General features: G+C 43.2%; 4 protein-coding genes, 1 long non-coding RNA gene and 1 pseudogene across 17 annotated transcripts; 2 read left to right on the top strand and 4 right to left on the bottom strand.

Annotated features, from left to right (window-relative positions):
* The first annotated feature begins 45,970 nt into the window (after positions 1-45,970).
* Rarb (retinoic acid receptor beta) lies at positions 45,971-393,550 on the top strand. Of its 7 annotated transcripts, none has more exons than XM_076544465.1 (9): positions 45,971-46,069; positions 52,182-52,631; positions 275,313-275,461; positions 312,464-312,605; positions 377,267-377,427; positions 386,757-386,933; positions 389,286-389,490; positions 390,190-390,348; positions 392,141-393,550. In XM_076544465.1, exons 2-9 carry the CDS (start codon positions 52,454-52,456, stop codon positions 392,335-392,337), a joined length of 1,368 nt encoding a protein of 455 aa, XP_076400580.1. In that variant the 5' UTR covers positions 45,971-46,069; positions 52,182-52,453; the 3' UTR covers positions 392,338-393,550. The 7 variants fall into 7 exon arrangements, with proteins under 7 accessions (XP_076400580.1, XP_076400579.1, XP_042140297.1 ...); XM_076544464.1 differs by lacking the exon at positions 45,971-46,069 and adding an exon at positions 46,138-46,241; XM_042284363.2 differs by lacking the exon at positions 45,971-46,069 and adding an exon at positions 46,138-46,198.
* Positions 57,792-58,182, bottom strand: LOC102916479 (small ubiquitin-related modifier 2 pseudogene; annotated as a pseudogene).
* On the bottom strand, positions 77,958-101,623 carry LOC121832191 (uncharacterized). Its single transcript, XR_013042227.1, has 3 exons — positions 101,524-101,623; positions 98,739-98,823; positions 77,958-78,004 (listed from the first exon to the last, which is right to left on the bottom strand). It is a non-coding gene; the product is annotated as an uncharacterized LOC121832191 (long non-coding RNA).
* A 49-nt stretch (positions 393,551-393,599) lies between the features above and the next one.
* Positions 393,600-457,134, bottom strand: Top2b (DNA topoisomerase II beta). Its single transcript, XM_076544463.1, has 36 exons — positions 456,979-457,134; positions 440,359-440,514; positions 438,906-438,996; positions 437,549-437,612; positions 434,024-434,169; positions 432,932-433,029; positions 432,104-432,316; positions 428,602-428,775; positions 426,192-426,293; positions 425,973-426,110; positions 423,985-424,123; positions 423,188-423,345; positions 422,926-423,051; positions 421,827-421,937; positions 421,627-421,732; positions 419,701-419,810; positions 419,109-419,201; positions 418,907-419,021; positions 417,358-417,479; positions 417,008-417,156; positions 416,261-416,492; positions 414,498-414,632; positions 413,447-413,647; positions 412,801-412,996; positions 412,572-412,663; positions 409,807-409,962; positions 409,548-409,631; positions 406,485-406,679; positions 404,565-404,709; positions 404,182-404,343; positions 401,961-402,162; positions 401,038-401,117; positions 399,373-399,483; positions 396,019-396,144; positions 394,946-395,040; positions 393,600-394,088 (listed from the first exon to the last, which is right to left on the bottom strand). Exons 1-36 carry the CDS (start codon positions 457,024-457,026, stop codon positions 393,921-393,923), a joined length of 4,839 nt encoding a protein of 1,612 aa, XP_076400578.1. The 5' UTR covers positions 457,027-457,134; the 3' UTR covers positions 393,600-393,920.
* Positions 457,135-495,325: 38,191 nt separating this feature from the next.
* On the bottom strand, positions 495,326-553,779 carry Ngly1 (N-glycanase 1). Of its 2 annotated transcripts, XM_006975105.4 has the most exons (12): positions 553,459-553,675; positions 547,524-547,638; positions 539,662-539,898; positions 527,647-527,812; positions 520,058-520,280; positions 516,295-516,416; positions 514,833-514,978; positions 513,407-513,517; positions 510,815-510,979; positions 506,620-506,805; positions 496,301-496,478; positions 495,326-495,998 (listed from the first exon to the last, which is right to left on the bottom strand). In XM_006975105.4, exons 1-12 carry the CDS (start codon positions 553,587-553,589, stop codon positions 495,823-495,825), a joined length of 1,956 nt encoding a protein of 651 aa, XP_006975167.1. In that variant the 5' UTR covers positions 553,590-553,675; the 3' UTR covers positions 495,326-495,822. The 2 variants fall into 2 exon arrangements, with proteins under 2 accessions (XP_006975167.1, XP_076400583.1); XM_076544468.1 differs by lacking the exon at positions 547,524-547,638 and having other exon boundaries at positions 553,459-553,779.
* Positions 553,724-564,024, top strand: Oxsm (3-oxoacyl-ACP synthase, mitochondrial). 6 transcript variants are annotated; one of them, XM_076544472.1, is made up of 5 exons: positions 553,724-553,820; positions 554,120-554,154; positions 560,975-561,254; positions 561,844-562,851; positions 563,584-564,024. In XM_076544472.1, exons 4-5 carry the CDS (start codon positions 561,875-561,877, stop codon positions 563,984-563,986), a joined length of 1,380 nt encoding a protein of 459 aa, XP_076400587.1. In that variant the 5' UTR covers positions 553,724-553,820; positions 554,120-554,154; positions 560,975-561,254; positions 561,844-561,874; the 3' UTR covers positions 563,987-564,024. The 6 variants fall into 6 exon arrangements, with proteins under 6 accessions (XP_076400587.1, XP_006975165.1, XP_006975166.1 ...); XM_006975103.3 differs by having other exon boundaries at positions 553,768-554,154; positions 560,975-561,576; XM_006975104.4 differs by having other exon boundaries at positions 553,768-554,154; positions 560,975-561,280.
* Positions 564,025-576,716: the final 12,692 nt, after the last annotated feature.

Consider the following 576,716-nt stretch of genomic DNA (forward strand, 5'->3'; position numbering starts at 1 on the left):
AATAAGGAAAGGTCATGTGCCAGTTGGGGCAGTAGGCATGGCTGACACTTTGGACTCATGATAATACTGCTGAGCTGTTCCCCTTGCAAGGTACTGGGAGTTTCAACTGGTTGGATAATGCTTTAGAAACACCCATAAGTTGGAATGTACTTTTAGCAGAAGAAATAACCCTTTCTAGTTAATTAATTAATTAGCTAATTAATTAATTAATTGGTGTATGTATGTGTGTGTTTGTGTGGGTGTGTGCCTGTGTGCATGGAAGCCAGATGCTGATGTTGTTTTCTACCTGATTTTTGTTTTGGATAGGTTAACTCCCTTAAACTGGAGTTTCCTCATTTGGTTAGGATCCCTTGGCCAAGGAGCTCAGGGGATCCTCCTGCCTCCACTCCTGACTCACCCTAACACCCCACTCCCACTCAGTGCTGAGGTCCCAGACTCATGCTAGCAAGCCCAACTTTTATGTGGACCCTGGGTAACTGAACTCAGGTCCCCATGCATGTACAGCAAGTACTTCCTGAGCAAAACCGTCTCCCCAGCTCCCAAAGTGATCTTTTCTTACAGGAATTTTACTTTCTGCTCTGCAAGTGTCCATTGTGTCTTACTGATTCTAAGGTAAATACAACTCCACCAAACACATCCAGCTTGCTCCATCTAAAATCACGGCCGAGCTTACAACTTAGAGCATCTTGCAAGTGCTGTGGAAATCAGTCACAACAAAGCTGTCATTATGTCTGTGCAGCACTTGATTCCAGTTGAATGGATACTCACTAGGCCAGTACCACCAGAGAAAGAAAGATCAAACCTCTGAACACCTTCTAGTGAGGTCTTCATATAAAATCCAGAAAGCTGTAGCATGTGTGTTAGCTAATGAGTGTTAGCTACTTAGAAACAGTGGTAGAGACTCTTAAGAATAGCTGCCTGGTCACTGCTCTTTATGTCATAGAGGATGATCCTTGTGAAAGAAAAATGTACTTACTAAAGACTTAGTGGGACAGTGAGGGAAACTGTCAAGCTCCGAGAATAAACAAGTTTTAGGAGTGCCTTAAACAATGCAATTTGCTTATGTTTCCCTTTTGATGGGTAAAGAGAAGTGCTAAAAAAAAAATCCATGTCTACATCTGAAAGAGCTGTTTTAAGAAGTATAAAATTAAAAGCGAGACTCAAAAAAGCATTGCATCACCATGTAGTTGACAGTGCTTTCTGGTTTTTAGTAGAACATAAAAAATAGTGTGCTTTACTGTTAATGACTTTTTAAAGTCTATAAAATGCAGTCGTTAGAGAGAAGTAGATAACTAGTTGAGTGTGTGTGTGTGTAAATGGTGGCTACTTAATTGAGCTGAACTTGTGTGTGTGTGGAAGTCAGCATTTCTCTTGTGCCTTGAAGTCTCTCATCTTACAGTTTTGAAGATAATATCCTACTCTTTTTCTCTTTAAAAAGAATGCTGGGGATTCTCCCCATGGTGGTAATTTGAAGATGTCATTCTCTACCCTTAGCAGCCCAAATCTATCTGTGCACTTGATACTCCATTCACTAAAATCTTGATCTGTCAGCTCATACCTCACTTGACTGCAAGAAGCAGAATTTTGTAGAGACGAGCAGAGTGTTTTACAGAAGCTAAGGAGGCTTCAGTGAAGTCTGAGAAGCTGAGTACTCTGGTGAGTAGAATTGCTTCACCATTTGCAATGTGATGGATAATTTCTAATGAATCATCCGCTCTGAAAGCACCCTTCCTTAGATCAAAAACATTGTGTGTGCACGTGCACGTGTGTGCATGTGTATGTTTAATAGAAATAGTAATCACACTCATTTGCTCTATGTTTTCTTAAAGTCAAAAGCTAAGTGAGCCTCAACTATGTCAAATAGGAATATCTGATTAGAATTTATGCAGAAATGAACGTTGAGAATCAGGAAATAATGGAAATGAAATCACCACCCAGCTGTTTCAACCTCTGTCTACCCTGCACTCATACCCTGCAGAGGGAGGTCTGTGATAGTGTCTTCCTTGCAATATGCACAGACAAGGTAACATTTTTGTTCTTTTGTTTGTTTGTTTCTGAGACGTGGTCTTACTGTGTAGCCCTGGTTGGCCTGGAACTCCCTACAGAGACCATACTGTGTGTTTCATACTCACAGAGATCCAGTTGCTTTTGCCCCAAGAATGCTAGGATTAAAGAAAAGCACCACAACATCCAGTGGGTAACTTCTGATTTAAAGAAAAGGTTGAAATGCTGGGTGTTGTCCCTGTGCCATAGTCTAGCATTGACTAAAGGGATGAGGGGATGGCTGCCATTGACTTTGCCACTTGAACTCCATCTTGGATACTTTGCTAGATAGACAACCAGTGAACCCCTTTAAATGAATCAGCATCCCTTGGCAAGATCCGTCTTTTAACTTTGTCTTATATTAACAAATTATCCCAAGTGATGCAGGGCAGCCTAAGAGAGAACCAGACTGGAAATGAATGACATGAGGCTTTTTTTCTTTCCCTATATTAAAATTAAAATAGTAAAAGATGGAATGGGATTAAAGTAATGTAATCACCTTTACATGAAAACAAGTAAAAGCAACTTCACAGGTTGTTTCAACAATTCTGAGTCCACTGAAGCCATGTACATCAGAAACCTTCAGTTGCCTTTCTTTGCTGTGGTTTGAATGCAGACCTACTTCATTCGTCAATCATTGGGCCAATATTTATTAAGATCCTATAATATACCATGCATCATGCTTAACTCAAGGCTTAAAGCTAAAGACATAACATATACAGTTCCTTTCCTATCCTGTGGCAAGAGGTATAATAACTATGAACAAATGCAATAGTCTGTGCTTCCCATGTAATAAATATTACTGATGACATGCTAGAAGAAACTATACCAAATAATCCAAGGCCAGAAAATTCTGCCCCACTGGAAACATTTAACCTGAGGATTGAGTTAGTAATGTTAGTTGGAAATGTAAAGTAAGTATGCCCTGTGCCAGGAGAACAGAATAAACAAATGTCTTAAGAAGGGTTTCTCTTTGACATTGTACTGGCTAGGTCATGGAGTACTCGTTCTCAATTTTCTAGGGTTCTGTACTGTCTGCTGTGGAATTTGAGCAATAAGGATGAAGGGAAGCCATCGTAGGATATTATGCATAACTTAGAGTCTAAGAAGAGATGGGATGATTAGACAGATACCGAGTAAGCTACTGGAGTGGCCCAGGAAAGAAAATTCAGTCACTAGAGCTGAGACAGTGGCAGTCAAAATTCAGATGTTTGATTTTGAAACATAGTCAACTGTAGTCATAAGAAAGAGAAGAAAGTCAAGGATGACTTTAGGGATCCTGGGGCAGTAAAGGGATTATTAGAATAACCCTCGGGGGGAAACATCAAAGATATTAGTTATTGATTTAGATCTTTATCTGTTCAGAAAATCTTACTTGAAATATGCTAGTAAAAATCTATTCATTGTAACAAAGGAAAATAAAAATCAATAGATGAAGGAAATCAAAAGCTGTGCCTGAAGGATGAGATGGGGTCAGGGGTGGGATGAATCCAGCCTCCTTTACAGGGAAGGCAACCCATCTGACACCGTGCTTTTCAGAAGCCCATGGTAGGAGGCAAACTTGATTCATGGTGTTCATAAGTGAGATGAAACCAATTGCTTGGAGAGGCTCCATCCTGCCTGATATTGAGACCAAAGAGAAATCTCTCCAATAAGCTTTTCTAGAAGGGATGCTGTCCAGTGTCAAGAACAACATCCTCATCATAAAGGCAGTGATAACCTTCCTCTGTGGATTCCAGTCCCATCCCTCAGAGAGGACAAGAGCACCGAGTCAGACAGCATTGACTGAAAACCGATTTTGTGAGAAAAAAGGGAGTGTTTCCATCAAATTTGACCTGAAGTGGTCCAGATTTGTCACTTTGCTGTCCTCTGCCTTTAATTCCGGGATGAAGCCCAGAGGACTTTTCTCATGTTTTGTGTATGTGGGTGGGTGTGCACACATTCCTGGCATGTTTTAGAGTGCAAAAGAAGAAAGAGCAGCTGGTAGGAGGAATATGCACAGCTTTAGGAGCAGACTCCTCCATAGGTATGCGCCTCTCAGGCAAGCTTTTGAAAGATTTTTCTGGATCAGTAAAGAGTTGGAGGATTTCTACATGGAAGCCAGCTGTTCCATGTTGTCAGGACGGACTAAGCCTTGTGCCTTTCCGGCCAAGCTGGGGTGGAATTAAACTTGTCTCATGGAAGCTGTAGTGTTTAACAGTGAGCTATGTCTCAGTAGAAGGATGCCTGACTTTGCTTAGCAATGAGCCATAGGAGTAGTCCCAGGCAACCTGGAGTACCCCCTGGAAAGTAATTTGGGGTCCATTATAATACAGACAGATGGGAAATGGAGGTCCCAGAGTTCCCTGTTTTAAGGCACAACTTTAATCTTTATTTCAGAAGAATTTTAAAGCAGCCATAACCAAATACCCACTTTGGTCATAAAAAATAAAAATCTCAATAAATAGAGTATCCGGAGAACACAGCTCTGTACAGTATCATCCCAGTGTAGGCTGAAAAAATAGAATGCAGTTTTTTAAAGTTTCCATCAAATTTTCACCAACACCCCAGGTTTTTGGAGCCTAGGAATAGTAAATCTTTATTATCTTTTTAGCAAGATAAGAATATGGGTAGCTACGGAAAGCAGTTTTTCTGTAGTGTGATAGCTCAGTTACTACACTGTCGGCAGTACCTTTGGTTTAACCTTCCTGGGACAAGAGGCAGGATGCTGCTCTGTGGTCTTACACTGGGAGCCACTGAGTAAGGTCAGAGGCAGTGGAAGGAGCTTTAAAATTAGATTTGCTAGTAATGCTAAGCTTTAAATGTAGGATCTGATAGTACAGGCAGTGTGATGGATGCTGCTGCCAACTGTAAATTTCACTGTGTGTCTAATTTTTTTTCCTGTTAAATGGGTGAAAAAAAAAGCAAAAACAAAAAATTCTTTAGAAAACGAATTTGCTATCATGTTTTGTGGAATGAGGAGCCGTGGAGGAGCTCACTGCCACCTGGAGTTTGAGTTAGCATGAAAGTGGTGCTCATGCCGGACGCCCTCGCATACTGAATCTGCACGCGCCCACTGTAGAGGATCCTTACTGTCTTAGAGAGCAGATACCTCCTAAAACTATTTACTCCAAAAGACCCTCTCCGTTACCATTTAAGCTGTATTATTTAGACTTGTATTTAGAACATGTCACTTCCTTGAGCTGTTACTGCCTGTACGGAGTCGTGGACAACATCGGATACCTGTCCTCTAGGAGAATACAAGCCTTAATAAACACCTGTTGAGTAAAAAAAAAAAAATTAGATTTGCTAGGTTTGGATCACTGCTTCTTTGTTTGGGCTCAGTGTATTCCTCTTCTGCCATGGATTACTCGACTATTTAGAAAGAGTCTGACCACAGGCACATGCCCTCCAAGAGTGTGTTCCAAGGGTTAAGCACAAGAGTGTTGAGATCTTAGGAGTGTCTTGACTAGAGACAGTGACTGCTGTTGCTCGTCCTAGTAGAACTTTGCACCCCCCCTATCTCACAAATGTTGGGTAGGAGACAGGCCAGGAGGTGGCCCAATGAGAGGCTATAACTCACCCCTGTGTAGTAACTTCAGACCCATGTTAAGTAGGTTTAAACAATAGTTCCTTTGACGCAGATTTGACAGCTAAAAAGTGAAGGATAACAGCTGAAGCAAGAACTGCCCAGTAAGACAAGATGTATGGACAGTGAGTGTGGCCCCTAAGAAGAAAGGCAGGCACACCAGTCCTTTGCTCTCTGACAAGAGAGGTGTTGAAAATAGTGCACAGTTGGTTTGGGAACCATGGATTTGTTCTTCCTAATACAAATTTGCAAAGAATAAGTATTATATGTATAGCAGCACTGGATATTTTACTTTCATTTTAATGTTCTGTAGCTTAGCCATATTAGATGTTCATACTGATCTAATAAATATGATACTCAAATAATTTATGTTTATTGAATTTCTACATATTTCTTTAAAGATACATCTATTGACTATTTCAGAATTATCATTTAGTTAGGGGATGATGCTGTGACAGTAGGGGGATTCAAAGGCCACTGGCAGCATCAACAAGCTCCTGGGAAGATGGTATTCCAGAGGATACTTTCTTCTCTCCTCCGCATCCATCCCTGCCTATTTGAATACTCCCCTGAAAATAAGAGTAGTGTGCTAAGTGGATGAGAGACCCTCTCAAGCCCGCTGTGTTACTGAAATCACTAGATGCTTCTTTAGCAGAAGGTGTCATGATATCAACTCAAGTGTGCCATGGAATGAGACAGGTCAGGCACTGGTGCTCTGGAGTATGTCCGTGTGCAGTGAACATGGTAGGCACTGCCTAGTGTGTGCTCATGCTCTGACTTAAACACAGGAAAAGCTCACCATCTCTTGAAAGCAGTGACTGGCACTCTCCCTCCACACAAGCCCTTTCTTGAGCATTCCCTACCACTCCCTTGGGACCCTTCATTCACAGTTCCACCCACATTCTCACACATGTACGCAGCACACTTTAGCTCTATTGGCTTTTGGAGATCTTAGTGTTTGGAGCTTTATCTACTCAGTCTTGGCATCTTGATTTTTTTCTTTATTCCAACTCTCTCATATACCATCTCTAGTGCTGGTTTGGGTTTTGCTGCTGTTGTTGGTGGTGATGGTTAATTGGTTGGTTGGTTGGTTGGTTGGTTGGTTGGTTGGTTGGTTGGTTGGTTGGATGGTTGGTTGGTTGGTTGGTTGTCTGGTGGGAGCAGAGTCTCACCATGGAGCCCAGCCTGGCTGCCAATTCCCAGTCCTTCTTCCTCAGTCTCCCAAATACTGGGATCACAAATATGCACTTCTAAATCTGGCTTGTTGATTTTATTTTGAGGGTGAATATTGGCTTAAATCTATGACAGAGACTCCACTTCCTGTAGCTTTCTCTAGAACTTACTAAAAAGTCAATATCAAGCAATTTCTTATATTTTATTTGCCAAAATAATCTCAATCATGAAACTCGAGTACAATGAAATACCAAATACACCATTTTAGTGGAAGTAAGCTCTTCAGATAACTGTGTAATCAGTTATCAGCCAGGGAGGGCGGATTAGATGGTAAGGATGTGCATCTTGGTAGGACCTAAACATGAGTTGAATGAAGATAGTGGGAATAGACATGCTAATATGGACAAGGGAAAATCTATGAGGCCTCATCCTTAGAAGAACTGCAAGCAACTAAGGAATGCAAAGTGAGAGGAATAGTCTTTATCAGGAAAGAGCACACCAATTGGTTATCCAATACCAAATGGTCAGGCCTGAAAACGTACATACAAGTAATATTATATGGACTAAATAGGTTGTATTTGTGTTTAAGAGACAGACAGAGAGAGAGAGAGAGACAGAGAGACAGAGAGACAGAGACAGGCAGAGAGAGAGAGAGAGAGAGAGAGAGAGAGAGAGAGAGAGAGAGAAACAACAATGAATGAAAATGGAGTCCAGAAATTTTAAAGAGAGCAAGGTAGGATATATGGAAGGATTGGGATAGAAAAAGGATAATTTGCAGTAGCACTCAGGAGACAAGAGCATGGATCACACAGAGCACAGCAGGTACCACCCTGCGCCCTCCTGTGTTCTCCTGTTGCTTTTCCCTTACCAGGCACTCAGCCTTGCTGGACCTCTGTCTGGTACAGCACCTGTGAGGTAGAAAATATGTGAGGAAGCAGAAATGCAGGAAAGGTGACGGGACTATTGATGAAGTGAGTGGGCAGGCAGCATAGAGAGAAGACAGGGCTGTTGATGTCTACAGGGCCTTTCCCTATAGCCCCAGGTCAGAAAAGCACCTGGATCGTAAGCCTTTCCCACGGGGCAGAACACCAGTGCAAAGCTCAGAGCTAGAGTCTGGCCTGATGCGTTCAATGAGCAGACACAGGACAAGTGGGCAGGGCCGAGCCAAAAGAGATGGAGGGCAGGTAAAGGACCACATTAAAGTTCAGCCAGTGTCTCTGCTGATATCCCGTTTGTGGCTGGAGCCTTCATTTCCCTATTTGCCAGACTTTGATGAGCTGTGTTACTTCTATAATGAAGAGGTCTACTTAAGAAAAAAGGTATTCTATTCTGTATTAGGACTTTCATGAGAAGTACAAATAGTCCCTCTTCATACTCCTTAGCAGTCTAATAGACAATGGACAATTAGAGAAGTCTCTCTCTTGGAAACACAATCGTTCTAGAAGTTTTTTCATTCCCCCTCGGTTACCTCTGCCATGCTCTCTGTGAGCCTGTTCCTGACTTCCTCCCCTCAGCTACGCAGCAGGCGCCCACAGAAGTGGTAGCTGACCTCTGCTGTCCTTGCCCATGCTACCCATACCCTTTCCTTGCTGGCTCACTGAACTTAATGGTAGTATAGCATCAACCATGGCACAGCTGACCCATGATCAACCTGGGAGGAGAGTTCACAGAAACAAATCTAGTTTTAAAACGCTACACTGAATCTCCTTACTGTGTCTGCCAGTTTAAAAATATTAATGAGGGGGCTGGAGGCACACGCCTCTATTCCCAGCTCTCAGAAAGCAAAGACAGGAGAATCTCTGTGAGTTCGAGGCCAGCCTTATTTAAAGAGTGAGTTTCAGGACAGCCAGGGCTACACAGAGAAACCCTGTCTCAAATAACAAACAAAAAATATGTTAATTAAAATGTCAATGGGAATTTTGGCCTTAATTGCCTACACATTGTATTTTTGTGTAGCATTTGGTCATTGATAAACAATTTTTGAGACAGGGTCTCTCTATGTAGTCATGTAATCCTGGCTGTCCTGGAACTCACTATGTAGACCAGGCTGGCCTTGAACTGACAGAGTTCTGACTTCTGAGTGTTAGGATTAAAGGTGTGTGCCACTATGTTTGGGCTAGATAAAAGTTCTTGATTGAAATCATCTAGTTCACTGAGGGAAAAAAAAAAAAACATAAATTAAATAAATCAGGAACATTTTCTGTTATTCCATAACTATTGATCAGGCCACTTAGATATAAAGAAATAGGCCTTAAAAATAGTGGTTTCCAGCCAGGAAGTAGTGGTGCATGCTTTTAATCTCAGCACTTGAAAGGCAGAGGCAGGCAGATCTCTGAGTTAAGGCCAGCCTGGGCTACAGAGTGAGTTCCAGTACAAGCCTGAAAGCTACACAGAGAAACCCTGTCTCAAAAAAACAAAAACAAAAACAAAACAAAAAAAGTGGTTTCCTAAGAAAAAATATACTGCTACGTGCACTTTTGTTAAATCTATGAGCGTAACATGTGAAGAAGACATATTAATCTAAAACTCCACAGGTAAATGCTCCATAGTTGTGACTTTCACTTATCTCAGAAGTGATCAATGTGGAAATTTCTCCATCAGCAACTTTCAGTAGCTCAGTAGACACATACTTCAGAGGAATATCTAAGTAGTGTAGGTGTTCTATAAATACTTACTGACTTAGTTAAGCTTTGGTTCCTTGCATCTCTGATGAATAGCTCTTCAGTGGATGCCAGTGCGGTGATTCTGGGGCTGCTCTGAGATCATCTTGGTTTGCTTCCTGCCCCAGTGGTTTTGTGTTCAGGTTTTAAGCCCATCTCCAGGAAGGACACCCAGATTTGGGGGAAATGCACTTCTCTGTGAGGTTCCCTTATATTTAAATAATCCCTTATATTCGAGCTTTACAAAATTCCTCCACTCACAATAAACTCTTCGCCTGTGGGAAAGAGTGTCAACTACTTTTTATATATATTTTTATTATAATTTTTGCTCCTCTGATCAGGGTGATTAACTGAAATGCTGGCTCTTTTGCCTACTTTTTTATTAAAATATCATAAAATGTTCAGACATCAGCATAAAAACTGCTGTGACCTCTATTTATAATGGGAGAAAGTAACAATTCCTTTAGAATATTCTTAGAGAGCAGTGTTTCTCACCAGCCCCTGAAGCCTGCCGCTCACCAGGTCCCTGCGCACTCCTACTCCTGTGTGCAGGGCTGGAAAAGGCAGGGAAGGGAAAGTCTGGAAAGACAATGGTTTGAAGCCAGCCTGAGATTCTGTCTGAGGCTGTTTTCGTTGCTCTTCCTGTAAGTGACTTCTGTTTTCTACGGCCCTTTATACTAAGTGAGCACAGTAATCTTGCATGCTTCTTAAAACAATATTATGATCTGGAATCAGGAGACAGTCTCTTGACCCCTCTGCCGTTCAGAACACAGTATGCACATGAGCAAAGTGGAGATTGCCTCTCCAAGCAGCTGTTTCTGCTGTGCGTCTGTGGAGCTGGCCTTAGTTAGTGAAGCTGTAACGGAGCCTGCATTGCTGGCCCCTTTGTGTGCATGGCCTGTCTTTCCTCCCTGTCTGTCGGAGAACTCACCAGGGCCTTCCTATGTCCTTAGTGCAAGCTTCCTTTGAATAAGGGTCACTCGTAAAAGCGACTGAAGGGGAAAGCAGACTCTTCGGGCAGGGCGCTGGGATCGTATTACTCACCTTGTTATGACAAAACAGCTAGGAGAAGTTATGTCCAGGAGGAGGAGTTTCTTTTGACTCACAGTTCAAGGCAATGCAGTCCATTCTGGAGGATGGCTGAAGGGCCTGGGTCCCTGGTGGCAGGAGATGGGGAGGTAGGAAACGACGTCAAAGAGTTAGACCAGAAGTCGGGCCTGTCTGTAATCAGCAAATCCTGTCTATGGCTGCCTGTCCAGCTAGACCCCATGATATTTCTTGTCATTTGCTGACTTAACCAATTCCTTGGCAAGTTCTGTGAGCCAGATCTTTGAATCCATCCTAGTCTCTGTGGCTAGAGCCACGATCTTCTCCCTGGGTTCAAAGACTCTTTAACTCTCTTCATGCCTCAGTTCTTGCCCTACAGCCGCCATAGGTGATCTTTGAGGATGATAAAGAAAACTGTAGTGACTGCTAAAAGTCTTCCAGTATCTTCTGGTTCTCAGACTAAAACCCAACTTTAATGTGGTCCTTTACCTTCCCTCCATCTCTTTTGGCTCGGCCCTGCCCACTTGTCCTGTGTCTGCTCATTGAACGCACCAGGCCAGACTCTAGCTCTGAGCTTTGCACTGGTGTTCTGCCCCGTGGGAAAGGCTTACGATCCAGGTGCTTTTCTGACCTGGGGCTCTAGGGAAAGGCCCTGTAGACATCAACAGCCCTGAATTCTCTCTATGCTGCCTGCCCACTCACTTCATCAATAGTCCCATCACCTTTCCTGCATTTCTGCTTCCTCACATATTTTCTACCTCACAGGTGCTGTACCAGACAGAGGTCCAGTAAGGCTCAGTGCCTGGTAAGGGAAAAGCGACAGAAGAACACAGGAGGATGCAGAGTGGTGCCTGCTGTGCTCTGTGTGACCCATGTTCTTGTCTCCTGAGTACTACTGCAAATTATCCTTTTCTCATGGTCTAGGTAGACAGAGACAGATACTACTGTGTATAATTTAATGGTTTTGGTTTTGTTAACATTTTTTTTCCTTTGTTGAGTTTTACGAACACCATTAATTTTATTTCAAGAAACTTAAATGGTGGTTTTTGGTTTTTTTAGCCCAGTTGGAGGAATTTATAAAGGAAATGCTCCTAAAGAAGGTTTGGTAGGGTCTAATGACCTTGCTCCAATGGGACTCTAGATTCCTGCTGTAGAGACAGTGTTTTGAGAGCCTTCTGTAACCTGAGCTGGGCCTAGGCCTGACCTACAATTTAAGTACTCTGGTTGGCTTGGGTATCCAATCCCTGTATTTGGCCTTCTTGATACAACGTCTTACTGCCTGATACCTGGGACCAAAGAGCAGGAAGGATTACGGTAGTTGGGTCTGTGTTGAGTACAACAAAGAACAATCAATTTGGGATCCCTCAAGTCATCTCCATTCATTATCTGTCAAGTGGAAACAAGAATCTCTTTTGAGATTTAAAAATATCCCATGTCGAGGGACTGCAGGTACAGCTGAATGGTAGAGTGGTTACTTATGCATAAGGTTTTAGGTTTAATCTTCAGTTCAATAAAACAAGTAAATAAAGTGTGTTGTTGGGGCTGGAGCTGTGGACTGCTTGCGTAGCTTGTGCAAAGCCCTGAGTTAAATCACAAACCACAAAAATAAATAATGTATGCCAGACTACTTACCTAGCAATATAATGTGTGTGTGTGTGTGTGTGTGTGTGTGTAATAGATATCTTTATTCTATATTAATGGCAAAATAGTGATCTTACACCATTGGAGAATCAGGCTTTATATTGTAGTCCATGTAGTTGACCAAATCATACACAAGTTATGTGAGTGGTTCCCAGAAGCACAAACTGGGGAAACATAATTTTACATAGAATATGAAAGGCAGCTAGCCGATTAAAATCTGCAAAGGGAATATGTGGGGGACCGTAGGAGACCAGCTCCAGCTTGCTTCCACCTTTCAAAGGGTTCTTGGGTGGAGGAGAGAGGAATGAGGAAATATTAGGTAGAAAGATAGACCTAGATGAGGAGGAGAAAGACAGAGACATACGATAGCTTCAGGAGGGCCCTGGGTCAATACCCAGTCACTCCCAGAGCTTTATTAAAAGGGCTTTTTATAATATGCCAAGGGAAGAGGCAAACACGCTATACAGCCAAGTGTAGACTCATCCAAACACCTGGCAAAAACACCTGTGGCAAAGTCATCTCCTTATGCAGCCCTGCTGGGTAAAGCAAGCTCAGATTCTCTGACCCTGAGTAAGGTCTCACTAGGAAGCCTTTGTGGATATCCACAGGAATATTATTAGTTAAGTGGAGACTAGGTGGGAAGATATTACATAGTTACCTGTAAAAGAGAAACTAGAGAACAGAAAACAGACATTAAGAGAGGTAGAGAGGGCTGGAGGCATGGCTTGGTGGGTACAAACACTCACTGCAAAAGTGCAATTCCTGGGGCCCACAGTCAAAGCAAAGGACAGCTGCCTCAGCTCTGCACACTTTTGCTATTTCACACACATATCCTGCCATGCAAGTAATAATAATGATGATGATGATAATAATAATAATAATAATAAATAATAGGAAAATTAAAAGACATGGTGAGTAGCATGAGAAGGTAAAATATATAATGTTCTAATGAGAAACAAATTTTCAATGCTTGCCATATTCTAAAACCACTAAGTTAGAATGTTTTATTTGTTAATTTTCTCTCTGATCATGGCACAAGGTATGTTTCTTGTTGCTGTGTTCATTGTAAGGGACAAATTGCTAAAGCAGAGGACAAATGCGATGGGGGCAGATTGTCATCCTTCTCTGGTGGCCACACGTTCTATTGGTGAATATTTCTATTCCAAAATTTCCATCTTGAAGTGTTTTTACAATGATGAATATTCTTTTTACCTCTGATACACACACACACACACACACACACACACACACACACACACACACACACACAAAATTATCAGTTGACTTACCAGCTTTTACAGGGCTGAGAATTGAACCCAGGGCCTAAGCAAGTGTTCTATCACTAAATTCTATCCCTAGCCCTTGAGTAACTGCAGGTGAGTTTTGATTTTGGTTTTGTTTCTTTGCAGAAAAAAAAAAGTGGTTTCAGGTTTCCTAAGTATCCATCTATTTTAAACAATACTTGGAGAAAAAATACATAGGAGACATATTTAGAATTGGATTATGTTGGTTCAATTTATGTTAAAGTAACTAACGTCAAGACTGTACTGGGATAGACCCAGTGGCCCCAGTTTTGGCTTTTAAATGTATTCTTCACTAACCTTTCAACTTGTCCAAAATGTAGACTACAAAAGATTTCACTGTCTGTAAGGATGCAGACCAGATGATGGCAGGCCCCTGTCACAGTTGGTATAGCATATATGTTTGCTGGGTGAATGAATTAGTACTATGAATTAATAGCAATTTCTGGAAGATTCATTAAAGAAACAAAGGATAAAAAGCCAGGGCCTGTTTGGCAGCTAGTCGGGTTTGCTCTTTTCCTGAATGATGTCCTCACTGTCTGTTGGTGTTCTGGGCATTAGTTCATGTGTTGGAGACCCTTGGGTGCTGCTCAGTGACAGAATAGGAGAAGGAGGAAAAGGAGAAGGAGAAGGAGGAGGAGGAGGAGGAGGAGGAGGAGGAGGAGGAGGAGGGTCATCAGAGATTGCTCATAAATGCTTTCTGCTGGCTAAAAACAGATCATGGATGTTTCCACCTCCAAGGCTCCCCTCAGCATGGCCTGTCCTTTACTGGGCTCTGACATGCCACCACCGGACCTTTGGACCAAGCAAATCAGCTTGGAGTTCTCAACAGGAAACTCCTGCTGAAGGTCCTGTTAAGATTTGCAACTTTCCTGTGGGAAAGTAAGCAGAAATGTTCTTCCGCCTGGTTGGGACTCTTGCCCAGGACAGGGCATGCCTGGCTGTGGGCAGGTAGGGGACCAGCTTATTACTCCTGCAGCAGCAGCAGCAGCACAGCCCCCCACAGTTTATGCTGTCTTGACACACACACACACACACACACACACACACACACACACACACACACACACACACACACACACCCTCCCCTGAGAACCTGCTCAACCCTGTCACTCTTTCAAAGCTCAGCTGATCCGAACCCCACATGGTACAGTCTTTACAGGATTCCCTCACCTGACCATGGTTGAAATGTGTGCTGCATTCTGTGACTAACTTTGATGAGAGACTCAAGAATTTGCTGCTTCTCCTGAACTTTCTCAAGCAGAATGAGTGTGTTCTGGTGGGTGTTCAGGGTGTGAGGCTGAGTTTCCTCTCATCCTTGTCAGACTCCCTTCACCATCTCTCAGCCTCACTGACCGAGGTTATGCCTCTTATTATGCTCCAGTATAATCAGAACCAAATGTAAACACCAAGATAGGCTCCCTTTCCTGTTCAGAGAGAATGCCGAGCACATCACCTTCTTCAGGCCTTTCTTAGTAAGCCCAGAGAGCCGTAGTCTTGTCTCTTCCAAGCCTCACACTTGCACAGAAACTGTTCCATCTGAACAATGACCTGTCATCGTTCTTCTCTTACTAGCTATCAGCACATTCCAAAGGACTCGACAGTGGTGATCATTAGTTCCTCCAGTCCTCTTTACTGACATTTCTTTTCTTTCTTCCTTTCTTTCTTTTCTTCCTTCCTTTTGTTTTTTCTTTCCTTTCTTTTTTTTGAGAATTTCATATATGAGAAATGTCATTTTTTTTTAATGTGAAATCAAGCTCTTTGTCTTCTCAGAAGCAAGTGAGAAGGGGAAGTCAATGGTGACGAGAAAACATGCCCAGGAATTCAAACCCAAAGTTACGTAAAGGTGCTGTTCACTGGGGCCACATTTGGGCAACGCTCACAGGTTTAAAGCCACCGGCAGCAAGTCTCTGCAGGCCTGCTGCGGCTCCTCTTGAAGCCGCTTAGTCCAGGGGTTCACTCAGAAAGTCAAGTTCATCAGTGACTTGGCTCTCTGCAGATATTGTGCTAAAAATAATGGACTTTGGAAAATAATCTTGGCAAGCCTTGTGTCCTTTTGAACATTTTTGATCAGATGTAACGTTTTATAGTCTCATTGTTTGGGAAAGGCCTTTTCTGTACGTTTCATCATGGCAGTGTTTATGTTGCATGTCTAATTAGCTTCAACATAGCAGATGAGTTGTTTTAGCCTGTCTGGCTTGATGTCATTTTTTCTAAGTTCCTCATCTGCTAAGAAAATATATTTGTCCGGGTTTTAGGTTTCAGAAATCAAAATTCTATAGATGGATCCTATTCACTGTAGGAAAAATATCAAGGAGCATGGAACCATTTTCAAGGCTGGGCAGGGGAAGTGGAGACAAGTACCAAATGCTTAGCAATTCTAATTTGAGAAGCAGTGCCAAGATCAAGAACTCAACCCCTCCTACTCCCAATGTCTTCCCAAAACCAAGGGAAACAAGACGCCAAGCTAAGAAGTTTCTCACCACTTCTAATATGAGATACATTTAAAACAAACAAAGCCAAAGGAGACTGTGGGGGTCTTAAAAAGAACAGGAAATCAAGTGGGGCATCAAAGAGCGAGGCTGGGGAGAGCGTGGATTGGGGCCAAGAAAACTAGAAACAGGGCTCTGAAGAGATACTGTGCCTGCCACACCACTGTGTTTTGATGGCCCTTGCTACATTACACAATATTGATGTGTGATTTTCAACACCTAAGTGGAAGACTTTGATGTGACATAAGGACAGACTCAAGGAAGACTCAATCTCCTTTCAACTTCTGCTTGAGCCCCACCGAGTTGAGGTGTTAGTGCCCATGGTCAAAACACCTCTGTTTACTAATTAATGAGGCTGACGGCTGCTCCAGTTGTACACAATTGTATACTGGTGTGGGATTCTTACTTTGCATTCCAAGAGGACCACAGCGTTTGACCCTCCCAACCATGGAACTGGGAAGAATATTTTAGACTTAGAGTGACAATTAAGTGAAGAGCTTTCAGGTCCTTTTTTGATTTCCCCATCTAATCCATGTATCCATGTAGTAGTGGTGGTGTCAACACCAAGGGACTTTTCTGTGTGATGGCATCATGCTCAGGAATACTGGCTGTATGTTGCATCCAATTGTTACCTAGATGCTATGACACTCATAGTCAGGTCCTCACTTAAAACAATGTAATAAAAATCGAGAGGATCTGCACACATTATTTAGGAATCCAAGGACTTATTCCTGCTTTGGGTGATTGCTGTCTGAGCCTATATTGTGGCACTAAATTAGGTATAGAAGAGTATCACTGAAAGATAAAGTATTCGTTGGTATGCCAATAAGAAATCTGAAATACTGGCAAGAAAATGGTACAATGCTTTCTGATCATCTTGAATGTTTAAGATTACAAGAGTTCTTCCAGACTTCACATATTCTTTATCATAACAATATGCACTCTTAACAATATGCAGAAGGAAAAGGGCAGGGGAAATGCATAAGCTCAGGTGTTCCTAAATGTCTCCACATGAAGAGCATACACCTTCTCAGTTTCTTTTCTTCTGAGAATATTGATTGCTGCCCTAAGACGCCATCTGTTGTGACACTAAGAAGATGAGTGTGCCTTGTGTCTGCAGAGATTATTCTGCTACTTCAGCCAGGCCTTTTCTCAAGCCTCTGATATCCACCATCAAGTGCTGAGCTGCACACTGACTCGATGGCAGGTGCATCCCCACACTCCTGGGATGACAGGAACTATATACCAAAGCATTAAAGGGACAAATATGTGGCTTAGAATCAGTGTTATTGACTCTCTTTTGCTTGAAGCAAAGAGGGCTATGTTTATTCGTGTGTGTGTGTGTATGTGTGTGTGTGTGTGTGTGTGTGTGTGTGTCTGTGTGTGTAACCATCATAATTAAGAAAAAGATACCATGAATTTGAGAAGGCATGGCGAGGCATGAAAGGAGTTGAAAGAAGGAGGGAGGATGATATCATTATATTTTAATTTAAAGTAAAGTAAATTTTTTTAAAGCTTAGATTTTTGAAAATAGTTCCACTAGTCAGGTGCTTACTGGTCAAGCATGAAGAACCCAGAACCCATGTAAAATGGCCAGGTGTGGTCATGTGCGTGTGAACTCTTGCTGCAGCGAAGGTGCAGACAGGCAGACCCTAGGGGCTTGCTACCAAGCACTTACCTGAGTCAGTGAGCGTTAGGCCAGTGAGGGGCTTGTCTCAAAATCAAGGTAGACTATACCTGAGGAAGGACACCAAGGATTGTTCTCTCTCTCTCTCTCTCTCTCTCTCTCTCTCTCTCTCTCTCTCTCTCTCTCTCTCTCTCTCTCTCTCTCTCACACACACACACACACACACACACGTGCACACCCATACTCTGCCCAGTAGAAATATTATTCAGCACTGATGGACTAAAGCACTGTGGCATCAGGCGGAAGATGGGAAAGAAGAAGGATGTCTGCACATGAAGGGAAAAGGGTGATGGAGGAGTATGTGTGCGACTCAAGGAGGCATGAAGGACTACTGGAAATATTATTCATCTTGCACAAAAATATTGTAGGAAAATTATTATAAAATACCTCGAGTATGTTGACACAGCTGTGATGCTAATTAAATATTACAATCCTCACTGAAGGAAAACAAAAACTGAGATTTCCTGGGTATCTGTTTTTGTTTAAAAAGAAAGAGGAGACATTACCCATGATGACTTAAAAGGCATTCCCAGCCTGTGGCACTTGTCAATCTAACTTTTCATATGTTCTGTCTGCCTAAAAAGCCGAGGAGTGAGTAACTAGCCATATGGCATTTTGTTAACCAAATCTCTCTGGAAGCTAGCTCTTGGCAAACTGTTCCATTAAAGAGAAAGAAAGATACCATAACAAGTTAAATTGCTTTGGGAGCCAATGAAGGAAATGGGAAGTGAGGCTTCGGAGGGTTTGGAACAGCTGGCAAGTTCTTATCCAGCCAGGAATTCCAAAGCTCGTAAGTGATGTAGTCAAAAGCAGTGGGGCCCCTCCACCTGGGCCCTGCTGTACAGTGGTCAGAGCAGTGGGGCCCTCCACCTGGGCCCTGCTGTACAGTGGTCAGAGCAGTGGGGCCCTCCACCTGGGCCCTGCTGTACAGTGGTCAGAGCAGTGGGCCCCTCCACCTGGGCCCTGCTCTACAGTGTGGAGTCCCCTCATCAGTTGTAAATATTCAGTGGCCTGTGGGGTAACCTGTGGACTTAGTGGTAGGGTTCTTCTGGAGCTGTTTTGAGAGGCTCTGATTTCAATTCTCAGTACCAGAAAAAGAAAGATTTTGTACTTCACTTTTTAAATACACTTTTTAAAGTGAATTCAAGCGTTTTCGTGATAAACTGGTTTCATCTTTAGCCACCTGGCTATGGCATGGCACAACTCTCCAAGCATGTCCTCGGTTGAGCTTTCCTTTCTGTGAGTGACTTGGGTGACTCTGTCCTCACGACAATGGCTGACTTCTTCTGTTTTCTCCACCTTTGTGTTTGATACACTTCTAAGATGCATGATAATCCAGCACTTGCTTTTAAAATGTGTGTTTTTCTCCCTCTATTTAGCTCCATCTTCCCGCTTGACGGCCACTTGTTTCTGGATTTCTGGCTGACTTATTTTACACACAGTCATTTGGATTAGAGTCTCAGAGTGCTTCAACCTGTCTGTGAGGACACCAACCTGGTACCACTGGAGTGTTGGTGGTGTGTGGTGCTCTATGTCCCATTAGGAGGCTTTTCCTCTGAACTTCCTGTTTTCTATGGAAAGATAAAGATTTGTATTTTCTAAGATGACCCATTAAGTGAGGTGATTTGTATAATTCTCCCAAAAATGGAAGAAGGAGAAGGAAAAGGAGGAGGAGGGGGTAGAGGAGGAGGAGGAGGAGGAGGGGGAGGAGACTATGACCACTTCTTTATAACGTTCAGTAGGATCATTTTGTATTCTAAAAATGAATAAAGTGAAATATGATTTTCCTATTACACAACAGTATTAAATCTCTCAACAGCCAAACATGGCTGGTGGCTACTTTATCAGATGGACTGTTTATTTCATGATCACAGAGCATTTGTGGAACAATTGCACTTCAGTCAATTCGAGGAAACATGCTTCCAGGCCTATCCAACTCAGGAAAGAAAGGAAAGGAAAGGAGGGGAAGGCAGAGGAAATGAGAGGAAATGGAAGGAAGGAAGAGAAAAGACAGACAATGGTCTCCAAAGGATCTTTGTTATGCCTGTTTCAAATTCTTGTTAAAGTCTGAAATAGTGAGACCGTGAAACAGAATCTGGTCTTCAGGGCAGAGCAGCTGGTTCAGATGGTCAGCTGCAGGCTGGAACCCAGGTGGAGGGGCCCCACTGCTCTGACCACTGTACAGCAGGGCCTAGGTGGAGGGGCCCACTGCTCTGACCACTGTACAGCAGGGCCTAGGTGGAGGGCCCCACTGCTCTGACCACTGTACAGCAGGGCCTAGGTGGAGGGGCCCACTGCTCTGACCACTGTACAGCAGGGCCCAGGTGGAGGGGGCCCCACTTCTCTGTCCACTGTACAGCAGGGCCCAGGTGAGGGGCCCACTGCTCTGACCACTGTACAGCAGGGCCCAGGTGGAGGGGCCCACTGCTCTGTCCACTGTACAGCAGGGCCCAGGTGAGGGGCCCCACTTCTCTGTCCACTGTACAGCAGGGCCCAGGTGAGGGGCCCACTGCTCTGACCACTGTACAGCAGGGCCCAGGTGGAGGCCCCACTGCTCTGACCACTGTACAGCAGGGCCCAGGTGGAGGGGGCCCCACTGCTCTGTCCATTGGGACATTTCTCAAGCCAATTATTTGCTCCAAATATTTCTCCTATTTGAAAAGATTTCTAGATTTCTTATCGTGGCTAAGTTGGGCTTTTCAAAAGGATAGCTTTATGCAGCCAAGGAAAGCAATCTCTGGGAACTTAAAATTCAAAGAGGCTTTAAGGCAGTAGCAGCAGCAGCAGTAGTTTGGGATTACAGGATGTGTGTTCTGCTTATTAGTAAGACAAAACTTCACTAAAGGGTGTGATCTGGGTTCCCTTATTCTTAGATTTGAAAACCAGTAATATTAGAATGCAGAAATACTACATTTTGATGTTTTTATAGTGATTTAAAAAATATTCCAAGGAAATTGTCTTGGTGAAATTTGAAGGAAGGGAAGGAGTTTGGGTTTCTATAGAATATCTTTCTTTCCATATGGGGCTAAAGTTTGAAGCATTTTAGATATTTTGAAGTCATCATTATTGGATTTGAATGTGATTTTGTATTTATGGTGGAAATCAGTATCTTAGTGCAAGAGTCTCAGCCCTCTGAGTGCCTCTTAGTTGGAACTTTATTCATTCCACTTAAATAACTGTGTAAAGGAAGCCGTGTCCACAGCCTCACTTCTAACCTTGTTACCCATCCTCAGCCCCTGGTCCCGACTGGGAGGAGAAACTATGCAACTGTTCTTTTGAAAGATAGCCACTGGCTGCCCAGGAGTAAAAGATGCTCAAATCATCCCCTTACCTGAAATCTAACTGGAGATCTCACACAGGAGGCTATGGCCAGGCCACAGGAGAGAAAAGACAAGCAGAACAAGGCATGGAGGCCTTGTTCTGACTTCAGATGATGTACCTCGGGGTTATTGGGAATTCCAGTCATTAGGGAGCTACAGGCTTCCTTTCAAGGAAATTCTCCAACATCTGGTTGGGCCCAAGCGGTATTGGAAACTATTGGTTAATGCTCAAATTACATCTGTGCCAAGATGAGAGCGGTTACATCCAAGAAAAAATTACAGAAAGTGGGGGGTTTATTTCCTGCATTTGGGCTACAGTACATTCTTTAAAACAGACAATAGATTAAGATATAAAATAAATGACAAAAGAAAGCTTTGTTGGCTTCTCGATTGAACACAGTTACAAGGGACTACCCCTTCAATCTGCCTCTGGACTGTTCCACGTTGTGATGGGTAATACAGAGCAGCAGTATTCACCTCATGTGTACTGTTTTTTACAGTCAACATTCTAGCTAGTCCTGTGACTCCTAGTTCTTGACAAAGCTGGGCATGAGTGGTAATTAGAAAGCATTTTAGTTTCTAAGGGAAGAAAATGAGGGAGAGGCTGAAGATTGTTGCTTAGAGTTATTAGTTAGCTGTGGAACTTATTGTATCTACATAGACAATTTTCCTAGTTGAGACCACATATAAACAAAATTAGTTTCAACTTTAGCTTGCCTAAATTAACGAATAGTTAATAGAATTTTGATGATAAAAATATGTTATTTATCTTATGATGCTGCATAAATATAGCTAGTTAATTTTTCTTTTGTTTGTTTGTTTGTATATGGGTGTATGTGGCATGATACGCCTGTGGAGATCAGAGGACAACTTGTGTCCTTTCTTCCACAATGTGTGTTCCAGAAATTGAGCTCAGGTCAAGAGGCTTGGCAACAAATACCTTTACTCACTGAACTATCTCATTAGCCTAAAATATGATGCTTTTAAAGATGGGTCAAGTACTAGGGGTGGTGGTACATACTTATTAGCCAAGTACTTGGGAGGTAGAGGCAAAGGAATCAGAAGTGCAAGGTTATTCTCTGCTAGGTAGCAAACTCAAGGCCAGCCTCAGCTACATAAGACCCTACTTCAGTGAAACAAATAGGATCAAAAACTCAGGGGATAAAACTCATACCTGAAAGAAGAGGAAGCTGCTGAAAAGGTATTGCTTTTCTCCGATATTATTGGCAATGAAAAATATATGTCCTACCACTCTCTGAATTCAGCATGCAGATGTATAAGGATACACCAGTGGGTTCACTGCAGGTCAGCATTCTGGATATGTAAGGTTAAGTAGTTGACCCACTCCAGGTCAGCATGCTGGATGTATCAGGATAACTAGTTGGCCCACTCCAGGTCAGCATGTTGCACGCATGAGGACATACTGACAAGCTCACTCCAGGTCAGCATGCTGCATGCATGAGGACATACTGACAAACTCACTCCAGGTCAGCATGCAGCATGCATGAGGACATACTGACAAGCTCACTCCTGGTTCCTCTGCTTGCTCCTAGTTAGCTTCAGATATCTGTGATGCTTGAAAAAGTCCTTCACCTATTTGTACCAACATAGTTAGTTCACTCGCTTCCTTGAGAAGCAGTGATTGGACAGTTTGGGGTAGAATCTTATTATTAATTGTCTGAAGTGGCTGAGAGTTTAGGATATGATAAGTATAGCTATACAATGTGAAGCAATTAAAAGGCTTTCATTCCTGGGGCATCAACTCCATTTCCTAGGTACTATGCATCTGCCTTTAAAAAGTACGCAAGATAGAGCAAGCTTCGTTCCTCTTTAAATATTTATATGTGTGAGGTGGGAAGGAAAAACACATACACATTTGCCACAACTGGAACCTCTGGAATTCCTGTTAGGGCCTGTCTTGCTTACTTTCTCATCACTGGGACAGAATACCTGACAGAAACAGCTTATGGGAAGGATTCCTTTTGGCTCGTGGTCAGGGATACAGACCTCCATGGCAGAGAAATCATAATGGCTAGAGAGGCTTGGTCTGGATCCAGAAGTGGGTATCACCTTCAAAGGTCTGCACCTAGGGACTTGTGTCCATTGTCCAGCTAAACTCTTTATCCCATGGTCCTAAAGTCTCCTAAAATAGACTACCAACTGGAGACACTGGAGCCTATGGGGACATCCTACATTTCAAACCACACAGAAAGTAGAAGAGTTGAGTCTTTAATGGGGGACACTCACTCTGAGCAGAACTAGAGTACCCAGTGAGAGCAGGTAGACCATCTCTGGCCTGAGTTCTTTGCTTGCTTGGCTGTTCAAGAGTCTGCACTCTCCAACCAGCTCACAGCCCATTCTCTCCAAGGTTGTCACTCAGCAGCTGTTAGCACAGCGAGGCAAATGGGGACGAGTGGCCCCCATGCTTGCCTGGCCATGTACGATGAAGAACAAGAGGAGCTGGTGAGGTGTGTGACAGCTGGATTCACTACACAAATTCTAGCTAGAAACCATTCGTCTGCCATTTCAGATGATTCTGAAACCCATCCAGAAATCAGTTAGGTTGTGATGTCATGGGATCTAGTGTGATTTGAATGAGATGTCTTGCATGATCTAGAACATTTGAATGCTTGGTCCCAGCTATTGGTGTTGTTTAGGGAGCTTAAGGAACATGGTCATGCTGGAGGAAGAATGTAACAGGGACAGGCTTTAAGAGTTTAAAGATCTACATCATTGCAATTTTGTTTTCTCTGCTTCCTGTTTATGGTTTGAGATGGGAATGCTCTCTCAGCTGCTCCAGTTACCATGCCTGCCTTCCTTCCCCACTGTGATGATGGTGGGTGCATCCCTTTGGAACCATAAGTATAGAATAAACCTTTCCTTCAGTTCCATTGGTCATGGTGTTTAATCACAGCAACAGAGCAGTAACTGACACGCCAGGCTTTCCTCTTCTTATCAAGGTCCATCAGACCCGTTAGACTTCATTAGGAGTCTGTCCACAGGTGCCTTACACGTGCTTAAGTGAGAGCTGCCACCCTCACCAGGAATTTCTACTTAATCCATGAATGCCTGTAACTGTTCACTGGCCTCTCTGGGTCTTTACCTTCCTTCTGTGATACCCTTGTTTCTGAGGACCCAGGATCTTGGCAGATATCAGACGCTGTAGAACTCAGCAATGTGTGTGTCTGTGTGCCAGACTAGACCCAGGAATGCTTTGACATTATGCGACGTTAAGCATGTAGCATACCATTAGTTTCCTCACTTCCTAATCTATATGAAGGAGTGCTGTGGTCATTGGTAAAGTAATGCATATAGAGTGCTTGACGCCAAGGAGACATGAGCACAATCAACTCAGCAGGCAGGTCACTCTGCCCATTTTCTTCCCAACAATGCCCATAGTGGGGGAAGAGCTGAGAACCCAGGCAGACTTTCTTTTTTTTTTCTTTTCTTTTCTTTCTTTCTTTTTTTTTTTTGTCAAGTTTGCTCTCCTCTTTACCCAAGCAGGGTCACTTGTCAGTTACATTCGTTCATATATTCATCAAAAATGGTTGAGCAGCGATGTCTGTAAGTTTCTCAGCCTAAAGGCTTGTGTGTTCTTGCAGAGTAACGTGAGTGCTGGGATACTAATTTTAAAAGAAGGCAAAGATAATGAATGAATACCCTGAGGAAATGGGATTGCCATCCATAAAGTGGAGAGATGTCTGAGCCTGTCCTGGAATTCTGAGTGACAGAGCTCTATGAAGGAGATTTGGGGGGAAAATGACTATAACATAGTCCTAAGGTAATGCTGGGATACCTGGCATATGGTACCCAGTACTTGCTGGGTTTATCTGCACTGACACTAACATGGACAGACCTGCCTAAGCTTGCCCGTTGGTGAGTAATGCCATCAGCACCTTAAAATGCTCCTGTACTTGAAATCCCTTGTGTATATTATCCCTTGTGTGATCAAAGCCAGGGTGCAGAGCTTTTAAGGCTCTGCAGGCTAGTGAATAATAAATGAAACCAGTGCAGGAATCTGGCCGGGCAATGGGATGTCTAACCTGCCGGGTGCAGTTGAATTAGAGGCATGGAGCTGTGTGCTTCTTGTCTTCATGTTGTGATAAGGTGGACTTCATTGTCACCAGCAGACACTCCAGAGGCCCTGCTGACCCCTTTGTGGACTTGTTATCTCAGCACAGAATTTATATGTTTCAATTCCTTTATTGGTTCCCTGTAAAGCAAAATATTGACAATAATTGCTATTTTTGTCTTAGCAGCCGCCACATGGTCCCTGCTCCTCTGTTTAATGGATCCATGTCCTTCCCTTCCAACTGCCTCACTGTTCCTTTGACAAAGAGCCATGAATATCAGTAATTCCAGAACAGTGTCTGTAATCTTTACCAATAAACTGTCCATCCTGCTGACCCTAGGAAAACTGGAAACATATTGAATACATCAGGGAACAGATTAAGGGTGTACAGTTTATAACACCCTATGTCTGGGGGCCTTGAATGGATCTCAGGCTCGAGCTTATGTAGTTAGTCACATTGAACATTGCAAATTTCCAAAACGACAAGGAAATTGTAGAGTTCAACTCTCATCGGTTTTTGAAGCTTCCTGAAAGGATGAGATCTTTCTCATGTCCTGCCGCAGGACATGCTAGACACACAGGAGAAGGGCAAGTGGAGGCACCCGTTGTCCCCAGCCTGTGCCCACTTGCCACAGGATGAAGATTGCAATGAGCCTGAATTTTTATACCTTGTCATAGAGGTCAGATGCAAGGTACAGGGGCAGAACCTAGATCAGACAGCCTGCTCTCAGGTCCAGTTTGCAGCTTGCCAGCTTTGTGGCTTGAGATGAACTTCTTCATGCCTCTGGTGACCTGTTCTTAAGGCAGAAAAGAACACACTCATGAAGGTAGAAAGGACATGGGGAAGGAGATGAGTCTTGATGATCATTTTGAAGATGCTCTTGTCTAGCCCGCCTTGTCAATATACTGCTGTTTATATGATATACACAAGCACATGTTCCTGTGACCTCTTTGAAGTAGTGTTACTTACAGGCAAAAGAACTCTTTACTGTTTTTGTGTTACTAAAACCACACCTCCCCCTGGTTGAAACAACAAGGCATCCAGGAGGCCACTATCTCAGCAGGTCTAATTGTGAACTCTACTGTGCACCAGAGGCAGTACAGTGCCCATCAGTAGTGAGCCGCAGTTTTATCTTTCTATCTCTTCCTCTGTCATATGCTACATCCCAGCTGAAGTTCCCCTCCCTCCACTCCTCCCAGTGATCCCCTCTCTGCCCGATCTACTGCTCCGCCATTTCCCTTCAGAAGAGAGCAGGCCTCCCAGTGATATCAACTGAACGTGGCATAACAAGTTACAATAAGACTAGGCACATACTGTCATATCAAGGCTGGACAAGGCAACGCACTAGGGGGAAAGTCCCAAGAACAGGTGAAAGAATCAGAGACACCCCCATTCCCGCTGTCAGGAGTCCCACAAGAACACCAACCTAATGACCATAGCATACTTGCAGAGAACCCAGGGCAACCCCATGCAGGCTTCATTTTTGCCACGTCAGTCTGTGTGGGCCTGTACGAGCCCTGCTCACTTGATTCTGCAGGCTGTGTTCTCCTGATGTCCTCACCCCCTCTGGTTCCCTGCTGAAGGAAGCCTAGGAGCAGCAGTTTAAAAAAATGTATGTGTTCACGAATGCAGCAACTGTTTTACAAAAATACTTCAGTGCTGTTACAAAGTATATCCTTAGAATCTGTATTAGTATTTCCCCATCATGACTAATGTTCCCGAGAGGCTAGCCTAAGGGAGTGGTCCTCAACCTTCCTCATGCTGTGACCCTTCCTCATGCTGTGTGACCCCCAACCATAAAATTATTATCAATGCTATATCATAAATGTAATTTCCCTATTGTTATGGATCCTAATGTAATATCTGATCATTTTGATGGTCTAAGGCAACCCTTGTCAGTCAATCTTGAAGGGGGTCATGACCCACTGGTTGAGAATCATTGGCCTAAGGGGAGAACATACTTAAATTTGGTTCAGGTTTTTAAGGCTCAGTCCATATTTGTCTGGTCCCATGTGCTTGGGCAGAACACTATGGTGGCAGGTGAGGTGAAAAAACCTCTTCACCTCATGCTACAAGAAGCAAGAAACTACCTGAAGTGGTCAGCGACATGACCCCAGTGACCTCCTGACCCCAGTGAATGTTCAACTCCTAAAGTTTCCAAAGCAGTGCTACCATCTGGAGACTAAGTATTTACAGCACGTGAGGACCTTGAGGAGCAGGCATGGGTTATGGTCAGTGTACTTGCTGAGTCCACAGTGGTCCTTTTAAGCAGAATTCCAATATATGAGCAAAATAGTCTTGTGATTTTCAAAGGGGTAGAAAAGTGTGTTGCCATTATGACCAGAGATGATTGAAGGGTCCAACGTTCTGGTCCTTTTAGACCCCTAGAAGGCACGATTGCCATGTTGATCCTCTTTAAAAAGGACATGGAGACAGCTGTGTGCATGAGACAAAATCACTCACAAACAGCAGGCTGCTATCCATAGGGCTGTCTTCTTTTTGCTCATAAGCAAGTTCTATGTGGTAGTAGTAGGTGGAGCCCATCAACACAATATTTTTCCATTTACAGAAGTGGCCCCTTGGCTCTGTGGCTCTGTGTATAAATCCAGAACCCCTTGGACTACATTGGACTAGAAAATCCATTTTGTATTCTCGCTTTTATGGAGATACAGCTGGTCACACCGCCCATTTTGCCCCTTGGCTTCCAATTTGGCAGAGGAGAAATGCAGGTGCTGCATGTCAGGATCCAAGTGCGGCATTTGGATGGAGGCAGGGAGGGTGGAACCTTCTGGAAGTACTCAGGGTCAGAGTATAGGGGAGTACTTTTGTCCTACAGTTATTTGGTTGCAGTGTTTTCTTTTATCACTATTATTATCAGTCATCATCATCACCGTGGTCATTCATCACCATCTTCTTGGGGGCACCAGCAAGAGTGGTTTTCACCTTGCTGGCCTTGTTCAGACTTTTCTACTTTTCCTTTAATCATTCATGAAAGGGTATGTTTATGCCATGGCAGAGAGGAATTAAGGTTCACTTACCAAAAACAACAACATCAACAACAACAAAGGCCCTCAACATCTTACAATACTGTTCCTTTAAGGACATCCTGGCTTCCTCCAGCTGCCTTCATCTTCCTGATACATAAGGGTACACCAAGTTGAATCTATAAACAGAACCCACTAATTAAGAGTAATTGCTTCGGAGATTGGTACAGACGATTCAGCATTGTATGCGTGTTCTTCTCAGATGTCCATTAGCTGCTAATAAGATCCTACAGCTGTGCCAGGCTGTTTCCTGTTTCCGTCTATTGTACCTTTATTGCTGTATATGGACCAATCGGATGGGTGGGACAATAAGTGGATGTCCTTTCGCTCTCTGAAAATGGCTCAAAAGAATGTCTGTTATTAGATTGCTTTTTCTGTGCGGTTTCATAATGCTATGCTAATAAAGGAAACATAACGCTGAAAGTTTGGGGTTTGGTTGCTTCCCTTCACTTGTGCTGTTCACTGGTTTCTTGTTTAATTAAATCCCTCTTATAGATTTTTTTTAGAACTATATAATGGAAGCATGCCTGGGCACCATGAGCAGACAGAAAACAACATTCTTCCTCCCTCTTTCTTAAAAAGAAAAAGTTTCCATCTAGATGTTTTAAGTACTTAAAAATTCAGCAAGAATATCGTGTTGCTATATTTGACTGATTTACACGGCGGCTTAGCGAAAAGCCTATGAATTATTCACTCCCAAGTGATTCTATAAGCTAGACTACCAGAAATCATATCCCTGCTGGAATTTATAAAGTGAAATAGTTTAAATACTCTCTAGATATGTGGGTGTCAGTAGAGAAGGGTTTTTCCCTCTGATTTTGGTTTTCAGTGATTTTCAGTTCTTTGTCATTTTGTTTTAGGAAAAATCAGCTAAAGATTTTTCCCTTTTCCACAGGAAAACTGCCTAACATGTTTTTAAATTGTTTAAAAAGGATACTATACATTAGTAATTGGTGCCTTTGGGGTTTCCTCAGATCAAAAAAGTTGCTGTTTTGTTGAAAGCAAAGGGCAGCTGAAAGGGGAAGAGCCATTGCCTGTCTTCTCTTTATGTAGAACTAAAAATCTAAAGTGAAAAGAAGAAAACGACAATTACATAAGATTCATTAAATCCTCCCCTCAGGTAGGAAGTAAGTTTGCTATTCCATGGAACTCTATATGTGTACATGTGTACATAATAGATTGTATAGATTTACACATATACAGTAGTAAGCATGTTTGGTATATTAAAATTGCTTAACTTTTAAAAGACTCCACACAGTCTATTTGAGAGCCCACAGAAATGTCTTGGCAGCTAACCTTTTATGGGAGTAAATTAACATCACTTAAAATGCTACTTAAAGCAGTAACACTTTGACCTACATGCTCATCCGCATCCGTAAGCTAAACAGGGCCACATGGGCCACCAGTCTGATGATGCTTCCCTGGGAGATCCATTGCTCTCTGAAAATATGTGGACTACAAGGATAGCTGGCATTCTCCACACATGATTTCTAGAGGAACCATGACAAACTGGAAACAGGATGAGTGAAATTGCTCAGGGGAAGGATACTGAATGGCTCCGCATCTATTGAGAAGAGCCATGTTTCGTAGTATGCAGAGTTTGTGAGTGGTACAGCATTCATCATTCAAACCAATCAAAGTACAAGAGAGAGAGAGAGTTGTCAGTAGAGACATATGTTGAACTGTGGACCTTCACCAGAAAGCAAGAATACATATAGTAGTTGTACACATAGAAACACAGGCACAAGTATGATTCCTTGAATAACACTCTTGTACATATAACAAGTAATTCCCAAATCAGCTTAGTCATCAAAGGCTCACTAATGAGCATCCATCTGGCAAAAGTCCACCCATACTAAGTACATGCACAGATAATTTCTTCATTGAGTCCTTTGGCTCACGTCCACTTGTGTAACTGCCACTACTGAAGGCCTGATGAGAAGCTGGGGTTACAGAACAGCAAGGGTTAGGAAGCCATTGTTGAACATCTGTGGACATTAGGCTAACACGAAACAGTGATAAGAACGTACTGTTGTGATTACACAGTATGAGTAACTCCCAGCTTGGTTTGTGTGTAGTTCTTACTATGGTGTTGAGAATCTTCAGTTTGTAGTCTTCATCCCCACTGCAATCCAGGCATAGACTGAGTGCTGGGAAAGGTGCTTGGAGAGACCTGGGAAGATTCCTTGTCCTGCTAGGAAAAGAACCACTTCAAAATGTGTTCGTGGGGATCTGAAAAGGCTAGGTCTGTTGAAAGATGGAGAGAAGGAATATTCCTAACGGAAATGAAAATATTTACTTATGTTGAATCAACATCTTTAAAAGCAAATGTCAACTGAGCTAATTATTAATGTCAGAATTCTATTACCTTCCCCTTGGTGATCCATGGCAGAGGATTTGTTGAAAACAAAAGCCCAAATCGCATGGTCCTTGGCTAAATTACCATGAGGAGGAAGCTGTTCAATAAAAGGAATGTGTGTGGTACAATTCTGAAAATAGAGTAATGTCATGGGGAAATCATGATTTGCCCAATAACCCTGTTTGTTTGTTTCCAAAATCATGGTAAGCAAAACACTCACCCAATAGAAGGTGGCATCAAATATTTTAGTGGGGGAAATTGTTATTTTAATGGGAAAAGTTAAAAATCAAATCAAAACTAGCGCATAAACTTCAGTAATGAAAAAAGAATATCTCAGTAAGAGCCAGCTCTGTATTGTCTCCCATCCCTTGTTCTGATTTGACCTTTTGCCCACTTTGCTCTCAAATCCCACTGCCTTTGGCTCGTTCCTCACCTAAGCAGGTTTCGTGTGTGTTATGATTCTTTCTTGGCCACAACATAATTTCTTACCGATAGGGAACATTGTCTATTGGGTCTGGAGAGTCCCGCAAAGGCTTCTATGCTGCTAATGCTACTACAAGGTGATTGGATCGCAATGATGCTAACCTCACTGGTTGGTAAGTTCACAGCTGAAGGGACCATTAGGAGGTAGAGGCTGACTGGAGGAAGTGGGTGGCTGGGGTTCCTTTGAAGGTTATATCTTTTCCCTGGTCATCTCCCCCACAATCCAGCCACGTCTTATCCTGCTTCCTGGTCACCGTTTGACAACAGGCTTTTCTACACTGTGTGCTCACACCGTACTTCCTAACCCGCCACAGGCCCAGAAAGAAACAAGGCAAGTGAGTCTGAACTGAAACTCGCAAGTCAAAGAGCCTTTCCCCCTTAGAACTGATTTTCTTAGATGTTTCCTCACTCTAATGACCCAAGGAACACAGGACAGAGTGTTCTTTATAACAAATTTCTCACTTTCCCAATACTGTGTACTATACTTAACAGCTACTTAGTAAGTACTTACTAAATAAAAGAACCAAGCAAATTGTCTCAGCTCCTGCGGATATTAACTAAATTCCACTCCTCTAGAGAGGTACATAAGGAGCGCAGGAAAGTCACAGGACATTAAAACCTTCTGCACTTGGACTTCATCTTGCTGTGCTTTTGATGTTTATTATATTTAATTGAAACTATTCTGTTCTGTGATCACAGACTTTTAAGAAGTCATAGATGTTGAACTGCATAAGACTTTGGTATTGTCTATCTCACAACTTCACGGGTGCATGCTGTAAACTGTCTCACACTATGGTCATGCACCCCTATTGCCCCTTCTTCTCCCTCTAGCTTGATGAAGGACGCCACTTTTTTAGTTTCCAAAATCTGCATCCCAGAGTCACCACTGGCTCTTTCCTCTCCTTCCCTCCCAGGTCCAACCCATCTACACCTCCTTAAGTCTTATCCTTTGATGCACCACAGACAGGGACCAATGTCTCAGGTCCTCAAAAGTGGCCCATTGACCCAACTCCACTATGGTTGCTCATCTGGTGTATACCACCAACCCATTCTCTGCATAGCTTCCAAGTGGCCATTTTACTGTGAAGACACAACAATAAAACTTTGATTCCAACTAGCTAGCAGCTCACCAGTGGGTGTGTGTCCTGCACAGTCCAGTCTCCATCAGAATGTGTACATCTCCCTCTCTTTACCTCCTTCTCTTCCATATCTCTCTCTCTCTCTCTCTCTCTCTCTCTCTCTCTCTCTCTCTCTCTCTCTCTCTCTCAGACTAATGATCACATTCTACCTCAGTTCAGTTGTAGCCTTTCCTTGACTTAATGGTCACCCTGTGTGCTCTCCTACCATTGGGCGATTCCTTCCGTTGGAGCATGGAGTAAACCCTGAAGAGCTCTCTTCCCCACCAGGCTCTGAGATACTTGAGAGGGAGAGGATAGCATGAGTGTGTCCTTCATTTTTGTACCCAGGTGTTCAGGGCCCGACCCACAGCAAAGAGATGTGGGGTTTGGGTAGTTCCCAGTGTCATTTATTAAATTGTGATATTCTCACTCGGCTGTTTAGATTTCCACCATCACCTCTGTCTTCTGTCTACACTGAACAGTTACAGGGACCCTACCCACCCTCACAATCCTACAATGTGTTTATATTGCATTGCATGGCTGTAGTTTGGGACAAGTCACCATTGCCTTGTTCTATTGTGGGCAAGGATTGGTTCTCCTGAGCTCTGTTCCCTCACAGGTCTATCTCTGTACTTTGGTCATAGAAGAACTCAGAATTGAATTGGAACTGAGCAGAATTGAATAAACTATCCATTTATGAAATAATTTGCTTTAGAGTTGCCAGAATTAAATGGCTGCTCCAGTGGCAATATAACTCTAACCCACTAATATCATTTGATCCACCAAGGAGCTAGCTAATTAAGTAGGTGGGTTAAACAGATAATCTGCTGGGGGAAGAATGTTTTAGCTGGAATCCACATAATTTTTTAAAAAAATCATCGTAATCTGGGAGCTATAATTCTTTCTATTTTTCCACCCAAAACAACAATAGGATCTTGGCAAGTGGTGGCTGATTGCTGGCATCAGAAGAGCAGGCCACACACCTGTGTGCCAGATGTGCCTTACAGCCACAGCTCCCCCCAGCTCTTCTGCAAAGCATGCCCCATGCTGACTCCTTCCTATAGAAAAGGGGGCATTGGTCTCCAGCCTTTCTGCAGGCTAGGTTCCCTGGTGCTCTCCTGTTTTTCTTAGCTTACAGGCCCCTTCATTGAATTTCAATGTCTTGAGTGACCTTTGCCAGCACAGGAGGCCTTAGTCATTTGCTCATGGATGACTCTGCTTTATCTGCGTGTTTGATTTCTGCCTGGCGCTTTTCTGACTTATATGACTAGTGTGGGGCTGTCACAGCTTTCTCTAGCCAGATCAGCCACATCAGCATCAATCCTAGTTAATGGATGATCAGGTCCTCGGGATTTCCATGGGGTGCCTGAACAGTGTCATCTGATACTGAATGTGGCTTTAATGAGAATGAATGGGGCTCGATAACGGATGGATCTGCATTGATAGACACTGGGACAGGACACCTTTGTGGCCCTGCTTTGTCTCCCTAAGAATGCCTCTGCAACTGAATCTGGGCCATTTCTATGCCACTGTGCTAAGAGCTGTGGAATCTCATTCATCTCCTCAGAGGCCAGCTTGCCCTGGAGGCCCATCTGTTTGAGTGGATGCAGAAAAATGTCACGGACATGTGGCCCGTTCACGCACATTGCCACTGAGAGCTTTCTGGTTATTAATTTCCCTGTTTTGTAATGACTCTGGTCACACACATTCTGGTAACATTTGAAAAAAAAGACATTTATTTTTTATTGTAATTTTTAAAGTGAAATTTTAAAAAATTTAAAGACAACTAAATAAGTGTTATTTTATTGTATTTTTAATATAGAGTCTAATTGGAGACACTCTCGCCCCCACAGGGATTTTAAAATGCGTTGGACAGTATTTTTTCGTCCTTCTTAGCATAAGATGCCCAAGGCTGTGTTTTGGCCCGGAGGAATTTTGAGGCTGAGAATTTTTTTGTGCTTGAAAATGGTTGTTTAAGCAACAGAGAAACAACGTGGTCGGAACTAGAACAGGGCTGAAAGCGGTGCTGTCTCCGGCAGATTGCTAGTGGGACACAATAGTTAGGAATGTGCCAGGCTTTCCCCTTAGACCTCTGCTGACTCTGGGGCCGGCTGCAGAACTGAATAACTAGTGTGTGTGTGTGGGGGGGGGGGTAAGAGCCTCTCTTTAATGTTTGTCACTTTCTAGGAAATTCCCTGAACTTATTTTTCAGTCAAGAAATAAGTCTTAAGTGCAAAATGTGTGTGTGTGTGTGTGTGTGTGTGTGTGTGTGTGTGTGTATGTGTGTGAATAATATCTCATACAAATGGATGCATAACTCACACAACACAGGAAACAGTGGAGTATTTGTTAAAAATAAATGGGGCTGCATTTGTTCTGTTCCAGCTGTGAGAATGAACTGGTTCATTCAATCAAATGTGCCTAATGCTATAAGGTTTTCTCCTGGCCCCAACAGTATTAAGAAAGACTAGAGCTTCCTGGGTACCAGGAAGAGCTCGAACATGTCAACTCATTTTATCTTTCTTGCAAGCCTGGGAACTGACTGCACCTGAAATGGACTCAATGAAACCGAAACCCTGCACCCTGCATCCAAGTATAAGTTTCCTCTCTTCTCAAGCAGATCACAGGTGTGACCCCACAGAGCATTATGACTGCACATTATAATCAACTGTGCCAGGACTTGTGTGGCAGGCTACTGTCATACTTCATCCATGCATCATGAGCCACAACCTTTTCAAACTGTGCTTATCATTACTTTGAAATAATGTAACATTTAATAAATTATTTTACACCATAATATGGATTTGGAGAACCAAAGTCAAATACTCACTGCATGATTTCCTCCCCAAACATGAGGACAGATAAGGAACACCAGGGTTCATTCATCACCACCCAGACCATCCTGATACTGCTCTTGTGTTCCCCTCACACCCTTGTCCCATCTGCCTCTTGAGGACTGGCTGCCATGATTTTATCTGGAAGTTCACAACACTTCCTTACACCAAAAAAACACAACCATAGTTAGAACACCATCAGTATTGAAATCATTTAAATATCCTTTTATAATATTTCCATGATTGGAATTCTATTACAGTTTCTTATAAACTCAATAACAAGCAAGGTCTCACAGTCACACACAAACAGAAGTCAATACTGTGATACCAGGCTTTACAAAAAAGAGTCTATTACATAGTCAGTTGACACAGCCAGGAGCTGTGGTGTGTGTGTGTGTGTGTGTGTGTGTGTGTGTGTGTGTGTGTGTGTGTGTGTGTGGTGTGTGTGTGTGTGTGTGTGTTTTCATGTGTGTATATCCGTGTATACATTTGTGGGTGTACACACGTATAAGTATGTATGCATGTGTGGGAGGATGTGCACATGAGTGTGTGCACATATGTCTGTGTGATCTCCATCTTCATAATTTGATTTGAGGCCTTGTGTGAGACTCATAGGAAGGGAGTGGAAAGGAGCTGCCCATTGATTGAGTGATCAGTTAGGGAACTGTAGAGTTCCTGTATACAAAGACAGGATACCATGCACCTTGACTTTGAATCCTAGCCCTGCAAAGAAAACCATGGGTCACCATGCCTCATGTCACAGTTTCCTTTTTTCTATCTTTCTCCCATGGATGAGGGAGAGTTCTACAGAGGGAGATTTCAAGTTTGTAACTGCAGACGTTGGCAGGTGAACTGGCTTCTCACTATACACGTTCTTGAAAAGTCTGTTCTAAATGTACTATGGTGGATTATAGGGTCTTCCCTGAAAAGTAACTACAAGACAAAATGACTAACGCATGAGTTATTTATGTCAGTCCAGGTGTGTGGCCTTGTCTGAGGGTGTTTATCCGAATTCTCATGTACATTCGAGAGTTCAGAATACAATCTTTAGACCTGGGTCTGTGCGCCACTGACTACACAGCTTGGGAAGTGTTCTTTTTAACTGTCTTTGTGGCCAGCATTTAATTATTTGGAAAACTGTCATTTCTTAATCTTTAGAATAGATTTACCTTAAAACATGGACTAAATATTTGTATAAGAATGTTTCTAGTAGCATAATGTCATATGTAATGAATTTATGCAATGAGAAATTTTAATTGTAATAAATATTACAAAATATTTTGGTGGGTGGGAAGATGGCTCGGTTGGAAAAGTTCCTGCATGTAAGCATGAGGACCTGATGTTATATCATATCTCTAGAAGCCATGTTAAAAATGATAGGCATAATAGCATGTGCCAGTAACCCCAACACTGGAGGAAGCAGAGACAAGTGAAGCCTTGGATCTTGCTGGCAACCTAGCCTGCCTGAATGGCTCCAGCTGGATGAGAGACTGTGCTCCAATAAACAAGCAAACAAACAAATAAATAAATAGGGAAGAAACCCAGTATTGGCCTATGGCTTGGACTTTACATTCACACATATGCATGTGTACACATGGGTACACATACAATGCATATATGTAAATGAATTCTCTATTTTTATCCCTTTAATTTCCTTCTTTCGTCTTATTGGTCCACCTAGTGCTTCAAGCACAACATTAAAAAGGAGTGGGATTAGCTGATAGCCCAGTGTCTTTCCTGATTTCAGCAGGATTCACTTCAAAGTTTTCTCCATTTAGCATGATGTTGGCTATTGGTCTCTGATACATAGCTTTTACGAGGCTGTGGTATTTTCCCTCTAGTCCTACATTCTCTAGGACTTTTATTATGAAGGCATGTTGGATTTTGCCAAAGACTTTTCCTTAAATGATTGAGATGATCATGTGAGTTTTGTCTTTAAGTTTATTTACATGCCATGTTATATTTATTGGCTTGCAAGTGTTGAACCATCCCTACATTTCAGGGATGAAGTCAACTTGGTCATGATGGATTGTCTTTTTAATATGTGTCTCTAATCTGTTTGCAAGTATTTTATTGAGCATTTTTTTTAGTCTATGTTCATCAGGGATATTGGCATGTATTTTCTTTTTTGTTGGTTACCTGGTTTCCAAGTGATCACATTAGAGAGATATTGGCCTTGTAGAAGGAGCTTGGAAGCATGCCTTTCTGTTTTTAACTAGTTTAGGACAGATTGCTGGAGATCTTCTTTGAATATCTGGTAGAATTTTGTTGAGAATCCATCTGGCCCTGGACTTTGTATTTACTTTTTAACTGAAAGGCTTTTTTATTACTGTGTCAATCCTCCTTTGTTCTGAGTCTCCTCAGGTTGCTGACTTCTCGCTTTGATTTTGATGGTCTGGCTAATCTAGAAATTCATCCATTTCTTTTGTTTTCCAACTTAATAAAGAAGAAGTTTTAAAAGTCTTCTTATAGTATTCTGAATTATTTTTGTGTCTGTTGTAATGTTTCCCTGTTCATTTCTGATTCTGTTAATGTGGGGCCTCCCTTGGTTAATTGGACCAAAGATGCCAATCCTATTCATCTTCTCAAAGAACTGTCTCTTAGATTCCTTGCTTCGTTGTTTTCTTTGTTTCTATTTCATTGGTTTCTGCTCTGACTTTTATTATTCCTTACTGTTGATTGGGTTTGGATGCAGTTTGTTCCTGTTTTTCCAAAGTTTTTAGTTGAACTGTTAATCCATTTATTTGTGCTCCTTCTGATTTCTTGTAGGTTTTTTTAATTTTTTTTTTTTTTTGTGTGTGTGTGTGTGTGTGTGGATACTTAGAGCTATAAATTTCGTTCATGGAACTGCTTTCAATTTGTCTCAGAGGTATTGTATTGTGTTTTCATTTTCATTTAATTACAAGAATTTTTTATTTCTTTCTTGATTTCTTTTTTGACCCATTCATCATTCAGTAATGAGTTAATCTCTGTATCTCCATGAATTTTATATTTACTGGAGATTTGTTCGCTGTCAGTTTTAAGTTTTATTGCATTGTAGTTATGTATGATACACAGAGTTATTTCAATCATTTTGAATTTGTAAAGGTTTGTTTTACATCTCAGGATGTGGTCTGTTTTAAAGAGGCTTCCATGTATGGCTGCAAAGAATGTGTATTCTTTGGTGTTTAAATGTGATATTCTGTAGATATGTATTAAAATCATTTGATGTATATTTTTATTTAATTCTATTGTTTTTCTGTTTATTTTTTATTCAAATGACTTGTCTTTTGGGAAAAGTGAGGGATTAAAATTAGCTACTGTTAATAGCTTGATATTAATGTGTGTCTTTAAATCCAGTAGTACATTTTTATGAAATTAGGAACATAAGAATTTAGTTACATATATGCTTAAGATAGTAATGTCTTCTTGGCTAACTGTTGTCCCCTTGATTAGGATAAAGTGTCCCTCTTTATCTCCTCTGGTTAATTTTAGTTTGAAGTGTATTTTGTCAGACATTAGCCAGTGGCACTGCTCACTTCCTAAACCCGTTAGACCGGAGAACTCTGGTCCATCCTTTCACTCTAAGGCAATGACTACATTTAGATATAAGATGTATTTCTTGTGGATAACAGAAAGATGGATTTTGTTTCTTGATCAACTCAGCCAGCCTGTGTCTTTTGATGGAAGAATTGAGGCTATTCATATTTAGTTATCACTGAAATGCATATTAATTTCTGTCGTTGTGTTGATGATTATTTTAGTAGTGTTGTTTGTGTTCTCAGTGATATTTTGAGCTCTAATAATTATGGCTTCATATTTCTTTCTGTAGTCTTTTGGTTGTGCTCATTCCTCTCTTCAGCCCCAAATATTGCTTCCTATATTTTCTGTACATTTGGTTTGTTGGATGTAATTTTTTAGACTGTATCTATCATAGAAAGTTTTTCTTTCTCATTCAACTGTGTCAGATAGTTTTGCTGGGTATATTAATCTAGGTTGGCTGTCATGATCTTTCAAGATTTGGAATGTACTGCTCTAGGTTCTTCCGGCTTTTAAAGTTTGCAATGAAAAATTGGTTGTTATTTTGATGGGTTATCTTTATATGTGACTTGTGATTTTTTTCTTGCAGCTTTTAATACACTTTCCTCATTCTGTATTTTTGGTATTATAACTGTGATAGTCTGTGGGAATTTTCTTTTCTGGTCTTGTGTCTTTTTGGTCATCTGTGTATTTTCTTGTATGAATATGTCTTTCCTTCATTTGGGAAAGTTTTCTTTTATGATCTTGTTGAAGATCTGGTTTATGCCATTGCTTTGGGATTCTTCTTTCTCATATATGCATATAATTTGAAAATTTGGTCTTTTGGTGGTGTCACGCATTTACCATATGTACCTTTCCTGTGTTTTTAAATTGTTTTCATACTCCTTGCCTGTTTCCTCCAGATCCTCTACCTTACCTTCAAGTCCTGATATCCTATCTTCTGCTTGATTCATTCTACTTGCGAGGCTGTCCTTGGAATTTTGGAGTTAAGTTATTGGATTTTTCAGTTCCTTGTTTGTGTCAGCTTAGTTCTTGTCAACATTTCTATATCTTTATTAAATTCCAGTCTTAAATACTGGATAGGTTTGGTCCTGTCCATTATTGTGTTTTTTTGCATCATTCGGGCATTCGTTCTCTTTACATTCTTTCACTTCAATTTCATTGAATTGTTTCTTTGTGTCTTTTTAAAGCACCTTGACTTATCTTTTAAAGTTTATTATTGTTCTTTTAAAAGTCTATGTCCTGGATATCATCTGGATAACTATCTTTGGTATCTCTATATAACTGGTAGGTTTTGGAAGGGAGATGCTGGCTTGATCATGCTGTTTATATTTTTTCGATGAGATCTGGATATGTTGTGGTATTCTTTTGTTCTGTATCTTTTTGGATAGAGCAGGCTGGAGCAAAAGAGAAGATGTGCCAGTCTGGTTGGGCCTAGAGTTTGGAAATGGCTTAAGTTAGATAAAGTCAGCTGGGCACAGTAGGATGTATGTGCCAATCCAAGTCTGGAGTGTAGGGCAGATCTGGAGTTTGGGGAGAGTGTGTGGATGGAAGGATCTAGTAGACTCAGTAGGCTAGACCATGTAGAAGGATGTGCAGAATCTTTCTGGGTAAAGAGGTTGAATGTGATGTTGGAGGAGCCTGTGAGTTGAGGGGCAGGAAGGGAGGATTCCCCAAAGAAGCCTAGAGGTTGGTAGTAAAGCAAACAGGGGTGAACAGACTAGGCTGGGCACTGACTGTGGGACCTGGGCTAGTTCTAGGGAATTGGAGGAAAGTGTTTAGAAGGGCAGACTCACTCACAAGGCTAGGCACTCAGGAAGGATGTGCAGGATCTGGCTGGGTGGAAAGGTTGGATGTGACATGGAGGGGCCCCATGTCTAGCTATTTTCTTAAAGCTTACTCCATTGTCTTCCACTGTGTATAACCCCTAATGAGATCCTGCAAAGAGTAAAAATAGTATTAAAAGACTGAGTCCACACTGTGGCAAGATGAGGATTTACAGTCTGTTTGAATTTTATATATATATATATATATATATATATATATATATATATATAATCTATTACATATATAATCTTTTTTTTTTTGGTTTTTGCCTTCCATATAAAGACTGTGTCTTTAAAACAGTGCTTGCCAACTAAATTCTATGCCTTGACACAGAGTTAGTATAATTTTTAGATCTCTTGCCTTAAACCTTGAGCCTGATAGTAAATGAGTACTAGAGTCAGAGTCTCTGTCTCACCTGGTCCCTCTGAGGTCCTCCCAGGCTATGAGAGGTTGAGGAGATCAACTTTACAGATCCACTTCCTCTCTTCTATTTTTAGAGCACAGTTAGAAAGTTCTATTCTTTGGAACTTAGCTGATTCTCAATTTGTTTAAAATACATCTATACTTATATTTTACTTCCCAGAGTAGATACTTTCCCTAAAATTATAAGCATGTTTCAATCTTTAAATGCTAAATAAATATTCAATACTTCCTATTTAAATTCACTGCTATGGGAAACTGATAATGACTCCTGCTCTATTAATTTTCCTCTAATAAACTGAATATGAAAACATACCAGAAGTTTATTTCAAATAAAAATGGATATAAAAGCATAATCAGTTAATTATAGCTGTACCTGTCTATATTTTCCATATTAAGTTATTAACGGCAAGTGCTTGGGAACCTGAAGCCTGTCCCTTTATGTAGCTCTCTTCCAGCACTGTACCAGTCATGAATGGACATTTCAGAATCTCAGTCAATACTGGAGTGATCATAATTTTCATATGCAATGTGACATGCCGTACATGGTCTGTAATCCCAGCCAGCTGAAGGCTGGGTGTCTTCCACTAGAAGGGCTGAGTTAGCACTCAGTGAGTAAGGCTTGTCTGAGGCCTAAAGCCTAAATAGAATGTGGATGATTGCTTCAAGAAAGGAAAAATGGGGACTGGAGAGAAGCTGAGTTCTCAGTATCCACATCAAACAGATCACAACCTCCTATAACTCCAGCTCCAGAGAATCTGATGCCCTCCTCTGGCCTGTGTTTGAACTTCCACCCACATGCACATATACATAACTTAAAAATTAAAAGTAAACAATTAAAACAAGAAAGGAAAAATGCACAAGAATTTGAGCATTGAAAAATGCACTAAAACCAGCTCTGGAAGCACAGCTGTCTCTCCTGTGACTCATTTCATGTCTGTTGTCAGACACCTTGGTTCTCTGTCTTCATGTCTCCCTATACTCACACATGACTTCTTAGACTCCTAGTTTCTTCCAACTTAATATTCTGTAACTCTTTCCATTTCTATATCATCTATCATCTGCCTGTCATCTACTTATCACCTATCACCTGTCTGTCTGTTTAGCTATCCTTCTACCCATCCTTTGAAAATCAGGGCTGTATTGGTATTTGTTTTACACTCAAAAGCAGCACAGTGTAAATATCTAGCTAGCTAGCTAGATATATTTCTAGCTATCATCTGTCAATCATCTATGATCTATTTCTCATCAATGGATAGCAAGATCCTGACAGGCCAAGGGTTTCCTATCTAGTGTAGAGACTCCATAGGGCAAATCCCTTCAAAGCCACTCAGAAATCACTTCAACAGCCACTGGTCACCTGCTCCATCTTGAGAGCCAGATCTTGTCTCTGAGCAGCCATTCTGCTGGGGTTGCTTAGTAGATTGTACAGTAGCAGCTATGGATACCATCTTGAAAGCAGTTCCCTGTTGCTGCTTGCTCCAAGGAGACGTTTATTCTGACTCATGCCCCATCTGTGGGAAAGCATCTAGGAGAACCCTGAAGCTCGGGACTTGTGAGCATGCATGTGCAATAACAGTGGGCCGAGTGCTGATGCCCTAAAACCCATGTTTACGTTGCTGATCCCATAATTTATGGAACTGGAATCTTCAACTTACATGCATTCTAATGTATGTATAATTCTGTCTTCTTTTCTGAAAGTCCTGTTTTTACTTTGTGGTTAACAGATTGAATCTTGCAAAAATGACCTTAAAAGGAATATAAAGGACATTCTGAATATGCATGGAAAAAATCTTTAATATATCACATGACCTCTCCTGCTGCAGAAGAAGCCATTCAGGTTTCTTTCTCTACTCACTTGGTGGTCTATGGATACCCATGACTGCATCTCATTCCTAAACAGCTCTCTGCTATTTCCTTTGTTCCTAAATTGAATTGCAAAGGGATAAGATATACAACATTTGTGCCAAATTTAATTCTCCCATTGTGGCACTGTTTGGTTTGAGGTAAACATAACTTTATTCACAATATTTGTGATGAATATCCCAAATATAAGGCAGGATGCAAGGTCACCAGGCAGGCAGAATGTGATTCAGTCACTTGCCTTTTCTATCAGGAACAGCAGTAAAAGTAATTGAGAGGATTTGTGCTAAGCTGAGCATTTTTGCTTAAAAACGGGTATTTTCTAGAAGCATTGGTGAAATACTAAGTGGTGTTACCTAGAACCAATGTATTAAATAAATAGAGAGGTTTAAGCTATGGCACATCAGGAAACAACCACTATGCCTATCATGTCTGTTTGTGGTCAGTCTACAAGTTCTAAATCAGCCATAGAAAGGAAAGAAAAATGCCTGATTTACTTTTCAAATTTTATCTTTTTTAGTGCCTGTTTATTTATTGTTGTTACTCACACCAACCATGGAGCCACTAAATTGCAGTTAAGGGGGATGACAAGTGTTTTCTCTAAAAACCAACCTCTTTTGTTGTTTAGATTACATTTGAAAGCAGCACAATGTAAACAGTTCTCTCCAGGTGGAGTGGCAGAATCCTCCTCTCAAAGCAAGCCCTGCTAAGAACCCTGTCTCCAGGCTGTACTCCTCAAGTAAACACACAGTTAGGGATGTATATTCAGTGTCATTGCAAGTATGTGACTAAGACAGGACACATCTATCACTACTATCTATTATCTGTCTGTCTTTTATCTATCATCTGTCAATCATCCCTTTATTATCTACTGTCTATCATCTGTCATCTATAGATCATATATCTATCATCTAACCATATATCAATCATCTATTTTTTATTTATTATCTGTGATTTCTCTATATCTATCTATCTATCATCTATCTATCTATCTATCTATCTATCTATCTATCTGTCTGTCTGTCTGTCTGACTATCTGTTTATCTATCTATCTATCTATCTATCTATCTATCTATCTATCTATCATGTATTTGTAGAGGGTGTTTGACATAGCCCATTTGCAGACCCATGACAGCAGATCAATTCCTCTTTGCTCAGCTCAATATGGAGCCAATACTTTCAATACTTTCTCTCCTTTGCTATATATAACAATTCTGACATCTGTTGACCAAACCTTATTTTAGCTAACATCTTTAGTGAAACTTTTTCTTATCATTATTCTTTAAGTCCCTTCATATCTAGAGAATCTAGAACTAAGGATATGAAATCTAGCCAAGGAATCAGTTTTATATCTAGCAAAACTGATATAGAATGTTTCAGAACATACAGATTTAAAAAATTCACTTAGCATGTACCATTTTTCATAAAAAGATAATGAAATTCTTTTAAAAAACGAAAAAAAAACCTATCCAAATGATGAAGAAACAGAAAAAAAGACAAAGACATGAAACCTGGGAACATCAGTGGAAGAAAAAAACCCTAGCTGGAAGTCCACAGGAGATAAGAAAAACAGCCTGTCAGCTCTGTATAAGTAATGTCTTTACCTGTGGATCTCTTTTATCCTATGATGTCTTCTAAACTGTTTGTCACAAAGTTAGAGAAAAGTCTACTCATAGAAAAAAAAGTGTGTAAACAAAGCCATAGGATCAACTTAATTCATAAAAAAAAAAAAAACAACAAACAAACAAAAAACTGTAAAGCTTTCCCAGAAAGGATCTATGAATGTAGTACATCACGTGACAGAGCTGGAAGACTGTCTTGCCATCAAAATAGAAGCATAATGTAAATGATCAAATGATTTTCACTTTTAAAGCTATGAACTTAACTTGAGAGTAATAATAAGGAGGTCTTATATGTAAGAGAGAGCTGCACCATGCAAACAGTGGGAACCTATAGATAAGAAAAATTTTAAAACTATGAAAAAAGACTTTAAGTTGATTTTCTGTAAATATGGACACAACCAATGACAAAAAGCCCCGTTAGAATGGCTTCAAGGTGTGGTTTCCAAGGGAAACACTAAGGATACAGACAGGTTCAGAGCAGCTCTAGCATGTAAGAGAAGAGTCAGACAACCATCCTGGGGCTGTCAGTGGGCCAGCCTGCCGTTGTGATAAACCATGCTGTATGGAACACAGCGATGCTTATTCAGTGATGGCTTGTGTGCGGCTACCTCATCCACAGCAGAGGTGAGCATTTATAGAATTCCTGCCCTGGCTCATTCCACAAGTTTGTCACCTTCTCCTTGGGTGCAGTGGCATCTCTAATGGCCTTGTGAAAATGGGGCCCCGTGGGCTGACCTAGAGGGTCTGATTTGCTGGGCCTCAATTGGGCCTGAGACGTTGTCAGGTTTTTCATTTTTGTTTCAATTGAAAATATATCTATTTTTTAATAAAATATATTTGGGTTATGGTTTATCCTCTCCAACTCCTCTCAGATCCTCCCTGTTTCCCTATGTACCCAAATCCACACCCTTTCACCCTCTCATTAGGCATATAATAATAATAACAATAAAATAAAATTAGATAAGAACAACAGCAACAAAGGAATAGGAAAAAACAAACAGAAGAAAAAGAGCCAAAGAAAAAGCCCAAGACACACAAGTAGACACAGAGACACATACATTTGCACATGCAGAAATCCCATAGAGATACAAAACCAGAATCCATAATATATACACAAAGAACCTGTAAGGAAAAAAAGAAAATGCCCTGACAAAGCCTTATGAGATAAAGAACATCCACAAATGCCCATGAGTTTGTTTTGTGTTGGCCATCTGCCAAGCATGGGGTCTGTCCTTAAGAAGAGTTTGTTTCCCCAGTGACAATCCAATGGAGAAAAACTGATTTTTCATTTGTGAGAAGTTATCAGTTGCAGCTAGCTACTGGGTTAGGGATGAGGGCTTGTGTCCACTCCCCTCTAAGTTAGAACTCAGTCAGGACCAGACCTGTGCAGACCCTGTGCATGCTGCCACAAGTATCTGTGAGTTCCAGACCTGTGCAGCCCCTGTGCATGCTGCCACAAGTATCTGTGAGTTCCAGACCTGTGCAGCCCCTGTGCATGCTGCCACAAGTATCTGTGAGTTCAGATGTTCATGGGTCCTGCTCTGCTTAGAAGGCCTTGTTTTTTTAGTTTTCTCCATTCCCACTGGCTCTGCTTCCTGCCTCCTCTTCTGCAGGGTTTCTTGAGCCTAAGGGGAGGGACTTGATAGAGTCATCCTATTTAGGACAGAGTGTTCCAAGGTCTCTCACTCTCCAGCTGTGAGTCTCTGTATCAGATCCCATCTACTACAGGAAAACATTCTCTGATGATGGCTGAGTGAGACACCGATCTATGGATATACCAGAAAGTTGTTGGGAGTCATTTCATTGCTGAGTTTCTTTGGCAGAACCAAAGCGTTTTGTTTTGCCCTGGGTTCCTGAGGTTCTCGACCATCTCAGCGGTGTCAGGACTGGATTCCATCTCACCGGGTGAGGTTTGTGCTACTCTTGTACTAGCTCGTTGTACAGAGAGGTCACCGCTGTGGATCAGAGTTAGTAGGTGGGTTGCTGTTTCCCTTTCTCCTCTGGCAGCACGCAGTGTTCCTTCCAGTAACGGGAACACTAGTCAGTACAGGGAGGCTCTAGATGGGCGCGAGCTCAACGTCTCGGAGCTCCATGAGTTGTGAAGGTGTGGTCTCCAGCAGAGGGACCTTGTCATCAGCTTTTGGAGGGCAAGCATAGCCTTAGCAGTAGCCTGGATTGTTTGGGGGTTCCTATGGGGTCCCTTTGTTCATCGGTTTGATTAGATATAACCCATTCCTGGAACTTGAGGCTTCATTTGGTGATGAGATGTCCAGATGGGGCTCTGTCTCCCCTGTTCCTCAGTGATTCTGTTTGGATTACCTTTATATATGTATATGGTTTAGGAAGCTTCTACTGTATTAGGTTTTGATATGACCCTTCAAATGAACCTTGGTTTTAGCTGTCTCTCCCTGTATTCCTTCCTTCATCCCCTTCCTCGCCTCTCCCCCCATCCATTTGATCCTCCTGTTACAGTCCTCCAATCCCTTCATAACTATCTATTCTGTTTCCCCTTCTGAGGATAATTCAATGCTGCCCTCTAGTCCCTTACTCTATACCTAACCTCCGTGGTTATGTGGATTGTAGCTTGTTTGTCCAAGACTTGGCAGCTAACATCCACATATAAGTGAAGACATACCATATTTGTCTTTTGGGGAGTTACCTCACTCAGGATGATTTTTTTTTCTAGCTCCATCTGACTTTGTCGGTTTTAACAAATGTTCAGGGGACTGTTAAGACTACCATCTCAGGGACACACAGAGAGAACCATTTGTTAAAGGACCTATCTGATTTTAAAACATCATGTGTAAATATTGTGTTATAAAATGTGGTTTAAGTGGTGGGAAGTCTAAAGTTGGAATTGTGAATGCAATTTTTAGTGAAAATGAACATAAAATAAACCTGTGGCAAGAGAAAAGAAACAAGAGATAACTACCGTCATTTAAAACAATTTTCAATGTAACAAAAATATTAGTAAGACTGGAGAAAAAATACTGCATTTATTAATGTCTTAACTGAGGCTTCTAAGCTGTCATGAACACCATGACTAAGAGCAACTTAGGGAGAAAAGAGTTTATTTCAGCTTACAGAGCCCCATCACAGTCCATCATCCAGGGAAGTCAGGACAGGAAGTGAAGCAGAGGCCATCCAGGGGCACTGCAGGGGTGCTGCTTATGGGCTTGCTCAGCCTGCTTTTTCATGGACCCCAGGACCACCTTCTCAGGGAGGCTCCACCCACAATGGCCTGGGCCATCCCACATCAGTCATTAATTAAGAGAAGCCCTACAGGATTGCTTTTAAACTAGTCTTACAGAAGCTTTTTCTCAATTGTGATTCTGGCCTGTTAGAAACTTCTAACTTGTGTCTAGCTGACAATAAAGAAGCCAAGAAAATTAATAAGAAGCGGTCACAGGTACAGTGTGAATATTAAGATAGCAATGTCTTCCACTACACACACACACACACACACACACACACACATACACACGTCTCTCTCTCTCTCTCTCTCTCTCTCTCTCTCTCTCACACACACACACACACACACACACACACACACACACACACACGCATAAATGCATACACACACGCACACACGCATGTACGCACGTCACACAGACTGTAGATAGACCCGTGTCTCCCTCCCAGCTGGTTTGCGGAAGACAGACTGGAGAACAGTTTACATTGGGAAAATAAAAACTTGACATTATCTTCTGAGTTTTAAAAAATATTTTTAAAATGTTGTTTGGTTACTATGTTTTAGCAAAGTACTTGTTCCCTGGATATCAGAGTTTGGATTTTCATTTATCATGCCCCCCCTTTCTCCTGGCTCTTTCATAGATGATAAAATTGATACTGCAGAAGCTCTGGGTGGTGGTCCTGAGACCTCTCAGCCCATCTCATTTTCCCTTCCTCATCCTGTTCATCTGTGCTTTGCCTCAGGTGGGAAAGGAACAGCCCAGATGAGCCCAGACTGAACTCAGGCATGACAGGAAAGGGCTTGCTAATACCAGTGACCAGCTTTGTCTCCACAAGCCTGAAACAAAGGACATTTACTTCCAGGAATCCCTTAATCAGTCACACATGTGGACAGGGGGGACATCCCACACAGTCCACCAACGAACAGGACTTTTCCAACCAGAATTGCTTCCTTTCCCCCTTATTAGCATAAATTATTCTGCTGTTGGCCCTGTTTCATCTATTTATTTATTTATTTAATTATTTATTTATTTATTCTTCAAGATTTCGAGCATGCTACACAGGCAGACAAGATGTTGGCAATGTTTAGGATTTGAAAGCAAGGAGAAAGGGGAGATTATTGTGGGTAGCCTCAGTCCCTGGTTGGTATATATATTAAAAAAAAAAAAAAAAAAAAGGACAGCTTTAAAAATCAGAGAATTGTGCCCTGCGGGGGCAGCTTGCTAAACTGTCAGCTCTCACAGTTAATGAGCTAGTTTGTCAGATGGAGAGAGAAAAGACCATTGTAACAATGCTGAGCTTTGTGTGGGATTTCAAAATCAGATTGACTGGGAATGCAGCAAATACTGAACAGCATTGTTTTATTTTCTAATTAGTTTGCCTCAAACTACAAAATAAAAGTACTAAATATGTAGAATGGAGTATGCTTTTGAGAAGAGAAAACACCCAAAGCATTTACCTCCGCTGAAGTAATGTGCATCCCACTCTGTTTCTTCTCATGCGGCTTGAGCTTTCAAGAGACAGTGATGTTTTCGGTGAGGTATCTTCCTAGGGCTCCTGTTCACAAACCGAATGGAAACACCACCTCCTCTTTAGAGAGCAGGGTATACTAGAAAACCTGGACTTTCCCTGTGGACAGCGGTCCTTTTAGTACCCAGGGCCCAAGGATTGAAGGAAGGCTCAGGTGGACGGCATCTGAGCTAGGACAAAGCTAATGTCACACCCACACATGGGTTCTCTCCTCTGTGGGTGGCAATTGATGTGACACACCATCTCCTAGGGGTGCAAGCTCTGCCCAGGGCAGAGGGAGCAGAGGAGATGGCACTGTTCAAACCCTTTTTAAGTTCTGCCTCTGCCACAGATGTGTGATGTGGGGGGAAGGTGTTTAAAGCCATGGAGACTCAGCAGCTTGTCCAAAAGGTGGAGCTGGTCCCCACAGCCCTGTGAGACTTCTCAGAGGCTCAAAGCTATGAGCTTACTTTACCTCAGGGGCCTGTCCTGTGGTAAAGACATAGAGGTTATATTGGGACATCTTAGGGCCCATGAGTGCTCAGGAAGGTGTATGAGTAACAGTTTTCCCTTCATCCACACCCATCTTTCTCTTCTTCAATTATCTGGCCCAAATTTGAATAATAATATTTTTCTCTTCAAGGCTGCTATGATGCATTCTCCTTCATCTCCAGCCCAAAGTCTCTTTTCCAGCAAGCTTGTCCTCAGAAGAACATTATTTATTGAGAAATGTGTGTTTAAAGTGAAACTTCACCAAGTATTTACTGTATACCAGATATTGGTCTTCTGTAGAGGATCCCATTTCATCTTCTCTGTGATCCTCTAAAGTAAATTATATAAGTATACACATTTTACACTATTTAAAAAGCACACTATATTGAGAATCGAGATCATTTCCCCAAAGTTCAGACTCATGATTGAACCTGGGCATCTGGCTCTAGAATCCTTCTCTGTACAACTGAAAAGCTCCCAGAGTCTGAGTTCAGAGCTTGTCAACCAGTGGGCTCCAAAGTTTGGAAGATCCTGCTGAATGTGGTTACCACGGTAATGCTAATCATGTGAAGTATACAGTCAGTACTGGGAACTGAGGTGAGGCTTCTCCCATCCCCACTCTCAAAATCCTAGGTAGATAATTCGTGGAATATGTTTTGTAGAGGCTGAGCAATTGGGGCTCCATTAAGCATATAACTTCTACCAAGATTGTAAATCCCCCATGAGTACAGGGACCATATTACACATCTCCAGTGTCTTCACTCATACCTGACACGTGACAGTTAGTTGAGACTGATGGATGAGTGAGTGGACAGACAGACAGTGGTCCATCATTCACACTGATGGAGGGAGAAAAGGATATAGTAATGGAATGAGTGTTGGAGTGATGGAGGGATGAGGTGATGGGTAGATAAATGTATGGATAGATTGAGTGAGGTAGGAATAGATGGAGAAATGAGTAAATGGCTTGATGATTTATATTAAACAATCCATGTTTAATAGATGAATACATTGTTTAGAACTTAGAAGATAGTATAGGCATACAGTTTAAAATAATTACATGATAAATTTTTCTATATACATACATATGAATTTACAAATGCAACCTGTTGAGTCCATTCAATGTTGGTTGTACACGTTTCTAAGGCTGACTCTTCACTTGGTATTGGTTAACCAATTAGGAGGCACATCCCTGGGGAAGACTAATTCTCAGCCTGGACAATCATTAATTGTCATAGCTCTTCATCAAGGGGTGGAGCCTTGTGAGGTTTCCCTAACCCCTCTTGGCATGTTAACTAGGTTTTCGTTGTGCAGTCTTGTTAAGGCAATCACATTGTTGGGATCTGTAGCTCCCTTGTCCTATTCCGAAGACACAATCCCTCAGCAGACGTCCTGGTCCTCTTGCTCTCCCAGTCTTTGTGTTCCCTTATTCAAAGTTCCCTGAGCCTTAGATGGAAGGGTTGTTTTAAGTGTTAGGGTTAGGTTCAGTATGGTCAATTCTCTGCATTTTTGAACAGTTGTGGATTTCTGTCTTATGCAAAAAGAAGCTTCTCTGCTGAGGAATGAGGGCTACTCTTCTCTGTAGTATAAGGATAAGTATTTAGAATGTACTTGGAAACTCTGCTGGTTTAGGAAAATGGCAGTAGTGGGTCCTCCCCAGGTAGTTGGCTATGTTTACAGTTACATTTATGAATTCCCTCCTATTGAGCGAGCCTTAAGTCCAATTATACAGCTGTTGGTTGCTCCCAAGTTATAAATGCTGCTATTTCACCTTAAAGGATATTTTGTCATGTTGATCATCATTGTGGTCTGTAGATGTCACATCTGGGTGAGAGTATTGATTGCTTTTCTCTCTTGACAGCTTGCACAGCCCTTTCTAGTACTATGTATAAGAGCTGGTCCTCTAACATGAGGCTTGCAATACAATTCCAGCTTAATTCTTCCAAATCTTGTGTCTGAAACGTGTGGTGTCTTCAGCAGTGGGAACTTACCTTAAAAATCTGGGAGGCAACCAAAGGCAGTGGCAATTGCCTGTATTTCTTGAGTCTCTTGAGCTCTCCTAAACAACTCAAAAGAAGGTTTCTCATGTCTGGTGCTGGAGTTTTTGTTGGATAGTCTATGGCTCTCAGGGGAGCATTGTCACCCCCAAGTAACATTACTTCATATGTAATTTATATAAATATGGATTAATATGACTTCCCGGGGCTTCTTCAAACATCCTTAGTGTTATTTACCTTGGTATTGTTCTTATGGGCATAATAACAACAAGAAACTGACCTAAAATGTCCCACCGGGTTCCTTAGCGTTCTTCACATTAAAATCGAGCTTTCTCTTGCAGCTGTATTTTCCTGTTTGTGTGCTATTCCAAATGGCCACAATGAAATCCAAACTTGTTCCTGTACAGGATGTGCAAGCTTGGTGGCACATAGGCTAGGCTGCATCACACAAGCAGTTTCCCTAAAGAGCAAGATTTTATCCATTCAGCAAATGCTTACCGGGTGCCTGTTCATGCTCAGGCGCTCTTCTAAGGGCTTGAATCATAGATGAAAACAGGACAAACACTGTGAGCATGGGAACAGGAAAATAAATGCTTTCACATGGCCATGACGAAACATGAGGCAAGGAGAGGTGGACAATAGGGAACAGAGTTCAGAAAGGAGCTTGTAGTTTAATAAAAGAGGATCAGTCACGATAAAATTATATGTAGATGTTTTAGCTTATACTATAGTGCTTGAATTTGAGAAAAATCAAAACCATAAAATAGTAAACACATGGGACCAAGAAGGAATTTGGAGTTCTGAATCATTAATAATTTTTTGTACAATAATTTGATAAAGTGAGAAATATCTTAGATTTGTGATGCATCGGTTGTTTGTTTGCTTGTTTTCTTACAGGATTAACAGCCCTGGAATCTGAAGGTCCCTGGTGCCACTGAACCCTAAGCTGGGCAGCTGGCCAGCATCAGCCCCTTTCTGTCATCAACAAAGCAAAATGGGAGGCAGAGAGAGCCTGCACGGAGGAAGCCAGATCAGCAGGTGAACCCTCTTGCTTTGGCCAGGACCTTGTTCAGCCTCATTTTGCCCACGTCTGCCTCTTGTGTGTGGTTTGGGACCTATAGTGATGTGTGCCCGCCCTAGAGCACCTGACCTTCAGTGAAGCTTGAAGCATGAGCACCAGCAGCCACGCATGCCCAGTCCCGGCAGTGCGTGGACACATGACTCACTACCCAGCGGCACCCTACCCAATCCTGTTTCCACCTGTCATCGGAGGACTCTCCCTGCCTCCACTCCACGGTCTCCATGGCCACCCACCTCCTAGTGGATGCAGTACTCCCTCACCAGCCAGTAAGTACTGGGGGCCTTTGCCCTGGCGAAGTCAAAACAGTCTGGTAAACAGGCTCCTTTCCGTTATGTTGGTTTCTCTCGGTCTAGAATTCTACCGGAAATTCTGTGGGAAGAAATGGGTGCAGTGATGATGAAATGTGATGTGACCTAAAAGGTGAACTTTAGGATTTGATGTATGCTAAGCAGCTGAGCCACTTGCCATTTTTTATCAAGGCACAGTGATGGTCAGCACATGAGGCTGAGGTCCCTGGAAAAAACTGACTACTAGAACGTGCACTTCGAAGTGAGAGATGGAACTGTAAAGGCCACTGGTTCTCCTGAAGCTAGAGTCTAACTCACGTGATTTTCCCTTGGGTATTGTGTTACCGATGATGCTACCTGCCAACTCTTGTCACATGGTTTGCTGGGTCCCCTGCTACTTTGGGTTCTGTGCTGAGTTGCTTCTAACCCAAGATCATTTCTTGACTGATGTATAAAAAGTGCTATGAGAAAGGAAAAAGATTCTGAGAATTTCAAGCCTATAGAAAGTATTCGTATCATATGGTTTTTAAGAGTTCTGTCTGAAGACCGAGCTGTGACACCAATGAGCTTGTCTAACTTTGGGGAAGTGCGTGTAGTTGTTATCTGGAGATGGAAGGTGTGTGGCTCCTGTGATGTGGCAGACATTAGTGATGTGTTTTTCTATGTTCATTCTTTCTAAGAATCAGCTAGAGCTCAGTGTCGCCCTCTCTCTTGGTGCTTCATGTCCTTCTGCTCCTGTGAAAATCCCTTCAAATAACTGGTTTGTCTCTAAAAAGTTCATTATTTGAAGTACTGCTTTAATTTTGTTTTGTATTTTGTTCATGGTGCTCAACTTTTCCTCCTGCCTCCTTCACACACAGGTACAGGGGAGCTTGTTCCACCTAAAGATTCCTTTAGCATTAGCAACAGGGCCATCAAAGTTAGCAGAGGATGAATGACAGACAGACAGTTGGGATTTGGTGACATGGATATGAATCACCATCACAGAGTGATCATGTCCGCTAAATTCTGTCTTGTTTTCCATCTTGGAATGACCCAATTGTAATTCATCTCCCCTGTGTTTTAGGTTTCTGGCCTTAGCACAGGATCATGAAAGTCCCTGAAATACTTAGCAACCTTCTCTCCACCTGACACACAGCATATCCTGGCAGGTTTCTGTTCTCACAAAGGAAGTATATTTCATTGATATGACTGAAAAATTAAGAAATAGGATTCCTATCCTGGGAATAAAGCAGATTATACTCCCAGGCTGCCTGAAGCCTCCAAATTGACCAACAACAAATCCCAGCAACTTTGGGCTACTTCTGTTTCTGGTTTTACGGAACATTCAGTGTATACATGTCATACGGAGGAGAGCAATTGGTATCGCACACTGATGCACCTTGCTGGACAGGTACGCAAGTTCAGCGTCATGTTCCTCTCCATTTCCCACAGATTCCTTTGGGGTGGAGTGTTCTAGAGAGGTAGGCTTGGCTATGGTCAAACCCTGCTTACCTCCTGTTTTTATAAATCAAAATTTATCGACATGTTTACATATTGCCTAGAGCATGTTTGGGGCTTAGTAAGACTTTGTAGCCCACGAATGCCCAAATATTGTCCCCCTTTATGGAAACGGTATACTGACTCTGTTGGGAAGACATGACATGGAAATATGAGTCAGCCCATCCCAAATCCAACCTCGGCCTTTGCCTATGCCATTCACTTTTCTAAGACCCCTCGGTCTGCTGGTGGCTCCACTTCTGCCCCTGTACAAGCAGAGCCATGTCATATCTGAGGCTCCTTTCCCCTCACATACTAATAACACACGAGATGCTGTTGCTGTTTGCTTGAGCCACATTGGCACTGCATTTTCTAGAACAAGCTGAATGAGATGCTGGCTGCTGCGTAGGATTCAACCTTTGAGGGGATTATTATTAGGTTTGAAGATTTCTTTGTTTTGTTTTGTCTTGAGAAGGCCTGCAGGAAGGTACTGAGTGGCTGAAGCCTGAAAAGTAGCCAGAGTAAGGGCAGAGAGAGGAGATTCAGGCTGGAATCCTCAAATCTGGCTTCCTTCTTGCCCCTATGAATGACTTGTTCCATTTTTTTTTTACTACAGTCAAATCAAGTGAAGTTGCATAGATGAAATTCATTAAGACATGTTTATGTGTTTGAGTGATTGCCCGCATGTATGCATTTATACAACATGTATGCAGGCACCCATGGAGGCCAGTAATGGATGAATCATGAGCAATGGGTTCTCTGTAACTAGAGTCTTAGAAGGTTATGAGCCACCCTGTGGATGCTGGGAACTGAATCCAGGTCCTCTGTAAGAACAGCAGATTTTCTTAACCACTGGGCCATCCCTCCAGCCTCAATGAAACTCATTAAAAGGAGCTGCTGTTAAGACAGTCTATGAACTGGTCATCAAAGAGAGAACTCCAAGCCCTTGGGAGGCAGAGATAGTCAGATCTCTGTGAGTTTGAGACAAGTAGCCTGGTATAAATAAGTGAGTCCCAAACTAGCTAGGGCTACATAGTGAGATCCTGTCTCACAGAGAGGGAGGGGGAGGAGAGGGAGATGGGGAGGGGAGAGGAAGGGAGAGGGAGAAGGAAGTATAAAATTCTGGGCCTTAGGTCCTAAAAGAAGAGTGAGATCTTAGGAGGTACCCACCGACTTTCCTCTGGTTAAAAAACAAGCAAAAGTTTTATTTATGTCTTAAAATTAGTAAAAGTGATATCCAAGGGCCATGAATTCTCAATATGTAGCAACACACATACTTGGGTGACAGACAGAGCAGCAAATACAGAACAGAATGGAGTGAGCGGCAGGTGGCTGCTCCATGGGTGCTGACGGTGGATGATGGGACTTCTGATGCATGTCCCTGATACTTGGTTTACATCTGTGTCTGCTGCTCAGCTAGAAAGAAAACAGTCCCCTGCTCCAGAAATGAGGTTCTTGTCAGCAGTGTGGGATTGTAGAGACTCCAGAACCTTCCATCTTGGAAGTAAATAGGAGCACTTCCCATCGCAGCTCCCGGTGTCCTGCTCCCTCCTCACACTCAGTGATGCCTCAGGCCTCCTACTCCAGAGCATGAGCTGCCCTGCTTCCTCATCACACTGAGTGTGCCTCTGGCCTCCTACTCCAGAGCATGAGCTGCCCTGAACGTCTGCTGTGCTATGCTGTCCCTGTGGCATCTAAGAGTCTTCTTCTTGGGGCTGCTGGCACATGCTCCTAATCACAGTACTTGGGAGGCTGAGGCAGGAGGATTGAGAACTAAAGTCCAGTTTGATGTACATAGTTAAGATCCTGATTTTAACAATGTCCTTGACGCAGTGTGTGTACATGTTCTTGTATTGCATTCTGACATGATTCCTAGAGCATGGAGCCGTTCTAAGTTTAGAACACAGGGAACATGATAAAGGGAGCACACACCACATAAGGAGGAAAAGCATGCATTCAGCACCACATGGGTCGATCTGTGTCAGTCACATTTTAATAGCATCCTGGCATGACTGTCAGACCGTTAGTATAAGTCCTGTTTCACAGATAAACACCATGAAGCTTAGGGAGAGTACAGAGTTTAACAGCTAGTTAGACTGGAGTCTAATTCCAAATGCAGATCTTGGGGCAACAAAGTGCATGCCTTTCCCAGTGTGTCAGGCAGGAGGTGGGGCCAGCATAACCGTGGATGGTCCTCTGCGACACACAGGCATCTCTTTCCATGCTCTGCCGAGGGGTCCTTGGAGATGATAGATGTTAGGGGATTCTGAAACCTCTTTAGTTCCACAGATGTCTAGGGAACTGGCTATCAGTTTTCATCAACAGGGGAGTTGGAGGAAACGCCGATGAGGGTACCACAGCAGAAAGTCTTCCAGTGGAGGAGAGATGTGGGCTGCCAGGCCACACTCACAAGCCGGATTCCAGGCTTGCTGTGAAAGTTGGACAGCTGTCTGTCTCTCTTGCTTTCTGTCCCTTCATGGCTGCTTGTTCCGTTTTATTACACCCATGTGCTCTTTTCTATGTTGTTCAAGCTGGAAAATGTTGCTAAGCATTTTGACTGAGTAGATCTCGCAATGGTCTGTTTAGTTCCAGGGCTTTCTGATGAGAGTTCTTTCACCTCCTTTCTTGATGGGAAAGTGCTGTGCCCCAGCTCTCCAGGAAGACATGGCAGGACACAAAGGGGGGCTTAGACTAGGAGGAGCCATGGTGCCCAGCTTGTCCTGAAACCGTGTACAGCTGAGTTAGACTGCAAGTTTTTCACGGGTGTCCACTGGTACTTGTCCCGGAGGTTCTGACCCTGCCTGAAATACATGATAGAAATACATACATAGATACATAGATACATAGATAGACTAAACCTTTCCTGCTGGTTCCGGCAGTCTGGTGCCCTTTGCCCTAGCCTTGTTTTTTTTTTTCTGCTGAGTCACATTTCCCCTGAATTTACACAGTAGACACACACACACACACACACACACACACACACACACACACACACACCAGGAATCAAGTCAGGGGTCTGGGGATTGACACCACTACACTCTCATGGCTTCCCAGCAGAACAGTGTGGCCTACGTCCATGTGGCTTTCACAGTGTTGAACCTAATAAAAACAGGTAGCAGAAACTCAAGAAGAACTTCTAGGCCAGTGGTAACCATTTTGCCCATTTCAAGAAGTTTATTTAAACAACAAGATGCTTGACTTGAAGGGAAAACTATCTAGGATCATTTTGTTCTAGAGTAATTTACCCCTACTTAAAGACAGATTGCCCTACATGTAACAGCTACGTACAAAAAAGTTATAAAATTGTCCTTGGTTTTACAATGATAAATGAAAAACATTAAAATTCTCCAATCAAACAAGGTATGTACGGATTTTGTTGTTGGGCTCTTTTGTTAAAATGTTGAGAGCAAAATAACTTACTGGACTATAAAGATAAGAGCTGAATGAGCATGCCACTAATGGAGACAGGGGGATATTTTCACAGAACCAGTGCTTTCCCTGGTCCATCTCCATCTGATGTCAATCAAAACAGAACATTGGCCATTTAGTTTTAAGAAGAATAAGAAAAAAGTACAAATGTTTGTGCACACACACCAGTTACTTTATGTACAATAAAGAAATGGGGACAGGGAAATGAAAGAAGAGAGAAAACTATACTGTAGTAGTCAGGATGTGGGGGAACCAAATTGTGGCTTTCTAATTGTGAATGTATTCTTGGTCTATAACAAAATTCTGGAGTAAAGTAGCAGGTTCCCTTTTTAGTAGACACCTCCTGTCTGCTGCTGGAACACATCAATCCTATCTTCATCCTCCATGTCCAACTGTGCGGGTGTATCTGTTTCATTGATTGGTTGCCCATCAAACCGGAATCTGATCTGCCTCATTGACAAACCCTGTCGTTCACAATAGGCTTTCATTAGTTTACTAAGTGGTGTGTGCCTCTTAATCTCTAACTGCACCACAGAACCATCCTGCCCTGCCACCTTCAAGTTAGTATGATCATTATTCTCAGTCTTGACTCCTTCCTTGGGTTTCTCGTCGGCCATGGTGAGCGCCAGAGTCTCCTCAGCAGCCACTTCAGGCCCAAACTGAAGGAGCCTACTTTTATTTATTTAGTTTTGAAATAGTGAGGACTGAGCTCAGGGCCTCATGCCTCCTAGACAAGCATTTTCCATAAGTCATGGTCTAACCCTCGGAAGGTATCATATTTGTTTTTATTTCTCAATTGATGATTATCCACGCTGCTTTCTTTTTCTCTTTCTTCTGAGACAGTTTTACCATGTAGCCCAGTGGCTTCCAACCTGCAGTCTTCCTGCCCCTGCACATATGAAGATCCATGCCACCATGCTTGGCTATGATGTCTCCATGGTCTTCACTGAGGGACCATGACCATCTTATTCTCAATTGTACGTTTACTACTTACTCCTTGTCACAGAGTAGATATCCCGTCTGTTACATATGTGATAATAACTTGGGGAGTTAATTATAATTAAATTCCATTAAATTAATTCCACTGTGTTTGCTGAAATGATTTCCCTACCTAAGTCAGGATTCTGTTTAGCTGAGAGTTTTGGGACTCACAACAGATTCCATTTTCCAGGAACTAACCTTTCCCAAGGACTTTTGAAAACTACTTTTATTCTGAGGAAGGATTTCAAAGGAGACATTTTTGAGAAGAAAGTTATTTTGTCAGCTTCTCTGGAAATTGTCCCAGCCCGGTGCTCATGCTCACCTGTGACTTTGAGTTTTGCTGTTTTAGTGTTATTGGCACTGTCTGAATAGTCTTGGCTCTCACATCTTGGGGAAACTACACACGTGAGCCCACTCACGTTAGCCATGGCAGATAAGTGACAGATTTCTTGAATTTATTTTATCAAATACCATATATTTTGGAAAAAAGAAGATTTTATGAGCACTTACAAATAATTGCATGCACAGCTCTTTGAGTTGTAAGTAAATACATATAAGTAGTAAAAGTCTAAGGGAAAATCATTTGAGGCCCTTGCACTAAACTGTCTGATGATGCAGCTGCCCCTTCACCTAGTCCCGCTAGAGAAGAGAGTCCCCACAAGGCATAGGAAGGTTCATGAGCTGAAGCCAGCAGACCTGCAGCACAGCCCAGTTCCCAGCCTCACTCTGTCTTCAGGACGTGAGAGACACTTCGTGCATGGGAGCTTTAAATAACCTCTCATAGCAGGCCAAGTGTGTCCTTCAATGCTCGGTGAAAACAGTCCTGAGGCACCACACAGTATCTCCAGGTATACAGTTCCCAAATTCTCTGAGATAATCTAAAAAATAAATGTTAATGTGTCAAGACAAATAACTGGTCCTCAGAGACCTCAGATAATTCTCCCTAAAAACCACTTTCTTCAGCCAAAGGTTTTGGAAAGCATGGAGACCATGGACTTGAGACTTTGTTCCTGAGAAGTAAAGGCAAAACACACTCTTGGGAGCAGGGCCCAGGCAGCGCTGGAAAGAGCTGAGGGTGGGTGAAATGGATGTGGAAAATGATAGTGTGTATAATGACATCCCTCCATCATGGAGGGTCAGATTCCATAGATAGAAACACATGAACTCTAGCATTTTTGTGAGCTGGGTACAATCCCTTTGAACTTCCTTCTTGTGGTTCTCTCCTGGCATACAACCCACACAATAGTCAACAGATTATTTCTGGAAAAGCTGGGTGTCTAGATGATGCCTCATCCCTGGGCCCGTGAGGGTGCTGATGTACTGTAGCTGTCCCTGGGACTGCCACAAGCAGCAGAGTAATGATCCATGGAGGCAAGAAGGCAGCCTTGGTCCAACATGATTCAGTCGCTGGTGCTGCTTCAAACTCCAGGAGTCTGACTCTGAGTGGTTTATTTTAGGCAGATTCAAACATAGCACAATTTGGTGAAAACATCCTTGATGGCAATTAACTCAATCCTGTGTCACAATAAAGCTTAAGGCATGACTACATCAAAACTCTTTGTAAAGTACACATGACATCTTTCATAAAAATAGGTTCTATAGATTGACTACATGTGACTTAAAAATAGGTTCTCTATATTGACAAGATCACAATAAGGATCCAGGGGAGGATCCAGTGGAGTCTCCACCTTACAGCACAAAAGGTCACCAGTCCATTAACCACATCCTCTCCCAGCCTTCTGAGTAGATAACAGGTTATGCATCCCTTTCTTCCAACGGACAGCATTGTGTGTTTGACATGCCTGGTTCCCCTAGTGCTCATCTGTGAGCACAAGAACCTCCATGTTCCCCACAAGGTACCCTCCCTTGAAGCAGGCCAACTGCAGCTTCCACCACTCAGTGAGAGCAGAGCCCTGAGGTGCCACCCAGTGTTTCGGTTCCCAGACACTCTGAGCCTGGTTCAGTTCAGGGGTTAGATAAGATCTGAGGGAAGGACAGTATCTAGACTCTTTCCTTAGCTCTGCCTTACAAAGAAGGAGGCTCACAGGCCCTTTCTGTCTGACGCTGAAAATACCAGGTTTTCTCATGGGAAGCTTCAACTACTCACCTCAAGAATGCTTTTCTTTAGCAGGCAAATGGGCCATTTCCTGAGATCACTTCCCGTCTGTGAATGATGGAAGTTACCTGGTTTCAGAGGACAGACAGCAAGACTTTTAAAAAGCATCTCCCCAGTCACATGCTTTCTTCTCTGACCTTGGCCACTTCTGTCCCTGTTGCTCAGAGTGAGCTCGTATCAATAACAGTTCTTCATAGCAGATGATGAGTCCCTGATGAGTCCATGAGACCTGGCATCTGTGATATTGTCCGATGTGCCATCTAAAACAGTCATCCTAGGGAGGGAGAGGTGGCCCAGCACTTGAGAACACACACTGCTCTTACAGGGACCCAAGTTCAGCACCCTCATCAGGAGGCTCAGAAGCACCTGCCACTCAGCTCCAGCCCTGCTCTCCACTCACTCTCACTCACTGTTGTACACACTCATAACTCATACATGCACACTCACACATATGCAGTCTCATGCACACTCATGCACACACACACAACTCACACACACAATTAAAAATAAAATCTTTTATAAAATTATCTGAGGCTAGGGCTGTAGCTTGGCTGTTAGAGTTCTTGCTTAGCATGCTAGAGGCCCTGGGTTTGATCCCCAGCACAGCATAAACAAGCATGGACCTGTAACTCCAGCTCTCGGGAGGTGGGGGAGGAGAGGAATAGAAATTCAAGGTGATCCTTGGCTACCTAGGGAGTTTCAGACCCTGACTCAAAAAACAGCAGCAGCAAACTCTTTCAATTAAAAACTGGGTGAGAGATTGAGTTGGGGTGAATTTCCCAACTAACAGACTGGTATACAGGGACTAGTGTTGGGGACTCCATCCAGTTTCTTCTTTTCATTGTCAAAGAAATCTATAAACAACTTTTACTGGGGGCTTCTGAGGCAGTTACAGACCTGATGGGGTTGGGTGTCTCCTGTGCGGAAAGGGCTTTTTAGGCTAATGATGTGGCAGGATTGGAAGGTGTGAAGAGCCCAAACCCAGGTGGTTTTCATCGTCTCTGCCACCCACTCCCCTCAGAATCCCTTCCCTTCCTTGGCCTCCTCATGTGGCATTTACAGCTCAGAGAACTCTGTGAATGCATTTTGTACTGTAGTCGTCAGCTTCTGTGTTCACTGGGGCTGAGGACATGTTCTCTTCCCTTCTGGAGGATGTTCTCTTTGATTTTGACAAGTGAAAGAAGTAACCCAAGAGAGGATTCATGTGGCTCATCGGTGTGCATGGGAACAAATGGACAAGCTCCTTCTGAACCTCCCTGCAGGATGTGCTAGCCGGCGAGCATGGGCAAGTTCTTAACTCCATTTATCTTGACCATGCCAAGGCCTAGAAGAACTCACCCTAGCCCAAGAGTTTTGAGCTTCTAAGTTACAGCCCCTCCATGTAACGTAGATACCTATGATCTGTATGGCAAGGCTTGTATCGGCTTATGAAAAGGTAAGTCTTGGGAGAAATTTTCCCTAAGCCATCTCTGATTACATAGGAAGGAGCCATGAGACCTCTCACCTGCAGTTCTTTCCTTACGCACAGCCGACAGAAGAGGTAGTCACTGCCTCGGAGCATCTGGAGAGAAGAAGTGAGAGATGCTAAGTGCCCAGACCACTGTAACACTTGAAGGACTTACTTAAACAGCTGGGCAAATGTTTAACAAGGATTGGGTGCTTGTGTGCTCACAGTCCAGAACGTCCATGAGGCTGTGTGTCCAGGGCTTACAGGATATGAAGGTAGTATCCACCTCATGTCTTTGTAAATACCAGAACAGGAAGAAGAAGGAGGCGTTTTGGTGTGTAAGTACCGATAAATAGCCTGTCAGGGTCAAGTATAAGTAATGCATAAGTCACACAGTGGAGTAATGTTACCTCTTGGGGCCTCTCATAAGCTAATTACTCCTCCACCTTCCTGCTGCCCTTCTGGAGTGATCTGATTGGTGAACCTCAGGGTAATTGTATTTAAATCCCTGTGGATTATTTTGGAGGAGTTAACTGTGCTTTGGGGCACTGGGTCCACAGTAAAGAGAGTCAGATGCTGGCCACAGCTGAGAAGGCTTTCTCATGTTTAGTATTGGATAAGTAGTGTACGTTGAATGGAAAAAGCTCACCCATTCCAAGATGAATGCGTCAGAATGGAAAGTTTAGGTGGAAATTCATCCAAAACAAACTGCAGAAACTTCAGATCCATCTTGTCCTCACTTGTATCCCGCTCTCAGTCCATATGAAGATCTCATTTTATAGTTTACACTCACAAGGAAAAGTCATTTGTTTGCATCATCCTTTGCTCCCTTGGATGTAGGTGAGGACGGGGCTTCCTCCATCCCATAGTATTCCCTTTGCACATTACTCCAGGAGACACATCTTTTCTGTTCTGTGGCTGTATCTGTAGTGACCGCATTGTTTCGCTTTTTAATCTTCTGCCCTGAGTCCCTGATATTTTCCCTGCAGTAAAGTCTTCCTGTGAGCCTGTCTTCCCCTGGCCCAGCTCTGTCCTCTTCAGCTCACTTCCTGTTTCCCCCAGCAGCACATTTTATTTGTGTTCTGGGAACCAATGAACTCCTTCCAGGGCCACCTTTTCCCTCCTGCTCCTGTCCTATCCTGCTCCTGTCCTCTCCTGTTCCTGTCCTCTTCTTTTTCTGTCCTCTCCTGTTCCTGTCCTCTCCTTTTTCTGTCCTCTCCTGTTCCTGTCCTCTCCTGCTCCTGTTCTCTCCTTTTTCTGTCCTCTCCTGTTCCTGTCCTATCCCCTCCTGTCCTCTCCTTTTTCTGTCCTCTCCTGTTCCTGTCCTATCCCCTCCTGTCCTCTCCTGTTCCTGTCCTCTCCTGTTCCTGTCCTCTCCTTTTTCTGTCCTCTCCTTTTTCTGTCCTCTCCTGTTCCTGTCCTCTCCTGTTCCTGTCCTCTCCTGTTCCTGTCCTCTCCTGTTCCTGTCTTCTCCTTTTTCTGTCCTCTCCTGTTCCTGTCCTCTCCTTTTTCTGTCCTCTCCTGTTCCTGTCCTCTCCTGTTCCTGTCCTCTCCTGTTCCTGTCCTCTCCTTTTTCTGTCCTCTCCTTTTTCTGTCCTCTCCTGCTCCTGTCCTATCCCCTCCTGTCCTCTCCTGCTCCTGTTCTCTCCTGTTGAAAAGTGCTCTCCATAACCTCTGTGTGAACATCTGCACATCAGAGTGCTCTCCTTAAGCTGTGACTGGATCACACTGATAACCAAGAGCCTGGTTTTGTCTTATTTTTTAAGGTATTTCCAGTGGATGAAAGGGTTAACTGTGGGAGGCTTACTGCTCATGGGTATTGCTTGTATATTGAGTTAGGCCAGGGTGGATCTGACCTTTGAATATCTGAAAACAAGGTGAATATCCCCAAGGAGAAAAAATGAGTGAAAGTAAGACACATGTAAGTAATAAAATAGCTGGGGCACCAGCAGCAACATCACGTACTGTAGCAAGGACCAAACCTTTCTACAGAGTCTCCTGTGCTATGTGGTTACGTCATAGGTGACTGTCCTACAGTGGGGTCCCCACCAGGGGAACTGGCCTCATGGGCATTTGGAATTTGTAGGGTTTGTGTTGCTATGGTAATACAATGACGATGCTGATGATCAATACGCATAGAAGAGGGCATTGGACATCTGCACCGCCTCAGGTGTGTCTGCTCCACATACCTGTACACCCTTGGAGAAACATGGGGGCCTCCCATGGGCTCCTCCCTGTGACTGTGAGCAGGCCACTGCCTGGTGTCCAGAACAGAGCACAAACCCTGCTGAGAACCCATGCTTTCAGACACTCCTCTGGGACCCCAGGTTGCATGACTGTTATGAACAGAGCCAAGCCTCCACGAGCTTTCCACTTGAGAGAAAGCCTGGGAGTCGGTGTGGCCTCCGGCCACTGGAAATGACGTGTGAGCTGTGAACGTACATTTCACCAGTTAACCGAACAAGAAGCCTTGTGTTCTAGCCACAGGCTCTAAGTGGTTGATAAAAGTCCCAGAATTTGACCATGGGCTCCACAGACCGCTCTATCCAACCTAGCTTTCTCAATTCCACACCTTCCGTCCCCACTGACCACAAGCCTCTGTCACTCTTCCTAACTGAACAGAAGCCACCCGCTCTTGAGTACGTGTGCTTTAAATGTCACAATGTGGAAAGCCTTTCAAACTGGCTGTAAAACAAGAAAGCCAGTCTGTTCCTGGGGGTGAAGACATGGAAAGCTAGGTCCCTAAGGAGTTCCGCATCCCTTCTCAGGGCACTGACTCCTCCCACCCTGAACCTCCTTGTGCCTTTCCTTGCTTTTACGTTTCAGTAAGCTTGATTAGGACTTCCTGTCATCTCCTCCTTTGAAGTCACAAATTTGTCATAAAAGAGTGGAAATTACCAAATTTTATCGTTGATCAGTTTATTACTTTATTGTTCCTCTTGTCTGGTCTACTTTGGGACGTACGCTCTGAGAGCAGCCGCTGTAGTTGATGTTACAGGAACAGGTGCACGGTTCCCATTGTAACTTTTTCAGCTGTGTGTGCAGATTACTGCATTCCATAAAGATCAGTTGGGGAGGGGAAGGAACGGGGGAGAGAATTGTTCAAAGACGGACTTACACGAAACACACAACACACATACACATCACACACCTCCACTCAGCTTCAAAGGCGGGAAGGACCAAGAAGCATTGTAAATGACCTGTAATATCACCACCTAGTAAAATATCGACCTGGCTATACAATTTAAATGAAAACACTTTAGCATTAAAATTAGACTATGGGGAGGAACAGGAGGCGAGGAGGAAGGGGAAAGGTTGGTATGTAAAATAAATGAAAAAAATTAATAAAAAAATTTAGACTGACATTAAGTCATAAAGGCTGAACCCTGAAAGCCACCTAAGTGCCCATGAACTAAGAAATGCAGGACGTCTATACTTCATCACGGGGATAGATGATAGAGTATTAGAAGTATTAGATTGTCTTAAAAGCTGAGGTGGTAACATTTGTAGACTCATGGTTGAATCTGTGAGAATTCAGCCCCAGGGATCCTGATATCCCCCTCCCCCACAGAGTTCTGGTGCCCTGTGGGGGTGCTGGATACTGAACTAGGCATGCCCCTCTCCCTGGCCCGTTAGTTTAGTTTAGTTTAGTTTAGTTTTGTTTTGTTTTGTTTTAAGCAAAGCCTCAATGTATATCCAAATCTGTCCTTAAATTTGCACAGCTTTCGCATCTGTCTCCAGGGGCTGGGATTACAGGTCTCCACCAGCATGGTTGCTGGGACTTCATTTGTGCATGGAATCTATAAAATGGTTGAGATCAGAGTACAGGAAGATTGCTAGTGGGGAAGGGAAAAGCAGTGGGAGGAAAGAGAGGGCACTCACTCACAGCAGGATGGGCAGGTAGGATGGACATCCTCTGCAGCAGAAAGCCAGTTACCTGCTGCGGGGGTGGGGGTGGGGTGGCCCTGGAGCTGGAACTGTGTTCACACAGAAGGCACTCAGGGAGACACAGGAAAGCTTCTTGCTGTTCAATCACCTCACAGTGTACATGCAAATGGCACCCAAAATGCACGTGATGGAGAGTCACCAGGAAATGTGCCTGGTGTCTAAAACAGGAGAAGGAAGAGAGCATGACTACATGAGGGTCCCTGCTTCCTGGCTAGGTAAGTTCCAGTTCCACCTGGTTAACAAAAGTTAGAAACCTATGGCTGCCTGGGGGCACAGATGCTGTCACCCATCAGGGATTCACCTCCTGAACTTCAATTGCCACCTGCTGCTCCTCTGACATGGCCACCAGCAGAAACCAATGTTTTCTGGTCCCCTAGGTATGTTGAGAACACCCCTAACTCAGAGAGTAACAAAACACAAATTTTATTAATTTAAATATTTGTTTTTAGATACAGCTGTGGATGCCAGTGTGAAGTTCTGGTGGTCACTGCTGTCTGGGGTCCTTTGAGCTCTAATTGGTATTTCCTTCTTCTCTTGGAATTCCTCAGCAAAGCACACTTGTAGCTGGAGTTTTCTCTGATCCCATCCAGGCCGCAGCCACTCAGACTTAAATAAACACACAGACACTTATATTAATTAAAACTGTTCGGCCTAATGGCTCAGGCTTCTTGCTAGCTAGATCCTACACTTAAATTAACCCATAATTCTTATTTATGTTTAGCCACATGTCTTGGTACCTTTTCCCAGTTCTGCCTTCACATCTTGCTTCCTCTGTGTCTGGCTGGGGACTCCTGACTCAGCCTTCCTGTTCCCAGAATTCTCCTCTCTCTTTGTCCTGCCTATACTTCCTGCCTGGCTACTGGCCAGTTAGCACTTTATTTATTAACCAATCAGAGCAACACATTCATAGCATACAGAGTAATATCCATAGCAATATACTTGCTAAGGTGTGCTATCAAAATAAAATACAATAATTCATACAAAGGATAAATGGCTGTATGGCTTGCTTTCTTCTACCTCCCATGAATATTTTATTTTGACTGAAACAGAAGTTTTAGCAAGAAGTCTTAAATGTATCTCTAAAAGTATGTATGGAACATAGGTCAGTGATCAAGTGTCACAGACTATTTTTTTTTTTTTTTTTTTTTTTTTTTTGGTTTTTCGAGACAGGGTTTCTCTGTGTAGCTTTGCGCCTTTCCTGGGACTCACTTGGTAGTCCAGGCTGGCCTTGAACTCACAGAGATCCACCTGGCTCTGCCTCCCGAGTGCTGGGATTAAAGGCGTGCGCCACCACCGCCCGGCAACACAGACTATTTCTTAATACAACTGTTTTCATAACACCATCGAAACTCATCATAATAATTGATACCTACCCTTTCTTTAGTTTTGAGATGAAAACAGCTTTTCCTGTTGCCCTGTATGTGGTTTTGTATTTGGCACCTGCTAACTCTAAGTCAACTCAGAGCTACACCTGGGGTCTTATATACTTGGTTTCCAACACTAATTTCTAGAGTTGATTATAGAGATTCATGGGTTAAGGAAACAGAGTCCTAAGAAAATTGGCTGGTAGATCCCAGCAGTCACAAGCCAACAGTGCTTTAGTGTGTGTGGTGTTAAGAACTCGGCCTTTGCTCTACATGTCATGACAACTCATCATGTCCACGTCTATAGTTACCTGGTCATAAGCTGGTCTGCTGCAGGTGGCGATTCCTGTTGATCTGTTTGGGTTTTATTTGGTAGATGGTTAGCTCTCAGCTGTCTCTACCTTCTATTAAGCACCCCAACTTCTGCTGACCATTCTCCTACTCTTTATTTCTTCTTTTTTCCCTGTTTATTCAAGACAGAGTTTGTCTGTATAACTCTGGCTGTCCTGGGATGAGCTCTGTAGGCTTGGCTGGCCTCGAACTCAAAGATCCATCTGCTTCTGCCTCCTGAGTGCTGGGATTAAAGTAGTATGCCACCACTGCCCAGATTCTTGGTTCTTTGTTTTGTTTTGTTGTTGTTGTTTTTATTTGATTGAATGTGTGCTTGATTGGTTGGTTTTAGCACCATTGTGGCTTAGAGGGAGATACTCCTGCCTCAGCCTCTCCCCCACCCTGTTGAGATTCCTGGTGTGTAATGTGCATGTGCAGGGTCCGTGAGACTCCTGATGTGCACCACCCCTTCCAGCTTCCATTCTGCTTTCAAAACTATGTTTTGAAGAGTCCATGTGTGAGCTGCATTGTGTGATAGTTTTTTTTTGTTTTTATTTTTGTTTTTTTTTTTGTTTTTTTTTGTGCTGGGCTCATCTCTGTTCACAATATCCTGTAGTTCATCTGTGCTGCCACAAATGGCAGGATCCTGTTTTGTTACAGCTGAAGAACATCCATGGCCTTCTGCATATTCTTCTTTAATCTGTTGGTGGACATCTAGGTGTCCTGCATCTCACCTTTTGGGAATGTGGCAGTGGTGCAGCACAGGCATCTTTAGGATGCACTGACTCCGTTGCTTGGGTAGACATTCAGTAGTGGTATTACCGACTCACAGCATGACTCTACTTTAGTTTCCTGAGGAATTCCCAGTGTTCAGCAGTAGCTGATTTAATTTACATACCCACCAGCTGTGTCTAAGAGTCCCTGCTCCCACAGCATCATCAGCACTTGCTATCTTCAATTGTGGTGACAGCCACTCTGACTGGAGTCGTGTGGCATCTCACTGTAGTTTGGTTAGCATTTCCCTGGTGGTTAATGATACTGAGTTCCTTTTCATAGACCAGCTGATCATCTGTGTGTCTTCTTTTGAGAGTCATGGTTCTCTTTTTTGCTCAGTTTTAATTTGCTTTATTTGGAAAAACTTTTCTATCCAACAGTTCGGATTCCCTATATCCTTTTATAGGACCTGCTGTCATATATCTGTTAGGACATTTGGCTGGTACAATTGTGTAGTAGTAAATAAGTGTCACAAATACATCTTTAAGGATATTATATGGTACCTTTCATTAGCAACAAGTTAATGTCCCAACAGACCTTCACTTGGGAGGCAGACTTCAGCAGTAACATTCTATGAAATTGCCTCCCATAGGCGACTTTACATCTCCACTCTGTTCTCTGTTTCCTTCCCCTTCTAGAAACTCTTAGTTTTGTCTCATTTTGTCTTTGTTGCAGTGTGTGAGGGTGGGGTTGGGGTGGTGGTTGTGTGCTTATGTATATGAAATATCCCCTCATGTTCTTTTCTAAAAGTCTCAGACTCTCATGTCTTACATTAAGACTTTACTAAGCTGGCTTTTGTATGATGGGAGAGGTAAAGGGTTCATCTAATTTTTCTGCGTGTGGACATGTAGCTTTCTTAGCATCACCTATTACAGGGCCTATCCTTCCCAGTGTACCCTTGGCTTCTCTGTTGAAGTCAGCTGCTATCAGTGTGGTCTGCTCTCTGGGCTCCATTCACTCATGTGCATCTACTTTGTTCTTTGTGGGAGAGTCTGCTTATTGTAGTTACTAGAATACATAGCAGTAAACGGGATGGTAGAGTTCAAAATGAAGCCATAGGGCATTAATGAAATAGAGAAGACACAAATAAATAGAAAGATGTTCTTTGTTCATGGATTAAGAGAATTCCTTTAAATGTTACACTACCCACAGTAATGGCCAGTTGAGTCCCTATCAGAATACCAATAACATCCTTCACAGAGACAGAGATACAGCAAAGTTTGCATTGGAACTATAAAAGACCCAGTGTAGCCAAAGCCATCTCAGAGCCGAAGACACTGCACTGTGGGATGCCATGGTAAGGCAATGCAATATTTCTTAATATGATTCAAAACTTAGCAGGAACATATAGATTTGGCCTAGTAACCCTCAATATTATATTCAAATTCTGATTTTATTCCAGAAACCCATTCAAATTTTATTCCTATTAAAACACTCCCATCTTTATTGGATTTTAAAGAATTTTCTTATCATCTTATGAAGCCCAGTGAGTTTAAAATGCTTTTTATTAAATAAGGGTGCATTGAAATTTTAACTCAATTCAGTTCAATGGATCATATCTTACTGCTGACATGTTGGAAAATTATAGCTTCATTCTTAGGGGAAAAAAGTATTAAGTCTAAATTAAGTTATATGCAGAAATTTTATGGATCTAATCACAGATTAGAAGGAAAACCATAGTGTTTTGATAAAATATTGGTAGTAATGGACTATCAAAATGTAAAGATTCTCTGTAGGGTACCCAGAGCTGAATCTGTATCTGAAGTCTGTGGAAGCTGTTGAGAATCAGTGTTCTGACCATTTCAAATCAGTTACTTAGTTACTAAGCAAAGGTAAATGGGGCTTGTGGGGCAGTTTTGTGGGTCTAGTTCCTTTGTTCTTCTGTGGTCTCAAGTTATTTAATAACTCTTCACAGTGCTCAATATTGCTTGTACAATAAGATTATCGGGTGAACAGCTGAGAGAATCATTTTGCATCAGTGACTGGGAGAGCATTTCTTCATATTACCTGCCTTCTAAGTGAGACATTCTTAAGCCTTGCTACTATTCTGTCCCTCAAGGAGCAGGAGGGGATATCCCAGGCAAGGAAGGAAATGCAAGGATCCAGGGCACAACAGATAGTTCCTTAGTAAAGGTTCCCCTGACACACACTGGGAGTCTAGAGTGGAGGTGTGCATGTGAGGATATGGGAGAAGCTACAGATGGAGAGCGGGGAAGTGAGACAGGAAGGAGACAGCATTAAAGGGAGCATTGCACAGCTGCCATGGGGGTGCCTGGTGCCCGATCCCACAGGAGCAGGCAGAGACCCTGCATGGATGAGTACTGAAGAGATGGGCTGGCTGTCACTGAGCCATAGAAGCTCATGGTTGCTGCTCTTTAGACAATCAGAGAAGCAGTGTCATCAGATCAAAGATGGACACAGTGGAAACATCTGTAAAGATGGACAGCAGATACCTACCCTGGAGCTGTTACAGGGACTGTAAGTACTCTCCAGTTATCTCCTCTATCCATCACCCAGGTGTACACAGGGTGTGGAGTGTGGCTCAGCTCCATTTGAGTGAACCCTCCCCATGGGCTCTTTGACCAACATAAAACCTGTCTGGAATTTAAATGGCTAGCCTCCTTTATTTATTAAGTTGGCGTTTATAAGGTGTCTTTGGGTGAACTTTGTATTTCTATAGTTGGTCTGTTGCTCGCTTGTATTTCTTCCAACTCTTTCAGAATATCTTCACCATTCGAGTCAAAGAAGAGATAAATCACTACGCATGTGCAGGAAGCACATCCAGCCAGGACCTGGACTTGTTTCTCCTCCTCCTTTTAGCATTCTCACAGACTCTGGAAAAGGCAGCATGCTAAGCAGAGATGCAGCCGTCCACCTTGAGGAGTGGTGCTTGCAAGCAAAGCCACAGAATGCTTCCCCGTAACTGTCTGCTTGCATTTCCGTGCTGTGAGAACGTTCAGGAGAACTTGCCATTGCCTGCTTCTCTTTTGCTGCTTCATTGAAAACTCTAAAGGGCTGAGAATTTTTGTTTGCTTTATATCTCAATGCAGTGGTATTTGCTCCACCCATGACCTTGGCCTATAGGGCCCAAAGGAGGCGGTGCTTCTTGCCGTTGTATGTGACCTCTTAAAAGGAAAGAAGAGAGGGGTCATGCGGTCCCTTCTTCCTCTTAATTATCTATTTTTTTTTATCCTGGTGTGATTGGACTCCGGACAGCCTGGGAATAGAATTCGGGTCCTCTGGAACACCAGTGAGTGCTCTTAACAGCTGAGCAATCTCTCTCCTCCTCAGCCTCCTCACGTGCTCAGAGCAGCACTGAGGTTCTTGGTAAGCACTGATTGAGTTAATAGAGGAACACAGTCTAGGCTTCCAGGGGTAACATGTTGCTTAGATTATACCCTAAGGACCTTGTTTCCATCAGAGGAGATGAGTTGTGTCTTCACATCCTGAAACTGCGTTATTGGAGTATCAGAAAGCATTCCCTTCTCGGGTGATGACAGCGATATGCTGATGGCTGTCTTCAGGCCCTGATTCGATGAACTGTTGCCACTGACGTCTCAGGATATCTGCTCCAACTCTGCATTTGTTCTCTATATTTAGAAACCATACCATCTGACTTTCCGTGTTGCTTTAGTCTGGGGTCACACATCATGTCTACACAGCCCCCCTGTGCCCAAAGGTTTGCATAGGACAGCAGAGGACCCACAGATAGATTTGTGAATACTGAGGTAGACTCAGAACTGTTCAGAACTGTGGTACTGAGGATGCATCCCAGCCTTTAACAGTGTGGAACTGGACCTGACTTCTGCTAGGCATACCATGCACCTCTGGGTAGAGCAATCCTGGGGTTTTACTTCTCCTCTCCATTCCCAGCTCCCCCACCCCTCCATATACCTTCGACTTCAGTCTTCTAGTGTATCTTACTCAGACTAACTGGAGATGATGTGAGGCACATCACTCTTCTACTGGGCAGTTCAGCAGCCTTTATTCTGCACTCTGGAACTTAGATAAGGACAATTTGGTCCTCTCCCTCACGATATAGAACCATAGTCTACATCTTATCAATTGTTTCTCGTTTACCTCCTAAGCTGGTCCTATGCTATGGAGATAAGATTTTAGAGCAGGGTAGGCAATCTCTCAAATTTTCATGTTCAGCCAAAAATAGCAGAATTTGATATTAGCTGGCAAGGGTGAGGAAGAAGGCTGAGAGCAGCTTCTCCTTTATGCCTAAGCCATGTTTGCTACTTCTAAAGGTAAAAGTCCTGAGACTCTGCCTCTACCTCTCCCAGTGCACCAGCTCTGTGTCAGGCACACAGAATAATAACATCTGATGGCCACGGGACCATCTTGACCCAGGTCATCACACGACAGAATCTGGCCCACCGCCTGCTCAGGAAGTGATATTACCCTGGAGTACAGCCATGCCATGTGCCCCTATCTGGTCTGAGGCTGTTTCCTCTTTGAGGTCAGAAGCTGCAGTCAATTTCATTGGACCCTGGGAGCCCTATGTAACTGGCCTTTTATAGAAACAAATAAACAACAAAACCACTTGCTGGCTTTTCCTGGAGATCCATCAGAGAAAGATCCTGCAGCATGACTTTTAATGATGGAAAAGAATTGTTCTAATACAGGTTGTGAGTAACAGTGTGACTTTGGGTAAAGGACCTTTCTGTGCCTCAGTTTCTCTACCTTGTTACCATAGAGACAAAGCCTATTTCATGTCACTATAAAGATTAACTTGGTAAAGAGCTTCAAGGCATAGGGCATGGGCTCCTTCATCTGTTTATTGATTTTGATTGATCCTGAGACTGTCATCCTGCCACCAAGGCCCACAACATGACACTTGACTGTATTTCAGAGTTGTGGGAACGTGAACACAGGGCAGAAGGAGAGAATAATTCAAAAAGTTGTCCTCTGACTTCCACATGAGCATCATGACATCCATGCCCTTGCCACCTTAAATAACAGTAAATAAATAAATGAAAAACATTTAAAAAGTAAAAGGAAATAGGAGTAGGCACTGGGCTAGATTTGACCCACCATTCATCATTTGTAAGGTCACAGTTTAAATGCCTACCAATAGTGCTTTCTTTTCTTCTCTCTCCACGACTCTTCAGCCGCTCTCCAAAAGCTTCTCCCCCCACTTAAAACACTCTTCCTTGCCGAGACCACAAGGCCTATCTGAAGGAAGCAGAAAGAGTTTGGTATGTTAACCTTCAATTTGTTGCCTCAGACCTCTGTTTTGTTCATTGGGTTGCCAGGGGCAGTGAGTAATGCCATTTTTGTGTTGAAGTGACTGTGTCAACCAATAATAGACAAGCATACCCAGTGACAACTTAGTGTTAAAAAAATCCAAATCTCGCCGGGCGGTGGTGGCGCATGCCTTTAATCCCAGCACTCGGGAGGCAGAGCCAGGCGAATCTCTGTGAGTTCGAGGCCAGCCTGGGCTACCAAGTGAGTCGCAGGAAAAGGCGCAAAACTACACAGAGAAACCCTGTCTCGAAAAATCAAAAAAAAAATCCAAATCTCATTTCTTGTGTTCATAATTCTAGAATGAAACTATAAGGATAGTGGGAAACTTAAAAAAATAAGTGTAGTTCAGAAATCAATCGAACAATGCCAACTATTCATGGCATTTACAGCTCTGTCAATGAGCTACATTACACAGGAGAAGAGAACATGGCCTGTTAGATGGAGACTGAGTGCTGTCCAGGTCACTGTGTCCCTGAGTCTTTAGATCACCTGTCAGATCAGAGCAGATATTGGTGCAACAGCCATGAATGTGCCAATTGTTTTATTTCCCACATTTGATTGTGAACCTGAAAGAAAATACATTAAAATCTCAAGACTTCGAGCTGGCAGTGCATTTCCCCCTGAACTGAAAGACCGGAGCACTTTGACTAGGAAAACTCAGAGTAAAACTGTGCAGGGTGAGAAACGAAAATAGGCTAAGTTACCTCCTTGGAAAACTAAGCTAGACCCCAGAAAGAAGTTAGGGGTGTTGCTAAGTGTCCAGATGTCAGACACTGTCCTTGACTCACACATGAACCTGTCCATGGGCCTCAGAGTTCATAGGGTCTTCATTTAAATACCACCCCGTTGCATAATTTGCTCACTGCAGCTTTTAACTTAATTGAAGCTTCATATATAGAGTATAATAGATAGTGTGTGATATGTATTATATATCACTACAGTGAGAAGAGCCAGCTGAATAGTTAGCTGTCTATCCAGTCCCCAGGTCACTGACAGTGCAGGGATGCACTGCTCCTGCTGTTCCTTCACTGTTCCTGGGAGTCTCAGGCTGATCCTCTGGAGTCTGACTTCCTTAGCCCATTAACCTTTGTGGGGTTCATCCATATTGTCACAGGCTCTCTGCTCTGCCTTTTGTTCTTGTCCTAGGGCATCCTATGTATGAAGACATTTTTCAAATCTTTATCCATTCTACTGTTAAGAGGCATTGGGGAACTAGTTTCCAGTGTAGGGATGTTAACGAAAGACTTTCATGAGCAGCTTAGTATTGGTCTTGGGGCAACCCACATATCCAAACATACATGTGCATGATCATATATGCCCTTGCCCAGTGAAATTGAGAATCACATGGTATATGTCAGCTTTAGAGATTTCCACCCATTTCTTGAGCCAACATCAGTTCTAAACCACCAGGCTGAAGGCATGCCTGCTAAGGGAAGCCTACCTACCAAGAATACAGCCATAGGAGCCAGAATAACATTGTAGCCATGGCCACATTATGGCCCAGCAGCAATGGCAGATGGTAACTATGATAACTTTGATTCACCAAGAATGTTAGTCCTTAGTCATCCTATTTATAGTGGCAGGGAGGAAGAGGAGGACTTCATCATGTGACAATTCAGCAGCAGAAGCTTTTCTCACTGAGAGAAGTCATTTCTGTAGACTCTTCCTTGCCCAGCATGGTTCACTCTCCACTCTGAATTAAGTCAATGGGTTTGTGGCAGGTTTCATGTTTCACGTTCACTAGTCACAGTATAGAGACACCAGTAAAAACTGAGTTGTTAAGAAGACAGGAGAACCAACTTACCAAATGTAGAACATTCTCCAGAAGGGCTGCAAAGCTGAAAATACTGATTGTAATTCCAGTCAGGATGGAGGTCTTGACAGCTGGAGGTTAGGTTGGGTGGGAGGCTTGAGGTCTCCTAGCCAAGCTGAGTTCAGAAGTTCAGTCTGCTCCCAGAGGTCTGTGCCATCCCCCACTTCAGCCAGCCCTCCTTCTCGCTCTCCTGTCATTTGGCTGGAAGTTATTAGTGACAGCCAAGAAGCGCTGTCCTAGAGAGAGTGAGTGGAGATGACCCCAACGTGTATGGCAGATGAGATGTGTGGAAGTTGCTCCCATCAGTGAGTATCTTGCTGATGTTAACAGTGAGTTCTTACAGTAAGTGTCCCTGTGGGTGTACACAGAGAGACCATATCAGCAGTGGCCGGCAATAATAACTTCTTTATTTCATTTACACTAGTATATAAGTAGGTGTGAATTTGAATATAAATTCTTGACATATGAGTTCGTATGCATAAGTCTTCCACGTTCTTTATATTGAATTTGTATGACTACAGAACCAGTTTTCCTGCTGAAAGAATCCATTTGAGAAAAGCCAGAGCTAGTACAGAGATGGCCTGGGCTATGTAGCTCCCCAGGAGATGCAGGATTCGAGAGTTCAGAGTGTCTTTATAGACATTGTGATTCTTCACAGCATCCCTGTGGTGACAGCCATTTCCCATACAAAACAGGCTGCACCGCATATAGATAGCAACACTAGCTCTCTGACCTAGGCCTTCACACATGGCATCTCAGGCTCCTTCACTCATCATTCCCCAGGCAGGGTAGAACCCACAGGCTCTTTTGTAGCATCTGGAACCACACTCAGCAGGAGTGACTGAGTAATGAGAGAATGGTGACAATTGGTAGAAACACACACACCTCTTAAATGGGGCCACAATTTTGCCCAAGTCAATAAAGATCGCAGCTAGGCTAGCCATCTGCGCTTCATCTCAGTGGGGCTCTCCACTCAGAATTACCAGGGTCAGGTTTCGGGATTCCATTTGTTTCCATTAGTTTGGACAGAAGCCTAGATATCAATATGCTTGAAACATCTCCCAGATGGTTCTGCAGGAGAGCTGAGGAGCAAGAGTGAGCTAAATGTCTCTGTGCATGCCTTCTGGCATATGGCCTATGCATAGGGACGAGTGGAAGAGAGCTCCTATGTGTGTGTACAGAAGAGCCCCAGCATACAGTGGTCCATTATTACCCAGGTAGGTATCACCAAGGCAGGAGCGCTGTGGGGTCAGAACACTATGGAAGGTCAGCCATAGGAAAAAGATCTAGGGAGCCTTGTGGGTCCATCAGGCGACTTTTCACTCTGTGGATGAGATTTGGAATGAAGAGAGGTTGTTGTTACACTATCCAAGGTGGGAATAATAAGAGGCCTCTGTGCTTTAGATGGAGCAAGAGGACTGTATTCTGGGATGCTCAACAAGGGAAGGACTTGTGATGTAGAAAATGGTGCCCTTGTCAGGCATGGCGCCACAAGTCTCACATTCCACTACCTGCCATTGCAAAGTAAGAGTGTTAGCTGTAGGCTAGCCTGGCTACACAGTAAAACCCCAATTCAGGGAAAATGAAACAGAGGGGGAAAGCAGGTGTATTTGGGCATCAGCCTATAGCCTTTGCTTAGCCAGAGTCAAACTGCTCCTTTATTATGACAGGACCATAGGATATTCATCTTAAATAAACCAGGTTTTGAAAGAAATTCTCCCATAAAGCGCACTTCACACCAGGAGACAGGCCTAACTCACTCAGGACCCTAAACGTAGAGATGTGCGGTGAGCCCGGGAAGGATCAGCTGCATACATGCTCTCATTAACCTACATGTGAAACGTCATACCCGCCACACGACAGCAGCTGTGCTCTCCAGATGCCTAGGAGCCCTACTGTCCCTGAAACCTGACCTCCCCTACACAAGAAACCACTGTCTTGATGTTTGTGATAATCAGTTCTGTGCTTCTATGCCCTTCAAATCCCAAATGTATTCGAGTCCATGCATGTGTATGTGTTGTTACTACATGGTGTCCCTGTCTTTATTAGCCTCACTCTCCTCTCTTTAATCTGTCATTTACCCATTCTCTTTATCTCCTGCAGTTTGTCTGTGCAAGAAGCCATGTACTGTCTGTAGTATTTCTCAGTTGAACTGCTGCCCGACACGTGCCCACCATGCAGTGCCCACCTCCTCTGCCCTCTGTTTCCCATCCCTTGGTGTTTGGACTGAGACACTTAGTCTCATTCGGGTTCGATGATCTGCGGATGGCAGTGCCTGCTCTCTGCCTGTCTTCCTGTCTGTCCCAGAAGCAGCCCCTGCTGTTGCCGCTCACCTCCTTTATCTGTTTGGGTGGGTGATGCTGTTCCTGTCTTACCATTGCTTCTTTGTTCATGTCTCCACGTGGGAATTCACCTCACCTAGAGGCACGGTTTATAGAAGGAGGGTGAACGGTTGACTGTTTCACCTTATAGAGATTCGGAATAACCCCCCACCCCGGCCTCTGCCTGTCACCAAGAGGTTTCCCCTTCATTTTTGTGTCACGTGTAACTCATCAGATATTTCATTAGCTTCTGTCTGTCATGGCTGCTGAGATCGCTCGTCTCTAAGGGGATGGCGCCATGGATGTAAAACAACTACAACGGCATTTGTTAAGCTTCTCCCCGAGGATGATAGAGAGGACAAAAGGACGCCTAGAGTGTCTACCCTGTCCTTCTGGTCATTGAAGTCTCCTGGCTAAGGGAGTCAGGGGCAGAGTGGAGAGAATTCAAGTTCAGTCACTGACAGAAAAAGTGGACTGAAGTGTTCCCTGTTAGTTACTTGGCTGTGTGACCTTCTGTCTCACCCTCAACCTCACTGCGGAAGTAAGAGTAACAACTTAGCCTTAGCTCCACGCGAGCTGTGAGCTGAGAATGCATGCACAGCAGCCGACACTGGCCAGCTCCTTCCCACCCCGACTCCGTTTGTGAGGCCCTGAGGTGCTGTTGAGTCCTGAAAGCCGCGAGCTCTGTGCCTACCCATGGGGTGATGGTGTCGTTTCCTGGCCACTGTCTCAGTGATGGAAGCCCAGTCAAGGCGCATGGTGAATCCGCTCAGACACCCAAGCCCATCCGTGCACACGGCTCTCTCTGTGTCGTCTCTCTCACCTGTTTCCTTCTGCAGAGGTTTTAGTTACTATCATTCAACAAAGTTCTGCTGTTAGTGTTGCTCTCTTTGCTCTCTGAAGACAGCTGGTGTTTCCTAGGAGCCTTTGTGAAAATACAGCCTGCTACTTCAGCATTTATAGAGGGTCACCTTAGCCACAGACCACGTCTAGGTTTATCTGGTTTGAAGGACTCCAGTACTGAATGTGGCTTTCCTGGTACCCATTCCATGCACCACAACAGAGCAGCAGCCTTGCACTAAATGCAACATAACACCCATCCATTACATGAGTCTTTCCTTGTCTAAGTTGCTCCTTTTCACCCTTAGAAAAATACAGTGGTGCTTGGACATTAGCAATTATTTAAAAGAAAATTGTCCCTCTTTCTGGTAAAGCTGTAGCTGAAAGTATATGTGGCTAGGTGGGTTCCAGCCAGCTTCCCAAGCTGCAAGATTTTCATCTACCCATAAACATGGGAGGATTTGGAACTTACTTCCATAGTGATTCTATTAGTTACCTTAGTGTTACTATAGCAAACTGCTCAAGGAAATTAATTGGTAAAGAGAAAAGGGCTCTTTTCTTCCTTCCTTTCTTCCTTCCTTCCAGTTGTTAGATTTATTTCTTTATTGTGTGGGTGTGGAGGAGCATGGTATGTGCATGCACAGTGAACATGCACACGAAGTCGGAGGACCACTTGCAGGACTGAGGTGTAGTGACCCTGAGGTGTCACTACTGCTAACACACAGTCTCTGGGAGCTGTTCCTCATATTCTGACCACGATAGTGGCCCTCTAGTTAGCTGGCCTTTCCCAGAAGATGGTGATAATCATTATCCAGAGCCCAGTGCTGTAGGGCTGGACCGTCTATGCAAAGCATATGCACGTACAGCTGTGCCATCATCCTGGGAGGTTAAGGAGACACTCCATTCATGATCTATAAAATAAAAAACTGGGGTCCACAGCGGTGACAGCATCTTATGGTGGCCAGATTGATCCGTGACTGACACTCAGCACTTTACACTCCTGCTTCGGGGTCTTTGTACCCGGCCTCCTCTTCTCTCAGAGCAGAGTGCAGTTGGCCCCTTCCCAAGCCTGCCCTTACTGGTGAGCTGGCTGCAGGCCCCTGCCCACCAGACGTGGGCCCTGTGCCTACCACCTGATCATCTCACCTTCTGGCTCTATTATTACGGGTTAAATAGGAAGTATCTCACCTAAGGTTCCATACGTGAACGCTTGCCCCCCCCCAAAAAAAACAATATTCAGATGAGAGTCTCTGGGTCAGTGAGGCTGTGTGGCTAGAGACCCGCTCCATGGCTCACTCCTTTGGTGCAGTCATCATGTGAGGCACTGTAGGGACACAGGAGAAGCTAGAAAATGGGGCCAAGTGGGGAGAAGTAGGCAGTGGGGGCACTGTCCTGTTCACTTCCTCAGTTTCCTTGCTTCCTGGCTGCCTGAGCTGAGCTGCTTTGTAAGGAGCTCCCTGCCATTATGGTCTGTGTCACCACCACGGTAGGGAGCAACAGGGCCGTGTCACCATGGACTGGAGCCTCTAGAGTTGTGAGTTCCTTCCCGTCCACTGCTTTTCTCGTGTGTTTGGTCACAGTGATGAAAACTGAATAGCGTCCCTCTGTGTCAAAATAAAGAACCAAAAAGCACAGAAGAGGGGAGGCAAGGAGAGAGCTGGGAAAAGCTCCTTAACATTTTGTGTTGTTCTGGGCCCTCACTGATGCACTGCTGGAAGTCTGAAGTCCAGAGCCTCAGGCATCTCTTGGTGCCCAAACAAGGACTGGGCTCACTGACAAGGCTGCCTGCCCCTTGGTGCATTTAGTCACATGTGCCCAAGGACTTTGCGCCACCTCCCCTTTATCAGAAGGTTATTTATTCATCTTCAAAGTGCTACTAACTGGACAAGTGTGTTGGACCAAGGCCTCTGGGAGTCTGTTAGAAGCTTCAGAAGCCTGAATTCCTGGTGGCTTCAGAGTGCAGCTCCTGCCTGGCCCACCACTCCTCAGGAGTGCCCTACAGAGTTCTGGGTCAACATGTGATCTGAGGGGAGAGCAGAAGGAACCATGTAGCATGAATGCTCACAGTGAAACAGGCAGAAAGAGGGCAAGCTGGAATCTAGCATTTCCTGAAGACAGCTGTTGGGTAGGGTGCCGATTGTCTTAAAGGCTTATGAGTGTCCTCTGCACAGCATGAGGCACACTGTCAGGGGAGTGGCCTGAAGCATTGGCCCATGATGAGCAGCTACAGGGTCCTCTTCACTGACCCCTGACTGGCTAAAAGACAGCAGCTCACTCACCACTATGAGAGAATCTGTCTTAGCTGCTGTAACTCTAAATGCTATCAAATTACTGGAGGCCATTGATTAGTATTGTAGGTTTGGGGGTGTTTGTTGTTCTGGGGAGAGCACTATGGAAGAGGAAGAATTCTCTGATCTGAGAGTGATAAGTTCCACATTTCAGAGCTAAGAGGGCCACGTACTCCCCTGGGGATGGGCAAACCATCTATTGGGTAGAGATAGCCACTCATTTGACTGGGTCAGGACAGGGGTCAAATGGGAAGAATGGAGAGCGTTTGCAGAGCCAATCACCCACAGAAAGCCATCATTTTTAGCCCCTGTCTCGAAAACACTGAACAGCTCTGCATAGCTACTCTGTTTGAGGTTTAATTGCGACCCACTTCCGGAAATAACAAAATTGCTTTTGATATAGAAAATAGATAGGAAAAAACAACCAGTCAGTGTGTGTGTGTGTGTGTGTGTGTGTGTGTGTGTGTGTGTGTGTGTGTGTGTGTGTGTGTGTGTCAGAAGTCAGGAGGGGCTACCAGCACCGACGTGAAACTTCCTTAACTTCCTAGCGGTAAAGGCAAAGACGCTGGTTTCCTAGTCTGAGAGACACTTCGGCCCTGTGCTGTGTTTGTTTGTGGCTAAGTGCTCTGAGATGTGCTTCATTAATCATGGCCAAACATTTGGTAGCAAAACCAGCGTGTCCGGGCTAGTTCCCTTCCAACCACAAAGTAGGCAACTAATAAGTAATAATGATTATTAGTAGAATTGTAGTCAATTATTCTTGTCCTCTTCCTTGCCATTGCGTTCTTGCTTTCTTACACTGATACCAGATTTTTCAAACTTCTGCACAGGACAGAGCTATTGGTTTATTGCTAGGCCTAGCCCACGTGAATGCAGCGTGTCATAGCCGGTGTGACTTGTGTAACAGAGCCACGGTGGAAGTGACTCGTTACCTTCCCTCTTCTGCCCAGCTCTCTAGAAGCAGACGCAGGGTCTAGAACACCTAGACAGCAGCACCCACACAGTGGTGATGCCTTTGGTTTGCCAGGGTAGAATCCAAGTGGCTCCAGGGTGTCTCACTTTTCATCGGCACACCGTGTCCTGGGGAACATTTGCAAGCAAATGAGCCTGGGCAGTGGTGAGGGGCTGCAGCCCGGGTCCGAGGACCCTCCAGATCTGAATCCCTGCCTTCCTCCTTATTAGGTGATGTTGGGCCATTTTAAAACCATTAAAGCTAATGAGTTCCCTACTCAGACTTTCCCTGATGGTCCCTGACTCATCATTGTCTGAGGATATCCCACTTTTATCCACAAGCAACTAAATCAGTGCTTCATTCCTGAGGAAATGTGCATTTGAAAGGTCAGCTGGAAAGATAGCTAGGTAGTTAAGAGCACTGACTGCCCTTGCAGGGGACTCAGGCCAATTCTGACACTGACGTGGCAGCTCATATCCTTCTGTACCTACAGCTCCACGGGGCCAGATGTGCTCTCCTGGCTCCCTGGGCCTTAGGCATACACACGATGGATACACAAACACAGACAAAACAATCATACACATAAGATAAAAATAATTTAAAATTCAGCTCGTGGATGTCATTGCCAAAATACCCATGGGTTTCTGTATGCCCCCAACTGTTGCTGTGGATAAAGGAAAATTTGTTAAAGATTTTTATACAGTGAAACTTTTCCAGTGAAAAGAAGATGGGGTGAGTGATACTAGAAGTCAAGGCTGATGTAATTGGTGCAACCCAATATTGTGTTTATCTCTGAGCTCCCTAGAAGCAACCCCCCAAAAAGGTGATATATTGAAAAGATACATACTGCTTTGTTTAGAAGTTGTTTTACTAATATTAATTATAAAATATTTCATTCATATTCTTGCCTGAGGAACTTAAAGAGATGAATAGACCTGGCTTGCAGCAGTGACGACAGCAGGTCTCATGACCAGCCACCACCCCTCCAATCCTCTGGTGGCCCACTCTCTTCAGCTTCCGAACCCTTCGGTATCACTCAGTCCGTTCTGCTGGGGGCGGGGGGGGGGGGGGCGGAGTAGAACACTCACAGAGTCTCCTGTGTCACTGTCTTTCCTGACTTCACTCATGCGGTGTCTGTACTTCCGTCTGTGTTTGCATTTTGTGCAGTGCCATTGTGGAGTAGGACTTCCACGATGGACTTGATGATCTTGTGAGGAAAAGGCCAAAAGAAATGAAGTGTAGTGGCTAGAAGGAATCCCCACATGACCTGGATGAGCAGGCTCTCCAGAGGTGGCAGTGTGTACACCTGCTTGGACAGAGAGACGTGCCTCCCATTCCCATGCCTGTGTTTAACGCTTGATGACAGCCGGTGTCAAGCAGAGCTGTGCTCCCCATAGCTGCTGCTACAGCTGTAGCTCTCCACCCCCCCACCCCCCCACCCCCCCACCCCCCGCTGCTGCGTGCTCTGGGTGCCCGAGAGGTGACTGGAAACATTGCCAGATGTCTGTTCCCCTTACAGTGTCCTCACAGGTAGACGAGGCAGGGCCTTCGAATCAGAAGCTGTGACAGGAGGGCAGACTGGAGATGGCACACTGTGTTTACCCCACAAGCCTGATGACCCGAGTTCCATCCCTGCACTCACAGTGAAAAGAAAGAATCAACTCTGAGGAAGCTGCCCTCTACCCTTCACAAAGTGTATGTCATGTACCCATTCCCACACATCATAGAAACACGCGCGCGCGCGCGCGCACACACACACACACACACACAGAGAGAGTACTGTAAGTCATGTACCCAGTTTCACACACATTATAAAAACATGCACCCACACACACAAATAAAACAATTTTAAATATCAAAAAAGAATGAATCACCAAGTTACACCTGTTGTCTCAGTAGAGTGATATCAGAGACCTTGGGAATGGGCTTGGAATTCTGTGCATATTTCAGACTCTTTCACACTTATTTTTATCTCTGTGAGGAGAGTGTCTTTAGAACCTTCAGTCCAGTGTATTTTAGCCCAAAGCTGGAGGTTTGGGATAATCAAGTCTGCACATTTATGATGTACTGTCCTTTCATCTGCCCTAAGAGAGTTTCCAAATATTTAGTAATTTTCTGAATTATGCATGCTCTTCAGCTCTTTTTTAAACACATCAGAGTGCAGCCAAGGAACGCGCACTTGGAAACAGAGCACATAGTGTCAACACTCTATGAAGAGGTTTAGTCTAGTGTCCTCATTTTAATGGAGGATGAAGGAAAGCTGCTGAGAAGGAGAAACCCCAGGTCATGCAGCATGTGCCTGCAAATTTTTATGTCATTGAAGGTAATTGTTAACAATCCACAAATCCCAACAAGCAAGAGAGTTGCAGATGGACTGACTGACAGCAAGTGAGCTCTTTTTGAGCATCAATTCTGATCTAATTTGAGGGGTGGGGATTGAGAAGGGGTTTCCCATCATGTTGAATGACATGTTAGGGCACATCAAGAAAAACAAAGTTGTCACACACACACACACACACACACACACACACACACACACACACACAAAACAAAAAAACAAAAAAACAGCCTTGAAAGTTGAATGAGACTCCAGTCCAGATGAAGATCAGAAAAACAGATACATGAAAAATGCCAAGTTCTGTCCTGGAAGCAAGCTGAGGCTCAGGGCTTCTGGACACATCAGGGTGGAATCTGTCAGTAACCCGTCTACTGGAGCTGACCTTTGGAATGTTTGTTCTCTCCAAACTCAATGAGTCAAAGATTATCTTTGAAGTCGAAAGAAAGTTCCACCTAAAAATCTCAATACATTGATTTTGATGTTGTTAAATACTATATCTAAGCAACTCGACATTCACCAAGGTCTGGATTCTGTAGCTAAGATGTCTTCCAGTGTAGGTCTGTGCTTTATCCACTCTTATAATATGGTCAACAATTAGTCACTGAATTATGTTGATTGCAGTCAATTATCAAGGTGACCAACCAGCCTGTAGTCATCTTTTATTATTGCTTAGAGCTCTGGTTCCCTTAAGCCAGCCATCACCCAGCTGTTAGTTGCTAGCTTCCTCATTAGGACCTGCCAGGTGTGGGTACATGATGTCCCTAGAGTAAGAGGGAAAACAAAATGCTTTGGTCTGGGACAGAGTGAGAAGACTTCCAGAGGAAGGCACTTGTGGACTGGGCATGTGTAGACAGAGAAGACTGAAGGGGTTCTTCAGTTGCCCAGAAACTGTGAGGAGAGTGGTGAGCAGAGGCCTCCTGGCTCCATTCTAGGAGGGGGTAGAAACTATGTGAGGAGAGTAGCATGCAGGGGCCTCCTGAACCCTCTTCTACAAGGATATAAATGTTTTCAAGACCAGATGTGGTGATGTATGCCAATAATCCCTATATTTGTGAGACTGGGACAGCAAGATCATGAGTTCAAAACTAGGCTGCACTATCTAGTGAAACTCTACTAACTAACTAAATGAATAATTAATAAATAACTAAATAATAAATGATTGGCAGTCTGGTTATACATCATTCAATGAAATTACATTGAACATCAAATAGAGGAACCCAGCATTATCAAAAAAACCCCATATTGTCTAGAATCTTGACACACAGTATCAGAATAAAAAAATTAAGTTCTTACAAAATAAGATATTGATATAATAGAATATTATAATCTAAGAAAAAATTAAAAATTAGATGAACAGAATTGTGTGACATGGTGTTGAAAGAAATCAAGAGCTTGGCATGTAAGGTTACTTACATGGTCACCAGCATGCTCAGATGCATGCTCAAATGCCAGCTAACATGCATACTCCATGCTTACATGCATGTTCATGTTCACATGCGTACTTGTGATTGAAGGAGCAATGTCAGTATCCACATGTCTGATCAACAGGTTCTTCTGATTTGTGTCATTTACATGATGCCCTTGATTAGACCCTTCAAAAAGAACAGTCTTTAAATCACTTTAATAACTCATCCAGCACTCAGGGAACATGTTTATACTGTAAAGTTGGTTTGTCATTTCCCATGTATGTATTTATAACTGCTAAAATCGATATATGTTAAAAGTAGTGTATTGCTTAATTTTTTCTTTGATATGACAAAACATTCCAAAAAGCCACTAAAGAAAGAAGGAGGGGTGTGTTTTAACTCACAGCTTAAGCAGGGATGCAGTCCATCATGAGGACCAGAGTACTCTGCCTTCCAGCAGGTCATGGTCTCACTGTATCTGCAGTAGAAATTGGCACTGGTGATCAACTGGCTTCATCCTGTTTCTCCTTTCATTCAGTCTGAGACCCCCAGCTCTATGGGATCGGATCTTCTCTCCTTGCTTAAACCTTGCTGGGCATGCCCTCACAGATATCTCCAAAGGTGTGTCTCCTAGGTGATTCCAAGTTCCTCCAAGTTGACAATGAAGATTAATTATCACGGGTGGTGTCACAACATTCACAGGCTGGTTAGAGCATACAGTACTCTTGTAGAGGACTTGAACTTGGTTCCCAGCACCTGTGTGAGATGCTTTACATCTGCTTTTTTAACCGCAGCTCCTGAAACACTCTTCTGACCTCTATGGACACCTACATGCATACATTCACGTAGACATACACCTAGATAAAACTATTATAAGCATATATATATATATATATATATATATATATATATATATATACACACACAATTTTTTTTTAAAAACCATGTCCAAGTCAGCAGGAGTTTAAATGTTTATAGATAATTAGAATTGATCGAGATCTCCCTCTTTGGGCAAGCCACCTGTGTGAGAATTTGGTTTTCCCAGGTAGACAAAAAAAGGGTGAGTTTCTACATTGTGATTTACCCTCAGACTTTATGATTATTGCATTTTCCCCTGTTAACTTGGATAATCAGTTGAATTACAAATGTCTTCAGTTAGACTTCATGTTTACTCTGTAAGATGAGGCAGTCCTCTAACACGACAGAGTTTATTTTAGTAGGTATTACCAGAGCCCTTATTAAACAAACCGTGGAGCTGGATCATGATTACTTTAAAACAGCAGTGAACTCGCTCTGACTTCGGCATAATTTAGTTTTACCCTTAAATAGCCCTCCTGTGAGACTTCTCTTAGAGCTGAGGCTGTAGGAGCGGGGTCTTTGGAAGAGCTCTTCCCAGCAGCTTTGCGGTGACGGGCTTGAGTGTCTGCAGGGTGCCCCCTCCACGCTTGGTTGTTCTCCCCTAGTGAAGCCTGCAGGTCTGCCAGGCCTGGCATCTTCCTTGGTCTACACCAGAGCCATGGCCAGCAGCACCTGCTGCAGAGTGTGAGCTGATTTTCTGCACAGCTCGTGGCCAGCAGCTGAACTCTTGTCTGAGGATTAGTGGGGTAAAGTCAAAATCCTGTCTCTCTTCCCTCTCCTGGCAGATTCTCCAAAACCCCATGTCCCTCCCTGTCAGGCTTCTCTGAGAATAGAGCACAAGAAGACACGCTAGAAACTGGCCAAGACAGAGCAGGTACAAGAGATCTGCACATGGGGACTGTCACCAGCACAGCCATCCCCACGACAGCTCCACAAGCCTTAGCTCTGAGGTCATGCTCATGACTCAGTGGGACTCTGAGATGTCCTTGGTGAGCCTGCTTACTCATTATTCATTTTCTTCCTTTGTTTTGCTTTTTGTTTGTTTTGAGACAGGAGCTCACTATGCCATCTTGCATGGCCTGGGATTCCCTATGTAGACTAGGATGGCCTTAAACTCAGAGAGATCTACCTGCATCTGCTCCTCAAGTGACGGGATTGTAGGCATGTGCCACTATACCCAGTCTTTTCTTTTTAAGTTTTCTTTGCTTGCATTGTTAAAGTATTGCCAGGGCACTAACTTGCACGCCTCCTGCCTCAGTCACCGATGTACTGAGTCATGGTTTAGACTTATATGCTGATGGGCGGCTATTCTATAGAGATATTATTTAAGAGATGCATGCACTAAGGGAACAAATGCGTGGTTCAGACATTCTTGTGGTGGGCTTATGAGCTCCTGATGAGGCAGCCAAGTCCGTTGACTTGATAGTAACATTTTGAAGAAATTGTAGAGAAATACGTTAAAACTGGTATTTTTGCTTTGAGTTAAATAAAGGTGATGTTTTCAGAAAAGTATGTTTTGGGGTGGATAAATCATCTGCTGGATGATTTGGAGGGGAAGATATTTGGTGTTTATTGTTAAAACAAAGCCTATGTTTTATACTGTTGGTAATTGTGAAGAGGTCTCTTTTTCTACCCTCCCCTTCTGCAGTCCGTACTTAGGATGTTACATAGGTGGACTTGCCCAGTGGCAGATTTTCTCCTAATGCAGATGCTCTCCACTCTGAAACATCATTGACAACGTACTGTGGACAGTGAGGACGGTGGCTGTCTACCTTTCCCAGTACAACCACAGAAACCAGAAACTCTCAGAGGCTTTCTTTCTGTCAGGATTCTCATGTGTGATGGTTAGGCCCCTGCAATGCTCAGGTGCAATGCTCAGGTGCAACTTGCCTCTCAAATCATCCTTGGATCTTGTGGTTTCCCCTCCCTGAGTGGGGACTTCTTAATTTGCCACCTTGTGGCCTGGAATACAGAGTCTCCCAAGAATTCACATTTTTTGGTGTTCTTTTTGTTTTTTTTGTTTTGTTTTTTCAAGACAGGGTTTCTCTGTGTAGTTTTGGAGCCTGTCCTGGATCTCACTCTCTAGACCAGGCTGGCCTCAAACTTAGAGATCCACCTGGCTTTGCCTCCCGAGTGCTGGGATTAAAGGTGTGTGCCACCACCGCTCGGCAAGAATTCACATTTTTATATTGCTTTTTCCTCCCCTGTAAAACTAACAGGACTCCAGGCTGTATGGACACATTTTGTCTGTCCTTTAAACTGTTCCTACACGTGGCAGTCAGCATTGCTCTGGGCAATCCAGGCTGGCCTGATTTTCATGTCTTGAAGGTGATTTGATACTTTTTGTCTCCTTAGATTCTTCCTGCATCCCTGAAGTCAGGAAAATTCACTAGGGTGCGCCATTCTAGAGTATCCTGTAACATTTTTTTTCTTATGAAAAACCACTTTGGCACATGAATCTGAGAATGGAGATCTTCTTTTCGTGTGGATCTTTGTTCCATCAATGCCCTTTAAGCTCTGCCTTGGGTTTGGGTCCAGCTTGCTGGGGGGTAGGTCCCCTGGTCTTTGCTGTTTTTTTCCGCTGGCACTGGTTGTTTCCTCACACCTATCCTCCTCTTCCTTGCCTTTCGCCTGACCGTGTCTCTTCTACTTCTGCTGACAACATCACCAGGACGTTCTCTTGCATCTTTTCTGAGTGTGGCTAGAGTGCCTTGCTCTCTGCAATCATCTCCCTTTCAGCTCCTATGGAGTCTTTGATGCTCTCCACACCCCCAGAGTCCTTCTCTCCATTCTTGAAAGTCTGAAAAATTTGTCTTTTGGGCCCCTGATATGTACAAATTCTTTTTAGGTTTCCTCTTGACACTTTGGGTGCCACTGTAACCATGCTCAGGGACTAGATCAAACTGTGCTCCAAGAGGCGTGAGTGTGCCCTCCACCTGCTCCCTTGTGTGAGCTGCACACTTCAAGCGGGCACATGCCTTCTGCTCTAGAAAACTCTGCAGAAACAAACCCCTGGGCCATGGCTAGTTTGAGGGACAGGTTCCTCCCAAGCTGCAAACTGCATCTCCTCTCTTCCCTTCATTGCTCTTCTGTCCACTCACACTGTCCAAAGGCCCCTCTGGGCCACCAGGAGCCAGAGCCAGAGCTGAAGGCCGCTTCTGTTCCTTGTGTCCCACCCACAGACACCCTCACTCTCTGATGGATGGACAGTTCCCTAAGTCTTTCCAGACCTGCTACAGACCTGTCCAGCCTAGTGGAGTCTGGAAGGATGCGCCAGCCTGTGTTCTGACCTTGGTGTAGAGCAGATGCCAGCATCTTGGGCCAGCCATCTTTATGCCGTTGTTTGAATTACTCATCATGCCCTCGTTCAGTTGTAGATAATGTTTTCCATCCTATTTTTGTTCCTTCCATTTCTCTCAATTTCAGGAGAGAAACATTTGTGTTTTTTTCATCATCTCTTATTGTATGAATTCCACCAGACATCTGGAAAGTCTACAGAAATACCTAAACTGGATTTGACACACGCAAAGACTTTCAAGATTTTCTCAAGTCAGTGGTAACACATTCAGATTTCCCATAAACCAGTCACCATTTTCACCGTGACACCATCCTCTGATGGTCCACATCAACAACCCCCACCTCTCCCCGGGTACGATTGTGAGAAAACATTAAATGCTGCTTATTTCAGTGTAACAAAATCCTGTGGTTTCAACAAATGCCCTCGCTGTTCCTTCTCTTTCTCCTTTCTTTTTTAAAAATAATGGTTTTATTTATTCTTTGTGCACACAATATATTTTTATCATACTCTTTCCCCTTACCCAGCTCCTCCCAGCTCCTCCCCACCTCCCTACTCTTCCTCCTTTTTTTTAAAGATGCAGCGGCCCTCCCAGCTGCAGTTGTTGGAAGGCATTAAATTGAACATCCAAGATTAATTCCCTGGCGGGTCAAGAGGAGAGCAGCATGTAGCCCATCCTACCTTCGTATCCCTTCGTAATGGCCGCAGCACAGTGTGAAAAGGAAAACAGTTGTGGCAGGGCCTGTGATGGATGAGCTGGGTGGACGGGTCCCCCCTGAAGCTCATCCTTCCTGTTGTGTGCTCGCCAGTGATGGGGAAGGTGGCTTCGGAGAGCATCAAAGGCCTGCACAATAAAGCCTCCTTCTGGAGTGTGGAAGGATCCCAAGGAAGTATGCTGTGAATGATGGTGCCAGGGAGGCCAGCGGCGTAAAAATAAATAATGAAGTGTGCTTAGCTGAAGTTTGAGCAGAGGAACCCTGCTGTTAGACCCCTGTCTGTCCACTCCATGCCTCCCATTGTTCCCAGACAGGGGCAAGCCATTCCAATCCAAGCAGCTTTAATTCCTAATAATTACTTGGAGAAGTGTGATATTATAATTATCAAAGATAGAAAACTACCATTTCCCCCCATAGACCACTTTCTCATCTTTTCCTATACTGTGACCTCACAGACTCACACTTGATTTAGCACTCAAGCTGTCTTTCCCATGTTATGGAATTCTAAATTAAAATGGGACACTTTACTGTTCTGCCACAAATCCCCAAATTTCAGAGATATGGACAGACAAGAAAAAAGAATTACAGCATCCTTTTCACCCACATAAGTTGTACTCAACCTTGAAATAAACCGCCCCAGAGAAAACTAGCATGCACAGGTTTTTATCCCTACCTTGATGGTCAGTAATTATCAGTCTGTCTATGTATGTTTAGTATTTATGAAGTAGGGCATACACAGAGTACCATACACATTTCTGACTGAGTGTCCCCACATAGCCTCAGTCCAGCCCTCCCCACACACCCCTGCTTTTCTCTCCCTAGTCTCTAGAGATCCCTTCTGTATTCTGAGTATTTACTTTTCATGACTGAGTAAGAAAATACAGCACTTGTCTTTCTGTGCCTGGATAATGACAAGAGGCCATTCTTTCTGGGCTGAATACTATTCCATTAGGTGGATTTCTTATTTTCTTTACTTACTCGTCTATTAACAGGCACTTAAGTTGACTACATCTCACAGCTACTGTGAATGGAGTTGCACCAAACAGGTGTCTCTTTGATGTAGTGACTGGATTGTCTGTCAGCATATGTCCAGTTGGAGCACTGCTCTGTGATATGGTCGTTCTAGTTTGGGGTGTCCAGAAGCACCTCCCCACTTCCTTCCACAGTGGCTCTGCTTGTTCATGTTTTCAGCAACAGTGTGTTTCCTTCTCCAAATCCTTGCCCGATTTCATCATTTCATCATCTTTATACCAACCAATCTAACTGGGGAGATTACTCCACACTGTCCTTTGATTTTCCTTTCTCTAATTGGTGATGCTGTACATTTTATATATCTTATGGCCATTTAAATCTACCTGTCTATTAATTTACATGAGTTATTGTGTCTACACATATTATATCTATGAACCACATGCACGCCTGGTCCCCAGAGAGTAGACGAAGTTATCAGACCTCATGGGACTGGAGTTGCAGACAGTTGTGAGCCACCAACTGTGATGGGAATTGAACCTGAGTCCTCTGGAAGAACAGCCACTGCTCTAAACTGCTGAGCCATCTCTCTAGCCCTAGCCCTATTTTCTAGGAATATGTATTGATCTCATTCACCCACGTTTCTTTGCCTTGGAGTCCCTTGGATAACCCCTATCTTACTGTGATATTATTATTCAATTTATCTACATTTAGTTTACCGTTCTATTTGAAGGTTTGGAGGATATTCATAAGTGATAGTCAGCTAAAGCTCTCATACATATTCAAGCAGGTTGTTATTAAATTTCTTGAGTTTCTTTTGTTTTCTGGATACTACCGCATTGCCAGATGAATAATCGAAGACCGTTCTCTGTCCCCAGCTCTCTGGTCATCATCTCCTTGGCTCTGCAGAAGAGACACACTGTCATGTCTTCCACCGAGTTCATTTTTGCTTTCGCTGTCTAGGGGGGATTCTAGTCAAAGCAAAATGAAACTTCTCCTAGACCAATGTCTTAAAGTATCTCCTGTATATGTTCGTGTGTTAATTTCATAACTACATTTAGATAGTTGATCCATTATGTGTTTTTCTTTACAAATGATGAGAGGTGTGGGTCAGGTATCGCTCTTCTACATGTGAATATTCAGCTTCCTCAGCACCATTTATTGAAGAGCTTGTTTTCTCTGAGTATGTTTTGAAGACTTTGCTTTAAAAAGTAGACATTTCCCACTATATATTAATTGAGGTTGCAGAAAGTTCTTTATATAAAACTTATTTAAAATTTTCATATTTCATCTTTGAAAATGTCTAATTGAGAAAAATCCATGATATTTTCTGGTATGAAAGTTTGACAGTATTATTTTTTTTTATATTTTCTTAAATCATTAAACCATTTTAATATATGTTAACTACTAAAAAAAAGAAATCAACTAGTTGTACCTGTGTGTGTGTATGTGTGTGTGTGAGAGAGAGTGTGTGTGTGTGTGTATGAGTGTGTGTGTATGTGTGTGTGTATGTATGAGTGTGTGTGTATGTGTGTGTGTATGTATGAGTGTGTGTGTGTATGAGTGTGTGTGTATGTGTGTGTGTGTGTGTGTGTGTGTGTGTGTGTGTGTGTGTGTGTGTTTAGTTTCTGTGCCCTGTTTTCTCTTCTGTAGTTTTTATTCCAGCATCATGCTGTTTGGGTTACTGTAGTTTTGTAGTATACTTTTACAGACAAATATTTGCTTCTAGGCTTCTTCCTCATACTCTTTCTCTTCCTCTTTCTACTCCTTTTCTGCCTCACTGTTCTTTTTCTTTACTAAATCCTTCCCTAGGAACCATTCTTCACTATAATAGAGTGACATGGAAATACTTCAGATAGCTGCGGCCTGTGTATGTGACAGTCCAACAGACACACACACACACACACACACACACACACACACACACACACACACGCCTCTTGGAAAAACAGCTCCTTCTGTTATGACTGGATTATTTGGTTTTAACTTGTGCAGAATCTCTAATGGAGTTGGTCTGCTTTAGTCAGTACCACAAGTTCTCAGCACCATGTCCTCAGCATCATAATATTATCAGAAAAACTTTACTGAGAAAAATAATCTTGAAGTTCAAATTAACGTGGTTATGTCAATCAGGGTTCTCTAAAGTCACAGAATTTATGGAATGAATCTCTCTTTATATATCCAAAAGGAGGATTTATTGGAATGACTTACAGGCTGAAGTCTAACAATGGCTAGCTGTGAATGGAAAGAATCCAGTAGTTACTCAGTCCCACAAGGCTGGATGTCTGAACTGGTCTTCTGCATATGCTGGAATCCTGAAGAAGTTGAAGAAATGGATGTGCTAACAAGGCTAGGGCAAGCAGGCAAAGAGCAAAAGCTTCCTTGTTTTATGGCATTATATAGGCTTCTAGAAGAAGGTGTGGCCTATATTAAAGGTGTGTGTTCCCATCTCAAGATCCAAATTAAAGGCATGAGTCTTCCAGCCTTAAGATACAGATCAAAGGTGTCTGTCTTCCTAGCTCAAAGGGCAGGATTAGAAGTGGATTCACCTACTTCAGATCAAGCAGAAAATCTCTCACAGGTGTGCCTTCCATTTCTGGATTGTAGTTCATTCCAGATATAGTCAAGTTGCCAGCCAAGAACAACCATCACAGTGGTAGTAGATAAAACATAAGGGATCCTCTGAGATGAGGTTGAACACAGAGTTATAACAAAAACTCATGCTTTTCCTCACCAGAGCAGAGTGGAGATCTTTCTAGAGGTCTAGCAAAAAGGGAGGTGTTCATTCTTCATTGCAATTGAATTTCAGTAGCTACCACCTTCTGTCATTGTGACCCTGCTTTTGATGCTCAAATTACAAACTAAATTCCACAGCTATATTGAGCAAGGCTACCACTTATGCGTTTAGTCATGTTTCTATCACTTATCATAGCCTCTGAGTAATGGGGCACATGGGCACATGAATAGAGCATCACAGAAACACACACATGCACACATATATAGGAGAGCAGACTTTGTATGAAAACCCTTCTTTGATGATTGTTTGGTTTTTTTTAATACATTAGAGGTAAATGGAAAGATTTAATAATTCTTCACATAATACCTTTATCTGTAGAGCAGTGCCAAACATTACTCTAGTATTATTAAATATTAGAAACTTTTAACGCCAATTTTTTTTCATTAAAATCAACTCTGGAGTCATAGAAATCAAACATCCCTAGAAACCTTAGAGGATTAGCTCATACTCTACAGAACTAGAGGAAAAATACATGTCACTATTTCAATGGATAATAGGGGGTTTATTGAATTTTATTTATGTATATGTATATTTGTGTATTTGCCAACATGTTTGTGTGTGCACCTCTGATACAGAGGCCAGAGGAGGGCATCAGATATCCTGGGACAGAATTACAGACAGTTGTAAGCTGCTGTATAGGTGCTTCGAATCACATCCAAGTCCTTCATAAGAGCAGCCCGTATTCTTAGTCACTGAACCATCTCTCCAACCCCAAGGATCTTAGATTAGCTCTGTCTTTCTGGATCTTTGTAAGCATTTTGTCCATGTATTTCTGATCTAATACAACATTAGCCCTGCTCTAGGCATAATTACTCGTTGTCGAAAGTTAGAGAAGAAATATAAACAATACAGATGGTGTATAGGTGAGCACCCTACCTAATATTACTCAATGATATTTGAGCTCCAATTTCAAAACTAATGATACCTCGTTTTTACTTCAGAACAATAGATGTCACAATAGAGGGTTGTCATTTTATAACCTGTGTTCAAAAATCAATTCTGTTGATTTTTTAGAGACTAGGCAACCTCATCTAAAATGTCTTGGGTCCTTGAAAAAAAAGTTAACTGTCTTTCTAATCATAAAGAAAGGAAAGCAGGGAGGGGAGAGAGGGAGGGAGAGAAGGAGGGAGGGAGGGTAGAAGGGAGAGAGGGAGGGAGCTAACAGAGAAAAGAAAAACACAGAAGGAAAGACAAGACTGACTCTCCTCGTCAGTAGGAATGTCAGAAGATCCAGATCAGAACTCTTCCTTGTGTGGGACTATTTCATCATTTTAATGACAGCAGAAGAAAAGATGTGGTGGTCTTTTTAGAATTGAGGTGTTTATTATTTATCTGGGAGGTCTTGCATCATTTTATAGAGAAACTATTTTGCTAACATTGCATTATTCACCCGAAGTCCTAGACTAGCTCCGTTCTGATGGCTACCTACCTTCCTTGCTGGATGACTTCTGTTTCTCCACCAACTCTAAATATCGGCTGGGGTCTGCCACTCCTGAGCCAATCAGATTCTGTACTTTCCATATTTGATGTTATTCTGTGTTTTAGTGTGATTAATAAGGATATGTTATGCTATTAACATAATTGCTATTTCCACTAATGAAGGCCTCTTTTATCTGGGAAGATATTTTAAAGAGTTGCAACAGGGAGTCTATGTAGAACAGTGTTGGACATTGAGAACTAGTCACTGAAGAACTAAAACGATGACACAGTAAGTTGTGCCTTCAGACAGCCACTTCCTCTTTAGACTAATTGCCCAAGCAGGACTAAAAACAATCTTAAGGCAGACAGAATATTCTCCTGACAAACATTCTGTTTCTTTTCCCTATTTCTTCATCTTGGTATGTACTGCAATATTTGAAATACCATGAGTCACTTCACTGTGTCCTTCAGAGGGAAAACATGTACACACTACAAGGTCCTTCGTGTTATGGGAGGCGGTAATCTTTGTTTAAAAACCACCTTTCAACTGGAAGGAGTGGTAAGTGGTTAGTGTCACTCACTGCTCCCATAGAGGGCCAAAGCTCAGTTCCCATCACCCACATCTGATGCATCACAAACATCTGTAAAACTGGCTCCAGGATTGCCAAAGCCTCCATGTGTGCAAGCATTTATGTACAAATGTGTGTGCACATGTAGACACACACATAGAGTAAAATAAAGCTTTTATAAATATTTATAAAAATAAATTTTGAATTAGTCACATAAGAAAGTGTCTTCATTATCAATAACAATAAATTATTCATTGACTACTCAATAACGGTCTTGATATTTTTAATTCTATGTTTTACAAAGATTTTACTAAATTATAAGAAGATCATCAAGTAAAATATAAAATCAAGTGCCAGACACAAAGATTAGTAGGAAATATCTGAGTAAATATAAATGTGTCCACCAAAAATTTAGTATAGTCATATAGTAATTTTGTCAAAAGCACCCAAGGAAACTCCTTAATACTGATGGAAATATAAAAATTAGGTAGCTTCTTTTTTCTTAGAGAGAAAGCCAAAGGCGGTAGGCAAAGTAATATGTAATGTTTTTATCTTTATTTGGTTGCAAAATGATTGATATATTAGTAAACACATTTTAAAGGAAAAAACACCCTTCAAACATATAATATGTAAACTTTTTGCCACTGACTCAAATATGGTTACTTTTTAAATAAGTTTATTGAAATTCTGTTGACATATAAAGTTAAATGTGCTGCCTATTCCATATTATTCTTGTTGTTCCATGGGTCAGTATTTTTCTCTCATATCTATAGGTTCATTCATAATTCCTCATCTATGGATTCAGAGAATCACAAGCAAAAATATTAAGGGAAACGATGGTATGTGGTTCTACATATTATACAGAGTTTGGCTGGTGATTATGTACCCTAAACTGAATGCATAGACATTTCTCTGTGTTATTATCCTACAAATAATACAGTATAGCATCTGTTTACCAAGTATATACATTGTGTTGGGTATACAAGTAACCTAGAAGTGATTTAAATACAACTGGAAGAGATGAAGGTTTTGTCCTGTGGTGGATAATAATCAACTTGATAAAATCTAGAATTGCCTAGAAAACAAGCCTCTTGGCATGCCTGTGAGGGATGATTTAGTTTAGGTTAAGTGAGGTAAGAAGACCTACTCTGTGTGGGTGGTACCATTCTGTGGATTAGGGTCCAGGACTGGATAACTAGGAGAACATGAGTTGGGCATAAATATGCCCTCACTCTGCTTCCTGACTGCAGATGCAATGTGAACAGCTACCATGATCCCCTGACATCATGACTTCTGTGCTATGATGGGATTTGCTTTTGAACTAGGAGGCAAAATACATCCATCCTTTCTTAACTTGATTTTTATCACACAACACAAGTAACTAATACCCATGCAAAGACATTGCATTTTATAAAGTGCATTGAGCACCTATAGATTATGGTTTAGAAGGTAAAACTTAGAACCAGGCACACAAAAATATTGAGGAAGACTGTACTTTTTGTTCTATAGCTAAATAATATCCCATTGGTATAAATAGAATGTAAACTTTTGTTCATTCACACCTCAGTAGCTGGTTGTCTTTGTAAATACAAATACTTAATTGTATTTACTTTGCTACTATGAGTAGTTCTACTGTAAGTATTTATGTAACTTTTGTGAACATGCTTTTAAATTCTTTCACAAGTATAGCTAGAAAAATAATTGTTCACTTGTAGCTGGAGAGCTTCTCTCCAGGTCCCACCAAGCCCCCGCAGTCCCACAACCCACGTATAAAATAATCACTCAGACACTTATATTACTTATAAACTGTATGGCTGTGGCAGGCTTCTTGTTATATACTTCTTCTATCTTAAATTAACCCATTTCTATTAATCTATAAGTTGCCATGTGGCTCGTGGCTTACTGGTACCTTGCATCTTGCTTGTCATGGCGGCGGCTGACAGGTCTCTCTCTGCCTTCCTGTTCTCTCAATTCTCCTCACTGTTAGTCCCGCCTATACTTCCTGCCAGACTACTGGCCAATCAGTGTTTTATTTATCAATCAATCATCCACAGCATTCACTCATGTGGTACATCTGTGCTTCACATTTTAAAAATAGTCACACTTTTCCAAGGCAACTACAAATGTTAGCATTCTTGTTGGCAATACACCAGGCCCTGCTATCTCTGTAGCATTTCCCCCACACTCATTACTGTCCATGTCTGTGACTATGACTCTCCTAGTGTCATCTTGGTGTTGTTTTAATTTGCATTTCCAAAATGACTGGTGGTGTATCTGCTTGGGAGAAATATCCTTTCAAATATTTGATACATGTTTTACTGGTTTATTTATCCTCTTGTTGAGTTATGAGAGTTCTTTGTATATTATGAATGAAATTCTCTTACCGGATAGAGTCATTCCTGGGTATGTGGTGAAAGCTGCTTCTGGGATTGACACCCTGCAGATATCACAGTCCACAGATGCCATATTCTGTATGAGAAATGATGGTGTTTGTACATAAGCTGTGCAAACCCTCCTGCATAATTGAATTCATCTCTCAATTATTTACAATGCCTAACACAGTGCAAATGCTGTATAAATAGTATACTTTATTTTTATGCAATAATAACCAACAGAAGTATGCTTGTGTTCAGCACTAATGCAATCATCATAGACCTAACTGCATAGTATATAGTGCAGCTGCACAGGATATAATAAAAGTTCACAGGCCTTTATACAACTGCATAGGAGGTAGTAAAACTGCATGGGATATTGTGCAGCTGCACAGAATATAGTACATCTGCATGGGATGTTATACAGCTGCATAGAATGTAGTCAACCGCATGAGATGTTAGACAACTGCATAGAATATAGTACAACTGCATAGGCTATAACACAATCTCAAAGTATATAATAAAACTACATAGGATATGACACAACCTCATAGGCTATAATACAACTTCACAGGATATTATATAACTGCATAAGATTTTTTACACAACTATGTAGCACATAATACAACTGTATAGGACACAGTACAGTTCTATATATAACCGTATAGAATATCAAACATGTTCGTAGGCTATAATAAAATAGCATGAGATGCAGTACAATTAAACAGGATGTAGTACAACTGCATAGGGTACAGTATGCATAGGATATCATACAACTTCATAGGTTATAGCTCATCTATAAAGGATAGTGTATACCTGCATAGGATATAGAACAACAGGACTGAGTGTCATATAACAACATAGGGTGAGGTACAACTGTATGGTATATAATATGAAGCTGACTGAATCCAAGATATGAAACCCTGGATATGAAGGTAAAATGTATGTGATTTGAAAATTTGAGATCTGGAAGAAGCATTTTTAACTTTCTTTATCTTCTTTCCTCCCAGATCTATCCCCACTTCCCATATCCACCAATTTTGTGTCTTATTTTTTGTTTTAATTCTATTAAGTCCAATTTATTCTGTCCACAGACCCTTGGATATGTGGCCTTCACTGGAATGTGGTCAACCCACCAGGAGTCATACCCTTAAAGAAAATTGGCTCGCCCCCTTCTAGCAGCAATCAATTGCCAATAGCTCCTTAGCTGGGGTGGGGAGACTTTGTACCCACCTCCCCTCTTCATACTGGAATTTTGTCTTCATTGAACTTGCAGAAGTCTTGTGCATTCAGTCTCAACTACTGTGAATTCCTGTGTGCAAATGCCCTGCTGTGTCCAGAAAACATCATTTCCTTATAACCACCCATGGCCTCTAACTCTTAGAATCTTTCTGTTCCCTCTTTTGCAACAATCCCTGAGGCTTGGGAAGGGTATGCGCATCATACAGATGTTCCATATAGGGCTAAACATTTCTCCATCTCTTATTCTCTGCACTTCAACCCGTTTTGAGTTTCTGTGTTAGTTGCCATCTACTACAAAAAGTTGTTTCTTTAATGAGGACTGACTGATGTAGTAACTGAGCAGAGTAATAATAGCAGGCTGTCCTCTAGGGCATATAACATGTCTAGCCCCAGAAAGGGAGCCAGGTATGGGTTTTCCATCATACAGTGGGCCTTAAATCTAAGTGGTTGGATACTCCAATGATATCCATGCCACTATTCACCAATAGATATGTCATTATTGTAGCTCACAGAGTTCACAACTTGGCAAGATTGGTGATTTTGCTTTTCTTCTAGTAGCATGTATAGTCTGTGGTGGTTTGAACAGGTATGACCTCTATAGACTCATGTGTGTGAATGCTTGGCCCATAGGAAATGGCACTATTAGGAGGTGTGGCCTTGTTGGAGGAAATGTGTCACTGTGGAGGTGGGCTTTGAGATCTTATATGCTCAAGCTATACCCAGTGTGGGACACAGTCCCCTTCTGCTAACTGCAGATCAAGATGTAGAACTCTCAGCTCCTTCTCCAGCACCATGTCTGTCTGTACACTGCCATGTCCCACCATTGTAAATGGATATTTCTCTCCTGTCAACTCCCAAATAACCACTCAGAGGCTTATATTAATTACAAAATGTTCAGTCAATAGCTCAAGCTTATTACTAACTAGCTCTTACATTTTTATTAATCTATGTATTGCCACGTCTCATGGCATTACCTGTCCTCCACCATCTTGCTTCTTGGGCAGCTCACTCATCTCTCTCTCTCTGCTCCACCCTTCTTTCCCTCCTTAGTTTGGTTTTTCCACCTAACCTTATCCTGCCAGGCTATTGGTCAGTCAGTTTCTGTATTAAACCATTCAGAGCATAATTTACACAGTGTACAGGAATATTCCACAACACACCATTATGATAACAGACTAAACCTCTGAAACTATCAGCAACCCCCAATGAAATGTTTTCCTTTATAAGAGTTTCCATGGTCATGATATATTGCTAACTGGAGTGGCAGCCTCCAGGTAGCACCAGGGTATGCAAAAAAAAAATCCACAAATGAAGTGAGAGCTATAATGTTTCTGAGGGGAAATAAGGAAACATACATGCTTTCTGATGGCAACTTTCTCTTTTACTCCATCCTTTCCAGAAATTTATACAACACTAAATATCCGTTTCTACTGTTTTAAACTCTGTTTGACTCATCTGGTGGAAGGACAAACATAAATCTACTTGACTCATTCTGAGAGAAAGACAAACACAAAGGAAAGAACATAAGGAAAACTAAAAAACTATGATCACTCACCCTTATTTCTCTGACAATCACTAGTCAACTGGACTGCAGTTCCAGATGAGTGAGATTCATTTCATGATGACCATTAGAGGATTGTCTCTTCTTATATGCAATCCCCAGGAAAATTGCCACACTCTAGACAATCTGAGAAACCTGCCTCTCTCTCCCTGGACAACTCTCTTAGTTATTTTCTTAATTATTTTCTACAAAACCCTGTCATCAGGTGCCAGATATTGCAAACCAGATAGGCAGCCTCCAAGCAGTACCAGGGTATGCAAAAACAAAACAACAACAAAAAAACCACAAGAATTCAGTGAGGGCTTAGGAAAATTTCACATCTATTTGAAGGGAAAATCTAGGAAACACACATGCTGGTAACTTTCTCTTTTACTTCATCTTAAAAATCTTCTCTGAGAATCCATCTCTACATAGTTGTCTCTCTCATGCATTGCCATACATCTCTAGACATAGTTACATCTGTTTTCTATACTGCTTCATCTTCTTTGTCTCCACACAGTTACATTCTTTATACATTCTCCACATAGTTACATACCTTCACATTTCTTCTTACATCTCTCACACTTCTCTCACTCTTTTCTCTCTATCACACTCAGTTATATCTCCCTTTCAGCACACACATCCACACTTATACCCACACTCACTCTAACACTCCTCCAGCCAAACTCTAGACTATTATATGTTATATTTTCAGGGTCCAACCTACATTCATAACACATGATAAGTCATACAGTTTTTCTCAGGCTAGGGAGGTCACACTGACTGGCATGTGCATGTAGCTCTTTCCCAGACAGAAAGTGACTTTAAAATTCAGGACTTAACAATAGCGGTTAGTTACTGAAACTTGAGTCCTGATACATAAACTGAGGCTGTGAGTACATGTAGAAAATTAATTATTGCATGGGTTTATGTCTAAGAAAGTTGCTCAAGTCTGACCTTGATTCAGCAATAAACACCTTGGAATTTGACTTTGTGTATACCTCTCCTGGGGCAGCCAGTCTGTTATACATTTGTTCAGAAGTGTAAAATTAGCTGTCTTTGTGACTGAGAAAACTGTTACTTTCCTGTGTAAGTTATGAAAAATCTCCTAGTATTATTTCTATTCATCAGAATTATACAGCAGAAATCATCTTCCCGATCATCCACAGCTATAAGTATGGTCAATGATGAAATATTTTCCCATGACAAATACACAAGCAGTGGGGAGAACACCCATAGCTGTTATTAGGGAAGAAATGTAATGGCACATGAGAAAAATGACAGATAAAAGCAACCAGTCATTCACAGTCAATGACCCCACAGCCTTGCCAGGTGGGGCACCCCATCAGAGAGTTATTCATCTGGTGGGGTGACCTGTTGAACCTAGTTGTCACCTGCTGTATACTCCCATGGCCTCTGGCAATAATATTTCTTCACAGCCATAGAAACCCTAACTAAGAGAGAAGTTGGCACTAGGGAATAAGGCATTGCTGTGATAGGCCTTCCTGACCATGCTTTTGTGAGGAGGAATTTGAACTTTGGGAGTTTGGATAAGGAAAGCAGTGGAATGTTTAAGTGCTTCATGATGGGCCATACTAGTAGGAGCATGGAAGACAGTGGTGCTGAGGATTATTTGAACTGTGGGGGCTGGACCAAGAGGTTTCATGCCCCGCCTGCAGGGCTTCAATGGATTCTCGACCACCCTAAGGAGGGAATGTAGGGACAGGAGATACAAAGGAAAAGACACCAAGTCTGGATTCTGATCAAGGTGCCACTTTATTTCTCTTCCACAAAGGTTTATATAGTTCCGCAAGGTGGGGGGAGCAAGAAGCTGTCATCTGTATAAGGTGGGGCAAGCTAACAGGATGTTTGTATAAGATGTTTACAGGGTGAGAGGGTCAAGGGCTCTGACTCAATGTCCTGTTGCTTGGCAACCTGACTGTAAGAAAATCTAGTTCCCTGTCTTATGGGGGTCTGTATTTTTCTACTAACTAGAGATTCTGTCCTTGTCCCTGACAGTTTCAGAGGAGAAGAATTTTAGTGTGTTGCCTAAAGTTTGTTCTTGTGATATTTTGTTGAAAAATGTGGCTGCTTTTTGACCTTATCAGAAAAGTTTTTCTGGGGCTAATTTAAAGAGTTTTGGATTAATTGCATTGGCAAAGGAAATCTCAAAACAGCCTAGTATAGACTCTGTCATGTGGTTATTAGTGGTCATACATATAAAGATCTGTAATGAAAGGGAGCAAGCTGACCAAGGAAAGTTACACTGAGGAAAAAAAGGGGCATCAGGAAGTGGATGTTATGAAAAATATCCTAGTATTATTTCTATTCATCAGAATTATACTATGGGGACTTTTGAAGTTATACTAAATGCATTTTGCATTATGTTATGGCTGCAGGCCTAGGGGGAACAGGAAGTGGAATGTGGTAGTTTAAATAGATATGCCCCCAGAGACTCATGTGTTTGAATGCTTGGTCCATGGAGAGTAGCACTACTAGGAGGTATGGCCTTGTTGAAGGAAGTGTGTCACTGTGGAGGTGGGTTTTGAGGTCTTATATGCTCAAGATGTGCCCAGTGTGGGACACAGTCTCTTTTTGCTGAGAATATTTTCATTCTTGTTCATCAAAGATATTGACCTAACATTTTCCCCTCTTTTTGTTAGATATTTTTCTGTTTTTTTTAATATATAAAGGTGATAATGACTTCTTAAAAAGAATTTGGAAATGTTCTTCAATTTTCTATGAGGATTATTGGTGTTCATTCTTTGATAGTCTAATAAAGTTCTGCACAAAATCCACCTGTCCCTGGGATTTTTTTTTTGGTTGGGAGATTTTAATTGCTGCTTCTATCTCATTGAATATTATATGTAATAGCTTATCTCATCTTGATTTAGCTTTGGGAGGCCATATTGATCTAGAAACTGATCCATTTCTTTAAGTTTTTCCAGTTTGGAGGAGTGTAGATTTTTTTTAACATGACTTTATGATTCTCTGAATTGCCTGAGTGTCTGTTGTAATGTCTCCCTTAGGGTTCTCTAATTTTTAAAATTTGGATCTTCTCTGTGTGTCTTTTTGATAATTTGGCTAGAGACTTGTCATAATTGTAAACTTTTTCAAAGAACCATCTCTTCATTTCATTGATTCTTTGTATTTATTTTTATGTCAATTTCATTGATTTTGCCCTTATTTGATTATGTCTTCCTATTTACTATTTTTAGTGGGATTTAATCTGGTTTTTCCTTAGCTTGAAATTTCTAAAATTTTTTAATGTAAGCACTTAGTGCTATAGCTTTTCCTCTTAACACTGCCTTCATTGTGTCCATAGATCTGGGTATATTGTTTTATTTTCATCCTTGAGCCAATTATCATTCAGTAGTGTGTTTTTAGTTTTCCTGAGTTTATGTACTTTCTGGAGGGTCTATTGCTGTTGATATCCAGAGTTGTTCTATTATGGACATAGTATACAGGAAGTGATTTCAATTTTCCTATATTTCTTGAGGCTTGCTTTGTGTTCAAATATACGATCAATCATGGAGAAAGTTCTCTGGGCTGATGAGGAAAGTGCTTAATTATTTAATGTTTAGGGAGAATGTTTGATAGATCCCTGTTAGGTCCATTTGATTTATGATGTCATTTAATCTGGGGTTTTTCTATTTATTTCCAGGAGACTTGTCAATTGGTGAGAATGGGGTATTTAGTAAATCAATTACTATCATTGGGTTGGAATCAATCTTGTGATTCTGTATCTAATAGTATTTATGTAATGAAATTGTGTACCCTGCATTTTGTACATATCTACTTAGTTTGTAACATTCTGTTGTTGGATTTTTTTTCCTTTAATTTAAGCAGATACTCCCCACCTTATCTGTCTAGTTTTCGCTTGAAGCCTATTTTCTCAGGGATTAGGATAGTTACACCTGATTGCTTTTAGTTCCATTTATTTGGAATACCCTTTCCCATCCTTTTACCCTAAAATGTTGTCTATATTTAATGGTGAAGTGTGTTGCTCAGAGGCAGAGAAAAGATGGGTCCTGTTTTCTAATCCAATCTGTTAGTCTGTGTCTTTGTATTGAGAAATTTAGACCATTAATTTTAGAAGTTATTATTGAAACTGTATTCATTTCTATCATTTTATACTACATAACCTGCCATTTTTTATTTGTTACCTGTAACCTCTTGGATGTTTTTATTACTCTCTTCAGACTGAATTATTTCTTCTAGTATTTTATGTAGAGCTGGCTTGGCAATTTTAAATTCCTTTAGCCTTTTTTCTCATGGGGAATTTTTATTTCCCCTTCTATTTTAATAGATAGTTTTGATGGACATTGTAGTTTGGGTTGACAGTTGCAGTCTTTTCCCAACTTAAAGCTTATCTTTCCAGGACTTTCTGGCTGTGAAGATTTTCTTTGAGTAAGCAGATATTAATCTAATAGCTCTACCTTTACAGGTGATTTGATATTTTCTCCATTGTAGGTCTCAAACGTCTTTCTATGTTCTGTGCTCTTAATACTTTAACTAAAATATAACACGGAAAATGTCTTTTCTGGTCTTTTGATTACTGGACAGGCATTGCTTTCTTTAGGTTTGGGATTTTTTTTTAATTTTACTGACTATGTTTTCTTTTTCTTCTCTTCCTTCTATGTCCATAATTTAAAGTGAGGACTTTTAATGGTGTCCTAAACTCTCCCATGTTCCATTCAATTATTTTTTTAAAAAATTCTTCTTGACCTTTACTAAATGATCCAATTCCACTATGTGATCTTCCATCCTTGACTCTGTTTTAGACACGAGCTATTTATAATAGTTGGCAAGGCTTTTCCTGAGATTTTTAGTTAGTTCGTTGAGTTTTTCACTCCCAGAATTGTTTCAGTTAGGGTTTTCTTTAAAAAATCAAAATGTATTTCACTGACTTCTTTATTGAGTTAATTTACTATGGTGCTAATCATTATTTTGAAGGTTCTGCCATGTCATTTTCATTAAGGGTCATTACTGTGGGGTCTGTATTTGGGGGAAGTGATGTGCTATTTTGGCTTGTTGTGTTGTTTTTATTTTTATGTTGAAGTTTGTTCATCTGGGGTTAGTTTGTTGGTGGTGTTATTACTTTTTTGCTCAAGCCACTTTTCTTAAGCAGATATGTTTACCGTGTTTATGACGGAGCTGATTCACAATAGGATTGGGATCTCAATTTTCTGTTTGTCTGCTATTTGGGGACACAGTCTCTATCCGTGTCTTGGTCTCTCCTGCAGTTTTGGTTCCATCAGCAGTTTGACCAAAGAGCCTGGACAAGTTTCCCCAGACAGTGTGGACTGGGTCTTGAATCTCAGATAGGGCAACTTAAGGGTCCCAGTAAGGCAGCTGGTAGGACTCTGTGCCACTTTTGATGGCTGGAGGATTCCTTGTGGGGATCAGACCAGAATCTGGCAAGTCTTAGAGGGAGACCGACAGGCCTAAGGGCTTAGGTGTCCTTGACAAGCAGCTGTGGGACCTGGCTGACACATATGGATGGAAGAAGGCAGAAAAGGAGAGTGCTGGTAGCCTACCTGTCTCTGGTGCTTTGTGTGATAGCTAGAGTGCCCGTTAGCCATCTGGGTTAATATCTGGACAGTTCCGGGGGGAAGGAAACAGGACCATTTTTACTTTCTTGATGATATTATTTTAAACACAAAAACATTACAGTTTTAGTAAAAGTCCAGTTTGCTTTTATTATTTTTTAGCACCATAGCTTAAAAAGGATCCATTGCCAAAATCTATAGCCACAAAAAAATTTACCACTGTTTTCTCCTAATATTTTTTTCTAGTTTTTTTTTTCTCTTTTATTTCAGACTCTGAATATCTGGAATTAATTTTTGCATATGATGTGAAATAGGGTCATAATTTTGTTCTTTTGTATGTGAATATCCACTTGCCTCTGTGTGTTGATATTTCTTTTATCCATACCTCTCTCTTATCCCAGGACCACATTGTATAGATTACTATATCTTTATAATTAGTTTTAAGTTAAAGAGAATATATTCTCCATTTTTTTTTCTTACCCAAGACTGTTTCTTTGGTCTTTATGGGCCTTTACAGATATATGCTGTGGGAGGTCTTTCTGTAGTTGTGAATATATGTTGCTCTCACTGGCTAATAAATAAGCTACTTTAGCCTATGGCAAGACAGCTTAGAGGCAGGCAGGAAATCCAAGGATAGATATGGAGAGAAGGGTGGAGTTGGGGGAGACGCTAGGAGCTGCTGCCACCAGAAGCAAGATGTGAGAGAACAGGTAATGCCAAGAAACCACGTGGCAAAACACAGATTAGTGGGAATGGGTTGAGTTAAGTTGGAAGACCCAGCTAGCAAGAAGCCTGAGCCACAGGCCACACAGTTTGTAATTAATATGAGCCTCTGTGCATTTACTTGGGACAGAGCAGCTGTGGAACTGGGCGGGACACAGGAAAACTTCTGGCTACAGTACTATATGAGTTTAGGATTATCTTGCTAATTCCTGCAAAAAAAAAAACTAGGATTTTAAAAAGAGTTTTAATGGATGTATCATTTGAGAGCTATTATCATCTTATATTAATATTCCAGTCTTGAACTGTGAAGTTATCTTTCAGTTCATGTTGAGATGTTCTTAAATGTCATTTTATAGTACTGTTTGGGGTTATCATGTGGAAGTTTTATATTTATTTTGTTAAGTTTATTCCAAAGTCAACAGTGTGCTCTTTTGCAATCTGAGTTGTTTTAGTTTTTTTTTTATTCATTTAAAAATTATCTTTGTCAAGTTGTAGGTATACAGCTGATTTGCATTTACTGATCTTCTATTTGGCAGCCCTGCTGAACTCACTAGTTACACCTGGTAATTCTCTTGGGTGGGAGAGAGAGATGAGGAAGAATGGAGAGAAGAGGGGAGAGGAAAGGAGAGGAGAGAGTAGAGATCCCATCTCTCTTTTCCAAGAGAAGAGTCATAGAAGGCTGCTGATAGAAGGCCAGCATATACCATTCAGATCTGGTTTACATGTTTCTTCTGGATCTTCCCTCTAGCCTAGGCAGCTTTTGTTTTGCCTTTTCTCAGTTCCTACACTCCATGTGGTAAGCCCAGCTAAGCAATCTCCATGAATGGGTGAGCAATACACACTCTCTCCCTCTTTGTCTTAATGTAGCTTCCTGCTACAATGTGCCTGAACCAAGCAGAGCTCCCTCCACGCTTATTAGTATTCCAGAGCCTAGAGAGCAAGCAGCAGCAAAGGTGGGAGGCTCTGTGATCCCTTCTGCCTCGTCCCTAGTGTTCCTCTGTGCGTTCTAACATCAGAGCAACCGGGCTCCTGGGTCTGGAGGCACTTGTGTACTTGATCTCATCCCCTGATCTGCTTTTAGGTTTTCTATTCCCTGCCAGGACCCAGAAGTGCTGTGTCCTCCCTTTGCTTGTCTTAGTAGTTTCCACAGCCATCACTGCTGAGGAAGCCACGAGCATGGTAGCTCCAAACTATCTGTTCCTCCAGTCCCAGGATATCTGAATCCCCCTTGTGGCCTTCAGGAACACCAGGATCAAGGGTTCTAAACTAGTCTTTGATTACTTATATGTTGCTGTCATGTGATATTCTCATCTTTGAATGAAGCATGCTGTGACCATCGTGTCTGAAACCAATTGATGTAGACTTTTAAGAGCCGTTCATCAGTGCCTGTCACACAGTGTGCTCTCAGTAAACACTAGTCTCCTGGTGGTACCCTGTCAATCCAGAGGGATTGACCAAAAGGCCAAATCTACTGACTGTGGTGGTAATCTAATTGTACTGAAATATTATTTTGATTGTATGTTAATAAATAAAGTTGTCTGGGGGTCAGAGCTATTAGAGCCATAGCAAGAATGTGGCGGTGGTGGCACACGCCTTTAATCCCATAGATATCTGTGTGTTCAGGGTCAGAGCTATTAGAGCCATAGCAAGAGTGTGGCGGTGGTGGCACACGCCTTTAATCCCATAAGATCTCTGTGTGTTCAGGGATACAGTCAGCATTGGAGACATATGCCTTTAAGACCTAGGGGGCTGTACATTCAGACAGTGACGAGGCAGTCATGTGTTTGGGTTTACAACCAATGAGAAGGCAGAACAACATACTATAAAAAAACGAACCGACAGGAAGTAAGTCTCTTTTTGCGAAGCTGGGACAGCAGGAGGAAGGGTGAGATTTTAGCTCTGAGCTCTGACCTCTCGGCTTTCTCTTTTACATTGTTTCTGTGTTTCTTATTTAATAAGGCAGTTGGATACATCTATAACTGACTGTATTCTAGTTTAATTCACCATTTGACAAATCCTCACTTATTTCTGTCCCCAGGAAGGAGGACAAGACTAGTTAGTCTTCTTAGGCAAAAATTCCCACCACCCTCATGCACAAAGTAGTAAAGACAACACAAATTTTCTCTACAATTTAGGCCATGGGTGCTTAGTTGGCCTTGAGAGTACAGAATGGGGACTTAGACCCACGACATCTGAGCAATAAACAGTAACTGGAGATCAGCGATCTCCCTGTAGCCTGGGAACTTAGTCTGGGGAACATGAAGGTTACTGAATATATGACATCTGAGCAGTGAGCAGAAGTAGGAATCAGAGGGCACTCTGCGAGGAAGACAACACATCTCATACAGTGAGCATCATTATGAATTAATTCCTCACAGGCTCAGGTTTTGTCTTCTTAATGTCAGTTTTGCACATCTCCTCCTCTGCCTTCCCTCAGAAAGGGTACAATTACAAATTCACAAAACAATTGAACTTGGAGTTTGAAGCAGTGTTTCATCCTTGGCAACCAGAATCTTTAATTATTATACAGCTTGTGAGGAGAAAATAAAAGCCAGCACCTTATCCGATGAGCAAGATTCAGTGCTTTCCATGTAGGGCTCTCAAAAGGAGCTTGTAATGTGGATGAAAAGGTTCTGGAAGCTTTGATTCTAGTTTCAGGTGTTACTTCAATTAAAATAGTTTATGCAATTCAGTAATATTTATTTATGCTTGAGATGCTAAAATATAAGACCAGAACCTGTTCTTCCTGGATATAAAACTTTTGAAGAGCCAGGCGGTGGTAGCATGCGCCATTAAACCCAGCACTGAGGAAACATAGCCAGGCAGATCTCTTGAGTTCAAGGCCAGCCTGGTCTATAGAGCAAGACCCATGACAGGCTCCAAAACTACCCAGAGAAACCTGTCTCAAAAGACCCAAAAACAAAAAAAAATTTTGAAAAGAAAACAGAATGAGAAGTGCTTACTTTAATAGCTTTGGTATCACCAAGTAAAATGCTTGTGAATACATTTATTATTTTACCTTTGTCATGAAAATAAATCTGTAATGTTTATTTCACATGTGTTTAACTAAATCTTCAGTTAGGTTTCTTAATGATGAATGAACTTTTTTTATAAAACTGATTTATTTGCAACAAATTCTGGCTAGACAATGTAAATGTCTTCATGTTTCTCTGGAATTTTGGGTGGAAATGGTGTCACATGCTGAAAAACTCTCTAAAGCCTTAATTTCTTCCAGAATATGTTGGTTTGAACATCAGGTTGTGTTGTTACTGTTCAGAAATGTTCATGAGTTGTATACCTGCCATTTCATGGTGATGGAAGCAAAATTACCATTGCTGGAAATGATGCTTCCTTTCAGTCACCAAGAAACACCCAGGGACTGGAGAGATGGCTCAATGGTTAAGAACATTTGCTGCTCTTACAGACGATCTGAGTTTGGTTCCCAGCAGCCAGGCCAGGTGGCTCACAGCCACCTATTACTCCAGTTCCAAGGATCTGACATACCCTTCTGGCTTCTGCAGGCACTCACTCATGTGGTATACTGTATACACAGAGATATATCAATAAAAATAAATAATAAATTAAAAAAGAACAATTCGATCTGAACGGGGAGATGAGTCAAGCATGGACGCACAGTCTAGCGCAGACGCACAGTCCAGCGCAGACGCACAGTCCAGCGCAGACGCACAGTCCAGCGCAGACGCACAGTCCAGCGCAGACGCACAGTCTGTAGACCTCTCACCTCTGTCTCCTGTTGTTCACTCCATCCAGAAAGCCCATTTCAAGTTTGCTCTTCCACTTTGTGACAATAATGCCTTGGAATATTGGAAAGGCTACAAAGGCAATTTGTATAGTCATGGAGTAGAATTTTATGAACCAAGAAGTTGATCAAAGAGGGAGATCCCTTCCAGGAGGCCCTTGTTATTTTCAAGTTCATGTGGAATAAATAGTACGCTGTGCTGGAAAGGGCCCATAGTCAACATAGAACTATGTTTCTGAGTCTTAAGAATTTGAATCAATGCAGGTAGAAATGATGGCCAAAAAAATCACAGACACTCAGAGAATAAGAGGACCATAAATAACGCTTTTGCTACACACACAGTGAATTCTACAGGGAACAAGGAGGATACTTATGCCTGTTGAGCTTCGAACTACATATTCTGGTGAATCTATACACAAAAATGGAAGATGTCAAATATGGAAAAGTAAGAGTATCAGAAAGAGAAGATGAAAGCTGCCCCAAACGGCCTAGTTTTGAGGGTTTTCCAGTGGTAGTCTATAGGGTTGTCTCAGCCTTTTCTCATAAAACACCATCATGAAGAGCTTGGAAGAGGGCTTTGGCTCAGGCTCGACATGCTTGCCCAGCACATCATAAAACTAGCAGGACGATTTTAAAAGTTCTTGAGAGCCTGGAAAAAATGGACCAAATTTTACCAAGGGAAATGTAAACTGATTAATGTAAAACTATGTGCTCATATTAAAAAACCATCTGCCCCTAAATGGAATAGGGAATGAGGTTAGCAGCAGTATGCATGGAGGTTAACTGCGAGTTCAGTATGACTCAGGGCTGGGGCATGTCTGCTTGGTAACTGAATTTGATGCTTGAATGCAGATCAAAGATCATGCTAGGGAGTGACACTTGGAGTCATGTGTTGTGTTCTGGGTACCACATTTAGGGAAAATGATGACCACCTGGAGTGTATCCAGCCAGAGGAGTGAATAAGCATGGAAAAGGAGTTACAAACTCTCTCATAGAGAAACTCTCAGGAAGAAATCACTGAGCTCAAACAGGATTCTGAAGCTTCTGAAGGGGCTGATCTCAGAAAAACACTGGTGACCTCTCTCTGTCTAAGAAGGAGAATCATCCTAAGAGGGTCTGAGCTGATGGAAAGTTTAATCAGAGGATCTACCTTCTTCTCTCACATGCTGTAGTTGGCCGAAGTCCACTCCTTCCCAGGCTCTACATACATCTGTTTTACAGGCCTCCCAGATGCCCCCTTCTTCTCCATTAATCTCTTCAGACCACTTACACCTTCCCAACACTACAAACCTCTTTCTGCACCCTCATCCTTGACAATACTGCTTCTCCCACTCTAGCTTCTGAGTGTCTCCATGGCAGCATTGATCAAATGTCTGCTCCTGAAGCTGATGGAGTTGCTCAGTGTCTGCATCCCCATAGCACTCTCATCCAGCTTAGCAACCGTATCCACCTGCTTGCCCTGTGATGATCCATCTGTGGACCAGGCTCTCTTTTCAGTTAGAAAGCCAAGGGTTCCTCATTACTGCCTCACTTGGCTATTAGAGCCTCCATACTCAGAACAAGTGGCTGCAGGCTGACGAACAGCTGGCAGGCCTGTGCAAAGGATGCAAGCAGAAGATCCAACACTTGGCTGGAGAACCCCCAAGGGCCCCAAGCTCACCAATCCCATGCTTTCTCCTGTTTCTAAAGAGGGATCCCCATGGAGAGTTTCTGAAACACTTAAATAAATGGTGGCCTCATCATAATGATGAGCTGGTCAGGTTGGAGCGACCCTGTTGGATGTTCTTTCTCCTGTGATGTGTACACACTGCTTCATAGTCACAGTTGTATGGTGAAGTAGGCAGAACACTTGAGAGCCTAGAACAGTGTTCATCCCAGGGGAGCCACTGGAGGGCTCAGGTTATGAGATGATTCTGGTGACCTGATCCAACAGAATTTAAGAATAATCAGTACTTACAAGACCTACACAAGATGGAGGAGGGGCCCACAGAGTCCCATCCCTAGCTGAGGAGCTATCAATTGATGGTAACTGGGGATTGAGGGACGAGGTAGGGGGACAGGTGATTTTTCCTGGGTGAACCTACACCCAGGCATATAATGCTAAAACTAGATAGATACAGTGGGTATGATGGAGAGAGAGAGAGAGAGAGAGAGAGAGAGAGAGAGAGAGAGAGAGAGAGAGAGAGAGAGAGAGAGAGAGAGAGAACAAGGACATAAAGTCAAGAAAAATGGTAGAAACTGTAGAAAAATGATAAGGAAGGATGTGAAAGGAATTGGAGCGGAGGGAATGGGGGTTGGGCTTGATCAAAACATATATGCATGTATAAAAATTAAATAAAATTGTTTTTAAAGTAACCAGTACACAAAATAACTATCACACTGAGACCACATCTGCAGTTCTCAGCAGCAGAGAACCAGTCTTGAGGAGACATTTGTGTGACATGTGTTGTGTATCCTGGGGTGTTGTGTATTCTGGGGTATTGTGTATCCTGGGGTGTTGTATATCCTAGGGTGTTGTGTATCCTGGGGTGTTGTGTATCCTGGGGTGTTGTGTATCCTGGGGTGTTGTGTATCCTAGGGTGTTGTGTATCCTGGGGTGTTGTGTATCCTGGGGTGTTGTGCATCCTGGGGTGTTGTGCATCCTGGGGTGTTGTGTACCTTGGGGTGTTGTGTATCCTGGGGTGTTGTGTATCCTGGGGTGTTGTGTATCCTGGGGTGTTGTGTATCCTAGGGTGTTGTGTATCCTGGGGTGTTGTGTATCCTGGGGTGTTGTGCATCCTGGGGTGTTGTGCATCCTGGGGTGTTGTGTATCCTGGGGTGTTGTGTACCTTGGGGTGTTGTGTATCCTGGGGTGGTGTGTATTCTGGGGTGGTGTGTATCCTGGGTTGTGGGAGCACCCCAGGCATCCACGGGCAAGGGAAGTAGCAAATCGCCAGTAAGTGTGTCATCTCACATGACAAGAGAGAGTGCTGCTCCTGGGCAACAGCAAAGCATTGCAGTCAAAAGCATGCACAGCTCCCTGGTGGAGGGAGGGCTAACCTCCCCCATGATGAGCACTCACTCCCGTTCTATGCATGGAGTTTCTGCCTGACCACAGCTCTTACGATAGATAGTCTCTATCACCCATCAGGCCTTGTGTTTGGGGAGCCACAGAAGGGAGCCCCTCTTCCACAGTGAGATGTGGTGGAAATCCATCACTGATGCTGTGGAAGTCTCCTCCACTCCTCTACGCTTGCTGTGTCCACAGCAAGCTTATAAGCTCTGCCTTGCAGGCCAGCACTCCCTTCAGTTCCCAGGGACCACTCCAAGCACTGCGTCTACTCATCGCACACGACATTTGCCCAAACCTAGGCTCCCATTGTGAAAGCCAGGAAAGTCTGAGGCTTGCTGGCCACCATAGCTAGCTAGCATGCTCTGAACCCCTTCACATGTGTCCAAATAAATGCTGGTAAGGCGACTTCTGCGCAGAACCAACCCCCTTCACTGTGTGCATGAACCAGAGCCGTCACCCCAGTTTATGGCAGCAGGGCTTCCTCTGTCACTGCTCTCTGACCAAGTCCAGACAGCGGAACCCCATTTCTGGACCACACCAGAGCTTTTGTGTCTCATGCTCATGGGTGGTGTCACCCACGTGGAGCCAGACGTTCCCCTCCTCCCGTCCTCTGTTTGGTTTTGGAGCACTTCCCCCTTCCTCCTTCCCCTGTAGTGCGAGTTCATGTGTGGCTGGTTTTCTTGGGCACAAGGCCCAGGCCAGCTTCAGCTTTGTTTGTTGTTTGTACTGACTGCTCTGAATCAGCCCCGCACTCTGTGGTCAGCCTTCCCTGGAACAGGAGCCCCTACTGAGCTCTGCTCCCACATGGAAGACAGTGCCCACTTCGCTCACAGAAGAGAGAGCAGAACACCCAGCTGCATGCTCCAGGAACCACTAGGTTCTGCCTCAAGCCAATAAAGAAAGTCTAATTAAGAAAACTGTCTGGATCGCGTTGGCCAACTATAGAAACAGAAGTGAAGCAGGCCAGCTGACCACGATTCCTTCACATGTCATGTTAGTGAACTAAAAGGTTAAACCTCAAAGGGCCAAATGGAATCTCTCCCAACCCAGGAGTAATGGATTCCTGCTAGACTTCCATTTCAGGAGCCCAGGGGCTGTGTCTGTCCAGGGTAGGAAACAGCTAGAACTAAAAAGATTTGTTTGTTTGTTTTCAAAAGCTTTAAATAATGTACTATACTATTTTATAATTTTGTCTTATTGCTATTGTTATTAATCTTTTGTTATACCAGGTTTTGCAAAGAGCAACCCACTCCCAGCCCAGTTGTAGACTTAAGTTACCTGCAGAGGGAAGAGGACCCAGAGGTCATCTGCATCCTCTGGGAGGTCAGTCACGCTCCTGTTGACAGGTTGTGACGTGCACAGCAGCTAAGTTCCTCTAGCCTGCGTGTAGGCCTGCACTGGGGCTGGCTGGCCAGGGACAAGCTGCTTGCTTGCTAGCCGTCACCAGGTTTATCTGCCCGAGGGGAGCGATGGTGGAACCCCTTCACTGGCTCAGGTATGGTGAAGAAGAACTGAAGGAGAATAGAGACAGAGAATGTAGAGATCAAAAACAGGCCAGGAAGGTTCGGCCCCGTCAGTCTTGCTGAAGAATTTGGCAAGTCTTTCCAGTTCTCTGTATCTCCTCTAACATCTATAAAATGGGGTTGATAGCCATCCTCTGTGTTAGATACCATTATGAGAACCGAAATAATAAAACCACAGTGTGTATGCTGGGAAGGAGGACATTAGTCATACATGTTTAACAAATCAGTGTACTTTCTGTATAATGAGTATTCAGAAACACTTGCTGTGGTCACTGTTCACATTTTAGTTACATAGTAATTATCTTGGCCCCACTAACACCATCTCACTGTGGTATCTCTGGACTTTGCACAGTTGATCCTGTATACCCCTCCCTTCTTGTTGAAACACGGTCTCCTTGGCATCTGAGGTTCCACACATTCTGGTTCTCTAGAAAATTCTCCACTCATTTTCTGTTTATCTTTATCATATACATACTTCATTTGCTACTATCCCCCAGGTCCTGACTTCATCAACATGTTCTGCACACTGCACTGGGAGGCCATCGTATCCAGTTAGTCTGCCTCAGAAAGTGTCTTCTCACTCCACTTAGCTCATCTTCTCAGCCTGGGTCCCCAGAGCATCTGAGCATAGCTGAAGATCTCCCAGGGCAAAGAACATGGTCCTCACCTGAGCCAATTGCTCTCCCCTTCCACTGTGTGTTTTGTTAGAGGGAATCCTCACCCCACCGATGACCTAGACTAGATAGCAAGAAGTAGGTTTCCCCTCACGCCTACTGGCTTGTGTTCCTCAAATTCGTTGCTGACCCCCACTGCGCTAAAGCCACCTTTACATCTCCTGTCAGGCTGCTTGCTTGGTCTCACTTTTCTTCACCAGCCTTGGCATTCTTTTCCAGTAAAGTTTTCTAAGTACCAAGCAGTCTGTTTCCCTCAGGATGCAAGCCTCCCTGGAGACTTCTTGTTTTCTAGACTAAAGAAGACTTTATATCATAGCAGGATTTGGTCAGTTCACTTCTTCTTCCACCTCTCCATACCTGTCTCCAGTCACTAGACCAGTGAACAGGACACTTCTTCATCCAAACTGGATTTTGCCTGGAGCCTGCCTTAGTGATCATAATCTCAGATACATGACTGTCAGTCATCTTCGGCATCCTCTGGCTCTCCCCATCATACACCTTCCTTTCCATGTACAAGTTGAACTCTACTCTGCTTTGGTTTTCTGTAAATTAAATATCTAAAAAGTGACTTATTTCACTTCTCTATCTCCAAATGCTAACATGACTGTCCCTTTCTGTCACCTTCAGTTCAAGTGCTGGCCATTGACTCAATCACTGTGACTTAATCTTTTGTTCTCTAACTTCGTATTTAAGGACACATCCAGAGTCCAGGATGACCTCCCTGTTTTGAGGCCAGCTGGTCAGAACTTGAATTTCTCTCTGATATGCAGTAGAAATTTTTCTTAATTTTTTGGGCCTAAGATGTGTACATCTTTGGACAAGCTGTTAGTCTATCTACTACAAACGTCCCTTTCATGTTCATGTAAAATCGTGTGCTGTCATTCCATGTAGCAAAGATGGCCCCAAGCATCTGTGTGTTGGTCAGTTGCCCTGCTTTTTCTTTGACTTCCTGAGGATCTCATCATCCTTGACTCCCTGTTTTAAGAGCAAATTGTTCCTAAGTAAGTGTTTAAAATAATCCAGGTTATCCAAATAGCTAGTGGTACCCTAGCATCTCTACAAGAATAAGCCCAGAGGAGGGATTAGCTAGCAATCCGTAATTCATTTTAATGACTGCTGTTTGTGAGTATTTCCAGCCAATGTGTACAGACAACTTCATTACTTCCTTCATTGTAGCCAGCATTTTCTGTCTCATGTCAGGCATGGTTCCAAGTCCTTTTCATGTAGGAGTTGATTTAGTTTTACAACCAATTTCTGAGACAAGCATAATTATTGTTGGACACTTCATGAATATAGAAACTGAGGCATCTGAGATTGAAAAGCTTGCCCAATGTCAGACAGCTTTGTCTACAGGAACTCTGAGTTAACCATGGACATGGACGTGCTGCCAACACAAACAGTCTCTCTGCCAGCTACACAAATGGGAGGGTCATTGTAGTTAATTTCAAATTTTATTTGTTTCTCATGAAACCCAATAGCCTTTAGCTACATGGATTTAAGAAGAGAACTCAGTGAATTAGCTGGCTCCATCTGAGATTTTTCAAAGAACCAACTTCTAAGACACATAGGCTGTGGGCTTCAAGCATAGAAATGAGCCTGCGTATTATCTTTCAAAGCCACCTTGGTCTTTGGGAAAATCCTTGGGTCTAATGGTGAATCATCCCATGATCGCCCTGTCAGCTTGATGAGAGTCAGTCCCAGGGGAAGGCCATTGTGCCAGGGAGGAGGGATGGCAGGAAGAAGAGCATTAAATCTGGGTTTGCTTGCAGTTTCTGCCTTTGATGCTGTCTCTAGGGGCACGGAGATCGCCTCCTCTCAGTCAACAATTCTATGTCTCCTCCACAGTTCTGAAGGGGGAGAGCCCTTTAAGGCATTTTGTACTGACAAGCCCATTTCTCTCAGGGCCCTAGAATGTAATAGAAGCCATCAAGGGCAAAGGATATTAGGCTGTTCTCTGTGATGGCAACAGAATTCATAAGTTTCTCCGCAGCTCCCTCCTCCTATCAGCAGCTCAGTAAGTGGCATGGCAAAGGACGAATGTGTGTCTTGGCTAGTCTGAGTGACTGAGTGTTTAGAGGGTGGTACTGTTTATCCCCAAACAACTTCGTTTACAAAGGTGGTGGTGTTTGTCCAGAGCCCATGCTAAACTAACCTAGGGAAGTGAGGGAAAGGCCTGACGGATAGGAAGCTTTTATGAACACCCTCATTTACCCTCAGCCTGGAGGTAGGAAGGAAAGAGTTTTCACTCAATAGACATTGAGGGGAAGACCTACTTCATTTCCTCAAGTGGGGAGCTCTGTGGCCAGATGCATTGCAAAGAGTAATAGTGCTGAGAGGGCGTGCTCTCCCCGTTTTCTGTTGTTGGCAATTTTACACATCCTGAAGGAGTTAACTGAATTACTTTTCCATAATTAACTTAAAATTGCTTTGAAGCCAAATTTAACCTGATTTTACTTTATTTTCTTTCAGTGTGATCCAATGCAAATGTCTTTAGCTTTTTAAAAATCAAAACCAAATATACTTATTTGAAAGTCTGTAGAAACATAGTTTCAATAGAAACTAACTACTGTTAGCCCATGCTCCATCCACAAGAACACTATTAACACAGGCTCTGCCATTCCAGACTTTTCTTCAGGCAGGTGTCTATGTACATTCTTCCCCAGACTGCAATCACCGAGAACATTCTTCTCTGTGATGGCTTAGGCATTGCTCTTTTTCCCCCAACCCAGGCTTCACTGCCGGTGTCCTCAATGTAGAGGCAGAGTTAGTGTCTTTGCACAGAAGGCCTGAGAGCCCTTGTTCCTCCCATCCTATGAGGACACGATGACAAGATGCCCTGTGTTCCAGCAAGCAGGTGCGCACTTTGACTTTGAACAGTGCAGCCTATGAAAGCTTTACAGATTGACTTCTGCTGTTTCTAAGCCACTGTGTTTGGCATTTGAGACCAGCAGCCCAAGTGGGCTGAGAGACTTTTCAGTAGTTCTGTAAGGTTGCTTAGTGACAATGGGGTCCCCTCAGGTTGTATTTGGTTTTCCTCTCCTTGGAGGGAGGGCAAAAGAAGTCATTTTCCTGGAATGGATACATAAAAGTATGAATGTTCTTTGTAGATATGAGGATATCCACACTTAATGAAGTGATGAATGTTTGCTTACTTACCCTCCAAAAGATTCACCAAATCCCAGAATTTCCACACTTTCTGTTTCCCTTGTTCCTATAACTAATGTTCACAAGCTTGCTGACTTAAAACAGACTTTTTTCTTATATTTGCAAACATATGTCTGTGTGTGTATGTTTGTTTGTGTGTAGGAATGTGGGCACCCATTTCCCATGGCACATGTGTAGAGAGCAGAGGACAACCTCAGCTGTCTATCCTCCCCTTCTTCCTGGTTTGAGACAAGCTCTCTTGTTCTCCACTCTATACACCAAGCTGGATGGTCATGATTCTCTGGGGATGGATTACACGTGTGTGCTGCTATGTCTGGCTTTGTGTGGATTCTGGGGAACTGAACACAGGTCTTCATGCTTGCCTGGCAAGCACTTCCCCAATGCACCTGTCTCCTCAGCTCACGTTCACACCTTTCATCTTGCAGTTGGAGAGGTCGGTAGTCTTCAAATGAATACTACTAGGTTAAATGAAACTCTCATCAGGACAACATCCCTCCCTAAACTCCAGGAGAAAACTGCCTCTTTGTTTTATATAGCTTGGGGAGGTTGTCCAAGTTTCTTGGCTTATGTCCCCATGCCTTTTATGAAATCCAGCAGTTTTCCTGGTGTGGTGGCATGTGCCTGCAATCCCAGCACTGGGGAGGATGAGGCAGGAGGACTGTGGGTTCTGAGTCCCTCTGAGTTCATCATGAATTCCAGGCCAAGGCGAGCCTGGAGTACACAGAGAGCCCTTGCCTAGAGGAAACGGAAGTGTCAGCAACACTGGGCTGCCTTACTACCACCTCTGCAGTAAGTTCCCATTCTGACTCCACCTTTAAGGGCCCCTGTGGTAACAATGGAGCAAGTTGCAAAATGCATGGTAGTTAGCAACCTTCATTACACCTGCAACTCCGTAACTAAGTACTCCTGGATTTGGGTAATAGGACAGTGACAGCTTTGGAGGACCCTGGCCTCCCTACTAGACATGACTGGAGGTTCTAGACCTTCTAAATTTAAATTTAAAATATTTATTGCATTATATTTTGAAATTTTGATTAGAATGAATGTAGGCATCTTTTTATTGTCTTTTTTCCGTGATGACAGTTAACAGCTTTTCCCTTATTCCATTTCATAATTATTTGTTGGAGTTGTGTGTGTCTGATAAATGCTAGTGTAGGTTGTAAGCCTTATATTTTATTTTACTTTTTGATGTCATGGTTTTTGAGTTTATTTATCATCTGTCCAGAAAGTTAGGAACATGTATGCATACATTCCTCAGTCTTTTCCTCTGGCTTTGCTGTTGTATCTTTGAGTTAAGCAGCTGGGACTATGGCTTAAACTGTGCGCCCCACTAACATTGAGAACTTAACTTCCCTATGTGGGGGAAGGAGGGGAAGTTCCTGCCTCTGAGTCAGGTGCTGGGAGTGGTGTGCCCTTGAGGACTTGGGCGTGCTAAACCACAAAGGTGTTTTCCTCCTTTTGGAAGGCTCTGAAAACCTCACTTCTTCCCCAAAGATTCTTAAGAATACACAGGTGAGAGAACTTCCTGCTTCTGACCTTATGGACTCCTCAGTTGCTCACAGCAGGTCACAGTGAGTAGCTATTGAGAAAGTCCTGAATGTGAATGGCTAATTGGACTTTATCACATGGAGCACCTGTGTTTACCCAGACTTCCTGTGCAAAGGGCTGTTGGGGCCATTAGGACACCAAGGAGATGCATCCTAACTCAGGAAGGTCAACAGTTCTACTCATTGGTGACCCTCCCAGAGAGCGACTACCAGTGAATTGGCTTCAGTGCCAGGTCCACCATCCACCATTATCATCATTCTCTAGCCTGATGTGCTACCTACTCTGTCCCTTGGTCTTTCTACGTGCAAACTAGCTCCTTCACCCTTCCACCTGTCTCTCAGATCTGCCTCCAAATTCGTCAACTCTGGTTCAGTCTCTTCTTGCTTTTGTACGATGTCGAGCTTTACAGTGGTATTGGAGGGTGGGAATCCCAGTCTAGGCCCTTCCTGCTTCAACTTGTTGGAGGTTATTCTGTAGGAGATGCAACGGCTTCCTTTTGTAAAGAAATTTGTTACTATTGAGGTTTTTTTCTCCAATGGAGTTGTTTAGTTTGTCCAAACTCAGGAGCTTCCTGGGTAGGAGTAAACTCTGTGTGAGCTGCAAGTTAAATAGTTACTCCTGTATTTGGCTAAATATATAATAAAAGCCAAAGCATTAAATATAATAATGGCATAGAATTAATAGCTCATCTTTTCCAGTATTTACGTTATAATATCCAGCAATGACTATAGAAGTATAATATTGAAATTGGTTATATACATATTGCTGAAATAAAGATATTTTCATAATTTTGATTGTTTTAGGTCTATGTCAAATACTTTGAGAACAGTTTTATGTTCACACATATATATGCATGTGTGTCTTCAGTCATTATATCAGATTCCTTGAAACATATATTTAATGATAATTTTCATCGAATTCTAGTTGATCCAAAGATTTAAAACACTTGAGTTTGTATTCCACAAACCACCTTTCGTAATCTTTTAGCAAATCTAAACAGAATTTCCAATCCCTTTCTCTACTGGAGAGACTGTGGCATCTCTCACAGAATTTTTGAAGAGTAGGTAGCTCTGCCATGGAGGCATAGGTTGGTGTATAGACAAGATAAGGTCACTGTACAGTGTGTGCACTGAGGCTAAAGGCACTCTGTCTGCTCCAGGATAAGCAGCTTTACCCATGTGATTGTGTGTATTTGTAGCATGTGTGTTTCACAGTCCACTGAGAAATAGAAAAATAACCACAGAGCACCACCAAAGTCATGCTAGCTTCCTCCAGGGGGCTTCCTCCTCTGAGATATGAGATGGAGTAACCCAAATACTGATCAGGAGGTGAATTGGTAAACACACTGAGCTGGACATAGATGATAGAATGTTATATATTATGCTCACTCTTAAGAAAAAAAATTCTTATGCATGCTGTAGTATGGCGGAATCTTGAAGACATTAAGGGAATTAGGTCAGACACAAGACAAGCTATGATCCAGGTAATGGGAATCACCTGGAGGCTCCTAGAGAGGTGATTGGTGGTCACAGAATCTGTAAGGAGGAGAGAGAAAGTGATGGTAAAGGGATGAAGTTGAACAAGTTTTGGAGATGAAATGCTATGACAGCCGTACGACAGCGTGGATATACTTAATGACACTGCTCGCATATCTAAAAGTGGCTAAGAAGATAAATCTTACGTAATGTATATTTTACACAATCCTAATAAGATACACACTTTTAGAATCTTGTCATGTCTGGGGCAAAAGGAATGTACACAGATTAGTTCAGATCTACTACAGAGCCAACAAAGAAGGCTTATGTGCAGAAGTTACTGGGAAGAACATGGCCACGTCAGCCCATGCTGAGATAAACGCCTGGGAAATGCTTTTGGCTCACACAAAGCACACATCTCTACTCTGCGCTGTTCTCCTGAAGTCATGGTTGCACCCCTCTCATGTAGGTGAGAGGTGAAGCAATGTGGGCTGTCAGTGGTCCATCTGGCATCGGGCCTTTAACCCCAGCCCTTGGGCACCTGCTCTGTGTTGCAGTCTTCCATAATCCACCTTAGCCAGACCTACCTTCAGCCTGTACATCTCCCCACCTCTTCATGAAATACACATGAGGGCAGTAGTACTGGCAAAGAGACTGGGGTTTCCCATCAGCTCAGCTTTTACAAACAAGAATGAGGTGGGTTCAGAGGATGCTTTCACCAAGAAGAATGGAATGTGCCTAAGTTGTTTTCTTGATTTCTATTAGTGTAGATCAAGCACACTATGGAGTTTTTAAGAATGAGAAAATTGCAGCATAGAATTGGCAGCGTCCCTGAGCAGAGGATGATTTTTGTTTCAATGTCGAAAATAAAGTGCTAACCAACAATAACTGACTATTGGAATGGATGTCCCGTAGAGTAAGCTTACCAATGTTCCAAGAATCTCATCTCAAATGCCAGGCCCACCATAGAGGAACTGTTCCTTCCACTGCAGGAAGTGAGCAGAAAGGTTCAGCAGGTTTCTTGGCCAAGATCCTCTGCAATCAGGAAATCTGTGCTGTCTGTGGTTCTGAGAGGAAAAGTTGACATTGGCATTCAATTAGCTTTCTTTTGGAAGAGTTTCATTGGAAAGGTGACTCTGAGAAGCTGTGACCACTCCATGGTTCCTGCAGCGTCTGTGAGGAGAGAAGAGATCCATGCTATCCTGAGCCTCTGTTCTCAGAGTGGACCTCTAGTCCTTCACAGAAAGAGTTTTCTTGTCCACGTCCTTAATCTTGTTTATTATAGGGGATAACAAACACACCAAAGTACTTAGAAAATTAGTGTTAACCTGTGTCTGACTTCATTAATGTCACTCTCTACTGATTGGTTGTTGTTGGTGGTGGTGGTAGTGGTGGTGGTGGTGGTGGTGGTGTGTGTGTGTGTGTGTGTGTGTGTGTGTGTGTGTGTGTTTTCCTATCTGAAAACACTAAAGACACGAATAACAAATGAAAATTTAATTGTTCTTGTTGGTACCTTCAAAATCTATGTAATCTTTCTTGCATTATCCAATATAGTAGTAACTAACTACATGTGACTATAATTAAAATGAAATGAAATGTAAAATTCAGTTTGTTGGTTGATTGGTTGGTTGGTCTTACATACATGATTACTCAGTAGCTACATATAGCTTGTAGAAACCATACTAAAAGGTGCATATGTAAAAATTTCCATCAGCAGCAGGGAATTCTCTACCTGGTATTATTATAGACCTTTCAAAGCTGAACATGCTTACTTTAGAGACATTCATCTTGGGCTCTGTACCATGGTGGTCATGTGGTAGTGATATGAGAGCACCCCATTTATACCAACAAAACTGCCACCTTTTGAGTGGGGCTCAGATAGTCCATAGTCTCCTCCTAGGAGCATCAATAAGGAGACTTGCACCTCACTGATGTCTGCACTTTGGTTTGAGCTCTGTATTATCTACAGCAGCAGCCTATGAGTAGACCGAAACATGGCCATCGCCTCAGGTGGGTGATGCTTCTGGAAGGAGGTCCTTTTCCTAGATCATCTGGTTCTTCTCCCTCAAGCAATAATTCTCAGCTACACCTGTGTACACTGTCAGTTGCTGAGACAAACACCAAACAGAAGCAGCTGAAGAGAGGCAAGATCTATTTGGCTGGCAGTCTCAGGGGATTTCTTCATCACAGGAAAAGACATGGAGAAGGAACTTCGCTCGTGGTGAGAGAGCATGTATTCACATTGCAGCAGGTCAGGAAGCAGTGAGGGCTGGGGAAATGTTTCAAAAGCCTATACCTAGTGGACTCCTTCTGTCAGACCCCTCACTTCCTCAACGTCCACAACGGCCCCACCAACAAAAGAAAATTAGTACAACCAACCAGGACCCCGATGTTCAAAACATGAGCCTGTGGGTACCATTTCAAATTCAAAGCATACTAACATACGTGAATCATCTGGAAGGCTTCTGATTCTCCAGAAGCTTGGGCCCCATCCCCAGAGACCCCGAATCCATGCCTTTGTGTGCAGCCAAGATCTTTAGAAACACTCCCACCTTAACACAGACTTCAGTGAGACTGAGAACCAACACTCGGGGGCCTGTTCTGGGCCCTGTTTTTCCCTCCCCAGCGTCTGAGGCCTTGGGCCATCCACAAGTAGCCAGTGGTGACTGAGCACTGTGGAGGGAGGCAGGCTACGCTGGCTTGATCCCGCCGGCTTATCGACCAGTGCCAGTGCGGTGGCGTCTGTGAATAAGCCACTCCCTCTCTGGAGCCGCTTATCCAATGGGAGTGCTGGGTTTCTGTGGCCCTCTCAGGCGTCCAGTCTGAAATACTAGGTTCTGTGATACCTGAGAAAATAGAACCCTTTCTTTCCTAATTGTGGGAGAAAATCTTTTCTGTCTTCATATCTTAGCTTGTTCCTTTGTACTTGGTATTCCTCAAACAGTCCTGAACCAGCCCTAACCAGACCATGCTTGTTTAGAGACATGTTGGTTGGCAATTTCATGCATCAAATTCAGCCTATTTAAGGGTGTCAATGTGGAGCTACACTGGCTGTGGAATCACCACTCATGTTTGAGATGACTGAGAAGGTTCTACTTGGCCCCATAGTAAACCTCTTTTTTTTTCAAGACCTCTTTTTTTTCTTTATTCAAATTTCCCAGTTTTTTTTCCCTTTGTGTAGTCACTTCAGTAGTTTCTAAAAGTGATCTGTGAAGTCACATAATGGGCACTATGGTGACAGTATTCATCATTCTAATCTGATAATGAATTTTCTCCCTCCTGTCTTTCACACTTAAAGCCCGCCTCCTACTTCCCCTAATGGGCCCATGCTTCACAGCGTTGTTAGAAGTGAAGTCCACCCTCTTGGCCCATCAGAGACAGTGATGGGATAGCGCCCTTCAAGGTGACAGTGTTTGTGACAGCAGGCAGAGGGGCAAGTGTGCTCACTGGCGAAGATAAGAAATGTGCTATCGTTTGGTTTGTGGGTTTCATCACTGAAACTGCTTATGACTTCAAATTGTCCATGAATCACCCTGTAAGTGCCTTAGAATAGGAAAGTGCTTGCCAGCCAGCACTTGACTCCAGTGTTAGAATATTTCACAACCTCTGTGTCTGCTGGGCTCTGCTGTTAACCCATCATCAAGCATCTAAGCCTCTTGCTTCACAGACCCTTTTCCGGCCTCACGGAGGCAGCTTCAGCCTCTGAGCACAGTGCCATGGCTCAGTAGCTCATCTGTGAATCCCATTGGCCTTCCACCATAGCATAGCCAACTGAACTGCATGGAGACCCTGGGATGCTGCCCACCTTGGGACTGACTTGCACAGTCTCTTTGGTCTTGGAAACTCTCCAATCCAGGGATGCCCAATAAACATACACCCAGATACATATATACAGGGACACAGGTGTTCAATAAATATAAGCCCAGAGACAAATCCAGATAGATGAAATGTGAAATTTTATAGCATCACAATAGAGGGAAAATTTTAAACAGATGAAATAATTCCACACATAGATAGTCATCCTTCACTTCCCACACAGGATGGGTTCTAAGGGTCTCCAAAGATACCAGGACCTGTGGATGGTCCAGTCTCTTATATTAAACAGATCAGTGTTCCCATAAACCCAGGCCGGCTCTCATATGCTCCAGCTCACTAGCAGGTTACTTACCTCAGTGCCACCTATGTTCTGTCAAAAAGTTGTCATACTATATAGTTTAGGAGGCAAGGAAAAAGCATGTGGGCTTCTCCAAATATTTTCTACCTGTGGCTGGTTGGTTTTGCAGAGATGTACAGGGCCAGTTCAGCATTTTCCATCATCATCATCATCACCAATGGAAAATCTGCTATAGTTTTTCCTATGAAATCTTGAAAATTCAATGTACATTTTATGTTATGTCTCCATCTGGACAGGAACATGTCAAGATGAGGTGAGACCAATGGCTTCAGGCCCGAGACAGGATGCATTTCTCCCACCTTTTACACAAGGCTGATCCCAGCTCTTACCATAAGACACAGACCATGAGCCCCCTGTATAAAGGAAGCTGTCTCTAACCTTTGCTCCCAGCGCCACCACTCAGTGGCTGTCAGTGTTAGAACTACCTGGAGATTTGTTTTTTAAGCTCAAATGTCAGACATTGCTCCAGACCAGTTCCAGATTCTCGCTGGGACCCAGATTCTAACAATCAGGGCATCTGTGTGTGCTGATCTCCCTGAACCAGGACTTTGGCCCATTGAGAATCATCTGACCCAGCAAATGTGTTTTAGCTGAGGAGTTCTAGGTAGAGCAGATGCAGAATACAGATGTGTGGATGATGCTTATCTGCACTATAAGGGACAAGGAAACAAGCAGGACCCAGTGGGGATGGGGTGGGGGGTGCTGCTCATTGAGGAGATAATCAGAAAGGTCTGTCCTATCCAGGGATTCTGAGAAGGTGGGGTGCTGGAGGGGCACTCTGTGTTCATCAGCTAACACTGATGTGGGCAAGCAGCTCCTATATCCTGTGATATTCAGCAACAGACTTGTTTTCTCTGGGTGCCTGGGCTTTGGGGGCTTTGCAGAACATGGTGGGAACATCTGGACTTAGCCCAGGTTTGTGACTGGCCTTGGATTTTCTCTGCATGTCTCCTCACTCTGGGACCTGCAGATGCCTCTTGTCATGTTCTTATGATAGCAGAAGTATTAGATATAAAAGAGAACACACAGAGAAACTTGGGCCAGGCATCCTTTAATTAACTATTTCTATGGTTAATTTGCCATTAACCAATCAAGTCCCCTGCCTGAGTCCAACAGCAGAGTGGAGAAGTCCCCTGGGAACCACTGAAGGGCAGGAGAGGACGGTAGGAACCAGTCATCCACTTCTTATGAAGGCAGGAATTCTAAGCTGGTCAGCCTTTGTATGGAAGCTGGACACAGTGGGATTTTTGAGAACCATTTCTCAGAGCTCTCTTGGCCCTGTGTCTGTGTTTGTCTCCACTGTGCATCTTCTCAGGCCCAGAAAATACCACTCTGTGCTCACAAGCTCTCCATACTCACCCCTGAGAACTTGGTCCTCACTTATTCAACTCTGATTTTTTTTAACTCCCTGGTTTTTTATATTCATTTTACAAAGTTTTTTTTTTTATTTTTCTGTGTTAATTTGAATATATGCCACAGGGTTACAGGGACTTGCAGAGGAGTCCAGGCTATTGTGAGCTGCTCATCAAGGGTGCTGGGACTCAAATGTCAGTCTAGGTTTGATTTTATTTTATCTTTTGTCATTATTATTCTTATTATCACTATCAACATCATCATTATTAAATACCTGTTTATTTGCTAATGAGAGAGAGAAAAAGAATGTGGATTTAAGTGGTGGAGAAATGGGAAAGATTTGAGAGAAAATGGAGGAGGAAAAACCATAATCAGATTATATTGTATGATGGAAAATCTATTTTCAATTAAAACAAAACAAAAATTATCCAAAATTGTGTCCTCCACAAGAGTAGTACCTGTTCTTAACCACTGAACAATCTTTCCCACTCTGTACTTATTTTGTAATGAAAATATGACAAGTCATTCAAGATTCTTACACAGTATTTCTTCTAAAAACAATGCCCAGCATTCTTTGCTTCTCTGTGTGATGTCTTAGAACACAATAACCACAAATAACGTAACTCACTGTTTTTAATACTTAACTCACTACCCAAACTTTCTAGAAGTTAACCATATGTGCTGTCACCACAGAAGAATTCCTTTGCTTGGCTTCTTTCATCAGAGGCCACACTTAGGTAGACATATTCAATATCCATTCTATTTCCTAGATGCCCTGCATGGGCAGTGGTGTGGCCCATCTTGTTTATGACTGAATCTGCAAGCCCAGTCTGAGCGATCTACATATCACAGCCCCATAATTAATTTTGGCCCAATTGGATGAATTTTCCTTGAAAGGACAGCAAAGTTAAAGGCACATGTTAGATTTTATATGAAGCCAGGCATCCCTAGATCATATATCCTATCAAAGGCTCAGTTTCCCCCTCCGTAAACTACAGTTTACAATATGATGTTTCCCATCCTGGCCTTAGGAGCTGATTAGTATAAAAGCCTTAAGGTCTAGTCACATCATAAAATACTAAAAAGCAATAGACTTGGTCTGTAGGACAGGAATATAAGAGACCAAACTGGAGTAAAATGTAACAGGAGGGATCTCACTGTAAAGGAAATTTCATTTCCACTCACCTTCCATTTTCCTTCTCTTGGTAACTAGGGGGCTAGTTAAGGTTATTATTGGGTTACCAAGCTACTCAAAGAGAGTTGAGAGCAGAAGAAGATTTGAAAGCTGAGGGAAGTACAAAGTTTGCCCGAGCTCTGTTTCCCAGTCACCCAGATGGTAACAGATACCTTGATGGTCAGTGGTGGCTGTGCAATATGACCACATTGCATCTGCTCACTGCTCTATCCTCTGGCTTGTGACATACATGGAATCAAGAACACTCAGCAGTACATAGACTGTATTTTGGTTGCATCCGGCATGGCAAGCATTTCATAAACTAGAAACATAAGCTCCACATCCAACCCTGGGTATCTTTTCCAAATGGGTAAGACTTGGGAAAAGTCATGGAGGCAATGAGAACAGGGACATGAATGCACACATGCAAGAATTAATATTCTGATTACTGAAGGTGGTGGGAAGCAAGTAAAGTGTGTCTCTATTCAAGATGAGTAATGATGATAACCAGAGCCAGATGTGCACCTCAGGGGAGAGCCTGGAGGAGTTGGTGAACTCACTTGCACAGAGTATACAGGGCTTAAAATTTCTAGGCATGAGAGCAGAGGAAAAGCTGCAGGCAGGTGACAAGGGCTCAGCTTTGTACCTCATGGAGGCCAGTGGGGAGAGCAGGCAGTGGCAATCTCCAAGCAGTCACTTAGAAGTAGGGTCTCAGACCCCCTACAAAATCATCTGATTCACTCAGAAACCACCAATGAGCCGTTAATAAGATGCCTTACAGCCGGGCGGTGGTGGCGCACGCCTTTAATCCCAGCACTCGGGAGGCAGAGCCAGGCGGATCTCTGTGAGTTCGAGGCCAGCCTGGGCTACCAAGTGAGTTCCAGGAAAGGTGCAAAGCTATACAGAGAAACCCTGTCTCAAAAAACCAAAAAAAAAAAAAATGCCTTACATCTGAGAAGGGATTAATGTCTAGAATATATAAGTAACTCAAAAGTACTCAGCAAAACAGAACAAAATCAAAACCAAGTAACTCATAGGCAGTAAACCTAGATAGACAGCTCAAACAACCAGTGATCTTACAGGAAAGTTCAAATCACTCAGCATCAGAACAATGAGATCCTCTTTCCTTCAGTGAAAACAGCCATTATCAAAACGCAAGTGGAAACCATCGCTGGGGAGGGTATAGAGAGAAGGGCAGGCTTGCATGCTGTTGGTGGGATTGTAAATTAGAACAACTATGTAAATCAGTGTAGAGTTTCCTCCACAAACACTAAAACATCAAATTATCCTTCAATCTTTCTAGTTAGGGATATCCAAAGGAAATGGGGCCAGCGTGGGAAGAGGCCTCTTCCAGGTTCAGTGCCTCCCTCTCCACAGCAAGCAGGGCAGGGACCTGTCCTAAGTCACCATCCACTGATGAATGCTTGAGGAAACACGGCACATGAACATAATGGAGTATTTTCCACCAAAGCAAAGAATGGAGTCTTGTTGTTTGCAAGACCATGGATGGGTCTGGAGATTATCATTGCGCTGAGTGACATAAGCCAGGCGCAGAAAGACAAGTATCACGTGGTCCCCCTCATATGTGAGACAGAAGAAAGCTAATCTCATAGATGTTGAGAGTGAAATGTAGTTACTGGTTAACTAACAGAGTATGGGGAAGGGAGAGCTGAGGAAAGTTAAATCAATGGGAACAGAGAGACAAGAAAGAAATTCTGTATGTAACTGCACACACAGGTAATTGAGAAAAAAGGTAGCATACAGACTGCTTTCAAAGGCTAGGAGAAAGTCATTGGGGTATTTTCAGTGAAAAGGAATGGAAAATATTTGAAGAGACAAATAAGTTTACTCTAATTTGAGTATTGTACAAGATTCACGTATTAAAACATTGTAATGGCACCCAATAATGTGTTCAATTTTTTTTGTAATGAATCAGCTTAAAAATTAAAATGGAAGCTACTCAATTATAAAAGTTATGTAAAATGCACACAAAATCCACTGTGGATCAGAACGAAGAAGATAATCTCTCCAGCAGGTCATGACTTCCACAAACAGACTGTAAAGAGTGTGGGCCTCAGGAGACCCTTGGGGACCTAGAGTGAGACGAACAAGGCTCATGGCCATGAGTTTATACAACGTCAAAGACTGTCTCCCTGATTACCTTGGTGCCACTCCTTTCCTAGTACCTTCATTTAGAATGTCATTACTAGGTGTCCCCCCACATTCATATCCTGGGAACTCAGATCCCCAAATGCAGCAGGGTAGAAAGGTAGAACCTGTGACAGAAAAGATTATGAGGGCAAAGCCTCACCATGGGTCAACACCATTGTCACCAGGGCACTGGTAAAAGCCAGCTCGGTCCCTTTTGGTCCAGCCTACGTACACATGTTCTCCCCATCTTCGTGCTGTCCTAAAGCATGGCACGGAGAGGAGGCCCTCACCAGGAACAAACCCTCACCTTGACTTCCCAATTCCAAAACTGTTCATTACACATGGCCTTTTCTAGATTAACCTGTTTTCACAGTATAAAAGACAATGGTCATTGGTGATTGGATTATTGTTTTAACTACATAGCAAAATATACATTGGCTGTCCTATGTCTTTTTTCATTTTTATCATCATTATTAATTTTATCACATTTAGTTACTTATTGCAGGAAGTACATGCATGCTCTGGTGAGTATATGGAGGTCAGAGGACAATTTGCAGGAGTCAGCGCTCTTCGTCCACCTTGTGGGGTGGTATGAGTGGGTGGCCATGTGATCAGATGAAGAGGAGGGAAGAGTTCTGACTGTCCAGTCAGAATCTAACCCGGGCAGAGCCAGGAGCTCAGACGCCCGGTAGACGAGGAGAGAGACTGATGGTCTGGACTGCATGGCTCTTTTTCCTGCCGTTGTTCTCGGTCTGGTGCTTGCTCCTGTCAGTTCCTCCAAGCTCCACAACATAGCAGCTGAACTCTTAAAACTTGGGGCTGCCATGGGGAGACGCACTTATACCAGTCGTGGTCTCTTACTCTCACAGAGTTCACAGCATCACTGGGTATGTTCAGGGGTCTGTCACCTCATGATCCTGTCCACGGTGTCATCCTCACGGTCCCCACAAATAGGCTGAGGATGTAGGGCTCACTTGCTGTCTTACTTAAACAGGAAAGATGGACTTTCCCAAGTTGTTAAACCAATACTGAAGTGTGGGGCTGCCGCTTCAACTTCCTTCTGAGGGCCACATGATAACGAGGTACACGTCACCTCCACACCCCCTTTGATACCTTGCCCTGATGCAGTTTTTCTTCTGTACAACCCTGGTTCTCGAGCACAGTGGGAGCTCAGTGTACTTAATGTTTGTACCTAGGAAAGAGTCTCTTGGTTGAGAGAAGTGCTAAGGGAGCCATGGGCTTACACATAAGCCTGTCAAGAGCAGGTGAATTAGGGTCACTTCGGTCTGAATGAGGAGGATAAGGAGGGTAAGGCTTCTGCACCAAATATGTCAATAAGATAAACACATGCAGATCATTTAGAATGAGATTTATGGACACAGCTCTCTTCATGATATGAAGAGAGGAAAGAAGCAGATAACATGTGTGTTTGCTAAGCCTGAGAAAGAAGTGAATAGTTGTGAAATAGGAAGGGGTATCATCCAATGGTGATAGCCCAGGACAGCTGAACGAGGCCTGCTTGTTCAGATTCTCAGAGTCCCTGCATCTTCAGAAAGAAAGATGCTCCTTTCCTCCCTGTAGTCAGGAAACTCTTCAGGAATGGCTGTGAGCTTCTTCCAGGGAGAAAGCCTGGAGAAGGTAGGGCCAAACTTCCTGCTTCTGCCATTTTCTCAAAAGCGAGGCTGTCAGAGTTTGCATTTCCTTCCCATCCTGGACCCTCAATGTGAAGAACAGGGTCATCTTCATTTACTAGATATTGAGAAATAGCAGGTACCCCCAAAACTGGAAGACTCAAAGGCCCCAGAGGCCATATCAGGTAATAAGAGTTATTCAGTTGCTGAGTGGCATGGCGCATGCCTCTAATCCCAGCACTCAGGAGGCAGAGGCAGGTGGATCTCTGTGAGTTCTAAGTCAGCCTGGGCTACAGAGTGAGTTCCAGGAAAGGCACCAAAGCTACACAGAGAAACCCTGTCTCAAAAAAAAAAAAAAAATGTTATTCAAGGTAGGGTCAGGTACTTCAACTTTTGTTTTGTTTTTACATTTTTTAAACCTTCCACTTCCTTTGTGGTAATTATTCCTTGATCTTATTCTCCTGGGAAGTAGTCCATTTTACATTTTCTGAATGCTTGCCTGATCATCAAGGGGCATGATGCTGGTGGTTGGGTGTTCCTGAATTACACCCCACCCTGAGACTGTGTGTGTGTGTGTGTGTGTGTGTGTGTGTGTGTGTGTGTGTGGTAAGTAGTGTGAATGTATGTGAGTGAATAGGTGTATGTGAGTAGTGTGTGTGTGAGTGAGTGTGTGTGTGTGTATGAGTGAGTGTGTGTTGTAAGGGTGTGTGTATGTGTGAGTGTGTATGAGTGAGTGTGTGTGTGTGTTATAAGGGTGAGTACATGGGTATGTGGGTGTGAGTGAGTGTTGTGTGAGGGTGTATATAAATGTGTGTGTAAAGGAGAGAGTAACATGTAGCAAGGTCACATAGGGAAAGAAGATCATTTACCAGCTAGAGACAAACTTGTTTACTCTTAAATATACATTTTCCTCAGAGTCAGCAAAAACCAGCCCATTGTGCCCATGAAACTACGTTTGCATTTATAGTACAAATGAGAAAAATACTTCTAGCTCAAGCATATCCTTAAAGAGACTATAAATCCACCCTCTTGACTATAGAATGCTGGCGGCCACTGTGGTGGTTTGTGGAGATGTCTGTTGCACTGGGAAGTTAAGCTAGTGAGAAATCTGGGGCTGGAGCCAGTGGGGACGTTTAGTCACAGAGAACCAGCTCCTGTGGGGAATCCTGTGGATCCCTGGCTCACCTTGGGGGCACTCTTTCCACAATGAAGTTTGGCTTACGGTGGGTTAATAATTAGATAGTTCTTGGGTATAGTTCAAGTGAAGGCCACTGGCTATGACTTCACTTTGGCTGGGGTTTCCCTGTAATCCATTTAGCAAATTAAAGAGATTACTCTGATTGGTGCCATTATCCCCTATTCTCTTGCGGGTGAACCACTTAACCTGTGCTTAATTGAAAGAGATAGAGAGGGTACAGTAACAAATACAATCAAAAGGAAGGGGCAATAGGATCCACGGGCCAAACAAATGATCGGTGCTGAGCTAACAATAGCAGATTAGAGGTGAGATCAATTAATTAGAAGCTATTGTAGGCGTTGGGTGGTTGCCAAGGTTTCTAATAGCCAAGCCTTAGTGCCAGATCTGTTTAGGGGGATTTTAATGGCTGGGAGTTGATACAGTTATTTCAATAATTACTTACTTTTATAATTACTTCATTAGAATACTAAATGTATTACTTCAACAAGGAGGATCCGTATCCCCCACGCTTTTAACCATATTGGAAGGCTACATCCTCCCTCAGAGCCATCTCCCGTTTGTAGGAGGCAGTGGTCTATAAATGGCTGTACTCAATTCCTGTTGATAATCATGTGTTAATCACCTGTCTGGAAAGACCCTGGATGTTTAGAAGACCGAATGTAAAGAGGAACTCTCTCTGGGGTAGGTATAAACACAAAAGAGAATTTCAGTACAGTTCTATAAGGCTTGAGGGTAACAGTTTTGCATGGAACCCAGTTTAAGAGGGGAAGAGAGGTCACTCTGGTTATTTAAAATAGAAAGAGACTCAATGCAGGGAATTTGGTACCAGTCTGGTCTTCTATGACCTGAGGGACCCTTTTCATTCCCCTGTTTGCTGGGCTCCTCCCTGGCCTTTGCATTCCTCAGCCCCAGGGAACTCTTTCCTGGGACTGCTCCTCTGTCTGCAGAACTGCAGTGTCCTCCCTTCAGCCCTACATGACCAACCACCTCTTCCTTCAGACCTTTCTACCCACTTCCTATTTATAATTGTGACTCTCGTGTCCAGCCTTTTGTGATTGGTTGGCTGTGGTACCAAGGATCAAACCCCGGGCCTTTCAAGTGCTGAGCGAGCTCTGTGCCGCACCCATGCTGAACCGCACCTCTCGCTCCTAGCAGTTCTACTACGCCTGTGATGTTTCTGCTTTTCCCTTTCCGATAGTACTTTAGTTTTAAACTGCAAAATATTTACTCAACATGGGTCTTGCTTATTCCCTCACGCAGTAATGTGAGAGCTCTGCTTTGGGATCTGGCTTTGTTCCCTCATGAATCCCAAACGCCTAAACCAGTGCCTGGAACATAGACAGCTCTTGGCAAGTATTCACTTTGTGAAGTTAATGCTGACAAAGTGTGGGTGACAGTAAGCCAGCACGCCCCTGGACGTGGGCTTCGATGACACTTCCATATTTGGGAAATACTCACTGGCATCCTCACAGAGACACCCTGACAGTGCAGCTACACATGCCTGTGGGAATTTCTTCCTCAGCCTTGGAGACTCCAGGAAGACTTCCCAACCAGGAAGGACAATCTGGCAGAAACAGTATTTATATTTTCCACTTCTCTAAAGTGTGTGAGGCTGAAGTGGACGTTGGGGAAGCCCATCTATCCCAGAAGGCTGGACTTGACAAGAAGGATAGAGTCACTCCCTTCTCCAAGGACCAACCTGCCACTTTAGGCTTCCTGTGTAAGTTCCTAGCCATGCCTCCTGCTTGCTTCACTCTCTGTCATGCCTCAGCCTGTCCATACTGCAGCACTATAAATAAAAAAAAAATACACAGGCAAAATGTCTTCAGGAAGGCTTTGTTTCTGTGAGTATCAAAGCAGTGACCTCAGCTCTCAGAAGTCCCAGACAAGCAAGTATCATTGGACTTGAGAAAAACATCAGAGCTCTGAGCATAGCAACTCAGCATGGGCCACCATCCCCAAGCTATGAAGGTTAAAACATGAACAGGCTCCCTTCAATACTTTGAGTCTGACCCCAGATGGAAATTCTTTGGTTTTTCTGCATGTCAGCCTGACAGGGGACCACACAATTGCTGACATCAGCATGTGTTGTCTGAAACCCCAGAGATGCTCACTGGAGTCTAAGAATGCATATTTAGTAGGAATAGAATCCGTGTGACCTCACTGAGTCAAACCCACTCACTTCCTGACACACAGTATCAAGAAACAGAAATCTTCAGGTATGGTTCAGTCAAGTCAGCTGGTGTGTGGCTGTGGTCTTGGGCTGGGTTATCCCACCATCAGAGTTGGTGCAGACATGTCTAGGGCTGGTTTATGAATGGCACACAGCACTGGAGACCCGGCACATTTGTTCCTGAAGGGCAAGTAGGGTGTAGATGGCTCCTGGTGACTTTCACCTTCTGGTATTCATCAGACTGTGTAGCCTTCTCCCAGCCTGAGGAGTTTCTTTCAGCACAGATAGCAGTGACAGCAAGCAGTTGACAATGCCATATCGAAGATGAGATCCCAACAGACTGTAACCTTGCTCCTCCTCCTCACCCCCCCTTCTCATCACACTTGCCTTGATGAGTAAACTCCATTCTCCATATTGGAGAAGCCCATGTGATAATTGAGAGTGACCTTAAGTCATACCCATTGAGGAACTAAAGACCCCAGTCTAACGTGAGAATCCCAGTGCTCCAAACGCAGAAGCTTCAGGGTAGAGCTTGTCAATAAGCCTTTGGATGAACACAGCCAGCTCAGCACCTTGTTTACAGGGGACCAGCTAAGCCACATCCTAGATTCCTGGCCTTCATGGTGACATAAGAATAGATGGTGTTTTAGGCCACTGCACTTGAGTGATTTTATTTGTAACATTAATGGCTAACATATCTAAGCAGTTCTCTAAAACATGAGTTCCCAGACACTTGTAAATTGCTATAGGACAAAAGGAGAGGAAGTCATTGGGAGGCTTGGTAGACACTCACAGGCACAGTCAGGTCACATTTGGACTCATATTTGACTAGTAGATATATACACTAGTGGTCCATCCCGGAGCATCTGTGTGAGACAGCTGCCCGGGTTCATTCATCTGATTTCACCCACACCAGCCCTCTGCTTCAGCGCTGTATCCAAGGAGCCCTGGAGGATGACAGAGAACCCCATCACCTCAGTGTTCACAGCCAAGAGTGAGCAGTCAACTTGTGGTGGACTTTCTGAAGTAAAGTGATGGTTTGAGATGAGTGTTGGACCTGTGCTATGCATGGGAGGAAGCGGGAGGGCTCACACTAAGTTACTGAGAGAGGGTAGCATTTTAAAAGGGTCTGTCAGGTGACCTGCCAGGCTAGTTAAGGGATGGGAGTCAATATGACTATCCCCTCCTCACGGATGAGGCCTCCAGGTTTGGAGAAGTGTTTACTGGGCCAACCTGAATAACAGAGCCAAAGGAAGAAGCCAGATTACAGCAGCTGAGCTCCGCTTTAGACAGTTGACATGAAACTGGCTCTTGTCTTTCCTCGCTCCATCAGTGTGACCACCAACAAACAAACACCCCTCACAGAAATCTCTGTTGCTCCCTGGGGCCCCACTCCAAAGTGCTGCCACCATATGCTACCATGCAGGGCTTTCTCAATGTCTTTATGATCGTTACCTCCCCTTCTCCCCAAATTGAGGGAGGTTGGTATCTGCAATGTCACAGGAATAGATTAAAGCTCAAAGAGATAACTCCACAGCAGTGAGTATCCTGTACTTCACTACTTTTCTTAAGCCTATATTTTTACTTTAATGCATTTGTTTTTTAAGAATACACCCATTACTCTTCCTGTTCTCACTCTGTTAGGGGAAAACCAGAGAAGAGCTACGGTGTATTGCAGAGAGAGAGCTTCCTCCTAGCTGTAATTAGATGCAACTAGAGAGCAGCTTGCTGCTTGCTGTGTGACTTGGAGCTGTCGTTTGTTTTTCTGACCCTGTACACTAACTCAAGTCCTTCCAGACATGCAAGTCTCCTTTGTAGAGGTGAATGCACCATTAAAAAGTATGCCATCTTAACGAAGGTCAACCCATGGTGCTGCTTATCTGTATCCATGGGCTTCCCTCGCTCCAAAAGAAACACATTTATTCTCCTTTCTCCATCCATAGTTCTGTCCTCACATGGCTTTGTGTCTCCCATATGCCAGGTCACATCTCTTTCTGTGTTCTTACTTATGAGGGGAAAAAAAGCTAAACTTTTGGTATAAGCAATTTGGTCCCTCAATCCAGAGCTGAGGTCATTTTGAGGGCAGCAGGAATAGCACACCTCATAACTGCTCCATCCTTTGAAGCTGGCCCACATGGAAAGGACACCCTTCATCTCTCTTTCTTCTGGTCAGGCAGCCAACCCCAGATTCCAGAGTCATTGGCAAATTCCAACTTATTTTGTATGCATTTCAAAGAATTCAAAGAATCTTCTTTGTCTAATGATGAAACGCATGAAAAGCCTTTGTCAATTGGAAAGTGTCCTACTTAAATACATTGTCTTGCATATTGCATAGTTTCCACTGTTCAATCTTTTAAAAAGATATATCCCGGAAGGAAGAAACTTAAGAAATGATTGCATCTTACTGAAGCAATCGCTTCTGTTTCTTCTATCTTCCACTTGTTAGCCATATTCACCATGGCTTGACAAAGCAGGTCTTAAATGCTCAGATAGGGACCATGGGATCACAAAATTAGTTTAGCATGCGTTAAAAAGTGAGAGTGAGAAGAAGAAATGTTTCACCTTTTCCATAAACCTGCTAGAGTCTTTAAAGTGAAACCTACACTTAGCAGAAGTGAATTATCTAATGTGTCCGTATAGGTAAAAGTAGCAAGTTCATATTAAAAGCACATATGAAATCTAGCACGAAATTGTCTTAGAAACTCAAGCCACAAGTACTACAGAATCAGCAACAGGACACAGGACATTGAGTGGTGAATTTTGCTTGTACTGTAGCCTTCTTTCACAAAGAAAGATACAAGGTAGAAGGTGTGCGTGTGCATGTGCGTGTGTGTGTGTGTGTGTGTGTGTGTGTGTGTGTGTGTGTGTGCGCGCGCGCGAAGCTTTGGGAATGAGTTCATACTCATGTGCAGAACAGAAGACAGAGATTGCTTCTCCACCCTAACCACACTAGGCCAGGCTGGGAACTGCAGAGCACTTAGAGCTAAGGCAGCATTATGATTAAAGCACTGTGTTGTTAGGGTCAAGCTTTGTCACAGAATGTTCCTGTGTTTTGGCTGTCAATCAAAGTCAAGACCCAGCCACACTGGTCCTATACCCTTGAGCCTGGGTTGGGAGTCAGGCCAGTCATGGGAGTCTTATCCATTTGGTCCATGATACCCTGGGCACAGACTGGCTTTCTCCACTGGAGATGCCTCTTGAACCACAGCAGAGCTCCCTATGATAGAAAGGATGAAGGACCAAAGCCTCTTCAAAGGGGATCCATCATCCTGCTACTGTCCTCTGTTCTCCTTTATCTGTTATAGCCCCTAAGACTGACGCTCTGCTCTAAAGCTTCATACAGAAACTTGAGGCATGGTCTTTACCCCACCTTCCCACTGCCTTAGCCCACTCCCCCACCCCCATTTTGTCTGAAGTTTCCCATCCAATGACCATTTCCACAAGGCAGAGGATAAGAACTGTCAGATGACTCTCACCCCTGGTACTTTGCCTGTGTTTGAAGAGGTTAACTTCTGGAAGGATCATTCCGAGAGTCAACGATGGAAGTCCACTGCTCTTCCACCATTGAAGCAGTACCCCAATGTCACAATGCATATGGCTGTGTGGATCAGCAAAAGGGCCCTTTCGACTTGCTATGTCTGGGATAACTTGACTTAAAACCAGTGTTCAACTATTACACCAGCTCCACTCCCCTGACCACAGTGGATGGAGCCTGAGTTAGGTTTCTTAGTGTACCTGACTATATTTTCTCAATGAAGGCTCTCACTCAGAGACAAAATGAGCGTGAATAACAAATTAAAAATCGTCACAGACACTTGTCAACTGCTCGGGGAAACTGGCTGCATTGAGGCTAGCTCCCCAGCAGACAGGTTCCTGCTCTGCTGGCTCTTGTAGTCACAACACAACACAGATGAAAGCGTGCACAGCTAAAGTACGTCCTTTGCCCTCTTTCTACGTTTTATTTGGAGAAGAGTCCAAGTTGCCCAGGCTGGCCTTGAACTCACACTGTAGCCCAGGCTGTTTGTCTGTGGAAAGTTTTATTGTGGACTAGTTTATACTGTTTGACAAACCCTGGCTGTAGGGAGTTTTGGGTCAGCAGCGTGGCTTGCTCTCATCTATTAAACCTCAGCCAAAGAGGGTTCTGCCCTCCTCTGTCACATCTACTCACAGTAATTTCACTGGACTTCATTAAGCTTGAAGAATTGCACTTTTCCTTCACCCCTTTCTTCCTCATACTTATTTAGCTTTACAACTCAAAAGATAATTGCTCTATTAACAGATGTTTATAGCATAATAAAGGGGTGGGAAGAAGCTGGGAACGGTCTTTCTCTCTGGGGCATTCCTTTCTGCTTCTTGGAAGCACAGCAGAGGCATGGCCTGAGCCATAAATATTATTTTGGAAACAAACCAAAAGATTCATTTTTTTAGCTACTAATAAACAGTTCTTTGCAAAAAGACTCCAAGGCTCTGCGAGGAAAAGAATATCAGAAATTCCTGGTGGCCAAAAGAATGTCACAATTCTTAGCTGGGGAAACAGCCTTGGCCTCACCGGAAGCCAGGGAAATCTTCTGCAGGCACGCTGCGGCCTATAGGAAGCCCTGCCTATTCTTGGTTTTGCATATAGGAGAACCTTCTAGAGCATGCTCCCCCATTCTTCAGGCTGACAAAATGTGGGGCTACTCAGTGAAAACCTCAGTTTAAAGGTGAGCTCTAGGCTTCCTTTTCACCTAAGAAAGTGACTGCTTTGGAGATAGGGGACTTAAAGAAGTGATGAGGTTAAAGAGGTCTCTGTGGTAGGTCCCCATCCAATATGGTGGCTGTGTGAGAAATGAGGTGAGTACCAGCCTACATAGGAGAGAGACTATGAAAGACACCCCAAAGCAGATCTCTAATCCCGAGGAGCCTTAGAAGAAGCAGCTTCACCGACACCTTGATGGCACACTTTGAGCCTTGAACTATAGGAGTTCCCAGACATATACAGCCATAGCACTGTAGCACACTGCAACACAGACACCAGTCACATGCCCGCGGCACTGAGAAGAGTCACTCCCTGCTCAGAGATGACCCTGTGCTGCCATGTACCCTCTTGGTAGCCTTTCCTCTTTCTAGGACATGTTTCTCTTTAGCATTGGAGGGTATGCTCAGTTATCTATCTACTGAGTTCTCGGTTCCCTGGTCCTCCCTCCCCGCTCCTACCTATCCCCACCCTGTGACTCTGTGGTCATGCTTTCTTTTCAAATTGTATGTGAAATTATATGCCATCACTGGGGTGCCCACTTGCTCCCCACCTCTGACCTCCAAGCTTCTCACAGCTCACTTCCACAGCACTGGAATGATGATGGCTAGAGGGTCACCGGTAAAAAGATGGTCTTTGCTCTACTGTGAATCGTCTACATTACACTTAGGCAAATGTCACTTCTGGGTCACTATTGTCCCTCCTGAGAAATATGGAATTGAAATAGGAGCAAAATTGTCTCTCTGATTCCTCCAGCATGATCGTGCAATGACTCTTATCTATCTGCCCAATAAAGTAGCCCAAGTGCATACAGATGCATGCACAGCTGTCTCTGCTCAGGCCATGCAGGCCCAGCTCATCCCTGAAGGTGGGTAGAACTTCAGATACAGTTCCGTACGCTCTACAAAGTGCTGTGAGCGGCAGCCTGCTCTTGCACCAGCCCAGCACCAATGGCTGAAAACAGAGCTCTGCATTCATATTTTGAAGTATGTCAAAATGCTTGACCCGCTCTTGAATATCTTCTTAACTTCTGAGAGATGTGTAGAAATGCTGAAACCAGATGTTTATTTGCTTAACACACACAGCTTGTTTGCCCTGTCTTCCAGCCTGTACTGCATGCAGTTTTGGACTGGAGGATAACTACAGAAGTCTCTGAGGTTGTTAGAGGGGAGCTTCACCTGCCAGTCTGGGCTGCAGGATCGCTATAGCAACAGAACATAAATCAAGGAAATGGCCCCTTTTGTAAGTTGGTTAATAGGCACAACATGCTTCTTTAGAAAAGCCCACCATTCTTTCAATAGAGTGTGATTGAAAGTCAGCCTTTTCTTCAGACACATTCTCATTCACATCTAGTAGCAGCTTGTATGGCCATCCGCGGGCTAATTTATTACCCTTTAAAGATCCGGCAGAGAAAAGACGGCTCTCGGAACAATGTTTACATTCAGAGGCGCAAGCACAGAACCACAAAAGAGCATCCTTTTGTCCCAAACTTGGAATATTAATCTTTAAGCAGAGACTTTAACTTCCCCCCTCACAAGTGGTTTTACTCTTCCTCTGCTCTCTAAAATTTTACCAGTTTAATCTGACATTGTTCCTAGTATGTGGGAAGAGGAGAGAGGGTTCCTCCCTTTCTTTCCCCAAACCTTGATAGAGATGAATTGTTTTTCTCAAACCCCCACTCTGTGCTTGGAGGATGCTCTGCTTTGAGTTGGCTGATAGGGGAGTCAGCTCTCTTGTCCCGAGTGGGAGAATCTGGCCAATTAACAAGAATCCCAGGGTGTTCTTCTCTGTAATGCTGGGAGGTCAGGGTCATCTAATGGTGAGCTGGCCCTCACCCCACTAAGACGTGATTTGGAAATGCATTCACAAAACACCCTGCCCTGAGCGACACCCCCACAAGCCTTCAAGCACAAAGGCAAAATGGGGCACACTCAGCACTTCTTTCAAGTGGACAGGGGTATGTCACTAAGTGAATGGCAAGCTTCTCCCAAGGAGGGAACCAGAGCTGTGGCCTGTCTTCTTTTTGGGAGAAAAGAAAAGGAGGGAAAACTGTAGAAACAAAAGCTTTGTAGTTTTTTTTCTTTTTTTAAAGAGATTGAGAGATGAAAAAATACTTCTGAAGCAAGAGTGAGCTGTGCTGCTCTGTGGAGCCTCATTTCTCAGATGGAAACTGAAGGGAGATTGGGGTTAATGCTTTCCCCTTTACCTTCACCACCCCTCAGAAACCCAGGTTTTCAGAAGCCAGCCCCTTCAGAAGCTGCCTTCCCTTTGATGTGGACACTTGTCCCCACTAGCAAAGAAACAGTGGAGAAGCCTGCGTCACTTATAAGATGTCAGTACCCCGAGAGTGCCCTTTCAAGTGCTGCTGTACTAGGAGGAAGGATGGCCTTGGCCTGTTCACGGTTGGTCACTTAGCTCTTACTAGCACCCGCCAGAAAATACCTCTGGGTCTGACTGTAACACAGACAAAGCATAGTGTGTCAGAGGTCCCCATGAGAGCCATGATGATGATGATGGTGATGATGATGGTGGTGGTGGTGGTGGTGGTGGTGGTGGTGGTGGTGGTGGTAATGATCATGATAGAAACTCAGTAGGAAGGACTTCCCCAAGCACCACCCCCACAATTGATAAAGATTTCATGGACACATAAGATTGGCTCCCTCTGTTATTCTCAGTCACAGCTGGTTGGCCCTGAATGGTCATTTCACCGCAGACCTGACTCTGTTGGTGACATCACTGAGTGGTAGTTGCTACAAAGCATTATTAAAATGTGGGTGAGAGCACTGACTAGAGTCAGCTCAGCTGCTGGCCGGGATGGGCAGCGACTCAGCTCTGGTGCTGTGCTCTTGGGTGTGAAGGAGGGTGTAGGGGCAGCTGCTTTGCAAAGTCCTTCGGAGAAGTTAGAGTTGATGTCCTGTGCACAGTTCAGAGCAGTGCTGGGCCCCAGGGAATGGTTTTGACAATTTTGCTGGATAGCTGATGTTGACTGTGGGAAGTGTGCCTTTTATTCAACATATAACTCGGCATTTTTAAAGTTCCAGTAACCTTATGTAGAACCCTAAACAAAAAGAGAAGCACTCTCGAAAGCTGGAGCTACTCAATCGGAAAAGCCATAGGCGGAGAGCAGCTGTGTCTCTAAGAGTTGCTGGCCCATTTGCCTGGAGTCCTTGTGGGCTGGCATCCCAAGCGTCTCCACCCCCTGCAGCCAGGTGGGTAAAGATGTTTCAGGCTGAGAACTCTCGCTGCAGAACTGCTTTCCCATTACCCTTACCAGTCCCACTGGCCAACTTCTCTGGCTCCATCCCATTCTTCAGGACTACTCAGCATTCTCAGACTACAGTTTGTTCTGTAGGATTTGTTTATTCAGCAAGGCTACTCATGTTTTTAGCTCCTATATAAAGCAGGGAAGGTGAGAAGAGAATGGGCACCAAAGAAAATTCATCCTTGCTCCCAGAAAGAATTTCCACGTGAACCCTCTAAACACAGTAGAACTAACCAACACTTTACATGGAAATTAAAAATCAAAGTGGGGGGTAAAATCAAGAATGAAACGATTAGGACTGTGCAGAGGTAACGTCTAATGAAGATGGCTGGTGTTGATCCCAGAAGGCCACTGGGGTGTGTTATGCCTGGAAGGTCAGCACATGCCCAGCACGGACTGTTTAGCTGTGTGTGTGTGTGTGTGTGTGTGTGTGTGTGTGTGTGTGTGTGTGTGTGTGTACAGGCATGCACGCACGTTTTATTGTTTTGTTTTGTTTTATCCCTACGATTAAATACCTGGCAGAAAAAAACTTAAAAGAAGGATTTGTTTGGGCTTCTGGTTGCAAAGGGCTCAGTCTGTGGCCAGTTGGCTCCATGTTTCTGAGCCCATTGTGAAGCTGAGCATCATAGAAGAGGAAATGTGTGTGTGGGGGGGGGCAACAGTGTTCACCTAATGTTGGACAGAAAGCAGAGTGAGAGGGTGGAAGTGGCCATGGTCACTTTCGTGATCAGCCTTTATTATCAACTTGACACAACCCAGAGCAGCCTGGGGAAGAAGAATTGCCTCAGTCAGGTTGACCTGTGGCCATGTCTGTCAGGATTGTCTGGACTGATGTTTGATGAGGGAGGGCCCAACCACAGCCAGCCCCAGGTGTAATTAAACTAGAAACCTGATGTGCTGCCCACTGCATGCCTACTGCATGTGCCCACTGATGTGCCTAGCTGGCTAATGAAACCAACAGAGAGAAAGCGAGGGTGAGCAGTGGGCAGTGTTTTTCCATGGTTTCTGCTTCAGCCCCTGCCTGGGCTCCTGTGAGGACTTCCCTCAATGGTGAGCTGTGACCTAGAAATGTAAGCTGAATAAACCCTTTCCTCCCCAGATTGATTTGCTCAGTGTTTATCACAGCAGAAAGCTCACTAAAACAGTCCCTAAGACCATTGACCTATTTCGCCTAGCTATGCCCCGTCTTAAGTTTCCAGAACCTCCCAAAATAGTGCTGTCAACTAGGAACCAAGTATTTTTAACTCATGAGTTAGTGAAGGCAGTGATGGCATTTCATGTCTATCCTGGTTTCATTTCATTGATAAAATACCCTGACAAAAAAAGGCAACTTACAAGAGAAAGCATTTACTCAGCACCCAGTTCTAGTTCACAGTCCATTACTGCAGGAAGTCGAAGCAGGAAGTGCCACAGCTCGTCACAAAACACCACATCTTCAGTCAGAACAAGAGAAATGATGGCGTGCATGGCCATTCGCTTGTGTCCAGCTCAATTTCTCCACACTTACCATTCAGCACCCCTGCTAGGCAATGTTACCACCCACAGTGGGCTGGTGGGTGCCACCACCACATCTCGCCACGTCAACTAACAAGACAGTTCTCCACGGACATGCCCACAGGCCAACCCCATGTAGACAATTCCAAAGACAGAACTGAGACTCTCTTCTTACGTGATTGTGTGTGGCATCAAGTTCACTAAAGTTAACCGTCACAACATCCAAACCCCAGCATTTTTAATTCAGTGCGTTTGAGTGAAACCTGACCTGTGGACTTATACCCATCATGATTACTAGTGATTTTAGAAGTTTTTATTACTTTTGTTCTTATCTGAATCTATACTACATTTAAGTGAGCCAGACATCTCTTTGGCAAGATGTCTCCAGTAGAGACAAGAGTGTTGCCCTGTAAGATAGGGAGCTGTGACTCCATGACCATGACAGGTCCTTAAAGCCAGTGTCCAAGATGGTTCCTGCATATTAGGTCCCCGGTCAAGCCCATGTTCTCTAGCCGGTGTCCATGGTGTAAAGACAGAGTTAAATGGACTTTAGGACTCCATCAGGTCATTGTGGACTGCTAGGGGTTCTATGTATGCAGAATTTATGAATTTTATGAATTCATGATTTGCAGAATGGAATGATCTGACCCTATCTAATACATATCTTTGTTTTCTTTCTCCCTATTCTCGAGTGGTTAAGGATAAAATGAGTGATTTTCAGCCTGGATTTCTGACTAACAAAACAGCCAGATCCACAGCTGAAAGCAGATATGAGCAGGAGGAAGGAGCTTGGACTCAGTTCAGGCAACCTTACACCATCTCCCAATCCCAGCTGCAGCCCTGCAAACACAAGGCCCAGAAGCCTCAGAAGCCCCAGAAGCCCCTTCGCTTTCCCAGCTTAGAGAGCCTTTTCATTTTACTTTGGATTTAAACTGGTCAAAGGCATTCCTGCCTTCTCCTTAGAGATGTAATACAATATGAACTCATAAGAATTGCGGTTTGTTTGTTTTCTTGTAATCTGAAACAGCTTTTATCAAAAACCCAATTCATAAGGAGAGGTTAATCTGGTACAGGAAGAAGCAGATCTTCGTGGGGATTTTTTTCACTTATCTAACTGTAAAGCCTCCCCCTTCAGCCGTCTATGAAAGAGTCTGTCTACCCCAATGTTGTCTCACACAGGGGACCAATTAGACAAGACAATCACTCAAAGAATGTTTATCTATATCCAAAAGGTTCTTCAGAACTTTTGATGTTGTCTTGGCATTTCTTTTTAGTGGGTTGCTTTTTTTTTTTTTTTTTTTTTTAAATGATGGAGTGGCCGACTTATTTTAATTCCTGGCAGGGCCAGTAAGAGCTGCCTTGGCTGATGTGTGTAGACATATGAGAAACATTAATATTTAATTTTTACTCTGTTTACTTTGAGAAAATGCCAGAGAGTGATTCAGATATTCAGCAGAAAGGGGCTTTTCTTTTATAATATAGTACAAAGGACAGCTGAGTGCAAGTTCTTTCTTCAAAGCAGGGGCTTGGGGGTGGGAAATGGTATTTATTTGTACAGCTTACATGGGGACTACTTGGACTGTGTAAACACTCATATAATTTTATTAAGAGTTGCTACCAAATCTTTTCATCTAGCCTGTGCTCCAAGCCGGTGATGAGGAGTCAGGGTGTTCTAGCCCCACATCCCTTTAATTCGACAGTCCCTGTGTGTCCTTGAATGAGACTCAAACCTGGGGACAGTGACTTTGCATAGAGGTGAATCAAGCTGGTATGTGATACCCACACTGCAGCAACAGTGCAGGGCTCCACCCAGCACCCTCCTTGCTCTTCAGTGTTTCTGCTCCAGGAGGCTGCTGCAGGGGCGTCCGACTCTGTGACTCAGCCAAACTTCTCAGCCTAGGGATAAAGGCAATCCACACTGCTCCCCAGTCACTGCTTGCTGGGCGCAGCCTGGTGTGGAGCTGGGGGCTCCTTTCTTCAGCTCTCTCAGGTTCCCCAGAGCCCCCTGGGGATCTATTCCGATAAAGGTCAGCAGAGGGACAGTTTGGGTTTTGAATACTGGAGAGAACTGGAAAACATACACAATTCACCACTGCAGTGGCTGCAGTGACCCACACCAACGGCATCACTCACAATGTCTTCAGTGTCCCATATTACAGCAGAGCTGTCAACACATGCGGTTATTGAGACAGACCTGGCAGGAGATGGTCAGGCTTTTCTAATACAGCTAGAGGGTTAACCCACGTGGGGAGACTATGAGAGCTGCCTTTGTTGGTAGATCACTGGTTCTTTGTGACTGATAGCTAACATGAATTGGATGTGATTGGGAATGGGTTGTGTCTTTGATCTTCCTCATCAAATTCCTTCACCTATATTCGGAGGATCTTTCAGCGTTTAATGACAGCCCTTGTTCTACAGCCTGGGGTGCCCTGACACTCACTCTATAGTCCAGCCTGGCCTTGAACTGAGGATGCTGCTGCCCCCTGGGATCAGAGGCACACACCACCACACCCAGCCTTGGCGTGGGGACAGTGTACCTCCACTCTCACCTGTTCCTAACTGAAATTCAGGCTTATGAGCTCATGACCACGTGAGTCTAGTGGACCCTGAGCTGTCTTCTGTCATGCTCACTGTGGCATCTCAGAGCACAACTTGTAGCCCTTGTTGCTGTGGAATGAAGGCATGACTCGGATTGTTAAATGTGGCAATACAGGGGAATACCAGTTACTGTACCACAATTTTAAAAGTAATTTGGTTTTTTTAATTTTAAAAAATGGTCTCCTTTATAATCATGAATTTTAGATTAGAAACATTATTTGAGAAAAAGTTCATAGCCCTCTGTAACCTACCAGAAGGTCTAGGACACAAACACAAAGTTAAGAGATTCTGTTGTAAAAAAAATTTCTTCAACTTTCAGAAGATGGACATTCTTTTTTATTTCATTAAGATTTAGTGTGAGTGTGTGTGTGTGTGTGTGTGTATGTGTGAACTTGATGATGTTGCCTACAGAGGCCAGAAGAGGGCATCAGATCCCACAGAGCTGGAGTTACAGGTTGTTACGAGCTGCCTGACATGGATGCTGAGAACAGAACTCAGGTCCTCTGTAAGAGAAGTACTCACTGTTAGTTACCATCTCCCCAGCTCACTACTCATTCTTTCTTTCCATTTTTGACTGTAGAAGAATCAAAATAACTGTATGAGTCTATAATCTACCTGAATAATCTGTGTTTTATGTCTAATTGCCATGAAGTATAATTACAACCATGCATAGCATTTACTGGGTGTCAAATTGATTTTCATTCATTAGATTCTATTTCAACACCAAGCTCTGTTCATTTAAGCGTATCTTTACTCTTCCATAATTTATGCCTTAATACGTTGTGATTGAGGAATAGACAGTAAATGTAAAACAACTCAAGACCCCAGTTCTAAATGTAATCTGTTCCCATTGCTGTTGCTACACTGCCTCTGATAAACATTCATACAGTGAAAGATGATACTGTTTTCTACAGAATGCCCTTGTATTACAGTGTGTTCAGCACAAATACAAATACTCAGTTTGATGTGAAAATCTGAGTGTGAAGCTGTAAAATGTGACATAACTTCTAGATACATTTCTCTGAAGGAAGGAGAATGGAGAATGCATATGGTTGAGCAATATGAACGGACATCATCCAATCTCTGGATCATTAACTCAAATGTTAGAAGAACCAAATGACTGCCTAAGTCTAGTGTTCTTTGAGTCACTTGGTGGGCCAAGGAGACAAAGCCCCACAGTGCTCAGAGCCCTGTGGCACCCTGTGGGAAGAAGGCAGTTGTTGAGAGTGGCAGCAGGCACAGTGTGGCCGGTTTTCTTTGACTGCCAGTCCCTAAATAATGACACAGAAGCTTATTATTAATTATAAATACTCACACTTAGCCTAGGCTTGTTTCTAGCTAGTTTTTTTCTTTAATTTAAATTAACCAATTTCTGTTCATCTATGTGCTGCCCCAAGGCTCATTTACCTAATCTACATATTATTCATCCTTCTTTCCTGTCCTCCATGTCTGTCTGCCTAGCCACTGTCTGGCTCCCTTTTTCTTTCTGCCCACAGCTCCACCTATCCCTCCCCTGCCTATCCCTCTTCTGCCTAGCTATTGGCCATTCAGCTTTTTATTAGACCAATCAAGTGCCTTAGTGAGGCAAGGTAAAACAGCAACACACCTGTACAAGTTAAACAAATGCAGCATCAACAAATGCAACATGTCTTCACACAGTTAAACAGTTGTCCCGCAACACAAAAGAATGCAACACATATTTACATAGTTAAATATTCTCTTCCACAACATTTCCCCCTTTTGTCTAAATAAAATGAAAGGTTTTAACTTTAATATAGTAAAACTATGCACAGTAAGAACAATTATCAATTAAGAGTTACATTTACAATATCCAGTCCATTTGTATTTGGCAAATCCAGAGAAAATACTCCATTATTTATCATAGCTTGGTGAATCCAAAATTTTGTACCTAATTTACTTTTTGTCATAATTAAGGAAAACTATAACTATCTAGTCTTCAACTCCATTAAAGACCTCAGAAGGATATAATATTATCTAAGTAAACAGGAAGTGCAGTGCAAGCCACTTCCAAAACTATAGAAATGACAGAGACATCTGGCTGCCTAGACAGTCACCCAAGACTCCTCTGCAACATTGGGGCATCTACCTTTGATCTACAGGCCTAGAATATCTGGCAGACTTTTCTGTGAAGCAGGGATTTTGGAAGACTGTCCCACTTTGTCTTGGCAAGGTTTGGCAGTGCACTTTTCTTCATGTCCTGCTTGTCCAGTTTGTAGAGTACACTGTCAGCAGTTGTGGCAAAGCAGTTTCTTGCCCAAATGGCTAACTGCCATGATAAAAGCAAACTCCATATGGAGGTTCTTCAATACCCATCATCCTTTTATAAAGTATATAGGTGCTGCCAGGAGCAGACATATCTCAATGTCATGAAAAGCCTTAGGTTATTAAACATCTTAAATGCCATATTCTGTAGGTCTCCAAAGGGTTTGAAGATCACCTATCTATCTAAAATATACCTATTTAACCTTCAAAACATACCTAATATGACTACAAATTTGATTATTATAGATGACTACTAATCTCCATTTTAATTATACATCACATTTTAAAATGAGCTGCATAACCACAATCCCCCAAACAAGAGTAGAAGCATACATATAGTATAACAAAAATAACTTTAAATTCATGCCAATATACCAATGTAAAATATTTGAGGTTAATAGTTGAATTTTTGGCCTATATTCCTATATCCTCCCTAAATAATACAAACATCCATAGCCCACCAAACAACCAAAACCACCCACCCCACCTCTTGGGAAGGTAGGCATTGTGTTCTCAAACTGCTTCCTTTTGTCTGGAGGCAAAAGAATCCCCAGGGGACTCTGAGAAATTTGAGATAATGGTCAATTCCTTGGAAAACTAGTTGTAATATTCACTGTCCAATCTCAGAACTGTTCCCTTGAAGAGGGTTCAGTATATATGTTACCTGTCTTGTAGTTTTTCTTGGTTTATTTCTTTATGTCTATACCCAAGATTCTCAGGAGGTCTCCCCTGATCAAACCAGATCTCTATTAACCTTAAAGGATTCCACAACCTTTCATTTCCTATGGAAACAAAAGCATAACCTCTCCTCCAATGCAATAAATTTTGTGAATTTCATGTTAAAGTTAAGACATCCCCCAAGTATCTAGCTAGGTGGTTTCATTCAGCAGTCCCTTTTACAATCCAAGGTCTTTCGGCAGCTATTTTTTGCTCATCAGCAATCAAAAAATTCAAAGTCAGCACAGCACCAGATAGGATCCAGACTCCCTGTATATTTCCTATCTTTCCATGGCCTTTTCCCTTTATATTACTTTACTCTCTCTTTAAAGACTTCACTTTATAATTTTTAAACTATTTATTTTTTCTTATGACTATACCTATTTTCTTTCTTTCTTAAGCATCTATGCACTTTTTTTTTTAACACACTCTAAACTATTTAAGAGTTTTTTTTTCAGTTTGGACCTGCTTTATTGTGCACCTGTAATGTTCTCTGACCTTGTAAGCCTAACCTTAAACTCACCACATGGCCGACTTTGCCGAGTTTGGGTCCATGAGAGCTGAGCTTTATGCCTCAAGGGCCTGGCAGAGAGCTGCATTTAATTGGGAGCTGCATTTAACCTCCCCAGCTCTAGGAAGTTGGTGCCTGCACTGTGACAGGCATCTTTACTTAGCTTATTATTTCTACTTAATGTGCTGGCTGCTCAAGTGTTCACTGTATGGTAGAGCCATATCTCTGTACATTACAGGGACCTGCTACTGGGAGGCCATGGGTTTTTATTTTCCAGATTTCTCAGGCCCTACATAGAAATATGTGCCCCACATTGGGTGCCAAATGTAGCAGGCTTCTGGGGATATCAGCAGAGAGAGAGAGTTAGCCAGTTGCTATTGTAACTCTCTGAGCTCACAGGTTTTCACCCTAGCCTTTGAATCTCAGGTTTTATTAGAACTATAGAGATTAAGTTAAGGCTACCTTTAGAGACAGCCACAGAGCCACCGTCTGGAGGAACAGAACTCCCCCAGGCTAACTGCAGCCACTGTGACAAAGGCAAAACAGCAGCGCAGTTCCCTGTAACTATCACAACGGCTTGGCTAAGGATGAACCAACTTAGTGGAATGCAGGTTACTAACATATTTTCTTATTCCAAATTTCCTTGGTATCTGTTATAATGGTTTTCTGACTATTTCTGGTTCTGTTAATTCTGGTCCTTTCTTTCTTTCTTTCCTTAATTGGACCAAGGGTCTGATAATCTTGTCTATCTTCCCAAAGAGCCAGCTCTTAGAAATATATAACAACAATTAATGAAAAATAGAAACCATGAAATTGAAAAAAGAGCAAGGATGAGTATATGTGAGGGTTTGGAGGGAGGAAAAGGAAGAGGAAATGATGTAATTATAATCTCAAAGAATAAAAGAAATAATTTTTAAGAATAAAAGAAGTCTTCACTAGAGCTGGAATTGTGAGAAAATGGAGATTATATGGGATTTTGTGAAACTAGCTCTCAAATGCACTTTGTAGTAAGAACATTAGGGGTTCTTCTATATGTGTGAGAATGGGGGGAGGAAGAGGGCAAAAGGAGAAAGGCTGGGGAGAGAAGGAGGGGAGTGAAGAGAGAAGAGAAAGAGAGAAAATAAAAAGAAAGGACAGTAAAGAGAGAAAGAGAACAGAGACAGAGAGAGCATGTGCAGACACACTATTTTGGTATTTTCCTGTAATGTTCTAAGGGGCTAGACCAAAGGTGATCTTGGAATGATGCCGAATGTTCCTCAGCGTGGCTCTGACTCTCTGTAACAGTCAAGGTCTAGACTAACCCTGTTTCTTAGAATTGTTTCCAGAAGGCCACCTGGTCTTCTCTGTAAGCAGGGTCTCTCTGGCAGTGCACAGCAGTCTAGTACTTAGACCTGTCACAACGGGAGGATTTTTTATAAGCTCTCTTTATCTCTGCTTGCAAATGAACTAACCCACACTTGTAGAGATGTTGAGTAAAGAGCAAAGAAAACCTACAAGACTCTCCTTGAAGGTTTCAGGGCCCCTTTCCCTCTTCTTGGAGTGCTTTTTGTTTTGTTTTGCTGGGTTACCTTGCAGTATTTTCTCACACACTTAGTTTGGGCTGTCCTCTCCCCACACCCCACCACCTGCTTCTCTCCCATCGCCTGCCCCTCTACCCTGCACCTTCCTGCAAGTGTTTCCTGGCTAGTCTGTTAAATTGGTGGGAGATATTAGTTGATAACAGCAGCAGACCCGGGCTCTGTGTTGTCTTTGTGAGCTAGCCCAAATAGTAAACAAAACCCACCACAGAAAGACTCCAGTCCTCCCTGTCCTTAATGTCCTCCTGCCTCTCCTGGTCAGGTGGGAGGGGAGCAACAGCCCCTTTCTGCCAGGCTGTATAACCCTTCCTCCATGCACGGCAGTCATCCTCACACCCTCTCCCCTGGAAGAACTGAACAGAACTGCTTTGAAGCTCTGTGGAGCAGGAGCCAGCTCAGAGTGTTACTCTGATCATCAGTCAGCCTGGAACTCAGTCCTAGCCCAGGCTAGCTGAAAACTGATAGCAATCCTCCTACCTCAGCTTCCCAAAATGCTAACATTTTATGAGCATCTTGGTTCATTTGTTTTTAACTAACTAACTAACTAACTAACTAACTAACTAATATAGTTATTCCTTTGAGACAGGGCCTCATCTATAGTTCTTGCCTGGAACTCACTATGGAGCTCAGACTAGCCTCTAACTCACAGAGCAGCCGGCCTCTGCCTCCCAGATGCATGGATTAAAGACATGTGCCACCACACCCAGCCTTTTGATGTATTTCTCAGTTGCAAACTACAGGATACAGGTTTAGTGACCAAGTGTGACTCTGAATAGCCCAGGGATTTGAGAGAAAATACTGCAGAATGGTGAGTCTTGGCATGACCTGCTGTAAGAACACAGAGTTGTCCTAAAGGCCCAGACATGGGAACCCTGGTAGATCCTGCCAGGTCCATCTTCACTTCTGTAATATGAGTACATGCACCCCTTCTCTGCTGGCCTTAAAAGGAAAATGTCCTAAAATAAACAGAGACCCAGAGCAGGAGTTCTGGAAGTTCTCTAACCCTGCTGCACACAGTAGAACCACCCACGAAAACTTACCAAGTCCAACACCTGAGTCTCTACCAAATTCACTGAAGAGGGTCTGCAGGCATCTGTGTTCAGGTTTATGTTCCAATATTGAAGACAAAAACTAAGAGCAAAACCCTTTCCTCTTGAAGATCCCTTAGACTGCACATGAAGTAGAATACGGTGGATCCACATCTTCCCCTGAGCACTTGATTTGAGTGCGACTGTTCCATCTAGGAATGCACAGCATAGAGTAAATGATACACACGCAGAGCATAGTTTTACGATGAGAACTAACAATCCACTCTAAGTCAAACTACCTGGCAGGTATTTTGGACCCCAAATCCTGATTTTGCCTAGCTCCCCTGCCCCATCCTCAGGCTTCCTAGAAAGCCTGCTTCACTTTCCTGAGCTTGCCACTCATGTCTTAAAGGTTCTTACATAATCACATATTTACCTGAGCTTTTTATTCTGCATTTTGAGGTCCTCTCTGTTTGCGCATGCTCCCCGGTACCCCCAGAGCTGCTGTGCCGGGCACTGAACTCTTAGACTGCCTGAGGTGTTCTGGGTTCAGTGTTCACCTTGTCTCTGTTCCATTCTTCCAACTTTCTCATCAGCTAGCCCACCCTTGGAAGAATCTCTGACTCTTCTCTCCTTCCCAATATCTAATCCTCCTGCACATCCCATGGGCTGTGCCTTTGATGTTCTCCAGAATCAAGTCATCACTTTCCGTCTCTGAGGTGTCATGTGATTCCACGTGAGTTCTCATAATGGCTGCTTAATTCATTAATCCACTCTTGTCCTGAGGGACGGATTCTGGACAGCACCTAGAGGGATCTCTTTAAAAGGGACGGTCAATCATGTTGCTCCTTCATCAAAGCTCTTCAGTGGCTCCCTTCACTTTTAGGAAGAAATCAAATTTTGCCAGATTTGACCATAAAAAACATCCTACTTCCCGATGGATTTTACCATTTTTATTAACACTGTTTAGAGATTTTCATATTTTCTCAAGAACTAAACCCTGTAGGTAGTTCACGGTTTGGAAACTGAGGCATGGAGAAGTTATGAAACATTACAGTATGCAGTCAGTCATGGATGAGCTGGTCCCCACTCTTGTGCATTGCCCACGGTGCTGTTGGCAACAGGATGTGCTGGAGTGTGCTGTGACTGGCACCACTGAACTCATTTTAATGGAAAAGACTGCAGTGAGGATCGCAGCACAGTGCTGTCTTATTTTCTAATGTATCTCAGTGTAAAGTTAGGGAAGGGGGTGAGGATTTAAGGAAACAGGAGAGGGGAAAGATGGAGCTTGCATTAATTAAGAGGCCTACATCCCTCCAAAGGGATGCTTCCAGCCAAGCTGGAAGCTCAGAACTTTGTTTTCAAAGTCTGATCTTTTCCCGAGCTGAAGGTTACATCAAACATATGGAGATATACCACCCAGAAGGCAAACCACAGCTTGCTTCTTGAAATGTTTGTTTGGGATTGGCTTGGCTGTTGCTCTGTACTCATCACAGGCACAAGCTCTAGGCGACTTGAGAAGAGGAACTAGGTTCCAACCAGAGACTGGGCACCTCTAAAAAGCCAGCCACAGACCTTAGGCAGGCTAGCCAGGCAAGTAGCTTTTCTGATTCTTACTCCAAGTGGAGAGTCTGCCAACTTCCCACCTAGTGTGAGGGGTGGGGGTGGGGGGAGGGTTCCATAAGTGGTAAGAAAGTTTGGGCTTCTACTCCAAGGCTATCAGAAAGCAGATGTCACCAGTAGGATGAAAAGCATCAGGACCAAGGATTGAGGAGGGCAAGGGGAAACATTTGACTTGTTCTTACCATCTGGTACTCTTCTCCCATTGCCCATGCTCTTCTCTCCATTGAGGCTGGCAGAGTGGTGTGCTGCACCCCTGCAATCCCAGCTGCACCCCTGCAACCCCAGCACTCAGGAAGCAGGAGAGCCAGTGCCAGTCAGTATGTACTGGATAGCCGGGCCTTGTCTCACTCTGAACAACACAGACAAACAAGCAGTCTGCCACAGAGGCAGCCTAATCTGAGCCCTCTGTGTATTGGAGGGGGACCTGGGTAGCCTCAGCCCGGCCTCCTCCCTTCTACATTGTAAACCACTGTTATCTAAAGCAAGCAGAGACGTGGGAGGAAAACGCCCAATTATATGCCAGGAAGCCCAGTGTCCTGGGTTTGGGGCAGGGGAGTGACGCCATTGAGTTTCATTGATGGGGCCCCTGCGGCAAGCCGGCAACCCCCCAGGAAGGCCTGCTATTCCTGTCCTCTTGGTGAACCTGCCTGAAAGGGATCCAGGAGTTATTTGGTAATCAGGACTTGTCAGCACCTCGGTTATGCAGGGTGGTTCAATCCGATAATGTGAATGGAGCCTGTAACAGGGCTGATGAAAGGGACTCCGGCTTCAAAAGGGCCTTGAATGATTTTTTGTTCATTTTCTGTTTACATGTAATGTGTTATTGATGTCATTACCTTATAATACAGCTGCTTGTTTCATAGAAAAACCAGGAATTATTCATTCTTAAAAAAAAAAAAAAAAAAAAAAAAAAGACTTAGCTGGAAAAGAAAAAGAAGGAAGGAAAGAAAAGGACCCCGTTACATGAGGAAAATTGCATCCGAGGGCTGCAACTGAAACATATTGATTTTTCTGGCGCACGACTTTTTAGATTAAAATGCCAATACCAAATCCTTTCATGACCTATAGTTCATAAGAAGTTCGCATGTCATTTGCTATTATTCTAGGGGGAAAAAAAGCTGAATCTTTAATGAAAACATAGTTGGAAAGATGTCTGCCTTTCCACAATTTGCATGTCATTATAATAATGCCTGATGATGAACTAAACATGCTCATAGTGGGTGAAGTGAACATTTTTCTTATTTCAAATCAAAAGGCATTTGTCTCTTTGATCATGGCTTGTCTGAACTTCCCCCTTGAGGATGGAGACAGGCTCGGATGTGTGCTCCACCCTTGTGTAGGCCCCATAAGCCTGGACATAGAGCTACCACACACACACACACACACACACACACACACACACACACACACACACACACTTCTAGGTCCTTTTAAGGCCTGAAACCCAAACACACGGCCTCTATACTTGCAAGCTGTTCCCACAAACATGTGTGCCTTGTTCAAGGTGGCCCTACTGCTTGCTAAGCCAGAGACCACTTGCTTTCCTTATCTTTGCTAAGGCTTGAGCAACCCCTACACCATTCCATCTCTGTTGTACTTTGGTCACTCTAGGAGGATTCTCACACTTCCTGAATAGCAGCTCCATCAGCTTGAATTCACGTCCACGTCCACAGCGGGTGGGGAGGAGGGTGCAAACTGCACTCCACAAACCAATACTACCTAATATCTACTTTTGTAAATAAAGTTTTGTTGGTACATGGTCTGTCCACCAGTTGGCTTATTATTGATGACTGTTTCTGCTTGCTGTCAGCCTGGCTGAGTGTTGCCATAGAGACCATATGGTCAGCAAAGCTGAAAAGACTGTCTTGCCAATTGCAAAAGCAGATTGACTGATCCTTGGCCTGTGGCATTATATTTTTCTAGAATGTTCCCCTGTGTTCTGGTGCCCAGGGGTGGCCACTGCTGCACTTCAAACCAGAAGAACAGGAGTGGCAAATGCTGTAGAAGTCAAAATCATGAAATTTTTAGTGTTGTGGAATGTTAGAAATCCCCTAGCCCAATGCTCAGCTGACTGACCGTATAATGGCCTGACAACATTTTCACTTTTGAGGTGCGCCTTGTACATTTTGATAGTTCTACTGGGGTTCCTCCCAGGACTATCAGACCTTCACGGGCTCTTGCCCTCCATAATGCCCCATGCTCGGCAGGCACACAGCTGTGTGGGGTGCTCTTCAGTGTAATGGCCCCACTCCCCATTGGAAAGTGGTTTTACCTTCCCTCTGAATGTCTTCCTTCTCAACGCCATTGTTGCTGTTGTTTCCTCGGCTCCCCTCTATGAAGAAAGTGGGGTCCCTTAGCACGCAATCTATCTCTGAATAAATCAGCTGACACTCAGGTGCCAAGGCATGTGCCAGCCTACCAAAGTGGGATGCCTGTCACCTCCATCCTTCAACAAATTGTATTTCTGTCAATAGAAACTAAAAATTAACTCACCCTTTGGCCATCCCATATCACTGTCGTTGACTTTGCATGAAGTCAACCAAGTTCTTTCCTGCTATAAGGAAAGCTAGCCTCCTGTGACAGCTCCCGATATTGTCATTTAAAATTTCCTGCTGAACTGGGCCCCTGTTTTTGTGGAGTCTGCTTCTCGAACATGGTATGATTATTCTCATCTGAGAAGGAATGAGGCAACTGCTTGAACATGGCTTCCCTTAGCCGCATGTGTGGAGGGGCTTCCTCCAGACACTTGCACTGTCTACTTTAAACAGCAGTGATGAGACTGAGAGCAGGTTCCCCTGCAGGCTGCAGGCTCCTGGCCACACCTTCTGTTCTTTGGAGCAGGATGACTGCAGTGCCCTTGACTGACCCCTGGGCTAGGGTCAGATTCGGGTGTGCGTCAGCCCTGTTGTGTCCAGAGTCACCCACAACTTCTTGCTCTTATAATCTTCCTGCCTCCTCTTGTGCATAGATCCCTGAGCCTTGAGGGAAAGGATTTAATGAAGTCATCCCATTGGAACTGAGTGCCGCAAAAGCTCTCACTCTCGGCACACTGTCTAATTATGAGCCTCTGTGTACAGTTGAGAACCCTCTGCCTAGGGAATGGTGCCACCTACAGTGAGCATGTCTTCCCACCTCAGTTAATCTAAGCAGATTAACTCTCCACAGACATCTCACAGGTCAACCTAATCTAGACAGTCCTCTACCGAGACTCCCTTCCCACATGATTCTAGAATGTGCCAAGTCATCAATTAAAAGTACACGTTATAGCCGGGCGACGGTGGCGCACGCCTTTAATCCCAGCACTCGGGAGGCAGAGGCAGGCGGATCTCTGTGAGTTCGAGGCCAGCCTGGGCTACCAAGTGAGTTCCAGGAAAGGTGCAAAGCTACACAGAGAAACCCTGTCTCAAAAAAAAAAAAAAAAGTACACGTTACAAGACAGCCATTTGGAGATGCCGAGGAGAAAGAGTAGAATCAGAGCTGGAAGAAAAATTAAAATGCTCATTTCTAGAAAAGGAAAGGGAAGATTTTAGCTGACTGCCTTTCTAAAAATTAAGGTCATCATTAAAAACATCATATTGGCTTTTGATAGTTACTTTTTAAAGCACAGATCGCTAATTTTGAATATATTTTTATTTTTCATTGACACACAGCAGTTGAACAGATGCACTGTTTACTTGTTTCTCACAACACACCCAAGTGGTAGGCAGGGTAGATTATTTTCCTTTGCTTTTGTCTCACAGGTGAGAACCTAAGACTTTGAGAAGTTAAACAGATTACTTGAGATTACACAACTAATTAGCAGCTAGTCAAGACAACAAAACCAAACCTTTCTTTCAAATCGAGCCAAGTACAGAGAAGGAGTGAAGTCAGGAGCCGGGCAGCGGTTCATAAAGGACAATACATTTGAACAAGATGTGGCCACATAAGTCAGTGGCCGAGAACTCACTCTGGGACAGAACTTATTGGAGGTTGGGGGACCCTAGAGGTCACAGTCAGGAGGCAGATATGCTGCAAGCCCTAGCCCAGACAGCACTTAAAAAGATTCCTCATTGTTTTATTACATTTCAATATCAGGACACTAGCCATCAAAACAATATTCCTAGCCTCTTTTTGACAATCAGTATATCTTGCCCAGTGGGCCAATAGTCCCATCCCTGCCTTTTGTCCACAGTCATGGAGACTAATAGGTCTCGGTCAGCACATTCACCCAAGTAACTGAGCTCCCCTCCCCCACCGGTCTCCAGCTGTGTTAGTGCAGGTGCTTTCACACTTTGTGAATTAGAGTACAAAACAGTGGGTTTCTAGCACTTCAATAGATGTGCATCACGCACTTTGCTTTCACACTCCATGCTCCCTTTCTGACTGTAAAGCAGGGTTGGCCCCAGCAGCACCATGTGGATATTTGAGGCTGCTTTCCTTTCAGCCCTGTTGTGTCCTTGGAACTTCCCATCATATGGGCATGAGTTTCACTTGTTTTTCCATCCCGCATCAGCCAGGGTCCCTGCATCATCCCATCAAACGCACACTCTCAGACATAAAGTTAAGCATATGATGTAGTCATATATGTGTGTCCATGTTGTGGGAGCCATGCAGAGCCCAGACAAATGTGTCCTGCTACTGTTCACAACACATCATCACATAGTCTCAGTGGGAGGGCATGAACGTTGAGCTGAGCCCTGTGGAAGATGGCTAGTCTCTCTCTGTCTCTGTCTCTCTGTCTCTCTGTCTCTGTCTCTCTCTCTCCCATGTCTAGTCTACAAGTGTCTCTGGCTGTGCAGTTTCCAAGCCTGCCTCTCTAGCCTTCCCAGAGCATCAGCGAGTTCCTGCCTCTGCTGTAGACCTTGTCTCCAGGCCACTGTCAGATCTATGCCTTCCTCAGCTTCACCATGATAAAATTCATTACTCAAGCTCCTGGTTTAGTAGATTAGTAGGGCATGAAATTTAGGGACCTGTAACAAAAAACAACACAAGGTTATAAATGCGAAGAGGAATAAAAGGGAATTGCAAAGGGAACTTTTATTTTTCGGGAGGAAAAAGAAAACAAAATAATTTATAATTCCTGAAAACTATTTAGAATGGAAAACTAAAAAAGATTTAAAAAATCAAAAGCTAAAAATGGTCCTAAGTGAGTTAGCTATAACTTTATAGCTCTTTGAATTTTGCCTCTGGAAGTTCTTTATAGTGTGTTTCTTCCTCTTTATTTACTTAATAAATTTAACTTTTATTAATTAAAAATTTTCTATAGAAAAAGAAAAAGCATGGTTCAGTCTTTCCTAAATGCATTGATTATAATTTGCTTTTGTTTTACTGGGGTGATTCGGAAACATTTCCAGTTTTGCATAAATTGTCAGGTTGGCTGGCAATGGAAAACAGTCACAGGTTTCAGGGCAATGTCAGGCTGCTGTGTTGCAATGGTTTAGTACCCCAGAGCCAAGACCTCCAAAGTCAATGCCAGGGACAAGAACACAGTGGGCACTTGTGAACCGCTGTGTTCTGTTTTAGGGGAAGCCTGTTTAACATCTGGCTGAACCTGAATGTCTGACAGAACATTTAGGATTTGTTATCCCGAAACCCCAGGTCAACCTTCACTCCTGTGTTTACCAGGACAAATGGCCTATGACCACACACAACTAACTATGGACCATATCTACAACCTGCCAATGAGGAACTACGGGGACCCACCCTGCTCAGCCCCGCTTGCCCCAGATAACCCGGGAGGGCATAAGCTGCAGGGAATGTCAGCATGCGGATGAGAGAGCCAGAGGCACTTGAATTAAAGCTCATCCTTTCTCATTTGCATTCAGGTGACCACTACACAGATTTGCTAGCTCCTCTCCAGGCCTTGGAAAGGGTCCACACAGCAAGAGGTCCTGAAACATGAGTCCTTCTTGTAAATCTACTTCTTGCAGCCTGATTTGATTAAAAAGATGTACAGAAAAGAAGTGGGAGTCATCTAGCATTTTGGCTAAGATCACTTCTTCCCATCCCTCAGCCCCACCATGAGCTTCTGTGTGTGGTTATCTCCACCACCATCCCACCCCATCGCAGACCGCCTGCAACATTAGGGCCAGCTGCTGTGTTTAGCCCATTCAGCTGGATCAACTAAAAGAAAATTGTTTTCCTAACATTGGATCTCATGATTTACTTAGAGGTTCTTACCCTAGACTTGGTCTCAAGTTTTGCTGTGTGCATGCATGTGTGCATGCGTGCATGTGCGCACAAACATACACCTATTGTTGCCAGTAAGCCTTGTGTACCAAGCATGACTGAGCCCAGGGGTTACTCTGGGACCATTGTTTTTCTATCTTTAGTGTGTGTTTATATAAACTTTGCTCTATCTACCTAGAGATAAGGGGTATCATTTTTCTCCATAATTGACAGAGCAAACAAACAGTGGCAGGTAGCATTACAGGGGAGCCTCAATTGCGGATGAACACCATCCAGACCCATAGGGCCAGAGTATAAAAAATGGCACAAAGTGGTGCCTTGAAATGCTTTAAGCTAAGTAATCCAATTGGACCAGAGTGAGGAACAGAAAACGAAGCTTTATTTCATTTGGAGAAGCATGCCTGGGGGAGACAATCTTTAGTTCAGATAACCTGGCACACAAGGGTGCTGATGCTGAAAGGTTACACGGGATGGCTGCAATTGGAGCAACACTGTGTTCAGCTGGGAACAGTTTGCTGAGAACTTAGGCTCAACCACAGAGCAGTGGGAGAGCAGGATACCTGGGCTCATGATCCAGTCTAGGAAGTCAAAGGAAGGTGAGACGATGCAGACCTTAGCAAGTGTGGCAAGGATGGATGCCTTTCTTTCTTTCTTCCTTCCTTCCTTCTTTCTTCTTCTTCTTCTTCTTCTTCTTCTTCTTCTTCTTCTTCTTCTTCTTCTTCTTCTTCTTCTTCTTCTTCTTCTCTCTCTCTCTCTCTCTCTCTCTCTCTCTCTCTCTCTCTCTTCCTTCCTTTCTCTCTTTTTCACTTAAATTTTTTATTTCCTTTTACATACCAATCCCTGTTCTGCCTCCCTCCCCTTCTCCTGCTCCCCCCCCCCCCGACTTCCTCCCATCCCACTCCCATCCCCTCCTCATAGAGGGTAAGGCCTCCCTTGGGTAGTCAACACAAGCTGCCATACCAAGTTGAGGCTGGAAACTAGCCCCTCCTTTCATCAAGGCTGAGAAAGGCATGGACCCATAGGGAACAGATTTTACAAAGCCAGTTCATGTACCTGGCATAAGTCCTGGTCCCATTGCCAGGAGACCCACAAACACATCAAGCCATGCAACTTTCATCCACATTCAGAGGGCCTAGTTCAGTCCCATGCAGGCTCCCCAGCTGTCAGTCCAGAGTCCAGGAGCTCCTACTAGCTTGAGTCAGTTATCTATGTGGGTTTTTTCCCATCAGGATCTTTCTTTTCTTTCTTTTTTTTTTAACTAAAGAGACAATGAACATAATTTCCCCCTCTTAGAATTCAAGATAGAAACCTAGAAACTGCCTATTTGATCCCTCATTGTATCAGAAAAGAACTGAGGTGAGGTAGAGCAAAACTCCCAGGTTACATGGAGCCACGTAAGGTGTTCTCTTCCCCCAGAACCCAGCATGTGAATGCATTAGTGCTGAGGTTTAAAACTCTCTGTAAGTGTTCGCCATTCGACAATTATAAATGTTGCGAAGTGCAATATTTTGCATAGAATCCAATAATGCAGTCATTGAAAATACCTTGTTGCAAAGTAAGCTCCCATCCTGGTCCTTGTGGTACCATAGTGACCACCATGTGTCGTCGGGCACAGGGACGGCATCTAGTAGACATGAGTTCACTGGTCAAAGACTGGACAACTGAATAGTTAGATTAGCATAAGAGAGGGAAGACGGAATGAAACAAGGTGACTGAGTTGATGAGCTGGGTGCATGGATGGACAGATGGATGTCTTAGAAAGAGGAAATTTAACCTGCTCTCTAATTTCCTAAATAAGAACTGACTGTGCCAATTCAGGGCCATGCTGTCTGAAATTGAACACAATGAACATGCTTTTTAATAACTCTGAACAGCAACAGCTTTCTATTAGGAGTATAATAAGGCAAGTCTCATTTCATGATTAAATCTCAAAGACTTAAGATTGCCAGCATAGGTGTCTAGAAGTGTCAGCAGTGTGGAGGTGCCGCAGACCTATAATTACAAGTAAGAAAACTCTCCATGATTAGGGGGAGGTATGCCAAGCCAGGAAAGAGACTGAATATTAGAATATGGCTTTCTCGTTCACAGATAAGCACTTCAAAAAGAGATGTATATAAAGTGGGAAAGGGATTTTATGAAAAAGTCATATTTATAAGATAATAAGAAAAATGGTTTCATTAACTTCTAAGAATTTATAATTGTCATCTCATTTGTTAGTAAAAAGAAAACACCCGATAAACTTAAAGATGAGTTACAAATTCTCTGGTATATGCCATATAAGATCAACACTGGAGAAACTGAGGCAGGAGGACTATGGGTTCCAAACCAAACATGGCTGCAAAGCAACACAACAGAGCTGTGTAGCAATACCCTGTCTTGAAAGCAAGCAAAAGAAAAAAAAATGCTATCTGCTCTAAAAGCCTCTTCTCGGCAGCCCCTTCCAGTCTGTTCACAGGGTCAGAAATTGTGAGTTCTTCTGAACAAGGTGGTGCTAAAGGACGGTGCTGGTGAGCAGAACACCAGGGAGGGGTTCACTGATGATCTTGATCTCAGTATAGTACTGAGGAGACATTTCAGCTGAGCGTGAGTTGGTGCTGAAGGACAGTGCTGGTGAGCAGAACACCAGTGAGGGGTTCACTGATGATCTTGATCTCAGTATAGTACTGAGGAGACATTTCAGCTGAGCGTGAGTTGCTCCTACAAAGTTTGTGTCTAACTGATGAATTGTGTAATTATTAATCTTGTCCATTCCTAAAACTAATGAACAGAAAATTAGAGGCAGGCCTGTCATCTCCCACTCTCTCTCTCTCTTTCTGTGTGGCTGGCTGAGTTCAGTCCCCATCAGCACTAAATTCCATTCAGAGTTCACAGCCATCACAAAAGCTAGTGCAGTTTTAGGTTAAGCATATTTTATCCATAAATTGCTATATTTAGTTCTGGAGTTATTACTGCAGTTCCTTGGGGTACATTTAAATCCACCTTATTGTAATAGATTATGGAATATAGTGGCTAATGTGTCTAATGTAAAATAAATGACTCTAATGATTTATGATGCGACACTTCAATTTTATTGAACATAAGGATCATTGTACTAAAATGGATGGTGTATTGCTGGTTTAGCATAAAATACTGAATAACATATTCAAGAAAATGAATGGCTCGGCCAGTTCATAATATTCTGCCCCTTCAGCTGAGAGGTCTTTAATAAGCAAGAGTGTCATTACACTTGGAAATGGATGTGTAGGTAATCCATCATCTAGAACAATGACAGGGACCTGCCTCCATCCTCACTGTGGATGGGAGTCTGTGGGAGAACAGCAGACTTCTTTGGTCTTCATGAAAGGTTGATTTCCACCCAACCACACACCAACCATGCAGTGTTAGTACAATAGTAAATGGCCCCTCCACTTAGAAATTGTCACCTTGAAACTCTATTGATGCATCTTAAGATGAAGAATTTCCCAAAGGGTTTGTTTTCCCACATGGCCCTTTCTTCATGTCCTTGGTCCACATGTCCATTCTCCAACACTCAACATGGCTTCTGCCCAGGAGTTGTAGGGTTGAGGTTTTCTCTTTTCCCGGACTCTCTCTTTATGTTTGATTGTTGAATGATAAGATAGAGTGAAGACAGACTTGCTTTGCTCTTGGTTCTTAATAACTACCATATTAAAGATGGTTTTCAATTATCTGGTGATATATTGAAGCAATTTATTGGACTTCTCAGATCCAGGAGATGAAAGACAATTCTGATTTGGTAAATGACAGGTATAGATGAATGGTGAAGTTCTGTCCTTCAAAAACTGTGAGGAATTACAGAAGAGAATTCATGGGAATGCTGTTTGACTCTGGCCCGTGGGATCTGGCGATCACAGCCTTATAATTCTCATGGACTATCTGGGGAAAAGCTCAGTGACAGGCAAATAAATCCTTATGGAATTATCTCAATGGAACCCATCTCACCTCCGTGCTGTGGCTGCGCTGGGAAGTGGAAGGGCTGGAGTATCTTGAACCTATCTATTGTAATACAGTAACCCTGCCACCAACCCACCAGCCATACCTCCCCTCACCATGCTCTGGGCCATTTCTTTCTTCCATATCTCAACCCAGACAAGCTCGTGGAGACAACTCAAACAAAGGACCCACCTACTCCCAGTACCCAAGGCACTCTGCCGAGGTGTAGACTTGAACATAGTTCAATATGATGCTAGGCACACGTGGTAGTCTGACATCTTTCTCCAAGGTAGCAAACACTGACACTACCCGGAATGAAATGGGTCATAGTAACCTGGTGGTGATGTGGCTGCTGTCTATGCAGTTAGTGAGCTGAGGTTTATGTTCCAGAATGGAGCAGTCTGTGTTGTGTAAGCTGCAGAGTATGTTTCTTTATCTAGGACATAATTCAGGTTATTTTAATTATTGTATTGATAAGGTTATGATATGTTATGAAACTATTCATTGTAGCAAGAAATGAGCAAATATTGATGACTGGCACTTAACTTTTGTAGTAAGCTAATGGACAGGTCTGTTTCTGAAACACATGGATGCTCTGAAATCAGCTACTGTGGGTGAAAGTGGACAATTCTTCTCTGACCATTGGGTTGCTTCTGAACTCCTCCATCCACTAGTTAACAGAAGAGAGAAGTCAGTGCTGCTGAGACACATCTGACTGTAAAAGGTCCCTGCCACAATCTCAGAGCCTCCAGTTGCTAAATTTTAGGATTTTTCTCTGCAACAACCTCCATGCAATCATGGAGTGCCAGGGTATATTCCTAAAGAACTTGAAGGACATTTCCCTTTTCCCTTTGACCCTTATTATCCCCGGCCTCAAAATCTGTAGTTATTGAAATGGCTGCTGAGATTTCAGCACCTTCCACAAAATACTGTTTTCCCCACACTATCATCCTCCTGTCAACTTCAGCAGGGTCTGTCTGATCATCATTCTAATTGATCTAGATAACTGAAACTATAGAAAAGCATGTCCTCCCCTCCATGTGTCACCAGGCTTCTCCACGTCTTTGTGTTTTAAGTTGTTCCCTAGCACTTCGACTCTAGGCTTCCATCTATAAGAGAATTCACGGGTAGAGTTGGGGACGTTAACATGTGACTTAAAAAAAATAGTGCTAAAGGAGCTTTTTTCTGACACACAAAATTACATCTCTTTTGGCATCTTTCCCAATGTGCTCATCCTTTGGTCTTGAGTCCCAGGCAAAACCTTGGTGCTCATCAAGTAATGCCTTCAAAACACTTTGATTTACTAAGCAGAACTGAACCTGATAACATTTGTGGTCCCCACCCAGCACTGATATTTAAATGTATGTATGGGGGGGTCTTTATATCTGCCTTTAGATTATGAGCTCCTTAAGTCCATCAAAGGAACATGAGGATTCTCTTTGAGAGCAATGATTTTCCAAGTGTTACAGCCTATGTCAGAGTCGGCCTGGTAGCAGGCAGACTTGGCAGGGCAAGGCATTACAAGCCTGGGACAAACTTAGAAACACTCAGGCTGTCAAGGACAATTATACCAAGATGCTCAGGACAAATAACTCATTAGAAGTTACATGTGATGAGTTTAGACATTGGGAATCAGACCAAAGTGACCTTGCAATGTGGGGAACACTGTGTGCATTCACAGGGATGCTGTGTCTGTTTCCACAAGCAAAAAGTGACCGAGTGTTTGTATTCTATAGTCTTTTCCTGATCAACAACATTTAAAAATATCTAGAGGAAAACTTAACAGAGAGTAAACGAGAAAGGCCTGTCATCCAACATAACTCCTGAATAAATGCAAAGATGCTGTGCTCTTGTCCAGAAGAGTTCGGGTCTTTAAGGAGCTAGCGTCTCTTTCGGCATCCCCCATGCTGTGCCCTCCGATGCAAAGAGAGATGTTAGCAGGATGTGGAGGCAGCAGTTGAAGATGGATGGTAACTTGATATAATGTTCTTAAGTTCACCTGGAAAAGTTAACAGGTGATGATAGCTAGAGAGGGAAATAAATTAGTAACAGGGAGATAAGAGAGGCCTCTTGCCATAGAGAAAAGGCCAGCACGGGAGACTGCAGAGTAGCGAGTGCCAGAACAGTGGCGCTAAACAAGAAGGCCAGAGAGCCTGTGGGCAGCAGAGGTGGGGGTGATCCCAAGCCCTCCGCTCAGGAAGACTGGGGACAAAGGGTATATGAAACAGTGCTGCATTTTAAAAATGGGGGTTGGGGAAGAGCGAATGCAAGCTTCGTACCAGCAGAACAAATTCCACATCGACCTTGTAGAGATGAGTGGTTATACTGAGAGTTGAAACTATGAAGTTCCAAAAGAAATACAGGTGTGTTATATACTAAGAAAGGAAGCTCTGGAGGTGATGTGAATAAATGAAGCTATCAAAGAAAATGTTGATATATTTGACCACAAAAGAAAGTAAAATTCACCTCAGAGGTCAAAGGACCAACAACAAATAAGTGTTAGATATTTGCAGCACATATGTGCAAGAACAGTTTTCTTTTCTCCCGTGTGTGTGTGTGTGTGTGTGTGTGTGTGTGTGTGTGTACACATATGCACATGTGTGTGTAATGCATCTTCATGTGTGTAAAGGTGTGTGTGCATGCATATGAAAGTACATTGGGTGTCATTCATTAGGAGCTGTCTATCTTAGTTTCTTGTTAATTATGCCCCCCCCCTTTTTGAGATAGAATCTCTCACAGGTATCTGGGGCTTGCTGATTTGGCTGGGTTGGCTGGCAGATAAACTCCAGGGAACCTCAGGATAACAAGCACGTGCTACCACACCCAGCTTTCACATGGGTTCTGGACTCAAACTCAGGTTCTCATGCCTGCAACACAAGTCCTTTATTAACTGATCCACCTTTCCAGCCCCAGGGTCTGGTTTTCTTACTGAGTTAAGGGTACCACTGATACATGAATAAACATACACACATTCATAGATACACAGATACATGTACATGCATGCACACATGTGTATACAGAGGGATATGTGTACATGAACACACAGAGAGACTAATTTTTCCAGCTACATTCCTAATACCTGCCCTGGGAATGTTAAGCTTTTACCATAAATTTCAAATTTCGGATATCTTCTTCCTTAATGCAATTTTGTAATCAGGTTTTTACAGTATTGCAAGCATGTGAGATTGTTATAAACACAAACTAATCTGTGTTGATACTATGTCTAACTTTAACGTAGAAGTAAATGGTTCTTGATCTTTCTGGAGACGAAGTCTTCTTTAAGAATCAGGGGCTGGAGAGACGGCTCAGTGCTTAACAGCCTGAACTGCTCTTAAAGAAGGTCCACGCTCAGTTGCTAGTATCTGTATGGGGCAGTTAGTTCACAACTGCCTGTAACTTCAGCTCAGGGGGTTCTGAGCCCCTGACTTCTGACCTCCACAGAGGTCATTCACATGCACATAAACACACACACACACACACACACACACACACACACACACACACACACACTCACACACATACTCAAAGCGCAAGCGTGTGGAAATAATAAAAATAAATCTTTAAGACTCAGAAGCCATAGGGCCTGCTCCCTAAAAGGTAAAGTACAGGCACCAGGGTACTATGTGAGTCATGACTGTGACTCTAAATGTGTCTTCTAAACTGAGCTTATGGCAAGTACCTTTTGTTTCGTAACAAACCACCACAGACTTAACTGATTAAGACAAGAACCTCTGTAGCTCGTGATTCTGGAGGTTGATGACTTGGCCTGTTTCTGGGGAGAGGGATTCAGCACAGTGGATCCTGGGTCCACCTATCAGTGGGGGAGGTGTGCAGTATTCCCCCATTGGCCTTCTCCAACAAAATGCCCTGGACCACAAGGCAAGAACAGAAGCCATGTCATCTCAGAAGACCACAGCACATGGGCAGAGTGTCACGTCACAGATTCCTGCAGGAATCAGGCCAGCCCAGATAAAGAAGAGATGTGCTTGTGTAGAAAGCAAGGCATACCAGCCATAAGAAAGGACACTGTGAAGGCTGGAATCATAGTGGCCATCTCCAGAACGTCTGCTGGGCATAGTAACATGAGTTCCTAGATAACTGGGGAACTGAGACAGGAGCATGCATCATTTGAGCCTAGGAGTTCAAGGTGAGCCTGGGCTGCATAGCAAAACCCCATCCCCAAACTAACTAAACAGAATGATCTACCACAGTGTAGATGTCTGAAAATATGCTTTTGACCCATAAGGGATCTAGGCCCTATTGTCCACACTCAGAACATAATGGCCTGAAAGTAATGATAAACTACCAACTGATTCAAGCCAAATGACCAGGACGTTCTTGGTTTGTTTTCTTCACCTGATCTAAAATTTCCCAAAGACAAAAGCTATGTGTGTATGAAATGGGGAAGAAGCATCCATAGACATGACCTGTTTCATCCACTTAAATGTGCAGTGTTTATCCATAACTCTGGAAACTCAGCTTGGCATCCCATCAGAAAACCCCTGCAGTCCTGGGGGATAATGAGTCATAGGGCTCATATGGGGGTCTCTACACCCACAAGGAAAAGCCAGCAAAAAAGCACAAACCACGACCATAAAGTAGAACACTATTGTGACAAGACCTGGAAATTAAACTAAATGTATTGCCTTACACCCAAGAGTGCTTTGGCGAAATGTCACCAGCTTCACTACGCACTCACCTCCCTAAACACGTTTGCATGCCAGCATCTTCCACTGCAGAGATAGTCAAAGGTCACCGAGCCTGTAAAGAAAGCCTTGATAAACTAGCAAATGGAAGGAAGTGAGGAGACAAAGAAAACAGGTAACAGAGGAAATGGATGGCAATTACTAATGTCTAGTTTCAGGTAAGCCAGAAGATGCCACGTGTTCATAAAGAGCAGGGTGCAGGACAGAAGAAAGGAAGAAAAGCTCCATTGCAATGGTGATCCTGAGTGTGTACTAAGTGAGAACGTGGTCCAGAATCCAAACTTCCAGTCACTGGTCCATCTCTGCAGCTGCCACGGCCACCGGACAGAAAGGTGTCCTGAGAGGACCCTGCTGAACCTCACTGCAGGTCGACTGGATGTGTTTCCATGGGCGCAGGTGAAAACTGTGGAAACGGCTGAAATGGACTCATCCTGAAAGTAACCCCTGGAAGGGCGGATGTCCCCGACTGTCTGTGGAGACAATTGTAGAAGAGAGGCTATTTTTAATACTTGGATATGGCTCAAGTTCCTTTCAAGGGCAGGAAGAAAGAATTCAAAATAATATGGTTGAGAGACTATGACATTAAAAATAAAATAGCTTCCTGAGCTTGGGCTCTCAGCCTCACAACTTTAACTTTTTTCCACAGTGGTACCTGTGATGGCGGCAGCCACATCCCCAAGCATTGTCGGGGGTGCCTGTCTGTGGCTCCTCTTGCCAGCCTGGGTGGGGTCTCTCCTGAAATGCTCGGGCAGTTTGAAAGTCCCAGTCAGCATCCTGTTGCAGAAATGAAAATATTTAACATGTAGGCGGAAGATCAATGATGTCAAGAAAATCCCAGCACGTGAAGAATAAAGAGATGAAGGGACTATTTATAAAGGGAGGGGGGAAGGGGCTTAACTATTTGGATGCTAGAGAGAAGGAAGAGAGAAAACGAATAGGAGAAAGTTATCTGAAAGGAAGCATCTAAGCATGCGGTGGAGGGGGTGAAGTTCCAGACTGGAAAGGGTCGCAGTTAGCGCAGCAACTGAAATGAACTAATGGGAAAAAACAATAAACCAACAGGTCAATATCAAAACATGTGATGGTGATGATTCCAAGAGAATGAGAAATGTTTCAAAGAACATCCAGAAAGGACAAAGTCACACTTGAACCAATTAGAATCAGAAAGACATCAGAATTCCTAACAGCTACATTATAAGAAAGAAAACATAAAGGCAACATTTTTATAATTCTGAGAGAAAAAATATTTTCAACCTTGAATTCTAGTGCCTGCCTAAACTTTTTGTTTGGTGTGAGCATGGACTTTGGGTAACCAAGGCTTCACTCTGTTTCTCTCCAGTGTGTGTGTGTGTGTGTGTGTGTGTGTGTGTGTGTGTGTGTGTGTGTGTGTGATGTATGCATGTGTGCACACGTCTGTGGATGTGTTTGCCCATGCATGCACGTGGAGCCAGAGACCTCAATCACTTCTTCACCTGGTTTTTTGACACAGGATCTTTCCCTGTACCTGGAGCTGCACATCCGGGTAGAACTGGCTGTTGACGGTGGACTGTGCGTCCATCAAGCCCTCAGATCTGCAGAGCGCTGTGCTCCAGCACTGGGGCTGTAGAGCTGTGTCTCCACGCCCGGCTCTCACATGGGGCCTGGATCTTGAACTCGGGTCCTCGCCCTTGCACAAGAAGCGCTTGACCCACTGAGCCGCCTCCCAACCTCAGGGTTCTTTTTTTCTACTTTGATCCTTGAGTATGGGCCAAACTCTGAAATAGAAAAAGCCTATGAAATTGAGTATCCAACCCAGGAAATGAGAAATGTGAATACTAATGAGATGATGGAAGACTGCTCACAAGAACAGAAGAAAACCAGTCCATACTGAATAAGGATAAAACTGTCACTGATATGTAGTGTAGTGTATTTGTCGATCAAAACACAGTATGCCTCAGTCAGTTAAGAGCACCTGTTGCCCTTGCAGGGAACCAAGGTTCAGTTCCCAGCACCTAAACAGTGGCTGACAGCCCTCGTAACTCCAGTTACAGGGGATCTGATGCCTTCTTCTGACCTCTGCAGACACTACGTGCATGCAGGATACATACATGCAAGCATAATGCTCATACACACTAAATCAGTAGATAAATCTTGAACAAACAAACATAATACTAAAGACGAGAGCACATAAAATGAAATTATATATATATATATATATATATATATATATATATATATATTAAAACTAAGGCAATTTATAGGAAAAGCACTATGTACTTGCAAAAAAATACAAGGAATGAAGAAAAGGCCAGGTTCAGCTCTGCTGCACAGGTCACACTGAGTTTTATCAGGAATTATAGTATGCTGCCATCCCTGATGGGGAGGCATGATAAGTCCCTGGGTGCAAAGCCTGCAGGCTGTCCATGCGCAACTGGACGGAGATGACTGTCGCACGCAGGTTGCTGGCCTTAAACCGAAAAGCCTTGAATCTTCCGTGATGGGCTTTAGGGTCCCAGCCTGGCAGCTGGTGCTTCCTGCCTCTGCCTCCTGACCTGCGCTTGTCAGCCGGGGCTAGCACCTCCCCACTTTTTCTTGGCCCTTGCTGGTTGTGTCGTCCCCCCCTCCTCCCCCCCACCCCATGTGGCCACCTCCTATGACTTCTGCCTGAGGGAAACTGCTCTGGTATCTGCCCCTCATCCTGGCCATCAACTGAAAGGCCACTGTGAGTTCACTTCCTGAGGGTCTTGCCAGAGCTCAGATAACCAGCCCAGCAGCCAGTGTCCCAGGCTTCACGGTCTGAAAGGCCAGACCCTGGAACATATCACGAGAAACAGCAGGAAAAGCAAAAAGGTTTAACTGCCGAGATTGTTGTGGAGTATAAAGTAATATTGTCACGCATTAGCCTTCCAAGCGTTGCTTAGGGTACAGTTTGGCTTAAAAATGGGTTTAAAAGCATGAATATGTAGTATGCTCTTAAGAGGAAAAAAGAAAATTGTCTACTACATATATGATTTATCTGTGTAAGATTTTAAGAAAGATTACTGGAAAGAAATAGTCTAAAAGATTAAGAGAGTCAGTTGGGGTGCAGAGAATCCCCCAGCTCCCTCTTCTTTCCTCTTTCCTCAGCCCTTCCCTCCAGCATCCCTCCAGCATTTCTTTCTTCTTTTCTTCAGGATACAGAGTGTCTATTATGTTGTCATGAGAAAAGCTATAAAATGTACAAATAAACCGGGCGTGGTGCCTCATGCCCATATTCCTAGCTCTTGGAAGCCTGGGACCGGAGGATTGCCAGCTTGGACATACTGAGACCTTGTCTCAGATAAACAGAAGATAAATTACACAGTTAAGTTTAATTACCACGTCAGGTGCTTTCAGACTTCAGAACACTTGAGCAGGGGAACATGTTTATTCATTCAGTTTTCTGGAACCAAACATGAGATTCCATGACATGGTACCTTATGATTGCTTGCAGATTTTAAACTTCTGTAAATACCCCGACACTGGAGAAGGACAAAACATGGTGTTCTTTTCTTTCATCAAACCAGCTTGAGGAACCTGGAGCAGGTGCCCCCCAAGGACGGGAACTGTGTAGACAAGTGTAGCTGCCTCTCTCCTGCTTTAGGGCTGCGTGAAGTTGTTCTTGAGTTTGGTGTTAATTATATAGTCGTGTATTAAGCCATATTGGCAAGAAAGGGTTGCAATTATTGCACACTGTGATCCAGACAAGATGTGACCAGCTCACTGGGGAGCCCAGGCCCCTGCCGTGTGCCTCGGTTTCCCTCCTATGGCCAGGGCTTGTGGAATCAATACACACAGAATAGCCATCAACCTCCACACTCACAGAAATTCTTTCCCACCAGAGCTGAGCCCATGGTATCCCAGTCTATGGGAACAGGCGGCCACAGAAGCTCTGGGGCTTTGCAGCTCTGCACTGCATAGATAGGAAGAGGCAGGGATTGACAAATGCACTTTAGTCACATCTGGGGGGGGGGGCAGTTGTCTTTACTACTGCCCTTCTCTTTTGTTCTTCAAGAAAGTTAGAACACATTTGCCCATCCAACAGCTTTACAGGGCATATGTGTCATGGTAGAGTGTCTCTTAGCATGCACACAGGCCTGGGTTCAGTCCCCAGTAAGAACTATGACAGATCTGTAGTATGGTGAATCATGCCCTGTAACCACTACAATTAAAGCATTTTCTTTTCTCTTTTCTAAAAACAATTATTGCATGTGTGTGTGCGTGTGTGTGTGTGTGTGTGTGTGTGTGTGTGTGTGTGTGTGTTGCTCATGTGCAGAGGTCAGAGGACAACTTCTAGGAGTTGGTTCTTTTCTTCCACCGTGTGGGTCCCAGGGATGGAACTCAAGTTGGTCAGGGTTAGCGGTAAGCGCTTTTAACCACTTGGCCATCTGATAGCCTGAAAGCATCTTCTTAAAAATGCAATCTCAAATTCAGAATCTTAATCACCACCACTGTAGCCAGATAAGTAAACATTTTGTTCTTTCTTTAAAAAAAAAAAAATATAGAAAGTTCCCTCACTCTAACAGAAGGACCCCCCGCCCCAATCTCCAAAGGCTGTAGCCAGAGTTATACGAGGCTCATCCCACCTCCCAGACCACCCTTGTCTGGTCTAGTGAATCTCCGAATTGTGTGGTACGACCGGACTATTAAATATCTCACTGCCTTGAAGCTTCTGCTCCCACTGTCACCTACTAGAAGATTCTTCCGCCAATCCCTGCACATCTCCCCCTACATCTCACTATTGGCTCCTGACAGAACCTCATTGTGAGGCCTCAGTGAGTGTCACCCTATACCCTGACATTCCACCTGCCTCCAGCCCTCACCCTGCTTCACTCTTATCCAGTCTGCCTATTACCTTCAATTGCAGGACAGGTAGTTACTGTCTATCTTAATTGTCATTCCTGAGCAATGGAGTAGATGTGCACGCGCGCGCGCGCGCGTGCACACACACACACACACACACACACACACACGGGGACGGAGGGGGGGCAGGGGATATTAAATAAGGCAGAGAGACATGAAAGTTTCTAGGATGGTGGTCACTTAGGGGCCAGAGTCCATAATTTCCAAATCCAAACACCCAAAGACCTTCTGAGTTCCACCTTCTTTTGCTGGAGGGCCCCTGGGAGGCCGGAGACAGCATGCGTGACTGTGTCTGCCAAGGGGACAATCTGGTCGGGACATCCCTGGCTGATGTTAGTGTTTGGATCTCATGGCTGGACTATGGAATTATCTAGGACTGGCATCTAAACTAAAGGGGAAGAGAAAGACACACAAACACACACACACACACACACACACACAGAGGGAGAGAGCAAGAGGGAGAGAGAGAGAGAACAGCCTATTCTTTGGAAAGATGACTGGAGGAGTGTGTGTTATTGACTCACTCGCTCTCAGTTGTTAATGGTTCTAGCCAGAACCTTTTACACACCCTAGTTACTTTAGGGTAACTGCCAGCCTACTAGGAACCTCCTTTTAAAGCTCAAAAGACTGAGTAAACCAGACTTTCCCGCAGAATCTTATATGGATTTCTGGGAAGCCTATTTTTTTCAGAGTCTAAACCATTCATTCATTTATTCACCTTCATCAAGGAAAGTAAGGCTGGTCCTTGAGGGTTTGCACCAATTGAGCTGCATATGCCACTAAAGCACTAAGATACTCGGGAGCTACCTGGTGAATGTCCACTACCCACCAGGGTCAGTCACCTGGGGGTTCCCAAGACAACCTTGAACAGGGAGCTAGAGAAATGACTGGGCTGGTGAAGCGTGAGGATGTGAGTTTAGCACCAAATAAAAAAACAGGTATGACTGTGCTGCTTGCAAGCCCAACCATGGTGGCTAAAAATGGGAGAAGCCTTGGCGCTTGCTAGTCAGCCAGTCAGACCAATCACTGAGCTCCTAGTTCAGCAAGAGACCTTGTCTCAAAACCTGAAGTGAAGAGCGATTGAGGAAAACACCAACATCAACTTTTAACCTCCTCATGCATGAGAAAACATGTGTACACATAGACACAAACACACATGCACATACACACACACATGCATATACACACACATATGCACATACACACACATATGCACATATACACACATGCACACACATGCACACACACAGATACACATACATACACACACACATACACACACACATACACACACACACACACACACACACACACACACACACACACTCCATTAGACCTCTTCCAATATCCCATGAAAATTTTGCCAGTGCAGCAGGGAGCCCTTGGGAACAGCATCGGAGAGCTGCTGGGCCATTCTGAACAGCAGGACCACCACCACATTAACAGAGGTATTTGAATCCCTCTGGCCTGAGACTTTACAGCAATGATGCTCCTTTTTAAAAGACTGATATCCACTCTGACTTGACAAATCTGAGAGTAAGTAACAGAGATGGAAGCCACATCACCTAAAGATACAAAAATCTTCTAAAACACCCTAAATAAATGTGTTCCCAGGAACTAATTCTGCTGCCTTGATCACCAAAGCAAGCCTCACATCCAATCTGAGATCCATTCATCTCATCTGAGATCCTTCAGCTCATCTGAGATCCATTCAGATCATCTGAGATCCTTCAGCTCATCTGACAGCCTGTCCAGAGGAAGGACCTTCTGGTTTCCCAGATTTAGCCACAATGCATGGGTATCTTGGTCTCTAGGTTCTGTGCTACAGTTATGGCTGGAATTAGTCCACTGAATCACATTCCCAGTGGACCCAGAGCTGCACTGACTAATCACAGATTCAGCAACACTTGGCACTCTGTGTGTTCTGTGGAAGTTAGTCTTTGGAAGTTCCCATGGAATTACTTGGGCCCCAGTAATGTGACCAATGTTGTTTGATCTAATGCAATTTCTGAGAAATAAATTAAGAAGAGCCCTACTGTAGAAACAGCCACATGCTTGAGGCATGCCAAAAAGCCAGAGTCAGATTCATGGATCCCACCACAGGCTTTTAAAAAGGAACTTCAGCCTGTGAACTACGGGATTGAGCCTAGGGAGCGAGACTGCACCTAGGGCACATGTCACTGACATTAACCCGCAGCCACCTGCTGATGTTCCTCATCTCAAGAAGAGGGGATCACGGGACCTCTGCCAGGGCCTAGGCTGGTGCCAGGACATCCTGAAGGACTTTGGGGGAGGAAGGAAGTGACTTGGGTTTTTCTACTTTTATTCTCGCTGGGGTTCAGTGATTTTCATCCCTTTAGCGGGCACCCCTAGTGAGCTGCCTTCACCCTGATGGAACAGAAGAGATTTCCCAGATGCCTGAGTGAGTGCTGGGATGAGGCACACTCCCACTAAGACCTGTTTCTGGTAAATTTTCAAGTTGGTTCTTCCCTCTGCAGGTGATAAGCCGCCCTGCCAAGCCCACGATGTGTAGTGGAAAAGACAGTAGCCCTCCGTTTTGAGTCCTGCATCTGCTTTCATTTCTCAGGAAGTCTGGACACTCAAATCAATGTATAAGTCGAAGCAAAACAAAGCTTTGCTTAGGGGAGTGAGCAAGATGGCTCAGTGCATAAGGGCCCTTGCCACATAAGCCTGGAGACCTAAGTTCCGTTACTGGAGCCCACATGCTCAAGGGAGGTAGCTTCTACCTGCAGGTTGTCCTGACATGTGTGCTGTGCCTTGCGTGTGCCCACCCACATTAAAAAAAAAAAAAAAAAAAAAAAAAAAAAAAAACCTGGAAGGAGGGGGAGAGAGAAACATTGCTCAGAAAGCAAAAGAGGGGTCTGAGGAGATACCTCAGCTAACAAAAGCATGTGCCGTGCAAGTGTGTGGACTAACGTTCAGATGCCCAGAACCCACTTAAATGTGAAGTCGATTGTTGGCTCTCCTGTAAGTCCAGCAGCCAAGAGTTAGATAGGAGACCCTGGGGCAAACTGGCTAGCCGGAGTATCCATATCAGCACGTTCTGGCTTCCACTCAGAGATCCTGCCTCAGTGAGAGCCAGTAAGGGAAGTACCGGATGTCAGCCCTGGGCCTCCACACACATGCTTCTGCTCACACATACGCAAACACAAACACATATGTCAAAAAACTTTTTTAGAATGAAGAGAAGACTTCTGTGGGTCTTACAAGACACATTTCTACAAGCCAGGAGAGAAACAACCTGCTTTCTGCAGCTCTGCCTTGAAGCATTTCCCTCCTGTTTCCTCTAGAAGTATCCGATTTTACATTTCACCGTAAGGTCTTTGATTCATTTTAAATTGACTTTTATCCAAGGTGAGAAACATGGATCCAGATTCAGTCTTCCTTATGTGGGTGTCCAGTTCCCAGGCACCATTTGTTGAAGGGGCAAAGGAAGATGGGAGAAGACGGAAGTGGCCAGAGTCTAACTGGGGATTCCGGGGAGGCCTTTTCTTTCAGGAAATTACAGACAGAGCTTAGAGCACACAAAAACCCTGCAAATGGTCATGAAGAATCAGGCTTGTGGACTTCATTGCTGGGCATGTGAAAGGGACGGAATCGTTGCCATTTCATGTCAGGATTGTCATCTGTCACCTCTTCTGCTGATGTTTCTCTGTCTTGTCACAAGCGCTGGAGTGTGAGCTAGCAGGTCTCCAATTGCCTTGCAATCTGTTTGCAGCCAACAGAAAAGAATCTGGAAGCTAAGTGTTGCCTGTGTGTGACCCCTTCCATGGGGACAGAGGAAGAGCAGAGAATGCATTCCTCAGGTTGCAGTCTTTCCTTAGTCAAATTTGCACTGGACCATCTAAGGTGTGAAGCATGAGGCAGGCCCTGAGTGCCAGTTTGTGAGACAGTCACAGAAGTACACACAGAGAATGTCTGTGAGGTCTGCAGGCATCACATGCTCCTGATGTCTCCAAGGACATCTTCAACTTGTACGAAACTTAATAGCTTTATGTGTCTCCAGACCTCCAGCCTGAACTTTGCTTGCTGATCCATCAAGATGTGATCAAGTCATACAGCAAGCTTCCACCACAGATGAGAAGCAGATAAGCCTGTATTCCTTCCCCTATCACCCTGGACACCTAATTCTCTATACCTTCTCTTACCACCATAGCCTCCGTGCATTCCCATCATGATGGCCCGTGAGACTCTGAGCCAGAACAAACACTCCCTTTTCCTAGGATGTTTCTGCCAGATAGTCTGTCATAGTGTTGACAGAAGTAACAAATGCACAATCACACACACACTTGCACAAACACAATGTGCATTCGAGTGTGCACATATGAACACAAACACACACACACACACACACACACACACACACACACACACAAAAGAAGCTTCTTCCCCAGAATGCCAAAAGTACTAAAATGTAGAAATTATGGTTCCAGTGAGTTGAGGGGAAGCTTTTTCTGAAACCTCAAGATGATGCTGGTCCTCAATTGGTGTGTGACTCACCACAGAATATGTCATGATTACAAGGAAATGTACCCTGCTCGCCACAGAAACCAAACCCTGAAGAAGAAAGCATGTGTACCTCACTCAGCACCCCATCTCTGCACTGTTGATGCTGGCACACAGTGGACCCTCAATAAACATGCATTGATTGGAGGAATCAAAAACTCTACATACTCCAGAGTTTAGTTGCAGGAGTCTGTGAAGCCTGCTGGGTGGTCTTGGGTTTCTTGGCTATTTCAGTTCAAGAATATGAGGTTATGAAAGGACAGCGGAGCTGATACACAACCTGCTCTCTTTAGACACTCTTTGTTCATAGTCTGACTGTAACATTCTGCGTTTGTGCTCTTAATCAGTGAGGGAACTTGGCCATTGTGCTCCATGTGCGTGCTGTGTGTGCGAGCCCAGAACTATTGTCATTAATCATTTCCTGTTGGAATTATCACTGGCCAGCTCCTCTTCTGCTGTTTCCTCTGTAATGTCACAGGTGCTGAAATATGGCCTGGGAGGCTCCACCAAGCATAGACCAGTTCTAACCATGACACGAATCTCTGATCTAAGATGTAGCTTGTGGTAAAGACTTGATCAGCTGCTGTGACACCAAGTGAGGCTTCCTGTCTGTTGTGGTTTGAAGAGGAAATGTCACCTATAGCCTCACGTGCTTGAGCTCATGATTCCCGGCTGGCCGGTGTTTGGGAAGGCTGTGGATCCCTTAGAAGATGGAGTCTCACTGGAGAAAATGGCCTGAGGCTTTAGAGTCCACTCCTGTTTCTCGTTCATTCTGCTTCCTGAGTGCAGATGTAATGTGACCAGTCGGCATCCTGATCCCATGACCGTGCCTGCCCTGGATGCTGCCGTGGCTCCACGATGGACTCTGTCCTTCAGGAACTGCGAGCCAAAAACCCCTCTCTCCCTGAAGTTAATTTTGCTGCGATATTTTATCACAGCGACAGGAAAGTGACAAAGACAGCACACATTCTCCCCCACAGCTGTTTGACACCAGCCCAGTGCACGGACTAAAAAGATCTGCTGACGAGGTTCAGACACAACATTTGCTTTCTAAGGAAATGGAGAGGCGAAGAGGCAGCAAGCGCCTCCTTTCTCTCGTTTAGAAACAAGCTGGCTAACTGGCTACTCAGGACAAGCTATGAGAAAAGCTACCTCTGCTTAGGCCTGGGCAATCAGGTTTTCTCCACCTGCAGCTGGGGGTAGGCATGTCTGAAGCTGCAAGTCTTATTCTTTAGCAGCTGGCCATTCTCCACAGCCCAGCTGATGGACAAGGACAGAGACAAAGGAGCTAGCCCAGGATGACCTGGCCTTACGGGCCTCAGAAATACAGAGGGAACAAAAGAACCTAAGTTAGTAAAGGCTGTGGCCTTAGTAGTTGGACTGTGGAGTCCAGTGCTGCTCTGTGGGGGGCGGGGCAGGGAGAGAACAACACAGAGAGATGCCAGTACTCGAAATTTAAGAGAAAAAGCAGGCAGCCCTCCACGATACAGTGTGTTCCTGGTTCATTTCCACTCACATTTTGCAGGCGTGTGTTTTTCCTTTGGGTAGTGAACTGTTCAATAGAAAAACGAGTGTTCCAGATGTAGTTTTCAAAGGCCCCACATGCAAGGTCAGCCACAGTGGCTAATGTGCACATCGCTGTGCACATGTCTTGTATGGCCTCGTCTCTCCTCTACGTGGGTCAGAGGGGGGCCATATGACATTGCTCTGAGTTCCTCTGGTCCAGCAGAACACCCTTCCTATTCAACATTCTTGACCAATGTTTCCCCCATAGGAACACACGTCATTTTCTCCCTGTGGCCTTTAAAGTGCATTGCTATAAAAAAAAAAAAAAAAAAAAAAAAAAAAAAAAAAAAAAAAAAAAAAAAAAAAAAAAAAAGGTCAAGGCAACAAGAAGCAGGAGAAGACAGAAAGACAGACAGACTCTTCCTTTCTCTTCCTCTCTCTGTTCTTTACCTCCAACAGTGATGTCTGAACTTCATATAGTAGAGAATGTGGAGGTGGGTAACATCCTTGCAAAATATTTAAATTCAAGAAAAGGGAACTTTGAAGAGAAATTTTTCCAAATTATTTTCCTCAGAATATAGTTACTTTAACTATTTAAGTAAATTCTTCCAGTGCAGCTGTGGCCTCCACAGGCCTGGGCCTGTATCTGAGACTTGTGTGCACTGAATCTCTCCAAGAAGTGTATCACTTGTTTCCTATCAAAGTCACCATTTAACCACAGAGGCAAGGAAAGGCCCTGGAGGAGGAGGAGGAGGAGCAGGAGGAGGAGGAGGAGGAGGAGGAGGAGGAGGAGGAGGAGGACAATAACAACCGTGGACTAATGATTGGAAGTCATTGCTCACCTATGGCAAAGTTTGAGAACTTTCGTTTGGAATATAATAATGTGAGTGAGAATGAAAACAAGTACACAGGGAAACAATGAAGAGTCAGAAAATGGACAGCTGAAGCGTGACCGAGACAGAAGCATGGCAGGAAATCGGGGGCGGCAGTCCTGCCGTGGCCGTCTCCAAACACATGGCTTAGCATGTGCACCAAAGAAAGGTTGATGGCAGACCTTTGCTGCAAGATTTAGGAGCTGAAGAATCTTCTAACCACTTCAGGTCACCTTTCAGAACTAAGGGCTTAAGGGCACAAGCCATTTATTTTTAACTTCTCACAATCCTACTTGAAATGAGTTAAAAATTAAGTTAATGGAGAATTTGTAAACTCTTTCCAGAACAGTCAAAAGCGACGAAAAGATTTGGTACTTTGTAGTAATATAAATATATATGTGTGAGATATATTTTATGTGTGTATATGTATATATACTATATGTTTTACATATAGCATATAATTATATAGTGTATATTATATATTATGTATTATGTAATATAGATTATGGATAAGTATTACAAGAATAACTAATTGCTGAGTGATGTTCACACCTGTGAGTTTTTGAATTGATTAATCAATTAAAATGTAATGACATCAAAATGCTTCTGGCACACCCAGTGAGGTACCTGGAGCCAAGGGCTGACTTTGGGAGCTTAAATCAACACTGCATTTGGGTGCTTTCTCAGTTTGGTATCAACTGATGAATTTTCCACTTCATATAAACAAGCATATGCTGTTCCCTTTTGACGATATGAAAACTGTAAGACTGGATCCTGGGACACGGGTTGGCAATCTCTTACTGTGTGGATACTGTGTGGACACAGCTTCGGTCCAGAAAGTTTTCCTGCTAGGTAATAAAAATTGGGGGGTTTGTTTGTTTGTTTGTTTGGCATTTCTTTTGAAGCTCACATAACTCTAAGTCACTCTAAATGACTAGAAAAGCGTTGGGATATCAAATCCTAATCCCAGCATGTTTTTCTTGTTCATTTAAGCCTTTTATACGCATGTGGGAGCCAGAGAGAGCAGAGAGCTCTTAGGGCTTACGCTACAATTGCCGTGTCACACACGCCTTCTGAGAAGTGGCTGGCATGTTTGTGTGTGAGTTAAAGCATACATTTCTGTTGCAGTATTTTCTTTCTTTTCTCCTTTATGCTTGTGTGTTTGGTTTACAGAGTCTGTCTTATGATGGGAGCTCAATCAGGTTGAAGCTCGGAATGTTTGATTTACTGCCCTGTGGAAAGTACCTGTAGGTACTTGTTTTCTAGGTTAGCTGAAAAGGAGAAAAACTCGTTCTCAGCCCTAATTCAATAGCATCAGCACCAGTTCTTAAGTCAACAGAACTTACCAAGGCTATTTACTTAGGACTCTAGGAGGCAAATTTAACCTCTAGAAAATGGAGGTTGGGGGGTGGTTTGGTGGACTTGGTTTCTTGGTTTTGGTTTTTTATTGTTGTTGTTGTTTTGGTTTTTGTTTGACTGGGGTTTTTTGTTTTGGCTTTTGTTTGTTTTTTGTCAAGAAGCATCATCAGATGAGCCTGCTAAGAAGAATTATAGTACCTTATTTTTCCCCTATGGCTATTACCCAGCAGTCTTTATATCTGCAGATAGGATTATATTGTAAAGCATTCATCAAAAGACTAAATTTAAATGGACTCAAGAGAGCTGGAAAGATTTTTGCATTTTCTGAAAGCAAAGGCTGGGTATTTGTGTGTTTCTTTCTCAGAAGGTGACAGTTTGGAGGGAAATGTGTCTGTCAGCTTTTGCTGAATAAGAAACACCTTAAGCACTTGTTGGTAACACCCTTGTGCAGCCAGATTGCGGGTCTGCAAGTCTGTGGTCGGAGTAACTGGGATGCAGAGTTCTGACTGATTGACTGGACTCAGCAGTCAGCTCAGCTATGGGGAAGCCAGCTAGACCAGGCTTCTCCTGTGGGCTCTGTGCCTTTTCCTCCTTGAGACACAGGCTCGCTCTTTTCTGTCTACTTTTCTTCTCTCCTCACATTCCTTTTGGAGATTTCCTAATCTGGATCACATTGGAACATCCTAAGGTCAACATCTTTAACAGGACTGCCTGGATTTTCTTGAGACCAGTAGTAGAGAAAACCAGTATTTCTCCTGAAATAGGTTTAACAGTCTTGAGGGTTGTTGTAATTGTTTCTTTGTGGCCATTAGTCCCAGATGCCTTCAGGAAGGAGCTACCGTCCAAACAGAACTAATTTATTAATTAATTAGATAGTCAGATGATTAAATATTGATGGCTAAATGCATTAGCATTTTTATTGAATTCGTTGCTTTTTATTTCTATTCCGTTTCCTGTATGTCTCTGATGAGCTAATCCCCAACAATGCTGTCTTTGGAAACTTCCTTCTGTGGCTGATGTGGGACACCACTCGTAACTCTGCTCCTGCAGGGTGCACCCTGCGTGTCTCTCCCCTGTTCATCAGGAAGCATGGAGTGACTGATGGCTGCTTTCATCCACACAGGATGTTTTGACCCAGCTGTTTGGATAAGGCTGCAACATGAAGTGTGCTGCCATTGTGAGGGGACATGGCCCAGGGGCCAAGGTTCAAGAAGATCATTCTTCTCTCATTCAACAATAAATTTTCCAATCCGGGTTTTGCATCCAAAAGGAACCTATGGAGAGCAAATATGAGGCTGACTCCCACCCCTTAAGTCATTTCTACATTTGTCAAAGAACTGTTCAAACAGGCCAGTTTCCAAACTCCAACAGTGCTGAGGGGACAGCAGTGGAACGCAGGGTTAGGGAAGGGCAAGATGAACACTGTCATGGCTGAGGAAAGACCAGGTTGGTGAGGGTTTGGGGAACACACACTGTAACCAGATGGTGAAAGCAGTAGCAGGAGGTACCCTGGAATTTCCTGCAGGAAGGTTAGCTGCTGAGATGTAGATCTTGCTTGAACAATTAGATGTGTCCAGGGATGAGGCATTAGTTGAGTCTGATGAGATTACCAGTTTGGAACAGTCTGAAGCCTGGGCAAGAGGTTCCGAAAGGAGTGAAGAATGTAAGTCCGACAACATCGGTGAAAAACTGATGCATCTTTCTGCCTTCCATAGCACACCAGGCCAGCAACCTTGAACATGAAAAGGAGAGAGAATAGTCCTTGGTTATCACATGTCCTGTCCAAAGGTAGCTCAGTGCCACACACCTGAAAGACACCGGTGACAATGTCTCAAACTTATCAACAATGAATGTGTAACAAAGAAAGCGACCCCGGCACTCCTAGTTCTTCCTGATTTATTGTTGTTCTCTTACGAAGTCTATTTCCAAAGCAAAAGACATCCAAGTGAGCACTGGAAAGGTCCAACAGTGCCCAGAACTTCGGGTTCGGGTTCGGTCCTTTTATAAAGACAGGTAAAGGCAGAAAGCTCAGGTTCTATGATCCATTTGCTTTTTATGAAGAAAAGAATCCGTAACACAGAGAATACAGAATCACTGGATACCTGTGAGACCCAATGAGACAGCCCAGGTGGGGCTATGGAATGAACTCTTCCATCACTGGGAAATCCAGGGAAGATTCAGACAAGTCCCACCCTCCCCAGTCTTAACTACTGTCAACAAGTCCAAACCTCTTTCCAGGTCACAGCAAGCTCTCTGAATGACAAGTGGCCAGTTCCGTTCCAATCATGCAGCCATTCTATACCCCCGTTGGAATCACCCAGGGCTCAGGGCTAAAGACCAAGCAGACACCTGACACCAGCAGGCTGTGATCTGACTAAGCTTCCAAAATCCAAATCTCACCCTAAGGTTTTTAAATGTCACCCTTGTGACATCTCTGAGACTCAGTTTCCTCACAGCAGAAATGATATTAATCAAGTGCAGCTTTGATATAAGTAAAAGCTAAGTAAGGAAGTCACTGACAATAAGTGACGATATTTAAATCTTAAAGCACTGCGCACACTTCTAAGGTATCGATTTCCTCTGATGCCACGATATACTTCTGTCTATATATTTGATACCTATTTGTGAGTGAGTGAGTGTGTGTGTGTGTGTGTGTGTGTGTCACATGTATCTTTAGTCTATTTCTGAAAGTTCAATTGCATATCCCACACATCCCATGGCTTACTGTACAGTCTCTATAACTTGTGCTGATCCAGAAATCTGGTACGAAATGCAGTTTAAGAAAGTTTCTCAGCATTTCCTGTCAATAAAAGGTACATGAGACTGTGTTCCCAAGGGATGGGCAGTATGCACATAAATGTAACCCCATCCTAATGCTTCTTTGTATTATCAATAAAAATAGACATTTAAATTATAAGATAGGTAGAAATGAATAAAATCATAAACACTTTGACCTTCTCTGTACTAAACAAAAATTAGTGTGTTCCCTAAAATCTTATTTTCTGTAAGAACTGTGGGGGGGGGTGTGGTGGGAATGGTGTGTTGGGAAGGAGGCTATGGAAGAGGCAAGTCTGCTCGTTTCATTATTTGTTTCACATGGTGGCTTCTCCCAGGAATCCTCTGAGCCACGTGGGCCTTTGAGCCAGTTGAGCAAAATTCAAGCTCAACAGTAATTGGTAAGCCTGCCTGCAGGAGCAGGAATCAGCCTTGTTGCCGTCAGAAAGCAGAAGAATCAAGGTCCTCTTGAAACGTTTGGCTTGTCCAAACTGCATATAGCTTATGATACAGCTTAGAAACCAAAGGAGAATGGAAAAGTCAAGATTAGTGTTTGTGAATATTAAAAACCAGCAAATTGGACTGTTAGCAAAGGTTAATGTTTTTCCTTATATGTTGACAATACTCAGAATGCTTCGCTTTTTTCCTCTAGAGTTTATACATGTCAGTGGTTCCTCCACTTAAGCATGTATCAAGGCCAATTGGAGGGCTGGTCACAGTGCAGCTCGCTGCTTTCCCTTCCCAGGGTTTCCAGCATGGGCAGTCTGAGATGGGACTCAAAAGCTTGCATTCCCAGCAGGTCTCCAGGGTGACACTCAGGCTGCTGTCCCCCGGGACATGTGGAGGGACACTGCTGAAGAACTCATCCTGCAAACTCTTGGGTTACATCTTCTTCTAGATCTTTGGTTTATGTAACACAGATCTCAAGCTGGGTGTCACCAAGAACTGACATTCTCCTAATATTCCATCAGAGTGTCTCTTCATGTCCTGCACCTCCCCCATCCACTGCCCTTCCCTTCCAGGAGTAGCAGCGGAAAAGGCCAAGAGGACAGAGGAAGGATGGAGCAGGCTCTTGGTGGCTTCAGCTGGTAAATTCATGTCCTCAGCATGTTCCCAGGGTGAATTAATTGTCTTCCTTTTCCTTTCCTTTGCGTGAAGCCGTGCAGAACTGTCCCTCCAGAGTGAGCCAGGCCTGATAGCCAGCACTTTCTGAGGACGGCTAGCAGATGACTGTTGGATGAATTGATAGTGCAGTCAGGAATTCAGGGTGGGGTGTTGCCACTTGAGTTAGGAAATGCTGAGGTCAGTTTCGGTTCAGCCTCCTACCTACAGAATTATGTCCAGCACATAAGTAAACTTGACCCACATGAGATAGACAGATCTGCAGATTGACTTTGAGGCCCTAAGTTAGAAGGTATTTTCCCTGCTCTCTGGGATCCAGTAATTAATGTCTTCACACGAGATACTTTAAAATCAAAAGCCTCAAAAATTCTACAAAGAAAAAAAAATTCCAAAGGCTTTAAAAGAAAAGGTTACATGAAAAGTCATTGTTTTTGTTAACTAATGCCAAGTAACAAAAACTATACTCAAACATAATGGCTTGAACTGCCAGCATTTTGTTTATTTGTTCTTGTCTGTAATTTGCTTGGTTCTTGGTAGAGCTTTGCTGTGTGGGGGATCCATGAGGGTGGCTCAGCTCCGAGAGGAAGATCTAATTCTGAACGGACTGCATTAATTCCTGCCATGTCTGTGTTAGACTTATGACCTTGGTCTTTCTCTTCTGGTGTCTCCACATGGTGATGCTGGGCTTCTAAGAACAGCAGGAGCCTGAGCCTGGAAGATGCCTGACTATACCCAGCTTGCAAAAGCAGAAAGTACAGAGGTCCCCTGAGGTTTTAGTGTGCCACTTCCCAGCATCGGTTCCATCATACTCTGTGGGTATGTGAATTAAGGGACAGTCTACACTCAACAGGAAGGTCTGCTCAAGGCCATGGGCACCAGAAACCATGAATCTCTGGGGTACACCAAACCCACAGTTGACCCAGTCATGGAACGTTGGATTTTCTGTTTCTACTATTCTCTGTATCACATGCATCACATGCCACAGTCACTCCAGGTCAACAGGAATGGGGTAGGCTATAAGTCTCAGGACTTACGAGGAGAAAGGAGCTTTGACACTGGTGGAGGAAGAGTTGTTGGGGAAGAACAAGTGTGTGCTGAGAAGACAACTCTGTCTAACTCCCTGCCTTAGGGGCAAAATTAACCTCTGCCCTAATCCTGCCAGGTGTTTTGTGAAGGAGCCGGGTAGCTGGTTATTGGAGAACTTGTAGAGGACACCCTGCCTCTTTTTTTTTTCCTCACTGGATGCATAGTACCAAGAACAATTCCTGGCACCTAGGTTAGTTCTATACTGGATGGATGAGTGGAAAAACAACACATTAGAGACTATTCATGAGGCAGACAACTTTTGGGTCAGCTGCCCTGCCGCAGGCCTTGCAGGGTTGGCTTCTCGTCCTCAGAGCCCGCGGGGCTGGCTGCCTCTTCATGGGCATGGTGCATACTCTTCGCCAATTCCCATGGTGTTGTTGTTCTGAGGTATTAGCGAACACCAATCACAGGTTTCTGTAGAGTGTCTAGCACTTCTGTTCGGTGAGTTAGATTTTGTGTTCTTGTTTCCAAATGCAGTGGTGGGGAAACATGAGCTTGGCTTTATCAAATGCCTCCATTTTAAATAACAAGCCTTCTTGCGAGCTCTCTCTCTCTCTCTCTCTCTCTCTCTCTCTCTCTCTCTCTCTCTCTCTCTCTCTCTCCTTCTCTCCTCTCTTCCATCTCTCTCAATGCTCTTAATCTGTATTTTATTATCTGTTTCTCCTCTATGGTCTTGCAGCTTAGGCATCGTGCCTGTGATCATCCTCCTGTTGATTTCCTCTTTTGATCAGTTATCAATCTAATTTTTCTGATGAACATCATGTGCTTGCATCTGCTTTGGTGATAGGTCAGCAATGGCTGCCATGTGTGGACCATGCATACCCAGCCTGTTTCTTATCAGTCAGCCTAGCTCCACACAAAATTTGTGGAGGTCATTTACTCTTCACTGTGCGGTGGTGAGTTTTCAAATGAGGCTGAGAAGTTCCCTTGAAGAGCCATTTATTTCTATATTCTATCACTTGTTATTTTTCATCATGCTGCCCGTCTATCCAGAGTCTGTCTTCAGCATTGCTTCTCTGGTTTAGGTAGCTCTAACCTGCTCCTGTTTGTAAGAAATTGAACATGTTTTCTGTCTTCCTGTCTATCCTTCTACTTCCAGTCCTGCAACCTATAAGCACACTGCTCAATATTCTCAAGTCTGACCCATGTAACTAATGTGAGCAGACAAACCCCTCAGGCTTCTGTGAGTAGTTCTGTTTCAACTTCACAAACCCCCAGCCATAATACTCTGCACCCAGTTAGGGATCACATAACCTCAGGCATTGCTTTCCACTTCTCCGGTGGATTCTGGGTCATAGAGGAAATGTCAAGCTGGATGCCGAACAGACTGGCTTCTCATCATGGATCATCAGTGTGCACACTGTATCACCCTGGGGCACCCACTTCACTTCTCTAGGGATGTTTTTCCAACCTATATAATTGAAATGAACCTAATCATCCCTCTATTATATATTAAGCACAATATAGAAATAAAGTGAGCCCCCCCTGCCTTTTATAGACAGCCTTAACACACAGTGGCCTTCAGTTTAAATCGCAGACCTTTGATCGTGTAGTGCATGTATTTGGTTTGCCATCTCCTTCACCTCCTTTTTGCTGGGCAGCGATAAGGCTGACATGGGCTGACATGGGCAGGCAGGAACGCTGACTTGGAATAACAGATTACTTTCCTGACACACCTGTTGAATTCACAGCAGATCACTGTGCCGTGAAGTTTGCCACATAGCAAGAGTCTCAGTGAAAACCTGTTTGAATCAACCAGGGACTAAATCATGAATGGCTGAAATAGTGATGGAACGTACCAGTGAGGCCCACTTCAATTTCCTTACTGAACTGGGTAAAATCAAATGAGGATGCCTAGAAAAGTCCATTCTCTACCAGTTTTTGATGACTCCTGTTTTCCCTAGAGACTGGTCCTCTTCATTTCTGAAATATAACTAGGAGGAAGGGGAGACTGTGGTTAGGGTTGTTCATCTACCAACTGGGGAGATTCAGGAATCATTCCAAACCACACAATCACCACAGCCAAAACTCAGGCCATCTGTTGCATCTCTGGTAACTCTTGACGTTGAAGAAGGACTTGATCACTGAGTATTTCCATTTTCTTACCTCAACACATCCTTCGTTGGCCAGATAATTGTGGGAGGGGCAGAGAACTGCATGAAGGAAGCTCTGAGGCCTTAAGTGTTGCAGCAATAAGCTATGTCTTGGGCCATTCTGTCCTAAACATGAGGAGCTGAGAGTTCTGTGAATTCCAGGAAAATAAAACAATATGTATTACAACGTCATGTCCCCTGTGCTGGGGGGGATCATAGGTTTCATCAGATTCATAGAGAACTCTGTGTACTTCCTCCTGCCCCTCTCCAAAGTTACCAATGATTGGTTCAAACGTTATTGTCCATAGGAAGAAGATAATTTCTGAGACAAATCTATTTTTGTATTCTAACTAATTCAAGGCTGACTAGCCATAAATTTTAAAGCACTCAAGTGTGTCATGTAACTTGCAGAACTTTCTCACGCTTTTGCACTCAATAATCAGGAAAATCCCCATTAATTTTTGCATACTTATGAAGAGAGTAACTAGGAAAATCCTGGACGAGACTGCTGTCTTCATAGATGCTAAGCCGGGTCATGCTCCTGAGAGTCTGATGCCATAGCTTTCTTCTCTACCGTCTCCCTTGGGAGTCTGTCTTCTCACTTCCAAACTCTTGGACCCACTTATTTACTTATGCTGTGCTAGACAAAGGGGAAAGGGAATGTTCTGAGCTGTGGCTGATACTCCATGCTCTAGCAACTAAATTGCTCTTCTGCCTCCTGTGTTCTAGAAGAGGAACTGGCATGATTGGCTCCATTCCTGCCTTTCAGGGTCTCAGAGGAAAACAAAATGGATTTCCCAGTTGGTTATTGTGCCTTAAATAAACTAACAATTTCATTTAGCCTTTACTGAGTTTTATTATGGGTGACAGAGTTAGATATCCTTGGAGAACATGGAGATAACCATACATAGGAAACACCCTGAGTGAATGGGGGCTGGCTCAGCACATAAAAGCATTTTACCTCAAAAACATGAGAACCAGAATTCAGATCCCCAGCTCCCACGTAGAAGCCAGGCAGGTGTGGGGGCCTGCCTGTAATCCCAGCACTTGGGAAGCAGAGCCTGGGACTCCTGACAAGCTGGCTAGCTAGAGTAACTAAACAAGCTGCAAATTCAGTGAGGGACCCTGTCTCAGTAAATATAGAGCAATCAAGAACAGTATCTGGCATCAACATCTGGCTTTCAAATGTGTCTGGCATACACACATGCATGCACAGCCATACAAAGATGCACACAAGCATACACACATCCTGTGTACATATACATGCAAAGAGATTAAGAAAGTAGCCCGAGGGTTTGCGGTGGTATAGGCCTGTAATCCAAGCACTGGGGAAGCTGAGGCAGGAGGATTAGCAGTTCCATGCCACCAACCTGGGCTACACTGTAAAACCGTTTCTCAGAAAAAGCAACCAAGTAAAGCAACTCCACACTGAGTCCATGCTGACTGCTGTTCAAGGCTGTAGGATGATCCCTCCCCTCTCTTTGATGATGGAGTTCCATGAGTGGGGAGTCAGCATTCCGGGCAACTTTTCCCCCAACTCTACAGTGGCAGCTATGAACTTGTACTCTATTTTGATTCTGCATCTGTTGAGCTGTGTGGTGTTGGGAAAGGTCTGGGACCTCTTTTGTCTCTACAGAACTATACTATAGATACTTTACTCTATGGATACTGAACTCTGCTTGTAGAGTATACAGAAACTTAATCCAGCTGGCATTTGGGTAGTACTTACAATACTTCCTGGCGTGTGAAGAGCACACTGTGTGTGCTTTCAATAGGCCTGCTGCCGAGAGACTGACTACTGGAAGAATCGGTAGACACTGCTGTGTGATCAAGCAGAAGTCAACCTCCCAATGCTGGGCCAGCTGTCATGAAAGTGAGGATTTTTCCTTTGTTATGTATGGGTTGTTATTTAAAGATTGAGTGGGCCTCCCCCAACCCCCCTGCCAAGTCTTTTTTGATAGCAGCTTTCCCTTTGCCTAGCCTCCTCTGTTCCAGGGGCCCTCATCTCTGAGGTAATCTGATACAATCCCCTGTGTCTTAACCACTTTGTCACAGTGAGACACTTGGACAGAAGCCACCCAAGGGTTTTATGGGAATTCCTGTGGTTGGAGGCTTGTTTGGCCCTCTCCACCTGTGCTTGACCTCCCCTTCTAGCCACCCATCCTCCATCCATCAGATGACGTGTCCCAAACAGACCTGAGGAGAGCCACTCATACGCCATCATCATGTCCACGATAAAACAAGACCCGCTCTTGTCAGACTTGAAGATAACACAGTGCTTCTCAGGACTTCATAAGTGGCTAAAATGGTTTTAGTCTGTGAGTCACAGTTTAGATATTTGGGTCGTATTCTAAGTCTGCAGGCATGCATCTATAATACATACAATCGTCAGAATTACAGAATAAAGGGTACAAAGGTTCTCAGAAAATTTTTTTAACCATGAACTAGAAGATGCTCAATGTTATACATAGAAATCTCTTTTTGTTAAAAAAAAAAAAAAAAGGCAGAAAACTTTTCTGTTTTCAGGTAATGCGAAGGAGTTCTAGAGTGCTGACTGGATCTTGTGGTGGTATTTTTCCTGGTCACATTTAGCATGGGTCAGAGAAAAGCACCTTCCCCAGCAGCCTCCATGATTGACAGACACATTCTGCAGTTTTCAAAAGGAAGCATTTATGGGAAGTTTAGAATCTTCTAGTCTAGTTTCTTCATTTCTTTGAAAAACTTGAAATCCATAAATCTAGAGAACTTAACCAAGGGAAAGAAAAGAGAAAAAGCTAATTTTCAAGAAAACCATAAAAGAAGAGGGGATACTTAAATGTTGCCCTTTGACATGCTTATATTTTATTCATGATAAATATTCTCACGGTTTTAGTCTATTGAACATATTCTATTTTTAGTTGCCCATGCTTGCAGGCTCCCGGGAGACGTCTCAGTACAAGCGCACAGCATACAGTTTGATTAGATCAGGTAATTGGCATATCTGTTGCCAAATATATTGCATTTCTTTGTCTGAACAACATGTAAAATCTGCTCCACTGGCTATTTTTTAATATCCAGCTCATTATTTACAGTGGTTTTTAGATTTTTTTCCCTGTTGAGTGGTGTTGCTTATATAATGGAGAAACAAACACTCCTCACGTGACTAGTTGAGTAACCCATCTGTTACCTCTTCACAGTGGCGTTTCCTTCGGTTGCCGAGCTTTTATCCTGGCATACTCCCAGTCATCAGCTGTTTGCTCTTATTGCTTGTACTCTTGGGGTTGTAACCCAAAAATTCTTCTAAAGTGTTATTGTCAAATGCTGAGCCACAGATGAGACATCTATGTCATATCCCTCTACCAAGACTCAGGGATCGTGTCAGAATGGGGAGTGGACAGGCTATGAGGAGCAGACCACAGGGGGAATGTGGCCAAACAGTGTTCTCTGAGCATGGCAGGACTTCTGTACTCCTGAGCTCACAGCAGCTGACGCTGCCTGTTCTAGACCTGCGTAAGATTAAGCCAGCCAGCATTCTAGCGCTAGAAGGCTTCACAAGCTCCCTCCTGGCTGAGGAGCAGTGGAAAGTTGATGGCTTCTCAGGGAGGGAGTGTGTGCTGCTGGATAGTTTTGTGTCAACTTGAGAGGAGAGAACCTCAATTGAGAAAATGCCTCCATAAGATCAGCCTGTAGACAAGCTGGTAGAGAATTGTCTTAACTAGTGATTGATGGGAGAAAGCCTAGCCCATTGTGGATCAGGCCACCCTGGACTGGTAGTCCTGGATTCTTTAAAAATACAGGCTGAGCAAGCCAGTAAACAGCTCCCCTCCACGGCTTCTATATCAGCTTCGGCTTCCAGGTTCCTGCTCTCTTTGAGTTCCTGTTCTGACTTCCTTCAGTGGTGGACTCCAGTGTGGAAGTGCAAGCCCAATAAACCCTTTCCTCTCCAGCTTGCTTTTGGTCATGGTGTTTCATCACAGCAACAGTAACCCTGTTTAAGACAGAGGGTCAACTTTCTTTAAGGGTATGGCTCCTGGTAGTCGGTCATGCACCAGTGAATGGTCCCACACCCAGAAGTATATGAATAGCACAAATTGGAGTGGATGGCTTATTTCAAAAGTAAAGGGGAGACATGAAGTCTGGAAGAGGTGAGAATGTAAGAGTACATCTAGGAGAAGTTGGGAGGAAAAATAGAAAGTGAATATGATCAAAATACACTGTATGAAATTCTCAAATTATATATATATATATATATAAACCAATGTCCTCAAATTTATCCATATATAGTACATATTTGTGTGTATGTATATATATGATCATATAAAGACCAATGTGTGTGTGTGTGTGTGTGTGTGTGTGTGTGTGTGTGTGTGTGTCCTGAAGCTTTTCCCTACATCAGGGATTCAGGTTTTAGATATATATCTTTGACTCACTGTGAGCTGATTTTTTACATATAGAGAGACAGAGGCCTAGTTTTTTTTCTTCTGCATAAGGACTTATGCTTTTCCCAAAATCATTTATTAATGAGCTTGTTTTTTCTCCAGTGTCAAAAATCAGTAAGCCATAATTACATGGATTTTTCTCTGGGTTCTCCGTCGTGTTCTGATTTTGTTCCCGCATCATGCTGCTTTGGTGGCTATAACTTTGTAGTATGTTTTGAAATCAGAAATTGTAATGTCTCCCTATATTTTGCTTTTGCTCTAAGGATTCTGGTTCTCTGTAGTTTCATATATATTTTAGGAAAGTGTTCTCTATTTCTGTGAGAAATGCCACTAGTATTTTGTTATTAAGTGTATTGACTCTATATATTAAATTGAGTTGTACAGGCATTTTAACAACATTAATTATTTTCCAACCCATTAATTTGTCTGTTCTTTTATTTCTTGTAATGCTGTATTACAGTTTTCATTATAGAAATAATTTAGTTCCTTAGTTAAATTTATTTCTAGAGTTTTATTACTGAAACTATTATAAATATTATTCCTTTCTTGATTTGTCTCTTAGATGTTTTGTTATCCACATGTCAAAGAAAAACCAGTGATTTTCATATTTATTTTATATCCTGCAACCTCTCAGAATTCACTTATCAGTCCCAATAGTTGCTAGTGGAAATTTTAGCCATCTGTCTAAAGCAGGCACAGGTAGAACCTTTCCTTTCCAGTTCTGCAGCTGGCATTTTTCCCTCTTGCCTTCCCATGTTGTCAAAGGCTTGGTTAGTCTGCTGAGTAAGAATGGTAAGAGTGTGTGTTGTTTGGGAGAAACTGACTTACTATTTTCCCTGTACAGAAAGATGGAGGCTGTGTCTGTTATAAACAGCCTGCATTGTGTTCAGATTCCCTTCCTAGGCCACATTTCAAGGTTGTGTATCATTATGGGACACTGAACTTCATTCTTTTTCTGTGTCTGCTAAGATGACTTTATTGTTTATCTCAACTGTTAATGTGATATATTACATTTGACGGTATGTATGTATTGAACTATCATTTCATACCTGAGTAAATGACACTTGGTCATGGTATGTAATCTTTTTATGTGCTATTGAAGACACACTTCTAGTATTGTGTTGAGAACATTTACACCCATATTGTTCAGGGATGTAGGTCAATAGATGTGTGTGTGTGTGTGTGTGTGTGTGTGTGTGTGTGTGTGTGTGTGTGTGTGTGTGTGTATGTGTGCATGCATGCAAATAATTCTAGATTGGTAGAATGAGTTTAGAAGGACTCCACCTTGTTCATACTTCAAAATGGAGAAGACTTTTCCTTAAATTGGTAAGATTTGACAGTGAAGCCACCTGGCTTCTGTCCTTTCTTGTTTGGAGACTCCAGTTCAGTCTCATTACTGGCTCAGTCTGTTCAGGTTTCCTGTCTCCCCCATTTCAGTTGATAGTTATGTGTGTGTAGAAAATAATCCAGTTATTCCAGAGCATCCAACTTGTTGACTCATAGTTATTGATAACATCCTCATGATCCTGTTTATATCTTACATATGATCCTGTATGTATCCTTTCTACATGTTTCTGATGGCAGTTGTGAAGTGATCTTTTTTTGTATGATTTTATTAATTTCTTTTTTAAGTCATCTAGTTAGTTAAAAGTTTGACAAATATATTTATTTTTCAAAAATTCATTTCTTTGGGGGATTTCATTTTGTATTTTATATTGTTTCAGCTCTGATATTTTTCTTTTTTCCCCTTCTAGTAACTTTGGATTTGAGCTATCCTTGCTTTCTAGTCCCATGGGTTTATCATTAAGATGTTGACATTCATATGAAATTGAAGATTGTTTTTCCAGTTTCTATGAATAATTGAGCTAAATCTGTAGAGTGCATTTGGTAGAACATTATTAATCTGCTGGTACAAAAACCTGGGGCATCTTCCCACTGTTTGGTAGCTTCACCTTCTTTTTTTCCAGTGTCTCCAAGTCTTTCACTTATTTGGTTAGATCTATGCCATATTTGAGGCTTTGTTAATGGTATCATTTCCCTGATTTCTTATTGTGTCTATCATTTGTCTATGGGAAGACTACTGATTTTGTGTGCTAATTTTATATTCTGCTGGGTTTTTTTAAATGTATTTATCAGTTGTGGGAGTTTTCTGGTGGAGTTTTGAGGCTTTTTTTACATATAGAATCACATCATGTACAAATAAAAATGCTTCAATTTCTTCTTTCCTGTGCGTGTACACTTTGTCTTCTTCAGCTATCTACTGTTCTAGATAAGACTTACACCACTCTGTTGGACATGAGTGGGGAGGTTAGGCACTCTTGGTCCTGATGTTAGTAGGAATGCTTTGAGCTCTTCTCCTGTTAGGATGATGATGGATGTGGGCTTTCTGTACATTGATCACTTTACTTTGTTGAGGTATGTCCGGATTATTTCTTTTTTCTCCAGGACTTTTATCATGAATGTGTATTTATCAAAGGTATTTTCAGAATCCAGTTAAATGATCATGTAGTTTCTGTCCTTTAGTCTATTTATGTGGTCAGTTATGTTTATTAATTTATATATATTGAGCTATTTCTGTATCTCTGTGATGAAGCTGACTTGACCATAGTGGATAGTCTTTTTGATGTCTTCTTGAATTGGCTTTGTAAATGTTTTGTGTTTTATTAAGTCTTAGCATATATGTTCATCAAAGATTTTCTGTCTTTCTTTTTTCTTTTTTTCCCCTGGGCCTTTGCCTAGATTTGGTATGAGGTTACTATGGACTTCATAAAAAGAATTCAGAAATGTTCCTTCCTTTATATTTTTTTGAATAGTTTGAGAAATATTGGTTTTATTCCTTTGATGGTCTGGTAGAACTTTGCACTGAATGCACCTGGTTCTGGCTTTAGTTGGGAGATGTTTAGTTACTGCTTTTATCTTACTAGGTGTTATGGATCTATGTAAATTAATTACTTCATCCCATTTAAATTTAGTTATATATACATAATATATATATATATATATATATATATATTTAGAGAAAGAGAGAGAGAGAGACAGACAGACAGACAGACAGAGACAGGGAAGAGAAAGAGACAGAGAGAGAAACAGAGAGAGAAATTTAGATTTAGATCTTCCAATTTGGTGGAAAATTTTAAATCTATATTTAAAAATATAGATTTTTAAAGTGTGTTCTTATCACTCTCTGAATTTCTTCATCATCTGTTACAATGTCTCCCTTTTCATTTCTTACTTTTGGTTTTATATTTGTTTATCTGCTTTGTTTTTTGAGACAGGTTTTCCCTGTTTGGCCTTAAACTCAGAGACCCACTTGCCTCCCAAGGCCTAAGACACTATGCCTGGCTCCCTTTTCATTTCTAGTTATATTAATTTGAATCATGTCTCTTTCTTTTGGCTAGTGGATACAGATTTCTCAGTCTTATCAATCTTTTTGAAGTACCAACTCTGTTTCATTGATTTGGGGGCATTTTTATTTGTTTATTTGTTTGCTTTTATTAATTTTGACCCCGGTTTTGATTATCTTTTGCCATCTACTTTTTGGGGGTGTTGATTATCCTTGATCTCTCAAGAACTTCAGCCACATTGTCAAGTTATTAATTTGATATTTCTCAACAATTTTGACATGGAAACATAGTAAAATAGTAAGCTTTCCATTTATGTCTGCTTTCCCATATATTTTGACATGTTGTTAATCTCATTTTCATTCAAATCTAGGAGTTTGTAATTTTCTTCTCGAATTCCCCCTTCATCCAATTTTGATTCAGCAGTGTTTCTAACTTGTGTGCTCTCTGTCTTTTATTAATGATAAGCTTTAATCCCTGGTGGTCAGATAGGATGTGGGGTTTGAGTTCAGTTTCCAATGTTTTTCCTTTCTTTCCATTTCCACTCTCCTCTCTTCCCTTTATCTTTATCTTCTTGATGCAGGATCTGTATATACAGCCTGAGCTGATCTTGAATCCATGACCCTGCTACCTTCTTCTTTATCTTTTTGATTTTTTCCAACGTTTACATTTATCACCATAAATACTCCTCTTGGGGCTGCTTTTGCAAAATCCTAAAAGTTTTGATATGTTGTCTTTTCATTTTTGTTCCTTTAAGATTTTTTAATTTCTTTTGATTTCCTTATTGACTGCTTGCTCACCAAAAAGAATTGCTTTATTTCTAGATATTTGTATAACTTCTAAGCTTCCTCTCATTGGCCTTTAGTGGCCTTTAGATTGTATTCTTAGAAGTTACATGTTATGATTTCAGTTTTTAATTTGCTTTATAAAGTGTCATCCAGTCTGTCCAATATAATGTTCTACATCCTAACGAGAAGACAGAAATTTTTCGTAACTATCTCTTGACCTATTGGCATAGTTTATATTGCTTCTTTGTTGATTATATGGATGATGTTTATTTTCATAAGTGGGCCATTTAAGTTCCCAACAATTGTCATATTCCAGTCTACCTGTTAGATCAAACAGTACATGTTTATATAGCTTGTTGCTCCAACATTAGAAGCATATATTTTCTAAATTATCATTCTTCCTGCTGAACTAATCCCATTAGTAATAGCAGTAGTATTGACCTTTCTGTCTTTTTAACATTTTTGGTGTTGTTTTGTTTTGTTTTGTTGTTTGTGTGACAGGGTCTCACATAGGCAAGGCTGACCTTGAACCACTTCCTCTTGTCTTACTCTCCCAAGTTCTGGGTGTACAGGTGTGTGCCACTGTCTTAGTTAGGGTTTCCATTGCTGTGAAAAGACACCATGACCACAGCAACTTTTATAAATGAAAACATTTCATTGGGGTGGCTCAATTACAGTTTAGAGGTTCAGCCCATCATCATCACAGCAGGGAGCATAGCGGCATGCAGGCAGACATGGTGCTGGAGAAGGAGCTGAGACTTTTACATCTTGCAGGCAACTGGAAGTCAACTGAGGCACTGGGCAGTATCCTGAGCACCAAAAACCTCAAAGCCCGCCCCCATGATGACACACTTCTTCCAACAAGGCCACACCCACTCAAACAAAGCCACACCCCCTAATACTGCCACTCCCTATGAGATCATGGGGCCAATGACATTCAAACTATCACAGCCACTGAGCCCAGTGTTGGTTCTTTGCAGCTAAGGTCTGTTTTATCTGGTAGAGGTGCAGCTGCTTCTGTGTTTTTGACTTTCACGTGTACATTGTATGTATCTTCTTCTGTCCCTGCACTTCCAGCCTTTATGAGATTATTATATGCTTGCTTATCTGGTCCTTCTTTTCCTCTTTTTCTCCTCCTCCTCCCCTCCCGCATCCTTTCCTCTTTTGGAATAAAGTCTCTCTACACAGCCCAAGATAATCTTACACTCTGAATCCTCCTGGCTCAGCTTCTCAAGCCCTGGGTTTGCAGATGTGCAGCAGCATGGCTGCCTTCCTCCTCCCCCTCTTACAGTTCAGGCAGACACTCACCTGAGAGTCCTTACACCGCTTTTCACTCAGATCCCATGAAGACCACGCCCGACTCCCTTTGATTTGTTGCTCAAATGTTGACTTCACTTAGCTCCTCGATTAGTTAGTTTTCTTGTTTCTGTGGTAAAATGACTGGCAGAGCAGCTTCAGGAGGAAGTCTCTACTGGGGCCCTGAGTCCGAGGGGATGTGTCACGGCAGGGAAGGGACCTCTGCAGAAGCTCAAGGCAGGTGCTCAGGTCGTGTCTTCAGCCAGGAAGCAGAGAGGAATGAACTCTGATTCTCAGCTTCTTTTTTCCTTTTCGTGCTGTCTTGGACCCCAGCCCATGGAATGGTGCCATAGGCATTTAGGGTGATGTCTGCCTGCTCTTTGGTAACACCTTTAATACACACATACACACACGGCTGTTTTTATAGCTTTTCTAAATCCAGTCAAGGATTAACAAACAGGATCAACCATCACAGTCTAAGAACCACACATTCTGTTTAAAACTGCAAGTCTCATGAAAGAGGGAGCAGAAAGAGTGTAAGAGCCAGAGGATCGGGGAGTTTGCTGTGACACTGTGTCTCCTAGGAATGTCAGAAGCTACAGCCATACACAACTGCCCAAGCATGAGCTGAACATGAACAACAGACATGATAGAGTGGATGGAGGGAAAATCACGGGCCTCAAGTCCACACAAAGAACAACAGGCAACTAAGGAACACTGAGAATGGGAGAAAGTCTTCCCCAGGGAAGAGCACACCAACTGGTTATCCAGTGCCACACGGTCAGCCCTGAAAACATACACACAATTAGCATTTTATGGACTGAGCAGGCTGTACTTCGGATATACACATATATACATTTAATATACAGTTAATGAAAAAAGCTATGAATTTGAAATAGAGCAAAGATGGGTGTATGGGAGAGTTTGGAGGGAGGAAAGGAAAAGGGGAAATGATATAATTGTATTATAATCTCAAAATAAAAAGAAATAAAATATAATTGCAGTTTTCCCATAGAAATACTGTCTTCCAATGGATTTGTTTTTGTTATTCATTGTCTTTTAGCATATTACATAATTTATTGTTTTGTGCTAATGCTTTTTATTGGGATTTATAATCAAAACTATTCTGTTAGAATATGAAATCTAAAAAGGAAATTTCCTCCTTATTTATTTACTGCTATATCCTAAGTGCCCAGATTAGTGTCTAGTTTCTACTGGGTACTCAAAAACGATTTGCCAATATGTGACTAAGTAGATAGATGGGGAAATCCAGGTCATTGCAAAATAAAAAGGTAGGAAGTAGTTTTTAACAATCTAAGCTCACAAGTGCCAAGTAAGTCTATGATGCATATGTGCAAATTTGAACAAAATGTTGCTCCCACCTTCTAGGTTCAGCTAAAACTCATCCCTGAATCCAAGAATAAGGATCTGTGTCCTATGTGCATAGGGCAACTAGACTCAGAGGCAGGGGTGGGGGCAGGTTTGGTTTCCTCTCTACCTTGGAGCTGACAGCTGTGAGGAGCTGGGCCAGATTAGTGGTCTGTGTTCCCTCTAAATCAATGTGAGACTGAGCAGTTCACCTCTGTCTTCATTTGTTTTTTAATACATGAAACTAATACAATCCTCTATGAAGTGCCTCTTTCTTTAAAAGATACAAATATCTCATCACTGTGACCATTAAAATGCCTCCATGCTCCTGTTAAAACTTCAAATTTTCCAAACTCCACAAATTCCACTTCTCAGAACACGTCTCAGCTCTGCTGTTCTGCCAGTGGTGGAATTCTCGCTCCCATTTGACTCAATGTGCTCTAAGTTTCCAATGTGACAATGCCATCCCTTGCCTTGTCAGACGGCTGTCTAAAGACAGCTTCCATCACTTAGAGGCCCTACAGTTTCTCCTGTTGGTTGCAGCATATGAAATGAAACCTCCTTAGCTGCTTGCGGCCTGCCGGAATATCCCGTGCACCGTAAAAGGTGAATGAGCTTCCACATCTCCTGCTGCTCACACTGACTACAAGCTGTATCTTTACTCATGCTTGCTTGACAATGACCTACTCTGAAGCCTACAGGTCAAGGTCAAAAGACCAGACTCTGGACACAGCACTGCAGGGACAGATGACCTCTATTCAACAAGGTCGTGTCACAGCCACAGCTGACAATGCCCAAGGACCACCATGGGCTTGGCAGCTGGAGACCACAACCACATGAAGGATTCTTCACTTCCATGTCTGCCTACACAGGCCAGGGCGACCCAGAGATGGAGCTGTGGCCAGGACCTCACTCTCCATGCACTGTGCACTTCCTCACAGCATAGACACCTCGAGCAGTCAGACTTCTTATTTTTTAATTGCATTTTTTATTTATTTCATTTGAATGGATGGATGTGTGTGTGTGTGTATGAGTGAGTGTGTGTGTGTGTGTGTGTGTGTGTGTGTGTGTGTGTGTGTGTGTGAAGGCCAGAAGACAACTGTTGGGAGTCACTTTGCTCCTTCTAACTCTTTCTAACATATTGGTCACCAAGCTTGAACCCAACCTTGGCAACATACACTGAGCCACTTCAACCAGCCCCTGGGATGGCAGCTTCAGCACACTTCTCCCAGAGAACAAGGTGGAGGCAGCACAGCTCCTTGTGACTTCATTTAAGAAAGGGCATGTCACTGTGTCTGCTATCTACGAGCAACCATAGCTATGCTTCCGTTCAAGGGGAGAAGAGAGGCCTCCCACCTCACTTCGGGAAAAATCTGAGAACAGTCTGGCTGTTGCTCTTGTTAATACTTCAACCTGCCTGGAGAACATGGCTGTGGCTAAGCTCCTCCACACACCCTCCCACACACCCTACTTGGAACAGCTATTTCTACAAGAGCCATAGAAGCCAACTGAGAGGCCATTGTGCCCAATTTCAGGATAGAAAAAGGAAAACAATAATGACACACTGAAGAGGCAACCTTGCTGGTATGGCCTGCCTGCAACTCCAGGCAGCCTGAAGAGTGATGCTCAAAGCCCCTTGCAGAGCACACAGGACAGATTATTTACCACAGACTCCCTCCCCACAGGTGTGAGAAACAACTAGGCTCACATTTATTTGATGTATGGAGGACTATGCTAAGACTCCACATCCATTTTCTTTAGTACTTGCTACAGCCTTATAATATGGATGTTGTTATTTCTGTTTTACAAATGAAAAGTGTAGCTCAAAGCCATTAAGCACCATGACACATTTGCAAGGCTAATAAATAGTAGAAACAAGATTTGAACCTACTGCTGATTATCTCCCAGCACCACGGTCCCCCTCTACAAAGTGACTTTTCGCCCTCCAGCTCTAGATATTACTATTTTCTTAGAAAAATGGAAGGTAAGGAAAATAGATCAAACAGTATCTGCATAGAAATAGCAATTAAGTGTTAATTGCTTGGAAACAATGATCAGGTTAATAGAGGCCAGCTCTGTTTAGAAGGGTTTTAGGGTCTCTATAGATAGCACCACAATTCCCAGAAAACTGAGAGAACCAGAACTTTGAAAATGGGGGTGGAGAGCTTTAAGTTGGGCAACTAACAATGAAAGAAATAACTTTCAAGGAGCAACTAATATAGCTTAAATGCCCCTTCCCAAATATTCTCTTTGAGAAGCAATACTCCAGATTGAGTTATTTTTCTAACTGCCTCTGCTAGGTCTCTGTGAGTGCAAATAAACTTACTCTTGGATGGAGACAATGGGTTCTTCCAACAGACTTGAGTGACATTTCCTATGTGCCATCCTTGCATTTGGAGGCATTCGTTCATTTTATCTTCTGAGGTGAACAGATGAACACAAATAAGGAACATATAATTAGCCCAAACTTAGCCATTTCTGCTTTTTCTGTCCAGAATCCTTATGATTTTAGCAACAGCAGAAGGGCATAAAGAAATGTAGGTGATGAGCACCCCTCAGAAGATGAGGCCACCCTGGAAGCTGCCTTCAGAGATGAGTTGCCCCAGAAAATGAACAGTTCCTGAAGAGGAGCCCCTTCTAACAGAGGAGCATCTCTAAAGATGATCTCCCTTTGAAGAGGAGTTCCTCCTAGGAGTCCCCCCTAAAAGAGGGGTGCCTTAGCCCTTTCTAATGGAGACTGGATGTTTAGGCGTGCTCCTTGTATTTTAAATGACATCTGCCACATATTTCCCAGGGCTGGAGGCGGCGAGGGACCACTCAGCAACACCCAGTGCACTTCCTCTGGAAGGAATGGGCTGTTAGCAGAAAGTATTCTGTGTCCCTTCAGCACCCCTCCCCTGAAGGCTATGTACCGGGCTGTGAGACAAAGTACTGGAAACCAGGGTACAGACAGTCATAGTTCCTACATCCTGTGGATATCTTACGGCTTTAAAGACCAGAAACTCGTAGCCATCTCCCATCCCGCCTCTGGAAATGCCATTTCAATGACTTTGCATCGACTGTAACAATGGTTTCTGTTGCTGTAAGCAAGCTGATGCAGGATACTCACATCCACCTCCTTTGTAACTTTGTTAAGTTGTTCACAGCCTAGATGTTCAACTTTTGGTGACAGGACCAGGTTAAGGGCCCCAGCGAGAGAGGAGCACTCACTGCACTGTATTTTGGGTTGAAGGTTTGGTCCTCAGTCCTGACACCTCTAAGAGCTGGGATCTAGTAAGTTATTTTAGGTCACTGGCTGGGGTGGGGGGGGTGAGGGTGGGGTGGTAAGTAGAGCTCTGTTCTCTTCCTCATATGTGTCTTGGCCATGAAGCAACGATTTTGCCATACAAAACTGCTAAAATATGTTATCTCTGCCACAGTCCCAAAGCAGCAAAGCCACTTATTATAAACTGACAGTTCCAAAACCCTGAACCTAAAATAACCTTTGCTCCTTTATAAACTGATAATTGTATGTATTAGTTATAGTTAGTAGAAAGCTAACACATATTATACATACATATAGAGTGTATACATACGTGTTTTATGTACTTATATACATGGGTATGTACATATATATTTAAGCACACACAAAATACTGCATGTTTTCTAAGATTTACCTTTATAGATAAAGTGTCTTAAAAAATATGTCACCCCTGTGGAATGGGGAACAGGATAGGGGTGTTAAAAGGCCACTTTAAGAGATTTAGAAGGCTATTATCTATAATCTTCTTTTCAAATAAGACTATTGTATTTGTGAAAGACTTTATACTTAATAGAGATCATCAAAATACAGGAGCATAGGAAAGGCTGTTTGAAGAGACAGCTATAACTACAAGCTGTGGGAGGAAGGAGCTCTGTGTCCCCGACAGAGTGCCTTAATATAGACCTAGGAAACAGAAAGCCCAGTCGGGTCTGGAAATGATGTTGCATTCCTGGGGGGATATGCACAGACATCTTCTCACCCCAGACAGGGACTGATGGCAGGCCAAAGTATGTACACCACCAAAGCCCAGCTCTGTGAACCAATGAGTTTATGGGGCTCCTCAGAGGACTGCAGGGGTCACTTACAGGAGCAGAGCTGACCCAAGGTCAGCTGTGTCACCAAAGCCCACCCCAGCATGGGTGACACCTCATAAAGCTGGGAACCTGAAACACAGTGCGCAGCCTGCAGGCAGCTCAACAGGCTGGAGTGTGTCCTTTCCCGGCAGCTGAGGCGTCCGACCCCTTGGAGCCAGCTTGTCTCTCCTTTGCTTCCTCCAGACCCCTGGCCTGCTCTCTATTTCTCCCATGCTTCTCAATCACCGGTTCTTCCAAGCAGATCAGCTGGCTTGAGAGAGACTCTAAGCAGTCTTCTTTGCTTTTACATCGTTGGGGAAGGAGGAGCCTACTGAATTGGTCAATTTCAGTGACTTCCTGTAACTATTTTGGGTTGTTTATTTCCCGTCTTAATGAGCTTCCCGCAGGACGGAATGTTACAACCTCAGAGAAAACGTGTATACAAGAAAGGGGAGGAGGAGACTCCTGACATAAGTAGGTTAAAAATGAATAGAAGCCACAGCCAGCAAAGGCCTGCTAAAATGTAGAGACAGAGCATCTGGGAAGTGTAAGCAACCCCATGTGATCTAGCAAGGCTTGGTGGTGGCTGTGAACATGGGCAGAGTGTGGCCCGAGAAGCTGTTGCAGACTGAGGACAGGGTGGGAAAGGAGACCCTGGCCAATGGGAACACAAGCCCAGGAGAAAGGAGACACTGGCCAATGGGAACAGGATCCTAGGAGCTTATGTTAGTTTTCTGCAGCTGCCATGACGAATCATCCCAGGCTCGGTGTTCTGAAACCACAGAATTGGCTTCTCTTAGAGTCCCTGGGTAGGAAACCCCAAACCCAGCAGGTTGGCACTCCTTCCAAGCCGCTAAGAAGGCATCTCGCTTCTTCCACTTGTGGTACTGACACCGAATGCCACAAGCTATGTCCCTTTTGAAGAACAATCTGTTTTCCTGTTTCGGGAAGTTGGGAAGACAGTTCCTCAGTCTTGGGAGAGTGCATCCGGGCTTCCACCATGGTGTCTTGCAGCAGGGGCTTAAGGAAGAAGTCTTGTCCTCAATTCTCTACAGTTGTGTCCAACAGAAACACCTCCAAAGATCACCTGATGATGCCTTGGGTACAAAATCACCTGAGATGTAAATCATGGATTTCAATACTCATTCTGTGGTTCTGCCAGATGCTTATCAAGCAGGTCATAATGGAAGAGGAAACATAAATTAGGAAGCTGTGGTATATGCCAGGCAAGAGAAAATGGCAGTTTTCTGTTATAGAGTGACTGAACTGGGATGATGTGGAATGTGTGTTGGGATTGGACTCACAGGACTGAGTGACGGCTGGAAGAGCTGAGATTCCAAGGCCTGTCACCCATGCAACTTGGTGAACATTAGAGAAAACAGAGAGAAGCAAGGCTGGGTGCAGACCACAAAGTAAAAAGGAGAGTCATGTGATCTGTCCTGGCGGTGTGTGAAAATCAGCCAGAATTCTAAGGAAGATGCTCTGCCTCATAGTGAAGCCTGGATTTTGAGGGCTACGGATAGAGGGTTTGGAGTGTTTGTTGTGTAAGCAGCATTTAAAGTTGTAGTCCAGGTGAGATTTCAGAGACAAACAGGAAGGCAGACAGACAGACAGACAGACTGAGACTATGAATATGAGTGTGACTGAATGGATGAAAAGGATATGGGAAGTCAAGAAAGAGTGTATGCTGGACAATGAGGGACATTATGAAGTTCAGAGCACACCTTTGCCCTTCTGAGATGATTTCATTGAGCTAGAAAAACAAGGAATGATCCCATATGCAGAAGGCTGAAGCAGGAAGATTGCAAGTTTGAGGCCAGGTTTAGCCAAGGAAAAAGACACTCCTTTAAAAAAAATGGGGGGGGGGCAGTGATGAATGATAAATAATGCATTCTTTCTGAGAGATCTTGGATGTTTTCTGCTCAGTTGATTATTTTTTGCTATGAAATTCAATGTGTAAGTCAGGAGCCCAACGCTCTACAGAGAGAATTGTTTCATAACTTGGCATCTCCATTAGGGTGTTCTCCTTAGATAATTAAAATAAAACAGTTTCAATTATCTGTGTCAGAGAATTGACTGAGTACCTCACCTGGTCCCTTCCAACCTTGTGAGCCAGTGATTGGTGGGACACGAACCAGCAACTTCTACTGCTAACAGATAGAGAAAGAAGATGTTGTCTTAACTTGACATCCAGTTCTTGGTGATGAGCAACTAGTAGGCAGGAAAAGAATATCAACGTGGCTTCCACATGAGAAACCAGAACAATGCCTTACTGGAGTGCGCATGTGTGAGCCACTGTATAATACATTTCCAGAAGAAAAACAAAGAGAGGGACACGTGTCATCCCATGAGAATATTAGGTCTATTTTGATACTTCAAGCCACCATGAACCAGTCGTGATTAAACTGGAATCCTACTTATTCCCCCAGAAGAGTGTAGGAGGGCTGGGGGGTCACAGCTGGATGCAGAAAGCCAGGGACTTGATCAAGCTATTGACCACTTTTCTCATTACTGTGACAAAATATCCTGCAGGAAGCAGTTTAATGTGGCTCACAGTTTGAGTGTACTTCCAGCATGGTGAGGAAGTCATGCTGGTGTAAGGCATGAGGCAGCCGGTCACATTCCGTCTTGATGGCTTAACAGGTAAAGGGGATTGCTTCACCAGCCTGACATCCTGAGTTCCACTCTGTAACTTCTGTAAAGGTGAGATGAGGGAACGAGCTCAGCAAAGCTGTCCTTTGATCACCACACAGAATCTGTGACAAGCATGCACCTGTGAGCATGTGCATGCACGTGTGCACGCACAAAAATAATAAATGAGTAAGTAATATTTCCAAAGAATCAGAGAGCAAATGAGGCTTGCACTCAGCTCTCTTTCTCCCTTTTCCTCAGTCTGGGGTTGCAGTCTATAGAATACAACCACCGGCATTTATTGTGGGTCTTCCCATCTTGATTAGCCTCATCTAGATAACCCCTCACAGACAAGCCCAGAGTTTTGTTTCTATGGTGGTTCTAAATCCCACCAAGTTGTCAATCAAGATTAGATTAGCAATTAAAGTCAACTTCTAGTGAGCAGAACCCTGCACACAGACCTGAGGAAATGATCCAAGCATGGAGAATATCAAGTCCTTGTAGCTAGAGTTTTCCTGCCTTGTCCACAGTCAGGACAAATCTTTGTCACCCGCCAGTCCCACAGCCGCTCAGACCCAACCAAGTAAACACAGAGACTTATATTGCATACAAACTGTATGGCCGTGCCAGGCTTCTTACTAACTGTTCTTACAGCTTAAATTAATCCATTTCCATAAATCTATACCTTGCCACGTGGCTGGTGGCTTACCGGCATCTTCACATGCTGCTGGTCATGGCGGCAGCTGGCAGTGTCTCCCTCCTCAGCCTTCTGCTTCCCAGAATTCTCCTATCTCCTTGTCCCACCTACTTCCATCCTGGTCACTGGCCATCAGTGTTTTATTTATATAGAATGATATCCATAGCAAGTCCTGGAACAGGATGTTGTACTGTGCAAATTCCCAGCAGGGAAAAATGGGCAGATTGCAGGGAGCCTAAAAGTATGTATAGGGTTGTAAAAGATCAAGAGATGAGGAGCCATTCTGATACTGGTAACCGCAGACCTTCACTGGCATGCCTAGCCCCCAAAGCTGAAAGGAGGTTAGTGCATACTGAAGTGTTTCTAGGAAAGCAGCCCCACAGAGACCAGTGGCATTCAGTAGCTTAACACTGTCCACCTGCTGCCCAAACCTCAGCCTCAGTCTCCCTTTCATATGATCTAAGGTTAAATGTTAGGTCTGGGATGGATGAAGAGCACAAAATAGACCTGGAGAGGAAAGAGCAGGTGCCGATGCTTACACGGGCCCCTGGAGGGTGGATTCCGCATAGGGCTCTTCCCAGGTGCTCAGAAGAACAATACCTATGCCACGTATCTGTTCTAGTCTCAGCTTTGCCTACAAGGAGCTACAGGACCATCTCCAGAAAAACCAGTAGAGTTCTGAGATTATTTTATACATCTTTGTTTTTACCTGGTGTTTTCCCTGAAGCCCACAACCTTTTATATGGTGCAGGATGCTCTGATTATCTGTCAGGCTGAGAATTGCCTTTGCTGAAAACTCAGCTGAGAGAAATAAACCAGATTGCCAGAAAACAGTGAACATGCATTACTGCACTTTGTCGGCCACCAAGACTATATTAAAGGAGATCTGCTGGGTAGGAAGTAAAACCTGAGGGGTTAGCCTCCATCAGCATTCCCTCCTTTGAAAAGTTATAACCCTCAAAGAAAGCAAGGACCCTCCAGGTAAAAGGTAGCCAGTGCTATTTCATTCCTAGCCCCCTGTTATTACAAACAAATTACCTCATAATGATGGTCCATTTGTGTCTTGAAACAGTGGCGTTATCACAGTCATGGACTCTTACCTGTGTAGAATTCTTGTACTGGGTGTGATTGTTTTAAGACCCAAGTTACCATCTGTCTCAGTGACTGTTCTATTGCTGCGAAGAGAAACCATGACCAAGGCACCTCTTATAAGAGAAAGAATTTAATTGGGGCTTGCTTCCAGTTTCAGAGGTCAGTCCCTTATCATCATGGCCATGGGCATGGCAGGAGGCATGGCAGGCAGACATAGTGCTGGAGAAGTAGCTGAGAGCTACATCCTGACCTGCAGGCAGAGATAAAGACTGGGTCTGGCATGGGCTCTTAAAACCTCAAAGCCGGTAACACACTTTCTTCAACAAGTCCACACTTTCCAATCCTTCCAATCCTATCCAACAGTCCCACTTCCTGGGGACTAAGGTTTCAAACAAATGAGCCAATGAGAGCCATTCTTATTCAAACCACCACATCACCTTACTAGAAAATACCACAGGAACATAGTGATGGACTGCATGATGATGTCCTTGACCCAGGGACTGAATGTCAGAGTGAAGCACCATTTTACCATTTTGAGGGATAAATGAACTAAACATGACTAATACGTGTGTGGTGGTTTGGAAAAAAAAAAATGACCTCCAAAGGGAGTGGCACTATTAGGAGGTGTGGCCTTGCTGGAGTAGGTGTGGCCTTGTTGGACAAAGTGTCAGTATGGGGTAGGTTTTTAGCTCTCCTACACTCAAGCTTCTCCCAGTGTCACAGTCCACTTCCTGTTGACTTCAGATCAAGATGGAGAACTCTCCACTCCTTCTCCTGCACCACGTCTGCCTGCATGCCATTATGTCCCATCATGATGATAATGGACTGAACCTCTGAACTGTAAGTCACCACAAGTAAACATTTTCCTTTCTAAGAGTTGCTGTGGTTATGGTATCTCTTCACAGCAATAGAAACCATAACTAAGACAGCATATAACATAAATAATGCATATGAAATAAGCCATTGGCTTGAGGCTAGCTTGGACCCTTCCTGGGACTGAATTTCATGTCTCTCCTAATTAACAGATGATCATGTATTAGGAGAATCCATGCCTCACTCTCTTCTGAATCCTCCTTATAAATACATGCAGGTATTTCCTGAGAGATATGGACCATGAAAAGAATGAGTTGTAGTTGGCTACGATCGACACAGCCGTTTTTCTGAAAGGGAATGATTAAAAGCTGGGCCTCTGAAGCCAGACTCCCAGGATCCCAGGCTTTGCCTGCCCTATTTGAGCTTTGTAGCTTAGATAGCTTGTGTGTCTCCCAATGGTTTAATTTCCTCAGCTATGAAATGAGGATAATGTTACATATACCTCTTCAGGATTAATGAAGAATAAATGAACTAATCTGTGTAGAGCTCTTAAAACCACGCCTGGCCCACAGGGAATGCTCCGTAAACCTTAGCTCACGGAGGATTATTTTACTGCAGGTGTAATACTGCATTGTGTCTGTTAAGCAAACCCCCCACTGGAGTTATGGATCGCTAGTGTAGAACTGGCTACATGGCTTGGAACTTTGCCCTCTCCATCTTGGGTATCCTTACTATTTAGCTCCCTCCTCAGCGCTCATTATCAACTTCCCAGGGCAATACCTAATGCCCGATACATAGTGGGGACCCCATCGTGTTTGTGGTGTTTGTCTGGTCGATAGTCACTGTACAGTTTGACTCACAATAACATCTGGTATTAGTGTGTAGTACAGTACAAGGAGACTTCCTGGAATCACTAGGCTCCAGGACCCAGGAGCGTCCCCACTTGGTGTGGCTCTGTAGTCTCCTCTAGGCCACAGATGCGGACATCCTCCTACGAGAGCCAACCATGAACTTTCTGTTCCCGGCACTTGATTTGTTGTAGAAACAGACTTTTAAAGACAGATGTGTAAACGGACCTCCCCATAAACTTCCCATCTCTGTGACTGCTGTGGAGGGCAGGAAATCACATACCTTCTCTTTCACCCTGACCTAATGGGCACTTGCACTTTTCTCCCACAAACACATACATACATACAACACACATGCATGCTTAAGCACGTACACAATCCATGTACATTCCTATACACATAGTCCCCTCCCTCACACACACACACACCAATTGGTAGGTTGATGAAGAAAAACAAAGGCACAGTGATAAGACTCTGGGTTCAGCAAGCCCATGTTTTCTATGGCATGTTAGAAAGGCTCTGTGTGTCAGGTGGTTTGGACATGGTACCAGGGTCTCACTGTAGACGCCCTGTAACTGTCATTTCCTGCTAAGAAAGTGGAAACTCGGGTTTGACTATCCTCTCTGCCTATGTCAGAAGGGAAGTGGGAAACCAAAAATGGAAACTATATACCAAAAGACTTTAGGGACAGCCTGGTCACAGTGGAGAGGAGATCTGGGTGAGAAGTTTATACATGTGTATGTATGCATGTATGTATGTGTATCTGTATGAGGTATGGATGTGTGTTTATATGCATATGTATGTGAGTGTGTGTTAGTGTGTTTGTGTATTTAAGTGTGTGTGTGTATGTGTGTGTGTTAGTGTTTGTGTATTTAAGTGTGTGTGTGTATGTGTGTGTGTGTGTGTGTGTGTGTGTGTGTGTGTGTGTGTGTGTGCTGAGGAATACTGAAGAAGTCATTACTAACACTCGGTTTTTCTTTTTCTTTCACTGGCTTGTAGAAGAGTAATGTGACCTGCAGATGTTTAGACAAATAGTACACTGTGTGAGTGACAGCCTCTGCTCAGACATGCTCAAGTAATTACCAGTGGTGAAGGAGCAGGCACTGCTGGACTGTTTAATCCTTCCAGGTTTTGCCTGTTTGACTAAAGACCAACCACACTGAAAAAGGAACATGACAAGACATCACCCAGACTGGCTTTTGCAGGGACAGGAGAGAAACACAGACAGAAGACTGAGAGGGTCGTGTAAGATGGTCCTCACAGAAGGAGCAATCTCACCACCAGGCGTGCCTGGGGTGGGCTAAGTATTCTTCATAGGAATTATTTGAAGTACAGTGATGAGAAATAGGTCTCCCTAGCAGGATCGAAACAACCATCCAGAGTTTATTAGCACGTCTTTATAGTGGTTCCTTTAATTAAAAATGGTGACTAATGAGAGAAATCTTTGGGGAGGTTTACAGAAATGTCTAGTAGAGATTGTAGAATAAAGGAGATATTTACACACCAGACCATCTTTCCCAGATAAGAACATCCAAGAAAATTTAGAGCCATCCATGAGAAAAAAATCACGATAATCATTTAAGAGCTGCAGCTGGAGAAATGGCTGAACTTGTTGTGCAAGAGAACGGACTTTTGTTCTGATCCCCAACACTTACACAGAGGCCTGGTGAGTATGGTGACCCACTGTAATCTCAGCAAGCAGGCAGTTGAGACTAGGACTCTCTAGAACAAGCTGGCTCACCAGACTAGCCAAGATGGCCAGCTCCAAGTTCAGTGAGAGACCCTGTCTGAATGCACACAGTGGAAAGCAATGGAGGAAACATCCAGCATCAACCTCAGACCTCCACATACACATATACACATGCATGTGCACCCTCAAATGCACTGTATTCACACATATGCAACATGCATACACACACGCAAAAAAAATGGTTTTAGAACCTAAACTTAACCCAGAATACCCATTTTCACCAGGGCCAATGAGGCTATAGGGTCCAGTGCACAGCCCTGGTCACACAGCTCATCAGTAGCCAAGCAGCACCCACATACATTTCATATCTAGGAATCTTAGATTTTTTTTCACATTGTTGCTCACAACTTTTTCCAAGTCACAATTGTTTTTAATTCAAAAAATTTGTTGAGCACAAATGCATGGATGCTGGAATGTGACCGATTAGAAGAACCCAAGCTCTGGCCCATGAACCACCAGTGTGACATGTTCCCATCCACAGAAGACACAGCTGCAAAGCACTGGATTCTCACAGCAACAATTAAAGTCAGCTTTATTTGAATTTGCAAAATCACCACGCTGCAGTGGCGAGGCTTCATCACAGAGGCATGAGAGCCTGTTGCAGATGGCTGGTGGAAGGGTGGTCTGTGGAAGCACTTTAGGGAACAAACGGAGCCCTCAGCATCCAGTGGCAAGTATGGATTTGTCACACCACAGCCACCAGGGAGTGGCTCCCTTCTACCTGGTGCCCATGTCAAGTGGGAGGTACGCTGGCTTATGAATCGCAAGCACGGGATTCCCTAGAGGAGAATTTTTATCAATGAAATGGTTGCCTTCATCCAGTGCTGTGTGCCAAGTCATGAATGGGTGTGTGGTATGGAAAAGGGATCTGTTTTATTTAAGTTTTTTAACAGGCAACCGGCACTAAGAAAGCTCAAAGCTTGAAAGAGGAACTTATATCAAATATTCTTTGCTGTCACCAAAAGCAGTATGATTTTCACTTTTGATCTCCACCTTTGGTTTTTAGTATATGTCGGTGCCTGCCCTTCCCCCAAACTTATCTGTTCACCAAATGTTTCAAGGGCTGGCCATGAGAGAACTCAAGGAAAATACATAGAAAACAGACCTTCACGAAGACGGGGCTCATAGGGAATGTCAAGGTCTCTCATCTGTAAAATACTGATAAGGATGTGTCGCTCAGTTCCTCATAAAGCGGGGATCCAGTTGTTCATAAAGAAGCTATCAGAGAAGAGAGCAGCTTGAGAGAAAGAACCCCACATGGAATAGCAACAAAAGAAATCAATGAGATTGATGCTGAAGCCACTCCACTGAACGTAGACTATCTCGGGATGATGGTAGCCTCCCTAATTATTTAAGATCGCTTGTAAAATCGATTTTATGTAAACACAGTGACACTGCAGCAGCCAGCTCTGTGCAGGAGATGTAAGTTGTTGGAGATTTATTGGCCTGCCATTCACTGGTCTTGCTTTACTACCACTTAATGGTCTGTTTAGATAGTCTTGGTGTGTTCCAACGCCCCACTGTCGGCGCCAAGCACCACCCAGTGACAGGTAGCAGCCGCAGAGATAAAATAGGAGACCCCATGCCAGAGCAGATGGGGCAGGGACACATTCATTATTTTCCGGTCAGGTGCCCAGCTTCCCTGGGAGCTAGAGAACTGAGAGCCTGTGCTTTTCTCCTTCCTCGTGTTTCCTGAGCATGGGACTATTAAAAGCAGCCTAACTGAGGCCTGTGTTCACCTTCCAGAGGCGTGATCCTGCTGAGATGACTACGGGGCCTTCAGATGATGTCACTTAGTGTTGGGGTAAATGCTATAGAGTAGGAATGCAATTCCATACCAGCCTAGTAGCTGAATTGCCTGGGAAACGTTAAGTGCAAAATGAATATAATATGCTGTCCGAGCAACTGAATGACCCAGCAGTCTCTCCGGCTCCATTTGCTTGGTTGTTAGCACGCTAGCTCGGAAAGTACTAAAGGCTGTTTGCACTGGAGTGGCTGAGAGGTGAGGGAAGGGAACATAGTCACCCCTGTCCAGGCGTTGAAGCCTGGACAGAAGAGATGGCATGCATCATGGTCCAAGATGATGCTGTTAACATTATAATGTTTCCCGAATCAAGATGAATCTCCTTGCTAATGGCCTGTCTAATTTAGCAGCCCAGCTTTTCTTTCTTAGTAGCACATAAAGTAAAGGTGCTTTCTTTCTTTATGGAGACAAGACTTCATAATAACTCAGAATGGCCTGAAACTCGCTGTGTGGCCCAGGGTAGCCTCAAAAATGCAGCAATTCTGTCTCAGCTTCCTGAAACCTGGAATTAAAGGTGTGTGTGGCCACATGAAGCAACTGCTTCTAAGCTACATTCATGAGTGTCTCAGATTCCATAGAATATTGTGATATGATGTCACACATAGCTGCCCTCTAGGACGAAAGTACAGATTCTCAAAGGATGCAGGAATGAGAACTACTTGAAAGGTGTTTAAGATGGCAAATGTCTATGATCTCAGCACTTAGGATGCTAAGACTTTTGAGGCCAGTTCAGGCTCCCTAACAAGACCCTTTCTCAAAAACAAAGACCTGTGTACTCTTGGGTAAGAAAATAAATTTTGAAAGCATACTATTATTAAGCCCCTGCATTTCTTATTCCATAACAACAGAACTATAAAGAAAAGACCCTAACAACTACTGAGACAGGGACAAGGTGAGATGGGTGCCCCTACCCACATCCTGCATACACACACCATTTGCCCCTCATTCAATGGAACAGACCACTTCCAGCAAGGTCCCAGAAAAGCAGACATGTCCCTGCTCCTCCCAACACGGTACCCCTTTGGTGAACCCAGCTCTTAATCTAAAACAGAACACTCCGAGTCCCAGGCCCTGTGGCTGGCCTCCAGGGTGACCCCCCACTCAGTCCCAGGGCAAAGCAAGCAGTCTGAACCCAGTTGAGTTCTTTGCAGGCCGACCCTCTCAGGAATGCAGCTATGTGGCCATTTCCCTGACCCGGCTGGTGTCACAATGAATCCTTCCTTCCTCCTGAGCTATTTCCCTGTCTCTCCTCTGGAAGATTTATTCCACATGCCAACCATTAGTGAAACTTCTTTTGCTCAAGAAAAAATAAACAAGCAAGCAGGAATTGAGTGGCCAGAGCTGGGACAAAACCAAACGGCATTTCCTGTATTTTAGAAGATTGCAAAGTTTCCTGAAAACAAAGAACAATGTTGATGTAGCTGAAGTGTAGTAATAAAAACCGTCCCTGAATTCAATTAATAGCATCTTTTGTCTCCCTCCCCTGGGAGAGTTCCCCTCTTATGCTCTGGATTGCCTCCTCTTAGCTGGTTTTATCTTCGATTTTGCATTCTTAGTATATGTACCAGAGATTGCTTTTTCTCTCCTGCATGTTCAGTGTTTAGGTTCCTTCTCCTATATAATCTTCATGCTTCTTGTTTGCTACCTGGACCTTTTCATCTGGTTACTTCTCTCTTCTTCCTGCTGCTTTATTCCTGTTTTCTGTTTATCTTCTTTCGCTCACAGTTCCTCCTCTCACCCTTTTTCTGTGTTAGGACTGTCCACATCCCGTGTAAAGTTATAATTATCAAGTCATGAACACTCCTGGTATGGTATAGGCAGATGAGAAGCTGTGTATGCTTGTCATTTCCAGCAGCCTACAGGTGGCTGGTGTCACACTTCTGAAAGGACACTCCTCTTTAAAGGGATGCTGTCCCCAACCCCGACCCCGTGAGGATAACATTGAAATAGAAAGGAATTGTGAACAGAGGCAGTGCAGCTCAGTGGCCCTACTAGTTTATGTCCCACACTCAGACACCAGTCTGCTAGACATTAGATCTTAGGAAAGTTAATTTCTGAGCCCCATGACAATAGCGAGAATAATACAACTCTCAAAAGGTGGTTGTGAGGATTCAGTGAGTTAGTGTATATATACACTAACTTATATACTTAGAACAGTGTGATCTATGCATTCTGCAACTGTTATCTTCATGTGTCTGAGTTACTCAAGTTGGTACCAGACTTGATGAAGTAGAAACTTTGAGATGTGTCTTCCCCTCACACGTGCCCACCCAGGATCATGAAAGAGCCAGTCCACCCATCAATACACGTACACACTCACTACAGCAGAAACACCTTCACAGGAGAGTAGTTGTGAACAAAGGTCCCCATGTGTGTGTCCTTGGTGTTCTTATGCGAGGCTTTCATGGGGCCTGCCTATAGATCCTCTGATCCATGTCTCTTTGGGGACTCCTCTAATCTGTCAGCAGCAAGTGTCGGCTGGGTTTCCTCAATGCATTTAACAAGCAACATCCATGTGACATGTCTCCACATGGAACAGACATGGCCAAGGCCTTGTGACTTGCCTGAAGTTCTTCAGGACATAGACACTGCTGTATAGATCGTGCCCACAGACCTCACTGCCCAACCCACACTCCTCCTGAAAGGGGCACTCCTCCATCCACCAGGGTGGAAAACTACCTGAGATTCACGTACTGCAAACGGTTACTTCAGGACCTGCAGGGTGCAGTTCACGGTGAATTGGCCTCGTGGCTCTGGGCTGCTGCAAGGCCGTACACCACTGTGGTGAGAACGCACAGTAGAGCCAGACACTTAACGTATGGCTGGGAAACAAAATAATGGAAGGGCCTAGCACCCCATAATCCCCCTCAAGGATGTACTCCCACTCCAAAGCCTCTAGTAGGCTCCACCTCTTTAAGGTCCCATCAAGTCCCCAACATCATCCTGGCCGGGGATGAATCCTCTAATGCAGGGCCTTTGAGGGAAACAAGATGGAACAGCATCGAAAGATTCTGAAGGTGCCAGGGGACATAGACTCTCATGACTGCGTAGAGGTGCAATCAGTCGCCTGGTTCTTACCAAAAAAAGACCGTCCAGTTACACACACTCTCGTGTGTGCTCTCTCTCTCTCATATATGTATATATACATATACACCATACAGACACACACACAGTGACTTGGTGTGATGTGAGAAGGGGAAATATATATATGTGTGTGTGTGTGTGTGTGTGTGTGTGTGTGTGTGTGTGTGTGTGTATGTATATATATATATATATATATATATGAGACAGACAGAGAGCATCAGCAACACCAGCAAGTGAGTGAGCTAGCAACCTTTATTTCCTGTTATTCATTTATTCATGTTAACCTACACGGTACAGTGGGAGCCAATCTACAGATGAACAAAAATGTCCTCTATGTCCAATGGGCCTTGTGTTGACAATGTATGAACTGGACTCTCAGCTTCTGTCTTTAAAGATGAAGAGTGTGAGTGGCAGGGGTCCTTTGTCGCTCGGCAGGGTGGTAGGTTGCCCCTTAGCTACCACCTTTAGCCGCACCAGGCCAGCTCTGTAGTCACACCCACACCCCCACGACTGGCAGCCTTTTCTCCAGCACCGAGCTGACATGCCTCCCCGCTCCAGCGTGTTCTTTTCTTTGCCGGGAGCCTGCAGTGGCAGGAGGTGGGCTGACGTGAGATATATTTGGCACTATTGACTTGTAGCTTCTTCAAGAACCTGTCTGTGTTCTCTCCAGAAAAGAGAGCGGCCTCGCCTTTTTCAGGGCACAAGAACAGCTAGCCAAATTCTGTTCATCCATAAAATCTAAAGAGAACGAAAAGTCAGTTGTGTATCCAACTATGCCTCTGTCTTTCCTGCACTTGCAGCCTTTGATAAAGCCTGACAGGGGAATCAAGAGCATCATCGGGGCAGGAGTAAGGAAGTTAGGCAGAAATGTGGGTGGGGGTGGGGAACAGTGAGAGGCCAGAAAGGTCAACCAGGCAGTGACAGAGGGCACTGGGCAGATCATGGAGAGGAGGGACTGCCCTGAAGACAGGCAGGAGCCCTGGGCAGTTAAAGAGCACACAGTAGCTCTCAGAGGGCTTGTTTCCTGGCTGGGAGGCAGAGGCTGAACCTCTGAGAGGATGTGCAACCCCTCCCCTGCAGACAGCAAAGACATCCCAGATGCCGGCAGCACCCTTGGCTTCCAACAAGACCTTCCCTGAGTCTTGTTGATTTCAATTCAACAGAATTTAAAATTTTGAATTTAAAATTCAAAAACTGAAGCCACTTTCCAAGGATCCTTGGAAAAAGATCTGTGCTCGCCTCTGAGGTCTGTCAGCAGCCTGCTTTGGGCTCTTTTCTGCTGCTCTGCTCCCAGGAGACTCTTCACCACCCTCCCCTGGGGTGTCATGCCCTTGGGCTACTGACTGCTCACTGTTCGCAGTGTGCTTGGTGCTGCATCTGTCTACAGTAAAATGGCTGGCTGTACTGGCACTGCACTAGAATGTCAGGCCGGGGCTCTCACAATAATTACACACACTTCTTCCCCTAGATGCAGATTCATGTTGATTCTGCTCTCTGCAGCAGGGGAACCAGGTGATGTGGTTGCTCTTCCCTTCTCCTGTAAGTAACAATTCAAGACCAAGTGTCCCTGGGCACCATGTGCTCAGGAGTATGACAGGTATGCTGGAAGTCCTTTAGATAAGGGCCAGCTGGCACTCAAGGGAGACCTAACAGGAGGAAACAGGGATGACTCACGGGGCTAGCAAGGAGGAATTCTGCTTCCTGGGTAGTTTGAAAAGTTGGCCTCATTTCAAGACCACCTGGGGCCACAGAGCCCCAAAACATGGGAGCTGAAGCGAGGAGACTTGGTCTGCTTCCAGATTGGTTGCAACCTCTCTGCCTGATTCTAATGGTTCCTCTTTCATTTGGAGCATCTTCAACATTTCCCCAGAGTATGCAGGAACAAGGGATATCTCAGGAGGCTTCCCACCACTCTTCCTGCTGCAGGAGGGCCTTGGCTTTGAAGGCTGTGCTCCTCAGGTCTGGTAGTTCCCAGTGGCTCACCTTCAGATCTCTCCCTGTCTTGGGGTCTTTTGATCACACACAGGATGAAATCTTACTTCAGCAATGTCTTCATTCAACTCCAAATGATGTCCCCTCCTTCCTGACAAAGGAGCCCTTGTGTTTTGTGTCATAATAATTGCTGAAAATTAAGGCAGTTCTCAGAAACCCCATACCCTGCCCTGCACTGCCTTTAGGGATGGGAAATGAGTGTTAAGTGTGTAGCCTAGATCAGTGAAGGGAAAATCAACAGTGAGATATTCTGAAAGACTCCCATCCCTGGGGATGCCCTCCCTTCCCCATTTAGTTCTGGATCCCATTGCATTGACAGTTCAGCAGGGAAAGAACAAAGCTGGAAGATAGAGAAATGGAAAGGCTGCATTAGCCTCTTAAGCTTTACATATGTGTTGTTTTTGACAATGAAATACTATAATTAACCCAGACTATTTTCCAAAGATTTAATTTTTTGCTGATGTTCAATAATATTACAGAAAAGCTGATTCCTAATTATTACATAGGGCATTGCATAAATTTCTTCCTAATTAAAAAGCCTCTAAATTCCAAATAATCAATTTACAAAGACATATGGTTTTGAAAAATTAGGCATTTAATTTCTAAAGATTTATTAGTCATTTGTACCACAGCTAATTAATTATGGTTATAATACTATTGCAGTCACAGTAGAGCTTGATGTAATGATATGATTGTAAAATCATTTTGATATGTCTTCTTTAATGTCACAGAATTACAATATACTTAGCTCTCCAGCCTCTTCTTAATTATGCTTGAAAGCATTAGTTTAATGAGAGATAAGAGGGCTTGATAAGTATACCTTCAGAATTTATTTGAAAAACTACTTTCAACATGAAACAAACAAATTGATTTTTCCCTGGCAAAATGAAATTTGTAGTTGGTAATAAATTAGACAGAAAAACCTTAAAATTAAATAGTGTGCAGTGTAGGAATTCCCATTAGCTGCGACAATTCAGAAAACGTCTCATGAGAAAGTAATTTCAGTGTATGAGAAAAAGCTGATGAAACTGAGATTCAGACAACAGCGGTTTCTGGGTGTTCACAAATGTGTGGGCAAGCTGTTTGTGTTTCTATTCTTCATGTTAGTGAATTTATAGACGGTTTTAATCTAGAAATTTTTTTATACCATAACTAGGTTTTTGTTTGAAGTTGAAGGGAAGATTTTTTTTTTTAATTTAGAGGCAGAAAATGCCACAGATGTCTTTCATTGACTAGAGATGCACGGTCCCTCTGAAATGTCTAAGGGACATAAAACTGTTTCAGGAAGGTGAAGTAATATCCTAGGATAATATCCTGAGTGACCTGTGTCACTCAGAGTTCAGCCTGCCTCGTGTACACACATCTCCACATTCAGACCTCCAAGAGGGGACATGGCTATGTCCTGATGGGATCCAGGTACTGAGCCCCTGGGCAGCCTATCGGGTCACGAGCAGCACTCATTCCCAGTCATAGGAGCTGTAACATTGGAGGGTTTTGTTGAGCCACTTCCCAGGTAATATCTAAATTTGTCTCCCCTTGGGTACTATTGTGGCTTTTACCCGACAATGTCTGCTCTGTCTTGGGTTTCCCAGCGCATCCATTTGAGAGACAGCAATCGAACACTAGCCTCCTGACTCAGAAAGTCACTAAACATCTCCCGAAGCCCTTCCCTTAGCAGGATGAAGGCTAGGAATTGAAGCCCCTCTGTGGAGTGGGTCTAAGGTTGAAAGAGTCCTGCATGCTATCCTTCCCTACCCAGCACACGGCTCAACACTTACAGAACTGGAGTTTCGCACGTCTAAGTTCTGACGGGAGGGCAGGGAGTTTGCTCATTCATCTCAGTGCTGACTAAGCACATTGCCTCTGTACACTGACAGTGTTGACTGAGAACCCCTCTGCCTCCATGAACAACTCAGTTGCTGAGGACTCAGAAGTAAATAAACTGCGTTGGGATTGCCCTGGGAATTAGCCTAACAGAGCCAGTGGTGTCCATAGACAATAACACTGGTCATCCTGGGAATACATCAGCCCTGATAGAAAAGAGGCTCGCAGAGCTTGAAAGGGCCCAAAGAAAAGGAACAGAATCTGAGTCTGGAGCAAAGGCAAGCCAAGAGAGGAAGAGCACTGGTACCAGCAGGGTAAACACAGAAGGTACAAGACGGGTGTCAGGAGCCATGAGAAGTCTAGGTTGGATTGGGCTCAAAGGGTAAAGCCCAGCTAGTCAAGGATGAGTCAGACTGGGTCTGGGTGTGTCCAGTTCTTTGGTTGTACTGTCTTTCCCTCAGATTTGTAAACTGCAACTAAATCCTCAATGGGATGATATTGGAGAGTGGGGTCCCTGGGAGTTGGTTCAGTCATGAGGGTGAGGCCCTCACTAATGGGTTTAGCACTGTGTCATAGAGGCCTCCAGAAGGGGAGACGCTCAGTTGGAAAAATGCCTCCAGAAAATGAGAACCAGAGGTTGGACCTCCATGTAACAGCCAGGCACAAGAGCCTATGTGTAAAATCCCAGCACTGAAGAGATGGATGGGACCCCTGGAGCATTGGCCTTGCGACCTGGCGAGTCAGTGACCTCCAGGTTCAGTGGGAGACCTTATCTCAAAAAGGCAAAGCGGAAAAAGACTGAGAAAGAAAGACACCTGACAGAGACCTTTGGCTAACACACACACACACACACACACACACACACACACACACACACACACACACACCATGTATGCACACAAGCATGCACATACTCATGCACTCAAACAACCATAGACACACACAAACACAGTCACAAAAATGTGCCATTATGAGTCTTAGGCTAAAAATTTTCCTTTAATATATACATTTTAAATGTTGGATTTTTAATAAAGCCATGAAGTGTTAAAATATTTAGTTATTTAACTAAAATTAGGCTGAAGCAATATTCAGTCTTTGGATTTGGAAGTCACAGAGTCTTAGGAGAAATTTGCTTGAATTTGTGTGTCTATGTGCTGTTCATATCAAAACAGCAAAGCAGAAAGAACCCCACATTTAAGGACTTGCAGAGAGACATGGTAAGTCCCCACATAGGATTCTCCACCACCGCCCCCCCACACACACACACATACACACACACACATACACCAGTCTCAGTCACTGGTACAGGCCCCTGAACTCCAGGCCACAGTTTCTAGACTGGTCCATCACCATTAACTACACAAGCCACATAACCACTGGAGTGTTCCAAGTAACTCCCATTATTATTGATAAAAGTTACACTACTGCACCAAGGGGAAAGAAAGGCCACCATCAGGCTTTTAAAAAGCTATTTAATAGATCAGCCTTCACAAAGACAGACGGCATCACTAAGGCAGAACAAGGAAAGATGTGCCCAACTTTACAAGCTATTGGCACTGTTAATCATATTTTGAAATATTGTTGGCATATATCTTGGAAAATACAACACCACTGCCATATTTCCAGTGGGAGAGGTGACGGTTTTAATGCTGAGACACACTGATAATTCTAAGTCCTCTCCTCCCCCATATGAGAAGTAGATCACAGGCAGGCTCCACAAGCCCGAATCCTAAAGCACAGCACTGTGAATTCCAGCCAATTCCTTGACAAAGACACAAGGAATCTCAGTGGGTAAACAACCCCACGTGTACATGTACCTATATGAGTGTGCATATTCATACACCACTGTCTATAGTTCTATGCACTCAGTTTCAATGAAACGTTATAAACTTGCATTCATGTGAAAGTTTAAATAATAGGGAAGGGCTGTTAAGTAATCAGACTTCTGTTTTTATACTTTGCTGTTACAATTTACATTTGCTTCATTTTTTTCAAGATTTTGTATTTTTATTTATGTGTGTGTGTGTATGTGTGTGTGTGTGTGTGTGTGTGTGTGTGTGTGTGTGTGTGTGTGTGTATACATATATGTGTGGGTACCTGGAGAGGCCAGAAGAGGGGTTAGATCTCTCAGCTGGTATTTGAGTTACAGGTGGTTGTGAGCCACCCAATATGGGTACTAGAAACTGAAGCCAGGTCCTCTGCAAAAGCAGCAAGTGTTCTTAACCACCAAGCTACCTTTCCAGGCCCTCCAATTATTGTTATTGTTATTGTTATTGTTATTGTTTATTATTATTATTATTATTATCTTTTTAATTTTAGTGAAAGTCTCACTATGCCCCCAGGCCAGCCTTGAATTCCCTAGATAGCCCAGGATTATCTCAAACTCACAGTCCTCCAGGCTCAGCCTCCCAGGTGCTTGATTAAAGACATGTTCCACTATACCCGGGCAATTCCAATTTCTAAACATGGCATAGCAAATACAAGAGTTACACAGATGACTATTTTTGAGCATATTTCCACATCTCTTTGCACTGACCACCCCACTTCTGTGACAAGGCCAGGACTCATGCACTTCTTCCCATCTGACAGTAATGTAAAGCAGGTACGCTGCCCATACTGCCCATAGTTTCAAATGGCAACAGCAAAATTTGCCCTGATCTACTTCCAAATGGATAGTTCTTACACTGTATCCTTTTGGCTGTGCAACTCGGGGACTTTATTGGCAGATACACACACAAACCTGATCCAGAAGGATGGAGTTTTCATGTAACCCAAGTTTCACTGTGATGTTACAGTTGATGTAAATACAATTGGCTGGCCTGGCTGGCCTGGCTGGCCTGGCTGGCCTGGCTGGCCTGGCTGGCCTGGCTGGCCCTTGGAAAAATTATTTTCTGGTTACATCAATTAAAGCTTTAGTAACGATGGGAGATACCTTGAATATTCACTTAACCCTTAATAAAAATATTTTTGTTTTCTTCAATATAGAAATGTATCCTTTTAAAATGTTCTACCTCCCAGACTCTCTTGCAGCTAGGGGTAGCCAGATATACAGACAGTATAAACTGCATTGATGAGAAGGAAGTCATGGGTGGTGTCTGAGAAAACTGCCTAAACTGTTGAAAGGATGGAGAAAGGAAAGAAGAAGGAAGGAGATGAGAAAGGAGGGGAGGGATATTAGAACACACCCACAAGTAATCCAGAATCTATACTTAAGTAAAACAGTATGACTAATATATTCAAGACATAAATTGTTAGATGGAGAATTTCATCAGAAAATGAAACTCTGTTTTTAAAAACAGAAGTCAAAATTCTAAAACTGAAATATATTGCCTAAAACAAAGATGCCAGAGGTAAGTTTGATAGCAGATAAGACCCAGCTAAAGAGTGAATCAAAGAACTATAAGAGAAGCCAGGTAAACAGATTCAGGCCAAAGCACAGAAAGACAAGAATGGAGAAAATCAAAACAGAGAAAAGAAACACATGAAGAAAAATAGCATTCATATTTGGATTCCCAGGAAAACAGGATGAATGTCAAAGAGGAAATGCCCCAAACGCTGAGGCTGATCTTCCACACAAGTCAGAGTGTAGAACTGAACTCCAGGCCAGGTGTTACGAGGCCTGTTCCTCCAGCACCTATGCTTGGATCTGCCCTGGAGCAGCAGCCCCTTGCCCCTGGGAAAGAGGGTGGACAGAGAAGCCAGATCTTCCCCTCACCTTCCTGTGTAAACCAAGGTAATCCCAGCAGATGGGGCCAGGGCTGTGACCCCAGCTTAACTTCAGAACCAGAACCAAAATGAAAATTTCAGTCCTGTGATTTAATGTTTTTAATTTGTTCGGAAATGAGAAGAGACTATGTCCCAAGCCATGTGACCATCCTAATGACTTTTTCAGCTTTCTTAGAAGTCCCGATTGCTGCCTGGGAAATCTGGCATCCAGCTTTGAATGGTGGGAGTGGCCCTGGTGTTTCCATGTCTGTTTCTGTGAAATCAGCCATGGTCTCTATTAAAACAAAAGGATGGCAGCTTTTACAGACTGTCGTTGTTTGGAGAAAGGAAGGGGAGGGATGGGAGGGAAGGAGAGAGATGAGTGAGTGTTTTCCAGGAGCCTACACTTGGAAGAAGCTTCTTGCAACTTTTACTGGTGTTTCAGGATTTCTTTTTCCTGGACAGGCTCCACCTGGGCCTTTCCGAGGCTGCTGAGAGGCGAGAGGGGCCCAGTCTTGGACAGGGGAGACGCTGCTTCAAACTGCTATTGCAATGGCTTGATTTGGATTTGAAGAAAGAGGGAGGTGTGGCGTTTGTCAGCATGTCATTAGTGTCCAGGATTGCTGCCTGTTTCCAGTGGATTCTGTTAGCTCACACTTTCCAAGGACCCTTCTGCTGATGAGATGGCCTCGGGCTCGCTTTCCACACTTTGAAGGTGCTAGCATGCTGTTTACATTCCAGCAAAGCTGGCAACAGCCACAGGGTAGAAAGCTCACCATTAGGGCTCATCTCCTTCAGTCCCTTCAGGCACCCAGATTATCAAGAATCCATGCACATTAGACAAGGGAGATCACAGCTGACCCAAATGTCTGCATTTTTCAGAGAGCATGGCCATCCTAAGGAGGGAGAATTGGATCAGGGTAGAATTTAAAATCCTTCATTCTCTCTCATGTTTATTCCTCTCTGAAAAGTGAAGAGGAGCCTCTGAGTAGGTACTTAAGCTTTCTGAGCACCACCTATCATCCCTGGGTGAAGAGTGGTAGAGGGTCACAGGCAGACCCGAGAATACCTGCCTTGATTTTCAAATGTTGCCAACAGAGAAAAGGGTATCCCAGTCCCATGGCAACATGGTCATCCTCAGTTTGTCCTTCCAACGTGGACCTCCGGGTCCTTTTTCACACTCACTCTTGTTGTTGCTGGTTTCTCAGGGACCATATTTGCTTACTGTGTTATTTTCAGGAATCCAGATGGTTCCATGCCTAGCCAGCACTTACTCTACATTTTTCCTATCTGTGGAAAAGAAAATTGATTCTCTGAGAATCTGGGGGGTAGGGAATACCAGAAACACAGCCCTTGATCCCTGAAGGCCAACTGGAGAGCAAATAACATTTTTTAAAATCTACATTGTTGACTAAGTCACATTTCTCTGAGATCAGGCCTGTAATATTTTAGCTGTCCTTCTGTTCTCTTGGCCAGGCCTGCAACCTGTATCCAGTGAAACCCATAAAAGGCATTGAAAACTTTCTCTTTTGAGGTATAACCAGCAAGGAATCTACCCTGACCAGGCATTCAAGACAAAATTGCAGCCACATAAGCCTAGTTGATCAGGGTGGTGATGTGTCAGGCTAGATTCTAAAGAGGTTCACAGCCTCCAGAGTGGGCCAGGCCTGCCACAATCATACTCTAGACTTCACTGCCTGCCAAGCAGGTCACCCACTCACCATGTGTGGCTACCAGAATTTTTAAAGTTTCCGTTCCTCACCACCACTGTGCGCATCTCGGGGACCCGAATGTCATATGATGCTGTGGCTATGTCTCTGTCATTGTAGAAAGCTACTGTGGACTGAGCCACCCCCACCCCAGGAAGGGCACTCACCCTGAAGCAGCAGCTTCAGATCTCTCAGTGCGGCTGTATAACAAAATATCACACACTTGGCTTACCCCACAGAAGGGTTTTGTCTCCATTTAGAGACTAGAAGTCCAAGATCTAGGGGCCAAAGTCTCCTTGTAGTCAGAAGTTACAGTCAGACAGGCTTGAATGCAGATTCTGTGTGGCCACTCCTCACTGGGGCTTCAGGCACACCAACTGCAGCTTGGTTTCCTCCTCTATACCATGAGAACACTAACAGTTGCCATTGAAAGGATAAATAAAAAAGAACGGCGGAAGTGAATACCTTTCAGTGGGCCTGACCAAGGTACGCCACTAAGCAAACATGTCAAGTTAGTGCAAGAGGTTTACTGGGGGGTGGGGAGGGTGGAAGAGTGGGGACTCGAGAGAGGCAGACAGACAAGAGGAAGAAGAGAAGCAAGAAAGAAACGAAGAGACGAAGAGGAGCAGGAGGCAAGAGAAACATGAGACCAGAGAGGTAAAGAGACAGAGACGAGTGACAGGAGGGGAGGCAAGGAGAGCAGGTGAGCCTGGCGGGCACTTTTGAAGGGAGCACACATCACCCAGCTGACGGTGGGCAGGCACCGGGCGACAGGTGACGATGTAACTGCTCTGGCGGCAGAGGTGGGCTGATGCTGTGGCAGCAGAAACTAATGGCCTTGACTATTGTGGGGGAGGTATTTCATAACATATAAAAAGATTCTGTAGAATATGGGTTCTCAGTTAGAGGCACAGCCGTTATTATCATGCCCACCTCTACCTTGGAGAGCTTTTCTCCCTCTTTCTCCTTTGAGGACACTGTCCCACAATCCAGCTGTGGTCACTTCCCTTTTGTGGTGTGTCTTAGCTCCATTCTTACATCTATCTTTTTTATATTGTTATGTGTATACACATTATTATGTGTATACACACACACACACTGTATATCTCTTTTATAATGTTATATTACACACAGATCTATCTCTTTTATAATGTTATATGTACACACACATACATACACACATGCACACACACACTGATGTGTCTCTTCTATATTGTTATGTGTACATGCACACACCCACATGCATACACACTGATGTATCTCTTTTATATTGTGTGTACACACACACACACACACATACACACATACACTGATGTATCTCTTTTATACTGTTATGTGTACACACACACCCACATGCACACATGCACACATGCACTCACACTGATGTACATAGTGTCAGAGTCATATTCCCATCTTTCTCCCTCCCTTCTCACGCCAAAGGCTGCTTGCAGTTCTCCAACCTCATGCAATAGAAATTGGAAGCCTAAGAAAATGCAGCAGCCCCTGCAGTGACAGATAGGAAGCTGGTAGATGGATCTTCATGACATCTTGTTTCTTGAGGAGGGTAACTTTTAAGAGCATTCTGCACTGTCTCCCATAATCCCCCGCAGGAGTGGTCCCACGGCCCACAGCAGCAACTTCCCATGGCATGTCCTGTGTTGGCCTCCATCTCTATTGTGCCTTTCTTCACTTGCCTGCCACAGCTTTCTGGGGTCTCCATACAACTCCCATTCCAAACCCCACTTCCACATCTGCTTCTGGGGACTCAACCCGGGACACAAATATGTGTCACCATTCACCAGCTGCGTGGAACTGGTTGTTTCTTCCATGGTTTCTCAAAGAGTCTAACCATAGGCTGTGAACAACCAGGACGGACACACTGCAGACAGTGGCCACCGGAAGCCTAAGTTATGCCTCACTGGGATCTTCAGTACCACAAGACTCGCTCCAGGAGGGCCTGCCAGGCTGGCTCCACATGGATGGTAAACCAAGCTACAACAGAAGAAATGCCACCGTAGCATTTAAGAAATGACAACAACGGATGCTGCTAAGTGCTCAGGTAGAAAAGTGTCAGCGAAGCAGGTTCTTTCTGATTCCATCTGGCGACCTGGGACCCCATGGTCACAGCGGCCTATGCCCATTCTGTGAGTTCATTACTCAGTACCACAGAAAAATATGTAACTCAGAGGTATCTTCCACTGACATGACAAAAAAAAAAAAAATGATTTCACCTAGGTCTCCCCGTTCTCCCAGGAGACCATCTGACTGACTTTGCTCTGTCGCTGAGCATCTGTCAGTGAGGCTGTGCTCAATGTCCACGCTCAGCTCCCACTCCATATGCATCATCTGCTGGGGCTGCAGATTTTCCTGGCTGCTGGCCACTGCAAACTTGGTGTATATCTGAACACATTTATCATAGACTCAACCCTTTAGTCAAAAAGGGTATTAACTCTGCAGGATGGGAGGGTCTTCTCCAGGCATCTGAAGATTTAGGATTTGTGGAGAATATGAAATATCACAATCCCATCCCCATTAACACTAGGCAATAGCACCTCTAATTTAGAACTGTATTTAAAGTATATAAGGATTTAAAAACAATAGAGAGTTATAAAGGCTATAAACTGTGAAAAGTTTTGTTTTCTTTACCACAGAGGGCTTTGTGTTGGTACCCTCTCCAGCAACTCAATGGATTAACTTCAGTCCATGAGCAAAGAAACAGGGCGGCTCTCCCACATTCACTGAAGCTCCGTTGTCCATCTCATCACAAGCGCAGAAGGAACCTTGATCTCCTTTGTACAGTTTGGTTCAGAAACATTGGACATATGGCACTTTTAACCCTAGACAAATACAACTTCAGACAGTTTCCCATCATATTGATCTTGGTCTCTTTTTTATGTTTGATTGATTAGAACTTACACTGGTCCAGATTTGCTTTCACCCATTCTCTGAGCAGAGGTTAGCAATGATCTATTTACTGTTCTCTCTCTTTTTTCTTAAGATTTATTTATTTTTATTTTATGTGTATGGTCTTTTTCCTGTATGTATATCTGTGTGCCACAGAGACCAGAATGGGATCTTAGATCTCCTGGAACTGGAGTTACATATGATTGTGAGCCACCATGTGGATGCTGAGATCCAAACCTAGATCCTCTGGAGGAGCAATGTGTGTGTGCTTAACCACTAGGCCATCTCTCCAGCCCTTGCCATTCTCCCTTGATGAGAATTTGTACTATGGCCAAAACACACCATCTGGGCTCTAGACCTGAAGGTGGCTGATAAACAGTGTCATTCACGCTGGTGTCCCTCCCTTTGAATAACAAACACAAAGAGAATCTTGAACTGCTAGCTCGTTTCCACTTTGGGAATCAAATCACAGGGGACAGCCTTCCTCAGCATCACACATTAGAGCACTTGTCCTTGGGGTCACACTTCTGGCAGGGTCTGTCCTTCCTTGGTACCATACATGTGTCTGCAGTGTTCTCTCTAAAGCCGGTGGTGGGGTGAATGCCAGAACACATTGCCATGCCATGTGCCCCCGCGCGAAAATGACAGCTCTTGATCCAGACAACCCTCCCGATGTCAACGGGCATGGTTTGATTTATTTCTTGTCTTTGTTCTCTGTTTACCTGAGCCAAGTGGTGTCAATTTCTTTGCCATAAGAGTTTAGGATTTGTTTGTTTGTTCTTACTTTATTTGTTCATGATTCCCTGAAACCTTTTGGAATCACGTAGCTAAAAAAATGGTCTGTGTAAGGAGAAATCAGATAACCTCAGCTATGTATGTAAGTTCATTCCAGTTAATTTTTAGTCTCTCCTCTCAACTCCAGAGCCAGTGACGTCATATTGCTGCATTCTTGAAACTGGCCTTAGACAGAATACTGACACCATGGGCAGGCATCTGAGAGAGCAGCACAGGGCAGAGCTTTGCCCACCCACCCCTTCAGAGGGTCATTGGTAAATATTTGCTGCAAACAGGCAAAGGTCAGGTCTGCATTTGGCTTAAGAAGTCAGGACCTTCCTGAGGTATCTGAACAATATCCATAGGCATTGGAGCTGTGTCTCCAAGTCTGGGATCTCAGTCCTTTGTTTAGTACTGATCCCCAGTACATCCCAGGGCCTGCTGTGGTGGAGCTTACAGAATGTGCCAGAGCCTGTGGTGGGGCTTCCAGGGAGCCAAGTCCACCTGTGCAAAGCCTGAAGATGGGTCTAGCACAGAGATAACGTGGAGGAAGACACAAAGGAACGCCATTTATGATGGAGTCATTTGTATTTTAAGATGTCAAAGCTTTGGCCTGCCCACACTGGAGGAGAAGATGGGCAAAGCCAGGTGGCATGACTTTGTGGAGGACCAGTGTGACAGCCATAGTCACCACCCAGGCTGGCACTAAGGGTGAGAGATGCTCACTGGCATGCCTTTCTGAGAGATGCTCTTGACGCTCGGCAAAATTCAGCCCAAGACAAAACACGCTCTTCTTTGATCTACAGACTGAGCCTTGAGAGATACAGCGCCTATTAACACCTTGAAAAACAGCTAATGCATGTGTGCGAGAAGAATGAGGTTTGGGCTCAGGGTCACCTGTTTCAGGAACTACTTGGTCTCTAAGGTGGAGTCTTCCTCATTACAGACTCTGTTCCTACTCAGTGATGGGGTGCCCATGAAAAAAACAATCCTTCCAAAGACTCCTAACACCTCAGGAGTCATGCTGCCTAGTTGAGAGTCAATACTTTGAATCAAGGCCTTCCCTTCAAAGACTCCACTGTGTCATTCTGTCTACTGAGGTGATACTAAGGAGAACTCACTGACCGAAAGGACAGCCACAGATGAGGTGTCTGGGGAGCTGCTACCCAAACTCTCCAAGAGTGTAAAAGATACAGAGGTAACTCTGTGAGAGGTGAACGGGGTCTCTGGGGAAGGATGGCAAGACAGTGTATTTGTGTGTCTAGGAGTAGGAGATTCTGAAGGGGGGGCAGCAGCTGACATTGACAATTCTCTGTCACCTGGGAATGGCAGGAGGAGCCATGTTTAAGGAATCACAGCTATGGATACTCCCCAGTGTAACAATACTATATTGTCTAATGGGCTGTATTAGCTTCTAATCATGCCCTGGGGTCAAGGTGCCTCTTGGTGGGGAATTGATAGTGGACAATTACCTAGAGGGAAAGGCACATTTAATTTTTCTTTTGTTCCCTGCTCCTCATTCATATCTTTCTCTGCATTTTCTTACTCAGATACTAATTTAAAATGTAAAAAACCAATATTTTAATATATTAAGGCTTTGGGTTTTTTTAAGTATTATTATCTCTTGCTACTAACCAAGAGGACCTAGTTACATGATGCTAGCCTGAGGTTTCATCAAATGCTCTCTGTGCTTTAGAATTAATAGTCGATGCTAGTCATAGCCCTTGATGTTTCTGCTTCTGCTCAGGGCTCTTCAGCTTCTTACACTGCTTCCTAGGGTAGTTGCTTTCAAATGTTTAAGCTGAAGGACCATTGAAGGTTTTTAACAATCTGGGAGTCACCTGCCCCATCCACTCTCTCTTTACTAACTAAACACTCTCATTGAAATGACGTCTATGAGAGAAAGTACACTCATCATCAGGACACACTTAGATCTGTTATAACAAGTAAACACCAGCACTCAACTAGGTCAAGAAACTGAGCATGTCAGAGCCGGCTCCTCTTCTAGTCTTGACCTGCTCCTGACCAGCACCCTGAGTTCTAATCACGGAGATCAATGAGACATTTTTCTTGACTTGGCATGAATAGAATTGGTGTGTGTGTGTGTGTGTGTGTGTGTGTGTATGTGTGTGTGTGTGTGTGTGTGTATTTTAGCTCCCTTCACACAGCTTTGTTGCTGACATTTATTTGTACACAGCTTGGGTTCAGTCACCCCTAGTGCTCTGTGACAGTGTTCTATGAGTCTGTATTCACACATGTGTGTACATGTATGTGCCTGTGAGGGCCAGAGAACAACCTTGGATGTTATTCCTCAGGAGCTGCCTGGGCAGGGCTCACAGCCCAGCTGGCCAGGAAGCCCCAGGGATTCTCTGCTCCCTGGCACTAGGCTTACAAACTCGCTCTACCACACTTAGCTTTTGACATGAGCACTGTGTCTAGAGACCACGTTTCTAACCCTCACTAACTTTAACTTTTGTCTCTCTAATGATTAATTCTCTATGACATCTTTTTATGGGTTTGTTGCCTTGGGTGACACCCCATTTCAAGCTCTTTACTGATTAGGAGTGAGAAGAAGATGTGTAGTTATCCACGAATTTTAAGATTTATTTTTTATTTTATCTTACATGTAATATATAAGGTATCTTTTTCTGTATTTTCTTTTAAAAGTTCCAGACATGACCCATTTTATTTAAATGTGTATAGTCTCAGGCTGTAAGTTGATTGCTTCTGTTGTTTTATTTTCTTGCAAAAGACATTGTTATTGTTCAGAAAACATGGTTTGAAGTTTCCCATCAATGCCTTAGAAACAATGCCACACATGTCACTTGCTACTGTGGTCATCTAACAGCTGATCTAATTTCATTTTACTCATAATGGGTTCATTAGGATTGCTTTGAGGCAGCAAGCCATGGTTTTTAAACCATTTTTATTTTCTAATAAATTATACATAACTCTACTAACCAGTATCTTGCAAGAGACCCTGTGGTAGTTTGAATGTGCTTGGCCCCCATAATCCCATGACAAGGAGTGGCACTATTAGAGGTGTGGCTTTGTTAGCGTGGGCATGGCCTTGTTGGAGGAAGTGTGTCACTGTGGGGTGTGGGCTGTGAAGTTTCCTATGCTCAGGATACTGCCCAATGAGTCAGTTGACTTCCTGTTGCCTGCAAGATGTAGCACTCTCAGCTCCAGCACCAGGTCTGCCTGCATACCGCCATGATGATAATGGACTGAACCTCTGAAACCATAAGCCAGTTCCCTCAATTAATGTTTTCTTTATAAGAGTTGCCTTGGTCATGGTGTCTCTTCACAGCAATAAAAACACAAACTAAGACAGAGCCCTTTCCATTCACTCATTCTTTCTGTCAGTCAGACAGCCAGTCTTTACTGAGAGACACCGAGTATCTATGTGTTGACTAGAACAGTGGCCTGGGTTGAGTTTCTGTACTCAGGGGACTTCCTTCTACTCTCAAAGACATATGGTAAGAAGTAGCAAAGATGCCCTAGAGTGGAAGAGTTAGGCTCTTGTTTTAATTAGAATCATTGTCTCTAGGTTAACACGCAAAGAGAGGTTCTTAAAAGAAATAGAATAACTACGTTCACATCTAAGTAAAGTGTATCATAGAGCAAAAGGAGACAGTAAAGAAATGGGTTTGTGATATTTTAAAAATAGCTGCAGACAGTTTGGGGGTCACCACAACTAAAAAATTCAGACTAGAGAAAGCCTGGGTATGATACAGACAGTGAGCTCCTTCAAAATCAGCTCAGTAGATGGTGGTCAATGCATGGAGTCAACAATGTCTCCCATATAAAGGCACAGATTCCAAGTCTTTGTAGCTTTGTGACATTGTCTCTGCTGTAATTGCTCACCTCTGCAGTACAACAGCAGCCATCGAAAATCTACAAACAAATGAAAGCTCTTTCCTGAACTCCAGTAAAACTTTGTTCTATAACCATTAGAGTCTGCCAGCCTCCGCCGAGAGGATGATGGCAGGAGGCCCACCTCAGATCTTTCAGAAGGCCACTGTGCCGTTGACCTTTGTGTTGCTGTGATCGAACACCTGACAACATTAGGGGGGTTATTTGGATCCACCATTTCCATCTATCGTAGTGGGAAAGACATCAGAGTGGTCCTATTCATGGTGATGTAAACTTGAGATGGAGGCTGTTCACATGGCATGGGCCAGGAAGAAGAGGAGAGCAAGCTGGAATCAGGGTAGTGTCATTGTCAATGTCCCAATCCTAGAGACCTACTTCCCCCAGCTAGGAGCTTCCGCCTCCAGGCTCTACAGCCTTTAAAAAAGCAGCTCAAGCTAGAGATTAAACTTATAAACCCTGCTTCTTGGGGAAATACGTCAGACTCAAACTCTAACAGACACACTGGTAAGTCTGCATGCATCATTGATGTAGCAGGACCTAGCCCACTATGGGTGATACCACCCTTAAGGTTGGGCTGCAAAGAGGGGTAGCTGGCCTTGAGCCTGGGAGGAAGCCGGTAAGCAGCATCCCTCCATGGTTTCTGCTTCATGCTCCTGCCTTACGTCATTGCCTTGGTGTCCCTCCATGATAGACTATACCCTGTAAACTGAAATAAAATAGTATTTCCCCCTCAAGTCACTCTTGGTTACATACTGTTTTTCACAGGAACAGAAAGCAATCTAGGGTAGTGTCCAAACTCAGTTTTGCTGAACAAACCCATCATTCTCCTTGTAGACTGGCCACAAAGTATTTCATACATTTGGTGGTTAAGTAGGGTTCTGTATCCTCCAAATGCAGCCCAGAAGGCCAGAACCTGTCCAAGTCTAGAACCAGGCCTAGAAGACATGAAGAATGTTCTGCACTCAAACTGAGGCTTCCTTCAGGGCTTTGCCGTATTTAGTTTGGAGCACACAGAAAAGCAGAGGGAAACTTTGGCCACTTTTCTCTGGGCAGGAGGCCAATCTCTACAGGATGGGAGATAAGATAGGATGCAGCCTCACAGGGCAGATAACAAGGTATTCCACACAAGGAGAAGTTCACAGGGTTTGGGCAAAGCCACCTTTTTTCTCTGAAAAATTTGAAACAAGTGAAAGGAGTTCTGATGAGAATATAGACTGACAGGATTCTTAGAAGGACCCTCAAATATGATGTGCCAGTGTGGTCCTTCGCCGCTTTCTCACGTCATCATCTGAACCCAGAGGTAAGTCACCCAGGCTTGAAGGACAGCTGTGCTTCACAGGGATGATCTAGGACTCCAGTTCCTGCCACCTGTGGCTTGGCCCTCCCCTGGCCAGTGTTCCCATCTGTAGGATCCATGCAGAGTCTCACACTGTTGAGGAGTTTGAAACAGCAGCTCACAGTAACAGTGTGTACTCACTTGTAAGTTTTGTGTGGTGTGTGCATCTGAAAAAGTGAAGCTGCAGCGGGGGGGGGGGGGGGGGGGCGGGGAGGGGGGGCGACGGGACACGAGGTTTTGTGTCTTCCTGCTGGCAGAAGAGAACTGGCTGATTGTGAAGTGCATCACAACGAGGCTGCTCTAGAAGAATTCTGTGCAGCCTGTTCATTCAGACCTTTCTCTTCATCCCTGTATCTCAGTTCTCTCCCTCTGGGTATAGAGGTGTCTCTCAAATGAGAGTTTTGTACCTGCTTCTGGGGGGAAAGTGAACAGAAGGTGAGAGGGACCATCTTGCTTCCTCTGGCATTTTGAATGCCGAGACACTGCACTGGGACATGTGCCCCGAACCATCAATACTCCGGGTGAAGGCTGTTTCCTGCAGTGGAACTGTTGCTGGAACCGGATTCTGAAAGAACAAAGGGAAGCCCAAAGTCAAGCGGTCAAGCACTAGACTTGTAGGAGCTGCCTGAATCTTGGCTCTATACAGGAACTCACTATGTCCGCATGGAGGTCCCCACGTGACAGTCACCAGACGAAAGGACTGATGCTGCAGTATGCAGGGTAAACGCCTGTGACCCTTCATCCAAAACTTCTGTACCCTGGCCCTGGGAATCTCATTAGGCAGCCCTGGGTGTGAACTCCAGAGCTAGCTTTTCAGGCTGCTTGCCTTGGGTCTGACATTTGCCTCCACACTCCGCTTAAACAGAAGTGAGGGCTCATATTACTCCTGCTCTTTCTTTTTCTTTCTCCTCCTATATTTGTTTGTCTTTACACTTCAGAGCTTTTACCTTCGGAGGTAACTTTGTCAATCATTACTGAAGTTTAACTAGTTCAAACAAGCAATGGGGACCTCAGAGATGGTTCAGCCATTAAGAACAGTTATTGATCTTGCAGAGGACCAGGGTTCAGTTCCTGGCACCCACATGGCAGCTCATAATCAGCTGTAAGCCTAACTCTTCTGACCTCTGCAGGCTCCTGCATACATGTGGTACACACACACACACACACACACACACACACACACACACACACACATCGTGGAAAAAGGGCCTTATTCAGTGTTGTGATGCTGTGAGAGACATCATAACTACAGCAACAGCAACTCTTATAAAAACCATTGAATTGGGCTTGCTTTCATTTTCAGAGGTTTAGTGCATTATCGTCATGATAGGGAGCATGGTGGTATACAGGCAAGTATGGTGCTGGAGAAGCAGCTGAGAGTTCTACATCCAGATCCAAAGGCAGCAGGAAGACAGAGGCGCTGGGCCTGGCTTGGGCTTTTGAAACCTCCACCCACAGCGATGACTAAGCATTCAAATACACAAACCTGTGGAGGCCATTCTTATTCAAGCCACAACAGGCCCCAAGCTAACTCTAGTAGCTTGGCACTGTCCTCCCCAGAGGTTTCCAAGCTCTAGCCTGAGGTAGGTAAGGAAAGTTGCTTTATACCCTCTCGTCTGAACAAAGAGAGCAGGAGACAGAGTGCGAGGACATTTTTCTTCAGAAGTGTGTGTTCTGTGTTAACATCCCAGGTATGTGTGCAACACGACTCCGCCTCCCATCGTTTTCCCAGCAGAACTTCCTCGGGCTCTTCTCCCCGACTTCATTGTGTACTGACTCAGCCACCTGGAGATTTTTTAGTTTCTCTTTTCTGTGTCAGACACTGGAATGAATTTAAACTTCATTCCCTCCGTACCCTTCTCCGAAGTATTTGTACTTTTTACACCCCTGCTCCCAGCTGTGTCTGAAGGAAACCCTTTGTGTCTTTGGCTCCCCTCTACCCAGAATCTTCGGTGGTGTCAACAGAACTGACTTCATTTGAGTAGACCCTGGAGCACCCCGCTAGGTCTTATGGGCTCTTTTCATCACGGCCTAACTACCAGCCTTGTTTAACTAAATGCCGGGGACCAATGCCTTTAGCCTTCTTCTGCCTCCATATCTTTTCAGAAAGTTTTTTCCAGGGATTCTGGAAAAGGGAAAGAGTGTGATCTGAGACATCTTGCTGTCAGCCTTACATACTGTCCTAAAAGCTACTTTGCTCATCCTCGGTGGTTAATTATGGAAAAATGATGGATTAATGGATAGATGGATGGCTGGGTAGATTGGTGGATGAATATCAGGTGTATTAGTCAGGATTGTCTAGAGGAACAGAAGTGGTGTGTGTGTGTGTGTGTGTGTGTGTGTGTGTGTGTGTGTGTGTGTAATGGTTTGCAGGCTGTGGTCCAACTAGTTCAACAGTCAACAGAAGCTCCCAGAATCCAGTAGCTGTTCAGTCCACACAACTGGATGTCTCAGATGGTCTTCAGTACACATTGAGATCCGAAGAAGTCGGCTCTAATGCCCGGGAAGAAACAGACTTGCTAGTGCGAGTGAGAGCAGACAGGCAAAGGGAGCAAGCATCTGCCGTCCATGTCCTTTACACAGCCTGCCAGCAGAGGGTGGGGCCAGATTAAAGGGGGATCTCCCCACCTAAACAGATCTGAATTAAAAGTGGCTCTTCCCATTTCAAATGGTTTCCTTAAGACAAAATACCCTCCCAGGTGAACCCAGACATGTGTGTTTTTGTTAATTCCAGACGTAGTCAAGTTGACAACCAAGAATAGTCATCACAATCAGGTAAATGAATGAAAAGATGGATGAGATGGTCAGGTCAATGAGTAAGTGGACTGGATGGATAATGGATGAATGGGTAGAGAAATGAGATAGAAAAATAACGTTAATCCTCTATTCTATATAATATCATTGCCATTTAATTAACTATAATTGGTGTTAAGTTCCTGAGACTGAACACAACTTCTGGGGAAAACATCAAGTCATGTAATCTATTCCCTGCCTCTCACAGAAGTACAAGGGCCTCTAAAATATCTCATTGCCATCCTGACTTGGGGCCTGTGCTTTAAGCAGAAGGGACCATATAATGCAGGCAGAAGCTGGAGATACAGTGTATCAAGAATTCACTACACACAGATCGCCTCCCCATCATCACAGCTTAGCAACATGCACAGGGAGAGGCTCTCTTGTTTCCCTTGTTATCTGTAGCGAATGGGAGGCTGAAACATGGCGCCACTGCCCTGCATAGGAAGAGAGTGTGCTGCCAAGCCAACATCGGGAACCCACCTGTCGTCCCAGCACTTGGAAGGTAGAGGCAGAAGGATTATGAACTCCAGCCAGCCTGGGCTAAGTAACAAAGACCTGTCTCAGGAAAGTATCTTACTACACATTGCTAGTCCAGGAAAAGATCAAAATTCAAAATTATGAGTGTAGCTTCCACCGAATGCTTCTGACTTGCAGTAAAACTGAAAAGGTTAAGATAAGACATCGTAAGTTGGAGGCTCCATTCACAAAGGCTGCCTCAGCACAGAATATACTCTCCTAAGCAGGCATGCACAGAAAGCCCTGGAAATGGGCCCTGCTCTCACAGGCCTAAACACCCGGTGGAAACATCTCCTCTGACAAAACTCTAGGCCTATGTCCCATGATCTGGGTAAGAGCAGGCAGTGTGGTCCTGGCCATACTTTCTCCTGATAAAACCCACACAGGCCTTTTCAAATTTGTACTCTATCTCAGACAATGTCTGAAGTTATATCTTATCATTTGTTTGCGTGGCACCACCCTCTGAGGTGGATACTTTAGTCTGCACTGGGTAGGAGAGAGCCAGGCTTGAGGGAGTGGGTGACTTGGTTGGCTTGGGGTCAGACGCAAGGAAGTGGCAAAGCTAGGTTTCCCACAGTCTAAACTCAGTACCTGCCTCCCAGCACTGCCTCTCTAACCATTAGCCCGACCCCCACAGAACTCTGAATAGTGATGTCTTATGTCTGCACCATTCTGTTGACATGGCAGCTACTAGCTGTGACTTCTGAGCACACAAAATGCCTCTGAGTGACTGGGGAACTGAGTTTTCAATTGTTTCACTTGAATTAAACAGCACATTTTAAGGAACAAGGGCTACTTGGATCATGCATATGATCTCTGAAGAGACCATGCTGAGCAAGGAGTAGAGGCAGCAGCTGAAAGGTAGCCTTTATTACCCACATGACCCTGAAAGGCCGCACCTCATCCCCAAAAGACCTTTAAAGAGTCTGGCTGTGCTTCTGATAATTCGCCTGTCTAGGTGGCTTATCTCGTTTTAGCTCATTGAAAGAGACACACAACCAAAAAACAAAACAAAAAAAAAAAAAAACGTAGCCGGGCGGTGGTAGCGCACTCGGGAGGCAGAGGCAGGAGGATCTCTGTGAGTTCCAGGCCAGCCTGGGCTACCAAATGAGTTCCAGGAAAGGTGCAAGGCTACACAGAGAAACCCTGTCTCGAAAAACCAGAAAAAAAAAAAAAAAAAAAAAAGAGACACACATACCTCCCCCAAATAAAATCAAGCAGCAGCGTAATTCTGAGAAACTGTAAACGAGCTGTGGGCAGGTAAGCCCGCGGGTGGCTGTGCTGGCACTGACTGCCCTCTTCTGCGTGTCCCTAACGGGGACGTCCTGTGGGTGTTAGTGAAAACATGGGGTAGAGAGCAGGGCTGGTGGACAGGAGAGAACAGGGCCTCTGGGTTGTTTGCTCTCATTTGGTTTTTTTGAAGACCAGGTCTTGTACGGTAGCCCAGGGGAAGCTCAACCTCCCAATCCTCCTGCCTCAGCTTTCAGGGTGCAGGGTTACAGACAGTGTCAGCGCGCTCAGCGCTCAGAGTTCTAAGACATCTTAGAGGGGGAGAAGCAGTGAGCATTCCTCACAGAGGGAACTGAGGGCAAAGTTGAGGTCGGCAACCGTGAGGCATGAAGGGAAGATGACGCTGGGGAAGCGTTATAAAGCATGCTGGATGAAGGGCACAACAAACGCCACATGATTCCTGGTGTGAATAAGTTGACGCTGGAAAACGCTTTCAAAGAAGGAAAGTGAGGGTGTTAACAAAGCCGCAGTACGGGCCTGGGATGCAGGTCAGAGGTCGAGTGCTTGCCTAGCATGCGTGAGGCGTGGGTTCTAGGATATGACTCAGTGGTGCTTCACCAGCATGTCAGCTCTCGGGGTTCATCCCAGCACTGCAAAAGAAAAAAACAAAATACACAAACAGAAGACCCACATGTGTATTTCTATGCCTTGTACCAACAGAGACAAGGTGATGCAGTGTTTAGTAAAATTCTGAAATGCTGAGTACACAGGGCACAGGCAAGGCATGGGCCAATCCCAGTCCACCGCCAGGTCGTGTAAATGAGTTTCCATTTAACACGCCTGCAAACACATCATTCATTTGCATGCACTTCAGTGCATCAGCAGGTGTTCAGAGAGCAGCAGGCCAGACAGAGGCTTCAGCATGCTGCCAGGCAAAGCCCAGGAAAACTAGACCGGCTGGTAGAACAAGCCCTGGAAAGGCCCTGGGGTTAACATTGTGCTAGCCACACTCCTGCCTCAGTTTCCCTGAAGAGACACATATATCACTCAATATTTGCCTCTCCTTCTTCCTCCTGAGGACTGAGAGGTGAATGGATGCGGAGTTAAGCCTGTCCCACTAAACGATAACACAGTCCCAGTGTATTCCCTCCCCCAGAACTCCATTGAGAAGGCAACAAGCCAAGAGGGGTTGGAGGCCTAATAGGAAGACAATTTTCTGGCTTTGTGTGTTTTGGGGAGAGAGTCCCATGTATCCCAAGCTGGCCCCCAACTCAGTCTGAAGCTGAGGATAAGTTTGAACTCCTGCTCTCCTGCCTCTCCTTCCAAATGTTGGGGTTACAACTGTGCATTACCATGTCCTGTTACGTGGTGCTGGAGATCAAATCCAGGGTTTCACACACGCCAGGCAAGTACTCCGCCAACGGTGCCATGTCCCCAACCCCCTAACAGGAAAAAAAAATAACCAAAAACAAAAATCATAAAAAACTAGATGTGTCCTTTTAAAACAATGCATTCTGCTCCAGTGCCGTGGTCTTTTGCGTGCTGTGACCCACGTGGGTGCCTTTGCACCTGGAGGAGCTTAGGCTGCAGAGTCGGGGTGAATAGCCGAAGCAAGGCTGCCTGTGTGCACTCAGACACAGTGCTTTCTTCAGGAAACTCTCTGGCTCCGACATGTTTGCCGAGTGTGATTCATGGCATTTCACTCAGGATTGTCCAGTGGGTAATTGCTGCTTCAAAACCAGAGAAACAGATGTAGACCCTGAACCCTGGCTATAAATTCCTGTTTTATGATTATGGTTTTCAAATGTGCTGTGTCACACAGACAAACACACAGTGATTCTCAAACAAAATGAATTTTGCTCTCAAACTTTTTCTTTTGTTTGTTTGTTGTCTGGTTGTTCATTGGGAAAACTTATTAAACCATTGATCAAACACAAAGAAACAGAAGAGGTGGTCCTTGATAAAATAGGTGCCCCCACAAGGGGATATTTGGGAAGATTCCTTCTCTTTAAGTCAGATTTAAAGTGAGTGTCAATCATCTACACTTCATCGTGAACAAATTAGCTTAGTTTTTACTTCCTACCCTATTCATTAATCATTATAGTACATGAATATATGTTTAATGAATCATTTTATCCTTGGTGCTTTCCTTAGTCCTTTAAAAGGACCACTTCAGAGGAAGAACCATGTTTTCAAACGATGGAAGAATTAGATTTACTGACAAAGAACTGATAAGCAACCTGGCTAACTTGTGAGTCGAGTTGTGAATTAGCACTTACTAATTGCCTCAATCCTCGCCACCAGTGGCAATTAATCCATGATGAGAGATGATTAATTGACTAGTGAGTCCCATTGCATCATAAGGAACCATAATATCCCATCCACAAAGATTTAAATACTGATCAAGTTCATTTCCCTACAATTAAAAGAATCTCAAGGTGATTATAAATTTAAATTATCCTTGAGCAAAGAAAGAAATTCCCCAGTCATTGGCATGCACCACACCACACCCCCAAAGAGAGCGACTGTCCTCTCAGCCTAGCCACGGCCACCTTAGGGGTGCAGCTGTGCCCCCTTGCAAAAGGATAATCCTAGCTGGGCTTCTTGACTGTTAATATCCCCCACAGAGCGCTGGGGAGGGGCAGGACACCCTCTCTACCACCTGTTGTGTGCAGCTCCGCCTTAATTGTAAGGGGTCTGAGGAAGGACTAAAGTATGTGGGGGGTGGGGGGTGGGCTCCATCTCTGCAGCTATGGGGAAGCCCTCCTCTCTGCAGAGTGCAGGCTTTCCAGGAGAGGCATGCTGGGGGAGGAGCACTCCCTCACCTATGCTCTGTAAGGAAGCCCAGGAAGGTCAAAGTTCCCCCGAGTGGCCTTTAGTAGAATTGTGCCTGTTTGTCCTTGGAACCTTAGTTTTAGGAGAACGGTTAGACAGTGCTTAGGTCTGTCAAAGCGAAGGAATTTTAGCAATACACACACACACACACACACACACACACACACACACACACACGAGAGAGAGAGACAGAGAGAGAGAGAGAGAGAGAGACAGAGACAGAGAGAGAGACAGAGACAGAGAGAGACAGAGAGAGAGACAGAGACAGAGAGAGAGACAGAGAGAGAGAGGTGGGGGAAGGGATGGGGAGGGCATATTTTCGGAAGACATTTGAGAACAGTGCCTCCCCTCCTAGATAGAGCTGGCAATGAACAGAATTAGGGTGCCTCATCCTCTCTTCCCTGTGACCACTGCCTCCCTGCACTTTGGGACCATGATCAGCAAGGAAGAATAGCAGCCTCCTAGAAGAGAGCACCTGACACACATTTGCCATGATGCCAAACTTTCTCACATCTAACTTACATTATACTGCACTTCAGCCGTTTCCTCTCCCCTCTGTCCACACCTGTTCCTCCTCCTCCAGTACCCAGGGTGAGTGACTGTTTCTAGGGAACTGAGGACCTTGAGGAAGTATTCAAGGCAGTTAAGTGTCTTGGGCCAAGCAGAAACACACACATAATCCAGTGTTTTGTATCTTTACAATTGCTCAATGGTGCTGTGTTAAGTGTTTGTTTTGGAAATTCCTATGTGTTCCCTCACTTAGGATGTGTGGTGGGGGTGTTTTGTTTTGTTTTGTTTTTGTTGTTTCTTTTTTTGTAGTTGAAGGGCTTCTAATAATAAAACTGTGTTACAAAAATGGATGACTGCACAAAGGAGAGAAAAACAGCCTCCACTTTCAATGAGATCTCTGAACTTTCCAATGGCAACAGCCGAACCCCCGAGCTGCAGGTCCAGTGAGCTGCAGGTCCAGTGAGCTCCAGGTTCAGTGCACCTTCTCCTGGGGCGCTCTGCCTCCAGGAGGGAGTGTGGTGCACCTTCCCGTGCCGTTTCAGGACAGCCAAGCAGCCGCTGACCACTCAGGGTAACATCTCAGCAGGGCTTCCTTGTATGTGGGTGTGCGTCTGTCCTGGCACTGCCCAGAAAAGAGGAATGGAGCCTGGGCTTCCCTGCCCATCTCCTTGCCAGTCTTCTGTGGGAGAATTACTAGGGAGACAGAGATGGAAGGAGCAGTCTGGTCCCCTCCTAGCATCCTCTTTCCTGAGCCTTGCATCCAGCAGGAGAAGCTGGAAGCTGGCTGCAGGTGGCTTCCCTTTGAAAGCCCTGGCTGCCTGACGGCATCTATACCAATTACCTCTGGGTTTTGAGAACGGTTAGAAAACTGCTCCTTCCTCTGGGCTGAGTCAGTGTAAGCAGGTTAAAAAAGAAAAAAAGAAATCCTCTTATCTGAAAATTGTTTAAAAAAAAAACAGGCAAGATTGAGCAGGGGTGGTTTGAGCGAAGCCTAGCTTTCAGAAATATAAAACCCTCATACTTAGACGCTTTTCAAAATATGCATTTAATTATATGTGGAAGCATGTGCTTGTTGGAGAGGCCCCCAACCCCCCATTACCCCCTCCCCGTGCACGGACTGTGGGAACAGCAAGCCATTCACATTGGGATTCACAGAGGGAGCATAGGTATGTCCACCTCTGAACTCAGTGGCCTTGTCAGGTCTGAAGTATCCCTGTCTGAAGTCTCACAGCTGAAAACAGGAGGCTGAGACACAGTTGATATTCCTTTTGTGTGTTTACTGAGAAATTAAAGGTAGTATTTTTGTCCTATGGATGGTTTTACACAGGCCCATTATACAGAGGAGAAAACTGAGTCCTAGCGAAAAATTAGTGTTTTCCTAGACACACAGATCACACAGATGGCCAGTGGCAGAGCTTCTGTGTTTTCTCCAACCAGCTAACCAGAATTTAAAATTCTCTCTCTCTCTCTCTCTCTCTCTCTCTCTCTCTCTCTCTCTGTCTGTCTCACACACACACACACACACACACACACACACACACCACACACACACACACACACACACACACACACACACACACACACTCGGTCTCTCAACTCTGTCTTTCACTTTTTTGTGTGTGTATTTGTGAGAGGGGTTTGCAGAGGATGAACAGTGGGGGAGAAGAGCGAAAAAGAAAGAGAACGGAGAGAGGAGAAAGGCTGGCTGGTGGAGTAACTAATCCGTAACTGCTCCAGGTGCTGCAGCCTGCAGGGGATTTTTAAATCCAAGTAGATCCCGGAAGGTGTCCTCCCACCCCCACCCCCGGAGCCAGAGCAACCCCTTCAGCTAGAGCCTGCAAGAGAGAGAGAAGGTGGGGAGGAATGTTTAAAAATATAAACAAACAAACAAACAAAGAAGAAGCAAGAAAAAGACTGCGGACGGAATGGAAAGTTTCCCGGGCCGCGAGGCTTCCTTCTGAGACGGGTGGCGGCCCCTGATCTGCTGTTCGGGGCTTTTGCCGAGTGCTTTTTACAGAAGTGCAAAGATACCTAAGTTGCAAGGGCTTTGCCAGGCACAGCGGAGCAGGGAGGAATTTCAGAGGCGGGCTGGGGGCGAGGGTCTCCCCGCCAGGGCCGGGCAGATGAAAAGGCGCACACCGCAGCCGCGCTCCGCTCCTCCCTGCGCTCCTGGCATTGTTTGCAAGCTGAGCCGTGGGGAGCACCGCGCGGCTGGCCGCGGCCTCGCTGGCTGCCGGCTCTTGCAGGGCTGCTGGGAGTTTTTAAGCGCTGTGAGAATCCTGGGAGTTGGTGATGTCAGACTGGTTGGGTCATTTGAAGGTTAGCAGCCCGGGAAGGGTTCACCGAAAGTTCACTCGCATATATTAGGCAATTCAATCTTTCATTCCGTGTGACAGAAGTGGTAGGAAGTGAGCTGCTCGGAGGCAGGAGGGTCTATTCTTTGCCAAAGGGGGGACCAGAGTTCCCCTGCGCCGCGGCCGCAGGACTGGGATGCCGAGGACGCGAGCCACCCGGGCAGGGCGCGTCTGGGCACCGGCGGGGTAGGACCCGCGCGCTCCCGGAGGCCTGCGCGGGCGTCGCCTGGAAGGGAGAACTTGGGATCGGTGCGGGAACCCCCGCCCCGGCTGGATCGGCCGAGCGAGCCTGGAAAATGGTAAATGATCATTTGGATCAATTACAGGCTTTTAGCTGGCTTGTCTGTCATAATTCATGATTCGGGGCTGGGAAAAAGACCAACAGCCTACGTGCCAAAAAAGGGGCAGAGTTTGATGGAGTTCGTGGACTTTTCTGTGCCGCTCGCCTCCACACCTAGAGGATAAGCACTTTTGCAGAGCGCGGTGCGGAGAGATCATGTTTGACTGTATGGATGTTCTGTCAGTGAGTCCCGGGCAGATCCTGGATTTCTACACCGCGAGCCCGTCCTGCATGCTGCAGGAGAAGGCTCTCAAAGCCTGCCTCAGTGGATTCACCCAGGCCGAATGGCAGCACCGGCACACTGCTCAATGTAGGTTTATTATTTTTTTCCTTTCTTTTACCAAGAAAAAAAATGTCTCTCTTGCATGCAATAAAGACACTGGAATAAAGTGCGATGGTGGCAAGACAAAGGGTTTAATGATTTAATGCTGAAGGGTGTGATCGGCTGGCATGCATATGGATTCCATCTCTGCTGAAATTCCCTCTCGGAGGTTTTCTTCCCTAGAAATGCCTCCTGAGCCCCTGCTCTCCTTTCCCACCCCATTCTCTCTTGAAAATAGTTTTTAAAATACGTACGGAGAGAAGGGGAAAATAGAAGGTGACCACAAGACTTTGAAACATTCTTCAAGTAGCGCAACCTGACACACCATGCAGTTTGTGTTAAATGGGTGCAGAGGGTCGTTTAGCTTGGCTGGAATTAGCCACAAGCCCAGTAACAGTTGTGCATTTCAGCAGCACATAGGTAACTAAAATATGACATCGTCCCTTCAAGGAATGCAACCTTATGAAGGCGATTGCTCCCCGAGTTCATAATGCACAGGGCAGGATGGTGCAGGATGCTGCCTCCCTCATTCCCTTCGCTGAGCAAAGGCAATATGTCTTAGCATTGACCCCACTGCCACCTCTCCAAGTCACTTTGTTGGTCTAAGAAGTTGCTGTTTTGCTAGGGAACTCCTGGCCACCAACACCCCTTGGGCTGGCCATTCATTATTTCCATATCTTACAATTCAGCCAGGAGTCTGGACTTCAGTTAAAGGAAAAGAAATCTAAAGAGGCGGCCTCATTTTTAAAAACAATATTGACTGTTTGGTTATCTGATGCTGACATGGTGCCTTGGCTCATTGGTCAACAGTAGCTCAGCTTCAGGCCTGAGAAATGACCAGGAGTCCTGGGAAATCTACCTAGGGCGGGCAGCGGTGGGGGCCTGCAGGATGCCTAGCCACCCTGACAGTGATTTAGATAAATGGCTCATCTATCTATCAAAATGTTTTTAGTGCTTGATTTGACAATTCATTGGAGCATTAGCCTGAAAATGACATTTTAAATCTTTGTTTTCAAAGAGGTCAAAGTTTAACTAGAAGAAATCGAGTTTTCCTAACAACATGGTGGCTTGTCTAAGGAGAGGTAAAAAGGCAAGCAGAGCAGGGGGCAGTGGCCACATGTCAGCTGACCTCTCTGAAACTTTTCCCTCAGAAAGAGAAAAAGGGAAAGGAAGAAAAAAAAAAAAAAAGTCTTGCTTCTTGGGCCAGAAAATCAACAGGTCTGTAGCTGGGAAATCAATAACCATTTGGTGCCAACAGCCTGGCCGTCCAACTTAACATTCGCAGAGGCACACGCAGGCAGAAGGAGCATAGCTCCAGGAAATGTCTTCCTAGTCATACCCTTACCTCGCTGTTGTTCACTTTCTTTTGGGAGAAGGCAGAGAAACTAACTTAGTGTTAAAAAACATTTTCCAATCCACTAGCAGGTCCTCGGAGTCCTCCTAGCAATGCCAGTTAAAATAATGTGGACATTCTGGTTGGCATCCAGGGAACTGGGCGTTGTGAAACTGACTTGTTAGAGAGGATTGTCCCGAAACATATTTTATAATAGAAGAATGAACTGTCCTGGGAAGAGATTCCATGGAGCAGAGTTACTTGCAGAAATTCTCCCGTTTGCAATTAGCCTTCCTAACCTGCCTATTGGGTTGCCAGAGTGGAGGGAAAAGCTTTGTTTGTTCTCGAACAAGTTAAACAAGGGATTTGCTTTATCTGGGGAGAGCTGGTGCTGAATGTGTCACTCGCCTAGGGCAAGCCGATAAGCAAAAAGTGTTGATAACAGCAAGGTTTAGCTAATCAAAGAAACCTGCATTAGACAAAGTAAATAAAGGCATTTGACAAAAGCGTTTCAGAAATTCCAGTGTCTTATTTTTGTAAGCAGGGCAATCAGTGCTCACTGTGGTCAGCTTCAGCTAGAGTTTCAACCCCATGCTCCAACTAGGATCTGAAGTAGCCAAGTGTCAACATTGCCCGTGCCCTGCAGACTGGCTCTGTTCTCCACAAACCGCTGAATCCCAGACCTTCCCATTGGTCCAGAAATTATATCTTTCGAGGATAAATAAAAACAAAACAGTCTTTTAAATGAAAGTTCTAGGAAGTACCTGTGTCTTGCAGCGCTGGGGCTGTTGAAATGAAAGCCTACGAGAGCCACGGTTGCATAAGTAACCACGTAAATCCCGTGGACGTAGTTGTCCATTTTACCTAACGGCTGTTCTGAAAAGGTACAGATCAACTTTGCTCTAACACGGAGGAAACAGTGGGCCAGAGACGCAAACCTGGTCCTAAATCCCCACAGAACTATCCCAGCCTCTTAGCCTACTTAGGTTTTTAGTGTGTGTGTTCAAAAACCTTTGAACGTAAGAATGCCCCCAGAACCTCACTTGGTAAAGTGTTAGAATACTCCCTTTATTTTCCTTTTAATTTTAAAGACGGAAAACTGATATGCCAGCCAGCTGTTGGTTTGGAGCAGGGCCTGAGGATTTTTTGGTATAAACATTGGAAATCAGGATTAGGGGCGACTAAGGGAATGTGGTGTAAATAACAGAAAGAAGGCGACCCTGGAAGGCATCCATCCGGGTCACTAAGTGTCTACTCAGATGCCTCCTCGATTCTCTTGGTTTTAGGTAACCCCAGATGTTTTCTGCAGTAATTGCTCTGTGGGCACAGGATAAATCTTAAATTTTTTTTTAATCTAAATATAGTTGCTTTTGGTGAAATCACAAGTGTGACAACATCTTGGCCCGTTTCCTTGTGCTCTCTCTTTTCAGCACATCAAAAGAAGGCAGAAAAAAAGTGTTCTTTTTGAACAGGGTTTTGCCCATTCAGGAGAAATTATTTTTAAAATGAATAGTAGCAATGTGTGATTAAGGAGGAAGAAAAGTTCCCCTCGCAGAGCCCGGAGACCCAGATTTGAAGCATTAAGCAGGATCTAAGTGCTCTCCTACTGAGCTATAACTTGAGGTCAAAGTGGCAGAGTCAGTTACCTTCTGAAAGACAGACTCAGTGGAGAAGGACAGCCGCCATACGAACTGAGTGGCGTTTTGAATAAATATTTCAGTGAAAAGGCCCAATTGTTTTCCTAAAGTGGGACATAATTTTCTGCGCTCAGCCACATGACTCGGTAAGGAACACCATCCTAAAGAGGAGAAAGGCCTCGCTGCAATCTCAGAGTGCAGGACAGGGACCTTCTGAAAACAAAGGGGGCACAAAGTTTTCCTTCCCGGTCCAAAAAGAGGAGGAATAATGGAATTTTGTCGATTTCCAGATAAATGGGTAGGTTTGCAAGCTGGGATCAGGACAACAAAAGAGCAGTAATTAAATTTTACTGCCAGAAATGGTGAATTCCCAAAACCAAGTCCTGGGAGGGGCAGGCACCCAGGGTCTGCTTCACCTTCCACCGCTGCCCTTGGAGCCAGGTGAGCAGCTCTGGTTTGAATTTGGCTCTCCAGCGGGGATATGAAGGCTCCGGCACTGGGTCTGACCTGTTTTTTCTTAATCTGTGAGTGACCACAATGTCAGTTTCTGTCAGGTTAGCTGGCCTGAAGGAGGTTTTCCTTCTCATTTTGGACTATCCAGAACCAGCAGATACCATCCCGGCTTTCTGTTTCCATTCCGTTTTTCTTTTCTAATAAATCACAAGAATAAAACTATATTCTTCAAATTTCAGATACATTTTTTTTTTACCGTCAACATGTTAAACAGGAAAATGGCTGAAAAAGAAAGAAAATCTTAGTTTTCTCTTTTACACATTCAGCAAGGTTATTAACTTCTACTCCAAAAAGGAAATACATGATTAATGATAAAGATTATCAATTCTGCTCATAGGGAATTTATCATTCTTTAAATTTAAAACTTTTTTTTTTTTAAGAAGGGCTGGGGAGCTTTTAACTTGGTGTCAGGGAGGAAGGTGGAAATGGAAAACTCAGAAACTATAAGCATGAAACTCATTTCCAACTCACCCAAGCCTAACAATACGAGCCATGGGCATTTAGAATAGTGGTTCTCAACCTGTGGGTCTCGACCCCTTTGCAAGTCGAAGGGCTTTTTCACAGAGGTCACCTAAGACCATCTAAAACCACAGATGTTTACATTATGATCCATAACAGAAAAATTACAGTTATGAAGTAGCAACAAAAATAATTTTATGATTGGAAGGGTCACCACGACATGAGGAACTGTATTACAGTGTTGAGGCATCAGGAAGGTTGAGGACCAGTGCGTTAGAAGCCTTGAAGAGAATCTTCTGCAGAGTTTGAGCTGCATGTAAGTGCCGATAAATTCATCCTTAAATGGCATTTTTATACTTTAAATGTTCTAATATAAATTCAGTTAACTATCAATTAAATAGATTATTTCGGATATGGGAGTTTTTGATGAAGGTTAATCAGAAAAATGTTGGCTGGAAACCTTTCCCAAGATATTGATGTCGAATCTTGCCTTTCAAATTACAGGGCAGTTACGGCAATTATCTATCTCGGGGTTTCTAGAAAACCTTCATTTCAAATGTTCTGCCGCAGTTCCACGTCAGTCAGTGAAATATGCCAGATATTTCACCATTACGACATCTCCTAGGCTGCCCCTTGAACCCACGGTTGGCACAAAAAGCCTTATGATACCATGGTCAATATAACTGGAGAGGCCACAACTTAATTTTCCCATTATAACTAGGGATCGCCTTGTGTTTCTGGGTCATTCTTCCAAGCACATCTGATTCCTTTTGTAGCCAGTTGCATGTCTGTAAATAGAAGGCTAGCTCTGCACGGATAGGCTCTGCTTCCCGGTATGAGCGGGAGTGGGACGGGGGAGGGGTGTGGAACTCAGCTGACCCCTTACAAGCACAGTCTACCAACCCTTTACCAGTTTTTTTAGGAAGCTGAGATTTGAGGTGTTAGGAGGAGGATGGTCACTTCGGATTGCAGATTGTTCAGGATCCTGCCAGAAAGTGGCTTGGTCTGAGTATCTCCTGTTAAATAGGAAGTGGATAACCTCCCACCCCCACCCCAGTGAGATCTTGTGACACCATCTCATCAGTCAGTCGCTGCCCTGAATCCTTTTTTCATGCCTGGCTTCCTGCTTCATCATTAAGATTTGCTGGGGATGGTGGTTCGCACCTTTAACCCTAGCACTTGGGAGATGCAAGCAGGCAGATCTCTGAGTTCGAGGCCAGCCTGGTCTATATAGTGAGCTGCAGTCCAGCTAGGGTCATATGGTGAGACCCTGTCTCAATTAAAAATTAAAGAAAGAAAAAGTGATGTGAGATCTGAATCCCATATCCAAGCCTCTTTAAACGATAAGGTTCCAAGTTCCGACTACAAGGAGCAGGAGAGATGATATCTAGGGCTTTCTACTTCTCTTGGAGCTCCGGCAGGTACCAGGCTGTGGGTTTGCTTACTCTCCTGCCTTTCTAGATGTGGAGCTGCAGGGTGGTGAGGTAGGTAAGATTCTGGCTTGTGCAGAAAGGGGCCAGGATAACAGGAAGTGACGTCAGACCAGTTACCCTGTCTGCTGAGCCCTTCCTCCAGAGTACAGGGCTTTAGGGCCACCAATGGAGAGAACCCACCCAGAGAGGGGAGAAAGAAAGTTCAGATTTAAAAGGGTCGTGGTGAGCGATCACTTCCCTGACACCTCACAAGAGAACCAAGAATAACTTGATGGTAATGGGGAATTTTAATAAAAATTCTGAGACTTTATTTTCAGTCCTGTAGCGGGTGCCCCTTCCCCAGCTGGCAGCTGTGGGATTCTTGTCTTCTAAGACCATCCAGCAATGAGCAGATGCCAACCACCCACAAACCCTGTCAGATCCGCAACCAAAGTGTGAGGAAATTCACAGTTAGGGCCAATCCCTAGGACTCCCATGTAGTTTTCCAGCTCAAAGTTTCCAACCCACTCTGCATCACGTGACCTGTTCATTTGCTGCCAGACCGGAAGTCAACGCCTTTTCTCCGCTTTCTATTTCCCTTTTGACTTAAACTTCAGGTTATTCGCTTTTTCAAATATCTGCCTTGAGACACAGAGAAAGTCCAAATGTAAGGCTCCATCGTATTTTCTAAGCGCACACTTGTCTCTAAGGTCACACCTTTGTAAAATTTAATATGCAGTTATTCTCCTAACTTGACCGGAACTTGGGGGGGGGGGGTTGTTTTTCTGATAGGCTTGGTGGCGCTCTCCTGTCATCAGGTGCGTGAGAGGTGAAAGCAGGAGAATGGGGAGTGCAGGACCAAAGCAAGGGTGGTGATGGGGTGACCTGGCCTGAGCTGGCTGCCCCCCTTCCTAATGAGACACACACACAAACCAACAAAAGCAGTGTTTCTTGTTGTTCTGTATTAACTACTGTTTTCCCACAAGTTAAAATTTTACCAAATTCAAAATCCACAGGAAAGACTGAACAAGTACATCAGTTCACTGGGAAAGGGAGATTTGGATCTCATTTATCCCAATTTTCTTCTAATTTCCAGAACAAATGAAGAAGCAATATAATAACTCCCTCTTCTCAAAAAATATTAAAGGTTGCCACAGCTACGGCCTTTGTTATGACATCAAAGTCCATAATTATAAAAAGGCTGGTGGCGGGAAGGGCCTTTCACTTCAAACGATTTTTTAGGATCTGCCTATTGGAAAGCTTGTAGGGATAATTAGCTAAAATGGAAGTGGAGGCTACGAACTCTGGTTCCTGATGTTTTCATTTAGCTCAGCACCACCATGTGTTGTTGAAGAGAATTCTTAAAGGCACACGTAATTATTTCATTATGGTCCGCAGAAAGCTTTCATTGGCTCTAATGACAAGAAGCTGTATAAAAAGGCATACATTTTAATTAGTCCATCTTATATTTACATCAGATAAATAACAAATAATTGATGAAAAACAAGTCTTTGGAATGGATGGCTTCACATAGTATGCTGGTTACAGTTTAGTGATGAGACATTTCCCTGTAGCTTTGCATTTTAATTATCTAGACCTTGTGGTGGTGCATGAAACTGAGGCACTGATGTTGCCATTTCCACAGCGAAATAATCGCGCTGAATGCCTCCAAATTGAAAGCTGGAAAAGGTAGCTAGCCACACGTCTCCGAGGAAGTAAATTACCAGTTCCATTAATTTTCTGTTCGTTAGCACGCCTTTGATCATGCGAATCTTTGTGCTTTACCTTTTCGGAGTGAGAGCTTCTGTGGTTTCCTGTGTGTAGCAGTTTCATTTCCAGACTGAAGACTTGAGTGTCGGTACCTTGTCAAGTATGCACGGGAAATTCAAAGAGCCTTCTCCATGTTCCGGGCTTGTTTCTCCTTTGATTTTTATATGAAAACACATTTCACATGATTCATCTGTTTTGGTGTACAGAACACTAATTGTTATTATTGATTTTTAAATTCCATGACCATTACAAGAACCCCAGATGACTGGCAGATAAAGGGTAATAATGCATGGAGTTCTGGAGCTGTTTCATGTTTGTCTGGAGTACTTTATGTGGTCAATATTAACTGCCCCATTGAAACTAACTGCTGTATCAAATAACAGTCAATCAAATGAATGTGCTTAGAGATTATTTATTGAAAGCTTTAATTGTTCACTGGGGCCCTGCTTATCAGAGGAAACAATAGGAACTGGAGGTGGCAAGAAGTTTGCATTGGCAAGTTGGAGGATGCACAGGAGCTGGGCTCTCTCCACTGCTCGGTGGCTGAGAGTCTGCGGAAGTGAGCCTGTCACCTGGGCATGGAAGGCCCGAGTGAGTGAGAGGACAGGATTTCCCTCCCCTCAGCGGAGGCTGTGAGAGCTGTACCTCCCTGCACTGCAGGCTGATTCCTGCCCTCATATCCCCTTCCTTAAGTCTCTCCGCATCTGCTCCCCATCACTGCCTGATGGTCCAAGATAACAGAAACAGCTTGACTGGACACAGGGTCGATTTCTACAGCTATAAAATGGGGGTAATAATGTCTGCCACGCAGGATTTGTGGAAGGACTGGCAAGCATGTAAATTAAGATTCTATTCTTGGGAACACACAGTAGTCACTGGCTGTGATTTCCTCTCTGCCTTAAGTATGTTACCTGTGGCAGATGCACACTGGCTTAAATTGGCTACTACTTTTGTGGTCATTTCTGTTTTATCACTTTCCTGCCGTCTGTAGTTCCTCACCTTGATGACAACCCTTCCTGTTTATCACAGTTTGAACAACTCTGGTCCTGATTCAGGGGCAGCCAAACATCCAGATTTGCTCACATTACTGACAGTGAAAAGTAAGCTTACAAAGTTGTTGCGGTACTCTTAGCCCAGAGATGCATGCCACTGGGGCACCTGCCTCCTCGTCACTTGTTGATGTTTTAGATAAGGTAGAGTGCCATCCAGCAAAGGCTCTTGGGTGTCTGTCGTGTGCCAGGGGCCTTGATATGATCTTTGAGGATATCAAGAACGTTCAGCCCCTGTCTCTGCTCTCTCTAAACTTGAGAGAAACTAAAGTGTGTCATGTGACACACACCTTGTCACATAAGCATGTCCCTGGGACTTTGAACCTAAGATTGATGATGGAAGCAACAGGGGATCCCTGAGACCCACAGCTGGAGTATAAGTGGTGTATCCATTTTTTGTCACGATAGAGACCCATGGTTATACCCAAATGAGATACTTAAAAAGAAGCCTTTAAGCCTGCATTGAATGATGAATTAAGTGCATGTCATCCAGGCTCACTTCTGGAGAGCTGCTTTGTGGATGTTTCTGGAGTATCTAGGGAGTAATTGTGTACCTTGGGGATGGAGTTGGATTTACTTAGACTCTTGGAAATGTCTCATCCTTTACGATTGCCCCTGTGGCTTACTGGGTAACACACCATCCCAAAACGTAGTGTCCTAACGCTTTGTTATCTGATCATCCTGTAGATGTAGTCAGACCGCTCACTACACTGAATGTGACATCAGCTGGGGCAATGGTAGCCAGTATCAGGAAAGCTCCCTCCAAGGGCTGTGTGCAGATGGAGAGCTCAGCTGGGGCCATTGCCTGGAGGACCAGAAAGGGGGCAGGAAAGGGAACCTTCTCATAACCCAAGAGCCAGCCTTCCATGGACAAACTGAAGTGATTCTCAAAGACTCAGAGGGGCTACACTGTGTTCTGGGGCCCATCAGTGACAGGGCTAGCCCAGAGTCAGTGTCCAGTGATCTTTAGTCTGCACACCACCATGGCTGTGTGCTGCACAGCAGGAAGACAGTAGTGTCTTCTGAGCAAGGCCACGTTTAAGAATGATCTGTGGCACTTAGTGAGTTTGCCTTTTGGCTCCTTATCTATTTAGCAGAATTCTACATTACTGACTGTATATTTAGTTAGTCCACCACAGACTGGAAGAAGGATATTGTTTTCCACAGCGTATAGATGAGGAAGTTGAAGTTCAGAGCAGGCAAGTGACATGACTGAGGTCACACAGCCACCTGTGAGCCTGGGTGACAACCCCACCAAGCTGATCTTTTCTTCCACAGTTTCCACTTTGCAGGTCTGTGGCCTCTGCCATTAGACTGTCATCTCTATCTACTGAGTGGACACTTCCCTAATATGTTTTATGTCCTAATAATGCCAAGAAAGGCCCCCAGGAGTGTTAGGGGAGGGCGGGAAGACTAGAAAGCCCCAGGACTGTGGCTCACACGACTTCCTCTGATTACATTATTCTCTCAAACATGAACGATGGCCTTCCAGACCGCGAAGGAAACCACTGGAGCTGTGAGGAACCTTTACACTCCAGTCTCTTTGTTCTCGCATCCTGTTTGTTGTGGGCTGTGCGCCTAGTCACTGCCAATGCTCCTAAGGCTGAGGCTGCAGCAGATTGCTTAGGACTCACGGAGGTTCTTGGGGAGACAAGCACTGGGAAATGCAGCTTTTCACGTGGCCACTCTAGTTTCTGTAAATATGTCTAAGTGGTTTGTGCAAGGTAGTACCTTAAACAGCATCTTCCATTACCAACAATAAAACCAGGCAGGAGAGGAGAGGGGAGGAGAGGGGAGGGGAGAAGAGGAGAGAGGAAGGGAGGGTAAAAAATCTTCTTGAGATGATGAAACTGAATGATGCTTTTGACATCTGCTACTGCTTGAAATATCCGTGTGTATGGAGGATCCCAACCTTAATTAACCATAATTTTTTGTCAAACTTACAATAATCGTGATTATTCTTGGCTATTCAGATACTATTCTCACTCGGTGACTTCAGTTCAAACACGCTATGTTGGCAGTCAAATGGTGGCCCCAGATGCAGCTGTTTCCTGTGATGGTGGATGGCCTCATGGCCCATGTTGCACAGCAGCCTTAACCCCCCCCACACTACCCGCATTCTGGGACTTGAGCTCCACGTTGGCTCACTTTTCCATCTGTGAAATTGGTCTGTGATGCATACCTTACAAACTTAAGGGCAGAGTCTTAAGGACTTGAGGAAGCGATGTATGGCATGCATCCTAGTTTGTGCTTCTGTTGCTGTGGGAAACACTGACCAAAGAAACTTGGAGTGGAAAGGGTGTGTTCAGCTTGCACGTGCTGAGCACACTCTGTTGTTGAGGGGAGTCAGGGCAGACACTCCAGCAAGGGCAGAGGCAGAAACCGAAGAGTAGTGACTGGTTCTTGTTCAACTACTTTTCTTATACAGCCCAAGTCCATCTGCCTGGGGATGACGTCACCCACAGTAGGCTGGGCCCTCCCACATCAATCATTAATTAAGAAAATGATTCACAGACCTGCCCACAGGCCGGCCAATATGATAGAGGCAAGTCCTTAATTGGGGTTTCTTCTCAGGTAATTCTAGTTTGTGTTAAGTTGACAAAAAAAAAAAAAAAACAAAAAACAAAAAAAAAAACACCTCACTATGTTCCCCAATGTTTTATTGTGAAAAAAAAAATTTTTTTAAGGGCAGAAAAGTTGAAAGTATTTTCAGATGCTACAGCCATCTCTGCCATCAGGCATGTTCACTGTGTCTGTTTGCTTCCTTTTGTATGTACAGATATGTGCCCTTGAGCATGTCTGCCCATGTGCCTGCAAGTGCTCGACTGTGTGTGTGTGTGTGTGTGTGTGTGTGCTTGCAAGTGTGTACACGTGTGAATACATCTGTGTGTGGCTCTCCACCAAGAGATCTCTGAGGTCAGGCAGTGCATGATATATATCTGTTTTATCAAGTCTGGCATAATTCTTGGTCCACTTTGAGCACTCAGTTAACTGTACACTGTGAAGTCATGGAGATGTTCAGGTCCACATTTTTTTTTGTACATTCCATACCAGTGCTCTTCAATAGGATCTTCCATATGATAGAAGCAATATGCTATCACAAGCAGTGTCATCGAGAGTTACATGTGGCTCTTGAGCTTGGGACATGTCGCTAACACGTCTGAGGAAGTCAACTTTGAAGTTTATTTTATCAGAATTAATTTAACTTTCCGCTGCCATGTGGCTTGTGAACCAGCGGAGCTGGGGACTTCAGCTGTTTCTGCTCTGCTGTTGCCCCCCTTCTCCCTTCAGCCTGTCTTCTCTTCTCTTGCTATTAGCAAGCTCTAATTATCTCTTTAAGTAGATGGCAAACAGACCACAGGAGAATGTAAACAGAGTCTCAGGGCTGGGAGCACAGTCAACTGCTGAACTGTTTTTCCTCTGAGAAGAACGGTTCTCCAGGCCTGGCAAAGGCTTCCCGCTTACTTTGCAGAGGACCAGGGGGTTGGATTCCAGAGTCCTCTGGCAGTTGTATCATGGGAGCAAGCAATGTGTCCATCCCAATCCTGGGTTTGCAGTGGACTCGGTATTCCAACATCTTCAAACTACTTTCAGATCAGCTTGGATATCTCAACAAACTTCAAGGAAGCTGTACTCTATGGAAGTCCCTATTTGTTTCTGGAAAGTTCCAAGCACTTTCTTCTACAGGAGTTTTTCCCCTGAATACATCATATGTTCATTGTTTGTAACCTGGCACACAATGGATGCTCAGAAATAGCATCCATTAGAAATAGCTAGATGTAGTTCAGTGGACATGAACTTGAATTGCAGAACACCTCAGGTTTGGGTAGTTGTGCAAAACATAGGAAGTGATGTCAAGGCAGCTTCCAAAGCTGGGGTAGCTCCTGCTTACAGCCACGACAAGCCCTTATGGGTGTAATCTGGGAAACTCGCATCCTGAAAACAGGGGCTGATTCACATGGCTTTGGGCACTCCCATTGGTGGCAGCAGAGATTTTTCTGATGGCCTTTCCTGTTCACTGAGACAGTACCATTTCCCTCTTCCTCCCCTTCCACCCAGCTCTAGAAAGTGTGAAAAAAGAAAATAGAAATAAAGCTAAAACACAAAACTTGACCCAAGTTTACTTCCTGCCACAGTGTCTTCAAGTTGGGACTGGTCTTTACTAAAATGAGGCCATCACATTATTCCAGTATTGACAAGGCTTCCTGGGAGCTGGTACTTAACAGAGGTAATGGACTGAGGAGGAGACCACTGCTGCTCCCCTCATCTTACAGAAGAGCGTTTGTGGGCAAGAGGGAAGCCGAGCTGACTCACAGTGGCTGGGGAGTAGTGAGGATGCAGGGCTCTACACCTGTGTGAGGGCACTGTGCTGTGCCAACCATCTACAAGACATCCCCACTTACTGTGGGAGGAGGGCAGGCAGGCAGGGCTGGGAACCTCAGAACCCACGGAGCAAGTGCTCCCGAGTGAAAGGAAAAAATACTTTTAACAAAATGGGCAGTTACTCTAATTGCTGTGCCCTACTGTTCAGCTCCCTCTATGTCCTAATTCATTAAATTATGTGCACACACAGGCTTATTATTTACAGATGTTTGCACTTTTAACTGCTCATAGGAAACAGATGTTTCACAAAAGGTAAACAGGCCAGTGATCTAAGCCCTCCTCTAGTGGGTATCAAGTGAGTCTTACAGCCCATTACCTCAGGCCCTCTGTGATAGTTGTGAATTGCAGTGTCCAGTGTGGGGAGAAGAATTCACTCCCCCAAGGAAGAACATAAAACACAGCAGTCCCATAAACAGACACCTGCACCCCTGAAGAGCGTGCACAGGTGACAGGCAGGTAGCATTCACACAGAAGCAGCTCACTACATGTGCTGGAGAGTTTATAAGCAACTGGGGAAAGAGGAAGGCAGTCCAGTGAGGAGACTTGATTACAAGGTTTGGGGCCACATGCAGGTGGATGTGGAAGTCTTGCCACCTTTTCAAAACAATGACCTGATAAAAATCAGCTTTCTGATGCCTCGTGTGCTGGCACATGGCTACAGTCCTGGTACTCGGGAGGCAGAGACAGCGGATTGCTGCAAGTTCACAGCTGCGTGGGGAGGCCCTGTCTCAGAAGCCAAAGAACACAACAAAGAATCGGAGTGGCTAGTTTGTCACCTTGCCACATACTGGGGCAGAAGCAGTAGATACTACGTAAGTGGATAGTGACTTCAAATTTTCAGAATACTGGGGAGCAATAATCTCTCCAAAGTGCACAGTGAAATGCATTGTTTATGAACTGCCACGAGCTCTCTACACAATCAAATAAGAAATTAGCAATAAGTTTGCCCATATCAGATCACTCTGTACACTGAAACCTGGAAGCAGTCACAGTCAGGGTGGGAGATGGGTATGAAATATTAAGGGACGTATCAGGTTTATTGCATATTTGACCGTGAAAGTGCATTTTATTTTGTCTTATGGACCTTTAAAAAGTCCATATAATGGATTAAAGGTATTAAAACGCCCACATTCTGCCTGGCTGTAGGCCAGGAAACAGACATGAAAAATAATCCCACTAGAGAGAAGACGCAGGAAGGAATTCAAAACTGTATTTATGGCAAGCATGTTGACCTCTGTGACTAATAAAAGTGTACCCACGAGGTGAGCTTTGCAGAAGATGCCAGCCCCTTACAACACATTGTGGTAACAGTGCCTTCAGAACATGGCCCACTCCGTGACATATGGTTGTCATGCTCTCTCTCTCGCTCTGGAAGTGAGGGAATTCATGAATTTTATTCTAACTCGGGAGGGTGCAGTAAGGGGGAGAAGTCTTAATTTAGTTTATCTTTAAACACGGGTCAGCAGATTAGCTCAATCTGGGCCATGGCCAGGCCACACCTATCAGTCATGTTTTGTGGATGGCTGCACACTCCCTCAGCAGCGGAGTCCAGGGGCTTGGACAGAAGCTGTGAAACCCACAGGGCCTGAGATGTTTACTGTGTGCCATTTGTTATGGACAACTTCGCTTTCAAACTTCAAAATCAAGCTGGACATGGTGGGTCCTGCCTGTAATCACTGTATTTGGGAGGCCGAGAGGAAAGAATCACCTTGAGATCCAGGTCAGCCTGGACTAGCCAGTGAGACCCTGTCTCAAACAAACGAAACCCTATAAAACTGAGCAAAGCCCCCAAGAGACGGCAGTGGGGGTGTGCCTTATCACTGCAAGACGTCCATGTGGGCATGTGAGAAGGTGGGTTCTGCGGCAAGCCAGTTCCTGTCTGTGAGACCCAGGCCATACCACGGAGCCTTAAAGCTGTGACTTCCTCCTGTGAATTACGGTACTTCTTGTGGCCTGACTCAGCTCTCCGTCACCCTTGTCACCAGAAAGGATATAGGGCAATGCAGTGACAGCATGCTGCCAATCATCTGCCAGTGCGGACTATGACTGTCCTGAGGGCAGAGCCCATCAGTTGAGTGCAGGCTAGAGCCATCTCACGTGCTCCATCTCACGTGCTCCACCCACATCACGGGAAAGCAAGGGAGCAAAGATGCCGTGTGGCCTAGTGACGCTCGTGGGTGCACAGCCGGGGCCCGTCACCCCCTCCCCTCCCTGGCTCCAGCAGGCTGTCTGCCATTTTCTAGGTGTCTCTCTGTGTGACAGTCTCTCCTAATAACTTGCTTGAAGAGGACTCAGCTGCAGCTACATAGCACTGGCTAGTCATGCTTGCCCATGCTGCCCTGTCCACCCAAACAGTCCGTTATTTACTTAGGTATTTATGTATTTATTCATGTATGTACGTATTTATTCATTTTTATAGACTGGGCACCACTTTTTAGCCCAGGGTGGCCTTATACTAACAGCAATCCTCCTGTCTCAGAACTTCACCCCAAGTGCTGGGATTATAGGTATGGACTCTGAGGATGCTAGGCAACCTGGAATAGAGAACTGCCAGGGTGAACCATGGGGGAGATCAACAGCACAGAGCTTTGGACAGATGTACATGGATGAGCTTAGAAAGAAAGGGACACAGTGAGAAATCAGGGAAGCTGGCTTGCTCCACTTCCATAGTTCCAGAGGCCCTCTCAGCTGTTAGGAGAGGAAATTGTTGTTGCAGGGAAAGTGGAAGAGATGGTTAGCCAACCAAGAGAGAACTCCGATGGCCAGAGGGGGGCCTTGGAAGGTGAATAGCACCCACACCCTTCCCCAATGTCACCCCGCCTGAATGGCACCATTCTGTTCAGGCAATGTACCGAGTGCTCTGTGATGATGTGACTTTTAATATTCTCAATGATTCAAAGAGGGTCATGCTATTGTTTTAGATCAGTAGAAAGCGAGGCTCAGAAGTTAAGGAGAACAAAATCTTGTCACACAGCAAGTGAATGATGCACATAGCTTTCAATCTAGAAAGGCTGGCTCCAGGGCTCAGACTTTCAACCTCGAGCCTCAAACAAGCCACCCATCTGTAAAGATGGACACATTTTCCCTTCTTTGGATATTTCCAGAATATTCAAGAAAGCCCGGGCTTTGGGAGTTGTTCACAGTTGGAACATTTTGAAGTTTTCCTTGGCAGTCTTTTTAGAAAAGAAATAAGAAGAAGACACTTTGAAAGGCGCAGTTTTCTCTCGTACAGGAATCCAGTTAGAAAGAGGAGCGTCTGGCCTGGTTGTACGGTAAACTGGTGACTGTAGAAACTTGAGTGGTTTTGAAGGAAATGTCACCACCTGCAAACCTGTGCCTGCTGTGGAACCTGGCCCCACTAGTAACAGAACCTCCACACTAGTCATCTCAAGGCACAGGAGGGTGGGCACCGTGTCCTGGGTCTCTGCTCCCTGCCAGGCCCTCTTGGGAAGGGGTTATCCAGCTCCCGTGTGGGACCTTCCACTTCAGATGACAGTGTCAGTGAAGTCCACAGGCTCTGGCTTCCGACTCTTGCTTTTCTTCCTGCACCAAGTGAACTGGACAAGCAGGGCCTGCAGGAGCGAGGGGAAAACCTGATGTGTGGGTGGCTCACCTGTGAGGCCCCTTCCTGGGCCTACTGCTCAGGTCCCCAACCTAGAAAGGAAAAAGGTGTCATGCCCACCTCCCTGTCTCCCAGCTCCTGCTTTCTTAGTTTTTCAGTTTGTACATTTTGCTAACCGGGAATCAGTCTGTCTGTCTGAACATTTAGGGGAGTCTTAAGAGCATATCAACTGTCTTCTCTTGATCCCTGGTTTAGACCTATACTCTTGAACCTAAGGCCAGTCAAGTTCAAAGACCTATCCAACACTGTTCCCTGGCCTCCAGCAAGTTGCCTTATCCACCTTGTGCCCATAGCTTCTTGCTTCTACAAGGCTCCTACAACTAATGCTCTCTAGGCATCCCCTAGGAATTAAGGCATGTAAAAAGCTTAGAGCAGAATGTGGGTGACTAGCATACCACCTGCTTAAATGTTACCTGTTACTATTGCTTGATGCAGTTATCTGCTAAACTCCAGAGGCACTTGCCATTCCCGTGGTGACTGAGAGCCATATTAACACATGGATTTCCCCCCTCTGCCTCAGCACTCTAATAACCAAGTGTGAGCTCCTTTACCCGTGTGTTTTCACACCTCCTCACTGTGGCCCATGAGGAACTCATTTCAAGATGCAGTGAGCATGCATCCCCCAACCCCGAGTGGACACTGAGCATCAGAACAAAGACGACTACCTCTGTGGTGTCCTGCATCTCTATCCAGAGCATTCCTGGGACTCTCTTCACCTAGCTCAGCCTTTTCCACGCAGCACTCTTTGTAATTTGGGCTAGGTCACTTTATGTTTAGAGGAAAGACGTTCAGTGGACATGATGAGATATCTTATAGCCTCCCGAGACCAGAGTATTTAATCTCCTTTAGCATAGAAATTGGGGACAGCTCTGACATGAAAGTAAAGTTGGTTACAGAGAAGAAGCACAGAAGGGCAGACAAAAGGCACAGGGGCCTGTGAGAGCCTGTCGGGCAGGGAAAAGAGGATCCCCACTCAAGTGCAGCTTTATACAAGTCTACAACTGTTCCTGGCTCTGGTGGAGACTTTACTAGGCTAATATATTCCTAGGAAGGTGTTAGGAGGTTCAGTCAGTCCTCCATCAGATCTGGGCCATCTTGGTGGTCGAGGGTCTTAGCTACAGCAGAAGCTGCTGCTCCCCATCTCTCTAGCAGCATCCCCACTACAACAGCCCAGAGTCCTGCAGTGTCCCCATGGGAGACACTGGTGCTGGTTAGGAACACTGCTCTAGAATAAGGAAGGTGGGAGGAAATGCTTACTGGAAGCGTCTGCTAGTTAGCATTTATTGAGCCTTTACTGTATGTCAGTCTATTAGTTAACATTTGTTTAGCTCTTACTATATGTTGGTCTATTAATTAACATTTATTGAGCCCTTAGTGTATGGAAGTCCATTAGTTATCATTTATTGAGCCCTTCCTATATGCCAGGCAAGTTCCAAATATTGCTTCCCTTTTGTCAACAGGAATTTTAGGACCATCTGAATTCTCAGGAAAGAAGTACTGGGGCTCAGAGAAGTAAAGAAAACTCAACAGTGGCTATGTTCATGTGTGGTAGAGAGAGATGAAGTCCAATTGGCTTGGCAGCCAAACCTACAAATCCCTTCATCTCCACCACAATGCCTATGCAGGCACATGATGTCATCAAGAGAACCGCACCATCAGAAATAAATTAGCTTCACAGTTATTTTAGGCTGTAAATATGGCCTCCACCTGTAAGAACTGACACAGGAAAACTCAAGGGAATGTATATGCAACCAAACAGAGCATTGTTTCTGTGAAGAAACATTTGTTTAAATTCTCGTATCAATCCTTCATGTTGGAGCCTCCTCAGAACACAGCAATGGGCAAAGGATTTCAAAGTTGCCGTCTGAAAATCATCTTTCCATTGCTTTCATTTTTCTCCTTTTAATTTTTATTTTATGTTTTGAGACAAGAGCTAGCCTGGACTCACAGACTGGCCTCAAATCTGTAGTGTTCTTGCCTTAGTCTCCTGAGTGCTACAATTACAGGTGTAACCACGACACCCTGCTTTCTTGTTACTTTTTTGTAAGGCTGATACCAACCTGGCTTTCACACACATTTCTTGAGCACAAATAAAGAAGGTGTGTCTGCATGATGGATGCTTCAATACTCCTGTTTTAGTCTGCTTTCCGTCTGGGAAATCTGAGCACATGAAAACCATGTTAGTACAATAGCCACCTTAAAAGTTATGGGACTCCTGATTTAGAAGGAGGTTGTGGAGCTGAACTCTTGTGGCATTGGGATAAACTCTCCAGGGGACCTTAACATTGTGACACACCCAGTTCCATGCTGACCTGACTCCCGAGGCAGCTCAGACTCCAGTGCCTCCAGCCAGATCATTAATTCACAGTTAGCAGGGTTAGCCTGCCTGCTTTCAGGGAAAGTCTATCTGAACCCTGGCCTGAGCTGACTTCGTCTGTCCCAGGAAACAGCATCACACAGAACACCTTAGAAGATAAATTCCACATACATTCCTTGAAGTGGGATGGGTGTGACGAAATTGAAATATAGGTTTCGGGCATGTTGTGGTCCCCTGTGAAAATATGACATCAGTAACTATAGTAAAACTCATTCCCAGGAGTGCTCTCTCCCGCTGGTGGTGAGCTCAGACAGGTGGAGTTTGGGCTGAATGAGGCCGGGTTTCCCTCTCTCTGAGGTTCCGAGCTTGAATCATGTCAGTGTTGGGAAATCATGCCTGTGGATTAAAGAGAGAGGGCTACCCAGCTCCACAGTCCTGACTTTAATGACTCTTCCCCAGCCTAAAACTAAGCTAGACAGGTGGAAAATGAAAGACACAGAAAGTGAGTTTTCAGGACAGTGAGGCGGTGATTCTGTGTTGAGGGGAGAGAGCCCCGCCCCTCCCTCCCTCCCTGTGGTTTTGGGGAGGAGTGGTGGGTTAGCAAGACCAGGAACACGGTAAGTGCTCCATAGACAATAGACACTGCTCCTTCAGGTTCCTTCCTGATAACTGAGCCCAGCACTGGCTGGAAGCCACAACCAAATTCGTGAGAGAGAAGAGGGTTTCTGGTTTCGGGCAAGTTAATTCCACAGAGCATACATCTTAACTTGTGAAACATTTACTCCCAGGTGCACTGGGAAGCTGGTGGAGCTCCCAGCCAAGGAGACCCAGCAAAATGGAATCAGGAAGTGGTGAGGACAGTGGACATACATTTTCATGTTGAAGTATCTGAATAGCAATGCACACAGGAATTATCTGGCTATTTTAGTAAGATGCCCAGATGATCCACAGTCCCTGGGGTGGCCTGGGTTCCGTGTCCTCACAATAGCCAGAATGAGGGTCAGGAACTATACTTTGAAAAGCAAGGCTTTCTTTAGAACTCAGTAATCAGCCTTCGCCACGGAGCCTTTTCAACCCCTGCCTGTGTCCAGCACCTGTTACATGTGTGGTCAGAGCAGGAGAGAGAGTCTCACATGCCTTCTCCTGCTTTACTAGGGTCAGTGCTGATCTGGGCAAGCACACTCAGCGCCAGGGTCACTGGCAGGTTACTGAGTCAGGACGCCAAGGCTGGGGTGGGGTTTCCCTCCGCTGCTCCTCCTCCCTGCCCTGTGAAGCATCCTCGGGCTCCACCACTGGCGGCCCGCACTCCTAGGGAACCACACTTTTGCTAACCTCCCTTTGAGAGGCCTGGGAGCCTCTTCCCCAGGCCTGGTTGGTGAAGAGTCTCCCCACCCCCCCACGCCCCCACCCTCCACCCCCAGGGCGTCCCCGGGCCTGAAGGTGATATGTTAATAAAAAGGCTCTGCAAGCTCGCTCGCGCATGCGCGCATGCAACAGCCCAATCTGGTTCTAATTACTTGTACTTTAGTTGAACTTTGGCGTTTCCTTTGACTTTCTCCCTTATGTATGAGAGCCGAGCTGTGGGCTTTGCGATCCTGTAGAGAATCTTCTGAAAAGTGGGGCGGGGGCAGGGGGGCGCGTTCAGATCGGCTCTCTGGTGCCAACAAAAATCCAACCTAACTGGATGTTTTGACCAAATGCAACTTCGCCATTCGCCCTTAATTAGCTGCAGTGAGTCCTACCCGCCGACCCCAGATCTAGGCTCCAAACTCTCCAGGGGCTGTGCAGGAAATGCCTTTTGCTTTGCAGCTCCTTTTTCACGCCAAGTATCAGCTGCCCAGAGGCTGCATTAAAATACTGTCTCAATCAGAAGGTTCTAGGAAAGAGGCAGGCCTTTCATGATGCCTGATACCTGCCTGCCTCTAATCAAGCCGCATATAGAATCCTGTAATCTGTCAACAGGGGCTAGTGGGCTGTAAATTAGCTCTCACAAAGGCCAAAGAATCTACGGAGCTCTTAAATGCACTATCTGCTACTTAATCTAACCTTTAGAAAAATGCCAAGCACGAAAGGAATTGTGAAGCAGCTATTGTTGGAGACATTCTGTGTGTTTAAGGGACACTCAGGTGCTTTGTTGACAACAGGACACTTATACTGTGTTTTCCCAGGTGAGTCCAGTTATTGACTGCAGCACCCACGTAACAGGCAGCTATGTTTGGGGTTTTCTTTTGTTCTGTTTTAAGGTTTTTCATTTTTGCTTTATTTGGAGACCAAGCCAACCCCGAGGGCTATGGCAGTGTTTAAGAAGCTGCCTCGGTGGTGGTACTGGTCCTGTTTTTGTGCTGGCCCAATAGGTGTGGGCTTTCCTGAGCAGCCTAGGTGTGCAGGCAGGATCCCTGTGCTGGTCCCTGCATCTCAGTAGCCTGCTGCCAGTCCCAGTGGGAGAGAGGTAAAAACTGACAGCCAGGGTTTGAACCTTTTCCAACAACTTGAGGGTGTGATTTTGTGTCTGTTAGAGCTAGTTCCTAGCTGCTGCTTTGGGATGGTCTTTGCTTTCCTCTGTCTCTATTGTGTTGAGATTCCTTTTGGTTTTGGTTGCGTGTGATCAGTTAATGAAAGGTGGGCTTGGGAAGTGGCCTTTCACCACAGACCAGCTGGAAAGTCACAAGTCGAAGGCCGATGCCAGCTCTTCTAGCTGTGAGGTGCTACTGCTGTGGGCCATGCTTTCAGGAACATTAATAGGAAAGAAGGAGGCTGAGACAGCAGGATCAAGAGTTCTAAGCCAGCCTTAGCAAAATAGTGAATTTAAGGCTAGCCTGAGCTACATAGCAGAGTCTGTCTCAAAACAAACAAACAAGTAAAAAATAAAAACAAAACAAACCCACACCAGATGGAAGAAAGGAAAGGGAGGAGGAAGGAAAGAAGGACAAGGCCGACAGACCACTGTGTGCTCAAGGACCAGCCTGTGAACGCTGTGCTAGTGACAAGGGTTCACAGACTCTCAGTGAAAGTTTGGCTCCAACTTAGTTCTCAACGGCCCCAGACGCCAAGATACATTATTCCCAAGCCCGGCTGTCAGCCTCTCTCCTGCATGACTGTGGGCCCAGGGCTGCACAGCCAGGCCCCCCAACTCTGCCCATACCGTAGCAAAGAAGCCGGCAGTTACTCTGCAGATCGGATGATACTGTGGGTGGGGAGGCAGTGACCTAATGGAACAGAGTCCGTCAATACGTAAACAAGTAAGCAACAGATACAAGCAGATGTCCAGCGCCAGATCGGAATGATTCCTCCAAGACTGACTCCCCGGCCTGCAGTCCACCGGGGTGGCTGTAGTGCCCTTCCTTTATTGAATGACGCTACAGGAGCCTCTCCCGCCACCCCCACCCCACCCCCACCCCCGGGACGTCTACAGGCCGCTGTTTTGGCCTGTTGGAGATTGCTGAATGAGCTAATACAGAACGCATTGTCTGCTGAGCCGGCAGAGTTTTCCAGCGAAATTTTTATCCTTCTGTGGACTGATTGTACTTGCCTGGAATAAGGAAGAAAATGTTTGAGGCCTCTCAAGGGCATTTGATGAATCCAACTCTAATTTAAAGGGACTAATAGATTATTGATTTAAGCAGGGTGACCGTGAGCAGATCAATGGCTAAGCCATCTGTATCTACCTTAAATGCCAAAGGTGTCCAGTGAAAGGGGATCCACCTTAAATACCAAAACTGTCCCTGGGGAAGGAGAACTAGCTCCATCCCCCCCAAATCCCCGGCTCTTTGTGGGGAGGGAGGGAAGCAGGCAGGAAGAGGAACTCCAATAAACTTAGCCAAAGTGTGTTTATGCTACATTACTAAAGACCAAGTGATTCCATTGAAATCCTCCGAGGCTTTTATCTTGGTGCCACATCCTGGTTTCCATTCTAGAACATGCCTTGGAATGTTTGCCTTCAGCCAACTCTGTTGCTCCTGAAATTTGAAATTTTCATTTCATTCCCTTTGGTTTGGTGTCACTTTAAGTACTGTAGGTCACATAGAGGAAGTATAAGACCACAGACTGCATATATAAATACACAGTCATTTTTTGGGTTGGTTTTCTTTGTACTGAGGATTCAACTCATGGTCCCATGTATGCTAGGCAAATACCCTACCATTTAATTATACCCACCCCCCAGAATTTTTTTTTAATTTTGAGACAGGATCTCACTGACTTGCCTAGGCTGGCCTTTGACTCATTCTGTAGCCCAGGCCACAGCTTGCCACCTTCCTTCCTGCCCCGGCCTCCCAGGCAGCTGGGCAGAAAGCCCTGCAGCACCAGGTCCAGCTCATCTTGAGCTCCACATAGCATCTGACACAGCCTGCATGATCCCGTCCTTTGGGCTACAAGGAACTGGGCACATGGGGTAAGAGAGCATAGTTCTCCTGTGCTGTGGTGAACAGGCCTATGGCCATGCTGGTTGGTGAGAATATGGAGTCCAGGGCTCTGCTGATTGCTTAGAAGAGATTTTCAGTCCCACAGGCATCACACTTCTTGGGATTAGCTCATTCCCCGGTCTGTTTCCTCACTGGGAAGATAAGATGCTGGTTCCCTTCAGTACAGGTATTTAAAATGACATATTTATAGAAATTACCACCCACTTTTGAAATTCAGGGCATGGCTGTGACAGCTGAGTCCAGCCCTGATAGGACTCTATTTACTACAGTCCTAGGGAAGCCAGAGCAGCTGTTCCACAAAAGGTCATGCTTCATTCATGTGAAAAACAGGGTGCACTAATGATGTTTCTACAGACTCGTTCATGTGAAGAACAGAGTGTATTAGCAGTGGTTCCGCAGCCTCGTTCATGTGAAGAACAGAGTGTATTAGCAGTGGTTCCGCAGCCTCGTTCATGTGAAGAACAGAGTGTGCACTGGCGATGTTTCTGCAGAGCTGCTGATGCCCATGGATAAACCAGAAGCACACACATCAGCTCAACCTAAAGATGAGCATGGGAGCAAGGGCATGAATGTGGACAGTCGTTAGAAGCCAGTTTATCAGCATGAATTAAACACTAACAAAATCATTTTGAAATATAATCTTTACTAAACTTAATAATTACAATTCTGAGACTTTATCCCAAAGAAATAGATGGAAATACACTGAGATTGTCTGTGATGATGTTCATTCCTGAGAGATGTTTTGCAGGAAAAATACTAACAAGGAACTATAGTCATGACGCCATAAACCAAACAGTGCCCCAATCTCAGTATAATTCCACTTCGGCTAGCAAACAAAGGTATTTAAGTGCATGAAAGGAAGTCTGGCGAGGATACCCCAGAATCACAAGGGGGTGTCAAAGAGAAGCGATAGTGAGAGATTCATGTGCGTACTCACAAGCACTCACACCTGAACTTTCTTACAATTTTACAGAGATTAGTTTCTGTAAGCACTGTTTTCTTGTGGGTGCCGCGATTCCTTATCAGCTTTCAGAGGGACACTGGGGAGTGTGGGGGTCTTGGTCGTGGCCAGCCTTAGAGACTTCCCGAGCCAGCCCCTCCCTGTCTGCTGGACACTTGACACCACTGCACCACACCTTCTCCCGAGCCAGGGCTTCTGTGTGCCAGAGAAGCCGGCACTCGAGACGGATGTCTCATCACTGTCCGCAGAGCTAACCTGCAGAGACCGTAATGGATTTATCTACTAGGACCCATACTACCCTAATGAATTCCTTCCAGGATTTTCATGAATTATGAAAATACTATCATCGTAGTTGATTCTGTTCCAAAGGGCTAATTAGTTTTTTAAGGAAGCAAATGAGTATAAGAGTGCTTTTTGATTTCAAATGTTACCATTTAACTACTTAGAAGAGCACTTAGTGTTTGAAAAGAGAAAAAAAAAGGGAAAAGTTCATGAATTAGTTCAACCAGTGTTTATTGATTATCTGCTCTATAGGAAGGCCCCCTAGTCCTGCCACACAGCTATGAGCACAGTAGATGGGGTTCCTGGCCTCACAAAGACTGTATGTGGGGTGGGGGAACCACTGTAAAATATGAAGTTGTAAACAGACAAACTTTCTAAATCTTGACAACAGTTAAAACTTTATCGAAAATAAGATGAAGTAACATGACACCGTGACCAGGGGTAGGGAGGGCCTCTTGTTTTTCTTCTGTCCTTTGGATTTGTGATGGGGATTGTTCCCACAGTGTCACCCATGCTAGGCACAAGCTCTACCACTGAGCAACACTCTCTTCCACGGCAAGGGTACTTTAGAGAAGTCATCTCTGAGAGAGTGGCACTTACTCTGAGATCTAAGAGAAAAATAATAGCCAAACCTGATGGTCTTGGAACTTGTAGGTGGTTGGTATGGTTATTTGCTCACCTGTCTGGGACAGGGTCTGGCAATGCTCCAAGCCTAGCCTAGAGCTCCTGGGATCAGGTCTCTGCCTTCCCTACATGGCCGGAGCTACAGGTCCAGCAGCAGAGCTGGTGTCTTATATGGCTATCTGAGCTTGTCTTGTTCAAAAGAAGAATGGAAAGCAATTATTTAGGACTCAGCCAATGAGGGAATCGTGGAGGATGAACGTCAGTGAGGGCATGTCATGAGAAACCCCTTAGAGCATGGTGAGGACTCTGACCTCATTCGTGACTGTTGGAGGCTCCCCGTAGGCAGATGACAGGTTAATTTTAACCTTTGAATAATTATCTTGCTTGCACCAATGCGCGGGTAGAGAGTGCAGACTCAGGGAGGCTGAGGAAGAGGCGTCTGCAGCTGAGAACACTGTGCCCAGTGTGGGGACACCCCCCACACACACACAGCTGAGACGGTGTGGGTTAGCAGCAGGCCCAGCAAGTGGAGGAAGTTGAGTGCTATGAGCACAGTTAGAGAAGAAAGCAGCCAGGAAAGCGTCTCACCGGCACAGTTATGAACAGTGCGACAACCAGAAATTTGATCATCGTGGAAATACTCTGGGGCTTGTAAGTGATTTGGAGATTGGGTGATTCTGGAACACCATTTGACTCCTCTCAATCGTGTGCTCTGTTTGCCCGCAGTAAGCAAAGGGCCAGTCCCTGCTCTGACTTTGGTGGGAGAACACTCCGGTCCAAGCTCTACACATTCCCATCTCAGTGGAGTTTGAGTGGTTGGATATAATAGGGATCATGTGGTTGGTTGAAAATAGGGATCATGTGGTTTATAGTCTGGAATAAAAAGCTGGGCAAGGTGGCATATGTTTATGCCATAACATCAGGGAAGCAGTGGCAGAAGAGTTGAGAGTTTGAGGCTGGTCTGGCCTATAATAGTGATTCCCTTTCCTAAAATAAATAAATAAATAAATAAATGAATGAATGAATGAATGAATGAACGAACGAATGAATGAATAAATGTATGTCCATAATACAGATGTATATGCCTTAGAAATTAGCTAAGTGCAACCTACTCCATCTCCAACATGAGCTGCACACCAACCTGGGGCTGTATCAAATGTGCCTTCTGCGTGTACAGGCCAGAAGCTGCACTTTCTAAGCTCGGGGTTGGTGGTGCTGCAGGCCTGGGGCCAGCCCAACACAGTGCAGGGCTTCCCGAAATCATGCTTTTTATCCCTTACGGCTACACGGCAAAGGCTCAGCCACACACACCCATGGCACTGGGCTTCGGCAGGCCTTTCCTTAGTTTGTCATAATAAATACACACTAAATGACAACTAAATTTTGGTTAAGTGAGCAACAGCATCAGACAATACATCCACCACTAGATAAAAGGAAGCCAGAGGAAACAGAAGAGAGATCCAGGGCTTGTCCAAAGGGCTGACTTTGGACTTTGGTTCCTCCCTCTCCCTGCTGGTCTTGGACAAGGCTCTGCCTGAGGGCCCTGGGTTGGATTTCTGTTTCTCGTGGGTAACTTGGGATCCATCACCCTCATGGTGCCCGTGAACTTCAACTTAGACGCCTGTGAGGTTGCTCTGCAGGGGTCATCCAGCATCACTACGGGCTGGTGCTAACGAGGACAGCTGCTTCCGTGGGCTTAATCCTGCTGGGGTTGTGAGCTTGGCGCAGAGATGTTGGAATTGACTGGGCAAGCTAAAGGAACTGAAATGTGCCTCCCTCTCCTCTCTACCTCAGCAATTGAGACACAGAGTACCAGCTCGGAGGAGCTCGTCCCGAGCCCACCATCTCCACTTCCTCCTCCTCGGGTGTACAAGCCTTGCTTCGTCTGCCAGGACAAGTCATCGGGGTACCACTATGGCGTCAGTGCCTGTGAGGGGTGCAAGGTGAGTACCGCCAGTGCTTCACCCCCTCATTTCCCCTTAACTCCCATGATGTGACCTCTTCCACTCCAGAAGCAGCTAGACTGATACCTGCAGCATCCCCTCCAGCTGGGACTGTAGCTTGGCTGCATCTCATGGTTTCTGTCATCTGCTTTCATTTCTTTAGTTTAAAGTTCAGAAATGTCTGTAAATGAGTGACTGAGGTCAAACAGTCCTGGGCCTTTAAAATGCCCCCCTCCCTGCCAAGTTCTTTCTTACTAAGAACATTTTGAAGGAGTCCTAAGCAGCATGGCCCTGTTTCTCTTGGGACATGCCATCTGGTGTCTTTGTAGTTGTATTTTATTTTTAAATATGACTGACAGTCCACTGAAACAACTTGCAGCGAGCCAAGGTTGAAATTGGGATTTATCTCCTGGCTGCCTCCTCAGCCCTGTGGCCTTTGAATTACACTTTGATTTTCAGCTTGTACAGACTTGCTACTGTAGATGCATTGTAAATTCAGCAGAGTTGGATTAAAGCTTCTGCCCACAGAACACTGGAGGCTGAACATGTGTCAGACAGGAGATGGCTGCTTTGAATCACGTTAGATAACCATTATCAAGGCCAAGAGGCATAACTGAGTGAAAGAGGGCTTTGTGATCTCAAGGAAGAAACCAAAAGTGACTCAGGGGCAGATGAGACGTATCCACAGAAATGTCTCCAAGGAACTGTTGTTTCGAGCCAGCTCTTCCCTAGATATAGAGCTTCTATTTAGTCGTCTCTATCTGGCTGTGCAGGTCTGGTGTTTTATATCTAGACTGAATGATTCATCCAGAGTGTTAGAGTGCGTGGATAACTTTACAGGCTCTCTGGCACTGGGCTTATCAGCATGAGCGGTTTCTATACGTGTTAGTCAGGCACTGTCGTGTGGCATGTCAGTGACGGCTTGATGTCTTCATACAACAGACCTTTCCACAGCTCACAGTTCTGTGAAAGAAGCAGGTATCCAGAGCAACATGCTGATAGCCAAACCAGTCAGGGGTCAGCCTAGCATCAACAGGTCAGAACATCCTTGATGGGAATAGCTCCAAGTAGCTGTCTCAAGAAGTGGCTATGGGGCCGGGGGCCATTGCCTTGTAGTCTATTTCCTTTGAGTATGAGTGACAGGCCCTCCTCTCCTCCTCGGTCCTCTGAGGGTGGGTGCTTAATGGCACAGAATGAACAAATGTATAAATGTCACTCAGTCCCACAAAGCAATGACAAGAGTTTCCCCTGTTTACCAATCGTTTTAAGAAACCTGATATTATTTTACAGTGTAATACCAGTTTGGGGAAATTCACTTAAGAGTCCTGCTCTCCCTGGGAATGTGAGAGTTACTTTCAAAGAACTCTCTTCCCTTCTGTCCCTGCCAAGGTGGCAGCCAGCACTGGCTAAAAACCTTACATTCATGCATCTGATTGCTAGTACTCACCCTTAGCTGAATACACTTAAACACACCCTAACATTTCAGAGGGCTTCGGTGGAATGCTGGTGCATTTTGTCCAGTTGATGCATAATATGAAAACAAATCAGTTTCTAAAGTTCATTTGGAAGATAAATGAAAAGAAACTTTTAATTATGTACTTATTGAGACAGGGTCTCACGTGTAGCCCAGGATAGCCTGGAACTCACAGCAATCCAGCTGCCTCAGTCTCCTGAGTGCCGGGATTACAGATATTAGCTACCCCATCATCAAAAGCATGCTTCTTGGTTTCCAAACAATTTTCATTATCTCAAACCCAGAAATCTGAAGAAGGTGTGGCAGCTTCCTGCTTGCATGATGGCCGGGAAGGACAGCACCAGGCTTGTCCTCCCTCAGGCAGATGCTGACCTGCAGAGTAAGCGGTTTCCTGTCCCCCAGCACAAACTGTTCTCATTAACCACTGCTCAGCTAATCCTCTGACCTCCTGTTTTACTGTGGGATTCTGACACTCGTTAGGAAAAAAACCAACAAAAATAAACTCACACCAGCACAAACAACCAATAAACGTGGTTAAGTGGATCCGAGTCTCAGGATGGGAAATCCTTTCATCAGAACCATGAACTAGACGAGATGGTGGAGTTCCCGGCATGTATGGAACTTGAATACTGGATGCTGGGGTGGCTGGGCACTGGCTGCCTTTCCCCTGGTGGTAGGGAAAACTTACTCTGCATTTGAGCTGGCTGAGAAAATAGTGTAGCAATCAAGAGAAGTGAAAACAATGAGAAACTAAAGCAGTAATGTACTCAGAAAAAAGAAATAAAATGTTTAAGTACAAAACAAACTCTTATTGGTTATTTAAAACACCAATATAGTCAGTGTCTAAAAAATAGAAAACAGCATAGTTCTTCCCCAGAGAAAAATTAGTTAAAATTCAGTGTTTATGTGCATTTATAGATTTTTATTACAAAAATAAATTATATTTTGATATAAAAATAAATATATAATGTTATAATGTATAGTCAATTTTAAATGGCTTTTTATATTTAATTATATTTTATGGTCAAAATTTACACAACTACACAGTTTCTGTGGTGATACAATTAACATAATTGCTGGTGGTTATATTATAAATTATCTAATTAGCCCTATTATATAATAAGGTATTTCTGATTTTTATCTTTTATAAATGGTACTTCATAGTCTTTGGTATACCTGTGGATAAATTAGTAACAACAGATGGTTAAGTCAGCGGCTTATATACTTAGAAGGGTGTGTAAGTGGGGTGTGGGCGGGAGGGGGTCACCGGGGATTGAACCTAGGGCCTTGTGCATACTGGACAAGCACTCTACCAGCTGACAAATTCCACTCCCCCTTGCTATGGCTGCCAAGGCTTTTGATAGAGACAGCCAATACTCTTATGCTGTTAAGTCTGTACGAAGGCGGTCATGTCAGACTCCCCCTATTGATGGTCAGGTGATGGACTCGTCACAACTTCTCCTTTGGAGCACCTCTGTTTAATTAGAGGGTTACAGGAAGTCATGTGCATGCACCACTTTGACTACCAGCAAAGGCACTATTGGCCCCTGGTTGATCTCGCTCTTCTCTGGAGAAGGGTCACTCACTATTCCAAGTGGGGAGCCTCTGCTCTGAAGTGGGAACCCCAAATAGAATCCAGAACATCTTCTCAAGAAGTAACAGAGGATGGGGATGTGGTTCAGCCAGGAGAGTGCAGTCCTGGATTTCTTCTCTAGCACTGTTTCAACTTGGCATTGTGGAACCTGCCTGTTCACTCAGGAGGTGGAGGCAGGAGGCTCAAAGTCAAAGTCCCCCTTGGCTACATAGAAAGTTCAAGTTCAGATTGAGATACTTGAGACCCTCTTCAAAATAAATAGATAAAAGAAGTGCCGGTAGTGGCATCTGCCTGTCATGACCATGATGACCTTACCATTATTGGGGGAAAAAAAAAAAACCCTCCATCTTCCAAGGGACCAGGTGGCAGTGACACATGATGATGGTCAGAACTTAATGAATGGGTGTGGTTCACCTCTGGGGACAGTCAGTGGCTGCTATGTTGACACAACATCACCATGGCAACAAAGCCACTAGACACACCCTTGGGATGGTCCCCTTTAGGGGACTTCCAGTTGAGTGACATGTTTTCCAGGGCACAAAGAGAACAAAATGTGAAAGTGTAGTTAGTCAAAGGTTTATCAATATAAAATCATAAAAGAATACTATAAACAAAATGACTATCCAGAGGTACTGAAGACTTCCTAGACTCAGCAAGTGGGAAGCTGGAGCAGGAGGATCATGAGTTCGAGGTCCGCCATGTGTGCCTAGTCATGCCCTGAGTCATATCTAACATATAGATGATTTATGCACAATTTTGGCCCGAGTCATGTCTTATACTCCCATTACTAGCCTTCTGAGTATAGTCTACAGCGTGAATTTCAGGAATCAAATCCCAACTAGGCTACTTCCAGCTTGATGGCCATGGACAAACACATACATTACATTTCCTGCTGTTTTCACACCTGGACAAATGAAATGGATGAATTATTTTTCTAGTCACTGTGATTGAAAACCTGACCAAGCAGGACTTGAAAGGCAGAGAGGTGTCTCTGCTTACCATTTGAGGGCACAATACATCTTTATGTGGTGGCAAGAGGCTGTTTGCTCACATCTCGGGAGGTCAGGAAGCAGAGAAAGGGACGTGCTGGCTCTCATCTGGCTTCTTCCATTCTCCTTATGACTGAGTCTGGATCCCAACACATGGAGCCACACTTTACAGGCAGGGCTTCCCTTGGCTAACCCTCTCTAGAATCACTATCAAGAACGAACGCACCCAAAGACATACTTCGTCAATGCCCTGGGTGTTTCTTAATCTAATCACAACTAACAATCAAAATTTTTCCATCATATAGAGACATGTAATCTTTCTCACAGTATTACTAGGAATGTGAAATCAGTTTCCATGCGCACAGCATGTGGAGTAGCACCTAGAACCTTGTAAGCACTATACATGCTTAATTCCTGTGTACTCAGCATGTGGAACAGTACCTGACACCTTCTAAGCACTGTGCACACTTAATTCCCATGTAGATGGCATATTGAATAAAACCTGGTATCTACTAAGCATCATTGCACACTTAATTTCTAGGTACATGCCATATACTATAGAAAATAGAATGCATAGCCTGGCACCAATGAAGCATCATCATACATACTTTATGTGTACACGGCATATTATATATATATAATACCTGGCTCCTACAAAGCCCCAGACATGTTTAGTTCCTGCTCGTCTTCTCATTAGCTTGAACAGAGCTACTACACATGGTGAGATGACTTCAGTTCCAGTGTGAGCACTCCACTGATAATGCTCGTTCAGCATTTCCTCGTTCCTCTTGACAAAAATAAGCACAGCTTATTTCCTTCAAGACCCAGGCAAAGACCCAATCCAAGCCCACCTGGGTTGCTGTAGACCAGGGGTGGTAAATTGTTCCAGTGGAGAGCCATATGGTAGGTATTTTAGGCTTTGAAGATGTCAGCCCTCTGTCAGAATGACTCAGTCCTGCTCCTCCAGCCAGCCACAGTAAGATGTGCCATAGAATGCAATGGCGCTGCACCAACTACTTTACTTATAAAACAAACAATGGCCCAGGCGTACTGAGCTGTAGTTCCCTGACCCCTGACACAGTACATGGTGACATGTCCCTTCTTACAGCCTAGAACGCAGAAGCTGGTGGCTCCAGGAGCTTGTTCTGGAGATAGCAGGTCAAACTGTCCCTGCTGCATGAAGGGCTGATGTCTATCTGTGTAGAGCTCTAGCGACTCACCTCACAGTGCCTACATTCTCGTCATCAGAGTCAGAGAAACCTGTGGTTTGCTTCTCTTTGAGTTCCTTCCAACATCACCTAGCAATCTGGTTGGAAAGGTCATGAGATCACACACCATCCACTGCCATATCCATGTTTCCCACTGCACAACCCAGTGCTTTGTGCCTTACTGGACAGTTATTACTGGTGCAGTTCTGGGAGGGTCTTAATCTGACGACCAGGCGAAGATCAGCTGTTCTATGGTGGCCCATGGCCCAGGCCCTGATGGATTGATGTACTTTTTCTGTTGCCATGTTGCACTGCCCATTAGGTTCAGCTGTGTTGCTCACAGTGGTGGGTGAGTTCTAACTAGAGATAAGGCAACCACGGAGAGACAAATGCTTTTCTTAATTTATTTTACTATAGGTAGTTTTCCATCTAGACCACCCATCAGCTCTGTCCTGCCAGCTGATCCCCAAATAACCACACAGAGACTTAATATTAATTATAAATGCTTGACCAATAGCTTAGGCTTGTTTTTAGCTAGCTCTTATAATTTAAATTGACCCATTTCTTTTAATCTATGTGCTGCCTTGAGGCTCATTTACCTCATGTACGTACTTCCCATCCTGCTCGCTCTGTGTCTTCTGGTGTCTCCCCCAACTCTGCTCTTCTTCTTCCCAGTGTCTTCTTAATCTGGTTCTCCAGCCTAACCTTATCCTGCCTGGCTATAGGCCAGCCAGTTTCTTTATTAAACCAATCACAATGGCATATACTCACACAGTGTAAAGGAATATTCCACATTTTACTTCTGCAATACAAGGCAAGTGCTTTACTGCTGAACTGCTTCCCTGGCTTTTTAACTTATCACGAGACTGGTTGCCAGTGTGCTTTTAAACTAACCAATCACTTAACTAAGCCTAAATCCAATGGCTGAAGAGCTGGCAGGGCCGCCCTGCACAAAGAAACAACAGCTATGCTGACGTGCACCTCCATTCTGCGTCCTGTCTTCTCTCGCTTCCTGGGCATGTCTCTCCCAATGACGGAACTCACCATCCATGCTTAGCCACACTTCCAACCCATTTCAGGGCCTGCAGACAGCAGGTAGGAGCGGCACACCGTGCCCAGTCCCGTATGCCCGAGGATAGAGTTGTGCAGGGAGCAGAAAACTGGCCACTGCCTAGGCCTCTGCTCCAGGAACCCACTGAGCCCCACAGCAGTTCTGCACACTGCTCAGATGAGGGGGCCGAGAGGTTAAGGACCGTGGTCAAGCGCACATAGCTGGTCTTTGTCAGCGCCGGGAAGGAAGTCTTGTCTCTCTTGTCGCACCCGCCACTGCCCTTAGCTGCAGCATACACAAGAAGGGAGGTAGCAGAAGTGTGTCATGTTCAAGATCCTCACTCCCTGGGCAACCACGTGAAAAACAACCATTTCTTAACATGCTGACAATTTTTAGAAAAAAAAAAAAAACCCAGGCATAGTGGCACACCTAGAATCTTAGTAGTCAGAACGCTAAGGAAGGAGGATCACCATGAATCCGAGGCCAGCCTGGGATACAGGTAAGACCCTGTCTCAAAAAAAAAAAAAAAAAAAAAAAACCTAAAAGAAGAAAAATAAGGAGTAGGAAGAAGAAAAGGAGGAGGGGGGAAGGAGGAGGGGGGGAAGGAAAAAAAGAAGAAGAAGAAGAAGTTCCAAGGAGGAGCATTCCCCTATAAATGACACCTGCAGACAGACCCATGTAGGCTTGGCACCCAGGGCTGTTCTGTCCTGTGCTCTCTCCCCGTTTTGTCCTGCGTGGGTTTTCACACATGAACCAGCTTCTAGGCCACCAGCAGTCCACAGCACAGAAACCCTGGACAAGGCCCCAGAAGCCTCAGTGGAATCTTTTCCACCAAGAGCCCTAAAGTCGTATTGGTGACCCTCTGTTTAAGGCAGACAGTAAGCCTTTAGACCTCAGCCACACACCCCAACCCTCCAAGCTGATTCTGTCCTTTTTCTCATCTGCATTTATTTATTTATTTATCTGTTTGTTTGATTGATTGATTTCCTTTATTGCATTTCTCATCTATATTGCCTCATCAGAGAGGAGCCTGGGTGTGCCTAGCAGAAGACTCAGTCACAAGGAGTTTGCACTCAGGAGATGGATGTGTGCTCATCACTGGGAGCTTCGTTAAGTACTTAAGTGTGCTTTGCAGTACTGTGCAGACATGGTCTTTTAGAATTGTGTTCTTGACTGGCACTGATAAACACTGAATTCTGCTTGGAGGATGTTTTTAGAGTTCATCACACTGATAGTTATTCCTGTGTGTGGCTTTGCTTCAGTATGGATACCCAAGAATCAGAGAACTTTACCAAAGGTGGTTGCATACACAGGGCCGAGTCTGTGCGCTATGCTAGGTCAGAAAGCCTGCCTTTATAAGTTTATCTAATTAGATGACAAATTGAACCTAATTATAGAGGGTGCTTGATACATTCAGGCAAACTTTTATAAAATTTTATAAACATCCTGAGAGACTTTAGAGACCAAAGTCCAGCTAATTTTCTTAGGAAGTTCTTCCTTCCATTTCAGAGACCTAAGCCAAAACCACAAGAGATATATTCTCTGACATTGTCTTTAAAAACAAACCCTTAGGAACTGGAAGCTGGAAGGGTGTACTTACAAGCACTCTGGGCTCTCGGTGTGGAAAGAGAGGTCTTAGCACAGGGACTCCACCTCCAAATCCAGGGACGTCGGACCCTGGGAGGGACAGGCTCCATCCTCCCGTCTGTGGCTGCTCGAATGTCTTCCTAATCTGAGAAATGCGCTTGGGTTGTGAAGGCAGAAAGTCTCTCCCCTTTCTGACATGAATAAGCAGGAACTGGGGGCTAAGCTCTAAGTTAAGCCGCAGCTCTGCATCTCCCTCCCGAGTTCCTGAAAATAGCCTGTCTTGGGGGTCTTAAAGGGGGTTTAAAGTTTGAGACCAGTGCTTTAAACGTTTACTTGTAATTTGAAAACAGTCAGGTCACTGACGTTGCTGTTGTTATGGTAAACAAACTAAAGATGGGTCTTTGGTGACTGGGAAAAAGGCCTGCCTTGTCACCCAGTAGAGGAAGAGTCCCAGTGTGTGTACTTATCCTGTCGCTCTGAACCCCCAGTGAAGTCTTCAAAACCTAGTGCAGGGAGACCTGGATCCATTTCTTTTTTAATTACCAAAACTCAGTACTTGATTTTCTGATTTAAATCAGAGTTGGCTGTCAATAAAATCAGCTGCTTTCTCAGAATTCCTACAGAACATTGTGTAGAAGGTGCAGTGGCTCTGTGTTTCAGGTAGATCAAATGAACTACCCGAGAAATTGCATTGGGGAGCTGGATCTGACACCTTCTTCTAATCTGTTTGGACACACACACACCCCTACACATAAATAAAAATAAAATCTTTTTAAGAATGTTGGTTTTCTTCGGAATGACAGTATACTTTTGAGCTTTCCTCCAAAGAGTGGTGAGTCAAGATAGTATTTTCTGGGTAAGAAAGGTACTTAGCCCTGTAGCTGGTGCTCTGGACACTTTTAGAAGCTGAGTCTCCTGGTCCTTTTCATTCTGGCTGTTTTACTGACCCCTGTCCATTCTCTTTCCTCATCCCTCAAGGACTCATATGAACGAGTAGAAGAGGCTCAGCCTCTGGGAAGGTCTTCCTATTTCTGCAGTTCTTCCCCACCCCCCATCTTGGGGCAGGGCTGAGACTTCCTGTTCAAGGTTGCTCCTGTTCCACTCTACACACAGAAACAATAGGCCGGCCTTATAGTTTCATAGCCTCTGTGTTTCTGCAAACTCCTGAGTAGAATGAAATTCACTTGGTTTATCTGACAAAAAAGAAATGTACTCTGGAATTTCCCTATGCCCCATGACAGCCTGAAGTATGTATGTGTCCCTGGTTGGAAAACTCTCTTTCATACACTGACTAGAAATTCAGGCTCAGTGTTGAGCTTGACCTGGGCTGGTCCATCAGTTTCATAGGATTCCAACCACCGGGATGTTGGAGAGAGCCAAATCAGGAAATTTCTTCTTAACCACTGGACTAGAAATAGCACACATCATTGGCTAGAACTGGTCACATGACCAAAGGAACTACGAAAGAGGATGGGAGGAGTAGTTTACTCATGTATCCAGGTCCAGCCTTCTTACTATGGAAAAGAATGAATGGCTATCCCAAGAGCTAATGGTTTCTAGCCTGGGTCTTTTGTTTTGATTGGCTCATTTTTTATAATATTAAAGAAGTAAGCAGAATGAGAGTTTTCCTCCTCTAAGTTATAGATGAGGAAACTAAGCTGATTAGACCATGTTCTGCCATGTGTGACCTTGACTTATCTGGAGCTCTTCTGAAATGTGTTCTGTAGAAACCTACTTGGATAGATTTCTGCCCTTAACCTTTTCCCTGAAACTTATTAAACTATGTTCTCAACCGCTGGTGACCCCAAACATCCCCATATGCCTAGTGTAATGCTTTGCCATTCTGACAGGGAGGGGAAACCTTACTCAGTGGAGCTGAACCTTTATGAAGAGTTAGATTCAAATCTCAGCCTAGGAGGTGAAACTCACCCTAGACAGCATGATCCCAGAACCCTCAGAACAAACTTTGGAGATTTTCAGATGGCTCTCATTAGGACACAGAAGCCAAGGTTTCCTCCAGTGTTCGTAGCAGGACACAGTTGCTTTTTGTTTTCATATTATGGCAAAAGCCTATGTCCTTGATTGACGATAAGAGCCCTGCTAGGCCAGCATAATGATCACATAATGGAAATCATACACCTTCTAGAGGTCGTTCTGTCATTGAGCATTACTGTCAAAAGCTTTACTTTGGGGCTGGAGTATGGCCTGTGCTTCTTGTGAGCTATGCCATTTGGCTGCTGTGGCTTTTGTTCCATATTTTTCCGCCCCAGAAAGAAGACTGGACATGCTGTGTGGATTAGCAACTCTGGAATGGGGAAGCGTTTGTTCCGTGGGCTCTAGAACTGGCCCTTGGATCAGGCCTAGAGAAGGGCTTAATGATGTGTGTTCCTCCTGCAAGCACAATGCGAGCATTGTCTAAGGCAAAGAGGAAAGCTGGGGTCTGGCAGGCCTGCCCCTATTAGAGCCTTATTCACATTGAAAAGATTCCATCGCTCTGCTACTAGCATCCTGCCCAGGCTTCTGGCACCAGTTCTGTGCCCAGCACTGTCCCCCGGGGCATTTTTATTTGGATCGGTTTTGTTTTATTTCTAAAGCAGACTGCATCAGTGTACAAGGTAAAGGTGTTTGTGTGAAGCTTGTCATCACCCCTGTCAACAGAGACAAGGTGGCCATCTTCCAGGGAGTCTGCTGTCTGTAACTGGTGTCAAAATGCAAGAAAGCAAATGGCCAAGTCTACTTCTCCAGTTGTTTTCTAAGGTTCCCACAGCAGCCCACTGACTACCCAGGCTTTCCTGCAGTGCTTAAGACACAAATCAGGGGGTTCAAAAAGTATTGAATAAAGAGAAACAAAATCTTCAGTCACCCTCTCAGCTCGGCTTCTATGAAAGCTGTTTCTTACTCTACTTAAAACAAAAATAATGTTCTATTGGAGAAAAGTGGACTGGAGTGTGTGAAGTGCACTTCTCAGAGTCATGCATACTGGAGAGCCCTGCTGGAAGTTAGCAATGGGAGAAGACTTGGGGTCTAGACAGGATTTTCATGGAGGAACAATGGCCAGATGGTGTTGATTTTTCTCCATGTATTCAAAGTGTTCTAAGTCACTACATGGCTGCTCATTTCACACGAGCCTGGAAAGTCCCCCAGATCATGGAAACCGCCACTGTTGCCCAAAGCTGGTAGCTCCTTTGCTGTCCTCAGGGAAGTATAAGCGGCAGGTTGGATCTCTGCTTGTGTCTGCCGGGATCATGGGTGATCTATGTCTAGGGACCTTGGGACTCTGGGTGCATTTCATGCCAAGCAATGCTTTGAAAGCTATTGCTCAGACCTCTGCAATGTCTCAGAAACACAAAGAGCTAGTTTCAGTATAGCAGCATTTGGAGGAGAGTCCTGGTCTTTGACATTTACACATTCCACAGGCATGTCCTGACACTGAGATGCTCCTTCAACTGGTCCCAACTCTGTTAGCCGGTTTATTGGGCCACACAGAATCTGCACAAGAACAATCAATGATGTAAGACAGCCAATGCAAGTCTCTCTTTCATCAAAGAATATAATTGGCTTAAAATATAAACCAATGTCTTTCCTTATAGCCACACACAAGATGTTTGCCATTGGAGAGTCCTCAGAATGGGTCACCAGGAATCTGGTGATTTAAGAACCATGAGAACCCTTTTTTAGTGTATCTAGGGAGTTCTTCCTTCCCTCCATCTTATCTGTTGTGACCCTGAGCCACAGAGAGAGCCTCCTGATTCTCTACTACTTAGTGTATTGGAAAGAGGAGACAGAGTGTGGGGGCAATGTTAGAGACATCCAAAGAGCTGATGCTCTCCTACGTACATGTCACAGATAAATAACCAACCATGAAAAGCGCTGGGAATCAATTATGTTTAAGTACACTGGTGTCATTTCACATTTTGGTAACTTACTGAATAATAAAGCTGAACTTCTACTAAGGACATATAAAAAGCTTTCAATAAAAAAGAAAAATAGGATTTAGCTGGATTTTGGGAACTTTTTGTCTTTGTAACTGTTGCTTCCTTCCCTCCAAGCCATTTGGGGAGCAGTCACATTCGTGTGGCTGTCTTTGACTCTGAGCTCGAGCAGAGACAGCCGTCTCTTCTCTTCAGAAGGCCTCCTGCCTCCTGCAGGAGATCCAATGAGATCTAAAGCAGCTCCGTGGTCACTCGCTTTCTGCAACACCTGCGCATTGCCACAGGTCCCCTCCAGCAGCAAGGATGTCCGTGAGTGGTTAAATGTGGCCGTGGCAGGCTCTGCTGCCTAGAGACCTTGTGATTGGTTAAACTTGTGGTGCTCATACTACTGGAATTGAGCCTGTGGTTGGTTGCTTGCCCTGGTGCTCAGGCTCCAGATGGAAGTGAAAACTGTGATTGGTTATTGTCTTAATCACAGCTTTCTAGCATTACAGTCAAGATTGTCACCCTCCTTTTGTGTTAAAATAAGGCTTAAGCTGCAGAAATATGGAAATGCAAAATCATAGTGTGTTGTTTGTTTTTTCCTTTTTATTCTTTTGGAGGGCCCACCACCCAGCTCCCAAATAATCACACACAGAGGCCTATTATTTCTTACAAATACCCGGCCTTAGCTTGGCTTGTTTCTAGCCAGCTTTCCTTAACTTAAATTATCCCATCTACCATTTGCCTCTGGGCTTTTCCCATTCTCTTACTTCTGTAAATCTTACTTTTACTCCATGGCTTGCTGTGTAGCGGAGTGGCTGGCCCCTGAGGTCCTCCTCCTCCGGCTACTCCTTTCTTTTCATTCCAGATTTCTCCTTCTATATATTCTCTTGGCCTGCCAGCCCTGCCTATCCTTGCTCCTGCCTTGCTATTGGCAGTTCTTTATTAGACCATCAGGTGTTTTAGACAGGCATAGTAACACAGTTTCACAGAGTTAAATAAATGCAACATAAACAAAAGTAACCTTAAAACAATATTCTACAACAGTGTCCTGAAGCATTGCATCTTGGATAGACACAGTCCTTCTCCATGTCACCTTCCTTCAAAGACCAGTCCTGGCACTGTGGAGTCACTGTCCCTGGCATCGAGGGGGATGCCTGCTGTTTGGCCCTGCTTATTTCCCAATGCTACCAACACTGTTACAGCAGCCATTCCAGAGGTCCCACATCACTCGGATGGAGAGGGGGAAGGTGAGCTTACTTTGCCTTCAGAAGAATGGGCCTGCCACTGTAAATGTGCAGAGAGCCATAGGGGTTGGTCCTTCTGTACAGTAGTACTCACTGATTCAGATTCAGGGGTGCTATATAAAACCTTTGAGGGCTGGAGAGAGAGCTCAGAAGAGCACCAACTGCTTCCAGAGTATCTGAATTCAATCCCCAGCACCTACATAGTGGTTCTCAGCTCTCGATAACCCCAATACCAGGGGTTCCAATGCCCTTTTCTGGCCTCTTCTGGCACTGGTCATGTAAGTGGTGCACAGACATACATGCAGGCAAAACACCCATACCCATAAAATAAAAGTACATTAAAAAACGAAAACGAAACAAAACAAAAAACCCTTTGGGACATTTTCCCTTAGTCCTGTCCTCTCTCTTACCATTCTTCTCTATAAACGTCTTCACAAGTTCCTGGGGCATAGCTCATGAGATAAACTTAGGGAAAACCGGTGTGTTGCACGCAAAATGATGATTGTAACATATCTCTGTAGTTCAGTCATTTCTTCTACCTCTCCGAGGGACTCCTCATGAATCTGAGAAACTATCCCAGTCTTTATGTGAGAACCCAGCCCCAGGTCTGCTATGCTCATCCATGTGACTGGCCTGGGGAGTCTTCATGGAAAGGGTGTGTACTCTACTGGCCTCCTCCTGGTGTGGCTGGGGTCCTAGTGTGGAACTTCTGGTGTGGCACTTACTGTTAAGTATTTTGTTGTCTCCTCAATTGCCATCTTGCTCTAGTGTATCGCCAGTAGGAACACCAGGACTGCCTTAGCCTCGTTCATCACCACTACCCTCTAAGTGCCTGTAGCAAAGCTTGGCAGGATGTGTCAGTAGATGTTTGTTGAATGAATCAATAATAGATAATATGCAAGAGAGGTGGAGGAAAACCATCAGGATTGCAGCACATTTGTTCAAGGTCCAGGTTACAGAGGACAAAGGCTAAGTAAGGGGCAGATAAATAGCAATGACCACATTGGCCAAGACTGTCAATAGAAAAGAAGAAGGACAATTTTTGTGGGTGTCCTTTACCATTCAGTGCTGGTTTTAGGGAGAACCCTCTGAGTACTCAGATGTTTCAGAAGCATACTTGATCTGCCTCATGGTCTCCTCCCACCCACTCATGGCCACACTGCTTTGGGGACCATGGCCTAAGACCAGCACATGGGTTCAGTTTGCCACTTGAGAAGAGATGGCTTATTGGTGTTTTACAAAGGTGATAATTTTAATTTTGTATGATAATTGAGCTCATTGACTATTAAGATCATTTCTCATGGGCAATTTGAACTGACCTTGAATATCTTTCCCCATTTCTCATGTATACCAGTGGATAACAAGTCGAGGCTCACTGAGGTGGGCAGAGGGTTGACAGGGTAGAGAGTTTCTTTTCATAGCTCTTCTGTAATGAGGGTTAAACAGATTCCTTTTTAGAGTTTATTCCTAAAATAAAGGCACGAAGTATGATTAAATGACTTTTAAGTCCTTCAGAGTGTCTTGGTTACCAATTCCATGTAACAAACTGCCCATCCTGAAGGTGTATAATAATACTTTCCCTCGTGTACTGTGTATTTCTAATTTCAAAGGCTGTGTCTGTCTCACAGTGTCTTGAGCTGCTGCTACTGAGCCAAAACAGCTGGAGTGACTTGTTGTCCTACAGGGTGGATCATGTGAAGATGCCTTCATTGAGGGCCTGGTAGAGAGGTTTCCCATGGAAGAGGTTCTCAGCTAGAGCTGTGATCAGAATGGCCATCAAGCACCTTCCCAGGTGTGGCATGGACTTGTTTACAAGATGGCAGCTCCAGAGTCAAAGCTGGGATGCAGAGGGCCACTTCAGTGGAAGTCATGTGTCCTTCTCTTTTGTAGCCTTGGGACTCTCACAGTGTACCTTTCGTCCACTTCAGCTGGTTAAAGCACTCACTAACCAACCCAGACTCTAAAAGGTGAGGCTGAGAGGCTGCTCTGACTGGGACAGCACCAGGGACACCGTGGTTTGTCAGTTTCGTTTGGTTTTACAGTTGCATGAACTGAATCCAGGAAATGTAGGTGGGAACTGATGCAGACTGAGGCCAGGGCTTCCTACCACTCACCTGAAAGACTCAGGGGGATAGTGCGGCAGATTTTTCTTCTTTCTTACAAGAGTTATCAGCTCTGAACATAAAGGAACAGAGTTCAGGGAAGAAATTGCTTCTTACAGGTTTAAAGAAAGGGGAGGTTCTATGCTGCTTGGCTGGTGAGTAGTCCACACAGCATGCTATTTTCAGACAGATGTTCGGGCAGCAAGGGGAGAAGAGGGGGGTTGAATTTTAAGGAAGAAAGGTGTGGCTTTGAAGATGTGGGGGAATGGGGAGCAGGGACCCAGTAGGTGCTCACCAGTAGGCCCCTTATAGTTTGGAGTCTGTCACCCCAGGGCTTCTACACAGAATATGCTATTAGAAAGGAGCAAGATGCAGCTGCAGATGGGCGTGACCCAAGTGCCCTCTGCTCTGTGTCCTAAGCACCCACACCACCTGTATTCTCACCAAGTTAGGTGGCAGATGGGCATTTGGCCCTAGGAGTGGATCAGAGCTGGCAGGTAACCGAGGAGATGGAAGTGCATTGAGGGTGTGCAGAGTGTCTGCAGCAGCAGAGGGAAAATCACATGCTCCCACTTCCATGGCATCTTGTCTTGTTGATTTTAGGCAGCTGAGTACATTTTTGCACGGATTAACCTAGACCCTCTGGTCCCTGTCTTTCCATAATGTTCCTCATGCAGAGTACTGCTTACCTCCCTGATGTGCTTGGCAGGGCGTGAGCTCCATGCCTTCAACCCATATTCTCTTTGGTTTCAGATTGGAATTTGTCTGTAGACTTTTAATTACACACAGGAAGGGCACCCAAACCATGCATAAATTCCACACACATCCCCAAGGTAGGGCTATTTCTAAAATGCTGTCTATCTTCTTTTGTTTTTCCTCTTTGAACCTGGCTGTAGATTTTTGTGAAATACATTGTGTCAAGAGAAGGGCAGTGAGAAACACACCACGTATTGACTTGAGAAGCCTCGCTGAGACCAGCTAGCCGGGCATGCTCTCTGGCTCTGCTCTGGCATGCCAGGTTATAAAACGAGACAATTCTGCTGCTGCTCTGAAATCTGAACTTTCCTGTTTATGGGGTTATTGGACCCATGCTGTCTCTGAACACACAGTGTATTTCCCTTTTCTGCATTTCAAATTAGATTAAAGCCCTGAATGGTATTAAGTAATTTGGCCCTATTTAAATGTTTAACTCAAACCCAGGCATGTGTTTTAACATGCTGGACTTTGTCCAAGCCCTTATATATACATGACATTGAACTTTTCAAGGTATTGGATTTCATTGATTTTTTTTTTCAGGAGATTCACAGAATGATGGAGATAGGTTTGGTGGCCTTTATTGTCACTTGCTTTAACAGAGCTGTGGGGTTCTGGGACCCTCCACATGTTCTCCCCGGTACAAACATTTCACGTAGCTTCTACCCGGCAGTCTCTATTAGATCTTATAAAGAAGGCTAGCTGAACACTGAGCATGAACTGCCCAGGTCACAGCGGTCCTGCTCTGTTTTGACCCCTCCTCTGGGATGCTTTTACATCCCAGCCCCATGGGAGTGACACAGACCCATCTGATTTCCTCCTGCATCTCAAGGTTCACAGGCATCTGTCACCAGAACCAGGTGACCAGCTAGCTGAAAAAGAACTTAAGTGAGCCCCCTAACAGACATTACCCACACATCACAAAAATTCACTACATTTGCTTCTGTACGTCCCAGCAGGCTCCATTCTCGGAGGTAGAGTGTTCTGGGTATGGGAGTCTTACTTTCCCCACCAATGATGTCTGTCCTTTCCATTTTGGGTTAGGAAAATTCCTGAGGTTTGAAATCAGGTTGGCCAAGTTCAAATTCTGGCCATCTCACTTCCTCCTTGGCCAAGTTCCCAAAACCCTTCATCTTTTGTAGAATGAGGTTAATAACATCTGAGCCTTGGGATTATTTTGAAAACCAATAATGTATCCACAATGGGTGTTTTCAGTCATTGGAACACCTACCTGGTTCCTCCTGGGGGTCAGTGTTGTTGACTCTGGTCCTCTTAGCAAAACCTTGGCCATCTTCATCAGCTCAGCTGTGCTTGCAAGAATCCATCACCAAGGAGCCTGTGTATTCTGTTGACAGTCCCTCAGAAAAGGAACGACCCTCACCTGAGATTCTAGCCACTCCTCCCGGCCATTTATTGGCAATTGCACAGTAATAGCACAAAGCCAGGCGTGGGGGTGGGGTTAGGGACTTGGTCTCTGGAAGCAATGGAATATATAGGCTGAGGAAAGTTAATTGGAAAGCATTCCCTTTGTGAAGCTATGGGGAAGCTGTGATCCATGCTGAATGAAGAGTTCCCAGTGCTTTGGGTCACCCCAACTCCTGTCATGTGACCCCTCACCTATGCTCTGTAAAGTGAGCCCAGTAAGTTCATTGGTTCCCCAGGGTGAGCCCTGGTAGAATCACACTTTGGTTTGTCATTGAAATCTTATGAGGAGAGGGTAGATGTTGATTGTTTATCCCCCCTCCCCAAGGGTGGGGGGGGGAGAATTCTCACAGGAGCCTGGCAGTATTTTGACTTACCCTCAATAAGTCTGAGGTGGAGAGAAGTCCCCAAGCCAAGCAAACTTCCTGGTTTTCACTTCCTTTTCTCCTATGGATGGAATTCTCATCCCGTGACACAAGCCAGGGTGGGTACAAATGGCGTGGGAGGCCCGCCCTTCCCCCTTCCTCACATTCAGATGCATTAGCTCCTCGAAGTATGGCAGGATGCATGGCGGTCCTGTTCGACAGTGTTGAATGTAAGAGCCGCAGCTGTTCCAATCCATGCACTTGACTTCAAAGTCAAGGCTGCTGGATTATCTTCTGCACAGACTGGCACATTGCAGAGCTGTTTCTACCTTTTCTTCCTGGAGTGGAAGATTTGGCCATGTTGGTGGGAGGCTGAGGTGGTGTGTGAGTTGTGCGAAGGTTGATTTGGTCCAGTGGTGCTTGGTGGGGAGGGGCAGAGCTTCAGCTGCCTTCTGAGCCATTCCTCATCTAGGTGAACTAGGAACTTTTCTTTGGGTTGGGATCATCTAGAAGGCTTGTTAAATGATATATCATGTTTCATAGCCAGAATCTGAGATCCGAGGCATCTGGAGATGTGTTTTTCTGAGAAGTTCCCTGCGTGGTGAGGGGCTTCATCAGTTCTGGCCAGGATTTGTTCACTGTGGTATTAGAGATGGAACCCAGAGCCTTGAGCATGCTGGACAAATGCTCTGCTATTGAGCCACATCCACAGACTCAGGGACCACCACTAGAGAACTGCTCCCTTATGGAGCGAGGGGCTAGCACTGACAGATTCTCTAGTTACCTGTAACTTTGCCAAGGTGCTGTCTACTTCTCCAAACATTTCAATACCCCAAACACAGGGCTTATACAGTCAGCAGACGAGAAAACACTTTGAAAGAACATCAAGTCAATCTCCTTTGTTGTCAGAGTCTCCTACTTTTATGGGGTTGGCACCGGATTTGGAGGCTTGTCCAAAAGCTGTGTGCCCCAGCTCTGTATGAGTACAAAGTTCAGTCTGTTTCTGCACTCAGCACTTTGCAGCCTCTGTGCAGATGCTGGGAAGGTGAGTGGACAGGAGTCAGAGGACTCCATCTGGACCTTGTTTTCTGCAATCAAAAGCACCCCGAGAATCACTGGCAGAGCTGGAGGCAGCAGGACACTGCAGTGTAACTTGGCATGTCTTCTCTGTCGGGAACCTGGAAAGGGAATCCTGCAGCACTAGTCTGAGCAGGCCACTCCCTCTGTCAGGCCTAAGCAGCCTCAGGTGAGGGGCAGGTACTGTGTGTATGGATGGTTCTAGAAACACAGCGTTTTCTCCTATTACAATGTCTTCCAGACATTTTCCTCTTCTCTGCACCTGACTCCAGCTTGCTTGCGGTCCTGGTCTGACTTGGCCCTCTTTCCATTTCATTTGCCCCTTTTGCAGGTCCCTTTGCCTTGTAGACACTTCTGTCTAATGACTATTAGTGCCGCTAGGAGGTGTTGTTGTTGTTTGTTTTTAAAAATACTTTTGTGTGCCAGGTTCTGTTTTAGGCTCTGCATATGTATCAGCTCATTTAACCTTTGTAACTACGAAGAGAGAGAGAGACGATAGTACTAATTTGATCAGTACTATTTAAATTATAATATAAAATATTCTATTATAATAAAAAGAATATTTATTCTTTTAAATTTTATCTGGAAGTAAAATTTAAACAAGGCATAAAATTGTGTGACTTGTCAGAGATGATGCAACCACCTGCAGAGGAAGGGCTTGAACTCGGGCTATCTAGCTGCAAGACCGAAGCCCACAGCCACTGGATGGTCTCCCCGATGCACTCTGAAAGCTTCTCCTTCCCTCCAGGAGCTTGAGGGACTTTGAGGTGGAGCACACAGCAGCCCACTGAGTCCTCTCCACATTTCTGCTTCCAGTGGCTGCTCATCAAATCTACACATTGACAAGCAGCTGGACAGAGGCTGAGATTGAAAGTCCATCCTCTGAGACCCCACAGGACTTCCTTCATCAACAACTCCACAGCTTGCCTTGCCTTGGCCTCTGAATCCTTTTGGTCACTAGAAGAACATATTCTTCACAGTACAGTTGGAGGGGTCACTGCGCCAACACTCGACTCTCAAGCTATTTTCTCATTAAGCCTTTTCATGCTTATTTCTCAAGCAGGAACCTGCCTTTCACCTTAACAGCATAGCTCAGTTTGGATGCCACGTGCCACACTGCATAGCCACGTGTGGCCAGTGACTCCTGTATTAGAAAGCAGATGAGCACTAGGAGACATCCGGTGTGCGTGAGGAAGCAAGGCATTTGGGGTTCAGTCTTGGGGATTTTTGTTTGTTATTGTTTTACTTTTTTGAGGAAAGTTCTTATCACACAGCCCAGGCTATCCTAGAATCATGATCCTCCTGCTCTGGCCTCCAAAGTGCAGGTGGATAGTATTTTTTTAAGAAACTGTTTTTGGAGGAAAATAGTGGGAAATTTGGTTACTCGTGGAAAAACTAGGTGAGGGGGATGTGTGTGTGTGTGTGTGTGTGTGTGTGTGCACGTGCACCTGTGCATTCCTCATCCATTTATGCAGTTGAATTCCTTTTTATTTGAGGAGGAAGAAGATTGACACATGCTTTCACCAAAGGCGTCAGGGCATGGTAAGAACAGGCTTCCGGGAAAATCCTGTGGGGATGGGCTTGTTTTCTATTGAGTGACATCAGCCGATTGGCATCTCCACCCCAATCCCTTCTCTGGAACAGAAGAGTATTATCGTAGTTACAGTTACTGTCATGATGAAACACTGTGACCTAAACCACCTGAGGGAGGGAAGGGGTTTTCTGGCTTATATTTACACACCACAGTCCATCACTAAAGAAAGTCAGGACAGGAACCTGGAGGCAGAGCTGATGCAGAGGCCATGGAGGGGTGCTGATTACTGGACTGCACTTTATGGCTTGCTCACCCTGATTTCTTATAGAACCACCAGCCAGGACCACCAGCCCAGGGATGGCACCACCCTCAAAGGGCTGGGCAGTCCCCCATCAATCACTAATTAAGAAAATGCTCTACAGACTGGGCCACAGCTCCATCTCACCGATGCGTTTTCTCAATTGAGGTTCCCTCTTCTCAGATGACTCTAGGTTATGTCAAGCTGACATAAAACTAGCCAGCACAAGTATGATACATCTTCTAATATTTCTTTTCATCTTTGTTGCACGATATTTTGGGGGAGACATGAGCAAATGTCTCCTCACTCTGTGTAGGGAACTGATGACAGACTGTGTTAACAATACCACCAAACTCCAAGCCGGTGAACCAGTCAGTTTATTGGGGTTACTCACACGAGCATAAATGACTCAAAGGCAGCTGTGTCACTGGAAGCCAAGCTGGCGTGGGTGGCAGCTCACAAACCTGGAGCCCTGGCACATGCTGCATGACTTGAAGGCAGCCTAACAGGTCGGGGAGTCTCTTTCGGATAGCCTGGCTGGTCCGTGTCTCTCAGTCCTCAGTGCCCATATCACCTCAGGGAGGGAGGGACTTTGTGAATCAGCTCCCAGGAACTTCCTGAGAAGTTTCAGTTGTTTACTTCCTCAGTCTTAACAAGCCTCCCTTCCGAACCCTCAGAGTCCAGATAAGCGTCGCTCCAGAATGGAATGTCTCGTCCCAGCAGAACATGTTATATAAGGGTCCTGCTCACCAGAGGCCCCAGGGCAGCACCACAGAACTACAGCTTTAGAGGGCATTAATCAGGCATCGACTTTCTGGACCTCTAAGTAGCAAGGCAAACAAGGACCCAAAACCTGGAGATCAGCAAAGCCAAGCCTGGGAGGCAAACTGTCTATGGAAGTGAGCAGCGAGCGTCCTTTCTCCTTCTCTGCATTAGTTAATGGCTAATCTAGAGACTGCCGCTCGCTGATAGAGCACAGTTTAAAATATTTTATCATTAATGTGACAGGGAGTTGGATAAAGAAAATGAAGCGTGATTATAAAATGCTAATTATCATTCTCAAGTGCATATTGGGCACTTGCGAATATTTGCAGCGTAATTTGCTTTATTTATTATTTCAGTTTGGTTATAAATGTTAATTCAATTGCAGATGGTATGTTGGCAATTTACAGAGCTATAAAATTATTTGGAAATCCTAATATTTTCTACCAAAATGTTCTGTTGGTGATGGATGAGCTAAATTAAAAAGCGCCTGCTCCTTAGAGTTAAATACATTAATTGGCAAGTAGGCTGTGGGGATTTGCAGAAGGAAGCTGGCTATGTTCACGCCTTCAAGGAAAGAGGATGAGGTCTCTAATTCAGAGTGGAAGTTTTCTGGATGAGAGGGGCAGGGGAGGACAAGGTCTCCTTCCCACCACAATAACAATAGTGCGCCCAGGCTGAGGGTTTTGTTCACTCCTGATTGAGAGCCCTGAGGAGATAAACCAGGGTCAGGTTTCCCTGTATCCCACCAAGAGACTCAGAGAGTCGCCTGATGAGAGTGAGTGTGCAGCCTGTGTGTCTGTGTGTGGATACACTCATTCAGAGAGTAGGCTGATGATAGTGAGTGTGCAGCCTGTGTGTCTGTGTGTGGATACACTCATTCAGAGAGTAGGGTGATGAGAGTGAGTGTGCAGCCTGTGTGTCTGTGTGTGGATACACTCATTCAGAGAGTAGGCTGATGAGAGTGAGTGTGCAGCCTGTGTGTCTGTGTGTGGATACACTCAAGGGGCAGGCCTTTCACCTTCTCCATTGATGACGTGATGTGCAGCTTTACACTAGGTCGTCAGATAAGCTGACACAGGGTAGATTTGCTCCACCACGTCTTATACAGTCAAGAGATAAAATTACTTTTTTTATGTTTTAAATGCTTAAAAAATTATTAAGGTATATCATGCACGGAAAAAGTAATTTTCAATTCACATTTGAGTATAAACAATTGTTTCTCAGGCTGGAGAGATGGCTTAGTGATTAAGAGTGAGTAACGTTGTTCTGGGCATGACAGTTTGGTGCCCAGCACCATGTCTGGCAGCTCAGCTATGATTGTAGCTCTAGGGTTTATGACACCCTCTGGTCTCCATGGGTACCGACACCCATGTGACATAGACGCCCATGTGACATAGACACACTACACACACACACACACACACACACACACACACACACACACACACACCACCTTTTAATAGGGGATTCCTGGCACCCAGGCATGCCTATCCATCTATATGTGCTGTATGTAGCTGCTCTCTCACCACAGTGAATATTAAGAAGGAGGTTATAATTAAAAAGAAGAGTCTGAACAACCTGGATTAGACTCTCCCGGTCATGGGACAATGAACAAAATAGAGACCGTGGCCGGGTTGGGTTTTGGTTATTTTCACCTCAATTCTATCCATTATGGGACCTTAAGAATTTGGGGTAAGAAGTGTTTTCTAGCAAACTCCTTGTGTTTGAAAGCTGGGCAGATGGTAAATGTGAGCCCCAGATTCTTCATTTTATTTTGTTAATAACTGAAGGAGATTATATGATATTACTAATGTAAAGAATTCTGTGCCCCCCACATTATATACACTCAAAACATCCTCTTTGCCCTCAAAATAAAAGTAAAACTTGTTTTCTTTTATTGTCAAATTAAAAGCATAAACTAACCCATGCCCTTGGAGTGTTATACTTGCATTCACAATTAGGAGTCCCCATGTACCAGCATGTCAGCAGCATGGCTACCTTAGGTAACTCATTTGGGGAAATGTCATCCCTTACTAAGAAATACTGTGCTTAATTAATTCTTGCTCCTAGGAGGTCAACCTGGGGCACTTGTTATGGCCTTAATTGGCAGCATAAATCCTGAGACCCAGGAGGAAAAGCAGGGTGAGCAGTTAGCAGTCTCTGGCCTTTTGGGGAGTGTGCAGTGTGCTGGCCCATCACAGACAGTGACAGCCTCCAGTCTGATGGCTTGCAGTCTGGCCACACCGATGTTAGGATTAAAGGCCAATGTGCAAGGAGAAGAGACGCAGCAGCAGGTACTGGTGTTCTATGTTAAATAATGTGAGACAGCCTGCTACCTTCCAGCTGAGAAAAATGTGTTTCTGTGAACTCCAGGTCCTACATATTAAATTATATTCATTATATGACCCATCTGGAGTCCCTGCCAGCCCCAAAAATATCATCTTGCAGATATTAGCAAAAGGAAGCGAAAAGTAATTTTTTTAATTGTAGACTTTTCATTTTCATTTAGTTTTTCCCTTGTATTGAGGAAAACAGACTGGAAGGAAAGCAGAGCCTTCTCACTTGCGCTGGTCCCCTTCAGAACACAGGCAGAGAAACCCTGGCTGTGGCTTCTCACACATGTGTCTTGAGGAGATGTGAGGCTGTCCTGGGCGGGAGGCAATGGCTGGAGAGGTCATGAGCTTGGTCTGAAACTCACACTAGTTGGGGAGGTGGGCTTCAGAGGAAAAAGGATGCACTGGTTGGCCCTGGCTTTCTCTGAAGTGGGCTGCCACAAATCACATTTGACAGAGTGGAAATGAAACTCATAAATATCACATAAGATGTAGCTTATTTTTGTGTCCTCTTATCAATGTCGGTTGACTGGGTTTTGATTCAATACAAAAAAAGTCTCCAGTATTTGGGACATTTGGTGCTCTCTACAGGCTTTGCTTCTGGCCAGCCCCACAGAATGTATAGAAAGGAGGTTCTCATTCAGACAGAGATCTCAAACACTGGTCCTAGGAGATAGTTTGAGGGGTTCAGAATGGAATGGGGAGAGTAGCTGAGCACATTGTACAGGGCTTTGATGGCAGAGGGTGGTGTCGCCCACAGCTCTATGAAGCCCATTGGGGGCTTTCACTCCTCAGCTGCTGAAGGGCACATGGCAGGTGGACCTTCACACCCAGCTCCATGAGTAAGTATCTGCTGGAAGCCAAGTGTGGTTCTGTATTTGATCGGGGACAAACATCCTATATAATAAATGGCACGCGGACCAGGCATCATCCATATACGACTGCCACTCATGATAGACTCACCTGTGCGAACGCCTGGGTTGCTGAATTCTGAAGACTTACTTCAAGTTCAGTAACAGTGAAGTGCTTTGGGGCCACCCATAGACACATCCACTGCCCTTGTGCCTTTCATGGAGACAGTCTTAGATGTTCACGGAGAGGCTCTAGACTAAATCCTGAGTTTCCAGCTGTAAATCCTATATTTTGTGATTGGCCCTATTCCATCAGGTTCCTGGTATAGATTAGGAATTGCATTATGTATGTGTGTTATTATGTATATGTGACTATATTATAAATGTGTGTATATATGCATATATTTAACTGCTCTAAATAGTTTCTTTCCACTTGGTCAGCCATACCCACTGATGACTCACCTCTGCTTATTGCTCTATAACTTGACTGAGGTCTTTTTTGGGGAGGCAGGGCTCTGGATGAGGCCCTTCTCATTCACATACTGTGGCTCTTTGGTGCCTAGATATGATGGGAAGTATCTTGCCATTCATTGATCGAGCAGGGCCTGGAACTCATAGCACGTCTCCTGGCCCAGACTCCTGAGTCACAGATCACAGCCGGAAGCTTGTACCAGGCTTGTGTCTGCTTCTCTAAGGAGGCGGCAGCCCTGTTCTCAGTGCGGTGACAGGCACATGGCAAGCGTAAATGGCAGCTCTGGGCTTCTTCCTAATGGGGTGTTGGAGTTACTTCCCCTAAATGGCTTACCCCAGCTCTTCCTGCCTCAGCCTCCTCCATTTCTGCTTTCCAGAAAACAGACAAGATACCAACACAATTAAAAGTAAAAAATAGTCTGCTTCCCTTGCCGGTTGTAAATGCATACAAAATACATGTAGATACAATAGGTTGTAAATAATTTACGTCTGCACTTTTTTTCAGTCTGTAAATGAGAACACCTAAGGTGGAGTGACCAGCAGGACACTCTTCCCTCCCCCATTAAGATAACAAGATGGGCGGAGAGAACTCACATTGGGGTGTTTTTGGAGCACTGTGCAGATAAAAATTAAAAATTAAAGGAAATGCTTTGAGTAAGCAAGCTCATAAAAGCCATTTGGAAATTTAAAATTACAGATTAGTTCAGGTCTCCTTCAGAGGGATTTCTGCATGTGGGTTCCTTTTTCATGGAAAGGTGGAAGCCTGCCTGCCTTTTGTGTGACCACCTGACACTGTCATGGGATCCGTGATGCTGGCCGGGGTGTCCTGGGCAGTCCTCTTATGCCTCCGGAAGCTGGCTCTGGTCTTTACCACATTAGCCCCAGGGGATAATGAAAACAAACAGCAATTGGGGTGAGATGCACAGGCTCCCAGGACAGACTTAGCACAACTCAGAGTGCCTGCTTTCCTGCCTCGAGGAAGTGCTGTTCAGGCTGCAGGGATCCATCCAGCTGCAAAAACTCCCACTGGCAGCAGGAGAATTGCCCCTTCCAAGTCCCTCAAGTCTGGAAACAGCGCTGCCTGGCTAAGCTGTGTTCAGAGGCTGCTCTACCCTCTGCTAGTTCACGCAGTTCAACTGTGATTTACGAGCCTCGCTCTTCTTTCTACACCTGCCTGTGAACATCTCCTAATTACTCATGGGAGAAAACTGGATAGAAATATCCTTGCTGAGAATGTGTGTGTTCCAAGGAAGAAGGCCAACCATGTCCAAAGAAATGTTCTGTCTTATTTGATCTAAGGAAAATAATCTCCAAACTCCACGATAGGCATATGGTTCAGATGACCTAGTGTGTTTGGACCCAGGGTTCAAAAGAAGCACACCCTTCCATATTATTTCCTTTGCCCCTCTGGAGACCATCAGAATTGTGAAGATGGTTCCCTGGGCCCATTATCTCTTAGAAGCAAAGTGGGATGAAATATCCAAAACTCCTGATGAGCCTGCCTACCCTGGAGCAGGGACACAGCATCTTTAGAGCAGGCTTCAACACCAGGAACTGCCTCCCTTAATAAGCCTGTCCTGCCTGGACCACCCAAAGCTTTGTGCAGTTTTGATGCAGGAGATGGAGAAATGTGCAGCTTTTCACAGAAGATAGATTGTTCCTTCTGTCTAAAGGCAGCGATTTTTGAAAATGAAGCTGAGAGTTTAAAAATAAGGACTCTGTCAGGGAAAATAAAATAGCTCCCCCTACATCCATTAGGTGGCCTTTAATTGCAAGCTGGAGAGTGGCCTGACTCACTGGCAGGTGCCTCTTTCATGGCCAGGGCTGTTTCACCCCAGCCTCTGCTGTGGTGAGAGACAGCCACTCTGTGTCAGCAGGAATTGGATAGAATGGGAAGCAGAAAAGCACACTTAAAAATTAATTCTGTGTATTCTGCTAAATTTTCTCTTACTAGAGCAGGATCCGCGAATGCAAAATTGAGGGTCTTGGAAACAACAAGAGCTCCAAGAGTGCATTTTTCTGTTGCAGGTGCCTAGGTGGAGACTCTAACATGCTAATTGCAGGCAAGTTCATGGTGTTTAAGAGAACTTTACTTTTGCATTGGGGACCTATTTGATCTCAAATCTTGGCCACGTGCTGACATAATGTAGCTGCTTTAATGTTAAAGATCAAGAAAGGGGAGCCTGTGGGTGGAATTCCAGCCCATCGCTTTGCTAATTTGATGAGAGAGAAGGGGAGTTGGAATAAATCACTAAATTAGCATTTCTGACTGAATTTATGATATTGGAGCTTTGCTGCTGAAAATATCACTTCCTTTTCCTTTCCCTTATACGAAGAATGTTCTGGGGAAGTGGGAGAGGGGACCAATTGAGAACAAGGTATGATGACATATCTACATGAAGCTGCCATAATGAGACTCGGATTTCTGTGCTAACCTAAAAAAATTAATTTTAAAAAAATGGAAGAAGAAAAGAATTTTGGTGGCTGTTCATTTGTTGGGTTCATGTTCTCTGCTGGTCTCACCATTCCTATGCTCGTGTTAGAGATGCTGCCTGCAAAGGGAAAGTTATGCACAAGGCAGTGTTGTGTTGTGAATGTGCCCATAGGCTGTGTCCATGGCTGGGAGCAAGATCATGGTTTCCCGAGTCTGCCCCTCCTCTCTGTGGAGCATGAGCACGGGTGATGGACTCAGAGTGAGGAGAAGAAGGACTTTGCACTGTGGTGCTCCACAGATCACAAAGATGAAGTGCAGAGAGAATTCCCTGGGTGTGCCCGGCCTACACAAGTGTCATTGACCAGGGGCAGGCAATGCCGCACCCTCTCACTGACCACCTCTGTGTTTGGGACTATGACATGGGATGATGCTTTCTTATGTCAGACTTGGATGACACTGGGTGTCAACATGGCTTTTCCATACAAGGGTGGATTCCATTTTGGAAGCTGGGTCTCAGTATTTTCTAGATAAACATGGTGCACTTCTGCTCCACCAGAGTGGTGTTTGCTGACAGCAGCAGAGGATCCTCTCCCTGTGTTTTTCTACCTCCTGAGCTTTAGAAGACATACGTGTCAATGCCTAAGTTGCCTCTCTTTTCTGGCCCTCATGTTGCATCAGACTTCTTCCCTTTCCACTTGAGCTTTAGGATGGAATCGTGTATAAAGTCAAGGGAAAAAATTATACCAGGAAGACTCCAGACTGGCCTTGAAAATCCAATCCACTTGAAACAGGAGGGAAAAAGCCCATCAAATTGTGGATAGTCATTTTTTTCTCTACTAATTTAGGTCTTTAATGTCCTAAAACATTGTAAGTCCATCATAATTATTGGTGTCTGTGAAAGGGCTTTGAATTATGTGCTGTGTGGGGTTGCCATGGCAATGTTCAGTGTCATTCACAGTGTTATGATAGAGCTGAACCCTGCCTGTGTTGATGGTGAACACTGCATACCAGACTTCGGGATTTTAAAATGCATGCTCTTTGGCAAAGAGTTTTGGAGTGTATTAGAGTGCATTTTGACTATTTTTCCTTCCACTAACATTCTTGCCCCTCCTTCACAGTCCAGACTGGAATCTTTAATTTAGCTGCAAATGAGCTTTATGACGGATGCTGGGGGTGGGCACTCATTCCTGGGGGAGGAGTGGGGGAAGGCACTCGCTCCCAGTTTTAGCTAAGGAGCTATACTTTTTTTTTTTTTTTTCAGTAAAATAACTGAGAATTTAAAAGCTTCAAATTCATTGGCTTCTTGCCCTGCTTATTTAATGTAACCCTGATAATAAATTGGTAACTATGGGATGCACTGTGGAAGAGCACTAAAGAACTGACCCATGTGATCTAGAAAACAGATGTCTTTGGTTGGCTTAAAGTAAATTGTCAAGTCCAGAATTGAAGAGAGCTCTGCGAACCCAGTGAATTCTTTCATTTCAGAAGGTGTTTTACCCTCTGCTTTAGATTATCTTCATCTTCAAACTCTCCAGAAGCAATGACTGTCTTCCCGGGTGTCATCTTTAGAACATGTATGTACCCTGTTGCCCTAGCGTTCTTGGGATAGTCCATTTGCTGCCCTACCCTGTGTCCTTGACTTTCTTTTGACATTGTTCTGAGTTTGGATGCCTCCCAAGCATAGTCAGGGACATCCAGAGGTCACCAGTAAGCTTCTGAGCCCTCCTGGAGTTTTCCCTCATTACCCCAGTCTTGGGAAGAAAATTTTATGCAACTATGGAAAAGTTTAGTGTGGCTGCTCCTCCCCCTGCCCTGGCCTCCCAGAATCCCCTAGGCAGGAAATAAAGCCCATAGCAAACCTTTATCAAAGAAACTCTGCTAGCATGGCCTCTCTGGCTCTTGCTGAGGTAGTGGAATTTCTCAGAGGTATCTCAAGGGAATCCAGGGGAGTCAGTGTGACTGTGGAGACGACTTAATTCTGTCTGATCCATAGTCCTTTAACCACCAGAAGGTCAAGCAGAGGAGCCATGAGCACAGGAAAGCGAAAGCCCAGGACGTCCTGGACATGATGGTCTCTCTGAGGACATTCTGTAACCTGTGCAAACCCTATGAGACCACACGCTCACAACTCACCCCCCCCCCCTTTAAAGAACGGCCATTTTAATTAGCAGACTGAGCCTTTGGTCTAGTCACAAACTTAGAGGACTGCCACCTGTCCACTAGAACAGGATTATGATAGTTAAACTTTCATGAGGCTTCATCATCTATAACCATTATTTTACCCAATGTCATACTTTGGAGGAAATGCATTTCTTTTGTTACCTAATTTAAAATATTTGATCCAATTGGGTCATCTCTCTTGACCATAGGGTTTTTTGTTTTTATTAGTTACCCAGCAGCCTTTCTCCACTGGATCCTGTTGCTCTAAAGTAAATGTCATTGTGAGCCTAGGCATTAGCTCTGTGCCCTTCTTAGGAGGCTCAGACTCTGAAGTGTGAGCCTTGATCACCACTGGTGCAGGTCCAGGCTCTTGGCCGAGAACAGAGGCCACCCCCTCACAGCCAGTCACAGGGAGCTTTAATTCACTGGGGGTTAAAGGGACTGAGAGTAATGGCCCCTGGGCCTAGGGGAAGTTGGATCTCTCCAGGGCCCTACCTGACAGGGTCCAGGAAAATGCTGAAATCTGGTCTTCCAGAAAGATCAGTCAACATATAGAAACAGTGCTCTGCCTGAGTTGGCCAGCACAGCCTCCCTTAAAATGACTGCTTCGGATGCCTCTCAAGTCCTGTTTTCCTCTGTGCTAAGTGTGCCATAGCTAAAGAGTGCCGGAAGGGGACAAGTGGAGCTGACACACTCAGTTGTTGGTGAGGATGTGCGAGCCGTCACCCTAGGGGTGTCCCAGCTGCACATCTGGAAACCACATCTGCAGCCCACGAGCCCTTCCCCTCACCTTATATTGCTGTTCATTCATGTTTACTAAATTCCCAGCCTGGGACCAAGTCCTGGTGGGGAGTTAATTGCTTATTTAAAAACAAACAAGCAAGCAAACATGCCCCTCCCTCGGGGCAGCTGGGCTTCCTTCTGTGGAACACTGGCTGGCTGGCTTGGAGTCTTCTTGGCCTTAGGTCCGTGCCCACCACCACCTCAGAAGGAAACTCACGCTTTCCACTCTCTCCCTGCCCCTCGCCCGTTGTCTTTCAGCTGGGTGGATAGGTCTTCCGTAGTCTGCCTGCCCCACACTTGCTATTAATAACTTCCCAGATGCTGTGGTGAATGAGCTTCTACCCACCGAGTGTCTTTTCTGTTTGTTTAAGGCAACACGTTTCCTGGTCTTGAAACCTTGCTTCCCAGGGTGGCCAGGGCATTATTCCACAGTCCCCTCCTGCTGGCAGCAGGTCTGGGACTAGGAACTGTTGCCTGCAGCCGTGACCTGGGCGGTCATCTGACTACTCTTGGATTGAGATGGACTTGGAATCTTTTCCTTTTGATGATGGAACAAAACACATAAGTTTCCTGGCTCTTTTCTTTTCCTTTGGACTTCACATGGTATAGAAATTAATTGGGCCACAGCTCAGCTCACACATACGGGTTTGTTCTACCTTGTTTCTGTCGCTGTGGTAAAATGTCAGGACAAAAAGGAACTTAGGGGATAAAGGTTTATTTCAGCTGACAGTTTCAAGTTACAGTTCGTCATTTCAGGAAAGTCAAGACAGCAGGAACATAAAACAGCCCATAGTCAAGAATGGAGAATTGACTACATGTATGTTTAGTGCTTAGCCCATTCTGCATGCTTAGGTCAGGACCCCTTGGCTAGGGAATGGTATTACCCACAGTCCCCTTGGCTAGGGAATGGTATTACCCACAGTGGCCCGCGTCTTCCCACATCTGTTTACAATCAAGACAACCCCCTACAGACATGCCTGGTCTAGACAACCCCTCACTAAGCCCTATTCCCAGGAGATGGTAGGGTGGATCAAGTTAACAATTGAAACTAACAACCACAGTGTCCCACACTGCTATGTGGGTGACATTCTCCTGACCCAGTGCTTTTTGTGACTGAAAACGATACCAAACTGCCTTTCTGAAAAATAAAGGTTTTGCTTGGTGCCTATTCTTACCACACATCTATGCCTAGCTTATCAGCCATAGAGCTACACACAGCTCACTCTCAGAATGGCACAGTGTGACTCCTCACAAGCAATTATGTGTGATGATTAAACTCAAGCCAGTGATGGCACCACTGCCTGGGAATAAGGATTTCCTGGCTGCAGTCCTGCCCAGCAAAGGCCAGCTAAGGTATTACACGTGTATATTGGTGTCCAGAGCCCAACAGCTACTTAATAAAAAAATAATAATAACTTCATGGTGATGTCAACAACTCCCTACTGCCTCAGCAGTTTTAGCCAGCCGTAATTCTGACCCTGGCCTCTGTGAACAGAAGAGTGCAGCGTCTCCTTAGCCCATGAGTGGCATTCCCTGGAGACCTGCTCAAGTCCAAACACCCACCCCTTCCCTGTTGTCTCCTGTGCACTTCCCCCACTCACACTGTACCCCCACCTCGTGCCGCTACCCCAGAGTCCTCTGGGAAAAAACCTGCTACTCACATCCTATGCCCTCTCTAGAGCCCAGATCCCGTGCAGAGTCCCCTCCAACTCATCCGAATTCCCGTGGCTGTCATTTACGCAGTCAGAATTTTATGACCTACCATGTGCTAAATGCCACGCCAATCCTTCTCATGACCTGCTTCCACTAAAGTTCTTACCACACTGCTTCTCAGTCTTTTAGCTGAGGTGAAGTGTAATGGTGTTACCAAGCCGCTCTGTAGCATCCTTGACAGAGCTCACATAATTTCTTACAGATTTTGTTAGTTCTTTTATCTGTTGCTACGACAAAGTACCCAGAGAACAAGGAAGAAGGGTTTGTTATGGCTTTATAGCTCCAGAGGGATCTAGTCCACCGTGGTGGGGAAGCCACGGCTACAGGCAAGGTGGTCGTGGCAGCAGAAGCTGGACGCTGGTCACACTGCATCTACTCAAAAGGCACCCAAAGACGATCAAGGGGGGCAGGCTGCAAAACCCCAGAGCCTGCCCCACTGACACACTTCTTCCACCAAGGCTCCACTCACTAATGGTTCCAGAACCTTTCCAAACAGCACCACCAGATGGGGACCAAGTGTTCAAACACAAATCCATAGGGGATATTCTATATTCAACCCACAACACAGACTGAGAAAGCATTGCCGTGCACGCCAGCTGATTAACATGAAGTTACTGAATCAGCAAGCGGATGAGTGAACACAGAAAGAGCTCGTGCCAGTCTGAGGACCTCACCTGTAAGAATGTCGGGATTGGCAGCACTGTTCTTTCCAATTAGAGAACCCTTTTTCTAATTACAGAGTGTGTGTGTGAATTCTCCCATAAGGAAGCGGGGCTTTCTAATAACAAGAAGGATCACTCGCCAAGCTCTTGTTATACGCAAGAGGTACTGTGGTGGATACTTACAATATTCCCCAGTCTTAGCTGCAGATGAGGCCTCAGCACAAGGTCACAGAATTAGTTAAGTGACAGAGTCAGAATCCGCATCTGTACACACTGATCTAAAGCCTGGTTCACAATTGTGGACTAGTGTCTAAACCTTAAAACATCAGCCTCTGTGGCAGATAGTGGGCACTGTTACACGTGACTGCCTCTGAAAGCTGGGGAAGGGCGAAGCCAGTGGGGGCTGCAGAGCCACGATTTGGAAGTGTTAGAGGAGGTGGCCCAACTTCACATGATAAAGGGTGGAGGGACAAAGTGGGACTTACTTCCGTGTGCTTAATGAATGAGCAAGCTTGAGCTAGTTAGTCCGTTCTGGACTTTTAGGTATGTGGGTATAGGAGGATATGTGAGTGTCTTTTGTTTTAAAGTAGTTTCTGCACTGCAGATAATAGAAGTGAGTCAGAGCGATGGTCGTTCCTAGCCATCAGGTAAGATAGAAATAGTCTGAGCAGGTTTTGAGCACTCTCCAGTGTGGTTAATAATGGCACTGGGATCCTTGGTGTCCTTCAAGCTTCCAGCTAATATAGAAAACCACCACTCTTGGTCATTTGGGTGGAAGCCGTCCCTTTCCTTAGTCTTCTGACACTCGTCACTTGCCGCTAATCCTCTTCCTCGGCCACCTCTGGTCTTCACTCTGGTACACTGATGCATTTTTAACCCAGGATGAGGCAGCTGGAGAAGATCATCAGTACATCCTCCAGTCCCTGACTGAAGAGCCAAGAGCCCGGCTATATAAAGCTGTGACCTGCTTAGAGACAGTGAGGAGGCGTGACTCCCAGGGCAGGGCACTGTGGGAGACCAGCCCCCATACTTATTTACCCCAGGAACTCTTGAGGATTGAGGAATAAGAGACTCAGAAATCGAGAGGAAGAGAAACAGAAAAAACACAGGATAGACTTGGGTGGGCCTGGATCCTTATCTACCAGCCCAGAACTTTATTCCAAAGGTCTATTTATAACAATGCAAAGGGGTGGAGCAAAAGACCTCCCCCTTACTAGTTACAGTCACCTGGTACCCAGGCCTGTGGTCCAGTCAACCTCTTACGCAGTTCTGTTGGGTACAGCCACTAGGAACCCTAGTGGGCTCCAACCGGACACGCTCTCTCCTGTGTCAAACCTCTACTTTCTTTCTCCAGATAGAACCAGGTCCTTCATCTTCTCATAGTCAGCCTTTTGATCTTTTCTCTATAGGTGTCTACCATTTACTTGCTTCAAGAACTGTTATATGTGGACTTCTAAAGCCCATATTTTTAAGTCCAAGACCAATCATATGAGGCTTTTATTTTGAGTTGGACATATATGTGGTTTTAAATCTTATTGAATCACTTAAGAAACATGTGCTTCCTTGGAATTCCTCAAAAAATTAAAAAAAAAAAAAACCTTCAGCAACTGCTGAGCTGTCCCTGATATTCACTCAGATCCTGTCTCCTCAAGGAATGGGTGGCCCAGGGCTCCATACCTTCTGTAGACTTACTATCCATGGGGCATGAGATTCCATCAGAATTTTGGCTCACTGGGTCTTCTGTGTTTGTGGTGCTGGCTTCCCAAGCAAGCCAGAGATAAAACAATTCCATCTTAAATAATGTTAAAGTAAGTAGGACGTCAACCTATATAGTAGTATTAAAGCATCAGTGGCCTGGGCTCTGTCTGCCTCCTCATCCACATACAGTCCTGAAGCTGGGTCTCTAGCAGGGGTGATGTTTATGCCACAACTGAGGGTGGCAGTGAGGGAAGACAAAGGTGTGGGTGACACAAAACTCCATGAGAATCACAGACAGTCCCTGTTTACCCAGCACACAGATCGAAATACCTCCCAGTGTGTGTCATAGTCAGCAAGGGGTCTGCCGTGCTGGGGATGATTTCCTGAAACTGAGACCTGCTGACACTCAGCCAAGCCTGGTCTGGAAAACCAAGAAGTCCTATTTAGTTTCTGTCACCGTTTTCTGAGCCACACTGATGGGTAATTAGTGACATATAAAGTTCTGTTGTTCTCTCTCATTTCCCTGGAAGATCCCAGTGTTGGTTTCCTGTGCTCCACAGTCACGACAACGTGGCTGAACTGAACGTTCAGTTTTAAATCAATGGAAAGGGCCCCTGTATCTTCCCGCCCCTTTCATTCCTCCCACACATAAAGACTATCTCCTTCCATCACGTTCTTCCTGGCCACCGAGCATGAAAGCGTTTGTTTGTTTTTGTGTTGGGTTGATACCTCTGGGAACCAATGGTGCCTCGCACTGTCCTGGAAAAGGTGCTCTGACACTGGAGCGCGCACTTCTCGGGTTCCAGGACCCACTGTTTTAGATTCTGAGCATTCTTGTAGCCCCAGAGGGAGAAAAAATAAGCCATGTTTCCTTGGGAAATGTATGTGTCTGGGCCACTGACAACATGACAATCTTAAACCGGATTTCCAGGCCTCTACAGTTACACTATGCCAGTAACAATATGTGTATTTAGACTCTGGAATCCAAGGGCACACGTGTGAAAATCCTAAACAAAGTGCACTCCATGAGTGTTCTTGGCTCTCGGGCTGAGCACTGGGGGTTGTTAGTCAGGCTCCTGCTGTGGTAATCGACTGCAGGCGAGGGTGTGCTCACACGGGGAGACTCGTGCTCTGCTCAACCTATTTCCTACGTTCAGGAGAATGGCTGTGGAGTGGCTGTAAATCCCACAGCAACTGGTAGGGTGGAGCACCACACTTTCAATACACGGAGCAGCAGTGCTCTGTCAGGCAATTAGAAGACAGAGCAAGGACGGCAGCTAAGCATTCATCACCTGCTACTTCCTCCTGTTGATCAGAACAAGCAGCACTCCATCACCCATGTCTGCAGAGCTGTCTGGTAGCCACTGGGGGGGACAGAGAAGACATGAGGCCCCTGCGTCTGAGCCTAACGCCTACTTCATTTCATGAGTGTTTTGCACAATTCAGGATATATTGCTGCTTTTATCAAAGTAGTCTCCGGAAGTTAAAAAAAAATGATAAATCTCTCAGCAAACACATGTAAATAAAATCAAACACAATTGTTATGAAATCTATTAATGAGGAGAGTAGATGGCAAGGCAGGCTGGAAGAATGACATGAGGGAAGTTTAGGTAGGTGGTGGGTAAGTAAGTAGACAGGTAGATGACAAATGGTGACAGACACATAGACATTCATGATGAAAGTGAAAAGGAAATGATTGCCAGATTAGATGCAGAGTTCATTGATGTCCCCACAAGGCGATCAAATAGTATTCCTAAGGATTAGTTTTCCTTGGGCAGAAATTCTCTGTGCTTCAACCAGACTTTTGAAAGATTTTTACCAGCTTCCTACAACCTCTGTAGAGGAAAGGGTGTCTGCTGTGCTGGACAGGGCCCTTCTGGTGACATCAACGAGACCCACTTTTCTAGCTTGTTTTCAGTTTGGGATATTAAACACTCACTTTGTAGATTAAGCCATTATCTTAATGGTTGTGATATGGAGCTAAATGCAAAAACAATCCTGTAGAAGACTTCAGAAGTTCCCAGCTCTTGCATGCTGTGTACAATGCATTTGGCAAATGTTGTGCCTTGTGCACCGGCTTCCTTAGTAGGGGGTTCCCTTGAAGCTCTTCTGGCCTGCCGAAGAGCCAGGCAAGCTAACTAAGCCTGTGTGTGTTCTAACTCTATCTGATATTTTCCAAGCAAATCAGCTTGGTATACGTTTTAGTAAGATGCTAACAGTCATTGCTAGTTTTGACTAAAAGGTCTTTGGGGCTTACCAAAGAAAGAGGTAAGAAGGTGTCAGAGTCCGTTTGGAACTCCAGGCAGTTGTGAGCTGCTACATGTGAGTGCTGGACACAGAACCTCTGTCCCTCAGAAGAGCAAAAAATGCTCTTGGCCGCTGAGCCATTTCTCTAGACCTTGGGCTTGGGGTTTTGCAGTGGTCCCTTTATCAGTAGGCAGAGCCCAAGATGCATCCCGAGGTGGATTTGGTCTCTCATGAAGTTAGCTGTTTATCTGCTCATCTTCTTGCTTGCAGGGCTTTTTCCGCCGAAGTATTCAGAAGAACATGATCTACACTTGCCACCGAGATAAGAACTGTGTTATTAACAAAGTCACCAGGAATCGATGCCAGTACTGCCGTCTGCAGAAGTGCTTTGAAGTGGGAATGTCCAAAGAGTGTAAGTGGAATCTCAAACATGAGATCCCCCCCCCCCTGTTTACCTTATCTACAACATGTTTGCTCAGTTTCTAAGATCAAATCATGAAGAATGTTCACATGTGACATTCAGATATGGTACTAAAGGCGTGCTGCCCTGGACAGGTATAAACAGAGATGACAAGAAAATAAGATAACCGTGAAGATTTCCTGATCAAGCTTGAATGATAGTTGGTGAAAACCGGGTCATAGGTGTTGTGGCCGCGGGTTCCATACGGGTTCCTGACCGGGTAGGGCTCCGGAGTCGACCGTCAGAGCAGCCATGCACTCCCTCATACCCTTGTCCTGACAGTGGGGATAACGGCCTTTGTAGCATGGGGATGCCTGAGATGAAAAGTCGGAATACTAGTGCAAGTATGAACTGCCTCTTTGTAGATGGTATAAATTTGTTTTGGAAGGAACATTTGGGCATTGGGGACACTGACATTTTTCTCAAGTTGGATTAATTTTTCTCTTCTAAGCCATTCCTTCCCAACAAAAATAACAAAAATATTTAAATAAACTAAAAATAGCTTATTGAGCCATAAACATCTGATAATAGGGAGTTGATTGTCTATGCATTAACGTAAACAGATGTCATAGATACAGATTTTGTTCATTATATTTTCTCCTTGATACTTTTACACAGAAAAGAATGTGATGGCATGTAGCTCGGCCAGCAGGCCTGAAACAGCATAAGGATGTGTCCCAGGTGAATGGCTTGGGTAGCAGGCAGAAAAAAAACCACAGGGATGAGTCACTAGGGAAGGTGCTAGAAGATGCTTTTGTCCTCCAAGAGCATGGGACAAGAAGCCAAGAACCCTAACCAGTCCATGATTTTACTGTGCATCAGAAGAGCTGTGCTATGAACCAAAGACTTTTCTTGGAGATTAGATCCGGGAAATCTAGCCCTATGGAGAAGCCTGGGCTAAGGAAAGGGAGCCCGGTGGCTAATAGCACAGCTCCAAGGGTGCCTGGCTTCTTCTGCTACCGATGCCAGGAACTGCAATGGCTGCTTCTCAGGAGTCACATGCATGCTTCTTAACACTGCTCCCGTACCTTCCCCTTTCCTCTCTGCTTGGTTTCTACTCTTTGGGATTAAGATTGACACAGTTAATCTTATGCCAGCCATAGTTCTCAGTTCCCTGCGTGTACCTAGGCCAGTCTCAAGACACACAATTCGAAACTCATTCTTAGAACAGACAGGTGTGCTGTTCTTCCCGACGCATGTGAACCAGAAATCATGTGTGCACAGGAAGTCATATGCAGGACAGAGTGGGCCCTCTAATGGAAGCAGGTGACAGAAAGCAAGTGACAGCAGCCCTGCATGCAGTGCCAGCCACCCCATGACCTTCACCTCCACCTGATTTCATTGTGTTCACCAAGGTACCCATTGTGGCCCTCGGAGCTGACGGCCTATCCCCAGGAACAAGCGTGGGCTGGGCAGCCAGTGTGAAGGGTTGTGTGCACACCACTCCCTCTGGTCAGCTCTGTCTGCAGAGAACAAATCACGTGGCCACTCACTTTCCAGCCACTTGATCTATCCAGACTCCTGAGCAAGTGAGTTACTAGAGAGCAAGAAATGTGGAGCTGTGACATTGATGTTCAATTATCTTAGGACTGACCTTTCACCCCTGCCGGGAAAAGCCTGCTGACCTGAATGACCATGTTATTTACATAAGTGACACCAGGAGGGTCACCTGATGTTCTTTTTCTTGGGTTGACACCCATGCCATGTTATTTACCCGGGTGACACTTGGCAGGTCACCTGATGACTCAGTTTTGGTCCTGTCGCCACGGAGGTCACATGCATTTCTGTGGGAGGATGTCAACTCAAACTAAGATTATAAATGAATAAATCAGAGGTGAACTTGGGGAAAATCAGTAGTTTCGTATTTGCTTTGTGTGGGCTGCAGACCCGTTTCCTGCTTGTGTTACTTAAAACCCATATCCGGCATCCCTGTCAAAACTGGCAGCTTAGTTGGCAATTAAAAAAAATAATGTTTACACCCCAGGAAAACTCAGCTTCAACTCTCAAGGAACTTATCACCTTAATTAGATTTAAAAATATAGAAATGGGAAGAAAATGGGATCATTATGTCCAACTACACAAAAATAAATACGTTTTTCTTAGAAGGAAAGTGGAAAGGAAATAAGTACTTGGGCTACAGAAATTGAGAGTCTAATGGAGTATTTTTAAAGCTGAAACAGAAGAAAGCAGACAAGTATGAGAATTGTAATCAATTATCCCACCCCATACATAATGAAGAGGAGCCCAGGGGTAATAGAAGCTTCTGGAATGTTAGAACTGAAAAGGGATCTTGGGGATTGGTTTCACTTGCTTGACACCTAAGTGCACCAGCACACAGAAGGACCAGCAGGTCACCCCAGCAATCCCTTCCTGTAGAAGGAGAACCAACTCTCCAGTTCAAGCCTGCCTCTTTTCCTCACCCCGTTTCTTGGCAACTTTAATACTCCTGTTCAGTTCCAGCCATGGAGCTTGTGGATTTGTTAGTTACTCGGCAAGATGCTGCCCAGGGGAAGGGCCTGAGATATGGCCAGTGTCCTCCAAGAGTGTGGAGCAAAAAGCCAGGCCCCTCATCCATAGTCCTGTTGTGGGTTGCAAGAGGTCTTAGATTTGATATGTAGAAAACAGAGTACCAGGAGAGGCCTAAGCCTGATGTCACTGATGTCTTCATCCCATGGCTGAGTGCTGCTGTCACCTTCCTTCTTGGGAAGCTATTCCTTGTGACTGACAAAGATGGTCACCAGCAGCTCCAGGCTTGCCTTCCTGGAGGAGGGAGGGAGTAGTGTCAGTGAGTGAGGGTGGGAGGGAGACAGAGACAGAGACAGAGAGACAGACCTGAATCATCGTCATGCCAGCACAGTCTAGGCTGGGTCCTGTTGGTCTGACTGAGTCAGACCCCTTTATGAACACATGGCTGTCTGTTGTCACTGGTATATGACCTATGCCAGCCCCTCAAGCCCAGGACTGAGGTTTACTCTACCCAAGTAAGTGGGCCAAAATCATGAAGAAACTATCCCTTAGCATGTAATAAAAAAAAAAATAGGAGTGAGTGGTGTAGCTAAGTGGAAAAGCCCTTGTCTAGTGTGCCCATGACACTGGATTCATCCCCAGAACTGACATGACATCATGTCTTCTATAGACATCAAACTCCATAGTGCTGATCTCAGACCATCCTTTAGTTCTTCATTCTGATTTTCTTTCTTAATTCCTTTTCTTTCTTTCTTTCTTTCTTTCTTTCTTTCTTTCTTTCTTTCTTTCTTTCTTTCTTTCTTTCTTTCTTTCCTTCCTTCCTTCCTTCCTTCCTTCCTTCCTTCCTTCCTTCCTTCTTTCTTTCTTTCTTTCTTTCTTTCTTTCTTTCTTTCTTTCTTTCTTTCTTTCTTTCTTTCTTTCTTTCTTTCTTTCTTTTTGTTTTTTGAGACCAGGTCTCATGTAGCCCATATCTGCTTTGAACTCACTATATAGCTAAGACCTTCCTTCCTCTGTCTATCTTGAGTGCTAACATGTCACCATGTTAGCATGCCGTGACATGTTAGCATGCCTGCTCCTCTTTATTCTTTATGTTTGTTGGGGACCAAAGAAATCTAAGAAGCATGTTACAGTAGTAGCTAACTCACTATATATATATATATATATATATATATATATATATATATATATATATATCTGTGTGTGTGTGTGTGTGTGTCTCCAGATATTGCATTAACTGCTTTTTATTTCCTAGCATAAATTAGTTATGCAAAATGATTAGCTTCATAATAAATTTTTTGACTATATCATATACTTTGCTTATCTTCACACACACACACACACACACACACACACACACTGCATTCTCTTGTCCCTAGTCTCCTGCCCACTGTTCACTTCATCTTCCTACGTGGTCTCCAGGAGAGATGGCTCAGTGGTTGAGAATAAGAGACCTGTTCTTCCAAGTTCAGTTCCCAGCACCTGTATGAGAGTGGCTCACAAATGCTTAGAACTCTAGCCGCAGGTGTTCCAGTGCCTTATTCTGGCCTACTTAGGCACCTGTACTCATGAGGGCAAACCTACTCTCAGATGTACACAGATCATATAATTTTAAAAGTAAAGGATAAATTTTAAGTAGCCTCCATTTTACTTTTATGCCAGAGAAAGAGAGACAGAGACAGACAGAGAGACAGAGACAGAGACAGAGACACAGAGAGAGAGAGATGAGAGAGATAAAGGGAAAACATGTGAAACGTGAGGTTGTGGTTGTTTTCTGAGTCTGGCTTGTTCTGACTAACGTGATGATGTCCATTCATCCATTTTCCTACACATGACATAATTTCATTCTTTATGGCTGAATAAACTCTGTTATTGTGTAAACCCCACCTTTTTGTCCAATATCTGCTCATCTGCAGATTGGCACCAAGGCTGCTGTGTGTCCCTGTTACTGAGAATCACTCTTCCCATCCCACTGGCCCTCACCACAGCCCCAGGAGACACATTACTTAGAACCCTCCCTTCCTTTTATTCTTTATGGCAACTGAGATTCACAGAAGGTGATCGTTGTGCTCAGGGTAACACAATCGACGAGCAACAGTGCTGGGATTTACACTGTATTTATTTATTTATCTCTGTGTGTGCATGTACATGCATGTGCTTGTACACACACATACGTGTACACCAATCATGGCCCATGAGTGGAGGCCAGCGGACAGTCTGTAGGAGTCAAGTCTCTCCTCTGCGGTGTAGGTACCAGGGATCAAACTCAAGCTGTAAGGCTCATCAGCCAGCACCTTTCCCCCGAACCCTCTCGCTGGCCATAGTAGAAGTAGGTTGATTATAAAGTCTGTATTCAAACTGAAATATATACTGCATGCCATAAAAAGCAGCTTTTAAAACTCGGAATTCCTTTTTCTGCCCTGTTTTATTGCCAGCGGTTAATAAAACAATCAGCACACTGCTTGCTCTATATTAGAGATGTATTCCCTAGAATACCATGTGAAAATTTAATTCTGATAGATCAAATTTGATTTTAAATGTGTAAAGGGATTTGCTAGTAAAAAGTACTCCTCCATAGTCCACTGAAGCACTGGAGTTGTCTCTACAGCTTTCTCGTGGTAAATGCTGGAGGGTCTTGTATTTTCTGAGGGGTTGACAGGCTGAGAGAGGCCTCTTTGCAGTCATCTGCCAGAGCACAGAATTTGAGAGTGCTAATGGTGAGTGGGAAGAATCGATTTTAGCAGCCATTCCAAGAGTTTATGGAGACTCAGAGAAGAAGCCACCGAAGCAAGGGGATGCCAAGCTGCAGGAAGAGCTCCCGAGGGGCTCAGCGGCCGTGCCTTAAATAAAAGCAAGAAATACAGAAAAACAGAATACACACCAGGGTCCTTCCCCATCCTCAGCACCACTGTAAAAATTGCCAGCCTGGGCTACTTAGCTATTAATATATAGTGACTGCTGGGCTAGCTTGGGATACTGTGTGAGACCCTGTCCCAAGAGAGACAGTGAGTGAAGGATGAGTGTAAAGAGAAGTCAGACAAGCTTCAGCTATGGAAAAGCAGCTAATGTCCGCCATGGTGACAGATTCAACAGGACACTGCTCTTGCCATGGCCACAGAACAAGCTGGACTGCTAGGTTGCTTGCATAAGTCCAAGTGAGTAGTTCAGAGCTTTAAGCCAAAGCTTTTATTTTTATTTGTACTTATTTATTTATTTTTAGGAAAAGCACTTCACAGTCCAGGTCCTTTACTTCTTGTTGTACATTAGGTCATGAATTCATGTGGAATGGGCTCCGGCCGCTCAGGCTCCTTCCTGTCAGTCCTCACAAACTGTGCTTCTCTGGGCGGAGTGGGCTGGCGCTTCAACTGAACCCAGGTGCCCTTCTCTTTGGCTTCCTTTTTTCTTCTGATCATTTTCTTCCCTCACTTCAGGAAGTTGTCTCAGCCCTTAGGGTACTTGACATGCTCAATCTGCACATTAATTCTTTTGGCAAGAATCTTGTCCTTAACTTGCTTGTTCACAGTGATGCCCACGGCATGCTGGGTGACATTGTAGACTCTTCGTTTTTTTGCCATGGTAACACTGTTGGGACATTCCTTTTTGAACAGGGACCATTCCCTTGATGTCTACAACTCCTCAAAGGCCCAGAGAACATGAGCGAGTGCCCTCCTCTTAACCTGTGTTTGTAACTTTGGCGAATTACTGGAAGTTGGCTGCCGCAGCCTGGCAAAGCTTTTATTTTTTACAGTCTGCACCTTTTAAGAACTTAAAATTTGTCTATGTAGGCCGTGACATCTTAGGAACTGTCAAGATGGAACCGTGTAGCTGAGGGAAGTGCCAGCCAGGGGTTCTGGTTGTCGTCCACTTGCGCCCACGTGCTGTGAAAGGCCAGCTACTCTGAGTGGCCAGCCCAGGGCTCTCCTGCGCTATGCACCGCCACTCTGTCACCTCAGCTTGCGCGCCTTCCCACAGACCAGGCTCCAGCCATGCTGGCCTATGCTGCACTGTGAATGTGAGCCTCTGTTGGCCTCATTCCTCCTCCTACTGAACTCCAGCCTCTCCTTATATCTTTCCTCTTGGAAGCCCCATCCCATACCTTCCCATAGTGCTTTGCACACACCTCTACAACCCACATTATTACTGTATTTCTGTGCAAGACTCCCACTTTGTTTATAAACTCTGGAAAAATCGCTTCTCTGCCTCTTGGCTACAAGTGAAGCTCATATACATCCAGAATATAATTTTCCCCTATTTCCATCTCTTAGCTCCTTTCTACTCACCAAACTTCTTCCCAGAGAGTCTCTCTCCTTCTTTCATGCCTTTGTGTATGTGTGGTTGACCACCGCACCACTGCCTTAATTAGGGTGGCGTGCATGAGCATGGGGGAGGGTTATTGACTTGAATAAGGGCAGCTTACCAGAGGCCAAAGACCAAGGAACATGCCTCCCCCTCTCCCAACCACCATTAAGGGCCTGTAGTTCCTTAGGGAAGGGTGGCGACCTTATGAGCCCTTCCCCCATGAGTGATGGCATGTTGATGGGCCAGGCTTGTACAGAGCTTTTGCAGGTAGCCGTTGCTGCTGGGGCACGGTGAGCCCCCTGGTGTAAACGCATGTCCAGTCTAGAAGACAGCCAGCTTTCCCAGCACCCCACCCCCCACCCCCCAGCTCTGCATTCTTCCCATCCCTCTTCTTCAGTGTTTGCTGAACCCTGGAGTGGGTGGTAGTGATGTATTTTGGGCTGAGCACTGATGAGTCACTTTTTCTCAGCACTTTGGCCAGTTTTTAAGGATAACCTTGAGCACCTCTCTGGCCTGACTTGCTGTAAAGTTGTCCAACACAAAAGAACTCTGGGTGGGTCCATCTTTTCGGTCAGCATTCACTTACCTGTTAGCGCCCAGAATGGAGCCGGAGTGTGCACACACAGCTCAGCATGACTTTAGAACTGATACTTTTAATCCTGAGCGGATGACAGTTCCTATGACCAGTTTCTTCCTCCAGTGTCTCGTTAAACAGAGAAAAGGTGTTGAGCAGAGCAGGCTTCTTGCAGAACTTACTCTTCCCAGCTGGGGCGCCTCAGGTGGGAAGGTGTGGGATGCAGGGATCACCTGCACCAAACCTCCACAAACTGTTCACTGACAGGAAAGGGGACCTTAAGCACTGGGCTCAGGAGGTTGTGAGGAAAACCAAGGAAGAATCATGCACAACGATGACTTTTATGCTGAGGTTGGGGGTCAGTAGTGGGCTGAGATGCTCCAGCCCATAGCCAAGTGTCCATGGCCTTTTCACTCAGAGACCCCCATCTCATACCAACAACACAGACTTTCAGAGGGTCTCCAACCTGTTTGTTACATTTCTGCTTTTCTTACTTAAAACTGTAGGCTGCAGATTGAGGGAGGCTACCTTTTTGGATGGCGTTCTGAGGTCATGTCTAAGTGGCCTATGCTTTTGAGTATGGGGCTAAACATCTTTGATTTTGTACACACACACACACACACACACACACACACACACACACACACACACACTGTTTAGTGTCTATGTCACATGTCATTGTGATTTTTTTGGTGTTTTTTTCTTTTCATTCTGTGGCAGTTTCATGAGTGAATTTATAGAAAGAACAACTGAATAATCTTCAAATTTAAGAGTCCCTAAACACTCATTGAGGCCTTCGCATTTGAGGTATGTTGACCTTAAAAACACCCCCTTACAAAGTCTCTAAATTCTGAGGTACACATGCAATATGACCACTCCCAGGGCAGGTTTACCTCGGACAAGACCCCTGTCCTGACCCTGTGCTGATTCACATTCAAACAAACTCTCACCCCAGCACGATCACCATGAATGGACTACAGACTCCCCTCGTGTGCCCACTGGCTCCCCTGCCGGCTTGTCCAGGCCTAATGACAGGGAAATCCCATGGTAAGTTTCCCTGTGTACTCAGGAGTTTCCATAACAATCATCATCTGGGTGGGTGATGTCTTTCTAATTTTAGTTTATTTCCTCATTCATCCCTCGTTGCCACCCAGCTTATAACTGCTTTTGCAGATTTTCTACTCTGCAGAGATGAGCCATTAGTAACCCTCACCTTTTGCTCCATGGCCTGTTGATCCCCCTCGAACCCCAAAAGCAAGTGAGAAGCTGGGAGATGAATGCCTACCTATGACAGTCCAGGAAGTAAAACTGCACCTTCTATCTGGGCCCTGGTCTTGTGACCACACGCTAGGACATTCCTTCAGCTTTACCGACCGTTCTCACCACTGCCTTCTCTCCCGAGAGAGGGCACTTGGTTCAGCCTCCCCTTAGAGACCAGGCATTCCTATCACACAGCAGGCCAGAGCAGGAAAAGGCGAAAGGGCTTTGCATTGTTCCGAACAGGCAGCTTTCTGGCCGCCCTCCTGCCAGTAGCGGAGCAAGCTGCCCTGCCCTGAGGACTCCCCTGCCACGTTGCAGGGCCACGTAGACCACAAGTGTGGGGACTGTGCATTTAATGCTGTGTCTCGCAACACAGTAGGTGATAAGCACAGCCGGTCTCTTGCTGTTGGTGGGGGGTGACAGCTTCATGCCACTGCCTAGCTGTCGGTGGCTGTGACCAACAACCTGCATGAAGCACTGCAGGAGGGGAGTGGGAGCCTTTCTTCAGGTTTTTGTAGTGACACTGGGTAGGTGGGCAGCCCCAAATGTTGTGCTAAAGTGCCCATAGCAAAGCTCCTGAGCCCCATTTCTAAAGGGAATGCCTGCCTTCCTCCTTCTGCCCGCTGAGGGGCAGATGGCTCATTTGCCTGGAGTTGCCTACATGTATAACCAAATAATGGGACAGTATCTGAGGGTCCTAGAACCCAGCTCCAGGGATCTCTTCCTGGGTCAGTTAGAATGACGGGGGAATCATCAGAATCTCTCGGCTGAACCATGGTCCCTTCCACCACGCCCCTCTCTCGGCTCTACCGGCACCTTCCTCTCCCTCAGCAGGAACTTGTGGCTTACCATTATCTCCTTTGTCCCAACCACATCCTGCCCACACTTGGTCCTCCTCTTCAGGACAGCTACGTGAGACACCAGCAGCAGCGGAGGGCATGAGTGCAGCCTAGGGCTGAGTAAGGTCACTGAGTCCCTTATCTGAGTCCCAGCCTCCTGGGACTGTGGGTCGCGCCGGGTAGGACAAAGGACAGGGAGATGGACTCTCTGCTCTGAGGCCCAGAGGCCTGCTGCTATTACTTCTCTCTTTGCTATAGCAAGTACTTGACAGGAAGCAACTCAGTGGAGGAAGGAATTGTTCTGGTGGAGGGTAGGCTCCATCACGGCAGGAAAGCCAAGTGAAGGGAGCAGCCCTCGCCTGGGATGGTGGGAGGGTGAGGTTGACGGCTCACATCTGAGCAGATCAGAAAGCAGCAGCTTGGATACTGGCATTCAGCTGCCTTTCTCTTTTCCCCCTTCAAAGTGAGTATGGAACTCCGGTCAGAGGATGGTACTGCCCACCTGCACCTTAGACAAACCCCTCTAGAAACACTTTCATGCAAACGCAGGGGTGTGCCTCTGAAATGATTCTGCCCCAGTCAGGGCGAGAGGCAAGCTGACAGTCACACTTCTGATCCACACTGGTGGTTTCTAATGCCCAGGATTCCTCCAGCCGCGCTCCTCTTCCCCGGTGATGCAGTTTCTGGCATGCTCTTCTGTATCCCGTCTACCTGTGGGGTTTAGTTCCCCAAATCACCAGGTTACCACTGGGGCATTTCTCCAACCACAGTCCATGCACACGAGACAACAATAACTTAAGGAGCGTGAACTTGCCCGGAAGAGCTTCAGGTCCCACAGTGAGTACTTCCCAGTGCGGGTCTCATGTCAGCGTCCAGTTTCAGCAATGCCAGGACATCCTTAATTAATAAGTCTCTACTCTCTCCTGATCTCACCAGCACACACGGAGGAAGGCAGTGAAACCCAGCTGAGACTAGTTGGATCGACTTCAGAGGCCTGCAGACTTTCTTAAGTGCCAGGGAGTAAATAGTTTAGGCTTGGCAGAACCCTCGGAGTCCCTTGTGACCCGAGTGTGGCTTTCTTCCAATAAAACTTTATTTACAAAAATAGGCTGTTGATCTGAAGAAACTGTTTTTTTTTTCCTATTTATGGCAAATGATATTACTTTCCTCTTTGTGGTGGCGCTGCATATGCTTCCTCTGCATTTTATTTAAGCAACAAGTAAATAAAATCAATTAAAAACAGAACCCTAAGTGTGGCTCTGTGAAATACCATGAAGATGGTGCTGCGAGGATTGGTATTTGAGACGTCCTGGTTTCTATATTGAAACAGCCTGGGGCTGGAGGCTGTAGTTCTGCAGTTGCTGGAATTTTCTCACAGGGCCACCTCTGTCTTGCAGAGCCTTCTTCAGCTCCAGAGCAATTCACAGCTGGAGAATAGGCAGGGGCCTTGCATGGTATTTGTGTATTCATTTGCGTGTGTTCATGTATACATGCACATGTGTGTCTGGGCACATGTACAGGTGTCCATGAATGTGGAGGTTGATGTCTTTCATTGCTCGCCATCTTATGTTTGAGATAAGATCCATCGCTGCAGGGTGGTGGTGCACACCTTTAATCCCAGCACTCAGGAGGCAGAGCCAGGCAGATCTCTGTGAGTTCAAGGCCAGCCTTGTCTACAGAGCGAGATCCAGGACAGGCACAAAAAAAAGAAAAAAAAAGCCATCACTGAACTTGGAGCTTGCAATTTGACTAGACAAACTGGTGAGCTCCAGGGTTACCCCTGTCGCCACCTCCCCAGCATTGGGATTACATCCATGTGGCACTGTCACCTGTTACACGGTGAGTGCTAGGGATCAAATTCAGTCCCCTGTATACACACAGCAATCCGTTATCCTCTGAGCCATCTCTGGCCCAGGTTGGAGCCTCAGGATTTGGATTTGGTCCCATGCTAACATAAGCAGGGGCCATGAGTGGGTGCTCATGTTGAGGGACGTTGAGCATCAGGTGAGTTGATGATGGAATGTGGGACCTGTGAAGGACATCCAGTTGCCTTGTGCCTCTAACTCCCCAGGAGCAACCAGGCAGAGCTGTGTCATACAGTGGGCACTTGGGCAGCCTGGATTCCGGCCCCTGCCCACCACCCAGTTCTCTGTAACTTTGACAGATTCCTTAATGTCTTGGGCCCTGGGCCTTTGGTTCTTAGTTCACAGCCTGAGGATAAGAAGAGCTCTTGTGGCTGTTGTGAGGGGTAGACAGTAACACAAGGCTGGAAACAGAACTTACTAAGAGCCAGCTCAATCTTTGGCTCTCCCCACCATGGTGCTAGGTGTGCCTGCCCCTTCCACCCCCCACCCCCAGGAGCACATTCCATCAGCAGAAATGTAAGCAAATGTACAGAACAACAAATGCTCTGGCTACCCCATAAGCCAAGTGCTCAAAACAAGAACGACCCTTGCATTTTAAATTCGCCCCAGGGGTTCAGCTTTATACCCATAAAGTGAAGTAATAGGTAGTCCAACCCATGACAGATCTTCCACCCCAAACCAGCTGATGCTATGCTGGTCAGGACTGATAGCTCATCATGGCTCCCAGATCAATCACCAGTGTCTCTGCATGAGAAGAACCCAGCACAGCCTCCAAGGCATGTCCACAAGAAACCAGTCTTCTGTGCCATCTCCGTTACCACATGCCCTGCACCCACAACTTTACGTGCCCCACAATTGCTGTAATCTCAAGGTCTGTATACTAGGCTTTCTCTCCTCAGTGCACTTACCCTGCTCTTTCTCTGGGGCCTCCTCTACCCTATGTGAACGAGGTCCATACCAGGCAGAGTCATGGAAATAGAGTCATGGAAATAGACCAGGGGACATGTGTGGGTCGCTCCCTCCTCTCCATGATGTGATATTCGCAATACCTCTGTTGAGATGACATTCAGAGTCAAACTTGTTCTTGAGTCCTGGAGATTCTCTCTCTCTCTCTCTCTCTCTCTCTCTCTCTCTCTCTCTCTCTCTCTCTCTCTCTCTCTCTCTCTCTCTGTGTGTGTGTGTGTGTGTGTGTTGTGAAAGAGTAAACTCTCCCCACAGTTACCCCTTGTGCTGGCTCCAAGCCTGGAAGGTGGGAACAGAGTCTGAGCCCAGGGCCTTATACTTAGCACAAAATGGAATGATCTGATGAGAAAGAGTGACTCCAAATTAGGGATGATGAATCAGGAGCCTTTCAGTCAGCTTCTCAAGAGCTCTTGAGAAGCTGAAGATTTAAATCACACAGAACTCAAGTAAAATGTAAGTTTAAGAAAGCTTCAGGCTTCAGTGATACAGTGAGCCAATGCTGTCTTCCCCGTTCCTCTGGAAGCTACCTCATGAAATGATGTCATGGTGCTTATTTCATGGTGGGCAAAAGCCGATAAAGCCAACCAATAGATCCCCACAGGAAAGACGTATGTCAACACACATGGATGCATGTGCCCACATGCATCTTCAAATCTGTAATTTGTTTGAGTGCACTATTATTTTATATAGTTCTGCTAAGAAAATAGCACCCCTTAAACTTGGATGCACTAAAGAAAGGTGGCAGGTGGTTTTGAGTAAGAGAGGGGGAAAGAAACAAAATATCCACCCTGTGAAAGGAAGGAGCAGCTCTCATTCTTGGCTGCAAATGCTCTGTTTTCGTCCTGAGCTATTTTTCACTCTGCTCTAAATAGACGTTGATAAAACCCCGTGCCCAAAGACGATCCCCAGCACAGAGAGCTGGCTGGATAAATACACAAGTGCGTCTAATAGCTGGCAGATGGCCCGTGTTTGGAAACAAATGCTTCCATGAAAGTAGCAGCCGGGAGTTCTCCCATGGCCCCTGGGTTCTGGGTGGTGAAGGGAACACTGTAAGTACCTTCTCCAGTGACGGGGACAGCCATTCTCTGGAGGGTGGCTACCTAAATTGCTCAATAAATCCACATGCATAACACAGTCTAGAGTATGGCTTCTTGGAGCGGCACCACACTTAGCCCCCCTGCCTCGGCCACTGTAAAACACTGGTTATCTCAGCGTGTTTCTCCCATGCTCTGCCTTTCCAGGCAGAGTGCAGACTTGAGCACTGAGGGGCTGGGGGAGCAGAGGCAGGTACGTTCAGTGTTGGAACCAGGGAAAGCCAGCATTGCGCCTGTTCGAGAGTAGTCCGCTTACCTTCCCAAATGTCCCGTAAGGCATTTTACCAGGGTGTGCTACCTCCATGGTTTAAAACAAAAAGAAATTTTATCTTCAAGGTGATTGAATGACGGAAATGTTATTGGTATGGGAATACGCACCCACTGTCCATCTTTATTAGTGGGGAAGAGAGTCATCCCATCAGTTGGTCTGACTTCTAATCCTGTTTTGATTCAGCAACATTGCTTAAATATTAAAACAGTGCTGAGAAAATTCACTGCCTCTTCAAAATAGAGCCATTTAGAAGTACACTTCCTCAGAGAAGACCGAAGTGGTTTCTGACACCAGCTGACTGAAGGCTTAATGATGCCAAGGAGAGAACCAAGTGTGAAATGTAGTGAGGGATGGACCCCACTTTGTTTCCTTGGGTGGGAACCATTTTCAGCTGAGTGGAAACTTGGCTGTGGAACCTGTGGACTTTGAACTCTCAGAAGACAGAGACCCTGCTGCCTAATGTGAACTCCTGACCCCAGTAACTCATGCTGCTAGTGGTTAGTTCAGGGAGAGGACCATCAGGGCTCCTGCTGGGCTTCAGGAGCAGCAGACACTTGGAAACAGCCTTCTCTACAGTCCTCAGGAGGATAACGATGTCCACGTCTTTAGAAGGCATTAATAATAGTGTTCTCCAGGTGACTATGTGTTCTTGTGATAGCATTATGTCATCAATTGAAACTACCCTAGAGAGACATACAAGAGCTGGTGAGAGGTGACGTCAGCAGAATTCTCATTTGTAGCTGGATATAAATCAAACAAAAGGTTGGAAAACCATTTGGCTTTGTTCTCTAAAGCCAAATAATATCACATAACCAGGAATGCTACCCCTAGGTGTGTAGGAATGAGCAAATAGGTATACAACACACACACACACACACACACACACACACACACACACACACACGCAAGCATACACGCAAGCATGCACGCACGCATGCACACTTGCAGCAAATTTTCCATACCAGTCAGACGTTCAGGAACCCATAAGTCCCTCAGCTGTAGATGTGGTTGTAAACAGTGACATGTCAAATATTGCAATGTGCACAGCAGCAGAAAAGAACCAACTCCATGGATAAGACAGACATCAAACATCATACTGAATGCACAAGTTCAGAAAAAAGGATAAATATTCTCTGGGACTCTGGGATTGCATTTGTTCAAATATTAAAAAAAAAAAAAAAAAACTAATCCCTGTGATGGTGCTGAGAATGGCTGTTTCCCCGGGAAAGAGGATGTTCCCTTCAAAGAGACACCTAGGAGCCTTGTGGTGAACTGGACACTATAGCCCTCAGCTAGGTGTTCAGGGTCACACACCTCTACTGCAGAGAAGGAGGAGCCAGGAGGACCGGGTGAGCTGTTTCTCCCGTCCAGCAAGGCATTAGCTGTGCTTGAGTAACGTGCTGTCATCTCACCAGAATGTCTTTGGTTTCTTCTGGTGCTGTTCATGGTGTTGAGATGGAACTCAGAGCCTCACACAGAAACAAGTGCTCCCCCAATGCCCCGTGTTCTTCTGAGACCCAGTCTCCCTATGTAGCACAGACTAGTGCTGAACTCACTGTTAAGGCTGTCTTTGAAGGTTCAATCCTCTTGCCTCAGTCTCCCAAGTGCAGGGAGTACAGGTTGGTACCCCACACCCTGCTCAGAGGTGTTTTTGTCTCCCTGTGTTTAGTCCTTTTCTATGATTTAAGGCCCTTTCCACTTGAAGTTTGAATGCTTCAGAAACACTAGGTATGGACTATGATTTGCTCTCTAGGTGCACTGAGTGCAGGTACCAATGGAGACCAGAAGAGAAAGCTGGGTCCCTTGGGAACTGGACTTACAGATGGCTGTGAGACATCCAGCATGGGTGTTAGGAACCAAACTCAGGTCCTCTATAAGAGTGATGCATGCTGTAAATCCCGAGCCATGTCTCCAACCCCTTTACAAACTCTTTGTATATACATTTGCATAGATTGCTGAGTAATATTCCATTTTATATCTTTGTGCTTCTCACTTTAATTGATATTTTTGGGTGTTTTCATGGATTTATCATGAATAAAGCTGCCATAAACATCTTCATACCTGATATAGTTTTTTGGGGGAGGGCACATAGGTACTTACTTCTTATATGTATTCCCAAGAGTAGAATTACTCAGCCATAGGAGAGACATGCTAATTTGAATAGTAAGTGCCATCTAGACTATTGTCATTGCCACTTTGCATCTCTCCAATGGTGTGAGCATTCCAGTTTCTCCACACCTTGCCATGCTTGGTATCTGCTCTCTTGGAAATTCCATGAGGTGTGCAATTGTTGTTCTCATTTGCGTTTTCCTGAAGACTGATGATATTACATTTCTTTTTCATCTAAGGAAAGCTCACCCCATTATCATAGGGAAGGTAAATCAAAAGCATGTACAATTCAATCTCACATTTATAAAAATGCATGGGGTGCTAGGGGGCAATGATGCACACCTTTAATCCCAGCACTCGGGAGGCAGAGCCAGGCGGATCTCTGTGAGTTTGAGGCCAGCCTGGTCTACAGAGTGAGTTCCAGCACAGGCGCCAAAACTACACAGGGAAACCTTGTCTTAAAAAATAAAATAAAATAAAGCATGGGGCTTGGAAGACATGCCTCAGAATGTTAAATCTTGTTAGATTCTTTTCTCAACTTTTATCTCATTCTTTTTCTGTAGCACACATTTCCTAGTTGTTTCATACGAGAACATGTCTTAGGAGAGAAGATGAGCTCAGATTATTTCTAAGGTAGAATTTCAGTTTTCCTAATTTTCTAACACTTCAAGTAATCTTTTTTCAGTGATTTGGGTGGAAAACTATGCAGAACTGTTTCTATTCTTGAGTCTTTGCTCCTCTACCAAGGACAGAGTCCATTCCTACACATAGGGACCTTGACATCTGAGTGTGGCCTCTGCATTCCTCTGTTATCCACTAGTGTAGAGAAGTCACTGTGGCTAGGCTCTTTATAAAGAAAATGGATTTGGACACAAAGGTGACTCAGTGAGTAGAGGACTGTTTTGCAAGCCTGGTGACCTGAGTTTGATCCCCAGAACCCACGTAAAGATAGAAAGGGAGAATAGACTCTACAAATTGTCTTCTGACGTGCAAACATGCACCATGGCATCCCATACCCATACACAGGTATGCCATGCACACACACACAACACACACACACACACACACACACACAGAGAGAGAGAGAGAGAGAGAGAGAGAGAGAGAGATACCATGCACGCACACATATATACCATGAGTACACACAGATACACACACACAGATACACCATGCACACACACAGATATGCCATACACACACACACACACACACACACACACACACACACCATGCACACACATATACAATACTAGTAAGTGAGTGGGAAAGAAGAAAAGGAAAAGAGGCTTATTTAACACCCAATTCTGTAGGTTTAGGACACAGAGCTCAACTGGGGTGGTGACTTTATGACAGATGGTTTAGCATCATGATGGTGGCTCTTACAAGAGGGATCAGCCATATAGCAAGACCAGGAGCCAGAACAAGGGGCCAGACTTGCTATTATAACAACCTTGTTATGAAAACTAACCAGGCTCACAAGAACTATGTCAGATCCAAGACAGCATCTCCAGTAGCCCGACTAACTACCATGAGGCCTGGCATTTCTCAAGTCACCCCACTGGAGACTGAGCTCTCAATACAGAGACCCTTGGAGTTGTATCCAAGCCTTGTATGACCTATAGCACTGGCCATATTGACCTCATTGTAACAAAGTGGGGGCAGTGGCTCCAACCTGCTGACCTAAACTGACCCACATATTTTTAGCAATAAAACATTACCGGGACACCACCACACATGCTCTTGTGTATCAGCTACTGGTGTTTCCTTTTATGAATAGAGAGGAGGATTTATGATAAAGCCGATAGTCTGCAAAGTCTAAAGCATTTACTATTTGGCTCTTCATAGAAGAAGTTTGCCAACTCCTGCTGCAATCAATCCACTCTCTTTAAATTTTATTTTTATTTAAACCCTGGCTATGAGGATTTGCTTCAATGCCAGGTATATGTATAGCTTATGACCGAAGCTGCCCTCTCTGCCCAGGTCATACAAGTTACACAGGTGCACTGGCTGGTTGTGTGTGTCAACTTGACACAGCTAGAGCCATCAGAGGAAGGAGCCTCAACTGAGGAAATGCCTCCATGAGATCCAGCTGTAAGATGTTTTCCCAATAGTGATCAATGGAGGAGGGCCCAGGCTATGGTGGGTGATGCCATCCCTGGGCTGCTGGTCCTGGGTTCTATAAGAAAGCAGAGTAAGCAAGCCATGGAAAGCAAGTCAGTAAGCAGCTCCCCTCCATGGCCTCTGCATCAGCTCCTCCAGCATCAGGTTTCTGCCCTGCTTGAGTTCCTGTCCTGACTTCCTTCAGTGATGAACAGCAATGCTGAAGTGTAAGCCAAATAAACCCTTTCCTCCCCAACTTGCTCTTTGGTCATGGTGTTTTGTCTCAGCAGCAATAGAAACCCTGACTAAGACAACAGACTTACACGCCTTGGTGGTACAGTGTGGTAATTCAACAGGGACCTTATGATTTCAACGTTGGACTGGATATTTAAAGATAATTCTCTCCCATCCCTACTCCAGTGATTAAAGGTGCAGGAGAAATAAGGAATTTGTCCTCTCTAAAGGGCAGCTCACTCCAGCATCATGTCGCTTTTTAACATAGATGACAGTCAGGCACTCAAGGAATACGTCTTTCTCAGACCAAAATAAGAGTGACTTTGACTAAATGAGCCTGAATTTCTCTTTTAATTAAAACTAGATTTTTTTTCTTACATAAAATATCCTGATTATGGTTTCCCCTAACTGTACTCCTCCCAGTTCCTCCCCACCTCACCTCCTATCCAGATCCATCCCCTTCCTGTCTCATTAGAAAACAAACAGGCTTCAAAGAGATAATAATAAAATATAATAAGATAAAACAAAAACTGACATATCAGAATAGGATGAAACAAACAGAAGGAAAAAAGCCCAGGAGAAGTCACAAGTCACAAGAAACAGAGACCCACTCATACACACACTTAGGAATTCCATAAAAACATCGAACTGGAAGCCATAATATAGACGAAAAGGACCTGTAGAGTAAAAAGAGAAATCATATTATTATTGTTGTTGTTGTTGTTATTGTTATATAAATAACATATGTTGTTTATAATAAAAATACAATAAGATTTACCAAAAAACGGGAAAATCCCTGACATGACATGAGACAAGGAGCCTCCAAAGATGCTGCTGAGTTCATCTTCTGTTGGCATCTGCTGCTGAGCATGCTCTTTAAAGTAGCTTGTTTCCCCAGAGAGACTCCCTTGGAGGAAACTAAGTTTTCATTTGTCAGTAGTTATCAATTGGAGATTGCTTCTGGGTTAGGAGTGGGGGCATGCGTCCCTTTGCCTTTCAGCTCTAGGACTCCATGTGGTGCAGACCTGTGCAGGGTCTGTGCATGCCTCAGTTCATAAGAGCTTTGATCGTGTTGATTTAGAGGGCCTTGTTCTCCTGGTATCCTCCATCCCCTCTGGCTCTTCCACCGGGTTTCCTGAGACCTGAGGGGAGGGATTGATGGAGACATCCCATTTAGGGCTGAGTATTCCAAGGTCTCTCGTTCTCTGCATATCGTGTGACTATGCATCTCTGTATTTGTTCCCATCTGCAACAGGAGGAAGCTTCTCTCCTGATGGCTGAACAAGGCACCAATCGATGAGTATAGCAGGAATCATTTTAATGCTACATGTTTTAGAACACTATTATTTGGTTTTCCCCTAGGTCCCTAGGATATCTAGTCTCAGGTTCCTGGTCACCCAAGCAATGTTGGGTATGGGTACTATCTTGTGGAGTGTGCCTTAAGTCAAATTAGACATTGGTTGGTTACTCCCGCAGACTTTGTGCCACCATTGCCTTGCATATCTTGCAGACAGGACAGCATTGTAGATCAAAGGGTTTGTAGCTAGATTGGTGTTTATATTTCTTTTCTCCTTGTGTAGTGTACAAAGCACCTTCCTGTACCAAAGATGCTAGCACATAGGGGTGAAGGCTCCATATAGGCACCAGCTTGCCCTCTCCATGTTCAGTGAGTCATGCAGGTATTATCTTCAGCAATGGGCCTTGCTGTCAGTTTGGAGAGAACAACTATGGTCTTGACAACAGCCTGGGTTCTTAGAAGTTGGCTCTGGGGATGTAGCTCAGCGGAAGACCGGTTGTCTAGCATACTCAAGGCCCTAGGTGGGGAGGGATAAATGGAAGGAAAAGAGGAAATGAGAAAGGAGGTTGGCTCTGAGAGCAGTTCTAGAAGAGGAGAGAGAACTCTGGTAGGTGGAGGTCCTGATGGAGTTAGAGCAGGTAGCTCAGAATGACTCTCTGGTTGTCTTACTCTGATGGCTACTTATTACCGTATATTATATGCAGGCTTTAGCATGCTCCTCCATCTCATGACAAACTCTACCAACTGCCCTTCGCCATTGCCATTTGGAACAAGACCACTTAAGCCAAGTTGCATGGTTCCTGAGCCCGTTTTAAAGAAGAGCTCCACACTGCCATTGCTTCCCTATTGGCACCCTCACTGTACAGATATTCACTCTTACTCTTCCATGTCCAAGTGCATTGTGGGAACAGAGCATCAAAACCATCAAGAAATTGAAAATATGCTTTAAATTTAAATTACCTTAGAAACAGAAGACAGGCCTGAATTCTATCAGTGCGGAGACTGCACAGAGACCCTCCTCCTGTGTCTGTCTGGCTAGGAGGACAGGGTCCAACCATGCACTGGGACTCCTCACCTGGGCAATGCAGTACCTTGCCTAGAATACTCAGAAGAGAAGGGCCACTGGCGGAGGGTAAGCCCTGTGGTTATTCTTGTTACAGTGGAACTTTCCCTGTCCTTTTTGCTGTCAAACTCATCTAAAGGCCCAACAGGCTTTCTGAGTTCTCTCCTACATAAGATTGCGTTAAATTAGAGGGTGCACCAAACATCAGCTCCTCTCCAAACTTGCCACTCAGGCTCCTGAGACCATGGCAAGCCAATGTATGAGCTCTGATGTTAAACATGACTACCTCTGAGCTATTCCTGCTGCTCTGACAGTTTCTAGAATGTCTGAATGAAATAAGATTCTCTGAGCTTTGGGTCCACAGAGCAGCAATTCATTAACAAATAGATCTGTGCACTGGGCATGGACATACCCATATATGTCTAGTGTGCTAGCAAGCATTTTCCTGCAAGTTCAGAATGTGGCACTCACGACCTTGCTGTGCCTGTCCCTGGGGTGTATGTTAGTTACTTGCTCATCACTGTGAGCAAATATCTAATAAGAAGCCAATTAAAGACAGAAAAGCGTTCATTTCAGTTTACAGTTCGAGGATATGATCCACATGGTGGGAAGGCATGTGGGTAGGAACTTGAGGCAGCTCATTGGGAAGCGCAAAGAGATGAATGCTGCTTCTCAGCTTGCTTTCTCCTTTGTGTTCAGTATTGGACCCCAGCATGTAGGAGAGACCCGCTCTCATTTTGGATGAGTCCCCTCTGCTCAGTTCAACCCTTCTGGACACAACCTTCAAGACAGTATGTTTCCACATGATTCTAAGTCCAATGCCATTAGCAGTGAAGATTAAGCATCAGCCTGGGTGACCATTGGCAGGTCACATCACCTTGTTGGTACTGCACATATGACACCAAGGCTGTTGACACAGTAGAGCTCTCTTCCAGATATTGCAATCTCAGATAAGAAAATAACATCCTTTTATTAGAATCAGTAAAACCTCTTCATGGGAAATTGCATTTGCTTTTCAGATACAATTACAGTGAAATATTATTCATACACACACTGTTCCTCTTGGGATGTTAGAGGACCTCTTTTCCTGAGGTACCCAATCCTGCCACACCTGTGCACACCTTGAGGCATATTGAAGTGTTGATCTGGCTGTAATATTTGGCTAATCCTAGGCACTGGGTAAGGAACCAATGAACAACTGACCAGAATCCAGGTTAAAGATCCCACAGTTTTAAGGCAGTGTCTAGAAAGCTCTTGTGGTCAGCAGGGCTTATGTTTTACACACAGAAACATTGTCACAACTGTCCTCAGAAGTCCATTATTCAATAAATGGTAGGACCAGGGTCTGCTTAGACCTTAAAATGTTGAGAATGTCACTGATTCCTAGTAAGATCTGCCAGGCTAGTCAAGGGAGGGGCATCTGTCCAAAGATTGCCTTTCTATCTCAGTTTCTATGTGATGTTCAGCTGAATAAAGTCCTAGAGATTTTCATTTTCCAAACCCAGAGTTTCATGGTGGTGTGGGGTGAGTCTTAGCCCCGTGGGGTTCCTTCATGGCAGGAGCAGCTGCCTTTTGCCAGTGTGGTCCTGGTAGGGAAGGCTGAAATTCCTATCATTAAGTCTGGAATACCGGATCTAAGACCATTTGGCCAGCCCCGGTGTCTGACCCGTGGTTATGTTATAAATATGGTCTGTTGGCACTAATTTCAAGGGGCACCTCTTCATTGCCAGAGTCCTGCTCTTCGGGGTACATTTTCACCAGCTGAGCCACAAAATTTGTAATCCAGGAACCTGCAGGAGAGCCATGACTATGTGTGTTAGTTGAGTTCCTCCAGAAGGCTTCGGGAACTCTCTGGACCTGATGATAAAATGCCTGGCCTCTTTCTTCCCTTTAAAAGTGAAGATCAAGAATCCGGAGAGGGGATAAACATAAAGCCTGGGCGTTGATCTCAGTGGCCCCTTTCTCCTCCACAGGACCTATTAGTATCCACAATCTTTTTGAATGGGCCATTTTAGGAACAGGAGGGCAAAATTTTCTCATTCCCATTCCTATATAAAATGCATTTTGAAAATCGTGTCTCCAGCATGACCTACGGGCAATGCCCAGGGCTGGTGAGTGCTGTGTCTGTGGCATCTCACTGCTCCGTCCTCAGTGGAGAGTCTGTTGCTTATTGTGACTAGGAAACATTGTTGGAAACCGGAAGGGAATTCTCAGTGTATTTAAGGTGCCTTTTGCTAACAGGACTCAGTGGATCTGGCCTCTCACCCTGACAGTGTGTGGATGATGTGTTATGTCTCTAATATTCTGGAGAGTTTGGGTGTCGGCCATCACCTGACCGTTCTAACGGGCTTGGAGAAATGTGGTGACCTGTTTCTGTCAACACAACACTTACCATAAGTGCTCATTTTAACTACCTAAAAAATCAGACTGAGCAAGCAGTCACATTCAAAGTGAAGGTCAGGGTACTGGCCAGAAAAATATATCTAAAGGATAACTTGATAAGGACCTTCTTTTCCTAAAACAAAAATTTAAGTCACATTTATTTATGTGTGTGTTGGGGTGTCGGGTTGCGTACGCATGCCTTAGTGCCCGTGTGGAGGCAGAGACAACCTGAGGGTTCTTCCACCATGTGGGTCTGACTGACTGCCGTCATCAGGCCAGGCAGAAAGTGCTCCTGTCTGCTTAGCCATCTTGCCAGCCCCCACCAGGACCTTTCACCATGAGGAACCACAATGAGCCTTGAAAAGCCCCATCTCCACCTGGCTAGACAAGGAGATGGGGCTCTGAGGTCATGCTGAGCAGACGGACTGCCTCACTTCAAAGGCTAGCGACTCGCCTCAGACTACCAAACACCTACGCGGGAAGTCAGCTCTCGTGCCCTCCACCCCCTGCTTCTTTTCTGTGTGTCTCTTAAATAAGTTCTCTTTTATGACTCTGGGGGATAAAATCTAAATTGCACTTTATGTGAAATCTTTTCATTTTTTAATTTATCTCATAATGTCATGACATGTTCTGAGGAAGCTCTTAAAAAAAGTTCATGCATGTGTGGTGCTAGGTGGATGAAAAAAGAAACCAAACACACTGAGCTCTTCCCTTGCAGAATATAATTCCTGGGATATAGCATTGTCTTTCCATCCCACAGATAAGCCAAGACAAATGATGCAAAGGTATGGTGTGGCTCTTCAGTGATAGGCAGAAGTAGAAGGCTGGAGAGGGGCGGATGTACGGAAGATTGTCTTGGAAGTTACTGTTGCTGTGATGGAAAACCATGACCAAAGGCAACATGGGGAGGAAAGGGTTTATTTCACTCACAGGTCTATATAACAGTTCACCGTCAAAAGCCATGAGGGCAGGAACTCACGCAGGGCAGGAACCTGGATACAGGAGCTGATGAGCACAAGCCCAGGAATGGCATCCCCCAGAATAGGCTGGGCACTCCCCTATCAATCACTAATTAAGAAATGCCCTACAGACCTGCCTACGGCCCATCTTATGGAAGCATTCTCTCACTTGAGGCTCCCTCCTCTCAGGTGACTTTATCTTATGTCAAGGTGACATAAAACTAGCCAGCACAATGATAGTACCAGACTTACATCTGCTGTCCTCAGTAACAAGGTCCAGACATGAGAAAACTTACTTTGTCCTCCCCCATTACAGGGTACAAAAAAAAAATGTACCTTGTCTTCCTCAGTACCCAGCCTTCCACACTCACGTTTGCTGCGTTCTTCCCAGCAGCCAGGTTCTGCTGTGTCTTCCCCATCCCAGCTGCTGTTTCCGCTGAGAGTGGACACTGAAGGGAGAGTCTTTGATCATGGAACTCGTGGCAGTGGGGTGTGGGCAGATGTGAGCATCGGGCACCTTTGCACAGCAGCGTGGTGACATCGCTGCTGAGACTGCACCACTGATATGGCGGTCACAAAGTCACGAGGACAACAGAGAGTAGAGCATTAGGACCGATGGGGTGACTGCATAAAGACGTTCATGAAGGTGTGTTAGAGGTGTTAACTCTCACAAGTGTGAGAGGAGTGCTTCCCAATCTGTGTGGGGGTCCCTACCCCTTTGGGGGTCGAAGAAGTCTTTTGCAAGGTTGTCTAATTGGAAAACTCAGATGTTTTACATTATGATTCATAACAGTAGCAAAATTACAGTTAGGAAGTAGAAACGGAAATAATTTTATGGTTGGGGTCACCACAACCTGAGGAACTGAATTAAAGGGTCGCAGCATTAGGAAGGTTGAGAACCGCTGTGTTAGAGGAAGTATTCTAGGCAGAGGAAGAGCATGGTGCAGAGCAAGCTCTGTGTTATGCAGTAGGCTCAAGTGGCGATCGAATTCGTCACAGTCTGGCCCTGTGTTCTTGGCATGTTCATTCTGAAGGGAAGAGAAGTCAAACTCGAAAACAACAGATTATATCTGTAATTAAAAGTCAAGTAATACCGATCACCCGCATGGTGGCTCACAAGCATCTATAACTCCAGTTCCAGGGGATCTGACGCCCTCTTCTGAGCTCCATGGATGCTGCATGCACAGGGTGCACATAGAGACACAAGGGCAAAAGACTCATACATGTAAAGTAAAATATTCCTTAAATGAGTTATGACAGAGAACGGGGGAGGGGGAGACTTGGGATTGGCTGACAGAGAAAGGAGGGAGGAGTCACGTAGAAGGCGGAGGACGGAGGAACAACAGAGAGAGGCCGGGAATGGGGCGAGTCTGGAGTCTTCTGAGAGCCCAGAGGAAAGACAACTCTAAAGCTTTTGCGATCTTGAAGGGAGTATGAGGAGCTAGAGGCTGGAAATGGTGCAACCCACTTAAAGGAGTCTGATTTGTAAGCTCAGCATAGCATGTGCCACTGATCGTGATGAACTCTAAAAAAAATGATAACATTTACAGTTAGAACACATGACCCATGGCATAGGCCCATGCTACCAAAGTGGTAGCAGCAGAAATAAATAGCTGAAAAATGGCTTAAACTTCCAAGAAGACAGAAAAGACACATTGGTGTGGACTGTGTGGGTGGGTGGGTGGGTGGGGAGTGGATTGGGGAACTGGATGGTGTCTCCACCATCTTTCCGTGTCTCGGTGTCTGATGTTAAGATCTCAGGCCCTCCTGGTACCTCAGTGCCGTGGCCATGTGTTATTTGTCCCCTGGATCACGGGAAGAAGTGCCACATCTTTTGCAGAGGCTTGAGCAGGACCAGGCACTTGCCCAGTTCCTGCCCAGGTTTGTCCTGTGAGGTGAGTGCTGCCAGCCTCTTGTGGAGATGAGGAAGCTAAGGAGCAGTGGAGGCAATAGCTGGCCAGTGTGTGAACAGTTCCCTCATTAACGTCAGAGCACTTCTGAAGGCCTCGGGGCTTATGCTGACTTGCCAGCCCACAGATTTTGTCTTGCTGTGAGGTTGTGTTCTTGTGTTTTGGTTTATCCTTTGACATAGGTTGTAGCCCAGGATAGCCTTAAACTCATTGTTGTCCTGCCTCAGCCTCCTGAGTGTCAGGAATATTGGTGTACCCTCCACACTTGGTTTATCAGGCATTTTAAGGGTCCACTATTCCTAGGTCTAGCCTCATTCCTTGCAGGGGTAAAGTCCAGTGAGACTCTGTGGGGAAACCCCTTCCTCCGAGGGATGTCTTGAGAAGCCTCAGAGCAGAGGGGACAAGGCCCTGTCTTCTTTGGAACAGAGATCACCAAAGCTGTGCATTCAGATTCAACTCCAACGTGTGAACAAAGCATCCTCACGTGCAGACCAAGGCCATGTTGCCTTTGATAGTATGCCAAGGGGATTATGTTGTCCGTGAAGGATTTAGTCTAGAGCCTTACAGGCCCTGAGGAAGTGGCACAGAAACTACAGTGCCTTGTGAATTAAGACACGAAGGATTTTTTCTATTCATCTTGGTAAGCAGATGTTCCAAGTATTCCTCTGGCAAAGATAAACGTGAAGGGGTGAAAATTAACAAAAGGCCATTCATTATCTTTTCTCCCACAGACCTTGAGGGAAACAAACCTCAGAGAAAGACTTCCCTCCAATTCCTCGATGTTCCCCTCCCTCAGCCTCTTTCGCCGAAAGTGAAGGAGTACTGTGTTTATTCAGCAGTGGGACCTTCACAAAGCCAGGCAGGAGGCCTTGATGAGGTGCTCTGTTGGCTGTGCCAGAAGCCTGGGGACACACTTGCCAAACGCTGATGTTTGACTAATTGGTGGCGTCTGGGGAGCTGGCCCGGGAGAAAAGAGAGAAAGGCTGTGGGTGTTAGGAAAGACGTTTAAAGCTCAATGCCGAGGCCCTGGAGAAGGGCCTGCCCAATGCCAAGAGCGTGAAGATTTGGAAAAACCATTTTGAAACTATCCGTTACACTCCCAAAGGACATCGTGCCCAGACTGCCAAAGGCTAACGGGCCTGGACTGTGGGAGACTAAAGCAGGCATGTAATGACTGGAGGCCACCGCTGGCCTGAACCCCTGCTTCATTCTCTTCCTGGAACCCACCGGAAAGGCTAGGCAGGGGTGCGGAGAGGTGTGTGGTGAGATGAAAGGCTAGGCAGGGGTGCGGAGAGGTGTGTGGTGAGATGAAAGGCTAGGCAGGGGTGCGGAGAGGTGTGTGGTGAGATGAAAGGCTAGGCAGGGGTGCGGAGAGGTGTGTGGTGAGATGAGGGCACAGAGCAGGAGAGTCAGCTAGGCAGGACTTCCAGCACCAGCCATGCCCTGCCAATTGAGCTGAGGGGTCACTTCCTCTTAAAGGTCCCCTTCCGTGTCTGGTTTCCTCTGAAGGAAGGGCTTAGGGGAAAAGGTACTGAGGGGCCCTGAGGGTTTATCGACCAGCCCATTCCAGTTTCTTCTTGTCTCTTGACAGCAGACACAGTATGACCAGCCACCTCACACTTCTGTCACAATGCCTTGCCCACCATGATGGACTGTTGTTGCGCGCGCACGCGCGCGCGCGCACACACACACACACACACACACACACACACACACACACACCATGCTGTAAGTCAAAATGAACCTTTCCTCCCTTCTTTCCAGGGATCTGGTCACAGCAATATGACAAGTAACTAACACAGGAGTGATCCCACCCTGCTGAGTGATTCCTGGGGAGCTCTCTGCAGTCTACCAGATCAGATCGGGTCAGGCTGAGCCTCACAGAAAGGGTCTGGTCATAGTCCAGTTCCTTCCCAAGGCACTCACCTTCCTACCGTGTGGGAGGTTGGGAATGGGAGGGACTGAGGGGGAGAATCTCACTTCTGCGCATTGGTAAGTTGCCAGCGGCATGCTACACAGACCAGCCTGTATGTCCACTGCAGAGGTGGGCTGGCCACCATTTCAAGTCCTAGTTCCTCCGATAGGAACAGGCCACCACGCTGGGAAAACTCTTGCAAGTCTCATCCGATCTTCAAGCTGGACTTTGCTTGACGTCTCAGATCCCCTGTTTGTGAGAAGGATCTTTCAGGAGAGAGCTTTGCAGCTCTCCCCTCAAAACTGCCCAATGGGACGAGCAGTAGTCATACTGTTGGCAACTGGTCAGAGGGTCGTTCTGTGCAAAGTGTGATAATTTACCACTATCGCTTGACAAGGTGAGCGGTGCCTAGTAGCTCCGGGGCAAGGGTGAGTGTGTGTCTCCTAGGTGTCTGTGTGGGAGTGTGTTTGTGTGCAGAAGACTGTCCCTAGCAATGCTGTGCAAAACAGAAGCGCGGGCAGCAGCTCAGATTCCTGTTGTGCCAGGCTGTGCAGAGAAATCCAACAAGGAGCCAGCACAGTGAAGAACGTGTGTGAAACTGAGGTGGTGTCCTGAGAGAGAGCTAGCTCACAGCAAGTGGGTACATTTTCACTCACACGGATTTCCAAACCTAGGCAGCGTCTCTCGGTGGCTAGAAATGTGGCAGTGCTGAAAGAGAAACCGAGGCAATGACAGGCGCAGTTAGAGGGGGCCACTCTTAAAGCAGAGGAGACAGTAAGGGTGTGGCATAAGGATGGCACCCAGGAGCACCAGGGTGTGATGTGTTGTGTCTCCAGAGCATGCGGGGGCATTGGAGTAACATTGCCACTGGCACCTGATGGCAGCAGTGTGTCTGCCCTCATCGGACCCCGTAAAGCAAATGCTGAGAAGGTGACTTTTCCAAATTACATTGCAATTTAAAAAGCCCCAGTTAAACAAAAGTGCTGCATGGACATACTGGGTTTTGTTATATTGTGAACTTTTCCCCTTATGTATAATTTATGTTATTTTTTATCTACTTGGGAGTGATATATAGAGCTCTCTGGTTCACAGTTTACCTTGGGCTAGAATCAAGCTATCATTGTGACTTTCAACACCCTGTCTGCCCCAGGCTTGCTTGCCTGTCTCGCCCTGGGCCAGCCCAAGAAACCAATGGTAGGCTTCATTTCCTGTTCCAGATGTGCCCTGACTGGACTGTGGCATGCTTTTCTATGTCCCACTGGTCTGAGAAGTCCCAACAGTGTCGCCAACCTCATGTTTTCTAGTCTGGCATATAGTCAGGATTCGGCAAAGGCTTGTGTGGTTTTGTTGAGATAATAGGGGGGAGATGATGGAGAGAAGTGGGTGGGAGGTGGAGTGTGCATGGAGATAATGATTTCAAACTTGCCACTTGTGCAGTTTGTTTGGCTTATTAGATCCCCGTTGCTATGGGAACACATTACCACAATGCAATGATGGGAACCAACACTCGCTCATTACAGTTCAGATCTGGGGGTCTGAGGTTGGAAGCAGGGCTCATGGATCTGGAGTTGCGGCTGGCCTGACCGTGCTCCTTCCGGGAGGCCCTAGGGCAGAGTCCATTTCCTTCCCTGTTCCTCCTCTGGAGGTTTCCAGGTTCCCTGACTTGTCGTCCCTGCCCACCTGCAAAGCCAGCGTGGCTGTTCTGGCCTCACCTACTCCATCACTCAGATTCAAACACCGATGGCTTCCTCCTCCATATCTAAAGGATTCGTGACTACTCTGAGCCCACCCGGATGGACCAGGGCAACCTCACTTTAGGAATAGTTAATGAGCAACCTCACCCCGCCTGTGGCTGTCATTCTCCCCACCCATGTGACATAATATGTTCACACATTCCAGCGATTAGAATGTGACATCCTGGAGGAGAGGCCTTCACTCACCTTATTGGATACGATAAGGGACTAAAGACAGCATCCATCTGAGTTGAAGATGCTGAGCACACAGAGCAGAGATCACTTCCTATTTCAGGATTATATTGGATCGAGGTCTTAACTCCCGAAGGAGACATGAGGCAAGGCCATGGTGTGCATAGCTTTTAGGTTTTGTTCCATAAAAGCTCTGGAAATACTGGTGTAGAAGAAGGAAATGGGGCAGAGAAGGCTGCCACCAAGGAGTGTCTTTTCAGACTGGGCATGGTAGCCATGACTGTAATGCCAGCACTTGAGAGCAAGAGACACAGCAACCCTGTCTCACAAACAAAACAATAAACACACAAAGCAGAAGGTGTGTTTGTAAGGTGTCCTGACTTTGTGGGTTTGTTCTTGTACTGTCAGCTTGACTCAACTGAGAAAATGCCTCCATGAGATCGGTCTGTAGGCAAGTCTACCAGGCATTTCCTTGATTCATGACCGATGTGGGAGGGTCCAGCCCACAAAGGCTAATGCTACCCCTAGGTCCTGAATTGTATAAGAAAGCAAGCTTAGCAAGCCAGGGAATTCAAGCCAGTTAGCTGCATCCCTCTGCTGCCTGTGACAATTCCTTCCTCCATGTTTCTGCTTCCTGTTCCTACTGCCTTCCCTGGGTACTACAAGCTGCAATAAACCTTTCCCTCCCGAGTTGCTTTTGGTCAGCCTATGTTATCACAGCACTGGAAACTAAGCAGGTCACAGGCTGTTAGCTTGTACAAGTGGGATAGGACGAGCAGAGTCAAGATCTGGGGAAATCCCAGGTCAGAATTATCTGTTAGTACACATCTGCTAGTGGTTGGTTGCTTTCTTAAAGAGAACTTAATTCCCAAGCATGTGGGAGCACCAGGACCCAGGCGAAGAATGAAACATTCTTGTGCAAAGGGCAAGTATGGTGAGAATACACTAAAAACAGTCAAGGCTGAGAAGAGAGAGGCCAAGCCAGGGACAAGGACAGAGGAGAGCAGCCACCTCTACCATGACTGTAGTAGAGTTTGGAATCTGATGGGATCCTTGAACCAGAGTTCAGAAAATTCCCCATACTTCCTGAAGGAGTCTTCAAGACCTTTGACCCCCCACCCTGTGCCAAGCATATGTGCTCCCCTTTTCTGTTTTGTATGGTAATATATTTTGTTTGATTAAAAGCACGATGGAATGCTTTTGAGAGACTTTCTTGAAATTTCCTTTCTCATCCTGGACATTGCTAATATTGGGTGTCAGGGTTCGCCAGGTGGGAATGGGAAGGATAGATTTTATTTCCCCCGGGCTTTTCAAGAATAGAGGCTGGACTTGGTTTTGTTAGAGGAAAGAAAACTCATCTTTCCATCAGAAAACTAAAAAGCTGCATTGTTTGGGGTCTTGCAACCTTTCCTTTCAACAAGGGTGAAGGGGTGTGGTGGAGGAGGGAGGAAATTGAGCAATTTCATGTTAATGATATGTTTAGGAGTGAAATAATGGTGTGGCGCAGCGATTGGCATGATTTGTGACTGTTTGTGTCATTCTGCCTGAGGAGCGCGATATGATGGCCCTGCAGCGGGAAGGGGCTACGCAGGGCTCTTACTGAGCCATGGATTATAATTTATATCAAGAAGGTCTATACATTCCATAATTATGGTGTGCTATGAATTAGTAGAGTAATATTGAATATCCCTAAACCCCTTATTACGGTTTTTCACTTGAAATATGTTTTCAATATGCATTTATTCAGCAATGCTTAAACATGGCAGGTCATAAACACATGCTTTTTAAATCCTGTGGCCGCATTTTTTCCTGCTTAACTGTAGCAGGAATGATGTTATTATGTTATATGTTATGTATAAATGATGTTATTAACAGCAAGTGGGAGGGAATGGGTGGGGCTACATAAAAACAAACAGTATTTTTTGTTCTAGAAGTATCTCTTATTTCTGAGCCAGTATCCCCAAAGCAAAGGAGAGCAGTATCCTTCAGAAACCTGCTGCACATTTCTTAGTGGGAATTCTCTACTTTTTGTAGTTCTTTGCCTGAAGTGTGATATGGTGGCCATGCTGGCTGGAAATCTGCCATGTTTATGTGGCAATGCCTGGTCAGCTTACTGCATTAGCACATGGTCTCTGCTCTCATCTGGGAAGAAGAGCTGAAGATCCATCCCTCCAGTTGTTAGGAGCGTGATCAAAATGGCTGGAGCCACAGAGTTGTATCCTATGACTGTCCCTCAAATAAGAATTAGGCTTCATTCTGTGCAGCAGGCAGTAACCCAGATACATGATGGGATTCCTCCAAGGGAATTAAACTGTGTGTTTTACAGAAAAAAGAGTAGACACTTAAAGTTGATTTTAAGGGCTCGCTACTACTGATCTGGCACACCTAAATCTACTTGCAGACCTGTGCTTGCAATTTCAGTTCGTGGACACCAGGTGGCAGGCAAGACCAAATTCATGGAAAACAACATGCTGTTCTTCATCCTTGGTAAACCCAACAATATAAAAGACTAAAAAGATATTTCCTTTTATTTCATTTGTTTGTATATATATATTCCATCATATGGGTCCGAGGGATCGAACTCTGGACGTCAGGCTTGGCAGCAAGCCCCTTCTACAGCTGAGCCATCTCACTGGCCCTCAAAAGACATGCTAAAGATAGTTCAGGGGCTGCCTCCACTCTTAAATCTAATATGCTCGCTGTAAAGACTGTGGCAGTGCAGACTAATGATATTCTATTTTTATGAATATGGAGACGATAGTTACAATGGGATTTTATAAGAGTACAGATTCTTTTCTTTGATAAGCATAGTATACAACTCAGTAAGACATACCAAGTTCCAGACATGTAATTATGTTTCACTACCCCTGAGAAAAAACACGAGATCCTATAGATAAAATGAATGCATCACTTTCAGGAAATGCTGAAGTACAGAAAGATTATAGCAGCACTGAAATACGTCTGAAACGTTAAGTCAGGGAACCCGGACTGACATCTGGGAGCTGTGAGGCTTGTAATTCCTAAGAAGAGAGAGAGCAGAGCCTGTTTCCTTGCACACTGACTTCCAGGTTCCCATGGGTGGCAGCCGCACATGCAATGTGGAATGTTTAGATCTGTTTGATTGATGGAACAGAGAATGCATTGTATTTGCTGACAGATAAAGTAGATACCCAGCGAATGGTGGGTCGGGGTTTGTGTATCGTCATTTCCATTCTGTCCAGTCATTTGAAGACCTCATCACAGGATGTGTTGGAAGGAGCAAAGACTACCCCACAGGCTGTTAGGTGCTGACAAATGAGTGCAGAGACCCATGGTCTGCTTAAGAGCGGAGACAGTTTGTACAGCCAGGGATTAAGTCAGATAATCAAGAGCGTGATTTAGGAAATGGGAGCTCCTGGGCGAAGTGAAATGCCTTCTTCCTAAGGTCTTAGCTCCTCTGAGTTAACTCTCAGCTGAACCTTGGCTTTCTCTTTGGGCTCGTGGTGCCGACCCACTGCGCTTTGGGAGGCTCGTCTGAGGTTTTACAGAGACCCTCCCCGGAAGTGAAGCCAGGGTCCAGCTCACGTGTTCCACAGACCCCAGCTCAAGAAATGATTTCCTTTTGGTACTAGAAAGGTTTATACTTCACTTAACCTAGTTCTGCTTTCCTATAAATCGTGAGGTCAATTCGTGTTTTCATAACCAAAGTGAGAATAGTAAGGGATATAGAAGCCAAATTTTTACCACTTGATACCAAAGACCTTGAGCAAATAGTCAAAAACATTTGTAAAGTTGGTGTAAGAACAGTGCTTCCTTGTAGTAGAGAGAGTTGGCAGGGGTCTCTACACAACTCTCAGGCACCATGTTCCCAGTACATACAAGTGTTCAGTTTAAAAAGTGAGCTGCTGTTTCTAATGTTAGTGCTTTTCATTCACTTTACTTGAATCTAAGTGGCATGCAGAATTCTTCAGCTTTTTTTTTACCTCCTCATTGTGAGGCTGGGAATGGAAGTCAGGACCTCAGGGGCCTGAGGCAAGGGCTCTGCCGCTGAACTCGCCTCCAGCCCAGAGTGTTTAGCTTTTGCTTTTCTTATTGTTTTCTAGTGCGGGATAAATGAAGGCTGAGGAAGGCCTCTGGCTCCCAAGTTCTGTGGAATGTGTTTCCTCAGGCTCCCCACTTTCTTTGTGCATAACGTGTCTGGTGTCCCTGAACCCCCTTCCTGGGGTCTCCCCTGTCCTCCCGCCGTGCTTGCTGAACACACCTGTCTGAGTACAGCCCAAACCCTCCACAGAGGTGAGATTATCAGCGAAACTCTACAGAACACATGCAACCACATTTTAAGCTTTTGTTTTATGCCAAGTTCTATGTGTTAGGTTTGGGAATAACAGTCGATGGCTGATCTTCTGTGAGGAAAGGGGCAGCTGGGCTGCCACCATGCTGTATACCGCAAAAGGTCCCTGCGTTCCTGCTGAGCGAATACCAGGTGTCCCGCAGAGGCGCTTCCTGCAAGAGGACGCAGAGGTGTCACCAGAAGCTGAGACCATAATCTCTGTGCTTGCCAGGAGAGCAAATAAGAATGATAAGGATATGTGCATGACTTGGGGAGAAACCAAATCCAGCAGATTGGATTTATCATGTTAGTGATAGGGGGAGAGAGAGGGGAGAGCAGTCTGGGCTCATTTTTCCCTAAGGACAGGCTAGTTTACAGTCCATCTGCTCTTAGCTGGGCTCAATGACTCTTGGTTACTTAATTTCTCAGGGCTCTGGGTCAGTCATTCTAGAACCTGTTTCTCTGGCCTTCTGTTTCATCAATGAGTGTGGAAGAATTCCAAAGTAGAATCTCTTGGTTGAGTCGAGTTGCTTGACCGGGGTGAGGTCCAGCTGGGTAGCCTCATCTAGTGAACATGGCTTCTAACTCTGCTATCCAGACAGTGGCTGCGAGACTCCAGGCAGGCGGATCTGCAGACCATGGCATCCTATGTCCTTCTCTCTCGAGTGGAGGGAGTGTGAATCCTTTCTTCATTTGGTTGATATGAAGGAAAAATGCATCAGCACACAGAAGACAGCAGGTTCCAGAGCAAGCTGACTGGACTTAGCCAAGATGATGGGGACAGCACTGTCCCTATCCATCCTCATGCGTCATTCTGCAACACTCGGGTTTCTATTTGTTGCTTCACCACTTAAAATGCCTTCAGTAGAACCCCCAATGAAATCTGCAGTTTTTACTGCAGCACTAGTCACAGTAGTGAAGATGCTGAACCAGCACAGATGCCACTCAACAGACAAGTGGATAAGAAGTGTGTGTGCATGTGCACGTGTGCGTGTGTGTGTGTGTGTGTGCATGCATGTGCATGTGTGCGTGCATACATGTGTATGTGTGCGTGCATGCGTGTGTGTGTGTGTGTGTGTGCACAGTAGTTTAATTCAGTCATAAAGAACAAAGTTATGTCATTTTCAGAAAAATGGATGATACTGGAAAGTTGTATAAAGTGAAATAAGCGAGGCTCAGAAAGACAAATACCCTGTTTCCTCTCATGGGGAATCTAAATTTTAAAAAATAGATGGAAGTGAAAGGATCACTATTTGAAGGACAAGGACCAGTAAGACAGGAAAGCAAGAGAGGATGAAGAATGTCCAGCAGGAGCAAGGGTACCAAGTGAGGGAGAAGGGGGTGAATGTGATCGTGAGTGCTTTGGATAGACGTGTGATACTGTCACTACCTGAATAACAGTAAATAAAACAGGCACAAACACAGCCATCTGAATTTTAAGATTCAGAAGAACAAGACTCGAAGCCACTAGTGGTTATGCAGTTACGAACACAGCTGTTTCAACGCTGATCCAGGCCCGGGGCCACAGTGTGCAGAGTTCGAGCCTGACTCTGACAACACCCGCCAGGCTGGCCTCTCACTGCACAGAGCATCTTAAAGGGTAAATGTTGAGAATACTGGGCAGATCCAGTTTCCCCGAGGCCTACAGGGGACTTGGAGTGCTCTGCCCACACACAGTCAAGGTGCGCAGTGAAGCCTCCCCCCAAAGACAAAGCTAGGGGACAATGCTGCTTCAACAAACAAGTGACCAAAGGTGCTTATCTCTGGACTCCGGGAAACGGGTTTGGTACAGCTACAAGAGCTACAATTTAGTTTAAAAATATAAGATGCAGGCTGTTCTTCCAGAGGTCAGTTCCCAGCACCCACACGGTGGCTCACGACCATCTGTAATGAGATCTGGCAGCCTCTCCTGGCCTGCAGGCATACATGCAGTCAGAGTACTGTATACATAATAAATAAATAAGTCTTTAAAAATAAAATATTTTTGGTTGTGAGCCTCTGTGAGCTCGAGGCCAGCCTGGTCTACAGAGTGAGTTCCAGGAAAGGCGCAAAGCTACACAGAGAAACCCTGTCTCAAAAAACAAAACAAAACAAAAATAAATAAATAATATAAGATGCAGATAGATGCTGTTGTACTGATCAAATGCACTGGAAATTTCTAAAAGAAATGATACCTCAGAGATGCTTTTGGGGTCTGAAGGTGAGGCTGGTGAGGTGGATGGGGTCATCTCCTTGGGATGAAGAGAGAATTTTAGGAAACATTGAACAAAGAAGTTGGGGGGTTTTCCAATGAAATTTTGAGTTGAGAGAGAAAGAAAAATTCACATTGTGCTAACCAAGACGGAGACTCAATTCAGAGAAGTTGAGTAAGAGATGAAATTCCCAGAATCCAGAGAAAAATGAGTCAAAGGATTCCCTAGAGTGCAACTAGATCAGAAAGCTGACTCGAGTCTTCGGGTAGGATGCCACAGGGAGATGCCACCCGGAAGCCAGAGATGCTGGTTCAGAGCTGGGTCAGGAGAAGACCCAAGCCCATGAGGACAGAGGGGCTTGAAAGGGCAGTTTGGCACGGTGGAAGGGGAGGGGAGGGGAGGGGAGAGGAGGGGAGAAGGGAAGGGAAGAGAGGTTGCTCAGAAAAGGCTGAGTTCAAGAAGCATCTGGAGAGGCATTTAATGCTTCACACTCATGCCAAGCTAATTGAGTAATGTGAGCTTATGTTCTTGTAAATTATTTCAAGTGTATATAGTTTTCCCCTGGGGCTGCATTACCGTGCAGTTCAATATGGGTTGTGTGTTTGAACAGGCCCTGAATGAGCCGTGTGTGAGTGTGTGAGTGTGTGTGTGTGTGTGTGTGTGTGTGTGTGTGTGTGTGTGTGTGTGTGTACAAGCGCATGCAGCATTCACCGAGCAGTGTGCAGGTTCCTTCAGCTCTCTGTGGGAGTGCTAACACAGACAGTCTAATTCTCACTACATGAACTAATCCTCACTCTGAAGCAGAGGCTCCTGTTTGGCCTCTCGGGTTCTATCCCACCGTGTCTGGACAGCGGGTGTGGAGCAGGAACACTGGCGAGTGAGCATTTCTGTGACTCCTTTAGATGAGGCAGGCCCTTCCCTGAGCCCAGCTCTTAGTCACACTGCCATTTGTCTACAATCCTCTTCTCGAAAGCCTGGGACTCTTCACAAAGCTGAGGGTGTAGGCTGTGGACTATAACAAAAGGGAGAATCCTGCTGCCTGACAGCCGGGCCTCACACCCCTCCGCCCTCCCACTCCCCTCTCAGGCCCCCTCCCTGGACGCTGTGTGAGTGTCGGGAAATCTAGGTCAGTTTACCCAAGTAGAAAGTGTTATTTTATTGAGTTAACTGCACAAACTACTGCCTTGTTTTATAGAAACAAAAGCCCTGTGTCCTTGGCGTGGTCTCTGAAAGCTTTCACAGGCCTCTAGAAATCACTTCTATTTAAAGTCAACAATGAAAACAAGTGAATAAATATAAAAGGAAATAAAATGAGTAGTGAAAACCCCTCCACGTACATGTGATTGCCCAGGACAAAGTGTCATATCTTCCTGTTGAATTTAGCAAGTATAGAGCTAAATTATCTGTCCTGATTGTGCAAGGACTTCAGGTGAAACTGTCACTTCAGTGACAACACGCCTATCAGCATAGAAGACAAGACCCATCTCACAACTGGGGAATTGTCATTATTCTGTAATTTGACCCACTGAATTCATTTCACTATCAAAGGAGGATGGCGGCTCTGGGCTGTTAAACTTCACTTTGAATTCCACACCATCTCACCAGGCTTCCAGTTGTACAGCTGTGACTTTTTAAATGGCTTAACTTTATGACCAGGCTGCTTGGGAGTAGAGCTGGTCGGTGATGCAGAAATAGTGCTGTACACAGAAGATGAGCTGCAGACAGCTGCCGACAGCAGACGTTTCGGGGAACTCGGCTCTTTATTTTGTTTCAACAGTCGAGAAGCATTTCATTTGCTACACTCTGCCTTTACTGTATTTATGAGGGTATTTGTCTGTGAGAGATAAGAACTGGACATAAAAGCCTGGTCCTTCATCCTCGTAGTTGGAGGAAAGCCTGTGATGCTGCACCCTCACCTCACTTGGTACTGCCCAGTTTTTTGAGAGAGATAAAGATGGAGCAGCCAACCCCATTTTATTGGCCTCAGGGAATTCAGAGCAGCTGATAGCATGTGATAGCTATTTCCAGAACTTTCCCAAGATGCTGCTCTGCTCTTCATAGGGAGAGTTGGAGAAAAATCACCTGTGATATTCTAGCCTAAGTTCATTGGGTTTGGTTTCTTGAGACAAGGTCTTGCTAATATAACCCAGGCTGGCCTTGAACCTTCACATTCCTCCCAAGTGCTGGGATTGAGGGCACACATCGCAACACTCGACCGACCAAAGCCTTTTTGTAGCACATACCTCTGAATACAGTTGTCACGGTTAATCTCGTCAACTTGATTGACAGAATTATAAAACACGCTGCTAGGTGTGTCTGTGAGGGTGTTTCCAGTGAGGATTAAACAAGACCCACCTTGAATGTGGGTGGTGCCACCGCACGTGTTGTGGGCCCACACATAGTGAAGGGGAAGGAACTGGAGAGAGCAGACCCTGTTTCCTCTGCTTCCTGGCTCCTGCTGTGTGCGCTTCTGCTCTCCCACACCTCCTCCCTTCATTACAAGGCTTGTGTCTGGATTTTTGTCACAGTTCTGCGTCTACCACAGCAAGCTTGCAATGACAGCGAACAGGTAGCCTTCAATGGCTCAGAGTTCTCTCGGTATATAAGACAATTAGACACCAGAAGCCTAGGCCAAAGCAGCTAAAGATTCTAACTGTACAGAAATGTAAGGTTCAGCAGAGGCCTTGGGGGTACCGTGAAGCCCCCTAGTAAAGATCCTCCCAGCAGGCAGCCGGCGGTCTGGGAAGTGCTGCGGTCGGTCGCTAGTGTTGGCTGAGTTTAGCAGGGACGACTCACTGGTCTAGAGTCATCTTTTTAAGATACTGAAAGTAAGCTCCAGAACTTGGGCACAGGAACTCCCCCCTAAAAAAAAAACAAAACTCTCTTTCCTTTACCAAATCAAGTGGCTCTAGTTCTTCTTACAGTTCTCTGTCACCACAGTTTCAAAAATGCCCCCCCCCAGCTTTGATCTCAGCTCGTGGCTACCCATTTCAGTGTTCATCCTAAACCTAAGGAGGGCCTTCACTGAAGCTGAAGAGGGCCATTGAAACAGATGCAGACTCTAAGTTCCTGGCCTTGTTTGTTATAAGAGGAATGCCCTCGACTTCAGGCTAAACTCTTTTGGCTGTCAGTGGCATCCATCTATTTCTCCAAAGTCCCAATAGGACTTTGTTTTGTTTTAGTTTTGAGCCAGGGTCTTCCTATGCAGCCCTAGATGGCCTCAAATAAATTCAAAGACTTTTGCGTAAGGGGGTGTGAAAGGAAAAGCCCTGGCCAGAACATCTCCACAGACAGCTGGAGTCACTCGTCTGCTCAGCACACAGCGGCCAGCAGTGCTCTCGGCACTGTGGGACAGATGTCAACCAAAAGATCAAAATCCGGGTTCTGGGTGTGTTACCAGAAGACAAAGTTCAGGACAAACATGGAAAGAGACAAAGGAGGAAAGGTCGGAGGTGGTGACGAGCAGGGCAGGTTCACATGCGCAGGCCCCTGAGCACCAGTGTGCCCACAGTTAGAACAGAAGGAGTGTGAGGGCCTCAGAGCAGTGCGGGGCCCACCGGGAGCCTCTGAAGAGGATGGATTCCCAAGAGCCCTACTGGCTGGGGTTTAGTGAGTGATCTAATCATGCCCTGATGCATGGATCCAGACTCTGGGGCTCTGCATCAAACTAACTGCCATGACTGCTTGTCAAAGTACCTTAGAGGGTTAGAATCAGGAATTGGTATTTTAGACTTCTCCTGCATGGCTTCCTGGGGTCTTGGAGTTGAAGTAAATATGGCACCTGATTAAATGAAGAATTTCCTACCAAAATGACTTAGTGCCCATCTTCCTTCAGACATCACTATGGTGGCTGCGGGCTAGACGGGAGGCTTGGGTGATCATACCTTATTTGAAATAGAGGCTGTGTGTGGAAGGAATTCTTTTCCTCCGTTCTGGAATGACTACCTCTGTAATACCTCCTCGTGACAGGCAGAACACTTTGGCCAACCTTGGCCCACACCATGACTAGGTAAGGCCTGTACCTTGTTCTGTGTGGATAGGGTCATTGATGTCTTTACCTGCATCTGTCGAGGAAATGACCATCTACAGAAGGACGGGGTGGGGCCGGAGGAAGGAGAGCGGAGTGTACACAGCCAACTCGGCGCAGGCCAGGCTGGAGAAGGTTTTGCTTGGTTGCTTTCTTGCAGAGGAAGTGGTGGTGGCTGCTGGTGGCTGCCTCACTCCCAGGTTGAGCAGGATTCTGAGTCTGATTCCAGCTCAGGAGAAGGAGAGCTGCAGTTAATAGGAAAGGGGAACTGCACGTGAAGATTGTGTTTGGCCATTCCACCTGAGGCTCCTGAAACAGTGTCCACGAAAGGACTCGGCAGTGACTGTGTGGTGGGTGGGGTTGAGCTTCTGGCCTTTGCTGCCGGTTTGGGGCCCCCTTTCTCTCTTTGAAAGCACTGTCAGGATTTTCATAAAGGCCCAAGGTGTATACTGCATGTATTTACAGGTAACTGTGAATGATTAGACCCCACCTCTGGCTGTGAGTCATGAACTGCCAGCTTGAGGGTCCATGCAACAGAAGGCCAGTGTGGGGGTGCCTTGAAACTGCCAGCCTATGCTCAGCTCAGTGTGAGCAGAGCTAAAGCATGCGTCATGAACTCGAACAGGGCATTTTGTGCTGCCTTCTGCTGATCCTCAAGTGAAAACAAAGAACAACTGTCATCCACATTCAACTAGACTTTGTCATTCATTCATTCATTCAATCAATCAATCATTCATTCATTCCAGAAATGCATATTATATGGCCATGTATATGCTGGACAGTGATCTAGATCCTGGGAATACAGAAGAGAGCAAAACAGATCAGAAACCCTGACATTGTGGAGAAGGCACCTGTGTGAATGGAGACACAGAGTATAAGGGAGACAGAGTATGTGGGAAAGGTGTGCAGGCATGGAGGAGACAGAGAGTATGTCGGGAAGGTGCACCTGTGTGGAAGGCGACAGAGTATGTGAGGATGGTGCACACGCATGGAGAGTGGAAGAGAACATGCAGATAAGATGTTTACCACAGATACTTGCTGTACAGGTGCTGGAGGGAGATGACCATTACTTAGTAGAGAAGCCCTTTGGGATGGAGTATTTGAGCAAAGACCTGGAGGTGGGGGAGCAAAGGGCGCTACCGTCTCGGGAAGTTTCCCAAACAGGAGAAATAGCAGTGCAGCGCTCCCGAGGTGGAGACTAGTCTGATCCAGCAAGGAGCTGGATCATTGGTGCAGAGTGGATCATGGAGGGCAGGAAGGGATGAGATCCCGAGGCCACCAGAGCAGTGTGTGGAGAAGGGAGCAGAAGAAGCCCAGTGGTTCTGCTGCCGAGCCCGGGGAACAGCACACATGATCGTGGTGAGTCGTGATGCTGGACGAGAAACAGACACTGAGCAGAGCCCTCCTGCAATTGGCGTAGCAGTTGTTCCGTTTGGCTGATCCTGGTTAATGGAAGAATGGCTTGAGGCAGCTGGAATTTAGCCACTGGACAAAATCCGATGTAGCACAAGTCTGTAAGCAAGTACCTCTGGAACAGGCAGTCATTCTCCTGTCTCTGTTCTAGTGCTGCTGGCAAACAAGTGCCTGCAGAGTCACCCAGTGTCACAGCCACCTCTTGTGGTGACTGGGAACCATAGGAGCTTTATTTTTAAACATACAAAATTTGTATTAGTTCTTTGGGAATTTCACATCATGCACCCCAAATCCACTCATTTCTCAGTCCCTCCATATCCATCCTTCACCTTGTAGTGTCCCCCACTCAAAGGAAACCTAAAAAAGAAATAATAAAAATAGGAATGTTAATTAAAATGAACCACTTCCTTGCTCCGTCTTTCCTGCCTCTCCACCCCTGCCTCACTCTTGGTGGCACGGGAGCTGCTGTGTATCATGCAGTATAGCCTTTCTCCAAACAGCTTTTCTTGGAAATGTTCATTGTGTACTGTGTTGTTGGTGAGGTTCAAGGCCTGTGACTTCTGGTACACCATCAATACTGGACCCTCACCAAAACTCCGCTTGGATGTCCTGCTGTTGCCCAAGTCTGTGGAGATCCTGTGGCTATGGTTCTGCAGGACCAGACCCTTCACGCATTCCAGCAGGGTCAGCAAGGGGTGGGGTCAGCTCTCTAGTGAGGGGGGCAGCTCTCCCTGAACCAGTGAAGGGTGGGAGACCTTAACACATGGTCCTACACATGGTTCTTATGGGCCTCTGTGGCAACATAGGCAACAGACATAAACACAGACCCCAGCTGCGACAGGTCTGTGGACCCAGACATGACCAGCAGCAGCAGCTTGGGCCCAGATGTCACCATGGTCCCAGGTGGCAGTGCAAGGCCTCTCAGATTGGCATGGGCCCAGTAGCAGCGTGGTCCCCGTACTCCAACATGGTCCCAGTGGTGGTCCAGACCCCGGGCATCTGCACTGCCTTTGTTGGTACCAGGAGCCACACACATTGACTCAGACACAGCTGGAGTAGGGCTATGGACCCAGACGTGGCCCTCAGCAGCAGCTCGAGGCGGTGGACACCGTGACCACAGTTGGCAGTGCAGGCCACTCAGATCTGCATGTCCCCAGCTGTGGCATCCCCTTGGTCCCCAACATGGTTACAGGTGGTGGCCCAGAACCCAGACATGGCCCTCAGCAGCAGCCCTGGCCAAGATATCACCATGGCGCCAGATGGCAACACAGGCCACACATATTAGCATTCCCACAATTGTGGGTTGGCCCTCAGACCCCAACATAGCCCCAGGGGGAGGCCCAGCCCTAGGCATCTCCATAGCCCTTAGTGGCAACGGGAACCACGAACATCAACACAGAAAGTGGACGTGAGAGCGCTGCAGGCCCAGACACAGCTCTTGGCAGCAGCCCAGGTGGCAAGCAGGCCTCCCACATCAGCCTCCTCCTCGCCTCCCAGACCTCCTCTCTCCTCAGGACAGGAGCCACTCTGCCCCTCTCCCTCCCACACTCTTCCATATATTTGCTCATAATGGTGTCCGACCTCCCCGCGCCTTGTGGTGCTGGGTGTCCAGGGACCACAGGAGCCTTACACCTACTTCTCCTGTACCTCTCACAACCCAGAAGGATACGATATTGTGAATGTTCATAGAGGAATTTGCAGGCAATGGGAATAAAAGTGTATGCTCCATGTCTGGGTTCCATGTGATTCCCAAGCCTCTGACTCCCTCCCTAACTAATTCCAGCTTGAGCTGCTGGCTCCTGGTAGGTTGAGGCAGGAAAATACTAAATGTCCTGCATGAGCAAGACATATCTCCCCCCAACACTAGGAATTGCCTGGCTCCAGTGTCAGTCAGCTGTGCACACAAGGAGGCATCGTTGGCGGCCAACTAAAGAACCTAGTCTGAACAGACAGGTAACCGGACTCTAAAGAACGGAGCTCGTGGAGTGTGCTAAGAGTTTCCTGATAAGGGGGTGGGGGTAAAAGTTCAATAAGTGTGAGAAACTAATAAGGCATATACCCTAGGATGTCCTCCACTGGCTGTCAGGAACCTTGTAGCCCCGGATGTCCACTCCCTAGTTGGTCTGTTTGTGAAGCAGAGCTGAGGTTGGCCAAAGGGGTCATAGATAGATTGTCCTGTGATCAGATTGCATTGCCATATCCACCAGTTGACCATATGTGGCCCAATGGGGAACTTTTAAGCCAGCAGTGGGACATGGACAGCAGCAGTGTTCACTGGAATCATGGGATGACCAAAGAGGCCCAGTGTGGTTGGCAGGGGACCAGCGATGGCAGGAGCAGAGCTGTGTGCTGTCCTGCAAGGACACCAGCTTCCTTGCAGAGAATGAATGGCACCATCTGCCAAGAAAGGCGAGCCAGCTGGCCGCACTCAGGCTGCTGGGTACTGGGAACTGGTGTGTCCATGCCTGTCGGAAACTCTGCAACCCCTTTCCTTGAAGCGCTTCACAGAAAGCATCAGAGCCAGGCATGGAATTCACACCTGTGATCCCAACACTCAGGAGGCTGAGGCAGGAGGATTGTTGAGTTCAAGGCCAGACCAGGCAACATAGGAATCTCCTAGTGTATAGTAAGAACTATCTGAAATGAAAAGACAGGAAGGGAGAGGGGGAGGGAGAGAAAACAGAAGAAGGGTTGGAGGAAGGGAGGGAGAGAGGGAGGGAGGGGGGAGGGAGGGAGGGAGAAGTTATCAAAACATGTCCAGTATGATGTCTAAAGATGTCCACTGAAGCACTGTTTGTGTAAGCTCAGGACAGATGGCACCGTGAAGGACTGACAGAAGAGAATACCTGTTTAAAGCAGGTCACACCCGATGAGAAGAGTGCCACACTGGGTATCATTGCAGGGACTTTTTCAAAGCCTATGTAATGACGTGGGAAAATATTCATGATGCTACATTTGAGGAGAACAAGATCAGAAATCTGAGATACTATATGATCTATATTGAAAGAAAAGAATGCATCAAAAGATAAAGAACAGAAAAAACTACATCAAATATGAACATGGATGAATCATGATTTATATTTCTTTCTCTGCAAATTTCAGTCCTTTCCCAGTCTTCAGAGCTTGTGCTACTATTTTATTTATTGATTTATTGGGGGATTGCTTTGTTTTGTTTGTTTGCTTGAGGGGGGAACAGTCTAGCTAAGTAACCAAGGCTGACCTTGAACTCATGATCCTCTTTATGGAGGGCTAGGATTACAGGCATGGACCAACTCATCTAGCCTATGTATCTGTTTGTTCACTGGTACTTTTCTTTCAAAAGAAAACCGTATTTCCCTGAAGCTGACATGAAATTACTTTCCTGCTCTGAGTGTAAAGAGAAAACATAAGTGAATTTCCCATTTAGATCTGAGTTCCTGCCCCCAGAATCACATGGATAGGTAAATATTTCTAAAATTAAAAAAGAAACAAAACCTGAAAGAAAAAAAAAAAAGAACTTTTTGCCACAAACATTTTAGAGGAGGACCCTCAACTCATACTGGAAGATCACCTAGGGTGGTTCATCTCATGTGGAATGTCCCTGTCATACCACGACAATGTTTAGTTGACCTAAGAGCAGCTTCCTTCTGTTGGTGAATTTCCTGAATGGTCATCAGGAATGGGGGAAAGTGAAGCTATTAACTAGCTATTAACTATTAACTAGCCTCACTTTCACCTGTTTTCCATAATCTCCACCTTTTCCCCAGGGTCTGCCCCGTAAATCCCAAATCCCACAGCCCACAGTGTCCCCAAGAGGTCACTTAATGTACCTGAACATCTCCAGTTACCTTTACTCTCCCATACAGGGCAATGGGTGTGTTTTTGTCCCTAACCCATGATTGGCCTGGGATAGAATCAGTGGTTCTCACCGCTGCATTCCATTCACTTGAGTTGCTGAGTTCACTAAGGTAGAAGGAATCCAGGAGCGGAGCTGACGGATGAGCGAGCGTTACGCGATGTGCACATAGCCCTGGTATAAACCTCGGCACCTGAAAGGGAGCAAAGGGAAGAGAGAATTGAAAAGGAAAAGAAAGTGGAAGGGGTAAGTAGAGATGGGGTGGAGTGGTAGAGCATGTGCCGTGTGTGGACAAGACCATGGGCTCAACTCCTAGAACTGGAAGGAAGGGAAGGGGGAGGGGAGGGTGAAAAGAGGGAAGGAGGGGTTGGGATGTAGCTCAGTGGTAGAGAGTTTGTCTAGCTGTACAAGACCCTAACGGTCAGCCCAGTGCCTCAACCCAAACCAAAGTCCAGGCAGTTTGTTCTGTTGTCTGTTTCCCTTTCGCCTTGTCTTTGTTCCTTCCTTGTGAGGAAAATGGGGATTGCCCGGGCGCAGTCGGTTCTCCTCTTGTAGAAAAGTGTCCATCCAGACCCCCCAGACCCCCGTGCCCAAAGCTGTGAGAAGGGACGCTGACTTCCCCGAGGGCTTTGCTCACCAGACTGGGTCCATCCACCACTGCACCCTCCCAACAGCCCCAACAGCCGTGACCATGAGCCCCAGCACATCCTGCCTTCCCCTTCCTTCAGATAGCCACAGCGCCGCCTTCTGTGCTTCCAGGGTGCCAGGCACTTTTCTAGCGAGAGGATGACAGAGCAGCGGATAGAAGACAAAGGTAAATGAAGACAATGATCGATTCATTTTCTTTCTCTGCAAATGTACGAGGACAATGACTGCATACAAGGCAGTATACATCCATCCTTTTTTCTCAGTAAAGTAAAAACTGTAGCAGGAATCTTAAAAGTTCTTATTAATGAAATCAAACCTGAGCCAGTTATTGGGGTGGACACTGGAAGATCAGAGAGACAGAACAAGACACAGCTAACCTCACCTGGCCAACTTCTCTACTGATCTTGTTTCCTCAGACTGGAAGCCTCTGTGTCCTCATATCCGAATAGCTCTCAGCTGAACTGTGCTGCTAGGAGCCTGAAAGCTTAACCAGCCAAATGCTTCTAGTTTCTGGTCTTCATGCCTTATATACCTTTCTGCTTTCTGCCTCACTCCCTGGGATTAAAGGCTCACTTTCTGGAATTAAAGGCATGAGTCACCATGCTTGGCTATATCCTTGAACACATGGATTTCTGCTTCTAGAATACTAGGATTAAAGGCTTGTGCTACCACTACCTATCCTCTATGTTTAATATTGTGCCTGTTCTGTCTCTGACCCCAGATAAGTTTATTAGGGTGCACAATATTTTGGGGAACACAATATCACCACAAAAAACAATTTGAAAGTTGCCACTTCTGTTTAGAAAACGCACAGAGCTACACTCTGGTTTGAAGAGCATGTGTTCTTCACTCTCGTCTGGCAGAGGAAGAAGGTGGTCTCCTAGCTGAAGTGATGTAACGCTGTGCTCCCATAAAGCATATTGTTATTACTGTGATTCATTGGGTTTCCGTGCAGGGGGCCTGGGTGTGTGTGCAGTGGGTGAAGTAATCGGAGTGAGTGCTTCTCCCTAGAGACAGAATCAATCACTGTTCTAGAAGATGGTGACATTTTAGAGAGAAACTCTGAAGAAAATGTCATGCTTAAAAAATTAGATTTAAACACACTAGCTCCGGATTTATTTTTATTACACTCCAATGGATACCCTGATTGATTATCAGCCTTACAAATGTTTAGCACATTTCTCACTTTTCTAATAATCAGAATAATCTAATTTTCAATGTCATTTAATGTACTCCATTCAAGGTTATAATAGATCATATTTCTAACAAAGCACAGCAATTATGTAATGAATAATACAGGAGGACCAGTATTCAGATTCCCTCCATTTTAAGGCCATGCCAAGCAAAAAGTCTTAGAAAGCCCATTCCTTTAAATGTGGTATACATCCTAAGTCTTTGCTGGCATTGAGTAGGGTTTCTTTTTCCCTGCTGTTGTTTGAAAGACTTTTCCAGAATGCTTCAACCCACATAAACTTTTGAGAAGGGAAGCAAGACTCAGACCCATGCACTACATGTTACTGGTACACCTGGACAAAGTGACAGGTTGCTGGGGACGTATTAACCTTCTGTAGTCATTACTGTTTTCTTCCTTTTTAGACACACACACTGTCTGGAGAAATGTTATGTTTTAGTTCTGAATATTTCTCTGATACCCCTCACAGCAGCTGCTGATGCTATGGGTGTTTGAGGATGAGCCATGGTCCTCTCATGAGGAGGCCAGCCTCTGTATTTAGAACCTAACATGTTAGATTGTGTTTACTATGTATTTCTCAAGGGATCTGAGTCATTTTGGGAAGCCAGATGTGTGTTTTATATTTGGACTTGGCGCCTACTCCCTCCCCCAGTCCATATCTAAGGTAGTAATACAAGTTCAGTGAGATTGCCTGCTGGGTATAAAATGGTATCGGATCTTGGAGGTTGCTAACAGCCCTGAAGGAATGTCTCTTTTATATCTTGCTGTTGGTAAAGGGAATTTAGGTGGTACCAGGCCTGAGGGCATCAGAGCCCACAGGAAGGGGACTCTACAGCAGGTGCACCGTGCAGCTGGTAGGGACATAGTCCCATGAGAACTGTGTGAGCTGTACAGTTTCCAGAAGGTGTGAGCAGAAACAAATGGTAGGCCTGCAGATAGATGTGTCACAACCCTGATGCAGACCAGTGAATGCAGCAGTGTCTCGGAGGCTGGGGAAGTCAGGGCTGGGAGCTGGTCACCAGAGTGACCACATACCATGATAGCATGTGTCCATCTTAAGGTGTTTGGCAAGTCAGACCTTGAAAGATGACAGCCCTCTGCATTTAGAACTGACCCATGAACCCTGAAGATGGCTCTTTAGTTCCAAGTGCCCTGTTTTCAAATGGACATTTTCTAGGACTGAGTATCCTCCAGGGCGGCTGACCATGCCATGTACTCACAAACTCGTTTCTTTTCAGTGTGAGTGAAACCATTGGAAATACATGAGGTGAAGAAAGACAGGCAAAGGGACTGTGAGGGGGAGAAGAGTGGTGACAATGTGCTCGCTCCTTCTGAGACCGTATTGGCTCAGCACCTCCCTGAGCTCATAGCCATGCTTTAAAACCCAGGGCCACCAGCCCTGAGCTCAGTCTTCAACAGCCACTCAGGCCAAAGGTCCACACTGCAGCTCAGCCCCCTATGAATTGGTTCTTAGGTCGTCTAATAGATAAGATCCTAGATAACCCTGTGTCTTCAACAAGGAATTCTGTACATCTGTAGTCTGAGCATGTGCTCAGAAGTGCGCCTGATACTTAGAGGCGGTCTCTGAATAGGCCCTTGTCATTTCAGTAAGTGCTGGTTGGGAAAGTGAGGACTCTGAGGGAAGGTACCCAGCTGTAAAAGCTGTCCACAGTGGTGAAGACAGAAGCGCATGGGACATCACATAATTTACTAGAGCCTCAAGGGAAGTGTGTGTGTGCGCGCGCGCACGCGTGCGTGTGTGCGTGCGTCTGTCTGTCTGTCTGTCTGTCTGTCTCAGTCCATCTGGAGTGCCATAGCAAAAGTAATGTAGGGTTGAGTGTCATAGATATCAGAAGCTTGGATGTCCAAGGTGAAAGCCCAGGAAGCGTCTAGTGAGAACCCATGTTCTGACAGACAGACAGACAGGTACTTTCTTGCCATAACCTCACTTGCAGACAAGATAGTGAGCTCTCTGTGGACTGCTACAAGGACCCTCAACCCATTCACCAGGGCTGCACCCTCATGCCATCATCATTCCCCGTCACAGCCACTGGAAAGGATGACACTCTGGGGAAGATGTCACACTGGTGAGGATGGTCACCCTGGGGAGGGTGTCACAGCAGGGAGAGTGTTCGCACTGGGGAGGGTGTCACACTAGAGAGGACATTCACATTTCAACACGTGAATTCACTGGTTTGGAAGCATTTGGGATTTCAGACTTCCAGAACTGGATATTCAACCTGTGGCTGGTGTTTGGTTAGGACAGCTACCACCCTAAGTGTTCAAAGACTGGTTTCCTGGACTCTCCACCCAGTATAAGAACCACATTGGCTCAAGGAAGAGAGACTTCCTTTTGAAAGAAAAAAATACCATTTAACAAGTGGCAACATGGGCTGGACTACACTAGAGTACGGAGCCTGCACTATAGACCCCAAGGCAGGAGGATTATAGCCTTGGACATATAGAAAGAGCTTCTGAGGATCAAAGCCTGTGTGAGAGAAGATGTCTTCTGGAATGCCGGTGTCCATCACTATCTGATGGACAGGGTTAGCGTTGTCATGGAGAGGAGAGAGTCTGCATCCTTCTCCTTCCTCACTGTATGAGTTACAGTAGGTACTTAGGAGGGTCTCTTTCTAACTAAGTCACTCCAAAGGAAGCCCGGGGCAGGGGGAGGGGGTTGTCACAAATTACCTAGAGGATCTATGAATGCCTACGAAGGAAATGTTTCAGGGGAATGCCACTTCTGACTCTGAATCACACTATTCCTGACACTAGCATGCTAAACAGGCTGTATTCGTCATGACTTCCACACCAATGCTTCCACAACCTGAGCACTTTTACCCCAGTATTCACCAAATATTATTTGAGAGGATGTGTGTGTTGCCATTGGTCCCCACTACACCTGGCATGTTTGGGGATGAATTCTGATACCCCATGAGCTGAAACATCCCTCACCTCTCCCAGACACATCCCAAGCCACTGCTTGGCACCCTGGCCCTGTTGATGACACCAAATTCTACTCATGCTTCTCTTCAGCCTAGACTAGTGCTCGGACACTTTCTTAGCTGCTAGTCAGCGCAGATGTCCCTTCTCTGGTGGGAATGTCTCTGGTCAGTCCCTCCCTGCCCTTCTGATGGGGCAGAAGTCTATATCCCACATACTGCTCCCCTGTGCATGTTCTCAGGATGTAGCCACACAGTAATCATATGTTTAGGTGAGGGATGTTCTTCCCTCAGCCATGCATGTAGAGATGATGCAGACTGTTAGTTTAGACAAAGAAATTGGGAAGGGGGTCGGTATAGCAGTCATGGTGAGAGTTGTCTGCTTTTCTGGTGAATGTCCTCGGCTCCCCAGCTTGGACTCCAACAACCAAGGACAGTTTTCAGCCTAACAGTGTGCACATCAGAGTCCAGGGGTCGAATGCTGTGGGATGTTCTATATGCTCTGAATGTGTTGGTCTGATTGGTTAATAAATAAAGTACTGATTGGCCAGTAGCCAGGCAGGAAGTATAGGCCGGACAAGGAGAGAGGAGAATTCTGGGAACAGGAAGGCTGAGTCAGGAGTCGCCAGCCAGACACAGAGGAAGCAAGATGTAAAAGTACCGGTAAGCCACAAACCACAAGCCACGTGGCAACTTAATTGATTAATAGAAATGGGTTAATTTAAGATATAAGAACAGATAGCAAGAAACCTGCCACTGCCATACAGTTTATAAGTAATATAAATCTCTGTGTGTTTACTTGGGTCCAAGTGGCTGGCCGCAGAGCCACAGGAGCTGAACAGAACCAGGAAAACTTTAGCTACCATCGAATTTGGTCTAGGCTTTCTCTTCTTCAAGTTTTCCTGGAACACAACCCGGCAGCTCACACACAGTCCCCTTGCCTTTGGTGGTACAAGCTCAGTTGAGTTCTAACAGGGGCCATGAAGATCCAGCAAGCCTAAAGGATGTCTGTGTCCAAAATCTTATGAGAAATGTTGCTCTCACCCCAGGTCCAGATGTGGCTCTCTAAGGAACAGACTGCCTCTGTCACTAGTATCGCAGGGAAATCATGCAGTGCTGGCCCTGCCTGGCACTGGGTCCCTATAATCCTGAAGTCGAACTACAGTGTGAATGAGGGGTGTCACTTAACTGACAAACAGCTCCTCCAGTCACTATAATTAATTTGTGGAGAATTATTTCCCTACCATAGGTAATATTTGCAATTCCCTGATACCCACACTATAGTCATTCCTCAATTTCCCCGGCTGTTTTCCAGGATGTACTGCAGTCTAAGATCTGAGGGTGTCCAAAGACCTTGTGTAGCAAAGGTGCCATAGCTGTGCGATCTATTAATATACATGCTAGCCACATACTTTAAATCATTTCTAGATTATTTAGAATACCTACCACAATATAAATGTTATACAATATGAGATTATATTATGTAAGGATTAAAGACAAGAAAAATAGTCTGTGTTCAGTACAGATACACTGTTCCAGCTTCTTTTCTTCCTGTGGTTGTTTGCATCCTGGATCAGGAAGATTGCCAATACCAAGGCCTGCTATACTTGGCTCTGCCATCCCTACACTCTGCTTGAAGGTATTCCTTCTCCACACAGCCACTTCTGCCCTCACTACACACACACACACACACACACACACACACACACACACACACACACACACACACATACACACACACACACACGAGAGAGGCAGAGAGAGACACAGAGAGACAGAGAGAGTTTTAAATCTGGGACTTGCATATGAGAGAAAACATGGCATTTGTCTTCCTGAGTCTGGTTTATTTTGCTTGCCATAATGATCTTCCGTTCCATCCATTTTCCTACAAATGTTATGATTTCATTTTTCTTTATGGTTAAATAGAATTCCATTGTGTATATGTGCACCTATTCCTTACCCATTCATTGCCTGATGGCTGTCTAAGCTGCTTCCATTTTGCGGCTATTGTGAACTGTGTAGCCATGAACATGGATGTGCCAGTTATCTCTGTGGTGTGCAACGTAAGAGTGTTTCCCTTGTCCTCACTTCCTAACACAGCACCCTGTCCATTGCTCGCTCACTCGCTCGCTCCCTCCCTCCCATTCCGGGGTTCTTCACAGGGTTTGCCAGGAGAGGCTCAGTTTGTCCCCCAATGTCCTCCAACACAAAAGACTAGGCAGGCTGGGCTTCGTGTTTTTCAACTCACGGCCTGGACCACTGTGGATACCCAGACAATGCCTCTTACTGACCAGTGAGAGTGGCATTTGGGGTGCAGCATGCTTCTGCACCTCTGCGCCTCTGCACCTCTGCACCTCTGCTCCTCTGTGCTCTGCATGAGCAGCAGTCATGTCTTGGATGTGCTTCTTCCTTAGCTGAAGGTCCGGTCCTGACTTTGTGCTCATGCTGTGGACCCACGCGGTGAGTGGCAGCCACAGAAAGTTGTCTGTCACTGCTTGTCTGCTTTGCTCTGTACTTCTCTTTGCAGTCTCCAGGGAGTCTCTGCCTTCCAGGGCCTCAGCAGATCTCCTTCTGATTAAAGGGGGAAGTCACATTCTGCTGCTCGTGATGTGGGTTTGGTTGTTACAGGAAGGGCAAAGGAAAAGAATGGGAAGCTGGGGCAGGAATGTCTGGTGTGGTGTTTCTTGGGATACTTTTGTGTCTCTCTCTCTGGTCCCTTGGTGTAAGCATTCCTGGGAGGAGAAACTTGGATCTCTGTTGTGACAGACATTCAAGTGTGTGGCCACAAGTGGTGATGAGAACAGCCAAGATGGCATGTTTCCTTCCCTGTGACTCTCCCCTGAGGCTCGGGATAGTGGGACGGGCAGGACTTGTGTGATCTCAGCAGGATCCAGCCCTTTAGGAGATGGGCAGCTGGGGCTGGTCTGCTGCTTCCTTCTCGCTGGAAGGCAAACTGGCCAGAGAACTGAACAGCCATGGATGCGCTGAGTGAGAGCCACATGACACGGGCTTTTTTTTTTTTTTTTTTTTTTCTATTTGATCTTCTGACATTTTTTTCTTGGCCAGGGAGTGGTTACTCCATAGCATGCAAGGACAGCCAAGCCAAGAAGAGAAATTCCTTGTTACATTCGTGTTATAGACCCCGATCTTTTGAAAAGGAAAAAGTTCTGAAAGTCACTTTATGCACAGTATATGGCTGTGGAACCTGAGGTGTCTTGGTGTTCAAGTCCTCCTTCTGTGGGTCAATGACTGTGTGGCCTCTGGGACACCCAGACTCAGTTTCTACATGTGTAATCTTGGGAGTTGCTGGAAAATAAATGACAGAATATATGGGAAGCACTTAGCAGGGCATGGAGTGCCCCTCAGCCCTGAAGGGAAGAGGGTAGTCATGAGACAGGTGTTACATTGCTGTTGGGACAAGCTGTACTTCATGCTGTGACTAAGGCCAGAAGTCTAGATCACTTGCCAGACTAGTGATTTAAGAAACAAGTCTGCTGGCCCCCAGAAGGAGATCTTAAGTGTATCTACCAGTAGGTTAAAATGTTTCCAATCTTGGCTTTTTAAAGGCAAGGGCAAGGAACTATCAGAGTTTCTGGTAGCGTTTTCCTATGGGTAGCCCTCCTTCCATCCTCCTTGCTGAACACGCACACTTCACTCTAGTTCCCTGCCAGAGCCCCACGGTCTGCATCAGCACCCGACACACAGAAGCAACTAAAACGTTAGTTCCCAAATCTGAGTCTCATCCACATTAATTTCTAGAAGGACTGGGAGAAGGGAAACGGGGCCTAGAGGATGGGCTGGCATTCTGTTCTACTATTCCCATAGGAGAGGCTGTTCCCCAGGCTCTGGCCATGGCCATCGCTTCCTGGGCTTATGTCGAGCTATCCAGTTGCACACCCCCCAGGATAGCATGAGTACCTGGAATCCCGCACATTTAATCTTGTCCCTCTCACCCCTCACCAAGGTGAGAGCTGTCACAGGCCCTGCCCGGCATCCTTTAGGCCCTGCCCGGCATCCCTTACTCTGGCTCCACTGCACAATCCCTCCTTGACTCAGAACTTCCTCACGTTTTCACTGGAGCTTCCAGAAATTGCTTCAAGTGATCTCTGCCCCCAGCCATCTCTTCACCATGAGCAGAGGGACTCTTCTGTTACTGTGACTGCCAGAAGCAACCCAGTGAACTTAAACTCAAAGTTTCCTTGACAAGACTGCCTAGCCTGCAAGGGACCCCTACATCTAGCCTGATGTACAAGCCCCGCCCCATGGCATGATGTACATCCAGGTTGCTCCAGTCACCTCTGTAGACAAGAACCTTTCAACCTCTCCCAGAAGGGGCCCCCATGGGCCTCTACAAAAGACCTCTTGCAGCTCTTTGAGAGATTCATACAGCCTTCTGTTCCATAAATGCAGGTGGTTTACTGACTGATTCTATAGGCTTATTACAGAAAGACATGTCTTCAATTTGTTTCATGAGGTAATTTTTTAAATGAGCTTAGAAATTATAGGGTTTCCACATAGTGTTGTTCTGTTTTTAGTTTTTATTTGTGTGTGTGTTTGTTATGGTGTTGTGTATGTGTATGTGGGGGGAGGGTTATGTGTGTCCACTGAAGGCATATAGAGTTCTTTTGTCATCTAAATGAAACACACAGTATGAACACCCACACATCTACATGTAGATTTTTCTTCTAATGGCTCAGATTTCTAAAATTTATTTGAAAATATGCAAGAGCTTCTCCACATTAATGTTCTAGATGGGACATTAATGTTCCAAATGTTAGCAAACGTCTGGAAAACCCAGTGGCCACTCTTCCGTCCCTCAGATGAGTGATGGATGCAGGTCACATGGCCCTTCAGACATGTGACTATTTTCTACACAGCTGACTGTTTTAGTGTGTTCATTCCTGCTGCTAGGGTGACCCCCCCCTTTTTTTTATCCAAAAAGTCAAAAAACCCACAGTAGGTGATTCATATGTGCAAGGACAGGTAGGGCAGCAACAGTGTGAACTTCAGCTTGTGCTGTGACTGTGCACTGGGACATGGACCCTGGGCTTGTGCTCTGACTGTGCACTATGAGGTGCACCCTGAACTCTGCTCCCCACATTGGAGTTTTTTGTTTTAAACAAGGCAAAGGACTGGGTATGGTGTTGTACTCCTTTAATCTCAGCACTTAGAAGGCAGAGACAGGTGGATTTCTGTGAGTTGGAGACCAGCCTGATCTACATAGCAAGTTTCAGGACAGCCAGAGATACATAGGGAGACCTTGTCTCAAAAATAAGTAAGTAAGTAAGTAAGTAAGTAAGTAAGTAAGTAAGTAAATAATATAAAAAACAAGGAGAGTAGTGGGTGAGTCTTCGTTCACAGTCAGATGACTGATCCAGGCCCAGTGTCTTTCATTTCCATTGTCATGTGTTAAGGCCGTGGCCTCAGCCCCCGTCTACAAAGGACAACTATCACAAGTGCAAGGTCAGAGACGCAAAATTCTCACTGAAGCAGCCCCTTGCTGACAGAGGAATGGAGCTAAGGACCACCAACTGGCAAGGAGATTTTGGAAATTTCGCAGTCACTCAATTACACAGCACGGCACACTAGAATGTTCTCTTTGCCCTCTGAGTCCAGGCAGCGGTGGGCAGGATAGTTGGTTGGTTGATTTGTGTTTATTTACTTTGCAGTCCTGGGGATTAAACTCAGTGCCTCACATACAAGAGGAAGCACTTCCCGTGACACTGTAGCACCAGGCTTCTTCTTAATGTGTATGCTTGCTCTAAGACGGGGGTCTCACTCTGTTGTCCAGGCTAGCCTTAAACTTTTGATCCTCCTGCTTAAGTTTCTGCAGTGATGGGAAGACAAGCACTTGTCACCACACCCATCTCCTTCGCCCTCTTTGTAGAGTTAAACTGAAAATGATTCCTATAGTTCACATGTCCCTGGGAGACAGCCCCTAAACCCTAAAGCATGGCCTTGCAAGCATGGCCACCAGAAAAACACATCCACCCCAACAGGGCTGGCTACACCTGCTGAGATTTCAGAAGGAGGGAGTGGAACGATGTCCAGGTGTAAAGATAGGATCTCCATTGCTCATAGTCACGTGGGGGAAGGGTGTGTTTAGAACTGTCTCCCAGGTATCCTTTGTATAAAGTAGTTTGAGAAGCATTTGGCCTCTGCACATTGTGGTATAAAGGACTGGCCTCTGCTGCTCGGAGTAGCTTTGGGAAGCTGGTCCAAGCCATGAGGACCTTGCTACGTTTTTGAAATGCTACATCCAGATTGTTTCCTCCACACTTGACTTGTTATCTACAGATTCCCCACAGTGCCCCTGCCTGCTCCCTGGCACAGTGGACACCACTTGACAGTTGTGGGGGTGTGCAAGTGCTTCCACAAGCAACCATGTGGCATGCTTGGAGATGTGGGGAGAGGCTGAAATCGGGGTCCCCAGAATGAAAAGATTCTTTCATTACACAAACACTCAGGGTACTCTGGCCTCGGACTGGTCCGATATCACCTGCAAACTGAATGGAGTGAAAGCCCAGCCTCTGCCACACATCTTTCTGAATCCAACCACTGTATGTGTGACATGGTCTTTATTCGGGGACAGACAGACTCCATCGTCAAGGACATTGTGCAGTGGAGGGAACATTGCACCCCAGCTCAGGCCTCCTTCATGGGATGATTCTTGTCAAGTGCTTGAGCACCCACCAACCATTCAGTCCTTAAGTTATGGGAAAAGTGGTCTCAACAATTAGTGATGCATCCCCTGCCCTCAGGTCCGTGGAGTTCATTTATATAAGTAACCCAGAAAAGAGTCTTTAAACTCGGATTAGACCAAACTTCCACGCTTTCCTCCGGAGCATCTCAGCACAGTAGTTACAGAGCGGCTTCAGACCAACTGTGACCCATTATTCATGGAGTTAACAGGGAGCTGAGGAGTCGGAATGTGCGGATTTCAGACTTTAATTTCAAGCAAGAATAAATAGGCCGTTGTGCTCCCTTTGCTAAACTGAATATGAAAAAGTCTTTATGAACAAAATGCACCATTGATGGTATTTTCTCTTGTTGAGGACAAGAAGTTTTCAGGAAAGCACTGTCGTCCTCTTCCTGGGTCTGTGTGGGGCTTACAGTTTTCCCGTGTTTCTGCATTAAATTTTTATCGTGTGTATGAAAATCAATATTCCAGATACATGCACAAGTGCACACATTAAAATGAACATGGCTTCATTTATTTCCATGATTAGACATTCAAATAAAAGTGCTTGGGTGTCTGTTTTCATATTCATAGGTCGGGATCTGTACATCAGAAGTATTTGTATAAGTGACACTTTTATGACATTCATTTCATTTGCAATATGATAGTGGATCATAAATATGTTACTTTCATGCCACCAAATCTGATTTGTAGCACTTTGCCCCTCCTGAGTAGAAGCCTGATATTTATGAAGCACCTTTACTCTAAGAAGTGCTTTGCAAACATCAGGCCAAGTCCTATCAGGGGTGTATAAATCACACACCCCTCCCTTCCATCACCCTCCAGGCCACTGCTGAAGGGGCAGGAGCACTCAACGATCCCTCTGCAGACCACTCGGTGACAGCAAGGCTGTTCATTTTAGGAGGCAACAGCTCAGAAGCACTCTGTCTGGCCACATGCACGTCCCCACAAAGGGACGGAACCCCGTGCTTAGTCACCCATTCTCCGTGACGTTCACGGCACAGTCCCTGAAAGCCCGCGGTGAGTCCAGCAGTAGTAAACTTGGGGAATGCAGAGGAGGTAAAATAAAGCCTTGCCCTTTCCATAGTCCCAGAGCGGTGGGGCAGGGAGCAGGCTCTGACACCAGCTGACCATGCACTCCCACTACATCCCTACCCATTCTCAGGTGGACTGCAGAGAAGCAGCTTGTCAGCCCCCATGGCCACTGTGGATGGGGGACTGTGTGCAACAGCCAGGTGCTTTGTGGGAGAGAGAAGTGTGGGGCCACCACAAAGCATAGTTCCACACCACAGGCTCCCGGAGAAAGGGATCCATAGCCCTCACTGCCCCTTGGTGCACCTCCTCATAGCCTGAATCACCACCTGCAGCCACAGTGAGGACCCTCACACAGCATTGTGCATGCGGAGTTCTCAGTGCCGACCTTCACAGAACTTCATTATCGTTTTGTGTGGCAGGCATCACAAAGCGCTGAAGAGCCGCCCTCTGCGTGAAGTTCAGAACCAGCCAGGTCACCTGCAAGACACAGGGCCTTCACAGGATCCACAGCCTCCCCATCCTTCCAGGCTGCTGTGAGGCATGGAGGATGCTGTCAGGTTACGATAAGCAGTCCAGGGTTCAGGTTGCAGAAGACATGATAGCAGGGCCACTGTCCCTGCAAGGTCACATCTCTCTAGTGTCCAGAACAGCTCCATTCAGAGGCAGAGGCCTTGGGAAAACAGCGCATAGCTGCCAGGGAGCGACTATCAGAGAAGGCCCTGGACCTGTTTGTTTCCTCTGGAATCTCCCACGTCCTCTGCTTTCCCCTGTATTCCGCTGAAATCTCCCTCTACTGCTTTCAGGGAGGGGATTCTTGATCCCCAGAAAGGGAATGATGATGAGCTGCTGGCCCAGCTCCTGGGCGATTTCATGAGCCTAAGACACCAGCCGCCCCTCACTGGAACTACCCTGCTGTGTGCTTTAGGGTCAAAGGTGGCATCTGGCCTCTGGTTCTGGCCAGAGTTGTTAGTGACTATCTGTTTGGAGAAACTCTCTCTGAAAGCCACACAGCTTAGCATTAGTCAGGTAAAGGTGTACCCTTCAGTGTGCTGTGGTCACAGAATTAGCAGCACCGCATTCCTATGAAGTCCAGACACCTTCCTCTCCTCAAGGAGAAACTCTGCAACCATGAGTCCTCCCCGAACCTCCCTCCCCCAGTCCAACCCTTCCCACCCACTGCTGTCTATGGATATTACATACAAGTGGAAAGGTATGTTACACAGTGTGGTGGTTTGAAAGGAAATGCCCCCCAAAGGGAGTGCCACTATTAGGAGGTGTGGCCTTGTTGGAGTAGGTGTGGTCTTGTTGAAGAGAGTGTGTCACTGTGGAGGTGGGCTCTCAGGTCTTCCATGTACTCAAGATACCACCAAGTATCTCAGACCACTTCCTGTTGCCTTTGAATCAGGATGTAGAATTCTCTAGCACCATGTCTGCCTGCATACTGCCATACTCCCAGGTGCCATGCACTCAGCCATGACGATAATGGACTAAACCTTTGAAACTGTGAGCTGCCACCGCAATTAAATGTTTTCCTTTATAAGAGTTGCCATGGCCTGTGGTGATATTGTGTTCCCCAATATATTGTGCACCTTAATAAACTTATCTGGGGTCAGAGAACAGAACAGCCACTAGATAGACATAGAGGCCAGAAAATGGTGGCACACACACCTTTAATCCTAAAATTCTGGAGTCAGAGATCCATCCAGATCTCTCTGTGAGTTTAAAGCCACACTGGAAACAGCCAGGCATGGTGACACATGCCTTTAATCCCAGGAAGTCATGGCAGGAAGCAGAAAGGTATATAAGGTGTGAGGACCAGGAACTAGAACCTGGTTAAGCTGCAGCAGTTCAGCTGAGATCCGTTCGGATGAGGACTCAGAGGCATCCAGTCTGAGGAAACAGGATCGGCTGAGGAGTTGGCAAGGTGAGGTGGCTGTGGCGGCAAGGTGAGGTGGCTGTGGCTTGTTCTGCTTCTCTGATCTTCCGGCTTTGACCCCAATATCTGGCTCCAGGTTTGGTTTTATTAACAAGACCTTTTAACATTCATGCTACAAGGGCCATGCCCTCTCTTCACAGCAATAGAAACCCTAACTAAGCCGGAAGTTGGTACCAGGGACTGGGTATGGCTGTGACAGGCCTGACGGTGCTTTTGTTTGAAGGAATACGGACCTGGGGACTGTGGGCCAGAAAAGCAGTTGAACACTTAGTGCTGCTTAGTGGGCCATCCCACTAGGAACACGGAGGACAGTGGTGCAGAGAGCAATTTGAACTGTGGGGGCTGGACCAAGAGGTTCAAGTTGAAGGATGTTAGTGTGTTACCTAGAGACCAGTCTTGTGAGATTTTGCTGAAGAATGTGGCTGCTTTTTGCCCTTGTCTGAAAAGTCTGCCTGAGGCTAAAGTGAGAGTTTTGGATTAATTCCCTTAACAGAGGAAATCCTAAAACAGACTCCATTGTGTGCTTACTAGTGTTAACTCTATGAAGATTTATAACAAAAAGGAGCAAGCTGAGCAAGGAAAAATATTTGAGGAGAAAAAGAGCACCAGGAAGTGGAATAGAGCTAAATCCTGTGTACAAGGGGATAAACAGATTAAGAAATGGAATAAAGGGTGTGGTGACCTCAGGGCAAGATCCCACCCAGTTAAATTCTCACTCAACAGGTGAAGAGGAATTAAAGAACTGGGTGTAATTAAAGGTGTGTGCCAGCACTTGGGAGGCAGAGCCAGGCAGATCTCTGTGAGTGCAAGTCCAGCCTGGGCTACCAAGTGAGATCCAGGAAAGGCACAAAGCTACACAGAGAAGCCCTGTCTCAAAAATAAACAAACAAACAAACAAGAACTGGGTGTGGTGCACACCTTTAAACCCAGCACTCCAGAGACAGAGGCTGGCAGATCTCTGCATTGGAGGCTAGTCTGGTCTACAAGTTCCAGAAGAGCCAAACTTAGGCAGTGAAGGTAGCCATCGGAAAAAAGAAAGTTGGTGAAGATATAATTGAAAGACCTCTGAGTTCAAGGCCAGCCTAGTCTACAGATACAATTTCAGGACAGCCAAGCTTAGGCAGTGAAAGAAACCATGGAAAATAGAAAACTGGTAAAGATGTAATTGAACAAGGGGGCCATGTTCCAGCTCCAGTAAGGAGCAAAACTTGGCAGCTTTGGCCACTCAGTTCTGGAGTTAATGATAGAAGAAATGAGTTATGGAATTTGCCTCCACGACTAAGGAAAGCTGCTGAAGCCAGGCATTTGTCAGGGGTGTCCCAAAATGGAGGCCTACAGAAGCCACTGAATGAAGCTGCGAAGTTGAAGCCTGATTGCCTTAGAGATCCCAAGATGCTGGAGATGCTAGAGCCATGGGATACCTGCCAAGGAGAGCTGATAACAGGGAGTGGAACCAGCCCAAGGGAAAGAAGTGTGTTGTAGTCAACAAAGCTGAAAGGAATTGGAGATCTGAATAATGCTTTGATATCAGACGTGGAGATACAGAGTTTGGAGTTTGCCCAGCTTGTTTTTGGTTTTGCTTTGGTCCGGTGTATTTCCAGTATGCTCCCTTCCCTGTTTTGGAACAATAATGTATATCCCATGCCATTATATATTGGAAGTATATGATCTACTTTTTTATTTTAATTTTACAAGTGATTATAGCTAAGAGATTGCATGAATCTCAAAAGAGACTTTGAACTTTAGACTTTTAAGTTTGGGGTTGTTATAGACTATGAGAACTTTTGAAGTTGGACTGAATGTAATTTTACATTATGATATGGCTATAAGCCTTTGGGGGATAAGGAGTAGGATGTTGTGGTTTAATAGAAGAAGGTCCCCAAAGGGAGTGGCAATATTAGGAGGTGTAGCCTGTTGGAGGCAGTGTGTCACTGTGGAGGCAGGCTTTGAGGTCTCATACATGCTCAAGATACTGCCCAGTGTCTCAGACCACTCCCAACTGTTGCCTTTGGGTCAAGATGTTGATTCTAGAACCACATCTGCCTGCACATGGCCATACTCTCCATCATGATGATAATGGACTAAACCTCTGAAACTGTAACCACCACCACAAGTAAAGGTTTTCCTTCATAAGAGTTGCTGTGATCATGGTGTCTCCTCACAGCAAGAGAAACCCTGACTAAGATACATGGTCTTTGGCAACTGGTTTCTTCTCTCAGCACAGTTTCCAGAGTTCATCCACAGTGTAACCTGCATCAGTTACATTTCATTTCTTTCAATATCAAGCAAGATTCTATGGTTTGACAAATCATTTAGTTTATGTGCCATCCACAGATGGTCATGTGGACGGTTCCACCCCAAGGCTGTTAGGGTTGGTGTTAAGAATAGTGAGATTCGGGGCTGGAGAGATGGCTCAGCAGTTAAGAGCACTGGCTGTTCTTCTGGAGGTCCTGAGTTCAATTCCCAGCAACCACATGATAGCTCACAACCATCTGTAATGAGATCTGGCACCCACTTCTGGTCTGCAGGCATATATGCAGGCAGAATATTGTATATATAATTAATAATCAATCTTAAAATAAAAACAAAACCAGGTTATAATTTAAAAGTCCAGGGTTATTAAAAAAAAGAATAGAGAAATTCATGGTTGCATTTTTCATGCATATATGCATATTGCTGTTAACTTAGTTCTCTGAGGTGTGTGGCCGGAAAAGAGCTGCTGGGTCATATGGTAACTGTAAGGAATATCAAAATTCTCTCAGAGATGTTTGGAAAATATACGGTTGCTTGGGTTTGACCTTTGTGTGGACTAAAGCAGAGGCATGTCAAAGGAAGGGTCTAAGGTCTTGTACAAGAGCCCGGGACACCGACACAGAAGCCTTCAGGATACAGCACCTTCTCCCTGGTAGAGCACCATTCCTCAAGAGAGCTAGAGACCACCATTCTTCCACTCTGTGCTGCCCACCTCATTGTGTGCTGCTTCTGTTGTGTTGTGTACACACACACACACACACACACACACACACACACACACACTTCACAACATGAGGCCTTTCGCCCCATCCCCAAATCTCCAAGGAAGGTCTGTCTAATCACCGAGTTACAAGGGAATACCATAAAGCCCCTTCTTGGGCCTCCGTTTTTCCGTCATCTAGAACAACTGCTCCAAGGACTGAGAAGGAAGGTAGCAGCCTGTGTTCTCCCACGTGTTCTCTTCCTTGGTAGTAAGTGGATCCGATAGAGAGAGAAGTTGGCAGTTCTGCCTCCTTAAAAGGGGAGTAGGTGAGTTCTGTGGTCAAACCTCTAGGTTCAGGTATCAAGACACCCACAGAATGCTCCTCTTCCTAAAAGTGGTCCCTCCTGGCCTTGTGAGCTGCTTATACAGACAATGACTTCTCCTCTGTGCCGTTGGCTGCTCTCATGTCCTTCCATTCCTCCTCCCTCCCCAGCCTGTCTCCCCTTCCACGCCCCCCCATCTCCTGTCCACACAGATCCTGAGGACTCTCCTAGTATGGACACTGTGTGTCCTGATGACCTATGTACCCTTAGGGAGGCAGCCAGGCCAAATCCTCTTAGGCAGATCAGATTATACCCTGGGTCATCTTGCATCACACATGCCCAGGTCATGCTGGCATCGTATACATCCAGGCAGCCTGGGTCCTGACACTCCAGTGAGCATGGACTCCCTGGAGGAGTCATGTGATCTGGTATCGGTTTATCTGCCTCCCTGGGTTTCATGTTCCTGCCAAGAGCTGGAGTTTGGCTTTGCGCTCACTTACAGCCATTGAGAAAGCTGGCCCTGGGAGGAGGCTGTCCCACACAACTCTGAGTCATAAACCCTACTGTGTGCCAGTGTCCTGCTGAGCTGGGATGTGCAGGGCCAAGTGGCACTTATTTCCTGAGGTCCAGACAGCTGCAAGTGACCTGGAACTGGGTGTCTCAATGAACAGGTGTATGAGTAGACAGTTGTCTCGGCCAAGGGTTTTGTAGTTTTAAATAACATGATAAATAACAGGATATCATATGGTTTACATAAGAAGTCCAAGCATAATGCATAAAGGGACACAAACTACAGCCTTATCACCCTCAAGAGGAGTCTTTTTCGGTACCAGTCAGCTGATCTGAAAAAAAAAATGAGGAAATGAGAATGCTCACCTCACTATTAAGCAACCTTGCTGAGGGATCTGGCTCCCAGGTATAACTGACCTGTCAGTCTGGGTTCCTTTGATGTGATAAATATCAAAAGAAATTGTGGGGTGGGTTATTTCACCTTCCAGGGAATGAGGGAAGTCATGGCAGGAACTGAAGCAGAGGCCATGGAGGGGTGCTGCTTACCGGCTTGCTCCTCATGGCCTGCTCACCCTGCTTTCTTAGAACACCCAGGGCTGCCTGCCAGGGGTGAACTGGGCCCCACTACACCAATCATTCATCAAGATATGCCCTCCAAGCTCACCTACAGGCAATCTGATGGAGATCTGTCCTCAGTTGAGTTTCTTCTTCCCAGAAAACTCTAGTTTATGGCAAGTTGACAGAAATGAAACAAAACAAAACAAACCCATCACCCACCAGGACAAGATCCTTGCAGCTCTGTCGCTCAGGACACCCCTTCAGACCCTTCCCACTCATGGCATGCAGCCCGCATTGGAACTTCTTACGGGTCAAGCTTCCACAGACTGAAGTGTGCTCCTGCACACTGAGAAAGGCAGGCATGGTTCTGCCAGAGACGGCCGAGTTCCTTTCCTGGCTGAGAACGATCCCCTCCTTTCTTGCTGCTCCCCTTCCAAGCGTTAGGGCTGGGAAAGGGGACTTCTTGCTCAGGAGCACGGCCCGGCCCTCCATGACCTCTCGTCTCCCTTTTTCAGCCGTCAGGAACGACAGGAACAAGAAAAAGAAGGAGCCTTCAAAGCAGGAATGCACAGAGAGCTATGAGATGACAGCCGAGCTAGACGACCTCACAGAGAAGATCCGGAAAGCCCACCAAGAAACCTTTCCCTCACTCTGCCAGCTGGGTAAATACACCACGGTAAGAGCCACCTGCCTGGGATGCCAGCGGTGTGGGCACAGGCCCTTGTGCACCCACATAGTTCCCATACAGTTTCCTGTGGTTGGCACGAATGCTCACCCAGTCCAGCCCTGAGCCGGCCTGGCAGCCAGGCAGGTCTCCTGGTGGCTCTCTTCCCCACATGTAGCCTTAAGACAGGGGCTAAGGCAGTTTTTCATCCGTGAGCACCTACTGTGTGGTGGGCTGCATGCTGAGCACTGGCAGCACAAATTAATTGTGTTTGTGTCTCCTCTTGGGGATTTTGGTCTGCTCAAGCCAGAAATTTATTACATAGGTTGTGGTAGATATGTGACCTGGAGGGGATCTGGGGTCCATCTTTTAAACATCAATCCAGCTATAGATTCCAGGCAGGATTATGGGGCCATCCATTTTCTGGGTTATGATCTGGCTTCCAGGAGAGGTACATATGATCTCAAGAACATCTGGGAGGGTACAGGACAGGGAGATCTGGGCCCCATGAATAGGTGGTCCCATGTACTCCACTATTCAGTGAGAAGTGGCTTTTTACTAAGGTTATAAATCAAGAAAGGGGCAGAGAAAGGTAAGAAGAGTTGGTGGGAAGCTTTGGTTGGAGGATGCTCCGGGTGGGCTCATGGGACTTTGGATTTTCCAAGGCGGGTTAGCATTACTGTTTTCAGTAATGCACACTCCCAGTTTGTGCACACACTGGGCACTCAATAGATGCTTAAGAACGAATGAATGGATGCAACTAGACCACCATTCCGACCTCTTTCAATGATTCCTAATGCTGCCCAGATTGCTGGCCAGTAAATGTACTTGAGGGTTTCCCATCTCTGGTTTGGTAAAAGGTAAACTGGGAAAACAATAGCACGAAAATCCTTAGGATAAAAAGAAACGATGATAATGCCAGGAAGGAATAGGGACAGTAAGGAGAGGAGCCTTGACGTCAGCTTGGGGAGTACATGGTGTCCTGTGCTTGGATGTTAGTGCCTACCAGTGATTGGCAGAGGTGGCTAGGGCAGGCCCAGAGCTCTGAACGACTTGGTGCTGGGACATGCCAGGTAGACACCCAGGGAGCCCCAGGCTTCTGTGGGAGCTGTGGCTGCAGTGATACAAGGCAGTGGGTCCCCTAGCCAACCAGAGAACTTTGCATGTGTGGAAGCTGAGAAGGGTGGCGAGTGGCACTTCCCGCGCTCAGGGGTGGCAGAGGCTCTTGACGATCCTGAGCAGCCACACGTTCTGGCTTCCTGGGGATGGCTGCAAGCTTTTCTGGGATACTGAAGCAGCTCTATTCAGCTCACATTGAAAACCTCAGCTCAAAATGACCTTTGGGGGCCTTTTCTGCCTTCAGCAGCAGAAGCAGAAATGCTGGCCAGCCTGCTGGGCCGCACCCAGACCCCACTGTTTTGGGGTTCACTGTCTTAACCCAGAGTAGGACAAAGCTGGATGCTGCCAGGAAATTGTCATTTTTCACATAGGAAGGACACAAAGACTGGAAAGGTATATCAGAACACAGGCCAAGAGTCACATCTCACTCAGCTCTCCTCAGCCATGTGGTGTGAGCAAATGACTTCTGTCCCACCCACGATCTCACCTGACCATGGGGTGCTGTCACGGCTGGAGGATTAAATGAGATGACTCCTAAAATGCTTCTGGAATGGGACCTGGCATGTGGCAGGGGCATGGCAGAAACCCCGCCCAGCACATACCCATCCCTGGACGGACACCGGGTGAGAGGGTGACTAATGAGGAGTGCCAGTGAGCAGAATGTTTCCTCCTTTTGGAAACTGTTATCAGCAACCATGTTGCAGGCACTGTGTTATTCTATCCAGCTAAGTGTAAAGGTGAGCTTAACCTAAAAGGTAGAGACTCTGGCTCAGGTTGGGGCCAAGGGCAAAGCTGAGAAACAGCATCCTGTGGGGTGGCAGACTGTGCCAGGGAAGGAGTGAGAAACAAGAAAGGGAAAACCATACAGGGGCTTCAAAGACGGCAGAGACGCCTGTCTTTCCGCGTGTACGTGATGGAGAGCAATTGATAGCAAATCTTTGTTTTGCGGTTAGCATCTTTGCAGCTGGTGTTTACCAAGCAGCCAGCATTTGCAGGAACCATGATCAGGACCTCATCCCCTTCTCATTCTAAGGGCCCTGAGAGTGGGTCTGTTCGCCCCACATATACATAGTAGACCATGCTATAAGAGGATCAAGTACCTTTTCCTTTGTTTAGTGGTTCAGTGGTAGACACGGGACTTAAACTGCACCAGGTACAGAGGGCTAGGCAGACAGAGCTTGGGCCAGCAGGTGCACAGTTACAGGAAGTCCTTGCTGCTCAGGAACAAACCAAACTCCTAATGGCAGAAAAGTATGGCCATCAGAGGAGGCAGGTCCTCTGAAGAGGATGGAGAGAGCCAGAGCAGGAGACCCCGAGTATAACCACCCCTGGGACCATGTTCTGCTGACGAAGGACTTTCCCCCTTCTCCATGTGACAGTGTCTAAACATGGCCTGGTCAGGCCCCATACCCCGACTCACAAGGTAACTAGCTGAAATGGCCCGGTTGCCATGGGTGGTGGTTTTCTCTTCTGGGGACCCACCTCCAAGTGTGATCCTTACGCCTGTGAGCTCACTCACACATCTGCACATCTCTCTAGAGGCAGCCCCCAGCTTCACAAAAGCAGCCTCAGTGGAGACACACCCCAGCCTCCTTGGCACCTCAGTAGGATGACTTGAGTCTTCTCTGCTAGCATTCCTCAGCAAGGTCCAGCCCCAGCTACCTCAGTGGGGGACATTTCTGACCCACTCCAGTTTCCTTTCCTGGAATATTAGATCTCCTTCCAGGCAAGCATCTAATCCAAATCTTATTTTTAAGGACTGAGGGGTGTCCATGCAGTTTCCTGGACCCCTTCTCACGTACCCCGCTTTGGGGCCAATTTGTTGTGTTAGTTCTCTGTTGCAGGGGCAAAGTGCCCGGCAGAATCAACTCAGGGGAGGAAATACTTACTTTGGTTCATAGTTCCGAGCATGTGCCATGGTAGAGGAGTGTGGGGGTCTCTCCACTCATGGCAGGGGGAGGTGGAGAGAGTGTGGGGGTCCTTCCACTTCTGGTGGGAGGAGCTGGAGAGAGAGTGGGGGTCTCTCCACTCATGGCAGGGGGAGGTGGAGTGTGGGGGTCCTTCCACTCATGGCACGGGGAGGTGGAGAGTGTGGGGGTCCTTCCACTTCTGGTGGGAGGAGCTGGAGAGAGAGTGGGGGTCTCTCCACTCATGGCACAGGAGAATGTGGCTGAAGTGACTAGGTAAACTGAAGTTACAGGAGGAAACAGTGACTGGTATGACCTTCAAAGTTCAGCCACTGGTGACCCTGACCCTGCTCCAGCTAGACCTCATCAACAAGCATTTCCACAGTCTCCAGAAACAGCACCATCGGCCTGGGACCAAGCACTCAGACATGGATCTATGGGGGACATTTCCAATTTAAACCATAACTGAGCCCACCTGGCTCCTGGGGACCACCAGTCCCAAGCACTCTGTGGGGGGCCTTTACAATGGAATGAGAGAGAAAGAAAAAGAAGTTTACCAGAGGTCAGCCCCTCCCTGCTGGGCAGCAGGACAGCCTTCAGGAGAAGTGTCCTGCTGTCCCTTGGTGCTCTGAGCTGCCTCCAGCTGCTCCTTTATTCTTACCATCTCTGCACAGACCTGGCTTTGTTTCCAGTGTAAGGGACTTGAAATCCTTTCTGGAAGTAGGTGGGAATACACATAAATAACATTGGCCACAGCACATCCTCTGCAAGCTCCCAGTTCCGAACTCGGCATTTGTTAAAAGCTTTTTATAGGGAGGCAGTTGCTTCAAAGGCAAGAAACTTCCTGCTCCTTTCCTGGGGTGGCACACATGTCAGGTGCCTGTGGCATAGGTGGGCAGGGAAGAATCAGACAGCAGACAGCCACCTCTGCAGATCTGCCACTGTGGCTTCTATTTCCCAATTACAGCTAGTCAATCAGAGATACATTGGCAGGTTCCAGGGAGAAGCAAGGATGAGGGAAGGACACACACACACACACACACACACACACACACCTCTCACCCTCTGCCCCTGACCTGAGCAGGAAGCCCGCCATCAGGCTCTCAGCTATGTCTGATGCTGCTTAGGTGGCACTTACATCCCTTGGGCCTGGGCTCCTCCTCTCTGTAATGGTAATTTTGGTGGTATAAGCTTCATGTGTATCCAGACGGTTCTGTGAGAAAAGGGTCTCAGAGAGTCTTACACAGTTTCTGGCAGGATAAGTGTGTAGACTGGAGGGCCATCCCCTGGATCCTCTGAGTGGCTTGACGTCATGTAGAGCCATATGCTTGGCTTCTAGAAAAGGAAGGTGGCGACTAGTAAGTTTCCTAGCAGCACTGGCCACTTTTCCACACGCTGCTGTTCACTCCCCTAATGGGGATTGGTGGGACATAAGTTGTCCTGGCAGAGCAGAGATTTGTGAACTTGAACCATGAAGATTCAATGAGCTTTAATGCTCAGAACAGGCAGAGTTATGTCTATAATGATTCTGCCATAGACAGAACTCACCAACAGGCTCTGGGAGACAAGGGTTACAATAGTAAGTGTGTGAGCAATTCCAGGCACCTGCAGGCATGGCATGCGTTTGTTTGTTTGATTGTTTTTTTTTTTTTAAAGAAATCACATGTATGATAGGTTAGGAAAGAAAATCCTAGAACTCAGGGAGGCTGACTCCTATGGGAGATGTACCCAAGCTGGGGTAAAACACTTTGGGGAGTCATGAGACCAGAGTTCTGACCTCAGAGCTCCGTCACTTGAACCAGCTCATAACTACCTAAGTCTCAGTTCCCTGCACTATACACACCTGCCTGCCATGTCGCCGTTCCACCTGCCATGTCCCAGCCAGAAGTATTCAGTTCTTACCTAATGTTGCTCTTGTAGAGCTACCTCAAAAAAGTTTCACTAACTGGGTAACTTGAAGCCACATTACCTTTGCCTCCCATGCCGGGGGAGTGGAAGTCCACACACAAGGTGTGAGCAGGGCCTTGGACAGCCCCAGGGCATACCTCCCTCAGCTTCTGCCTTGAGTGGCTGTCTTTACCTTCTCCTGGTTTAGAAATTATTGCTGCCTCCCTCCAGCTTTCCATGAGCACCATCTCCTCTCTTCCTCCCTCCCTCCCTCCCTCCCTCCCTCCCTCCCTCCCTCCCTCCCTCCCTCCCTCCCTCTCTCTCCCTCTCTTACACACACACACACACACACACACACACACACACACACACACACCGCTTGTCCTTGCTTTCCCACTGACACACATGCCTAGCTGTTACGTGCCAAAGTACATGGTGTCACAGTGTCTAGGGTCATGTTTATTGCCCAGGAAGATGCTAGTCTCACTAATGACATCATGGTGGTGCTGGGACCATGTAGCTATCTCATGAGAGCATCCGGCCAGGAAGGAAGTCACAAATACAATGCAAAGTTTAAGCGACAGTTAAGTTCTCACCAGGAAATAAAAGAGATAAAGCACCAAGAAAAGCATGGTTGCCACAGCCTATCTGCATGGCATCCCCTCTGCTTGCCCAGGTATCCTGTACAGGCCACTGCCATTCTCTGGGCCATAGCCTCCTTGTCAGCCAAACAGTCACAACGGTGCCTCCCTCATGGAGTGTTGTGGAACACAGAGCACACAGAATGGCCTGGACAAGGAGTGGTTACATTGAGAGCACGTATGTGCAGGATGAAGAAGTGGACTGCAGAAGACAGAGCAACCTCCCAAACAGGACTTGGGGGACACCTGCCTCTTGGGGTGGGCAAAGAACTCCAAACCTAAGAAGGGCGCTTCTCAGGAGAGGCTCTCAACACTCCCACAAAACTTAAACTCAATTCTTCTGAGTTGTTTTATAGCCTACACCCCAAATCGTAGCCCTAGGGAGACAGAGCAGGGATGATCACCACATGGGGCCACACTGTGGAGACCCTGACTCGGAGAACCAGGGCTGGGGATGTGACTTGGTGGGAGGGAACTAACCTGGGGTGCACATGGCCCTGGGTTCCATCCACAGCCATGAAGAAAGAGAAAAGAGATTTTTTTCTTCACTCCTTAGCTTAAAAACCCTCAAATACACCGCTGACCTGCCCAGGAGCTTTTAGACATGGTAGATCTTGCCTCTACTGCTGAGTATTTTTCTAAACGAGATGCCAGCTAGAGAAATAACAGAAAGTCATCCATCAGAAGGGACTGTGCAATGGCAGAAGATATCATTTAACTGGACTGACAGGACTGGGCTTTTCCCAAGAAGGCCCTGGGGGGCGGGGGGAGATGGGGGTGCTGCAGGACACAGCATTCTGGGAAACTTACGTTCTTCCACAGAATCCCAGGGGACTTCCCAAGCAGGCAGCACATTCTACCCACAGTAAGGCCTGGCTCAGGCCCAGTGTCCTTCCCCTTCCCTGCCACCTCCTCTTCCTCTTCATCACCTGCTTCTGAGCATCTTTCCCCCAGCCCCTCAGTGCTCTCTGTAGCTGCTTCCATCATCAACCCCAGCAGGCCATACTCTCCACCTACCGCAGCTGCAAGATAATGGAGGAGCCATTTCAAGCCTCATGCCTATGAATCCAGCAGCCAGGATAATAAAACACAGGGTTATTTTGTGTTTTATTAACTGCCTTTTGCCTTCAGTTTGCATAATCATGAACTGGATTGACAGGCTGTTACTAGGTTGCTCGCTGTTTTAATAGAAGGAGCCAGGGGCCCCTCCCACTCCACTCTTGCATGATGGAGCAGCTCATCCAAAGCTGATGACGATTTCCTTCACACTGGCTGCATCCAGCAATGTCATTTTTTCCAGATGGATACTCCATTGTAAAGTGATTTCCCACCCAGCTCGCCTCTGCCCCTCTCTTCTCTGGCATCTTTCTGTGAACTGGATAAACTGCCTATTAAATTTAATTACAGCCCGAATGGCCACATGTCTGGATCTTGCACACACACACCCCTGAGTGTACTGTGTTCCACAAAGATCCTTGAGGAAGACATAAAATTAATCTGGAAGATGTATGCCTGTTTCTGCGGGGACACGGGAAGCCATGGTGGCTACTACCATTCTGAGGCCGTCTCTAGACTCCCATCTTCAAACTCTTCCCTCTGGATTCCTACTGATATTAGAAGCAAGATAGCATTATGAACTTCTGTGGACTGATCTTACTGAAACAGGGCACTGGAGCTATGGTTTGCAATGCAGAATTGCATTTTCAGAGAGAGAGGCATTTGTCCAGAGAGCCACACACCAGGCATGGCCTCTCCTTGCATGGTTCAGTTTGTCTTGGAATTCATGAAGATGTCTAGGTTACTTTCAGGAGAAACAGCCTCTTGGTGCCTCTTCCACAGCATGACGTTGTTCTGTGACATCTCAGACAAGCAAAGGATTATGAGATGTCACTCAACTTTACTGGACTCTACTAAGTGCTCACTGGGTCATCTGCACTCTAGGCAGTGGCAGGCCAAGCAAATGAGCCAGGAAGGTGTGTAACTGAGGAAGTGACCTGGGGATTTAGAGAGGAGTACTATAATAGGCGCAGAACATGGAGGGAAGAATGCTAGAAGGCAGGCGGTCTTCACAGAAGGCCGAGGAAGGCACAAAAGAATGTTCAGTTGATCGAAGACTCGAAGGGATACATGCCGTAGGGCTGAGAGACAGCTGTCTAGGAGGACACATGGCCAGTAGAGAGGCCTGAGGCTGGGCTATGAACAACCTTCAGGTAAAGCAAAAAGACCTGAAAGGCTAGAGCTGGAAGAGTTTGGGGAGAGAGTGAACAGAGGCCAGATACCCACTCATCACCAAAGTGATTGGGCTTTTAGCCTCAGGAAGACAAGGGAGATGACAGAGAATGAGGGAGGGAATTGTGTGAGAGAGAGAATGAGAGGTGAAGGAGGTGGTCAGAGGGATGAGACCTGGGTAGGAGTGGGACAGTGTGTACGTGTCTGGGATACTTGAGTCATGTACGCCATACTTAAGACTGTAGCCCTGGGAACGCTGCCAGGCCAAGCTCTTGGCGATGCTTTTTGACCTTTGTTTTTCTCACGAGACATTTCATTGCATTATGGAAGCTGAACAGTATAGTGAAGCTCTATGGTCACTGCAGACCACTTCTGTTCCATCCCTGTAAGGCACCTCTGGCTGCTGTGGGCCACCTTCTGGTTCCTCACACCCCCACCACAGGAGTTAATACTCTGTATATTTTCCCGGTGTATATGCTGAGCTGTCGTGCCTATGTTCAAAGTATCACTAGAAAACTACAATGGCACCACTAAATAAGGCAAGCCTCTTGACACCTGAACTGTTCAGACTCTACACTTTCTTGTGCTTGTCTCTCCTCCTTATTTGCTTTAAGTGGAACTCAGAGAAGGCTCACAGCTCAGCCAATAAGTCTTTCTTTATCAGTTAAGCTTCTGGAATGTAATTTACATGATATAATGCTTCATCTTCTCAAAAGATATGTATTGATGTATTACAGACCATTGCCAACACTATGGAAAGGTTCCTCCTGCATCTGATACCCTACCCCACCCACAGTCCCCAGAAGCCACTGCCCCATCCTCCATGAGTACAGCATTGCCTCTTCTATGATGCCCTGGGGTGGCCCATCCTCCATGAGTGCAGCATTGCCTCTTTTATGATGCCCTGGGAAGCTCCATCCTCCATGAGTGCAGCATTGCCTCTTCTATGATGCCTTGTGCATCCATCTTCCTCCCTTTAGTACAATGCTCATGGCTGCTCTGCCCCCTTCTATTGATGGCCCCCTCCTCTTCACTATATAGTCATTATTAGCATCAGGAAAATATTGAACATTGGTTCCCACTCCATAGCTGCTCCCGTGCGATGTCTTGGGTGGCTCCTTGGCTTTGCATGGTATCTGAGGCTCATGATGCCCTTGTGGTGCTTACCACATTCCTGCATCTCCTATGAATGAGTAGATTCAGAGGCTTCATTTGACCTAGGGCAGACTGAAGCCTGGTGGTGTGTTTTCCCTCAGGACACCCACATGGCAGTAGCAAACAGCGATGACCAATGTCTAGAGGCATCAGTTCATGGGACAGACACCAGTAGGTCCATCACTCCTTCATTAGGAGCGGATGACTACACAGAGAAGCTTGCGCTCCTTGGCTCCCCAGATGTCTTGTGACTGGTGTAAAGTCTGGGCAACTTGAAAGCAGAAATCAGAGGCTGCTCCGAGACAGCAAGTGTGAGCCCATTCTCGGGAAGCATCTCACTCCTACCGCCTGGTAGCATGTCACTCACTCTTCTCCTCCCTCTCCTCTTCTCTCTCCCTCTCAGAATTCCAGTGCTGACCACCGGGTCCGACTGGACTTGGGCCTCTGGGACAAATTCAGTGAGCTGGCCACCAAGTGCATTATTAAGATCGTGGAGTTCGCCAAGCGTCTGCCGGGCTTCACCGGCCTGACCATCGCAGACCAGATCACCCTGCTCAAGGCTGCCTGCTTGGACATCTTGGTAGGAACCTTTCTGAACTCGAGAAAGAAGGAGGGAGTTGGCGGCTTCCAGGAGATTCTGATAAGACTACTTCCTACTCTCATTTCCTAGATCTGGAGAGCCCTTCCCATGTGTTGGAATTTCCCTGGACTGACAAAAGTTCAGAGATCCCTGGGTTTGACAGCACTTTCCTTGTATGTCTCTCTCCACTGTTAAAACCCCCACCCCCCACACCATGTGATCCTTCCTGGCCCTCAGTGATGGCTTGCCCCTGGCTTCTGCATAGCCTTTTCCAGACCCAGCCCAGTTACAAAGAGCACCTCCCTCCCTCTGTTCAAGAGCCCTCCTCACCTTGCCCTGGAGGCCCATGGGACATTTGCAGCCTACCCAGCCCTGCAGGTGCTCAGGACCGCTAGGATTCCCTGGCTAAACTGAATCCCTAGCCTAGCCCATGGCATAACTTTGTGAGGCTACCACCTGTGGTCTAGGGAAACTTTTGTCTTAATGCAGCTACTAAACCAGAGACCAGGCAGGTACAAACCAGGTCTGGAGGCTGCGAGCCCAGGATCAGCCAGCCAATGCTGTTGGATTCTTAGATCACAGGCCCTCCAGCTGTTTCCTCACTGGGTTGAGTTCTGTGGTCCCTTCCTGTCTAAAGTCTTCTCAGGTCTGCATCCTCATGACCCACCTAGGCTTAGTCTCCCCCAGAGGTCTACCACCTCATCATACCTTGGAAGTGGGTCTGCAGCTTGTCCATAGCAGCACTGTGGCCCTTTCTATGGCTGTGAAAATGGGGAATTCCTCAACCATAGCTTCCAGAGCCTTCAGAGAGGAAGGCTAGGTTCTCTTTTAAAACCATGGGGCTGGGGCTAGGGTAAAGGGATTTTAAAGGCAGACACTGCTTCCCACTGGAGGCCACTTATGCATACAGCCTTATGACTAAGAGGCAGGGCTTTTTCCTCATACTTCTCCTATTGCTCATGACATAAAAGTGGATTTTCAGGGAGCCACCCTCAGTTGATGTCGGGAAAAACCTCTGGGCTCCCTCTACCCCTGAGTAGACACTCCACTTAGGTGACTTAACCTCTGCTGAGCAACAGAGAGGTGTCTGCAGGGGGAACACAGAATGCAGAAGCCTGCTTCATGAAGGTCCTGCTCTGAGAGAGCACAGAGGATAGAGCCCCTAGGGAAGGACTGGAGACCACAAAAGAGCTCACCAGGCCTGAGGCCTTTAGGGTAAGGTAGAGAAGGCAGAAGTCCTGCAGGATGACAGTGTGCTCAAGTAGAGGGTGTGGAGCACAGTGAGGTTGTAAGCCATGACTGCAAACACAGGGAGGGGCAGGCTTCTAGAACAGAGTCTGCCTGTGCTCCACTGCGGGGTGCCCCTCCCCACCAACTCTGACTGGATTTCCTTCTGATCCCTGGTACTCTGCTGACTCTGCTCCTGGTGCCTACCTGTATGGCTACAAGCACATTGTATTATGAGATAGGGCCTTCCTTGAGTTTGAGTCTAATTCATTGTTTGCTGGGACACTGAGCAAAGCATGTGGCCTGAGCCCCATGGCTCTCATCTGTAAATAACAGGACTTTAGTCTGGAAGACTGAATATAGGGTATACACATTTGGTCTATGCTAGGCACCTACAAAGGACTTGTTATATTAGTCACCTTCCTTCTTGCTACAACCAAATACCTAAAAGAAGCATGTAAAAGAGGTGTATTTGAGCTCATGGTTTGAAGATACAAGCCATAAGGATCCCTGGCTGCAGGCTTGTGAGAAGGCCAGTCATATTGTATCCAGGGCCGGGCCGAGACAATGCCAGTTCTCAGTTGACTTCATGCTTCTTCCCTTTGTATTCAGACTGGAACCCCCTATAGCCTACGGGATGGTACCACACACATTCAGAGTGCATCTTGCCTGATCAGTTAAGCCCTTCTAAAATACCATAGTAGACACACCCCAAGCTGACATGAAGATTAGCCATCACAGTTGGTAAAGATCACCTTATTTTTGGTTGACTATTTTTGAAAACAGAATTTTGTTCCTCTTCTTCCCCCAGCACCTGGCTTGGTGCCTGAGAGATAAGTACTCAGGAAAAAGATATTTCAATCAAATTATGATTTATTTTGTAAAAAGTTATTTCTCAAAATGTGTGTCCTACTTATTATTTCCTGAATAACCTAGCTGTTCTTAGACATCTGCCAACATGTAACGAAAGAAGACACTAACGGTCTTCTACAGTGGGGCATGCTGCCCACGTGAGGCCCAGGCTCCTCAGGAGTTCCTGCATCTACCGTAATGCTGGTGGATGCTATCAGGACAGGCCGGCATAAGTGATCCAGCAAGTGGACATACATATTTTCTTCCTTCCAGATTCTCAGAATTTGCACCAGGTATACCCCAGAGCAAGACACCATGACCTTCTCTGATGGCCTTACTCTGAATCGAACCCAGATGCACAATGCTGGCTTCGGTCCTCTGACTGACCTTGTGTTCACCTTTGCCAACCAGCTCCTGCCTTTGGAAATGGATGACACAGAAACAGGCCTTCTCAGTGCCATCTGCTTAATCTGTGGAGGTACTGTTCACGAGTCCCCGCACAGAGCAAGTCGCAGGACAGCATGCGGCTCCACTGGGGTTCTTCTGCATGGAGAAAGGCAGTGGATAAAACCTCATGGAAGGAAGAGTGTTACTTTCTTTTGTTGTAAATTAAGTAGTGGTATTTGAGCTCCTGCTCTGAAAGAAATGCCAAAATCCAGTCGTCCAGTTTCTCTTGTGGGAAACAGGTACATTTGTAAAGGCAGGATCGTGCTGCTATATGCCTAAGGACACTTTAGTGATGACCCAAATGACTTGCATGTTATTTCTTAATATAGCTAGAATGATTCAAATCATTGCCTGGGATCCCTCACCATGCCCGTGTGCACCTGGTGAGCTGGAGTCAAGTATGGCCCCTTCTTTGTAGTGACCCCTGCTGGCTAACCAGAAGTCAACATTATTTCAAAAGTAATGGCTGTAATTAAGGGGCAGGCTTTTCTCTCTGGCTTTCACAGCCAGCCTGCCCAAGGTGCTTTTGTTCAGTTCAATACTGACACCATCTGGTCATGAAAGATAATTCTTGCCTCTGGACCCGAGCAGTAGGCATCAAAACTGTCTTCAAGTATCACTGCTTAAAGCAATTGCATTTATTCAGAGGAATGGGAAACAAGAGAGGGGATGGCCAGCAGCTCTTCAGCCTCGGGACACTAAACACTGAATACTTTCTCCTGCTATCCAGACCGCCAGGACCTTGAGGAACCAACAAAAGTAGACAAGCTCCAAGAACCACTGCTGGAAGCACTAAAGATTTACATTAGAAAACGGCGGCCCAGCAAGCCCCACATGTTTCCAAAGATCTTAATGAAAATCACAGATCTCCGCAGCATCAGCGCTAAAGGTATTTACTTCAAGGATGGATAGGAGGGCAGAGCTTTGCCAGCTTTTGCTTTTTAAAACCCATGTTTTAATCTTAGGAGTCTCATAACTGTGTAAGTTGGAAAATGTATCTCACAGAAATCCAAAGGAATTAAGCATTGTCTGAGCATGCATGTGTACACAGAGTTAAGAGTTCCTCAGGTTTCCTTAGGAAGACATTTTGACACTGTCTCTGGCATGAGATTAACAGAAGCAGAAAGCAGATGCCACTACCCAGTGATATTAAGATATTATTCAGTTTTCAAATGGGATGGCTAGTTAGAAGAGCAACTCTTCCAGATAATGTATGTATTTTTTTTAATTATTGTGGGGGCTCGAATGCATGCCCTTGAGGGTTAAAGGACAATTATATGGAGTCCCTTCTCTCTTTCCATCTCTATGTGCATTCAGGGGCACCCACTCAAGTCAACCCGCTTGCACAGCACACTCTTGGCCCTCTAAGCCATTTCACCATCACCCCCTTTTCAGAGTACATATTTAATTTTTTGAGTCTATACATTTCATTCCAGCTTCCAGATATCTCAGGTTTCTATACACTTGGCCTGTTGTGTTTTTTTTTTCCTTTGCATCCTAACCTCTAGAAAAAAAAAAAATGAGTAAGACTTGGGGTCACTGCGGCCACAGCTCTGGTATAGGCAAGTTAACTCCTGCAATTCTGAGTAAAGGAATTCTTGCCTGGCTGAGAGATATAAATATTCTCACCTCATGATTCTCACTCTATGTGGCAACTGAGGCAATTATCGGAATGCCTAGAGCCACCTCAGAGCTGAGTGCAGAGGGCTTTTCTATGTAGATGACTCAGCAACTGTTCCTTGTGCCAGCTGTGCTATTCCCTGTCACATCCTTCCCATCAGCAGACTCCACACGAGGATCTCGGCAAGCCAAGACACAAACACACATTTTAGAAGGTGCTTAAATGCACAGTGAACTTGTTTGACAAGAAATCTCAGTTCTTCTTTTTTTCAATGAGACGTTCTAAGTTCATCCCAGCATGGGATTAAGAGAAGCAAAAAGAGACCAATGCTTGAGTACATGTGACTACCACTCTCTGGATAGCTATGCCAGTGACCTGAGGACTAACAGCCATGTATAGAAATGTCCTAAGTCCTATATTAGCAGAGTGCAGCAAAACCCTGGCCACATGGTTCTGAAGCAGTTTTCCTGTTATGTGTACATTTCCATCTAACCAGCTGCATGTGGGGGCTGTGGGATCTGTGATAGCATAGAACCATCCAGCACTAGACTGGGTTGCAGAAAACAACTACATGTTGTGATTCCGGCCCATCCTTCCATTGCGGAAACTGCCCATCCCTTCACCTATATTCTTCTGATCTCCCATCAGGAACTTCTCTTTGTAAACTATATTTACTGAATCTGACTGAAGCACTGCAACTATCAAATTTGTACAGTACACGTTTCCACTGCTTTTCCTCAAAGTGAACACGTAACAGAGCTAGCCTCTGGAGTACCCAGTCAGTACATACTCCATATTCAAAGGGAGTGGCAGATCAGCCTCTGCCTGAGAACCAATCTGACTGGGATCTCAAAGCACACCTGACACTGACATTCTGGTGGCCAATATTCCCACTGTAAACACTCTTATGTTTTCACTTCTATTAAATGGGTTCTTTTCAACAAAGACACAGGCCACTTGATGCCTGTATTTCACAACTTTTTCACACAGCTGAGGGTGAATGTTGGTCCCTTCGTATCTAGCTCATATCTAACAAGCTTTTTATTATCTCTCTAAAAAGGTGCGGAACGTGTAATTACCTTGAAAATGGAAATTCCTGGATCAATGCCACCTCTCATTCAGGAAATGCTGGAGAATTCTGAAGGACATGAACCCTTGACCCCAAGTTCAAGTGGGAACCCAGCAGAGCACAGTCCCAGTGTCTCACCCAGCTCAGTGGAGAATAGTGGCGTCAGCCAGTCACCACTACTGCAGTGAGACACTTCCAGCTGCTGCAGACATTCCAGGACCTTCAGTTCCGGAGTGAAAACGCAAGGAAAACATTTTTACTGCTGCTTAGTTTTTGGACTGAAATATGTTAAACTCAAAAAGGACCAAGAAGTTTTCATATGTATCAATATATATTCCTTACTGTGTAACTTGCCTAGAAATACAAACTTTTCCAATTCTGAAATTCAGCCATTTCATGCCACCAGAAACTAGTTAAGAGCTTCTATTTTCCTCTCTGAACAGTCAAGATGCATGGCAAAGACCCAGCTGAGATGATTTAGCCCTGGTTAAGTTTCTGAAGACTTTGTACATACAGAAGTATGGCTCTGTTCTTTCTATCCTGTATGTTGGTGCTTTCTTTTGTCTTGCATACTCAATAACAAGACACCAAGGTTATGGAGCAGACTACTGTACATCACCGTGCGTCTTGCTTTCATGAATAACAAGGCTCACGGTAAGGAACCAGGACCTTTGTACAGTACAGGATAAGACTAAAGACACTCTGGTTTAAGTAATGTGGAAGCTTCTCCTTGCTTTTCGATGCTCTCAAGCTGCATCCTTTCTTTTATGTTGCCCAGATAGAGTATACCACTTCACTGCACTAGCAGAAGAGACTTCTGTATCAGTGTAACTGCCAGTTCAGTTAATCTAATGTCATTTGTTCAATTGTTAATGTCACTTTAAATTAAAAGTGGTTTATTCCTTAATGACACAACTACCGATGAAAAAAGATGCATTTTTACAGTCATGATAGCCTCCAAGGCAAAAACACTGTTCAGTGTTAGTAAGTTTGTTTACCTGTTCACAAGCCATTGGAGAGATATTCCAGGATAATCAGCAGGCTAGTCTATCTGGACTCTAGTAGCCCAGTGTCCTTCCTGACTCGCGCCTGATCCTGGGATTTCCCCCAGTCTTGACTCTTGAAGGTATGGGCAAGTGGCCTCCTCTGGCCTTGTTCAATCACTAGGACGCAGAGTGACAGCTGTGGTAGCGTGGTTGACAGACTCAAGTGTCAGGTTCTGAGTTCTCATGTAAGCACTAGTGGAATTTTTTGTTTTTGATATATTAGCAAAAGTCTGTGATGTACCTTCACTGGCTCTGTTTGTACATTGAGATGGTTTAACAGTGCTTTCTATGTTCATATACTGTTTACCTTTTTCCATGGAGTCTTCTGGCAAAGAATAAATATATTTATTTTAAAGGTGTGTGGAACTTTTACTATGTTTCACCTTCAGTAAAGAGTCTGAGAACACAGTTCCATTTTTAATGTTTAAATTTCATTTCAAAAAGCAGGTCTGTAGTCTGCAATCATGACAATTAAAATCTGTGCTAATGCACGGTAATCTATAACAATTCTACAAGCCAATCAGACAACACATGACATTTCAATGAGTAAAAAAGAGCATAAAACTGTATGTGTAAGAACAAAATGTTAAAAGGCCTACCACAATAATAAAAAACCATCAGTTACATCATCACATTAAAATAAGCCAGATGTACAAAATTCTGAGACAGAAAAGACAAAGGACAACACAAGATATTTTTGAAAAATGTTCGTGCTCTTTGGGCACTTAATTAAACATTGCAAAATCAACATCTTCTTCTTCATCAGACTCTGCAAAATATTTGACTTCTTTCCTAGCCCGACCAGTCCGTGGCAGAGCAGGTGGTTCAGAAGTGAAGTCTGAGGGGAAGATGTCTACATCTGAATCCTGATCAAAAGATGTTTTCTTCGGTTTCTAGACACCCCCCGACAAAAAAAAAAAAGTTTAAAAATCCCAAAGTAAAGGAAAGCCTACTGTTAAGAACTATTATTCCTTATATTTACATTTATGGCATATTGACAATAATCATACTTTTAAAATTAGAATTGACATGGTAACTTAATCCTAAAATGAATTATGGATGAAGGAAACCAGATTAGATATAGTAAGTAATTAGCCACTTTGGGCTCTTGTGTTTACCAAGACATAGTCTCATCAATGCAATATCACTATTCTGAAATTATTTCTTACTCAACAAGTATATACAATGTCCATATTAGAAATTATTCAAGTTGCCCTATTTTCAAGAACATATTCAGAATTCATGCGAGCAGAACAAGGCTATATATGCACAGTATGTAGCACACACTATCACAAGTGTTGATAAAATATTTAAAAAGTCACAGAATAGACAAGAGGTAGAAAAGGGAATTGATGGGAAAGAACAATTTATAAAGCTGTAACCATCCATATGTATACTTTTAAGTTTTAATAGGAAGAGAAAATAAGTGGCAAGGGGGATATACCTAAGGCCACTTATTCATTCAAAAAACAAAGAGTTTCTAAAGGGTCAGATTAATTAGGAACATTAGGTACAGTCAAACAAGCTCAATTTTTAGAAATCAAATTAGCCCAAGTTTATAAGAATAGTCTAATATTCAAGTAGCACACAACTACAATAGTTCAATAGATAAAGCAGAAGATCCTGAGGGAAGTTGACTTATAGTGCTTTCACACTGATGAGAGGTGATGTACAGCTCTTGCAGACATTACAACAGGGAGTGAGCACATGCAGTGCAGACCCTGAGCCACACTCAGGCGCTCCTGCTTACCTTGCTGGCTGTTTTAGCCGGTTTCCTCCCGGGGTTATAATCACCTTCATTTTCTGAGCCTGAAGCTTTCCTTTTCTTTGCCCCTCGGCCTTTACCTTAAAATACATGAAAAGAGTTTTCCTCCCAAAGGTCAATGCAACATAAGATAGATTCCCAAGTCTTACAATTATTTCTATACCCAATAGTGGAGCCAGCAATTCTACCCTCTTGCTATAAATGACATACATAAACTTTGACGGCACCATTTTAATTCTGGAATATACATGACTAAAGAGTATTTTAAAAATACACTTAAACAAGTGAGAAATACAGGAAATATATTTTTAAAAAAATACATTTAAAACAAGTAAAAAAAACCCTGGAAATAAGTTTCAATACTAAGCCCTGATTTAAAAAAAAAAAAAAAAAAAAAAAAAAGACTAGCGTTTTGCTAATATGACTCTTGTAAGAAGAACAAAACTTCTTACAAGAGTGCTTAAGTTACCTGTCACAGCTGATAAACTTACTAAGGTCTCAAACCACATATACCTATATATTGACCTCCACAGGTTCCATGAGAGTTTTCTTAGCTTTCCTCCTATTCTGTTTCTCTGACCTACATAAAGACCCTGCCTCAAATATACCAAACAAAGGAAGTGAGAGACAGAGGTGGGAGAAACTCAAGAGAGTTCATTGTAGCATCTTTTAAGCTTATTTTCGGTGTATCTCCTTAGTCTTGCCAGTGTTCTAACTGGTGAGTAATGATCTGAACTGCTCTGTGTCCTTCACTCCAATGCAGCACTGCTGCACAGTGCGAGTTACTGGTGTGTGACCCAGCTTCAAATAAACTAGGTATCCCAGCCGGGCAGTGGTGGTGCACAGGGAGGCAGAGCCAGGTGGATCTCTGTGAGTTCAAGGCCAGCCTGGTCTCCAAACCGAGTTCCAGGAAAGGCACAAAGCTACACAGAGAAACCCTGTCTCAAAAAACAAAACAAAACAAAAACTAGGTATCTCTTCACTAATTCAATAAAGCTGAAGAAACTAAATCCTTTCCTTACAGCACTGTTTAAAGGTTACACAAAGACAGTCCTCACCTTTTGGTGTTGGAGTCTTCTTTGGAATGCCAAATTCAGAATCTGAGTCAGAGTTTACAGTCTCGACGACTTTCTTCTGTTTAGGTGCTCTCTTGGCCTTAGGGGCTGTATCTGAAGGTGGTTTACCTATTAAGCAAACATCCTTTTAGTTGGTCAATGTAACATACTTACCAACAAACCAAGGTGAAATGAGTTCTGTAACAGTGATTTTTTTTTTTAAATTGCTGATTAAAAAAAGAAAAGAAAAGAAAAAAGAAAAGAAAAGAAAAGAAAAGAAAAATGGTTTCTCTCTGCTTGGTGCCAGTATGCCAGTATAAAGGCAAATATCCTTCCATGGATGACAAAATGAGTATTATTCAATTAGGCATAATTTAATTTTTAGGTAATTCAATTGAGATATTTTAAGCAAGGGACATTAAAAGGAATTAAACAGTATCTTTTAAATATATATTCATGACCAAAAAGTATCTTTGACACACTAATTATAACCACACACTAAGTTCTAGCTTATAAAAATGATTTAGTGGGAGGAAAACATTTTTATGGGGGTCCTCAAATAGAACAAATACAAAGCAACTCATTTTCCTCCAATAGTTGAAATCCAGACTTGGCATTTTTATGTGGAAAGAAACATGAAAATTCTAGATCAGTAGATGCAAGCCCTCACTTTGCCATATTATGTTTTAAAAACAAACCTGTTTTCTTTTCATCTGCAGTTCCATGTAATCACTTTTAACTTGTGTAATAAAAATGAGTGTGGAAAACAAATGTATTGGATAGACTGAAATGAACTACAGACTGTTCTATTAAAAATTGAAAAGTGTTGCTGACTTGATGGGAAAACAGAACTGAGTCTCAAGCTGAGATACTCAACATAATGCCCCTCACTGGCTAATAGCAGGAGGAACTGTATATGGTAGGGGTGGCCAAAGGCTATGGCTTTACTCTCTTTGTATCCTCATAACTAACTCTACCTCAGGAATCCAAAGGCAGCTCCTAGTACCAATGCAGATTCATTACAACAAGGCAATAGGGACCACAGCTTTCTCTGGTAGTGTTTTCAAGCTTCCAGGGACCACAGTTTTCTCTGGTAGTGTTTTCAAGCTTCCGGAAGCTATATGGCACTTTCCAACCCTCCACAAATTAGGCCAGATATCTAAATATTATAGGATGCCTTTTGTTGCAAAATATTGGAACTACAGAATGTAATGTGAACAGAAATCCATGTGACTCGGGGTTAACATAGATAGTTCTAAATGTCCTTCTCTTGAGATACTATCTGTAAATTGTATTTTAGGAAAGAAGTAGAGAAAGAAGATCTTGCCAAGGTCTTTGAAGGCAGTTTCCTAGTTCAGCTAATACAAGACCCATCCAGCTAGTAGAGAAACAGCTAAATGGGTTAGATGGAAGATAGTCTGGTCTTTTAGTTAATGTTAAACTAACTCATTAGCTTAATGAAGGAAAGAGGGTGACAGATTTCAAGAAGGGATACAAGTCCTACAGTATTTTATAAGATTCTCACATTAAGACTAAAAGAAAAAGATGTTTTAAAACATTTTAAAAATCTTTTTGATTGCTTAAAAACATTGACATGTCTGTTTTGGTTTTTTTTGTTTGTTTTTTTAACGTGCTCCATGTGCATGCAGTGCCCACATGACCAGAAGAGGGCATCAGATCCAAAGAACTAGAATTACAAATGGTTGTGGGTCCCCTGATAAGCACACTGGGAACTGAAGTCAGGTCCTGTGCAAGAACAAGTGCTCTTAACCCCCTGAGCCATTTCTCCAGCCTGAGAAATGATGTTTTGAAAGGAAATCAAAATCTGTCTCAGTTTGAGTTCTCCAGAAGCAGAACCTGACTGACCCCAGGGTATGGGGTCAAGTGTAAATCTTTACCCAGTAGGTGATGACAGAAAGTATAGAATTGAGACAATTAAGATCAGCTAGTCATAGTCATATCAAGCCAGTTATTACTCTTGGAGTTTAATTTATCTACGTGGGGAACTTTAGAGAGCTAATACAACAATCCCAGACTCGGAATATGAGAGGCAAGGACACTGAGCTACTTCTACATCAGCTTTCCTCAATCACTGGTGGAAGGTAGCTGGGGGCGGAGTTAATAGTCCAGCACAACTGCAAAGTCATCAGATAAAGAAATGTAGACATGGGCCAACATATCCTGAAGAAGTGAGAAGAGCCTGTTATGGGCAGTCACTAAAATGCTAGCTAGACACGCTTCTTTTCTCTGAGCAGTCTCATAGCAGTTCTAGTGAATTCAGATAAAACACAGACTTTCAAGATTGTTGTTATGCTACACTCAACACACATGTGTTTCTATGGTGTATACTACAGATTTTCTTTTCTTTTAGGGAACAGTTCATGTGATTTAATATCTCAACTAGATGTGTATTTTTACAGTAGATATTATTTTCAAAGGCAAAGCACTAATATTGACTTCAAAGAGACCAAGATACATGATTTGCATATTATGTAACATTAATGAATCAACTCAGCATTTCATGAACAATCTAAGGCTATAGTGGTGAGAAAAAACTTTGATTCAGAAAATTGTATTGACCAATACTCCATGTAGGGAGTGGAAGGAAACAGAACTATCAAATTATAGAATCAAGATAAAATATGTATTCTCTACCCAATCTAACAAAGAGCTTTATAGGAAAACTATCCTTGGTTATAATTATTTATTCTTGAGAATTTCACATATTTATATAATAAAACATAATATCCATCCTATGTACCATCTCCAACTTCTATCATATTCATCTCAGCATGTCCTTCTTCCAATTTCATTTTCTTATAACCCATGAAATCCAATTAATGCTCATCCTACCAGTAGGAATACCCTAAAAAAAATCCCCTCCCATGAGGTTATCAACTGCCAAGAGCTCTATAGTAAGGGGTAGGGCCTAGAGAGTGCCCAAAGTTTCAATATAACTATCATGGGATTATTTTATAATGACAAAAGCTTTATGAAATCATCCCTCTGTCCCACCTCCCTTCCTTTGACTGGTGTGCCTCTGCCTCCCAAATGCTGGGATTAAAAGAATGTACCACAACTGCCTGGCTAAACTGTAATCTTAGCATGTTTTACTTCATATACAGAATATGAACTTAAACACTTGAAAGTGGATGGGGAAAACTATATTTGTAAAATATATTTTAGCAATCCCTTTAGCAATTATTAGAAAGCAAAGGGGGAATCTCTTAATATTGTAATAGTAAGTTTCATAGTGAAGTACTCATGCAAATTATTTCAAATTATATTAAATTCCCTTTCACATCAGTCAACTCTACATAGCTTATGTAATAACACAGGCAGGTATAAAGTACGTACCCTTTTTAGCAGCGACTGTTTTACTTGGAACTTTATCTGTTTGCTTCAGACCAAATGATGGTGCAAAAACAGAAGCAGTATCTTCTTCATTACTGTCAAATTTAGCTGAATCTAAAAATTTCAAAGCTTTTTTTTAGTAAAGAGACTCTATAAGGACCTCTGAGTAAACTGATTCTTTGATGACTTCTCTTTAGCTAATAAATTGATCTTGTAAGTTTCTATTTTGATCATATAATCCACAATATACAAACAGCTGAAAATAGAAAATATACCAATGTTATACCTCAAAAATGTTAACTCTGTTGTGAAACAATATACAAATGCACATGGCAATGAAAATTAATAATATCAAAAGTTAAATATTTAAAAAACAACTGTTCAAAAGTATATACTAGTGATTTGTTTTCAGATGAAGAGGCGCACTGTGATCATTTTAATATCTACACAAACACTGTTAATCGCTCCAGAAAACTAGTGCTAATGCCCAAATCTAAAAGAGCAGTAAGCACTCATGATTTTAATCAACAAATCATTGAAGACTAATTTTAAAGTTAAACTTATCTTCATTTTACTTTTTTGAGGGAGGAGACAGGGTCTTGCAATGTAGCCCATATTGGCTTCAAACTTAAAATCCTTCTGCCTCAACCTCCCAAGTGCTAGGATTATAGGCATGTGCCACCATGCTCAGCTTCAGCTTATTTTTGTCCACAAATTAGTTTAATTTAGCAATCAACTCTTCCCTCCCTCAAACCATAGCAAGAATATTTTAAATGGCCTCTGGGACTTAATACTTTTACATGACTATTTTGACAAGCTGTGTCAACAATGAATGTTTATACTTCAAGAAAATATACCAAATCTAGGTGTGTCTGTAGGAATATATTTAAAAATCCAGAACAAGGGCTTGGGAGATAGCTCAGCCATTAATGCCCACAGGGAAAGCAAAGGGAGTATATTGTCCTGCCTGAGATCCTAGACCACAACAGGCAGAGAAAGGAAATTCCTCCTACACCAAAAACTAAGCAGCCATGCAAACTGAAATGGCCAATTTCAAGCTCAAGAAGAGACCTGCTTCAATATATAAAGTGGAGAACACCAAAGACAACAGCTGTCATCAACCTTGGGCTTCCACATGCACACATGTGCACATCCTCATACACACCATACACATAGTATGTCAATGACATAAAGATAGTCCATCAATTAAGTGACCTTAAAAATTCTACACACACACAAAAAAAATGCACTAAAAAGACATACCTTTGTTATATTTTCTCCTATGAAAAGTTTGTTCTCTCAGCTATAAGAATTTGGTATGACAAACCTGCACCTATCCAGTACCTTTACAGATGTAAATAGATTCACATCACCACAAAAATCAAATTTTAATCTTCTAAAGTTTTTTTATATTTTTCTCATTATTACATCTTATATGTAGACACTACACCCACCAGGCTAGCATCTGCCTAGCATGTCTGCCTACACGCTTCCATAATGCCTATTCTAACCAATCAGTAAGTCTTATCACATTGAGTAAAAAGTAAAGTCTTCCACTCATGAAAAACTCTGCAATTAAATCCTGGCCTAATGGTTTTTCTAGTGTTCTCTCTACCAAGTACAACAATCATATAATAATTAACTAATGAAAAGACTAAAAGAACATACCATCTTCTGACTTCTGAGAGTATGAAGGAAATGAAAAGAGATTCCCAAAATCCTGACTTTTTTTGTCATATGACGATTTTCTATTAGAAAGAAAATATCACAAAGAGGATGTAATCAAAATACCCTACATAATATACACTGCACGATTATAATAAAAAAACTTTATTTTTTTTCCCTTTCTCTATTAAAGACAGGGCAACACCTGCATCTTGCCCCTTTCCTCACAAATTTATGTAAGTAAACATATGAATACAAATATAAGATAAAAATACTGATTTAACATGAAATAAGAATGGAAACTGGACAATGGTTTAAAGTTATTCACATTATTAGCAAAGGTCCAAAGAGAAAGGTAGACTCACTATCATAGAAGGTGGTCATACCATTCCTGACACCAGACCAGAGACTGGTCAAGTGGCTAGTTATATTGAGTTACAATGTCTTTAAAATATAAAACTAATTAGTTCACAAATCTCACATTCTTCATATTAATGCTGACATTCATCAAAAGCAATAAAAGTAATCAAGGACAAATCTACTGGAAAAACAAATTTCCTAATTCTAAAGAACTAGAAACATTTCCCAAACCAGGTGCTGTCCAAATATACTCCATGAGGATTAGATTTTTGTAAACAACATTTTACTGGAACAAACTATACTCATTTACTTACATGTTGTTTGAGGCTACTTTCTTACTATAAGGGCAGCAATGAACAGCTGTTACAAAGCCATATGACAGGGACATAGAAAATATTTATTCTAAAGCCCTTCATGAAAAAGCTTGCCAATCTTACAAGTAACAGCTAGGGAAGAGCTGCAGTATTAACGAACTAATTGTCTCATAAAGAAACCTTTAGCTAAAATTGATCATTTCTTGGCACTCATGGTAAGAGCTTACTGGATATCATTGCTGCATTACTTACTCTGGAGTGGCTTTTGATTTGCCTGGAGAAAATGCATACTCATCTTTATCTAAGCCATCTGAAGGAACAAATTCATCTTCCCCATCATTTGCTATGGGAGATGCTTTAACTTTCAGTTCTTCTAAATCATTATTGTCATCGTCATCATCAGCATCCTCCTCCTCCTCTTCTGAGAAATCAAAGGTGTACTTAGGTCTTTCAGCTAGCAGGAAAACAGAAATGAATGTTAACAGGACACAGTGACATGTATTCATAGTTCCAGATAATTAGTGCCCAGGAGCTGTGGTGCCACCCTGGGTGAAAGAGAGAGGGATTCACTCAAGAGCAACAAAAGAATGTGAAAAACACAAAACCATAAATTTACCACTTAAATTTTTTTTTTTTTAGTAATTTATTTAACTTTATTTTATGTGCATTGATGTGAAGGTATCTTTTAAAGTATGCAAGAAAAAGATAAACACTTAGAGAACAAAAAGTATGATATCTATCTTACACTTTCTAGGAGGCTGGGACAATACTCTGTATTAGTTAGAATAACATAAACTGATGGGACTACTTGTTTAAGATATTGCTCATATTATTCAAAAGCCCAGAAAAAGAGATTGGTATGTACTGTGTCACATTTCCCCTGTACAAAGGATTATCAATACAAGATTTCCCATTTCTTTAACTACAAATGACAAAACTTACATTCTTTTAAAAACACTAAACTTGCCAGGCGGTGGTGGCGCACGCCTTTAATCCCAGCACTTGGGAGGCAGAGGCAGGCGGATCTCTGTGAGTTCGAGGCCAGCCTGGTCTCCAAAGCGAGTTCCAGGAAAGGCGCAAAGCTACACAGAGAAACCCTGTCTCGAAAAACCAAAAAAAAAAAAAAAAAAAAAAACCACTAAACTTTCTTTTAGCTTGTCTAAGTAAAAATGTTTATTTCCCTTTAGGGTTAGTTGTACTTTAAAATAATAATCATAAGGACCAGCTCAACTAGCAAGTACTGCCAAGTACACAAAAAACTCTGGATTTAAGTCCCAGTAACATATACACCGGGCATGTTGGTACATGCCTGTAATCCTAACACTGGGTAGGAAGAGTTGGGAGAATAAGAATATCATGGTCATACTCAGCTACATAGCAATTTTGAGGCTGGCCTAAAAAAAGGTAAATTTTCACATGGATAAGGTAGAAAACAACTATAGAGAAGGGCATACTGGCATAATGCAACTAAGTTTTATTTTAATTTCTAGCATGCAATATAGAGGAGAATTTTTAAACTATTTGAACACTCAAGAATTTCACACTTCACTTTTCGTGTTTGGAAAAACCTAAACAATTTTTGAAGCATTAATTTTCATGTAACTTTATCCAACTATGTCAATTATTCACCTGTATCGTTTATACCTATACCCACTAAGAAAAGTAACTTATCCACTTAATGAGAGAATCAAAGAATTTAAGGCCTGGCATGCAATCAAAAATGTTATTTGCCAGAGTTAAACAACAATAAAGTTGTAATGCTCATTTTAATGAATTAAAGCATAAGAAAATGTAAGGAAATTCATAAAACAAACTAATTAGATTTTAATTATCTGAGTACTTCCAATTAATGAATATTCAGGAAGATTAAATCATATGCTTAACAGCAATAAACCAAGAAGACAAGCTGCTGTAGTCCAACTTTAGCATTATATTTAAAAGAACTGAGTACAAAGAATGAGAAAACTCAGATATAAATGGTAGAATATAAACACAGAGTACTTCCAACAGAGCCACCACAGCTGCCAATATTACAATTTTTGGGTTTGGGGTTTGTTTGTTTATTTTTTAACAAATATCCCAAAGCTATAGATGGAACATTATCTAAGCTTTAAGAATAAAATGCATTAAGAGAACATGCTTTGGGGCTGGAGAGATTTCTTAGTGGTTAAGAACACTGGCTGCTCCTGAAGAAGACTCAGATTTGGTTCCTAGCACCCACATGGCAGCTCACACCATAACTCCAGCTCCAGGGGATCCAGTACTCTTGATCTCAGTAGGCACACATGCATTGCACAGACACACAAGTAAAACATTTATATACATAATAAAACAGATCTTTAAAAACATAATTCACTTTGTCTTTCTTTAGAGTGATTTAATACTTTAGTGACACTGATAATACTATTGATGAACCCAATTTATAGGTCAATGATAATATACAATAAAATAAATATAAATTGTATCACAATACCGGCTGCTCTCCTAAGCAAAGAATCTCTTGGAATAACCACAGGTTCTGTTTCTTCCAAGTCACTCTCTGACTTGGACTCATCATCTGACCAAGGGTTCCGTTTCTTCACTTTCTTTGCGTTTGGTTTACCAGATGATGTGGGTGTTTTTCTAACTCTGGTACCTACAAGCAAGACAATGGTAATATAAACACCTATTCAAAGTTCTAGCAAAGCTTTTCTATGAAAGGTTCATTATAAAATAGAAATATGTATATGAAAACTAAAGATATTACTTGTACTACTAAAAATCAATCAATCAATCAAAATCAGTAAATTGTAGAAATACCCTGTAGTTCTTTTCTTTCTTACACAAAACATGCACAAAAGCATTCCAATGCCTTACCAGGCTCCTTTTTCTCCCTTTTGGGTTTGGGACCTTTATTTACAGGAGCTGATGGGGTCAATGTCTCCTCTCCTGTACCTTCTACTGGTGTTCCACTAAATTCTTCATCAAATTCTACTTTCACTACTGTGGTATCAGGATCACCCTATGTGTTAAAAAACAAACCAAATCCAATCATGAGTAAAAGTAAATCAGCAGTGCGTATTTTAGAGATACAGTTTCACCCAACAGTTTCTTCATACCAGGTAAGTTCTTTAAATGTGCTCCACTTGAAACATGTTTTATTTCATTTACCTGTTTCAAATGACACTGCCTATAACCCTAACATTCTGATATACTCAGTGAGATGATAGCCACTTAGAAAATATCATAAAGAGTAAGATAGGCTCTTGGTTGTCAAAGGAACTATGAAACCAGTAGCTAAATACTCTAAGTTACCCACAGAATCAGTGCCTATACCTGAGGTTCCTACAGACTAGAAAAACGTTTTCAAATTACTGAAAGAAAATGGGCAACAGATAAATTTTGTGAGGTACTATAAGGCTGACTAACCCAAAGTTAATGGTAAGGGCAGGGGAATTGGTAGGTAGGTACACGGGTTAATGCACCACAAGTTGAAACTGAGTGAATGATAGCAGGGGCTAAAGGGAATGTGAACAGTTCTCCTTAGGAGGACCAGAGAAATGCCCGTAGTCTTTCTGACTGACTCTGGAAGAATCACTAAGTTTGCCAGGTAGGTAGAAAAGTGGTGAAAGCAACAAGATGAGAAAGAAAGCAGGGCCTCAAACCAGGGTAATGAGCTAGTTTCAGCCATGCGAAGTTTGAGGGGCTTTGGGCATCTGGAGCCTGGACATTATAGCTGAGACAGATTTAAGAGTTACTGTTTTAAGTGGGCAAAGCTCAGGGCAGACAGGGATGAGGTTACTGACATTACATCACGTAGAAAAAAAGAATGATAAGAAACTAACCTAACAAACAACAATTGAAAAGGACAGAGGCTACTGAGCTAAGGGGAAAGCCAAATATGTAAAGACACAGGCTAGAGGAAGGTCATATACACCTCAGTCATTAGACAGTCTGCTCTAGTGTCAAAATGTTCCTACGCTTCAAATTGCTTCAAATATTAGCTCTGCACAGAAAAATAAAAAATTAAAAAATTCTCTGGCCTATAACTCCAACTTAGACTCATTTCCCTAGTCACAAAGAGCCTGTATTCTCAGTTTTGTATTGGATATATCTGCATCCATATTCCTTGGGCTGTAAAACAAACTGGTCTAGACCATTAGCCTCTATAAGACCATCATACATCCTGCTTTCTTGGCTCTGAACATTCACTCTAGTCTTTACAATTGGCTGATTCTGGCTGATCCTACTCAAAAGTGGATAAATTTCATAATTATTTATTTAAGTTCTTGCTAGTAACTGCCAATGCCAATGCAAAATGTGCTTAATAGTGTTTAACAAAAAACATTGAGATTATAGAAAGTGATGTTACTTTGAAAACCAAATAGACCTTATTCTCTGCTTAACACTCCCTTAATTAGTCATGATATAGAATTGTTATTTATAAAGTTGATAGTTTTTGTTAAGATTTAATTTAGAAAGACATTCAGTGGCGTGTTTCTCATTCTGAACACTGAATTTAGGCCAGGCCCTGTAGTCCCAATGTACTCAGGAGACTGATGCAGAAGATCAAGGAAGCCCATGAGTTGGAGGCCAAACAGAGGGGATAAGAGAGCGGGAACAATTAAACAAGTGGCTCTAAACAAACGTGTGACCTTTGACCAACAGAGTGTTCTTCCACAGCTCAACTGCTCTCAGAGAACACTTCCTATCACATCAATACACATTACAAATCATAAAGCACGATTAAACTTAAAGTAGAGTCTACCAATGAGCTGATACAGGAACATGTGATACCTTCTTCTTCTTCAGCAGTTTCCTGCTGGCATCTGCCTTCATAGCAGTAATTTCAGGAACAATTCTTCTCCCATAAGGTGATGGCATTGTCTCCTCCAGCTGAAGTTTCTTTACCTTAGGTTTGCCAACTTTACCTTTTATTGCTTTTCCAGACATTCCTGCCAGAATATCTTCTCGTTCTTGTGCTTCCACTTTCTGAAATATGGGGGGAGGGGAAACATAAACAGCTCTTTACAAAAACCGATCACTATTGCATAAGAACCTGAAATAAATTTTATTCGTTGTTAAGAAACAAAGCTTTCTTTTCAGCTGATCTAATCTGAAACAAAATAATGGGAAAAGAAAAAAAACTTTTAAGTCAGAAGACCTGAGTTTTAATGCTAATTCATGTACGTAGCTTCTTATCCTTAATACGATATGGTAATGGTAACTAGTGACCTAAGTGGTCCTTTACAGCCCAGGACCACTGCTGACCTGGTGTCACCAGAAATTGCAAACACAGACACAGGCAGTTCTGTTAGAAAATGAGCTGGGCTGGAGAGATGGCTCAGCTGCTAACAGCACTCGTTGCTCTTTTAGAGGACTTGGGTTCAGTTCTCAGCACCCACATAGTAGCTCATACCCACCGTTAACTCCAGATTCAGGGGATTCCACCCCTTCTCATGACCTCTTCAGGCACCAAGCACACATATGATACACAGGCATACATGCAGGAAAAACACCCAGGTGCCCGGTAAAGTAAAAATAAATAAATCTAAAAAAAATTTAAAGTATGAAGCTATTCTTTTCCATTGCTTTAATCACAATAATGATCTAATTAAGAAAGTAAAAAAAAATCCCAATACATTGAACTTATGGGGTTTGTTATCAAAATAAATGAATATATAATCACAATTAATGTGACAGACTCTAAATTCTAGAAAATGATTCTTTCTAATAATTAACATGTTTGGTAAGATACAAAGGAGAGTGACATCTTTTGAAAGACATTTATATAGATTTTGTTTAATATAAGTTTACAGATATGATAGGTTTTGAAATCAAACACATTAAAATCTAAGGCTGATACATCTACTTACTAGCTATATATTCTTAATAAGCAACAGACAATTGTCAAGGGCACCTGCCATGTGGCAGGCTTTATAAACCCCTATCATATCTGTTTCGGGGATGATGAAAAAGGCTTGGCTGAGATGACTGTTTTTAATCACATCAATAGAACTCCTCTCTAAGCAAGTCCTTCCACTTCTTTAGGCTCTGAATCCTTATATGTAAGGATAACCTCTTTCATTTGAGAGTTACATGCAATGCAGTACCAGCATACAGGCATGTACAATCAATGGTATCACAGACTTTAAAGAATGCAGTCATGAAATTTAAGTCTAAATATCTTAGTTATGAAAAAATACTATATCTTGGGGCTAGAGAGATGCTCAATGGTGAAGAACATGTGTTGCTCTTGCAGAGGACCCAGGTTCAATTCCCATCATCCATAATGTGGTTCATAACCATCCATAACTCCAGTTCCAGGGGATCTGATACCCTCTTCTGGCGCATGCACATGGTATATATACACACATGCAGACAAAATGCTCAAGACACATAAAATAAAATTATAGGTGCCTATGGAGGCCAGGGGGTATCTGAGAACTGTCTAACGTGAGCTGTAGAACTGAAATGGGACCCTCTGAAAGAGCAGCAAGGACTCTCAGTTGCTGAGCCATGTCTCCAAGTCCCCATATCTAGAATTTAATTTGTTTGAATATTGCTAATTACCAAATAATAAAATGACAAATTAAAAGCAAAAAGCAACACTGGGGCACCTGAAATTGCTTTGAATGGTAACCTTTAGCTCTAGATCTGTACTACCGAAGTAAGCACAAAATGGGCGTTTCACTTTTCTAGCCAGCAATCAAATTTAAAGCAGTATCAGAATTATAACAATAGTAATCAGACACAATAGTTTTCTTTTCAATGTATGTTTGTTCACTTTTATGGAAAATAGTGTTTTGTATGTGTGGTGATGGTGATATGATGGAACCTAGCTAGGGTCTCATTCATGCTAGACCAAGTGCTGTACCACTGAGCATAGCCACAACACATTAGTGTTTTCTCAACATATAAGCCAGCAGAAAGAAAATATGCCTCTAGTTAAAAAGAAAATCTAATTAATGAATTAAGTCAATGTACACTATGGTACTTAAAAGACCACAGAAGGAACCTGGAACAACAGCACTAAAAAACTTCAAAAATCCCAGCAGGCAAGGATTATAATACACTTGTTCCTACAAACTCTAACTGTAACAGGAGCCATGGGCAGGAAAAGTCAATGATGAAATAATAATAATAATATAATGAATAAACTGGAACAGTGAAGTAACTGAAAACGTAGCACCATGCTAGAGTAGTGGCTGTCAGCCTTTGGTAATCAGATGTTCACTCTGCTGCCAGTAATTTAATTCTAGTACTTTAAAAGGCAATTTTAGAAAGGTTTACATTTTAAATCTTCTCTCTACTTTTACCTTTTAAATTAGAACTCCACTAACATAAAAACATTGAAATTTCTTATAATCTAAAGGAAGTCAAAATACCTATATTCAATCATACCCATAATTGGCCTTATGTCTTTTCAGGAAAATGTCAAATTAAATCAGTTAGCACATTCAGAAGTCAGGTAATAAAATTAAATCAATAGAAAGCAATAGAATTTAATTTATTCTAAATTGAAATCTGTAGCATTCATATTCATCCATGCTAGAAACAGCTTTTCCTTAACCTCATAGAAGCAAAGCTAGCTTGATCTTAACTTGGATTATAAATTCAATAATAAAGAGTTAAAGAAAAATTCTGAAGTAATTAAAATAAAAAAGAATTTTCATTATTATCTCAAAAAATTATTTTTCCAAATATATTTTATTCATTTTTAAAGTTATTTATTCATTTATCAGGACTGGGGATTGAACTTAGGTCTTGCACATTCTAGGTCAATGTACTCCCACTGAGCTAGGCCAATGAACTGCCATTCCCAGCCTGAAATATATATTTAATAGAGATTCAACATACATCCAGTTCTTCAACAAATGCTGCTAAATCTTCTTTCCAAAGATCTGAAGGAGATTTCCTTTTGAGATCATTAACTTCTCGCCCCTATAATTAAAAGAAAAGAAAAGAAAGAAAAGAAAAGAAAGTAGTACAATTTAACATTTAATAGTTTTTAAATGTGGAAAGGATAAATCAAAATACTTAGTTTTGGAAAAATAAAGTCAAAGATATGGATAATACTGAAATAGTTCCAAATTATTTAACCCACAAAAGTTCATACTTTTGTATCTCTCTGCTTAATGAGTTCTTCAACTTTTTCTTTAGTAAGAGACCATAGAGACATATTTAAAATATAATTAAAATCAGGGCCTGAAGGAGTTCCTGAGTCAGAGGAACTATCATCATGTTGGTTTTGCGTGTCTTCCTCTTCTGCTGCCTGTAAAAAATAACAAACTTCATATTAAAGTCTATCATAATATCAAGTCAGCATTTAACTTCATTGAATATTAGGCTTAAATGGTATACTGTTAGTGCTACACTTTCAGGGTGGTAGGAGTTATTTAAGATTACCATCAAGGTTGCCTATAAACCCTATTTTCTATGTTAAAAAAAAAGCTTAAGATTTTCTTAAGATATACAATAAAATCTTCAAAAGGAATAGTATATTTTATCCCTATTTAACTCAGAAATTTGATGAAAAGTTAATTGCTTTCCTAATTCCCAAACTAAAAAGACACTGTATCTTAAAATTAAGTAAAATGTTTTGTCACACTTTTATACTGACCAGTAAATGAACATGAAACCGTTAATAACTAACTTATAAAAATGTTTTAATAGTTGTAAAAAATAAATATAGTAGGCTATATTTACTCACTAAGGATGAATTTTAATAAAAATTCCCTATAACCATAGGGATTATTCAAATGAGAACTTAGAAAATAAGTTGACTGAAGATTATATTGATGATTTAAGGTGGAGAGATTTTTTCTGAGATTTTACTCATGATAACTGCAATGTAAAGAAGCCTCTTGTGCTAATACTATGTTTCAAATTACAATGAATTCAATAAAAAGTAATTTTAGGTGCCATTGCCTTCAAAGGCTTAAAAACAAAGACATTAAATAAAATTGAATTAAAGTTGTTTAAGACATTCAGACAAAAATGACAAAGATACTCTCACAAGCTAATGTTTAAAAACAAAACAGCTTTATAATTAAAAATGTTTAAATAAAATAATGTATTCCTACAAAGTTAGGTATGAGTGCACTTTGGAAATAAAATGATAAAAATTAAAAGTGCAAATCAAGATGCTTCCTGACACAAATAAAACTATAAACTCCATTAAATAACAGTTGATAGATGATTAGTAAGTGCCAGATACCGAACTATAGACTGCTCTACAGTTTTAAAAAATTCCTCAAGAAACTGTGTTTCTGTGGAGCTATGGAGCAACTGGGTTATCAGCCCACTGTGAGGTATTAGAGCACAAAACAATATTTCTTAAAACTTCTACTTCGGAAGTCCATTTGGTGTGGTTTCATAACACCAGAAGCATTATGAATGAGCACTCTTAAGAATGTGTGTATTTCACTATTAACAAGAAGGGCACTTTTAGAAATCGATAAAAAGTGAACTTTTCCATGTTTAATGATAGAATAATCTCCTAAGTAGTGGTTTTATAATTCTCTCTTCCCCAACACTCCAGAGCCTCTCCTTTTGGTACCTGAACTCCTTATTCCCTTCAAGTTACACTTAGCAACAATGATGCAAAAATGTTCATTGTGATCATGTAAGCTAGCTTTTACCCATGAATTCTGCTTCCACCAGAAGGGTATTCCGAAACCAAGACACCCTTGTATTTAAAACTAAATGAGCAATGAATTCACTAGCTTATTAGGCAAATGTTAAAGATATAGTTTAAACCAGCAATGACATAAAAGTCCAAGCAGGATATAAAACATAATTTGGAGTTCAGTAATACAATAAATCATAGCAAAATGAAAAAATGTGCTCCATTCATATTTGTAAAAACTGTCCATTATGCCCTGTCCTACTTTATTCAAATGGTATATAAGCCTATTATCTTGATACTACATAACTTCTAATTTTACTCACTTTAACATATTATATTTAATACAAAATTGAGAAGAGCTTAATGTAAACAAAAGCAGTATTTCAATATAGTTTGATGGAAAATACAAAAAAAATATGGTTAAGAATTCTAAAGTGCAGGGAAATTTAACATAACAGTTTACAGTATATAGCAGTTTTAACTATTTTAAATAATGCTAACATCACTATCTTACATATTCAAATCTATTTCAATATCTAAAAATATTAACCATTGCATTTTTTTAAACTTTTCTACATTTCTGTTCTCAATCATGGTGTTGTATTGCCTTTTAAAATTGCCTTTTTCATCACAATATTAAGACAGTAATTCTTGAGGGGACTCTTAAGGTTTCAATATTTCATTCATTGAATTAATACTACGTTATTATCTCAAATGGACAACTTAATTATAGTGTTTAAATTTCAGACCAAAAATCTAAACACAGGCAGAGCACATGCTTGGTGTCAATGGTGTCAAAGAACATTTCTCTCTCATTTTCCCAGCCCCGACTACAACTAGACTAGGCAAGTGGTGACCAGATGCCACAGTATCACCACAGACTGGGCAATGGAATGATTTTGAGGGTTCCCAGTCTGGTTCTGTGATAGTATGCATGTAGCTCATTGAAACCACCATGACCAATTAAGCTCTTACTGGCAGACTTAAAGGAAAGATCGAGGAGACGGAGCTACCTTCTCAACCATGGAGTCATGTCTACAGGTCCTGGTGGAGACCAAGTGTTCTGTAGTAGGGATGCACTATAAATTCCTACACTGTGTCTGCTCTGTGGGAAGCAGAAACTTTCGGTCCCCAAACAGTCAACTCAGCACCTTTATCACTTCTAAATTCAAACTTTTGGGGTTGGGAATTTTGTTTGTTTTGGAAGTTGCTTTTCAGAGCTTCTCTGAGTATCTTTTTCTGCAAGTGATTACCTTTTCTTGTGCTTCTTTCCACGCTCTCACTGGGTCAGATTCATAACCTCTCTGGACTAACATTTGAATCAAATCTTTCTTTGACCTATTCTCTATGTGAGGGAAAAATAAAATTAGGATCAAGAAAAGAGATCAATTTGTATTTGCTTATATTCTACTGATAAAATGTCTTTAAAAAGACTTTTTTCCATTTTAACTAATGTTCAAATCTTTAAAGGCTATGCCTTACCAATAGTAATTTTCCCTTGTATCTTCTCTAAAATGAAACGGGCTTGATTATTAAGTTTTGTAGATTCTGCTCCCAACATTCCTACAAGCCATTCCTTCCGTAAACCATAATAACTTAATCGTAAATCAAAGAATTCTTTCAGAATGTCTTGCACAGTTTCATACTTCTTCAGACATCCCATATGATCAAAGAGTACCTATACAAAATACAAAGTTTTTTCTTTAAATTCAATAAATTTGTACTGGTATTTTAATTTATGTAATATCTATAGTACTTAAAATAATTCTAGTATGAATATATACCTGCCCCTGAATCCCACTTCTGAAACAAACCAAAATTATTAATAACATTTCTATAAAATATTCCTTTAGTGGCAGGAATTTAATAAATGCAAATATCAAAACTATAGGACAGTTTAAAATAGTAATAATTTTGATAGATAAACTAATTTTTAAAAGGTTTCTTAGTGGGCTACAGTTGATGGTTCACTGGGTAAAAGCACATACTGTTCTTGTTAGAAGACCTAAGTTTGGTACCCAGAGAAAGAAATTAATCCCTGGATTCTTAAGCATCCAAGCCTATAGCTATACTCTTATTATGATAATCCAATGCATGGCCATTTAAGAAAGATTAACCAATGTATTACCATGGAATTGCAAGTAAGAGTAGTTTGAAGTTTGAAAACTTTATGAAGTCCAGCAGCTTCTGCTTGTGCAAGTTTCTCTTCTGTCATTTTCACCACAAATTTCACAGTTGTATCAGTATGATATTCTTTGTAATCAGAAATTAGTGCTGGTGTTTTATCTGTTCCATTAAGCATGGGTTCTAAGACCTGCTCCTTGTACACCTACAAAATATTTAAAAAGACAATAACTATTTTTACAACACACTATCATGTTCTCATTAATCACAATCTTTTTAAAATTCTCAATTCCTATGGAGGCAAAAAGAAAATTTTATCTTTGCTGTTTCTGTTCATCACTACAAAGGTAATATATGAGGATATGCTTGGTGGTGAGGAAAGACATACAAGGGCATGGTTCTGGTTCTGGTTCTGACCCACTTAAACCCCAAAGACACCATAAAGTCTATGGGTATAAGAAGATGACATTTGCTAAACCTAGTAGAGTGGTATACATGCCCTTTAGATTTAAAGCAACCGATACTGATCTGAATTACTGGGCACATTTATACAGGCCTATAATATTTCTCATTCTATGCCTTTTGTTTTAAAACCAACACAAACATGCAATCTCTTTTTTAAAAAAATGAATGAAAGAAAGCACCACCTAAGTCAGTGGTTCTCAACAGTTCAAAGGCTGAGACCCTTTAATACAGTTCTTTATGCTGTAGCAACCCCAACTACAAAATGATTTTGCTGTTACTTCATAACTATAATCTTGCTACAGTTATGAATCATAACATACATGTCTGTGTTTTCCAGTGGTCTTAAGTGACCCCTGTGAAAGGATAGCTTGACCCTCAAAGGGGTCATGACCCATAGGTTGAGAACTTCTGATAGAATGTAAGATATACTATTTTTATATACACTTAAAAACTTGAAAATTCAAAACACAAATACAAGAGTAAAAAATAAATATAAAATCAAACCCTATGCATATACAGAATAAACAATTAGGTGGATTATTTGTGCCACAAAGAATAAAGTAATGTCCTTCTCACATGGTTATACTAACCTGTGTCCAAGTTCTAACCGGAAGTTCTGTAATCTCTACTGTGTTTCTATCCACAACAAATATCTCACCACTGACAGCATACTGGTTCTGACCAAGCTCCTGGATGGTGCCTTTGAAGTTTTTATAGTTTGGAAGCTGCAGGGGAGATGGAAATAACTTGGGTTTGATTTTGTTCTTGTGTGCCAGTACTACCTCTAAACAGCCCTTAGCACATGGTCTACTTATCTGGCAGTATTTGCTCCCGAATTCCTTCTGAATTCCTTCTAAAGGATATTAACTTAATATCCTTTTAATTCAAACTCCTTTTGCTTCACACTGAATGGCTTGTAGTTTGGATCCAACTGAACTTTCTAATTTTTATCTAATGATTTTTCCTTATAGAACTACTACTTTAATCCCATGCTCTGTTTGAAGATTTTGTATGTTTATTCTATCTGCTATCATTTAAATAGTTTGAATGTTCTCCTAAGGTTTCATGTGAAAATATAATTACCATTGTAAGAAATCTGATTGTAGTTTTTAAAAGTAAGGCTTTTGAAGAAATGGTTAGGATTAGGCAAGGTCATCAGGGTAGAGCCCCATTAATGAATCTTAGTAGTACTGAATCCTAATAACTATGCAAGAAGGAAAGAGAGGTCAGAAAGACAGTTGTACATATGTACATGTACACACACACGTACACACACACACACACACCTTGTTTCTCACCATATGAAGCCTTGTACTGCTAGAGGACTCTGCCAACACAAAAGCCATCACTAGATGAGGCCTTTAGGCCCTGAAACTCTAGAATTATGAAGTAAAATAAGCTCCTTTCCCTCAAAAAAGTAGTCTGTTTGGGGCATTTCATTATGGTAACTAAAAAAAGGACTATCTACTAGCTCTGACACACACTCAGCTGTCTATTTTATTCACCAATATAAATTTGATGACCCTCAATCAAATCGCCATTAGAAGAGGTTATTTCCTCTTCCAAAATCCGTACTTGTTGCTGTCACTAAGAAACTCAACATATAGCAGGGGATATTTTGTGCATATTGAATATCTAAAGACAAAGACCCTAACTCTTTAACTCACCTCTTAGCACAGGGCCACGTGATACTAGGCACATAAAAAGCATATACTAAAAAAATACACTAGCTCATAATTCTTGAATGCACCTAAAACAGTTTAAATAAAATACTATCACAGAAAGCAATTTGGAACTTGGGAACTTAGTAAGAATGTTTGCTGTGGGTGCATACAGGATCTAAATTCAAATCCCCAGCACCCACATAAAAAGCAAGGCATGGCTGCATATACCAGTAACCCCAGCCTGGGGAGGCAGAAACAGGTAGATATCAGCTCACTGGCTAGCCAGCCTAACTGAAATGGCCAGCTTCTAGTTCAGTGAGATACCTGTTCTCAAAGCAGTAAGACAGTGAAAGTGGAAAGCACTCAATGCCCTCTTCTGCAATATACATATGTGTATATATCATATGTCATTATAAGGAAATTTTTCGAGGCTTAATACTTTAAGGACAAAAACAAAGCTAAATACAAGTATAACAAGAACACCATTCTCGATAGTTCAGAGATTTTGAAGTCTGAAGTACAAGGTATTTTAAATTTTCAGTAAACAGTTTCTCTCCATAAAACTTATCTTCAGACTCATTCATTTATATCTTTCATGTAAGAAAATACAAGTTTATATCCTAATAGGATCCTGTCTACAATAGCTCTAAAATGAAAAGAAGTCAACAACATAAGCCATAAAAACTTACCATGGGATGAGGGTCCAAACCTTCTAGCATCCGTCTGACATTGTTCACAATTTCTCTAGCATCATAGTTGGGCAGTTTACAAGCCCATCCAGTCCCAATGCCCTCAGCACCATTAATCAAAACCATAGGGATTATGGGGATATACCACTCGGGCTCTACACGCTGATTATCATCATAAAGGAACTTAAGCAAGTTATCATCCACAGCTGGAAAGAGCAGTCTTGCCAGAGAGCTAACAAAAAGAAATAGGAGAATATTTCTCTGAGAAACAAAACTTCATAAAGACTTGACATTTTAAGAAAACCCTCTGGAAAGAATATATTTTTAATAATTTTTACCATATATTATAATAAAATTCACCTAACATTAATACAAAAGGCATATTTTTTCCCAAACACAAGCCAGTATCAGAGTCCTTTTTTACTTACTTACTTTCTTAAATTCTTTTATGTTGTTAAATAACTTTGTAAGAAGTTCCAATTATTCTGAATAAAATACTTAACCCATTTTTAGTTTAAAGAATAAAATTAAGTGCAGAAAAAAAGTGTATATTTATTAGGACTGATTTTACCAAGAATGCATAAAAAGGCCGAAAGACTTCATGTTCTTTGTAATCAAATAACTCAGAGTACTCACCCTCAGTAAAATAACTAATTCTCTCTCCACCGCTTTAATTCTACTAAACTTTTACATGTTATAACAAACTTCAAATTGAACTTCATGTCAGGAAGTTAGCAAATGGTTTACCTTAACATTGTGAAAATATAACGAGGGCTTGCAGCATCTTTGCCACCATGAAGCCGAGTTCCAAACTGACCAATGGGCTGAAGCAAGTTAATGTTGTTACTGCCCACAAAATTCTGAGCCAAATTCACAATAGTCATCATCAATGCTTGCTGCAGAATGGGAAAAGACAGAATATATGATTAATAGTCTAAGATTTTTGGAACTATGCCTCAATTTGTATTAAAATCTAAACTCTCAATTCTATTGCATTTTCAAAGACCTCATAAAAAGAAAACTACTCTATTATGAATAATTTTCATTTAGTATGCCAATAATTACTGTTCTCAGTGGACTCCACTCATAATGCTTACTTCGCCATGATGATAAGCAGACATTTCAGCAACAGATCCAGCCAGCTGGGCGACTTTTACTTCACGTTTATCATTCCTCTTGAAACAGGTAAACAAAACTTTTCGTTGGCCTGGTTTGAAGCCTATTTTTAAAAAGAGCAACCCTCCTTTTAAAATACTTTAAAACTACTTTTAAAATTTTGTCATCACTGCATGAATCTCAGCCTCACCTTCTTTCCCCAGATCACCTTCATGACTAACCTCTGGTAGGCCATGTAATCCACACTGTTGCCAATCTTCCACAAAGTTTGTTAACTACTCTTTTCTGTCATTTTTATATGTTATAAATAAACTATCTAATAATATCAGCTCTTTTAATGTCAACATTACATGTTTGTGAGAAAAAAGAAAGACATTTACAATTCCAAAAGAGTACCAATTAAAGACCTCTGGACTTAAAGAACTTTCCAGAGGTACCATACTTCTTCCACAAGAGACTCTTTCATGTGACCCAACAACAGCTATAACGTAAGTATTAGCAGACAAATAGCTTGATGATTTCTATTAGCACATCCACAATCAGGAAAACTCTTACAAATGTTTACTGTAATGGTTAAGAAGGTAGACTTTAGAATCTTGGTAATCTGGATATTCATACCATGTGAATGAACAAATTACTAAACCAGTCTCAGTGTTCTGAAAGTAAATGAAATTAGAACCTTTCTAGTAACCTCAGTCATAAGATTATGTGACATTATGTGCTTCTCTCTTCTCCTTGCTTGAGACCAATGAACATAGCAATAATCTTATCCACATATGCTGACCAGATTATGAGACCAGAGCATGGAAGACATAAGAAGAAGAAATATGGCTATTTTTTTGAAAATATCATGATGTAACTGAGGAAACAAAATTAGCACAGATAATAAGGAACATAAGAAGTGGCATAGAAGTTCATGCATCTGATACGAATTTAGACTGAAGGAATACTTCATAGAAGGGAGACAGTCTCAAGCTAGACATGATGGATGCACAAAACTGCTATTAAATTAAAACCCAAGCAACACAAAGGTGAACAAATTTGCTATGACTTACGTAACTGGGGCTGGGGCTTTCCAAATAGAAAAATCAGTTCTAATGCAAAATTTCCAAATTTTTAAGCTATATTACGTTAAATAATTAGATTTTGTTAATGAGATATAAAGACATTTTAAAAAACTTATTCTCCGATAAATTTTTAGATAAAATTCTATTTTACTTAATTTATGAAACTTCAGTTTTAGAAATTACTTTTTTTTTAAAGAGAGCTTTAAAGATCGACCTTAATTTTCCTGAAAAACTCAAAGGAATAGTAAAAACTTCAACTCTCTCACAACTTATCTACCACAGAAGTTTTAAGCTCTTTTGAATCGAATCTTCATGTTTTGTAAGATTTCAAGTAAGAATTTTAAATGGACCCCAGACTTTGGTATTTTAAGTAAGAACTGAAAATGGACTGTAGGAGGGCTAAACCACATGAAATTAAACCATACAGAGCATGTAAGATGAGAAGGACTTTTACATTACTCACCATCCACAAGAGACGGTATAGATCTCTCATTGTCTGAATTTGAGAAGAGAATCAATTCCTTGTTGATGAAATCATTGTACGTCAAATGCTTGGTTGCCGTACCATATAAAAATTGCTAGGAGAAAAGTCACATGGCAAAACTGTCACTCTTCCTACACAAGTCTAGCCTCACCTCCTTCCCCCAGATCACATCATGACTAACCTCTGGTAGGCCATGTAACCTACGCTGTCTCCGATCCTCCATAAAGTTGGTTAACCATTCTTTTCTGTCATCAATCTTCTTCTTACTAAATGCCTGAAGAAGTCCAAGTAATAATGTCACACGTTAAAATTAATTTGAATTTATAAATGGTAAGTAATTAATTCTGGAAAACTAAAGTGCTTTCCCTAAATTTTTGGGGTTTTTTGTTCGTTTGTTTGTTTTTTTGAGACAGGGTTTCTCTGTGTAGTTTTGGTGCCTGTCCTGAATCTCGCTCTGTAGACCAGGCTGGCCTCGAACTCAGAGATCTGCCTGGCTCTGCCCGCCCCCCCCCCCTCCTCCCCCCAGTGCTGGGATTAAAGGCATGAGCTACCGCCGCCCAGCACTTTTCCTAATTTTTAATCAAAATTATATTTGAGCTGTGTCTTTCTATTAAAGAAATAATAAAGCCATGAAGAAAAAAATACATAAATTTTACAACTTTAGGTACTATACTTTGAAGAAAGACTCATCACACAAAACCAGCTTTGGAAGGAAACATACAACAGGCAGGGAATAGCTAAAGAAAATTATCTTTTATTAGCAGCACACTTACCAAGGTAATGGCAGCATCATCTTCAGGGCCAGCATATCTAAACAAAATACGATGCCTTTCCATATCAGCAAAATATTCCTTTGCTTCTTTAGCTGTACTGGTACCCAATCCTGTATGATTTAATATAAAATAAGGTCACAAATAACAATGACTATTCAAAGCCATCAAATAAAAAGCTTATAGAGGAAGTCATTAAATTGGTACTAATTGATCAAGCTTAAGACAGACAAATCAAATATATACCTCCTGACTTAAATAAACAATGCTACATATTAATCATTGTTTCTGTCAACAAATCCAACTCAAATATGATCACATTCTGATTTAAATATCAGGTAATGGAAACTAAGCAGAAAGGGACTTGCTACATATTAAATGAAACTAAGGGAGCATAATGGGCAAAATTTAAGATGTGGGAAATTTACACAGAACAAACAAATTTATACAGATTATATAAGCAGTCGTTTTATAAAATTAAAAATTTATTAATGAATTAAAATGAGAAAATATGAAAAGGGAAACATTCATGAAATATGAAAATATTACATTCAAAGATTAAATAGACCCATAAACTAGATGTTAATTATTTGGATCTTGGCTTAGAATATTAAGTATGCAATATATTAATGTAATCATGAGAAATTTTAACATTGTTTGGATTTTTAAATATGTCAAAGAAGAATATGGATACTTGTTTAGATGCATATTAAAATAGTGACAGTTGAAATACTTTAGTGTCTAGAAGTAATTTTAAACTAACATGGGGTACCAAGAAAGGTGATAAAAATAGTGATTGTTAAAATGCATAAGCAGTCCTATTCTTATACAATTTGTGTGTGTGTGTGTGTGTGTGTGTGTGTGTGTGTGAGTGTGTGTGATAAAACTTAAGTGCTAAGGGGAAATTCTGAAACTTTATTATTATTATTTGTGGGGATTCAAAATTTTTCTTAATTTCTATGAAAAAAATTTCAGTCAGCAACAAACTGCTGGTTTTAAAATCTAAAAGACAAACTTTCAAGGTATTTTTAATACTCTCATAAAAATAGATTGCATAAGCAGTCATTTCACAAAAAAATTAAAAATTTGCTCTCTCTCTGTGTCTCTCCCTCCCTCTCCTCCTCTCCCCACTCATCCCTCCCTTCTCTCTCCTCTCTCTCCTCCCCTCTCCTGTCCTTTCTCCTCTCCTCTCCTAAAAAAAGAGACTATGGATATGATAAGATAAAAAGGTCAATTATTGAATCTACTTTGAAAAAGGTACTACTTGTTTTAAATAGGATAAGTAATGAAATTTTTTTGTCTGAGTTTATCAAATGTTACTGGACTGGACAATGTAAATATATATAATGGAGATTTTTGTCTAAATCTGTCTAATGATAATGGACTAGACATTGTTAATGTAATTCTTGACTGTAACCTTCTTTTATTATTTTAGACCAAAAGGGGGAAATGTGGTGATATATTGTGCCCCCAATATATTGTGCATCCTAATAAACTTATCTGGGGTCAGAGGACAGAACAGCCACTAGACAGACATAGAGGCCAGAAAATGGTGGCACACATGCCTTTAATCCTATCACTTGGGAGGCAGAGATCTATTTGAATCTGAGTTCAAAGCCACAATGGAAACAGCCAGGCATGGTGGCTCATGCCTTTAATCCCAAGAAGTGATGGCAGAAAGCAGAAAGGTACATAAGGCATGAAAACCAGGAACTGGAGCTGGTTAAACTTTTAGACTTTTAGCAGCAGTTCAGCTGAGATTCATTCTGGATGAGGACTCAGAGTCTTCCAGTCTGATGAAACAGGATCAGATGAGGAACTGGCAAGGTAAGGTTGCTGTGGCTGGTTCTGTCTCTCTGATCTTTCAGCGTTCACCACCCCCTCCCCCCAAAAGAAAAAGAAAATGAAATTAAAAACTAAAATACAAACCTTTGTAGTATTTTATTTTCCAGGCTTTCTGGTTTTCTATATGTTTTTTCCATTCATCAAATTCAGGAATACTATAAAAGGAAAGTTCCTGCTTATTTTTGCTTGCCTTAATTTAAAAAAAAAGAAAGAAAGAAAGAAAGATTAGTTCTTCTGCTAACACTTAAAAAACCAGTGCAAAATTAAAACAATGCAAGCAGTACCTTTACAATGGGAGTAATGAATTCTTCAAGAAAACCATGCTTCAAAAGTGATGGCCAGTTGTGATGAATAAAATTGATTAGAAGGCCTTTGATGTGAGAACCATCTTGATCCTAAATAAATGTAAAGTAAAATTTATCATAATTTTATAAAATGCAACGACTTTTAAACAAATTTTAAAATGTATGAGTGAAGCCAAGACAAAATTCCATTCAAATTGTAGATAAGTAAGCATTTTATAAAATAGTATAGATCTGATTACTATAAAAGAATTGTCACTTAAAATACAAGTATAGTTAACAAGACACTCAATATACCTGTCCTTACATAATATATACGTTATCAATATATATATTGTATGGTGTACCTGATTACAGAAGGTTTAAAGGTGGAAAAATACAAACACGGTTATAACCCCCTTCTCTGGGCAATGGCAGAGGAAGTCCTTTGAGTATTTACAAGTATTTACCTGTCTTTTCATGACAAAAAAAGCTGAAAAAATTCTCCTTAAAACTATATAGCAGCTTTTTCTTTTGAATTTCTCCACAGATGCTTTTTAACTTAAAGAGACAATGTTGGTTACATATGAAGTTCTTCCTTTTCAGTATTTTAGTTCTTTCTTGATTACTGCTATTTTAAAGTCCTCCTGGGTTTTGTTTATTCCAACTTGGGCCAACATGTGCCGACAGTGACCATCAACCTATCAGGTCACTGTTTCTCACTTACAAACACCACCATTTCATTTCTATTTCCACATAGGCTCAGTCACTGTGACAGAATACTGTGTCCTGCTCTTTCCATAACTGCTGCATTTAAGAACATTTTTAAATAATCAATAAGGTTAATATCTCCCCAAAAATTAAATAATATAAAATGAGCTTCATGTGCATGTTTCCATATAATAATATGTCCTCTAGGAGCACATAATCTCTTTCACCTATGCTATTTCCTGAGACAATTACCAAGAGACAACCTAAGGGCTAGGGATGTAGTTCAGTGGTAAAACATTGGTCCCAGGTCCAGCATGCATGCATGCATAAATACATACATAAGACAATCTAAAGATATGAACTATCAATATGTAATAACTTTCAGACCAACCTGATCAGTCATAATCATAATTTTTCCATAACGTAAGGTTTTCAGAGATTCTGCATCATCATAACTTTTCTTGTATTGCAAACCAACTATTTTAATAATATTGTTTATTTCTGCATTTTCCATAATCTATAAAAAAAGGAAAAACATGAAAGCATTTTTAAATTACTATAGTATTTGAAAAGTGAATCTGAGTCTACATTTGAAAATTCAGTTTTAGTAACATGTTAGAAATCTCATGAATACCTGTAGGATGTATACAAACCTGTTTATGAGACGCTTCTCGCACATTGAGAATTTTACCCCTGAGTGGGAAGACTCCATATCTGTCCCTCCCAATCACACCTAATCCAGATACAGCTAGTGACTTGGCAGAGTCTCCTTCTGTTAATATCAGTGTGCACTCCAGGGAATGTTTGCCACCTGGAAAATATTTTTAAATTATATATATTTTAAGTTCCTTATTTCACTGATGAGAAAAATGTAATCAGAAAAATTATCACAATGATAATGAGAGACTAACAGTCACCTTATATTATGCTTAATGAAGAGTAAGCTATAAATATATTGTATTGAATTCCCAACCTCTTAAAATAGTAATATATAGTACATGAAGCGATTTCTCCCTTCCATCCGTCCTTCCTTTTTTCTCTATGTATGCATGGTGCGTATGTACTCACGCAGAGGCCACAGCAGGAAAACAGTTGTTGTCCTCTATTGCTCTTCACCTTATAATAGCCTTGAGACAGAATCCTTCACTGAACCAGAAGCTCACTGTTGCAGTGAGGCTGACTGGCCAGGAAGCTCTCAGGATCAATATGCACCCATACTCAACCCCTGTGGTGCAGTACTGGGGTTAAAGGCACACACAACCATGCCCAACTTTGTACATGGGTGCTGGGATCCAAACTTAGGTTCTCACGCTTGTGCTGCTAACACTTTTAGCCACTGAGTCACCTCCCTAGCCCCATATGAAGCAATTTCAATTATACTCTGAACAGAAAATAACCAAATAATTAAAGGTGAAACTTTTAAATCTTTAAAAATTGGTTTGACTCTTACCAGCATCATTGGCATCATCCAGTTTGGGAATGCCTTTAATTTTACTGTATTTTACAGATGAACACTTCTTATTCAGCTGAGTCTGAGCCTTAAATTTCACCCAGTTCAATATGCTTTCTACAATGCCACAATTAGAGGCCTTAAAAATAAATAAATCAATCAAAGGTCAGTGGTATAGAAAATAAGCTGAAAATTCACCTAAAATTTATAGAACTGCCTATGATAGCTAGAATCCAGGCAGTTTGAAGACAAAATTATAATGATGATGATAATACATTCTAGTAAATTTCACTCAATTACAGTAAAACTATATTATAGCTAGTTAGCAAAACTAATTCAGGCAGCTATACATGCAATGACCTACTGTACTGAAAGACAAACATGAGAAAAATCCTGTTACAATAAACTTCATGAAGAATCTGTAAGGCTCTTGTAGGAAGCAAGGCTCTTACTACTAGTTAACTTCACAAAAGCTTAACCACTCATTAATTTACTAATTGGTAAATTTAGACATTGTTATCTCTGATATCTGCCAATCAAACCCTGAAATCCTGAGAAAAACAAAACAAAACAAAACAAAACAAAACAAAAAAAAACCCCACTGATATAGAAATGACATTAGAGCCAGGCAGTGGTGGCACACGCCTTTAATCCCAGCACTTGGGAAGCAGAGGCAAGTGGATCTTTGTGAATTTAAGGCCAGCCTAGTCTACAGAGCAAGATCCAGGAAAGGCACAAAGCTACACAGAGAAACCCTGTCTTGAAACACCAAAAAAAAAAGAAAAAAAAAAAAAGAAAAAAGAAATGACATTAGGAAACTCAAGCACAGGCCTCATTCTGCTAACAACAACTTCACCTAACACATTGTGTATAATTTGCTATGAATTGGTGTGATGACAACTTGTTTCCCTAAAAGAGTAAGCGTCTTCAATCCCAAGTCTTAAAAGCTTTTTTCTTTTGATGTGGTTTCAGACATAGAAAATAGTTTTCTTGCCAATTTCATAAAAAAAAAAAAAAGAAGCAGTAACCTTACAACCAAATCTCTTCATAAGAGCAACTGTTATGAAGACAGAAAGTTACACTGTAATTTGAGCTCAGAATTATTACGAATATTTTATAGGCTTCAAAGCTAGAACTTAAAAGGAAATCTGCTTTTGTTTCTTAGACCCTACCTTTGAAAACCTAACATTGAGATTTAACAAACACATTCACCACGGCCACTGTACTCTGTTCCCCCACCACACTATACAGTTCCAAAGGCGCACGTTGGGGAGGAGGGTTTACAATGAAAACAACTTTGGCTAGTTGATTACATGATTGCATTTCCACTGCCAAACAACTTTAAAGGCCCCTCACAGATAATTAGTAAATGTTTAACTGGTAGTACTACTAACAAGGGAGCCAAATGAAATCCTGAATAGTGTACAACGAATTACAAGGAGTCAATAGTGACTATAAAATCCAATTATAAATCCAAGATTTATTATTTACTTATACTGTCATTTTAGAAAGAATTTTAAAAGCCAAAATAATAAAAATACAAATTCAAGTACAATTTGTAATAATGTAGAAAATACTACATTTTGTATAGGATATCCTATACATACACGATATATGTATATACCCACGTATGTTACGTGTGTATGTGTGTGTCCATAGAAGAATTTGAACAAAAGAGTAGAAAGATGAAAACAGGAGACTGGGAGGCATATTTGTCAATGAGATACTGGAACTTTACAATGGCCAACGCAAAGCTAACACACTTAGCAATGTAATTTCCTACTTTTGTGCTTGCAAAAACAATTAATAGTTTAATGAGACAATGTGGTCTACATTTTTAAAATTAACAGAATAAAGTATATTATCTCATAGTTTAAGTATATGTAACCTACAGTTACTATGATAAAACAAAATTTAGTCACAAATAAAATAAGTCAATAAAAGAATCTATTTACTCTATTCTCAGTAACTTGAAAAATTATACTTACTGCTTTAAAAAATTTTTCTGATAGTTGGCATTTGGACCCAAAACTTTTGGGCTGCAGAGTCATGTTTTCCTTAGTTTGAGAATCAAAGGTTGGATTTTCAATAAGACAATTAATAAAAACCCATATATGGTTTTTAACCTGGGAAAAACACAACAAAAATATCAACATCCAAACAGCCATGATGTGGTAACTCAACAGAACACATAAAGCATCACTTACTTGAAATGGCTTCACTGATACACCAGCTTTGTTCTTTTTCTTAACTACTTCAATCAGCTTACCAACAACTTGATCTACTACGTAATCCACATGCCGCCCACCCTGCAGAGGGAAAAGTACAAAATACAAAATCTTCTATAGCTAAAGGATCCAACATCTTGGTATTCTCACTACAACTATTTTCTTGAGGAGTATGAGTCTGAGAATAATAGTGAGGATTTAAAAAGATGTTTTAGGTCACAGTGCCAATAAAGTATCTTCTGTAAATCTTTTCTTCATTCCACATCTAACACCAGATCTAGAGCATTTCCTAATACCCAAAACCAGTTTTCTGATTATCTGAGCACCAAGTGAATGTTCAAGAAAGTAGCTAACATAACTCAGAGTTTGCACAGATACCACATATTGATTAATGGCTCAGTCCCTCAGGACTGCTTACAACTTTCAAATTCCCCAGAGCTACCTATCCATCTGTATGACCAGGGGAATCCCATATCCCACTCAGATCTGACAACTGGTCAAGATCATTCATAGAACTCAGGAACATATTTCACTGTCCTTTAATAGTTTATTATTAATAAAAAGGGCCAGGCGGTGGTGGTGCACACCTTTAATCCTAGCACTTGGGAGACAGAGCCAGGTGCTTTGAGTTTGAGGCCAGCCTGGTCTAAAGAGCAAGATTTAGGACAGGCACCAAAACTACACAGAGAAACCCTATCTCGGGGAAAAAAAAGATAGTCTTCCCCAAGAGTCTCACTATGTATATAAACCAATCTTAAGGCAGCCTCCATGCTCAGCAATAAATGGCCAACAGAAAACAAACTCAATGGCATTTTTGGAGGTTCTTCTTTTTTATGTTTATCTTACAGGCCTTTTGCATATATATTAGTTTCAATTTTGTGTTTTTATGGGATTTCTATGTGTGCAAAGGAGTGTGTCTCTGCATTTATAGGTGTTTCTTTTGCTCTTTTTTTGGCTCTTTTTCTTCTGTTTGTTTTTTACTATTCCAATTTGTTCATTTTTATTTTATCATATTTTATTTTTATTATTATTTTTTAGATGTCTGTTTTCTAATAAGAGAGAAAGAAAAGGATATGGATTAGAATGGGAGGGGAGGTGGGAGGATCTGGGGGAGGGGAAACTGTAATCAGAATATATTATATGAAGAAAAACTACATTTTCAATTAAAAAAACTTAGCAACAACAAAGATAGAACTGACTAAAAGCCACACGGACAACATACATAGGATAAGGTACAGGGAAATCCATGTAACTTCCTAATCTTCTTCAGGAATATCATCCTCTCCCCAAACACTACAGTATATTTAACGTGAGATATCTCCGAACACACTGCTTGGGGTTTTTTGTTTGTTGTTTTTTTGTTGTATGCAAGACTGTGCTACTCCCCACCGGACCCTCGGATTTTAAAAAGGCACACAAACCATGTGACTCAGTTCAACTAATGCGATGTGAGCAATTACTGGCTGGGTGATCCTTCTAGGAAAACTATTATATCCTGACCAAAGGTGGTGATTTGGCTTAGCACCATTTTCTTCTCCCTAGAACTTGGAAATGAGTTATAGAGAAACAATAGTATTTGAGGATAGGAAAAAAAGCCACATGCCATAAGTGATAATAGAAAAGAAAGCCAGAAAAAAGAGGCCCCTAGTGGCATTACAGCACCACACAGCAGCAGCCTAACAGTTCCTAGAAATGAGAGTAAAAAATAAATAAATAAAACCTTTAAACAAGGTTTTAAATCACTGTCTAACCAAATAAAGTCATTACTGGGTCAAATTTCTGTTGACCAAAACACGTGATATTTACTTATTTTAAAAAATTATTACAAATCACTGCTTTAAACTAGTCTACAGTATTTGCTTGCATTACTAACTGCTTTAGTATTATCAGTAGATAATCCCTTTAAGTTATTTATTCATTCATTCATTCACTTGTTTTTTTCAGAGCTGTGGATTAAAGTCAGAGCCTCTAACATGCTAGGTAAGCACTCTACCACTAGGCTACACCCACAGCCAATGTTTTTACCTTGATTTTGAAATCCAAAGCCTCCAGAAAAGGGTTCAAGCTCCTTAGACTAGCAAATAATGTGTTCTACAACCTGACCCCTCAAAAAGCTCATTTCCTATTATTCTCTATCATACTCTAAATTCAGAATACAAAATAACAACAATCTTATCAATCTAAATTTCATAAAATATGTTCAATGATAAATAAGCATATTAACTTCTCAGTGAATTTTTAAATACTTTTAATATAGCTATTTGAGAAAAATAACTTTCATTTTCATGAGTCAAATTTAAAAGTCAGACATTTTCGTTGTTTCTGTTTATTTCATTATTTAAAGTACTATTTTATCGATGATTTGGAAACCAAGCATATGGACACTTACCTTTGTAGTTGCAATACTATTCACAAAGCTGATCTGCTGGAATCCTTTTTCACTCAAAGTGAGACAAACATCCCATCTTTCATTTGCAAGTTCATGAATAACTTTGAGGGCTACCCCAGTTTCATCCAGTTTGTCTTTCACATAAAGGTCTACATAGCTGCGAAATCCATTTACCTATTAATTTATAAAACAATGAATAGTCACTCATAGGTCAACAGTATAAATACATGCTATTAGTTATTTCCCTTACTTCTGTTCTCATTTACAGCAGTTTTTACCCAAGATGCAAGCCTTGATCAAGCATTCCCTTCTTGACCCCTGTTTGTAGAGCATTCATTTGTGTGTCTACTTGATGAAGATGAAAAAAGATGGCTATTTAGGGAAGTTATTATAAAGTCTTCCATAAAACTAATTCTTCTATGTGGCAAATGTTACCATCCTGTATGAGTTCAGATATAAGGAAAATTAAAGCAAAAGACATCTCTATCATTATGGAAAGCAGCTAACCAAATAAATTAATAGTTTTTACAAACACAGCAAAGAACTGAGACTGTGAAATAACTGTCATTCTGAAGCCTGGAGAGAGACACATGCTGAAGAAAATCACAGACTCTCAGTATTTGCTTAACTCGAGCACAAGTTTAATAAAATAGGAAACACCTTACAGTAGATGTTTTAACTAATCACTACTGGAAGAATGCAAGCATTTAAAGCTTCTAGGGGCTATGATTAGTGGTGGAGGGGTTCCTATCCTAGCAATTTTTCCCTCCAGGAACCACATCCCATGGAAAGATCAGAATGATCAAGAGAAAGATACACTTGTCAGGGTGCAGCCTAAGAGAAGAAAACAACAGCCAGTGGGAAATCCCTCCAGACTCCATTTTCTTACAAAAAGAAAACAAGGAGGAGGGGGCTTATTGTGTAAGTCCAGGCCTCAGAATGCAGACTGAGGACACTTAGGGAGAGCCACTACAGCTGGGGGAAAAGAATTAGGGCAGATGAAAAATCTCTATTCATGAAAGATGTGTATAAGCACTCTGAAACCAACCTGTAGGAAACGGCTCAATGTGCACTCCAATCTAGGATTTAATCAGTCTTCTCTTACATGCTACCCCCAGACTAATAAACCTCTAATAACAGTGAATTTCACCCAACAGAGCTATAAGACACAGATCATCTCTGCCAGGTAGATCAAAGACATGAACAACAAAGAATAAAAGGAAATAAACTTCGAACACAGTCTAACTCTTCGATAGATTGACGTAAGTCCAATAACAAAGCCTACCTCAGAACTATTACCTTACACAATACAAAGTTTTCCACAAATACTTTCAGGAATACCAAAGAATTATAAAAACTGAAAATAAAGTAATCATCAGAAATAGCTCAGGTAGAGCTGGGTAGATGGCTCACTGGTTAAGATGACTTCCACTCTTGCAGAGGACAGACAACTCAGGTTCAATTCCCAGCACCATATAAAAGCTCACAACCATCAGTTATTCCAGGTTCAGGGGATCTTCTGGCCCCCACAGGCACAAGACACACACATGGTGCACAAACATACACATAGCCCTAACACTCATATGCATAAAAAAAAACCCAAATAAAAACAAAGCATCTCAGACACATCTCAGATGTTCTAACAGGGCATTTAGCATCACTATTGTTAGTACAGTAGTCTCTACTGGAAAAGGCATTCCACTTCAGTAGAGAGATGGAATTCAAATAATAAAGAAAATGGAAATGCTAAAAATCAAAAGCACTGAAAACATAAGAAATGTCACTGACATGGCTCATCAGTAGGAGAAAAAAACTAATAAAGTTGAAGGCAAGGCAACAGAAGCTAAACAAACTAAAACAAAGAATAAAATAGCCCAAGCCTCAAGTGTGATAAAGCTAGCATATCCTGTACACCAGAGGGGAGGTTGAAACAATTATGCCTAATAGCTTTCAAAATTTGTGACAAAAAAAAAACAACCAAATAAACAACAAAGCCAAGACGCTCAAAGAACATCTCACAGGTTAAATGAAATCACAAACAAAACCACCACGCGCGTGTACGCACACATACATATAAAATCCTAATGACAAGCAGAGGAGAAAGAAATGTGTTAAGCTTACCAAGAGAAGAACACAGAGAAACACATCACAACAGACTTGTAATCATGACCTATGCCAAGCAAGAATTGAGTGGCATCGTTACACACTGAACAAAAACCACTGTCAACCCATAATTCTGTTGAAAATATCATTTGAAAGAGAAGAAAAAAAATCAAGACTTTCTCATACACTAACGGAATTCATTGTCAACTGTTCTAAAAGAAAGGTTAAAGAAAATCCTTGTGCAGAGGTGTAAGATTAAATCAAAACATTAAAACTGAACAAAACAGCACATGTGTGCAATTGCAAGTACTCAAGAGGCTGAGGCAAACCGACTGCTTGAACCCAGGAGTCATAGGCCAGCCTGGGCAACTCAGCATGACTAGATCCCCAAAACAACAAATAACAACAACAACAAATATGCACAATCATTTTGTGTGTGTGTGTGTGTGTGTGTGTGTGAGAGAGAGAGAGAGAGAGAGAGAGAGAGAGAGAGAGAGAGAGAGAACTGAAAGCTATACTAGTATTTCTTCTGCCTCCTTTTCTTCTCCATATGGTGTTCACAACCTATATAAATAAAGTGAATGATCTTGGGCTTGGGAGATAGTTCAGTGAGTAAAACACTTGCAGTAAAAACATGAGGACCTGAGTCAAAATCCCCAGAAGCAATATAAAGCCAGGCACAGCAAGGCACAACTGCCATCTGAAAACTCCTACAACAAAATTGGGGCAGAGGCAAGAGAATGCCCAGAAAAGGATGACCAAGAAGCCTGGCATTTGTAGCACCATGAAGTGGTGGGAACAACAGAGAAACTTTGTCTCGAACAAGTTGGAAGGTGAGGACCAAAAGCTCAGATTATCCTCTGACCTTCAAATTCACAGCATGGCACATGTACATGTACACACACACACACACACACACACACACACACACACACACACACGTACACACACACACACACACACACACACACACACACACAAGAAATAGCTAGTGACAATGACACAAGGAGTGGAAGAGATGACCTGGGGTTATAGACTTATGAAGTTCTTTAGCTAAACGTGAAATATTAAATGTTTACCACAAACCCTATGGAAATTACTAAAAAGATTTTCAAAGGATAATAATGTAAATATTATTTATATAATTATCTATTAAATCTATGAAATTATCTATTATCTATTAAAATTAGATTCATTTTTTAATTATCAGAGGACAGACACAAGAAATAGAAATTACCTAGTAAGATGACAGCTAACGATAGATTAAATAAAACAAAAATCACTTTAAAATATTAATAATTTAAATATACCAGTTAAATAGGATCAGACAAGATCTATAAAACAAGATACAACTATCTGCAGTCTACAAAATAACACTTATTTTACAAAAGACACTTACAGGCAACTTCTTTCCATTAAACATGACCTTGACCCCTTTACATGAACCAGCCAAATCATATGCTCTTCTAGTCATGAGGGCCACAATGTCCTTGTCAAGTTTTTCCATCTTAAACTTGGCTAGATCTGGTTGGAATGTTATACATGTATAATCTTCACCATCAAAATGTTTAATTTTGGCTTCAGAAGTCTTCATCATATTATTCATCCATGTCTTGAAGAGAAGATATTAGTAAGTATTTCTTTAATGCTTCTAACTTTCATAACAGAGACTCAGCTCACAAAAACATTCATTTACTACAATATTTGTATTTTCCAACCTCACAACAACCAAACACCTTGAAACTGATAATATTAAAGTTAAACTGTAAATATTATAATTATACCAGGTTGGTACTGAAAATAAACTGCACAGCTTTTATACAAAGTCAGTGAAGCATCTCTCATATTCAATATGCCCCATGAATTTTTACAAAAGTAAACAGACATGTTTATCTCATAAAATTATTTTAGCTTATATGGAATTCAAAATACTCTTCTAAAGGCCTGCCAGCATTTCTTAACTACAAACATGATAACTCAGCGAGCTTTAAAGCATGCTTTAAGTGGTTGCATCTGCTAAATAAAGCATCCTGCCTTGAGAGAACGATAGAGAAGCTATATAAAAATCTAGGTATTCTGGTATCTCTTTGGTGATTTGCTTAATAGTTTTAAAAATGAAACTAATTTTTTTAAATTTAATTTTTAAAAATATTTAAACTTTTGTTATCTAAGCAAAACAATAAAACATTTTTAAAGAAATGAAAAAATGTACACATTACTATCATACCTGCTTAAAACTATGTTTGTATTCTTTGCAAGCCGTTTCTACTGTAAACTTTGTACTAAAAATATTACAAAGTTTTGCACCATAGCCATTACGGCCCCCTGTAAAACAAGTTAGATATGAAAATTTTAGTTAAAGTTCTTTTAAAGGAAGTTATTAACTAACCTATCATAGAGCAAGTCTGACATAAAACAATTCTATTTGTTGTATCAATTTTTTCAATTACTGACTGCAAGTCCTATGTTTAGTGTTTTTTATATTAAAGAAATATTAGGATTTAGCAATATGATAGGTACTATATAGCATACTATATAGTATCATTAAAACATTAGTGATTTGCTACTCTCATAATTTAAGAAAAATAAGTTTAGTATCTTCTGACACAGTAAGTCTAGGTGAGTATGAAATCTGAACTTCTAACAAAGTCACTTGATTTATATCAACTTCTCAGAGCCTTGAACTTAAAAAAAGCTATCAACCTACTGAGGCAACAATATATTTCCAAAGTATCTTATATACAGAGACTTTTTCACTCGATCCACTTAAGGAAAAGCAGTTAAAGTCTTTTATTATCAAAGACTATGTGAAGGGTTACAGAGATGGCTCAGTGGCTAAGAGCATTTGGGTTCAATTCCCAGCACCCATATAGAAGCTCATAAACCATCTGTAATTCCATTTCCAGAGCAGTTGACACCTTCTTCTGGCTTCCATGAGAACCAGGGACACATGTGGTACACAGACATACACATAGGCAAAATATCCATACACGAAGAATAAAATAATAAAAATTTAAAGGACATGTGCATATATAATAACAGACAGGTACCATAGTATTGTTATCTAAATCAAAACCTCACCTATCAGTTAGATCAGAATTCCAGCAATTTTATTCTAAAAGTCTACATATTATCCAACTTTTAAGATACTATTAAAATTATATAATCAAAACAGATGACAAGTTTATATGTTTTTTTAAAAGGATTTTCTCACAATGAAACTTCACAGGTTGCCTTACATGTTTTAAGAAATGGGAACTTAGAAATTTTATGTTAAGAAAAATGATACTTATCAATTAAAATTCCATTCAGACTTTACCTGTAACTTTTTTCTCATCATCATCATAATTACTTGATGTTAAAAGCTGTCCAAAGATTAAAGCAGGAACATAAACTTTCTCTACTTTGTGTTCTACTACTGGAATGCCTTTCCCATTATTCCAAATGCTTATAATATTAGATTCACTGTAAATACATAAGCAAAATTTAGAACTTAAATTAAATGTTAATTTCCACAAAAGTATTGAACTATAAAATAAACTTGAATGGTTACAACCAAGATGTAAGTCACTGTCAACTGGGAAACACTGGCATTATCTTGATGAAGACATGTACTTTAGTATTAGTCATAACTAATGTTAGGATCAGTAAGGTCTGCAAGATAATACCAAAAAAAATTTCTAGAAGAAACCTTTCTCCATCTTCAAGAAAAGAGTAAAAGGAGGCAACGTAAAAAAAGTGTAGTATAAATGGGCAAAAATGGAAAATTACAGATCTTTAAAACAACTTTCAAATGTTTTTACCTGCTTAGCATATATTATGTATAATCAATGATTATTTGTCATCAATCATCATAATTTCAAAAACTTTTAAGTTTGGTACTTCCTATATTCAGTAATATGATGACAAAATGGGACTTTCAATTATGGTACCTCTATTAAAAACAGTTTGAATATAGAAAAAAGTGTATTTTAGCACATGTGCAGTATTATTTGAGTTTCAGGCTTAAGAATTGTCAGGTTAAAGGGATAGTCAGAACTCTGGCCAGTGTGCTTCCCACCGTTTTTGTTCTGGTGCTAGAAACCCATGGCCCCACATATTTTAGACTTATACTGAGCTACAGTCCTAGTCCTGACGTTTGGTTTTTAATCAGGCAGATGCTAGCAGATGAATTATTTCAATACTAGCCATCCAATATATAATAAGCTTTAAACTCTCCTATAGGTTGTACTGAATTCTCTAACTTCTAGAATAGCTGCCACACTATTTGTGGCATGTCTTACTGCGTATTATTTATGCCTTTTACAATTTGACATTTTATTCGTTACATCATAGAATACTTTGGGGAAGCAGAACAAAAGCTAAATGGAGTAGTGTAACTATTGAATGCTATCCTCCCCTTCCTACAAGACATTCACAGGCACATATGTAAAAAGAAATTTAAAAGATCAAAGTGCTATATAAAAATGTTAAGTACAATTCAAAGGATCTCAAAGAGGCATCAGAGAAAATGTGATCAGTTGTAAAAACAGCATACCATTTCCCCCCTTTGAATTCTGCTTTAGAGTAACTTCTTAAATTAGAAACCTAAGCAAAAACTGTAACTCTGAAATAAAATTCACTTTATTTAATAAAAACATTAATCCTATATAGTATATGTAGTTAAAAATAACCTAATGATAGCAAATTCATAAAAGTCAAAATATAATGGTTAAAATATAAAATAAATCTAAGACTTTGCAACTTGTAACAAAATGCTTGTTATAAATTTTAAATTTTAAATATATGCTAAATCTAGAATGAGAAAAGGCTGTGTAACTTATATCAACGATTTATAAACAAAATAAAAATCAAGAGGAAGTGAAAAGTACACCATTGACCCTTTTTCTTTGAGGTAGTTGAGAATTTTCGGGAAGAGGTAATTAGAATAAGGTGATGATAAATAAAAACTGACATTTGATTATCACTAAAAAAACAAAAAAATTTATGTATATGTCTCACTCATATCCACACAAGAATGTTTGTGGATTATAACGGAGTTAAAAAAAAAAAGACATTTTTATGCATCAAATAATAGGGGAAGAAAGACAAAATGTCGAATGTCATGCACAAAATCTAGATTTATACACACACATTATACATACTTATACACATACAGAAAATAAGAACAGTAGAAGAGAGAAGCTGAATATGAGCAAGTTACAATGATACACATGTATAAAAATGTCACAGTGAAACCCATATTTTGCATCTAACTAAAAAAATTAATAAAAATGGGCCTGGAGAGATGGCTCAGTGGTTAAGAGCACTGGCAGCTCTTCCACAGGTCCTGAGTTCAATCCCCAGCAACCATATGGTGGCTCACAACCATCTACAGTGGGATCTGATGCCCTCTTATGGCATAAAGATGTACATGCAGATAGAGCACTCACATAAAATAAATAAATGTTACTAAAAATGGTTGTAAAAGAGAAATGCTCTGCAGAAAATGTAGTAAGTTAGTAAGTAAACTGCACACACCCTTAACTAGTCTACAGAGTACAGCTCCATTCTTTTTCACTTTGTTGAAATTACTTAAGGCATTTTTAAGTACAACACTGTTGACTTTAAGTAGCTAGAATTAATATAAAAGAACTGAATGACAGCAACAATGTCCATCAAAAAACCAGTGAAGAACTGAGGACAGTGGCCCATTCTAAGCCAAGGTAGAAAGATGATAAATTTGAGACTAGTCTGGACTATCCTACAGATAGAATTAACACAAAAGAGCAAAACAAACAAAATATATTTAAGAAAAGCTCCCCTTTCCTTAGTTTTCTACCTGAATCATTTAGTTCTGAATTTTGTATAAGCTTACAGATAATCAAACATTCAATACATATACTCCTTACTAGCTCTCTTCAAAAAAAAAATACAGTTATTTATTATATTTAACTGATAATTTCCTAAACAAGGAAGAAAAGGAATCATGACAGCTAAAATTACCTTGAAAAACTTCTGTGTAATTTTTAACTTATAAGTACCTGTATACCTAACTATAGAGTCTCAAGAATGTTTTAATAAAAGTGATTCAAATAACAAAATAACAAAATAAAAAGCATAAACTTCAATAGCATAAATAAAGGAAAATATTTTTTTATAATTTGCAATTAATTTCATGGTGCAACCAAATACTAATTATTTTTGTTTTATTGTTTTATTATACTATTAATCTTAGCCATGCCCTCAGAAATTAAATTACTGACAATAAGAGTTATCATAAGTAAGACTTAAATGGCTAAATTACTATTGACTTTAAAAGGTATAAAGCTCTCACAAAAGCATGCCGATAGAAGACAAAACAAAAAGTTTCTATTAAAACTATTACATGTTCTCACATTCTTCTCCCATACATATCTTCCCAAATAAGGTCACCACAGTGAAACCTAACTAGCCAAACACCTGGTAGGCGTTCTCTAATACCCAGCAGTATTCAATTTATTAACTAAGTCATATATAATGGAAAGAGCCAAATTCTAGTCATGAAAAATAAATTTATTTTATTTTTCCCCAGAATAGCACTAACAATCTCAGCCTGATGTGCTGAAGAAGGAAGAGTAGGAAGGAAATATGGATACTGCTCTAACAACTAAAATAGAACCAATAACACCGAAGAAAAATGGTCAAGGAAATGCTTTCTGAGGAAATGGACATGAAGGACAGAGAAGAAACAAAAATAATGAAATCCAAAGCAACAGGGAAACAAAGCCATAGAGCCATGTATAATACACATTTGATGATAAATTGGGGATTACATGAATAAAACAACTTATCATAAAAGAAATTAAACTTAAAATATACTTACGGATCAATAGAAACCTTAATACAGGTCATGTTCTTGTCTCTCTGCTTATTGTCAGCGGCATTGACTACAAGATTAAACATCACAATGAGTAATACAGCATAGAGGTTCTATAAACTCACAAACAACTATATGTGCATCCCAACTTAGTAGTAACATCTGCAAGGGGTGACAGTCGATGGCTATTAACCTTTCTAAATAAAACTAAGTTTTACTTAGTAATTCCAAATTCTTATGATGTTACAGCAAACACATGCATGCACACACGCAGGCACACACGAATGCACATACACACCCACACACATATAAGGCAGGGGGTGTTTATTGACTACAAAAATAAAAAAGAGCAAAAACATCTGAATCTAACCCCCAATCCAAATTTAAAAGTAAAAAAACATATGGTTTACTTCATATCTTGGTGAGAAGATATGGTTACCTTATCTTAATCTCCTTCAATAAACTAATATTTTACATGCAGATCAAACTGATTAACTAGTTACTTTTTAGTTAAAGTCTTTAATACCCTTATGATTCAAAATTCTAAATCTTAAATTATAATTTTTTTCTTTGTAAAATTAGTATCTCAAGAACTTATGAGCACAGAAATTCCGTTTCCGGATTAAAAGATGATGTAATAACCCTCAACCAGCAGCATCCAGGAGGAGGCCAGTGTGTGAATACAACACATAGCCAGGTCTGCCCTGTCACTTTCCCCAAGGACTTACAGGAAGAAGTTCAGAGAACCACACAATCACAGTCCAAGAAACCTCAAACTTTAGTAATAAGCTGAGCAGAGAATTTCTAGAATGTCCAAGGCTAAAAACTTTAACAAAAGTATAAGTACTGCCTGAGTCTATAAGGCATAGCCACTTCATTTTAATTGTATTAATCATAGGATTTAGAAGGGAGCAAAGGTACTAAACTAAGCTGCCCAACAGAACTACATGATCAGTGGGTGAGAAAAACTAAATTTACAAGTCCAACCTCCAGTTCACACAATCTGCCAAGATAAGGCCTTATAGTCCTCATATGTAACATGCTCCCTAAGTAACCATGATGCTAAGAAAACCCAGATGAGGCACACATGAGAGCAGTTTCATATAGGATCACAAATACAACACTACAACTGCACACATGAACAAACATCAGCAGAAAGCTTCAATGTCAAGAAATACAAAGCTATTATAGCTGGGTATCAATTTTCTAAAGAATACACACACACACACACACACACACACAGATGTACACAAAAAACAGCAAAATACTTTTTAAAGTTACTGCAAGATTTGCTTGAGATGTTCACGGCCAATACACTGACATTAGTAGAAACACATGCATTATGTCTTAAGTAAGTACTCACCCAAAATTTCATCAAAGATCTTGTATAAGCCTGGAACAAAGGTAACCTCTCTGCAGTTCATTCCTACATCTTCATCATACACCCACATTAACTGTATCAAGACAATGATTCAAAAAACAGTTTTACTCCATAAATCCTTAACTCCAATTTTACATAAGGTAAATCCCTATTGTCAACAAGGTATAGTGGTTCACATCTGTAATCTCAACACTTATATGAAGCTGAGGAAAGAGAACTGTCACAATTTGAGGCCAATCTGGACTACATGTGAGTTCAATGCTAGCCAGGAACTACAGAATGAAATCCTGTCTCAAAAAAAGAAAACAAAAATCTATATTGTCATGTACTCCATTAAAAATGGGCATTCAAAGTTAAGCATATATAACTCCAGCTAGAGTCAAGTTCAGCATTCACAATGAACTTAACTAAAATTGAAAAGTTGTTCATTTTGTATTACTTGTATTTCATTCACACATAAAGTCAGCTTTAACATAAGGCTGTTAACTCAGTAACAGTTTGTGCTTAGCCATGTATAAGGCCCTGGGTTCAAGCCCAACACCAAACAAAACACTTCTGATTTTAGTTTCTCTGCCAGTTTCAGAAAGCATTGTTTAGCAGTACTAATTCTAACCATTCTACAGCAGATGGGGACCCTAAATCAAATTCCTTAGGCCTAGAGATTTGTATTCTGTCAAAACCTCAGAATCACTAAAGATAGTATTTACATAATATTCAAAACTATGATAAACATCTATTTATACTTTTGTTTCATGATTTATGTTTATTCTACAGACTAGGTAGCACAGAGTAAAACAATAAGTCTGACTTTGGGCTTTCCACAATTGTTAGAATCAAACAGGATAATATATGTAAGCCAAGTCCCCAGTAAACATAAACAAGTCAATCCTAAAAGGTACCACTATTAAAGTAAACTACAGCACACACTATGTTGAACTTTCAAAAAATTCTTTTGGCAGCTGGGCATGGTGGTGCACACCTTTAATCCCATCACTCCAGAGGCAGAGGCAGGTGGATCTCTGTGAGTTCGAGGCCAGCCTGGTCTACAGAGCAAGTTCCAGGACAGCAAAGGCTGTTACACAGAGAAACCCTGTCTCAAAAAACAGAACAAAACAATTTTTATGGCACCATTTTATTCTATACTTCTGTATTCTTATCTCCATACTTATCTCCATAAAGTAATGAACAGACTTCCACTTTTCCTAGGTGTCTCTCAGAGTTCAGTTTGTTTTGTTTTGTTTATCTTTTGGTATGAGTTTCAGGCCCAGGGCCCTGTGCATTGTGAGCTACAACCTTAGCTCCTCTCTCCCTTCTTCAGCATGATCATACAGACACGAAATCACAGGCTTAAAACTACATAACCACAATTTTATTGAAATATTTAAAAAGAAGATTACACATTCCCTAATCTCAATCAATTTTAGCAAGTAATTACCTGGGTCAAGGGTTCTACTGATCCAATGTATGTATCAGGACGAAGGAGAATATGCTCAAGTTGGGTCTTCTTCTGGTACACTCTCTCGACAGATAACTTCTTAGAAGAATCATTTTTGTTTGCTGTTTCCAACTCTTCCTTTTTTGCAGCATTGTTCTGGTCAAAAAGAACCAAGAAATCAAATTTAAATATCCTACCAAGGGGCAAACTAAAATGTGTATGGAAACATGACATGGGACCCATCTTTGAGAGTCACTAATATTCAAGTCCTAAAGATCACAGTTACCTTATGGACTGCCTTACAATAATCAGAACTGGTAAAACAGACCCCATATAGCTAAGAAATCAAGTTAATGTTTTGTGTTCCTCAAGATTTGCCAAGGATTCAGGTTGTAGACAGGTTACAGAATCATAATAAAAACTGAGTGGCTTTGAGGGTCACCCAAAGCAGCCTATATAGTTAATAAATACAATATGAGAGGCAAGCGGATCTCTGTGTGTTCAAGGCCAGCTTGGTCTACAAAGCAAGTTCCAGGAGACCCTGTCTCAAAAAACCAAAATAAATAAATACAATATGACCAAAACTAGCATGGTCATTATAAAGCCCTCAATTTGCTCATGATCTTGATCATGTCAGTTTTAGCTCAGGGTGACCCAATACTGAGGTACCTACTGATTCATTCCTCTGCTAGTTCCAAGGATATAAAGCTAGGCAATGGTAACCATTTCTACAACAGTTGAGAACCAAATCAAACTTCCAAGTCTAAAGACTTCCCTGTCTTCCTCATAGTAACAGAACATTTCCTTCCAAATTTCCTAATGCTGACTAATATGGCACCTCATTAATAAATTAATATGGCCTATTTTCAGTTTCTTAACATAAACATGTTTTAAATCACTTTTTAAAATGACACTATATATGTTTAAAAATCAAAATGCATGCCTTTTGAGTAATCTAAACAAAAATAAGACTTGTATAACAGAAAAACCTTAAGGAAATTCAAATATCAACTATAATTTTTCAAGGTCTTAAATTTTATATAATATTAAAGGCATTTAAAAGTTTCAAGTAGTACTAATTTTACTGATTTTTACTATAGTCATATTTTCTTTCATTTATATGCTTATCCATAAATAGTGCTGATTCAATTAAAAATAGCTTTGTACAAAAGAAAGTAACTATTTCATAAGGTTTTCATATTCTATTTCTACTAAGGTTTTGATGATGAACTAGCTGACCAGAAGGTAAACTATGTTTTTAAAATATCAGTTCCCAATTTTCTAACAATGTTCTCTGCTATTGTGATGTTTATAGAAGTAAACTATTTTTAAAATGGGCACTGTGTTGGTTAATCTGGTCAAACTGATAGGATGTAGAATAACCTAAAAGACAAAACTTGTATTTGTGAGGATGCTTTAAACAAAAGAGTTTAACAAAGATGGAAAAAGGCTACCCTGAATGCCAGCAACATATACAAAATAAATAGAATAAAAGAAGAACACCAGCACTCATCTCTGTGCTTCCTGAATGCAGATGCAGTATGATCAGCTCCCTTGTGTTCCTTGTACCAGTTACAGCCACTTTCATGCCGTATCTTCCCCTCTGAACTGTCCAAAGTAACCCCAATTTGTCCTAGTTTTAACCAACTTCTCCCAACTGCAATCATTCTCATCCTTTTTTTTTTTTAACTACAGCATAAAACAACTTGTTTTAAACAATTAAACTGAGAGCCCTCTAGCTGAAGCCAAAACGATCCCTTTCTTCTTCACATCGCTTTATCAGGTATTTTATCACAGTAATGAGAGGAGTAATAACTAATACAGGTTCTCATAATAGTTAGAACAAAGATCATAATAAGATCAGTGTCCAAGTACTTTAAAATGACAGACCTACCAAATCAAAGGAAGGTGATTTTTCTACCAATAACTTAGAATCACAGAGTAAATGATTATTACATCAAGATTACAGACCTATAATAAGCACATAAATCTTTCCCATCAAGCTTACTTCTCTAAAACAAACATCATCACAAAGAAAATATTTTCAAGATTACTTCAATCAGAAGTTAGTGTAGCCGGGCGGTGGTGGCGCACGCCTTTAATCCCAGCACTCGGGAGGCAGAGGCAGGCGGATCTCTGTGAGTTCGAGGCCAGCCTGGGCTACCAAGTGAGATCCAGGAAAGGCGCAAAGCTACACAAGAGAAACCCTGTCTCGGAAAAACCAAAAAAAAAAAAAAAAAAAAGAAGTTAGTGTCTACCAAATTTAGATTTCAAAATTCACCTTAGGAGTTTTTGCTAAACTGAACTGGTATCTGGAGATGTGAATAAAGCCATGCCTCATGCCATTTTCAACAATTTAACCACAATCCTACACCATTCTAACAAATGGTTCACACCTCTCCCTCCCTTTCTACTCACTCCCAAATGGCTATAAGAGAAAAATAAATGATCTTAATCTACTGTACTCTTATCAAGTTCAAAGAATTGTCACTCTTGCAAAGATGACAACTAAAAATCAGAATACAAAGTGTAATGTCAACAAGATTGAAGATTAGAACGCTCCAAACCCCCTTCCCCACAGAAACACAGATTAAGCTGTAATATATGAACCATTCTTCCTTATAAGAAATTCAGAAACTGCATAAGAGGTCCTATCCCTCAGGTGACCACAAAACCTCATCCAAGCCCACAACCCTTCCTCAGCAAGGCACAACAGGGAAGAAACAACTTCTTTCCTTGAATGGACCTCCAAAGGAAAGGTAGGAGAAGTGCTCCCAGAGGGACTGTTTGCTGTCCTGCTGAATCTAAGCAAGCACTGGCAAGAACAGTTGCTAAATTGGAAGCCACTGAGAACAAAGGAAATCAAAATGATTTGGTCCAGCACCCAGAGTCTGTAGTTCTAGGGATAGACATTAGGTGGAGCTCTAGTACCATGGCTTACTACAGAGTGTGCAGGATACCTCAGTAGGGCAGAGGAGATACCACAGATTGTCCCCTAAATACAGACATAGACAAACCTCTTCAGTGAACTAGCCCAGAGGTCTCATGCCTGGGAAAGGTTTGCAAAGCCTCCTGATTCTCTAGATGGAGTAACTAGCCAGAATAGAGCCTGAAGTGGAGGGAGCTAAGCTTTGAAATGCTAAAGCCTGGAGAGAAGGAAAGACAATAGACATTCCAAGGGACAATTAAAACTCCGGTGGACTGCCCCAAGGAAATGGGGAGCTTACAGCCATAGGACTGCTATAAATAAAGATCAGACTAGGCTAGAGATCCAGTCTCAGGGAGGGGAAGGTGGGGAGAGAAGAGGAAAAAAGAATAGTAAAGAAAGGATAAAGGAAAGGGAGAAATGAAGATAAAAGACGATGCTCAAGGAACCTGTACAGATGCACAACCAAACAAGAAAACCAGTAAAATAATAAGCAAAATGAAATTAAATAAACAGATAGTAACTGAAAATACTCAAATATTATTTCTGAAATTAAAGAATACAATAACTAAAAGTATACAAATGCTCAACTACAGAGTTGGCCAACCTCAAGAAAAAAATAGAAAATGTAAAGACAAATTTCAAAGAAACCCAAAAAAGGAAAGAATGAAGAAAAATTAAAAGAACTTGAATCACTTGTGGGCTATCATCAATCAAACAGAATATACATTGCAAAAATGTCTCAAATAAAAAGATAAAAATGGGCCAGGCAGTGGTGACTCACATCTTTAACGACAGGAACTAGGGAGGCAGAGGCAGACAGATCTCTGTGAGTTTGAGGCTAGCCTGGTCTACAGAGCAAGTTCTAGGACAGCCAGGTAAAAGAGCTACACAGAGGAACCTCTACTAAGATATATGACCAAGCTTCAATAGTCATGGATAGGGCCACCAACCCATCCAGGAGGCCATGAGTTCAATTCCCAATATCACAGGAGGAAAAAGTCACAAAGGAGAGAATCTTGACAGCAATACAAGAAAACTAATTATTATTTATATACTGGATAGTTTTATTAGGTTATCAGCAATTACTCAACAGATACAGACTAGAACAAAAGTAGGATGATACATTAAAAAAACTAACCAAAATAGCTGGCAAAACTGCCCTACAGACATTTTAGATTTAAAATACCTTTTTTTAAAAAAAATCTTTAGGTTGTAAAGAAGAAAATTAGGAAAAGCTGAGCAAAGTCATTGATGAAAGCCCATCAAGCTGAAGCAAAAGTCATATGAAAATATAACCCTTCCTAGTAAAGATAAATACAGAGACAGATATAGAACTTTCAACATTAATGTAAGAATATAGATTACTTTAAAATATGGTATAAATGTTTAAAAATGAAACTATAGAAGTAATCATAAATCTATGTTACATAGTATGGAAACACTAAAAACACATCATTTGTGCTACAGTTCCTTGCCTGGTTTTATCTCTACACACTTTACTTATCATCCTACTTTTGCTCGAGTCTGTCTTTTGAGTATTGCTGATAACCTAATAAAACCTTGTGGTTACTAAACTCTGGGTGGCAGAAGTATGTATACAGCTGTATATGCAATTGGTCAAGTTAACATTAATTTAAAACTGAATGTTAGCCTTTTGAGTTGTTTTATGTAACTATAGCAATAACTATAAAAATTGAGAAAATGTCAAATGAGAAGAGAATGGAATCATAACCTCACAAAAAACAGCAAGAGAGAAAACAAACAAAAGAGCTACAAGCTATAAATAAAAATTAAAATTCCAAAAGTAAGTCCTTTCATATCAATGATCACCTTAAATATAAATGAGCTTACTGCCTATAAAGCATATATTAGCCAATTTGATTTTTTTTAATCCAACTAAATGGTGCCAACAGACACACTTTAGATCTAAAAACACATGGGCTGCAATGGGCTTCATGAGATATGGTGGCAAAGCATACTTCATGCAAACAGGATCCAAAGAAAGCAGGGTCCCATAGATACATTACACAAATAGACTAAGTTTGAACAAAACCTGTGACAAAAGACAAAGATAATTCGCCAGGAAGATATCATTGTTGTAAATGGGTATATACCTACTACTAGAGTACACAAATATATAAAGCAAACGTCAACAGAGCTAAAGGAAAAGATAGACAGCAATATAATGATAATTAGAAACTCCTACACCCCATGTTCAACTACAGACAGGACAACCAGATCAAGCATCAATGTGAGAACAAAGAACTGAAGCACAAGACAAACCGAGCAGACATGTACAGAAGATCCCAGCTGAATATACATTCTTCCCAAGTGCACAGGAAGCACTGACACAAACCAGATGTTAACCATAAAATAAGTCTCAACAAACTAAAAGATTGAAGACATACATTCTCTCTGTCTATAATAAAGTGAAACTAGAAATAAATAGAAGGGAAACAGAAAATCCACAAACTGTGGAAATTAAACAATATACTCGTTAAATTATTAAAGAGTCAAGAAAGAAATCACAAGATAATTTAGAAAATATATGGGGATAAATAAAAGCAAAAAAAGGCACCAAAACTTATAGAATCAAGATAAAGTAATACCACATGTATTTTTTAAAATGAAGATGTTGAACCAATAGTGTACATTAAGAAACTATGCATAGAACTAAATCTAAAATTAACAGGAAAAAATAAGATTTGAGTCCCTTAGCCTTAGTCATCTGAATGAAGTGGAAAAGTGAATGCTTGCTATACAATATCATCAACTATACATTATATACAGTGAATGCACCGCCTAAAGCTCCAGAGAAGAAAGATCAGTCAAAGGCCCAAGTAATCCAGCTGTGGACCATGGTGGTTACAGAAGAAGAAATAAAGAATGCCAGCAGCAGAGGAGCTGGTACAAGTAGCTGGACTATATGCTATTAATGATACTGTGTCTCACTGTATCTGGGACTTCACTGCCATCTGATCACCAAGACCACTTCTGAGAGATCTACCTTGTTTAGAACCCAAACAGTCCCCCTGTTGGTTCCCTGCCCTGAGCCTGGGGCAACCTAGACTAGTTCTGTTCTCAGTTGCAGCCAAGTGTAACATATGTACAATAAATCATGTCATTTGTTGAATTAGAGGAAAGATTTTTTTTAAGTTCTTAAAGTCAATGAAAGCAAGAGTCTTGAGGAGGATGCAAACCTTGAAGAGGTGGGTACTAGCCTGCATAAACAGGTCAGTAAAGTAGGGCAGTGAAAGCTACACTCGGTAGCCCCAACCTTATGTGAATGACTGCCACACACTCTGTAATCTTCCCTGCTACAAGGGACCAAAATTCCTTAAGACCATGAACCAAATAAGTTTCCTCCTTGAAGTTGTTTCTGTCAGGTATTTTGGTCACAGCAATGCAAAAGTAACTAACTCCAAAACTGGTACCAAAGAAGCAGTCATTGCTGTGCCTAAACCTGAAGTTGGTTTAGTCCTTTGGAACTGGTTTGTGAGAGTTGCAAGAGGCTTAATATGTGAACTAGAGAAATCCCAAAACACTATAAGCAAAGTTTAATGGCTTCTTCCAGTAGGAGTTCAAAGAGATCAGAATGACAACAGAAAGGTAGACAGTGAAGCCCAAAACCAAGGTTTCAGGTGCAAACAAGGACTCTACTGGGAATTGGCCTAGAAACCATTCCTGTACATTTGGCAAAGAATTTCTGCAAATTTTGCTGTGTCCTGGAAATCTGAATGAGGCTGAATTTAATATACTAATAATTTAGCAGAGGAAACTTAAAGAAAGCAGAAAAAGTAGGGATGTGGCACAGTTGCTGCTAGCTACTATTAGCCAGGCTGGCAGAGTAAGAGAAAAAAAAAGTGATTTGGCCAGAAAAAGAGCACTGGCAGACTAAGAGGCCATGATAGTTAAAAAGAGATTAGAACTGTTCCAATGAAGCTAAGCAGTTTACACACTAGGACAACAACAAAGGGACTTAAGCATTCAGGAATTGTTGGCAAAACTCCACCCACCACAGGCTCCAGAACATAAAACTATAAACTCATTTAAAAGACTTCCCTTTAAAAAACAAAAAATCATGTGCTCTGCCCACTCACAGCCATCTAGGAAGTGTTTCTCAGATTCAGCTATCCAGGGTCTCAAAGGCCACTGCAGTTGTGGTACAAAAGGGCAGGCTATGTCTAAAACTACCATAAGAGCTTAGCATTATCAGAATGATTCTGTTTTTGCAGATATTCAGAACGCAGGAATTACAGAATCACACAATATTCCAGCAAGAATTTGAAGAAAGCCTATGGAACCGGGCAGTATCTGACAGGGTTGGATTCCCTGCAGGAGGTAACCCATAAAGGACTATCAAAACTATGAAAATAGTGCTTCACTTGCAATAGAGACCCCCAAAAAACCATAGGAACTAAGCAGACCCATGTGGGCTTCAAATGGCTAGGACATAAGGGTGGGTCTGTTCAAGCTCACTGATGCTCCCGTCATGCAACTATTCCCATGGTACTGCTTGTAAGGCTACAGGACTCAGCATTTGTCCTGCTGAGTTGTGTTCTTTTTTTGGTTTGGTCTTCTCTTAATACTCTTTTGCTCTTCATTTTTGGAACAGTACTATCAACTGTGTGCTATCATATATTGATACTGGTGACATTTTTATCTTATAAGGGGTCAAAAAGAGATTGGTTTGTGTCTAAGTAGAGACTCAACTAGGCTTTGGAGAAATGTCAGAAGATGGATTGAGTACACTTTGCATTGTGAGATGGCCATGAATCTAAAAAAAAAAAACAAGGGTTTTGCCGTGGTTTGAATTTGAAATGCCTCCCAGTCTCAAGTTTGAATGTTTGGTAGTGTTACTTTGGAAGGCAGTGGGGCCTTTATGTGATGAGGCCTAGCTAGAGAAAACTGGTCACTACAGTTGTGTCTTTGAAAGGACCTGGGCCCACCTCCTACCTCACTCTGCTTCCTGATCTACCAGGATTCGAACAGTCCTGACTACATACTTCACTGCACTTTCTCCACAAAGACACTGAGATCCTGGAACTATGAGCCAAAGTAATCTGTCCTCACTATTTCCATCAGATATTTCAGCACAGCAGCAAAGTAACAAATATACTTTAGCTAGACTGAGTTGTTTCAAAAAAGATGTGACTGAAATTGAAACAAAAGAGAGACACCACAACTTATGTCACAGAATGGTTTTCTAAGAGACAGCTAAAATTATATGCCAACAATTAGATAACCTAGGAGAAATTGATCAATTTGGGAAAAAATCTTAACCGTGCTTAATCATACAGAAAGAAAAAAATCTAAACATGTGAGGCTAAACAAGGGGGAGAGATAACTAAGCAGTTAAGAAAATGTATTGAAGAAAACATGGCCTACCAAATCAACTAAGCAGGGCTCACATGGGCTCACAGAGACTGAAGCAGCAAGCACAGGGCCTGTATATATGCTATGGTTGTTAGATTGGTGTTTTTATGTGACTCCTAACAGTGGGAGTGGGGGATATCTCTGACTCTTTTGCCTGCTTTGGGACTCTTTTCCTCCTATTGGGTTGCCTTGTCCAGCCTCGTTATGAGGGCTTTTGCCTTGTCTTACTGTATCGTGTTTGGTTGCCATTTCTTGGAGGCCTGCTCTTTTCTGAAGAGGAAACGAAGGGGGGGGGGGGATTTTGTGGGGAGAAGAGAGATGAAGGAGAGCTAGGAGGAGTGGAGGGAAGAGAAACTGTGGTCAAAATGTATTGTATGAAAGAAGAATCTATTTTAAATAAATGAATGGATGGATGAATACATAAATAAATAAATAAATAAATAAATAAATAAATAAATAAATAAATAAATAAGTAAATAAGTAAATAAGTAAATAAATAAGAGAGGAAAAAAAGAATATGTGCTGCCCTTTAGAGGGACCCAAGTTGAGATTCCATGTCAGGTGGTTCATTACCACCTGGAACTCCAGCTTCAAGGGATCTGATATCATCCTCGTCTAGCCTCTACAACAGCAGTTCTCAACCTGTGGGTCATGACCCCTTTGGGAGTCCAACAATCTTTTCAATGGGGTTGCATATCAGATACCCTGCACATCAGATATTTATATTATGATTCATAACAGTAGCAAAATTACAATTATGAAGTAACAATGAAAACAATTTTATGGTTGGGGTTCCCCACAATATGAGGCACTGCATTAAAGGGTCACAATGTTAAGAAGGTTGAGAACTACTACTCACTATGCTACAGACAGCCACATACATGTGGTAGATATTCACTCACACACACTCATATACATGAAATAAAACAAAAATAATAAATCTTAAAAGAAACTTCTATCACTGTAGTCTTTACATAAATTTAAGATAACAGCATTTTAAAATTGTTTAATGGCTTATGAAACTACAATTAAGATGAGCATGCTGGTATATACCTGAATTCCCAGCAGATACAGGAGGACTGCTACAAATTTGAAGTCAGCCTGGGATACAAAGCAACTTCCAGGGCTAGATGGCAAATGGTTAAGAGGAATTGCTCTTCTTACAAAGGACCTATGTTCAGCTCGTGACACCCGTACATAACCACCTGTAACTCTAGTGTCAGGAGGTCTGACATTTAGTCAGACCTTCATTAATCTCCCAGGCACTGCACCCACATGTGTACATAAAGGCACAGTCACATTCACATAAAAAACAAATAACCATAATGTTTGTTGAGCAAAGCTACAAAAGAATGAGAGTCCATTTTGTCAGAAAAGTTATATAAATATATACATGCATAGCAAAGAATATGATTACACACACACACACACACACACACACACACACACACACATATATATATATATATATATATATATATATACACACACATACACACATATACCCAAAAGAATGCCAATAAAACTTATCTACAGAACGTATAAATGTGGGTCATTTTATTTTTACTTTTGATACATTTTCGAATTCTCTATAATGAATTCACAGAGGGCTGTTAAAAGCTTATTAATTCATGCATGTGAAAATATAATTAAACTAGATTAAAACTGAATGTCTAGAGGTACTATTTATACCTAGCTATTGCTTCTGCAGACCAAACTTTCTCATTACTATCTGGATAAAAGTAAGTATAACCGGGGCTGGAGAGATGGCTCAGAGGTTAAGAGCACTGGCTGTTCTTCCAGAGGTCCTGAGTTCAATTCCCAGCAACCACATGGTGGCTCACAACCATCTGTAATGAGGTCTGGTGCCCTCTTCTGGCCTGAAGGGACACATGCAAGCAGAACACTGTATACATAAATAAATAAATCTTTAAAAAAAAAAAAAAGTAAGTAAAACCAAAATACACTGGCAGCCTTGGCAAAGTAGAAAGCAGAAGTTAACATTTCAGTCTTTTATGTTCCCATTCTCAGCAAATGTTTGAGTACTGTCCACTGGCTCACGAGCCTCAACACAAGAGGTTCCCACAAAACATTTAGAAGTTTTTCTAACAGAATTCTGCAAGAAAGGCCTCATTCAGTTCCTGGAGATTAGCAGAAACTTAATTCTAGAAGATGCACACAGCAGCTTAACCAGTTTTAACACTGTTGCTGAAGCCATGAAGAACATAGGAAATTAGCTTCAACAAACACACTCTGCAAATGTTTATCTACACATTTCCTTCAGAAACACCCTCCCAAACCCAAGGATAAACCAAATTTTCACTACGATAAAAGGCATGAAGACACTTATCACAGGGTTAGAGATGTGTGTGTAGTGTACACTTATCTGCTGTGTGCCAGCATGATGGAAGGTATCTGGGGCATTCCAACACTTATGTAAAAGCTCCATCAAGCGGATGCTGCCATTATGCCCCTAGTGCATGTGGGATAACAGATCTGAAGAAAACTGGCATTTAAAGAAGCCAAATTATGAAAGCATGTGATCTGAGTTCACAGTCCACACTCTTCCATTATGCTATTATACTAGTTAGGTACATACACCTGAAAGTGAGATAAAGTCCTTATAGTTTTATGTCAAAGTAAAAAGGTGAGCAGACAGAAGGAAACAGGCATGTCTCGTAGTATCTGTCACATTAGGGTATATAAGAAGTTGTTTTGGGCCAGGTAGTGGTGGCGCACGACTTTAATCCCAGCACTCAGGAGGCAAAGGCTAGTGGATGTCTGTGAGTTAGAAGCCACCCTGGTCTACAGAGCAAGTTCTGGGACAGCCAGAGCTGTTACACAGGAAAAGCTTGTCTCAAAAACCAAAAATAATGTTTTAGAGAGGGGCTGTGCTGTGGTGAAAAATGATGGTTAAGAACTAACCCAGTTCCAAGCCACAACTGTCTCTGCCACGTGCCTATCAGCTTCTGACTTATTCTCTATTCCTGTTTCTCTCTTGACAAATGTGAATAACAGCTTCTCTTTAAAATGGGGGTCCAATTTGTAGTAAAGTTTTAAAAAGAAACTTGGTAGAATACAACTCTCAGCATCGAAGCATTTAACAGACCTGAAACTACAGGTACCAATCTTACTTCTACTCAGATTACAAAAAGTACTTCTAAATACTGTGATGTTACCTTTACTGGAGAATTGAGTGAGGAACACTGCTATCTACAAGTGTTGCACTAGTACTAGTTTCAGGAAGGTAGTATATGAATACCCATATCATCAACAATAACTGAGGGTGGATAGGCACCCAGACCTTTGCTAAACATTACAAAGGATATAAACAAGGAAAACACATGTTCTCTAAATTCAGAAGTTTACATTATTGTTAAGACAAAACTATCATATATGAACATCCCCTAAAAAGACTTATGTTTTACAATAAAGTTACAAAAGTTCAATTTTTTAAAAGTATAAATTAAAAACATAAGTAAAAAGAGCATAAACTGAAAAATAAGTTTAGTGAGACTCTAAACTAGCCTTAAAGAGCAGTGAAAATTTAGACTACTAGCCAGAGGATGGCAGTGGCATATGCCTTTAATCCCAGCACTCGAAGGTAGAGGTAGGCGGATCTCCGTGAGTTCGAGGCCAGCCGGGTCTACAGAGATAGCTCTAAGATGGCCAAGGCTACCAAAGAAACCCTGTCTTGGAAAGAAAAAAAAAAAAAGTGAGACTAATAGTGAGAAGAAAACAGGTGTTCCCGATGAGATGAAATGTAAATGTATAAAGGAAACAGTAAGAGATGATCTAAGTATGGAATTATGGGGAAACTAACCTCAATGGAGAAGACACACAGATTATGAACATAGACTTGTACTAATGACCCACTAAAGTTCTTACAACAAAATTTTAACTTGTTTAAATATAGTGATGCTTCTTTAATTAGTAATACCCATAATATGGGCCAGCAAGAGGGCCCAGTGGTTAAAAGTTTGATTGCAGGACCCACGTGGTAGAAGGAAAGAAACAACTCCCAAAGGCTATCCTCTGACTTCTACATATGCACTGTGGTATGTGCACCCACATACATACACATAATCAATCAATAAATGTAATTTTTTTTTAAAGAAATAGCCACAGACAGAAAACCACAACTGATCAAAATGCAGAGTTGTGGAACTCAATTCCCACTGACTCATCTGCAACACAACTCCTGAACCCAAGGCTCAGAGACCACTGAAGGAGAGGAGGCAGAAAGACTGTTAAGAGTCAGAGAAACAGGAAGCTTGCTGTGGTATTGTGTCCCCTAGGACTCTCAGAAGCTATCTCGATGAAATCTCACCAACAAGGCTGTCTAAACATGACCAGAACAAGGGTGACATGTGTAAACATGTTAACTAACAAGGAAGAGGACAAACTCTGGATGCCTCAAGCAGAGACAAAACTACAGACAACAAAAGAATGCTGAAATGGTAGAAATGATCTTCCCAAGGGAAGAACACACCAACTAACTGGTTAATCAATATCAATAGTCTTGAAAACATATACATATGAGTAACATTATATGGATTGAGCAGGTTGTATTTATATATTTAAGAATACATATACACATAAACACATATACATGTAACAAAGAAAAAAGGCTATGAATTTGAAATACAGAAAGGGGTGGTACATGGGAAAGTTTGGCGGGAGGAAAGGGAAAAGAAAAATGATGTAATTATAAATCTCAAAAAACCTAAATTTTTAAAAATATCCACAGTAAAAGTGATATTGTTAGACTACTTAGGTCATCTTACACTGCATCATAAGATAGGAATACCGCTGGGCGTTGGTGGCGCACGCCTTTAATCCCAGCACTTGGGAGGCAGAGGCAGGCGGATCTCTGTGAGTTCGAGGCCAGCCTGGACTACCAAGTGAGTTCCAGGAAAGGCGCAAAGCTACACAGAGAAACCCTGTCTCGAAAAACCAAAAAAAAAAAAAAAAAAAAAGATAGGAATACCTCAGTCTCTGGTGTTCAGCTGTAGTCCTAAGTTTTAGTTTATTTACCTATTTATCAAGATCATATATTAACAAAGGCATTATAATAAAGTGTCTTATAAGAATGGGGCTTTCTGGATCATGCATGGGCAAGCTGGAGGTTCCAACTGAACAGATATATTTTATATTTTTTAAGGAAACTATAATGTTGTGGTTATATTTTTTTAAAAAACAAACAACTTTCACAGATAAACATTATATATTTACAGATAAATTATTATGATTCTAAGATTTGTTATTTCAAAGTAATGAGAAGAAAGGTGGGTGACCCTGAGTTGAATTTTAGTGAAGCCTGATGGTAGATGCATAGTATACTATTATATACAGAATATTATACTATTCTGGCTACCACATTTTTAAATACTTTGTCACTTTGTCTATTATAGCATTTTGCTTCATTTTGTTTTTAATTAAAATGAAATTACATTGTTTCCTCCCTTTTTTCCCCTCCTCCAATCCCTTCCATGTTCTCCCACTATATTATTTAATCTACCAAGCTAGAGGATTCATTGAAAAGATATAATAGTCATAAATTTATATTCCAGTATTTTCACAAGCATTTCTATAACCTGATAAAAAGATTAGCAGAATGAAAGACTATTATGCTCTACTAATCAAGTTTTATAAGCTAAAAATTCAAGAAACTTGACTGATTGCTTAACTAAAAAATAATTTAAAAAAAAAACCTTCATGATCTGTATCAATTCCAACTTTAGATACAACATATTTCTTTTAAATCATTAAATTTTCAGCTAACTGTAAACCAATATCAAATCAAATGAATTATTGTAAGTAGAAATTAGTGAGTGTTAAAAACCACTCTGTTGTGTTGTTTCTGACCCTGAAAGGTAATGTTTCATCACAAGACAGTTAATTTCAACACACACTAACCTAAGGCAGTACAGCAACTCCTTGCTCAGCATAATATAGCTGGATTAACTCCATTTTTGTACCATCCACAAACATAAGACCAGCTTCACTGATATGAACACATGCCACTGCAATGTCTCCAAACTCCCATAATGAAAATTTAATTTTTCACCTAGCTAAAACATTTCATGTAAAATCAAGAGTAAACTAGTATTCCAGAGTGTGACTTTCTTAGACTTTGCCAGTAACAAACATTAATTCAGCACTGTGTTATATTCAAACTCTAAATTCTTAATGCACTGTTTATCAAACTAGGGATGGAAAGATTAAGTTCCCTGAAAAAGTCTCACCTACAATATGTATTACAGACAGGGTCTGAACCTGTATCAAAGCCCACATCAACTCACTGTATTCTCCCTCAGTGAAGAAAAGCAGCCAGGCCCTGTGTGAAGACTCACATGTGTGATCTCAGCATGCATGAAGGTCAGAAAGGAGGATCATAAGTTCAAAGCCTATCTGGGCATACACACTTTCCTCTCTCCTTCTCTCTTACACACACACACAAGAAACTAAAGCAGCCTATAAGGTTCACATTACTAGCATAAAGCAAGCACCAGACCTAAAAGAAGAGGACTTCTAATGTGATTGTCATTTCAATAAACTATTCCAACAAGATATACTTTATAAGACCAAATTTTTATTTTACTGCAATTCCCATAATCTATTTTATAGTAAATTCAATCAATAAGTCTATTTTAATTTCAAATAGACTTTTCTAATTTTGAATGAAACTATACAAGATTTTCTCTGTTTCTTCTGAAAATTTAAGTTTTTCCATTGAGCATAAAAGGAAAAGCGTCCCATTAAACTATGTATAAAGTTAATAACAGCAAATTAAAATATTGCTACCATAAGCAATAAAAACAAACAATTCAACTGTGGCACAAAATATTTGCTATGGTGACAGAATTTGAGAGAGAGCTCAGCAGTTAAGAGCACTGACTGCTTTTCCAGAGGACCTGGGTTCCAGAGGTTCTGAGTGGTTTACAGCCATCTGTAGCTGCAGTCCCAGAATACTGATGCCCTCTTCTGGCCTCCCTAGACACCAGGCATGCAAGTGGTGCACAAACATACAAGCAGGCAAAACACCCAGACACATAAAATGTTTGCCATTGAGGAACCAAGTCACAGACAAGTCCACTCAGATCTCAGAGCTTCCACAAGTATGAGTGACACTAACACATGATCACACTCCATTTTCATGTCTAGTTTTAGTAACAGAGGTAAGGGGCAGCAATTTCAAGCACTCTTTCCATGGACAAATGTCCACTAACTTACCATCTAGCTTTTCTTCTCCATTCATACTCTCACACTGCATTGTCTAGTAGTGCACATATTTCCAGAGATTTGAAGAATCTGGCAAGTTACTTTGCAAAGTACTCTGGTACAGTAATGCAAATGATTAAAGTGTTTTCCTGCTGTCCACAAGAACACCCTTTTTACAAGCAACATTCATCGACAGGCAAGACTGCTACTCAAGACTCATCTAAACCTCAACCAAACAAAGAAAACAAGGGAAAAAATGCCAACCAATACGAAAGTTCCTTGGTGTGTTCAAAAGGCGGGCAATTGGGATCTTGAGGAAGGGGTGTGTTAAAAGTCCCTAAAATCTGTCCACTTTCTGTCCTGGCTCCCCCGCTCATTTGGCTAAGTCCAGTGTTTTGTTTAGGAAATGACCCTGGTCTGAACTCAGCGCTGAGGAAGTGAAATGCTGGAGTTATCGATCTGTCGTGGGAACCCTGCTCCAGCAGCTCCCGCTGCACTTGCTATTTCCATTTCCCACCGGGCACGGAGCTCCGCAAATCCCCCAAGTTCAGGCTTAAGCACCCTTTCACCTCCTGGGGACAGCCCTCGGCCCCCACACGTTGTACTCGCGAAGCTGACATAAGTAAGACCTTCTTTTCGTAATCCCACCGGCAGATGGACCGGCTGCGGGCTCTAGCCTGCTGTCAAAGTCATCCCAAATCCCCTCTCTGCGGAATGAGCCCTTCCCCGGGGAGGTGCACACCGCAGTGGCCATTCAAGTTCAAGTTCCTTCGGGACAGGCCTCCGGAAGCGGCAGCATTTGGCGCACACAGGGGGCCCAGGTTCTGCACTGTTTTCTGGCGCCGTGCTCATGGAGGGCTGGCGAGGAGGCACGCGTCAGCGCGCGCCCCCACGTCTTGGTGTGCACCCTGAAGTTTCGGGCGAGCATTCTCCCGCGGCCTGAGCCCCGGCGGCGGCGAGCAGCGGGGAGAAAAGGCAGGCAGGGTTAGGCCCTGGCCGCGACCCGACCGGGCACCCGCCCGCCGCGCTCGTGGCCCCCGCCCGCCTCTCCCGCGGCCCACGAACAATGCGCCTGCCCGCGCCGCACTCACCACCCAGGTCAGCGCCCCATCAGCACCCGCGAGGCTGGACTTGGCCATGGCAGCGCCTCCCGCGCAGGCCAGGGGCTGCTCGCGCTCCGGGGCCGCCCGGCCTGCCGCTCGCACTGACCGCTGCGCGCCGCGCTCCTAGCCGCGCCCCATCGCGGGCCTGAGCCGCCGAGGAGGCCGCGCCGCCCGCCGCCCTCAAACTCGAGCGCGGCGCCCGGGCCTAGAGCGCGGCCGAGGCTGAGGAAGGGCCGGCGGTGCGGCGCGGCCCCCCGAGGCCCACGCCGGGGATGGGGACCGAGCAGGAGGCGGCGAGGGTCTGCGGGGGCCGGCGCGGGCCGGCGAGGAGGCGCGAGCCCGACCCCCGACGCGACGGAGGCGCTGCTTCTCCTCACGCCACCGAAGCCCCCGGAGGACGCGCTGCGGTCGCCGCCGCCTCGAAGGCCGCCGCTGCCTCAAAGGCCGCCCGAGCGGCGCCGGACCCGGCCCTCAGGAGCACCGGCCGAGAGGGACAATAAACAGAGCCGCCGTAGTCGCCTCCCTCCAGTCCGGCATAACAGCGCACACACAGGCGCGCTCCGGGAGGGGGAGGGCGCGGCGGCCACCCGGCTGTCAGTCAGCCCGGGATCCTCCAATCACGGCCTTGTTACCTCAGCCCGCCGACCAATCCAAAAATTCCAGACCCCCAGAGGGGGCGGGACCCGAGGGGGAAACGTCATTGCGGGTAGCAACGGAGAGGCAGACTTGGGGTTTTTGTTTGTGTGTGCGAGTGTGTGTGCGCGAGGAAGAGAAAGAGCGAATGGGGTTTCCATCTGCAGCGAGAGCGGGCGGCTGTCAAGGGTCATTCCGGGGCGGCCCCGGGAGCCGGGAGTCCTGGGCCGTGGGCTGGGGGAACCTCCGGGCCGTGTCCTGCAGCCCTGCCTGCCGGGAAGCCGGGGCGGGTGGGGGCAGGGAGGCAGGAAGCCTTGGGCGTCCCCGGGGACGGGGCCCGGGAGAGGGCGAGCGAGCTGCAGATGGGACTGGGCGCCGCACCAGCTGCCGGGCCAGGCCCCTGGGCGCCAGGTCGCTGCTGTGCAGAGAGAGCGTCACCCACCAGGCAGTCTCCCTGTCCTTCATCTGCCCGTCCCCAGACACGGCAGTCAGTCCTCAGTGCCAGCATGCAGAGAACTTGAGAGATAAGGGTGCCCAGAGGACGAGCCAGGGGAGAAACGGGAGCTGGCCAGGCGCCCCTTTCTGGGCTACTGACCTTCCCTGTGGACAATGCAGACAGGTCCCTGTCACTTTTCACCTGTCAGGAACCGCACCGCCACCACCACCTCTAACAGGGCACGCATGTCTTTTAGAACTTCCAGAGGCATTTTCAGATACACCCTAAGGAATAGATTTATTGGTGTGGAAGCTTTCTAAGAACAAAATTAGCAACGCCAAAGCCTTTGGCAGGTGGAAGAGCGCTTGACTTCACCCAGCCTGTAGATGGAATTGCATTCAACAAGTCCTCCTTGGGCACACTCCTCCCACGCCGTGCCAGGCGCGGCAATGGGTTTAAACAGCCTCCCTCAGCCGTCAGTCTTCCAAGAGTGACTAACAAGAGGACACCGAGGAACTTTATCCAGATGGAGCTTACAACTTTGTGTGACGGCGTTTCTGTGAGTCTCTCTGGCAGCCGAGTGTTTCCCTTGAGGGAAAACAAAAATGTCCGGGCTCACACCCCTCAGCCACATTCTGAATCCAAAGGGGGGAACTCTGGAACACGGGGATAACTTAAATGTAGTTCTTAACTGGCTCTCTGGAGACTGGAATTCAGGCTTATTTGGGGACTGTGGGTCAGAACACTCAAGCCTTTTTTTACCTTGAATTTGGTGTTCTAGCCGGCCATGGTCTAAGCTGAACTCTGAACCTGACAACGAAGCACCATGGCTGTGTTAATGAATTTTCCCAAGTCCCGCTTTGGGCTTTAACTGTGGAGTTTTACTCCTAAGTACCCAAATAGTTGATCTTTGAAGACAGATGATTTTTAAAGGTTGAGTATTTAAAAGATAAATTTATGTGTGCTTTACATAGAAGCCAAGCTACATATATATAGTCTCTTTCTGAGAGAAAGTCTGTAGCCTAGGCTGACTTGAACTTCTAATCCTTTTGTCCCAGCCTCTCAAGTGCTGGGATTACATGTATTACCACCTTACCCCCAACTGTTGTCTTTTTTGAAACATCACTTTCAAAACACTTAAGTGTCAGGTTTTGAACTCAAAATCCAAATATTCATTAGTAAAATTCATGTCCATCTTCCAGTTTCCCTGACCCGAGGCACTATTAGACCCATTAGCATTCTAAGTATGAACAAACTTTTCTAATGCTAAAAACACTAACCTGGAGGTCGGGGAGATGGCTCAGAGCACTTGTTCCTCCTCCAGAGACCCTGAATCAGTACCCAGTATCCAAGTGATAGTTCAAGACACTGTAACTCCAGTCCAAGGGAACCAATGCCCTCTCTGGCCTTCTTGGGCACCAGGCACCCATGGCACAGATATACATGCATGCAAAATAATCATAGACATAAAATTAAAAAAATTAAAACACTGACCTAAAAGAATTGTTATTTAGCTGGGCGGTGGTGGCGCACGCCTTTAATCCCAGCACTCGGGAGGCAGAGGCAGGCGGATCTCTGTGAGTTCGAGGCCAGCCTGGGCTACCAAGTGAGTTCCAGGAAAGGCGCAAAAAAAAAAAAAAAAAAAAAAAAAAAAGAATTGTTATTTAATACTCAATATTAAATGAAGAAATGAACATTAAGCACACATTTATAAGGAATGGTTAAACCCAACAACTTAAAGACTGTGTCTAACAGACATGTTTTTATAATAAAACTGGTTGCTCACAGCTTGACCACAGAGTTACCTTCAGGAATAATGTCAAGTAATGTATGGATAGGAATATGGAAGGTTCCAAGCCAGTAACAGCCTGGATGATGATGATGATGAAGATGAAGATGATGAGTGCTTTGCACATGATAAGTACACCTACCCCGTTTTTCTCTTGTTTCGTTATTTTTACTTTTTACTTTGAGAACAGTCTACCTAAGTTGCCCAAGCTTATCTTGAACTGTTCATCCTCCTACCCCCAGATTCCCACATTAAGCAGGATTCCCAGCCCCATGCTACCAAGCCTGGCTATGTTTGTCCTTTTGTCTTCTAACTACTATGTAATCCTTACATATGTATACACACTACATTTAAAGATAACTTAAATTCAGCAGCAACCCATGTGTCATAATGAAAAACTTTAGACATAAAAATCATGTCCATATTTGTAAAATAAAGACCTTTAGCTCATGACCTTTCTCAGTAACAACCACAGAAGCTCAACTTGAGGTGTTGCTTTGGGTTTATGTGGCTTTTGTTTTGAGACAGTGTCTTACCATATAAGCTGGCCTTACACTTAGGATCCTCCTGCCGCAGTCTCAGAGTACTGGACTTATAGGCATGCTCAGCTATACCCAGCCTATTAAATACCTGCTGTGTTAAGTACTCAAGACATGGAAAGTTAAGCAATGAAAACAGTTCCCACATTGAGTTTATATAATTTTATTATATATATTTTGAACTGTGCAATATAATTTTGACCCAAGGTTTCTAGGCCCAAAGGCAATTTTATACTTGCTTATTTACTACTCAATAGCTGGTCTACCCCTATAAAGTCACATCTATTGCCAAACTTTATACTCAGTAGTTAATTTAATCAATAAGTAAAATAAATATAGAAAATAGCTTTTGAAAACTATAGTGCCCTATAGCTCAGAGTTCTACTGAAACCATGTATCACTCCAGTACTGAGATTCAGTGCAAGACCTTATGTCTCAGTCAGCAAGCATTTAGAGCTGCTACTGGGGCTCCAAACTCCATGTTGTCCCCATTCTGTTAGTTGTGGATACTGAGTATGTACAAAGTTGCAAGAAGAAAAGTTACAATGTCTGGCATGCAGTACACTTGGTAGACACTTATCTAGATTAAAACTCAACCTTTAAATGTAACTTAGTTTGTTGTAGTTCAGTTTTCTTCAGAAGTGGGATCAAGAGAGGGAAGAAAGGTTCTCTAAATGTATCATTTTAATTTTGTAGATGTCCATAAGTAACTATTGTAACTAGAGTTTTCCTGTCTTGCCCACAGTAAGGAGAAGTCTTTGTCACCTGCCAGTCCCACAGCCACTCAGACCCAACCAAGTAAACACAGAGACTTATATTGCTTACAAACTGTATGGCCATGGCAGGCTTCTTGCTAACTGTTCTTATAGCTTAAATTAATCCATTTCCATAAATCTATACCTTGCCATGTGGCTCGTGGCTTACCGGCATCTTCACATGCTACTTGTCATTGCGGTGGCTGGCAGTGACTCCTTCTGCCTTCCTGTTCTTTCTTTTCTCCTCTCTGCAGTCCCGCCTATACTTCCTGCCTAGCCACTGGCCAATCAGTGTTTTATTTATTGACCAATCAGAGTAATTTGACATACAGACCATCCCACAGCAAACTATTGTAGATTATCTCCTATTCGTCAGACTATTTAATTTCTACTGTGTGTGTGTGTGTGTGTGTGTGTGTGTGTGTGTGTGTGTGTGTACAAGTATTGTGGGCAACTGAAGACATCAATGATGACCACATTCCAGAGTGTCATCACTACTAGAAAGTAAAAAAGAAAAAATAAAAAATCTAAATGTCTTTAGTTCCCACCTGTAATGAATACAGAATGGTTATTTTGTTTTGAAGGAATTTAGGTTTTTTTTTGGTTTGAGTCCAGTAAACTGTTCTGATCCCTTGGTAAGGTTCTAATTACTTGTATAGACAGAAGGAACATCTTCATTTAATTTTCCTTGATATAAATCAATAATGATTAAGGGCCCTTAACTGTTCTCCTGAATTAAATAATGTAGAAAATGCAATTAGCACATGCCTGACTTAAAGCTGTTCTTGGCCTTTGCAATGGAGTCTAATAGACTGGACTTTCTCAGAACAACTGCTCTGTTCTGAGAAGCCCTGTTCAGAGCAGGGAGGCACTGTCTTCTGCCAGCCCTTCACAGACTGTGGCCCAACACTGGCATGCCTGCTGTTCAGCTGCACTTGAGGTCCTGCTTATCTCCATTAGCCCTGCCCCACAAGGTTCTCTGAGAGTCATATCTGAAGAAACAAGGTAGCCATGACCTTCCTGCTTGTCTGGTCTCGTTTCTGGAATAAGAAACTCCATGAATGGAGCTGCCATGTTGCTTTTATTCTGTAATCTGTTAAGATGTTTTAATTGAGAGGTGAAGCCCAGGATGGGTTAGAAACATCTATACTAGAAAAACCTCAGGTGGAAAGCCTCTAAGTCAGAGAGGACTTCTTAAATAAAACAGGGACGAGAACTTGAAAGTCATTGAAGGTGCTAATTGATTCTCAAAGTGCTGAAACACATCATCTTTTAGTGCACCAATTAACAACAACAAAAAACAAGTTACTCCTTTTCAAAACTGTTAGATTAGCCTCATTGTTTTATAGAACATTATCTTGTCTAGCAGCTTTCCTCTTTGCTTTGAGAAGATTGTCAGAAAACAAGATGCAGAAGTCTAAAAAGATTGATTCTCAAAGCAACACATTCCTGTTTTACGTGTTTGGGGAAGATAGAAAAACAAAGCCAGCCTGCTTAGTAAATCCCACACTCTATAGTGCTTTACAACCAAATCAAGTGTCCAGCCAATAGTCACTGTTCAGTAAGTATCGGATCAAAGCACATGAAGAAGCTTTGACATCCTTCATGCACATGCCTATGCTCAGACTCAGCCACTTGGCATTTACTCTTTAGCATCTTAAGTCATTGGAATTTTTTGGGTGTTCTTTGTTGAATACTAGAGAGGGTAACAATACCTTAAACTGTTTGACTTAACATTTTACCAAGAATTGATTAAATGGGCCAGGCATGATGGAACATCCCTGTAATCCCAGCACTCAATAGACAGAGAAGAAGATCATTACAAGTTTGAGGCCAGCCTGGTCAATATAGCAAGTTCAAGACAGGCTGGCCATGGTGGGGTTGGGGGTAGCCTTGGTTTCTCTTTGGGACTAAGAACCAGGACTGTGTGAACAATGAAAGATACAGATCACAGTACCCGGAGAAAGACCAGAGTGCAGGAAGAGGAGACCCTGGCATGGCAATCAACAGTGGCCTTGTAGTGCTTACCCTTCACTTTGTAAGGAGATCCTCATGCCCCAGCTGGTGCAGTATGGGCCGGATTCTTTCATACATATCAGCCTAAGATACAGGTGGCATAATCATTCTTACTGTAGTCAAGAAATGAGAGGTCATAGGAAGCCACAGAACTGTTTAAGTAATGGGAATGAAAACTCAAAACCAAGTCTCTCCCTCGCCAAGTCATACCCTCTGCCACAAAGCCTAGTTGGCCAGCACACTTAGCAATAGAGAAAATTTGGCAGCTTCTGGGAACTTGGAACCCTGGGAAATAATTCTTGATCTTCATCATTGGCCCTCAGCAAAGCCTCTGTGCTGTCCATTGTTAGACTCTGGTGACAAGTAGCTACAGTTTGTATCACTGATCATCTTCAAAAACAAACTGCAACTGCTTTGTTTGCCTTATAATAATATGTAATATAATCATTGCTTTCTGAAGTCCAAAATATGAAAGAGAACCTGAGGGTCATGTTCCATGTTCTGGTAACAGATGCCCATCTGTAGAATTTCATCTTTATCATGCCAACCCACGTCCTTCTTCTGAAGATAAAGCTAGTTTTTTCATCATTTGCTTTCAAATGCTGGAGGGAAAAGCAGACAGTGTTTCTGTGCACATCTCAGATCGCTTCCAATGCACAGAGTTATTTAAAGCAGCATGGCATGTTTTCAAGGTGTTTAGTCACACGGAGATGACTGGCTTATAATCTACTTTATATCTTACATGTTGGCTTCTTCCTTTCCAGAATTTTGCAAATGATGTTTCAGTTCAGTAGATCTCCAAGACATATAACTGTGCATTTTAAAAATTTTGTTGCAGAAACATGAACACTGTTGCATAGTTCTCATGTATAAGGATTCATAAAGCCTGGTTGTGTTTTAAGTTTCTTAGGAATCCTGCAGGGAACAAGTTCTCCTTGAACATAGTCAGTGTTCAGTAAGTAGCTGTACAAACTTCACAGTGAAGCTCTTTCCAGAAGTATCTATTGGCATCCTGAGAATATGTCTTAGAGAAAAGACTTGTGGAGTCAGTGCCACTGTGTATGTTATCTGTGATCAGAACATGCTTAGTTTGTAAGTTTAGAACATTCACACATCCTGTAGACCAGAAGCCCCACTCTTATGCATATGCAAATAAAAATATCTCCTTACATGTACCACAAGACACACTCTAGACTGCACATGCTGCACAATTCACAGGGGCCCCAAACTAGAAATAACCCCAGTGGCTATTGCTAGCAGAATGGACTCATTGTCTGTGCATACAGCGGAGTCCTGCCCAGTGCTAGCAAGGACTGATGGTTAAACACACTGTGACTCCCAAACAGTATACTAAAGAAGACAAAAAAGGAAGGAGCACACGCTATAAGATGCCACTTACACTTTTAAAGAATGTAAATTAATCTACACTAATAGAAGTCAGATATGGGCACCTGTGGGTGTAGGCTTGAGTGTGGTCACTTCTATTTGCCAGATTAGGTGATGACATGAGTGTGTGTATCCTAAATCACCCAGATGTACACTTCTGCATCCTATACTTCTTTGTATAATTGCTACATTTTAAGAAAAATGTTTTAGGGGCTGGATAAATAAAAATGGTTTGGCTGTTTTTCCAGAAGACCTAGGTTTGATTCTCAGAACCCACATGGCAGCTCATAATGCAACTCCAGTTCCAGGGGATCCAAGACCTTCTTCTGGCCTCCCTGGGCATCAGGCATACATGTGGTGCACAGACATACATGCAGACAAAACATCCATTCACCTAAAATAAATAATATCTTTTAAACAGAAAAAGAAAAACTGTTTACTTTTAAAACGTTTCCTCAGAAATTAGACATGGTGACCCAGGCCTACAATCCCAGCACTCTGGAGGTAGAAGCAGGAGGATCAGAACTACAAGGTCACCCTTGGTGGTTACATAGCAAGTTTAAGTTTAGGATACGTGAGACCCTATCTCAGAAGAAACAAAGACGCAAACAAAAATCCCTGGTTCACAAACACTTGATAAGAGAGTGTGGGAAGTCAGGCTTCCCAAGCTCAAATCAGAAGATTCAATCAGAATCTGAGGTGGCAGAAACCTCTCCCCACTTGTTTCCCCTTTGCTGAGTACAAACTGATAGGATCAGAGGCCTTCAGCAAGCACAACCTACAGCTGGTGTGATGGCGACATGACAGCTCCCGCATAAGCGTGGGAGGGCCTTAAGAAAATTGACTAGCTGCCATGTTCAGCAGCATACCTTTACTTCCTAAATCTCTAAGTTTCAAGAGGAAAGATATAGAAACATAGGAATTTCAATAGTCCAAACTATTATTTATTGGCATGGTGCTGGCTCCTTTCCTCCTGCTGATTGACTTTAATCCCTACAGAAAACGATTTGAATAGGACTCTGGGTTTCCAGCGATTTGTTGGGTTTTTGTTGGGTTAGAGGGTTGTTCAGTGGTGGTGGTGGCTATTGTGACAGCTTCTCACTGTGAGGTCCAGGCTGATCTGGGACGATGGTGTAGAGCAGGCTAACATGGAACTTACACTGTTCCTCCTGTCTCAGCATCCCAGGCGCGTGCCACTAAGGCCAGCTTGGATTAGGAATTTGTTTCTCTTATATTTTTGGTTGTGAGCCTAGCCTTTAATGGCTGAGCCATCTCTCCAGCCCATGGAATTTGTTTCTCAAAGTTCCCAAAATTACATCATGCCTTCTGTTATAAAAGCCCTACAAAAGAGGGCTGTGTCAGGCAAGACCTGCAAATGCTCCTTTAGCACGCCTTTCCCCACTGCTCTCCTACCACAGGACTTATGTCTCTCCAGGGCATTACATGTGTGGAAACACACACACACACACACACACACACACACACACACACACACACACACACACACAGCAGGGGCCAGGCATCGATGAAATTTTAAGTTCTGCTCAGAGAGTTCCTTTCTTTGTTTGAACCACAACTTCCGGAGTCTTGCCCAGGAAGCACGTCTGTACTTGGCTTATCAGCAGTGACTTTGAGGCTAGAAAGCAGACTCTCAGTCCATGAGCAGACTCTCAGGCAGGAGGACTGCTAGGCTTGGAGATGGATGCTGCACTACACACTGTGTATGCATTTCCAGATGTTACTGGCATTCTTGCTCTCTACCTGCCTAAGTCAGTATCATAGCAACAGCTACCACCAGCACTACGCTCCCTGTGCAAACAGTGTCTGCAGACATGCTGCCCCTTCAAAGACAAAGCCTTCCCTCCCATCAACACTGGAAAGAGATTCAGTGAATACCTTGTCGTTGTTACAAAGTACTTTATAAACAAGAAAACTGAGGCTGGAAGATTGGCCTACTCAGTGTTCAGCACGGTAAGCAGTAGACTGCAATTTCAGAAATATGTCTCTTTTAATCTCATTTTCAATTTTTTTCCCCAAATTAATACAAAGAGACATTAGAGACCACTATAGGAGACAATAAGGAGAGTGAACATCAGTATTTGCTAAGAATAAGAGCAAACAAACACTAAAATCACTCTAACATCTTCAGTTGGTTCTAATAGAGTGAAGAGTTAAGTTATTTCAGGTTTCCAAAAGGGCCACATCAGAAAAAGGCCTTTATAATAAGCATTTAGGCCAAATAGAAAACTTTAATTTTTAAACAACTCACAGATAATGCTTAATCTCATCAATGGATACACAGCTCTACTGAATGAAGGGGCTCACTGCTGGCCCCTCATGCTCTGTATCCATGCCCAATGCAGTGTAGACATTTGATAAGATAAACAGAGTACCAGAGGGAGTGAAGAAAATGCACAATTATAGAGCTGTTATTCACTGCATGTCAGATATTTAACATACATAAAGCCTTTGGCATCTGTCAGTACATGGAACTCATTCTAGCAATATTTATTAAACACCTTCTGTGTCAGATGAGTTAGCAGGTGCTATAAAGAATTAACTAGAGACAGAGCATGCCTCTTATGGAGCACGTGGAAGAGAAGAAAGGAAATAGCCAGTTGCTGAAACATGTCACTACATCTGGGGCAAGTAGAGGAGGCTGTTGGGAGAAATGTTGAGTTCTGAGGATGGAATGTGTTAACACACTAAAACTATCCAACAGCACACGTGAGGCCGAGGCAGGAGGAAACACAGAGCTAAGGGAGAGGACAGCCACAGCTGGAGAAGAGGATCTCAGCTGATCAAGCAGGGTTGGACCACCTTAAAGGTTTTTTCTTTCTCTATCAAAACCAAACAAAAACAAAAGAAAAAGTAGGGGACCATTGATGAAGTTGTAAGCAGTGTCGTGTCTCAACTACATTTGGAGTTTACTGTGTTATTGCTTATAATATATATGTTACATTATCTAATATATAATATATACCATCGCCTGCCAATAAGATCAGCTGCCAATTCTTAGAAAGTAAGCCAGGCTGGCTACCATGTGTCTTTCCTTTTAACTATTGGAAAAACGAGACATTCTGGTCAACTACTGTCTCCCTCTTATTAGCAGTAAAGGAATCATCCACAAAACTATACTTAAAAGTTGGTCCTCATGATCTGACAAAAGATTAATGTCTAGAATTTATAAAGAACCCAAAAATTAAACATAGAAAAAGAACTGTAGAGAGAGAGTTCATTTCTATCTGGGTTTCTCTGTTGCCCAGATCCTCTATACCATGTGTTTTCTAGATAGTGTTTGCTCTGAGTGGAGTGAAATGGAATTACAGTGTCGTTTTGACTATTTCTCTGAAGACCAAGCTTCTTGCAATTTCAACACTTAAAAGCAAGGCCCTGTCTCAAAAAAAGAGGGGAAGAATGAGGAGAACTACATGGAGGAGGGGGACTCTGTGGAGGAGGGGGACTCTGTGGAGGAGGGGGACTCTGTGGAGGAGGGGGACTCTGTGGAGGAGGGGGACTCTGTGGAGGAGGGGGACTCTGTGGAGGAGGGGGACTCTGGAGGAGGGGGACTCTGGAGGAGGGGGACTCTGTGGAGGAGGGGGACTCTGGAGGAGGGGGACTCTGTGGAGGAGGGGGACTCTGTGGAGGAGGGGGACTCTGTGGAGGAGGGGGACTCTGTGGAGGAGGGGGACTCTGGAGGAGGAAAATAATGTCATTTGCAGGAAAATGGATGAAACTGGAGATTTGTGTTAAGTAAAATAACTAGAAAGACAAATATTGCAATTTGCTCTCACACATGGAATCTACACTGTGAAATTTTAAATACATGATATGAAATTAGAAGGGATTATGTGGAGAGAGAGACTAAAGGGGGAACAAGAGAGGATGGGGAGACAGGTATTGCATGTTTTCTCTCAATATGTAAAAATCTGGATTTTATGTATATGTACATACACAGTGAGTGTCAAACAGTTTGGGAGGAACAAGGAGACCAGCAGGAAGGGGAAGCGGGGAAGTCACAGACTCTGCAGCAGCCGAGCTTTGCCTTCCAAAGGCTTCTGACAGCCATAGGGAGTGCAGAAACTCAGATGCTAGGTTTCCTGGACATGACTTTCACTAGGGAATTCTTATCACAGGGCTCTCAATTTTCAATGCAGCCACCTCCCACTTTGATTTATTCATATTGCATTTCTTGTTTATCCAATTCTCTCTCTCTCTGTCTCTCTCATATTTTTGTTTTTGTTTATTTTTTACATAAGGTTTTACTATGTAGCCACAGCTAGCCTGGAACTCACTATGTAGACCAGGCTGGCCTCAAATTCACAGCGTTCTGCCTATCTGTTTCCTAAGTACTGGCATTAACTGCAAATTTTCACAGATATTTTTAATTTCTCAGCCCCAACAAGTTTGTGAATTAATCCTTGCAAAGTATAATTTCTCCAGGTCTCTAGTTCCTTCCTCTGGGAACAAAAGGCCTTGACTTCGCTGTTCCCTCCCAGCCAAGTAGTTCAATGATGTTTTGACTTCCAACAATATTCAAAAATAAGATTGACAATTTGAGAAATATGCCCAGGGAGTGAATGGCTTGCCTGTTCATAACCTGTTCTGAGAATCTTTTCCACAATTTTACAACAAACATTTTATATTTTACCCACGTTGTCAGCTTCTGAAGGCAAGAGCACAGCCATGCTTTTTCAAGAGAAGGAATGAGAACAGCTACTATTTACCAGTAGGCTCCAGAACTGAATGGTCTGGTTTAGCAATCTGGGGAGGAGGAAAAGAGGGAGGGAGAGAGAGGGAGGGAAGAAAGAAGAGGGAGGGTGGGGGAGAGGAAGGGAAGAGAATAACTAGATCCCCCTTGTTTGGTTTTAGACATTTCAGTGTGCCTTTGGCTGCTTAAAAAGTCATCTTGGTACTGGGCCCTCTTGTTAGAGTGTCCTCATGAGAGGTCATGGGACAAAAGTCAAACTCTTGGGGAACTGCTTTTCCTCTAAGCTCAGCCATTCAGTGTCCCTCCCTTGAAGGGAGCCCAAGCTGAGCCGCTCCTGTGCAGGAGGAACCAGCTGAAGCCCCCCCTCCCTCTTTCCCCCTCCCCCTCTCCCTCTCTCTCCCCCTTCCCCCTCTCCCCCCTCTCTCTCCCTCTCTCTCTTCCTCTCCTTTCCTCTCTCTCTTCCTCTCTCTCTCTTCCTCTCTCTCTTCCTTTCTCTCTCTCTTCCTTTCTCTCTCTTCCTTTCTCTCTCTTCCTCTCTCTCTCTTCCTCTCTCTCTCTTCCTCTCTCTCTTCCTCTCTCTCTCTTCCTCTCTCTCCCCCCTCTCTGTCACACACACACACACACACACACACACACACACACACGTGCACACACACACGTGCACACACACACACACAGACACACACATACATACACAGAAAGGGGTCGAGCTGAGACTGAATTTGCACTGAGTTGACTTGGTTGCTTTCTTACTGCTCCCTGGTTCTACCCATTGGCTGGATTTTTTTTTAATATTAAAGTTTCATGAGTTTAAAACAGGTCGTGAAATCATTGGCTAATACACTCAAATCATGAGACAGTCAAGAGTAAAAAATAGCAGTGCCACAAACCCTAATATGTTGTTAAAAATTCTATTTTTATAAAACAGTTACTGGAAATTAATCTCCAAAGAAAAAGACTTCTGGAAATTCTAGTGATAAAGACAAGCAGCCCTGCTGCTGGACCAGAACGTACTGATGTTCTCCAGGTGTCCACACAAGTGTCCCTGTACAATCTTTTTCTTACCCCCTCTACTAACTTCCTACCACAAGAGTGAAGGAAACACCAAAACCACTAAGAAGAAAAAGGGCAAGATTGGTGCTGTACCCGCCTCAAAAGTGGCACTTCAGACTCCTGTGCAAGAAGTGAAATAGGAAGTCATGGGGAGACAAAAGCCAGGAGCAATGGGAAAAGTCACCCAGGGGCAACTGAATTCCACACCTTCTCCCTGGGTCCCTGCAAAGTGCCAAACTTTCTGCAACTGCAAGTGATGTCTGTTGCATATTTTAGAAGTGCAGAAAAATTGCAAATATTCCTACAGGTATCGTTGGATCAATATTATATATGTTAGGTCTCCATCCTGAGACAAATGGTTTACTGATGTGTCCATTAACATATCAAACTGGACCTGGTTGTCAGGTTCTCCCTACATCCCTCAGTCCTTACCTGTCACAGAGTATGGCTGGCATACTCTGCCCCCTACCCTAAACTTTTCCAGCCAAGGGACTGGGCTCATCATAATTCTTCATAGAGTAGATGTTTATGGTTGACATCTGTCATAAAGTGTGCACTAAATGCCAGTAAAAGTTTTTTAAATAACATTTAAACCCTTTCCCTCCTCTGTTGTGGAATATTTGTTTAACTATGTAAAGATGTGTTGCTGTTTTACCTTGCCTGCCTAAGGCACCTGATTGATCTAATAAAAAGCTGAACAGCCTGTTGCTGGAGGGCTTCTCTCCAGCTTTCCCAAGCCCCGCAGTCCCACAATCCACTTATAAAATAATCACTCAGACGCTTATATCACTTATAAACTGTATGGCTGTGGCACGCTACTTGCTAACTGTTCTTATAGCTTAAATTAATCCATTTCCACAAATCTATACCTTGCCACGTGGCTGGTGGCTTACCAGTGTCTTCACATGCTGCTGGTCATGGCGGCAGCTGGCAGTGTCTCTCTGCCTCAGCCTTCCGCTTCCCAGAATTCTCCTCTCTCCTTGTCCCACCTACTTCCTGCCTGGCCACTGGCCAATCAGTGTTTTATTTAATGACCAATCAGAGCAATTTGACATACAGACCATCCCACAGAAACAGCCAATAGCGAGGGAGGAGGTGTAGGTGGAACTTCTGGGCAGGGAGAGTAAGGAGAAGGAATTTAGACTGGGAAAAAAGAGATGCTAGGGAGATGCCAGGGGTCAGCCAGACAGACACAGAAGAAGCATGAAAGTAGGACATACAGAATGAAAGAAAGGTAAAAAACCCAGAGGCAAAACATGGTTGAATAGAAGCAGGTTGAATTAAGTTAGAAGAGCTAGTGGGACAAGCCTAAGCTAAGTCTGAGCATTCATAACTAATAATAAGTCTCTGTGTTTATTTGGGAACTGGTTGGCAGCCCAAAAAAATTCCAACTACATTTCAACTTGCTTTTTGGTCATGGTGTTTCATCCCAGCAATAGAAATCCTAAGACAGCAAGTTCTACACACACATATACATACATAATAGTGGACTTGTTTTATGAATATATAAATAACTCTTACCATTCACAATAAAAAGACAACCCAATTTAAAATTTAAAAATAAAAATGGGCAAGAGTTGAACTAACACCTCAGCAAAGATGCTATATAAATGGCTAATAAAAACCTGAGGGAAGGCTCAATAATATTCAAGCATAGAATTATCACACTTGACTCTGCAATCCTCTTCCTAGATGTATGCTCAATATAATAAAAGACATGTCTGTAGTTTCCACAAGATGGAACAACCCAGATGCGCATCCACTGGCACAGGTGGAATGGAGGTGACTATACAGTGAATACTGACCTACAGCAAAACATCATTTGACTAAATGAAGGAAGAAGAGCCAAAGCCACAATCAGACAAAAAAAAAAAAAAAAAAAAAAAAAAAAAAAAAAAAAAAAAAAAAGCCTGAGACCAGCATAGGAAACGAAAGAAGCAAGCCACAGATCATCACATGTCTGCATCTGTGTGAGATATTCCCAGTGGACCCAGGCAGAAGGAACAGTGGTAAAGGCTGATGAGGGAAACAAGATCTCATTGTCTTGATGAAACTTCTAAATACGACTATGGTAAAGGCTGCTCAACTCTTTGAACACTTCCTAAACTCTCAGTGTGTGGATTGTATGGTAGATGAACTGTCTCTCAGTTAAGTCCATCCCCTTCAACTCTGCAGCACGGCCTCCACATGTAGCCAGCACAATGTTTCTTCCAGGGAACCACTTCTCACTGAACCACAGAGACCTAGGGACCTTACCTGGGAATATAAAGTTGTAGCAACTGTTTTTAAAAAGTAGTGTGCTTATGACCCAAGGTCTCAGACATATGCTTCTGTGGGCAGCCCTGACCTACAACATGGCTCACACAAAACACTGCTTTCCAAAATTGTAGAGGCAGAGACAGATGGATCTCTAAGACTTCAAGCCTAGCCTGGTTTAGATACTGAATTCCTGGACAACCAGGACCACACAGAGAGATCCTGTCTCAAAAATAAAATAAAACAAACATCAACAAACACTCAATAAACACAGAGAGAGAGGAGAGAGGGAGGGAGGGAGAGAGACAGACAGACAGACAGACAGACAGACAGACAGAGATATTGATTTCAGGAAGGGGTGTGGAAAGAGAAAGGAGCAGTTCCTCAGACAAGAACTGAGGTCAAGCAAAAGAACCAAAGCTAAGACAAGAGAGGGTCAAGTCTGTCAAGTTTAGCCTAAGAAGCAGCTGAAGCCCTAATAAGTGAGCACCCGGCTGCCTCCTCACTCTGCTGTGGAGGACAGAAGGGACACACAGCATGTACCCCAGACAACTCCAGAGCCAGCAGCCCTGGAACCCCCAAGGTGAAACAGAAAACCGGGGCAAGAAACACAAAGCAAGATGTGGAGAGTTTCTGTAATGCTGAGGGGAAAATTACTCTGGGAGTCATAGGAAGGAGACTTAAAACTGAGGCCAAAAATATGACTAGGGTTGAAGATGTGGTAACAGGTCACAGTATTATGGCAGAGAACCTGAATTTGGTTCTCAGTACCCGCACTGAGTGGTTCACAATTGCCTATAACTCCAGCCAGCTCCAGGGAATCTGTCGTCGTATTTTGGCCTCCAAGGGCACCTGCATTCATGTGCACATACCCACAGACAATACACACATATACACATTATTTAAAATAAAATAAATCTAAATAAGAGAAAGAAACTAGGCTTACCTATCTACTTTACAATATTAAATTTTGACTCATTCTAACTACAAAATCTGAACTTTAAGCAATTTCCTATTTTTAATTCAAACACTAAATATAGGAACTATATAGTAAATAACTATATAAAAATGTTTGTCATGGTATGATGAAAGGCCACTTCCAAAATTACTTCCACCTCTCAGAAGTGTATCAAGATCATGCCAGAAGGTAATTCCTGTTAGGTTAAATGTGAAGTTAGGATAAATGAGGCCAAGTGCCAGGGTTCAAGCTTAAAGAGAACTACAGAGAGACTCGACTAAGAGAAAAAAAAAAAACAAAAAACCCAACCAGCCTACAAGTATTTATTAACACAAATCATGTAACCATATTTGTAGAGGCACCCTGGAAAAGAAGGCAGATTTAATGCTTTGTCCTTGACTCCAAGGACATTTTAAGAATTGAGCCTTGTATTTAAAAATAAATGAGAATCATTAATTCATTCAACAAACATTGACTGAGTCCCTGCTAGGCTGAAGTCTGGTGAACATGAAGGAATTGTTCTGTGTGGATTGTATTGTCTATCTTGTATGCCTTTCATGTCTGAAATACTTTCTAAGAAATTATTTTAAGTGGTCACTAAACTGTTCAGTTTCAGTGTTGGTTGATGGTAACTGTTAGTACTATGGATTTTAGCATTTTTCTACATAGAATTGTTTTTTTTTTTAATATTTATCTATTGTTGTGTGCACACTTGTGCCATGATGTATGTGGTCGTCAGAAGGTAACTTTGTGGAGCTGATTCTCCCTTTCACCATGTGGTTCCTGGGGCTTGAATTCAGGTTCTGAGCTTGGCAACAAGTGCCCTTACCTGCTGAGTTATCTCACCTATATCAGGTTTTATTAAAACACACACACACACACACACACACACACACACACACATCCTGAAGGCAGACCTAGAATTAACTAAAATTAAGTGAAAACTAACTTTTCAATTGATCCTAAATTTAAAAACTCTGAAAACAGGTTTTTGGAGTGAGAAGGCATTTAATTACTTTGTATTGCCCTTTCAAAGTGCCTGGAGTTTGAACCCTAGCTCATCCAGCGAGTGGTCCATGAGCATGCTGCTGAGCATTCTAAAAGACTTAGCATTCGATAGGGCTGAGCTGTGGGCAAAGTTCTTGCCTATATGCATGGGGCCCTAGGGTGGGGCCCCTGTACTGAAAACGGAAGGTGAGTGTTTGCTCTCATTGCTCTCTGAACAGAGTCCCCACCACATCTGCCCTGGTCACCCTGAGCCACTTTTGGGAGGTTGTAAATGGCGACCCACAGAGGTGCAGGGTCCCTGCACTGGTGTAACTCTCAGATGCTTCCTAATCTGAACTCCTCCTGACAGGGCTGCGTCTAAGAGAGATGATGGGCTTCCTTTGCTCCGTTGAGGGCTACGGGGCAGCGTTTTCTGATGCCCTTGGCTATGGTGCTCTGCTCAGCTCCCCATGCCCATCAGGGCTGTCAAAAACCCAACCCCAAACCTCTGCCCACTGGAAAGTTCACATCCAGAGCAAAGACGACAGAAAGAGAGCTATTGGAGTTAAAAAGAAAGAGGAGTTTTAACGCACCCCTTCCTGTGTGTTCGGGGACAGTGAGCACCAAGGCGGTGTGATTTCTGTGCTGTTTGCAGTTTGTTCCTGTTTCTGACAGGGCCCCTAGAAACCAGCTCCCTTAGACCCGTTTCTTGTCAAGAAGCTCTGCCCACCTGGACCTATGCCTTCGTCTCTATCCTGCTCAGACTGAGAGCCTGGCCTCCACTGCTCCTCTTAGCCCTCTCCCCTCCTTCCCTTAAAACTTAGATTTTAAACTCCAAAACTCCAGGCCTTCAGAAAAATGGTCAAGAGTCCCCAGCTTCAGTGTGCCCAGGAGCTGGAAGGAAGGATGGACAGTCAGACGGACTGTCAGCTCAGGCCTGTAGTCACCAGCTGGCATTAATCATTTTTGCAGGTGACTTTGCCCCTGCAGGTTGAAACCAGATGACACTAAGGGCAAACACAAAGGGGCAGGGGCTCCAGGTGCAGCCGAGAGGCACCTGTCAGCTCTGGCCTGAGGCAGACCCTAGGCAGTGCATGACTCGCTTTATAGCATTGCCTTGGCTGTCCGGCCTTATCTCCAAACTGCCCCATAGTTACTTCCCCTCTCCTCAACTAATAACCCTGCCTCTTTTTACTGGAAAACAAATTAATTTAAAACCCCCGAAGACTTCCAGCAGGGGTATCGTATCGACAGTTTCTCTTACCTATGTCCGCTTCACCCCTGATTCTCAGCCACAGCAAAGATGGCTTTCTCTGATGCTCAAGGCCATCTGGCTCCCCAGCTTTGGTTCTATCAGGAAATGTCATATTATCCTTCCCATTTGAATACACCTCTGCCCAGGACTCAGCCAAGTCTGCCCTCTGGACAGCCTCCTGGGGTCCTTTATCTTTCCAGGGACTCTGACACCTTTGACCAACACTGGCCGCCATTCTCTCCATCGGTCCTCTCTGTAGTTCACAGCAGGATGCTTCCCTAATTTCTTGCTCTTCCTTCCTGCTCTTCCTTCCGTGTCTCCATCACAAGACCATTCCCTCTTTCTGGGTGTCAAGGCTACCATTGCCTCTTCAGTCATCCCCCCATCCTCCTCTGCTTTTACGGTAGATCAAGCTAATCTCAGCTCCTGCCCAGCCTCTTGGATACAGCCACATGGCCAAGGAGCTTGCACAAGGCTCCTCTCACTACCAGATGTCCCAGACTGATTTCTTCATGTAGCAGCACCTGGCAGGATCTTGTTCTAGATGCTGGGGGGTGCAGGAATAAATGACTACCTGGGTTTGGGGGGGGGTGGTCACATGCTAGGGATGAGGAATAAATGACTACTTGGGGGTGGGGGGGGAGGTGCTAGAGATGCAGGAATATATGACTACCTGCTGGGGGGTGTGGTGGGTGGTGGCCTGGTGCTGGGATGCAGGAATATATGACTACCTCCAGGGGGAGGGGTGGAAACAATAGCTAACAAATGGATACCGTGTGGTAATGGGAAAGTACTGGAGTCAAGAGAGTGGGAAGGTGTACTCTTATTTGTGGGGTAAGAAAAGCCCCCATTTTGGAAGCTGCCACTTGGGTAGAGACCTGGAGGAGGAGACTCAGTGTGGGGGTGGGGCGGGGCAGGAGTTCCAGGATGAGGGAAGATCAAGCAAGGCCAAGGCAGGAGGCTGCAGGGATGGTACCAGAAACCTGAGGAGCAACCCAGAGATGGTGGAGGGCAAGGCCTAGGAGGCCGCAGATGCCAGGTGCAAAGGCTCAAGGACTCGCTGAGGAACTGGTTTTGCAGCTAGCAGCAGAGGACCTGAGTTCTGAGGGAGTGACATGCTCCAGCTTACCCAAAGGAAACTTACCTTTCCTGTCTGTGACTCTGGCAACTCTCGTTACCTTTACAAAATTATTCTTTAAATACAGCTTAAATTCAATATTAATTTTCTGTTGGGATTTTTATACTTTATTGTTTTGTTGGTTTTGTTTTGAGAGAAATTCTCACTGTGTGGCCCAAGCTGGCCTTGAACTTGAATCCTACTTCACCCTGCAGCACTGTGCTGGCCCAATACCTCAATTCTTAAGGTCCTGGTTAGCAATCACTTACTGTCTATCGTTCTAAAATGAAATTTCCAAATGCAGAAAATAATGCAATATTTAAAATTGATTAGAATCCAAGTAACAGAGGTCTTAAGGTAAAACTGGCTACAGCTTGCCAGCCAGGATTCTTCTATTTCCCAGGCTACAGCAGGTGTGCCCATGGTTTCTGATGATGCCCTGAGGGTAAAAATCACAGCATCACTATCATTTCATAGAAGGAGTGGCAAGCCTGTCATGCTGACCAGGTCTGGGCCATACATGCTCCGAAGCCCTATGAACAGGCAGGTAGGTGCAGAAGTTCGAGTCCCAGAGTAGACAGAGCTAGTGCCCAGCTTGAAGACCTTACCTCTGTTTCCTACTTCACCACCTAACTCTGAGAAGTGCACAATTGTGTTCCTATTTGATAGGGCCTTTATTTTATATCAATTGCAAAGGAAATCAATGATTGCTTAGGGGCTCCTTCCCAAAGGTATACATTCCGATAATTAATACTTTAATTAATAATTAGAATTGTTCACCTGGTGTGTGGGGTTGGGTGGGGTGGGAGGGTTGGGAAGTTTAGACCTGTGAATCCTCCAGGGAAACTGGTTATTCCTGAAACTTTAAAAATATCCCAGTGCATATAAAGAAAACAGCACACCCAGGCATTATCTGTCTAAAGAACTGTTTATCCCAGGCCCAGGGCTGGAATGTTAGTGTTGCCTAATAACAAAGGAACGTGTTCCATCCTGAGACTTACTTTGAGCATCCAGCTAGGGAGAGCAAGCTCCTCACCAAAGCACAAGGCACAGGGATACCTACCGCCTGGAACCCTGTGGCTCCAGCAAACCTGGATGCTAGGAAGAGGCAAAAGACTGCCTGTTCTTCATTTTTGAGTTCCTGCCGCAAGGATCCTGGGTTCCCGACTGTACCAGGAAACAAGAGACTTGAGAAAGATGAAGACAATTCCACCCTGGGGCATCTGCACGTGGGACTCCACTTAATGGGAGGAAATGGATCTGGAATTCAGGGCAAGGACTGTCGTGGAGGTGGGGAGAGAGCCGCTAACACAGAAAAACAGACCTCCAGGAGAGAGGAAGCCAGGCCCTGGCTGGCTGCTGGTCTCAGCGGTGTGCCCTGTGTGTTACATCCCATTCAAAGGGCAGCCTTCTAGGAAACCCCTGCCTGGGGCTCCAGCTTCTGCCTTTTGAGGCTGTCTGGTAGATGTGGTAACAATGAAGGAAACATATATCCCATCAACTGGTGGACAGGCCTCGAGGAAACAGCCGTGAGGAAGGTTACAGGTATTCCAGAAATGGGTTGTCTTTGTAACTCCCTGTGAACAAATAAGGTCCTCACAAGTCCAGCTTCGATGGACTCCGCTGAGAACCACCAAGGAGCACGTTGAACCTAAGCCTGTACAAAACGCTAGGTAGTGTGGGGCACAGGCTTCCGATGGCCCCAACCAGCAGACAGGCCCCTCCTCCTTCAGCCACATTCCTTTCCCAGCTGCACGCCAGCCCGACCAGAGCCAAGCTGGAGCACTCCCTAGGGACATGCAGGAATGCAAACCAGAGCGGAACCGAGCTCCGAGCTCCGGGACGTCCTACCCGAGCGAGTTTTTATGAGGCTGACAAAGGACTCCGAACAACGAGGGCCGACTGGAGCACGGCCCTGTCTGGAAATCGCCGCGGTTGAATGAAGTGCTCCGGTTAATTAGAATTTCCTTTTGGAGGGAAGAGAACACCGTTTAACAAAGCTATTCTCTGTTTGGATATTGGGAGAGAAACCCAGCGATTTTTTTTAAGGTTTGAAGAAAAGTAATAAAACCCGTTTATGGTCTGAGTTCTTAAAACCTCAACTTCACTTTATGTATTCATAGGCTCTGTTCTTCCTTTCCTCCTCCACCTCTCTTCTCCCTCTCCCCCTCTTCCCACTCCTCCTCCTCCTCCTCCTCCTCCTCCTCCTCCTCCTCCTCCTCCTCCTCCTTCTCTATTGAATAAAGTCTCATATTGTGGTCCAGGCTGGTCTTGAACTTATGGCAATCCTCCTGCCTCCACCTCCAGAGTGCTAGGATTTCATGTGTTATATCACCATGTCCAGTTTAAGGCTCGGTTCTTACAACACAGTGAGAGAGGGTAAAGCTCTGCTTCCTGCTCCTAAACCCTAGGCACCTGTTCACACCGTCAATGTAGGACGCAGCTCTCAGGGAACGAGAGAGAGGGTTCAATCTGGAGCCAGATGAGTGACCATGGCCTAGGAACACAGATCCAGGTCACTCCAAACATGGTCCAATGTAGAAACAGCTTCATAAAGCTTTTATTGTTATAGAACAAAACAAAGTCATAACCAAGGCTCTTTTCAGGTACATTTATGGGAAATTTGGGTCAGAGAGTCAGAGCAAAGCAGGACATTTCAGATTCTCTCTGACGACATCTTAAGCTTTGGGTCGGTGAAAACCAATGGTCTAAGTTAACACTAAGTTTGGGTCGGTGAAAACCAATGGTCTAAGTTAACACTAAGCCTTGGGTCGGTAAACACCAGTCCTCTAAACTAATATGTTCCAAAAGGACAGTTGATGGGTTCACAACATGCCCCCACGGTTGGGCGGGTTTGCGCATGCCCGGCGGACCCAGACACTTCGGCCTAGCCAGTTCTGAGTCAAAATAGCCATTTCCCGGTCAAGGTGTCTCGCGTGACCAGGATCCCGTGACTTTGCATGGTTGCATAAGAGCGCGCAATGCAACCATGTGATCTGTGCATGCATGGAGTAGTTACGTTGACCTGTGTACGTGCGTGCGCCACCCAGCCTTTCTTTATAAGCTGGCGCCATATTCCCGACTCCCTCTTCTTCTCCACACAGGTGTTTCTCCCACGGGCCTGAGCACTTGTCTGTCTCTCATCTTAATAAAACTCGTTAGTGGATTCTGTCGTGTCTCATGGCATTTCCTCGCAGGGTAAGAGCGCCGCTAAATAACTAACACCAGTCACAAGGTTAGAACAGATCAGAAGGGGCGATCGGTGATCGGTGAATGGGTAGTGTAAATAAAGATCCCTCTGGACCTGCAGCATTCCAGCCCTCCACCATCACCACGCTCTCAATGCCTTGTCCGCGTCTTGTTTTAGATGTGCTGCTAGCTGGAGCCTTCCAGACCTAGGCTGCAAAGCTTGTTTCATGGGCCTTAAAGACCTTATGCAAGAGAGCAATCACCATAAACTATCACTGAACCCTGGAAGATGCTTTAGCTTCTGGCATACTGAGGATGCCAGGGTGATGGTATTCATGTCAACGATGAACTCTGCTGCCAAAATGGCTGGGTGAGTAAACCCATCTGTCTGGGAGAATCTTGGAGGCCACTCTCCTTTGGTATCAAAGAAAATCCCTTTGGATCTAGAAGCTTCTGGGAGGTCCTGGTGGGCAGGAAGAGAACCCATGGCCCTGCACAAGAGGACTCTTGCTGAATGATAGATAGCAACTGAATGTGTCTTCACAGGCAGGCACAGCAGGGCGACAGTCAGCTCTGGGTTGCCAAGCAGCCTGTTCCCCATTGGCACAGCAGAGAGGACATTTTAAATCCTTGCACAGAGGCATTATCTGTGCGGCGCTGGTGGGTGGGAGTGGTGGGCTGGTGATTATCTTCAGACCCCAGGATTGGTATGAACTCAGCAGATGTTTCCATAAACTAAATGAACTAATTTCAGTTCCCAGCCTGCCACGAGCTTATCGCGCAACACTAGGCATGTGATTCGGCTTGTGCCTTGGCTTTTCCATCTGCTTAGTAGTCATGGGCCCTGAGAAAAGGCCTGCATGAAGGTTCTGAAGAATTTAGAGTTGCCTCTGCTTTGTTTGTTCTAAATTACAGGCAGATGTCAAACTGTCACTGTGAAAATGGCACCGTTATCTTCAGTGTCTTTCTTCTGACCAAAAACCTTGACACAGTAGCTCTTGCCTGCAATCATAGTACTCTTGGAGGCTGAGGCAGGAGGACTGCCTAGAGTTCAATGCCAACCTGAGCTACACAGTGAGAGCCTGTCTTAATTTCTTTTCCTGTTGCTATGACAAACTATTATGTTAAAAGCAACTCAAGGGAGAAAGGATTTACCTTAGCTCACAGTTCAGTGGTATAGTGCTTGATGACTGGGAAGTCAAGACAGCAGCCAGTCACATGGTGTCCCCAGTCAGGAAGCAGAGCAAGGAAAGCAGCTGCAAAGTCTTGACAGATTAAGTAGAGAACCAGTCAAGGATCTGTAACATTCCCCCCTCCAGCCAGGGAATGGCAGCACTCACACCGGGCAGGTCTTCCCACATCAGAATAATCAAGAGAGTCCCACACATGCCTGTCTCCCAGGTGATTACAGATTTTATCAAGCAGACAATTAACATTAATCATCACAGACACTATTTCGAAAAACTCCAAGCCAAAAGTTTCTCTAGCTTGTGAAAATAGTTTCTTCATAAGTCAAAGCTAATTTTGTTATAATATTTTAAATTTTTGAATCAATTGAGTTGATTTCTAAGGGTTAATTGAGGATTAAAATTTTTTGTTTTCCATTTTAAATAAGATGGCTTTTCTATGCTGCTCCACAACAATTCATTTTACTTGATAACACAGTAACCTTTTTTAATTCTAAATTCTGGTAACTACAGCTTTACCCACAACTGCCAGAATGCTTTTGCACCATCAAGCCCTGTGATTTTCTCTTATGTTTATGTTTAATCTTCATAACAACTCAATAAGGACTATATTATTCCTTTTCTACATATGTAAAAACAGACATTAACCCAGCTAGGACTTAACAGAACCACCCTTTACCAAATCTGCCCTTCATAATCCTTTTCTTTTTATTCTGTCAATGAACTGACTTTAAAACAGACTTATGAGGCCAGACAGGTGGCTCAGTGGGTAAAGGCACTTGAGTCTGATCCTAGGTACCACAGAAAGATGCGCAGAGAGTCAGTTCTGCAAAGTTATTCTCTAACTCCATGCATTCATTGTGGCAAGTGTGCCCCCTCACAATCAAGTCAAATCATCATCATCATAATAATAATAACAATAATTTTAAAAGAGAACCTTTCTAGATTTATTTTTTTAAAAAAGATTTATTTATTATGTATACAATGTTCTGCTTGCATATATCCTTCAGGCCAGAAGAGGGCGCCAGATCTCATTACAGATGGTTGGGAGCCACCATGTGGTTGCTGGGAATTGAACTCAGCACCTCTGGAAGAACAGCCAGTGCTCTTAACCTCTGAGCCATCTCTTCAGCCCCTAGATTTATTTTTAATGTGCATGTGTGTATATATACACGTGCGTATGGATAACTGTGGAGTCTAGAAGAGGGTTTGGGATCTTCTGGAGCTGGAGTTACAGGTGGTTGTGATTACCATAGGTCTTGGGATCTTGGGTCCTCTGAAAGAACAGCAAGTGCTCTTAACCACTGAGCCATCTCTATTGCCCCACAGCAAATAGACTTATGATGCAAGAATCATTCACAAACGAGGGTATGTATTCATGAATGTCAGAACTATTCATTGTTTTCCTTTTTAAAAAGTTTTTTTAATTTATATATTTATATAAATTTAAAATATATATACACACATGCATTTTGCCTGCCTGTAGGCCAGTGAGCCACATGCATGCAGTGCCCTGGGAAGCCACAAGAGGGTGTTGGAGCTCTTAGAACTGGAGTTATGGACACTTGCGAGCCCCACTGTGGATGCTGGGAACACAGGGCCTCTACAGGACAGTCAGTGCTCTTAACCACTGAACTACCTCTTTATCCCCCAAACCTTTTCGAGAGTTTTAGTCTTGGCCAGACTAAAACTTGCAGCAATCCTCCTGCATCTTCTGAGTGGTGGAATTATAGACATGTCATCACCGTGTAAGGTTCTAATTAGTTTAGAATAAGAATCCCCCACAATGATAGTCAATCCTCCAGAAATCACTATCGCATCTGCCTCAGACGACCCCGCTTAATATTCTTCATTATTTGGTACAAACTGAATCAGATGAGCAGTAGACACACAAGCTCCTGACATTCTCTAAGCTAAATAGCAGCCCTCATAAACTAAAGCAGAAAAGATTATTACAGGACAGTGCTTGTCATGTAAAGATAATTCTTAAAGTATTTTAAACATAAGCCAGGCATATTTTAAACATAATGGCACATACCTCTAACCCCTGCACTTGCAGGGCTGAGGCAGGAGGATTCACTTTGAGGCCAATCTGGGCTACCCAGTGAGTTCGAGACCAAACTGGGCTGCATTTAAAATGTCTTTTAAAGATAATTCCCATTGTCAGGCATCAAAAGTCCCTGCATCAGCTATTGCCTCATACAATCTGCCGATTGCACTTGGGCATGGAAAACCTGTTCTGTGGCTACTGTGGGGCCTTGGCTGATTCCTCCACAGGTGTTGTCTTGTACCTAAGAATGAGAACTGTCTAGTATCACCACACTGGCTGGAGGCAAAACTCTTGAGAAACAAGTCGACTTTGGCTTGCAACCACCTACACATATAATTAGTCTCCAACAGCACAATGGGAGCTTCTGTAGCAGTGGCGCCACTCTAGCACAGTGAGAGAAATCTTACACTTACCTTGCAGGCCAAAATAGTCAACGAGAGCTCAAAGAATCAAGTGTGTTTGAAATAACTTTGCAGCCGAAGCTGACTTTACACATCTTCCTCAGGACTTGGCATATGGGCAACATGACACTAACCCTACAATTAGAAAACAGTGTGTGAAATCAGAAAAGCTGAAGGAGTTCTAAACTAGGGATCAAAGAAATATGCAGACCCAGCCAGTTGTTCAGGAATGAACCACTTGGAGTCAGCCAATATCAGCTAGAATTACCGAACCAACGTCATTTCCCTTGTTCTCAGGGACTGGTCAGTGTCATCCAGGAAGACATAAAAACAGAGCTGCATGGTCAGCTAACATGTAGAGCTTTGCTAAATGGCAGAGTCGGGTAATCAGCCAGGGTTTCAGAGCGGATGCCATAGAGAGGATCCCCACAGGGGCTATCTCAACCAATTCACAGATTTTACCCAACTTGCAAGCTTTCGTTATATGTACCATTTTTATCTGGGTTAAATAAATACTTTAAAATTCTTTGATGCTCTGCTTAAAGGTTAAATTGTCTCAACTTTGAAAAACACTAAAGGGCCAGTAGAAAAGAACCTCCAATCCCAGTGCAAACTTCAGCACTGGACCTAGATTTCTCCTAACTCAAAAGTGGTTGTGATGTGTCTTAGTTACTTTTCTATTAGCGTGATAAGATACTGTGACTAAGGCAACTTAGAGAAGACAGGTTTCAGAGGATCAGAGGACGTGGCCATTGTGATGGGAACATGGTGGCCAGAAGACAGGGATGGCCCTGAACCAGTAACCGAGAACTCATCTCTCTACCCACAAAATGAGCAGAGAGGGCGGGCCAAATGGGCATGGTGTGGGCTTTGGAAAACTCAAAGCCCACCTCCATTGACACGCCTCCTTCCACAAAGCCACACCCCCTAGTCCTTCCCAAGCAGTCCCACCAACTGAGGACCAAGTATTCAAACATTGGAGCCTCTGGAGGCCATTCTCATTCAAGCCACTATACAATGGCTAATTGTTGTCCTTTAGCCCCTGTGCATGTCTGTAAGGGTACCTGAATGTGGGAGGTACTATTTTATAGGCAATGCCCACAATGAGGAAAAAGGGAAAAAATCAAAAGGCCAGCTGAGCATGGGCAGTCATTTCTTTTTCCTAACTGCACACAGTGTAACCAGCCACGTCCTGCTCCTGCCCCCAGGTCTTCTTGCCTTGATAAACTAGGTTCCCAGATGGTGAGCCCAAAGAAACCCTTCCATCCTTAAGGTACTGTTGTCAGGGATTCGGTTCCACCAGTATACACGGTTAAAGTCCACACAATCATGTATTCAATTGATTTGCAAACATCAGTCCAGTGGCCCCAACCCCAACGTTACAGTCCTTTATATGTGCACCAGAGGACAGGCACACTGGATGAACCCAAACAAATAAAGCAATACAATAAAACAACACAATGGGTTGAGTTTGCATAGGGAAGTAGGCCATGCCGACTTTCAAGTAAGGATCGTTAAAACGAACACTTCCACTTGAATGACACTTGTGCAGTGATCAAGGCTTCAATGAGGTCCAAGTTGTGACTCCAAATTCTTCACTAGGAAGAAGTGTTGTTACAGTGTTAATCCCTTTAGTTACTTCACTGTCAATCCTCACCCAATAAAGCCCATGGTACTTTCGATGATTGTAAGATCCCATAACTGAAAGGTCACCCGTAGGCATCACAGGCACAATCTAAAAGGAATCCTGAGTGTCCTGTTTGGAAAGCTGTCTAAGCTGGTCTTTCCAGCATTCACCGTTGGGAGAAAACTATGTGTCAGGAATGGAATGAGGTCTTCAGTCTTGAAGAGCCACAGATGTTCTTGAGTTGAGGACTGATATGATTCAGTAGACTTTTTAAAAGATCAAGTGCTTTGCAGTGCTATCTAGAATGTTTTGGAAAGAGAGACAGCAGCTACAGAAGCCAATAGAGACGAGTGTGAGGGCTTCTTTATGTGTTGTGGCATTGGAAAGGAAAGGGTGGAAGACAGTGATATTTAAGAAGGGAATTGAGACATTTTCAGGGCCAAAGTGTGAGTGAAGGGAAGGAAAACAGAAAGGGGACTCATCGCAGGTTAGCCTTGGAGTGGGTGTGGGATGCCTTCCTGATGATCGCTCATCTGCTTATGTGATATTCCCCCCTCACAGTGCCTACTAAGATTTCATTAGATAAGGCTTGCTAGAAACTGGCAATCTTTTAATTAACACACTTACCTCCTGCTAATTGTGACTAGCAAGGTATAACATCTATTACGGAAAGCTGAGGTTGGGGCATGTCTTTAATACTTTACTTTCCTCTACAGTTGTCTACATCTGTATAGTTGCTACATGTAAACACAGCCTACATTGGCAAGCGACGGGAGATAGGGGCCCAAACGAGTCTCGCACAGTGCTGAGTTATTCACCGTCTGCCACAATATCTGGTGGCTCTCTGAGCTCTGGGGACTGAAGTCTCTCTAACTACATTTTCGTACACCAGACGGCAGCACTGGGCACCAGGGCACTCAGCCATGAGATTTACAGTCACACTGTGAAATTACAGCCATTCTGCAATGCCAAGCAGATCTGTCCTGGATGATGGAAGGCCTTTCCAAGTCTCCAGGTGTCTCATTCATCGTATGTTCCATGGAGTAAGCACGTGGTGATAGAAGAGCCGGATGCTGTTTGTCTGATATTTAGATGAGATCACATATTTGAGATTCAAATGGAAAGAGCATCCCTGCACTCACTGCCTGTGTATCAAAGCCCTAGCTGCTTTCACTTGAGATTGTAAAACTCAGTGGAGAAGCCCGAAGCGTCTGCTTACACATTCCCACCCTAACTACCTCTAGTGCTGCACTGAGAGCGAGCGGCTCTCTCACTGGAGGGTTCAGCACACAGCATATGGGAGGTGTCCCGGCCCGACAGGGCAGAGGAAGGCTCATAGCACGCTGGTGACAGTACAGCATAATGGTGACATCACCAGATGTCACTAAAGTAGGCAACAGGACTGTCCGCAACATGGTCTCAGGACTGTTCTAGGAACTCTCAATTTCTTAAAGAGAATTTTCTTTTCTTGCCATTTAGTGTTCTTAGAAAATCTGGCACAAACCAAACAGTAAACTAATCACATTACTGAGGTTCCTAGGCTACATGGGATCTTGTCTTGACCAGATATGATGCTTGAAGTGAGGGAGTTACCCGCCTGTGCTTCTGCACAGTAGCTTCAGAGTGAATGTGTGCGTCAAACAAAGGAGAAGCTGCCGTTACTCAAGAGCAGCCCTTGCCTCCCCATAGTCTCTCTTTGTAAGCTTGGTCTGAGAGAAGAAACTAGAGAAAGCTGAAGTCAACCCCTTTGCATTAGAACCAACAAGCAAGCAGAGGCAGCCAGAATACCATGGGAAATTACAAAGACAAAACACATTGGTAAAATACTGAGAGAAACAGAAATAAGAAATTTAATCACTGTAACCATTGTAGTCTCCCAAATATTAGCTATTTGTCTAGAGATGCTAGTTTGTTTGTGGCATGACTTCTGGAAAAAAGGAGAGCACTCGAGCCAGGCATAGTAGCTCACATCTGTAGTCCCAGCACTCAGAGTCTAAGGCAGGAGGATTGGCATGTCCTGAGTTCCAGGGTAGCCTAGGCTACAGAATGAGAAACTACTGAAAAAAAAAAAAAAGAAAGAAAGAAAAAGGAAAAGTCATAAGAGGCTGAAAGACGCTACGCAAGTGTGAGAACCAGAGCTTGAATATCCAGAACACACATAAAGGTGCATGCAAAACCACATTTGCAAAACCAATATTTCTGTGGCTAGACGGAGGAGGAGACAGATTTCCTGGAAGGTCGCAGGTCGCAGGCCTGGTGTGTGCAGTGCCGCACAACAGAGAAAAGTGGACAGTGAGCATTAGTAGCTGAGGTTTTCTCTCATCTCCATGTTGTGTGTTGTGGCACCCTGTGCCTGCCTCATACACACAAAAGAATCAGAGACTTACCAATAAACTCAATTAACTAGCATGAGCCTAAGAATTTTGACATAAAATCTCCTGTGTGGCCCAGAGGTCTACTTTTTCAATGTCTCCTTCTGGTGAGATGCAATTCTCATTCTATGGTGAGAACAGTCCTCATCCTATGATCTGATATGTCTAAAGATCCCAGGCTCTAAGCTTCAGAAAAAAACAAACAAACAAACAAACAAACAAAAAACCATGAGTAGCAAAAATATCAAACATACATTTTGTAATTTTCCTTCCTGATTCTATTTGTGCATTCCTATTGTAAAACATTCACCAACAGTTTACAGAAAGAATTTTCATAAATAGAAGTATAATTTAATCTTTATGCAACTCATTCTGCAATGAGTGAAATAAAAATACTTTTTATCAGAAAACAAGGCTTAAACACGACTCTGCATTCAATCTGAGAAAAATAATTAACTTACACTCACTAAGCAAAATGAAGTTTCCATAAATAACAAACTTTTAAAAACCCATGATTTATCATATGAAGGGTTTGAGAGATCAAACGTTTCTAGTTGTAAGAACCATGTTTCCTTTGTATGACCCATGAACGCCCAGCACCACAAGGTCTACGGCACATGGAAAGTGGGTAAAGGGTGCTGCTGATCTAGCCAGGGGCTCAGCTCTTCAAACTTGCCTGGAATTTAGGTGGCATACATCTTTAACCCCAATGGTTGGGAGGCTGAGGCAGGAGAATTGTGAGTGCCAGGCCAGACACAGGCTACACAGCTAAACACACCCCACACCCACCAAAGGAGGGCAGACTTTAGGCTCTCACTGTGTCTTTGGGCAGCTCCTCTGCTCCTTGCTATTTTCAGAAAACAACATTTTATTAAGGTGATGCTGGGCCTTCCCCAGGAACAGAAGCCAGGAGCCAGGGCTCCTGTTAGTCTGATGCTTCTGGTGCCACGAGATGGTCTGAGTCCAAGTGAAAGTGCGGCTTCATTCCCTCAGCCATAAAGCTCTGGAATCCAACTACCTTACAATTCATGTTCCAAAGCTCACCACCAATCCGCTTCAGCATATAAACTGTTTTCAATTTGAGTTTACAAGACGTGTAAAGTCTTTGCTGGCTGTGTAAGGGAAAATCAAAGACCTGCTTTGCTTTTTAAGTCTTTTACATCTGCAAGGGACACTATGACATTTCAGATGACAGTGTCTCTCCATCCAAAAATTCAGTATGGGAAAAATGCCTTTTGTTTCCAAACATTACTTCCATGAAGCCTAACTATTTCCCCAATGGTAAGATCTCTGCAGTCATGCTCATGTTTAAGAGCAGCCTTCAGCACACTGTTCTTCATGGCTGCCCGGCTGCTTTGCTTTCTTCCCACGAAGTCCCTTTCTGGGCAGGGATGACTTCAGCAGTTAGAAAGTAGTAGATGACGGTCATCTTCCTGAACACACCTTATAGAGAGGGTGGCTTCCAGTGTGTGGTGTTTTCTGACGAACACATCAGGTTGGCAAGAAAGAAACAAGGTGGGTACCCTTAAATGATAGGCTCTATGCCACAGTGAAGATAATGGACAAACTTTGTGTCAAGGACTGTCAAATGACTAGGACAGCAGCTTGCAGGACATCATGTGTGATGCTTCATACGATTCATACAGACTTGTAACTATTCACATCTGTAGTGTGTTAGTTACTGTGCACAGCAAGAGTGCAGAATAAACAAACTAAATTTCTGATGGCAGTAGGTGCTTTTGGAGAACCAAACTAACTGGGTGCCAAGGAGACACTGAGAAGTGCCTCTGGAGAAGGGAAGATGGGAACAGGAGGGTCCAAGGAGGCTTCAGTACTGTGGTTTTCTTGTATTATTATTATTATTTTTTAAAGATTTACTTATTTATCATGTATACAGTGTTCTGCCTGCATGTATGCCTTCATGCCAGAAGAGGGCACAAAATCTCATTACAGATGGTTGTGAGCCACCCATGTGGGTGCTGGGAATTGAACTCAGGACCTCTGGAAGTGTTAACAGCCAGTGCTCTTAACCACTAAGCCATCTGTCCAGCCCTTGTATTAGTTTTTAATAGTAGGATATTAAATAATGGCAGGGGTGTCTGGGAGAAACATCTAAGGATATTAGTGACTTTTTAAGATAGGGTCTTTCTATGTAGCTAGACTGGCCTGGACCTCTCCATCCTCCTATTTCAACCACCTGAGTTGCTGGGTACTGAAATTACAAATAGGTGCCACATGGCCAGCTTCTAATGATTTGGCTGGCCAGCTCTGCAGAGAAGGTTTCCCAAAATGCATTGGGAATATTCTTTACAAAACATGCTGAGAGCCACTCAGTACGAATCTGAAGACAGTAAGGAAAACTGAGTACATTTGTTTCATAGGCAACTGAAAGAAGCTGAGAAAAGGTGTGTGTTATAAAGACCAAAATTAACACAGTCTACATTCTGGGACTGATAAGAATAATGGTTACGAGAAACTTAAGCAATGTGGTCATGGATCCTAAGCACATGCAATGTCAAGGCTTGCTGCCTCTTCACAAGCTGCTCAGCAGGTCAAACTGTCTTGCTTTAAGCAATTTGTAATACAAAGTACTTATATTAAATGGCTGAAATATAACCACATTCATATAGAATGAACATTCCTGTAGGGCAGAGCACTCCTAGGCAGGTAACTTTTATAAGGTAACTTTTATACACAAAAATCAATGAATTAATGATCAGATAAAATATGATAAAGTATTGGTTTCACTTCAATTTTTCCACTTGATCTGTGCAGAATCAGAATAGTTAAAAACATATTAGTAAGGAGTTATTGGCAGGAGACTTCACTGCAGCTGGGGGTTTATGGGGATGGGATTGGGGTCTGGAGGTCTCGTCCTAGAGAAGCTTTGCCAGCTGTAGCTGTGTAGACACAGTGGGCACCGCACCTCATTTCTCAATATGCATCCCAAACCCAGATTTCATGTTAAGTCTCTTCATTTTTAAGGTCTCTGCTGAAAAAGGCTGGAGATAAACCACCACTGTGACCTGTTCTACACCGCTCTAGAAAACAGGAAGAAGCTCTTCAATAGTAAGTTGGGGGAAAATAAGAGGCTAGGAGTTGTGGCACAGATCTACATAAAGTAAAATCCTGGAACTTTGGGAGCTTAGGCTGGAGGGGCAGCAGTTCAAAGCTATCCTGGGCTACCATTATGACCCTGTCTCAAACCCCAAGAAAGCAAAATAGAAAGGCAAAGTGAGGCCCTTACAGTATTTTAGAGTAGTTACAGTGAATCAAGGAGAGGTGGTTTTTGCTTACATTTTCAAAGGAGAGAGAGAAAAAAAGGGAGAAATTCAAAGGAATACACAGAGCCAACCATGGTGAGAAGGCAAGCTTCTGGGCATTCACCTGGAAATTTCTGGAATTACATAAATGTTTTATGTAAGGAAAAAAAAACTACTCTGGGGAAGAAAGAAAATCCTTGAGATGAATGAGCTTTCATGGAGGTTAGTGGTCTCTGCTCACTCAATGCTGGTGCAGTCCATGGCAAAGCTCAAACTGAATGCCCAGCCCCCACTTACACTGTTCCACAGCCCACCATCGCCTGGGGAAGGAGTGCTAAAGAAATCTGCAGAGCGAGTTGAGAAGCCCAGGCTGGCCACTGATATGATCACTTGCTCCCTAACCATAAATACAGCAAACATTTAAAGAAAAACCACTGAAGCAGAGCAAGGCACCAGGATGCAGAAACAGAGGTAGCTCTGCAAGAGAGAGCTCTAGAAAGTTCCAGTATTTTTCAGGGCAGAGCAGGCGTTGCCATCACCAGGTTGACAAGAGGTCAAGCAGGAAAGCAACCGCGAGGAGCCAGATGTGAAACACAAACCACCCGAACAACGAACTCATGCAACAGAAGAGGTGAAGATGTGGGTGTGTACACCTAAGAGTCCACATGTTATTAAAAACACCAACGTCCTCTTTTGGTTATTGTTGTTTTGTTGTTGTTGTTGTTTTTCCCTGAGACAAGGTTTATCTGTGTAGCTTTGGAGCCTGTCCTGGAACTCACTCTGTAGATCAGGCTGGCCTCCAATTCACAGAGATCTGCCTGCTTCTGCCTCAAGTACCGGGATTAAAGGTGTGTGCCATCGCCACAGGGCTGCAATGTACTCTTAATATTATCATTCACTCTTACTAAAAAACGTAAGTAAACAGGAAGTTAAGCAGAAAACAAAAATAGCTAAGGAAAGTGGCAACTGAAAAACCAACTTCACAAGTAAATGTGGAACTGTAAATTAAAACTAGCTATTTTCTATCCTCCAGAATTGTAAAAACAGCACTGCTATTTTCATTATTTATTGCTGCATAAAAGCAGCACTCCATGTGCCTTAAAGTCACTGGTTCTTGAGGCTATGGCACGTGCCAGGAATGTAGTGAGCCTGGTCCTGGGTGTGACAGCTCTGAGCTGGGCATGCTCTCCGGAGACTGCAGCCTCAGAGCCACTCTGAAATGTCTAGTTGGTCCTGGCTATTGGAGTGAGGCTTCACAGAGACTGGCTTTTCCAGAGTCAGCAATCCAAGACAGCCAAGTCCTTTAATGACGAGCCTCAGAAGACCACGATTGCTTTCATCAGCTCATGGGACATCGGAGCCAGCTCTAATTTTGTGTGGAAGGGGAACAAGAGCATGGGATTGAGGAGGCGGGCTACACTGGCTGGCTGCCACCACTGCAATTTAGTTTTTTTGCAAAAAAGGGAGGACGGAGCTGTCCTTTAACATTATTGCTAAGTGTGTAGCCACCAACATTTTGAATGCACATTTATCTTTGCATATGTTCTATGTGAAATATGTAGGATGTTCTACATAGTAATGCTAGCAATAAAAAAAGGGAAAAACAGCATTCTGTAAATAAAGGGACATGCATAAATTACAAACTGCTGTGCTGTAAAGTGAGACCAACTGGAAATGGACAGATTTCTATAACAGTGTTAGGAAAGAGGCTGCACATCCATTTTAGATAGGGAAAAACCCAAACATGAGAATGGCTGTGTGCAAACAGGTGAAGACCCACAAGAAATCTTGGATCAACACATCAGGAATCTTGTCAATCTCTTCAGGAAATGGTGTAGAGTTGGGCGTGGACACAACATTTTCAATTTCCAGGACTGTCTTGTTTGAATTTAGCTAAAATAACTTTAATAATTTAAGCATTTGAAAACTGATAAGCTAGCCTGAGAGCAAGTGTATTTCTGTGACATGCTCTGCCAGGCCTCACAGTAGCTATTGAGCTTTTGTGAAACTCCTTCTGATCTACTTATGAATTTCCTGTTAGTGAAAAATTGCAGATTCCTAAACAAGTCTTTAGAAAACTAAGAGGCCAGGGATGGTGGTCGTCCCTGTAATCCTAGCACTTGGGAGGCTGAAGCAGGAGGACTGCATGGGTTCGAGGCCAGCATGGGCTACAGAGACTCTGTCTCAAAACAACAAAGGCTTGGGAGGAGAGAACAAACTAAGAAAGATGGTAAGATCTCACTTGTTGCAGTTGGCTTCCACTTAGCCGTTCAGCTTGATATCTACACACTGCAGTTTGGGCAAATCTAGAGGAAATGGCTATGTGTAATAAATCAGCTGGAACTTGTATTGGCTTAGTCTTCATTTTTCTCAAAAGTATTTAAGCATCTCTTAGTTTGTGAGATTTTCTCAGAACACAAGTAAAACCACAGCACCACACTTCTATTATTATAGACCCTCAGAGTTTAGAATAGCTTATAGAGAAGTCACTGCTTCTAAGAATAACCATGTCTTTCCCAGTGCACTGCTGTTAAAGCATCCCAGAAACATCCATAAAAAGGTACCCACAAACTCCTGAGTCTATAGCCTTACATTTCTGGAAGATTCTGTATAGCCACTTACTGAACTCTTTGGATGGGTCATTGAACTTTTTCGGTCTTGAGTTTTTTGTAGTGACAAAATGAAAGTCTTAGCTAAATTATCTCTCATCTTGTGGACCTCAAAATTCCATGGCAAGGTGAGTGTTCCCCAGGTGTTTCTCAGTCAGAAGCATTTATTTCCTTGGAAATTGATGAAAGCATCAGATGCATGTGCTACTTGCTTTGAGGATGCAATCTTTTAAAAAAAACACCAACACTAATCAACACTGCAGCAGAAAGTTGTCAGTGGAACTGGTGGCGGGGGTGGTGTGGGGTTTACAGGCTTATTATGAACAATGGCCACTGGGGCAAATGGCTAAGCTATCAGAAGCAGGATCAGGGGTCTGGCCTGGTGTTATTCCTGGTCCCCTCCATGCATTCTGCAGCTCTACAGGAAAGGGTTAGCGACTGAGAGCTCAACTACTCTCTGAAGTGCGCCCTCCCTCTGTGAGAGCCTGGACTATCAGTGAGGCTGGACTATGAAGTGCGCCCTCTGTGAGAGCCTGGACTACCTGCGAGGCTGGACTATGAAGTGCGCCCTCTGTGAGAGCCTGCACTACCTGCGAGGCTGGACCATCAGCCCACTTGCCTGGCTCACCAACTCCCTTACTAGTTTACTACTTCACGAACTAATGAGAATTTTCTCAGATTTCTACCCCATTCCTCAACATTCAGATAAAATGTTAGCATTTATTGGACTCTCCGCACTGAAACCCTCACGGGAGATATTCCAGTGTGGAAGCTCGGGTGCAGCTCCCTAGCATATGCAAGGCCCTAGGTTTAATCTCCAAATGTCCAACTGCCCTTTTTCCTCATTTTCTACGGAAGGACTTAGTAAAAGCTACAATGTAGCTTCTGCGAAGATAAAGTAGAAGCATTTGTGTTTCAACAAGTCTAGCACCATCTTACTAATAGACAGTTGCAGACCTGGAGCTTCCCATCTCAAGAGTTGACCACTGAAGCCCAACTGAGCTCATGCACACACGAGGCCACAGCTGCTCTTCAGTGTCTCCAGCTGCAGGTACTTTAGCCATTTAGGCTACTATGAATAATCAAAGTCTGAGAGTTCCAGAAAATTAATATTCAAGAAATATCAACAAGTTCACATACATAAGCTATTCAGAAAATTAGCAAGCAGATTTTTTTAAGACAGTTCTCATATAGCCAAATGTAGCCTTGTATTCTTTCTTGGTCCTCCTTTATTCAGTTCACTTTTTTATACAGGATCATGCTAAAATATATTTATGGAAAAAAGGGAAATACAACTTTTTAGCAAGGGAGTACTTCTCAAAAGTTGGCCTACTATTTAAGAGTTGGTAAACAGCTAAAGATGCTGATTTAAATGGGAGAGATGACATTTAATAACAATTGCTACTTTCTATAAGATTCTAATATTTTTATTGATTTAGCATCAAATCCCATAGCTAGAAACCAATGCATGAAACTTAAACTATAGTACCAAGGCATCTGCTTTCCATCTAATGGCTTCAGATCTCATTCACACTGTTTAACTTTCTCATACAATATAGTTTCAAAGCCAAGAATATTGTATTCAACGAGGTAGCTTATAACTCAGAGCTACCAAGTTCCATACATTATGGAATTTGCAATGTATCTTTGAATTTTAGCTATGTTAAATTGTGTACACTGAGGAAGTTTTCAATGTTCATCATACCCAAAAAAGCCAGTTTTTAGTCAAGATAAGCAATGAAAAAGTATAAGACAAAATAATCTGCTTTATTTTTTAACTGTCCATACATTTACAATCATAAAAACCTTCATGCATATAACTTAAGAGATACTTGACTTTCATATTTATTCAAAATTAAGAATGTTATGAAAATCTAATCAGAAAATGTTAAGTGACTAGTAGCCCCAGATTTTTATCAGTTATGAGCAGCATTTAATCATGAATACCATTATTTCCTTTTACACTTAACTAACAGTATTTAGATTAGAACTTCATATGGTTACTTTATGCCACATATCTTATGCCAAAGTTTAATCACAGGCAGAAGTGAGTTTTTAATTGAAGATTTCTTATGGTCCACACTATGAAGATATACTTTAATGAAGATTACATGATGTATAGCCAGCAAAAGAAACCTGTTGGACAGGGTGGACTGCCAACTAGACACGCACTGAGCTAGCCCACCACTAGAGGCCATGGCCGGTTCCTGATTGTGGCCAGCTTGTCCCTGAAGTTCAGGCTTTCAGAGGTCACTGAGTTCTATAATTATCTCCAAGCCATTTTCTCCATGGTCTCTTAAGCTTTGCCTAAACAGCTGGGTATGTTGCCAAGCAACGTCTCCATCTCCTCTGCTTAATTCTGCTTCCAATGTAACTTCTGTGGCACCAGAAAAATCATTATAGGAGCGAAGATTTTTATCTGTTGGAGGGAAAAAAAGAATTTATACTTGAGTTTTGGTAATTTGAAAAGCATCAGGAGGGTTGGAATGCACTTTTTATAAGACTGACAGTTTAAAAATCAACCATTAAAAAGCAGATACTTTTTCTTTACAAAAGAAATTTATCCTTTGGAACAGAGATATTTTTCCCCTGCACGTGTTTCACCACATACACAAACCTAATACAAAATGAGATTAAATATTTTACCACAGCGATATGAGTAACGCTTTGGTACAGCTCAGTTCAATGCATGCAGCTCACAGCCTGCACTCTGGCACCCACCTCCCAGCAGGTTGACTTGAGCTTTATCAGACCGTAGTTTCCACCGCACGGATCCACTCTCAAAGCTTTGGCTACTCGTTCTGATGGAAATGTTATCTACTTTCAGGCCAGCTGACCCACACTCAAACTTCCAGGAAATATAAGCAAAAGATGATCCTTCTTTTCGGGCCAAATACACCTAGAAAGTCAGGGAAAGTGGGAGGAATTTTCAGAAGAAATCAGTGCAGAAAGCTGAAGTCTCATCACTGCACGATACTTTGAATAAACAATAATTAAAGATGAAATTTTTCTGACTAAAAAGATTCTGTTAGCACTTTTTTTTGTCACCATCAGCAATAACCTATGGCATCTTTTGGTATGTAGAAAGTTATTAGCGTACATGTGTCCCTAAACTATAGTCTATTTAGAAGTTCATTACTTAAAGCAAGCACTGAGAGGAACAATGCTGGGCATGAATTGTCCTTATAAATGACTGCCCCTTAGCTCATCTCCTCAGTCAGGATTTTCATACATACTTTCCCATAGTGAGGCCACAGCCTCTCCACGGACATGACATCTGCTCAGCCACTACCGAGCGATGCAGAAGTGCCATACAGGCTGCCTTTCCAGAGTACTCCCTGCTCTTACATGCAGGGCTCCTTCCCACTTTAAATGTCACAGTGTAAGGAGCCCAGGTCTAGGGCTGATTCTAGTACATCCCTGTCACAGGAGCCCTCGCTACGTGCCATGGGACTCACATCTGTACCTAGTCCTCTGCAGGCTGACCCACTCCCTCTGTTATCTCCTCTTCTGTCTGTACTCCCCCAATACCTCTGTGTGTCTGTACGAGAGAAAGAAGGGCTCTGGAAAAGACCCCGTCCTCACCACGCTGCACTAGCCGTGAAGTATAACACTTGCATCTCGATGCCCTGACTAGCACGGCTCTGTCCTAACCACTCCCATCAGATTAAGTGTCTAAGTCCCACTTCCTCCATGACCTCTGCCTAGTCTAGCATGTATCTCAAGGACCAGGCTCCTGCCTTAAATTTAAACTGTCAACTTCCAAATCTTTCAAAATCTCATCATGCCTGAACTCACCAACCTCTCCTTATTTCAGTGTTATCATCTCTTGGGTTTCTGTCTAATGTAACCACATCAAAAGTGCTCTGGGGCTCTGGATTCATGGGGGAGCAGGTTCTAATAAACTTGAAGTAGTTATCAAGCATTAAAAATATGTAATTATATAATACACACAAATGGGCAAGGTATTCAAATTTGACTGGTTCATCTAGAAACATATAACTGACTCTCTTCAACTGTGGGGCATATGGCTGAAAGGACCATATGGCAAATACCTACTATAGCAGCATCTTTTTGTATTTTGTATTATAGTCTCCATCATCAGGTAAAATTAACCACTATTATCATTGTACTAACTCTTTTTTTCCAGGTTAAATAAACTTGTGTGGGTTGGTTTTTGTCAATTTGACACAAACCTAGATATACTTGTGAAGGACTCTTAATTGAGGAAAATTACCCTTTCAGAATACTCCAAATGGCAGAAGAAAGTAGAATATAAAGAAAATCTGTGGATCTATAGCTCTTAGTTTATATTCAACAATATAATTGCAGTTCCCATTAATGTGCAAGGGGCTGAAAAAGTAACTTAGCAGGAACTACTGCTGCCTAGTCTAAGATGAGACAGTGTTTCTAAGCCCTGTATGTTTGTAGGAAGTCCAAGAACACTAACGTGAAAACACACTATGGAAAATGAAGCTGCACTTGGGGTCCATTATAGATGAGGAATGATCTGGAGAAGGTGAATACAAAGCTCAATTAGAATCAGTCTTCGTACCAGATACTCCAGGCTACCAACGGTTACAAACAAGGTGGGATTAAAACCAGCATATATAAATATAGCACTAGTCAGGTCTTAGAAAACAAATACCAGAAAAATCAAGTATTAGGCAATCTCTGGCCTTAAACACATCTCACCTGAAAAGCAGACAAGTAGTTCACATTTTTTTTTTTTAGTGATTTAAGTTCATTCCATAAAAAAATGAATGCTAGATAAATTAATTTGCTTAAGGGGGGCACTTTTAGCTAAAGTTACAAAATAAACTGGTTACATATATATGCATGAAGGCAAGTCTATGTGGGAGGGCCCATGTCTGGTGGTCTTTTGTTGTATAAAATAGCAAACTAAACTAGCCATGAGGAAGAAACTAGTAAGCAGCACCCCTCCATGGCCTTTGCTTAAGTTTCTGCCTCCAAGTTACTTCCCTGCTTGAGTTCCTGCCTGACTTCCCTCAGTCAGACTACAAAGGTATAGTCCAAGCTGCTTTTGGCATTGATTTATCACAGCAATAGAAACCCTAGTGAAGGCAACCCTCATTAATTTTAAATGTTATCAGAATTAGTAAATTAGAGATAATATATCTACTGAACAATCTTGCTCTACAAAAATAGTCTTGGGGGCTAGAGAGATGGCTCAGCTGTTAAGAGAATGTCTTAGCTCTTACAGAGGACCTGAATTCCAATCCTAGAACTGACATTAGGTGGCTCACAACTTCCTGTGTCTCTATCTGCAAAAGATCTGGCTTCTTCTTCTGGTCTAACTGCCACAGGCACCTGCACTTTATATATATATACACATATATACATATACACATACGTGTGTATATGTATGTATATATATGTGTGTGTATGTATGTATATGTGTGTGTATGTACATACATATGTATGTATGTATAAAGCAAGAGGCAGATCTCTGCATTTGAGGCCAGGCTAATGCCACAGCAAGTTTCAGGCCAGCCACAGCTGACAGCAAGACCCTGCCTCAACCCCACCCCCAGATATGGATAGTCAACCACTGTTTGCTTTTCATAAGCTCAGAGGTGTGGCACTATCAAGTCCACTTAAGTTCAGGACAACCTCGCTCTAACAGCCTCTAGTGTTCACCATTCCCATACTGTATGTTCCTCTTGTAGCTGTTTGTAAGAACCTGGGACTCTGTGATGGTACCATGATCCCTGGGAGTCACTGGTCTCAACCATTTTAAATTACTGGGTATCTACTTTAGGATTAGTCACAGCCTGAATACCCCTTTAAGGGAGTGGCCACTAAAGGTTGTTATTTAGGAAAGATAAGCCAAACAAAGCGGCTACCAGAAGAAAGGCGGTTAGAAAGAGCTAAGTCTAGGAGAAAGCAGTGAAGACAAAAATAAACATTTATACCTCAGTAAACATTTCTAAGTCCATGTTTCCCCTAATGGATGGGCACAGAGTATAGTCATTTAAAGTCAAGTTAATTTCAAATTACTAGCTTACTCTCAGAATTACCTTGATTGTATTGAGTGGGTCTGGGTCACAACTGTAGCTTTGATCATAACTTAAGGATTATAAAAGATGCTGAACATGCCTGAAAGAACTACTTGGTTACAAATTTATTTATTTTTTAGTCTTAAAGGTAGTAGCTTTTAAGACCATAGAAACTTAAGATTTATTAGGGTTTATATTTTTAATTCATCAATGCCTAAGAAAACAAACATGCTGTGAGCAAATAAAAGGGTACTTATGCTAAAGTAATGTAATATGGAAACAAACCATATTTATATTAAAAACTCTTATTTCTTTTTCATACAATATATTCTGTCCACAGTATTTTTACTCAAATGATGAAATGATACTTTTAGATGTGGTAGGAATGTCTAGTTTGGTAACCTGAAGCACACTAAATATGACTTATAGAAAGACTTTGATTATAGTCAAGTCTATGACTAATGAATACCAGCAGGACAAGTAACTCTATCTTATTTAGGAAAGAAAACATTTTCTAAGCTCCCAAATAGTGTGTGTGCATGCGTGCGTGTGTGTATGTGTGTGCGTGCGTGTGCGTGCGTGCGTGTGCATGCGTGCGTGTGTGTGCGTGTGTATGCGTGCGTGTGTGTGTGTGTGTGTGTGTGTGTGTGTGTGTGTGTGTGTGTTGTAAGTGCATGTGACAGTGGAGGCCAGAAGAGGGATTCAGATCCTGGAACTGGAGTTCGAGGCAGTTGTGAGCCACCCGACATGGTGAGAACTGAACTTGCATCCTCTACAAGAGCAGTACATGTTTATAATCTTTGAGCCACCTTGCTGGCCCCTGCAGGTTGTCTTCAATGTCCTACTCACAGACCAGTTGCTGCTTACTGGGTTTTTAATTGACAGGCTTCATTTCCACTGTGCCTATTTTCTATGTACTCCTTGGGTGTACTGAAGAGATGAGTGCTGCTCTCTGACCTCAGCAGGAACTCTGGTAAAATTGGAATCATGAAGCTTTTTCTCCAGCAACCCAGCCCAGCCCTTTTTAGCATATGCACATACACCGAGGCATGCACAGCCCGTGGGTGAGGTGTCTGTCATGAAATATACAAATAGATTGAGATTTCAGGACTGAGGAACATTTGCTGTGACTTTCTGGTCTGGCTTTTAGTGAGGGTTGAAGAACTTCTGCAGCATGGACTGCTGATGTTCACTCTAAGTTCCCCATTCATTCCACAGGCACCTGTAGGCACCCTTCCCACAGACACCCAGCAGAGCGCCTGTACTTCAAGGGACTTTAATTCACTGCTGGCACATTGGCATTGCTCATGAATCCTAATTTTGGTTATTCTATTTTATCGCTGAAATTAAAATGAATCCACTTTCAGCTGCCCTGTATTTAAATCCTCCTGTGCTATTTCTGATTCATCCCACCTCTAGCTTCTGGAGTTACCTCCTTGGGGTACTAGTATAATAACCCCATACCCCCTGACTCAACAATTGCAAGGTCATTTGAGTTCTTAGGATATGACAACTTTTCCCCCTCTACTTTCACTCCCCACTGCTCTGCATACCCTTTCCACACACTGTTCCCTGAGCACAACTTGCTTCCCATCTCTGTAATTCCCTACTTATTATCTCCACAGTCCTATGCACGCACTCTGCTCCATATCTTGTCCTAAAGCTGAGAAACTGTCTTCTTAGAAAAGCCTACTCACATCTTATTTCTGAATCAGGAAGTTAGTGACTTTTTAAATCTTCTCTTTCCAACATCTGAGATTCATATTCCTCTAGAACTTATGCTATCAAATAGCTAGTCCCCATATCCTTCTTATACTAGGTCATTGTCTTAGAAGTTACTATTGTTGTGATGAAACACCATGACCAAAAGCAACGTGGGGAGGAAAGGGTTTATTTAGCTCACAGGTCTGTTTAACAGTTCATCATCAAAAGCAGCAAGGGCAGGAACTCAAACAGGGCAGGAACCTGGAGACAGGAGCTGATGTAGAGGCCATGGAGGGGTGCTGCTTGATGGCTTGCTCCCCATGGCTTGCTCAGTCTGATTTTTCTTTCTGTCTTTTTTTTAAAAGAGATTTATTTATTATGTATACAGTGTTTTGTCTGCATGTATGACTGCAGGCCAGAAGAGGGCACCAAATCTTGTTACAGATGGTTGTGAGCCACCATGTGGTTGCTGGGAATTGAACTCAGGACCTCTGGAAGAACAGTCAGCACTCTTAAACTCTGAGCCATCTCTCCAGTCTGCTTTCTTCTAGAATCTAAGACCATCAGCCCAGGGATGGCCCCACCCACAATGGGCTGGGCTCTCCCTCATCAATCATTAATTAAGAAATGCCCTACAGCTTGTGTACAGCCTAATCTTATGGAGGCGTTTTTTTTTTTAAATTGTGTTTCTTCCTCTCAGTTGTCATAAAACTGCCAGCACAGTCATGGGCCCCTGAGGCTTGCTTCTTTGTTCATCCTGAATGCCAACCACATTTGTCAACCTGCATGTTTGCTGAGTGACTAAATGAAACACTCTTGACACAAATGAGTACAGTGACAGAAAAAAGCTGTACAAAAGTCGAGCTTGAGATGTAAATCAGTCAATAGGAAGCTTGTGAAAGGCTCTGAGCACTACAGGGATAAAAGAGAAAGGATAAGCAGGTGAGCTCAAGGGCGCAGATTCAGTCCACACATTCATCATTCATTCTCACATGCAGCAGTCTGCAGTAAACACTGAGTATGTATTAGGCTTCAGATACACGAGTATGGCAAGAAGTGGGAAACGATAAAGGAGATCTTGAAGATGCTGCGGCTCTAAGAGCGACAAGTCTATTCTTACATACAGCTGCTGAGTAACGTGAAGACAAGGTGCATGGTACACAGTGAAAGGAATCCACCAAAGGGGAAAGTCCCAGTTAGCTGGGCCTGGACGTCAAGCAAGCTCTGAGGACAAGCAGTCAGCCAAAAAGGAAAGTAAAGGAGGCTCTGAGGAGAGGGCGGAAGGGAGGGTAGGTGAAAGGGAGGGTAGGTGAGGCTCTGAGAAGGGGGAAGGCAGGGTAGGTGCACAGCAGGGCACCAAGCAAGAAGAGGCTGGAGAAACAGAGTGACTTCTGGAAGAACACTCGATTCAAGAGCTACTGAATTTTGGAAAACATTTCTCCAGCAGAGAAAAGAGAACATGCTTGAAGGAAGCACAGCAGACAGGGAGACGAGCTAGGTAATCACTCTCCTGGCTTCTAAAGGGGAGGTGCACTTGCCTCTCTCTCAAAGAGGGCCCTTTTCTTGGTTTGACTTTTATGTTCCTTTCAATTCAGATAATACTGAACACTGTATGTGGAAGCCAGCAAATCTGGTATGTCTGTGTGGCCTTAGGAGGTAAGAGTCTCTAAGACTTTAAAAACAGGCTGCTGGTTATCTGCTGTGTGGGATGTCACTGAGTAACGGAGTGCTGGGAACTGGCCTACAGAGTCAAAAGAGCTGGCAAACAACTAAAGATGGTTGATGTCTCCAAACGGAAGAAGCAAGGTTTAATGAAAATTGCTCTTCTGAGTCTCTATCTTCCTCCTTTCTTCCCTCCCGTCTCCAAGATTCTAGTACTTTTATTGATTTAACATATTTTTACAGGATTTAAACCCTATAGCTAGAAACACATTCCCTCAACGTAGAGTACTGTGCCCTACTCTACACTAAAGCATGTCTCAAATAGGCATGTGTGCTTTCTAATGACCTTTGCATTCATTCACATCTCATAATTCCTCATACAATGCACCCTTTCTGACTACAATGTTCTTTTTTGATCCATGTATCAAAACAGGTGATATATGCCTGCTGTTTTGATGAACACCTACTCATCTTTCAGTGTCCAGCTCAAATACTGCCTGTTCTATGGAGATCTGCCCAACTCCCACAGCCAGAGCTAATTACCTTAGCGTTTCCATAGCAATGCACTGACATCCTTATTATAGCACACTGCACGGTAGTTAAGATGGCTGTTTATGTTTTCCCTGTGAGATGGTAAGAGAAGGGACTCATATTCATTCATATGGCTAAGAACAGGCCGGGTATATATAACAGGCACCCAGCAAATGTCTGCAGATGAACACACAAGTGTGGAAGACAAAAGAGAAGTGTGCCAGAGCTGTCCTGCTTCTCAGCACACTGCACCTTCTGCCACACATCATCATTTTCTCTACTATTATTTTCCCTAGCAACACTGATGGCTAGGGAGAAGCATGAGCTTTCTTCATTTCAGCAAGTACAAGCTAGGTCCTGAGTAAGGACGTTTCTGTTCCATTCTACTTTCTGCTTAGGAGTTTTTAGGCTAAAGACAGTCTTCCAGAAGATGTCCATCTTCTACCAACTACACAATCATTAGATACATGCACACCTTGAAATTCTAAGTTTTATTGTTTTGTTTTTATGCATTTCTTTACGTAAAAATACTTGTGAAATTACAAGCGTAATAATCCCATAACCCTTTCTTGGTTCAGTAAGGATTCCTCACTTTATTATTAAATTTGATTATTTATTAGTTACTTTGTTCGTTTATTTATTTTGGTTTTTCAAGACAGGGTTTCTCTGTGTAGTTTTGGTGCCTGTCTTGGATCTCGCTCTGTAGACCAGGCTGGCCTTGAACTCACAGAGATCTGCCTGGCTCTGCCACCTGAGTGCTGGGATTATTATTTTTTTTTTCTATTTTTTTGGGTAGCAAGGTCTCACCCTGAACTGGGCACATGTTTTCTCAGGCAGGAAACCAGAAAGCTCCAGTAATATTCCAGTTTCTGCCCAACTCACAGCTAGGATTATAGGTACGTGTGGAACCCAGCTTGTTTCACAGGTGCTGAGGTCATGATTGTATACCAAGTGCTCTTACCTTCTGAGCCACCTGTCCAGCCCCCATTAAATGGAACTTAAACTGAACCTTCTAATAGGGAAGTTGTAAGTTTAGAAACAAAAGCTCACAATGAATTCAAGACAGGAAGCAGACCTTAGTTTTGTTTCTTTGTACTTTCTGGTAGATGCTTATGAACATGCACCTGAATTCTGAGACTTACTGTTTTATTCTATCCAATGTCTTACAAGCAAACAATGTCCTATTTAAATATTTTTTGTAAGTTCATTTTAAAGCTCCCTATGAGTTAATCAACACTGTGTATAGTGGTGGGAGGGAAAACTATCAATAATATGGCCAGGGGAAGAGGCAGCTAGATGGCACAGTGGGAAAGGCACTGCCAAGCAGTCTGCTGACCTGTGTTCAGGCTTTGGAACCCACAGAAAGGTGGAAGGAGAGCATTAACCCCATAAAGCAATCCTCTGAGCTTTACACATGTGCCATGACATGTGTGCCCATCCCCTGCCCTCCAATATTATCAATAAAAAATACAGTATTATCTATTCATGTCTTGAGGGTAACACAGATTATTTATGGTATTTTCAAGGAACAGGGATGCTTGAAAGCAAAGCTCTTATTCCTTATGGGTAAAATGACAATAGTGTGCAATTTAGTAAGTATAAGTGAATAACTACAGTGCAACCTTCATTTCAACATTGTAGGGCACAGACAGGAAATAACCAGTACTTGTACTCAATTACTCACATCCTAATGATGCTTGTGAGATAGTTAGCTTGCTGGACATTAGGCTAAATCCATTAAACTTCCCAGCTGCTAGTATTTAGTAGGCTGGTAATACATGGTTGTGAAAGAACTGGAGGGAAGAAGGAGAGATGAGAACATAAGGGAACTGGATGGTTGAGCTGGGGGAGGGACAGAGAGGGAGAGCAAGGAAAGAGATATCTTGATCGAAGGGGCCATTATGGGGTTAGGGAGAAACCTGGTGCCAGGGAAACTCCCAGGAATCCACAAGGATGACTGCAGCTAAGACTCCTAGCAATAGTGGAGAGGGTACCTGAACTGGTCTTCCCCTATAATCAGATTGGTGAGTACCCTATGCCATCAGAGAACCTTCATCCAGCAACTGATGGAAGCAGATGCAGAGATCCACAGCTAAGCACTGGGCCATGCTCTCTAAGTCCAGTCGAAGAGAGGGAGGAAGGATTTGTATGAGCAAGGAGGGTCAAGATCATGGTGGGGAAACTCAAGAGACAGCTGACCCGAGCTAGTGGGAGCCCATGGACTCTGAACTGACAGCTGGAGAACCTGCATGGGACCAACCTAGGCCCTCTGAATGTGAGTGACAGTTGTGTGGCTTAGGCAGTTTGTGGGACCCCTGGCAGTGGGACCAGAATGTATCCTAGTGCATGAACTGGCTTTCTGGAGCCCATTCCCTACGGAGGGACGCCTTGCTTAGCCTTGATCCATGGGGGAGGAAGGGCTTGGTCCTGCCTCAACTTGATGTGCCAGACTTTATTGACTCCCCATGGGAGGCCTTACCCTCTCTGAGGAGTTGATGGGGAGTGGGTGGGTGGGAGGAAAGGAGGGGGAACTGTGGTTGGTATGTAAAATGTATAAAACCTTTTAAATAAAAAGAAAAGGAAGAAAAAACATTAAATGATAGCACTCTTACACAGTTATGTGATAGACAGTCATGAGGGTTACTGGTTACTTGACTACTTTTTCCTATGAAAGAATTAAATTCAGGCAGTGGTGAGGAACACTTGTTGCTCTGTAGAGGACCCAGGTTCAATTCCCAATAACCACATTGTGTTTCATAACTACCCATAACTCTAGTTCCAGGTGACCAGATGCCTTCTTTTGGCCCTTGGGGGTACCAAGTATGCACATGGTGCACATACATATATGCAAGCAAAACACATACATAACATATAATGAACAAATCTAATGAAATTTTTAGAAAGAATTATATTTGAACACTGATGAAAATGGATATTTCCATGCTATAAGTGCAAGAATCTCTAGTGCATTTTTGATGAAATGAGAACATGATTTTCTTTTCCCATTTAAAGAATTATCAAAAGCAATTATATCAATTTTCATATTGCATATAATTAGAAAATGGAGGCAATCTATATGTTTAAACAGTAACACAAATTCTAAAGTTTCATGCATTAAATTACCATGTTCCAGTCTGGCTCAACTTTTCTGAATATGGATTCCATTTTCCACACACCGTTTTCCCATCCAGAGATGTGTTCATTGTTGTCTGAGACTCGGATATAACGGTCCTTTACAATATCATAACGGAGGTGAAACTTCTTAGAGATCTTCTCATTTTCAGAAGGGATGAACAGGGTTTCCTTTCTCTTAAAAAAAAGTAGAAATTCACTATTCAACATTATGGAGACATAAAAACAAAAAGAAGAAATGTTATATACTATAATAAGAGGCCCACTCAAACTGAAAAGGAAAAATGTATTACACCAGAGAAAACTCAGAAAAGATTTTACAGCTTACATGTAATTAGTGCAATACTGATACAACACAAGGTACTGGGAGAGAAGAAGTGTGAGTGGGATTTAATTTTCATCATCTATGGTGGTGGTTTGGATGAGAATGGTGCCCATAGACTCACATGTTTGAATACTTGGTCTCCTTTGGAGAAACTATGTGGGAGGGATTAGCCTTGTTAGAGGTGTGTCATGGGCGAGGCTTGAGTCTTCAAAAACCTCCCACCATCCTAATGAGCTCTCTGCTTCCTGCCTGTGGATCAAGAAGTGAGCTCTCAGCTGCTGCTTCAGTGCCTGCTGCCTGCCTTCCCGCCTTCCTGCTGCCTTCCTGCCTTCCTGCTGCCTTCCTGCCTGCCTGCCTGCCTGCTGCCTGCCTGCTGCCTGGCTGCCGCCTGCCTGCCTGCCGCCTGCCTGCCTTCCTGCCGCCTTCCTGCCTGCCTGCCTTCCTGCTGCCTGCTGCCTGCCTGCTGCCTGCCTTCCTGCCTGCCTGCCTGCTGCCTGCCTGCCTGCCTGCTGCCTGCCTGCCTGCTGCCTGCTGCCTGCCTGCCTGCCTGCTGCCTGCCTGCCTGCCTGCTGCCTGCCTGCCTGCTGCCTGCTGCCTGCTGCCTACCTGCCTGCCTGCTGCCTGCCTGCCTGCCTGCCTGCCTGCTGCCTGCCTGCCACATATAAGTTACCTTGGTCATGATGGTTTATCCCAGCAATAGAAAACTAATACATCTACCTAAACTCCTTCATTTTTTCTCCTTTCCACTCTTCCACTTCCATCTGTGACTCTGACACTAAATCTCACTCTCACCTTTCTAAAAGCCTGATCTAAAAGCATTAAGTCAGATGCATCTCTTTTTACCAATATTCTCTCTTCCTTTTTATTTTTTGAGACCAGATCTTACACTACGTGCCCAAGGCTGGTCTTGAACTCACCATACTCCTACCTACTCATCCTGAATACCAAGAAGACAAGCTTGTGCCACCTTGCCCAACTGGGACACTTCACTTTAGTGACTCTACAGCACTTCAAACTCTTTAGCAAGGCTTACAGCCTGTAGATGACTGTTCACCGCCTGCCAATGAGATCTCAGTGTTGCTCTTCCCTTTGCTGTATCTCACTATATTACTTTCCTCTTAGTCCCTCAGAAAGGGACAGTGGATTCTTGCCTCAGGACCCTGACCCATGTCACCCTCTGTCTAGAATCTCCACATACATGACTCTTTGACATCCTTTAGGCCTCAAGCTTAAACCATTTCACTAAAATGTACTTTCTTGATACAATAAGTTAGGAATTTGTCAAAGAGGTATTTTGTCATGTAAAAATTACTATAAAAGCCTGTTTTGGCTTAAAATCCCAGACAAATTTGATGTTCTCATCCAAAGTAAATCAATGTCTGATTTAAAAATGAAATAGTCTTTTCTGCCCCAAATCAGTGAATACATCAAACATCTGAAAGTGAAGATATGTTTCTTCTGTGTCTGTATGTGTCTTGACATGTGGCTTTTCCTGTATTATGGGTTGAGTGATTTTTGTAATGGGCACTGTCCTGGGGAGCATACCTTATCCAAAGTGACAGCCTAATTGCTTCCAGATATTGCCAAGGGCTGCCAGAAGGCAAAAGTATCCACTGTTGAGAATCAGCAATCTGTGTCAATATCTTGATATATTATTTTTTATTTCATCAGAACAATGGGATATAATTTTGTGTTAAACTTTAGGCTCTTGATATTAAAAAGTACAAAAATTCCCTAAGTACAAGAAACAATGAACACTATAAAAATATCTAAGACGTGTGTGTGTGTGTGTGTGTGTGTGTGTGTGTGTGTGTGTGTGTGATTGTTAATGTTTTAAAATAGTAGCACAAAGTGGGGTGTGGTGGTACAAACATAATACAGTACTGGGAAAGCTATGCCAGGAGGATATCAAGTTTGAAGCCAACCTGAACTACACTGTAAGACCTTATCTAAAAAAAAAATTCAAAAACTATATGAAAGAGAATATATGAAAAAATATAATTCTCTAGCAGAATCTGTATATTGCACTGTCAAAAGGTAAATAAAAGAAAGTTATTTTTTAGAATTTGATTTTAATAAGTTCTATTTTAAGATTCTCAATTCTCTTCCTAACTTCTCCCTTTCTCTCTCTGCTCCTCCCTCTTCCTTTCCTCTTTCTGTGACATTGAGGGCTCAGTACCTTGAGAATATGAAGCAAGTAATCCTACAAACTCACATCCTCTGTTTTATCAAAGTTATTTCAGAATGCATTACCAACCAAAGGAAATATTTAGAATGGTTGCCTATTCTCTATTAAAGGATAACTAATTGTCAAATGAAAAGAAAACGTGTGTACATTACTGAATGTAGCATTATGCAAAGAAGCAAAACAACATGTAATAAGATTAATATTTCATAAAAAATTGAGCTCAGGCTGGTCTCAAACTTTAGTTCCTCCTGTCTCAGCCTCCATAGGGCTGGAACTACAGGCATGTGCTATCACTCCTAGCTTGTATAAAACTGTTAAGATAAAACTTTCCTTTCTGGAAACAATATCAGCAGTATTTTCTTCTTGCTCCAAATGACTGTGATTAAGATCCAAATATTTTTAGGATTAACATTCCTTTCTGCTCACTTTTAGAACTCTCATTTGTAAAATGGGAGTCAGTGATTTCTTTTTAAATCCACGCACTAAGATGGTCTCCAGCAACTGAGAAATTCTCAACGTTTTTAAAATGGGAAAATGATCTCGTTCTGACCCAGTTCGTATTTTAAGTTTAATCAGTGTATACCCATGTAAGACGAAGCACACTCACCCCAAAGATGAAAAGGAAATGAAGACCTAAATAATGTCCATGCTTTCAGTGAACACAGCTGTGAGTTAAATGCGCTCTCTTTAATGGCTTCATCTAGATTCAGACTCCTAACTTGCACTGTGTCAGCAGTGATCGGAACTATTTGTTGAGCTTGGCTGTTGTAATTCTACAGCTAAACCAACATTACTAGCAGCCTGTCACAGATGATGGGATAAACAAAAGAGCAAACACAAAATTTAATGGGGATAATTCACTCCTTTAGAACATCTGAAAAATGTTACAACAATGGCATATTTACATAAAGGTAACACAAAACATTAATTTGTTCAGAACTGTTGAGTTGTCTGGTAACAACATGTGATGGATCACTTTCCTTTCATTGTGTAGCACTTTTCATTGTGTAGCTTCCTGGATTATGTTGAATAATCCAGCAACACTACCTGAAGCTCTCTAGGTAAGAGGTAATCCAATGCACTGTCTTAATGCTTTTTCCAGAACACTGTACACAGACTTTCACCTGAGCCCTAACTGTAGAGTGAAGCTACACAAATCAGTTCCAGTGTTATTCCTTCAGTTTCCAGACACAACACAAGTGATGACAACCCTTCCTTCAGCACTGAGGACTGAACTAGCGGCTCACACGTGCTTGGCAAGTGCTCCACTGCTGAGCCTCACTCTAGCTCTTATTTTCCCTTTTCATTTTTAAGTCTCACTCCACGGCCACACTGGACTTGCAACTCTCCTGCTTCAGCCTCCCTAACATCTGGGGCACAGGTCGGTGCTAACAGGAACAGCTACCTAAGAATTCTTACAGACTACATAAGGAAGATTTTGAAAGCCTTAACCATTAAAGCAACAGATTATAAGAAATGTGTCTATTTTAGTTTTAAAATGGAAGAGAAATGAGATTTAAATCTTGTTTCATATTGTAAACCTATCCCTATATCCCACTCATAAAACCTCCCAGTAGGAAAATGACTCTGCTCTTTTGCCAACTCAGTTTTCTGAAAGCCAAGAGTGTAGTACAGCAAACAAGAAAGTCTGATTCCTTGGCTAGAACACATACCTCTAGACCCATTTCACCCCGGGCTACTCTCCAAGCCAATGACCCAGACACTCTTCCACCAAGTTCTCCAGGTCGGGGGGTTTTGGGTGATATAAATTCAACGAGCTCCACAATTATCCTCTGGAGAAGTTCTTTTCTTCTGTTTTCTGACAATGACAGCTGCCTCTGTAATGAATGTTTAAAATCAGAGTTTAGGGGAATACAGAAGTCCACCAATAAGCAAAATAAAAACATTAATATTTTTAGAGGTCTTGAAAGATGGAATCAATTTTATTTCCACACTACTTAGAAAATCCAAAAATATGAAAAACTTATTATATATTTTATTTTGAGAAATCATTTAGCACCTATTTTCAACTCTTCATGACCTGGATTACTGAGCTTTAAAATGGGAGGTAGCACCTTCTGTTCTGGTTGCAATGGACTAGCTTGTCATGTGCCAATGGCCTTGCTAAGAAAAGCTACACCCACCCACCTACATGCGCACATGCAGAGTGGGGGAGGGGAGACGGATTCAGTGTATAAAATAGGAAGCTACCAAGGAGACAGGATGCAAGAAGATTCCAGTGGGGGGTAATGAACTAATGTGAAGGACCATACTGTACTCCTCTCCCCAGCCAGGGACTTGCCCGTTACTAAGCAGTATGATGAAGAGGCTGAGAAACCAGGCACAAAATGTGGGCTGAGTCTCTGAGAAGCAAGACAGAATTCCTAGCAGAGCAGAAGGCAGGGAAACCTAAGCAAATGTAAATGCTCCAGCTAGGTTCACACATTTCCAGGCCAGGGTCTCCAGAAAGGTGAGTGGGACCAGACTGAGATCTTGTCACACACGTCAATCGAGAGTCAGTTAAAGGGGATTGGCTTCATTTTTCTTGCCAGGCAAAGCAAAATTCATTGTTTTTTTAAAGTATGTCAAAACTGTGTATGTACACAAAAGACTACCAAAGGGGTATAAAATGACTTTTTCATTTCAGACCCCTAGTTCTTCCCTTCTCCAGTAATCACTATAATCATTCTATACCTTATTTCAGAAATTTTCATACATACATTTATATATACATTTGAACACAAATACAAGTGCATCATTATCGTCAAGATACAGTTTGATAATTAAACAAGACAATTTTTGTTTCTTCAGATGGGGTCATACTGTACAGTTCAAGTTAGCCTGGAATTCACTATCTTCCTGCCTCAGCCTCCCAATGACTAGGGTTGCTAGGATTACAAGCATTTACCAACAGGCTCAGCAATGACATATTGTTTGCACGTGTGTGTGTGTGTGTGTGTGTGTGTGTGTGTGTGTGTGTGTGTGTGTGTGTGTCTGTGTGTGTGTGTATGCATGTGTGCCATGAAGCCACAGGTTAACGGTTAACATCAGGTATCATCCTCTATCTTTTTCCATCTTACTTTTGAGACATGACCTCTAATGTCCCTGAATCTCACCACCACAACTAGATTAGCTGGCCAGAAAGCCCTGGGACCTACCCGTGTGTAACTGCTAAGTGATGGGGTTACAGGCGCAAGCTGCCGCATCTGTAGTTTACATGGGCTCTGGGGACCTGGACCAGATCCTCATGTGTATGCAGCATGCACTGCCCACTGAGCCATCTCACCAGCCCACAACCACACCTTCTCATGCACACACTACAAATACTGAAATGCTGTTCTACTGAACTTTGAGAAGGAATGTGGCATTTAACATAAAACACCCATAATACTTAAATGGACTATCCGCATTTTCCATGAATAAAAAGGCACTGGCTTATTAAATAGTCTTGCTAGAAAGATCTTACTACTTTAGGGATTTCAACAAGGGCTCAGGATACAGCTCATTTAGTAAACTGTTTGCCTAGGATCCCTAAGGCCCTGGGTTCCATCCATACCCTGCATATATAAACTTGGGTATGGCAACTAGTTAACATGGTGAGACTAAGAGACTGCAGAGTTCTCAGCACTCAATGGGACATCTATAGCACACCCCTCCCCTTGTCTTGGGGGTCACTGAAGAAGGGGGCAGAAAGACTGCAAGAGCCACTGTGGGTGACTGACTCTAAACAAAGAAACAGCAGGTATCACAGCAGGGCAGTTGTACATGTAAAACTCACAGCTTGTGACAGTATGCACAAAACCTGCTGCACAAGCTCAAATCTGACAAAATCTCAGCATGGAGGCAAGGAGGTGGGCATACCCACACCAGCTAAGGAGCTATTAGGATAAGCAAAATCAGTTTTCTTTAAGGGTGTGACTCCTGGCAGGCAGATCAAGCTCCAGGCAGGCCAGGCCTCATACACAAGAATATTTGGGCAGCACAAATTACACAAAAAATAGAAGAGGATATGAAGTTGGGTGGGTGGGTAGGGAGGTAGAGTGGATCTGGGAACAGTTGTGGAATGGTGAATATGATCAAAATATACTGCATGAAATTCTCAAAGAATAAAAGAAATTTTTAAGAACTAGGCATTGGTGTTGCACTTGGGGTCAATGTTACATGAGACCTTGTCTCAATAAATTATTTAAATAAAGAGTTAAAACTGGCTATTCATGATATGTAAAATTTCAAATGTCCTTTTTAAAGTGATACCCATCGCATACCTGTTTATTAAGCCTATTAATGGTTTCTCGAAGTAACTCTTCTGTAACCTTGGTCCTCCTGGATATCACCTCATCATGTTTACAAGAGTATCGCCAGGTGACATCAACTACCTGGAACCAATCACAGAACACAACTATTTAACAAAATCACACTGATCTTTTATTTTCTATAAATAGCTACAATGCAACTCAGAAAAATAACACCCTTTGTTAGAATTTTAAAACCAGGGTTGAGGGTATTGCTCCATCAAAAAAAAAAAAAAAAAAATTGCTGAGCATGGAGGATTTTAGCCATAATCCAGCACTTAGTAGACTGAGGTAGGAACGCAAGTTCAAGGCCAACCTCAGCTGTCTTAGTAAAACAATGAAAATGAAAGACATTGAAGAGAATATGCTTTAATTTTTTTCAACAAAATACACCGACAAGTAAAAAAGATCAAGTTTTCAGAATATTTGGGTTTCAGTTTAAAGCTGATGCCACTGCAGAATTAAACGAAGCAAACTTTGCCCTCATGATTGTATTATTCCACAGCTGATTTCTGAAAGAAAGGACAACTGAGGGAAAATGTCCAATCTTCCCAGCACACTGTGCCAGAACAATTCATTATCTAGATGCTCAAAATAAATTTCAACCAAATTAACTCCAACTGGATCAGAGTTTTACATTAAGATGTAAAACTAAAAATATAAAAGCTCTAAAAAGAAAACAAGAGAAAATTATTGCCATGAGGCAGGCAAAACTTTCTTAGATACAACATGAAAAGCAAAATCTGTAAGAGAACATGCTAAACTGGATTTATAAATTTTTTCTCTCCAAATAATTTAGAGCACACCAGGCAAATCTTTGCAACATGTAATTCTAAAAAAAAAAAAAAAAAACCCCACACAAAACCTTATGTAAGAACATAAAAAGAAACTTTCAAAACTCAGAAGAGAACAAAATACACAATGGAAAAATAGGCAAAGGAGACACAGGTTTGGAAATGAACACCTAGCACTTGGTCCTACACACTGTGCCATTGAGACAGCACACTGGGAAAGCACAACTGGGCTCTTGCTGACAGGGCTAAATTTAAAAGGAAAGCCACACTAAGCTTTGGCAAAGGTGTGGAGAAACGGGAAGTCTCATGTATTGCTGGTAAGGAAATAAAATGATGCCACTCCTAGGCAGTTATCAAAGAGAAAAAGCAAGTACATACTTGAATGTTTGTAGCAGCTTAATAAAAACTGAGCCCACCCAATGTCCATTTATAGGTACATGGATACAAACATCCCTTGGTATACCCACAGCTGAAAACACTGATTACAATGAGTTATGGTATATACAAATGACATATTAAACAGCATACTGCAAATGTATGTGACCTGTATGTCAAACATACTTTAAAATAATTTCATTTTTGGAATGCTTTCTCTTACGGCCTACCTCATCTTTAGAGAACGCTATGATATAGGAAAGCTTTTTGCCCCATCCTATTTCATAAAGGAGAGGCTTGTCACAGACATCTTCGCACGCGTCACAGTGTAGCCACCGCTGCTGAGAAGAAGAATAGACTTCTGTCCAAACATGGTCTACTCATGTGGGGTAAGAGAAAGAAAAGGGAAATAGAAGTTTATAAAACAAGAATGACTTTGATAACTGTATGTAATGATTCTTAGGGCATTTTGTGACACACACAATTGTAGAATATTTGTATCTAAATTCTTTAAAATGTACTCAGTTTAAGTCTTAACCAAAAATAATGTGTGCTGTAACTCTAAAGCCAGCAAAGCTTTGAGCAAAGCATCAAAACTTCCAGGCTTTGAAGGAATGAATGTGACTTCTGGAACTACAATCTCTCTTCGACCCAGAAGAAGGCCTAACAGGATTTCTGGTTATTTATGGTCTATATTTAGTTTTAAAATGGAGTGTCATCAATAGGTAAATGGATAGCCAGGCTGGCTTTAATCCTCCTGCCACAACCTCTGCTGAATGCTGGGACTACAGGCATGTGCCACCATACCCCACCTGAAGCTCTACATTTGATTCTGTGAAGAGACTATTAGTTGAAGGTTTCATCTGATTCTAAAATAATAGTGGAAATAAGGAAAACCCTGAAACAGAGAAAGCAACCAGACATAACAATAATTTTTTACATGTAGACCAAGTCAAATACCAAGGCTTTCTTGAGAGTGCTTGTGTAGACTGCAATATAGCCATAAAAACTACAATCCCTTAAAAAATGATTTCTACAGCACATTATTACATATGTTTCTATCCACCCAGAACAGGGCTACCATGAATGTCATGCTAAAAGATTAGAAGGATAGAGTCTAGCTCCCAGGAATAGGGTTAGCTGTGTCACAAAAATCTTAGGAGCTTTGCGAATGCCTGTGAGGTTGGTACTGCTGTTCTTTATAGAAGGTGTGGTGGTTTGGATAGGAATGGCCCCCACAGACTCCTGTGTGTGAATGCTTGGCCCATAGGGAGTGGCATTATTAGGAGGTGTGGCCTTGTTGGAGTAAGTGTGTCACTGTGGAGGTGGGCTACACCTGCTGTGACTCACAGTCTCCTTTTGTTACCTATGGATCAAGATGTAGAACTCTCAGCTCCTTCTTCAGCACCACGTCTGCCTGCATGCCACCATACTTCTCACCATGATGATAATAAACTGAACTTCTGAAACTGTATGCCAGCCCCAATTAAATGTTTTCCTTTATAAGGGTTGCTGTGGTCATGGTGTCTCTTCACAGCAATAAAAACTCAAACTAAGGCAGAAGCTGAATAGAAAACTTAGGCTGATGTAATAAAGACAAAGGGAGGGGCTTAGGCCATAAATCTGAATTTAAGTCTACAGAGCCCTTTTCCTATCTGACTTCTTCCTCTCTCCTACTTTTACATGCTGTACCTGTATAATCCCACACATATCGAGCTTCAAACCCTAATGCACGGCAGCACAGCGTAAAACAATTGGCCCACTCGCCACAGCGTCCACATCTTGTTTCCAAAAGTTTCTCAGGGTTGTTATATCTGGTTTAAAAAAACAACAAAGACAACAGCTGTGATTCATGATTAAAAGCCAATTTTTAAAGAATTTATATTACTTATATCCTAAATATCAATCGTGATTCTTAGTTTCTTGTTTTAAAATACTGATTAAAGCACCTAGCCTATATAAGGTATTGTGCTAGTCTTTGTGAACCATGCTTAAATGGTGGAACTGTATTCAGTGACTATAGTTTTGAGCAAGGGATGAACACAATTAATTTCACTATATGCAGTCAGTTTTAGTCTTAATTAAAAATGGGTGCTACCTAGTCAAAGAAGGAAAGTACACTGATTAGCAGTATCCACACACAGCATCAGCTCAGGATCAGTAATGCAAGCCATGGAACAAAGCTAAGACATAGGTGAATGACTGGAGAGGGGAGTTTTCATCTTCAATGTTTTGAAAAATAAGATGTAGATGTACAGGTTTTCTAAAAACTGTAATTAAGACATTCAACAGCTCTCTTGCAAGAAAATTAGCTACCATGTTTAAAATGTAATTAGCTTTAAAAACTACTCAACAGGTTTTAGCTTGGGGGCAGGGCCAGGGATTTAGCTCAGTTGGTAGGGTACTTGCCTAGCATATATGAAGCCCCTGGTTTAATGCCCAGCACCAAATAAAGATGGCATGGTATTGTACAACTGCAATCCCAGCATTTAAGAGGAAGGAGGAGGAGGATTAGAAACTCAAAGTCATTTTTGGCTGCATACAGAGTTCAAGGCCAGTCTGTGCTATGTGAGACCCTGTTTCAAAATAAAATAAAATAAAATCAAAACTAGGGCTGTGGGGATTAGGGTTTGGAGAGATGGCTCAGCAGTTAAGAACAGTTGCTGCATAAGCATAAAGACCCAAGTTCGGATCCAGTATTCATGTAAAAAGCTGGGTCTGACCATGCATACTTGAAACTCTGATAGAGACAGAAGGATATCTGAAGCCTAGTTCCAGTTTCTGTGAGAGACCCCATCTTAGGAGAATAAGGCAGATGATGATTGAACAGGACTTCTGACATTCTCCTCCGGCATTCACTGTGTCCCTGTGAACACACCTGTGCATATACACACCTCGATGCCTCCTCACCCCCCATACAATGATTTTAACTTAGTATGAATTCCAGCTTTCTTTTTACTAATGATTTTGATTAATTCTTTGAACACACTTAAAGATACTCGCTAATTTACCAACAAGATGTCTACAGCATTCTCCCGAAAGTTATTTATTCATAAAATTATCCTAAGAATGGAGGGCATGAGGAAGGCTCTGCTGCTCTGTGTCCAGTCCTCTAGCTGGACAGAAAGTCAGCCAGGCCTGGAGGAGAAGGAAGCAGTGCCCCGAATGAGCAGGCTCTGCAGTGACAAGTTTGTGGAGTGCATGTTTTGCTTAAGCACAGTTAAATGACTTTAGAATTCTGTAACTGAGAAGAGATGTAAGTTTACATTAAGGCATAACAAAGCATTTAAACATCCTGGCCTTGGGCCAAGTCAAATGGAAGAGAACAAGAGCTATAGTTCAACAGTGAATCATTGCACTGCAAAACTAAGGCCCTGAGTTCTAGTTCTGACACTATAAAAACAAAACACGACACCCCCAAAACATGTTTATTATTCCAACATTGTATAAATAACAGCTACAAATAAAGTAGGAAAATGGTTAGAAAACAAATAAATAAATCCCATAAATATGCTAGCCAGTACCACTTCATACTATTAAAAACAAAACAAAACAAAACAAAACTGAGGGAGATTTAACTATGTATGGTCCTGTAAAGAGGCTGTGTAAAAAAACAAAAAACAAAAAAACAAAACAACCCCCCCCCCAAAAAAAAAACTGGTTTTAGATAACCACTGGGTATTACATTCTTTTATGTATAATGTAGGGCTGGTCCCAAATTAGGACAGAACTGAGTCCTATAGTCCCAACAGAACAGGCTTTTTTGTACATGGGCAATGGAACTAAACTTCCTAAATACTGCCTATTAAGAAAATCTAACAAACGAGGCAGTGGCAGTGCGTGCCTTTAATCTCAGCACTCGGGAGGCAGATCTCCATGAGTTCAAGGCCAGCCTGGTCTACAGAGCGAGTTCCAGGACAGCCAGAGCTACATAAAGACCCAGTCTGGAAAAACAAACAAACAAACAAAAATCTAACAAGAGGCTTATTATAAGCTAAAAGTTGGAAAAAGTGAATTAAAAAATTTTAATTTCCCAAGTTTAAAATGGAGATGATTAGTCAGGCTTACTGGTACACATGTGTAATCTTGGCATGTAAGAGGATCATATTTGAGCTACACAGCAAGACTCAGTCTCAGAAAACCAAACTAATCAACCAAACAAGAAAAACAAAACAAAAATGCAGAGGTTGAGACAGATAGGAAAGGTGGGGACAGAGAAAGTCCTAATTAAAACAAATTTCTGCCTTTATAAGTTACTTTTACCTCCCTATCTGATGACTAAAGACAGACAACACTGTACATTATAATGATCAATAGTACCACTGTTACTATTATTGTCACTGTATATCCCCATCCATAACACTTTCAGAACTTAAAATGCTATGAATACATTTAGAAATTTATACCTTAGAATAAGAGTCAACAAACTTTGCATAAAAGGAGACAGTAAGGTCTGGTGATCAGCTTAGTTGGCAAAGTTCCTGCCTAGCATGCACAAAGATATTAGTTTAGTCCCTAGCACTGGATAAACTGGGTACAGTGACACATGTCTGCAATCCTACCACTCAAAACAGAAGTTCTAGTTCAGCCGGGACTATACAAGACACAGACACACAGGTATGATAGACAGAGAAGACAGAGAAAAGGAGACAGTGAATATTTTGGCAGGTCTTATGGTCATCAGCTCTCAACAACTCTGCTGTAGCTTGAAAACTGTCACAGCACCAGCTAAGTCAGTATAACTGTGTTCTAACAAAACTAGAGAATGTAGATATGGCTGGGTCTAGTCTACTGGTCTTCAAGGGACACTAGCCCACTCGAACATGTGGCTCTGGCAGACCTTGCCCTTCTCCCCCATTCCCTCTGTCTTTGCTAAAAAACCGTTAGCTTTTCTTCTAAAGCTAGTCACCAAGGTCTATTCCCTTATTTGGCCACTTCCTTCTCCTGAGGCTGACTACCAGGTTCCAGCTATCAAAGTACTGAAATCCAGAAATCAAAAGTCCCCTTTGGCTTACCTAATTAACATGCCCAGTTAAAACTAAACTTCATCCTAACATGGGGTTTCCTCTTGTACCTTTATAAACTGCCATTTCCTATGTGCCACATCTGTCTCCTCTCTATTCACAGGTAGTCTTTTGTTGTCCCCTGCCCCCTGGACAAATACCTTGTCCCCTCTCCTTTATTCCTTTCCCTTTCACACTTGTCCACGGTCTCCTGTGTTTGACTCTCACTCCCTGCCCTCTGTTCCTCTGTGGCAAGTAAATCTCCTTTGTCCTGAAAAGTTGGCCTTGGGGGTCCTGAGCCCATACTTTTCCTTTTAAGTCTAGTCTGCAGACCTTGGTCCTAAAGAAATATCAAGTCCAGTGAAAATGGAGATTAAAAAGCTAATTTCATAATATATTCCTGTTAAGCATCCCACTGGAAGACCCTCCAACCTCACTTGGTAGGCACCCACCTTGGGAACCGGTTGCTCAACTGGCACGCATCACAGTAATGGTCCTCCACGTTGTTTGCGCCCCACTTCAGTTCATCATCATTGGGCAGCAAGGCTTCATCTCTAGATCTAGTCTCTCCACCACATTTGCTGCACAAGATGTTATTCACCCAGCAGAAAAACTCCTCTTTAAACCAGTGCAGGAGCTCCAGTAGAAGGAAGTCCTCATCACTTACACTGGTACCTTGGAAGTTAGGAGAGAATCAGTTCATGTTTAAAGCTGAAAAAATACAAAAACTCCTATATATTTTATGCTCAAATTGGGAGAAGAAATATATGGAAGTGTAAGATGATAAAAGCTCTCACAAAGAACACGTACGGAACAATGTCAGATGCTATGCTAAGTTTAGCACAAGTAACCCGTGAGGCTTGACAGTCACAGCAGAGGGTGTGACCACTGCAGCCTCTGTTCTAACCATGCTCTTAGCAGAGCATGGTAGTGTCTCGAGATAGAAAAATATGGATGACTTTGAAAAACATTTTAAAAAATGGCTATATTAGGGCTGGAGATACAGCCTTGTGGTGGAGCACCTGCTTGATATGTGCAGGTCACCATCAAACAAAATGTTAATACTGGCCATATGAAATTTGCTACTAGGTATATGCACAGATAAACATGAAACAGTAAAAAAAAAAATCAAAGGTGGAAATCAAAATACTAGATGTTTAAACATCACACTGCTAGCTTTTAATTTATTTTATGTGTATAGGTGTTTTACCTACATGTATGTCTTGTGTACCGAGGCATGCCTGGTGCCCTTGGAAGCCAGAAAAGGCATCAGATTCCAGGGGACTGGACTTACAGAACATTGTGAGCTCCCCTGTGGGTATTAGGAATCAAGTCCAGGTCCTCTGGAAGAGAAGACAATGCTTTCCCGCATCTTTATCTTTTTTTTTTTTTTGTTTGTTTGTTTTTCAAGACAGAGTTTCTCTGTGTAATTTTGGTGCCTGTCCTGGATCTCACTCTGTAGCCGAGGCTGGCCTCGAGCTCACCAAGATCCGCCTGGCTCTGCTTCCCGTGTGCTGGGACCAAAGGCGTGCACCACTGCCACCCGGCTTTTTTCTTTTTAATCAGTGCTTCAACTGTACAATAGAATTCACCCATGGACATACATCCCAAAAGACATAAACACAAAACCATATCTACGGTATACAAAACTGCCCCAGCAAGTAAGCATGACACAAAATATTCTGTCTGATTTATCAATAAAGCACCACCTCCTATCATATCTATTTTTAAAAATTACATTTACTCAGCTGGGCAGTGGTGGTGCATGCCCTTGGGACCAGATCTCTGAGTTCAAGGCCAGCCTGGTTTACACAGTTTCAGGACATCTGGGCTACACTGAGAATAAAACAAAAGGAAACAAATTACACTTACTCAGTGTATGAATGGTGTACCACAGTGCACCCATGTGAGGTCAGAGGACAACCTGTGGACATTGGTTCTCTCCTCCCTCAACGGTCCTCAGAGATCATAGTCAGCTTGCTATGGCTAGTGTCAAGTGGCTTACCTGACTGAGTGCCTCGCCAACCCCTCCTACCACACTAAAGACCATGGCTTCTCTGGGCATCAGGGAGACACACACGAGGTTCTCTCCTCTCTGTGTATATATATTTTACATGTGTTTGTGTTTTTGGGGGTGTGAGTGGCACTGCATGCATATGAAGCTGAGAGGACAATTTTCAGGAGTTAGTTTTCTCCTATCTTGTGGGGTCTGAGGACTAAAAAGTCATCAGGCTTGGAGGCAAACACCTTTACCCACCATGCCCAATCTTGCACATTTAATGTTTTGTTAGTAAAGAAATAAAAATATTTATGAAGAAAATACCTACTATAATGTTAAGATCTAATATATCTGATTTTAGTCACAGATGTCTGAAAGAGTAGTCTTTAACAATACTAGGAGTGAAGATATCTAAAGGGATATCTGCAAAAATTTTAAAGTCATTTAAGCCCTTTGTTAACAGGTATTTGCAATGTACTTACTCTTTTAAAACCAAGTAGTAAATTTACATTAAGTTCTTAAAAATTTCAACTTGTCTAGGTATGAAGTAACTTAAAAATCTTCAAAGGTGTATTACAAAAGCAAGACTATAAAGGTAAAACATGCTGTCATGACTAGAAGAGGTCGTTACAGACACAATGGAAAGGTTCTGTTTGACGTACTTGGCTGGCAATGCCGCTCCATCACTGCTCCTTATAAAAGAGCTGGGACACTGACACAGTACGGAGGGGATGAGTAGACTGCCTTGGGGCAGTCATCCGGAATTCTGCCTCTCGGTATCTGCTGCATTTCCCCAGAATGCCTGCCAGCACTGCTGTCTGCTTGTGTGAGCTAACTGCGGATACATTATACTTCTAAGGTTTAGTGCTAGGGATGGAACTCCGGGTCTCACCCATGCTAGGTAAACACTCTACCACTGAACCACACCCCAAAGCAATTTTAACTTTTAAAAATGTGAGTTTGGAAAGACAGAACCAATGATAAAATGGACAATGATATACATGTACATGCATGTGACATACCTAACATTTTCTTCATTTATATAACCATTTATAAGTGGACCTGTATAGTTTAAACTCATGTTGGCCAAGGGTCAACTGTACTCTATTCTCTCATAGCTTTGTTTAATATATTTCAAAAATTTAAAAGTATTGGGGGAGCACTTATAGTTCAGCAATAGATAGTGTTCCCTAATGGGAAAACTTGGTGTTTTTAAAAACTGTTAATTCTCCCCAAATTAATTTGTAATTAGATAGAATCTCAAAATCATAAAAGATTTTTTCACAAAATTCTATGTACTAAATAATTTAACATGAAAAAGAAGATACACTAGATAGGCAACAGAGACTGGCAACTTAGCTCAGTCACGGGACCCTTGCCTGAAATGTGCAAGGCCCTGGGTTCACACCAGCACTGCAAACAAGCAGACAAACACAAACAAACAAAACGGCTAGTACATTTCTCATTGAGAACCATAGTGGCATTAAGTGCTTGATGTTCAAGGGCTGACAACTGTGTCTACTAGCTACACAGCACAGGGTTATCTGTCATTCTATCCAAAGACTACTCTCATTGGTAACGACGTGCATGTTTATTAAATAACCTTGTTTTTCTTAGTTCATATATAAAGGTTTTTTAAAGGTAAATTTGTTAAACAATTTTTAATAATTAAATGTCATATTACTGTAAAAAATAGCAACAAAACAAGAAAGAGTACTGAAAGACAAACTTCTTTAGTATTTTTGAGACAGGTCCTCTATATCAGTAAAAGAGAGTTTTTAAGTGAATAAATGGTATTTAATAAAGTTGGCACTGGATGTGATAGTGCAGGCCTGTAATCCCAAGCTTTCCAAAGGCAGAGGCAAGCAGCATTCCAGGCTAGCCCAGATACACTGGGAGACAGTACCTCAAAACCAAGAAAAACACATAAATAAAAATACCAAGACAAAACTGGCATTTCAAGGAAATTCTGAGAGAATGGACTACCCATGAAGTTGAGACAAGGAGCTACCTAGATCTCTGATATTGTTAATTAATTTATTTAAGAAGTCTGCCTATCTCTAGAGTACTACAAAAGTAGGAGCTGTAAGATAGGATGTTTATAATTGGACTGGAGAAGGCGTGTGTGTGTGTGTGTGTGTGTGCGCGCGCGCGCGGTACAGATATGTGCTACTACATCAGTCCTCTATGTGAATTCATGGGGTTCAAACTCAGGAAAACTCATTCTTGTGTGGCAAGGACTTTACTCCTGGGCTGTCTCCACCAGCTTGGAAAGGCTTTCTTAAAAGCAAGATAAGACCAATAATAAAAAGCCAGCAATGGGAAAGTAGGTTATATCACATGTAGACTTCTGAACTGCAGAGGATAGATCAAATGAAGGGACAAAGAACACTGGGAGGGTAAAAGTCTAATGTGTCTAGCTGTGGTGATACTGTGTCCCCCCATATATTGTGCACCCTAATAAACTTATATGGGGTCAGAGAACAGAACAGCCACTAGATAGACACCGAGGCCAGAAAATGGTAGCACATGCCTTTAATTCTAGCATTCTGGAGGCAGAGATCTATTTGGATCTCTGAGAGTTCAAGGTCACACTGGAAACAGCCAGGCACGGTGACACTCGCCTTTAATCCCAAGAAGTGATGGCAGGAAGCAGAAAGGTATAATAAGGCGTGAGGACCAGGAACTAGAGCCCTTTAAGCTTTTAGGCTGAGATCCATTTGGGTGAGGACTCAGAGGCTTCCAGTTTGAGGAAACAGGATCCGCAGAGAAGTTGGTGAGGTAAGGAAGCTGTGGCTTGTTCTGCTTCTCTGATCTTTCAGCGTTCACCCCAATACCTGGCTCCCATTTTTTTTTTATTTAATAAGACCTTTTAAGATTCATGTTACATCTAGCCAAGAAAAGCATCAATCTAGAACACAAACCTTCCTACAAATTAGTCACAATACTAATCACGGCCTTTCAACATCAGAAGTATAAATACTCTGCCCTTCTGTGAAGGAGTGCCACATGCCATTGCCAAGGAGGAGTTTGTGCAAGGACCAACAGGCAAGTTTTATGAGAGCTTCAGTGGGGGGCATCATCACAAAGAAAAGCAGACAGCAATGTCAGTGCCCATCCCTCAGGGAACTGTGGAGACTACTGCATTTAACAGAGACCCCAAAACTATCAAGGAACTGAATACATGTGAGATAAATTTTCTATAACCCCCACATGAATTAAAGTATTTTTACACAGAACTATTTGGAAGAATAAATTTTGCAAAACCATACCATACGGAGGGGGCAAAGACTGACTGGGAGAAAATCTTAACTTTTCCTGAATAACGTGGAAGTTTTCCAGCAGAACATTCATGACACAGTCACATTCAAAGTAAACTGAGAAATAAGAGAATTGTCAGCATCCTCCTCAGCCTTGTCTCTACCTGTAACAGCGTTCTCACTAGGAAAAATCCAGAGTTACAATGTGGTATACTCAACTGTCTAGCTTGCTGCAGGCTCTGGGTTCTATCCTCAGTCCTGGGGGATGTTATGGGGATGGGAGTGTAGATCATGTTACTAAAACTCTTCAATAGGTTTCTTATCTCTCAAAATAGGAAAAACAAAAATGATACAGGCCAAAGACCTAGTTTTACATCAAGAAATGATGAGCATCAGGGAAAAGAGAGAATAAGGTTTAAAAAAAAATTAATTTTCCTATTCTTGTTCTAAAAAAAATAACAGCAACATGTTCAGTAATCACAGTATGTAGAAAAGTGAAGTGAATGATAACACTGTTGCTCTTGTCAGAAGAAATAAAACCATTTCAAAAGGTGCTGCAGTGTATGTGCATGAGTAGTATTTTGAAGACAGATTATTAAAAACATTTATTATAAGTAGGGCGACCACTTTCCCCCAAATTATAAAGTGCCCTAAAAAGCATAGTACTGAACTATTGTTGTTGTTATTTTACTCTTTTTTGGGGGACCCACAACCCAGCTCCCAAATGAATCAATCACACATGGAGGCTTATACTTATGAATGCCTGGCCTTAGCTTGGCTTAGTTTCTAGCCAGCTTTCCTTAAATTATCCTGTCTGTCTTTTGCCTCTGGGCTTTTCCCATTCTCTTACTTCTGTAACTCTTACTCTTGTTCTGTGGCTTCTGTGTGTGTAGCTGGGTGGCTGGCCCCTGGGTCCTCCTCCTCTGGCTGCTCCATCTTAGCTCCCTCCTCCCAGAGTTCTCCTGCTATATATACTCTTTGCCTGCCAGCCCCTGCCTATCCTTTCCCCTAATCTGCTATTGGCCAGTTCTTTATTAGACCATCAGGTGTTTTAGGCAGGCACAGTAACATAGCTTCACAGAATTAAACAAATGCAACATAAACAAAAGTAACACACCTTAAAATAATATTCTACTACACTGAACAATAAGATAATTGGATAAAAATCAATTATATAAAAAGGCAAAAACCCTATAGTTAACAAAAAATTAACAACTAAAATCCTGACACCATTCATGTTAACAAATGATTATAAAGGTCAAAACCACTTTTGAGGCTGCTTAAGTGTACTAACTCATTTATTATTTAAATTATTCTTATTTCCAAATGAAGAAACTGAGTTAGAGAGGTTGCACAGTGTAAGTAGCAACCTGAGCTTATGCAAACACAACTGTTATGAAATTATTCTGCACCAATAAATGATATATAATAAAAAGTGAACTTGTGTCTACCTTTAGGGATTAATTTTGCTAGATTCACTACAGCCGGACATAGTAAACATGCCTGCAATCCCCACACTTGGGAGGCAGAGGCAGTAAGATCATGAAGTCAGTGTCAGCTTGAGCTATACACTGAGACCCTACTTTACAAACTAAAGACAGTGGTGTAGTTCCATGGTAGATCACTTGTCTAACATATGCAAGACACTTGGTTCAATCTGTAGCATTGTAAAAAGACAATACAAAACATAAAGTACCATTTAATATTTACTGTATAGTCCATAAAGTTCTACCTTACCCACCAACATTCACATACCAATATTAAAATGAAAATGCATATTCAAGTTAAAGTTATTTTTAAGAGAAATTTTAAATAAACATTTGTTCAAGGAAGATGTACAAATGCCCTTAAAAGATGTTAGACATTATTGGAAAGGCAAACCAAAACTAAAATGAGATGCTATCTCACCTCTATTAACACAGTTATTATAGAAATGCATATAAATATATATTTATATAATATATACATAAAGTATATATATATATATACATACAGATACACACACACACACACACACACACACACACACACACAAACACATTAGTTGCTGGTAAAGACAAACTGAAATCCTGTGCACTGCTGATAGGAAGGCAAAATGGTACAGGCACTGAGAAAAAGTTTGGTGATTCCTCAAAACAAAATTAGAATTAGAATATTAGCATTCTTGGGTTAAAACACCAAATCATTAAAACTAGGTCTCAAAGAGGTTATCTGTTCACTCATGTTCACAGAGGCACAAGAGCTAAACATGAAAGCAATACAAGTGTCCACTAACAGATAACTAGACAGGCAGGACATGGATGTTCACACAACACAGGACGATTTTGCAGTATGTTTTAACACAAACGAGTCCTAGGGAAACTACAGTAAACCAAATAAGCTGACCACAAAATAATTCAATGCAACAGCGCAGTCAAAATCTGAGCCAGAGTAGAGCAGTGATTGCCGGCAGCTGGGGGTAGGGAAGGGCAGACTATAACCATTTAATGGGCAGACTTTCCATTTTATATGACAAAAAGAAAGGATGGTGATGAAGATTATGTGCCAGCATAAAGTACTAAATAGTAAGGAACTGCATGATTAAAAGGGTAGGATGGGAAGTTTTCTACATTACTGTTACCACAATATAATTTTTAAAAAGCAAAGATGTGTCCATTATTATTATAGTTTAAAAAATCTATATATGTATCAATTATCTATTTATAGTGTATACACATAGCTAAAGGCACTACTATTTAGCAATGATGCACAATTAGCAACAAACCATTATGGAAGCCACTACCTTTATCTAATTTTCTAGCTTTGAATAACTTTTCTTGAGATTTTCTTTTTAGTTCACTGACTGGGATACACGTCAATGCTTTCTCCTGAAGGACAGGATTTTCATAGAGCTGCACATGCTGAATGTTGGACTGAAGAACTTTTAAGAAGGTTGAATCACCAACAACCTAAGGAAAAAACACTAAAATTAGCTTTTTTGCAATGCTACAAAAATAGTATAATAAAACCACTGTGATTCTGATTTCATAGATACCATATGGAGTCAACAAAAAACAATTAGATGGATACCTTTATAATATTAGTATTAAGAGATAAGCTACATTTGTGTCAGTCTATTTTCCACTGTGTATACACTGCTGAGGACATACATCGCTGTTGAATTCCTAGTCACATGTTCTGATCAAGACAGTGCTCTGAGCAACACATTGATAACCCTTTCAACTACAAACCCTTATAACATACAGAATTACAAAGGAGACATGATTTTATGAGATCAAGAATGTCAATACGTATCTAAGAGGAAAGGCGTATGCATGGGCTAAGGAAAGAACACAAAACAGCATGCCCATCCGCCAAAGTGTTGACAGAAAGTGGAAAAGTTTCCAAAATTACTGTGTGAGGAGGCAGAGGACTAGAAAGCAGGGAAGGAAGTGGCTGGGCAGAGTCTGCAGGAAGATGGTGTTTCTCCCTGCTTGTAATCTCATCACCAAAGAAGCCTGCCTCTTGCAGCAGCAGTACATGCTTAGAGTTCCAAAAGACGGGTTAGTCATCAAGTCCATACCATGTGCCTCCAGTATACCCAAGGTAGCCTGTCTTGCCCTCACTACAGATGCTGGAAGAAAATGCAGCTGGCAGGCTCCTAGGCTCTGCCAGGTGTGGAGGGGCCTGTAAAACTGGCATGAGCCACGAGGGAAAAAATGTATTAGAATTAGTCCCAGAAAAGCAAATCATACAGCAACAATGGAAAACACAGCAGAGTCCGAAAAGAAGCATGTCTTCCAAGACTAGAGTACATATCATACAGATATTCCTCCAATGGGGTTATAGTCTGGAAAACCTATCACAAGTTGACAGTATCCTGAGTGAAAAAACATTTAGTCCCCCTATTGCACCACAGCTTAGTGACACGGTACTCTGTGGGCCTCAGGATGCTGAGGCTAGGGGAGCTGCAGCTGACTGCTTTGTCTATTACTGCTACAGAGTGTCTGCTATGTATCTACAGTCCAGGAAAACACTCAACTCAAATGTCACGGGTGGTTTCTACTGGATGTGTACTGCATTTCTTTTTGTAAAGTAGAAAACTCAAGCCAAATTTGGAAGTTGAACACTGTAATGTGGGAAACATCTGTATTCAAAAGGCTCTAGTACAGATGTTAGGAATAAAAATTTAAACATTGAAATAAAGAAGGAACTGGTATAATCAAACAACAGAATATATGTATCAAAGAAAGATCAGAAGACTAAGTAAGACATTTTCTAAGAGTAAGGCATAAAAAAACCCAGACACTCAAATCAGAAAGTTTCTAAATCTAGCAGAAATTCTAGAAAAGAATACAAGCAACAGAAAAAAGAAACATCTTAAAGAAATAAAAGCAGCAAATTTCACATAGCTGAAGAATTAGGATGAATGGAAAACAAAGTGAAATAGACTACACTACTGCAGAGCAGTAAGTAAAAACCAAAATCCTCAAGGCCTTTAAACAGTAAGGAAAACTATGTATGGGGTGGGGGTGGGGAGAGTCTGGTGTCAGCAATCTTACTGAAAACAGATGAAGCACACGTTTTGAAATTCTGATGAAAAAATTCGTAGGTACATGGAATTTAGACCCAACCAAACTAATCGTGTAGAAGGGTAAAATTAACATATTTTATAAAATATCACAACACAGAAAGCATTAATCAGGAGGCAGGTGCTATGTAACAAGATCCTACCTCCAACATAACAGGGGAGAAAGACAAAAGTTCCAAGTGCAATCATAATAAATGTGACTGGATCAGCAAATCCTCACCAAATATAGTACGCCAGGCATTGTATTAGGCACTAGGATACGTGCACAAGAAACAGTAGTCAAGTCCAATGGCACAGGCCTGCATGCCAACTACTGCAGAGGTTCAGGTCAGAGAACTGTTAGGTTCAAGGCCAGCCTGGACAACTAAGTGAGACTGTCTCAAAATTTTAAAAGGTAAAAAGAGAGTTGGGGACATAGAGTTCAGTGGTATAGCACTCACATAGCATGCACGAGGCCTAGGTATAACCTTCAGTGTTGCAAAAAAGAAAAAAAGGGGAGGGAGGAAGAGGAAGATGAGAAAGAAGAGGAAAGATAAGAGAAAGGAAAAATGAAGGTAGGAAAGAAAAAAAGAATCACATATTCAGATATCCACCATAGCGAATCAATAAATATCTGTCTGTGAATGAATTAGAAAATTCACTGGAAAAATTAAGACTGACACAAAGAAGGCCACTGTCCTCGAAGATCAAGTAGCTTATGGGCATACAGGATCCCGACAATGTTTACTGATCGTCTATTTACTAGGATATTAGGAATATATAAGTTAAACAATTTATTCTCAAGTACCAAAGGCTGGGGATGTAGCTCAGTTGATGCAGTGATTGTCTAGCATATATCAAACTGGGTGTAGTGATATACGTCTGTAATCTCAGTAGTCAAGAAGACAAGGAGTTCAAGGCAATTCTTGGCTACATAGTGACTTCCAGGTCAGCATGGGATATATAAAAACCCTATCCAAAAAAAGTATGATAGAGTTATAAATCACACAAAGAGAATGAAATGAGATTTTACAACTAAGGTTCTAAAATAAGACCTTCCTGAAGATGTGGTAAAATGTGAAGTTAAGCTTGGCAAAGGGGAATGGAAAATGGTCACTCCAGTTGGAAGGTATGATAGTTAACTTTTATCAGTTGGACACAACCTAGACTCACCTGGGAAGTGTCTCAATGAGGGACTGTATACATTGGGGTGGTCTTTGGGGAACTATCTTGATTAAATTAATTGATATGAGAAGATTCAGCCTGCTGTGGACAGCACCAAGCAGAGAAAAACAGGAATGATCTGTGGGTTTTTCACCTGAGTACCTAAATTAGCCACTGAACCACTTGCAATAAGAAATGACCTAGGACATGACAAAGGAGCAGTGAGTGATCCAGTGAGAAAAGCAGAGAAAGTCCCTCCAGCCAGGTGTGGTGTCACAGACCTACAACAGCAGCACCCTGAGGTGATGACAGGCGCTCACTGAATTCAATGCTATTCTTAGCTACACAGTGAGTTCCAAGGCCAGCCTGGGATACATAGGAGCCTGTTTGAAACAAAACGAACAAACAAAAGTTGAATAAATATAGCAGAACAGGGACTCTAGATCTTAACAGCCTGTAACAGGGAAAATAGGTTACAAGAGACCAAACTATCCAAGTGGCCCCAAAGAGGGCTAACTGCAGGCACCAATAATGGTCCACTGGAAAGAAAATGCTAGAACTACCATTCTTTTTAGTACAAAATGCAAATCAATAAACTTAAAATATGGGTTAATATTTAGACTAAAAGTGCAGAAACTACTCAGAGGAGAAAGAAATGGCAGAAAGTAGAGGAGTGGCATGTTCCTCCTCCCTGTGTTTATGATGTGTTTCAGTGTTCGAGTTTTAAATGCTCCTGGCTAAGTGCATTTGTAGGTATGGAGCTTTTTGGTTTTGGTTTCTCAAGTCAGGGTCTCTCTGTGTAACTCTAGCTGTACTAGAACTTGACCTGTAAACCAGGCTGACCTCGGACTCAGAGATCCGCTTGCCTCTGCCTCCTGAGTGCTGGTTTTAACTAAAGTTCATCCCTAGCTTAATGATATTACAAAGAACTACGGGTATTAAAGCTAATACTTGTAGACAAGGAAAAAATGAGGCCAGAACATTTCTAGCATGGACTCCTTCACTTCTTCACATATTCACTAGGAAAAGCTGCATTATAATGTAACAACAAAAATCATGAGACCTAACAAAGTTACTTCCCAAATTAAAAATTATTAGTACTATGTAAAATGTAGACCTATGTGCATAATTAGGAAATATACATATACTGTTAACAATTTTTAAAATTAAATGAGTTCCTCTTTGTATTGTTGTATAATGAACACAGTACAATATTCATGAATAAAACAAAGAAACAAAATATATTTAGAATATGTATTCAGAATATCTTATTGATGGCACATAATTAAAGGATGGAGATGTATAAGACAAGTGTATGAGAAATAAAGAGACAGTGGTGAAGATGGGGAAGAAGTAGCAAGAAACCCAGGCCATACAGGACCCAAGGGAGAATGTATGCTGACTTGTTTAAAACAGTTTAGAGGAAAGGTTTCTAAACAATGGTCTGTTACAAACGGGATTATGTGCCGAGATGCATTTGTGACGACAGTGCAGCATGGGGGAGAATGTTCCTACAGAACGGTATAAATGCCACCAGGAAGCCTTCCTGAGAAAAGAGATCAGAGGGGTCTTGTAGGATATTACTTTAAGGTGTGTTACTTTTGTTTATGTTTCATTTGACTAACTCTGTGAAGCTATGTTACTTTGCCTGTCTAAAACACCTGATAGTCTAACAAAGAACTGAACAGTCAATAGCAAGGCAGGAGAATGGACAGGTGAGGCTGGCAGGCAGAGAGAATAAATAGGAGGAGAAATCTGAGAAGAAAAGGAGCCAGAGAAGGAGGAAGACATCAGGGGTCAGCAACCCAGCTACATTGCAAGCCACAGAGTACGAGTTACAGAAGAGAATGGGAAAAGCCAAGAGGCAAAAGGTAGATGGGATACTTTAAGGAAAGCTAGCTAGAAACAAGCCAAGCTAAGGCCGGGCATTTAAAGTAAGAAAGACTAAGTCTCCATATGTGATTTATTTGGGAGCTTGGTGGTGGGTCTCCCAAAAGAAAAAAAAAGCCAACAACATAGGTGGGCCCTGTGTCTGAGACCAGCATGTCAGAGGACACAGGATCTCAGTTAACAGCTCAGAAGAAAGCCGATACAAGGTTTTAGGAAATGAAGCAGTAGGAAAGTCAACAGAGAGAACATGCTGATTGATATGAAACAGAAATTGTTATAAAGCAAAATTAAAATAAATGTAAATAAAATGTAAAAACAAAACTCTCCATTTATTTGAAAGAATTCTTATTAAAATGTTGCACTGAAGTGGTGTCTTTCTCTTGAATGCAGTTTTCATTTAGTGAGAGGGTTAAGAACTCATTTGGAGTATTTTTATTTTCAATTTATTCCCTTTCTATCTGGAAATTACCTCATTCGTTGTAGTTTTAATGGCATTCAAATGATCTTGAACAATAAGGTTTATTTTCTTGCCTTACTTTATTACATATTCATTGGCCCAAGGAGGGAGGCTTAAGCTATGAAAATAGAAGGCTGTTGATTGCAGGGCAATTATGGCAGCTGGGTAACCAGGGACTATTGCTACACAAGGCAGCAGTTAATTGCCTGACAGAGAAAAGGTTATTTGGAGTATAAATGGAAGTTTAAAATATGAAATCTGTTTGAGACCAAAAAGGCTTTTTCTTCACTATTCATACTTCCAATTATTTTAGCTTCTGATATGAGATATTTAAGACTCTTTATAAGAAAGTACAAAGCTCATAATTCTGTCAAATCAATGATGCTGGATGAGCATGCTAACTACTCTAGCAAAGAGTCAATGATCTCCAAGTCTACCAGCTCTTTTTCACTTTTAATATCATCCTTTATATTTGTGACTTCTAGATGTGGAGCCTATTTTTAAGCATGAACATTCTATTTAATAATAAATTTTAAGTAACATTTTTAATTCATTTTGGAATTCAATAAATATTTCTTACAAAAAATAACTTTTCCTATAGTGTAAACTGTATGTTGTACCAAAAAGATCATGAACTAAGAGGTATAAATAATATATCACCCACAATTTTACCACTTACAGAAAATTATGGTTAAGATATGTGTGTAAGACTTTCCAGACTTTAAAATTTTATCCTTTTTTCAATATGAAGAATTAAATTAATAATTTTCAATATGAAAAATTTAAATGTTACACACATACAATTTATAGTGTTTAGGTTTACCAGTCTCAGTTTACCTTTCTTTTCCATCTAATGATGGTCTTGATATCAAATAAACCACAACTTTTTTTGCTGTTTGTTTTGTTTTGTCTTTGGCAGGGTCTGCCTATGTAGCCCAGGTTATCTTGGAACTCATGATCCTCTTCCTACCTCAGCCTTCTTCCGAATGCTAGGATTAATATCCTGCCCCACCACACTCATGATCATCACTAAAAAAAAAAAAAAAAAAAAAAAGGTGTGTGTACATGAGTGATGGTGCCTGTGGAGGTCAGAAGAGGTTGCTGGATCCCATAAAGCTGGAGTTATGGATGGTTGTGGGCCACTTGATGTGGGTGCTGGGATCCTCTGCAATAACAACACATGCTTTTAACTACTGAGCCACCTTCCAGGTCCCAGCTTCACCATTTTAATAGAGACCAAGTGTGCTAACATAAGGATGTATCATAATATAAGCAATCCCCTACTTAGGGATGTAAAGTTATGTTTGACCTTTAAGAGTGACAGATTAGCAATTAAGATACAGAACATTAAAATTCTTATAGATCTCTTCTCTTATTAAATAGATGCAGACTAAGAAGTTGCCTAATCGTTGGTTCATAAGACAAATAAATTTAAAAATTAACTAGCCCAGAAAGACTATGGCTCAGCATCTGTCTACCACTTGAGAAGCCTTGGTTGTTAACTCCTAACACTCTAAAAAGGATAAATGTGTATAGGTGATTATTTTGTTATTACTGTAATATTATTTAATAATTTCAATGAAATAATCAAAAATTATGATAATGTTTTAAAAAATATATCCTTATACAAAACAGGCAGTAATTTCTAATGGTAAAGAATTTATGAAGAGTTCTTAACCATTTTATATGCATCTTAACTTAAACTTTAAAAACTTACTTTATATAGCTAAAGAAATAGTTACAGAGTTTATTAGAATTTATTTAGCTTTTATGGAGGTTAATTTTTTTTTTTGGTGGTGTTTTTCAAGACAGGGTTTCACTGTATATCCCTGGCTGTCCTGAAATTCATTCTGTAGACCAGCTGGCCTTGAACTCACAGAGAGCCACTTGTCTTTGCCTCCCAAGTGCTGGGATTAAAGGCGTGCCCACCACTGCCCAGCAGTTAATTTTTTTTTAAACTATGTCTCTTATTCCTTGACATTAGTTCATTATAAATTTAAATTGGTATTATCACTCAAGTTGATAGTAAAAATAATTGCTAAGTTCTCCTACAGAATAAAAATTGATGATTAAAAGTTTAAATGAAATGATATTTAAAGCCAAGTATAGTCCAGGGGCCAGAGAGATAGCTGAGTGGTAAAGAGCGCTTATTGATCTTGCAGAAAACCTGGGTTCAGTTTCCAGCACCTACAGGGCAACTCACAGTTGCCTGTAACTCCAGATTCAGAGGATATGAATCCCTCTTCTGGCTTCCCTGGCCCCTGTATGCATGTAGAAAGCACACACTCATGCAAGCTCACATATACAAAAATAAGTAAATAAATCTTCTTTTTAAAAGTGTATTCCAGATGCATGTCTATAATCTGAACACTTGGGATGTGGGAACAGAAGGTACAAAGTTCAAGGTCACTCTCAACTATATACCAAGTCTGAGGTCAAGCAGGGTTACAGGGAAAAAAAGTGTATTATAGTAATTCATGGACAACCAAGAGTTGTTCATAAAAACAAAACAAAAGAACCAAGGAGAAGTTGATAAATACTACCCCACTAATAGTATACATCTCTAAATTTTTGTTGGTAATAATGACACTTTGTTTGAGTGACAGCATCTTAAAACTGTCACTATGTCTTACATTTTCCTGAACTACAAGGTTAGGGATCAACCATGATTCAGAAAGTAGGAAGAGTTTTCTGAGCTACAGCACTAATGAAATACTTACAAGGTTCAGGAATACATATAAGTATTTCAAGCTTTTTTTGTAAGACTGGTTAGCATTGAGCATTTTAAACTTAACACTGTAATTAAACAAAAGGTAATAGGAAATCTCAAAAAGATACATTCTAGCACTGTAATTAGAAAGCTTCAAAGCCATTAGAAATCAAAGAAAGGTGGTAAGTGAGGTTCCAATTCTGTATCAGTGTGCTGTGGGATATTCTGTATGTTATAGGTGTTGCTCTGATTGGTTAATAAATAAAACACTGATTGGCCAGTAGCCAGGCAGGAAATATAGGTGGGACAATGAGAGAGGAGAATTTGGGGAAGTGGAAGGCTGAGGCAGAGAGATGCCGCCAGCCATGCCACTGCCATGAAAAGCAACTTATAGATTAATAGAAATGGGTTAATTTAAGATGTAAGAACAGTTAGCAAGAAGCCTGCCATGGCCATACAGTTTGTAAGCAATATAAGTCTCTGTGTTTACTTGGTTGGGTCTGAGCGGCTGTGGGACTAGCGGGTGAGAGAAATTTGTCCTGATTTTGGGCCACGCATGAAAACTCTAGCTACATCAGTGTATCTAGAAACTGATACAGAATTAAGGTGTCATGGATGGGCTGCTTACACAGATGGAGGGGATATGAGAGTCCATTGGAGGGTTTTAAAATTTATTCTTATTTTATTCCTTAATTTTTACATGATTGATATATGAAATATTAGTATAGAAATAGTATAGAGGCATATAATCTAGAAATAGGCAACCATTTTGGATTATGCAGTCAACATTCTATTACAGGTAAAACACTCAAAAATGAACTCAGAGGCCAGGCAAGGTAGCCTATGCCTATAACTTCAGCACTTTGGAGGTAGAAGGAAAGTGAGTTTAAGGCCAATCTGGGCTGAAATGAGGCATTGTCTTAAGAAAAAAAAGAAGAAGAAGAAAAGAAACAAGACAGAAACCACTGCTGTAAGGAATGGAGGCTTGAGTTACTATTCTGTCAGTCAAGCAGTTGTACTCCTCTGAGACTGACAACTCTGTCCTGAAGATGTGAAACTTTACATAAAGAATCATTGTTTCACTGGGCAGTGGTGGCACACGCCTTTAATCCCTGCACTCGGGAGGCAGGGGCAGGTGAATCTCTGTGAGTTCGAGGCCAGCCTGGTCTACAGAGCGAGTTCCAGGACAGCCACCAAAACTACACAGAGAAACGATCTGGAAAAGCCAAAAAAGAAAAAAAAAATCATTGTTTCTAAAAGCAAACCTAGGGAAGCTCCAGTTACAGGGCTTTCATACATACTAACTCCTGACATGCTAACTCCTGGTACTGCCGATCTGACAGTTACATTTCTAAGAACCATCATAAGCACTGGCTGGCTGGGTTTATTACTATAAACCAATGAAATGTGTGAGGCTAATGGAAAGGGAAACAAGTACTTTAAAGACTTACAGGTTTCGTCAGTCAAAGGAGACACATATGAGTATGGGTAGAGGAGTTAAATCTTTCACACACACACAAAAGTCAGGAAAATACTCAATACAGGTTACAAGAAAAAGACAGAAGACATCTGTGTCTTAGCTGACCAGAACCTACCACCTTTATTCTTTATTTTCAAAGGGGCAGTGTGGGGCTTTCCAGGATGAGACAGAAGATTCTCAATCTCTTGACTACCAAGGAAAGAAGAGCTCTAATAGTTCAGAATTAGCTAATCTGAGAAGATGATAGGTGGATTTAAGAATTGATTATGTAAAGTTCTCTATATAGAGGACAGTGACAAGGTATTCCATTAAAATTATAATATGTAGATATGAGTTTAAACTGGTTATTAATAAAATAATTGTAGAAATATCACATAAAATTTCTGGCAGTGAAAAGTGGGAATATTTAATAACCTTCATCAAAAGGAATTTTTGCAAACCAAGTATTTCCTATTGTTACAGAGTATTGTCCTCTAGGCATGACATGGCCACTGCCATCTCAAAGTCACAGAAGCTGTGATGATTAGCACTCAGGAGACCTTCACAAGACTGGGCCAGTCCTTCATAGAAGGAAAGCGTGAAGGGAAGCCTGTGGTGGTTTCAATGAGATGTTGTCACCCATAAGTCTTGGGCATTTGAATATTTGGCCCCCAGTTGTAGTCACTGTTTGGGGGCTTAGGAGGTGTGGCCTTGCTGGAGGAAGTGTGTCACTGGGGGCTAGCTCTGAGGTTCAAAAGCTGCATGCCATTCCTAGTTAGTGCTTTCTCTGCTTCCTGTTTATAGTTCAAGATGTGACCTGTCAGCTGCTGCTCTAGCCTCCACGTCTCTTACCTGCTGCAATGCTGTCCCTTGTCACTATGGACCCTAACACTCTTTAACCATAACCTCTAAATAAACCCCCTTTTCTATAAAGTTACCTTAGACAGGGTGTTTTATCACAGCAATAGAAAAGTCACTAACACAGACCCTTACCTGAGATTTTAGCTTCTCCCTTGCTTTTATGTCCTAATCCAGCTCCATGTGCCGCCAGGAATAACCAGAGTATCTAAGCACTAGAAAACTAACTAAGCAGATTTCATCTATGCAGCTTCAGGGAGGAACTCATCCACGACCCAGGCTAGGGTGCAACTTTTTAATGATGCATCTGTTTAGGCATCATTTATAAGCCTATAAATAAGCCCAAGAAACCCAACTAGTTTACCTAGCTGGACTTGGATGGACTCATTCTCTTGGTATGCTGCTAGTGCCCTATCTGAGGTACATATACATTTGTTATGTCTCCCCAGGAAAAGACACACAACAGCTATTAAATGTGATCATTTAATTTTACCAATAGTGCCTGCTAAGACAACAAAAAACCCGATTTCAATTCTTCACGCTAATATCTAAATTTCACTGCCTTTAAGAATACATTATCAGAGCCGGGTGGTGGTGGCGCACGCCTTTAATCCCAGCACTCGGGAGGCAGAGGCAGGCAGATCTCTGTGAGTTCGAGGCCAGCCTGGGCTACCAAGTGAGTTCCAGGAAAGGCGCAAAGCTACACAGAGAAACCCTGTCTCGAAAAACCAAAAAAAAAAAAAAAAGAATACATTATCAGTTTACTAATAGGTTATTGATGTGAGATATTTGTACACTGTGTGGAAATGTATTGCTGTGATTGGTGTAATAAAAAGCTGAATGGCCAATAGCTAGGAAGAGGTCAGGGAGGACTTCAGGGGACAGAGAGGACTCTGGGAAGAAGGGAGGAGTTGCCAGCCAGATGGAGAGGAAATAGGTGATGTAAGATGAAAGAGAGGTAATGCTACGTGACAGAATGTAGATTAATATAAATGGGTTAATTTAAGTTGTAAGAGCTAATTGAGACAAGCCTGGTCAAGCTTTCATAATTAATAATAAGTCTCCGTGTCATTATTCAGGAGCTGGCAGACAGGACAGAAGAAAACTTGTTACAAATTATCATTTACTTTAAACCTAAAGAAGTCAGTTTTTCATTAAGATGTTGGTAATGGTTAGACCATGAGAATTAATAATGCCCATGGAGATTGGCAGCATGTAAAATTCAGATTACAAGTATAAATACAATAGTGGCAATCAACTAATCTAATGGCCATAATACACACCGGTTCAGCAAGTTTATTTGTTTGAGGTTAATTAAAGACATGCTCATTTGTTTAACTGCTATAAGTACCAAGAAAGCGGGTACATTTGTAAATAATACCTCAGGTTGAGTTTTAACATACAACAGCTGGCCATGGTTGTACACAACTATGATCCCAGCACTCCAGAGGCTGAAGTGGGAGGATCATGGGTTGAAGGTTAGCCTGGGCTACACAGCAAAAACAGGAAGGAACTGAAGGAAGGAGGAAAATAAATGGCAGCCATTTTCCCCACATTTGCTATAACTTTGACTATTTTGAAAATGCTTAACAAATTTGAAGATATTAGCGTTCTAAAACCAAGAACATTTGAGAAATAACTGCAGGAATAATTCTTTTTTGCTGTCTCACCACTGACAGGATGTAAAGGAATGTTGGGTTGTAACACTACCATTGGAGCAGAGGGCAGGCTTGGCGGCTGCCCTGGTTGGTTTCCTGAGTGCTGTGTTAATCGAGCAGGATCCTCAGACTGCTCCGCAGGAAACTGGACAGCAGCAGGTTGCTGAGACAATTCCACCTTCTTATTTGACCCATCCAATCTGCTGCTTCTCTCTAAGGCAATCAGGTCACGAATTTTCTGCAGCTGCTCCACTGAGGCTTTTTTAGGAAAGATGAGATGTGTTTCTCCCTGGAATTTACAGAATTGAGAAAAATCTTAACTTCTGCTTTACACTGACAGTCGTTCTTATATACAGTGAAACCAATACTACTGAATGTATTATATCTTTTTTAAAAAATATATGTTTTATTTTTATATGTATGGGTATTTTGACTGCATATATGTGTCTTGTGCACTGTGTGTGTGCCTGGTGCCCAGGGAAGCCAAAGGAGGGTGCTGGCTCCACTGGAACTGGAGTCACAGATGTTTCTGAGCTGCCATGTGGGTGTCGGTTCCTCTTGAAGAGTAGACAGCACTCTTAACCATGGCACCATCTTTGCAGGCCTGAAGGTATCATATCTCAAGAAATATACTAGTTTTTAAACAAAATTAAGAAAATGTGTTTCCTTGCTAACATATAAAGCTTAGCATATTTATTGTAGTTCAAGGGACCTTTATTTATTTTACTTTACTGTTTGTGACAGGTCTCCTATATGCCAGGTCAGCCTTGAGTTTACTCTCTAGCTGAGGATGACCTTGAACTTCCTGATCTTCCTCCGAGTCCACTTCCTAAATGCTGGGATTATAGACATGTACCACCAAGCCCAGTCAATGCTGGGCTGGAGCTTGAACTTACGGCTTTATGCATTCGTGGCCAGCAGCACTCTACCAACTGACCTACATCCTAGTCTTAGGAGAACTTTAGAACAATGCAACACAGAATAGCTTATAAGAGTGGCAAAACGCATATCCCTAAATTCTCTGCAATAAAATAAAATACTGTAAGTTTCTATTAAATTCCATACAAAGTAATGACAGTAGAAAAACTGCCATGCAAAAGGCCTGAGCCAGGAGGCTGAAGCTATAATCTCAGCTACTCAGGACACTGAGAAGCAGAATCCCAAAACCAATGAAGGCCTGGGCAAGCTAGTGAGATGGTCTCACAATATAGTTTCGTTTTTTTTAATCTGGAGATATAAGTCAGTGGGCTACATTGGCTGCCTAGCAATTATGAAGAACAAGGTTCAGTCCCCAGTATAGATGTTTGTTTTTGTTTTTAAACACAATAAAAAGATCAAGAAGGTATTGTATAAAACTACTGAGAAGCTATGTAACACATAGTAATACAAATATGATTTAAAAAAATTAATTCGCTATCTCAAAATAGTTAATAGCATTCTTTAACGTTCCCAATGAAATAATGTCTGAGGTGATAGACATGTCAGTTATCTTGACCTGGTTTAATAAATTGTATACAATAGTAATAATAATAATAATAGTTGTGTACAATTGTAACTAAAACATTTTTTTTTATAAAAGTTACATGACAATTTCTAAACCCAAGCCTTTAGAAAATAGCTACATCAGAAGTGTTTGGGTTCACCATTTCCCAAGAACAGTTAAAAATATACACTGACAGTTAATTTGAAAATACAGATATAACTGTTTTGTAGTGCTAGGAGTCTTATACACACTAGGCAAGTCCTCTACCCTCATGTGACATCTTTAGCCCCAAACTATAGACTTATTTATTTATTCCTTCCTTTCTTTTTTTAATTCAGGGTCTCACTGGGTAGTTCTGGCTTCTCTAGAACTCATTATGTAGACTGAGTGGGCCTCGAATTTACAGATTTTCCTGCCTCTGCCTCCTGATTGAATGAATGTACCACCAGGCCTGGTACTATAGATTATTTTCTTAAAGATGTACTTATTTTTTAAATATATATCTATCTGTGTTGAGGTATGTGCAAGTGCCCACAAAGACCCGAAGATGGCATTGGAGCTTCTGGAACTGGAGTTACAGGCCTTTGTGAGGCCCTGTGTGTAGGTGATGAGACTCAAACCCAGGTCCTCTGCAAGAGGATCAAGTGCTCTTAACAGCTGAGCCATCTCTCCAGCATCCTCCAACTCCAAAACAAAACAAAACAAAACAAAACAAAACCCTATAGATTATTAACAGGAATGGAAAAGTACTCTAAACAAAACAGAACAAAAATAAGCAATATTTGTTGAAATTAGTTAAGTTCATATCCACAACAGACTGCTTTAATATAAATATTACACAAAACTCCTAATTTAAAATAATAAATTGTAAATCAAGAAAACAGGTAAAATGAAAATATATCCAACCAAGTTTCAAGGTGTTGAGAAGGAACAGTGGCAAACAGTAAATCTATCAACTATAATGTGATTAAAAGTTGTTACCACACACAGCAGCCACACCTGTTATGTTGGCTAGTTTTTGTCAACTTGACACAGGCTAGAGTCATCTGAGAGGAGGGAACCCCAATTTAGAAAACACCTCCATGGGGTTGGGGTTTAGTTCAGTGGTAGAGCACTTGCTTAGCAAGCGCTAAGGCCCTGGGTTCGAACCTCAGCTCCCCTCCCCCCCCCCCCAAAAAAAAAAAAAGAAAGAAAAGAAAAAAGAAAACGCCTCCATAAGATCAGGCTATAGGCAAGCCTGTAGACATTTTATCAATTAGTGATTGATTGGGGAGGGCCCAGCTCATTGTTGGAGGGGACAGCTCCCTGGCTGGTGGTCCTGGGTTCTAAGCAGGCTTAGCAAACAATAACGAGCAAACCAGGAAGTCCCACTCCTCCATGGCCTTAGCACAAGCTCCTGCCTCTAATTTTCTGACCTGTTTGAGTTCTAGTCCTTACAATCAAGAATTGTGATATGCAAGTGTAAGCAAAATAAAGCCTTTCCTCCTCAAGTTGCTTCTGGTCATGGTGCTTGGTACATCAACAGTAACCCTAAGACACCTGTAGATAACTTAAAACAACTGAAAATGATTATTTCCCTGGTAATAGCAGGCTGCTGGAATTAATAATAACAGAAAACCTCATTACACACAATCCTTTTTCAAATGTACATGATGCTTCATGTATTAACCATATTAACTATGAAAATTAATTTCTACCACTCATGGTATTGATGTAGTATAGGTACTGTGCAAGCATTTCATGTACATTCTCTCCACTAATTCTCAGAACCATCTGAAAGGCTGTAATTTTACCATTTACATACATATTTTTGTGAAAATACAAAGGCTCAGAGAAGTTGAATAATCTAGCTGGTGCTACCCCATAATTGCTGGATCATGGATTCAAACTGCAATGACCTCAATTGTTTTGTTATGACTGACCCCAACTTAGTCTGAACAGAGATCAAAATCTACAAGCTTGCTCCAACAGCTGGAAGGGGATGAGCAAACAGAACACTCCCATAGTGATGGCTCACTCTTAGTGAATTTGGCTTTTCCAACTTCGGGAAGGAAGTGAAGACTGGTGAATACTGGCGAGCGGGACAGAGACAGGTCTGAGACAGGTCAATGGGTGTAGTGCTGCAGCCAGAGGACATTCCGCTGTGGTTTTGGTATAGCAGAGTGAATGTAGTTACACCTGCGCAGTTCTATCTCCAGAGGATTTTGAATGTACTCACCATGATGGACATGCCAACTATCTTGATTTGATTATTACCTCATGTATATACATAAATCAAGACATCACACAGGACCTCACAGAAATGTATAAAATAGTACATGTCAATAAAAAACAAAGATCTGTTTGTAACCCCAGTACTGGGGAAGCCAAAACAGCAAAATCCCAAGTTTGAGGCCAGCCTGGACTCCATAGTGAGTTTCAGGACAGGCTGTCTCAGAAAACAAACAAACAAACAAACAAATAATAAAAGTTTTATAAAAGGAAAAAATTTCACATTCACATGTACCATCTGTTCCCACAAATTGAGCCTTCTGGTGAGTTGGTATTAGTGAAACAGCACTGAAAACGCAGGAGGTAGTCTGTAGGGAATGGAACCGAAACTGAACTCTGTGGCCAAAATGGAACTGGTATATATTTAAGTATGGAGCACCTACGTATCTGGATCTATATCTCAGTCCACACCTCAGAACACCAAGAGGACAGAGGTGTGGCTCTAACCAATCCTAAAAATGATAACTATGGCCAATATGTTCTTATTAAAAATGTTTAATCCATAGCACATTTTCATAAAGGTCAAAATTACAGGCTAAATATAATAGATCCAAGAACATTTTAAGAAATCAAGAATTCTAAGATTCAACAAACCTGCTTATGAAAACATTTTTTTCCAAGACAATTCTCACTGCAGGATGTTTAGCAAATCTGGCCCATAACAACTAAACTCCAGTAATGTTTCAGAAAATCAAACCCAAACTGTTCTGCCAGATTTCCCATGCTTCCCCCTACCAAAGTGGGAAAGCAGATGCAGGTGAAGGACAGACAGGCCTGGCTCCTGCTGAGAACTGTCCCACCACACTAAAACGCAGATCAAAAGACATCTGGATCCCAGTCTTCCTCAACATCACTCGCAATTTTCAAGATTTTAAGATACCTTTGTAATTTCAGGGTAAACATCAGATGTACCTTTCAACTTAAAAGCCTATCAAAACTCCTAATACGTGTTCAGCTATATTAGTCCTTCACAAAACTTAGTCACACTGATGAAACAGTTACTTCAGACCTGTCCTTAATTGTAAAGTCTAAAGAGTGCCAGAAAGCAAGTATGATTTCATTTTATCAGAACACTGACTCCATTTACATCAAATATTATTCCAAGTTTCAGAGTAGTTTATTATCTGGCATGGAGAAAACCAACAAATGCCTAACACTCAGGCGTTTTCTTGGGTATGGGCCAAAACTAATAAAGTCCTTGGCAAATTAGGTCAGAAGGTTACCCTACCTAGCACACAAATATTTGTTAGGTGAAAGACAAATATGATTCCCTTCAACCTGTGACACTTCAACACTGAGAAACTGATACAGCTTCTATATGTCAATTACTAAGTTTTCTTGCCTAATTTTAAGTCTTCATTTCCTTGCACAGAATCAGCAGTGATCTCATTTTTCTCCCTATATAGTTTGAAATTCTCTACATTCCGATATTTATATGTAATCTGTAATCAGATGATACCATGCTTTATAATCCTGGCCTGATCTCTTTTGAGTTGTGGGCTTATCTTATTCAACTAGTATTTACTGACTAATATTTCTACTTAAACAGTATTTAATAGCAAAGTAGTCAAACCTGTCCAAAACCCATGTAGAACTTTTTCCCTTAAAAACTGCCACTTTCCAAGATTTTTTTTTTTCATCTCATTTAGTGGTACTCTTATCGACTCAGTGTCTGAAACCTAAAGCTAGATGTCCCCAATTTTTTCCTTTCCCCTTCTACAAGACTTTTAATTTATCAAGAACTATTGGCTCCTCTACACAGGAACACATATGTAATTCCTGAATCCATCTAGCTCTCACCTCTCTGCCATCAGTACATAATTCAACAAATGTTCCAGCCTCCTATCTGTGCTGTAATAGCGATCCTCTGGGAGCTAGGGACACCAGGGACAGAGCAGGTAAAGGTTCTTCCAACATTTACATAACCACTGCCATGCCTTGTGAGACTGATTTAACAAGCTAAATTTATTTTCCTGTACCATCCCTTGCCTGCACTCCAGATTATCTGGAATATTCTCTTTACAATAACTAAAGTAATATTTGAAAATATCTTCCCTGCTTATAACTTTCCAATGGCCTCAATATCAGTTCCTTTTCTTGTCTCTGTGACAGAGTATCTGATACAAACAAGTGAAAGGAGAAGGATTTATTTTGGCTCAGGTTCAGCGGGTTCAGTCCCTAGTCACTTGGCAACACGTTTCTAGGCCTACGGCTAGGCAGGATAACGTGGTGGTGGAACCACGTGAGGGAGGAGGCAGCTCTAGTCAGACAGGAAGTACACCAGAGCAGCATCAGGAAGAGACCAGGCTAAGAGATAGCATCCAAAGACATGTTCCTAGAGATCTACTTCTTCCACTGAAGCCCCACCTCCATAGTTCTACCCCTGTCTAATTAATCTACTCAAAGTTTGTTCATTTAGTCATGAACATCCTGAACTGTCTCTGGAAATACCCCCACAGATAAGGGGTATGTTTTACTAAACTCCCAGGTGTATAATCAAACTGATAATCAAGATTAACTTGATCACAGTTTCCTCTCTCACTCAAAGGAGTCTACATCTGTATAAGCCTGGTCTCTGTCTACCCCTGAAGCTGTTTTCTGTGTCAGAGCTACCATAGCTAGAAGCCCTTTGTGCATGCCAATCCTCTGCATGAACTGAGTTTCAGATACCTAAGTGGTTTCTTATCACTCAGGTCCTACCTTTATCTCCTCAGAGGCTTTCCCTAGTCACTTCATGCTACACTGAGTGTAACTCTGACTGCTATGTGTAGCACGAATCGTTAGAAGGTCTTATTAATAAAAACAAACCTGGAGCCAGGTACTGGGGTCAACACTGGAAGATCAGAGAAGCAGAACAAGCCACAGCTTCCTCACCTTGCCAGTTCCTCAGCTGATCCTGGTTCCTCAGACTGGAAGCCTCTGTGTCCTTATCCAAATGGATCTCAGCTGAACTGCTTCTCGAAAGCCTGAAAGCTTAACCAGCTCTAGTTCCTGGTCCTCACACCTTATCTACCTTTCTGCTTTCTGCCATCACTTCCTGGGATTAAAGGCGTGAGTCAGCATGCCTGGCTGTTTCCAGTGTGGCTTTGAACTCACAGATATCCAGGTAGATCTCTGCCTCTGGAATGCTAGGATTAAAGGCGTGGGCTACCACTGCCTAACCTCTATGTTTAATACAGTGGCTGCTCTGTTCTGACCCCAGGTGAGTCTATTGGGGCGCACTGTATGAGTACAGCATCCTGTCTGGTCCTCTTCTCTGTACCTGTCTCTGCTTTCCTGCCGTCGTCTCACACATTAGAACACATGGTCCAGATGGGATGGGATTATATTAATTCACCACGCTGCACCCCAAGGTGTGCAATAGAATTTGGTTAAGAAGGGTAGACAGGAAGAAAAGTACGTCCTATTTCTTTAACAAAGTCTACAAATGCTGACTCTGATAGCCACTGGCACTTGTAGTCCTGCTCAACTTCCAGCCTCCTACACATCAGTAATACGAAGATTCAGAACCCGCTGTCTGTCTTTCAGAGACGGTCTTAGTATGTAATCCAGGCTGCCCTGAACTCACGGTCTTTCAGCCTCAGCTTCCCAAGTATGTAAGTCTACAGAATATGCCAGCATGCCTGGCTAAAATTCACAATTCTGATCATTATGTTTATTGTGTTATCTCTGCCACAAGGTTTGAGAGGATGGAAACAACAAACTCTTCTTGTGAAATAAAATGAAAAAACAGCTTGAGATTCCTGTCACAGAAGAAAATCATTCTGTGGGGCAAGTGAACTCCTCTTTTCTATGTTTGTTTCACTTTTTCTTTTTACTGGAGGCAATGGTGATACCTTAGGATTCACTCCATACTCAGAAAGCCAGTGCTTGCTACAAGACTGGGAGGGGACCACATTTAAACTTTGGGTTGTATTTGACCCTCTTTATTCTAAATCAATGAGACTTGTAAGAATTCTACCTGTAGAAACTTGTTACATTTTTATCCTGACTTCATTGTATTTAAAAAAAAGTCTAATGGGTTAAAAAAAAAAAAAACTAGTTCTACACATTTTCAAAATGATCAATTAATTAAAAGTAATATTTCATTCAAACAACTATTCACCACTACTATTGACTGCTTTGCACATGGAGGGGAGGAAACCCTTACACATACTCACCTCTTCAAAGCCCATTTCAAACAAACACTCAACGGCTCCTCTGACAGGCAGGAGTCTAGTAGAAAAAGCTGTGTTTCCAATACGGATGGATCTGTATTTTTCATCATTGGGGTTTCTGATTTAAAAAAAGATAATATAATGGATAATATGTAGCCACTTATCTTTTTAAGAGTTTATGTATGTTTCTTTTCACGTTTTATATCAGCTGCACTCCTACATAGCAGTATAGGTTCCAACTTTAGAGTGAGCAGTCCAGACAAGCAGTTCAGTTTCATGATTCTTACCTCTGTACTACAGAGTACTTCTATTGTCCAACTTTATGGATGACAGTATTAATGCTGCCATAGGAAATTGTGTGACATTTTAATTCTATGCTGTTACAGCTAAATACTGTATTGGGTAGCCATTCCAGCTTTGACCTGGAAGTACCACACCCTTTGAGGCTTCGGAACTGTCAAGCCTACAAAGCGGCGCCGAGAGAGGACCCCTGAAGACCCGAGATCTGGATGAGCCAGCTCTCTTGGTTCCTATCCTTTCACTTGTAAGTTAACCCACAAAATAAACCTTCCTTTTAACTACACGGAGTTGCCTTAATATTTAAACCAACAAAATACCTTTTGAGTCTTTTAAGTTTCTAAAAGAAAATAAACAATAGTAGCTCCAGGCAGAGGGTAGAGAACTTTGCTTGTTCTGAGGGATCCCTTCATCTATAACGGTGCCCATGGCACAAAGATGGTGATGAAGAAGCCTTTGTGAACTGAGACCTGACTAAAGAAGCTTTGCTTCCAGCATGAACCTTAATGGTCACTTAGCTTCCTTTCCTCCCTGGACCAATGACTGTTTTTACTATAAGTTTCTACCTCAGTTCAAAATGTATTTTTAGTACAGGAAGTAAGGTAATAAAAGGAAAACATGAATAGTCAAGGACAAAGCCTAAGTACTACTGCTTAACTAGTGTACATTAGTGCTGGTCTACAACCTCTCATCCATGAGAACTGCAAGACTGAGTGGTCAATGACTTTTAGAACAACCTGATAGTACCATGAGATTTCTACTGTTTTCTGTAAAATTTGTAGGTTCGAAAAGGATTGGAAGTTTAAAAAAATTATTTCCACAAATGATTTCAGAAGCAAGCACAGACAGTTTATCCTCTCTACATTGATTCTGTGTATTAGACCAGGGTTTCTCAATCTTGACACCCACAACATTTAGAATACAGCTGAGGGGTGATTCCCTATGCAACACAGAATGTTCAGCATCCCTGCTTTCCATGGCATACCATTTAAACAAGCAATAAATAAATTATAAAATGACCCCAGCATTTGTCAGTGCTAAACAGACCATTGTGACTTCTCATGATACATGCCACAAGGTGATAAACATGTCAGTGCCACCACAATCGTATATCCCAGTTTAAAAACACAGTTTTAATGTTCCCAATAGCTTCTAGGGCTCTATATGACCATTACATATTACTTATTGGTTTTTAATCATACTATAAACAGAGTCTAGCAATGGTGATATCTAGTTCCCAGATTCTTTTTCTTTTTGCTTTGTTTCACCCAGGCTTGTCTCAAACTCAGAATTCTCCTGTCTCAGGCTCCTAGTTGCTTGAATAAGTTATGCATGCCCAACCCAAATGTTTTTAAAAATAATTAAAAAATATCAAGCAGACTTGCATGAGCTTAAGTATAGACTAAGACCAAAAGTTGGCCCTGTCATGTCCTGGCACTATGGACATTGGCCTTAATTTTTGCTTGATTCTCCATCAACTTCATTTTCTCTGCAGGTTTTTCTCGTTTTGTTGTCACACTTTGATGGTTCCCCTCATACAAACATATATGCGCACACACACACACACACACACACACACACACACACTTCTGTTATCTATTAAATATTTCTGTAAGTTGTAATATTTACTTCACTTGTTAGCAGTTATCTTGTATCTTTTCTAGGAATATTTTTTGAATGGGTGGTTTTTGATGATGTTAAAAGGATGGAATCTTGAGAAGGCAGCAGAATTCCTTATATTTGTTCAATTGTCACTTGGAAAATATTTTGTCTTCTTAGTTGTTTTACTCTCATAGTTATCTACCAAGTTATTTAATTTTCAGAAAAAAGACATTTGTTTTTGTATTTGAATCAGGTAAGAAAAGTAATACTGCCCCCCCCCCTTTTTTTGGAAACAGGGTCTTGGCCCTAGGAAGGATACAGGACAATCACTGGCCCCACCTCTCCATCCACTGTTCTTACAAGCAAACACTGTGTACTGATCAAAGTATAGTGATGTATGCCTATAATTCCTGTTGTTGGTTGTTTTTGGTCTTTTTTGGGGAGCCCGCCACCCAATTCCCAAACTAATCACTCACAGAAGCTTATTCTTAATTACAAATGCCTGGCGTTAGCTTGGTTTATTTTTAGCCAGCTTTTCTTAACTTTAAATTAACCCATCTGTCTTTAGACTCTGGGCTTTTCTCATTCTCTTATTTCTGTAAATCTTACTCTTACTCTGTGGCTGGCTGTGTAGCTTGGCTGGCTAGCCCCTGACGTCCTCCTCCTCTGGCTACTACGACTCCTCCCTTCTTTCCCAGATTTCTCCTTCTACATATTCTCTCTGCCTGCCAGCCCCGCCTATCCTTTCTCTTACTTTGCTATTGGCCATTCAGTGCTTTAGTAGACCATCAGGTGTTTTAGACAGGCACAGTAACACAACTTCACAGAGTTAAACAAATGCAACATAAACAAAATTAACACAGCTTAAAATAATATTCCCAAACAAATACCAACAGGCCACTCCTGGTCACATGATGAAACGGTCTCAAAAACATAAAAACAATTCTCAAAAACCAACCAACCAACCAAACACACCCCACCAGTGAGATACGAGACAAAACAAACAAAAATACCTGACCGTGGGGAAGAGAGTTGTAGAATAGTGGGGGTGATGACAGGAAGGGAAGGAAGAATAAACAACGCACTCCAAACATGTATGAAAGTTCAAAGAACAAATCTAATCAAATACCCCACCAAACTTGTAAACTAATTTAACAGAAATAATAATAATACATAAAATGATAATAGATATCCTCAGTAGTAGCTATGTGTGTGCCAAGTTCTTTATTTCTGTATTTTATGGCAATCCTATAATAGAGTATTTTTTATCTCTTTTATAAGTAAGGGACCTCAAGCTTGGAAATGATATATGAATTGCCTATGATCATACTTAAAAACAGCTGACAAGAATTGAAGCTTACTGCTCTAATTATGAAGTCTAAACATACTCTACCACATAAGCTGCCAACAAACTCACCAACCCTCAACATTCAATTGCTTGGTGTGTCAGTGGCAAGCTACATTAAAAATTAAAAGTCAGTTTAGTCTTCTATTACTTCTTGCACTGTCACTGAAAAAATTGTGAACCTCTGTCAATGTCTTCATTCTATCGGCATTTATGGTTATGATTACAAAATGGCTCTATGGTTACAATTAATGCCTGTTTCTTCTAATGCTGTTCCTCATGAAACTCCACTCCAGGAACATGAGTTCCCTTCACCTATCACCTCACAGAAATGTCCTCTGCTACTTCACCAATTGGTCCTACCTTATCAATCCTCTTCTTTACTGTCTCCTAACATAAGAGAATAAATACAGAAACATAAACACTATCTTGGAATTGTTCTTTGATGATACGCTATACACTATTTTTCCATACCTGTTTTTCTCCCAAATATCTTCTTTGAACAGAGAAACTACTTTCAATTCTTGGTTCTTCCCAATAACACCCAGTATAGTCAATAATAACTGTGTCCTTTGTAAACAAAATTAGTGAACTATCAAATACGTACATTAAAGAATGAATGAATTAGGGGCTGGGGATACACTCAGGTAATAGAGTGCTTGCCTAGCATTCATGAGGTCCTGGGTTCAATCTCTAGCACCTCATAACACTAAGTGTGAGAGCCCATGCCTGTAACTTAGAGGTGTAGGTAGGAGAATATGAAATTTGAGATCATTCTCAGATAACATGTCAAGTTCTAGGCCAAACCTGGATACATGAATCAAATTAGCCAAACAGCCCACCCATGATGTCAGTGAAACTGATAAGAGTTGTTCTGTTTTCCTTTGAACAAAGTAGATAGCAAGCTCATCTTATCTAAAACTTGGGGGAAGCTTTTGCATACAAAGTAGCTCATATTTCTTTCTGTATTTTAATTAGATTTATTACTGCTGGGGATATGAGAAACATCATTCAAGCAGAAATTTAAAAGCATTATTTCACTGGAGATTACAGCAACAAGCATCAGTTTAAAAATATCCTAATGAAATTTTTATTTGCAATTCCATTCCATAAACTGTTCTGAGACTCTGAGGTCAGAAGAAATGGTGGGACAATATGTCTTTTAAAGTGCTTTCACTCTGCTGCTAGTGGATTTAAAAAAATTAGCAATGGAAACAGAAACCTGATTTTCTCTGCTCAAATTAGAGAAGTACAATTATAATGTGTGGCGAGGGCCCAGGAAGACATCTGGGGCTTTTCCTTAAGAGTTAGGAAGTCACTGAATTTGAACATGGAGAAAAGGACACCACCCCAACCAAGCCAGACCTTGAATTCTAAGAACACAAGGACACTATTACTGAAAACAAACTAAATGAGCAATTTTTCACATCAGTCTGAATCTTTTAGTTACAAACTTCTGCCTTTTTAGACAAAAACTCAAGATCAAAAATACAAGTCCCAGTAAAGACTGTAAAATGAACCAGTTTCTTTCAGAAGTTTGGTAAACATTCACAATGATCGTTATGATCCCAATCATTGTCTGCATGCAAAGCTGTCCTTCAAGTACCCTGATCTTAGCACCTTTGGTTTCAGTGTACTCAAGGCAGAATCATCTTTTCAAATCCGTCCCTCTATTCTGTAAGGGGATGGGGTTGGGGGGGGGCGGGGCTTGAGAATTCAGGAGGAAATTTCAGCTGTAGGCTCTCAAGATTCAAGTCTACGCGTTCTTTCAGAGTCCGTGGGCATCTTGTACTGTGAGGTGCTGTTAGATCTCAGGTTAGAAAAAGTTAAGCTGAGGTGTCACAAAGGAGGGTGATGGGCACGCAGGTCACAATTATGTAGCTGTGAGCAGGCTCGATGCTGATGCTGTATACCATGGCATATAACCACATACGTTTACTTTCAAATCACGAATGATACCTAAATGGACAATTATTGTTAGGGTGGCACACACCTGTAATCTCAGCACTCGGAAGGTCGAGACAGGAGGACTGGCATGAGTTCTGGGCTACAGAGCAAGTTTCACGCCAGCCTGGGCTATACAGGACTGCACCCCGTCTCAAACAAACCGTTTCCAACTCATTCGCTAAAACTGGGCTCCATGCCATGCACAGGGGTGAGGCTGAGACTTCCTACAGACTTCATGTCAGTGTACTTATAAGAGCCAGCGCCCGGGGGCATGACGTCAGCCAGCACCTTAACCTCCTTAACCTCCCTGCATGCCCCCTCCTGCACGCCTTCCCCAGACAAGCTCCCTTTGACCCAAAGAGCTGCAGCAGGGGGCTGCCTCCAACTTCCAACCACGACCCTGTGAGGAGCAGCTGTGGACAGTGCTGCCCTCTGAACGAAAGTGACTTCTCCAGCACGCTTTCCTTCACAACTCTTTAGGAGTCAGGTTGAAGTAAAACCCAGACATTAATAGGAAGTTCGTAACTTTAAACCACAAATGTTTCAACCACCAGACACGGCGTAAACATTTAACCCGCACTCGGGCTGGGTCACAGGGCCGGGATCCTGCAGTGAGATGGGACACCAGGGCTGTCAGCGGCAGTGACCACCTCGGCAGCCCTCGTCGCCCTGCCCGCCCCGCCTCAGGCCCGAGCGCCGGCGGCCCCGCCCGTCTGCGGCTCTCAGGCTCGAGGGCCCCGGCTGCACCTCAGGATGTTGTCGGCGTAGGTGAGCAGCAGCTTGGAGGCCTCCAGAAAGGTCTCCGGGGTGTTCTGGCAGAGTTCGGCCACGGCCGGGGACGCCGAGCTCGACGAGCTGCCCAGGGCGGCCGACGCCATGGCTGAGCCGCGGCCTCTGCCACCTCGCGCGCCGCGGCCCGCACTGAGCAGGCGCCGAGCGCCTAGGCCGCCGCAGAGGCCTGAGGCCAGGGGGCGGGGCGGGGCGGGGCGGGGCCTCAGCGCCGAGGGGCGGGGCGCCTCGGAGGACAGGGGCGTTGTGGGCGGGGCTAGGCATCGGAGAGGCGGATCTGAGCGTTGGCACAGGGGAGCCAGCCGCTGCCGGAGAGGGACGTGGGTACTGGTTGTGCGGGGCAGGGGCCCACAGATATTTTTATAGCCTTCCCTTCACGATAGATAAATGTTGTTTGTGGAAGAAGAGACTCTAGAAGGAAGAACAAGCTTTTGTTTTGTCTTTTTTTTGTAGGGGGGAGGGGGGCGGGATTTGGTCTCTGGCCTAGGCTGGCCTCAAACTCTTGAATTCGCAGCAGTCCCGCCTCAGCCTGGGATTACAGGCCTCTGGCTTCAGGAGCAAAAAAGCACGGCTCTGAACTCACCTGGGTTTCCGATTTGTGTATTCTTTTCCGAATTAGATTGGTAAACATCACGTCAAGTCCTGGCTCACAAGGTACGATTCTATTGTAAGGAGCATTTTTCAACAGCATATTGCACCCTATTAAAGAGTTGGGGACTCAGTTTATCATATGGTAACCCACATAAAACACATATACAGTAATAGAATAAAATGAACAAAGAAGAGGACAAAGTTTATACACACATTGCATCTTTTGACTTATACATGTATATCATCTACCAGTGTCCTTATCTAATCTTAGAAAATGAATTCAGGGCCAGAGAGATGGCTCAGTGGTTAAAACACTGACTGCTCTTCCAGAGGTCCCGGGTTCAATTCCCAGCACCCACAAAGCAGCTCACAGCTGTCTGTAACTCCAGTTCCAGAGGACCCAGCACCCGTGACAAAACATCAATGCACATTTTAAAAAAGAAAAGAAAGTGAATCCCTAACTTCTTTAGTCCAGCCAGTCACCATACCCTTGATAGAATACTTTATTAAGAACTTTTTCTTTTTTGTAGAAATTCCAAACTTCAACAAATGTGTTTGGTCCTTGTCACTGGAATTGAACCCTAGGGGCTTTCTCACATGCTAGGCAGTGGCTCCAGCACTGAACTACACACTCAGCCCTTAATTTAATTTAATTTTTTCCCTCTGGAACTCACTCTGTAGACCAGGCTTCTGTTGAACTCAGAGATCTACCTGCCTCTGCCTCCCAAGTGCTGGGATTAAAAGTGTGTGCCACCATCACCACCCGGCTTTATCATTACTTTTTAATGTTGAGATGTCACTAAGATGGGACTTGACCTCGATTCATAGCCCAGTCAGACATGGAGCTTTCCATACTCCATTCTCCTTGAATAGCTGGAATTACATGCATGAACCACAAGGCTTGGCCAGCAAGTATTTCTTGGCCTTGTGTTTTCAAGATATTTACTCATTTAATTTCTTTTCTTGACACTTATTATCTGTTGCTTTTTAATTTTGAAATCTTCTAGTATTTCAGAGTAATTTCTTCTAAGAATTCTTCTAGAACTTCTGAATACTCATCTGTTAAATATACCTAAATTTTTAGCAATTAGGTTTGTAGACCAACTTCAAAAATGTGTGTTCAGTTGGGCATGTTGGCAAATCCCAGAACTTGGGAGGTAGAGGCAGAAGAATGAAAAGTTCAAGCTTAGCCTTCATTTCATTGTGAACTTGAGACCATCCTGGGCTACACCAGACCCTGTTAACATACCCAGTGTACACACCACCACCACCACCACCACCACCAACAACAACAACAACAATAACAAAAGACTTGAAGAGGGAGTAGGAGGTAGAAAAGAATACATTCTTAAAGGAGAATATTATGTTCAACAAAGAGTATGTTATTAGCTGTTTAAAATTTTCAGTAGGTAACCACTGGTGATTTTTTTCCTGGCTCAAAACAAAGTAATAATCAGGTTTGTGGCCCAACTGCAAGAGTGCTATGTTCCCCGAGAGTGTTGACTGATACTTGTAATCGAGTGTGTAAAAAGTACAGTCAGGCCAGGTGGTGGCGGTGGCACACACCTTTAATCCCAGCACTCAGGAGGCAGAGGCAGGTGCATCTCTGAGTTCGAGGCCAGCCTGGTCTTCAGAGCGATTTCCCGGACAGTCAGGGATACAGAGAAACCCTGTCTCTAAAGCTCCCCTACCCCCCAAAAAGAAATAGGTATAGGCAGAAGGATATGGGATTCAGTCGCTTCTGGATTGCCCATTGCTTAGGTCCTAAGGTCAATTGCAAAAGGTCTGATAGTGAGTATTTTGGCTTTATTTAAAAAAAAACAAACAAACAAAAAAAAAAAACGAGGATGAATTCTGGGTAAATTTCTTTTAATTCTGCCATTTGTGAATTATTAGAGATATTTACTTTAACAAGAACCTTGTCCTCGTCTACCTGCTTAGTTCACTTGTCATGTTGAAGACATTTTCATTCTAGTCAAGATATTAGTTACCTTTATTTATGTCTGCAGCAGCTTCAAACAAACTATAATGTAATGTTAAATTAGCCTTGAATTTCATATTCATTTGATTTGTTGTTGTTGCCAGAAATCACTAAAAACATTTTTTCTAGGATCTCAGCTTTCTTAAATAGTGGCACAATTCTTAAATGAAATAAAGAAATAACCCACAGATTTTTCCCCAGGATCACTTTGGTCATGAAAAGAAACTGTTGACCTCAGTAAAGACCATCAATGAAGAGAGGAGCCCTTCAGGAATCAGTGTGGTGATTCAGTTCATTATTGTGTTACTATAGCCAGTGATGAGTCAGCAATATTCAGTGTCTGTTGTATGCAAAACAATTTGAGATAAATGGTATAAAAGACCTTAATCTAAATGAAGACAAAAACTAACGTTATTAATTTCTACCCAGATAGCTCCACAAAACCATTGGTTAGAAATGCACAGAAAGGGCAAGTACTATGTAGCCATGGTCAGCATGTCAGGGTGTAGTGGGTCAAGTGAGAAATGCTCCCCATATCCGAACATGTGGTCCCCATGTTGGTGCTGATGTTTGGGAAGGTTTAGGTGGTGCAGCCTTGTTGGGAAAAGTTTTGAGGTTGTATATCCTTGCCCTACTTCCTGTTCACTCTCTCTGCTGTGCCTATGGTAAAGGAGGTGAGCTCTCAGCTTCCTGCACTGGCTGCCATGCCTGCTGCCATACTGTCCTGCCACTACAATTTTTAACCCCTGGAACCATAAGCCAAAATAAACTGTTTTCTTGGTGGTGGCATTTTATCACAGCAGTGGAAAAGCTTAGTGCCAATATGAATGAAAAAAAGAAATAAAAGGAAAGAAAGGACATGACTTCTAGGTATAATGGAGGAGAAGTTTATTGTAGATATGAGAGAGAGTACAGCCAGAGGCAGGAACCTCTGGGAGAGTCCAGAGTGTACATGACCCTGAGCTAGGCCATATGGGAAGAGAGGAAGGGGAAATGGGAGAGAGGGGAACCCGGTGCAGCAGCCAGGAGACCCAAAAGTACAAAGAGGTGCAGGTAACCAAAACGTTGAATTATATAGGGAAGAGCCTCTAGAGGAAGGGCAGCCCAACCCCTGGTCTGGAGAGTTCAGAGTCGAGGTCAGAGTGTGTAAGCCAAACCCTGTAACAGGTAGGGACTGAGGGATTCTGGGAGAACCTGGTGGCCAGCTCAGCTGTGATATGTTAAATAGGCACCTCAGCCCTTTGTCCTGGGTTTTAGACTTAACACAATAGAACTTAGTACTGAGAGAAAGATATTGCTGTGATGAACTTGACTATATTGGTTTTTTAGAGGAGTATTGTGGAAGAATTTTGGAGATTTGGGCTAGAAAACAAGATAAAAATGTACAGTTTGTAGAGAAAAGGAACTCTAGGAAGCTTAATGTTGCAGCCTAGGCATGTGCTGGAAAGAGGAACATTAGCATGGTTTAGGAGAAGCTTTCCCTGCACTGGAACAAAGGAAAAGGGTACTCTGTACAAGACCCCACCTAGCCAAGCTTCCAGTGTTAAAACACGACCTAAGGCATTTTCTGATCCCAGAAAGCAACTGAATGAAAAGCACTGCTGCTCATATGATTCAAGGGCCCCATCCCACGCTTGTAGCCCCACTTGGCTCTATTGTCCCATGGTGCTGGCTTTGGACATGAAGATGAGTGAGGGAGTCATACATTCTCCCGCTGTGGCTTCAGAGAGCCTCTGAGGCCAGGTAGCATGTGGCAGGGAGTCCCTGCATGAAGGCCCGAGAGAGTAAGAGGCTGTGAGAGATGAGTATGTGGAGCTGTGAAAGAGAAGCTTGGTTGCAGTGGAGACCGAAAGATGTTGGAGATGTCAACACCATGAGAAATCTGCCAAGGAGAGCTGCGTAAAGGGAGTAGGACCAGCTCAAGAGAGAGATGTATGCTACAGGCTGGAAAGCTGGAGGGGTGGAGCTATCTAAGCCCCTGACAGAAGACACAGAGCCGCAGGATTTGGTGTTTGTCCTGCTGAAAACTGTTCATGCTTTGGCCAGTATTTTCTTACTATGTCCCATTCCCTGCCTTTTGGAATGGTAATGTATATTCTGTGTCATGTGTTGGAAATATGTGATTTGCCTTTTGATTTTTACAGAGGGCTACATTCTGAGATGCTTTGCATCTCAGTAGAAACTTTAGGCTTTTAGACTTAACAGTGTTAAGACTGTGAAAGACTACAGGGGCTTTTGAAGTTGTACTAAATGCATTTAGCATTTTATGGCCAGGAGCCTATGAAGACCAGGGAGTGAGTTGTGGTGGACTGAATGGAAAATGTTGCCCCCAGGCTCCTGTATTTGAACTCAGGGTTTCCTGTCAGTGGCACAGCTTAGGGACATTTGGGTGGTGCAGTCTTCCTGGAAGAGTACTCACTGGGGTTGGGCTTTGAAATGATCTATATCCTTGTCCTGCTTTCTGTTTGTTTTCTTGGCTTCATGCTCATGTAAAGATGTGAGCTTTGAGCTTCCTGCTCCAGCCATCACGCTTGCGGCCTGCTGCCATGCTGTCCCCACAGTGATAGACATCAACCCTCTGGAACTATAAGCCCTTTGCTTCTGAGTCATTTCTCCAGCCCCTCAAGTTTTTATTTTAAATATTTTAACATTCTTAATATTAAATTGAAAATTAATTTTAAATATTTGTTTGTGTGTGTGTGTGTGTGTGTGAAGTACATACATATACATGCCCTTGCCATGGCATTTGGAGATCAAAGGACAACTTTTGGGAGTTGGCTCTTTCCTTCCACTATAAGAGTTCTGGAAATGGTTGTGAGACTAACCTTTAACAACTGAGCCATGTGGTTTAACAACTAACCTTTAACAACATGCCTTTAATCCCAGCACTTGGGAGGCAGGTGGGTCTCTGTGAGTTCAAGGCTAGCCTGGTCTACAGAGTTGAGTTCCAGGATAGCCAGGGCTACACAGTGGGAAGCCTATCTCCAAAAACAAAAACAAACAAACAAACAAACAAACAAACAAACAAACAAAAAACCCAAACCAAACCAAACAAAACAAAAGTGTTCTGTAAATGGAATTCAGGTCATAAAGCTGTACTGAGCCTAACTTCTCAAATTTGACACTGGCCATCTGGACCTGTTGTTTTGTTCCTAGTGAATCCTGTTTCCACCCAGTTGACTAGCCGTCCTTTTCGTTTCACAGATTGGAATCGAGGCCCACTGCTTTGAAGCATTCCCTGACTTTAGGCAGTAGTAGCACTGACTTCATTGTCTTAGTGTCACAATGATATTACGGTGAGAAGTTCAACTTGTTGGATAGAAAGGTTATTTAATTGGGAACTGTATTTGGAAATAAAGCTTTGAATGAGAGAAATTTTAAGAGGAAGCTATGATAAGCAGAACCAATTTGAAGATTTGTGTTCAATACACCACGATATTTTAACAAGAATTATGGTACTAACTCACCTACAGCTATTAGGATTTTGTAAAATTTTTACCCCTTTCCAGACGGAAGTAAAATGATCAGAGAGAAACAGAAATAGAAATTATAATCTTGTTACATCACAATTATGTGTGTGTACATTGCTTGAGAATTCTTTCCCTGGGAAGAGGTAAACAAATATTTACAGGGCGGGAACAATAAATCAAAGCAAGAATCCTAAAGTCCAACTTGGAGTACCTATAGGTTTATTCGGCTTACTTACAGAGCCTGGGTGAGCAGTTGCTTACAGGAGTGTGGGAGACCCCCAAACATCTGTACCACCAGGAAGTTTCATTGCAGTATGGATGATGACATGACTTCTCCATGGCTGCATAGACAGAGTCCCCTTTTCAGATAACCTTCCACAGTTTGTATACCCCTGCACCTTCTGAGACCTGAGGCTGCCTGCATCTGGGACAGTATATATACAAATTGCTAAAGGTACAGGAGGGAGTAACATTTTCACCACAGAGAGCTCCTACTAAGCAAGTGGAAAGCCCTGGGATCAAGGACAAACTTGGCTTCCCTAATCATTATAGACAAAGTAGACTTCCAAACAAAGCATATCCAGGACTAACAAGGAAAAAGGTAAGCTTGATCCAAAATCTTTTCTGCAGTTGAAAAAGAAGAAATAGTATACTTGGCAACAATGGCCACAAGAGGTTATCATAGGGAAACATAAGCATGACTAAAAGATTCAGGTGCAGATGGCATAATCCATCCTTTATCTGAAGAAGGAAAACAAAGCTCACACCTGGGACAGATTTGAACAAATGGTTAATAAACACCGCATTACTGTGTTTCATACTTTCCTATTACAGATTCACAATCAGCTTTGAAAAAGTAAGTTAAACGTTTCTTAAGCTCAGAAATAAACGTGTTTTTTTATTCTTGCTTCTGCTTAGATATTGGGCATATTCCATTCACTTCCTGCCATAAGTCAGCAATTAAAAGTTGAATTTTAAAGAAGCATCATTTATTTACATTATTTGTTTACTATGACAAATAAGGGTAAGGGAAAAAAATGGAGAGGAGATACCACAAACACTTCACATCACTACAGACTTCAGGTTTTGCTTTTTAAAGGCAGGGTCTTCAGGTAAGTAGCCCAGGCTGGCTTTGAATTTGGTGCACAGCTGAGGACTGAGTTCCTGATCCCCTCTCTACCTCCCAAGTGCTGAAATTGCAGGCGTGTACCGTGCCTGATTCCTTTGCAGACCTTTAAATTTGAAAGCGCTACATTCTGTTCTGCAACTAACACCTCCTAACAAACACTCTCAACGTCTTTGCACATTACGAAATATTCACCAGTATTCACATTGTTTTCAGTGGCTGCGTGGCTTTTGGATGGCCTCCAAATGACTTCGGTTTCATGGCGTGTGGTATTCTGAAGAGTTCTATTCAATACTTTCCCCACAGATACCATGGAGGCCTGACTGAGGCTACAGCTTTTGGTCCTCCCCGGAATTTCCCGAGGAAATGATTGTATCCTTTCTCTGGCAACACCGAAATATCTGTGCATTATCCCTGCGTCCCAAGGTGAGGATCGCTAAACAAGACAGTCTCAGTAGGCAGAGCGGAGAACTCAGAGCCGGGAACCCGGCGGAAGTCCCGCCCTGCTCATCTGATCTCTGACACCGGGCGCCGGTCTCCAGGCGGAAACGTTGCTGCTGTGGGCGTGTGCGCGCATGCGCATCAGGTGGGCGCCCGCCAAGCTTTTTTCAGGTAGTGGCTGCCGTCCGCCCTGGCGGCGGCGCAGTGCCCCCGGGTTTCAGGTTTGGGGTGGAGGGCGTGGCGTGATCGTGGAACCCCGAGAGCTCCTAATGCTGACCTGGGGAAGTCACACCCGGCCTGCCTGCCAAGGCTGCGCGGGGCTGTGGCGGGGCCTCCGGAAAGGTTCGCTGCCCTACAGGGAAGTAGGTGAAGGACGCTCCACGGAATAGGCCCGAGACGGCCGGCCTTCTGTGCATTGACCGTAGAAATGTCACATAGACTCAGTCCACACTGCACAGTAATCCTCGGTGAGCCTAAAGAAGGGTGGATGCCCCCTGCAGTCGGATCAGGGTGGGATGGCCTCGAGGCTTTCCTTGTCCAATTTTTTGAAAACTAGTAAGTTAGCTATCAGTTGGCTGTCTGAGGTCTCTCACAGCTTAAAAACGAAAGTTGAGTCCAAGCGAGGGTGGCATTTTGCTGCGGCCTTTAGCACATGACTGCAAGCACACCTAGGGTATTTGTTAGACCCTTCCGTTGTTTAAACGACACTTGCTGTCTCTTGTGGTCTGTTCCAGGAATGTGTTTTTGATCTTCTGAATTCCAACCATGTTGTCAAACTGCTTACTAAAATTTCTAAAAGGCACAAGCTCTCGTCCATATCCAGCGTCATGCTGCTGGTTAATAAGCAAACGCAAGTTTTCTGGAACTACACCAGCAGCCGTGTCTCTCAGGAGAGTTGTCATCACAGGCATCGGACTAGTGACACCACTAGGTGTTGGGACTCAACTAGTTTGGGGTCGGCTTCTCCGAGGAGAAAGTGGAGTTGTTTCTGTAGTTGGTGATGAGTACAAGAGTATTCCTTGCAGTGTAGCTGCTTATGTGCCAAGAGGTGCTGATGAAGGTCAGTTCAATGAACAAAACTTTGTGTCCAAATCAGACACCAAGTCCATGTCATCTCCCACCATCATGGCCATCGGGGCAGCAGAGTTGGCACTGAAAGACTCCGGCTGGCATCCGAAGTTAGAAGCAGATCGGGTGGCTACTGGCGTTGCCATTGGCATGGGCATGGTTCCTCTTGAAGTTGTTTCTGAAACTGCTTTGATGTTTCAGACCAAAGGTTACAATAGAGTCAGCCCATTCTTTGTCCCTAAGATTCTGATCAATATGGCTGCAGGCCAGGTCAGCATTCGATATAAACTCAAGGGCCCCAATCACTCAGTGTCCACAGCCTGCACAACAGGAGCACATGCTGTGGGAGACTCCTTTAGATTTATAGCCCATGGGGATGCAGATGTGATGGTGGCTGGGGGCACAGATTCTTGCATTAGTCCATTATCTCTTGCTGGGTTTTCCAGAGCCCGCGCTCTGAGCACAAACCCAGATCCTAAGCTGGCCTGCCGACCATTTCATCCAGAGAGAGATGGTTTTGTCATGGGCGAGGGTGCTGCTGTGCTGGTGTTAGAAGAACATGAACATGCTGTTCAGAGAGGAGCCCGGATATATGCGGAAGTTCTGGGCTATGGACTCTCGGGTGATGCTGGTCACATAACTGCCCCTGATTCTGAAGGAGAAGGTGCCTTCAGGTAAAGACTGGTTGTTCTCTTCAAAATATTTTTTCCTGTAAGAAACTATTGGAACTTCAAATTCAAAAAAAAGTTATTTGGTCTTGGTGTATGGTATATATTTTTCTATCTTAGACCAAACTTTTTTTTTAATTCTTTGCTTGAAAACACTTAAATATCTTTAAACAAAAATTGAATGGACTTTAGTCAAAGCCAATAGAGCTGTGTCTTTGCTGACTCCCTATGTCCCCCTTTCTGCTTCGTAATTATGACAGCTCTCTTCCTCAGTTTCCCTTTGAACCCTTATCAGACCTAGAGAATAAAGACAAGACCTGCTAGATGTGTCTGGTTGGGTTCTGTTCCTTTCAAAGCAGCATTTCTCAGCCTGGTCACCCAGGGGTCTTGCTGATGTACTGATTCTAACTGTGGATCTAGGTTGACACTCAAGAGTACATTTCTAACCAGCTCCAGTCTAAAGACCATACTTTGAAAAAAGTCCTAGATAATATGTTACTTTCTCAGCTTCGACCGTATTATACTTTATCTACTTAAATCTGCCAGGAGTTAGCGGGATTTCCTGTAAAGGGAGAAATACTAGCTGTTTTTGGCTTTGTGGATCACAGGGTCTCTGCCATAACACTCAGGATGGAGTTCACCCAGTATAGTTGGAAACCTTTATTTCTTTCACACAAGCTGCTCAGGTGAACAGTCTGTTAATTTTAAACTTATTTGATCATTTTCTTTTCTTACCAGATGCATGGCTGCTGCTGTGAAAAATGCAGGTGTGTTGCCTGAACAGATATCCTATGTCAACGCACATGCCACCTCCACACCACTGGGTGATGCTGCAGAAAACAGGGCCATTAAGAGGCTCTTTGGAGATCACGCTGGTGCCCTTGCCATATCTTCCACAAAAGCAGCCACCGGGCATCTGTTGGGGGCTGCAGGGGCGGTTGAGGCAGCTTTTACCGCACTGGCTTGTTACCATCAAAAACTACCACCGACTTTAAACCTGGATTGTACAGAGCCAGAATTTGATCTCAATTATGTTCCACTGGAGGCGCAGGAATGGAAAACTGAGGGTCGACGTATTGGACTCACCAATTCCTTTGGGTTTGGTGGTACTAATGCAACACTTTGTCTTGCTGGCATGTGAACATTGGCTTTTAACTCTCATAAATGTATAAATAATAATGTGCATACATATGTTTAATATCAATACCCAGATGTCTTTAACACAACTGGTGTTTGTAGTAGAGTAGTTCTTGCTAGGGAAGGGGCTGCCCAGAGCTCTATGGGTATTTTACAGCATCTTGGTGTCTCCTGTAAGATTTCAGGGGCAACTAGTAACAACCAGATTTGTCTTTGGACATGTCCTTATGTTTTCTGGGGGCTAAAATAACCTGCACCCAAGAATTATTAATTTGTATTTCCCTAATGCTCTGAATCCAATAGCTTTTGGTGCTCTTTTTTCTCCTCCTGTCCTCTTCAGACATTTATTTAGAGAGTAGCTCCTCCAAGCAAGGCTGTGTTGTTGCATGTTGTAACTCCGGGGCACCGTTTTTGTTCTGCATGTAGGAAAAGACGATACAAGTGGGAGTGTGTGTCACCAGTCAGCATCCTTTGAGGACAGCTGTGACCACTGATGACCTATTCACCTATCTAGGTGTCGTTAATGGAATTTCCCCGAACTCTCAAGTGTTCACTTCTCAGGAGGAAGTGAAACTGTTTGACACTTCTTCTTCTGAATGTATTTGTGCTGTGAAGAATGGACAAAAAGATCCTTTGCAAAGAGACTCTTGGTAAATTAGGCCCCGTTCCCTCAGTCTACCTCTTTGTGCCTGTGGCAGTATTCTGGCAGCTTCCTATTCTAAGAACCAGTGGGCCCTCTACTTCCTGGGTTGGGAATTTCTTTAAAGCCAGAGGAGCAAGTTTCCTGGAGGTGACAATAAGCCAGGGAAGCATTTGTGGGTGGGGCTTTTACTTCAGAGTAAGTGCTCCATTTCCATGCAGACCCTCAGGTCCGCAGTGATAGGGAGCTTCGTTCAGGCACTCACAGCATTCCCCACCCAGGGACACCTTAACGGCCTCTCTGCCCCTGTTCAGCTTTCCCGGCTTTTATCCCTGTCCCATGAGCCATCCCCAAACAAACTGCCTTCTCTTGGACTCTACTTTCTCAGTAGCTCACAATGAGACATAGTAAAAAAGAGGAAAAAAGGTTGTATGTCTTTCTGCAGAAATGAGTAACATTCCCACATTTTACTTAAAACTTTTTGTTCTTGTTTTATTTTTTTAAAGATTTTTAAATAACACATATGAATGTTTTCCCTGCACAAAAACTTTTTGTTCTTGTTTTATTTTTTTTAAAGATTTTTAAATAACACATATGAATGTTTTCCCTGCACATATATGTATGTACCTCATGTGTGAGTCTGGGGCACAGGGAGGCCAGAACAAGGCATCAGATGGCCTGGAACTTCAGTTATAGATGGTTGTGAATCATCACGTGGGTACTTAGAACCAAACCTGGGTCCTCTGCCAGAGCAACAAGTCTCTCTCTCTCTCTCTCTCTCTCTATATATATATATATATAATATATATATATATATATATATTATATATATATATATTATATATATATATAATTTTACAATACCATTTAGTTCTACATATCAGCCATGGGTTCCCCTATTCTCCCCCCTCCCACCCCCTTCCCTTACCCCCGGCCTACCCCCCATTCCCACCTCCTCCAGGACAAGTCCTCCCCCGAGGACTGCGATCAACCTGGTAGACTCAGTCCAGGCAGGTCCAGTCCCTTCCTCCCAGACTGAGCCAAGTGTCCCTGCATAAGCTCCAGGTTTCAAACAGCCAACTCATGCAATGAGCACAGGACTTGGTCCCACTGCCTAGTTGCCTCCCAAACTGATCAAGTCAATCAACTGTCTCACCTATTCAGAGGGCCTGATCCAGCTGGGGGCCCCTCAGCCTTTGGTTCATAGTTCATGTGTTTCCATTCATTTGGCTATTTTTTTTCAATAATTGAGTAAAACTGAAATTTATTATAAGCCACAGTCGTCCTAGGGACCTCCATGCTATATATATAGCCTCTATGGTTCTATGGGTTGTGGTCTGATTGTTCTTTATTTTATATCTAGAATCCACCTATGAGTGAGTACATACCATGACTGTCTTTCTGGGTTTGGGTTACCTCACTCAGGATGATTTTTTCTAGTTCCATCCATTTGCCTGCAAATTTCATGCTTTCATTGTTTTTCTCTGCTGAGCAGTACTCCATTGTGTATATGTACCACATTTTTTTCATCCATTCTTCCGTTGATGGGCATCTAGGTTGTTTCCAGGTTCTGGCTATTACAAATAGTGCTGCTATGAACATAGCTGAGCATGTATCTTTATGGTATGAATCAGCATTCCTTGGGTATATGCCCAAGAGTGGGAGCAACAAGTCTCTTAACTGCTGAGCCATCTCTCCAGCCCCTTGTCCTTGGTTCTTAAAATCTGTATGTGTGTTGGTTGGGGGCATGTCTTTGGGTGCATGTGCCAAAATGGTGGTCCGAGGACAACTCTGGAGTTGGTTTTCTCCTCCCACTGTTATATGAGTTCCAGGGATGGAACTCAGGTCTTCGGGCGTATATTACAAGCACCTTTATCTGCTTGGCCAATTAAGAAAGAAAGAAAGAAAGAAAGAAAGAAAGAAAGAAAGAAAGAAAGAAAGGAAGGAAGGAAGGAAGGAAGGAAGGAAGGAAGGAAGGAAGGAAGGAAGGAAGGAAGGAAGGAAGGAAGGGAAGGAAGGAAGGAAGGAAGGAAGGAAGGAAGGAAGGAAGGAAGGAAGAAAGAAAGAAAGAAAGAAAGAAAGAAAGAAAATAGGGTCTCACTTTGTAGCACAAGCTGGCCCCAGATTTTCTGTGTATCTCAGGCTGTCCTCAAACTTGTCATGAAGAACAAGCAGGCTGCAAAATCCCTAGTGCAAGCATTATAAATTTGTGGCACCACACCTGGATTAGTTTTAGTAGGCTAAAACTACATTGACTCTAACTATGGTTCTCAATCCTCTAATGCTCAAACACTAATCAGTATTAATTTCCGTTAACGTGTTTGCTCAGCTGAGAACTTAATGGGTGCCCTGCATTGTCACCTGTAAAAAAGTATGCACTAGAGAAGTTCCAAAGCAGGGCTGAATACGTAAGTCAACAAATCTCAGGTTAAGGGGGAAAATGAGGAAGGAAGGGTGTTCCACCCTGAGAGGATTCAATGTAGAAAGTTCTAGAAGTGAGAACACTTATACTAAACAAACCCAATATACTCTGAGGTGGGAGGTTGGGAGATGTCAGAAGACCTGTTAGATGCTGGGTCACAGAGAACTCGGCAAGTTTTAAGGAAGAGGGTAATAAGCCATTTAAGTTTTTAAATGGCAGGGTGGCTTTGTAATGTGTCCATTTGGCTGGGTTGAACTGTTTCCCAGCATTCACTTTTTGCTTAGGATTAGTTTTAAGAGATTTTTTTTATGAATGATATGAAAGATGTTATTGAATCTTAATGTGAGTCAGTGGGTGAGCCTGCAACTCTTCTTCCTGTGAGTCCTGAATCGTTTCCAACTCCTGCAAAGGTATGCTTTTGGCTTCATGACACTAGCTTCTGCCCATGCCATCAAAATAAAGAACAGGAACTTGCCACCGTTTCCGTTCCTCATATTTGTGGGTCATGGTTGGCTATTGGAACTTACAGTTGTCTTCCGTTCCCTGCACCTGCTCTGTGTTTCCAACTCCAGCACCAGAAGGTCACAGCAACATTTCAGAAGACACTTAAGCAGTTCTTGAAGTTGTGTGACGCCTGATCCATATAAGAAGCACTCTTATATACCTCTGTGGCTTTGTTTCTCAGGTTGAACCTTGACTGATACAAGAGGAAAAGATGTTATAGTGTGAATGCCGTTACACTGTTTATCTTAGAAATCTCAGTGGCTGTTGAGATAGGAGCTAACCCCAGGAAGCTTGAGTCCCTTAAGGGAATAGAGCCCGAAGGGTGTTGGAAACGTAAGCAGGATATGGTGACTCTTTTGTGTTCCAGAGTACATCAACAGTGCTTTTCAAAATGAACTCTAAGACATTGCCATACAACCTGTTTTTAGTGTAGTTACATGAGTTTTGATAAACATGCATACATATCTAAATGCTGCTTCAGTCAAAATGAACAATTCCATCACAATTAAAATTGCTTTGTGACCTGTTACAAGAAGGTGCCCTGGGGTTGTTCTGTTATGCCATGCCCACTCTATAAGACAGAAAAGCACCCTGTCTTTGTTCAAACTGACCAATACTGAATTAGAAGAGGAAGACCCCTGAAGTCCCATAAAGCCTCTAGCCCTTGAGGAAAGACTGGATTTTCAGATTCCCAAATCCACCCCTTGCTTTGCAAAGGGTTCTTTCTCTCTGTGCTTGCTGTGTGTGCAAGCATTTCCTCACTCCTCATGAAAGCCTTTCTTCATCAGCTGATTTTGTCTGTGTTTGAAAACTCTCCCTTCTGCTGTGTGTCATGCTCAAAAATTTCCCCTTTAATTCTTTAACTGGTGACGAAAACTCAATCAAAACCCTTAGATGGTAACATCAGTCACTTCAGCCATCATCCTGGCAGGCGTTGGTGGCCCCCCTGGGGCTGTAACCCAAGTTTTCACTCCTAAGTCATGTGAGTCATTGGTGATTGTCCTCTATCTTTTTCATGCACATGAGGGCCAGAGTTTAGATTCCCAGCATCCATGCAGATGTCAGGTAACTGTGGCCTGCCTGTAATTCTAACTTGGTCACAAGCACTTCCATCTGAGACCCTTGCCTACTCGGTTCTTTCTGAGTGTTTATTGGTCACAGGTACTGGACCTTTTTGAGAGTTCTGAAGTTCTTAGCCTTGTGTATGTGTCACAAGACACTGGAATTCACACATGAGGTCATATCACAAGCTATGCAAGTGGGCCACTTGGGTATTGTTGGGTTCATTTTCACCAGTTTTGTTAGCCACATGTATTTTGTGTGAGCTTCAAAATAGCTAGTGAGTAAGGCTGGTTAGTGTGAATTGGCCGTCATTTGCCTCTTGTGCAGGTGCTTTTGGTGAGTATGGATGTGACTCAGATGGCTTCACTCTTAATATGGTGTCTACATGTCCACTCACGAACCTCTAATCAAAATACTCCTCTTGTTCCAGTCCATGCTTTCTAGACTCTTAACCCAAAGCCGGGACGTCTTTATACATTTTCAGTTTGGAGGCTCCTGCTGCCAAAGTGTGGTGGTTTAAATGAGAAATGTGCTTCGTGGGTCCATGCATTTGAACACCTGATCTCCAGTAGGCGATGCTGTTTGGGATATGAAACCTTTAGGAGGGACAGCCTTGCTGGAGGAAGCATGCCACTGGGAGTGGGCTTTGAGAGTTTGCAGCCTTGTCCCACTTCCGCTTTACTCCCTCTTCTCCATGAATGGTTGAAGGTGTGATCTCTCAGCTTTCTGCACCAGCTGTTTTGGGGAAAGGGGAGGGAAAGGATTAGGGTCATAGGTTAGCTGCCTGGGAGTCCCAGTTCTTCTCAGAGTCCAACAAAGAACTGAATGCCCAGGAATGAAATAAGTGAAGGTTCAGAAAGGATGAAAACGTGTGTTTATTGAAGCAGAAAGTACCATGCTGGGAAAGGTCGTATCTCAGAGCTGTAGACCATCAAGTGGACTCTGGGCTGATCTTCTAATGTATCCCTGGCTCTCCCTCTTTTTGATCCCCACTTTTTCTTAACCTCTTCCTCCCCTCTCATTATTTTGTCTCCTCAACCTAGATGGCCTTTGGTCCAGGCAGGTAGCATAGGCCAGGGAGGGAAGCATCCTAGCTGCAGTGTCAGGATATTATCTCTTGCTGGTTGAGCTGCTTATGTGGGAATTTTATCTCTTTCCTTCTGACCTCTGACCCAATTGCCTATTCCCAGTTAAGTTCTCATACATCCACCTGGTGTCATGCCTCCCCTGTCACTATGGAACTCCCCTTTGGAACAATAAACTAAACTCATATATATATATATATATTTATTTATTTATTATGTACATAGTGTTCTGCCTGCATGTACACCAAAAGCCAGAAGAGGGCACCAGATCTCATTACAGATGGCTGTGAGCCACCATGTGGTTGCTGGGAATTGAACTCAAGACCTCTGGAAGAGCAGCCAGTGCTCTTAACCTCTGAGCCATCATCTCTCCAGCCCTAAACTCTTCTTAAGTTGCTGCTGGTCATGGTGTTTTTATTAGAACAACAAAAAGTAACGAATACACAAACGAATACACTGATACCCAGTGCGGCTTTGCCTCTTTGGGATATCTTTCCTCCTGATCCCTTTCAGTCCACTCTGAGCATCACTGTAATACAACTGCCATCCATTTTCAACTTGCCTTCTTGCAAGAATTATTTAAGAGATAAAATCAGGATTCAACAATTGATTGATTTCACTTTCTGATCCAAATTCCATGCTTTGTTTTGTTTTTCCTTCCTTGGATTGGGTCGGCCCGTGAAGATGTTTCTGGGACATGTCTTGATTACTGGATTGAGGTGGGAAGATGTGCTTACTGCTGAGTATTGTATCTTAAAAATGGCGGGAAGGAGTCACATCATTCAACAGAGCCCATGTGGGAGGTTTATTGAAGGGAGAGGAGAGAAGGGGCAGAGAAGGGGCCAGAGACTGGTCCCTGGGGACAAGAGCAAAGGAAGAGAAAGACAAGAGGTGGGAAAGCCCGCCTATTATAAGGAAACCTAGTGAATGCACACGGGGCATGGGGGCGTGCTCTTAGTGGCTGCAGCTGAGGCGATATCCTGTCAGGACCCTAAGGCCAGGCCAGTACAGATGCCTAAATGCTAACACTGAGGGTGATGGGGAGCTGTGCCTCTTATGCCTGCTCTCCCAAATGTGGGCAGTCTGATTTAGACCACACTGTAGTTATGTGCTTTATGTGATGTTGTTGTCTCCATGAATAAAGAATCTGAAGCCCTTTACATTTGGTATTTTGAGACAGGGTCCATGCTATATGGTCCAGGCTGGTCATAGTCTCCAGGTACCAGGTTTACAGACATGTGCCTCAGAGACCAGATTAGGAATCTGGAAATTCAGTGGCCTGGTGACAGAATGGGAGTTCAAAGGGCCTGATGAATGGACATCAAGGAGCAAACCCTTGACCTCAGGAACAAACCACTCCCTAAGAGCAAGCTTGATCCTCCCAACCAAGAGTGGTCTTACACTTAGAGGGAGGAGCAGAGCTCTTCAGGACTCTGTTCTGAGTTGTGTGAAGGAACTGAAGAACTTCACTGGTTATCATCTGTGTTCACTTAGAGCACAATATGGCTATTTTGTTTTTGTAGATACTAATGGTTAAATTAGAATTTGTCAGTCATCTTAGCCAAATCCCAGCACACACATTAAATGGATCCACAGGTAGAGGTATTTGATTTCTCTAGGTCTTTATATGTGTCTGTATTTATAAATTTAAAAACCACCATAAAATCTTAAAGACCCACTGTTATGTACAGATAAAAAATACAAGTCTTCATACATTCATTTATGTATATTTGAATGCATACAAAGATGAACCTTACAAAAAGGAGTTAGAACAGTGCAGCAGCTGTGCCAGCCTCCCCTCCCCTCCCCCAACCCCCCTCCTCCCCCTATGGCTGCGTGGGGAACACAGGTAGGAATGAGTACTCATGCCTTGTACGGCTCATTCTAGTCTTTTCTCTCAAGAGTTTTTAAAATGTCTTTTGGTCCAAGGCAAGAGAGAAAAATTTGGCTAGAAATGGATTTAGATAAAGAAGGAGTTGGAAATTTCTAATTACCAAGTGCAGTTAGCACATAGCTGAAACGATTTTGTTTGGTTAGCCTTGGCTAAACAGCCAGTGAGAGTTGCCTTTATCTCTTTACTGCTTGGTTCTACATAGTTGTCCTCTGTTAAAGATAGACTGGTGGAGAGTTGTTGCTAGAGTTTTCCGCCTTGCCCACAGTCAGGACAAATCTTTGTCACCCGCCAGTCCCACAGCCGCTCAGACCCAACCAAGTAAACAGAGACTTATATTGCTTACAAACTGTATGGCCGTGGCAGGCTTCTTGCTAACTGTGCTTATAGCTTAAATTAGTCCATTTCCATAAATCTATACCTTGCCACGTGGCTGGTGGCCCACTGGCATCTTCACATGCTGCTGGTCATGGCGGCGGCTGCAGTCAGTCCTTCTGCCTTCCTGTCCTTTTATTTCTCCTCTCTGTTAGTCCCGCCTATCCTTCCTGCCTAGCCACAGCCGATCAGGTTTTATTTATTGATCAATCAGAACAACTTGACATACAGACCATCCCCCAGCACAGCCAAGTGCAGACCATCTCAGACACCTGCACTCAGGCCCATGGTCCTAATCATCCTCTATGCAGACCTGCTGGGTAACGCCACAAAGAACCCAAGAAGGGCTCTCACAGGACATACAGAACATCCCACAGCAGAGAGTAGCTGACCACAAGTCTTCTTGCTGTTCAGAGTGGCATCCTGAGGTAAGGGGAAGACTTGGACTCAGTAGATCTGGATCTAAGTTACTGTTCTCAGCTCTGAAATGAGTTTAGTGGTTTCTGTCTAACAAGCTGGGCAAAGTGGCACCTGCCTGGAATTCCAGTACTGTTAGAGGCTGAGCAAGGAAGAATGCTGAGACTTTGAGGTTACCATGAGTTACATACAGAGTTCCAGGCTATCCTGGGCTACAGAGTGAGACCCTCCCAAAACACTTAAATACAATCATAATAAATTATAATAATACCTGTCTAACAATGGTCTCTAGGCTCCAGTAAAGCTGGTTAATGCAGCACGTGTAATCCTCCTCACAGACATTTTCATCTGTGGGAAATTGGTTGTTAAGTCCATAGAATGTTTTTATGTTATTATTATAGATGTATATAAATTTATTGGTATTATTATTATTATTATTAATATTATAATATTATACTATTGTCTTTGGGATTCACTGTGGCTAGGGTTATAGCCCTCAAAGGACAATGGTTTACCAGAGTAAAAAGCACCTATCTAGTCTTCAAAAATATTTCCTTGAAATAATAATCAGTGTGAAGCATTGGAACTGACACAGGAACTTGGAGAATTCTTCCTGAAGAGATGATAGGTGGGAAAGCCCCCCTCTAGCAGGGCAGTGGTGAGGTGATTGCTCCAGGTTCTTTCTAGCTCATGTTTTCTTTTTAGGTGTCTATTTAAAGATTATGCTAAGGCTGCCAGTATGGAATCCCTTGTACACAGGCTGGGTGAGAACATGACCCAGGTCTGTGCCTGTCTGCTTTGCATGGCATACTTGAGATGAACAGGACTTGAATGCGTATGGTTTACATAGACCACTGCACTGCATCTTCTTTTTTCTCCTTACAAAGATTCCTTTAGAAATTGTCTTTTGGTTTAAATCGAGAGAGAAGTCTGATTAAAAATGCATTCAAAGAAGGAATTAGAGTGTTCTAATGATTAAATGCTGTTCTTACATTGGCATTCAGAGATGAATGCATGTGGTGATATTTTATTTGTGTTGAAATGTGGTGATATTTTATTTGTATGTTAATAAATAAAGCATGCCTGGAGATCAGAGGAAATGGCCAGCTATTTTTAAGTAAACATAGAAGTCAGGCAATGGTAGCACATGTCCTTAATCCGATCACTTGGCAGGCAGGGTCTCTATGTGTTCAAGGTCACATTAAGAAACAGCCAAGTGTGGTGACACAAGCCTTTAATCTCAGTACCAACCACAGAGACCTGGAGGTCTGTACAGACAGGCAGTGACAAGGAAGTGAGGTAGCTGGGCTAAGAGCCAATGAGAGGGCAGAACAGTAAGGCAATAAAGGCATGGGTAAGACAGGAAGTAGCCCTTTTTGGTAGATGCAGAGCTAGAGAGGTAAGGTTGATGGCTATCACTATTTCCCTGATCTCTAAGACTTTCACCCCTATATTTGGCTCTCTGTTTCTTATTTAATAAGACCGTTTAGAAATTTGTTAACAAATGCAGAGGTCCAGGAAGTAATCCCCCAGACAAACCAGCACTGGAGCTGTTTTATATTATATTATATCATATCATATCATATCATATCATATCATATCATATCATATCACATCATATCATATCATACTTATTATATTATATTATTAGACAATATTATTATATCATATCATATTAATTATATATTATATTAATTATATATTATATTATATTATATTATATTATATTATATTATATTATATTATATTATATTATATTATTAACTAGAGCAGCACTGGGAGGAAGGGCAGAGAGAATTTGTCAAACATTCCAGCATCTCTGCAGTCCCCCACATATCGCTTGAGGAGAGCAGGCTCTGGGAAGCTGTGGAACCTTTAACAGGCAGAGCCGAGCTAGAGGAAGTGGGTGACTAAGAGGGACAGGAAGCCTTGAGGACTACAGTCCAGGTCCACTTCCAGATTGGGTCTTCCTACTTACTGATCCCCTCAGGTGTAAACCTCAGCCTCACACCTGTGGTCACCTTGAACTCCAGGAGGATCAGAGCCTCACAGGGAGATCACCCCAGATGAGGGCAATCACATCGGAGGGTGGGGCTGCACCCTGAGGCAGAAGAGCACCCTGAATGATTCCCTGAGGACTTCTTTGGACCACCTTGCAGAATTAGAGCTGAGACAATGACACACCTTGGCCAGAGCTGTTTAACAAGGCACACCCCATGTTGCTTGTCTCCACTGTTTCTCTGCTCACTAGATAGAATCTTAAGAGATACGATTCAGGGTTAATGTAGGAGGCTGCTGACTGTCTCCAGGGCAAATACAGAAGTCAGTGTCTGTTTTAGGGGGCAGAAAACTTTTTTAGGGTCATTGAAAAAGTATTCATATAGAATCAGTCCCCCCCCCCCCCAGTTGTCAAGATATTCTATCTGATTTACTCGGATGAATGATACCTTCTGATTTTTTTCTTCTAAGTTTTTTCCATTTGGAGTCATCTTTACTTAGTAATTGAGGAAGCCAAGGATAAGAATGATAATTAGAATGTTTAATGAGGGTTATTATTAGCTTTTGCTCACAGATGACAAGGCTGTAATGCAACACAATTTTCTCAGTTCTCACAGTAATTATTTAGTGTTTAGATATTGCTTTGTATTTCTTAAATGTTCTCAATTATTTTCTTCCATTACTCTTTGGATAAAATTACCTCAAACTACAAACAAAATGCAACATTGACCTTTTTTAGCACATTAATCTCCATTTCACTGATGGGGAATATGAAACTCTCTCTGAACATACACCAATGCATCCTGTTGCACTAACAAAAGTTAGGTGTGAAGTACTCTTCCAGTGAGTGACCAACCAACACCCACCATCACATAAGAAACACTCACAGAGTATAACTGATAGAGAAATTCTGGGACCAAAGCTTGTAGCTCAGAGGAAAAAAGGACTGCTTCCTTCCCGAAAATTCCTATGTTGAATGAATTCCAGTAAACGTCAGTGATTTGTTCCTGATTGCTGGATTCCTTGCTTCCCTTCAGCACTGCTCTAATTCAGGCTGACTTTTGTGTAATGAACACATAACTTGGGCTACATACCAGGCATGCTTGTTTCTGACTCCCAGAGCCGTTGGCTGGTCAGGCTGCTTCCGCTTCAGCCTGAGGACACAGTGTTGACACAGTTCTTAGAGACCTGTTCTTCTCACACTGACTCCAGTAATATAGACTCAACACACAAATTTAGTTCTTTCCTGGTGTGTCGAGGTTTTTAAGGGTCCAGTCCCTCAAACCTCTTTCAAGGGTCCAATAAAGAAACTTCAGCAAGTGAAGGAAAACTAATAATCTGAGGGCAAAGGAATGAATCTGTTTATTTCATACTTTGTTGCATGTCTCTTTATTCTCCAGATTCTCTAAATCTACAGCTTCTTCTCAGCTCTCATTCTTACCTCCTCTCTTGCCTGAGTATCCATACATTTCTAATAGGAGACTCCTTGAAATCCTGAGAAGTTTCAAAACCCTCAAGGTCCTAGCACATTCCCGGAATTGATGATAAGGAGCTGAGCCATTACCATAGTAACCCAAGGTTCCAAAGTCTCAGGACCAGAGGGAGGAGCCACAGTGGCCAGTGCCACAAACTCTGAGACATAGCTTTTTATCAACAGACTGGCAAGCAAAGAATTGGCAGGCTTTTCTTAGGGTGTTTTGTGTTAGTAACCTTGGTACACACCTGCAAATCTGACCTTGTGCATAACTGTAAACTTTTAAACTTATGATCCCTAGTTTGAACTTGCTCTGAGGTAAAAATGAGCTAAATGAGTGCAGTTTGTGTTAGACTGAGGAGAGATTATTATTTTCTGTGTTAGTCTGAGTAAAAGGAACAAAGCAGGCTTCAGTGTCTACAGTCTCATGGGACAATAGATCTGACTATGAAGCATATCCTAGTACATTTTCTATATATCAAAATTACATAGCTAAGTGAAAAGTTGTCTTCCTAACCACCCACAGATATATGTACCCATAAGACTGAGATGTAATCATGAGATTACATATATATATTACATGAAGATGCATGGTAATGGGGAGATATCAAAGTTGTTATTGCACAAGAGATGGAAGCAACAATATTCAGAGTTAGTAGCCTGCAAGTCTTACTCGACAGGTTACCCCATCAGAGGATATGGTGATATTTTATTTGTACTGAAATATGATTTTATTTGTATGTTAATAAATAAAGTTGCCTGGGGGTCAGAGCTAATAGCAAGCCATAGCAGAAGCTGGGCAGTGGTGGCGCATGCCTTTAATCCCAGCACTTGGGAGGCAGAGCTAGGTGGATCTCTGTGTGTTC

This window comes from Peromyscus maniculatus, chromosome 9, assembly GCF_049852395.1.
Source record: "Peromyscus maniculatus bairdii isolate BWxNUB_F1_BW_parent chromosome 9, HU_Pman_BW_mat_3.1, whole genome shotgun sequence".
NCBI classification, from domain to species: domain Eukaryota; kingdom Metazoa; phylum Chordata; class Mammalia; order Rodentia; family Cricetidae; genus Peromyscus; species Peromyscus maniculatus.

Excerpts from the sequence above, each read along its gene's own strand:
- Oxsm (XM_076544472.1), top strand. The coding sequence starts at position 561,875 with ATGTTGTCAAACTGCTTACTAAAATTTCTAAAAGGCACAAGCTCTCGT. Across the intron at positions 562,852-563,583 it reads GAAGGAGAAGGTGCCTTCAG|ATGCATGGCTGCTGCTGTGA; the intron begins GTAAAGACTGGT and ends TTTTCTTACCAG.
- Rarb (XM_076544465.1), top strand. The coding sequence starts at position 52,454 with ATGAGCACCAGCAGCCACGCATGCCCAGTCCCGGCAGTGCGTGGACAC. Across the intron at positions 389,491-390,189 it reads CATCTGCTTAATCTGTGGAG|ACCGCCAGGACCTTGAGGAA; the intron begins GTACTGTTCACG and ends CCTGCTATCCAG. Across the intron at positions 390,349-392,140 it reads CCGCAGCATCAGCGCTAAAG|GTGCGGAACGTGTAATTACC; the intron begins GTATTTACTTCA and ends CTCTCTAAAAAG.
- Top2b (XM_076544463.1), bottom strand. The coding sequence starts at position 457,026 with ATGGCCAAGTCCAGCCTCGCGGGTGCTGATGGGGCGCTGACCTGGGTG. Across the intron at positions 426,111-426,191 it reads TATCAGTGAAGCCATTTCAA|GTTAAAAACCATATATGGGT; the intron begins GTAAGTGATGCT and ends TGTTTTTCCCAG. Across the intron at positions 412,997-413,446 it reads CTCTTACTTGCAATTCCATG|GTACTCTTTGATCATATGGG; the intron begins GTAATACATTGG and ends TATTTTGTATAG.
- Ngly1 (XM_076544468.1), bottom strand. The coding sequence starts at position 553,764 with ATGCCTAGCCCCGCCCACAACGCCCCTGTCCTCCGAGGCGCCCCGCCC. Across the intron at positions 520,281-527,646 it reads AGCTAGAAAATTAGATAAAG|GTACCAGTGTAAGTGATGAG; the intron begins GTAGTGGCTTCC and ends CTAACTTCCAAG. Across the intron at positions 513,518-514,832 it reads TAGCGTTCTCTAAAGATGAG|GTAGTTGATGTCACCTGGCG; the intron begins GTAGGCCGTAAG and ends GATTGGTTCCAG.